This window comes from Lycorma delicatula, chromosome 7 (genome assembly GCF_047948215.1).
Source record: "Lycorma delicatula isolate Av1 chromosome 7, ASM4794821v1, whole genome shotgun sequence".
Taxonomy (NCBI): domain Eukaryota; kingdom Metazoa; phylum Arthropoda; class Insecta; order Hemiptera; family Fulgoridae; genus Lycorma; species Lycorma delicatula.
Window position 1 is genome coordinate 80,977,731 of NC_134461.1, and position 450,566 is coordinate 81,428,296.

Consider the following 450,566-nt stretch of genomic DNA (forward strand, 5'->3'; position numbering starts at 1 on the left):
AATATTAACATAAAATGAATGAGAGGGATAAATTAATATGATAATGCTACATCCTGTGAAATATGTAAATGTCAGTTCACTTACAATTTATATAAAGTATTACATCATTATCATTTAATAGGCAAGTATTGTGCTGAACTTTGTTCTGCATGCAACTTGGAAAGGAGTCAAACTTTTATTCTTCACTATTCTAATTATGATTCTCATTTTGTTGTTTGCAAATTCAGTTTAAACATTGAAGATATTATTGTAATTCCAAATTCTACAGAAAAATATATTTCTTTTTTGAAAAAGGTATCTAAAATATGTATATTAAATTTGTTGATTGGTTCAGATTTATGGCTGATAGTTTACATAAATTAATGAGTCATCTTTCTAAATTTGTTCATGTTAGATGTTTTTTCCCCAACTGCGACATTAATTTTAATTACATGAAATTGTAATTAATTAATTAAACATTACTAGTAGTTCCTTATGAATATACGAGTATTAGTTCATGAGAATGTCTTAATGTTACCTTCCTTCCATGTCCAATTTCTATGGTAGTCTCACAGATTTGCATATTACTGACTATAGGTTTTTATGTAAAAAACATTCGCCATAGATTACATGCATTATCTGACTGCACGTAGATTCTGTTTTGTTACAGTGTTATATTTTTTATAGGTGTAGAACTCAAATTATTTACCGATTATGAGATGTATCTTTTCATAGAAAAAGGTATTCAAGGCAGAATTTCCAGTTGTATGAAAAAGCACATTTTAGTAAATAATAAACATATCCCAGAAAGATTTGATGAAGTCCATCCATGTGTCTTACCTATCTTGATGCACATTACCTTTATGGGTGAATTTTTTCAAGGTATTTACCTGTGAAAATTTTTGATGAGCTGATCAGTTCATTACTGACACAGTTGATTTAATGTCATCTTATCTTGATGATTCTCTTGTGGGATTTATCCTCAAAGTGGATGTAGAATATCCAAAGGAGATTCACGATTTGCACAATGATTTATCTTTCCTTCCAAATCAACAAATATTGCCATGTTCGAAACACCAAATTATTAATGATTCTTCAAGAAATAAAATTATGAAAGAATGTAATTATGTATTATTGTGAAAATTATATACATCATTATGCAACATTAAAGCAATCCCTTAAGAACAGTTTGAAACTGGGAAAAATTCATTGTATATTAAGTTTCATGCAATCGGATTGGCTTAAACAATACATTGAATTAAATACGAAAAAACATCAGTTAGCAGTTAATGAATTCAAAAAAGGTTTTTATAAACTGTTAATTAATGCTGTTTATGGTAAATGTCTAGAGAATAAAAAAAATAATTATTTAAAATTAATTTCTGATGAGAAGTTACAGAAAATTATAAGTAAATCCTCTATCTTGGACCAGTTATATACGATGAAATGCTGTGCGCAGTTCGGTGTTCAAAAAATATAATAAATCTCAATAAATTGATTTATGTTGGTTATACAGTTCTTGAGCTTAGTCAATTTCTCATGTATAAATTTCATTATGATATAATGAAAAAATATTATGAAACAAAAATAGATTTTTTATGTGAATACAGATAGACTATTTTATGAAATACTAACAATTTTTACTGTGATTTAAAAAAAATATCTTCTTTCAGTACTTAGATATTCTCGATTATCAGCATGATCATTTCTGTATTATAAACAAAAACATAATAGGTAAATTCAAAGTTGAATGTTTTTTCATCCAAATTACAGAATTTATAGGTTTAACTGCTAAATTATATTCTTTTAAAACATGTTCGGGTAAAGTAGTTAAGAAAGGGAAAGATATTAAAAAGAATGTAAGGAAAAATATTACATTTTAAGATTACTGTTTGATGGCAAAAGAAACATTTAATCCTTACTGTATAATGAAAATGTTCTGTTCTCAGAAACACATTGTTTCAATTATCGTGCTGAATAAATTAGTGTTAAGTAACTTGATGATAAACGTGTGATTAGGTATGGTATTCAAACATATGCTTATGGTTATTACTTTTTATCACAATAATTTTTCATTGTCAAAAATGAATAAATAATACAAGATATTTTTTTAAGTATGGGTATAATCTTTAATTTAATTGAAAATAAGAAAAACATAGACAAAGCAGAAAAGTACTGCCGACAGAATAGATTTACCAACAAAAATAATTTTGTAAGTTTAATCCATGTATTCATCAAATTATCAAGATTTTATGATATATCCAGCTGAAGAAAGGGTTCCTTTATTCGAATTGATAAATCAGAATACATATATTTATTGAATGAAATTGAACAAATGCTTCTGGTAATCTGATGGTTTCCACTAAACTGACTATGTATTAATGAAAACTGTTTTGAAAGGTATGTTGCAGTAAGAAAGTTAAAAGAAATAATTATTATTTCAAAAGGTGAATCTGTAATGCTAGGTTTTTAACTGAAACGTATGAAATCATGTGTTGCATGCACAAGACATGAAAAATCTTTTAAAAACAAGTAAACATTAATATTATTTTTTTCTCTAGATCTTACATTTATTTACTTAATTAAACAGTTTTTTACGTTAATCACGTAGTTGTTTAATATTGCTGTTTATAATTTCATATTTAGTAAATAATGAATTTTTACCTTGAAAATCCATTATTCATTAATTAAAATTAAAATTTGAAAAATGTTAATAAATAAAATTAAATGGTTTTATATCTATGTAAATACATAATTTGAAAAATAAATTGTGTCTGTTTATGTTTAAATTGCACTTATCTAAGTTAATGAGTTGTTTGTATTTGTTGTATAAATAAAAAAAAGTAATGTTTAATTTTTTCAAAATAAATTAATATATTTAACTATTTTAAATGTGTCTTCAAATTCATATTTTCCTTTCTTCATGATTGTTTTGGATTGATAACAACCATATGACAAATGAGACATATTTTTTTGGATGAAACACAGTCATTTCCCCATTCAATATGTATAGCCTACTATTTTTGAGGTCGAAGACAAACAAAATGTTGTCTACTAATGAAGGCGATTTTGAACCACCTCCAATTGAATGTAAGATTTGTCTGTCAGGGGTTCCCGATTGGGTTGTGTTCCCTTGCAAATATGCTTTTTGCAAGTGTTGTGTGAAAAGAATTAAAAAATGTGATCTTTGTTGGAAAAAATTCTTAAAAAACAAAATATTTTTTTAAATTCTTTATTTGTCATTATTTATTTTCAGATGCTTTATTTAAACATAACTATAACATTAATTGAATTATTATTCTTAATATTCTGGATAACATTATAATCCGAAATAAATTTTTGGAATTGTGAAAAAATAGTGTTCTTATAATAACATTTAGTCCAAAGAGATAAAAACTTATTTCACCCGATCTTATATCTTTTCCACTGAATTCCTAAAACATAATATCTTTGGAAAATTACAGTAATCCATTTTTATAATGGAACGCTGTATCAATTTTATTCAATATACTGAGGAATCGACTGGAGAAGACCTTGCCATTTAGCACCGAAATAACATTAATTAATCTCTACAAAATAATCACTATCATAAAACAGTTAAGTTTTTCCTTTGCAACTGCTAAAAAGTGCTCTTGTATCTTTGGAAGAAGGAATTCTTTAAACTGATATAGGTTTTCGGTAACCTTGCAAAACTTAGTGTATTGATCTCAAACATATACATCAAACTCCCATGAGCACTTTTCATTAGTGGATCTTTGATAAACAATTTTTATTTCTTTAAATTTTGAAGGTAAAAATGTTAAGAAATCCATTCATTATTAATAATGGATTATTTTACTTCTTCAATTCATCATCTTCATCAATACTAAATATCCACACATATTTTTTATGTATTACATAAAGTCTTTGATTTATTATAACATGTGTTTTCAAATCACTGCCTTTATTGTCAACAAATCTCTTTCTACATTATTCTTTGTAGATGATGGTTCTTTTGGTAAGTATGTTTTTATCTCCATCTTTAGTGTCTTAGCAAAGGTGAATTTCATTTGCGGTAGTCCATATACACTTTTAACAGCTGCAATATCATCAGGACCCAAGTTGGTCAATCCAGTGTAAGAAGAAAACATAACCACATTTCTGTGGTTACATGTTCTACTGAAATTTATCAAATGATTCCCAATATGGACAATCAAATTCATCCAAGTTGATTGCCTACATTCTTCTTTCTCAATATAACAATCTAAGTCATCTTCTTCATAATATGAGGATCTAATTTCAAATTAATTCATTATTAAATTGATGTTATAATGTACACACACATTTTAGTAGAAGGGGAATAAGGTAATTTAAAAGAAAAACACAATTAGTGTAAAAATAAAATATACTTTATTAGTTAAAGAACTTCTTAATTAATATCATATGTTAAACAATTTTTTTTTTCAAAAACATGCAATCTTTAATTTTTAGATTCGGTCCTCCCAGTTGTTGAAATAATGTTTTTCTTCAGTACACCATTGGTAATGCTCTTAACATTTCTCTCCTTTATCATCTCTTCTTGTTTAAGATATGGTGGTGGTGAATCCTAAATTTCCTCTATGTAGTTTACATACCTGTTAAATAGGAACTTTTTGGAATGTACTTACATTCCGTTACATCACTGTTACACGTTACATACATCACTTACATGCGTTAGCTCTAGGAAACTTGAATCCCAATGTGATATATTCTCTGATACTCGCATCGACTTTAGCCATTACATACATCATACAGTTTACTATTTTTTCAGGAGTGATGATTGATACAGTATTTTTTCATTAGTGATCTAATTCTGAAATTAAACCACTCCTTACTAGTGTCAATTTGAAATTTTTGCAAATTTCAAATTGAAATTTTATTCAGTATAGGCTGGTTTCGCATAAGTGAATTTTGTAAAGCAGCTAAATCAGTCTGATACAAATCATCAATGCCCTTCAGTTCTACATTTCAAGTCGGATAATTCTGCCTAGGTAGCTTAAGAAGCTCGTGAGCATACCTCTCTTTTTGTTGTTTTACGTCGGAAGTGGGAAAATTTTCCTAAACTAAACGCCCAGTAGCCCGTACATACTGGGTGTATGGGGTTCACCGCCTACTGCAGTGGAAGTCACTAAAACCCACTCCCTCACGCAACATGGTATTGGAACTGACGTAAAGGCTTAACCTCAGCATCATGTGCTTTACAGGCACACCTCACATTCATATAAATATTTACACATCACATTCACACTATATTTACAACTCAATATATACACTATACACCTGGACTCTTCTAAATCCCGCAAGCTTTGCCGACTTCAGACGATAGGAACGCGTCCCACGGAAGCCATTGGTGACGATAATGTCGAGGCACTCCCGCCACCTGCTCTCAAAGGCTGGGGCCCAACGCCGCCTTCAACCAACATCCTCGCATACACTATACAATACAATATATACAATATACACACATACACAATATATATACATGTATACATGTATACATGTATATACATGTATACAATATATACACTATACACCTGGACTCTTCTAAATCCCGCAAGCTTTGCCGACTTCAGACGATAGGAACGCGTCCCACGGAAGCCATTGGTGACGATAATGTCGAGGCACTCCCGCCACCTGCTCTCAAAGGCTGGGGCCCAACGCCGCCTTCAACCAACATCCTCGCGAAAGGAGAGCAGGGGAACTGCAAGGGTAGTGAGTGAGTTACTGCCATAGCTCATGATGGGAATTTTACAAAAAATAAAAAATTAAACATGTTGGTCTGGGATCAATTCCTGATCTCCTTGAAGATATGGATGAAGGTTTAAAACCTATGAAAATATAACTTCCTACATCATTTAAATAAAGAATAACATTAAACATTAAAGGGGAAAAAATAATGCAAATGAAAATAAATTTAGTTAATTATCTGAAATAAAAATATTATTTTGATATTTCAAGTGTTACTTTCTTTATTTATCCTGTTTGGTCTGGATAATAGCATATATCGGTTTGATGAAATGTCAGGAGTTAGAATCTTATCATTTTCTTTCTTAATCAATAATTGCAGTACTTGGGAGATGTGTATTGTTCAGTTCACAGTAGTTTTCAACAGATTTTATAAGGTAGATTTTTTCTTGAGGAATATTGCATTTCCCTGCTTCCCACTTTTTCCCTCAGACAGTTCTTATTGCTAACTATAATATTTTTCATAATTAAAATAACATTTTTTTTTAAATTTTGATTATTTCTCAAAAATTCACAGTGACTAAAAATAAACAAAGGAATGATTAATAAAATAAATAAAAATTACACTTTTATTTCATACAATATAATTAAATTAATTGTGTTTCATGCAAAACTATTATATACATATCAAAGAAACATTAAACACAGAAATTATTTTATAAAGAAAATTACAAATTTTAAATCAAGAATTACATGAATTTTTAATATGATTCTTTGTACTATTTAAATAAATTGTTTACTATTTAAATAAATGTGAATAATTTCACATTAAGCATTAATCGATAAGAACACATTTTTCATGTCTTTCTTTAGTTCCTTTTCTTCAGCCAGATATCAAATTATTAAAAACATTAAAAATATTTCATAATATACATTTTTGTCAAATTAATTTTAAACATGATGGTGCAGCACTGATTACTTATTAGCATTTTTAGTCTTACTAATATATTAAATTTCATTTAATTAATTAAATATTAATTCTTTGCCAATAATTATTAGATATTCTCCTAGTAATATATTTTTTAAATTTAACTAACTTTATTATTATATTAATTATAATATTTCCAAATTGTTTTCTAGAAGTGTTATTGTTTGTTTTTTTTAAAGGTTAGGTTATGAAGATTTAATGCTACGATCAGTACATTTTAATGTTAACTTCACAGAGGTATTAGGTGAACCTACCATGTTGATCTATTGGTGAACACGTCTTCCCAAATCAGCTGATTTGGAAGTTGAGAGTTCCAGTTCAAGTCCTAGTAAAGGCAGTTATTTTTATATGGATTTGAATACTAGATCGTCGATACAGGTGTTCTTTGGTGGTTGGGTTTCAATTAATCCCACATCTCAGGACTGGTCGAACTGAGACTGAACAAGACTACACTTCATTTATATTCATACATATCATCCTCATTCATCCTCTGAATTAATATCTGAATGGTAATTCCCGGAGGCTAAACAAGGAAAAAGAAAGAGTTATTAGGTGAAAAATTAACTAGGACTTTTTTTTAAAGCAATATTGTGCGTATACAATTAAACTCTTTCTTTTACCTTATTCTTCTAAATCAAAAAAAAATATTCAAGATTTAACATTTTTTGATGTATTAAAGAGAAAGAATAAAAGACATATAGGAGCTTAAGACGTCACAGCCATCTTTGTTTAAAATAAAAAAAATTCATTATAATAAATGTAATTTAGTAGTTTCAAAAATTAAATTTACTAAGATATTTACTAAGTATATCTTATTTTAAATTCACATTATTAATAGTATCTTTTATCATTAAGATTCAATAAAATCAATTTCTTTATTAAATCGCTAACTTATAATTTTAAATGATATAATTAATCTTATATTAAAATTAAAACAAAAATTTTGTCAATTGTAATACAACAAATGAATAGAATATGGTAGTTAAAAATTGAATCAGTTTCAGAAAGAGTGTCGGTATAATGGAGGCTGTTCTAGTTATCAGTCTTAGAAGTTAGGCTTTTTTTATTTTTTTTTTGTCCTGTCTAGCCTCCAGGAATCACCGTCAGATATTACTTCAGAGGATGAATGAGGATGGTATGTATGAGGGTAAGTGAAGTGCAGTCTTGTACAGTTTCACGTTGACCATTTCTGAGATGTGTGGTTAATTGAAACCCAACCACCAAAGAACACCAGTATCCACAATCTAGTATTCAAATCCACATAAAAGTGCCTTTACTAGGATTTGAGCGTTGGTACTCTTGACTTCCAAACCAGATGATTTGCGAAGATGTGCTCACCACTAGATGAACCTGGTGGGTTAAAGAAGTTGGGCTTAAGAAGAATCTATATAACGAGTAGATCTGGAAAAATATTTAATAATAAAGAATTTAAAAACATAAAAACATTCAAAAAATAAAACTTGAGAGAAATAAAGGGGAAAAGATATATACAAGTTCTTTAAAAATCTGGTGATAATGATAAAGAATATAAGATAAAGAAAGAAGTGACTCAAGGATTTAGGCTGTCTCCACTGTTTTTCAACTCGTATATAGGATATACAACACAGAAATTCAAGCCCAAAAAATGTTGAGAGTAGATTAATTATCTGAGAAGGAAATTAAAGATTTAAGATTCATTGATGACACTGTTTTGATAAAAACTAGACTAACAAGAAACATTGAAAGAAATGGATTCTTACTAGGAGAAAAATTGAATTTGAAACTAATGCAATGAAATGTCATGAAAATACGATAACTAAAGATATAAATATTGCAGTAAAATAAGATAACTTAATACACCAGACATTGCAAAGAATAGTTATAAAAAATGATAGATGAAATAAGTTAAGAAATTAAAGACAGACAAAAATGAGAGAGCTTTTTAGCAAAATATTAATCTGCTAGTATATCAAATATAATTATTGAATTAAAAAAAACTAGAAAATTTTTTGTGGAAGAGAATATCTAATAACAATGAAAAATAGAAGACACAAAAAAAAACTATAAAGAAAGACGTTTGAAGTGTGGTGTTACAAGAGGATGTTGAAAATTATGTAAAATATAATAGATGTTGAAAAATTAAAAATATTGCAATATTAATATTTTTTAATAAAAAAATTGTTAAAATATTAAGAATAAAAATTAAAAAAACATTAAAACAAAGTATATACTTTAAAGAACAAGTAATATAAAAAAAGTATTTATCCATATTCAACTGCATAACCTGTAAAACTACATTACCTTATAAAATAAAATATAAAAAAAATAAAATTTTATATAAAATATAAAATAAACTAAAACTTATACATGAAATCTTGTTATGAGCAGTACAACAATAAAAAAAATCTCTAATAATACTTTAATTTCTATTAATAATACTGCGCTTAACATAAAATTTTAACGTAAATTTTTTTTTAACGTAATATTTAACATTTTTGACAACTTAACTGAATTCTAATCATCTAAGATTCATTTAAATTGTATATAAAATAATGTGCCAAAAGTTTATGATGTTTTTTAAGAACAATATTGGTTCCTTGAGTAACAATTTGTGTCTTTTACATTACTTTCATTATTTAAATAATGTAATATCCATAAACAATGTTAGCATTTTGAATGGAATTGTTATTAAACAGATAAAATATAGTATTTTCAGTCAAATCCAAGTCTTTTCATCCAGTCGACTATTCAAGGCCTGAAATTTGATACTTAGTGTAAAGTTTTAGTTCATTTTCACATAAACATCTGCGACAAATGCAAATTTTTTTTGTTATTATAATACCAGTTTGTTTATAACGTGTTGTACATGTTTACATTCTAAATCATTTTGGACAGTAATAGTGCACTATTGTCACCCTGTAACAGTCACAAAAAATCATAATAAAATACATATTTAAACAATTAATGGCAATGCTTTCAGCAAATATAGATCTATAAATGACCTTGAATATTACCTAATATTTTTATGTATTAAGAGAAAATTTAATAAAAATTTAGACCTTCTTTCTAAACATTTAAAAAGGTTATAAAACTTTTAAAAAGTTTCACTTATAAAAAGATTTTTCATTTTATAATACAAACTGCTGTTATTTATTATCATATAAATTTAGTATCACATTTAACACTAAATCAGTGATAGATGTTCTTTGTCCATCTACATGACCTATTTTCTGTAGGTGGTGTAGCAATATTTTTCCTTCACAGTTGGTAATTTTTTCTTGTTTTTAATCCTATTATACCAAAGAAGATATTCTTCTAGATTCCAAAAGAATGCTTTTATAGTAATTATACATATATATATTTTAGAAAAATTTGGTCTCGATTTGATTCCCTTCATCAAATCAATTTTTTGCCATGGAAATTATGCATTATTAAAAGTATAATTGAGAAAAATCAAATTCTTAGTAACCTAAATTACATTCTGTCGCTAACCATCATATCTTTGCATCCTTTATGAGGGCAGTAGCATTGCGAATGCAAATGATCCGTTCATCACACATTGTTTTTGCTTGTACACTTTGTATTTCATCCACCCCCACAAACAATAATCTACAGTAGTAAGGTTCAATGATCTAGGTGACCAGTTTACTGGCCCTCTACATCCAATCCATTTACCAGTAAATTTTTTATCTAAGAACTGTCTTACTTCACTCATGAAATGTGTTTGTGCTCTTCCAATTTAATAGTAGATTTCAATTTGTTTCGCCAATGAGAAATTTTCAAGCACTGTTAAGAAATTCATGTTTAAAAATCCCATATAATTTCTCCCCGAGATATGTTGTTCTAGTAATGAAAGGGCCTCAATATTTCACAGAGTATGGAGGGAATTACATGCTCATGGATTGCATCCTAATCATGTTCAGAAAGTTCAACATCTTCAGCTCATGATAAGCTCTGGCTTATCATGCCAGACAACTGCAGTTCTGTGGGTTAACAATAATTACTACTTAATTCCGTTCATACTATTTTCAGACAAAACTACTTTTATCCTAATGACATAAGCAACACAAGGGAATTCACATCAGTGAATCCACAAGCTAAAAATTAAATTTCAGGCAATGATTATTAGTGAATGTTTGGTGTGGCAAACATTAATAGGGCTATTCATATAAATGTGCTTTGCACTAAGGTTGGTTTCTGAATCTACACACTGTTGTCAAATTGCACATTGCCTTAAGCATTTATTTTCTTAAGCATTGTTATATCTACTTTATTTCTATTAACTGTGTTTAGAATTCTATCATTTTCTGACCAAAATTGTTAATCATGTTTCCAACTAACCTCATTAATTTCTCAATTGCAACTGAATTTAAGCTGTTCATTTTCATTTAAATTGACTTCTCTATCCATATTTATTTACAGTTCTGTTGACACATATCATAACCAAGTTGTACTTCATGATGTAATCAATTAAAAATTTGGTGATTACTTTTTCTGAGTATCATATAGTATACATTAAAGGGTAAGAGAGTATTCATTTGATACTTTGAAATGAAAACTGATTAAAATGATCATGACTTACATTAATATAAACTTAAGTACATACATCCACAAATATACATACATAGTACATATATAGATAGAGAACCAAACATATAACAACCAAATCATTTTGCATTGGATAAAAATATTAACAGCTAAAATTCTTTAGAAAACTTATTTCATCAAATTGGTCTCTGAAAAACAGTTGAAGTACAAAAATTTTGTTATAATAAATTAAATTTAAATGAAAATTGTTGTAGAAAATCATATTCCTGATGAGAATCAACTTTTCACATCTCACACACACTCACTCCCATACCCACAAACATTATGATGAATGCACTGAAAAATATGAAAAGATATAAAACAGGAGGAGAAACTATTAAATAGGGCAAACTGAATATTTTAACATACGCTAACATGAAATAAATTACACATTAAGTGAAAATCAAAGAACAAATTGCGTGAAAAAATGTAATATATAAAGTAAATTTCAAAAATACCTGCAGATGAATAATGTTAATCTTTTTATTCTGAAAATGTGTTAAAATATTTATGTTAAATTTGACAATTTTACAAGTATGTTTTTTCTGGTAATTTACAATCCTCAGGTATGTTTTTTCTGGTCAGTCTTGTATACAAATATGATAAATTACTGTATGCATAGAAATTATTTCATTATAATATGGCTTTTATTAGACTGTGTTCATAATTTCCATGTTCACATAATTATTATCTTCAAATAATGTTGTTTCTTGCTTTTTTTATAGCGAATAATTTACAATTCATTGTTTATTTTTTTTTAACAAGTAATTTTATTCTTTTTTAAAATATTTTACACTCTCATAGCTTTGATGATCCTTTTGTAAGATAATAACAATTAATGCTAAATTAATTACTTTCAAAAGCCTTTTAATTAATTATTTACTTACAATAATTAGTATTATTTGCTGATCTACAGTAATAGTATTTTAACAATTTCTCTGTTGATAGCCTTGAATCCCTACATAAGTTAGGAAGTTAAATATATATATATATATATATATATATATATATATATATATATATATATATATATATATATGAATTTTTAATAAATTCATAAATGGTAATTTTCAGTTGGTGCATAATAAAAATAAAAATAATATTAATAACATGTTATTAGATGTCTACATTTGTTAGTAACTTAAAAAAAGAAAGAAAGAAAATGCAAAATTAATGTAGCATAATTTGGAGGTACTATGTTCTTGTTCACGACAGTTGATGATATCAATTTAAAAATTAAATTTTTGCAACATTAGACCAAAGTAAATTGTATAATAAAATATTTTTAAGTACTTATAGATGTTTTCCACTGACTAGTATCAGTGAGGATGGTTGCAAATATAACTAAATAATCATGAAATATCACAAAATGTTGACCAATAAGTTGAAATATATAGGGTTAAATATTAATATGGAAAAGTCAAAGCTAATGGTTTTTTGATGGGATGGGAAAATGGTTGCTCATGAGAAATGGTTTTTTTCTCTACAAGTATTTAGATGATCAATAAACAAACAATATTCATACTTTCACACTTATTGCAATAATATTAAAAATAATAATAATTTTATTTACTAGCAACTTGCAGTTTTTATTTTTTTAATTATTTGTACTTAAAATCAGAACAATAAACATTGATACTACTGACTGAAGTAGTCTTAGTGTTTTGATATGTAATTCAACACATTACTAATTTTTTTTTGTCATACTAGTTATAACTTTTTTTATATCAATCAAACACAATACAAATAATAGACAGTTATATTAATAAATACAATACATCATATAGTGTACAATATTTTAGTTTTAAAAATTGTCACTTACGAGGTCTGTTCAGAAAATAACCAAACTTTTTTTTTTAATCTTTATTATTAATTTTACAGATTATTGGCTCTTGTCCCTTTGAAAGTACTCCCTTTCCCTATTAACATACATTTCCCAGTGGTGTTTCCACTTCGTGAAACAGTCCTGGATAGCTTCATTTGAAATGGCCTTTAAGTCCACGACGAATTTGCTTTAATGTCATCAACAATCTCAAAATGACATCCTTTCATCACAGATTTTAATTTTCAGAGCCAGGTCTGGCAGGTAGGGAGGCTGAGCAAGGCCAGCCTTAGCGTTTTGCCGCCGTTAGCAAACCCAAAAAATGTCACCTCCCAAGCTTTCCAAAAACACAAAATTATAAAATGACCATGTTAACCAGAAAAATTATATACAGAGTGGTCCATTAAAATTTAATATGAAAAATGTTTCCTATTAAAGTTTTCCTGTTTCAATACGTTCACAACCGGTATTTTCCGGTAAATACATTCACAACCTATGTTGTCCTTGATTAGGGTCAAATAAAGGTCATTTCAAGGTCAAATTAATTTTTTTAAATAGGAACGTAGATTTTTTATTGCAGAATCGAATTATTTGCACAAAAAATTTCATTTCAGACTTTTTTTCTAAAATTTATATTTTTTTAGTTATTCATCCGCAAAATTGCTGTAGCCCTATAAATTGGTGTTTTTAGTTCATTAAGTCTGACCCAGCTGATGAGTTACATCCAGCTGAAATTAAATTCTAAATAAAAGAAAATTAAATTTTAAATAAACAAACAATCAATTAAACGATTAAATAAATAAAATCCATTTTTGTTTTAATGAATTTTTTAACCAAATAGTACATACCGATATGGTACATCGCCTATATGTGTTGCACGCTTTGGTCGGTTACATTATGTCGACTCTGAAAATATTTGATTTAATGAATTACTGATACTTTAAGATCTGTTTTTAATTATCTTTATTTAAAATAATTACAAAAACTTTATCTACATAAATTACAGCAACAAATGTTCGAAATGGTGTCCTACTTCTATGCATTTTTCGATCGACTCTGTAACATTTAATAGAGTTTCTCTCTTGATATCTCTACAGACGTTTGTTATACGCTCTTTCATGTTTTCAGGGTAGTTGCTACTTCTAGATAAACCTTTTCTTTAAGGTAATATCGGGGGAACAAGCAGGCCAATGAACTGAACCAGCTCGACCAATCCAACGAACATTGTATTCGTGGTCCAAAATTACTCTGGTGATAATTGAATAATGTGTAGGACAGCCCCATCATGATGAAGTACAAGAAAGACTACACTTCATCATTTACATTTATCATCCTCTTAAGTATTATCTGAAAGGTAATTACCGGAGGCTAAACAGAAAAAGAAAGATGAGCTATCATTATGAAACCACACCGAGGGAAGTTCATCAAACAGTAAAGGAAATAATTCTAGAAAATCTACGTATTTCTGTCCATTCAAATTTCCGTCGAAAGAACGAGGTCCGATTAATGTGCAGCCTATGATTCCGCACCAAACATAGACAGTCCACAGACGTTGACGTTCTATTTCCCTTAGCCTCTGTGGATTTTGCACTGCCCAATAATGCATATTATGTCTGTTTACTGCTCCATGATTATTAAAACCTGATTCGTCGGAAAATAGAACATTAAGAAAAAAATTAGATCCACCTGTACTTTCTCCAGCGCCCATTGACAAAATGCTACTCTTAATTCAAAATCTTTGCCATGCAATTCCTGATTCAGTGAAATACGGTACGGATGGAATTTCAGGCGTTTTAATATTCTCAGAACACTGGTTTTTGATATTCCGGAATCACGGGAAATTCTTCTTGAACATGAGGATCCACAATGACCGCCGCAGCCACCGCTATTTCATTGTTTTCTACTGTCACAGTATTTTGACGGTTCTTATTTTTGGCCTCCACACTTCCAGCATCACTAAACTGTTTTAAAATTCTGTATATAGAATCACGACTTGGAGTATTTCTGCCGGAGACCCGTAGAACATACAAAGCTACTGCTGATCAACATTTCGGTGATATTCCCCGTAAAGCAAAATGACCTCCGTTTTTCTCTAGTTGTAAATCCTTCAGTAATTTCCAATAAATAAAAATTAATTAATTTAATATTTATTAATAGTTGGCGAGTAACAAAGTAGTAAAAACATTAATTGAAGAGACTGATGATACCTTCACTTAAACAAATGTCATTTTCAACGAACTTCACTTTTAGGTATTTTAAAAAGTTCGCTGCAATTTACATCTCAACTTCTTCTTCGTTATTGTTAGCATTGATCGTTTTTTATTTAAAATTTAACATCAGCTGAATGTAACTCGTCAGGGCTGGACCTAATGAAACTAAAAGCACCAATTTATAAACTACACCATTTTTGAAAATGAATATCTAAAAAACTATCAACTTTAGAAAAAAAAGACTGAAATGAAATTTTTATTTTTTTCCAAGGATTCGATTCTGCAATAAAAATATAGATTCTTATTTAAAAAAAATTAAGTTGACCTTTATTTAAGTACAACATTGGTTGTGAACGTATTTTTTACCCCTTGAGATGGAAAAACTTTAATAGGAAACATTTTTTCCTAGAATATGTAGTTTTTGAGCTAAAGATGTGTCTCAGTTTAAAAGGACCACCCGCTATAATTGAATAAGGTGATAATACTAATACACGTTTACGGAAAATTGTTTTACTGAAAAACAAAATTTACATTTTTAACGAGCTAACGACAACGAACTTACCAACTAAAACTAGTATCAACAATTTTCAGAGATAATTTAATTATACTTTTAAAACGATAAACAGTAAATAATATTATTTTCTAGATTCAAGTAATCGAAATATATTTTTGTGGGTTGTTTGTATTTTTTGCGCTCAGGTTCAGGCGGTTTTGCCGCCGTCGGCAGTTGCCTAGCCCCTAGGGCCGAGGGGGGACAATTATCTGATTTTTGGCACAAAACTTGAACTGACAAAGCTGAGTATGCGAGTGCATTGTCGTGATGAAGTTACCACCTCAACTCTGGTCTCTTTTTACATATTTTGTAAAACGCCTTTATAGTACGCACGGTTCACTATTTCACCTCGAGGAAAGAATTCAGAATGCACAATTCCATTAAAATCGAAAAAACAGAGCATCTCTTCCACGTTGGATTGAGACTGATGTGCTTTCTTGGAGCGTGGAGATCCTTTGCCGATCTATTGTGATGATTGAAGGTTTTTCTCAATGTCGTAGTCGTAACTCAGCTTTCGTTTCCCGTTATGATTCTTTGCATGAATGTTTTATAGTCATTGGATTGTTCAAGAAGTAGCAGACAAAGTCTAAGGCTCTTTTGGTATTCGGTCATTGAAACGAGGAACAAACTTTGCCGCAACTCGATACATATTCAATTTTTCAGTCAAAATGTAATGGCACGATGCTAACCTCTTCTGTAAGTTCTCTGATAGTCAATCAGTGATTTGCGTGCACCAGATCGTAGATTTTCTGAACGTGGGTGTCATCAATTGTAGTTAAAGGCCTTCCTGGTCGAGGTTTATCTTCAACTGACTGACGATCACTTTTAAATCCTGAAAATCATACGTAACAGTTGAAATGTTTCTATGAAAGTTTTCTCCAGTTTCATGCAAAATTTTCCATTGTATCGTTGCTCCCGAAAATCTCTACTAACGCTTAAATAAGTTGCACTCAAATAACAATAACACCAAAACTAAACGTGATATTAACAATCCAAGGGCATGGTGTTACAAAGGAGGTTATGCGGAACACAATGCTGCCAACAAATATCTCCGTTGGCGCGTAATTAAAAATGTTCGGTTATTTTTTGAACAGACTTTGTAAGTACACATTAGTTAGTTATATTGTACCTATATGCAGTTAGCTGTAATGAAATGTAAAGTCAGATGTAATGGGGTACCCCATACTAAATTCCAAAACTGGTTGTATTAAAAAAACTGAATGCTAAAATAAAAAGAGATTAGTTTAATAAATGTATAATACAATAATAGTACTGTATGCTTATATACCTTTTCGATTCCTCACACAAATTCCAGGATGTAATGTTTATCGAATGTTAAAGAACAATCAATTTGATTTCATTTTCAATGATTCTCCATGCTATTAATATATGAGGTATGATCAAAAGGTATCTGACCTCGGGTCATAAATATAAACATACTTAACCTATTTAGTATAATGACTCACCTCCTTCAAAGTGGCCTCTTCTGATGTAACACACTTGTCCCAGCAATGTTTCCATTGTAGGAAGCATCTTTCAATGTCATTTTTAATGGCACCATAAGTCCTCTTGACATTTCTTTTGATCTCTTGTCTTCCAATCTCTTTCATTTAAGCAGAATTTTAAGCTTAGGAAAGAGCCAAAAATCAGGAAGACACGTCTAGAGAATAAGGACGTGCTAAATTTGTTTTATTTCAGGTTTTGCAAGAAATCTCTGTATAAGTTATGATGCTTGAGCTTGAAGCATTGTTGTGATTTGTTTCTCAATTGTCATTTTCCCAAAGCTGTGGTCTCTTGAGTCAAACAGAAATTATGTGATACTCTTTTAAAGTTTGTTTTTGAGGAGCATATTCATGATGAACCATACATCAATAATCAAAGACTGTTGGCAAGACCTATATGTGTCGTAAAAATCTATCACAACAACACTTCAGACAACAATCAAAAATTCTTTGCAAAACTTCATCAAAAATTGAACAACTTCATCAGCTTCTTCACAACACTTCTTATTCAACACACACGGCTCCTTGCGATTTCTGACTCTTTTGAAACAAAATTCTGCTTAAAGGAAAGAAATATGAAGAAGGAGAAGAGATCAACAGAAATACGGCAAAAGTATTCATTGTGCCCATAAAAAATAACTGAAAAATACTTTCAACAATGGAAACATCATTAGGATAAATGTGTTACATCAAAAGGGGTCTTTTTTGAAGTCATTGAAGTAAATAGGTCAAGTAATTTTGTTTTTATGAGCCAAGTTCAGATACTGTTCCTATCTTGTAATGGAGCTTTATTTGGATATTTACAGGAGATTTAATGATTGACAAAATAAACAATACCAAATACTATGCAGGACAATTATATATTTATTTTTTACATTATATGATATAATGTTAGTGTAAATGAATGTCAATGTGAATGTGTGTGTGTGTGTGTGTGTGTGTGTGTACACATGTATTATTTACATGCATATTGTACTTATATAATTATAAATAATATGTTTTATTCAGTTTACCCTCTTTTTTGTTATAATAAATGCCAAAAATCATTTTTCTTTTATTTAATTTACCTTACGTTAACTAAATATAATAATATACATATTAGACAATATTACATAAATTAACATTTAATAACAATTATCGTGTCACTTATAATTTAAATCAAGTGAATTTAATATAATAATAATAATAATAATTATTATTATTAAATTATTACATATCAGTTTATCATTAGCATACTTTTAGATATTTACTATTAAAAATCATTATTACTAAGTATTGTTAATCATATTATAAAAGTTATTATTTGAGCAAAAACTGTGGCAATATTTATTATTATGCTTCATTTTACACAAATTAACAAATCATAAATACTGTTGAGATTATTAAAAAATTCAAATACACAGTAATATAATTCAACATATATATTGTTTTGGTCCGTATTATTCTACATTTTTTTTTTTAAGTGAACTAATTTTGTATTTTTTTCTATCACTATAATTTTAAAATACTGTTACTTTAAAAAAAATAATTGTTTTAATAATAGGACGCTGCACATTTACTATTGTGCAAGAGCAGATCAGCAAATTAAAGAATTTATATGAGTAATTATGATGAATTTTTTTCTTTAGGAGAAGCATAATAAAGAAATCAGAAATAATTATAAAACTTTATCTTTTTATTGAATTCATCTAAGTTGTGCATTGAATGTGCTTATTCAACAAAGTTTCATACTGACAGAAATTACTAACATAACAAATTATTAAAGATAAAAACTGAAGCAAAATTATTTTAAAATAACATCACAGTGCTTTTTGTCACTTTTGTGGCCAACTTCAGTGACTAGTGATGGTATGATGATCAGCTGATGTTACGGCTGAGTTGATTTTGAGTTACAAAGATATATATATATATATATTTTCTTTTAAGGATGCAATCAAAAGTGTATTACATTTAAACTGCCTGATTATTTAATATATTATTATTATTTTGTGTTTGTATGATAAAACATATTAAATACAATCTTTATATACATCCTACACCAACTTTTATGGGTAATAGATTTAACAATAAAAATGAAAGAAAGTGAAATCAAAATAATAAAAGACTGCAAAAGAGGTAAAGCCTTTACAAAAATTGTTCTTACTCATAACACCTTTTCAGAATAAAGACGCCAAAATACAAGATCCACCTACAGTCAAAAGACTACTTGACACATCTACATTCACATTAAAAAAAAAATCAACACAAATTAATATATAACAACACATTTACTGATTCACTCTTAAACATAATTAAAATTAAGATAACCATAACAGAAAGTATATCACATTAACAAAGGCAGAATAAAAAGATCACAAATTCAGAAAATCTACGTTTATTATACCTGCAGAACAAACAGAATAAATCAATCAATCACATAACACATTCACAAAAAAAAATGTCCCAGCAACATATCTATCATAAAACTGCATTGCATAAATATGATAGTTACAAACAACACTGCAATAAAAACGTAAAAGCATAGGACTACAACAGAATCAACATTTTCCAACTATATCAATCTTGAATACAAGATTGTAAATAACATATTAACAAAAGAGCAACACAAAACTGAACATTATTAATATATAAACACCAACAACAATAAATTAAATGATAAGATTCAAAACTGAATCACTTCAATCACATCCTAAATTCACGTCTTAAAAAAATTGCCAATGATAATATTAACTGATGCCATAGTGAATAACAACAGCGCTTTTCATCGCAGATGAGTGCAAGAATGATTAAAAGTAATATGACAAATTTAAAAATAAATTTCAGTTGGTCTATCATAAAAAATCAGTAGTTATGTGTAATTTTTATTGGTGGCCATCTGGACAAAAATGCCAAAAAATTTACTGAAATATCACAGTATATAGTAGATAAAATATATGGCCTTATATTTTTTTTATGAATCTTTCTCAAAATTTTGTTATAAAAAGAATTTATTAAATAATGGATGGCTAGATTTTAGTATAAATAGTAAAACCTTTACAAGGGTACTGTCAAGCAGGGCTAGTTTGGTCCTTGCGGGGTTACTTTAGTCCAACACGAAAAAGAAGTTATTATTTATTGTATTGAATAAACAAGATAAATGGGAGTTTTTGGACTTGAAAAATAGTTTGTACCCTATTTGAGGGTAGTTTAATAGTTAGGGGTAAATTTAATTTTTTTGTCGGTGGCAACACTGGAGTTTTTGCAAACATTTGTTTACATGTGAAGATTTTTACTCTCCAAACTTTCTCTTGTGAATAAATCTGGAAGAGTTAAAGATAAGGTAAGTGTCAAAATATTACCTTTTTTAGTAACCTGTTAACAATGTGTGATTATAGTTTTCTTTAAATTTTTTGTTTTAACAGTAAATTTTAAAGCTTTCATTAACAGAACCTAAAAACTAGTTTTCGAGCTACTTTGTGCCAGGGTCAAAGTAGCCACAGCTACTTACAAATACCTTTTTTGCCACCAAATCTTTAAAAAAATGTTTTTAATAATTCGGTTCGAGAAAGTATGCCAATTACAATGCTGATACCTTGCAAGCTTGTTTGATGGACATAAGAAGTGGAGTAAGAACACAAAGACATGCAAGTCAGTATTATAATATACCTAGAAGCACAATAAATAAGCTCAAAATAAATGAGGTAAAAAAACCATGGCCATCCCACAGTGTTTTCTCAAGAAGAACAACATTCATTTAAGGCTCATACAAAGTTGGCTGAATTTGGATTTCCAATTACTGATCTTGATTTGAGATTCTCCATTAAATGCTTTTTTGACCAACAGGGGCAAACAGTAAATAACTTTAAAAACAATTTCCCAGGACCTGATTGGGCAACATTGTTTAGGAAACGCCACCCAAACTTATTGGTGCACACAGTAAGAAACATAAAATGAGTAAGAGCTGTTACTGATGAAATATAGTCAATGATTACTTGACAACTTAGTAACTGTCCTCAAGGATGTGCTAGATGGAAATATCTGGAACTATGATGAGACAAACCTATGAGATGACCCAGGGTCAAGAAAGATTATTTGTAAAAGAAGACTAAATCATGTACCTCACTAATGTTTTGTGGAAATGGAATTGGAGATGATGTACAAGTCTAAACACTTGTGGTCTAGATGGACAGAGGGTGGACCTGCAGGACGTAGGTACAATAGAACCAAAAGTAGTTGGTTTGATATGGAGACGTTCAAAGATGGGTTTACCTCAACCCTGCTTCCTCAATTGAAAAATCTGTCCGAGTCAAAGTTGTTGTGATAGGAGATAATTTAACTTCCCACATCAATCAAGGAGTTTTAAAATAGTGTGAGGAAAACAATATAAGATTTGTGTGCCTACCTCTACTCACCTTATCCAGCCTTTGGATGTTGCCTACTATGGTCCTATAAAAAGAGAGTGACATAAAATATTGACTTTGTGGAAAGAAGAAAAACAAGTCAATGACAAACTTGTCTAAGGATCAGTTTCCTAAATAACTAAAACAGCTGGTTGATTATTTGTATGCAAACAAGAAGAAAAAAATGATATCTGGGTTAAAAAAAAACAGGTATCATAACCCTTGACAGAACCAAAGTTCTGGAGTGCTTGCCTGAAAAGGGTATAAGCAGCCCTCTAAAAAAAACTGATAGATAGTTTCTTGCAAAACCTTGCAGAAAATATGCAGGATTTGACCAAAAAAGGTCCTAGTAAGAAATGAAAGAAATTGGATGTGTCAGTAGGCAAAAGTGTCTTCAAAATTGATGAATTGAGTGTACATGACATGGACTTGGAAGGAGTACCAACGTCTACGTCTAAGCCGAAAAGAGAGTGCCCACATAGAAATTGAACACCAGAAACTGAATCTGATACTCCAGTTCTTACAATCTCCATGACTGGATTTGTTCTGATGACAGCTCCACCTTTTATGAAAGTGAATCTGAAGATTTTGGAGAGGACGTTGGCAGCAGTGGGCCTAGCAAAGAAGATCTACTCGAACCAGAATTTCTAAAAAGTAATTTAGAAGAAGGTGACATTGTCATAGTCAAATATGCAGGAAAGCACTATCCTGGCTTGATAATCAAACTGCGCAGTGGAGAAGAGGCAGGCCCCGCAATAGACTCCTTGACCAAGACCAAGTCCTGGAAATGGTCAGATAAAAAGTTCTTGTTTATGAATGGGCTGATATCAAGAAAAAAATCAATCATCCCAAGCTAATGAAACGAGGACACTTCAATGTTGCTGAGATGGCCAATTATGAGTTAGAATAAAAAGTTTAGCAATGATAAAAGTGATAAGAACAAAGGAAAACTTTTCAGATATTGTTTCTCATGTTTTTCATATACACAATTTATTTATTGTGTTTCAATATAATAAAACATTTTTTTGCTAATTTGCAGAGTCAATTTATTAGTAAATCCTTAAAGGGTACAATAGTCCAACATATGAAATCTATTCAATTTGTATGAAATCAACGAATGGACCAAAGAAGCCCCAAGCAGGGATTACTTTGGTCCAAAACTTTAAAAATAGTAAAAAATTGAAAAAAGGAAAACATTTTTTTAAAACAATACAGTTTACTTTTTTAAACCATGTTAATTGGTTAAAACTCAATTTGAATGTTGAAAATCCATGTATTATATTTTTTAATAACGGAAAAGTTAGTGAAAACATGAAAAACTGATCCAAGTAGCCTTGCTTGACAGTATATGTATTAGAACACTACATTTCATTATTCATTGACTGGCAACTTTATTAAAAATAGATTTAGAAAAAACTAATTTTCAAATACATATGAAATTATACCATCAGAATTATCTTCACATCTTCTCTGTTAAAAACAAATATTTTCAGTACTTTTATAGCTCCTTTGCCTACAATATTGAAATACCTACTGAAACTGCATAAATGGCATTTTACAACAGCTTTGAAAAAAATCTTTTTCTGTGAACGCAATTCCATATACTTACAACAAAATGATGTACTTATTCTTGGAAGTAAAATGGGATAAAAAAATCTTAAAATGTACTAACACATTATTTTTTTGGCACTGAATTAAATGTAATAAATTTGTTAAAAAAATTACAATAACAAATTTATATAAAAATAACTACTAATGAAAATCAATTGGAAACAACAGATTTTTTTTATATTTTTACTGTCATCATAACATCTTCTAATGATTTAAATAATGACAAAGTGATTTATCACATCAATAATCTCTTCTTCAAAATGTCATCAGATAATTGTTGTTTTAAATTTAAGTAAAAAAAGTAAATAACACTTTTTTTAAGTTATTACAATGTTCAAAATTATTCTATAAAGAAACTAGCCGGTCAGGGCTCATTTAGCTCACCCTTTTGATCTGGACTCCCTGTCATGTTATGTTCGTTATCCTCATGGTTGAGAATAGTACTGATAAATAACAATTAAAGTATACACACTTTATCTGAAAAAGAAACTAAATTACAAAAGATGGAATGGTAGTAATTATAATAACTAGAGTACACAAACTATTGGCAAATAAAAATTAACATCTTCATCCCCAAGGAGGCTATGACCTCGATCTATGGCTTAAAACTTTCCTTGGGTAATACGATGTATCCTCAAAATTTGAAAATCGGTCAGTTGGTTTTTGCATGATACTCTTGCAAATGGAAAGACAGAACCCACCACAAACATTTGCATTTATATATTAGATACGTAAAAGAAATCAATAAAGCCTACATAAAAGTAGAAATTAAATATCTTACAATAGCAGAAGAGAGTTTTTATAGCTCCATCCTATGATGCTACATTGTAATAATACAAACATAGTAAGTACTCGCTAAAAATATAGTTTAAAGAAGACTCCCATTAAAATCAATCATTTGGTTATCAGGTTGTTATGTTACAAGTAAATACATTAAACACATATACCAACACTGTTCTGTAGTACACAAAATTAAACTGTATTAGAATTTTTTTATTAAGTTTAATAATAAATAATACAAAACAACTTTCAGAGATTCATATCTTTCTGTCAGTTAGTTCTAGAAAGTGATGAAATTTCAAGATGTAAACATTAAATATTCACCTATAAATAATTATAGTTCTAAGTACCACCACGTTATTCACTACTCAGCAGATTCATAAAGTATCTGCTATTTAATAAAATGAATGGCAGTGTTATTTAGAACATGAAAATTACATTTAAAAATTTTTAATCTAATAATCTCAGAATAATTAAATGATAATTCAACAAATTATTCATTTAATTTATTTCAAAATTTAAGAAACAGTACTTTTATCATGTAACATAATTATTAAGACTATTTGAAAATACATAGTTTGAGCAAAAACGTTAATTTTTATTTTCATTTTAGTTTTATTACTTATTATCAACAGATATTTTAATAATTATTGCAAACCATAAAACGCAAATTAAATAATGCTTTAACTATATACAATTATAAATACAGTTAAATAATGCTTTAACTTATATATAACGATATGGTATTATATTGCAGTTATTTATGAAACATGGTAAATTAATAAATAAATGGTAAATAAAAGGGTACGTAAAGGAATATATTATATATTACAAACTAAAACACTAAAATCAAAGCATTGACACCAACAAATCTTAAAAAAAACCCATTAATGACCATTAATTAATGTTAACATCAAACATTAATTACAAAAAAACCACAACTGATTACTAAGTTCAGGAGTGCTTATAACATTAACAATTATTTTCTCCATTGCCACAAATAACAATTATTAAATCAATAGTATTGGATCATTAACCAATAAAAATCAATATTATTAATACTAATAGTATTTATTAGATGAATTATTTTCATAGTATGAAAATAGGTGCAGTTAAATATAACAGTTAATATAAAGATTAACTATAAAAGATTAACTAATATAAAGATTAAGAAAAATTATACAATTTTTAAAATATTATAAATATACATTAAATTTTACAATTAATAAAAGTACAATAAAGGGGATATAGATTGCAACTACCATACCTTTTTTTGGCCAGTGGTATTAAAAGATGTAGTTTAATTAGTATGTTTTGCAGATGGTTTACTGTATTAATTTTTTGATATTATAATTCTAAATTTTCACTTTATTAATATTACTATTAAATTTTAAATTGTACAGCAAAAACACAAGTCATAAGATTACAATCATTTTTTAAAATATGATTTGCAGTTTATGATCCATACCATCAGGTTTAAATATTGAAAAAAAAACTGATACATTTTTAAAACATTTGTATCAGAAGTCCTTCTAATTAAAAAAAAAAAAAAACAAAATAAAACAACCTAATAAGAAATCATGAAGTACATAAATTTTTTATATTATCATAAATTATATTTATACCAAGTATGTATAAACCTTTTTATTATGATAATCACAACTATGTGTAAATTACATATTTTGATATTTAAATATTAAAATTTTAGACCAACAAATCTTATTTCTATTGATTATTGTGATTTCTTTAATACATATTTGTTTAGAAAAGAAAAAACTGAACGGGCCAAACAAGATAAGAAGACAAAAAATTTGATAAAAAGGTGACAATGTAAAAAGAGCAGGTTAGAAGTGAATGAAGCTGACAAAAGACTGTAACAAGTGACAGAAAGTAGGAGAGAGATCAATGCTAATTACTGGCCTAATATCAAAAATGTAATTAATTTATATTAAATAGAATTAATTTTTGGAAAAAAAGAAGTTTTTTTTATTATTGATAAACAATATACATTTTTATGATTTTGATTTTAGGAAGATTAGTGCAGAAATTCAAGGCCACAATAAAGGTTTTCTTTATTTGCTTAAAATCTCGGTACCAAATTTTACTTAAAACAACTGATAAAAGACAAATGTATTATTTAAAAAAATAATGTTAATTTCAGAACAATTCATTAATTATGTTTATGCGTTATGGAAAGGTAGAAATATTGAATATTGCAATGCTAGGAGAAACTGAAAAATAACATAACTGAAAGGTATTAACAGGTTGCTCAGAAAATGCAAAAGATGTCATAAAATGGTACACAAAGGAAACTTTACTAAGTATGTCACTATTACCATAAAAATACAGCAATCAGTACAATGTAGGTACTACAACAGAACCAGAAACCAGGTGTGGGTAAAAAAAAATTCAAAATGTATTCTAATTAATTAGCAGCTGACTGAAGTCAACGTAGGAATTATCACATCAACAGTACACACACATTTCTGAATCACAAATTTGTAAAAAACCAATAATATGTATTTTATTTTATTTATAATTTTCTTAGCATTTATTATTTGTAATATAAATATTATTACTTACTGGAACTCTTGTACGCTTACTGAAATAAACATAACTAACTGACTAATTATTAATATTCTTTTTATTGCATGGTTATCTCATGATAATTATACTTCGCTTTTTAAATTTAAATTAGATTTTTTTAAATCATCTGCACTGATATTGCACTATTTTATATGAAAATTGTGTTAATAAAGCCATTTGAATATTGAATTGATGACGGGTCTAGAAGTGTTATAATTTTGTAACAAAAAAGGGTAAATATTATAGAGCATATAAAAAAATTTATGAACAGTGCTTGTGCTTGAATGTATAAATTAATCTAAAACTATATTTTTAATATAGTTTAATATAGTTGTATTTAATTTCATATACATATTTTCTTTAGTACAATTAAATAATTATTTTTATTTTTGTAATATAATAAATACAAACTAAATTCTAAACAAAAAAATAAATCTACATAAAAATTATTATTTAAAAACTAAACTAATATAGTGTATAATTATATCAGTATTTAATACAGCATATGTATATATAAGTTAGGCGAAAGCTTACTTCTTTAATATAATTAATTGGCAGTTTTATTTTAATTATTATTAAAAAAAATTACTAATAAATTTTTAAATGCATATTAAAGGAAATAAGTTTTAAAGTAAATAATGATATAAAAATGCACCAAAAATTAAGGCGACAAAATTAGTATTAAGGAACCATAAAATAGTTAGCCAGTTTATAAAACAGTAAATACATTATTATATTTTTTTATATTAATTTGTACAATTAATTCAAGAAAAGTAAGCTAATATGAAAAATCTAAAATCAATTTAACTCAGCTTTTAAAAAGCTCTTTTTTCTTTTTACATTTTTTAGGTATAAAATATGATTAAACAATTTAATTACTACCATAATTTTTTTTTTCCTATTTTACTTATCAGACCAAAAACGATTCAAGATTGTTTGTACCCAAGCATGAAAGTAATCTGGTAACATCATAATTTCTTCACCTACAACGTAATCAACTAGTAGTCTAACTTGATAATATAATTTCAACACCCAATAAATTCAATAACAGTTACAAAGTGGTCTACATAAAATAAAATAGTGAATGTATGTGTAGATTAGTAGAATAAAGTTATTTAACAAATATCATATGAATCACATAAGGTTCTGGGATTAAATCATTATGTTAACATTTAACAATTAAATGAATAACTAAAAGGGATCACATACAATGTAGACTAGAGTTAGGCTCTAGTCTAATAATAATGAAGTATAATAATTATACAGGTTGTTATACCAGTTTATATAAAGAAAAAAGGAAAAACTATATTTAGTATTTAAGAGTATGATGTTTAAACATAAAATAAGTTTTTAAATGTTACGATTTTTACAAAATCTCAAATTACTACACTTTATGATACATAAGAATTATCATAATTTTACGTTAGACAACTCGAATTGGTGGGTTTATTTATAGGAGGTGTAGGAATCTGAAAAAAATAAAATAAACGTATTTTTTATTAAGTTCTCATACCTTGCATCTAATAGCAATTTATTAAATATTTTTGTGACATAAAATACTTTTTATCTTTTTGTAAACATTTTTTTTTTGACTTACAAGTCAGTACTATCATGTAAAGTTTTGAATTCATGCAAGCACATAAAAACTACAATTCAAGGATTACTTTTCATAAATGTTACTAGAAGCTTAGAAAGTTGCCATTTTTTTTCAAGAAAAAAACAGTTTAGCTCATAAACAATATTTTTTTTTCTATTATTGCTCACAAGCAATTAATAGAAAAAAAACAATTTCAATAACAGAAAACAAAATAATATGTGATCCCTAAAATAACTCTTTATTATTCATATCCATTAATGGAATTCTTTATTTCAATTACTATTAATTTTTAACAGGATAAAACCTTTTCATAGATCAGTTTAAGGTAAATTCAATTAATAATTTTAAAATCCATCTGTAATTAATTATTATTAAAATAAATTCAATTAAATCAATATACAATGAAGCAATACACAATAAAGCAATTAAAATTGTTACACGATTCAAAATTAGTATATTATTTCATCATCATTAATTCTTAAAACTTTTATTTATTTTTAGTTTTCACTATTAAATATTTATCTCTTTTAAATTTTAATTCTATTAACAATGGTGTTATTAGCAAAGGCTTCTTAAACTAATCTTTTCCATACTATGTCTGCTAATTCCATTATAAATATACCAATATAATAATATATAATGCAAAATGTATACCAGAATTTTTATGATGTCTTATAAAGTATATCATATATCATATAAAAGTTCTAAATACATTAAAATTCTATTTTTATTTAATACAATTAATAAACACCACATTAAGTTAAAGAAACAAATATAAATTATTATAAAAACAAAAAAAACAAAAATTTAATGCTCTACAATTTATATTATAAAGAAAAACAACTGTAAAAACTAACAATGAACATGTAAATTAATTTTATATATGTTATAAAAATGTTTAAATAATACTGTAAGGTTACTTTTTATTTTAATTCATATCACATTATTAATACTGGTATTAATAATTTTAGTTATATTTATAACAAAAAGATTAGCAATATAATTTAGATTATTATTTAAAACTTATAATTTTGAATCTTGCCGTTTTTAAAGTGATCTTATACAATTTCAATCTCACCACGTTATTCATGTGCTCTTTCCCCAGTTCAACATCATTTTGCTCCCAGTATCAAAAATATTTCATCATTATTTTAAAAATTATTAAAAAAACCTAATTTATAAATTTCTTGGAAAAGAGTTTCACAATTTTAATAAGCTAATAAGCCAGTGTTCACTGTCGTTTAAAAAAATTTAAGTATGAAAAATCATTTTAACAAAAATTTCTATGTTTATAATCAATTTCAAATTAATAATTTTTAAAAGACTTCAAAAAAAAAATTACAAAATTTTATTTAATTACATTTATATAGGTACTTTAATTTTTCCTAATTACTGTTTTGTTTTTATTAGAATTTAACAAAACACTCAAGATTGGTTAAGTAGCACTTATTTTTTTTTTTTTAAATGTATATATGTTGAGTTGAAATAAAATATTTATCATTAAATAGCTATTTTATTCAGATAACATAATAATATTATATAGACTGCTTTAGGAATGGTATATATTTGTTAACTTCTCGGAAAACAAAAAACTCCTTTTGGCATTTACCTAGACTGATCAAAGAAAACCATAGAAAGACTGCAAGGCAGCATTACAAAATTAAAAATAATAAATAAGTGGTTATAGTCCATATTATTATGTAAAAATAACTATTTTATGGAATTATATCGATGCAATTATATGAAGAAAATAAATAAAATCAGTACGTAACCAAATAATTCTAAATCCAATAGTTAAATAGATATTTGAATACATATTAATTGAATTTTGCAAAAAAATTCTAGCTCATATAATTAGCAGCTATTACTTTTAAAATCTAATAGACAGAGTACTTTTTAAAGAAATTTTTCAATTTAATTTTACATAAATTGATTACATCTTTTAAACTATTTGATGATTTATAAAAAAAAACACAAAAAGAAGCATTAAGGTCCTTTCTCCAAGTCCAAAATATTAAACTGTATAATACGTATATTGGATGGTAAATTACTCATGACCTCAAGAGCTCAAGATATTTCATTTCACTCTGATGTATCCATCCATCTTTACAGAAAATTAATATGGTGAAATATAAGATTGTGTCTATTGTCAATTAAAACAAATATAACAGTTAAAACACAAGACCGTAAGATCTAATATGATAAGAACATTCAAGAAAACAAATGGATACCTTTAAATTAGAATTTATGAATTCAAGAAGAGTATTTGATACAAACCAATACATATGTAAATTACTTTATTCATAGTAGAAATTCAAAATTTATAAGCTGGTCTAATACTACTCCAAAATCCTATTTCTAAAATCAATCATAAACAGTTTTGGGAAGGTCAGGCAAGGTACACTAAATTCAGTTATGGGATAATAACAGGTACCTTCTCCTTCAGAAGTTTATGCTGTCATATACAATGATAAATTAAACAGCCAAACAGAAATGTATTAATAAAAATTAATATACCTTCTTAACAGACAGATTAACAATCCTGTATCAGATGAAACCTCAGGATTGTCTGGTTTGAAAATGCAAAATTGTTTTTATTATTTTTTTTACACCAAAGGATTAATTTCATATGGCTGCAAGCTTCAATGCTTCTCAAAGTTTTATACTTCATCAAACACCCTACATAAATAAATAAGGAAGTTGTATTTGAGGTAGTTTGATTCTGATTGGATCTTAAAATATAAAGTATATTGCTTGTGTAAAGTTTATTTTGCAATTTTTGTATATGTTTCATGGATTTATAAATGTGCATAATTGAAATTTTTGTTGGGAAATGGGTAAAAAAGTTGTTAAAATCTATGAAAACAACCTATCACTACAAAATATACAGACTTGTTTTAATTAATAAAATTATTTATTAAAGATCAGCATAATATATCGCATCTCAAAAATTTGTCATGACATATTTAATTAATAACTAAATAATAAATAATTGATAACTAGTAATGATGAATATTAATGCCTTCTTAATGTAATATTAAAAAAAACTGATAGTTTCATAAATATTTTTGTGGAACCCAGATATTAACTAAGTTTTAACAAGTTAAAAGCACTAATGGTTATGTAAAATTTCTTGCTAAGTGTTTAATAACAAAACTGCTGTCTGCAGTTTAAAAAGCTCTTAGTTAATTAATCAGTGAACCTAGTTAACACACGAATCATGAGTAGAAGAGAAGATCTTCCTTCCTTAAGTCTCAACTTTAAATTTAGTTCAAGTAAAAATATAAAACCCTTGCTTTAAAAAACATAATTATTTTTGGCTGACACATTTTTAGACAGCCCTCACATCTTTATTGATAAAATAATTATAAGTTAACATGATTTATTTAACATAAAAGGGATTATGTTGTGTGAGGTATATGCTGTGCCAGTTTGGGTGGATAGGATGAAATTCCGTAGTTATAGATATATTATTGAGAGCCCAATGATTATTATTGTTGACGGTAACAGGTAGTTAACGGTTTCATGGGAGGTGGTCTTGATAACTGCGAGAGTGAAAAGTTGATATTCTAGCTCTTGAGGCAGGAGCGGTACGTTACTAGGAAGTTGGGCAAGTTGACCTCTGAAAAGATTCAGAATATCAAGGAACACAGTTATGATATATGGCAGGCTAAATTGGATGAAACTATTGATGCTTGATATACGCATGATCTCTTCCTGGACATTAGAAGCTTGTAGGGCACCTCATGGGTTTCCCCAAAGTACCAACTCAGTTTCATCAGGATAAGAGGGATTATTTAGATAAACTTCCTAGTCTTATTCATTCATAGAATTATTATCCTTAATAAAGATATTATATTTTAATTATAATATGTAAAATTAACGTGACATGTCACTAGTTTTAGCACAGTTTATTCCAGGTGAAAAGAAAATAACAACCAAAAACTATAATACCAGTACTAATTATTAAAAGTGAATATATCATATATGACGAATAAAGATTTATTTTCATAACTCTTAAGTGATTAGATTAACAATGTCCAAGTAATAAAGACTTCAGGACACAATTTCACTACTCAATTATTTTGCAATCCTTGAAACCAATTACTATTTTATTTTTTTAACAATATTAAAAAAAAAACATAATCTGACTGATCCATCTTTATAAAATTGTAATATAGGGGCTAAACTTCAAAACTGAATGCAGTTAACAGGTAGAAAAAAGTATAATAATAAACTCAACTAGTGTGTAAAGAGGACCTTACTCAAATAACTCAATCTGTTGTTGGAATGTAAAAATTTGAACCAAAAAAGATTCAATACAATGTACATTAGGATAGTATTATTCTAACATGGTTACTCATGAAATACTATCAAAGTATAAAAAAAAAATATTATTTAATTTAATTTTGATACATCAATCTTTATAGTAATTAAATATGGTGAAATCTGAGATTGTGTTTATTGCAAATTAAAAATAATTTAACTGCTAAAAACAGAGGCCTTATAAGATCTAATATCTTCATCTGATAGGAACAGTCAGGGAAACAAATAGGTACTGAATTTTAATCTCAAATCTAATGACAATGAGGACAAAATCTAAGCACAATTGTGACCGATTCAAAACCAAAACAAATGTATGCTATTTTTTTCATAGAGCAGATTCAAAATTTATAACTCTTAAAAAAGGATCTAATACTACCTCTAAAATCAAAGTTAAAAACTTTGGGCAGCAAGAAAAATGTATAAATTCAGTTATGGTGTAATAACCAGTTCTCTCCCTTTTTCGCTAAATATATATGCTACTATGTACAATGACAAATGCAATAGTTAAACAGAAATGTATTTATAAAAATAATTACATCTTTTAACATATAAATTAATGATCCTGAAGTTTGATCTGAAGGACCAGGTTTTTATTATTCTTTCAAACAAATACGACATAGTTATTCTAATCAACAGACACAGCACAGTACAGTAAACAACTGACTATCCATGTATGGCTTAACCAGCTATTGGGAAATAAGTAAAATATTAATACTGTTATTAAAAACATTATTTAAAATACTGTATCAAAATCTTATTACAAAATACTGCATGGTAATAAAACTGTTTCTTCGGATTATTTATTTAGCAAGGAAGATGTCCGCTATCACTGTTATCATCAACCAACTATCAGTTCTTTATATCAGCTAGTTACTCCCATACAGGCACTAGACTAAAATTTACATTTGCTCTCATTTATAACCTTATATTCTTTTTTAATTCAAATGGACTTTAATTTCTCCTGGAAAGAGCTGGACGTATTAATGAATTTAAACAAGCATCTAAATTCCCAACTTGACAGGGATAATCAGAAGTATAGTACTGTATGTGCTAATTAAAACATCTGTGATACTGTACAAAACAATTTAATTCATATACTAAAACATACGTGTTACATTCATCAAATTATTAAAAGCTTATTAACTAATTTATTACTCTTAAAACCATTACTAATATTACCTCTTACAAGCTATTCATACAATAATATTTTTTACTATAGTGAAAAATTATAAACCAAAGTTTGGCAACCAAGCAGATGATCTTCTACAAGTGCTTTCAAATGACAGAATTTATGTCATATGCTATCGAGAGCTTATCAAATATAAACATATTTAATAAATAACTTTTTAATGATGAATTACCTTATTCTAAATGAAATTACTCTTTGCCTCAAAAATAACAGACATAAAAAATCTGAAAGGTCATTTGAAACCAGATCTGATTAGATATTACATCTTAATATTAAAGAAATTAGTTTTTGCTCAGATCTATAGTAAGTTATTGACAAACATAATTTCTAAATATGTTCACTATTCTAGAACCACTGTAATGCATTAGATCTTTCTAACAGAAAATTTCCTAACTTTTTTTTGGTTGTAATAATCAACAGATCAAATGTCACTCAGTCAAACATACATGCTAATATTATTATCCTTTCCTTTATAAAGGAGAGGATTTCTTACCCACTTCCATAAAAAAGCCACGGGTACTTCAACTGATAAGGAGTTGGATAATTGGTTCTAAAAAAATTCTCTGGAAGAAAAATTTTCATATATTTTGAAAGTCATTAAACATTTTTTTTTAATAATTTAAAAATTGTCATCACAATCAATCTAATCTTCTTAAAGATCCATCATATTAAAAATATAGGATGAGTTATGTCCACCATATTAAACAACATATAACAAAAATTGCATCTCAATAGATACCAAACTCAGACATTACAAAACTGTAATCAGATCTATAATATCATATAGAAGTGAAACACTCTTCAAACTAAGAGCCAACATTTCCTACTCAGCAGAGATGCAAAGCACAGAAAGAAGAATTCAAAATATATGCATAAATAAGACGACTTACTGATGGGGAAGTATGGAGACTCATACCAAACCAAGAGGTACAAAAAGATGTAGACTACTTAAGAAAGAAAAGAATCTCCTTCTTTGGACACATAACAGAACCAAACAGGCTCATCAGGAAACTGGTAGAGAAATACTGGATATAAATACGAAATAACCAAAGTTAAACAAGATATGCAAGAAACAGAAATCACAATAAAAGATTTACGAAACAAAACTGTTAATATAAAAATACTAAAAGAAACAAACTCCAGATTTGAAAATGAAAAGAAAACAACAACGAGGGTTTGTTCAGAAGAACTCAAAAAAGCAAGATCTGACAGAATGAAGAAGTATTGGAAAGCAATCAAGAAAAAAAGAACACATTTGAAGTTAAAAATTTATAAATTATTAATAAAAGGAAAAAAAACACAAAAAGCATAGTTTATAATGTTCTCTTACGAAAACTTTTCAACGATCACATCCATTTACACAGAATGAGAAGTTGCACTCATATAATGTGCATTTTTTTGGAAGACCCATTTTACTATGCTAATCAAAAAACACTATAGAATCCTTAAATAAATAAAATTCATATAAATTTGGATCAAAAGCAAACCATAAAAATTTTTATTTATCTTGAAGTAAATATCACACTGTAAAATGCTTTTAGACCAATTGCAAATAATACTCAGCCCTGAAAAATTAATAATACTTAACAATATGAATTCTGGCTCACCACTGATCAGTTATAATAAGGAACAGTTCTGAAATCAATAAATATAATTTCTACAGAGCAGTTTTGTTCACTGTTGAATTAACAACCCTTTAATCAGATATGAACATTAGTCCTAGAATATCAATTTATACTAAAATGACTAAATATTTGGTAATTGCACAATTGCAAACATTAAAGTTGAAAATTTCCTCTATAAAAAGTATAAGCAGATAAAAATTAAATTACTTTTATACACAGAGTCAAATAGCGAGTTCATGAACTTGTAATTGCCAAACTTAATTGCCATTACAATAAATATATGTAATTTAATTATTATAACACATAAAATAAGTTATATAATGTTTATTAATCTAATAATTATCGATAAATGTGGCAGTGCATATAATGTGTCATAACAAAATGGTTATTGGAATAGGTACTTGTGCAATCAATGAGGGATATCTTTTGAATATATTATAAGTAATATAAAAGTAATATCTAGTAAGTGAGTAATATCTAAATTCAATTGAGAATGATAGTACAAATACTATAAAAGAAAATCTGTTTCTGTAAGATAAGGAAGTACTTTTGTAACTTAATTCTGTGTGTTGAATCTCATTAGTCATAAGGTATAATTATAAGACCATTTGTTTCCAAAAGAAAGTGAAAAAATGAAAGTAAAAGAAAAAACTTGCTTAGTAAACACTCAGATTAAATAAAGTTTCTTAGACAAATTGGTATAGATGTATTTACTATAATTGTCTTTATGAAGATTTGCTTGCGCACCTTTTGAATTAAAATGATACTTAAGTCTTTAAATACTTAGTCTTTTAAGTATTTACTAAACTCTTCTAGATTTTCGTAATTTATAATTTTTACTGGTATAAGGTGTGAACATATTTCAGATCAATTGAGTGATGCATAATCCATTGCTCGGATGACATAATGTCACATATTAATTTTCTACACTTTATTTTCATTTTTTTAATTCAAATTTTAACTATGTGGTTATTTTAGATTTTTAAATAATAACTGTTATCTACCTAATTACAGTGAAATAAACAGTCAGATGTAAAATCAATTTCTAAATTCAAGTAACTGTAAACATACATTTAAAATAACATACAGCATAGTATGCAAACTTGTAAAAACTACCCTTGTAAAGTACAATAGGAAGCCCTCAACAATCTTCTTAGTTTTAATTAAGTACTAACCGTTAAGTTAAATGTTTTGAATTTAAAAATGTTTCATGTTTTAAATTTTAGTAAAATGTCAATAGTTTTTGATAGATGTGTCTTTATGACTTATTTGGGTTTTTTGTTTTTTTTTTTATTAATTTTGCAACTCTGATAAATTTTATTTAATTTTTTAATTTTCAGACAATTCATTTTCAATACATATTGCAACTTACTGAATGGTGATTGCCCAGTACATTCTTTTCTTTAAAACTGTGCAATTATTTAACAGATTTTTTTCAAACCAAATGACTAATGACTGTTGCTAGACCATGTAATAACATGAATATAAGGTATGCAGAATTAAGGAAGAAAAATCTGAATTTAATAATATAAAATATTTACATTTTAATTAAGTTTCAAGTATTTTACACATAATGGAATAAAATATACAGTACAATAATAATGACAATAACATGCAAGTTAGGATTATAACATTTTAAAGATTAAAAAACTTACTAAACCATTATGTAATATTCATGCAACTTTCTGATTAATTTATACATATAACAGTATTTTTTCTTGCATGACTGTAATATTACCAATTATGCAGTCATCAGTAATCTTTTGCATCTATTATGTAATACATATATTTTAACTTACATACATGTATCAAAACAAATTAATATTTTTAAATAGTTAACCATTTAATAAACTCTAAATAAATTATTTAAATAATACTATATCTAAACCATATTTTCTCTTTTATCCATAACTAACATTCAGTAACAAAACAGTAATACATGATATATAACAAATATCATTTATAAAATGATTATAAATATAAGTGATATTTATGTTATATTTATTCATAATTGTAACTAATTTATTCATTTTGATTTATCAACCGATCTACTTCCATATATTATTAATATGAAAAAAGAAAAACCAAACAGATAAAGGTACTTCACTGTTAAAATAGTATAAATACAAAGATTAATTGTTTTACAAAAACAAGAGATATATTTAAATAAGGCATCTCTAACCAAACTTTAAAACAACCCACTTAAAATTATATCAAGTGTTCTTTCTAGTGAAGCAGTCAACAAATACTATATCTTTATTTCACTGGTGAAGCTTTACCAAACAACTTACATTAAAAAAAAAAATTAGTTAAGTCCTCATTTTTAGTCGACATTAAGACTATTAGCAAAGAAGAAAGTAGTGTATATTTTCCATCTTAAAAACATATACTAATATTTATTTTTCAGTGTAATTTTAAATCCACTGCTTTGTTTCAGTCAATTGAGAGAAGCTGTAACAAACTAAGAGACCATTGGTATGCTGCACACTAATTTCATCTTTAGTGTGTAGTTTTATTTCATTAGTATGAACGTTTTTATAACATGAACCATGAAAGTCCATACCTACATTCATAGACATTGATAATAAAATTTCAATTGATATGAAACAATACAATAAAAATCTACGACTATAAACATCTTACAATGTAATTATATTCTGTAAATGAATTATGTTCATAACAAATGAAAAGTAGTCCTGCAAAAAATGCATTACTACAAAATTAAAATGTAAGCTGTTAAAAGCTGCACTACAATTGGCAAAGAGAAATAAAAATTGGTGTACAGTGTTGTATGTAAAAAAAAATTATTTTTACTCTCTATAGCCTTGCTGCATATAATTTTCTGTTCCAAGACTAATAAATTCATCAAAATTTTAACTTATTTCAGACACAAAAAAAATATATAAAAAACTTCTTTAATTTGGTATATGTGTGAAAGTATTTTCTTTCAATTATGTTTCTATTTAGAAAAATCTTCTAAAAAAAATAAAAATAAGCAAAATTGTTCTTCAGAAAACTTATAGCAAAATGACCCAAAAACAGATACATTCAAAATGAACTATTCTATGTACGTAGATTACATCTAAAATGAAATATTAGTAACAGAAACACACAGTTTTTGTTTCTAAACATTTCTATGAAACACCTTAAAAGCTAAATATAAAGAATGTATGCATAATCTCTCTAAATTTTTAAAAGTCAACTTCAATACACTTTATTTATAAAGTTATAGATACAAAAATACTGAACTAGCTTTTTACAATTCATTGATTAGAAAACGCTATTGGGAGCACTATGTTGTTTCACCACAACTCAGTATTTTTAACAGCAGCCTTTAAGGAAGTTTAGATTTTACAAAAGGTAGCTTACATACAGGTAAAGCTTAATTTTTACCTTAAAGTAAACCGCAATCAATTCTTAAACATATTTTCTATGTTTCTTTTTTATATCTTTTCCTGATTATGTAATACCAATTACATTACATGTTATTAGATTATCTGCCCTGGTAAAGTTGCTTGCACCATGTCAGTCTCTATTATCTTCTATTTCAGCTAAGCTTTCAAGCTCTTAATACGGCCCATTATAGATCAATAATTTTTCAACTTTTCCATCTCCCTTCTTAGCACCTCTAGCAGTGTTTTATTCAATTCTTATACTCTCATGGTATGTCCTAGTCTACTTAGCTTTCCTATTCTAAAATTTTTTCCAATCTCTCCTGTAACTACAGAGTTTCTTTCTAAGTATCTAGTCCTTTATCTACAATCAGATGGAAGAACTGAATAAAATAAAAGGTACAGGTGCTTAGGGATGCACTAAGCACAAGAATACTAAATGAAAATTTAAAAAAAAATAAAAAAGAATAATGGTAATGGTTAGGAAAGCTAAGGAAATAAGTAATTTCATTAAAAAAAAAAATGACAAAATTCCAAGACCAGGGTTAAGGAAGTTTTGTAGCAAAATACTTGTATGAATATAATAAAGTTTTTACTTTCTCAACTTTTTTTCATACATTACAGTACAGTGTCTATATGACACTTCCTGAAACTTGATCTTCACTTTACAACTGAATATTTTTAAATATTACATACAACCTACTGACTTACATCACTATAAAAATGATCTAGTTAAGTTTTAATTTCAAGGTCAAGGTATAAGCAGTATCTTACAAACTATGTTATTACATAACCATTATGAAAATGAATATTAATTCAACAAAAATGGAAATTTTTTGTTTTAAATTAATAGCACAAGTTGAGGAAGTGATCCATATCCAACAATGAAAAATAGACTGAAAAAAAAACTTGATGGCAAAATGGGAATACTGTTTCATGCAAGAATATATTAAAAAATTTTTTTTTTCTATATTCTCCAGAATTTAAATAAAAATTACATTCTATGATGTAATATCTTTTATTATATTTAACATCTGTTACACTATGAAAGTATCATTATTTCTTTAAAAGTTTAAAACTCATCCTAAACTTCAGTCTGGAACATTATATAAATTACAAGAATAAAATCATTACAGGTACACAGAGAAAGCCATATATATATATATATATATATATTCTTGATGAAAACAATGTAAATCTGGTAGTAATATTTGAATTAATAATACTATATTTTTGAAATATAAAACAGAAAACATCTTATTTGTTATTTGTTAAAATTATATTTTTCACATTTTCAATGGTTAAGTTATGTTAAAATCATAGATTTATTATGGTTCAGATGATGCTTCACAATGAAACCGAACTATGCAGTTGGAAAATATTTCCCATCCAGCAGTAACAAGATTTGGTCATCTAAACACATGTAGCAAAATGTGTTACAGGATACAAACTTGAATGCTGTGAAAATTAGCTTAATATCCTCTAGAAATAATAACAAAGTGCCATCTTCTTAGGGAAAAAAGAGGGATCCAAGGATTTTTGTGCAGCCTTTCTCCAATCAACACATATTACCTTTTTCTTTCTATTTTATATATGTTAAGAATATTTCATTTGAACTCCACAATTAGCAGATTGAACAACCCTCCTAAATACTGATGAAATCGGCTTTAATATCGTTCACAAACCAAACAAAAAAAGTCAACCAATCTACAAACAAGTTAACTAATTACATATTAAGGCTGTACCATTATATTATTGCTTTTACTTCAAAGTTACCTCCATTGTTTGCTTTCCCAAGAAAAAATGTAAAAAAAAGGTGTAAAATTAAAAAGGTTCTGTTGAATGGAGAGTAGATGCAGAACTTAAGGGGATGTTTTATTAAAAATACTGGTTGCTTAAAATAAAATCCTACAGGGTTAATTTGTGACAAATATGGTAGAGCCACTAGTCACTAAAAATTCTTGACATAGTTTAAGAAGCTGGAGTTGATCATGTCTTCCCTTTTAAATCACAAATTCTAGAAACAATAATTGGGCCTTTTAAAAAAGTATTATAATTCTACTGTTGATACTGTCGACACATAGTTGCTGCAATTTCTTTAACAATTTATAATATCACTGAATATGTTCATGAAACTTAAATCAAAATGATACCTGTTAACAATGGAGTAGAATTTAAGAGCACTGGAATTGTTCTAGTGATTGTATTCACAGATACAGACAAAAATATCAGAAACTATCTAAATGAAACTAGCGTCTCTAATTCTTAGGAAATGAAAAGTTTCATGAAGTTGAATCAAACAATGCGAGCTTTATGACACTAACAACTTACATTTTCCCCAAAAGAAATAAGGGATAGAAGAAATCAATCTCAGACACATAATTTTTACTGAAAGGGAGGTAATTGAAACCAAATAAAAATATTTACAGAAAATGAAAAAAATATTAAATTATTTCACAATGTTTTTGGCAAGAGAAGGGCGGCTTTGAAGATAAAGAAAAGATACCTCTGTACGATTCACTGAAGATGAAAAATCACTTAGTGGATTCTTTTTTCCTGTTTAACCTCCAGGAATTACCGTCAGGTATTACTTCAGAGGATGATATGTATGAGTGCAAATGAAGCGTAGTCTTGTACAGTCTCAAGTCAACCATTTCTGAGATGTGTGGTTAATTAAAACCCAACCACCAAAGAATACCGGTGTCCACGATCTAGCATTCAAATCTGTATAAAAATAACTGGCTTTACTAGGACTTGAATGCTGGAACGCTTGACTACCAAATCAGCTGATTTGTGAAGATGCATTCACTAGACCAACCCCGGTGGGCACTTAGTGGATTAGTAGACTAAAAGGAAACTGTTGTCAATGATTTTTTTGTTGAATTTTTCAAATGACATCGGTTATGTTTGAAAAATATTAAAAAAATATAATGAAAATTATTGAAGTGTCCTATTTCAGTAAAGATAAAAAATTAGATTTTGTTTGGCCTCAAATTCCTGATTTATTCAGTCAACTTATCTATGTGATATTTCCAAAACCAGAAAAGATGAAAAAAATTTTTCTGATATTAAAAGTACTCAAATTATTCTAGAAATAAGATGAGCTTAATGGTTGCTTAATTTTTTGTTAATTGCTGGTTAATAAAAAGCATACAAGTATTCAAAAGTTTTGTGGTTATGATTTTTATGAAATAAAAGTTTTAAGCTAAAAGAAATTTTTATTTTATTCTGGCTTGAATGCTGTTGCATATATCTGTTAAAACTTCATTTTCATGTATATTTTAGTTCAAAATAATGAAATAATACCTAGGTAATCATCAGTGATAAAAACAAATTTAAAAAAAAAATAATCATATCTCATCAATTAATTAATGGATAGGAAAATATTAAAATCTGAAATGTATCTAAAAAAAAAAAATCATTTTTTTAAGCAGTATTAACACATCAATGATTTCTTTTTTTAAATAAGATAATAAATACAAAAATATGAATTTCATATCCTACCTTGATAAAAAAATTTGGTAATTAAAGTATCATGCTGTTAGACTCAAACATGAGAATCCTTTTTCAAACAAGTCCACTTATCAAATAACCCTATTCACAAAATTACACCATGACCCACTAACACTCATATTCATAAATTTTCTACTAAAAACTCATCTCAAAATTAAAAATAGTAATGCAGAACTAAATATATAATTGACAGATTGTTAGCATTAAACAACTAATAATATCCATAAATAATGATATTGCAATGACTAACCGCAGCGTAACAGCCATACCCCTTAGTGTTATATTTAAAAAATATATATATACTAAAATTTAGTAAGAACAGAATGATGTAATTAATACTGTATGTAATTGCTTATAAAAACTTATGTTGCATATGTAAAAATAAATCTTGGAAGACAAAATACTTTATTATAAAGTTTAAAGCTAAAAATTAAAATTATGGCATTTTTGTTACATTTCATGTTAGAATGTAAAATTATAAGCTTAATACCAAATCTTGTAAAAAGTAAAAAATTATTGACACAAAAAAATAATGTTCTATATCAAACATAATTATCATTACATACACAAGGTATAAAATAATGTTTTGTGTTATATTGTTGAAATTTTGTCATTCACACAACTTCAGTCTTATTCTGACTAATTTATTGCCCACAAACTCAATATAAATTAACAAAAATCCTTTTCAGAATATGTTCAAAACACTAATAATATGATTTCTGAATTTTGTGGTAGATATCCTTAATAGGATTTTCTTTATTAGTTTTGTCTATGTAAAAATATTATTTACCAGAAAGACAAAGATTTTTTAATAACCATGTACACACAGTTAAATCAACAAAATAAATTTCCTTTTTTTTTGTTAAATAACTTCTTTCCACACTTTTATTTTCTTCCAAAAATTATAGAATTCTCAAGAAAAAGATTTTCTCTAAATATAATTGAAACCATTCTTCTGTCCTATTTTTTTAACATAACTGCTTAAAACATCCAATTTTTTCATCTACATACACTTCAGATTTCACAGATTTAATTTTCACATACAGCTGTTTTCCTTTACTATTACTATTTATTAGTATATGTTATATAATTCTCCTACACTTACTGTTTCCCTGATTATATATTCACAGACTAGAACGTAGATGTGTAATGACTACTTTCACCATTAAAAATAGTTCTATATTTCTATAGCAGTTTTTGATTAGATTCCTGTTTATACATTTTTTCTTTATTTCTTTCCTTTTAATTAATGTTAATACCGTTCATCTTATATTTGATTACATGTGATTAAACTTCCTGGTTTTATCAAAGAAAATAAAATATAATATTTACTCCTTCTTCTTGGTATGTTATATACTCTATTATAAAGTAGTTTCAATTTTATCATATAGCATCACATGACAGTTTAGTAATCAATATTTTTCCTTTTAAATACTTTTTTCATCTATAATTCATTCCTTTCTTATAACCATTCTTTTCATAAATCCATATATTTTTATGTATACTTCTATTTTTCTCTGTATTTTTTCTTAATTAAATGCATACAACGAAACAATACTTTACAAATATACATTTTAAAATAACTCATTCTTTCCTAATGAATCCAAAAAATTGAAAAAAAGTAATTTAAGTATTTATTTCTCCATAATACATAAAGTAAATAATACTCCATTCAATAGTTTAAAATTAGTTAAAAACAAAACTGTTGTAATCAATAACATGATACAAAGAACAGTATCAGCTGTAAAATTAAATTAAATTAAAAAAAATTGCAATCAGAGATAACACATTACTAATGACAAGAGTAATGATTTATTAAATTTTGACAGCAGGAAACTTAGAATAAAAAAATATTAATAAATGGAATGTCATACATCGTGTTGTAATTGAACTACAGGGTATTTTAAACTGAAGTTATCAAATTAGAATTTTATTAATTTAACAATAAACTGAAAAAGATGGCTAAAGAAAGGAAAATATCAAATATAAATTAGAACAGCAAAGAGAGTTTGTCAGAATGAACTAAAAAAAATTTTAATATAAAAAATATTATCTTTAATTAACTAGATGAGCAAAAAAATTAAAAAGAATTTAAGAATTAAGAATTTAAAAGAATTTTAAAATTAAAAGGAATAATAATAATAAATGATGAGACCCAAGCTTTAGCACAGCAGAGATTTGTTTTCAATAAAAAAAAATCTGCTATAAATTAATAATGCATCAATTTTAATGAAAAAAATCTTCTCAAAGAAACCACAAATCAATAATGAATACAGCATTTATAATTAATCTATCCATTCTGGTCACAAAAAAAAAAAAAACTCAAGAAACAACACAAATGAAACCTGTTTTGGCAAGCTGATTGAAAAATCAGCTTGCCAAGGAGTAAAAAGAAATTCTACAAAATTTGTTTTGAATTTAGCACTTAATGTAATACTTGTTGAATAATTAGAAAGCCATTAATGCAAAAACAAAAAACAGAGAAAATTGAAATGTAAATAAATGTTCAAATCTAAATAGGTTGTCTGAATCATAACAGAATTTTTTTTATTTATTAAATACGAGATCAAAAAAATACACAGCACATGTAATAGAATCAATCATGGTTGGTTATAACATATAACATCTGAAGTCAATTAAGCTAAAAATAAGTGTCAAATTCTATATCAAGAAAACAAAGTAAGAATATTAAATCATGTAATTGACAAATAGGATAAAATAAATGATTTGACGTAAAAAATTTACCAATAGAAAGGGATAAAGATGTTCATTAAAACAGACAAATAACAGTTGAAAAGTAAAAGTCAACTGTAACATTATAATCACATAAATACATTTACGTGATTTTTACACCAGCTACATATTTTGAACTTTAGAATGTCATATTGTAATTCATAAAATAAATACTTATTTACTATTTTACTATATTTAATGCATATATTATAAAATACAATGAAAACTGAGACTATTTAAACAAAAATATTTTAACGAAGGTTTTTAAATTAAAATTCAGAAAAATTAACCATTCCAAAATAAAAAAAAACCTCTAACAAAAAATAAAATTTAAATGATCAGGGACTTGCTATAAGAAATTAATAGAATCATTTCATGTATAATACATGAAATGGGTTTATTGTATTGAAACAGTTTATTATTTTAACTGTAAAGATATATAAACTTCCTACAATCAGGAAATTATTTCCTATTTAAATTTTTAACAAACATATAATAAACTATACTTTAATATATTAAGAAAGAATTAGTTCAAATACACATCCCCTAAGTTAATCTCACGATTTCATCAAGAAAATTATATTTTCAGTTAAATCTATATTTAAATATGAACTTGTTAAGTTCATATTATTAAAATCTAAATAATATTTTGAAATCGGTGTTTCATCATCAATTGTAAGCTTATGAAATTAAAAATCTAAATATTAAAATGAAACAACAAATTCTCAATTTTTATAATAAAATTCATATTCTAAATTTAATATTAATTTATAAGAATTATACTACTACCGAACAGGTAATGTAGGCTATACAAATAAATTTAACTTGGTATTAACTTTGTAATTTAACTTGAATCAAATTAACAATGATTGTCAATGCAAATGAATAATTTATTAATGAAAAGGTTTCTAATAATTGAATTACAGTGGCTGTTTTGAGAAATTAATAATTATAAAGAAAAATATAAAATAAAAAGTAATAAACTTAGCAATATTAATATTTAACTGCATGAAATTCTTCTCTATAGCATTTTATTAGCTTATAACATCAATTAATAATAGTTTAAAATAACATAATTTTAATTTTAAGAATATAATAAAACAATTATACAAGTAATTCAGGATTAAATTTAATTAAATTATATAACAACTTTTTTTTTTGTAATAAAATTTATTTCCTTTAATAAATTACATGTTCTCAATATAGTAAAAAAGATTAAGATATTTAGGTTTAATGGCTTCAATTCTTTTTTGTTTTTTGGTTTAATAAATATACATCTAAATGTCCAGTAAATCTAATCTAAACAAAGATAAATTCAGTTAGTCCAATAAAATAAATCCTTTTGAAAATATAAACTAATACGAATAAATTGTGTTTCAAATCACTATACAGAAAAACTGTTGCAATGTATCTGGATGTATGCCTAAGCAAGTCAGTTTAACAAAATTTTTCAGTAATAGAGTACACTGAAGGGTAAATAAAAGATAATGAAGCATTAATTCTTAACCTCTAGTTAGTGACAACTGGTTAAATAATGCTTAAAAAGTATTAACGACATATTAATGAATACTGTATAAGGATCACCTGAAATGCATCATACGATATGTACAAGGGAGATAGTGTGTGTTCTAAATGAGTAACAATAAACCTGATTTATATTACAGGTTTAACAGGGCCAAAAAAAAACAAATTATGCCCAGAACTGATGAAAAGATTCTGCTAAAATTTATTAAAACGGCTCAATCTTCTGCACTATTCTGACATATACTTCCCCATCTTTAGAGATGTAAATTCTATAAGCAGATTAGGAAATTATACATTATTTTACAAATTTAATTATGTCTGCAGCTGAAAAATATTATAAAAGAATAAGTGAATATGTAATACAAATTTGACAAAGCATTTAAATTGTGTTAAAAAAAATATAATCGGTTAAAAAAAAAAAAAAAGATCGATTATGCAGTTTAAAAAAGGAATAAATATTATTTTAAGAATATAGGAAAACTATGATGAATTTCACAAGTTAAATATAATTGTAACTGAATTAACAATTTACCAATTTTCTTAGTAAACTTAATTTCTTTAGAAATCGATAACTGCAAGAAACTACTACAATTGAAGTCATTTTTATATGAAATACATAAACTAAACTAAAACGCATAAAACATGAGCTGAAAAAATAAAAACACACAAATAAAAAAGAAACCTAAATTAAAATTATACTCTAGATAAGGATATGAAAAAAAATCCACAAACTAAAAAAGTAAAAAAAAGGTTTTAATAGATTAAGTATGGTGTATACAGAAATTTAATAAAAATGTTAGCTTATGTATAATATTTTAAATAGATACTTTCAAGAAAATCACAAACAATTTATTGAGCAACAATTATGATGATATAACTAAAATTATTTAACTAGAATGAAAAAACCTAAATGATAAATATTTAATTAATCCAGTAAATGTAGTAGTATTATCACCAAAACTGTGAATTATTACTGAATAAGAAACAAATATGTTATTCCTTACATTCTGGTAATTTAATTTAAGTCATCATAGAATACTTAACATCCATCATTTTTACTAGACAGATTAATTACCACTGATTAATAAAATAAATCACTAAATCTAGGTTTGTCATTTTTTTTACTGATGTATTAATTCACCACGGAATATGTAAATGAAAATGAAAATTTGTAGCATATGAAAAATGCCATGCCTGACCAGTTTTTGAACCTGGGATCTGAGTTATTGCCAAAGCCTGAAATAGAGCTAGTTTGGTTTCATTTTTATAGATCTAAACTGCTACAAATAACATTAAAATTTACAATATTTAATTAAAATGGATTTGTTAGTCAAATGGAAACACTCTGAAACACCCAACTTTATCATGATTATATATGATACCTTCTATCTTTAATAAGATTTATTTTAAAAAATGACTATTTTGCAAGATTTTAAATTAAAATTGGCTAAACCACAATTCAAGGTAATACATTTACTCTTAACAAGCTACGAATCTGAGGAGACAAAAATAATAATAACTTATTATACAGAATAAAATCATTTAACAACAATTATTGAAATTCATACTTTCAATATATCCAAATGAAATAAACAAATTTTTCTCCCTAAATCACGTTGTAATTTATAGAATGACCAAACACGGTATGGTAATTTATTTTATTTAATGGTAAACTTTGGTCTAAAAACACCCAGCCGCACTAGTGTATTTTTATTAAGTAGTATTATTAGATGGCAGTGGTATTTATTAACAAATATATTCTTTATCTGCTGATTAAATGGTATAAATTAAAATAAACAAAATAAAAATATAAATTAAAAAAATATCAAATGTTTTATTTCATTTTTCTATTAACTAATAATAATTTCATCATCAATTTAACAGTTAACAGAATTCATAAATGTATTTTTGATTTTCAAAAATCAAAAAATCCAGATAAAATAATATTGCATCAATTAATAATAATAAAGATTTTACAGTTATAATAAAGAAAATTTAAAAAAATAATAACTAGTTTTTGACCAAAAAAAATATTCTATGGAAACAAAAAAAAAAATACTAACTGGTAAAAAACAATACAGAAATGATATAATTTACAAAACCTGGATGTATAATTAAATAATTATGATATTTTTAGTGCTCTTAATTACAAAAAAGAAAAGAAATCAATGGTCTTTCAATCTTCAATTCTGTTTCAAATTAAAAAAAAATCATTTAGTATTAAACATTTCACACAATAAATAAAAACATCAATACAATATTATTTTTATTAAATACAATTTTAAAAATCACATTCAGTCTTTAACCCTCATATTAAAAGACAGTTAATTTATAGTAACACAATTTTAAGAAGTATTTTACTTAATATATTTAAAAATTTTAATAAAAGTGACACTAAAAATATATTTAAGATACCAGAAACTATTATTTATAGACAAACTAATAAGAAAAAACTAAACTAGTGACACTCATTAGCCACAAATTAAAGAATGCAACTTTGAAATAAAATTAAAAACGTTTTTATACAACTCTACAAAGATATGTAGGAATGAGGTAGAAAAAACCCACCTCATTTCATATCCAGAGATCCAAGATCAAATAAAATATTATCATGGCTAGACCATCGAAACTAATTTTAATATTTTCCTCATTAAAGGATATCATTATCATATAAAGGATATCATATCATTTAAATGTTATCGTTGCATAGCTGTATAAATTTAAAGTTATTCATTATATAGAAGTTTCCCAATAGAAAAGTGCAGTTACACGTGCTGACTATAACTAAGTAAGTCTCTGTACTTTAACATGTAGATATTTATTTTCAACATTTTTTATGCAAGTTAAAACATATGGTTGTAACAATCAAGCAGTTTAACTGCTTCTTGGATATTTTAAATAATAAACAATAAGATCTTATTATTTAATAAAATAAGCAATAATAATTAAATTTTAATCAGGAGCTGTACTGGACTTATAAAAAATATCTTTTTGCACCTCTTCATACTTATAGATTTTTATTTTCTATTGTGTAAATAAACAGCAAGACAAATTCTTTTATCCAGCCCAATGTAACTATACTAAAGATAACTTTGCTATGCTGTACCTATAAAGCTACTAGATGAGAATTTGTAAATTTATAACTTTTTTTTAGGTTCTCAATTTACTCTTGGATTAGTTTTTTTCTTTATAAAATTACAACACAATTGAATAATATATAGGTAAGTAAAATACTTTCCTAAAATGTGGCGTTTTAAATAAAACCAAAAAGTTTCTGGTAATATTTTTAAATGTAAAAAAAAAAATAATTAATAAACATAGACTTCTATAAAGAAAATTAGTTTTTTAAAATTATTTTCTAAAATTTTTTTATGATTAAATAATATGGTAACGCTTACTTAAAATTCTTTGAGCTGTAATATTTCGTTAACCTGTCAACAATAACAAGTTAACATATAATATGATAAATGGATTTTAAGAAAGAATGGACAGATGAAGTATAAAATCGTTATTTATAAATGATGAATGATGCGATCAGTTGATAATTTTTTATAATGTAGATTTAGTCTTCTATTGTGAGACACGGTTCTTCTTGGCGATATCTTCTTGCATCACAGTAGCTGTATGGTATAACTTCAACAGATCTAGAGCCTCTTGGGCCTGACGTTTATCTGAAAGAAACCTTCCACTTGCTTCTTTCAGTTGATCCAAAAATGCTCTGAAAAAAAATATTTTTTTTAAATTAAGAAAGAAATTAACATCACAAATATTTTAATAAATTTAACTATTAAAAATTAGTTTCTTTATTTTACACATCATTAATATGACAGGTTGAAATTAAACTGTCAGACAATCAATTCTATCCTAATAGTTAGTTACTGTATTCCATAAACAGCATTATTATCACATTATAATTTATTACAGTTACAAGAGTCAATGAAGCATAATTACAATATTTAAAAATGACCTTATTTCTAAATAATCAAATTAGTTAGCCCTTCAACTTCTGAAGAATGTTGAAGGACTGTTTTGGGACATTAAGTCAGTAATTATCTTATCAAGTAGGCAGCACAAATATCTGGTTTGCTACCAACATGGTAACCAAATCATAATATTAAAGTATTTAGTAAATCATAAGCTTCGCTAGTCTGTGAAATAAATGAATTTTGTTCAGAGATATATAAATAATACCTCAATTTTGAAATTCTGTAATAAGAGATTAAAATCCCAATATATTATTTATTATCAGAGTGGAGCATTAGCTCTATTTTATGGAACCTGAACTTTCATCTTACTAATATGCCCACAGTATTTATTGCTGGCTTTGATTTCAATTTTTTTGTCATTCATAGTGACAGATTTTATATTAAAAAGTAATTGAAAAAACCTGTTAGAATTATCCAGAAAAACCAAATAACTCAATTAATGAGATAAATTATTAACATATGGACTGCTGCAATATTTAAGAAACATTCTCCCCATGCTGCACAAGTTAAATTTATACAGATTACTGTATGAATTATGAACTTCTTGTAAAAACTTAACAATATTGTAAACAAATGGTGACACCATACAGTCACTACTTGTGATTCTGTATATGTTATATAAAGTTCCAAAGCATTCCTTACATGCCAAACTACACCATTCAATAGTTGAGAAGTGTGAATGAGATGCCACAGAGATACATGCGGGATGTGTAGAGTAGAAGTCTGAGTAGTGCCAATGCATCTTACTGAAGCTACTATATTAAAAAAATTCTACTTCTTATAAAAATAGATAACCTACTTTAAAGGTAGCAAATTAATACAAACAATAAAAAATAAAAAGAATTTGATGCTACGAGATATATTAGTTCAGAATTCCTAACAAAAGCCAAATCCTAAAATATGTAACTGTATGTAATCAACACACATATCAAGTTCATAACATGTATCGAGCAGCTGGAAAGACTATGTAGAGAGGAAGTAGTTGCAGGGTATCAATTTGGTTTATGATCACTACTCAACAAAACTTCAAAATTTTGAAATTAATAGAACAATTTTACCATAATGGAACGTCAAACTGCAAGAGAAATTATTTTCAATTCCAAATAAAATTTAATTACAACTAAAAATAAACAATCAATTCAAAGAGAATAGACACAGACACACCTTGACTGACAGATGTATAACTGAAATTCCTAATATCAATTACAAAAAAATGAAAACATCTTTTCAAGTGTAATATACTCATACAATCAAATGAGAGTAATGGATAATGAAAACCTAAAACTAACCATGAGTAATATATTTTTTTAAAAATGCTTAATGAAATATATAATTACAATGAGATACTAATAAAATAATACTACTACGCAATAAACATTAATAAAATACATGATACAATGAAAATGCATTAAGAAATAAAATATGACTATGAATGCATGATAGTCACATACATACCAATGTAAAAATGGCATTAAAAAATGAAATTTCAATCACATCGAGCACAAACATGCAAAATGAGCAATTAAACACTTACTACTGATTTTCAATATTAATAAATTAACCACCTAATTAAAGTAATAAAATCTAAAACTAAACAACCGAAAGATCATTTTTAATCATATATCCCATCTGTAATTATATTTAAACAAAACTTAGTAAATTATCAATTTAATTATATAAATATTTAATGAAAAACAAAAGAGGAAATAAAAAAGAACTCATATGCACCAACCTATATCCATTGCTAATTGAACTTAAATATGTATTACATCTTCAAATAACAGTAAAGTAATTAGTATTAAAACTCTATAACTTAAAAAATTAGATTCAGCCTACTTAAACAGAAAAATAAATAATGCTTCAGATACCAGCTATATTCCATCCATCTTCAACAATAATGACATGAAAACAAAATTTTATGTTCTATTCATCATTGTTAGATGTATATAAAAAAAAACTGCTGACTATAACATATAATTCAGTTGCACAAATCACCTCCATACAATGAAAAAAAAACAAAACAAACTTATTAAAGATAAATCTGAAGGCTTCTACTAAAAATCACAGCTCATAAATGTGGTGGGACACTAAGTTCTGATAATTCATAAAAATAACTGAAACATTTACATATGTCTGATTAAATGTGATTCAAAAATTAAAAGGTACATAAATATTAATAATACAGAATTTTCATGTTTAGAAATTAAAAAACTTGAAGGAATACCAATATTTTAGTTGAAATAGTAGTAGTAGTAATTAAGAGAATGGATTAAAAGAAAAGAAGATTAATGTCTGATATAAAGATAAATGTTAACTCCATAATCACGAATGTATAAGAATGGTTAAAGAAGCTGAAAAAATTAATAAAAAGGCAAAAAGTTTAGCATACATGATGAACATTGAAAAATGTGAACAAAGTGCATCATTATATTATATTCTATAACAGAATATAAAAAATAGAAATGAACATTAATACAAGAAATAGCAAAATATAATAAAAAAAAAAAATGTTTGATCAATTTAAAACTTATTAAAAATATATAAACAATTCTCAGATCTAAGAAAACTAGAGCGAATGGAATTTCAATCTTATTCAGCTTACTACCTAATAGATTTGTCTTTATAAGAATGTCTGATCTATTCATAAATGAAAGTCTAGAATAGTAATTAAACTACTGTTATAAATAACCATTTACTTAAAATTTAAATTACTTACTTATCTGGAATGATGTCAGTTAGGCTGTCAGGATCCATGTCTGAGAGCAGTTCAAGTTCACAGCCACCCAAAAGCGAGACATGGCTCAGGTCATCATGAAGACGGTTCAACAGCCTGCCCAGTCCCCTCCCTCCGTCCACCTCATCTCCAGGCACTCTGCACATTCACTGCTGTCATTCAAATATTGGTGATGCTGTCATTTACGACAATGTTTTCATGCAATAACATAATCTCTTATAAGAAATAGCTACTTTACATAGTTTCTCATAAGAAGATATGCTACATTGTATAATATCAATCTCATCGTAGATAAACAGAAGAGAGAAATTTTATCAGACAGTGATCATACATCTACAGTTAAATTTTAATTATAGTTTAATTGGTACAATCCAAAAAACAGAGAAATATTAGAATATCTTACTTTTTAAACAAAACATAGAAAATGGAATACATATAAGGAATAACTATTCTAGACAATATAATAAACCATGAAACCATCCATGAGTACGAGGTTTGATCAATAAAAAGGCAGAAAACTTTTTCATTTCCCAGTCTGTGTAAGTCCAATTGTCACAATTTTTTTTTTTTTAAGTTTATACAGTTGTCCCTAATGTATGTTTACATTGGTAGCCATACTGGATGCTTAGTTTATTGTTGGCTGTTGAAGAGGTTACACGTGTTTTGGTGTGGTTGGCGATTTTTAACTTGTGGAAAAAATAGAACAAAAAATTTGCATTAAATTTTATTTTACGAATTTAAAATGCATTGGAAATGCTGAATGTTGCTTTAAGCAATTCTTCTATAAATAAATAAAGCATTTACAAATGGTATAAACATTTCTAAGAGAACCGTGAAAACATTGAAGATGATTGGCATCCTGGACGTCCAGCACATCAACAACCAATGACAACATCGAAAAAGTAAAGAAAACTATAATGGACAATCACTGAATCACTATCACAGATAATCACAATTAGGATTACTAACTGGAAGTTCTATGCCGTTTGCGTGAAGCAATCTGAATAAAAAGCCTGGATTTGTGGTGAAACAATTCATGGCAATTGCAACACAGTAACATCCTTAATCACATTTCACTGCTCGTTTGTGAATTTTTGGCTAAAAACAGTACTATGCCTCAGCTTCTGTACTCACTGGACATGGCCCACTGTGGCTTCTTCCTATTCCCCAAGCTGAAAAGAATCATGAAAAAGACATTTTGTCAACATTAAAGAAATAAAGACAGAATCGCTGAAGGAGCTAAACGCCATACTGGAAATTGCATTCCAGAGGTGCCTCAAAGATTGGAAAAAGTACTTACACAAATATATGTATTATATCTGAAAAGAAGTACTTTGAAGGTGACAAAATCAATATTAATGAATAAAGATTTTTTGAGAAAAACTAAAATTCCACATTTTTTTTATTAAACCTCATATACTTACTGCCCATTTTTTCTCCAATTGTATTTTTTCATATTATGTTAATAGCAAACATAGGTAGGTCTTTGAGCAACAAGTAGAGCAACATGCCAGAAACAATAGAGAGCAACAAAAGTAGAATAACTTTTTATTAAAAAAACCAGAAAAATAATTTCAACTAATAAACTTATACCATTATCATAAAGCTGCTGGACTAACTTCATATTGAATTTCTCCCAAACAAGGTCACTGACAACCCAACACTGTGTAATTACTTTTTCAGTATGGATCATCATGTGTTATCATCTGAAATGACTGTTATTGAAATTTTTTCAGACAAAATTAACAATGAAGAAGTCTGTTATTAAAAATGCTACATTTTGTAGCTGATATGAGATTAGCTAGAAAATATTCACAAGAAAATTTTTAACTGTCCAGCATACAGTCCTGAGTTAGCATCAGAAGCAATTCTATTTCTTCCATTTAATAATTTCTTTATCAGCAAGCAATTCATAGCTACTGAAGATGAAATTTTCAGCATTGGCTGTTATGATACTCAAACTTCATATAGATGAAGTTTGAGTATCATTACAATGTCTCAATCTTTGTACAGATTACATTGGTGTAGGTTGTGGTGTGATTTTAGAAAAAATGTTTACGCCCATAAGATTTTATTGAACTTAAATCTGCAATATTTTCCCTATCTTTTTTATCGCTGCTCAGCCATTTCAAGTTTAAGTGTAATGATATCTAAAATACAGCTACACATAAAAATATTCCAGTTAATGGAAAACATTGATTAACAAAAAATATTACTCTGATACCAATTAATGCTGTTATATTACAATTATATTTGTTCAGATAATGCAAAATTTAACTTGAAAAATACCAGTCTATAAAAAAAAAAGAAGTGAATTAACAAAGGTTTATTTGCTTACTTTTATTTAACTGCATTACAATTATGGCCACAAGTATTTTTTAAGTGAAGAATCCATTTCTTCTCCTGCGAGAGAAGAGTACAAGGTTTATACAGTCTTATTTTATTTTCACATTCATCCTATCAAGGTGCTAAAGTAAAACCACTGCTTCTACCTTGTTACTACATTTATGTTTGATTCACTTTTAAATTCAATATCTCAAAACAATTATTTATTTAGATAATATAGTCAGTCACTTTGAAAAAAAAGTTAAATACCACAGTTAATATTCTGGTTCCTTAATTTGTTACAAAAAAGTGATTGAACCTATACAATTTTGAACTGAACCTATAAATTGCTGAAATATTTCACAGTGTGTAAATTGTGCTAACTATACTAACTTCAAAAACCAGTGCATGTAAGTAAGATAATTACACAAAACTGGTATGTTTTTAAATGACCAATCAACAGAAAATTAAAGAACAATGAAAATTTCATACAGCCAACAAAATTGACAAATTTAACTCATAAATATTATAACCATGATTTAAAATCTATAAGGTAAAGAAATAAAAATAAAACTATGAATAAAATGATAGAATCTGTTTCACATAATTACAGAACATTAACTCTAAATTAACAAATATCATTAATAAACAATAATTAATTTCTTTCCTTAATTTAATTCTTATATACATAAATGGAAACAACTACAAATATGTTGCATTTTTAAGTATAAAAACTGACAAAACACCAAAATGTTTAAATTAAAAAATATTAAAGTTAACAATGAAGTATTCAGTACAACTGTTACTTTTTACTATAAAGTAGTAGATTGTGTTACCTAAAAATATTTAAGTTAAGATTTTATAACTTAGATTTTCAATTAATTTTTGCGTTATCTCCTGTAGTATAAGTCAAAATATGGTGTGGACATAAACGTCACACTTATGAAGATTAATATGGTTTTTGTTAGAACCTGACACCTTTAAAACTAAGAAAGTTATTTCATCAAACCTTATAAAAGTAAAAAAATTGCCATTTTTTTATTTTTATTATTACATGATAGATATTTACTGCTAAAAAAAAAAATGAAGAAATTTCCTAAAAATAAAATAACCCCTGAATTTTACTCTCTAAATATAGAAAGATTGTAACAAAAAAATAAATAAATACAAAAAACTTTTATTCTTAGTAAATTTTGTATGAACTAAAAATAAATCTATTCATACATTCCCTGAAGATATAAATCCTTAACATATTTATCAAGAAAACAGTATAGAAAAAACATGGCGGTTTCAAGTCCTGCATAAATTTAGGAAAAATTTAGGAACAAATCTATTAAGAATAAGAATACACGTTAATTTACAAATTCATGACTACTTATACTTTAAACAAATAAAAAGTTCGATTTAATAGCAAGAATAACAAAAAATAAATAAATACATTCATAAATATTTTAAATATTCAATTATTTAATAACTAAATGAAAATAAAATACTCAAAAAGTAAATATTTAATAATAACTAGCATCAACTAGAATATAAAATTCACTCAATATACACAAGCTATAAACCAATTAATAATAATAACAATTTCTGTATCCATGCAGAAGTGAAGAAAAAGACATGTAAACATAAAACTTGATAAGATCCAGCCTCATCATTCCAGCATAATAATCTTTTATCTAATATTATCAAAAGTCAAATTTAAAAAAAAATACACACATATAAAACTAGATTATTTAACTAACACAATTTATAAAATGGGCTACTCCAAAACTGACTTCCTAACAATTACTGTACATACCAGTTAACTACTATACATTTCCATTTATGTGCCATAAAATCATTAGCCACCTTTCATCATTCAGGCACTTCTTTTATCACTATATAAGTTTCTGCAGAACCTCTAGCAGTGAGTACGTAGCTACTTATATTGAATTAATCGATAAGCTCCTCATCTGTTTCAAAGTGCTGAGTGGCCAGCCAGACTTTCATCACAATGAAAAAATATTTAGATAAAAAACTCAGACACTTGGGATGTTTAAAAACTCTTCCACTTTAACTGCTCAAATGAAGGCTTCATAAAATGTGAAGTAGAGCCTTGTATTGTTATTAAAAAAAAGGACAACGCCCTTTATGAACTATTTGTTTTAGACTGGCCTAAAGCTACATTCCACTAGAAATGGCCATATTTTTCAATTCAATAGCTCCTCCATAAATTTTTTTGGCTTGTTTATTAACTATTATTCATCCACTGTTTGGACAGTTACTTAGTCCTGTCTCCACTAACAATTTTGTTGATATATTCATCCCCTGGGGCAGAGCCAATCATCGAGTTTTAAGCACATAAGTTTTGATGCCCACTTTGCAAATAACTTACAGAAATCCAATCTCCATCAGAATCCTACAAAGATGTTCTTAAAACAAGTAGAAATTTTAAAATTAAAAATTAAACAACATTTATCATACACAATTTTTCATCATTCACCCACTAAATGTCACCACTTAACACTCCTAATATACATTTCTCTGACTTTCTGAGATTAATTTTTTATAAAAATACTAAAATATAACACAATTTCAATGGATCTCAGTAAAGCTATGTTCTTCTGTTTGGAAAACTTATCACGACAAATAACTCACATTTGGTAAGAGTTCCACGTTTTATTTAACACTTAACAAAATAGAAAACGTTTAAGAATTAAACAGATTTAACTGCTCAATTATGGTTGTTGTACATGTGCTGTATTGCTATCATTACCAGTTTATTTTCAACAGCATATCAGAAGTTAATTTTTGAATAGCCCAAAATAATAATTACAGGAACAAATTACCACTTAAGTTTAAATTGCCACTTAAGTGAAATACTCACTTCCACAGACAATTGTAGCATTCCTAAGACATTGATACACATAATAGTTTCTACAATGCAAACTTACAAAATGTATTGTTTTACAAACATTTATAAGTAAAGAGAATAACAAATTTTATAAGTAAACTCTTCAAAATTAGAGAAACAGTCACACATATTCCTGTTAAAAAAAAAATCAACAAAAAAGCCATGAAGCAGAAACTGATAAGCTATAAAAGAAAAAAGAAATCAACAATAAATTTAACTATATCACAAACATTTAAATAAATACAATTATAGTAAAACCAGATATGAATAAGAAAATAAACTACGACAATTAAACATTTTAAGAGTAATACAAAAAGTTAAGATTAACACTCAAATTTAAATAAAATAAGTGATGTCTACCTTAGATTACGTCCTTGTTGCACCCACTTTTCATTTCCAGCCAAAATCATTAAGCTTGTATTTCGTTCCAATGTATTAAAATACTCCTCTTCATCCACCTCAGTTCCATCTTGTTCCAAAACAACTTTGACACTTCCAGTAATTCCAAGTTTTTCACATGCTATAAAATGGCAATAAAAGATTGAGAATACACTTAAAAAAAAATTAACTAGTTATACAAATTATAAACTAGGCTAAGTGATTGAATGTCATAATTTGGAAGACCTAGTGCAGTTTCATTTAAAACCCAATATAATAGAGAATAGCAATTTATTTATTTATACACGAGACTAGAATTTGTCATTTCTTTTTTTTAATAATACTTACATTAAACTAATCTGCAATTATTACTTGAAAAGACTATATAATTCATACAGATAAAGATGAAGATTTTTTTACATTTTTATGGTAACATGGTTACTCTAGAACTCTTATAGAGTGTTAAAAATTCTATTCTGAAACTATTTCTAGAGAGATACCTTCATTACCTTTGAGTTAATAAATTAGATTTCCTCTGATGAAACTTAATCTTAACATCCAACAAATCTAATCAGAACTTATAATATTAACTAGTCTTGTTCAAAATGTAACAACATACAAAATAACTGTTAAATTTTATATTCACTAGACCAAGCCTATATTAATCGTAAAGTCAGGATAAATAATAGCTAACAGAAGAACAAAGGAACAAACAGAATTAAATCTAATTATTTATCCTGTAATTATAATGATAGTGAAACATGAAAAACCAGTGTTACAGATAACAAAGTATTTATGCTATAAAGTACATAAAAGCTACCAAAAATAAAAAAATTAAAAATTCAACTCTGTATTTATACACTATGAAATTCTTCATTTAATTACATAATGATTTTCTCAAAAGCACTATTTCTAGCTCTAACTGATACCACATACTTCACTTACTCACTACTCTTGGACTATTTTCTTACAGACACCAAAAATATTTAACATGCAAATACTGAATTTTTTAAGATCCTCTTTATATTTCCTAGCTCTTTTGAATTAGTTTTATTTTTTACATTATGCTTTGGTTCAATATTTTTGATTCTCTAAAAATATAAACTGGAAATAAAAAACTCCATTATTTCTACTTTCACACTTAAGCAATGATGATTTAAGAGGAAATCCCATAATTTGCTTTTGAACAATTTCATGACTAGTGACTGAAACTTTTCTTTTTAACATGTTAAGAATACTGATAATTAAGCAATTCATGCTCACACTTTTCAGGCATATTTCAGGTACTGCATTAATAATCATGCACAAATGCTTAATTCCGCTTTGTTTACCAATATTCTCTGTAGCTGTTGAGTTTTGGATGCTTTATAGTTAACTTTATGTAAGCTACCCATTTTATTAAGATTTTATAATGAGTTACAAATTCAACCTTAGTCATTATATTCTTTAGATTTACCACATATGTATAAACCTTTTTCTCATCATTCCACTACTTTCTGGTTTCTCATTTACTTTAGAATCCATTTCAAGACATAAAACCTTTTGTTCTCAAAATAAAAAGATATACCCTGCAACTCACCACAGACCTATAAGCTCACTTAAATGAAGTGAGTTTGACGCTTAATCCATAGGGGTGCTGAAGTTATAGTTGGGTATTGATGCTGTTCAGAAACATACTTGCAATCTCTCAAGTTAACTGTTAAAATGGTTAAAACCAAGGAATCAGAGCAGCACAATGATTTATTATAGATAAGTTGCCACATATCTTCTGCTAGTCACAAAGTGATCACATGTTTTCTAGCAAAAGATTTTTGTAGGTACATTTTGGCAAAATCAGCAGATTGATGTTCCCAACAAAAATCCACTGATTCTATAGAAATTCTTCTAAATTATATTCTCATTCTATTATATCACATATTCCCGGACTCATGTTTGTAAGTCAGACTCATCACTCACTGTAAAATAAATTATATTCATAGACTTTATACACAAAAGTTCATATAATTTTACCTAAGAACAGTCTTATTTCAGCACAGGTCTGTAAAAAAATATATTTTTACAGAAGTCGAGTTCTGCATTCATCCATTATTAAGAAAACGTATACACATGATTAGTGGAGCAAAATATCTTAATCTTAGCTAATTATTATTTGGCTTCATATTACTTAGAATTATCAACTAGAAATGCAGAAAATTTATCATCTTCTATACTGTATACTTTAAAACATACATAAGACAAACAATGGTAAAAATACTACACAATTATTAGAAAATCATTTTTTTTTTATACAGCAAATAAAAAAGATATAAAAAATTTATGATGAAATGTAAATGCATTCTACTTCCATTTCAATAAAAATTTTTCCTTGAATCACAACAAAGACACTACATAGATAAGTTACGCTATTATAAACAGCGCAAAATATTTCTTCAGGTATTCAGATTATTGATAACTCATCACAATTTTATTAGTCAAACCATTTTAAAAATAAAATTTTAAGAATTTAAATAATAGTTACCTTTATCAATAAATTCCTGCAGTGATGAGGCTACAACTCCAAACCGTTTTTCTCTACTACAGTCAACTACTTTGTAGGGAAAGCTGTCTCCAATACGTTCATCACCAGACTTTTCCATCTTTCAATTTAATTCTAGATATATGATAAAAGTTTATTAAAACTCTTTGAACTTGTAAAAACTAATATAAAAATGTTATTTTTTAACTAACGGCAGAATTATTCTCAAAACACGATAAATTCAATTGGAATTCTTTATTTAGGCAATAAGTTAAAATTTAATGACAACTTAATAAAATTTATACCAAATAAATGTTTTCTTGGCAGTAATCAGTTCTAGTCTGCTAGCTTCCTATTTCCAGCACTGCTATTTATAGGCTAGTAGTTACAAGGGCTGACGTAGGGAAAATAGCACATAAAACAACACTAACCCTCTGTTCTACTTTGCAGAGATCAATAAACATAACCTACTTATGCCAGAATAAGGAACGGATCAGCAACTGACCTAAATATATTATAGGTGCAACCTAATTAGTTATAAATTGATACAAACAGTAAAATGCAATTCTAATAACTACTAGACACATATAGCCTAACATTTATTTCTAGTTACAAGATAAACACATGTTATAATTCAACACGATAAAAATATTATATTACTTAAATTTAAAAACAAATAAAAGATGGGAAATTAATATGATTCACAAAGAAAAAGAAACAATCCAATAAATGAACTGTACAGAAAGAATTACTTTTCTTACAAAACGATTTTAATTCAATAAGAACGGAATTTTGCCAGTTTGGAAACGAAACGATTTAGAAGCACGATCTGAATTGAAATAAACGGTTAACATATTTTCCTTTAATAAATATATATAACGATCAAACAAACTCAAGTTGCAACCATTGAGATGTCGCAAATTAAACTTCAAATACACATTAAATGTTAGAAAAAGTTTAAAACAAACTGTTTACTTACTAAAATGATGTGATCTTAACAGAAATAACATTAAGTTATGCGGATAAATTCTTCAAAACATCTAATAAAATAAACTCCCTACAATAGCCCCAGAAGCAAATCAATAAACGAACGTCTGCCATGAACATCTGTTTTCGAGGTCAGGTCAATAAGTCTAGCATGATGTTCTATTTTATTCTTAGACTAGTGGGAGTACTATATAATTTCGACGGGTCGATTTTCAGATTTCTCATAAAACATGTAGTTTGGTCATTAACTTTATTTCATTCTAGGGACATTTATCAAAATGTTACATAGTACAAGACTTTTTACATTCAAACCCAAGCATATGATCTTTTGCACTGTAACATAAATTAAGTTATTCAAATGCAACCTATCAGATAATTCATTAACAAAATAATGTTTTTATATATAAAAAATAATAAAACTGCATTATACTTTATATTATTTATAAAATATATTACCACCACACTTACACAGTTGGAAACTGCAGCGTAAAAGGTTACTAGGCTCAACCACGAGGAGTGTCTTAATCTTTAGTTCGCCGAAAATATTTACAAAAAGCGGTAAACGTAATACACGTAGGTGTATCCTAAACTACCAAATGCTATCAAAAATTTTATTGTAATTTCCTGCAATAAAAAAACTATGGTATAAAACAAAGTTTTCTTTATACCAGTGGTATGTAAATTACAGCTCTTCTGTGACGAAAACTACAAAGTGAACGAAAATATCCATTAATAGCGTTTATGAACTTTGAGATCAAATCAAAATATTAAATAATTATAAAACCAAATTATCTTATAAATAAGATTAAATATAAGGAAAAATATTTTAATCAATGTGATAAGAGACAATGAAATAATCGTTAGGTTTAATAAATTTATGTCATAGACAAAGCTACTATGTTTCATAATAAAATACAAGAACAGGATTTGGATATGGTTCACAATTACCACACATTTTAGTTAATATATACCTACAGTATGTCAAAAATAATTTACTTCATTCTATTACAACTACACCAAAAATTAGTTTACAGGTATCATTATATCTATGATATTCTGGTATTATTTTGAGAAAAGTTGATATTGTATAATTTACAGAATATAAAATTCACTATTGAGTTAAAAGTCCAGTGATGCTCTTAATTATTTGGGCATTTTAGCCAAAAAGAATAATAATCGTAAAAGAATCGACAGTCTCGTACTGATTCATCTCAGACCAAAGAATAGATTCTTCAATAAAATTGTTTGTTTATTCCATATTCTTATTTAATGCTTGCATAAAAAAGATCATTTTCTAATTTTTGGTAATTAATTGTTAAGTTGCATTATTTTACATCACGTTGATGGTACTAATAAACGTATCTTTCTACATTTTTTAATGAATGAAAAATTTAATATAAGATTTAGATGTAATAAATTAGAGTTCAACATGTTGGAAAAATTAAATTTTATTATTACAATTTACACCTTTTTTAATTCCTATTCTAAATGAGTGACTGGTCATAGCTATGTAAAAATTTATTACGACTAGCCCAGTTTAGTTTGAATTCATCTTGTTTTTAAAATTCTGTGTTGTGTAAACAACTTTTATGTTATAGTCCTCTTAAGTCTACTTAAAATATTTACAAATTAAAATAAGTATTTACACTTGTAATATATTTATTTTAGTATGAATTTGATATAATAATTTATTTATAATAGAACTACAAATAATTTTTTGAATACTTTTTATTTAACTATTCTGTTTATCACGTTGTTAAATACTGACAATTTTTACTATATATGCTGGAAATATGTATTTATAACTATGTTATGTGCAATAGTTTTCTGTAAAAGTCTATTACAATTTGATTAAGATCTTTTTCAGTTGAACTGTTTAAATAATTACGAACATTACTGATCTAGAGAATTTTATATTCTGTACATTATTTAATATTGTTTGTTTTTAATTTATTTTCCCCAAAATAATATCAGAATATTATAATAATGTACCCATAGAATAATGTTTTGTGTATTTATAATAGGATTAAGTAAATTATTTTTTATCACATAAATATATTAAATCTATCAATTATTTTACCCAATTTCTATTATATGATTAAAATATTTTTCATTATGTTTATAATGCTCTTTATTAGGTAATAATTTGGTTTTCTTATTAAGCTTAATTTCTTGATCTACAAGTTCATAAACATTCTGAATGAAATAAACATTATTCAAGTCATTTATATTATACTTTCTAAAATTTTACTCAATCTGTAAATTGGTTCATTATTAATCAAATGTGAATTATATGTATTTTAATATATCTATTATTATTTACTTTGTTTCAACTGCTTTACATTTAATCAGGTTATTATCAAGATCATTGAATATAAATCATTAAATGGAAAGAAACTTAACGATGGCCCTGAAGAACTATAAAGAGCTACAAAAAGCAGTACAGAAGTGAGCCAAAAAATGTTTTGAAACTGGCAGGCTTGTTTTTGAATATTTATTATAAACTGGTCACAATCTATTGTATTGTTTCTAAATAAAATTCTAATTTTTCTAAACTTTCTTTGTTTTATTCAACTTATCTTGCACCATTTTGTTCAGAATTAAATTCTCTACAGGTTTTTTAAAAGTTTTTATCTGTTTATTACCCATTTAATAAAGTTATTGTATGTCAAACATAAAAATAGGTTTTTACCCTAATTTATTGATTTTCATCCCAGATTTCTTAAACTACTGCAGATACAGTTTTGGTTGCTAATTTATTCAATTTTTAAGGTAAAAAACCATAAAATTCTGCCTCCTAATTAACATTCTAAAAATTTCAGTATGAACTCTTTCACTGGGGGTTGCTGAAATCCAAGCAAAATCTTTCATTAGCCGTTAATCACAACTCACAAAGTATTTTAGGGCATATGTTTAAATGAACTTTTTCCATTAATTTCATGAGCAGAATAGGTTATGAAAATCCCGAGAGAACTTTGATATACACTCTGTATATAACTTATCTCAATTTCTTTTTTTTCTTCTTTTTTCCGGTTTAGCCTCTGGGAATCACAGTCAGGTATTACCTCTGAGGATGATATGTAGGAGTGTAGTCTATAGTACAATCTTAGGTCGACCATTTCTGAGATGTGTGGTTAATTGAAACCCAATTATCAAAAAACACCGGTATCTGCGATCTAGTATTCAAATCCATATAAAAGTAACTGCCTTTACTAGGATTTGAACATTGGAACTCACGACTTTGAAATCAGCTGATTTGTGAAGATGGGCGTTCACCACTAGATCAACCCAGTGAGTGTAATCTAAATTTAAAAAAATTACAAAAATAGATGTATTTAAAGTTCTTATTACTTTTTAAGGAAAATTGTTTGTATTTGTTTATAAAATAAACATAAATACAGCCTTGGTAATTTTATTTAAATATTAGATTTTCCAACGATTTTTATAAAACCAGCAATCTCGTAAAAATTTATATAAATTTTTATTATACAAATTAATATTTAGGAATAATAAATATTAAATAATTATTTCAAGCTTAGTGTTTTTATTAAGACGTTTCAAAGTAAAACACTTCACTTTATTTTGTTACAAACAAAATCAATTTTATCATCCCACAAGAATACTAACAATATCATTAATGAGAATTCTAGCCACGCAATCTGCAATGTTATGTCTACCTGAGATGCACAATGTGACTGTTTTATAAGTATTTTAAGTTTTATGGTAACAATCCATCCAGTGAAAACTTTTTAAAGCTGCAATTGTGCAATTTTCAATCCTTTTTTAATAATTATCTTTTGAAATAGATAGTAATGTTACTGTGAAAAGAGTTATAATGAATGTCTCAAGATTTTGAGGCAGATCATTAATAAACAATCAAAAAAAAAAAACTTTTCCCTGAGGCGCTTGCATTCTGTATTTTGAAGCAAGGACCTAAATTTACATGTGTGTTCTTGTCAAATGATAAAATTTCTACTACTTATTCACAGTTTGTGAATACGACTTAAAAAGTAAGTTTCTCCTCTGATACTCATACCACAGCTACTAAGTTGTTTTATCGCTATAAATAAATCTTTTACAAATTTGCACAAAATTTGAAAATTAAATTCTAGGTACGATTGGATGGTCTCCCCCAACCGGTATATCACACAATTTCTCTCCGGGCATGGTGCCTTTCGGACGAGTTTAGCTAAGTTTCGTTTGGTGGATTCCAGTCAATGCCCATATTGCGGCACTGATGATACAGTGGAACACGTCCTCTACGACTGTCCCCGATACGAGGTCGAACGTTCACGAGAGTTCTGTTTTTATATTTAACAAAAAAAATATTTATGTTGAATTTTATTGACCTTGATAATTCGTTTTCATATTAAAAGTGATACCAGTTATTTATAACTAAATCAGATGATTAGGGTACATTAATTATAGAAGTAAATCTAAACTAGTTATATTAAAATCCGCTTCAACAGCCAACTGATCGATTCATACTTAATCGATAGTCAAAATCACACAAGATCGATAACTACATCTTATCAATTCTACCCCCGTTCTCAAGATATTAAATCTGCATTATATATAGAAATATTACATACATAAAATGAATGTTTCTTTGTTTATCCCGGATGCGATCCTATACCGATTGCGATCAAACTTTGGTCAGTAGTTGAGCGCATGCCCGCAAAGGTCTAGCTAGGTAGTGCTGTGGTCGAGATTTCGAAAAATTATATTTATAATCTGATTAACCTCATATTTGTCAAAAACGACAAAATATTGGTCGACACAATTAATCATATGTAACCATATAGTGCGTGCGAAGGACGACAGGAATGCTAGTATAAAATATATGAAATAAACAGTGGAATGTTGTACTGTCATTCGACTTACGTCGCTGCGTAAAATGTCACAGATGTATGACATCGGGAAATGAGTTTAATTAATTAATGTTACAAAATTTGAGAATTCGGTTGAACCATTGGAAGTTGAAGAAAATAACTTAATAAAAATAAGTTTTCTTTACTGATGTACTTATGGGAAGGTAATTTTTAAAATTATTTCCAAAATTTTAATTATGCGATTTCCAAAAACGAGCTGGCAACACTGTAAAAATCAAATAGAAATACAATATTTAACTTATAATTTTTGTATATTAATGTATAAGTGAACAGTTCTGAAGCGATACTTGTCAAAGACCTGACTTAACGAGGAAAATTTACTTTATTTTTAACTCAATTCAATATAAGTGTGTCAAGAATGCATAACTCTTGAGAAAATTTAAATAAAACGTTTTTCTGCAATTTCAAATTATTTTATCGTATCACAAGGCATTTACTTTCCGCTCAACAAAACAAACTAGTAAATCATAAATATACCCTAATATCCTAGAAATAATAATAATAATAATATGATTGAGGGAGGGACCCTCCCTCAATTTATTTTGTATATAATCGTACAAGTGTGGGTACAAATTAAAATATAGGACTATATAAATTTTATAACCGAATTTATTCGAAATGTATAAAGAAATTTTATACTGCAAAAGCACTGCTTTTCATTAAATGAAAAGCTGAACCTTAAATTCACATCTTTAATTTTTTCTTCTGTTCTTACTATTTTTATTAAAATATTTCTTTGTTGATTGTCCTTTGCTTAAATTGTATTACGAACCTACCATTACAATGCACATAGTGGTAATAAAATTTAGTGATTCAGAAGGAAGGAAAAATAATTTGGGAACTGATTCTACAGCTTGAAATATGGAAAAATGTTCACACAAAATTAATGTAGTGGCTTCTAGGTCAGCCGGTCTTAGGTTTAATCCCTGACAAGGGTTCGATATTTATTCGCCAATCATTTTAAAAATATTATCTTACTTAATAAAATATATGTCGCCAATCTGTGGCTGAGCCGTGCCTGAGCCAATTGTTATTTTTATCTTAGGCTTGTCACCACCCATTGACAAGCAATGGGTGCAAAAAATAAAGAAAGAAAAAAATTTTAATATATAATGGTGCACTTGCTGTTAAGCTGTCCTGTCAGTACACTGCACAATAATATTTATCAAGAATAAACATAGCAGTATAAGTATACACTTTTCTTTTAGTTATCACGCATTTGAGTATGATATTTTAAATAAGTAATAATATATATCTTACTCTGTTCAAGTAGTATTTGGATAGGTAATGCAGAACATACTTTAAGAACTAATTCAGTATATGAAAAACAGAATAAAAGTTCATTTATTACCATCAAAAGTTCTATGTATCTATCTATATTATCTGTCCCATTTTTGTTTTTTTTTTAAATTATTTCTCAGTAAGTTTTGAGGTATCTTGATAATATTTGATGTAGTTAGTTATTACATTTTCTGATAAACTAGTAGTTGTGTGACAAATAAAGCTTCAATTTTGTAATAAATTTAACAATAAATTAAGCTCTAAAAAGAGAGAATAACTACAGTGAAGATTAAATTAAATTGTAAAATGGAATTATTGTTTGCAATAGTATTGTATTGTAATTTACATATAAATTTATGGTAACAATATTTTAAAAGTTACAACCACCACATCCCCATTTTTTTGTGTTTTTGTTTTCTTTTTGTTCACAAAAGTTATTTGAAGGTAAAATGAAAAATAATATATTTGTAAAATTAAGACTTTCATATACTACTAAGAACAAAGTAATGCTACATAATAAAAGAATGATGTCAGAGAAAAATGTTAGATATGAAGGTGTTGTAATAAATCATGAAAGTGTATTTTTATATGATTGCCAAGAATAGATTGGAACTGACAGATTATGTCGATGGTAGGTTACATCAACAATAGCTGGAAGGTGAGTTCATTTTTTTTTAGAAATTATGGTGTGATAACAGAAATTTTCCCACCACTGTACCTGTCCTGAACAACATTACAAAATGTTAAAAGTTTGGTTTAAAATAGAATTTTTCTTTACTAGTTAATAAGTAAACTGTGATTATTAAGCTAATTTTCAAATCATTATTACCTCTTCATCTCATATGTTCTATTAAAATTATATTTTTGGGCTTAACTGTTACAAATTTTATAATAACAAAAATGACATCATTTATTAAAATATAATTTTAAACTAAGTTAAGCAGATTCTACATGCATATGCAGGTACAGAAATTTTTAGTGGATAGCAAAGTAAATTATTTACTACCATAATTTACAGGTAAGTTACAAATCAAAAAACCACGCCTGAAAGTGAATTAATGATTTAAAGGTGTTTTCATTTGAGGAGCTTGATTCTCTTAACACTTATTCAAAAAAAAAAAAATAAGTGATTTTTATATTTAATGATATACAGTTCACACATAATTCAATCCACAAATAAATTATAAAATTTATCTTTATGCTTAGTGTTATGAAGAAATTCAGTGAATTCAATTATAAGAAATGTAAATTAATTCATCAAGATATCCAAGTCTAGTATGTTGTACTGTTAACATAATAATTTGCATGGAAAATAAGTCTCATAAGCAGACAGATATCTGCTTATGACATTAAGAAAGTAGCTATTGCCTCAGTCTAAGAGATAAATCCAGAATTTTATCAAAGACAAAGCTCAAAGATGTAATTGATATTCATGAAATCTATTTGAGGAAAAGGGATTCCAATCGACTCAAGAAGTCTAATTCACAATAATAATAATAATAATTAATTTTTATATGACTCTGAAGGTGTCACAACTCAACAGATAATCTGATATGACACATATCTATTCCCAAAAATAATGCTGAGCCCGTCGGTCTTAATAAAAACTCAACATCACGAGTTAGGGTTGCTGAGGAAAATGGATATTTTAATTGTTTTTCTGATGCCTTTGCCTCAAAATTATTGCATACCAGCATGAAGCTGACTAAACTATGGCTGATATTCAGCCCTGAAATTGGTCCTTTTACTCTATACGCATTGAATGGTTATATCATGTCATAATAAAAGTAAAGAAATCAACTTTATATGGTATCATTTGTATCTTGCATGACTTGTATAACACACAAGTCACAGATCAGGAATTTATTATGTAATCACTTGTTCAACCACTTCTTCATTCTGTTCAGTGCTAGTAAAGGAGCAATTGATGAAAGACATGATGATATCACTGTTTCCAACTCGTAATTCTGTGTTTTGTAATTCATTTTTTATGAGCAAGCATACAGTGAAACTAAAATCTGTAGATTATAATCTCATAATATTATGATATCTCACTAATATTATGAGCGACATAGTCATGATGCCAGAAAATCAGAGAAAAGTGAGCCATACAGATTCAGATTATATTATTGAACTGAAAAATGATTGTCACAATATTTTGGGAACAAAAGAATCTACTAGCAGAATTGATGGACTTGGGACTGCAGCCATATCAGAGTCTTATTATGAATTGAAGGATGTTAGACAAATCAAACGGTGCAGGCTCCTCTCGATGGCTGTTATTCTTCTGAAAGAAAATGCATAACCTTACGCTATAAGCCACTCAAAGACTTTAGTTGTCGGTTCAAGTTGGAGATTTTTATTGTTACTCCTATTGTTTGGATAATGCTAAAATACCTTCTCTTTATTAAGATAAAGATTTGTCTGTTAATCAGTATAATGAAACTAACAAGAGGCTCAGAAATGGATAGATGATGGATTTTTAAAATCATTTCTACAAAAGCAGCTGTTGTTGGGCACAGGTGCAAGTGCCCGAGAGTGGAAATCGACTAGAGGAAACTCTAGTGCAGATATGTTTATAAGATATAGCGATCCAAATAACAAAATATTTAGACACTGTTTTTTTTTTCTTACCAGAATTCATGTACATGCCATATTTGTCTATTCATTTTGGAGAATGGACTTTTCACGATAGCTTTAGATTTTTACTAAAGTAAAGATTGGCAATTTTTATCCATTTGTCCTAACATTGCATAAGAAGATCTGAACAATTTTTTGAAATTAAGAATTACATTAAACTTGATTGAAGTTTATATATTTATTTTAAAACATGATAGAGGCACCACAGCTGTTACGGTAATTTTTTTTATTTCTACTTGCTTAGGAAGAAATTGTAGTTTGAAAAAAAGTCAATAAAATAATTATAGACATTTATATATGTCATTTGCCGTAAACAAAGTATTGAATGCGACAAGATATGAGATACAAGTCCCACAAAACACCATTGCCAATCTCAAGAAAAAAGCATTTCACGCCAGGCTTAATAAGGAAAGCGAGGGCTGAAGCAATTACCCATTGTCTTCTACCCAGAGTAGGCCAAGCCCACTAAAACACAGGAAATCTTTCACCTGTACAAGCGACACCTTCACTCTATTCAACACTGGGACTGGTTGTGTATGTAAATCAATATTCTTAATGAAAGTGAAAGCAATTGTTATCTCTTGCATCTGTTGTGCTTTATATGCATCACTGCATTGTGATTGTGATAGATTTTGTAACAATTAATTAACAATAAGTTAATTATTTAACAGTAAGTTTTCCTAAATTGAGTGATGAATAAATATATTCAAGGATAAACTTAGCGAATGTGAATTAGCTGCATGGAAGTTCTTCAAAGACATTGTTGGTGATTTTTTAGGCAACAGAAAATATGGAAACTATGTTTTTTTGTTAATAAGCTGTTAAAAAGCTACAAACCTTTAGCATGTAGGATGTCATTAAATTTCATTTTCTACACTCCCACTTAGACTTTTATCCTGAAAATTTGGGCTCTGTCAGGATGTTCTGACCGTGAAGCATCAGTACCAAGGAAGATGGGATGCTAGAATGATTGACGACTATTGTTGGTTTTTATTTAGAGAAACTGATCAAACATTGCATGTTTGCATTGTTTACAACAACATTTGTCAACATATTTTAAAAATTCAGTTCCCATGATTTAAATGTTTAAAAACTGTATTGAATATATTTCAATTCTTCTGTATTTGAATAAACAAATATTTAGCTGATTTAAACAAATTATAAATGAATGCACACAAATAATAACTTGTTTGAAATATTGTTATCACTCTGATTATGCATTTATTGGTAAATAAATTGTATGTATCTTAAAATGCGATGTATTACACAAAGTTTTATAAGTTTTGAATTCAGCAAACAAAATTTGTTAAAATCACCATGTATAATTCTAAATACACATTTTTTTTTTATGTTTTGCTGCGTTTTAAAAATGTTATTAGACATTTACGGTACTTACTTTTTATTCAATCCAGGTTTGAAACTATGGTTGATAGTCACTTTAATTAAAATTTTCCTTATCTTCCATAATCATTTTCCACTTTTAATATTAAATTTGAGAATCAGTAACCATTTTTTTTGTCACAGCTTCCATGAATTTAAAAATACTCCCAGTACAGCACCTGCAACTCAAAATCACTTGGCAAAAAGATTAGTAATGTACATAATATCAACTGTTAATTTTTTTTTTTTTTTTTTTTGTTTTGCGTAGGAGGAGGAAAAAGCTCTTCCAGCCACCGTCTGCGCCCGCAACAGACGATAGTGTCGGGCTCTCACCGACTAAAAAACCTCCCTTTTTATGACATAGGAACTGGACCTAACCACAAGGCATGAACATGGTTCCCATGCGACACAAATACATTGAAAAAATCATATCCTATCAATGGAGAAACCCACTGGGGACCCTATTAGGGATTGGGATCGCGGACACGACTTAACTAAATAATAATAAAATAATATCTACGTTGAACCTGGAAAAACATACACAGCATACACAAAACTTTATATCGACTTTGATAAAACTTAAGCTACAATGCTTATGTAACTAATTTTAATGTAAAATTTATGTTGAACCTGAAACAGAAACACACACAAAAGTACACATAAAACCTATCAATTGGGAAACCTACTGGGACCCTTTTAGGGATTGGGATCGCAGATGCGACTAAACTAAATAATAATAAAATAATATCTACGTTGAACCTGAAAAAACATACACAGCATACACAAAACTTTATATCTACTTTGATAAAACTTAATCTACAATGCTTATGTAACTAATTTTAATGTAAAATTTATGTTGAACCTGAAACAGAAACACACACAAAAGTACACATAAAACCTATCAATTGGGAAACCTACTGGGACCCTATTAGGGATTGGTATCGCAGATGCGACTAAACTAAATAATAATAAAATAATATCTACATTGAACCTGAAAAAACATACACAGCATACACAAAACTTTATATCTACTCTGATAAAACTTAATCTACAATGCTTATGTAACTAATTTTAATGTAAAATTTATGTTGAACCTGAAACAGAAACATACACAAAAGTACATATAAAAAAATCCCTACATAAAAGTTCTTATCAGTGGACCCTACTGGGACTTGGGACCTACCGCGATTTATCAGAATATTATACTATCAACTTAAAAACTACACAATATATTTTTAACTTGCAAATTTATAATATTAAACAATAATAACAAAAGTAAGTACCTTTAGAAAATTATCCTACAGTAAAAGGGAGTACCACAATGTAAGGAGGGCTACTTACATGGCAGCTCTTCCTTGGAATATTAAATGAATCATTGAGTTACCTGAAACAAAAGAAAATAAGACAGATTCAATTAGCAGTTGTAAAATTAGTTTTGTTTTAGTTATTAATTTAATTTCATTTATGATAGCATTGACCTTTTTCTAACAAAAATATTTATTAGGAATGATTAGGTGGTACATTTTTACTCCTTAAAAATTTAGCCTGAGGTAGAACTATTTATATAGACATTTTTTACAGAAATAGAATTGCTAGCTAGAGTAGGTACATAAGAAAAGCTGTACCCTCCTCTAGACTAGATTGATACCAAGAACAATGAATTTTTTACATCCCTCACATTGTTAGATATCCAGTGAGAAATCATTGAAAAACACCATTTTAATAGATCAAGGTGGAAGAAAGGAGTAATACACAGAAGGATTGCTAAACAATACAACTCGCTCAAAGAAATTCTAAGCCCCTTTTAAGGCAGCAGGGATTCCTCTTATACAAGATCAGAGCGCTTTTACCAAGAAGCAAAAAAATTATTCTGAATTAAGATTCATCGATATAGATGGTAACAGATCTATATCGCATCCAGGAATGTGTGTTATATAAACCTATTTAGCCAAGCTAAAATTTTCAGCTAAGAATAATACCAAAAATCGATACATGATGTCAGTTCAGTACACCACCTGATCTTTTTACTAATTTTTATATTATTATTTTTTTAAATCATACTTAATATCTTTATAGAATGAACTGCTTCATTTATTTTCTTATTATTTTTACAATTTTATATAGGTTTCCACTTGCTTTAATTGCTCTGGTATTTAAATTTTGTGATGTATTTATGTACCATCTGCTTTGTAAGTATATTCTCCAACAACCTTTTGACAAAGAGGTGCAAGCATGGCTTCTTTAAATTTTCGAAATGCTGTCAGGCAAGAGATTCATTGCCAAAGCAAGCAAAACAATAAAGGACTAAACAGAATTTCCATGTCAAAAAAGAAAAAACTTGTGAAACCACTTCTAAATTTTCACAAAGTATATCTTCTGCTAAAATAATACGTTAAATGAAGATATTTGTTTCATCTATCAAAACCCATTCTCTATCTGTAAGCATGCATAAAATTCATTTTTATTATAATTAAAAGTTTGGGGGTATCTAAGTGAAAAGATGACTGTCACGACAATAGTTTGATTCTTATTTCATTCATTCTACACTATGAAATCTCTCAACATCAATTGCTTTTCATGGCTATTCTTTACATTATAAACAAATAATATTTGTCTACAAAAAGAATAATTTAGTTAAATTATATATTGCATTTCAATTTTATTAACAATGATGAAGAAATCAAGTGATGTACTGTTGACTGATAAATACTCAAAATATTATTAGAAATGTTAAAAGTATGAAACAGTCTTCTTGAATTATCATAACCCAAGAAATGTACATATTAAGCTTATGAAGTTTCATTACTGTAACTAACAAAATTCATAAAAATTTGTATATATATAGAATTTAACATTGTATGAAATATAAACCACCTAAACACAGTAATTAGATTGGTTATACTTACCTTATTTATTTCCAGTAATCAGTTTGTGTGCAGTATCTTGCAACTTCAGTTTGTATTAAATTATAACTTATTCTTTTTAATTGATTTGTATTTTTTTTTATTATAAATATTTTCACAAGTACATTTATGTTCATAATATCATTTAAAATTGCACAATAGATAACATTATAATTTATGTTAAAAAAGAGAACTCATTAAAAAGAATAAGTTCTAATGTAATAAAAATAGAATTTAATACAGACTGAAGATGCAAGGTGCTACAAAAAACAATCAGTGGAAATTAATATGGCAAGTTTAACTTATCTAATTAGTGTGTTTTGGTGGTTTATATTTCAAATAAAATAAATATATCAGAGACAAATTAGGCATTGACCAGATACTGGCATTTGTTGATATGTATATTAGGTTTCTGCTCTTTATTATACTTGTGTTTCCTTTCTTGCATTTATGTTGTCATTTGCCACACAAAATTTCTGTGTTTCGCATGACATTTAATGCCAGATCTACATAAAATTATTAATAGAGTTAGAAATAAAAGTAACTGCAGTATCAAAAGAGAGTTACCTATCGATGATGTAAACTGGGGTCTAAAACATTGCCCTGACCCTCTCTTTTTCTGTTTAGCCTCTGCCAGCATAAGGTATTACTTCAGAGAATGATAAGGTATTACTGATATCCACAATCTAGTATTCAAATCCATTAAAAGTCTACTAGGATTTGAATCTTAGAACTCCTGACTTTGAAATCATTTGATTTGCAATGATGAGTTAACCAGTAGACTAGACCGGGTGGGGTAAAGCCCTGAACCTGACCCTGGCCCCTGGTACAAGGTAAGTAATAGTGGCTGGTTGAAGCCACAGAGTGAGTAGCTCCATTACTTGGTTGTTCTAACTGAAGCTAAACATTACATAAATGGATGGAGTCTTTTATTAATAAATACTAGTATTATTGTGAAATATATATGATGTAGTAAAGAATTAATAGTACCTTAATATTTTACCATTTGGTTACACAGCTTTACATTCATCACCACGGCTAATCCAAGGATCAAATCCATCGAGCAGCTGAAAGAATCGATCGATCTGGTACTCTGAAGATATAGGACGCAGGATGAAGTGAAAAGTTGATGAGATGTGGAATGTAATCTGGTAATCTGTATTATTTCTAGTCTCATTTTTATTTATGGTTTGTCAATTTTTGTAGTGAGGAAGATAACATTAATTTCACACTTTGATCTTGATTGCACTTTAATTTTACACTTTATTTACACCAATCACTTATTTCCTCCACAATTTAAAAATATGTGAAAGATAAAATAATTACATACTAAAAACCAGGGTCATTTCATGCCTTTTTAATATGCAAGGCAAATATATTACATATAAAAATGATTAAATTTTGAAGTTACTTTGGATTACTGTGTTATGCTAGATGGATTTTTTCACATTCTACTTAGGATTTTACCACAAAAAATAGTTAATTTTGCAAGTAAGTTAATTTTTTTAATAAAAAAATTAGCGAATAAAATGAAATAATTTATTATGGCACCTCTAAAATCAGCTGACCCTGGTTTGAAAAAATTAAACTAACATGCAAGCATGCATCTTCTTTGAAGCAGTGGGCTGAATGCTGATTGGGGAAAGCAAAGGGGTATTCAAAATTTAAAATATTTCAAATAAAAGAAAATAAGAAAATTTTTAAAACTGTAATTAGATATAAAAATGCTCTAACCTTCAATTTGATTAACACCTACCAAAAAATTTAAGAAAAAGCTTATGTAAAATAATTAATATCAAATAAAAAAAAAATATATATATATATAAAAATAAACATATATTATATCCTACATGAACCAGATTTAAAAGCTGCTTTAATTAAGAAATTGCCTCTATATATTTACTTATTTTTTAAATTTCTTGAACTTACTTAAATGATTAATTTTGTCAATGAAATGAATAAAATTTAAATAATTTATAAAAAAGGAAATTTAAAAAATCCACTCATTAATATTTCAAAAAAAATTGTATAAAGCAATTTAAACTACACAAAGGAATTTTTATGTGAAAAAAATTAAAATTAAAATATAAATTTAAATAATAAAATTTAATTTTTTATGAATTTAAATTGACTTATAAGGAGGACTTACAAATCAATTATTAGACACCCCACCCCAATATATAGACACATTTATATACACAGCACCCCCCAACCGAAACCCAATAAAAGATATCGGGATGATGAAATACGGTCGCGACGCGGTACGAATGTTTTATGTCCCGGAAATCGCGAAAACTATTCATTGCATACAACATAGATATTTACAATGTCAATATATAATCAAGAATTATAATTAAAAATAATTGTGTATCATATTAGGTAACTGATAAGCTAAGGTGCGAATAATACACCCTGAACTATTTCAGAGCATATCAAACTTGCTAAGTTGATAAATTTATAACAATACACCCTGAACTGTGAGAGCATATTAGATTTGCTATGTGTTAAGCAAAAATCTAAAATAATACACCCTGAACTGTTTTAGAGCATATCAAACTTGCTAAGTTGATAAGAAATTTATAACAATACACCATGAACTGTGAGAGCGTATCAAATTTTCTGTATGTATATACACTCTAATCTGTGTGTTGTTACAGTTACATAATTTGAAACTGTATTTCTAAAAATGAAACCGAATTAGAAGACTGAACTAGGGAAATATTAACCAGAAGATTTTTGTTTTATAATTTCAACAGAAAAATATTATCGATTTAAAGAAATATAACTTAAGGGATTTTTCTATTATTTTCAATATTAAAAATAGAAGATTTTTCAAAGAAATCAATTACTCAGAGAGTTTTTAATCATAATGAATTTACTTGTATTTTTCCTATTTCTTTTTTTCCCTTTTGTACCTGTGCAGATGTATGCATTACTATCCAGACCTCTTAATTACCCATTTAAGATTCTCTTAAGAATGCATTTTCACAGCATAATATGGCCAATCCTGGTTGGAATTTAAAAAAAAGTCTATAATTTATATTATTGAGATAAATGTAAAGTTGCTAATGAATAGCAAATGGAATCAAGTTACGATTGATGACAATGAAAGTGAAAAGGGGGTAATAAATAATGCAAATACTAAATGTAATATTGAAGTTACCTGTACTTGTAGGATTATAGAAAAAAATTAAATTTTATTATTCAGTAATCAATAAAGAGGTCTTTTTTCATCAACAATATGAAATATAATTACAAAGAAATTCTATATGTGAACAATGGGAGGTGCAGAATGATTAATAGCAGGTGACATGCACAAATTAAATTACAAATTCTAATCTCGTATAAGAAAGAGAATGTGCTCGATTTCAGTTTTACACGGTTTGGAAAAATGGTTTATAAAAAATATACATTTATAGAAATAAACTAATAATTTCAGTGGATAACCACCAGGCAAGATATGGCATATACTCTAGAAGACTAAAACCAGGGGGGTTTATATATTTAGTTTGCTCATACAAAAGGTTTAATGTAGTGTATTTTTAGGTTTAATATTCCTGTAAAAGTTATCAAAGGTGTAATAGTGATGGGCCTTTTAAATAGAACTAAAATAAATTATCTCTCTCCAAAGAGGTTAAATTTAAATATTTAATTAAAAGGTTAGGAAACTAATGCTTATTAATATTTTTGAAAAATTGTATTTGTATTACATTAAAAAACAGAGAATTCACATAAAGAACAAAATTACAATGTACTACTTATTATGAAAATAAATGGAACCTTTACAGTATATGGTCATTTGACTATTTTCTTAAACGTATGAATATAAACTGGGATTGTATTTTTCTTCCTGTATGAAGTTTTACAAACGGCTATACATAAATTCAGTAAAATAATTGTAACTGAAAGAAAAAGCAGAGTAAAAAATTGTAAATGATTTCAATGAAGAAATTATTTGAAATAATTGGCTAACTTTTTGATATGAATGTAGTGACAAGGGAGGTATAGAATATCAAAGTATACCTTAACCACCAAAGTACCTAAGCTAGAAAAGTTAAGAATTACATAAAAATATATTAAAGCATAGACTAAAATACATTTAGAAGAAACATGAGTAATTAAAAAAATTATGCCCTTATTTTTCTACCTAGTCATCTGTATAATCAGAATAAATAAAAAATTTGCACCTGCTTGAAAATAATTAAAAAATACGATAAAACCTTTTTGACTCTATTACAGTATTCAGAAATTTGTGTGCCGGTTGGCAATTCACTACAAACGGTAATGGATCAAATGAAAATATTGAAAATGGATTAGAACAAGTATTACTTGGCTTTGAATATTCTGTTTTTATTTATTAGCGAGCTGAAAAAATTTAAAATAAATTTAGCTAAAACAGGTTTGGTTGATTACACAATAAAACAACTTTACAAAAGATTTCTTTTTCAGGTTACGATCAAGAGACCCAGAAATGAATGCAGTTAACTACAACTGACGTCCAGGAAAAATTTAGAAATATGGGAAACAAAAATAAATTTTAAATTATCTTTAATCAAGATAAAAGATTATTTCTTATTATTATAAACTCTTGAGAAATAAAGGAAGAATACCTCTGCAATAATGGAAAATATTTGTAGAAGTGATAATTGGCTTTTATTTCTAGAAAATTACAGAAAAAAGAAATTGAACAATGTAGATGTGAAAATGTGTGGATGTCCAATAAGATTTGGTTCAATGATTTTGTATGAAAGAAGATTAAGATTGTTCAAGTGGGGAAGTAACACAATTATTATGATCTGAAAAAACTAAAAAAGAATAAGAGTATTTTAAATATGATACATAACTGCACATTATTGTTTTTTAATTCAAACTACAGGCTTATGTTAATACAGTTTCTAAAAAATATTTCCTAAGTGTTTGATACATCAAACAATAAAATTTGATAGTTCCTGCAATATATTCATCGTACTAAGATATTGTGCTTCTTTTCAGTAGACATTAAAGGTATCCGAGCGCAAGAAAAAACATGTCTATTCAGTACATATAAATTACACTTAACTATTTATACAAGTAATGTATCCAGATGTAATATAAAAATTAGGCAATTCCTATAAAATTATTTAAAATATTAATGCATTTTATAGCATTTTCTTGAAAAAAATTCATTTTAGTTCCTACATAAAATTCATCGGTAGTTAATCTGATAAAAATTTTGCCACGTTGATATATCCATTTCAAAAAAAGATTACATCACCCCTCGTTTTTTTTTAATAAAACAAATTTTGTAAAATGGAAGATTATTATTTATCTATAATATATATTAAATTAAAAAAAAATCATTAAAAAACAAAAGTTCAACAAATAAATTGTACAACGTGCATTAAAAAAACCACGTTAAATTTTCATTTTCATTAAACTGTAAATTAAGAAAAAAATGTTTAATTTAAAACCGATATATTAAAAAAAATAGATCTATGTTGCATACAATAAAATAAATGTCCTCCCTCACTTTAAAATAATGTCCTAAATTGTGTGGTTTTATTTTCTAGAAGATTGTTCATAGTTACCACACCGACGCATGCACACATGTTAACGGCAACGACGTGACTGAAAGATGTCTTATTTCGTTAAAAGATTGAAAAACAAGTTAATTACCGTTCTGCGTTTCTGATTGGTCAATCATATCGGAGTGTTTCGTTACAAACCCGAGCGGTTCCCTCGTGACGTATCTTATCCGTCCAAAGTTAAAAGAATACACAAACATCTTTGTTATAAGGATTGAAAAACAAGTTAATTACTTTTCTGTGTTTGTGATTGGTCAACGGTATTACAGTTGTTTAACGTTCTAATGAATCCCTCCTCACGTAACTTAGTAATCTTTAATATATAACCGCTTTAAAATATATATTAGAATTTAAAATAAAATAAGGAACTAATTTCAAAACGATATTTTTACTTTTACCTGTATTAAAATATTATTTAATAAAAACAAATTACGTTCAGAATTGCCGATGTAGTCGAAAATTGACAAATTTTTTTCAATAGTAATTTACAGAACCGAAGTTTTGTTTTTTGCATCGATATTTATTTTTTTCAGTTAAGAAAAAAAAATTGGTAAAATTATGTTCTCTAACACAGAATAAGGTATTAATTTGTTAGTTAATATCAACGAAAATACCTAAATATAAAATGAATTTTGTTATAAATTAATTTACAGACGTAATATTTTTTATTAGATGGGATATATTAGGGCCGGCCTTTGCTAACACCGAAGGTTTGACACAAAAATTCTCCCTATATCTAACTTCAATTAGACGATGCACTCAAATGATTTTTGATTGTGTCTTTAAACGCCAAAAATACTATCCTCGTGCTAAGAAAACAAGTGTTGACTGCAACAACCTCAGTTTTGTCCTACGATTCGATTTACTCAAAGTCCTCGAAACAGATTTACAAAGTTAGTAAGCCTCTGATAAAAACATACCCTTCTCTTTTTGTTCTGATCCATATTTGGGAGTGAGGTCGACGCCTAATTACAGAAAATGACTAGAGGCCTCCTTGTACATTTCTGATGCACCTTGACCTTCAGCGTCAAGGTGCATTGCACCTTGTCCAAGGGAGTCCTTGCACAAGGACATGTAGGGAGTCCTACATGACAAAACATCCTTGTCGGACTCCCTTTCTTATTATAGCTTCTTTCTTATGTTCTTCCATTATTACTGTTGCAGTTTGGTTCCTGTAAATGTCAGCAATTGTTCTTCTATCTCTATACTTGAACCGTAAACTTTTTAAAATGCTGAACATAGCTATTATACCTGGCGATAATGTTCAGTACTCTTTCGTTATATGTTACCCAAAAGTTTTTGCCCAAATCACTCAAAAATAATTATCATGTTAAAAAACCAATTTTAAATCGAAAAAAAAATGGAAAAAACGTTTTTCAATTTTTGAAAAAATTTTGTCAAATTTTTCGATTTTTTCTATATATTTTTTTTTAAATTATCGGAACGTAAAATTATAACTTTACATTTAGACCGTATATTGTAACAATCGGAGAGGCTCTGCCCCATCCCCCCCCAAATCCCCTTGAACAATCATTACACAGAGTGATTCAGGAGGATAGGGATGACTTTGACAACTCATTCTAGAGGCTAAAAATAAGAAAAACGTTCACATAAACATAGGTCCGAAAACGCTTCGTTAGCGAGTTATAAGGGTGAAAGATTTCGCCCGAGTTTCAGTTCCCCCGAGTAAATTAAGGCTTTCTGAAATTCTGGAACGGTCAATTAAGGGGCAAACTCAATTGTTTCTTACGGTTTTTGAGCTGGAAAATCGACAAAAAATAGGTCCCAGAACTGTATCTCTCATAGTTTCTAAGATATCCCGTGTAAAACGCCAAAAATAGGGTCAAAAACACATGTTTTACGTTTGTCGTACAATAACGTTGTTAAATTGACGATAAATCATACATTTTTTAACGTTAATTGTAGAGAATTTAATTATAAGAAGATTGAGATGTAAATAATGTCAACAGAAAACAAATAAAATTTTAAACATGTCGACTCTTATTAACAACAAAACAGATTAATTTTTAACAGATTGAAAAAACTTTTTCGTTATGTACAGTAGAAAATAACTGGAGGAAGAAAGAATACTTACTGTTTTTTTATGATAATAATAAAATGCTGCTTACAAGTAGTATTTCATGTGGTTTAATAACTTTAAAAAATGCCACCGTTGTGTTCAATGCACTTTTCAACGCGTTGTACTAGATTTTGTGTTGCCGGTCTAACGGTATCTTTGCGTTCTTTGATTATAGCTGCAGCGTTGAGAATGTAAGCGATCAGTTCATCGCGTGCGTCTACTTTTTGCTTGTAAACCTCATTTTTCAAACGTCTCCACAAACAATAATCCAACGGACTCTACTTTACGAATTGGTACAACACCACCAGGATACCTATGTCGATATTCCGTAACCGCTGCCGCAGCACTTCCATTGCAAAATCCATAGATGAAAATCGCGTCGGAATATTCGGCATTAGTGAAGATACGCGGCATTTTTCAAAACAAAACTAAACAGAATTTCCCTTTTTTTAACAGACTTGATTTTTATACAATGTAAAACAAATACAATATTACACTTCTTAACAGTTTTCTGAAATTTTTACGATAAAAATTAAATATTTTTTGGCGTTTTACACGGGATAACATAGAAACTAAGAGAGATACAGTTCTGGGAGTTATTTTTTTCGATTTCCCAGCTCAAAAACCATAAGAAACAATTGAATTTGCTCCTTAATTGACCTTCCCAGGATTTCAGAAAGCCTTAATTTACCCGGTGGAACTGAAACTCGGGCGAAATATTTCATCCTGTATAACTCGCTAACGGAGCGTTTTTGGACCTATGTTTATATGAACTTTTTTCTTATTTTTAGCCTCTAGAATGAGTTGTCAAAGTATTGCCCTATCCTCCTGAATCACCTGTATATCCTTGATTTTGGGCATAAAAATAATTTTAAAATAAAAAAAAATATTTTTCCTCGCTAATCAAGTTTGAACATATAGGAATTCACTCAATATAACCATTTATAGTTATTTATTTTATAAATATAATTTAATCAAACTTAACCTACGCTTTTTTGTTAAAAATTGTTATTTTTAACAAAAAAAAAACAAATGTGTGCTTGACACCGCACGGCTGAAGTGAAAACTTGTATGGGATCGCAATCGTTTCGAATTAATATATATTACAAGTAGCGTACGTATAACGATTACATTCAATAGTCGCTTTAACCTTTCACCACTAGAACCAATTTAAACGTGTTTTTTTCACGATTATCCCGTGTTTGTAGTAAAATTTTCCCGCTGAAAGATTGGATTTGCTGAAAAATACGTAATAAAACACGGGTTTGAGATGCCCAGAAAATTACAACAAAGAAATTGACTATTGAACCTTCATTTCTCTTTTCACGGGTTTATTCGAATACATTAAAGAACGGCTACTTTCAATGACGAATGTGTGTTCTTCACATGTCGAAACAGTCGATCCACTGAAAAATTCATAATAAAACATGTTTTAACCGCAAACACCACGATTAATTTTAAATTTATGATTACGATGTAGGTCATCATTACTTTCAGCGATATGTGTGTACATCGTTGATCATTATTTAATATACGCAACAATCATTATTTACTATTCGACCTTTAAAATTATTGTTTGTTTTCATAATCTAACAGCTATTCGGTTAACGCTGTAAATTTATAACGACGATCTGCATCGATCAGTCATCATTACTTTCAGAGAAAGCGGATGATTTTTAATTTTTTATAGTTGTAATAGCTAACTATTGACAGCCGATGTTATTTTATTTATATTATACATAAGAAACGGGATCGCTCGGACATATCTTTTGTTAAATAAAAAAAGGACGTACCTCAAAAACGGCGCGACCTAGGGCATTTTTAACGCCATTTTAAAATTCTTAACCCGAAAGGAACTTTGCCATCGCCCGGATCGATCGGTCCTAAACCCACGCGTCTAGCGGCTACCGTTCTCGAGATACTACCGCGAGCGAAATTCGCCCCAGCAGAATTGCAGGACCAAAATATTTCATATAAAGTAATTTTTTAACGGTAAACAGCAATCCTTACCGACAATATTTTCAAGGTTAGTGATTTTTTTAACGCGTATAAATAAGGAATTTAAAATCATCACTTACACTGAATTTAAAGGATTATTTTTTTTTATACGAGCGATAGAGGGAGAATTATTTTGAATCACCGGCGGTTTTATTTCCCGCCTCGCAACCTTTACTACTGCATATTATAAATTAAACGAAAAATGACCTTATGTTCTGCTTAACGTATGTTCAATATGACCACCGTCCCGTCTACCAACTTCTTCAACTCGAACTCCTATATTTTTAATAACTCAACATATCTCGTTGCAAGCCTCGATAATCAGTTCCATCCCTGTACGAGGATGTTTAGGGAAAATCTTTTCCTTTAAAAATATCCAAAAAAAATAATCACACGGATTCACATACTAACGGTGGGACTATAATAATTATAAAGAAAAAAATTTAATTCACGCGCGCGCACAGTGTTTAGATGGTTGAAGTATACTAATATATTTAATTTTTTCCCGCGCAACTTATATACAACATTTTTCACCATATCTGATATGTAGTTGCTGTAGCAGATTGGTCTAAGGCGTTAATCGGCTGCGTTCCATCGTAACGCAGTTCGCGTCTAAGTAGAATTTCTTTTTTTTTTACTTTAAAATTGTTTTATTTATTTATTTAATTTAAACCAACAGCTGCTCACCAGAGGTACCAAGATTTGAATTAATTATTATAAATAATATTTAAAACGAAAATATTAACCAAGTTGACGCCCCTGCGGAATTTCAAACTCCCGCTAAGGGAATAGGGAATTTTCCAGTGGGATTTCCTATTAAATTACATATTTACATTTTTAAAAGTACATAAAATTTTGTTTCATTATTAACTTTTCATATTTTTTCATTGTTTTTTTTTTTATTGTTCTTATTGAATTATAATTTTTTTACAATCAGAGGTTAATAATTATTAATAAATCAATATATTTAAATTAAAAAAAAAAAGGAGATGGAGTCTGATCCGAACCGATGTGCCTTCCTCTTGTAAGTTCCAAATATTTCATTAATTAAAATTTTATTGAGCTATAACTCTGGAACCGATGAAAATAAGTACTGCTTATGATATATCGTTGAAAAGCTCTCTACGAAGGCTTACTGCGATTAAGAAAAAGTCTTAATCGCAGAGAGAGAGAGAGAGTGAGAGAGAGAGAGAGAGAGAGAGAGAGAGAGAGAGAGAGAGTGAGAGAGAGAGAGAGAGAGAGAGAGAGAGTGAGAGTGAGAGAGAGTGAGAGAGTGACAGAAACACACACACACACACACACACACACACACAGAGAGAGAGAGAGAGAGAGAGAGAGACAGACAGACAGAAACACACACACACACACACACACACACACACACACAGAGAGAGAGAGAGAGAGTGAGAGAGACAGAAAGAGAGAGAATTAGTTAATCATACGCATTACACGCTATAAACATAATAATTAGCCGATTTATTAATCTGTACTAATGGAAGGTGGAAGAGAGACTTACCCGTTACTGATATTTTTTTGATCGCTTTAAAAACAAAACAAAATTTTTGTGGTACACTCAAATCTCTCCGTGTTATTAGCAGTGGCAAATAATTCGCTTTCAATTTTTTATAATTTGTTTTTTTACATCCCTCAAATGTAATAACAATACCCAAATTTACTATAGACTATTTCCTGTAGATATTTTTATTAAACATTACATATAGTAGTAATGTTATCCTAACATATTCAATAAAACGCCTCGTGAATTTATCGCTTCAGGTCGGGTTAGTTTCATAAACTATAAACAGTAAAGGTAAATGAGTCATGAATTTTCAAACGCGCACCTTTTTTACTTTCTTGTAAGAAGTAAAGTAAGGATTGATCGCGAAAATTTCGATTTTCAGATTTCAACGGAAATATCTATTTTGACCATCCCAGAATCTATTTTGACTAGTTTCGGCGTGACATCTTTACGTACGTACGTACTTACTATCTGTTCATTCTTAGAAGGAGATATGAAATAAGCAAACTGCAAGTGTGGTAGTTCGTGTATATACAGAATACTTTATATTTTCACGGAAAAGGAATATGTTAAATTGAAAATTTAGATAGACAGACTTATCATAAACGTAAACGAATTATTTTTATTATGAAAGATATACAGTACAATTTGAAAAAAATATTGCCGTAATCCTAACATCCAAAAAATGTATATACAAACCTGACCACCACGGGACATGCACTAACGAATCGGGATTTTCCGCTAGCGATCGGTACATTCCGGTGCCTGAGCGCATTATTACTTATTGTTGTATGGAATGACTTCTCTCGGACTAGTGGTGTTGTTTTATGTGGTAAGCTAAGGGGGACGGACACAGGTATAAATGTCCTTTAGTAGGGTAGGATTAACCGTTGTTAATACTATAAAAGGATGAAATTTTTTTTCAAAACAAAAGCGATAAAAAAATGATTACCTAAGAAAATCCAAAAATTCTATTTTCAAAATAACATAATTAAATAATTAAATTTTTATCTTCGTAACGTAATTTTCAAAATAACAGTAATTATTATTATCGGTTTAAAAATGAATCTAGGAAGAAGATATTCGTTCGATAATATTCATTCAAATAATAATCGTTTAAAGCGGTCGTCTAAATCTTACAAACATAAGATTTTAATAATTTAGTTCGGAAATTAAAAAAAAACGGTAGCACCTATTACGAACAAATAACAGCGTTTACGTTCAACACAGGCCGGTTTTCAAAGTAGGTGACACGGGGACACAATATAATCAACAGTGTTAATATCGGACACCGTAACATCAGCGGACAAACAGTATCGCATAAAGGAAGTTACAATTTAACCGACGCAACAAATAATAGTATTTGAAAGCGGTAGTCGGGGTAAAGATCGAGCGAGAAGAAATAAATCTTAGCTGACAATAGGAAAATACATTATCAGACGGTCGGTATAGCCGACTTAAAATATGAAATACGGTCGAATAGAACGTTGAAGTAAGGAGAAGAGTAAAGAAATAGCTGAAACGTCTGAAAAGCAATAGCAGTTTAGAACTTCCTTCCCTTTTAATGTTAATATAGATCCTGACCGAATCTGCAACCGACAGTTGGTGTATTACTTAAGAAAGAGCTGTCGCGTCAGTACCGTCGTCTCATCTCCTTTATTCACACCTCTTCTACAAGTAGTGTACCATTGCAACCCCGCCTGCTTTCGTTACACTTCTTGTTTGTTTCATTGCATTGTTAATCTGTACCCTCTAATTACCCCTGAACTCATCTCTTTCTCTTTAATTTTGAGTTTCATTTATTTTCTCGTCTAATAACAGCGCATTTCAAATCATGTTAAAATATTTGTATTTAATTATTAAAATGAAATGCTACCTGTATTAGATAAAAATAAATAAAAAGATAATAAAGTTTACACATTCCTTCTCTAGTTGTATAACTGGAAAAAAATAAATATATTTCTAAACAAATGTAGTTTTTTCTGCGGTATTAAAATATATAAAAAAAATATATGTTGTGTATATTATAATAGAAAACTAAAAATAAATGTAGCTATTTAATTCGTTTTAAATACTAATAGCTAATTAAACAGCGTATATAATATTAAATGAAGTACTGACACATTTTGATTCAAGTTTCGATTAGAACTGAAATTTATTTTTGTCTTATCAATTTATTTTGTCTTATCTTAAACTAATGGTTGTTCAGTTAGATTGAAAGATAATTTTATAGCTTTAAAAGTATATTTGTCGCCGAGCAAAGTCGTTTAATAAAGATCGCCCGGGATGTGTTGTGAGTACTGCTACCGATACATGTCACGTCTCATTATCGTAACATAATATAATTACAAATTAGCGTAAATGTAATCGGCGAGAAATCGATGTATTAAAAATATAAAATTACGGGGAACTTACCGATAACATTAATTTCAACGGATGTAACACAATATTAAATAATATTACTTACAATTATTAAATTATAATATTTTCTCTAACAGAAATATTACCTTATTCTGTAATACTGTGTTGGTTACTCAAAACTTAGGTATACTAGAAGGTATTGATTAACTGGCATTTCTCCCGCCATCACCCCATTCGGTCGCCCTAGAGCATAGACCAAATGTCAGTGCCAAGATACGGCTGCTGTGCCTCTAAAACAGTTTAGCGATCTCGTTACCTAAAAGCTCCTAGTGAGCTACCTATCAGCGTGAGCGGATTAAGCAGGGTGCTATTCACCACCCGCTTATTTGTCCCAACCGCCCACTTGTCAAACTAAATCTAGATCGGGGAGGCGCACCCCTTGTTACTAATTACTAAAAGTCATTAAAGTTAATAAAATAAAAGACAGCAATTTAGGCTGTCACGCCATGCCAGCTAGTGCCTGTTCACCATTTAAAGCGCTTGGAGCTTGTATCTGGTTGGTGGCCAGCCATTATCTCAGGAAAAACTTCCCACAGCGGCGCTATAGGAATCAGTATAACCCAGATTAATTAAAAAACTCTAGCGATGACGGTTGAACTTCGCAACCTCCCACGAGGAACTCCCACACCGTCCGACAATGCGGCTCTCGCCACACTGACTCGCCGTTTATAAACGGCCAGTTTTCCCGCTGACCTCTAAGTTCCAGGGTAGCCCGGTCTCTGGTCCCCCCAAGAGCAGGGCAGTCGAATATCATATGCTCGTTCGCCTGGACCTCCCCGCAGACACACAACTTATAGCCGCTAGGCGAAACCGAAACAGATATTGCTTTAAATTCATATGGTTGGTGAGCACTTGTGCACCCGCTGCCCTTAAAAATGAATTCGAGGCATACCATCCCCCCAGATCCTGTATAAACCTATACAAGGATCTTTCCTTAGTCGTGGTGTGCCATTCAAGCTGCCATGCCTCATCGCGAGGCTCCATAGCCTCTTCCGCAGGTGGGAAATGGGCAACTGAACGAAATTTAGATCCGGTGCATTATGATCCCCGTTCCGCTCCGGTTCTAGCCCGGATCGAAACCGCATCCCAAATGCCTCGGCCTCCCGACCTCTTCGCAACTTCCACATGGAAGTTGCGAACTTTCGCACGAACTTTCTGCCCGAACTTTCACCACTAAATCGATTGGGAGAGTCTTTCCCAATACGGTGGTAGCCTTGTAGGAGGTTGTTTTAAAAACACCAGTGCATACTATCAAAGCTCTGCGCTGGGCACTCCTTAAATTTTGAAGCAGTGCTGTATTTCTATCCAACCTATGCGCCCAAATTGGCGCCGCGTATGCGATCATGCTCTCAAAGGCACCTCGGTACACCAAGTACATTTGACGGCCCGACAGCCCGTAATCCTTCCGAGCTCTACTTCTAAGTTTGTGCATCACAAAGACGGCGTCCGCCACAACTTTCTTAATTGGATACTAAAAAGCAACTTGTCATCAAACAAAACACCTAGCTACTTATGAACCCTTACTCGGCTGATTATACAGCCTTTATACTTAATGTGGGGGTTACGACTGCTTGATCATTTGTCCATCAGAAGCATAAACTTCGTCTTGGGCACAGAAATCTTTAAATTTTGCATGTCCATCCAGCCCTCGGCGGTTGACAAAGCCGTCTGCCCCCTATTCTCTAGCTGCGGTCGTGAATTACCACGAATACTAGGAGGTATAAACAACTGTGAATCTACGTAATTACGAAGTTACTACGTTACGTGTGAAATTTACTACTATTTGTTTTTTTCTGAAATTTTGTCCACCTTGGATCTGACATTCTAAATCAAACTTTTTCAGACGGTGGGTGTACCGATATTTGTTTTAATAATCAAATTATATCATTTTAAACTTAGTAAAATGTTTTCGGTCCTAAATTATTTCACACAATACATTTTGAAATCGTACCGTTCTACAAGATATATTCAAAATGTATCTCCTTAACAGACTATGGCAGTGGTAAAACTGAAAGACCGTATTAATTGAACTGAGGATACGCTTCTTTCAGGGTTGACTTCCGTGTAAGCTAGTCTAGATAAAAAAAATTAAAACACCTTTAGGCCCCGGGTGAAAGTTAAACCCGCGTCCAGTTCCCTTATCGAGTACGATTCTATTGAACATAAAGCGATCCGATTTAAAGAACCGATAATTTTGAGTTCGACAGGTACTTAAGCGAGATTCTAATAAGAATCTCTCGCAAAAATGTACAGGCACAAAAAGTTCTCGCAATATACTTTTATAAAACTATTGCAGATTTTACACGTAAACGTGCAAATTTTTAATTTAAAGTGCAGCTAAACCACACTATCCACTAACAGACCATTGACACACCACACCGAAACATAGGGCACCAATACGCCCGCAGTAGACCGACTAATCGATAAATTTCAAATTGTACATATGTGTACTCTTTCTATGTGACCGCTGCAGTAACTCATCATTTATACTATGCCCGTAACAGAAAGGAACTACTAAGCGATACCAGTCGCATCGTAGACCTAATTACGGCAAGTCCTTCAACGACCCACCGACTCTAGGATATAGCTCTACGAGCACGTTAGTGTGGGGGAATTGTAGCCACATACATCAGAGAAATGAACCGGTAATAGACCACAAAGCGAATCGTACGAAACATCAATTTGACCTAGAAATACATCCATTCAAATCTGCGTAAATGACATCGAGCTTCCACCGTGACGACAGGAACATGTAAACACATTCGACCGTCCCCAAGCGTCACAAAATGCGACTTACTTATCCTAAAATGTACAATCTTATAAAAGCACGGAATAAGATATGCAATTACACCTACACTTGCCGGTGGTGAGGCCCTCGGCGCATTTCCCCTCTCCCCGTTTCAAATGTTGTTTAAGTAAAACACCTTAAGTAAAATCGGTTTGTAACTCGCTACTAAATTACTACAGAGTGTTTTACTTGGTTTCATTACTAGCGCGATTTTTCCGTTTTTGCAAAATTTATTGCTTATAATTTGAAAACCAAGGCGTTTAACGAGACACGGCTTTTACCAAGTTAAATTGGAAATTTAATTCTAGAAATTGATACTAACGAATCAAGATTCTCCACTAGCGATCGGTTCATTCAGGCGCCTACTTTTTAAAAACTCGGATTGTAATATGTCCTTAAAATTACACTTCCTGCACGCGCACATAGCTTTCTTCCCGGAAAATATTGGCGCAGCGAGCGATGAGCAAGGGTAACACTTTCATCAGGAGAATTCAGGTACGAAAAAGAGGTATCAAGGCAAATGGAATCCTAATATGCCCGCCGATTATTGTTGGACCATAAAGAGGGATGCTCCACAGGCCAAATAAAGCACAAAATCATCATTTCTTATTTTCTGGGCGAGGCAAACGTTTGAATATTGTGTAATTAAGAATGTAGAAAGTAGTAAAACGTTTGAAATTTAATACGCCTTTGTCGGAAACCTTGCGTGACGGGGAAAATCTGATATCAGAATCGAATATTTTTCTTCCTGACACAAAAAAGAATTCTTTTTATTCCGCAGTGTAATCTTTTGAATTATAACAATTAACGTACATATACATATAACTTAAAATATTTTATAAAAAGAATCGCTTATACACGAATGACCAAAAAGGAGTGTAATGTATTTAGGGTATATGTATAAACACACATACACCGTAAAATTTTTAAATAAATTACAAATTTTTTTTAATTTATTGAAATATATATACATATTTATACAGCTTATGATACTTCCGGTAACATAAGGATTCTAAAGCGAGGTCATACATTTAAAACGGTTCAGTCCGATTATTATATCCTTAGGAAAATGCGCTTTCTCCTTCGTTCTTCCCCTGTCTATCGTTTTGTTATTTTTATATAAAAATTAATATCTCAAGTTCGGATAGACGAATCGCATTAATATTTGGTAAGCGTCTCGGTAATAAAGTTATAGAATTACCAAAAAATCAAGAATTAAATATCTTAGCAAATTACAAAGTGGCGGCCACGTTTATTTTTCAATTCGTTATGTCTCCGTAAATATAAGTTTTATCAAAATTTATGTTTTTGCTAAATTATTAAGCCTTTTATTTGGAACAAAATTACATTTTATTTTTTAAAATCGGTTAACAAACAGCCGAGTTATGACAGAAAATTAATGTTGTAATTTTATGTTTATTTTTACGTTCTCCACTTTACGTTCAATTCCGTTAAATATTAATTATTTTTATTTATTGTTAATTCTGGTATTGTAAATTAGTATCAAATGAAATAAAATTTTTTTCACAATAATAGACCTAATAGTTAAAAAAATAAAGCAATTACCTGTGATAATCTTAAGTTAATTATTGTACAACATTAGGTGTACGCGACTGAAAACGTACAGCTTTTTAAAATTCACTCGTGTCGAATCTAAAGATTGTTTTCAGAAATGTGGTTTTTAGTCATTCGTTGAAATGTTAGTCAAATTTTATATACATATACTCAGTATCAGGAATGGTGAATATAATATTCGACTTGATGTAACATTTTTTTACGTGAAATTACAAGCAGTACGTGGAAGCAACATAGAAATGCAGCTGAAATGTGTTATTAAGCGTGTAACAAATACATCTTGTCGGTATGAAACAATTCTGAGACGGGTATCTTATACCAGGTGGACTAAAATTCTGTCTTTATTTACTAATTAGAAAATAGTTAATAAAGAAAGATTTATTATGTCCGATTCACATCAGAAGACGTGCTAAAAGTGATGTCCCTCTGTTCTTATACATCATTCGGCATTTATCCGATTAAATACGCATCCTTGTTTTTTAAATATAATTTCATCCTGATTTTATAAAATCAGGCCAAATATTTAAAAGCTTGAAACGGTTCAGGTCATTTGTGTTTAAAGGAAATACCGTGTCTTTTTTGTTTCAAAAGAATGAAATATTATAAGGCGTCAAATTACACGAATGCGGTAGCTACTCGGTTGTTCCTTTGGTGACTTTCATAAAAAGTTTATGGAACGTTCATAAAAAGTTTGATGGAGGTAATGTCTAATTTTAACCCTACCTTACCCAAAACTCAGGCACGGCCTCAAAACACAGGATTGTTTAATAATAAAAATAAAAGTAATTATTGTTATTTAAATAATAAATAATTGCAATAATTACTGAATTTATTAAATAAATACTCAAAAAATTACGGTGTTAATTAGTCAAGGTTAGTGAGCGAAGCGAGCGTAGGTTAAGTTTGGTTAAATTATATTTATAAAATAAATAAATATAAATAACCATTTTTTAGAATTAATAAAGAGACTCAATAAAAGAAATACTCAATTTTAAATAAAGCTGTAGCTGCGGTGGCGTTAATACGTAAGTACCTCACTGTTATTTAACTTGAGATTTAAAAAAATCAGATTTACTATGAAAAAATAATATTTACAGTAAATAATAAATATTTCACGCACAAGCTTCAAGTTTATGTGGTGATATCAAGCAAAAAATAAAAAATAAAATAATAATAATAATAATAACACAACTGCACTGTAGCAGGAACAGTTTAAAACTGACAAAAATAGGCAATTAGTAATAGCAGTGTTAAACACGACGCTAAAATAACTGCAGTTCTAGCCGATTAGGTACGATTTTAAGTTGCTCACCAGGTATTACAATAATGAAAAAGCTGCTTCAGAAGACCTTGTATTTTTCTCAAAAGTCTGTATAAGTGTATATTTATTTATACATCTATTCAAATATTACCCAATTTTTCTTTTAGGCCGATTTTTGAAAAAGCGTGCCTAAATTAAAATATGAATTTATATAGTAATATGTGAATTTTATACCGGTAAATGTGATTCGTGTGAATTTCGTAAATTAAAAATTCTGATGATTCCGTGCGTTAGATTTACGAATAGTAACATTTGTTAAGAAGTAAATATTTTATATTTTACTAGAAATTAAAAAGAAAAAATTGCAATTATGTAGTAACAGATTTCTTCCTTTGCGCGCGTGTACGTGTCCAAACTCTTGCATTACTGATAAAGACACATACACAATAGTTTTATTAAGCTGGAACATTAGATTTTATTAAATAATAGAAAGCTTCATCAACCCCTTGTTAGTTCAATCTAGTTTTGAAGGTACAGTTTTATTTACTGTAATACATAATCTGTGCTAGATTTAAAAAAATCAGATTCTGATAAAAACGAAGTGTTTAATAAAAAAAAAAAAATTAAATGAAAATGTAAATATAAATAAAATAAAATAAATTTAATACATACATTCTTTATAGTAATAAATGCTTTAAAAGAAAAAACAAAAAAAACAGTAGTTCCATAGTTAATGATAAAATAAAACTATTATTTATAAAATTGTATCGGAATGCGGTGACAGAGGACTTTTGCTAAGAGGAATTTAGAGGTAATTCTTTTTTCTTTAATTTTTTTTGGATGACTCATCTAGTAAAAACATCTCTCTGTCTGCGACTATACGAGGGTGGTATGAGGGAGGTAATGAACAAAACACAGGTGGCTTCCTTCGTTCTGATTGGCTACCGTCGGACAGTAATGATCACGCGATGTAAACTTGATTACATGTGTACATGTGTGCGTACGTGTGTATTGCCAGATATCAACAATATTAATATCTCTATTTCTTATATAGACGTTCAATATAATTAAATTAAATCAAGATTTGTCGATTATTTTATATTTGTTACATTTTATTTAAAATAATAATTAATCTCCCTTAATTTTTATAATTTCTTTTTTAAATATTACGATAAGGTTTATCCGTTTTGTAATTTACAAAAAAAAAAGATTCTAATATTACGTAACAGATAAAATTTTTCCAGTTTTATTTACAATTCGACCTCGTAATAGCATACACGTGTATTTTAACGAGTGAATTATATGCTGAAGATGAAATTAAATGGATATTAAAAAAAAGCTAATTTTTTTAATATTATCTAACCTACTTAGCGATTTAAATATTTTTATTACCATATCTAGCGCATCAAATAAGTCAAAGTTTATGTCGTTTAAATTTTGCACGGTGTCGTTATTTATTTATCTTTTCAATATTTGTTGTCAAAATTACTTATTTTTTTCAACAAAGCGAAAGGAATAATTACGATAGTTAATGAAAGAAAAGAGGAAAATCACTTCATTAAGACCGGTGAATATTTTAGAAAAAAAGACTGAAATCTTAAACAGCATCACTGATTACTAGTGACGGTAAAGATGGTTAAAAACATTTTATAATAAAATTTGGTTTATCATCGCAAAAGTTTATATTTTTCATCGCTAATCATATCAGGGATAAAAACATAAATTTAAAACAGAAAAGATTAACTTACAAAATATATCTAGTTCTTATAGCGAATAAATAAAAAGCTATTTCTATGGATGCAATGTCAATACTTTAAATTTTAAACAGATAAAATTAGTTCCTTTAAACATTAAAGTAATAGCAAGATAAAATTGTGAAATCACAGAAGTATATATAATAAGTAAATACGTCATTATTGTGATCAGTACATAATAGTACATTACATAGATCACCTAAGAACTCAAGAGCAGATAGATATACAATTCAACAGGTAAAAAATAAGAATAGACTGCCCTAGAATTATCCCAGATGGATTAAGGGAAAATCTTGATCAAGCGGACAACACAGAATTTCAAATTAATTTTTAAAAATAAAAATTAAACGCAGTGGCGACTCGTGTACAGGCACTGTGGAACTGCAGCACCCCCTATTTCCACTCGATATTGACGATAACGTTTAACATAACGAGTCCTTTTTTCTCTACACTTATACAATACGTAATCCTTACGCTTAATGTCAGTAGCAATCTTATGAAAAAATCTTTGTATGAAACTGTGCGCTTCACAGTTCCAGCAGTGTGGTGTTTGGATTTTGTGCGCATAGGAATCTGCACATGAGGCTACGAGAGAGAGCGAACACTGTCGCTCCCGCAGTACCAACCCTGGCATGCTGGAGGAAGGTAGTTTTTTTTTTTACTCCGCATATGTACGGAACGTTCCCTTTTCTAGTTTAGTCGGCGGAAGGAATATGAAAGCGGTTTAGTTGTTTTTTCAATAGCGATCAGAAGATGGTGAAAAGCATCTGGCTTTGATTGCCTAATCTGCCCAAAAACACACCAAAAATTTAAATTAGCACCGCTGGACTATAGTGTTTTTAAGTAGACATTTTATTAAGTTATTATCTAATAATACTAAAAAATATTATCAGTATCGACACTTTATTATTTATTCGGTTAAACCGAATACGTTTTTTAAGAACAGTGCGCTTAAAAACGTGTACCGTAATCTTGAATGTGATAAAGTGTAAAATTAGATTATTATCCTGCTTCCGGCTATTCTATTTGATCCATTTTTTTTTCTTTTTGATTCTTTTATTTTACAGAAAACTTTAACTAACCTTAACTTTTGGGGCTTGAAAAGGCCCAGAAAAAAACTTTCTAAAGCAGCACCCCCACTAATTTTAGCTGGAAGCCGCCACTGTTTAAATGTAATTAACTGTATAAAATTTAACCATTATATGGAAATACTAATCGTAAAAATAACTACAAAATAATGAAAATTATTTGAATACATATAGATGGGGATGTAGAAAATTGAAGGTTTTATCTTTAAATAAAAGTTTTTAATTAATATCATTTCAAAATTCATAAGCAAGTTATGCGACTGAATGAAAACAATGAAAAAAAAGTGATGTAATATGAAAAAAAAAAAATCTCTATTAAGATTATGCACAAACATGGATGTACACCATCGAATAAGAACAAATATGTCTAGTATTAACATCGTATAAGGTCACACAACTTATGAACGATAAGTAATATAGAAAGATGTATCAATATAAAATTATATCGTATAATATAATTTATATCGTTCAATATCAAGATATGGTACTTGCTACCGATCATAAATCTAACAAAAGAACTGCAACTCCCCTACAAAGCAATGTGTGTTCAAGAACTGAAGCCTACAGATCATACCGAAGGACTAAATTACTGACTAAAATTCCGTTGGTATCCTCGACACGAAATTTTTTACAGGTGAAGCGTGGTTTCATATTAATTCACAAAATATATTACTATGGCCTGCAACTAACCCCCGTGAATTACACGAAGCGAAAATTGGAGTCTGGTTCAGACTATTTTTTTACGTCAAATATTGAATAAAACATGCTCCACAACCGTAACTGTTAGATAAGTAATGTAAAATACAAAATTTAAATCGCAACAAACAGTGTGATACGTCTTACGTTAAACTGCTGGAAAAGAAATAAACTTTCGAAAAAATTTATGTAGATTATTTAATTCTAAGTAAATTTATGTAAACGACTGAACATAAAGGAAAGTATAAAAAGATTGACTGAACAAAATAGAACGAAACATGGAATAAGTACACGTTATTATAATATTATTAAACCAGACCAAAAACCATTTTATTATTAGTAAATATCTAAGGAGAAAATCGCTCTATTAAAAATAAATAAAAAAGCTGACAACACTGTTGTAGTACTTTTCCGTCACGCGGCTTTTGTCTGATGCACGGCTTACGTACATCAACTTAATTTAAAACATTTATCATTTTATTTAAATATAATATTTTTCCGTTAATTTAATTCAATGATTCTAACTAAAGCGCGCGCGCATACCGTATTTCATTCGCGCGGATGTGGCGGTACTAGCGGCCACTTTAAATACTTTACTACACTTTAAATATTATTAATTTTTTAATTCTGCCGCTCAACTGCGACGTCACAACATAACAGTCGTCTACAAAAATACCCACCGGGTTGGTATAGCGGTGAATTCTGCATGCAAATCACCTAATTTTGAAGTCGAGCGAGCCAAAGTTCAAATCCTAGTAAAGGCAATTACTTTTATACGGATTTGAATACTAGATCGTGGATACCGGTATTCTTTGGCGGTTGGGTTTCAATTAACCGCACACCTCAAAACGGTCGACCTGAGAGTGCACAAGGCTGCAACTCATTTACATTCATACATATCGTCCTCTGAAGTTATACCTTACGGTGGTTCCAGAGACTAAATAGAAAAAGAAAGAGAGACGACTACAACAGCTGTATGTCAGTGCTACACTAGCGCTTCTTGTGGTGAGAGGGGGTACTAATATTGAGGGTGACCTTGCTCTACAGCCTCACCTCTTTGACCTTTTAAATTGAAATTTTAATGTCATCAATGCCTCATATATAGTAGTAATCTGATTAGGTTGTGAAAATCGGTTCAGTAATTCTAGAGATATAAGGTGATTTAGGATGTGGCACCTAACACCGAACACGGACACGTACATACGAATTTTCGGAAAGTTACCATTCGGTTTTTTGGGTTCCTTGGCTGTCTAAACCTCAAAATTTGGTGAAAACTGTATGTGCCCAAATTAGGCCGATTATCATAATCCCCCTTCTATAGCTGTAGCTCTACTATAGCGCTAATCGGGAAAGTAAAGGAAAAATTAAATAAGGTGAATCGGTTGATTTCGAAGTCGAAAGTTCTAAGGTTCAAATCCTAGTAAAGGCAGTTACTTTTATACGGATTTGAATACTAGATCGTGGATACCGGTGTTCTTTGGCGGTTAGGTTTCAATTAAACAAATATCCCAGGAATAGTGGACCTGACGAGTTATACGTTTATGCTCCAAAGGGAAAGACCATAAAAATGACTACACTAAAACATTAGCTCTGACGGTTAGCCGTGTGACCTCCAAAAAAGATCCAAGGTGATACGTGTGATTATATATTTCAATGTAAAATTTTCTACTCCTTCATCGGCGGATCAAAAATAGGTCGTTCCTTCTAAAAAAAATCATGTTAACCTTAAAATAAGATAAAAGCCACGTTCAAGGTAAAATTCAAGGTAACTATGAGATGTCTCTTTCCAATCTGAGTAACTTTTGTTAGGTAATTCCTTTTATTTACGTAAACGATTAAAAATAAAAAAATCTAATGCGAATAAATAAAAATCTAATTCTGAAACTCTTATGTACACAAATTTTATTCGAATTAAATTTTCTATACTTTTTACTTCCTTGTACGAAGTAAAGAAAATATTGTAATCGCGAAAAATTTCGGTTTTCAGATTTCAACGGAAATATCAATTTTGATCATCCCTGAATCATTTTGACTAGTTTCGGTGCGACCTCAGTACGAACATACGCATAACTAAAAAAACTATTAGCCGTAGTAAGTTGAAATTTTTTTATTTAGGGCTGTAATAAAATCTAGTTGTGCACCTCCCCTTTTGATTGCGATCGACTGAACTAAAAGTATCCAAAAAAGCCTAAAATTCCAAAAAATTTAGATTTTGGACTTTCTTAACTGGAATAATAAGCAAGCTTTTCAACGATATATTATAAGCGGTACTTATTTTCATCGGTTTCAGAGTTATACCAAATAAAAGTTTAATTAATTAAATATTTAGATCTTACATGGGAAGGCAAATCGGTTCGAATCAGACTTCATCTCCTTTTTTTTAATTAAAATATATTGATTTATCAATAAATTATTAACCACTGATTGTAAAACATTTTTGCGATAAATAATAACTCGATAGTAATAATAAAAAAAAAGATAAAATATTGGAAGTTATTAGTGAAATAAATTTTTATGTACTTTTAAAAACGTGTATATGTACGTATATATGCCGTAGCTTTTACAAGGAAGTCAGGTAGTATAGCAGATATTTTTTAGGTTAGACGTACAATAACTTTGTAAAATTAACATTAAATATTGTATTCGTTCATCTAATCGAATATTATTTTATTTTATTCAGTTTTTTAAGTCCAAAAAAATCGAATTTATCTTCCGACGTACGTTAAAATGTCTTCGTTTTATGTTTGGAACACAAATTAGGATCTTTTAGCATATATAACTGAAAAAACGTAGCGTTTTGTCGATTAATGATCTCTTTTTTATTTACATTTGCATAGCATTCCTGAAATTTATTATTTTTACGTAATATATATATATATATATATATATACACGAGAGAAACAGAAGTGTGTTTTACAGAAAAATGAAAGAATTTCAGGAATGCTATGCAAATGTAAAAAAAATTGATTGTTAAACAACAAAACGTTTCGTTTAAATATGTTTATATATACGAGATACATTTAAAAAAATGTGTAAGTCAGCATTTAAAAAAAAGACACGGTTTGGTATTTTTTAGTGGTTACTCGTTAAAAAGATATTAAAAAAACTTGATGAGGTCGGTCAATATCATTAGGGTAGTTTTTACAGGATAAAAATATTTTTTATCGTAAAAATTAAAATACATGTTTTAATTTTTAAGTCGGAATATATATTTAAATTAACAGTTTTTTCATGTAAAATAATTGTTTTTGTTTAAATCTACGGTAAGTTAAAATTAATTTTAATTGAATTAACCTAATTTTTTTAAATATTTCAATTTAAAAAATGATTCTCTTTCTTTTCTTTTGTATGATCTATAGATATTTTATAATTTACAGTAACTTTTTTTTGTTTAAATATTTTTTTAAACATTAAATTTTCAGTTTATTAGAATAATATATAAAGTAAAATTATACATTACTTTTTTCCATGGCGCTCTACTCTAAGTAAATTGTATGACTGTTTGTAAATAAAAGAACTCGTGTATCTTCATTAGTTTTTTACTTTATTAATATTAAATTAATAATTATAAATGTCTTTGTTCAATTAATTATGAAGTTTTTACAATATTTCGCGGCGCCCCTGTGAAGAGGCCGCGGCGCACAGTTTGGGAATCACTGCTAAATTATATAAGTAAGCTCATCGGATCAAATTTTTCACGTACGGATAATTTTATAGACGCCCATATTTCAAAAGAAACTAACCGAAAAATAAAATTTTAAGATAGAAAAATTCCAACAGAATGTATATACATCCTTCTGGAATTTTTTTTATAATACCCTGTTTATTTTTTAGATTTTTATCGATATCTTCAGACCGGATCAACCGATTCGAGTAAAAATTTGCAACATTATCGTAAATGGAACGTAGATATTTAATGTGTCTGTAATCGGTCGAAAGGGCAGGAAGAACATGTTTTATTTTCTTACGTAACTATAACGAAGATATTTTTTGATGGTGTTTAGCATTATTCAAATCAATATAAAGGGCTGGGGGCAAAAATACATTTTTTTTTCTTTTTTGTTATTTTCATATTCAAAGTTACATTTTTGTAGTAATCAGATGATACCGTTATATTAGTATTGTATTTCATTTTTATATTTTGGCTATTTCAATTTATACGATTATAAATTATAAGCCTATTTTTTTCTTTTTTACTTTTTCGCCAGTTACTGTATTAATTATTGTAGTATTAGTAATTGTAATCAAATTAATATATAAAAAAAATCGTCAAAGAACTGAAAAAACTTTCCCGGTGCTGTACTTTATGTGCAACAAAATTTTAAAACGTTCAGCAAAATCAATAAAAATTTGTTGAACATAGGTACAGCACAGGGAAAGTTTTTCAGTTCTTTGATGATTTTTTTAATATATTAATTTAATTACAATTATGTTAAATAATATTAATGAGTTAACACAATTACATTTTAAAATTTAAAATCTTCAAACGTAAAATCTTATCCCGTTTTTAATTATTATTATTACTATTATCTACTCGAAATAGAATTTGTATAATAAATAAATAATAATCTAATAATTAATAAATAAATAATAAAAATCTGTATAATTAATAAATAACAGTCGACTTAAAACGAAAATAGAATTTAAATACGGCAAATATGATTGGGGCATATAAGGGGGTACTTCATTAAATGTCTCACCATTTTTTATCTGTTGATAGCAATCTCTCCCGCAGATTTTACATCGCTCTTTGCCCCTTGATGTCTAGTACGATGCGATTTCTTCTTGTGCGGAGGCCTTTAGTCCGTTAACGTTCATATAATATCACTGATACGGTACCAGGCTTGAGATAATCTCAGAGAAAATACTCGCATACAAACAGGGCCTCCTCCTATGGAGCGACCGGAAAGCACCTCTCGATCGGAGGTAATTCAGGAGTTTCATCGGTAGCCGATGGATGCTCTGATAATTCGGACTATTGGAAATCCGGCTCTGTCCACTTGGAACAATACCTCCTTTAATTCGAATTTTCACAAAAATATCATCCGATTATCGTCGTGTTCGTTGCACCTCTGTAGTTTTATACGAATGAGAGTTCAAATCGTTGTGCCGAATTCTTTTTACGCTACTTTGGAATAAATGAAGGGACGCAGAACGCAAACATTATTTTTCTTTAAAAATCATCAAGATTCCGCGGCTTAATCGTAATATATAAATAATTCTATCGATTAAATAACAAAGATAATAGATTCGCACCTACTAATACTTATTATAATTTTAACGATAAAATCAAACGTTTTCATATTTTATTTAAAAATTCAATATCCCGACGCTTCGGCTAAAAATTAAATACGATAATTTTTACTTAAAAATTAAATATCTAATATTTTACTTCAAAATCTAATACAATTTGTTACAACACCCGCAAATAAAATTCTATTTGTCACGTTTTACTATTAATCGCTTTCAAATCTTTAAAACTTCTTTCGTTCAATCATCCTGCGAGTACGTAACCCACAAATTTAATTTTCAACTTTAAACGTACATTTTCCTATTTATGTTTCCAAAATTATTACCGTTAAGTAACGACGCTCAGATATATATACATATATAAAATAAATAAATAATAAATATATCTCTGAAATATATATAAGACCTAATGGCTCTTTCAGTCATAACCTTCTTGAATTATGTATTAATTGGCCAACAATTTTCTGAAACTTGAAATTATACGGTCAAAAATAATTTTTTTTAATCTTTTTTATAATTATCTGTTTTGTAAATCTCTCCGTTCTCAAACAGAAAAAGATTTGTAAGTGTCGTAGGTGACTACGTTTTGAGAATCTTAATACATTGAGAATGCAATTGTATAGTTTAATTACAATTAAAGGGAATAAGAACGATGGCGTATATCATCATATCTACTTACAAATATTCGTAAAGTAACTTTTAAGTAACTCTTTAAACAGTTTTTATTTAAAAACTAAATATCTCTAATTTAAAAAAAAAGAAATACCCGATATAATTTATTTAAAAATTAAATTCCCGGAATATTGTTTTTTATATTCGTATAAAGAATTTTATATGGAACCTCATTAATTTATCCGATTTTATTATACATTTAGAATATTATTAAAATGTTTACTGATAAATTTAATATATAAATCGTTTTGTTTTTTATCGTTTTCAGCCAAAGTAAGTTTTTTTAATATTCAAATATGAGTAAATGTAATACAGGGCTGAAATTTTTACTACAGTATTAGCAATGGGTAACCGATTATTGATAAATGAAAAAACACCATTAAGGGGAAAAATTCTGTTAATATCGACAATTATTTCATTATTTTGACGGAAGTTCCGTCAGCCTTCAAAAAAAGGGTTATAGTCATGATACCAAAGAAAGCAGGAGCAGATAAATGTGAAGAATACCGAACAATTAGTTTAACTAGTCGTGTATCAAAAATCTTACTACAATTCTGTACAGAAGAATTGAGATGAGAGTGGAAGAAGTGTTAGGAGAAGACCGATTTGGTTTCAGGAAAATTATAGGGACAAAGGAAGCGATTTTAGACCTCAAATTAATAGTAGAAGGAAGATTAAAGAAAAAATAACAGACATACTTGGCATTTATAGACCTAGAAAAGGCATTCGATAACGTAGACTGGAATAAAATGTTCAGCATTTAAAAAAAATTACGGTTCAAATACAGAGATAGAAGAACAATTGCTAACATTTACAGGAACCAAACAGCAGCAGTAATAATCGAAGAACATAAGAAAGAAGTCGTAATAAGAAAGGGAGTTCGACAAGGATGTTCCCTATCCCCGTTACTTTTTAATCTTTACATAGAAATAACAGTTAATGATGTTAAAGAACAATTTAGATCCGGAGTAACAGTACAAGGTGAAAATATAAAGATACTACGATTTGTCGACGATATAGTAATTCTAGCCGAGAGTAAAAAGGATTTAGAAGAAACAATGAACGGCATGGATGAAGTCCTACGCAAGAACTATCGCGTGAAAATAAACGAGAACAAAACGAAAGTAATGAAATGTAGCAGAAATAATGAAGATGGACAACTGAATGTGAAAATAGGAGGAGAAAAGATTATGGAGGTAGAAGAATTTTGTTATTTGGGAAGTAGAATTACTAAAGATGGACGAACCAGGAGCAATATAAAATGGCGAATAGCACAGGCGAAACGAGCCTTCAGTCAGAAATATAATTTGTTTACATCAAAAATTAATTTAAACGTAAGGAAAGGACTTTTGAAAGTATATGTCTGGAGTGTCGCTTTATATGGAAGTGAAACTTGGACGATCGGAGTATCTGAGAAGAAAAAATTTGAAGCTTTTGAAATGCGGTGCTATAACAGAATGTTAAAAATCAAATGGGTGGATAAAGTGACAAATGAAGAGGTGTTGCGGCAAATTGATGAAGAAAGAAGCATTTGGAAAAATATAGTTAAAAGAAGAGACAGACTTATGGGCCACATACTAAGGCATCCTGGAATAGTCGCTTTAATATTGGAAGGACAGGTAGAAGGGAAAAATCGTGAGGCAGGCCACGTTTGGAATATGTAAAACACATTGTTAGAGATGTAGGATGTAGGGGGTATACCGAAATGAAACGACTAGCACTAGATAGGGAATCTTGGAGAGCTGCGTTAAACCAGTCAAATGACTGCAGACAAAAAAAAAACCAAGACCAGCATTACGTATACTGTACATTCTAAAAACAATGTAATAAATTATACTTCTGCAAATATATATATATATATGCCTATATATATATATATATATATATATATATAGGCATGCAACGCGGTAGATAAAGCATACATTTTATACGCCATTCGAGATATTCAAAAGAATAAAAATTATATTTTTACATTTACAATTCCGAATAATTTACTTATAGTTAATTCACTAAATTTTATTATTATTAATAATATATATAATTACTAATTATATATTTATTAATATAATTGAAAATTAAAAACATCCACTAAATTTATTAATAATATACCTATATCGGAAACATTTGCGGATATTAGTGAATACCGATTGAATGTCGGTGAATACAAATTGCCTGCATTAATCACTTTTCAATCAGAATAAACAAGCAGTGAAATAAAAAAAGAGTTCATTTCTATTATTTGCGAACTGCTTTTTATAGGATGCGCATAGAAGGTTTGAAAAGCTTCTCGGAAGTAGATATTTAAATATTTATCATCGATTTTGCATTCAAATATAGTTTTTTCTGCGGTATTGAAATATATAAAAAAAAAAATATATGTTGTGTATATTATAATAGAAAACTAAAAATAAATTTTGCTATTTAATTCGTTTAAAATACTAATCGCTAATTAAACAGCGTATATAATATTAAATGAAGTACTGACACATTTTGATTCAAGTTTCGATTAGAATTGAAATTTATTTTTGTCTTATCAACAACTAACAGTTGTTCAGTTAGATTGAAAGATCATTTTATAGCTTTAAAAGTATATTTGTCGCCGGGCAAAGTCGTTTAATAAAGATCGCCCGGAATGTGTTGTGAGTACTGCTACCGATACATGTCACGTCTCATTATCGTAACAGAATATAATTACAAATTAGCGTAAATGTAATCGGCGTGAAATCGATGTATTAAAAATATAAAATAACGGGTAACTTACCGATAACATTAATTTCAACGGATGTAACACGATATTAAATAAATAATATTTACAATTATCAAATTACAATATTTTCTCTACCAGAAATATTACCTTAATCTGTAATACTCTGTTGGTTACTCAAAACTTAGATATACTAGGAGTATAAACAACTGTGAATCTACGTAATTACGAAATTACCGCGTTACGTGTGAAATTTACTACTATTTGTTTGTTTTTTTTAAATTTTGTCCGCCTTAGATCTGACATTTTAAATCATACTTTTTCAGAAAGGTGGGTGTACCGATATTTGTTTTAATTATCAAAATATCTAATTTTAAACTTAGTTAAATGTTTTCGGTCCTAAATTATTTCAGACAATAAATTTTGAAATCGTACCGTTCTACAAGAAATATTCAAAATGTATCCCCTTATCAGACTATGGCAGTGGTAAAATTGAAAGACCGTATAAATTCAACTGAGGACACGCTTCTTTCAGCGTTGACTTCCACGTAAGCTAGTCTAGATAAAAAATATTAAAACACCTTTAGGCCCCGGGTGAAAGTTAAACCCGCGTCCAGTCCCCTTATCGAGTACGATTCTATCGAACGTAAAGCGATGCGATTTAACCGCTAGAAATACATCCATTCAAATCTGCGTAAATGACATCGAGCTTCCACCGTGACGACGGGAACCTGTAAACACATTCGACCGTCCCCAAGCGTCAAAAAATGCGACTTACTTATCCCGACTTACTTAATTTTATGTGGTAATCATTACGCGAGTAAATTATTACTTAATTTGATACGTACTACAATCGACTGTAAATAAAAGCAGTTAATTGAACTGAACGTAAAGTGGAGAACAAGAAAACAGACGCAAAATTACAACATCGATTTTCTCCTGTAACTCGGCTATTTGCTAACCGTTTAATATAGTAATACTGTAGTGTTGTATATCAAGCCAAAGAAAGTAAGAGCTCCGACAAAATGGTGTATAAGACACTGACATATTTAGAATCCTTTCTGAAATAATTTCAATAATATTTGTCGACTCACAGGAGGGCATGTGCAGATGGCACGGTGAATTCGTGCTTCACAATCGGCTTTAGTCGCACAAGCTCCTGTAGAACAAACAGAGGTGCAACGATGATTTTGGCAGAATGGCGATGCGAGACAGACAGACATATAGTGTGAGACAGAGAGACAGACAGACAGAGAGCCAGAGGGGAAGAGAGAGAGAAAAAAAGACTGACAGACAGATAGAATGAGACAGAGTGTGACAGAGGGAGAAACATTGAGAGGGAAGACAGTCAAAGAGAGCGAGAGAAAGACATTGTGACAGAGGGAAAGAGGGTGAGAGAGTGAGAGAGAAAGACATAAACAGAGAGAGACAGAAAAATACACTTTCAGTGGCGTTCATTTAATGTATACATATATAGTGACATCTAGCAACAGCGAAGCATTGCCAATCAGTAAGAATAATTAATCTTTGATTTAAATTTAATAATAAATTATAAATTTTATTATACAGTTGTTAGTTCAATTTTTTCACGCTAGACGGTAGCAGTTCATTCGAAATAAAAATGTCAGCGCGTACAAAAAAATTAATCAAGCTTGTTAATTAGAGAGAAAAATATAAAATAATAATTAAGAAAATTTCGTCTTTACATTTTCATAATTCAACGCACAGCAACTTTCCGAACACTGTATAAAGAACAAGCATAACTAATAACGACAGAATTAATCACCTTTTCAGAAAGTGTACGTACATTTATGGACGTGCAGTCACTTTACGAGATGTTAACCATAACGTGCAAATTTTACGACAAATCAGCATATTTCTAAGACAGAAACTCCACTCATTTTGAATGATTTAAAATTTAAATACCTAGTGCAGATAAAAAATGTCTAATCTGCAATAGGTTTTTAAATTTTAAATACCATTTATTTAAAGCTAAACATTTAAATAGACTATGTATATATATATATATATTTTTTTTTAATTTAAATATATTTAATTTTTCTTACGAGGCTACATTTGTCTGCAAGATGTTAACGGATGACCAGTATACTGATGTAGACGTGTACAAACCGGAACATGATTACGGGCAAAGCACTCATTTTGGATTTAGCACTGTTGTAATATGTAGTTGTGAACCTCCCTTCTTGATCGCAATTAAAATTAATGAAATAATTGGATCTTAAAGGTAAGGTACATCGGTTCGAATCAAACTTTATCCCCTTTCGTTTTTTTTTTTTTTTTTTAACTTTCCTTTCCGGTAATTTCATAAGAAAGCAAACTACATATTGTGGTACCGTGATTCGACTTCGGAAAATTTTCGATATATCTTCGCATTTCACATCCCACAGACCCCAAAACCACCGTCAGTTGAAAACTTTATATATTTCACTTTATTGTGTACATGATAACTGCTGTAAGTTTATGCGTATCGCTTTCAAATTTATACTTAAAATATAACGACCCAAAATCTCGGTCGAGTTTGTTAACAGCCAAAATCCGACCATCCGGGTAGAAATCGGGGGTTTTTTTCGAAAAAAAAAATATCTCTAGAACGTTCTTAGTAAATAAAATATCGAATTCGTTTAAAGTTCCTTCTATTCTTTATAGAAGGGCCTAAAACTTATGTAAGGAAAGTTCTTTTTTATATCACCAAACATTGGGCCAGGGGGTGAAAAAAATGGGGTTTTGAAGATAAAAACAATCATACCTTCCTTAATAGCCACAGTATCGAATCGGTTTAAAGTGGTCGTTAGTTCTCTAAACATTACGTAAAACATTTTCAGATGACAAACCCCTATGGCAAGGAATGACCAAATTGCAAGAAGATGGGGGCTTGTCGTATGCTAAACATGCAACCGTTGTCATATTGAGTAAATTTGAAGTTTTTCTTAACTTTAAGGTGGACATTTTTTTTATTCCCTACTTAGCACCGGTGAAATATACTTCGGGAGTGCCGAAAGGGATTTTTTGGGTTATGTTGACGGCTTTAACCGTTATCAAGTACTGTGATCTGTGTTCAAACAATCTATAATCGAGCTCATCCAGGTCGATGTTTTAGATAAATGAAATTTTATTTAAATCGTTATTGTATTTACTCAATTAGGAACCGAGTATCTTTAATCGATTGCTCGATCTATTAAAGATCGAGCAACATTTATGGTTTAATCTGTGCTATCATAGTAAAGAGCATTTGTATGTGGGTCTGTGTGTCCCGCTTATCATACCGGAAAACACCGATCACTAGCGGAGAATCCCGATTCGTTAGTACCTGTCTCGTGGTGGTCAGGTGTATCCTTGTTATATTATTATATATCGAAGTTTTGGGGAAATTTAGTACTTTTTTACCAGATCCGAATTTTCGGAAGAAAATCGTAATATCTCGAAAATGGTCGGTCCTACCGCTCTGAAAAATTTTCTCAACCCCCTTGGACGACAATCTCATCCGCTCCTAGTGGTACACGTCAGACGATAATATTTTCAAGTGTCCCCGGGACGCCGTTCGGAAATTGTTGAGGGGGTGCGATGGGGTGCCACCGTAATATCTCGGCAACCGCTAGTCCGATTTTTGCAATTCAAACGGCGTAAATATCAGTAGGTCGAGCGCTAACGGTTCAATTCATCGGGTACACTCTTGATCGACCGGATCTTGGTTATCCGGAAATTAATTCGTTTAGACCTATGTTTTGATTGCATTCACCAGACGTAAAACGTACAGATCCGATCTTTCGCTAAACATGATCAAACCTGTGCTCTAGCGAAGCTGTAAAGTATAAACTTATAAAGACTAAAAAGTAGAAAATAAAAAATATTTTAAAACACCACTCTTAAATTAAACGCACTAAAATGTAAAAAATAATTTTAGGACGGTAACTAAGAATGGATTTGACAAGTTTTTATGGTGATATGTAAGATTTATGTGATGTTTATGATAATTTTTTCTTACGCCTGATGAATGGCCTAAAGAGCGGGGTTCAAACACACATAAGAAAAAATTGGCAAAAGCATCAAATATTTAATTTGAAGTTATGACTTTCACATAATCTTACATATCACCATCAAATCCATTCTGAGATACCGTCCTAAAATTATTTTTTATATTTTAGTGCGTTTAATTAATGAGTGGTGGTTTTAAACATTTTTTTACATATTTTTTATTTATTTATGTGATCGTTTTTGTTCATGAAGTAATGAACTATAACGAAATCGTAGGCACCGGAATGTACCGATAACTAGCGGAAATTCCCGATTCGTTAGTATCAGTTTCTAAAGTTAAATTTATTTAACTAAAGTTAAATTTAACTTTCATTATATCAATATTCATCATTCAAAAAAAAATAATTTTACAAAAGAGGTAATCAATTTTGGACACCTAATAATTCATTTCCAAGAAACCGCCCGCCAGGGTAACCTGCCCGGAGCGCAACTAGTATATATATAGATATATATATGGTGATGTTAAAAGAGAGTCTGAAATCTAACAGTAGGGTATAATACAGAGTGGGGCAGAAATAACTCCCCAATTCTCCACCACTGGTAGTGGAGCGCTAATAGTACACGGCGTGGTGTCGGTATCAGTGGCAGTTCGCCTATAGACAATGCGGAACTGTACCGCTCCGTATTTCCACTTGATATTATCGATAAAATTTAATATAACGAGTCCTTTTTCCTTTAATTCTTTCTTTATACTTGTACAATATACAATCCTTAAGCTTAATCTCAGTAGCCATCCGCCAGTTCGTAAAAAAAAAATTCAAAACTTTTCTATGAAACTATGCGCTTCACAGTTCTAGCAACGTAGTATTTGGCTGTTGTGCGTATGCGTACATAGGAAGCTGCACGCGAGATAGAGCACTGTCGTTCCCGCAGTGCCGACCCTGGCGTGCTGGTGGAAGGTAGTGTTTCTTTTTATTCCGCGTGTGTACGGAACATTCCCTTTTCTATTTTAGTCGGTGGAAGGAATATGCAAGCGGTTTTGTTGTTTTTTCAGTAGCGATCAGAAGATAGCGGAAAGCAAGGGCTCTTTGATCGCAAAATCTGTCCAAAACCACGCTTGAAAAGCGAGAGAGAAGATAATTAGTAAAAATTAATTATGTATTTGTTTCTGTGTACATAGAAATTTAAATTAAGCACCGTTGGACTGTAGTGTTTTTAAACGGACATTTTATTAACTTATCTAATAATACTGAAAAATATTATCTGTATTGACATTTTATTATTTATTCGGTTAGACGGAATATGGTTTTTAAACACAATATGCTTAAAAACCTTGTGCCGTATTCTTGAATGTAATTAAGTGTAGAATTAGATTATTATCCTGTTTCCAGCTATTCTATTTGATTCAATTTTTGATAAATATCCTTATTCATGTGGCGATTATATAGCGAAGTAATATACGGTATGCAGTTTAAGAGAAATAAAAAATATTTATAAAGTTCTTAGAATAAAAGTTTTTACAATGAAACGGTCTTTACTTCAGAGATAACCACTAGTATATTTCTATAATTTTATTAGTTACTTATTTTCTTTAAAAAATATTTAATTAAGATATTGCATCTGGCACGGGGACCCTCCATCCCGTGACACTCCCACCCTTCCGCTATCGTTATGGTTCTACAATTTCTGTTTTTACTTTTATTTTACTTACGTTAGTTTTCGTTTACTTTATAAAAAAGGTTTTTCTTATATTATTGTTGGGTCAGCTGTTTTAAGTTTTCTTTTGTACTTTGTCTCCTTTGGTTTTTAGTTTCTTCTTTAAATATTTTCAAGCTGTTGACTTTCTTTTATTTATGAGATACTTTTTGGTTGTTCGTTAGCTCTTTTTTATGAAGCCTCTTTCGGTTTTATAAATGTTTAAGTCCGATTTTTTGTTTCTCTTAGTTTTAAAACCTTGTTTTGAACGATTAAGAAATATTTTTTTCTTTTGTCTTGAGTGTTGTTAATTAACCGATTAAACCTTTTTCGATTAGTTTTGTTAATTATTTTCTGTAAACTAGACTCTGATATTTAAACCGTCTACGTATATATATGACTTTTGTTTTCTTAATTTAACTACAAAAGCTCTTTTCTTCTTTTTATATAACTTGCAAACTTTTAAGCTTTGTAAGGCTGGAGTTGTATAAGTTTATAGTTCTTTAGCGAAGTGGGATATATATACTCCTATCAAATATTCAAATAGAAATGAATTTAAAAATAATGACGTTACTATGTTACATTAAACATTGCTACAGAAAATTTCTAATTTTATTGCTTTGATCAATTTTTTATTTAGTTCTAATGTAAAAAAAAAAGCTGACAACACAATTGTTTCTGATGCACGGCTTACACACACTACTTACTTTAAAATATTTATCGCATTATTTGAATACAATATTTTTTCCTTTATTTAATTCAGTGTTTCCAACTAAAACACGTGTACATACGGCATTTAATTCGCGTGGGTGTGGCGGTACTATCGGCGACGGTTGGCATTAACTAAAATAATGTAATTTCATAATTTATATAGAACAAGTTTCGCTTATACGGTCGGCAGACCGGTACAGCCTCGAGACTTAACGCAGGCACCGAGTCGACCGGGCGATCGATTTCGAAACCCGGCCACCCCAAGTTACGTTTTTACACTTGTAAGTATTATTCATTTATTTAATTCTACCGCTCACCTGTGACATCACAACATAGCAGAAGACTACAACAGCATTTTTTGGGGGTGGGTACTTTTTTCAAATATTATTATTTTTTAATCGTTAACAAATATGTTTAATTAAAATATGACCTTAATCAGGCAAAAACTCCAGATATTGAGGGTGACCTAGCTCTACAGCCTCGACTCCTTGACTTTTTAAGTTAAAGATCTAATGGCATCAATGCCCCATATATAGAAGTAATCTGACCAAGTCTGGTCAAAATCGGTCTAATAGTTCCAGCGAAGTAAGGTGATTAAGAGGCCAACATTGAACACACACACACGTACGTACGTACGAACATCCTGAAAATGTCCATCCGCTTTTTGGTTTTTTGGGTTCCTTAGATGTCAAAACTTGAAGATCGGGTGAAGACCACACATGCCCAAATCGGACCGATTACAATACTTTCCCTTGTAGAGCTACAGCACTACGTAGACGGGAAAGTGAAAACGCTAATATTATGAAATATGTGTGCGCATAAATATTTCCTACTGAGTTAAAGCAGTGTATGTAATCAATTGCTTCAAAATAGAAAGGGACACATTTACATGTAGCGTTACACTATTTTTTTACAACTGTAATGCATGTAGAGATAACAAGGCGCATGACCCAGTTAGAGCAGCCTTCTCTGAGAGCAGTGATGTTTACTATAAAGCCAGCCCCTGAACCGATCATAGTGGAAAGTCAATTGTCAGCTAAATATTAATTGTTTTTTTCTGCGTACTCGGCATGCAGATATGTTTGACTCGATGAAGAAGGCGATAGGAAACATTTCAGTCCTCACATTTCTTAGTAAATCTGGCACGGAATGCTTGTTATTCTTGAGGATGGCTCTACCATTTTTAGAAGTAACTTGTGATTCATTTCAGATCATCTACAACTTTATGCCCTAATGGAATTTAATCAAATACAAATGCATAATCATTTTTGCTGTACAATGTTACATCAAATATTATGGATGTTGTAATTTGTATATATATTTATATTAGAGAAATAAAATAATGTAAGAATATTAATATTGAAAATGTCAACGATCGATATCTTATGAAAGATTATGGCATTTACAATCAGTATTAGTAATATTCATTAAATTAAGAAAAAACTGAAAACGTGTGTTTTGAAAATTCACTTGTGTTGAATCTTAAGATTTTTTTAAAAATGTGGTTTTGGTCAATCAATAAAGTTTTAGTCAAATTTTGTGTATATACTCAGCATCAGGAATGCTGAATATAATATTCGATGCAATGTAACATTTTTTACATGAAATACAGGCAGTACATGCAAGCAACATAGAAAGCGCAGAAATGTGTTATTAAGCGTGTAAATAACTGATAGTATGAAACAATTCTGAGGCGGGTATCTTAGACCGGGTACACAAAAATTCTGTTTCGCTATTTACTAATTAGAAGAAATATTTAATAAAGAAAGTTTTTTTATTGTCCAGTTCACATCGGAAGAAGTGTTAAAAGTGTTCTCCTTCTGTTCTTAAGAGTTCATACAGCATTTAACCGATGAAGTACATATCATTTATTTTTAATAAATGATATGAGGGGACCGATCCAAGATGGCGGAATGCGACACTAGCGCTCATTGCGGCAGGAGAGGGAACTATTAGCGCGGGGTCATAACCTAAATCGGTTCAGCCGTTGAGCTGGTACGATGGAACAAACATACATACATTCACCCTAAATACATTACATTCCTTTTTGGGCAGTCTAGTAAAAAATTCACTCCATTCATACCGTAGTCTGTCGCACGAAATAACTGTACTTTCTAATTTCAGCATCTACAGGCTAATCGCCCGATTACAATTACTAATGAAAGATGATTTTTGTAGAGCATGAAAAATAAAGAGCCTAACTGGGATGAACCCTTCCATATGAAAGACAAAGACGCTCTACCGCTATGCCCTGGAGACCGGCGAAACAGTTATAGAATTCATTAAGAAAATTAAGTTTATAAATGCTTAAAAATGAACAATAAATAATTTCGTTTCGAGTGAACAAAATGTAGTTAGGCAACGATATATATATAACTTTCCGGCACCATGGATTTAGCTGTGCTTTTCTAGAGTTATGCTGCAAGAAGTAAAATATGGTAATCAGTCAAAAAATGGGGTATGGGCTTTTTCTGCATTTCTCAACGTTTCATGGCCCAGGTATCCCAGAAAAAGTGGTGGTGATAATGTACGTGTGTGCGTGTATTGATATGTTTGAGTTAAATAACTTTTGAATGGATGAAATGATTTTAATAAAATTTGGTACAGAGACTCGTGTATATTAGAAAATTTTTGGGTAAAGGTTTAAGGCCAATATCTCTAGGGGATGGGATAGATAGTGTCTTTGGGGTCAATTTTCTCAAAATGTTGAGTAAACCCGACTTTATATTAAGCACAGTAACGCGTACATGCTTAGCTTATAAAAAAAAAATTGCTCCCCAAATTCTACCCCTTATCCCTAAAATCGACAAAGCTATCTTTTCATTTATTACAGATTTTTTGAACGAATCTTTATTTCCTTGTACGAAGTAAAGAAGTATTGTGATCGCGAAAAATTTCGGTTTTCAAATTTCTACAAAAATAATCATTTTGACCATCACTGAATCCATTTTGACTAGTTTCGGCGTGACGTCTGTATGTACGTATATATCTCGAATAACTTAAAAACGAATATTGAAATTTTGATTGAATGTGTAGAATTTTCTACAAGAATATTTTTGTTCTATACTTGTACAAAAAAGTATTTGTACTGTATTTGTTTTTTGTATTTTTTTTTTTTTTGGTAGAATTTTTAGAATTTTGAATATGTAGAATGTTGAAATTTAGGATTTAGGACTCTTTTAGCATCTAGTTGTTCGCCTCCCGTTTTGATTGCAATCGACTGGATTAGATGTATCCAAAAAAGCCCAAAATCCAAAACTTATTTTCATTGGTTCCAGAGTTATAGGCAAATAAAATTTTAATTAATGAAATATCTTACAAGGGGAAATCATATTTTTTCAAATCCGACTTCATCTTTTTTTTTTACTTTTTTTAAATTTAAATATACTGATCTATTAATAATTAAATTTACAATTAATGTAATCCACCTTACCTGTGATATGTACTGTAGATCTTTCAGCTTACTTGGAAGCCATCATCAGAAGTTAAAATTAATACTTTTAAAGTTAAAAGTTTAAAAATTCATAGTTAAAGTTTAAAAAATAAAATAAAATCAGTTATGACTGTCCCTGTCGTTTGGTCAAAGTATCAACTGGAACCAAAAAACTTTTACTAAGAATTTTTATTTTTTTTTAATTTTAATTTTGTATGATTTTTAACATTAAAACGTCTTTTGGTGAAGGGATAGAATCATATAAAATTTTTTTTATTTTACATTTTGATCTTTTTCACAATTGCAGCCGACTTTAAATATTTCATAATTAAGTCATTAAAATTTTAATTCCCTATTGCTTATTTGAAATAAAAATCTGTAAAGGGCAGTGGGGAAAGTTATGAAATCGTTTTTCTATTTTATTAACCGTCTTCAAAAAAGAGTTTATGTATTCAACCCGCATATTTTTTTTGTGTTTGTGCATTACATTTTTTCAATTAATCTGACTGAAATAAATCTTGTTGCGCTCGTTGAAGCTGCTTTTCGCGGTGATACCATGATATTGAATAACTTTTTTAACCCAGTAAATCGTTGTGGAAACTGATAAAAACATTTTTTCGCTGTCCTGAGGGTAGGTAGGGACAGCGGGAATCCTGAAATTCTGTATGTATGCGTCACGTTAGATGATGTTATATGTTCTTCTGTAGAGCAGGTAATGTGAGTTTCTGTATATGATATGAAGCACAAATCATCAAAAATCGAAATATACAAAACACCAATGACTTTTGACTGGAGGCAGCTGCACTGTATCACTAGAAAGGAGCACAATAACTTATCGTTATTAACTTATTGTTATTAAACTTATCGTTATATATGTGTATAATAATACACAGAAAATTATGAAATAAATGATTGTTTTAAAAAACGCAACCGATATCAAAATACATGATCGTCCTTAACTGGCACTTGAATGGATCTGAAGTTTGTAAAAAGACAATAATCGAAAACGAAAAGGAATCAAAGCATATAAATATGAATTCGACTGATGTAATATTGGTGTTGGTTTTTATGAAATATACGTGTATAGTATTATAGAATAAATTTATATTATATCTAGAAATTAGTTTGTAGAAGCAGGTGCCGATTCAAAAAAGTGTCTAAGGAATTATTTAAATATTTAGACGAAATTATTTCTTACTTCTTAGCGCATTTTGAAGTCGGTTCCATTTTTTTTTTTTTTTTTAATAATTATGTGTTTAAAAAAGTCGTCTTGATTATTAACAACTTAAAATGATTGTTTTATAATAGGAATATGCATCTAACTGTAAATTTTAGTATTTATTTTTTGTGTGATTAATCACGTGAGTATCACAACATAAGCTCGAAGCTTAGGTACATGAAATAGAAATTTTGTGGCGTATGAAAAATGTCATTCCAAACCGGTATTCAAAACTGGAACCTCCAGGTGAAAAGTCGAAACGCTACCACTCCATCACGGAGACCGCTGTTAATTTAAATCTTTATATTTTCCATAAGCTCCTTTTCTAAATTTGGTCAGTATTAAAAGTAAAAAATTCTGAAATAAATTTTAAACAATATATGAACAATGTTTTAATTTTTTTTTCTAAATCCAAAGTTTTTTTTGTCTTCAGTCATTTGACTGGTTTGATGCAGCTCTCCAAGATTCCCTATCTAGTGCCAGTCATTTCGTTTCGGTATACCCCCTACATACCACATCCCTAACAATTTTTTTTACATATTCCAAACGCTGCCTGCCTGCAAAATGTTTTCCTTCTACCTGTCCCTCCAATATTAAAGTGACTATTCCAGGACGCCTTAATATGTTGCCTATAAGCCTGTCTCTTCTTTTAACTATATTTTTCCAAATTCTTCTATCTTCATCAATTTGCCGCAACACCTCTTCATTTGTTACTTCATCCACCCATCTGATTTTTAACATTCTCCTACAGTACCGCATTTCAAAAGCTTCTAATCTTTTCTTCCGAGGTACTCCGATCGTCCAAGTTTGCCTTCCATATAAAGCTACGATCCAAACATATGCTTTCAACAATGTTTTCCTGACGTTTAAATTAATTTTTGATGTAAACAAATTATATTTCTGACTGAAAGGTCGTTTCGCCTCTGCTATCTGGCATTTTATATAGTTCCTGCTTCGTCCATCTTTAGTAATTCACTTTCCATCCTTCGTCCACCTTTAGTAATTCACTTCCCAAATTACAAAACTCTTCTACTTCCATAATCTTTTCTCTTCCTGCTTTCACATTCAGAGGTCCGTCCATCTTCATTACTTCTACTATATTTCATTACTTTCGTTTTGTTCTTGTTTATTTTCATGCGGTAGTTCTTGCGTAGGACTTCATCCATGCCATTCATTGTTTCTTCTAAATAATTTTTACTCTCAGGTAGAATTACTATATCATCAGCAAATCGTAGCATCTTAATCTTTACACCTTGTACTGTTTTTCCGGATCTAAATTGATCTTTAACATCATTAACTGCTAGTTCCATGTAAAGATTAAAAAGTAACGGAGATAGGGAACATCCTTGTCGGACACCCTTTCTTATTACGGCTTCTTTCTTATGTTCTTCAATTATTACAGTTGCTGTTTGGTTCCTGTACATGTTAGCAATTGTTCTTCTATCTCTGTATTTGAACCCTAATTTTATTAAAATGCTGAACATTTTATTCCAGTCTACGTTATCGAATGCCTTTTCTAGGTCTATAAACGCCAAGTATGTTGGTATGTTTTTCTTTAATCTTCCTTCTACTATTAATCTGAGGCCTAAAATTGCTTCCCTTGTCCCTATACTTTTCCTGAAACCAAATTGGTCTTCTCCTAATACTTCCTCCACTCTCCTCTCAATTCTTCTGTATAGAATTCTAGTTAAGATTTTTGATGCATGACTAGTTAAACTAATTATTCTGTATTTTTCACATTCATCTGCTCCTTCTTTCTTTGGTATCATGACTATAACATTCTTTTTGAAGTCTGATGGAACTTCCCCTTTTTCATAAATATTATACACCAGTTGGTATAATCTATCAATCGCTTCCTCACCTGCACTGCGCAGTAATTCTACAGGTATTCCATCTATTCCAGGAGCCTTTCTGCCATTCAAATATTTTAATGCTCTCTTAAATTCAGATCTCAGTATTGTTTCTCCTCTTTCATACTCTTCGACTTCCTCTTCTTCCCCTATAACACCATTTTCTAATTCATTTCCTCTGTATAACTCTTCAATATATGCCACTCACCTATCGACTTTGCCTTTCATATTATATATCGGTGTACCATCTTTATTTAACACATTTTAATTTATGTACCCTAAAATTTTCTTAACTTTCCTGTATGTTCTGTCTATTTTACCAATGTTCATTTCTCTTTCAACATCTGAACACTTTTCTTTAATCCACTCTTTTTTCCCTAGTTTGCACTTCCTTGTTTATAGTATTTCTTAATTGTCGATAGTTTCTTTTACTTTCTTCATCAGTAGCATTATATTTTCTATGTTCATCCATAAGCTGCAATATATTGTCTAAATCCAAGGTTTTCTACCAGTTCTCTTTGTTCCGTCTAAGTTTGCTTCTGCTGATTTAAGAATTTCCTTTTTAACATTCTCTCATTTCTTCTACATTTTCTACCTTATCTTTTTTACTCAGACCTCTTGTGATGTCCTGAAAAATCTTCTTTACCTCCCCTTTCTCAAGCTTTTCTAAATTCCACCAATTCATCTGACACCTTTTCTTCAGGATTTTAAACCCCAATCTACATTCCATTAACACTAAATTATGGTCGCCATCAATGTCTGCTCCAGGGTAAGCTTTGCAGTCGACGAGTTGATTTCTAAATCTTTGTTTAACCGTGATATAATCTATCTGATACCTTGCAGTATCACCTGGCTTTTTCCATGTGTATATTCTTCTATTATGATTTTTAAACTGGGTGTTGGCAGTTACTAAATTATACTTCATGCAAAACTCTAAAGTCAGTCCCCTCTTTCATTCCTTTTGTCCAGCCCATATTCACCCACAGTATTTCAATAAATGATACTCAGAAAATTAATAAGATATGTTTAAAATATTTATGTACTGATAACCTTGTTGGAAATATAACTAAGGTTTATGATAAAAATAAATTTAAACCTGCATACAAAACAAATAATCATATAATAAAACATTTAAAAAACAGTAATCATAGTGATTCATATAATTTAAACAATTTGCGTTTTATAAAATTAAAAATACAAAAATTACAACTGAAGATGTGAGGCTATGAAAGTGCTATTGTAAAAGTTATGAAAAAATAAGGTGTCATCTTATTTGCTTATTAATTTCTGTGCTTAGGTGGATCAAGTTGGATTATGTATACATTATATATTAGGACTGAGGGATAGAGATCTTGAAAATACTGACTTTAAAAAAAATATTTATTTTAAAGTATAATGTTTTAACCATGTTGAATAACATTACAACAAATCAGCTGTATAATTTATTGATTTATTGAAATGAATTATTACTACAATAAATAAAAAGTTTTGAACCCCAAAAACAAAGAAGCTGCATGGGACCCATACTCATTATAACTTTTTTTTTTAATTTTAATTTTCAACATTGAAAATCCAACTGTATATAGTAATAATATAGACTAATTGGAAGATTTAAAAAAAAAAAAAAATAGGATTTCTGTTTCATAGCAACCGTTCAAAAATTATGATTAAAAAATAAACATTCATATTCATTATACAATTTTGAAAGTAGAAGACATGAGGACCTAATTTGGAGAAATATTGAAATATTGAAAAAATATTGAAAATATCCACAGTTAGTTAACAGTGGATAGAGGTGTATAATTATTTTATATTTTGGATACTGGACATAAAATAAGGTAAATTTGAAAATATAGTTGTCTTTATAAATTTATAAAAAATTCTATCTTTGACACGATTGTCTTTATATGTATTAAATATATATATATATTAAAATTCCCTTAATTTTGATTTAAAATTTTTTTTTAGATATTTTAAGTTGGTTTTTTCAGATAATATTTTCATGTTAAATAGACTTTTTTTTAATACTTTTATTTATAGTCGCATCAACAATTAGCAGTCAGCAACTTAACAGTGTAACTGGGCCAGTAAATGTGTCTTGAACAACCTCAGACTGACTGTTCCTGAGGTGTGTGGTTAATTGAAACCCTACAACCAAATAATACTGGTATCTGGTGTTAAAATTAAAAATTTTAAATATTATTTACATATTATTATTTTACATATAGATATTCTTTTTATAATAAAATGAGTACAAGAGTACTTGAATCCAGCCGACCAAGTTCAAGACTTTATTGTAAGTAATGTTAGATGTTCGTTCTAACAGAGCGAGTTAAAAACTTTAATACAATGATAGATTTTCATTCTAACGATGTGAGTCCAAGACTAAAGAAAAATTACATAAAAAACAAGGGCTTCAACAAAATATTACTTTGAATAACTGCTATTCCAGGAATACATACCAGTAATAATGCTTACATACACATTCTCCTCCTTCCCCAAATAAAGCTTTCGGGGGCTGCAGATTAGCAGGCTCAGATTGGCTTTGTTTAAATGTTTTACAATACATTACATACACAATAATAATTACTAAAATTAAATACGATAATAAAATTCAGAGAGATACTTGATCGTAACAATCATTTGTTTTCTGACAGACGACAAATTATTCAAATTACTTTTATCTAAATCTAATGTTTTTGTGTTTACAGAAAATTCTGTGTTGAGCCTCATCAAAATTTAATTCATTATTATCCAAAAATTTTGGATGTCTACAACTTTCACTTGCGTACTGTAGAGGGTTATTTCTATAAATAATTTTGCTATTATTAAGATCAGTAAGGTGTATTCCTTGATCGCCGCATTTACTATCTAAACCTATAATTTTTTTATTTTTTCTAATTTCAGTTTTTGTCGTAATAAATTTCTACTTTTGGTATAATTGTCATATTGTGATTGATTTTAGTCGCAGCAGAAAACATTTTATACAAACTAACTTTTAATAAATTTTCGAATTCGCTTATATTTTCTAATCTTGGTTCAGATGACAGTTGGTTAACGTAGTGCGGAAACCTTTTCTATTTCATTAAATAACTTTCTAATAACGCTGTGGTGCAGCATTCGTAATTTACAAAATGTCATAGAGTTCTCAATATCTTGAACTAAACTTAAAATATTATAAAAAATATTTAACTCGTTAAATAAATCTCTTAATTTTTCTTTTGACGAATGTATTTTACTTTTTCTACTACGTCTTGCTTCTATTTCTGCTGTTTTCCATTGTGTATTTACTGAACTGACTTTTTTATGGAATTTATTTTTTGTTTTACTTTGTTTCTGGACAGTCTTGATATAAACATCTGGTGGTATTTCCTGTAAATCTTCTTTATTTTTTCTTGAATTTTTAATTTTTTTTTTCACATTAGTTTCCTTTACACGTTCGTACAATTTGTTCACCTTTTTCTTTATTAACGTAATCGTTTATTACCTACTACTACATATGTGCTTCTAATAATGAATTTGGATTAATATGTCCATAAAAAAAATTCAAACGGTGTTAATTTTTTATAACGGAATGAATGCTGTTGTTGTACCTTATAACTGCATATGTTAATAATCTTTTTAAATTCCGGTTGGTTATAAAAAAAGTCTAATATCTTCTACTTGTGTAGAATGAAATCTCTCACGTATTCCGTTAGACGGAATAAGATGTATGCTTGTAAAATCTATTTTACTTTTGTATGTCTCCATTAATTCTTTAATTATACTATTATTAAATTCGGTACCGTTATTAGAAGTAATTGTTTCTTGGATTCTGTGATATGTAAATTAATTTAATAATTTATCGGCTACTTCGATGGCTTGCGATCCTGTATCCGATATACTTGTGCATACCTAGAAAAACTATCTACAATTGACACAAATAATTTTCAAAAAAGACACTGCGATATGAACTATTTGCAGGAGGAACTATATGCTGTAGGAGTCAAATTAATCTCTAAATTTAAAGGGATTCTTTCATATTTTGGTTTTAAATGAATTTCACATTTATATAATTTTGGATATGTACTTTAAATTCGAAGTAAAATATTTTCGTTTAATTTGTCGATAGGTTGCTTGTATTCGTCTGCGATTAGTTTTACATACATAATTATTTATTTCTTATAATTCTTCATTACAGATATCAAAAATTTATTTTTACATCTTATTAATTGTAATATTGAAAACTTAAAATATTCTATGAAAACAGGTGCAAATCATTTTAAAAATGCAAAGTATATTTTATACCAAATATTCTACTATAAAATTAATATCGCTAACAAATTTATTTTCGGATATTTCCACTGTTAATCTAGTTTTATTATTATCAAACGATTTTTGTGTTTTAATTTTACGCGGGTTATTTTGTATTATTTTTAATGTTACTTGATTTTTTCCAAAATTGAGTGGTTCGTCAATTATTAGCATTTTCACATGTGTTACCTTCGTAATTTGAACGCATTGTCTGGTCATTATCTTCCTCAACTTGACCTTATTCTTCTGACTATTTTCAATCGGTTGAATTTCGCCGTGATTTTCTACATTTACAATCATCGACCGGTCATCTACTCATAGTTTTGGAAAATATAAACTAACAGTTCATTAATAATTTTGTCTTTTTCATCTGTATCTACTTGCACGGTTTCAAAATTATCTGATTTTTCATTTATATTTAATTGCATTCTTGATAAATTGGCATTTTGATTTTCCTTTCCTTTTTTGTAAACTATTTTTTGATCAAACTCTTCTAATTTTAATCGTCATCTTAAAAGTTTGGAGTTTGGTTCCTTAATAGAAAATAGCCGTTGCTATTTATGATCGGTTAACACTTAACATTTTAAAGAAATGGAGGAAAATATTTGGTCGCCCAAACTACAGTAATTCCTTTTCTATTGTGGAATAATTTATTTCAGTATCACTGAGGGTCCGATTTGCATATGCGATGGGTAGATCTGTGCCGTCTTTATGGCTTAATTTAACAGTTCCGATAGCAAAATTATTGGCATCTATGGTGAGGTTAATAAAATAAATAATAAAATATATCGGAGTATCGACTCATTTGACAAAATATTTTTACAATTTCAAAACATTTTATATAATTTAGGTTCTCAATGTACATTTCACGTTCTTTTTTAAACATTTAGTAAGTGATTTTGTTATAGTAACAGAATTTTTTATAAATTTTATATGATATCCTAATAAACCTAAAAATCCTTTTTAATTTCTTTAGCGGTCCTTGGTATCGGATAACGTCTAATTACATTGACCTTATCCGGATTTGATTTAACACCATCTGCTGTCACAAGATGTCCTAAATAGGCACTACTTTTCGTAAAAATTCTGTTTTATCTAATTGAATTTTGCCTATCGAAATCTAACAAAAACTTTTTTTGTCCCTTTGAACTAGTCGAATAAATAATACCTTCAAGATAAACAAGGCAAATTTCATTTTTAATTCCGCGTAGTACATTACTCATAATTTGTTGGAAGGTTGGTGAGATATTTTTTAATTCAAATGGCATTCTTAAAAATTCATAGTGTCCTTTATTTGTGGAGAACGCTGTTTTCTCTATGCTACTGATCCACCTCTACCTGATGAAATGCTGTGGCAAGTTTCATCGTACAAAAATATTGGGTTTTTCCTACCCAGCTCGTCTAAAATGTTTGTTATATTCGGAAGCGGAAATTTATCATCTATTGTTTATGAATTTAATTAAATTACAAAATCAATCGCTTATCTAAATTTTTGTTTTCACAAGACGTCAGGCTTTTTCAGTACTATCCAAACTGAAGAGTTCCTGGGCGAATATGAGAAACGAATAATTTTGTGATATATATCTTGAATTTCCGGCTTCATTTCTATATTTTTCGGGATAGCGATAATTTCGCGTGTAAACTGGTATCTCATCTGATATACGAATTTTGTTTTATTTGGGTCGTAAACGTTAAATTGTTTTTCAACGTAAAATACATCCGCAAATTTTTTTATAAATTAATATTGCTTCTTTCTCTTCAGAATTCATATGATCGAATTTTATGACGATTCAAACGTCGATAAAATTAAATTTTTTCGTTCCGCGATATAATCTTATTAAAATTACTACTCTTTATTATTAGCCTAATAATATTTATAATATTTATTTATTATTGGTACACAATTATGGTAACTTAACGGTTCTGCTAAAATCGGTTTAATATAATAATTTTTTGTTTACTAACGTGGAATTTATTATTGTACAGTAGGCTACGTTGTCCTTGATCGTAATTATACGTTGTGGTATTTCAAATCCATTTTTATTTCTATAAGACAATACGACTTTACTGTTTTTTACGTTTCCTACGTGAAACCTAATATTTTGCATCGTGCGTACCTGCACTTTGGAACTTTTTTTTTAACAGATGTGCTCTGTTTGCATTTCTTCAATTATATTAAAATAATATATAGGCATTACTATCTTTCTACACGTTAATTTATTATTTACAAAATCTAAATATCTTACAAAGGATCTGATACTTCCAGTATCGATTAATATCCTATATCTAGTTCGAGCACGGATGTTATATGACAGTCATTAATTTCAATCAACAGTTCCTGAGTTGATTCACTCAACAAAAAAATGATCGGTTTCAAATTCTACTGTTTTATTGTTTTTTTAACTAATTTTATTTTGTACATTGAGATTATCTATTTCTCGGGAAAGGTCAGCATATTGTTCCGCTGTTTGATGTAGATTCGTCACTTGTGCGTTACTAATATTATTTCCTGGCATTTGATATAATTTAGGTTATTTGTAATACTCGTGTGTGTTTCTTGAGTCCTTTTAAACTGAGGTCTGTGGTTCGGGTTGTATTTTGAGAGAGTAGTCTTCCGTTGAAATTTGGTTGTAATTTTTAAACTGCGATCTTACAAAGGAATTGGGATTTCTATAAGGTCATTTCTGGGTATTGAATTTTTTGAAATCTAATTTGATTTGAATTATATATTGTTGCGTGATTCGGTATGGGTTAAATCTAAAATTATTTTGGTTTTTTATTGTAGTACATTTTCTTACAAATTAATTATTATTGCTATTAAACACACATTTACTTATTTTAAACTGAAAAACATTCGTTAACATGCTTAAAGCTTCAAGTGAACTGCGATTTTAATACGTATAAGTGAACCTACCGGTTCTGCAAACCTCTTAATAAAGACTCTTGAAGCTAATTTTCTTAACATATTCCCATAAAACATTTGCTATTAGAGGCTCTCTGTTTGAAAATTTAATCATTTTTAGGTCTTTTCATAAAAACTAAAAGGTGTTTTGTTCGTTTCTTATTGTAATTTTGCCATTTCTAAATTTAATTTGAAAAAACCACGTTTACCTAAATAAACATTCAATATAATTTGTCTCCAACTATTTCAACTAATTTTAAAACAGGCGATTGTTCATTCTGAATATATGGGTTCCTTTTTACATAAAATCTTGTTACAGATCTGTAGCAAAATAGTAGTAAATCGATTTAATAAAGTCGGATCACCTTAAAATTCAGGGATTACGTAACAATATTGGCTTTCTCGACATTTTTCTCGTCATTTTGTCCGAATAAGATTTATTTCGCACAAAAATTACCCAAATTAAAAGCGGCTAATAATAGAATTCAAATTTTATATTAATATTTTTCTAATTACTATAAAATTATTTTGCGATCGTACACTATTTTTTACTAATTTAATTTTTATTGATTCACACCGATTTAATTTTTTCTTCACCTTTTAATAAATTTAATTTATAAAAAATATAACACAAACAAGAAATAAAATTATTTTGAATAATATGCACTTATTCATTACACTCCTTAGAATAATCTGATTTTATTCTCGTTGTTTGTTGTTTTCACGAACTATGGAAAGCGATGAAAAATTATGTCTATTAACTCCTTGAAGACGTCCTACCGACTGCGTCAGTTAAGTTATTTCTTAGCGATGAATATTTAAAAAAAAAAAGAAAAGAAACTTATTTTATTATACATATAAAATAATTATTTCACATACATATTCTTTCTATATAATAGTGGACATACCTTCCAAATACAAGGCGCTAGTGAACTATGTTAGGTGTACAGCTAACAGTACGTTTTAAGCAAATGAATAAAATAATGTACATAAAATGACTTCAACATAATATTTCTTAAAATTACTACTAATCCAGGAATACATACCAGTAACAACGCTTGCATTTGTTAAATAATATCTTCTAATGTACGTGCGCGCGCGCGCGCGCGCGTGTGTGTTTTATGTGCTTAAAAATATACTTTATACATAACTGTATGCTTTGAAATTAATTTGAAAATTATTCATTGTTACAAATTATGATTACTTAAAATTAAACTTAACGGTTTAGTTGTTTATCATAAACATTAGAGAATGTAAGGAAACGCGTTAAATGTGCATTGACGTCAATGGTGGAATCATCGAACATTTATTGTTAATTAATGCAGTAATAAAAATTATATGTATTTTTTTTAAAAGAACAGTAGATTAAAAGTATTTTAATTTTTCGAAGATTTAAATTTATTGTACAAAAAATTATTATTTCTGCTAAGTTTTGTTTTTAATAATAAAAGTTGACTTTTTGTTTTTCACAGGTTTTATTACATCAGTTTTCTCAGAATTGAATTCTCTACAAGTTTTGGTGACAAAAAAACTCTTATTACTTTTTATTATTTAATTATTTAACAAAGCTGCACTTAAACTTAAAAACTTAAAAGTGTCTTTTGTCATCGAATGTTCGTTTTACGCTGGATGAAAACCAGCGTTCGTATACTATTCGTGTGAACTACCAGTATTTGTGTGAAAACTACACGAATACAGTTCTTGGACCTGGTGGTTTACTCGATTTTTTCCAGATAAAAAACGTAAAAACTATATCGAGTTTACCCTTATACAGCACCGTAAAATTCATTCAGTTTGACTTCATTGGTCATGTTATATTTGTAAAACCATATTATTATATATTCTTTCTCATTTAATATATATATATATATAATATAATATTAAAAGTTGAAACGGTAACAATTGGTTGTTAGCATTTGAATTCTTAAAACTTGATATCTCCTGATAGATTGAAAACTTAAATAAACTAATACTATTTACATATTTAATTTTTAAGTGTATTAAATTAATTGATATTCACAATATATTTTTAAAAACAATAATAAATTAAATCAATTTTTAATAATTTACGGGAATATTTATATTTATTTTTATTTTATATTATAAATTAATCTTTTTCTTAAACCTAATTTTCGTAACTTTTTTTCAAACGATAATTATATACGTATGTGTAATAAAATCTAATTAAGATGCAGTATGAAAATTTAAAATACCATCGAATCTTTTACATCCTAAAGATAAAATTGAAATAAAATATGATAAAATTTTTGTATCTATGATAACGGAATATTAAACTTTCATCTATTTTTATGGTTTATTTTCAGGGAGTTGTATCAACAGAGAGGAAACGCCGGAGAATTCAGCGAGTTCTATCATCCCAACCACCGTAGGGGAAGACACCCACCTTGTGACGATTGCGGTTGCCACCCCCTCACCGTTACAAGCCCTGATGGGCTTTAACAAAGGAGTCGTCATATAGACCATTACGTCATATAGGCCTTCGCTGCAGGCCTCATACGGACATCTTGAATGTCCTACATCGTTGCCCTCTAAACTAGCTAACCGAGTTTGCGGAAGCACGAACCCCGCGCCTAGTTCTATATTTTACAGAGCCAATTTCTAAATGTCGCTTAGATCGAGGCAATAGTATTAATAACATACCACCAGCAATGTTGCTCCTAGCTTACTTAGTTTTTTAGTTCATTTTTACTTAGGAATAGTTGGACTCCGGTCGGGTCTACAAGGGAGAGGTGGACAGACCGCCTACTCCCACTCAGCTCCATCGCAGAGTCCCGTGACATTTACTTCATTTAATGCTATCGAGATGTGCGCGCAGTCGCCATCCCGACCACGTAGGGGAAGACACCCGCCTTGTGACGCTTCCGGACGACACAGCCCCCCGCGTTCGTAGCCCTGATGGGCTTTAACGGGAGCCATCCCGCCGACAGTGGTTTGCTCGTTTAAACTGCCCTCGTCGAAATGACGCTACGTCACAGTTGAATGGCCACACACAACCGTTAGCACAGTCGCTGCTCCACCGACAGCTTACAATCAGATTTTAACACGAATTCTATCAGCGGAGATGAAATGCCGCAGAAGGGAGTGGTGACCAGCGGTGATGCAACGTCGCGGAACGGGGTGGAGAGTCGTCGGGATGGAGATATTACACATCCGACGAGAGCCAGGAGGGTAGGTAAGTGGGAGCCCTTGAGTGGAATATCGGGAGAGGGGAACTCTGCCGAACGGGATAGAATTTCGTTGGGATGAGGGATGTACACATCCCACGGACGCCAGGATGGCCGCTGGGTGAAAGGGCGTTGGATATGGTATCGGTCGGACGCGTTAGATGGGGTATCGGTCTGGATGCACATTGGAGGCGAAACTGTCCAGTCAAGGTCACCATACTCAGCCTATGAGGATTTCAAATTTCAACGTACGTAACATTTATTTGCAATGTATATATTTGTATTTATATTAGATCTAGACATTCTGATTATCTTTACTATTTAATATCTTTCAATTTTACCTCTTCAAGAATATATTTCTTTGATTCAACTTTAAAACCTGGCAACATCATGCTGATGTCCTAACTATACGTATGTCTAATAAAATCTAATTAAGATGCAGATGAAATTTAAAAATACAATCGAATCTTTTACATCCTAAAGATAAAATTGAAATAAAATATGATACAATTGTTGTATCTATGATAACGGAATATTAAACTTTCATGTATTTTTATGGTTTATTTCAGGGAGTTGTATCAACAGAGAGGAAACGCCGGAGAATTCAGCGAGTTCTATCATCCCAACCCCCGTAGGGGAAGACACCCACCTTGTGACGATTGCGGTTGCCACCCCCTCCCCTTTACAAGCCCTGATGGGCTTTAACAAAGGAGTCGTCATATAGACCATTACGTCATATAGACCTTCGCTGCAGGCCTCATACGGACATCTTGAATGTCTTGAAACGTAGGATAAAATTGAAATAAAATATATGATAAAATTTTTGTACCTATGATAACGGAATACTAAGCATGCTTTATTATGGTTTATTTTCAGGAGTTGTGTCAGCAGAAAAGAAACCACGGAGAAAAGAGTTCAGCGAGTTCTATCACCGAAGATGAGACGCTGCAGAAGGGAGTGGAGATCAGCGTGTTCTGTAAGCGGAGATGAAACTTCGCGGAACGGGATTGGTAGTTGTCGGGGTGGAGATACTACACATCCAACGGGCGCCAGGAGGGACTCTGTGTGGGAGGCCTTGAGTGGAATACCGGTCATGGCACGTTGGGTGGGGTGTGGGGAACGCTGCCGAACGGGATAGAGTTTCGTTGCGATGAGGGATGTACACATCTGACCGGCGCCAGGTGGAATGGAGTCGGGTGTGGTATTATTCGGGGCGTGTTGAGTGAAGGAAGCGGCTCATCCAAAGTCTGCTAGATGTGCGGTAGGTAGAGGGAAACGCAGCCGAACGGGATAGAGTTTCTTTGGGATGAGGGGAGAACCGCTGGGTGGAAGGGCGTCGGGTGTGGTATTATTCGGGGCGTGTTAGGTCGGGTACCGGTTGGGGCGTGTTGGGTGGGGGAATCGGCTCATCCAAAGTGTGCTAGATGTGCGGTAGGTAGAGGGGTTTGGGATGAGGGGAGAACCGCTGGGTGGAAGGGCGTCGGGTGTGGTATTATTCGGGGCGTGTTAGGTCGGGTACCGGTCGGGGCGTGTTGGGTGGGGGAAGCGGCTCATCCAAAGTGTGCTAGATGTGCGGTAGGTAGAGGGGAACGCTTCCGAGCGGGATAGAGTTTCGTTGGGATGAGGGATGTACACATACGACGGGCGCCAGGAGGGCCGCTGGGTGGAAGGGCGTGGGGTGTGGTATTATTCGTGGCGTGTTGGGTGGGGGAAGCGGCTCATCCAAAGTGTGCTAGATGTGCGGTAGGTCGAGGGGAAACGGAATAGAGTTTCGTTGGGATGAGGGATGTACACATCCAACGGGCGCCAGGAGGGCCGCTGGGTGGAAGAGCGTCGGGTGTGGTATTATTCGGGGCGTGTTACGTCGGGTACCGGTCAGGGCGTGTTGGGTGGGGGAAGCGGCTCATCCAAAGTGTGCTAGATGTGCGGTAGGTCGAGGAGAAACGGTATAGAGTTTCGTTGGGATGAGGGATGTACACATCCGACGGGCGCCAGGAGGGCCGCTGGGTGGAAGGGCGTCGGGTGTGGTATTATTCGTGGCGTGTTGGGTGGGGGAAGCGGCTCATCCAAAGTGTGCTAGATGTGCGGTAGGTCGAGGGGAAACGGAATAGACTTTCGTTGGGATGAGGGATGTACACATCCGACGGGCGCCAGGAGGGCCGCTGGGTGGAAGGGCGTCGGGTGTGGTATTATTCGTGGCGTGTTGGGTGGGGGAAGCGGCTCATCCAAAGTGTGCTAGATGTGCGGTAGGTCGAGGGGAAACGGAATAGAGTTTCGTTGGGATGTGGGATGTACACATCCGACGGGCGCCAGGAGGGCCGCTGGGTGGAAGGGCGTCAGCTGTGGTATTATTCAGGGCGTGTTACGTCGGGTACCGGTCTGGGCGTGTTGGGTGGGGGAAGCGGCTCATCCAAAGTGTGCTAGATGTGCGGTAGGTCGAGGGGAAACGGAATAGAGTTTCGTTGGGATGTGGGATGTACACATCCGACGGGCGCCAGGAGGGCCGCTGGGTGGAAGGGCGTCAGCTGTGGTATTATTCAGGGCGTGTTACGTCGGGTACCGGTCTGGGCGTGTTGGGTGGGGGAAGCGGCTCATCCAAAGTGTGCTAGATGTGCGGTAGGTCGAGGGGAAACGGAATAGAGTTTCGTTGAGATGAGGGATGTACACATCCGACGGGCGCCAGGAGAGCCGCTGGGTGGAAGGGCGTCGGGTGTGGTATTATTCGTGGCGTGTTGGGTGGTGGAAGCGGCTCATCCAAAGTGTGCTAGATGTGCGGTAGGTAGAGAGGAACGCTGCCGGACGGGATAGAGTTTCGTTGGGATGAGGGATGTACACATCCGACGGCGCCAGGAGGGAGGAGGGACCCTGGGTGGAAGGTCGTCGGGTGTGCTATTATTCGGGGCGTGTTGAGTGAAGGAAGCGGCTCATCCAAAGTCTGCTAGATGTGCGGTAGGTAGAGGGAAACGCAGCCGAACGGGATAGAGTTTCTTTGGGATGAGGGGAGAACCGTTGGGTGGAAGTGCGTCGGGTGTGGTATTATTCGGGGCGTGTTAGGTGGGGTATCGGTCAGGGCTTGTTGGGTGGGGGAAGCGGCTCATCCAAAGTGTGCTAGTTGTGCGTTAGGTAGAGGGAAACGCTGCCGAACGGGATAGAATTTCGTTGGGATGAGGGAAGTACACATCCGACGGGCGCTAGGCGGGCCACTGAGTGAAAGGGCGTTGGGTGTGGTATCGGTACAGTCTCATTAGGTAGGATATTGATCTGGACCAGATTGGTGGCGAAACTATCCAGTCAAGGTCACCATACTCAGCCTACAAGGATCTCAATATTCAACGTACGTAACACTTATTTGCAATTTGACTTTCCGATTATCTTTAATATTGAATATATTTTTCAATCATCTTATCAAAATATATTTCTATCTATGGTACAACTTCAAACCCTCGGAACATCATGCTGATGCCCTAATTTTACCAAAATCACTTGCTTCAATTTTTATATGTGAGAATTTGGAAATGATGGACAAAGTCTAATTACCTCTAAAAAGCAGTATGCTGTAATGTAGAATAATAATCTTTGGTAAGTGGATTGTCTGCCATAAGCTACTTTACAAAAAATAAATATTTTTCATATTTATTATTTTTTATTTTCTTCAGTTAAGACTGATCTGTTTTTTTAAATATCAACCATTAATTTATGATTCACACAGAATATCATTAGTTCCTGAAAAACAAAAACAGGTGATTTTGGAAAAATTAATAATACTAATGTACTATTTTTCATGAACATGTTACAAAATGAAAGATTTAAATGTTTAAACGCTTTCCCGTTTCCATTTTAGATATCGTTATGTTTCACTATCTATATATGTAATAATAATTTCACATCGGATGTGAAAAATTACTTCTATATCGTATTCAGTATCATCATATCTAGTTGATAACTAAAAGAAATATATTTAAGAAAATGATTACTTATATCAAAATAAATTTTTTTATTAGAAGTTTCAATTAAAATATGATATTCAGTTGATTGAACAAACGTAAATAAAAAAGAAACGTTGCAGTTAAGTTTCGATGGTTTTTTAACATATATATATATATATATATATATATATATATATATATATATATATATATATATATATATATATATATATATTCGTATATTATTTATATATGTATGAACCCTCGATACATTTAAAATAAATTTAAAAAAAATGTGGACATTAATAAATATTATTTTAGTGCAGATAGAAAAAGAAGAACCTAATTTAATAAAATAAAATCCCTTTCCATTTTAGTTTTGCTGAAAATTTAGATACGTAAAATATATTTTACCATTACTTTTTAAAATTATAGCCTGAAAAAAGAAAAATATTGTGAAAAAAATCATTAAAATTTGACTCCTAATTAATATACTTAACGAATCCAATTTGAACACGTAAAAAAATATTCCTGTTATTAAAAATTGATTTAATTGCAATAGTTTACATTTTTATTTTTTATGAAATATTAAAACTTTGATATCAGGTTTTGAGAATTCAAATGCTAACAAACAATTATGTCAATAGTGTTTTGCTGTATTATTTTCCCTTTACAACTTTTATAAATATATCTATATTCATATGTATATTGACATAAATGTTATATATTTATATCAACTTTTATATATGTATATATTAGCGAGTTTCGGTGGGAAGAGGAAATGACTTTTGGTCAGGTTATTTTAGAATAATTAACTCAGCGTCAAATAAAGGGCAGGCAGCAGTACGTTTTGTAATGAACAAGAAGATAGGTAAGAGCAGAGTGTATCAAAAAGCTTAACAATAGAATAATTGTAATCAGGATAAAATCAAAACCTAAGCCGACAACGATTATTAACATCTACATGTCTACATGTGCTCATAATAATGAGTAGTGTGTATACGAAGAAATTGACGAAGCAATTAAACACATAGAAGGAAATGAAAATTTAATAATAGTTGGAGATTGGAATGCAAGCATTGGAAAAGGCAAAGAATGAAAATATTGTGGATGAATACGGGATGGACAAAAGGAATAAAGGAGGGGACCGACTCATTTAGTTTTGCACGAAGTATATTGCCAACACCCAGTTTAAAAAACATAATAGAAGAATAACCACTCATGGAAAAAGCCGGGCGATACTAAAAAGTATCAAATAGATTATATCATAGTTAAGCAAAAACTTATAAAAAAACTAGTTGACTACAAAGCATATCCGGGAGCAGACATTGATAGCGGCCGTAATTTAGTGATAATGAAATGTAGATTGGGATTTAAAATCCTAATGAAAATGTGTCAGATGAATCGGTGAAATTTAGAGAAGCTTGAGGAAGAGGAGATAAAGAAGATTTTTGAGGAGAACATCACAACAGGTTTGAGTAAAAACAGATGAGGTAGAAAATATAGAAGAACGGGAGAATGTTAAAAAGGAAATTCTTAAATCAGCAAAAGCGAACCTAAGCAGAACAAAGAGAACTGGTAGAAAATCTTGGATATCAGAGGATATATTCCGGCTGATGGGTGAACTTAGAAAGTATAAGCATGCTAGTGATGATGGAAGGAACTATCAACAGTTAAGAAATATTATAAACAGGAAGTGCAAATTAGCGAAAGAAAAGTGGAATGAGAAAAGTGTTCAGATGTGAAAAGAGAAATGATCATTGGTAAAATAGACGGAGTATACAGGTAAATTTTGTGGTACATAAGTTAAAATCTAATGTGTTAAATAAAGATCGTAAATCGATTTTTAATACGAAACAAAAGGTTGATAGGTGGGCGGAATATAATGAAGAGTTATACAGAGGAAATGAATTAGAAACTGGTGTTATAGAGCAAGAAGAGTAAGGTGAAGAGAAAGAAAAGGGAGTTGCAATACTGACATATAATTTCATAGAGCATTAAAACATTTGAATGGAAGAAAGGCTCATTGGGTAAACCTGATACTGCAGAATTACTGCGCAGTGTGGTGAGGAAGCGATAAATATTATACTCATACAAACTGGTGTGCAATATTTACGAAAAAGGGAAAGTTCCATCAGACTTAAAAAAGAGTGTTATTGTCATGATACCAAAGAAAGCAGGATCAGAAAAATGTAAGAATACAGAAAAATTATCTTAACTACTCACGCATCAAAAATCTAACAATTCTGTAAAGAATTGAGAGGAGAGTGGAAGAACTGTTTGGAGAAGACCAATTTGGTTTCAGGAAAAGTATAGGTACAAGGGAAGCAATTTTAGGCCTCAGATTAATAGTAGAAGGAAGATTAAAGAAAAATAAACCGACATACATGGCACGTATAGACTTAGAAAAGGCATTTGATAGTGTAGACTGGAATAAAATGTTAGCATTTTAAAACGTTTAGGGTTCAAGTAGAGCGATAGAACATATGCTGACATTTACAGGAACAATTTATATCCAGAGTAACAGTGCAAGATGAAAAGATAAAAATGCTAAGATTTGCCGATTATATAGTAACAATTTGCTGGTGATATATATTAATTCTAGCCGAGACAGAAAAGATTTTGAAGAAACAATGAATGGCATGGATGAAGTCCTTTGCAAGAACTATCCCATAAAAAAAAAACAAGAACAAAATAAACGTAATTAAATGAAGTAGATGGACCACTGAATATAAAAATAGGAAGAGAAAATACTCTGAAGGTAGAATTTTGTTATTTAAGAAGTACAATTATTAAAGACAGACAAAGCACTATGAAGGTAGAATTTTGTTATTTAAGAAGTACAATTATTAAAGATAGACAAATCAGGAGCGATATAAATACCGAATAGCGCAGGCGAAATGAGCTTTCAGTCACGTCAGGAAAGCATGTTTGTAGCGTAGCTTTATATGTAAGTGAAACTTGGACGATCGGATTATTAAAAGCTTTTGAAATGTGGTGCTTCAGGAGAATGTTAAAAATCAGGTGGTTGGATAAAGTGACAAATGAAGAGGTGTTGGGGCAAATCGATGAAGAAAGAGGCATTTGGAAAAATATAGTTAAAAGAAGACAAACTTAATAGGCCACATATTACGGCATCCTGGAATAGTCGCTTTGATATTGAAGGGACAGGTAGAAGGGAAAAATTGTGCAGGCAGGCAACGTTTGTTATATGTAAACCATCAACAATTTTTGAGACAAATTGAAAATAAATTTTAATTTTTAGATGATTTTCAATATTATCTACAACTGAAGTATCTCGACGGCTAGTTCGGGAAACGGATGCGCTGTGCCAGCTGCCCGACGGAGACATCGTCATATTTGGGGGCAATTGTACGTATTTGAACTCCACAGACAACAGTTGACCGAAGGTTTTTCGAAGAACGCGTGTTCCCACTTCAATATCGCTCAACACTTAAGGTCGTGAGCACGTCATCCGTAATGAGTACTACGAGTCTGAGATCATCTTCGCGACAGCCAGGACGGACCTCATATCCAACCTGTTGCAGACGTGGAGGAAGCTATGGGATGTTAAATCAACAATGTGATGTTCTATTTTTTCAAGAATGAAAACTGCTACCACGGTGCCAAGGGTCGGCAGGAAAACCACGTTCACTTCCGGTTGCGGTGGTACAAAGTGATACAGCAACGTCTTCTTGACCATTTTGTTTACAAGTACTATCTCTATCCAACAACAGAGAGGGAAGAGATCGGTCGATACTTTTCCTTTACGACCTTCAGTATCCGATGTATGGATCAAACCTTTTATAAGTTAATTGTTTCAACTTGATCGTCGACTCGTCGCCTCGTCGCCTCGTCGCTAGACAAAGCTTCGTTCAGACTCCCGTTGAGAAAAGAGTTTGTTGTATATACCTTGCACTACAGATCGTTCGATGTTCCTGATACTTCACACCTAGAAACGAAATTCACTTGCGACTTGATACGCGATATAATTTCATGAATGAGAAAACTATTAAATTTCGAAGGATTATACTATACGTTAAAATGTAATTGATGGTGGTGTTGTTGGCGGTGCCTTATTCGCTATGAGCCACGGAGATGAGCTCTTCCTACAGCGGGAAGTACCGATGCGTAAATTGATCTAATACTGTATAAAATGTATATTAGAAATATTAAATTGTAATGTAATATAATAAATGTAATTTTTTTAATGTATTAACTGCCAATAAATGTATTTAATACTGCGTGTTTGTTTTTTTATTATCCCTTCACCACTCCAACAGAAAGTGGATAGGAAATACTGTATAAAATGTATATTAGAAATATTAAATTGTAATGTAATATAATAAATGTAATTTTTTTAATGTATTAACTGCCAATAAATGTATTTAATACTGCGTGTTTGTTTTTTTATTATCCCTTCACCACTCCAACAGAAAGTGTATAGGAAATGGGTTAAAATTTCCACTACAGTTCATCGAAAACTTGAAGGATATTTTTGGTGGTGTAAGGAATCGTTCCCTAAAAAAAAAGAAAAAGTTATTTTTCATGTAAAGTTGATGTATACCTGGCAAAAGATAAGAAAAATAAATGGAATGAAGTTTATCAAAGAAGTTTTTGATAAAGAAAAAGTTTTTTATCAAAGAAGTGAAGTTTTTCACTTAAGAGCTGAATAACTAAGAAAAAGAGTTTGTAGAACTTAGTTTTTAAACACTTTTAACAAAACTTTGCCCACAAACTAGGTTTCGAAATGCGACTTAGATGAACCCTCTTGTTTGTCTGAAAAATCTAAAAGAAGTTGTCTTGTGTCAGATAAGAAATTTATAGAACAAAAGAATCATCTGGAAGAATTTTTGAAAGATTTGCTCAAAATGGAATCCCATTATCGGCGTCATGATACTGAGAAACTGTACTTTGAAACAATCTGAAACTCAAAGGTAAAATTGTTCAAATATAAAGAAGTGTACCATTCACAAGAAAGAACACCTTTAAGATTCAAGACGTTTGGACAAATGTTGAAAAAGCTTAGATTTGTCATGTATCTGTGAAAAAGGATCAGCGTCATCTGTATACTAGTTATAAACACAACTAAGTCTAGATTACAACTAAAGAGGATTATAAAAACTACATAAAACATAAAAGGGATGCTAGGAAAGAGAAAGAACAAGATAATTTGAGTAGTGATGTGATCAATGTGTTCACAATGGATTTAGAAAAAGTGCTTCTGGAACCAAACCTTAAAGTTTCAGCTCTTTATTACAAACTGAAACTCTGTGTGCATAATTTTGCATTTTATGGTTACAAAACAAAGGGTTGCTACTTATGGCATGAATCAGAAGGTGGTATCACCTCCCAAGAATTTTCTTGTGTTGTTAGCAATTTTATTTTTTTAAAGTTGGTGTAAAATCAGGTGAAACCGTCATCTTATTTAGTGCGATGGTTGCACCTATCAGAATAGAAATTTGACATTATCTAATCCTGAGTCTTGTTTCATCTGAGTCAAAAGCTGAATATTGTAATTATTCAAAAATTTCATGCGAAAGGTCAGGATTAAATTATGTATTGTCTATTAGGCCAGGATGTAGTGCAGGAGATCCAAACTTAATTGATATCAGATCTATGAGATACAGTTCTGATGGAATTTTTTATAAATTAAAATACGATGATGAGTGGAAACCTCTCCTAGGCATTTCAGCAAATTTGGCGATGAAAATTAAACGTTTTTGAAAGCATTATACTCGCAGACTAGAAAAATTACCATCTTTCAACAGCTTAAATTGTTCATTCCAGCCGATTACAATTAATTTTATGACAGCTTAAATCATGAGAAATAATTATATTCAAGGAATTCAAATTCTCATATTTTTGCAAGTTCTGCTACCTCTGTTTTTAATATTTTTTTATTATTCTTTTCTGTAATTTTTATAATTTTTTTATTTTGTTTAATCGAAGTTTTTGATGTGCGTTTGGTATATTAACTTTGGTACGTATAGTAGTGAAGTTAAGAAGAAAGGTTTAAAAATTTATTAGAGTATGCAATTTTCTTCTTTATACAACTTGTAATTTTCAACAAAAAACAATTTTACTGCTATTATGATCTTTCATTGGCTAAATTTCCTTCTTATAGTGCATCAGAAAAAAACTGTTTTATTTACAAAGAAAAAATGGCTATTATTACGGTTTATTATATTTGAGACCACTGCAACTTAATAATATATGAAAAATTATGAATATATGCTGTATCATGCAGAGCTATATTAATTATGAGGATAACTTTTAGCTCTCCGAGTGAAAAGACTTAGCAGGTTTTGACTGCCAGCCAACAATATGTAAAATAAAAAAAATTATGCAATAAATATATATATATGTAATTTAAATATATATATATGTATATGATTCCAGTACTGGACAACAAAATTACACATACATTCGTAATATCATTCAAAATAGTCAACATAACTTCAAATAAAATTACAAATTATTAAAATAATACGTTTTATTGTAATAGATATATAATTTAATACCAACTGAAGATGTGGATACTGTGAAAACCAATCATTATAAATTATTATGGTAAATATTGAAGAAATTAAAATGCATTCATATGAAAAGTAATTGATCAGCCTTAAAATAAGCCCATATTGGACATTCTAGCCCAAAAATGTCAGAAGAGAATGGCTTTTAATGATTCAAACAGTTTGGGGAAAAGAGAACAACTGTTTGAATTATTGGTTTCTCCTATCAGAATGAAATTTTGTGAAAATCATTACTGTGTTGCATTACAGAAGTAGATTTTACACATGTTTTTGTCTAATTCAAATGAATGGCTATGTTATAATTTCATACCACTTAAACAATCAAATTAATAGATCTGTAATGTTTTAAAATCAATTATATTAAACAGATAAGATGATTTTTTTTTTAAATAAATGTTAAGTGACATTTTTTATTACGGTATCATTATTCACTAATAAATCTCAACAGTGCAAACAACTGTTTAATCTTAATTTGTTAAAAATGGTTTTGTTTAATCGAAAGGTATGGGAGACATCCTGAGAATCATCAGAACGGGACAATCAATTAATTGTTAACTTAAATTAATAAATTAAACTACTGTTTATTTTATTAATCACCGTTTCAATGTAAACACATGTCAAAATACGACCTAGAGGGCTCCCTAACACGAAGGTAAACAAATGCATCAGCTGTTGTCGCCAATAAACGTCCTAGCAACTGTTGGCTGAAAGTAGTAAAAATTATAATAATTTAAAGCTCGCAAATAATGGAGATAGTCAACAAAAAATGGTAAATAACAACAAAAATAACTAAGCACAAAATAAAAGTGAGTACAGGTAAACAAAGCGACACAAAACATCAAAAGTTATGCAGCGGCACATTATTGAATTATTATTTATTATATATTTTTTTTACAATTAGAGATTAATAATTATTAATATACCAATATATTTAAATTAAAAAAAAGAATAAAAAAAGAGATGAAGTCGGATTTCAACCTATGTGCCTTCCCCTTGTAAGATCAAATATTTCATTAATTAAGATTTTATTTGGCTATAACTCTGGAACCAATGAAAATAAGAAATAAGTACCACTTAAATAGTTGAAAAGCTCTCAATGAGAGATTATTACTGCAATTTAGAAATAGTTAAAAATACACATTTTTGGGATTTTTTGGACACTTTTGGTACAGTGGATTGCAATCAAAATGGGAGGTGCAACACTAGATGGCTTAAATAAAAAAATGTCAACATCCTACGCCTAATCGTTGTTGAGTTATACGAGATACGTATATACGTACGAACAGAAACTAGTCAAAATTGATTTAGGGATGGTCAAAATGGATATTTCCGTTGAAATCTGAAAACCGAAATTTTTCGCGATCACAATACTTTTCCTACTTCGTACAAGGAAGTAATAACCATTGAAAGGAATCAATAAAGCAAGAAACCACGAGCGTAATTTTTTTAATTACTAATTAATGTTTTTAAATTTATAATTAAATAAAAGTAAATTTCTCATTAAAAATCGCGCGCGCCCCCACATATATGCGCGCGCGAACACACACACACACACACACACACACACACACACACACACACACACACACACACACACACACACACAAAGATAAGTACAATAAAGACCCTGAAATTGACTCAGTCTACAGATTTGAATTAATAATTCGTTTGCTTGGCATTTATGTTGTTTAAGTACACTGTTAAACAGTAATGACAATTTAAGGGTTTGTACCATTTTGTATATTTAGTTTTCGAAAAGATTTTACTATATATTAAGACGTGGTAAGGAAACCACTATATATATTAAGGTAAGGAAACTTAAAAGACACATTTGAAACCCTATGGGCGTAACTACAACACTAAGAGTACAGATGAAACACAAACATGTTAAGCTGCTTTATTTTTGGTGCATCACAGAGTCGATAAAATAGAAAGAAATATATATGTTATATTTTTAATCGAATAAACACTTTTACACTTTGCTGTTTTCTTAGCTAAAGTAAGAAATCTTTTCTGTTATTTTAAGATTTTAATTAAAGGACTTACAACAACAAATAAGATTAAACCCGAAGGGGAATTTCTCAATTTATCTATAACTAGAGTAATTATTTAACAGGCACAATCATTATTTTCTAACTTTAACAAATTTCCTTGTAGGAAAATAATTTTTTGTAGAAATGAGAAATGTATGTTAAAAACACTACAATTATAAAAATGAATAAAGACGATTCATTAGTAAAGTGAATAAAAAATAATAATAAATACGATATATACAATACTTGCAGGGGCACCAACTACCGGATTTTTTGTTAATGATATTAAAAATTACATTTACCCCTAACGGTGAAGTATAATGATGTTCCTAGTATAGGTAAAAAAAACATGTGAATGAGTTGCTTTTTCCGTGAAAACTGCAAAAAATAGAATTTCATTCAAATTTTTATGTTTTGTGCCCGCTATTTTATAGTGTGAAAATTATTTAACAAATAAATTAACCTTTTTGATGATTTTTGAGAATTTTGGGCCACAAACATTTTAAACACAGGAGGCCTATATATATATATATAATAGTTTCTTTTTTTTTTGGCAGCCAAGGTGGCAACCACTGTAAAGTTACTAGTAAACATATGGTTATATGAACAGCTGATTTATATCAGGTATTAATATTTTTAGTCTATTGTTGCCAAATGAGACGTAAACTTTTCGTGAAACGAGTTTTTGTTGTGCGTTACAAAACCGAGTGATACTAATTATGAACAACGTTGTGCGATCAAGTTTTGTGTTAAACTCGGTGAGATTGCTACTGAAACTTTTTCAAAATTGAGAAGGACGTATGGAGATGACGCTCTGTCACGAGCCCAAATTGTTGGGTGGTTTAAAGCATTTCAGATGGCCGGAAATCAGTTGCGGACGATTCACGCTCTAGAAGACCGATAACGTCAATTAGTAACGACAATGTTGAGCGAATCACAGACTTTTTGAACCGTACCAGAGTCCATCAAATTTTGACAAACAAATCGGACTTGAAAAATGTTTGTGGAAAATTGGTCCGAAAAACCTAACTGTTGAACAAAAAAAAAAATAGGGTGGAAGTGTGACGCGATCTTCTAAGGCGAATCGAAACCGATCCTGATTTTCTAAAAAATGGTATTGCTGGTAATGAATCTTTTATATTTGAATACGACCCAGAAACAAAACGCCAGAGCAAGGATTGGCACGCTTGAAAATCACCACGTCCTAAAAAATAAAAAATGAGCAAATCAGAAATCAAACCCACGCTAATTTGTTTGTTCAATAGTAACAGCATTGTCCAAAAAGGACTTTTTGTCTACAGGACAGACTGTAAATCAATATGTTTACCGAGAAATTCTTGAAAGACTGCGGAAAAGAGTCGCCCACGTGAGACCAGCCATCAAAGACAACCAGATGCTGCTATCATGACAATGCTCCTTGTCACATTGCACTCTCAATTATTGAGTTTTTGACAAAGAAAAACATTCGTGTAGTTCCTCAACGATCTTATTCACCGACTTGAGTCCCTACTGTAACTTTTTCCTGTTCCCGACTTTAAAAACGCCTCAAAGCACCCCATTCGGGAAGAGTAGAAAACAAACAATTTAACCGACCGTTTGACGGATATTCCAATTTTCGAGTTCCAACACTGCTTTGAATGTGGGAAAACCATTTGAAGCGTTGCGTGGCTTCCCAGGGGAACTATTTAGAAGGTGATAAGAGTCCATGTATAAGTGGATTGTAAATAAAAAGTTTCTCTGAACCAGTCTCATTATTTTATTTAGAGACCTCGTACATATAAGGAAATCCCAATTTAATTAAATGATATTTTTGTACCTTTCATACATGTTCTTCTCATAAGGCAAAACTTTTCATACCAAAATTAAAATTGTCTCATTAACCTGTAAAGAAAATTCATTTTCATCTCTTACACTCACCAACCGATCGAAAGTAACACAGTACTTTTCTCCGAATTGTCGGTAAATTTTGCTCAAGATGACTAATAATTGTAAGAAAAGTAGTAATTTTTATATCGTTCAATGCAATTTAAAACAGTACCTTCATCTTTATAAAGCATATGATTGTAGTACTCTAATTTCGAAAATGTATTTTTCAGGTACGTTGGTGAAGTACAAGTTCAAATGATGAGTGAACATGACCTTTTTGAAAAATATTTGTTAATAAACATTTGAATGTTTAAATATTAAAAATATTTTAATATGTAAAATCAGTTTAACGAAAAAGGTATGCTAAATATTTTATTGAGAAATTTCAAAATGTACTTAACTTCCAAGTTCCTGGTAGGGCACGATCCAATATTATTTATTTGTTTAATTTACTTTCTTAAAATATGTAAAATAAAATTAATTATATATATATATATATATATATATATATCATAAAATATATCAATAAAACATTTAGCATACCTTTTTCGAACTGATTTTACATGTTAAAATATTTTTAATATTCAAACATTTAAATGTTTATTAACAAATATTTTTCAAAAAAGTCATGTTCACACATCATTTGAACTTGTATTTCACCAGTGTACCTGAAAAATAAATTTATGTATATACATGTATTGTCAATTATTTTTGTTTTTATACAAACGTACGTTGCTCACAGAGGTTGAAATGATTTCAGATTTAAGGGTAATGAATGTATTCTAAAATAAAAAAATAAAAATATGTATTCTAACAAAAGAAAAAAAAAAAAATTAAATACAACTTATATTAATAAAAATGTACACTGTTCATGTAGGATGAAGGTTAATTTTCTACAAAAATGATATTTAACTTCAAAAATATGTATTACATTTAATTCTGTCATACTAATCCAAGATATGTAAATGTGCGTTTTCATGTCTAGGTGCGCGCATGCAGGTGTGTTGAGTGTTATTAAAATTTTTTTTTCTTTTACTTTCTCCTACTTCTTACACCCATAGTTTATACCAACATGTACTTTCAATATTAATAGATTAATGTTCGGATAACTACATGAATTACTGAAGACTGCACAGTCTATAACAGAATTCATAACATATATTCATAATTCATAACAGAATTTTTTACTTCAGTCTTGGTTGCACATATGCGAGTCGGTTGCTTTTAATTGACCGGTTATATTCATTACACAGAGTTTGCTGAAACCAGTATGTACACAATAGTAGGGACATTTGTGTACGTTTCTTACAAAAAGTTACAGTAAAAAACAAACATAAAAGTTGTCCAAACGTGATCGTGACATAAGCACGTGGGTGGAGTGGACTTAATGAATAGTTCAAACGGGCAATGGGGATGAATTGTGAAGAGAACAAGAAAATGGTACTACAGTTTGTTCTATCATACAATCGATATAACTGTTGTAAATATTTTGTTTTACAGGAGAGTTTTAGAAAATAAAGGTACCCATAGTAAACAAAAAACCCTGTCATCATTTGCTTTCAGACTGGAGCGTCTGAATTAATATTCAGATGCTTAATTATTACGTAAAATTGGTATAAATACATCAACTAGAGGTCATACTAGTTCCAGCAAAGAAAAGATTAAAATCTTCAACTGATACTCCAGTTGATGTTCTTTTGGATAAATATGAACACTGGCTTGTACATACTTAAAAATAAAGATGTAAATTTCCAAATTGTAAAGGATTTACAAAGGTGAAGAGCACAGTGTTTAATTTATTTGTATTTCAATAACAAAAATAATTGTTTTATGAAATGTCGTATTGATGAACATAATTAAACTGTTTATTTGTGAAGATAATGTAAAGTGATTAGAGAATAATTATTGTGTTGGTTAATGGATAGTATTATAATGTTAAAAAAATGTCAATATAAACCATTTTAAAAAATTAGCTTGTGGCTTATCAAAAATAGAGTATTAATTTTAAAAAAGTGTTTTTTCTTTTTTAAAAATTAATACTCTCTGAATAGAGAGTATTAATAGAATATTAATAGAATAGAGAGTACTTAGGCGTCGAAAATCTGTTAAAAACTAAAAAATAATTAAAAATAAAAATAATTTGAGATTCATCTTTCAAAAATATCTAACATTTTTATTTGTATATTTATATTTTGTTTTTTATTTTTTCAAATTTATTAAAATTGCATATTTTTAATTACATTGCTGAAAATGATAGTTTTTTATATGATTTAGCATTAGAAAATATTTTTGTAATAAAATTTAGCAGTATAAACAACATATAAATAATTTAGAACCTAATAGATGGTTCGAAATGCATAAAGTAGCCGTATAAAAAAAAATTTCTAAATAATTTAAAAACCCAATTTTTAATTTTTTAACTATTTGTCCGATAAATTGCACATTTTTTTTTAAATTTGAAAATTTATGCATTGTAGGGTTAATAAACAATCTAAATCAGCTGTAATATCAATTTTCATAATTTTTGCTAGAGAAGTTGTTTTTTCCTCCTCTATGAATCATGAGACCTTGCCGTTGGTGAGGGGGCTTGAGTGCTCAGGGATACAGAGTAGCTGGACCGAAGGTGCAACCATATCGGAGAGGTATCTGTTGAGAGCCAGACTAAGGAATGATTCCTGAAAGAGGGCAGCAGCTCTTTCAGTAGTTGTTAGGGGCGTGAGTCAGGACGACTTAAACGGCCGTATCAACATCACTCAGTCCTCTGAGTACTGCGCAGCTGAAAGCAATGGAAAACTACAGCTGTTTTTTTTTCCAAGAAAATGTGGCTCTGCATTTTCAAAAGCAATAATGGAGGCGCCTTCCTTGGTAAAATATTCCGGAGGTAAAATAGTCCCCCGTTCGGATCTCCGGGTGGGGACTACTAAGGAAGGGGTCACCAGAAAAGTAAAAAATAACATTCTACGAGTCGGAGCGTGGAATGTTAGAAGCTTAAAAAAGGTTGGTAGGCTAGAGAATTTAAAAAGGGAAATGGATAGGGTAAACGTGGATATAGTAGGAATTAGTGAGGTTCGGTGGGAAGAGGAAGGCGACTTTTGGTCGGGTGACTTTAGAGTAATTAACTCAGCGTCAAATAATGGGCAGGCAGGAGTAGGTTTCGTGATGAACAAGAAAATAGGGAGGAGAGTGGAGTATTTCAAGACGCATAGCGATAGAGTCATTGTAATAAGGATAAATTCAAAACCTAAACCGACAACGATTGTTAACGTCTATATGCCTACAAGCGCCCATGATGATGATGAGGTAGAATGTGTATACGAAGAGATTGATGAAGCAATTAAACACGTAAAAGGAGATGAAAATTTAATAATAGTTGGAGATTTGAATGCAAGCATTGGAAAAGGCAAGGAAGGAAATATAGTGGGTGAATACGGGCTGGGCAAAAGGAATGAAAGAGGGGACCGACTTATAGAGTTTTGCACGAAGTATAATTTAGTAATTGCCAACACCCAATTTAAAAATCATAATAGAAGAATATACACTTGGAAAAAGCCAGGCGATACTGCAAGGTATCAGGTAGATTATATCATGGTTAAGCAAAGATTTAGAAATCAACTCGTGGACTGCAAAACTTACCCTGGAGCAGACATTGATAGCGACCATAATTTGGTGATAATGAAATGTAGATTGGGGTTTAAAAACCTGAAGAAAAGGTGTCAGATGAATCGGTGGAATTTAGAGAAGCTTGAGGAAGAGGAGGTAAAGAAGATTTTTGAGGAAGACATCGCTAGAGGTCTGAGTAAAAAAGATAAGATAGAAAATGTAGAAGAAGAATGGGAGAATGTTAAAAAGGAAATTCTTAAATCAGCAGAAGCGAACTTAGGCGGAATAAAGAGAACTGGTAGAAAACCTTGGGTTTCAGACGATATATTGCAGCTGATGGATGAACATAGAAAATATAAGAATGCTAGTGATGAAGAAAGTAAAAGGAACTATCGGCAATTAAGAAATGCTATAAACAGGAAGTGCAAACTGGCGAAAGAAGAGTGGATTAAAGAAAAGTGTTCAGAAGTGGAAAGAGAAATGAACATTGGTAAAATAGACGGAGCATACAGGAAAGTTAAGGAAAATTTTGGGGTACATAAATTAAAATCTAATAATGTGTTAAACAAAGATGGTACACCTATATATAATATGAAAGGTAAAGTCGATAGATGGGTGGAATATATTGAAGAGTTATACGGAGAAAATGAATTAGAAAATGGTTTTATAGAGGAAGAAGAGGAAGTTGAGGAGGATGAAATGGGAGAAACAATACTGAGATCTGAATTTAAGAGAGCATTAAAAGATTTAAATGGCAGAAAGGCTCCTGGAATAGACGGAATACCTGTAGAATTACTGCGCAGTGCAGGGGAGGAGGCGATTGATAGATTATACAAACTGGTGTGTAATATTTATGAAAAAGGGGAATTTCCGTCAGACTTCAAAAAAAGTGTTATAGTAATGATACCAAAGAAATCAGGGGCAGATAAATGTGAAGAATACAGAACAATTAGTTTAACTAGTCATGCATCAAAAATCTTAACTAGAATTCTATACAGAAGAATTGAGAGGAGAGTGGAGGAAGTGTTAGGAGAAGACCAATTTGGTTTCAGGAAAAGTATAGGGACAAGGGAAGCAATTTTAGGCCTCAGATTAATAGTAGAAGGAAGATTAAAGAAAAACAAACCAACATACTTGGCGTTTATAGACCTAGAAAAGGCATTCGATAACGTAGACTGGAATAAAATGTTCAGGATTTAAAAAAAATTAGGGTTCAAATACAGAGATAGAAGAACAATTGCTAACATGTGCAGGAACCAAACAGCAACAGTAGCAATTGAAGAACATAAGAAAGAAGCCATAATAAGAAAGGGAGTCCGACAAGGATGTTCTCTATCTCCGTTACTTTTTAATCTTTACATGGAACTAGCAGTTAATGATGTTAAAGAACAATTTAGATTCGGAGTAACAGTACAAGGTGAAAAGATAAAGATGCTACGATTTGCTGATGATATAGTAATTCTAGCCGAGAATAAAAAGGATTTAGAAGAAACAATGAACGGCATAGATGAAGTCCTACGCAAGAACTATCGCATGAAAATAAACAAGAACAAAACAAAAGTAATGAAATGTAGTAGAAATAACAAAGATGGACCACTGAATGTGAAAATAGGAGGAGAAAAGATTATGGAGGTAGAAGAATTTTGTTATTTGGGAAGTAGAATTACTAAAGATGGACGAAGCAGGAGCGATATAAAATGCCGAATAGCACAAGCTAAACGAGCCTTCAGTAAGAAATATAAGTTGCTTACATCAAAAATTAATTTAAATGTCAGGAAAAGATTTTTGAAAGTGTATGTTTGGAGTGTCACTTTATATGGAAGTGAAACTTGGACAATCGGAGTATCTGAGAAGAAAAGGTTAGAAGCTTTTGAAATGTGGTGCTATAGGAGAATGTTAAAAATCAGATGGGTGGATAAAGTGACAAATGAGGAGGTATTGCGGCAAATAGATGAAGAAAGAAGCATTTGGAAAAATGTAGTTAAAAGAAGAGACAGACTTATAGGCCACATACTAAGGCATCCTGGAATAGTCGCTTTAATTTTGGAAGGACAGGTAGAAGGGAAAAATTGTGTAGGCAGGCCACGTTTGGAATATGTAAAACAAATTTTTAGGGATGTAGGATGTAGAGGGTATACTGAAATGAAACGACTAGCACTAGATAGGGAATCTTGGAGAGCTGCATCAAATCAGTCAAATGACTGAAGACAAAAAAAAAAAAAAAAAAAAAAAAAAAAGTTGTTTTTATTTATTATTTAGAAGTTGTGATCAAAATTAAATAATAAGTGGGTTGTTAAAAAATTTATTTTCTAGCGATTTAAGTATTATGTTCTGAATGTTTTAAAACATAATTTATACAGCATGCTTCTGGTGACATAATAAATGCTTCTACATTATAAATTCACTTGCATTAAATTTACTTTTGCAATATTTTCATTTTAATCGAAATAGCTTACAAAATGAAGATATTTCCTTTATTTGGGTTTGGTTTAAATGCATTTATTTACCACAATCAATTTTTTAATATTATGGAATAAAACACATTAGGGCCTGTAAAGGTTGAACTATAGGAATAGTATATGAACCTGGTTTACTTACTATAAACAGTAATTATTGATAAAAGATTAGAAAATTGCTAAGTTTCTGTAAAATTTTAAGTAAAAAACATAGTAATTAATGTTTCATGTGGTGCTACTGTACTATGCATGCAATGGCATCGTTGAACAAAGTTGTTTGGTGTTCTCACAACAGTGCTGAAATGATGAAAGCTCTGCCCCTCATTTACTTTTAGATGTAGTAGGCAATGGAGATAAGTATAATTATTTGCACTATATTATCTTTTGAGTATCTACTCAAATAGAAAAACTGTATTATTATTAAATATTTTTGAACAACATTATTTTTAAAGTTAATGATTCTTTTATTGTATATGTTCTTTCGCATTTGCGAGACTAAAATAATTTCATATAAAGCCGCAAAATACAGTTCATTTATTAAACAGCTTCTACATCACAATTCATAGTTTGTTATAAATGTATTTTATTATAACATATTTATAGACTGTCTATGATGTCAAGGGATTCCCTATAGCAGCTGTCAATCATTGATAATTGTTTTTTTATATGTTGGTTCTTTACTGAGGATGTCCATTAGCTGCCATAACCTAATACCTGTTGATTTACCAGAGTGGCTGGCACAAAATTTAAATTCTAGTAAGGCTTGGCATTTTTTATTCAATACAAAATTCAGATATCACTAACCGACTGTGAGTATAAAACTGCTAATGCTTAGAAGATGAATAAATAATTTCATTGGTTATAAGTGACCTTTCATGAAACCCAAATCATTCATGAAAATTAGCAATGTACAAAAATCTCCAAGAATGAGCATCCAACACTAGGCATACTAGGAAAAAAGATGAATGTTATTTCATTGTTTCACTTTGTCAAAAATAGGGATTTTGATATGTAACAGACTTCAACTGTTGGGGAAATGTGAGGAAAATGATGAATATAATAAAATATAAGTGATATCTTTCATTTTCCATTAATTACAATAAATTTCCCTTATATTTTATTATTTATATATGAAAAATTATTCACTAATTTTATTTATATACTTCATTCTCTCGCTAACTTTCACTTTATGTTTGGTAGTTGTAATTGTAAAGCCCCGTTTGTTTTATTTCTTTTGTGTTCTTATATTACTTTAGTTCCATCTTCTAGAATACAATAAAACTTTTTCATTCTCTTAACATCTCCTCTTTAACAAATTATTTTAAATTCTTTGTTAATTTAAATATTGTTACTTTAAAGCACTCTGTTAAAAGAAATCAACATTACTAACAGTTTCAGTTTTCCTGGTACTTATTTCTCAATGATTTGTTTATCCCTTGGTTGTATTTTTGACACTGTACCAGTGTCAGTGTTTTTCTTAAGAAAAACAGTATTCCATTCCTAAAATTGTATGCCCTGTAGAATTATCTGACTGCATCATGCACCATTCACCCAGACCCCCACTGTTGGGATAAGTGGTGGCAATCCTTTACTTGAGTGCGTAGATAATATTTATGAAATTGATTTGTGATGCTGCTACCTCAGATTCAAGTAGCTAGCCAAAAGTAGAACTTTTAATGGATTTGAACCCCCTGCATGTTACCGTTTGTATTTATTTCTTGAGGATAAAGCATACAGAACTCTCTCAGGAAGGGTCAGACTGAAATTGAACTGATGTAAGTGCCTAAATGTAATTGTGTCTGTATCCCTAACGTAATACAATTTTTAAGTAAATTGTATTTTGAGATTTATAATAAGATGGATATTTTAAGACTTTACATACAAAAAAAAACATGTAACTGTCAAAAGGCTGGAGTGCTGTGCCACATCCAGAAGAGAATGAGGCTAGATTATGAAGGAAAAAAATTACAATGTAAAGGACATTTACCGAGGGATAATTTACCTATAGGAGGAAAAGTAGATTGACCAATGCTGAAATTGAAATGTTGCAAAATATGTATGGCACACGTCAAAGAATTAGGATTCTAACTAATGAGATCTGTTGGAGTTTTATCTTTTTTTAGGATTGAAACAATATATGCTTTCTTACAATACCACAGGTAAGTTCCATCCCATCATATCTGATAATCTGATTTTATTTGGTGAATCTATTAGATCGTCTTCAGATTAACAGCGTAATATAGAAACAAAGTTTGTACGCCCACTATCTTCCAAATGTAGTAGTATTTCTATTAGTGTACAACAAAAGTATTGTTGTCAGGATTGTTTATTAAGTCTTATAAATAAAACATTGGTTAAATCATCGACATCATTATTGATAACTTCAGTTGTTTCAGGGAGTAAAGCTCATCCAATCTGCCTTATCAGTTACCTTTGCAGATGGAATGTACTTTCATTGAAACTGTTTAAATGTTCACCGGAAAATGGTCACTTCCATAGAAATTTCTAAAACCTTGAAAGTATATTTCATTGCCATTGATGCAGTTTTAACAGGACATCAATCCGTAACTGGCATTTAAATAAGTTCAAAGCTATTATTTAATACAACAAAGTCAGAATTTAAAAGGAACCTTTCCAATACCCCCAAATAAATTTGTGTGCATTAAAGCCACCCATTGGTAGTATGTGTGGGCAAGCTGGTTAATTAATCACATTATGTCATCCTCCTAATCAAAATTTGACAGATATGCTGCAGATAGCATATCTGTAGCATTTACGTTAACGTTGTTTAAAATCTATAGTGATCAGATTAACCCCCTGATGTATTAAGTGAATGTTTGTCTTCTTTGTAAAGACTTACATGGAATAGGCAGCACCCTATAATCTCGGGATGGATATTTGTCATATTAGGTGGCTTATAGAAATACTTGTGAGGCACAAACTGAATGAGACTGCATTATTTTATTTAAATACAGCTGAGTTACACATATATTATATCGTATTACACATTCATTATATCGTATTATGTTCACTCAAAATTTAATCATCATATTCTATCAAATCTCAATGATGGTTGGATATTTGTAAAATAAATAATCAAATCAATATATGTATTGTAAAATAACATTTTATTAATAAACAATTCTATTTAAATATCGTTTACCTTAGAATAGTAATTGTAAATTTTAACCCATTTCCTATCCGCTTTCTGTTGGAGAGGTGAAGGGGTAATAAAAAAACAAACACATTTATTGACAGTTAATACATTTATAAAGTTACATTTAATTTCTAATATTCTTTATATTAAACTACAAAACAGAATATTAGTCACATTAAACAGATAACATTTCATACAGTATTAGATCAATTTACGCATCGGTACTTCCCGCTGCAGGAAGAGCTCCAAATCTCCGTAGTTTGTAGCGAATAAGAACACCATCATCAATTACATTTTAACGTATAGTATAACACTAATAGTTTTAAATTAATAGTTTTAATTTAATAGTTTTCTCATTCATGAAATTATATCGCGTATCATGTCGCAAGTGCATTTCGTTTCTAGGTGAACAGGAACATCGAACGATCTGTAGTGCAAGGCATATATAACAAAATCTTTTCTCAACGGGAGTCTAAACAAAGGTCTGCGGAGTTCAAATACGAACAATCTTTTGCCCCCAAATATCACGATGTCTCCATCGGGCAGCTGGCATAGCGCATCCGTTTCCCCGAACGAGACAGGGTAAATGGATATATATTTTGTATATATCCATATATATATAAAGAGCAACGGGCGTACTAGAAATTCTTAAAAATTTAATGATTGAGGTACTTTGATATAAATTCAAAAATGTGGTATATTTCATTGAGTTAATATGAGTGCACTAATATTATTAATGTGCGCCTAATGGGATCCTAGTTATTGGAGGATGCAGTGCACTCCCTTCGCCGAGGGAGTCACACGTGCTAGTGATAAGCGGAAAGAAGAATGGTCGGTGGATTTAGGTTTTATCGACTCTTCTTCGCTTTCGCCATTTTAAGGTATGTAGCGTTTTTAAGGTGCTTTTTTCAGTTGTAGATAATGTTGGAAATAATCTAAATACTAAAATTTATTTTCAATTTGTCTCAAAATTAATGATGGTTTACATATAACAAACGTTGCCTGCCTGCACAATTTTTCCCTTCTAACTGTCCCTTCAATATCAAAGCGACTATTCCAGGATGCCATAATATGTGGCCTATTAAGTCTGCCTTCTTTTAACTATATTTTCTTCATCGATTTGCCCCAACACCTCTTCATTTGTCACTTTATCCACCCACCTGATTTTTAACATTCTCCTAAAGCACCACATTTCAAAAGCTTTTAATAATCCGATCGTCCAAGTTTCACTTACATATAAAGCTACGCTTCAAACTACTCTCAAAAATGCTTTCCTGACGTGACTGAAAGCTCATTTCGCCTGCGCTATTCGGTATTTATATCGCTCCTGCTTTGTCTGTCTTTAATAATTGTACTTCTTAAATAACAAAATTCTACCTTCACAGTTTCCTATTTTTATATTCAGTGGTCCATCTACTTCATTTCTGCTATATTTCATTACGTTTATTTTGTTCTTTTTTTTATGGGATAGTTCTTGCAAAGGACTTCATCCATGCCATTCATTGTTTTTTCAAAATATTCTCTGTCTCGGCGAGAATTAATATATATAACCAGCAAATTGTTACTATATAATCAGCAAATAGCTATATCATTAATAGCTAGTTTGATGTAAAAATTAAAAATTAGCGAAGATAGGGAACATCTTTGTCAAACTCCCTTTTTTGTTATTGCTTTTTTCTTATGCTCTTTGATTATTACTGTTGCACTTGTTCCTGTAAATGTCAGCATATGTTCTATCGCCCTACTTGAACCCTAAACGTTTTAAAATGCTAACATTTTATTCCAGTCTACGTTATCGGATGCCTTTTCTAGGTCTATAAACGCCAAGTATGTTGGTTTGTTTTTCTTTAATCTTTAAGTCTGATGGAACTTTCCCTTTTTCGTAAATATTGCACACCAGTTTGTATGAGTATAATATTTATCGCTTCCTCACCACACTGCGCAGTAATTCTGCAGTATCAGGTTTACCCAATGAGCCTTTCTTCCATTCAAATGTTTTAATGCTCTAAGAAATTCATATATCAGTTTTGTAACTCCCTTTTCTTTCTCTTCACCTTACTCTTCTTGCTCTATAACACCAGTTTCTAATTCATTTCCTCCGTATAACTCTTCATTATATTCCGCCCACCTATCAACCTTTTGTTTCGTATTAAAAATCGATTTACGATCTTTATTTAACACATTAGATTTTAACTTATGTACCACAAAATTTACCTGTATACTCCGTCTATTTTACCAATGATCATTTCTCTTTTCACATCTGAACACTTTTCTCATTCCACTTTTCTTTCGCTAATTTGCACTTCCTGTTTATAATATTTCTTAACTGTTGATAGTTCCTTCCATCATCACTAGCATGCTTATACTTTCTAAGTTCACCCATCAGCCGGAATATATCCTCTGATATCCAAGATTTTCTACCAGTTCTCTTTGTTCTGCTTAGGTTCGCTTTTGCTGATTTAAGAATTTCCTTTTTAACATTCTCCCGTTCTTCTATATTTTCTACCTCATCTGTTTTTACTCAAACCTGTTGTGATGTTCTCCTCAAAAATCTTCTTTATCTCCTCTTCCTCAAGCTTCTCTAAATTTCACCGATTCATCTGACACATTTTCATTAGGATTTTAAATCCCAATCTACATTTCATTATCACTAAATTACGGCCGCTATCAATGTCTGCTCCCGGATATGCTTTGTAGTCAACTAGTTTTTTTATAAGTTTTTGCTTAACCATGATATAATCTATTTGATACTTTTTGATGACCAAAAGTCATTTCCTCTTCCCACCGAAACTCGCTAATATATACATATATAAAAGTTGATATAAATATATAACATTTATGTCAATATACATATGAATATAGATATATTTATAAAAGTTGTAAAGGGAAAATAATACAGCAAAACACTATTGACATAATTGTTTGTTAGCATTTGAATTCTCAAAACCTGATATCAAAGTTTTAATATTTCATAAAAAATAAAAATGTAAACTATTGCAATTAAATCAATTTTTAATAACAGGAATATATTTTTACGTGTTCAAATTGGATTCGTTAAGTATATTAATTAGGAGTCAAATTTTAATGATTTTTTTCACAATATTTTTCTTTTTTCAGGCTATAATTTTAAAAAGTAATTGTAAAATATATTTTACGTATCTAAATTTTCAGCAAAACTAAAATGGTAAGGGATTTTATTTTATTAAATTAGGTTCTTCTTTTTCTATCTGCACTAAAATAATATTTATTAATGTCCACATTTTTTTTTATTAAGTGATTTTGGTAAAATTAGGGCATCAGCATGATGTTCCGAGGGTTTGAAGTTGTACCATAGATAGAAATATTTTTTGATAAGATGATTGAAAAATATATTCAATATTAAAGATAATCAGAAAGTCAAATTGCAAATAAGTGTTACGTACGTTGAATATTGAGATCCTTGTAGGCTGAGTATGGTGACCTTGACTGGATAGTTTCGCCACCAATCTGGTCCAGACCAATATCCTACCTAATGCGACTGTACCGATACCACACCCTCGCCTTTTCACTCAGTGGCCCTCCTAGCGCCCGTCGGACGTGTACTTCCCTCATCCCAACGAAATTCTATCCCGTTCGGCAGCGTTTCCCTCTACCTACCGCACATCTAGCACACTTTGGATGAGCTGCTTCCCCCACCTAACACGCCCTGACCGATACCCCACCTAACACGCCCCGAATAATACCACACCCGACGCACTTCCACCCGGCGGCCCTCCTGGCGCCGGTCGGATGCACACATCCTTTATCCCAAAGAAACTCTATCCCGTTCGGCAGCGTTTCCCTCAACCTACCGCACATCTAGCACACTTTGGATGAGCCGCTTCCCGCACCCAACACGCCCCGAATAATAGCACACCCGACGACCTCCCACCCAGCGTCCCTCCTCCCTCCTGGCGCCCGTCGGATGTGTACAATCCTCATCCCAACGAAACTCTGTCCCGTCCGGCAGCGTTCCTCTCTACCTACCGCACATCTAGCACACTTTGGATGAGCCGCTTCCCCCACCCAACACGCCCCGAATAATACCACACCCGACGCCCTTCCACCCAGCGGCCCTCCTGGCGCCCGTCGAATGTGTACATCCCTCATCCCAACGAAACTCTATCCCGCTCGGAAGCGTTTCCCTCTACCTACCGCACATCTAGCACACTTTGGATGAGCCGCTTCCCCCACCCAACACGCCCCGACCGGTACCCGACGTAACACGCTCCGAATAATACCACACCCGACGCCCTTCCACCCAGCGGCCCTCCTGGCGCCCGTCGGATGTGTACATCCCTCATCCCAACGAAACTATTCCGTTTCCCCTCGACCTACCGCACATCTAGCACACTTTGGATGAGCCGCTTCCCCCACCCAACACGCCCCGAATAATACCACACCCGACGCCCTTCCACCCAGCGGCCCTCCTGGCGCCCGTCGGATGTGTACATCCCTCATCCCAACGAAACTCTATTCCGTTTCCCCTCGACCTACCGCACATCTAGCACACTTTGGATGAGCCGCTTCCCCCACCCAACACGCCACGGATAATACCACACCCGACGCCCTTCCACCCAGCGACCCTCCTGGCGCCCGTCGGATGTGTACATCCCTCATCCCAACGAAACTCTATCCCGCTCGGAAGCGTTCCCCTCTACCTACCGCACATCTAGCACACTTTGGATGAGCCGCTTCCCGCACCCAACACGCCCCGAATAATAGCACACCCGACGACCTCCCACCCAGCGTCCCTCCTCCCTCCTGGCGCCCGTCGGATGTGTACAATCCTCATCCCAACGAAACTCTGTCCCGTCCGGCAGCGTTCCTCTCTACCTACCGCACATCTAGCACACTTTGGATGAGCCGCTTCCCCCACCCAACACGCCCCGAATAATACCACACCCGACGCCCTTCCACCCAGCGGCCCTCCTGGCGCCCGTCGAATGTGTACATCCCTCATCCCAACGAAACTCTATCCCGCTCGGAAGCGTTTCCCTCTACCTACCGCACATCTAGCACACTTTGGATGAGCCGCTTCCCCCACCCAACACGCCCCGACCGGTACCCGACGTAACACGCTCCGAATAATACCACACCCGACGCCCTTCCACCCAGCGGCCCTCCTGGCGCCCGTCGGATGTGTACATCCCTCATCCCAACGAAACTATTCCGTTTCCCCTCGACCTACCGCACATCTAGCACACTTTGGATGAGCCGCTTCCCCCACCCAACACGCCCCGAATAATACCACACCCGACGCCCTTCCACCCAGCGGCCCTCCTGGCGCCCGTCGGATGTGTACATCCCTCATCCCAACGAAACTCTATTCCGTTTCCCCTCGACCTACCGCACATCTAGCACACTTTGGATGAGCCGCTTCCCCCACCCAACACGCCACGGATAATACCACACCCGACGCCCTTCCACCCAGCGACCCTCCTGGCGCCCGTCGGATGTGTACATCCCTCATCCCAACGAAACTCTATCCCGCTCGGAAGCGTTCCCCTCTACCTACCGCACATCTAGCACACTTTGGATGAGCCGCTTCCCCCACCCAACACGCCCCGACCGGTACGCGACCTAACACGCTCCGAATAATACCACACCCGACGCCCTTCCACCCAGCGGTTCTCCCCTCATCCCAAAGAAACTCTATCCCGTTCGGCTGCGTTTCCCTCTACCTACCGCACATCTAGCAGACTTTGGATGAGCCGCTTCCTTCACTCAACACGCCCCGAATAATACCACACCCGACGCCCTTCCACCTGGCGCCGGTCAGATGTGTACATCCCTCATCGCAACGAAACTCTATCCCGTTCGGCAGCGTTCCCCACACCCCACCCAACGTGCCATGACCGGTATTCCACTCAAGGCCTCCACACAGAGTCCCTCCTGGCGCCCGTTGGATGTGTAGTATCTCCGCCCCGAATAATACCACACCCGACGCCCTTCCACCTGGCGCCGGTCAAATGTGTACATCCCTCATCGCAACGAAACTCTATCCCGTTCGGCAGCGTTCCCCTCTAACTACCGCACATCTAGCACACTTTGGATGAGCCGCTTCCCCCACCCAACACGCCCCGACCGGTACCCGACCTAACACGCCCCGAATAATACCACACCCGACGCCCTTCCACCCAGCGGTTCTCCCCTCATCCCAAAGAAACTCTATCCCGTTCGGCAGCGTTCCCCACACCCCACCCAACGTGCCATGACCGGTATTCCACTCAAGGCCTCCACACAGAGTCCCTCCTGGCGCCCGTTGGATGTGTAGTATCTCCGCCCCGAATAATACCACACCCGACGCCCTTCCACCTGGCGCCGGTCAAATGTGTACATCCCTCATCGCAACGAAACTCTATCCCGTTCGGCAGCGTTCCCCTCTAACTACCGCACATCTAGCACACTTTGGATGAGCCGCTTCCCCCACCCAACACGCCCCGACCGGTACCCGACCTAACACGCCCCGAATAATACCACACCCGACGCCCTTCCACCCAGCGGTTCTCCCCTCATCCCAAAGAAACTCTATCCCGTTCGGCAGCGTTCCCCACACCCCACCCAACGTGCCATGACCGGTATTCCACTCAAGGCCTCCACACAGAGTCCCTCCTGGCGCCCGTTGGATGTGTAGTATCTCCGCCCCGAATAATACCACACCCGACGCCCTTCCACCTGGCGCCGGTCAAATGTGTACATCCCTCATCGCAACGAAACTCTATCCCGTTCGGCTGCGTTTCCCTCTACCTACCGCACATCTAGCAGACTTTGGATGAGCCGCTTCCTTCACTCAACACGCCCCGAATAATACCACACCCGACGCCCTTCCACCTGGCGCCGGTCAGATGTGTACATCCCTCATCGCAACGAAACTCTATCCCGTTCGGCAGCGTTCCCCACACCCCACCCAACGTGCCATGACCGGTATTCCACTCAAGGCCTCCCACACAGAGTCCCTCCTGGCGCCCGTTGGATGTGTAGTATCTCCGCCCCGAATAATACCACACCCGACGCCCTTCCACCTGGCGCCGGTCAGATGTGTACATCCCTCATCGCAACGAAACTCTATCCCGTTCGGCAGCGTTCCCCACACCCCACCCAACGTGCCATGACCGGTATTCCACTCAAGGCCTCCCACACAGAGTCCCTCCTGGCGCCCGTTGGATGTGTAGTATCTCCACCCCGACAACTACCAATCCCGTTCCGCGAAGTTTCATCTCCGCTTACAGAACACGCTGATCTCCACTCCCTTCTGCAGCGTCTCATCTTCGGTGATAGAACTCGCTGAACTCTTTTCTCCGGCGTTTCCTTTCTGCTGACACAACTCCTGAAAATAAACCATAATAAAGCATGCTTAGTATTCCGTTATCATAGGTACAAAAATTTTATCATATATTTTATTTCAATTTTATCCTACGTTTCAAGACATTCAAGATGTCCGTATGAGTCCTGCAGCGAAGGTCTATATGGCGTAATGGTCTATATGACGACTCCTTTGTTAAAGCCCATCAGGGCTTGTAACGGGGAGGGGGTGGCAACCGCAATCGTCACAAGGTGGGTGTCTTCCCCTACGGGGGTTGGGATGATAGAACTCGCTGAATTCTCCGGCGTTTCCTCTCTGTTGATACAACTCCCTGAAATAAACCATAAAAATACATGAAAGTTTAATATTCCGTTATCATAGATACAACAATTGTATCATACTTTATTTCAGTTTTATCTTTAGGATATAAAAGATTCGATTGTATTTTTAAATTTCATCTGCATCTTAATTAGATTTTATTAGACATACGTATAGTTAGGACATCAGCATGATGTTGCCAGGTTTTAAAGTTGAATCAAAGAAATATATTCTTGAAGAGGTAAAATTGAAAGATATTAAATAGTAAAGATAATCAGAATGTCTAGATCTAATATAAATACAAATATATACATTGCAAATAAATGTTACGTACGTTGAAATTTGAAATCCTCATATGCTGAGTATGGTGACCTTGACTGGACAGTTTCGCCTCCAATGTGCATCCAGACCGATACCCCATCTAACGCGTCCGACCGATACCATATCCAACGCCCTTCCACCCAGCGGCCATCCTGGCGTCCGTGGGATGTGTACATCCCTCATCCCAACGAAATTCTATCCCGTTCGGCAAAGTTCCCCTCTCCCGATATTCCACTCAAGGGCTCCCACTTACCTACCCTCCTGGCGCTCGTCGGATGTGTAATATCTCCATCCCGACGACTCTCCACCCCGTTCCGCGACGTTGCATCACCGCTGGTCACCACTCCCTTCTGCGGCATTTCATCTCCGCTGATAGAATTCGTGTTAAAATTTGATTGTAAGCTGTCGGTGGAGCAGCGACTGTGCTTACGGTTGTGTGTGGCCATTCAACTGTGACGTAGCGTCATTTCGACGAGGGCAGTTTAAACGAGCAAACCACTGTCGGCGGGATGGCTCCCGTTAAAGCTCATCAGGGCTACGAACGCGGGGGGCTGTGTCGACCGGAAGCGTCACAAGGCGGGTGTCTTCCCCTACGTGGTCGGGATGGCGACTGCGCGCACATCTCGATAGCATTAAATGAAGTAAATGTCACGGGACTCTGCGATGGAGCTGAGTGGGAGTAGGCGGTCTGTCCACCTCTCCCTTGTAGACCCGACCGGAGTCCAACTATTCCTAAGTAAAAATGAACTAAAAAACTAAGTAAGCTAGGAGCAACATTGCTGGTGGTATGTTATTAATACTATTGCCTCGATCTAAGCGACATTTAGAAATTGCCTCTGTAAAATATAGAACTAGGCGCGGGGTTCGTGCTTCCGCAAACTCGGTTAGCTAGTTTAGAGGGCAACGATGTAGGACATTCAAGATGTCCGTATGAGGCTTGCAGCGAAGGCCTATATGACGTAATGGTCTATATGACGACTCCTTTGTTAAAGCCCATCAGGGCTTGTAACGGGGAGGGGGTGGCAACCGTAATCGTCACAAGGTGGGTGTCTTCCCCTACCGTGGTTGGGATGATAGAACTCGCTGAATTCTCCGGCGTTTCCTCTCTGTTGATACAACTCCCTGAAAATAAACCATAAAAATAGATGAAAGTTTAATATTCCGTTATCATAGATACAAAAATTTTATCATATTTTATTTCAATTTTATCTTTAGGATGTAAAAGATTCGATGGTATTTTAAATTTTCATACTGCATCTTAATTAGATTTTATTACACATACGTATATAATTAGCGTTTGAAAAAAAGTTACGAAAATTAGGTTTAAGAAAAAGATTAATTTATAATATAAAATAAAAATAAATATAAATATTCCCGTAAATTATTAAAAATTGATTTAATTTATTATTGTTTTTAAAAATATATTGTGAATATCAATTAATTTAATACACTTAAAAATTAAATATGTAAATAGTATTAGTTTATTTAAGTTTTCAATCTATCAGGAGATATCAAGTTTTAAGAATTCAAATGCTAACAACCAATTGTTACCGTTTCAACTTTTAATATTATATTATATATATATATATATATTAAATGAGAAAGAATATATAATAATATGGTTTTACAAATATAACATGACCAATGAAGTCAAACTGAATGAATTTTACGGTGCTGTATAAGGGTAAACTCGATATAGTTTTTACGTTTTTTATCTGGAAAAAATCGAATAAACCACCAGGTCCAAGAACTGTATTCGTGTAGTTTTCACACAAATACTGGTAGTTCACACGAATTGTATACGAACGCTGGTTTTCATCCAGCGTAAAACGAACATTCGATGACAAAAGACACTTTTAAGTTTTTAAGTTTAAGTGCAGCTTTGTTAAATAATTAAATAATAAAAAGTAATAAGAGTTTTTTTGTCACCAAAACTTGTAGAGAATTCAATTCTGAGAAAACTGATGTAATAAAACCTGTGAAAAACAAAAAGTCAACTTTTATTATTAAAAACAAAACTTAGCAGAAATAATTTTTTGTACAATAAATTTAAATCTTCGAAAAATTAAAATACTTTTAATCTACCTGTTCTTTTAAAAAAAATACATATAATTTATTATTACTGCATTAATTAACAATAAATGTTCGAAGATTCCACCATTGACATCAATGCACATTTAACGCGTTTCCTTACATTCTCTAATGTTTATGATAAACAACTAAACCGTTAAGTTTAATTTTAAGTAATCATAATTTGTAACAATGAATAATTTTCAAATTAATTTCAAAGCATACAGTTATGTATAAAGTATATTTTTAAGCACATAAAACACACACACACACACACACACACGCGCGCGCGCGCACGTACATTAGAAGATATTATTTAACAAATGCAAGCGTTATTACTGGTATGTATTCCTGGATTAGTAGTAATTTTAAGAAATATTATGTTGAAGTCATTCTTATGTACATTATATTATTCATTTGCTTAAAACGTACTGTTAGTTGTACACCTAACATAGTTCACTAGAGTCTTGTATTTGGAAGGTATATCCACTATTATATAGAAAGAATATGTATGTGAAATAATTATTTTATATGTATAATAAAATAAGTTTCTTTTCTTTTTTTTTTTAAATATTCATCGCTAAGAAATAACTTAACTGACGCAGTCGCTTTTAATTTGGATAATTTTTGTGCGAAATAAATCTTATTCGGACAAAATGACGAGAACAATGTCGAGAAAGCCAATATTTTGACGTGATCCCTGAATTTTAAGGTGATCCGACTTTATTAAATCGATTTACTACTATTTTGCTACAGATCTGTAACAAGATTTTATGTAAAAAGGAACCCATATATTCAGAATGAACAATCGCCTGTTTTAAAATTAGTTGAAATAGTTGGAGACAAATTATATTGAATGTTTATTTAGGTAAACGTGATTTTTTCAAATTAAATTTAGAAATGGCAAAATTACAATAAGAAATTAACAAAACACCTTTTAGTTTTTATGAAAAGACATAAAAATGATTAAATTTTCAAACAGAGAGCTTCTAATAGCAAATGTTTTATGGGAATATGTTAAGAAAATTAGCTTCAAGAGTCTTTATTAAGAGGTTTGCAGAACCGGTAGGTTCACTTATACGTATTAAAATCGCAGTTCACTTAAAGAAGCTTTAAGCATGTTAACGAATGTTTTTCAGTTTAAAATAAGTAAATGTGTTTTTAATAGCAATAATAATTAATTTGTAAGAAAATGTACTACAATAAAAAACCAAAATAATTTTAGATTTAACCCATACCGAATCACGCAACAATATATAATTCAAATCAAATTAGATTTCAAAAAATTCAATACCCAGAAATGACCTTATAGAAATCCCAATTCCTTTGTAAGATCGCAGTTTAAAAATTACAACCAAATTTCAACGGAAGACTACTCTCTCAAAATACAACCCGAACCACAGACCTCAGTTTAAAAGGACTCAAGAAACACACACGAGTATTACAAATAACCTAAATTATATCAAATGCCAGGAAATAATATTAGTAAAGCACGAGTGACGAATCTACATCAAACAGCGGAACAATATGCTGACCTTTCCCGAGAAATAGATAATCTCAATGTACAAAATAAAATTAGTTTAAAAAACAATAAAACAGTAGAATTTGAAACCGATCATTTTTTTTTTGAGTGAATGAACTCAGGAACTGTTTTTCAATTACGAATTTACATTCGGAAATCAATTACTGTCATAACATCGGAGCTCGAACTAGATATAGGATATTAATCGATACTGGAAGTATCATATCTTTAAGATATTTATTGGCTTCAGAGTATCTAGGTAAAGACCCTTTCGAGTAACCATGGTCATGATTTGTCGAAAGAAGAATTTTTTACTCTAATATCATTAAGAACTAACTGATAAATATAAATTTATAATTATTATAAGTAAGTAATTAATAAATACTATTTTTATTTGATTTTGATAATTTTGATTTGCTATTAGCACTAGATGATTTGAAGGAAATGAAAATCAGTATAGATTTTTTAAATAATAAATGAACATGTAGAAAGATAGTAATGCCTATATATTATTTTAATATAATTGAAGAAATGCAAACAGAGCACATCTGTTAAAAAAAAAGTTCCAAAGTGCAGGTACGCACGATGCAAAATATTAGGTTTCACGTAGGAAACGTAAAAAACAGTGAAGTCGTATTGTCTTATAGAAATATAAATGGATTTGAAATACCACAACGTATAATTACGATCAAGGACAACGTAGCCTACTGTACAATAATAAATTCCACGTTTTTAGGGGCATCGACTACTTTGGTCATTAGCCCCATCCCACTTCAAAAAAAAAAGAAAAAAAAAGGTTCTTTAATAAATATTTCCATGAAGAAAATAAGTGATCAAAATTTCAATCTTCTAATTTAAAATCCAACAAATTACCGCCTAGGCTTTCCTTTCGGCCATCCTTTCTTACGTTTTTCCATTCTGCGAACGGCCTCAACTTCCGACGACAGAGTGTCTGAGGCTTCGGACATGGCATCGTCTTCTCTTTCTGACGCTAATGACGTTCGCCGGCTTACATCAGGTGATGAAAGCTTCAATGGTGCTGTGAGCATCGTTGCAATTGAGTCTAAACTTGCAACCGATGCACTTTCGGCGGCTGATGAACTTGATTCAATGTCTAAGGCCGGCTGATACAGATGCTCTCGCCACAGTTGTTCTCTGATATTTTGGGGCCTCTGTAGGTACGGTTTTAATATCGTCTGTGTCTGGTGCTTTTTCGATAGTTACTTGCACCTCCATTTTGGTTGACGCAGATTTTTCCTGTACTCTTGTCACAGTATCCTTAGCTTTATGACTCGTCGTCGGGGTGATCTTTAGATCTTTGTCGGATAAATCAAGATTTTTCTTCATTACGTCTATTGCTGGAGTTATAATCGAAAATTTTGCCGGTTTTTTAAACTGCGCTGGTACGGGTCTTCTGTCGGCGACGTCAGTCCGGGAATGAGCCTTCTCATGTTTACTTTGTTGTATCTGATGAGTCGACTCGATCTTGGAATCAATGATTCTTTCTATCATTGTCGCGAGACTTGGTGCCATCGTATTAAGCAACTGCTCCACGTTGATTTTAGGTGTGGGGGGAGCAGCAGCTGCTTCTGCGTATGTAGTCGGTCTAGGTGTACGTAGGTCTTCTTCGCTTCAGGGTAGCTGACTTTTTGAAGCGTTTTAACCTCCTGAATGGCTGTTTCTGATTTGTATACTGGGCAGTTCCTGGATCGACAGTTATGGTGCCCTTTACAATTAATGCAGACTGGAGGGTCTTTACATGGATCACCCTCATGTATCTTCATTCCGCATATACAAATTTCCTGTGCTTCACATCTAGCTGCAGTGTGTCCGAAACGTTGACATCTAAAACATCTCATCGGTTGCGGAATAAATGCCCGTACATCAAGCCGATGGATGCCAGCTCGTACCTTTTCAGGAAGACTTGGCCTATTGAATGTCAAAACATGAGAGGCCGAAGGAAGAATCTCACCGTTTGTCTGCGACAATGTGTCACTCCCTGACTAGACATTTCCTGCACTATTTCTTCTTCAGTACAGTTAAGAAGATCACGGCAAACAACAACTCCTCTAGATGAATTAAGTGTACTATGCGGTTGGACAGTAACCGCAAATTCACCGATCTTCTTCAACGCCTGGACTTTCTGGCTTTGCATGTCGTTTATAGTTTCGACATGTAATCCGTTAAACGTCTTACGGATTTCCTTGACAGGACCACCAGCACAATTTGTAATCTCTCTAGCAATTAAGAATGGACTTACCTTTTGGAAGTTACCATTCTCTTTTGTAATGACCAAAAATCTTGGTTTGGGAACATTATTTCCAAACAAAGCTTTTCTTAAATCTTTACTGATTTTATCAGCATCTTTTCTAATCTTATCACTCTCCTTACTTTTTTCCTCTTCGCTTGTGGCGAATCGGCGGTTTCTAAACGAGGGTGTTTACGTGCACCCTCTGCCACGTTAGTTGGTTCAGGAAAATTGATGAACATTGATCCCTTCTGTAGCAAGGCTAGCCGTCGGGGTACACCCCCACTCCAGGGCTACTAACCTTGGAGGTCCGATCCGGTACTCCGGTGGAACCGGCATATGTCCTGGCAGAGAGCGGATGCGCAGTCTCTGCACTGACTCCAGGCTCCTACTCACCGAAGCTTTCAGAGCTCCCATGCACCGACATACATGGGCACCATTGCTACATGCTTGCCATCGCAGGGGGCATGTGGACAACGGAAGGGTCTCCGTTACACCTGCAATAACATTGACCCTGGCCGCCACATCGCCAGCTCTAAGAGTGGTATAAATCCATTTCCAAAATTGTTTGTTATTCCATTTCCTGCAGGTAGCCAAAAATCCAGTCCGTTTAGTGACCTGAAGTTGGAACCAGGTCAAACTTAACAAAGCATAACCGAGGAATTTACTCGGAACCCCGTTAGCCAGCTATATGTGATGTACAAATGTACAGCTGTTGCCGCCCTGGACGTGGAACATAGATGTTGTGTTCCGGACGAGGGGATTATCTACCTCAGGGCATTCCACGTTAGTAAACAAAAAATTATTATATTAAACCGATTTTAGCAGAACCGTTAAGTTACCATAATTGTGTACCAATAATGAATAAAAATTATAAATATTAGACTTATAATAAAGAGTAGTAATTTTAATAAGATTATATCGCGGAACGAAAAAATTTAATTTTATCGACGTTTGAATCGTCATAAAATTCGATCATATGAATTCTGAAGAGAAAGAAGCAATATTAATTAATAAAAAAAAAAACTTGCGGATGTATTTCACGTTTAAAGAAGCAATTTAACGTTTACGACCCAAATAAAACAAAATTCGTATATCAGATGAGATACCAGTTTACACGCGAAATTATCGCTATCCCGAAAAAATATAGAAATGAAGCCGGAAACCTTATTCAAGACATATATCACAAAATTATTCGTTTCTCATATTCGCCCAGGAACTCTTCAGTTTGGATAGTACTGAAAAAGCCTGACATCTTGTGGAAACAAAAATTTAGATAAGCGATTGATTTTGTAAATTAATTAAATTCATAAACAATAGATAAATTTCCGCTTCCGAATATAGCAAACATTTTAAACGAGCTGGGTAGGAAAAACCCAATATTTTAGTACGATGGAACTTGCCACAGCATTTCATCAGGTAGAGGTGGATCAGTAGCATAGAGAAAACAGCGTTCTCCACAAATACAGGACACTATGAATTTTTAAGGATGCCATTTGAATTAAAAAATAGCTCACCAACCTTCCAACAAATTATGACTAATGTGCTAAGCGGAATTAAAAATGAAATTTGCCTTGTTTATCTTGAAGGTGTTATTTATTCGACTAGTTGAAAGGAACAAAAAAAATTGTTAGATTTCGATATGCAAATTTCAAAATTCAATTAGATAAAACAGAATTTTTACGAAAAGTAGTGCCTATTTAGGACATCTTGTGACAGCAGATGGTGTTAAATCAAATCCGGATAAGGTCAATGTAATTAGACGTTATCCGATACCAAGGACCGCTAAAGAAATTAAAAAGGATTTTTAGGTTTATTAGGATATCATATAAAATTTATAAAAAATTCTGTTACTATAACAAAATCACTTACTAAATGTTTAAAAAAGAACGTGAAATGTACATTGAGAACCTAAATTATATAAAATGTTTTGAAATTGTAAAAATATTTTGTCAAATGAGTCGATACTCCGATGTATTTTATTAACCTCACCATAGATGCCAATAATTTTGCTATCGGAACTGTTAAATTAAGCCATAAAGAAGGCACAGATCTACCCATCGCATATGCAAATCGGACCCTCAGTGATACTGAAATAAATTATTCCACAATAGAAAAGGAATTACTGTAGTTTGGGCGACCAAATATTTTCCTCCATTTCTTTAAAATTTTAAGTATTAACCGATCATAAATAGCAACGGCTATTTTCTATTAAGGAACCAAACTCCAAACTTTTAAGATGACGATTAAAATTAGAAGAATTTGATAAAAAAATAGTTTACAAAAAAGGAAATAAAAATAAAAATGCCAATTTATCAATTGTTTTAATAATTATAATTATACGATCGTATAATGTTAGTAAAAATGAAGATTTTGTGACATATTAGTCAACTCTAGAGATGGAAGTAATTATTTTAAATTTATTAATCAAACGATATCGTTAAATAAACGAAAAGTTAGAAAAAATAGTCTTGTTAAGTAATAAAGTAAAAAATAAAAGTGGAAATGTTAATGGTCTCGGTTCAGTTGTTAAATTCTTTACTAGTAATTTAGATGCACATGATGGAGAGAAATAGGAAAAAACAAAAAGATATTGTAAATCAGATTAACGAACATTATTCTAAGTACAAATATTATAAATGAGTTTCAATAAACAGTTAATATAAATGAAGCTAATTTTAAGAAATTACTCAGGAAGTGGATAATAAATGAAAGTATTAATGATTTTTTTAAATTAGAAGAATTAAAGTGATTTATTTAATGAGTTAAATATTTTTTATTATATTTTAAGTTTAGTTCAAGATATTGATAATTCTATGACATTTTGTAAATTTCGAATGCTGCACCACAGCGTTATTAGAAAGTTATTTAATGAAATATAAAAGGTTTCCGCATTGCGTAACCGACTGTCATCGCAACCAAGATTAGGAAATATAAGAGAATTCGAAAATTTATTAAAAGTTATTTGTAAGATTAATTCTAAGGATATAGTGTATTTTCGTAAGGTGCAGATTGTAGAACAATTAGATTTTAATTTATATAAAATGATTTCTGTTCCACTAAAAAACAATCACAATATATGACAATTACACCAAAAGTAGAAATTTGTTACGACAAAGATTAAAATTGGAAAAATAAAAAAATTATAGGTTTAAATGCGGCGATAAAATGTACTCTAAATATTTATGTTCGTTTGAAATAACGTATCAAGAAATAAATTGTGAAAACTTATTGTTCAATCTAGTAATGCAAATAATTGTAAATATTTCGTTAGAAGTTAATGAAAATTTTAAGTAAATGAATACCAGAGATGCAATATTTTTCGGCGATCCGCAGCAAAAGGAAAAGTAAAATTTTTAATTATAAGGAAACAATAACGAAAACACCTTATTAATCTTAATAATAGCAAAATTATATATAGAAATAACCCTCTACCGTACGCAAGTGAAAGTTGCAGGCATCCAACATTTTTGGATAATAATGAATTAAATTTTGATGAGGCTCAACACAGAATTTTCTGTAAACATAAAAACATTAGATTTAGATAAAAGTAATTTGAATAATTTGTCGTCTGTCAGAAAACAAATGATTGTTACGATCAAGTATCTCTCTGAATTTTATTATCGTATTTAATTTTAGTAATTATTATTGTGTATGTAATGTATTGTAAAATATTTAAACAAAGACAATCTGAGCCTGCTAATCTGCAGTCCCCGAAAGTTTTATTTGGAGAAGGAGGAGAATGTGTATGTAAGCATTATTACTGGTATGTAATCCTGGAATAGCAGTTATTCAAAGAAATATTTTGTTGAAGCCTTTGTTTTTTTTTTAATTTTTCTTTAGTCTTACACTCGCTTCGTTAGAATGAAAATCTAACATTGTATTAACGTTTTTAACTCGCTCTGTTAGAACGAACATCTAACATTACTTAAAATAAAGTCTTGAACTTGGTCGGCTGGATTCAAGTACTCTTGTACTCATTTTATTATGTAAAGAATATCTAGATATAAAATAATAATATATAAATAATATTCAAAATTTTTAATTTTAACACCAGATACCAGTATTATTTGGTTGTAGGGTTTCAATTAACCACACACCTCAGGAACGGTCGGTCTGAGGTTGTTCAAGACACATTTACTGGCTCAGTTACAATGACAAGTTGCTGACTGCTAATTGTTGATGCGACTATAAATAAGATATTAAAAAAAAATCTAACATGAAATATTATCTGAAAAAACAACTAACAATATCGAAAGAAAAATTTAAAAACTGAAATTAAGGGAATTTTAATAAAATTTTAATATATATATATTTAATAAATTTAAATAAAAAAATAGAGACAAACATGTCAAAGTTAAAATTTTTCTATAGATTTATAGACAACTATATTTTCAAATTTACCTTATTTTACGTCCAGTATCCAAAATATAAAATAATTATATACCTCTATCCACTGTTAACTAACTGTGTTTATTTTCAATATTTCTCCAAATTATGTCCTCATGTCTTCTACTATCAAAATTGTATAATGAATATGAATGTTTATTTTTTAATCATAATTTTTGAACGGTTGCTATGAAACAGAAACCATTGTAAATAGTTGTACTGTTACTTTAATTTTTAACTTCGTACACTTCTTTAATTACTTGCCGTTTATAATCGCTAATGATGTACTTTTTCCAAATATTGAAAACTTTGGACTAGATCAATACCCAAAAAAGTTTTTAAATAACCATTTAAAAATGATTACTTTTTATATAAAAAAATTTTAAATGTAAATTTGGATACATTTTTCTAGATTAAATACATCGACCCACCGGGTTGGTCTAGTGGTGAAAGCGTCTTCCCAAATCAGCTGATTTGGCAGCCGAGAGTTCCAGCGTTCAAGTCCTAGTAAAGCCAGTTATTTTTACATGGATTTGAATACTAGATCGTGGATATCGGTGTTCTTTTGGTGGTTGTTGGGTTTCAATTAACCACACATCTCAGGAATAGTCGAACTGAGAATTTACAAGACTTACACTTCATTTACACTCATACATATCATCCTCTGAAGTATTATCTAAACGGTAGTTACCGGAGGCTAAACAGGAAAAAGAGAGAGATAAAGTACATCATACAAAATATCAGATTACTTTATCATTATAGAAGAGACTGTAAGCGATTATCTGTTATCTTTGATAACGAAAAAGATTTTTTTTTTTAAATCTATCAGTAACGATACCTATTTTAAACAAATTCACTTGTATATATTGGTTATAACCAATATACATTAATGAATTAGTTTTTTTTTTGGCTATAGTACATTTTCTTTCTTTTCCTGTTTAGCCTCCGGGAATTACCGTTCAGATATTACTTCAGAGGATGAGTGTAAATGAAGTAAAAGTCTTGTACAGTCTCAGGTCGACCATTGCTGGAGATGTGTGGTTAATTGAAGCCCAACCACCAAAGAACACCGGTATCCACAATCTAACATTCAAATCCATGTAAAAATAACTGGCTTTACTAGGACTTGAACGCTGGAACTCTCGACTTCCAAATCAGCTGATTTGGGAAGACGTATTTACCACTAGACCAACCCGGTGGGTTGACTAGAGTATATTAAACTCTGCTATATTAACTTTTACTAAAAAAATGTTAAAATTAGGTATTTAATTTTTTGATCCATATTTAATGTGATGCATATTGAATTGGATTAATTTTTCCAAAAGTAGAGAAGAATTAAATAAATGAAGCACAAGAAAAGTGATTAAGTCATTTTAAAATCCCTACCGTTATAAGGAGAATATGAGTTCATAAAAAACAAAATTTGTTGAATGATCGGTTAGCACGCCGGCTTGTAAATCAACCAGTCTTAGGTTTAGTTCCTGGCCAGGGTCTGGAATTTTTTCACCTATAATTTCATACACCTTTTTTTCTTCTTAAAATATATGCGTTGCTTATCTTGAATCATAATACAGAAAAAAAATTAAAACTTAAAGTGCAATAAATAACCATTGAGGATTATTACTTAAATAGCCAAAGATGTTACCATCTACGTAGATACTTTTCCTTTTAAAAATATTAACTTATTAGCTAGCCTAAGCCTTTGTTTTTTTAGAAATCCATTAAGTGTTTCTATATATTTAAAATCAATAATGTCGTTTTTGGATTCAATAACCATAATATTTGACTATCACTATCAGGAAAGTAATACAAATTTGTTGTCAGCTTTTTTTCCCCCTCAAAACCCTCTGTCATATCAATTAGGTAGGAAGGTTTCTTCTTTCTAATTATTTTTGATTATATTCTTTTACTTCATGCGTAATTGGTTTATGTCTTATACTCATTGACATTACAGTTCTTCTTGGTTATATTTTATCCTCCATTATTTTTATGTATTTCTGTAACAGCTGTATTTCTGAACGTTCGGCTTTATGTAGCAGGCATTTCAGCAATTAGCCATATTGTGATATCGCTAAATATTACAGTTAACTTTACTTTTATTTACCTAAGTTTATGATTAAATTCTTTTTCAGTAAAAAATATTTTTCAAAAAAAATTGGCTTTTTCACCAAAAAAATTTGCAGTGTAAAAGTGTTAGTGAATATTCTTATCACCCCCCCAAAAGTTGAAAAGAGGCCCAAAAACCAATTGCTTGTCCTCTCACTTACAGTGTGGAAGTATCCTGCAAAAACAGTTGTTTGCCCCTTTTTTTCTTGAGGGGTTTCATTAATGATGTACCACCTTTGCCTGCTAACCTTGTTGAGCCAAGCCTTCGAATTAAAGCCACAGTTGCAGGTAACGCCCGACTTCCAGGCCACAGTCTGGAATGAAATCGACTTCAGGTGGGATGTATATTGCATTACAAATGTAAGCCATATCAAATCAAAGTGAATGTTGTTGGGTTTTTCTGAGTCAGTCTCATTATTTTTTTTACAGACCTCATATATATATATATAAAATAGTACATTTCAGTAAAAACAGACTTTGGCAGAGACGGCTCTCATGTAATACAGGCAAAATCCCTTGAATTTCCTGCCCTGTACTCCTACGGAACTGCTGAACTTCGAATGCTACTGTTAACTTTATCACGGGAATCGAACGTCCATAAAATGCAAGGCAGCACTGTAGATTAACCTACCGGGTTGGTCTAGTGGTGAACGTGTTTTCCCAAATCAACTGATTTGGAAGTTGAGAGTTCCAGCGTTCAAGTCCTAGTAAAGTCTAGTTATTTCTACACGGTTTTTTGAATGTTTCTGTAAACATTCAAAAACCTTTACTTAAATAAATTTTAGGCATATATAATGTCAATTTCATATCATTATGTGCACTGCAATGGTAGGTAGGTCTGTAATACAATTTAAGAGACAATCAAGACAGGATATTTGAATAAAAATAGCAAGAACGGAAGAGAAAATTAAAGAAGTGAAATTAAGGTTGTGCTTTTTATTTAATGAATTTATTGCAGTGTAAAAGTTCTTATACGTATGAAAAAATTCTTTAAAATTTATTTAATCCTTCATTTTAATTTTACATTCAACTATACGACAGTATAGAAAATAAATTGTTGCGTCTAATCATATTATTATTATTTATAGGGTCTGTTTAACCCCGTTAGTGTATTTATTATTTAGTACAGTAGGCTTTATTATTATTACTTTTGTTCAGCGGAAAGTAAATGCCTTGTGATATGATAAATAATTTGAAATTTTATTTAAATTTTCTCAAAAGTTATGCATTCTTGGCACAATTATATTGAATTGCATTAAAAATGAAGGAAATCTTCGTCGTTAAGATAAGTCTTTCACAAGTATCGCTTCAGAACTGTTCACTTATACATTAATATATAAAAATTATACATTACATTATTTTTTTTGTTGTATTTCTGTACATATAATTTACGGTGTTGCCGGCTCGTTTTTGCAAATCTCACAATTTTAAAATAATATTAAAAATTACCTTTCGATGAGTATGTCAGTAAAGAAAAGTTATTTTTCTTAAACTTACAATGGTTCAACCGAGTTCTCAAATTTTTGAAACCTTAATTAATTAAACTGATTTCCCGATGTCATTTTACGCAGCGACGTTAAGTCGGGTGACAATACATATCATTGTTAATTTCATATATTTTATGATAGCATCTCCGTCGTCCTTCGCACGCACTATATGGTTACATATAATTAATTGTGTGTCAACCAATATTTTGTCTTTTCGATAAATATGAGCCAAATCGGACCAAAAATACAACAATTCTTCGAAATATCTCAACCCCAGCGCCAGCTAGCGGGTCCAAACTAATTCAGAAACTTTGCAGGCATGCATACGACTCACCAAAGTTTCATCGCAATCGGATGAATGGTATACATTCATTTTTTATATATATATATATATATATATATATATATATATATATAAAATCGAAATTTTTCGCGATCACACTACTTCCTTTACTTCGTACAAGGAAGTAAAAAGAAAATCATTGTGCGATAAAAATATATTACTTTTTCTAATCATTTAATTTATGTTCACATTTTTTACGGATTGTAATAGCGAAAAATATCGGTTTGCAGATTTCAACGGAAATATCCATTTTGATCATCCCTGATTCCATTTAACTATTTTTGGCGTGACGTCTGTACGTACATACGTATGTGACTCGCACAACTCAAAAACGATTAGCCGTAGAATGTTGAAATTTTTTATTTAGCACTGTTTAACATCTAGTTGTGCACCTCCCCTTTTGATTGCAATCGACTCTAGTAAAAGTATCCAAAAAAGCCCAAAATCCACAAAAATTTGGATTTTGAACTTTTTCTTAACTGCAGTAATAAGCCCTCATTGAGAGTTTTTCAACAATATATCATATGTGGTACTTATTTTCAATAGTTCCAATTATAGCCAAATGAAATATTTGGATAGGCACATAAACATTTGGAAGGCACATCTATTCAAATCAGACTTTATCTTTTTTGTTTTATGTAAATTTATCAATAATTATTAACCTCTGATTATAAAAAAAAATTACGATAAATAATAATCCAATAATAAGAATAAAAAAAATTATGAAAAAATATCTCAAGTTATTAATGACATAAAATTTTATGTAAATTTCATTTAAAAAAAATGTGTATATGTAATCTAAGAGGCGTACAAGGAAGTCATGTGGATCCAAATGAGATTTTTTAATGAAAGATTTTATATACATAAGTTTCATATATGAAATTGTTATACTCCTAAGTAACCCTAGTGATTCAGAATCCTGCACACAACATTTTTTAATTTTCAAAAAAAAAAGTACGTATTTTTTTTGATCGCATGGTGGTTCTTAAGGGTGAAAATTAATTTTCTTCACGTTTTGAATTATGAGGAGTACAAAAATACCATTCACTTAAATTGGGGTTTCCTTATATTTATATATATAAAACACATGCAATTTTATACATAGGCCTAAGCATAAAATTTTGAGGCATGAAAATCTCCAAAACTACTTGATCCATTTCATTGAAATCTAGATAACCTGCAGTAGTGTATCTGAAGTTGTACATGTGAATATTTGAAGATTGGTTAAGTCATTGTTGAGTTACACTCAATTTATGACTCAAATTTTGTGGCTTGGAAAATCTCCAAAACTACTATATCAATTTCATTAAAATTCAGATATACTGTAGTAGCGTATCTGAAGTTGTGCACATGAAAATTTGTTGAAGTGTTATTGAGTCACATTCAAGTTAAGATCAAAAACATTTGAGCATGGCAGACAAGAAGTATGGTTCATTATGATGCTGCAAGTTAGAACATTGATGTTTCTTTATTTGCAGTATCTATTGTTAGCAATGTTAAACCAAATTAAATTAATGAAAAGTCAGTCTTCTTTTTTTCAAAAAGATTTTTGAAAAGTCAAAAATCTTGCAGTACTGTGCAAGATTTTTTTTTTTTAAATTTGAGTTGTATGGCATTTTTCTAAATTTTATAGATTCTTTATAAATTACAGCACAATGAGGTTCTCACACAATTCTACAGAAATGTACGAACTTATATATGATATAAAGGTTGCTAAGGTAATAAAAATCACTACTGATATTGTTGGTTTGTATGGCAGGAATTGAGTTAGTGAATTGATGTTCCAGAATAACCCAGTGTTAAGCATTGATTGTAAGGTAATTTTTTTAAATTATTATTATATGCTAATTTTATATATCTCTCTACAATTCTTTTTCTTTTAAAATTAAAATAATTTAAAAAATGCATCGTGAATTTAGTAAAACAATTAAAAAAAGCTTTAATAAAATTGTCAATGTTTATTTGTTACTTCTTACCAATTGTAGGCTATTATGTAAACCACTATTTTTAACACATAACCAAGCAGCAAGGGATAGTCACTAGTCAAGTAAAATATATATATATATTTTCCCACTTTAAATCAAACTGAAATTTAAAGTAAGTTTGTGAAAGATTTCTAGATAAAAGCAATAAAAAGTTATAAATTAAATTTTGATTAACAACCAAAAATAGAATTTATTTCAATAGTTTTACAAAATTTTACATTTTAAAAGTTCTATAAAACTTTTTCAATACTTACCAAACTAGAGGACTGAAATTTTTACTTGAACTTGAATATGACCTCATGCAGGTGAGAAAAATTCCAGTGTAATTTGTTATTCTTTATCTCCTACAAGAGATCTTCTATTTTACATAAACCAAACAAGTTTTCACGTGGTATATGCCCAACTTTTTACATCAATGTGGGCCCATTGGGTTTCATGTAAAATAATAAAACCACATTTTCAAGGTAACAAGGGTATATAAAAAGCATTCTGCTCTTTACAGTTAGTTTCCTGGCATGCACTTATAGTGCTAAATATACAGGTAAACTAACATATTTCACCTTCGTATATCATAAACAAGAAAAAATTATTAATGTTATGGTCTTAATATTCATCTGTACAGTAGTATTCCTACTTAAGGATTTACAAATTCATATCACTGCTACCAATAAAATACAAGTAATTTTTTACTTGGCCTTGTTAAAAAAAAATTATATATAAACACCAATTAACTCACAAAATCAGGGTTATCTTTTGGTCCTTAGATACAAAACTTTTCTTCCTTCTTTTAAACAACAGATATTACTTTTATTACAATAATATATCTAGCTAATAAAAAAAAACTGAAGGTAACCCAAACATCGAAACATGTCTTTTAATCATACATTCTGTTCAATATTCAATTTGGTGGTTAATTTATAAATGTAAACATCAATACAATAAGGTACTTCAAAGAAAATCCAATGTACAACTTTTCGTTAAATAAACATACTTCTGGAACTTTTCTGAAGGAAACATATTCATTAAAAAGATTTACACTACATTTTCTTTGAAGTGGTTTTATCATCGGCAACACTCAATTTTTTTTTTTTTTGGAGTAAGAAGGAAATTCCTGGTGCTCATTCTCATACTCCTTCATCTGCTTTTTCCACATGTGATAAAATCATTGAAATGCTTTCACTTTAAGTTCATTTCAGAAAAATTTAGCTGATTTGGAGTACGGTGGATGCATTAGGTCCATTTTAATCAGCATGGGTTGATTTTAGCACATTGTCATGTGGTAGTATCCATGCTTGTTTTCATTTTTTAGGAAATTCTTTTTTATTACATGTAGAAGGATATTTTTACAATTACTTGTTTATCTCCTGGAATCCATTCATGATGGATAATACATTGCAAATAATAATAAGAACTTTCAATTTAATGATATCTTTGGTCTTTTTAAAACAACATTTCATTCTGCATATAAGAAATCCTGTTCCATCTCTTTGATTATACTGTTCAAAATTTATTTAAATTCAACAAAAATGGAATAAGATCTCTTGCTAGTATCATATGATTTCTTCGTAATCTACAGACAACATTTTTTTAAACAGACATAGTGATTCCCAGATCAGAGTGGAAAACACAGAAACTTTCCTCAACAGACTACTTTTTATCCGCTTTGATAACACACTTAATGTTTTCATGGTGGATGGGGACATACTACAAACATAAATAACAATAAAATGATCCTTAAAGAAACATTTAGATCACTTATAAACATGTGCTTTTTCATTGCAAGTTTGACCATAAATGGTTTTCCAAGAATCATTTATCTGTGATTCTGAATTAGAATGCAAAATATATCATTTTAATGATACATTTTTTAACCTGCAATGATACTACAAATTTGTGATACTGTGATGTCATGAATACTGTCGGTTTATGAAAAAATAATTTTGTCATCAACATGATTATTTTCAAACAGAAGGTACTGATTCTGTTAAGATTTTGAAGTATAAACGAATTAAGATATAAAATGAAATATTACTGAAAATTATCAAAATAATAACAGGTAGTTATGAACTGTAACAAAATAGTTAATCTTTTATTTACAAACAGCTCCAATATAAAAGTACAAAATATACAAATCTGATACATACAAAGTTTATCTCTAATTTATTAATTCATGCAAAATGGCAAAAACTTTCAAGAGGAAATAATGGCAATAACTTTGTTGTTACTTTCCAATATTGCCTCTTGAACAAAAAATTTGTTCACAAACAATAAATTGTTCTTGAATTTATTGTTCTATTACAAATTATGTAACAATTTAATAATATATCACAAATGCACTTATGTTCTAAGAAAAAATGGATTTATACTTTACGAAACTGAATATTTTTAAAATACACTGATTAATTTCCCATAAGGTATATATGCAAATGTAAAAATAATTAAAACAATGAATCCCAAAAGCATTTAAAAAAGATTAAAATTAAATAAATTAATAAAGAAATAAATTACAATAAAACTAATGTATTGTTACTATTAACTCTTGCTTAATTTTTCAAAAGGCACATTGATTAAATTTAGCTATACTTACTTTCATTTTCTCACATTGTATCATGTGGGATTTATAGACAAAAACAAAGCTGTGTTGTACAATGATTAATTCCATGAATCTGTATGGAGAGCAGTTCACAAAAACAGAAATTAGTATTTTTGCAACAGAGATAACTATCGTATTAATGGAGTTTAGAGTTTATTTACAAAGATGTTCATAAGAAACGATTGGTAATTAAGAGATCTTGAATTGGGCAGGCAGGATGAAATCAAAGAAATTCATCAGGTACCAATGTGACATTTTTAGATTTGTTTATATCGATTACCAGCATTTTTCAAAATCTCATAAACAGCAACACTACTGTATTCAAATAAGGAATGTAAAACATTATATTCAACCTGACGAATTATATGATTTTACAAATATATGAGTTAACGCATTTGGATATTTCATTTAATTACTTATTAAGTTAAATTTATTGCATAAACTATCAATCTTTATTATATAAATCATGTATTGTTTTGCTAATAACTGAACCAATACAACGTCCTAATACACCAGGAGCTTTTAATTTGGCTAATAAGTTTTCACCACCTCCTTCTTGATATGCCTGAAAAAGGAGTCGTGGGCAAGGATATTTCTCAACAATTGTTTTCGCTTTGTCAAGTGACAAACCATGAAGCTGAAGCAAATGACGAACAAACATCTCACGGACAGTGAATTTCTGTAAGCAGGAAATTTTACGTACAGTACCAATAAATAGAAAATTCAAATAAAAAATAACAAAAGTGTATGCTTTCAAATTATTTTTATTATTCAATTTCTTTAGATAATTATTTTATAAATACGCAATAACTAATTAAATGATTTCTTTGCAAATCATAATTAAAAATACTTTTATTTTTTAATAAATTATGCAATACTCTTTCATTATGAAAACTAATAACCTTATCTTAACATTTAACCTTAGATGCGTTTTGCTGTACTATTACAGCAGTGAAGATTCAGTCCCATGTTGTTTTGACATAATAGCTTCACATATTGCTATCAGTCACTGCTGTGTAAAATGACTTAAACTCGATTTATTTAGTAATATAAGGGAATAGTATCATTCGGCTATAAAATGTTACTCATAGGCCTAATTTCTGTAACAACTGCTATGAGAAACTGCTGTTTTGAATGTTCCTTTACTATAGCCTGTTCCTCACACCATGCTGTCATCTTCCATTTTCTGCTGCATTGTTCAATGTTATAAAAACATCATGTTTACAGTTTTCTTTTCATAATGTAATTTATCTTGTTTTTTTTTTAATTTTGTGTTTATGTAACATTTTCTTTTTCCTAAAGTGGTTATAAAAACACTGTATTTATAATACAACTTTTCTTTATTTACAATTTTTTTTTTTTGTGAATTTGTATGCACTTGATTTGTTGTTTTCAATTTGTCTTTTAGGGATATTTTTTGTAAAAAGTAAACAGTTCATTCAAACATGACAGAAAATAGTACTTATGTGATTGATGAAGAGGTAGCAAGGTTATTAGATAACTAAGCATCAGACTCTGATTTCTCTGATGCTGAGGATGAATTTGGTAGTATAATGCATAATGGTTCTGGTGATGCAGTAGACCTACATGATGAAATTTTTAATAGAATGACTGATTTATTTTCTGGGAATGCATTACAAGTCACTAACAGTAATAACTTGGGATTTAAGTTTGTATAAGATGACAAGGGAAATATTGTTGTTGTTTGAGAGGGGATGGAAGATTATCAGAATAAGGCAGAAAATTTTACTGTTTGTAATGCTGGACCACAGATAGATTTCAATAGCATTTCTGAGACTTTTAAATTCTTTTTTGATGAGACTATTATAAATATGATTGTTCAAGAGACAAACAGATATACCAGCAAGAAAGAGTAAAGTTGGGTATGTTGTTCCCATTGTTTTCACGACAATGGAAATGAACTGGCTGTGGCAGTGATGATATATATCTACTAATATCTATGTTTATTCTCATGGGCATATCCAATAGACCAACTTTCAGATCCTATTTTTCAAAAAAACCACTATTGGAAAGCAGAATTTTTTCTTCAATCATATCATGTGACAAATATGAGTTGCTGCCAAAATTTCTTCATTTCAATGACTACACAACTAGAACATTGTGAACCAAAAAAATTATTGAAAAATTAGTTTTTCACCTTAAAAAATAAGCTTCAAGAAGCCTATATTCTATTGAAATATATCTGCATTGATGAATCTTTGCTTTTATGGAAAGGCTTGTTGTCTTTTTACCAGTATATGCCTAAGAAGGCAGCAAAGTTTGGCATGAAAACGTTTGAAGTTTGTGAATCAACAACTGGTTACATGTGGTTCTTCATTGTGTATACTGGGAAAGACATGGAGTTTGATTCAAATCTAATCTTTCATGGACTAATTAAAACTGAAAGTGTAGTCCTCACACTCGTAGAAAAACCTTTGGGTTAAAGGTTACACATTGTGGCTGGACAATTGGTACAACAGTCCTAATTTAGTCCATTTACTAAAGAGTAAAAATACAGATTGTGTTGGAACAATTAATCTGAGAAGAAAGAATATACCACACGAAATTAAAAAAATAAACGATTAGTGAAAAGTGAATTGTGTGCAACACATTCTGTTGATGTGTCCATCCTCATATGGCTGAAAAACAATCGTTTTTTTCAAACTAATCATTTCATTCATATCCACATACTACAATGTGGAGTTTGTAGAAAAGACTAACAAGCATACATAAGAAAATGAAGTGAAACCATCTACTGTTTTACATTATAACAAGTACATGGGTGGTGTAGATGTACGTGACCAACAGTTAGTGTTATCCTGTTGAATGCAAACGTGAGAATAAGAGGTACATAAAATTTTTTAAAATATTAAAATTTTAAATTCTTATATAGTTTGGAAGAAGAATCACTAACAGTAAATTATCTGTCATTCAGATTATCTTTAATCAGTGAACTTATTTAATAACACTAAAAACAAAAAACCCTGTTGTGGACGGCCAACAATCAAGCGTCCCCCATCCAGATTGACCGACGACATTTCCTAAAGAGAATTCCAGCTGTATGTAAAAAAGCCAATCCACAAAAGAGATGTGTTGTTTGCTATAAAAATGGTAAAAGGAAGGATCCTCCCTACTGGTAACCTAACTTGAAGCTGGCTTGTGCATAGATCCATGTTTTGAGATCTATCACACTAACAGAACCTTTTCAGCTAACTGTATACCTCCTTTTTTGGCTAAATATTTATTCTAGAATAAATATTTATTCAGTATTCTAGAATGTTTACTATTTAATTTTGAAATATTATACACATATCTTAAGTAGACATTAAAATAAAGTAAATTCAACTAACATACTCATTTCTGTACATTTAAAAAAAAAACATGCAGATAGGGGGTCACAGTTACCTGCATAACTAACACATTAAAGGATTAAAGTCCTATTTGAATTTAGTGTAACAAGACTGGTATAACAGACCTGAGTAATGGATTCCTATCAATTAAGAAGAAAATAGTAGAAAATATAATAATGGGAGGGAGGAATCCCATTATTATATGGGATTCCATTATATAATGGGACTAAAAGGAATCCTTTTAGTAAATCTAACAGGTCTGTTTAACAATCATTCTTTGTAATACTGCCCGCAACAGATGTTATTCAATGAAAAGGGGTTACTGGACCAAGGTAGGAATCTTACGGGAAAATGTGAGAACAGACAATCATTCTCATGCTCAATTCAAAAATGCTCAATTCCATTAAAATCATAAAAACAGAGAGCATTATTTCCACAATGGATTAAGACTGACATGCTTTCTTGAGGCGTGGAGATCCTTTGCCAATCTATTATATGATTGAACTTTTGTCTCAATGTCATAGCCATAAAACCAGCTTTCATCTCCCGTTATGATCCTTTGCATGAATGTTTCACTGTCATCAACTTGTTCAAGGAGTTGCCAGCAATTTTCCACTTAGTGTTATTTCTGCTCTTCAGTCATATCAAATGAGGAACAAACTTTGCTGCAACTCCATGTATGTTCAATTTTTCAGTCAAAATGTCATGGCATGATCTAATCGAGATGCTAACCCTTTCTGCAGGTTCTCTGATGGTGATTTGCATGCACCAGATTGTTGATTTTTCTGAATGTGTGTGTCAGCAGTTGTTAAAAGCCTTCTTGGTTGAGGGTCATCTTCAATTGAATGACGACCACTTTAAATTGTGAAAACCATTTGCAGCATTGCGTATGATCCAGAGCATCATCTCCGTAAGCTTGTTTCAAAACTTGAAAAGTTTCTGTGAAAGTTTTCCCCAGTTTCATGCAAAATTTTACATTGTATTGTTGCTCCCGAAAAACGCACATTGCAAAAATCACTACTAATATTTAAACAAAATGCACTCAAATAACAATAACACGTAAACTAAACACGATACCAACAATCCAAGAACATGTGGTTACAAAGGAGGTTATGCAGAACACAATGCTGCCAACCGTACATCATTAAACATCTATGTTGGCGTGTAATTAAAAAAAAGTGCTGTTATTTTTTAAACAGTCCTCGTATGTCTAACACCAAAGTTTTTGAAGATGATCTTCAAAAAAAAAGCCCATCAGGGCTACGTATGGAGGGGGTGGCGTGGCAACCAGAAACATCGCATGGTGGGTGTCTTCTTCTCCTTTGGTTCAGGATGCCTGCAGAACCACTGTTAGGTATTACTTTGGAGGATGACATGAAATGGTAATTTTGTAGCGTGTAAAAAATGCCATGCCTGACGTAATTCAAACCTGGGAGCTCTGGATGAAAGGCCAAGATGCTACCACTTGCAATATGGAGGCCAGCCAGATACTCCTGCACCTACTGTTTATTTAATTTTTTGTTAATTTTATATATATAAAAATCTGTTATTTTTTCCAATTTTATAAAATTAATTGAGTTAAAATATTAAAAGTAATTTCAGTTAGTCAAAATTTACAAAAGTCTTTGATGAACCTGTAAAAAAACACCACTTGGGAGCTGAATAATAATTAATCTTTGCAATTAAAAAAAACATAAATTTGGACATAAACATAAAAAACAAACATAAACAAAAAACATATTTTTTTATGTTTTTACATAAACATAAAATTTATGTTTTTTATGTAAAATACCTCTTTCCACAAAAACCTAACCTTAACTTTAACTGTAACCTTAACCCTAACCTCTCTCCACAGAATAGAATAAGTCTGATCAGTCTCAATAACTAACAAAACTGATAGCTAATTGACTGGAGTACTGACAGCATGGCATGGACTTTGGTCTTGTACAAGTCATTCACTGACCAAACCTTCTTTTTTCTGATATATTTATATGTGTGTTTTCCTGATCTTAATCATATCTATTATGGAGTTTTAAAGTATGAAAAAAATTGAAGTTGATCAAGTAATTGATCAGAATTATGAAAAAAAAACTTAAACTTACTTTCTTCTTGCTAGCATTTTTCATAACATCATTGAAAATCATCAACTCAAGAATTGCATTATTCCAACTGAATGGAGGCAGTAATTTAGTTTTACAACTAACTAACTTTTTACCCTGAAAAATCATAGAAAATAAACAATTTTTAGGAATGAATATCAGAGAGTAAAAAAAAACTATATATTGCGTTCTTGCACGCGCGCGCGCGCGTGTGTGTTTGTGTGTAAAATACAATTTTCATTGCATTTGTAAAATGCAATTCTGTGCTGGGTTCTCATGTACACTGGTATCCAGTGATAAAAATCCTACCAAATTCTTCTTGTGTAAAACGATAAAATGTCTATGATAACACATAGCCCATTTCCTTATAACTGAGTAAAAAAAAAATTATATTTTGGACAACTTAATGAGTGCCACTTCCAGCATTAACAACACTTTTCCAGAATTATAATTCTTGAATATGATTTTCAAATAGCATCACTTGCCATATTTTTGTCATACAGAAATATAAAATAAAACCAAAATAATAAGAATTTGGATCCACATTAAAAATATTATATAGTAAAGATACAAAAATGTAAAATGTTTTAGAATTCTATTCTTTTATAATATAAATTATAAAAAAAAAATTAATAGGTTTTACTGAATTCACTGAAAAGACATATGTTTATTATTACATTACAACTACTAATGCTCTTTTTTTGACTTCAATCAATCATGCAGAAAAGTTTCATTAACTCAAAAGAAATAAGATAAAATTAAATACTGTCTTCATAAAATTACTGTCTGGAATAAGCATTCTAACTTAAAGGTTTCAGAAGTTACTTGCAATCAATCAGAATGTCCAGGATTAAGCAAGTGTAGCATTTGACAAAGAGTGTTTTATTACTTCTTATAAATTATTATAACATACAAGGGTTGTCTGTAAAGTTTTGAGCCTAACATAGAAAGATGTATTTTTTCAGTCATAATTTTATTTTTCAACAAAGTCTCCTTTCAAATCTATACAATTTTTCCAGTGATGCTCTAATCTCTTTAACTCGTCCAAATAATAACTGGCATCTTTCTCCGCAAAATAGGTGTTTACGTATGTGATAACCTCCTTGTTTGATGAAAATCTCTCTCCTCCAAGCGAAACTTTAAGGTAAGGAAACAAGAAAAAGTTGCTAGGGGCCAGATCAGGTGAATACGGTGAGTGGTCAACCAATTCAAAGTGCAATTCATGAATTTTAACCAAGGCAACTGTCGAAGTGTGAGCAGGCACATTGTCCTTATGGAAAAGCACTTTCTGCTTCTTCAAATGTGGTTGTTTTTTTGCAATTTCTGCCTTCAGCATGTCAAGTAATGATGCGTAATAATGTCCTGTTTTTTTTTTACCTTTTTGAAGATAATCGATAAACAAAATTCCCTAATTATCAAAAAAAAAACAGTCACCGTCACCTTCCTGGCTGATGGAAGTGTCTTCGCCTTCTTCGGAACAAGTTTACCCTTTGCAGTTCACTGTTTTGACTGTTGTTTCATATCAAGAGTGTGGAAGTGGATCCATGTTTCATTTACAGTTATGAATCTATACAAAAAATCTGACTCGTTTTGCTTAAACTGCTCCAGCAGGGCCTTGGAAATGTTCATTCAAATGCGTTTTTGGTCCAAAGTGAGCAAACGTGGTACCCAACACATGAATAGCTTAAGCACAGCCAATTCTTCAGTTAATATATGATAAACATGTTCTTTCAATATGCCCATAGCCTCTGCTATGTCTAATCTTAATTCGTCGGTTGTCCAGCACCATTTGTTGAACTTTTTTGATGATATTGGTGGTGGTTGCAGTTTTTGGCCATCCCAAATGCTCATCATCAACCAAGCTGGTGTGACCATGTTTAAATTCAGCTACCCATCTTTTCACAGTGGCAAATGATAGGACAGAGTACCCGTAAGCAGCGTCCAACTCGGTTTTAAGTTATGTAGGCGTATTGCCTTTCAAGTGCTAGTATTTAATCACGGCACAATATTCAATTTTTTCCATTTTTACAAATATCTCATTCTCAAAACATTTTAGACAACCCTCATATATTTCTGATTTAAAATTTTTTCTCTTCAAGACTAATTTTCAAAAAAGAAAAATTACAAGATATAATTTACTAAATCTTCTAGTACGAGTAAATCACATAGAAAATCAAGATACTTGATAAGATAACACTGCCTCACAATAGATTAAACAACAATTAAAGTTTGCCAGTCTAATTAATACTTCAATTAAATTATTTCTTATTTTGTTCAATTAGTCTTTCTTGCTGCAGATGTTTCTCACATCCTCTCATTTGTGAACTGTTATAATTAGCAACTTCTTGTAATAAAATTACTGTATTATAAGAAATAAGACATTTCATAGGGAAACAAAAACTGAAAATTTCAAATATTGACAGTAATCAGTTTTATTGAAAAATACACATGCATTATTAAAATGGAAATGATAACAAATTTTTGATTATTGAATTATGATCTCAAATATGCATTTGCATACTTTTTATTATGAAAAATATGACAATTTTTTGGTGTAATAATGAAGAGAATCATAATAAAATTAATTTAACAGTAATAACATAATTTTTTTAACAGTAATTCATTTTTTGATAAAAATTATTGCCAACCTAAAAAATATATAAATTTTTTACATTTTGCCAATTTATACAGTGTATACAGCAACAGATCAGACAGAAATTATTTCAGATTGTTTTTAATATAATACTAACAGTAAAGCATTATATAAATTTAGATCATTGAAATTAAAATTCTTAATTCAACATTCTTTTTAATAAACTATAAGTAGTTTGATTAGTAATTATATCCTTGCCTACCTACAGATAATGCCTGCACCATGTACCAATCACAGTGTTAAAGTAGTGCGTCAATTATAATTTTTAATGTCTATGAAAAGTTCATAGAAACAGACAAAGAACATCAGTTATGATTCTTAAATTTAGAAATTACGGGAGGCAGACTTTAAATGTAATGCCTCAACTATTGATTTTGTTCTTTTTACAACCTCTAGAGAGGAGAAAGTGTCTCTGAATAAGCCACAGGTCAAAGCTCAAATTCTACCAAGGAAGCAGTGCTACATTACCCATTTCTGTCACAGCCTTGCAGAAAGGGTCAGTACAGAAATGGGCTCAATTTCCAAAGCACTTTTATCCAGGGAAGAAGAAACCAAAAACATAAAAAGGGCTGAGTGAAAGAAGGGACATTGAACCCAATGAGGACCTATAAGCTCCTCAAGAGAGCTGCATGAGTTAATGGTAAAAGGCCTGTGAAAATTAGAAGTACTCTATATTACGTAGATTAAGGTTTGTGTCTAAATTACCAAGATATTATTTCTAATTTCATAGAATTGCAAGCACATTAAAACTGTTCAACTATAAACAAAAAAACTATCAAACTTTTAAATGTTGCAATTTCTCCATACTCTTGAAAGTTGTTTTGCACAAGGGAAATGGGACTGTGTTGACAAGGGAATCTAACTGTGTTTATCTTGAAAAGCCTAAATTTTTTCAGAGAAACTACATCTCTGAAACAGCAAAATATATTGGTATGACCCTAATCAAAGACTAAACTATAGGTAGCAAAATTTGTTTTGATTAGTTAGACTATTTTGTGATATTAAGGATCAAAATAAGGCTATATAAGATGCACGACTAGTATTGTGTGACAAGAGTCCAATAAAAACAACTCTACTACGAGGGTGAATCAAATTTAAATGGTAATTTTGCTATTCTATGCAGCAAGCAGTTCCAAGCTGGATGGCGGAGTGAGGGAGTTAATGTTTGGTATGTTACAGAGGGGGAACCAGCTTGGTTAGCTCCTCTGCTCTGTTCTGTCATCAGTATAGCTATGAGTAAGCAAGAGGTTCAGTTGTCTGTTGCACAATGTATAAAGTATTTAACTAATGAAGGCATTAAACCTGTGGAAATTTTAACTCGTTTAAAGGCACATTTGGAGATTCTACACTTTCCCAGAACTGAGTGTATACATGGGCTAGACAATTTAAGGGTGGGCAAGAAAGTATAGAAAACGAAAGTCATGATCGACACCCAAGGTCAAGTTTCACAGCTGACAACATCTGTGCCGTTCAAGAACTTATCGAAGGTGATCGTCAATTCACTGTTGAAGAAATCATGTCAGAAGTGGGTATCAGCTATGAAGTGCTCAATCCATTTTTACTGATCATCTCAGCTTTAGAAAAATTTGTACTCAATGGGTTCCAAGGTTATTCACTGAAAATCAAAAACATGTTAGGTTGGAGACCTGTAAGAGACTTCTGAATCAATTTCGGCAAGAAGGAGATGATTTTTTGAAGCATCGTCACATGTAATGAGACATGGGTCCATCATTACACTCCAGTCAAAAATGGCAAAAAAGGAGTGGTGAAGGAAGGATGAGGGCTGCCCAGAGAAAACCAAAACTCGTCTGTCAGCCAGAAAAGTTATAGCAATGATTTTTTTAATCAAGGGAAGTTTTACTCGTTGATTTTCTCCACAATCAATGAACAGTGAATGCGGTTTACTACTGCCAGCTGCTAAAGTTAACAAGACCCGCCTACTGAAACAAAAAATGGGGGTTGCCCATCAGAGATGTCATCCTTCTCCAAGATAATACCAAATCACACATTGCGATTTTGACAAGGGATAAATTGGAAAAAATGCACTGGGAAATCCTCGACCACCCTCCCTACAGTCCAGATTTGTCCACCTGTGACTATTTTTTGTTTGCGCCCTTGAAAAAGTGGCTTGGAGAGGAACAATTTGAAAACAATGAAGATGTTGAGAAGGGTGTGCGCTTCTCAACATCTTCAAACTTTTTATGACTCCACTTGTTCTCAAACTTTTATGAACAAGGAATATTCAAGCTTCCAAATCGTTGGCAAAGATGTGTAGTTCGTGGAGACTATATAAAGAAATGATGAAGGTATGAATTGTGTATATTATTAATCAATATATTTATTTAAAAAAATATATCGTTTATATTTGATTCACCTTGTAAATACTACTGATAAGAATAGCTTTTTATTAATAACTCTACAGCAACATCCTTTTAGAACAAAAAGGATGTCTTGCTTGTTGAATTTAGTGTTTGCAGAACTACTGTGAATGCTGATATGTATTGTAAAATGTTAAAAAAATAATAATGTCTGGCCATAATCAGACAGTGGCATTGAATTTTCCAATTTCATTGAGAAATCTTCAGTCATCCACCCTACAGCACTGATTTACCTTCCATTGATTATTTTTTCTTTTCTTTACATTAAACAGTAGCTTGCATCATAAAGGTTTTACAATGATAATGATCATTTTTGAAAAATTTTTTCACAATAATCATTTTTGAAAAATGGCGTATAGTGTGGTTTAAATCACTGGCAGCAGAATTTTTTTAAGAGGAAATGAAGAAGTGAAACACTATGAAAGGACTACAGTCCTTACTTTAAAAACACATATTTGTAAATAAAAAAACAGTTTTAAATTAGTTGATACTTACAAAGAGTAACTTGCGAAACTGAATGTAGAGACCTACTAAATATTTTAGAGTACTGACAAAACTTGATGTATGTTTCACAATAAAACCATCAACAATTTGTGTATTACATACTGCTTGATTTAATGTTTTTAGTGATAATCCTGTATATGGACGCTTTCCAAGCCCTTCTACAATGTATATTCTCTGCATAACTGGCAAATTTTTCAACCTGAACTGTAAAAAAAACCTAATATTAATGTTAAAAACATTTACAAAGAATAATTACAACATATAAACTTATAAAATGTAAAACTATTAACATATCAAAATCAAACTTTGTTTTATTATTAACTGGTAATAAAATTTAATATTATTCTTACTTATTATTACTCACATGGTATTTATTATTATTATAATAATATCTATTTCCACCATGATATATAGATTAACATGCTCAACCTTTGGTAATCATCTTCAATCCCTTTTGTCCTATTACAGTAAATACAAAAAAAGTACTGCAAAAAGTAAAAAAAATTAAACCTGCAAATATTCATATTTTTCAATTTTTTGAGATGAAATAAATCCAAAAATATGAAACTCTCAGACGCAAACTTTTATGTGTTTGTAGGTACATATGGATTCTTCAGGAAGGAGTATTAGCAAAGATCTGTATTGAAGTTGGTGATCTGGAGACTGATTCTATTCAATTCTTTAATAAATTGAATGATAGAATAGCGAATTACGAGGTCTGAGTTAAGAAAATAACCAAACTTTATTTTTTTAATCTTTATTATTAATTTTACAGATTATTGGTCCTTGTTCCCTTCAAAGTACTCCCCTCCCCACCCTTATTCACACACTTTTCTTAGCGGTGTTTCCACATTGTGAAGCAGTCCTGGATAGCGTCATTTGAAATGGTCTTAAGGTCTGTGATGAATTTTCTTTAATGTCATCAACAGTCTCAAAACAGTGTCCTTCCATCACTGATTTTAATTTCGGGGAAAAAATCGCAAGGAGTGAGGTCTGGCAAGAAGGGAGGCTGATGGAGGACAGTCATCTGATTTTTGGCACAAAACTGACAAAGCTGAGCCTGTGGGCGCATTGATGAGATGAAGGAACCATGAGTTGTCACACTACAACTCTGTTCTCTTTTTGCAGATTTTGTAAAACACCTTGATAGTACACACGGTTCACTGTTTCACATTGAGGCAAAAATTCAAAATGGACAATTCCATTAAAATAAAAAAAAACACAGAGTATCACTTTTAATTGGATCAAGACTGACATGCTTTCTTGGGGGCGTGGAGATACTTTGTCAATGGATTGTGATGATTGAACTTTTGTCTCAATATTGTAGCTCTAAACCCGGCTTTCATCTCCTATTATGAGATTGTCATTGACTTGTTCAAGAAATTGCCAACAAACATCCACTTAATGTTCCTTCTGCTGTTCAGTCATCAAATGAGATACAAACTTTGCTGCAACTTGATGCATGTTCAGTTTTTCAGTTAAAATGTCATGGAGTGATCCAATCGAGATGTTAACCTCTTCTGCAAGTTCTCTGACAGTTGACTGGCAATTAGCATGCACCAGATTGTTGATTTTCTAAACACAGGTGTCATCATTTGAAATCGAAGACCTTCCTGGTCGAGGGTCATCTTCAATTGGTTGACAACCACTTTTAAATCATGAAAACCATTCGTAACATTGTGTACGACCCAGAGCATCATCCTCTATAAACTTTTTTCAGAGTTAAAACATTTCTGTGAAATTTTTTCCCAGATTCATGCAAAATTTTACTTGTACTATTGCTCCTGAAAATCGCACATTGCAAAATTTCAAGTAACAATTAAGCACATTGCACTCAATTAACAATAACACGAAAACTAAACGAGCTATCAATAATCCAAGAACCCCATATTGAAATAAACAGGAAATAATGAAAAGTTGATGTGATTTTAGCTTAAAAAATAATCGCAGAAATTTTTCTAATAAAAACACTTTCATCACTACACAAATAAGTAATAAATGTTATTTTTATTACTTTTTTCTAGATATGGCACTGTTAGGGAGGGCAGTTTTTAATCCAAAATCGTTGATTTTACATTTAATAGGTTAATATTTTATTACTTTTAATAGATTACATCAATAGGATTAAAACATTTTTTATTACTTTATCTAAATAAAATGCTATCATTAGCAGTTTTAAACCTTTAAAAAGGGTAAGGGAATATAATTTTAAAAAATTATTCAAATTAAGTCACAATATTGTCATATGAAGTATTTTAACTATATTTTATGATATTTTTGGTCAGAATCCAAATATCACAGGATTGAATTCATGCAGATTAAAATTTTTAAGCTCTAAGCAAACACTGGAAAAAAATTAGAAATATTTCTATCAACTTCTTTATCAAGTAGAAGGAAAAGTAAAAATTTCCAAACAGTATCAATCGTACTAAATATAATTTTCTTAATATTGATGATTACAAATAGAAAATATTTTAACAAATCAAATTTTTTTATTGAGATCTTAAGAAATATATGTGAAGGAAAAAACAAAACGATAATAATTTTATCCTCTATATCTACATAAATTCAGCTACCACTTTACTTCAGTTAATTTTTTATTTCTATAGATTTGCTGATTATTTATAGCAAATAGCGCTATGATGGACGAATGCGTACATCTCAATTATGTTAATTAATATTAAAAATGTCCAACATGAAAAATTTATAAGGAATATATATAGTAGTTTGATGCTGATGAAAGTTTACATATTAATACTGATCCTAGAACATCTTATCTTCCAAATGGTTCTAGATAAAACTAAAATGAGTTCTAAATAAACAAGATAAAATTAATATCATTATTCTTATAAAGAAGAGTTAAAAATTACTAATTATAACTCTATTTATAACATTCATAGCAGTAAAAATGAAAAAAACTACATTAATATAATTTACTTTAGAAATTGGATATGTGATGACTATTATTATTATTATTATTATTATTAGTTTTAAGAATAATTTCGAAGTGATAAATTCAGAATTTTGAAAAAGGTTTTTTTTTGAGATTATTTTTGTAGAATACTTCATCATTTTAATAGATATGCAAATCTAATAAACCTAGCTATAAAAATAAAGCATCATTACTTCTAAAATTACATGAGATTTTTACAAGGGTTCTGGTTATATTACTCAAAATTGAATGGTTTAGCAATACCTGGGATGTCTCAGGGTGTGAAGAAGAGATAAGCCAATGGCTGAGTATGTTTAATTGACCACTTCCATAGCCTTGGTTAACAGATGCTGGGTGCAATTTTCCTATGCTGGAATTTATTTGCAGCTAATCGCCACAATAAATAATAACAAAAACAAAAAACAGGAGAAAAGAGAATTTTAAAATTTTCCTAAATAGCAATACAACAGTGCTTACCTTTTGCTCATGAAATCGTCCATCTTTTATGCTCTTAGACAGGTCATCAATACGTTTGCGTTCTACAATATATGGAAGCATTAATTCATTTCCAAGAACATCACGACAGATCCAAACATAATCACCTACATTTAACTTTCGTACTTCACATACAACACTCATACCTTGTAGTTTATTTTGTATTGCTGTAGCATCACTTTTTCTAAAATTAAAAACAAAAACTAATAAAATGATTTAAATAAAAGGAAATACAGATTTATTATTTCAGATAGATTTTTACTACCTTCAATCTATTAAGTACAAAAAATGAATTTCTCCAGTTAAACCTAGTGACTATTCATAATGATCCATCGTCCATATACGAGCCTGTTTCTATTCATAATGATTATTATTATATTGAATCCATTGACATTTATCTCAATACTACAGTAACTGTAACTAGGTTTAACTTTTTTTTAATTGGATGTCTTTCGTATAAAGATACAGTAATGTGCAAATTTATTTGAACACAGGGAAAGTTTTGTTTATTTCTATATTGTGACTACACTGCTTGACCAAATCTGTTCTTTAAGTTTTCAGTATATGACATTATTGTTCTTTGGTTATTTAGCACTTTTCATGTTATAAATAGTGTTTTGGGAAAGTCTATTTAATTTTTTATTATGAAATCATATTTTTGTATTTTTTGTTATATGCAATTTAAATGTAAAATAATGGACATAACTCCAACAAAGCGTTCAAAGATCATTTTTCTATCTGACCATACAAATATGACACAACAAATAGCATCTGAGTATGGTGTTGGACGAGGAACAGTGAATGTTATTTTAAAACAATTTAAAGAAACTGGACTCTTTTAACATCAAAGAAAAGGCAAATGTGGCCATAACAGAAACACTATGGCAACACAGATTGGTTATTAGTGAGAAAAAATAAACTTCATCCAAAATTATCTGCTGTGGACTTAAACTGAGAATTAGCAGGCAGTGGAACAGATTTACATGTGATAAATTTTAGACACCAACTTCTTGCAGGTGAATGGAAAGTTTGTCAGTCAACTAAAAAGCAGCTTTACACACCAGCAATGAGTAAAAAAAGGCTCTTGTGGGCCAAAGCAAATGCTATACCAAAGAAGAGTGGAAAAATATTATGTTTTCCAATAAGTCACATTTTTATGTTCAGGGATAAAGGATTCCATACGTTAGAAAAGCATTAGATAAAAATACATCACCGGCTCACAATCAGTAAAACATCCTCAGAAAAATGTTTTGGAGTTTTTTCACATTTGAAGGCCCTTGTTCATTACTTCCAGTAGATGGTATATTGAAAAGTGGTGGGTATATAAAGATTCTGAAGAAAAGGTTTGTGACAACTTCAAAACATATTCCATAAGGCAACAAAGTGTTCAACAAAATTTGGTGTCATGCCATACAGCCAAAAAAGTGGAAAAAGTTTTTGAAGAATGAAACATTAAAGTACTCTCTTGGCCAGGTAACTCCCCAGACTTAAATCCAATTGAAAATTTTTAGTCAATAGTCAAAAAACAACTCTCAAAAATGAATTGTACCATACAAATTGACATTAAAGCAATAATATATGGTTTCATGATGTAGAAATCACAAAAGATGTGCAGTATACTTGCTGAATTGATGCCAAATAATGAACATGAAGTGATTAAGAATAAAGGAAGGCACATTAATTACTAGATATTTACATATTGTACAGGTATGATTTTTTTTCCAAATAAAGTTACTTTTTATTAAATAACATTTGGATTAATTTGCATGCTAATTTATATAAGTGTATATATTTTATTAAATTTGAATATCTATAGCACCCAGATTCAAATTAAAAAGATAGTAATTTTTGTTTTTTATTTGAATACTAAACTAATGCTACTTTGGCCATTAGATTCAACTAAAATCAATGTCTCAAAATTGGTTGGCCTGAAATAACTAACTATACTTACTAGCAACATTATCTTGACATGTAAAAAAAAAACTTTATATTGAAATTATAAAGGCAAAGGCAATGATTAATCAAGGAAAATTATTTTATTTTTTTATTGTATCAAAGATTATTTTCATAAATAAAAATGTAAGAAATTGGAATCTGAAATAAGTTACACAGCACAAATGTCGGAAATTAAACTATCTCAAAAATAAGCAATTTTAATACATTTAATAGAATTTTATTTATTCTTATGTTTAACAATATTATTTATGTTAAGTGAACTGCACTTTATCAATTATACAAAATAGTATAGTATAAGTATACAAAATCAAGATTTGACATAATTCAATGAATCATAATCTAGGACATGTAAAACTGCATTCATGAAAGAAAAGTAACAGTAACTACACAGAGTGACCCAGGAATGTCTTCGTCCTAATATGCAATAATATTAAAATTAAAAAGTAAGTTTACTTATATAATTTTTTTGCTGGATCAGTTGATAATAGTTTACAGAAGATCATAAGCGTAAAGAAAATGGTCATATTAAAATGACTAACAGTTATATAAAAATTCCATGCTTAATAGCAGAATGATATATGTATGAGTTCATGAGTGATAACACAATAAAACTTGCAACTAAGCAAACTACTTTGTTTAATCTTCAACAAAAAGCTAGGGAGGGAAAGTAGGATCTTTTCTATTACTCGTAATCCCCTACACTACATAATCTATATACTGAAAACTTGAAATTGTAAGTAATGAAATAGTAATACCAGAATCAGGAATATTTTATATCGTTACATTTTTATTTTGACAATTGAATACATAAATACGAAATGACAATGAAAAATTTATTATAGGTGTTTGCTAGAAGGCCAGTATGCAACAGTATCACTTAGAAATTGATCAAAGGGTTGTTCACGATTTCTAGCTTCAACCTTTACCCCTTTCATGAATCCAGATAAATTACCATCTTACATTATACAATGAGTCCCTCATGTCTTTTTGTTCTTTGATTTGGCCTTTCCCCATTAACTCAATAACCTGTATATGAACTCGAGTTTTGCTATTAACAGATATCAATATTTGGTTAAATGTCAGCTGTGTTCATTTTGGGTAATATTTTAAATCACATAGTCTTTCCATTCATTAGAAATAATTGTTGTGTGCAATTCCTTTATATAGAACTTCAAGCAAAATATTACTTAGCCAGTTAGGTGCAGCCACTCCTTCATTTGGTAGCAAATGCCTCCAAAAATTCCAATTTCTGTGGTAAATCTTGTCCTCTACTGCATTTCTGCCGACTAAACAGCAATCTATCTATTTCAACTTCAGTGTTCAGACTACTAATAACATTTTCACACTTTAATAATACACTAACACACACTTTGGGTTTGTAATGTGACCAGTCACCAGCTGTAGCTGGGAAACATTCCACTCTTTATTGTAGTTTTTAATGTTGTTAATTTATTTGTCTGTAAATAAATGAAAAAAATCAAGTGTAAGGAAGCCTAACTGCTAAATAAGTCTTAATATGAAGTGGTTTTCAAAACAAATAGTGGTGATTAGATCTCCAACTGTTCTGATTATCCAACTGCAAAGTCATTTGATGTCCCATTCTGACACTTAAAAGCTGAGAGCAGTATTCTTTTCAACTGAAAAAAGAATCATTTTCTTTGAATTTATTATACAATGAAAGCAAATCCATTTCAGGTAAAAAAACAACAGAAACTTCAAGTATGCAATGAATTAAACTGAGCTATGCAATGAACAGAAATAACCTCTTATCAATAGCAAGTATAGAATTTTTAAAGAGTAGGAATTAATATTAAATAAAATATACGTATAATGTAATGGAAGGGAATTAATAAAATAAGTACATTTGAATGAAATAGTTTTAAATATAGGGTTGAAAACAATGTTTTCTACTGTTCTAAAATGGTGTCCTTTGAGTTGTTTTTTTCAAGTTGGGAACAGGAAAAAGTCTCCAAGACTCAAATCAATTGAATAAGATGGCTACAGGACTACAGGAATGTTTTTCTTTGCCATAAACTCATTAACTGAGAGTGCAGTGTGACAAGGTGCATTGTCATGATGCAGCATCCAGTTATCTTAGATGGCTGGTCTTATGTGGGCAACTCTTTAATGCAGTCTTTCAAGAATTTCTTGGTAAATATATTGATTTACTGTCTATCCCAGGCAAAAACTCCTTACGGATAACACCATTACTATTGAAGAAACAAATTAGCATGGTTTTGATTTTTGATTTGCTTTTTTGGGATGTGGTGAGTTTGAACTTATGTGGGCAACTCTTTAATGCAGTCTTTCAAGAATTTCTTGGTAAATATATTGATTTACTGTCTATCCCAGGCAAAAACTCCTTATGGATAACACCATTACTATTGAAGAAACAAATTAGCATGGTTTTGATTTTTGATTTGCTCATTTTTGCTTTTTTGGGATGTGGTGAGTTTGAAGTGTGCCACTCCTTGCACTGGCGTTTTGTTTCTTGGTCATACTCAAATATCCAAGATTCATCACCAGTAATGTTTTTTAGAAAATCAGGATCAGTTTCAATTCGCCCTAGAAGCTCGTCGCACATTCCACACTGTTGTTTTCCTGTTCAACAGTGAGGTTTTTTGGGACCAATTTTGCACAAACGTTTTTCATGTCCAATTCGTTTGTCAAATTCAACTGTTCTGCAGTCATTCTGACAGTTAATCACTGGTTGTAACATATCAAGTCTGATTCACTCAACATTGTTGTCACATTTTGACGTTAATGATCTTCCAGAGCATGGGTTGTCCACAACTGATTCCCAGCAATCTGAAAATGCTTTAAACCACTGAAAAATTTGGCCTTGACAAAGTATCATGTCCATACACACTTTCAATTTTGCAAAGGTCTCAGTAGCATTCTCCCCAAGTTTAGCACAAAACTTGATTGCACAACATTGCTCAAAAGTAATATCACCCATTTTTGTAACGCACAACAAAAACTTGTTTCATGAAAAGTTTATTTACATCTCAAGTGACAACAATAAACTAAAAATATTAATACCTAATATAAATCAGCTGTTCATATAAGCATATGTTTACTAGTACCTTTACAGTGTTGCCACTTTGGCTGCCAAAAAAGACTAGTCTCATTACTTTATTTACAGACCTTATATATATAAACTATGTATATATATTGTATATATAAGCTAGAAATCTACCATACATTATGATACAGATTCATCATCATGTGGTGCTAGTTGGCAGTCTCTGGCACCACTATTGTACCCATCTGTTTCTGTCTCATGCTTTTCTTTTCCACTCATCATAACCTTCACTACCCTTTATGTCATTTATTAACAACAACCTCTTCCTTCCTCTTCTTTTTTCACCTTGCAAGAACTGTATTATTCTTTTTCCCCTAATTATATGCCCAATCCAGTTTCCTTTCCTCCTTCAGATAGTGTTCATTCTTCTTCTTAATACCTCTATGTTATTTACTCTGTCTGCCACTTTTTCCATCCTCCTCCAGACACACATCTCAAAAGTTTTGATCCTATCTTTTCATCTTTCCCCAGTGTCCATGTTTCACTACTGTACTACTGTCCACTACTGTCCAAACATAGTATTTTTTCAATCAATCTCTTCCTCAGGTTCAGATCAATGTTGCTGTGGAGTAGGTTTTTCTTTCTAAAAAAAAAAGCTTCCTTTGCCATTGCAATTCCCAACTATCTTCTTTACTCCTCCAATCTTCGGTTAGTACTGTCCCAAGATATCTGTATCTTTTTACTTGCTCAATTTTTCCTTTTGTTACAACCATATTTTTAGTCTCATTCACTTTCATAATTTCCTCGCATTTATTTTCATCCCAATTTCCAATGCTTTTATCAATCCTTGTAATGTCTGAGTGTCTAGCTTGTACAATTAGCAGATCGTCAGCAAATCTGACACAATTTATATTTCTTTCACGTATGCTTACTCCTTTTTGGCCATCCAATATTACTTTCAACATTTCCTTAACAAAGAGTGAATCATGTTTGTGATAAACAGAAGCCTTGCCTAACTCCTCTGCCTAATTCTAACCAATTTGTGAGACTCTCATTTTATATACAATTCTTTGATTAGTCTTTTATCCTTCCAATCAATTCTTTTTTCTTTCAGAATATCAAATAACTTTTCCCATTGTACTCTGTTAAATGGCTTTTCCTTATTTATAAAATACAAGCTCAATCCTCTTCCTCTTTCAAAACATTTCTCTCCAATCATTCTGATCAGTCCTACAGCTTCACTTGGTCATTTTCCCTTTCTGAATCCAAACTGTTCTTCCCCAGTATTTTTTGTAATCAACTTTGTATCCATAACTCTCAGGATTATTTTTGCACCATGTGAGATTAATCCGATAGTTCTATGTTCTTCACATTTTTTGGTTCCAACCTTTTTAGGTATTGGTATCTTTATTTTAACAAAATCTTCTGACCATACTCGACACAGACTAGAAAGACATAATCTGTCTTTTTTTATAGGCCTAAGGATGTACAATCTCTTCAAGATATGTCGGAAACATGATTTATATCCCAAAATTAAAGAAAAAATATTGTGCAGCATAAGATCCACTTATAAGCGCATCAAGGTTGACCATACACTAAGTTTTTTCTGTTTATACATCTCTAAATGAACTGTCTCCACACCACAGAATCAGGTATGGTACTCAACTACTACCAGCTCTTTCTAATCCTAGCATATGAGATAACATTTCGGGGAATTAAGATATACTTATCTGAGCACCACTATACCATAAATAAAAAATTGTGCAGTACTGTGGAAGATTCCTTCTGCACCAACATAACAGAAAGCTCCATCACATAATGCAGAGGATGAAGAGGTATTTAGATTTGGATGTGGAACATGATTTTATATACATAGGTATTATACAGATAATAGTATTTTATAAGGCTTAAAACAGGGTGTAAATCTACCTACAACTTAGTAGTATCTGGTAATATTTGGTTGCTACACAAACCAACAACAAACAAAAACATAACTTCTACTAAGTTCCATTTAAAAACATTACCATTTAAAAACTTTTACGTTTTTAAATAGATAAAAAAAATAAAGGATATGATACCATAAATCTGCACTAGATGTAACTAATAAAAAAAAAAAAACATAAACACACAATGACCCAGTTCAATGAACTGCGTCGCATTTCTCCTAAGATTTTCAACGAGAATAGTCCCTGCAGAAGTTTTACCTACTCTCTTCTAATAGAATATTTTCATGATTTTTTTTAAACTATCAAATAAAATACCAAAATAATGAACTAAACGGAAACACTGTTTACACAATAGAAAAAATACAAAGAAAAATACAGGTGGACAGAATTAGATAGTAATATATCTGTTAGTGATTGTTCATATATTAAACTATATTAATCTAGTAATCAATTTTTTTAAACTTTTCAAATAAAAGTATGGTATTACTTTCAGTCATATGGTGGAATTGGGGATGAAAATGAATTTTCTTTATATTTTGAGATATAAGTACAAAGATACTATTCACTTAAAATGGATATATATATATATACATACACATACATATAGAATTTTGTGCTTGAAAATCTCCAAAACTAAAAGACCAATTCATTGAAATTTAGATATGCTGGATTAGTGAAACTGAAGTTGTGCCTATGAAAATTTGATGAAGATTGATTGAACTGATTCTAAGTTACACTTAATTTAAGTCCAACAGACAACATAACCTCAATTTGTAATATTATTTTCGTTCACATGGTGGGACTGGGCGGTAAAAATGAATTTCTTTATGTTTTGAGGTATGAGTACAAAAATACCATTCACTTTGGTTTGCTTATATATATATATATTGCACAAGAATTCTTTTGTATGCTGTTTTACTTCAACAAATATTTGCCTAAGCATTTTTTTCAGTTAATACAGAGAAGTATGCCATAGGTGTGATAGCAAGCAGTTCTAAACTCTAAGTTAGTTTATTCTTATTTTTTAGTATAGTTCATATTGTTATAAATTTACTTTATTGTCTAATATCTTTAATTGCCAGCCTCCATGGTGCAAGTGATAGTGTCTCGGCCTTTCATCTGGAGGTCCTGGGTTCGATTCCCAGTCAGGCATGGCATTTTCACACGCTACAAAAATTATCATTCACCTCATCCTCTGAAGTAATACCTAACAGTGGTCCTGGAGTTAAATTAAGTGACAAAAGATTGATAATGATGATCAGAATTTTATTGTATAGTTTAATTTGTCCAAAAAAAAAATCACAAAATAAAATGTTTCATAGATGTCCGAGAAACCACAATGTGGAATTCACCACATGAGTAAATACCACACTCGTGCAGATCAAACCCTTAAAAAACATTGTTAACTAATCAAACAGTAAATTAGAATAACCCTGTTTAAACAAAATCTGGAAAAAACTATCATTTATCTTGGAGCTTGGAAAACTATCTTTAAAACTGACTTTTAAAAACTGTACTCATTTAAATCAAACTTTTACTGTAATGTTTTTCAAACAGACATTAAAGTTTTTTATTTCTCAATAATCACATGGTTTGCAATAGTTCATTTAATTTCTATCTTTTGCTGATCTTTTAATCTTAACATATCTGCAACAACCTACATGTTCAATTACTTATTAAACCTGTTATTTAATCACTGAAAATCTTCAAATTTTTTTAATTTTTTCACTATCATTATTTTGTTAAGAAAATCTGGATGTCCTATAAACAATTTATTTATATAATAGTTTCCACTTACCAATAATCTTTAATAGTATGTTCGAGCGCTTTCGGATTAGTAATCCATCCTCAGGAACACTGATGCGTTATAATTATTTAATTTACTCCACATATTAATTACACTAACTTGAATTTAAAAAAAAAATTAAAAACAAAAATTATAAATGTAACAGCTGATTGTCAAAGGTAAAATAATGTCAACGTTATCTCCATCATGTCAGTATGAAGATCTCAATTGTTAATAACAATTGAGACAAACGTTGACATTATTTTACCTTTTGACAATCAATTGTTATATTTATAATTTTTATTTTTTAAATTCTTTTAAAATTCAAGTTAGTATAATTAATGATATGTGGAGTAAATTATTATAATTTATGTTCCCGGGAATGAATTACTAATCCAAAAGCACTCAAACATACTATTAAAGATTGTTGGTAAGTGGAAACTATTATATAAATAAATTATATACCAGTAACAAAGGTCCATGATTAATAAAATTACTCCAATAAACAGTCAAACTTGGTTCTTTTATCAAGAAGTTGTTATTGTAAGCTTCTTTTTCCTTTAATCAATTCTCTTTAATTTTGAATTTTATTAACTCACCTAAATTTAAATGTTCTTCAACAAAACAATTTAAAAAACTCTTCTAAAATGTTACATTAAATAATAATATTATCACGCAATAAAAAAATTACAAAATGACTTATATTAAGAAATATTACCTACAAAAATACAAATTATATTTACTGCAAGTTACATACCCAGAAACTTCAGCAATGTCAATTAATAATATAAGATCACAATTACAGAAGAGCATTTCAATATTTTTTGGTTGGCTATCTGTAGATAACTGACTTGATCTTAATGAAGTTTGACTCAAATCTGGACTGGGAGGTTTTAGTTTATTTCTTTTTGGAGATAAAGTATTAAATATATCTTCATCATATTTATTTTCACTGTTTTTGTCAACACGTAAAGTTTTTGAATTTGCTTGGCTAAAAACTTGAAAAATATCTTTTTCATTTCTTTGAGAAGCATATTCAACATCTTCTTCAGGTCTGACTATAGTACAAGTTGGTTTTCTTTTATTTGTAGAAACATAATTACTATTAACATCATCATCGTCGTCGTCGTCATCATCATTTGAACCAATAAATGATGACTGATGCGGTATTAAGTTATTGATTGCAGCTCGTAAATCATCCTAGAAAAATAAAGAAAAATATGCTTATTTTTTATGGATAAATAACCATAAATATTAATATCATCCGAATAGGAAAAACAAAAAAATTTTTGTACTGATAATCAAAGGCAAGTATTTATTTTAAATAAACAGAAAAAAATACATTAAAATTTTAAACATTTTGTAAGCAGTGGCATGCAGTAATAAGGAGAAAACAACATTAAGATATTATAAAGATAACTAACTAAAATAAATAATAAACTACGGCAGGTTTTAAAAAATTTATAACTAAAAATTACACTGCAAAAAAGAATAGGCAAATGGGAATTAAAAATAAAAAAATATAAAAGAATAACCAACATTGCAAATGATATAAGAAAAATGAAAGTAATCTAACTAGGAGTGTATAAGATTCTCAATCACCATTAAAAAAAACTTAAGTTATACATTAGTCTTAACAACTTAAAAACTCTTGCAAGGTACATATGACCAACTTTTTGTTTCCGAGGCCCCTAACACTAATTTCCAGTCAGAAATGCGCTGATTTTCAGAGAACAATGCACTACATATGTTTGAATAACAAGTATACCCTATACATAAGCATCAATATCAACCCACACACCGCTGTGACTCACTGCATAAGCACATATGAAAAATACACTACTACAAATGTAGTTATGTTAACATAACCTCTTTAAGGTTATGTTGTCTGTTGTCGACTTAAAACTGAATGTAACTTAAGAACTCAATCAATCTTCATCAAATTTTCACATGTACAACTTTAGATACACTACTACAGCAGATATAAATTTCATTGAAATGCTATAAATTATATATAATTTATATAATTCAACACATCTACTAATTTTGGAGATTTTCAAACCATAAAATTTTATACACTGGCCTATGTATTTAATATTATATACACATTATTTTATAAGGAATACACGCACGTGCATGCGTGCACACGCGCACACACACACACACACACACACACACAAACAAACCCAAATTTAAGTGAATGATATTTTTGTACTTTTTACTCCTCGTACCTCAAAACATACAAATTCATTTTCAACCCCCAATCCCACAAAAGTAATACCATATCTTTTCTTCTAAATCAGTAAAAACTGAACAGCAATGCATTTTTGATGAAATAATGTTGTAAAATACTACCAAACTTTCATCCTAGTTCAAATTTCACTACAATGCTGAATAACAGACAAAATATCAGATGTATAAAAAAGAATTTCAGAGTTTTAATTTGCTATATCTCTAGAATGAGGTGTACAGTGTCGATTTAAGGCTAAAATTTAATATCAAAACAGACAGTTTTAGTTACATGTATGACAGTAGATTGATTTCCTATCTTTGCTTGACAGCACTATTAACAATGATGACAACTCATGTACAGAAGATTCATGTTTTGCAGTTTGCTTAACATAAATATGCAGTTACAATTCAACATGCATTCTGTAGAAAGTTTAATCATGATCCTCCAAATGATAATAACATTTGTCAAAAGCGTAATCAGTTTGAAACGACTGGATGTCTCTGTAAAGAGAAAAGTACAGGATGACCAAGAGTAACTGAAGAAAATGTTGAATGTGTCAGGAAACCTCTCTTTCACAATCCTAGAAAATCTGTTAGGAAGGAGTCACGAATTAGTAATGCCGGTGATGACAGAAAGGAATATTTTAAGCAAACACTTACACTGCGTCCATAACATTTACATCTGTTTCAGGCTTTGAACTCTACTGACTAGTTAGTTTAGTTGAATCTATCATTGCCAGAGAGAAGGCTCACCCACCATTCTTTTCTGAAATGTTTACAACATGGCTAGATAAAAAACCCACAATAAAATTAGAAGAAAGATGATACAAAAAGTCCCTGTCCAGAACAATAAACCTCTGAACCACAATCCATTCAGGTTCAACATTCTAATAATTATTTGTCTGACAATAAAGGCAGAAGCCACTTAACTAGTTACATGTAGTTAACATTTTACTGAAGTTCATAGAAGTTAACCAAAAATGATTATCTAAATCCCTACCGCTGTTTCTAACACACATAACACATCTAAAATCTTTGAACAATGAATTCTGATTCTCTCACGTTTAAAATTTTTAACAATTAATTCCATAAATTAACCAGTGGAAAACTGATACAGAAGTTCACACTTAACCTTTTAACAGAAAATAAATAAATTTTATAGCCTGGGCTTACAATTTAATAACACAATGCTTACAGTAAAATTTGATAGAAAGCCAACAAACTTGTATGGTAACAAGTATGGCAGGAGCACTGAATCTCATTAAGACTGCACATCATGACAAAAAGAGTACGAGAACTACTTTCAGACAAATAACCTTAAAAAATAAAAGAAATTTTTCAGAAATCTGATTATTTCAAGAACAATATTCATTTCATAGAATTCCACACATTCAACAGTGAACAAACGACAAAAGTGTTACTGAAAAACTAGAAAATTAAAAACTATGAGTCAGAAAAGTTGACTGATGTATACAAATTGAAGTGGCATATGCAACTGGTTTTTTAAACCAAAAATGTCTCTTTCCTTATAATTTCATACCCTTGATTTTACTCCTAGTGACTTCACCTCAATCATCGTTTTATCACCTCAAAAGCAACAACTGATCATCAGTTGAATGTGAAGCTACAAATAGCAGAGCTAACTAGTTGAAATTTAATGACAGGTGGATTCTTATGAAGAGAGAAAAATAAGGTCCTTGGTACAAAAGTGCTTAGAAAGCAGTAACTGTAAAAAAAAATAAAATAAAATAATAAATTTTTCTTTTAATTTTTTTTTAATGCTCAATGAATATGCCTAAGTTTTCACAAAATTTCAAGATTTTTGACAAAGTTTTTCAAAATCGGCCATTTTTATACAAGAACTGTACAGCATTAACAACTAATATTAATGCAGTGCCTACTATTAGGTAAAAATACACTGATATTTGTACACAGATGTCTAGAATGTCAAATGGAAGTATATGAGGAATTCCTTAGTACTTGAGACCAGTAAAAATTTCCAGATGAAAGTAATTGGTGAGCAACTATTGTCAATTTTCAGCCAGGACTACTCCACTGTTCAAACCTTATGATGAGTAAATTTCTAAGATTGATCTCTAGCAAGTTTTACAAAATGTAGCATTGATATAAAAAATAAAGAAAAAATGTAAATATTATTTTTGAAATTTAACAGCCTTTAAAAAACTAAAACAAGTGGATGCTGATAAAAAAAAGGTTGTTTTAATATATAATAAAAAATTTATTGTGGTGGAGAAACAGATGAAATTAGGAAATTTATCTAAAAAAAACTATTGGCTGAAAACATTTTAAATATAAAAAAAAAACCAGTTTTATAATATTACTTTTTTCCTCATTGAGGAAAATGGTGAGTAAACACTAATCAAAAAAATTATAAATTTTTAATAACAGGATTCAGGTTCACATATTTCGTGTCCTGAACTCAAGCATAATGTTTCTAGTGGTCAGCACTACTAAAATGCAGAAAATTATTTTTGCGTTTCATTCATGTGAAACGCTATGTAATTATTATTAAAACTTGACCTCTTATTAAAATTTGAAGTCAGATATTCACGCAACTCATACTTACATCATCATCAGAGGAAGAAAAGGTATGGGCCCTTGAATAAGCACTTGTAGATGAACTTTGTAAGGAAAGACCGGATGTACTTGGCTGTGATTCATTAACATTTATACTACTCTGTGTTTGTTTTGAAGTGCTTGGACTTGGATTTAATTTTATGTCAATTAAATCATTTTCAGGTACACTATCTTTCAACCTTTGTGCTAATTCATTTCCCTCATCAGTCAGCAAGTACCTGAAACAATAAAATGTTAATAATAATATGTGCACAATTAACTCCTTACTACTAGGGCTAGTCTCTTGCACAGTTGCTTTTCAGGGGTGCGGTGTGACAACCTTTCAGATATCTCAAGCAAGCGAACTCCCTTTCAATCAAAAAATTCTTATTTAATTAACTAATTTATAATAAATGTTCTACCACTTGATAAAAAAAAAAATTATGAAAAAGCTTTTAAGTTCATCTCATAGACATGAAAAAATAATTTTCTAGTTCTAACTATTTACACAATACGTGACGTTGCATAGTACTTTACTTCTATTTATTATTAATATTTTTTATAAACTTACACAGAAATCTATATTAAACATTAATAAACCAAAATGTAATTCCTGAATATTTTATCTGCTGAAGCAAACAACCAAAATAGCATATAAATTTATAAACAACCTCTTACTTCCTGCTCAACTCAACAATAAGATCTTGTATATAAAATTTTATAGTAAGATATATCATCAAAAAAGTTTTTAAGGGATCTTAACAAGTAATTCTACAATTGTTTTTGAGTTAGATACAGATTCAGAGGTACAAGGTCATCAAAAAAGAATGGTGGGGTATAAGGCATGAGTTAAATAAAATCAAAAAATACTTGAAGTTATATTATTTTTTTTAACAAATTCTCCAACTCAAACATTTTTATATAATAATCACTAATAAATTTCAATAAGAATAACCTTAGTTGATAAGCAAATGTCCAATCTACACTCAGTTTCTGCCCACACACATATATTACATATTTTCTGTTATGATTGTAATTACTTCCTTATTTCTTTTCTTCAAGTCAGATAATTTTTGCAAGTAAACAATGTTTTTAATGTGCCCCAAGAAGAAAAAAATTCCAATTTATAATCCCACAGTTTTTTTTTTTTTTTATTAAAGAATAACAGGTAAAATTATAATCTTTTTCTCCTTGGTATTCAATCCTATGGTTGGTTGGCAGCAAGTCTCCAAAGTCCTCTATCCTAAACCTTCCTTTTTAGCTTGATGTAGGTTTCACAATTCACATCCCTCATAATCTGCTTGATATACTCCAGCCTTCCTCTCCGTCAATAATTCTTCACTTCAATCATTCCCTCAACAATAATTTGGAGCAGCTCACTGTGTCATAGTATGTGGCCAATTAGCCACTCTTCTGTGAGAACATTCATGAACTTCTGTTCTTCATTCATCCAGCTAAGTACTGCATTATTTGTAACTCTGTCAATCTACCTGATCCTAAGCATTTGCCTGTAGCACCACATTTCAAAGGCCTCCAGCCTCCTTCTATCCACAGTTCCGTTCATCCAACTTTTGCTACCATACAGAACTACACTCCATAGGTAGTTTTTTAGAAGCTGTTTCCTTATATCCAAATTTACATTGGTGGGACAGAACAACTGTTTCTTCCTGTTAAAGGCAATTCTTGCTTGTGCAATTCTCATCTTTATTTTCTTGAAACTTCTGCCGTAATTGTACTGCCTAGGTATTTAAATTTATTAGTATATTGCGGATCTCACCATTCAGTTTAATCTGTGCACTTCAATATACCCAACCACATACCATTGTTTTGGTTTTTATTCTGTTTATTCTAAGGTGTAATCTTTAGTAAATATGGCATCCATTTTTTAATAATATCGATCATATCCTTTTCATTATCTGTGATCATGGCAATGTCGTCCGCAAATCGTAGCATATCAATTTTCTCTCCCTGGATGCTAATGCTCACTCTGACTTCTTCCTTAACTTTATCTAATGCCTCCTGTACATAAGAGTTAAACAAAATAGGTGACAGTTGACAACCCTGTTGCACCCCTTTATGTACTTTTACTCTTTCTTGATCTCCTCGCATTCCGATGATTACCTCCCCACTTCTATAGAAAGTCCAGATAATCCTTCAATCCTTCCATCTGATCCCTCTCTTTCTGAGTATCATGATCATTTTGTCCCAGTTCACATTATCAAACGCCTTTTCAAGGTCATTAAAGGTGATATACACATGTTTGTCTTTTTTTAGGCTCTTTTGTATTAATAATCTTAGCCCCAATATAGCTTCTGTGAACCTTTTCCACTTCTGAAGCCAAACTAATCTTCACTCAGGTTCGTGTCTAATGTCTTCTCTATTCTTTGTAATAGTAAGATGTTAAAATTTTGGATGTATGAGAAATTAGACTTATTGTGTGAAAGTCTTCACATTTCATCACGCTTGCTTTCTTTGGTATCAGGATCATCACACATTTCTCAAAATCTTCTGGCATTTTTCCTGTTTCATATGTCTCAAATTAGATTATAAAATATATTATATAATTATAAAATAATTCTATTAATAACAGAATTATAATTATTATAATATAATTTGATTATAATTCTTAGTTTTTCTCCAGTGAGTGGCCTTGATTAGCGCTGCAGGGATGTCATCAATTCCTGTGGCTTTTCCCACTCTTAAATTATTAATAACAGAGTCAAATTCTTCTCTCAAAATGATTTCACCTTTTTCCTCTTCTTCCAATTCAACTTCTTCCTCAAGTTTAATGAAAATTAGTATAATTTTCATTAAACAACAACAAACATTAACTTTAAGTGTGCTTTCTCAAAACTTTCAAGTTGTTTTTCAAATACCCAAATTCATGGGTTAAGTATATCCCCACACATTATGATGAAAAGTAGTTTCATCCATAAAAATTAATCATTTAAAAATTATTTGTTTTCATTAATTTTTGTCTAAATTTCAACTCTGAACTGGAAATTTTTTCTGAGTCAGATAGTCTTATTTCTTACAGTAGCTGAATTTTATATCATACAAGTGCAATTTTTAATGCATAACTTTATGAATGGTAATTTTTGGAATTTGTAAGTCAAGGTTGTACAAAAGATGGATTTATTATGATTTCTTTTTACCAAATTATCGAATTCCTTAACACTCTTCTGATATCCATCTTAGAATACTGTTTTTTGATATTTTGTCACCTTCCAGGCAATTTCTGATTGGCAACAGATAACCTGACTCAATCAGATAAAACTGATTGAACTAGCGTCAAATATTGTTTTCATGTGGTGGCTATTTTTCATACATATTTTCATAATGCACACTGAATTAAAATTACTGACTTTAGCATGCCAAATAAACTGAGCTTTTTCCTTGAAAACAGAACTTTCCCAGAAAACAAAAAAAAAACATATCTCACCAACAATACAGAAACTGATGCGATGATTAAGATGGCTGTTATGTAAACTAATTGTCTCTAATGTCTTGGTCTGAGCTAAAGAAACTAATAACTCTTTTATGATGATCCTGTATTTAAGTTTAAGTAAGCATACAAAACTGATATGCAAGTCAACACAACAGATACCTACATAATGTAGTCAATCTTCATTAGAATCTATTAATATTTAATCAGACTACTGGAGAAAATATTCCATTTTTTAGTAAAGAAAAACAAGAATTCAACATAGTCAACTAAGTTGAATCTGTTAATCAAATCTATGTATAAAAGAAATTTCAATTGATCAATTTTTTCTACAAAGATAAATAAACACATGTTTAAAGATTAGTAGTAAATAGTTTTCTTCAGTAAAAGAAAAATCTTCAACAAATATTTTTATTATTTTCTATACTCCATAAATTTTAAACAAATATGAATACGAGAAGAGGAAAATAAAAAAAATAATATGAGTAGACCTCCCCCCATACAGCCCATTTACTCCATAAATTAATCCTTGAGGGATCTATCATATAAACTGTTGGCAACAGTCTGCTTGAAAATCAGCTTTTTTACAATGGATTTTAATATACAATCCAAGATTTTTATATTAAAAAAAAATCAACCATTTTACAGATCATATGGCATTACAGCTAAATAAAGACTAATAAAAGTAAAACAGGAATTAAAGAAAAAATTTTAGAGTAGAGAAACTATCCATAGAGAATGGTTAAAAATCCCAAGACTTACTGATGACATTGTTCTTTCGGTAGAAAATAAAAATAAGACAGAAAAAAGGAGAATAATTCAAATGACCAGTTAGCATAGCGATCAGTGTACTAGCTTCTCATTACACTATTTCTGAGGTTTACTTCATAGTAAGGAACTGAAATTGTTTCAGTATTTCATCCTCATCATCATAAAATAAAAATTATCTCTACAATTAAACAAGTCCATGTATAGAAATGAAAAGATAAAATAAATAAGAGAAACCAAGTTAATGAAATATGACAAAAGGGAGCTTGAAATGTAGGAAACTATATCACAAGTTACAGAGTTTTGTTACATACGTAGTAAAATGGACAAAGTAAGGTGGAACTCAAATGTAGAATGGCACTAACAAGGAGATTTTTTTTTTTTTTTTTTTTTTGTCTTCAGTCATTTGACTGGTTTGATGCAGCTCTCCAAGATTCCCTGTCTAGTGCTAGTCGTTTCATTTCAGTATACCCTCTACATCCTACATCCCCAACAATTTGTTTTACATACTCCAAACGTGGCCTGCCTACACAATTTTTCCCTTCTACCTGTCCTTCCAATATTAAAGCGACTATTCCAGGATGCCTTAGTATGTGGCCTATAAGTCTGTCTCTTCTTTTAACTATATTTTTCCAAATGCTACTTTCTTCATCTATTTGCCGCAATGCCTCTTCATTTGTCACTTTATCCATCCATCTGATTTTTAACATTCTCCTATAGCACCACATTTCAAAAGCTTCTAATCTTTTCTTCTCAGATACTCCGATTGTCCAAGTTTCACTTCCATATAAAGCGACACTCCAAACATACACTTTCAAAAATTTTTTCCTCACATTTAAATTAATTTTTGATGTAAACAAATTATATTTCTTACTGAAGGCTCGTTTAGCTTGTGCTATTCGGCATTTTATATCGCTCCTGCTTCGTCCATCTTTAGTAATTTTACTTCCCAAATAACAAAATTCTTCTACCTCCATAATCTTTTCTCCTCCTATTTTCACATTCAGCGGTCCATCTTTGTTATTTCTACTACATTTCATTACTTTTGTTTTGTTCTTGTTTATTTTCATGCGATAGTTTTTGCGTAAGACTTCATCTATGCCGTTCATTGTTTCTTCTAAATCCTTTTTACTCTCGGCTAGAATTACTATATCATCAGCAAATCATAGCATCTTTATCTTTTCACCTTGTACTGTTACTCCGAATCTAAATTGTTCTTTAACATCATTAACTGCTAGTTCCATGTAAAGATTAAAAAGTAACAGCGATAGGGAACATCCTTGTCGGACTCCCTTTCTTATTAGGGCTTCTTTCTTATGTTCTTCAATTGTTATTGTTGCTGTTTGGTTCCTGTACATGTTAGCAATTGTTCTTCTATCTCTGTATTTGAACCCTAATTTTTTTAAAATGCTGAACATTTTATTCCAGTCTACGTTATCGAAAGCCTTTTCTAGGTCTATAAACGCCAAGTATGTTGGTTTGTTTTTCTTTAATCTTCCTTCTACTATTAATCTGAGGCCTAAAATTGCTTCCCTTGTCCCTATACTTTTCCTGAAACCAAATTGGTCTTCTCCTAACACTTCTTCCACTCTCCTCTCAATTCTTCTGTATAAAATTCTAGTTAAGATTTTTGATGCACGACTAGTTAAACTAATTGTTCTGTATTCTTCACATTTATCTGCCCCTGCTTTCTTTGGTATCATAACTATAACACTTTTTTTGAAGTCTGATGGAAATTCCCCATTTTCATAAATATTACACACCAGTTTGTATAATCTATCAATCGCTTCCTCACCTGCACTGCGCAGTAATTCTACAGGTATTCCGTCTATTCCAGGAGCCTTTCTGCCATTTAAATCTTTTAATGCTCTCTTAAATTCAGATCTCAGTATTGTTTCTCCCATTTCATCCTCCTCAACTTCCTCTTCTTCCTCTATAACACCATTTTCTAATTCATTTCCTCCGTATAACTCTTCAATATATTCCACCCATCTATCGACTTTACCTTTCGTATTATATATTGGTGTACCATCTTTGTTTAACACATTATTAGATTTTAATTTATGTACCCCAAAATGTTCCTTAAATGTTTTGCAGTCAACGAGTTGATTTCTAAATCTTTGCTTAACCATGATATAATCTATCTGATACCTTGCAGTATCGCCTGGCTTTTTCCAAGTGTATATTCTTCTATTATGATTTTTAAATTGGGTGTTGGCAATTACTAAATTATACTTCGTGCAAAACTCTATAAGTCGGTCCCCTCTTTCATTCCTTTTGCCCAGCCCGTATTCACCCACTATATTTCCTTCCTTGCCTTCTCCAATGCTTGCATTCCAATCTCCAACTATTATTAAATTTTCATCTCCTTTTACGTGTTTAATTGCTTCATCAATCTCTTCGTATACACACTCTACCTCATCATCATCATGGGCGCTTGTAGGCATATAGACGTTAACAATCGTTGTCGGTTTAGGTTTTGATTTTATCCTTATTACAATGATTCTATCGCTATGCGTTTTGAAATACTCCACTCTCCTCCCTATCTTCTTGTTCATCACGAAACCTACTCCTGCCTGCCCATTATTTGACGCTGAGTTAATTACTCTAAAATCACCTGACCAAAAGTCGCCTTCCTCTTCCCACCGAACTTCACTAATTCCTACTATATCCACATTTGTCCTACCCATTTCCCTTTTTAAATTTTCTAGCCTACCAACCTTTTTTAAGCTTCTAACATTCCACACTCCGACTCGTAGAATGTTATTTTTTAATTTTCTGGTGACCCCTTCCTTAGTAGTCCCCACCCGGAGATCCGAACGGGGGACTATTTTACCTCCGGAATATTTTACCAAGGAAGGCGCCTCCATTATTGCTATGTGAAAATGCAGAGCCACATTTTCTTGGAAAAAAAGCAGCTGGAGATATAAAAACAAGGAGATATTTCATTAAAAAAAAACAAGTCTGCTGGTATCACATAATATAAGAATTTGCAAAATATTTTAAAAACATATTGATTTTGAATACTTCATAAAAGTTGAACAATACTTGTTAGGGAAGAAACAGAGAAATTCAAAATGCTACCAAACCAGTCAAATGAAAAAAAAAAAACAACAGCACGCTAAACTCCATGAAAAGAGAATCTGTTATTTCATAATTTCTGTCATCATAATTTAAATATTATCGAATAAAATGTATTGTATTGAATGACTGTTACAAATAAAGAAAAAAATGCACAGAAAAAGTGAAACAAGTACATCAGTGTGCATCAGGGACACTAGATTACTGTGCAAACTCTTTTATAGTAATTAAATTGTTAATATTTGCCTGCTAGAGCAGAAAAGTCTTTAAAAAAGGTTGAAATTATAAATAAATGTTTATAGTAAAAAAAGTAAATATACCTAGGTGGATTGCCAACTTTAGTAACAAGTGACTTTCTACATAATATACCCATAGCGGCCCAAGCTGTATAATGTAAACCAGGAAGAGGGTGAGTAAAAGATGAATGACATAATTCTTGTGCTTTCATCATCAATTCCTTTTTTTCCATTCCATCTAAAATAAAAATAAGTCACAAATGAAAATCATAACCAGAAAGAAGCAAATGCTAAATAAATACTAATGTGGGTAACATGAACTATTATTCAAACAATATTTTTTTAAAAATATATCATATTACTTCATAACACATTATACTTTCACACAAATTCATATGAACACATGCATGCGAATACACTCATTTGAAAATGTCATGTGATTAACCTAGCAGTTACAAAAGCTACAAATAACTTGAGAGAGTTATATGGTTTATCATAGACTTCATACGAGCAATGTATAATGTATACATCATATACTGAGGTATGTAAATACCTCAGTAAAATGGAAAAGCAAGAAAAGAAAATTAAACACCACTGGTAACAGTAACACCCCTTATACAATAAAAAATTGTTAAATAAAATCTAATAATATTACACGAGTCAAAAAACTACAAGAATATTTTTTTCCATTCTTCCAATTCACAACCTAAGATTTGAGCTTGTACAGTAAAATCATTTTAAATTCACATTTTTATCACTACTCAAAAAACACCTTTATCACAGCTGCCACCATCACCACCACCAATGCAACTAAGTAATACAAGAGTTAAATGTATAATACTACAAAATGTTATAGGACTAAAAAAAACCATCTACAATGACTGCAACTGTTATGACCGAGAAGCTCTATAATGAAATAAAAGTGGACTTTAACAAAACAAGAGTCTAATTATGTGGAAGAGTTTTGATGTTCGATTCTTTTTCAATGCAATCAAACAGGTCTATTGCATATATTAGAAAATCCATACTCGCATTTCAAAAACTTCACCCAAAATGAAATAAAACACAAAAACCTACCATGCTTTCCTAAAATAATGTTATGTTTATGAAGCGTCAGAAGAAGTGCATATCCACCAGTTCCTTTATCAGGTATATAGACAATTTTCTTTCTTCTTTTTGTACATTGCGTTTCAGTTTGTGAAAGGTTCTGTAACAAAATTAATTTTATAATTTACTAAACTTTTTTAAATCTTTTTATATTTTTATAATACAAAAAATACTTTATAAAAAAATATAACTAGCTGCAGCAACTACTACCAGATGGTGGTTGTTATACTTATACTTCCTCCTCATAAAAGAGGACATACTAATTTACATTATATATTACTAAAACTACTTTTTTAAAGTAGTAAAATACTGGATAAACTCAAAATATAATTCTAAATAACTTTTATTATGTCCAAGACAGAAACCCTAAGCCAAAATTAAAAAAATAATAATTTCAAACAAAAGTTTTTAATTTTGTCTTACTAGAAATTTTTGCAAATTGCATTCTGACAATCAAAAACACTTTTGCTATAATAAAAATAACATCATTTTAAAATTCAATAATTGTTTAATTTCAATATAACAGGTTTTACTTGTCCCTAAAGGTAAATAACTTTTAAGAACTGTATGTTTATGTCACAGCATTAAATTTTTGTTAATTCAACTGGGCCTGAGGGAAAAGGATCTGAAGAGCTTAATATATTATTGAAGCCATTTATTGGCACTGTGAAAAACAAAATACTGTTTGCAAAAGAATACATAATAGTAAATTTTAAATATAAATACCAAAAATGAAATAATGAAAAATTTGTTTAAGGCCAATGAATTAATTTCATCAAATTGCAAAGAATTAAATTTCATTTAAACCATAAAACTATTATAGCCACTACAAGCTTTTCATTCAAGAGTAAACTGAATTTCTCAATATCTGTAACTTTCTTAGGGCTTGTAATTGGCAAATATTTAATATGAAAAGCTTCTGTAAAACACCTATTATTAATAAACAAATTGTATTTTGTCATGCTGACATTTCCCCAAATAACTTTCTAGACAATTCTGATGATATATTTTGCTTATAAATGCACATTGATGAAATACAGAATCACTTCTAGGGATAATCTAGAGAGCCAAAAAATATCTATCATGAAAAACTAAATACTTTTAATATTAGTCATAAAAAACCTTTCTTTTTGAGATTATAAGACATCCACTCTTCCACATGCCAGGTTATGCAGGATTACAACTGTATAATACATTTCCAGCATGTAATAAGGTTGACATTTTTTTTTTTTAATTTTAAGAATGCATTACAAATATTTTCTTGTAGATAAGCACTACTAATCAGCGAGAGTTATTAAAAGAAATGTAATAATGTTTTTTTTTCTCTATGTAATATTTAAATATACTAAAAATTGATACTGTTAAATATGTTCAAAATATGCACTACTGTTGTAAAAATGATCTGTTATGATGCAGTTTCCCAACTATAGCAATATATGTTGCTAAAATAATTTTTTTTTATTTCAATGCTCCCCCAAATCCAAGAAATTTATTTTTGTCAGATGAACATTTGTTCACATGTATGTTGACCTGTATTTGGTCTTACAATCTGGACCCTGCCAACCAATTTTCTTCAAACTTGGTAGACAGGTTCCATCTTTGGGGGGAAAGAAAGTATTAATTTTTTGCAAAGATTGGAAAAAAGGAGTGAAGGTGTTTTGGCCAAAATAAAATTTCAAATTAACTTTAATAGTTGAAGTTTTTTATCAAGTTCATAAATTACCAAAATGTTTATTAAACATTCACTCCTTACCCCAAAAAAACAATTTTTTTAAAATTTAAATCCATCTTGCAAGTCACCCACTGCACTTAAAAAGTAAAAATCTTAATTTTTTTATAGCCCTTATTCTTTAGTGGGTCTTGAAAAAAAATAGCCAAAACTTCTCACTCCATTCTTGGAAATTTACAACTTTGTTTATTCAGAATTACAGCAATAGCTTTGAACTTTTTAGACAATTTTTAAAAAATTCTCTTTTTAAATTTATTATCACTACTTAGGGATTATTTTCTTAAAATTAATTTGCCAAAATGCTTCCCCTTGAGTAAGGGAGCCCCCAAAATTAAGAACATGTTTTCATTTTTCAAGAACACAAAAACAATAGTCTTATCATTCATTAAGTCCTCCACAAGAATATAAATAAACAGTTTTTTTTATTTATATATTTATTTATCATAAAATTAGAAATAAATATTTTTACATAAAAATGCAGAAAAAATATTCATAATTTTGGTAATTGTTTTTCAATATACAGTAGTTATTTTATCATAAAGATACAAATAACTTGCCCAGCTGTGATTATTTTATGCTACGGTCAAGTTATACAATTCATTGCTAGTTTTTTTTTCTTAACTGATGTACAATGTTGTTTACTTATAAATATTTATACATTTTATGTTTTGATAACTTTCCTACTATAAGGTTTTTCTACTCTTCAAGACGAATGTAAATAAGATAAAAAATTTTTTTTAAATGTTTTGTTTAGATAAGCAATATTCAGATTTTACTGAATGAAAAAGGCTGATGTTTGACACAACTGAGTCTTTCACTAGCTTTGGGGAGACGTAAGTATTTTTTTTAAATAATGAGTCAAAATACATTAATAGTTTTACATATTAGTTAGTTTACATATTAGTTACATTAATAGTTTAAAATTTTTTGCCAACTGTAAACAGGTCAAAGAGCCTGGAAAAGGAATCCCAACCCCTCTTTCATACACCGAGATTCTACTTATCCCTGAAAGTACATGTTTTAATAAAAAGTAATTAAGAAAGCATAATAAGCTATGCTATTTAACTGGATTTCTGAAGAGGGTCTACATGAACTGAAAGAGTGGATTGAAATTGGTGTGAAACAATGACATCATGATTTTTTCATCACAAATCACAACTAGGAACCGAATAGTTTTGTGTTCCAGAAGACCTAAAGAAAATCACTTATTTTTTGCTACGAAAATCTCTTTTTGCTAGAGTTAATAAGTTTTTTTTTAGTTTTCCATGAAGATAGAATGTTTTCTGAAAAGAGTTTAAATAACTCATTTCATTTTTCCCATGTAAACCAAGAAGATTTTAGGTTAGAGGAACTTGCAGCATCACAAAACTTGGTAATGATTCTGTCCTGAACCTGGAGATCAAATCCCAAAATTTGGTTGACCGATGGTACACTTTAAATTTTTTTTCATTTTTTTTACCCACAAAAGAGATCATTATTTATTAATTACTTCAGCAGACATAGTAGATTCATTCATGGATGGACAGATAAGCAAATGGAATTCAGTAAAATCTAATGTATAAACAACCCACTTTAAATGAAGAAAATAATCTGAATAATATAACTGTCTGTTAATGATGATTAATTAAGTAGCTTCAATGATCTTTTGAATTATTTGTTCTCAGAGATCTTCTATTTCATTTGGAAGTTTTCATATTAATTTAAACCAATTATTTCATAACGTAAATTATACAATTTACAAATTAATTTTAATTAGTTAATATATTCTGCCACTAGATAGAATTTGTTAAAACTATTTATTTAACCTAAAATTACACAAAAATAAAAAAACTCATAAATCATGAAAAAAATGAAAGGAAAAAATTAACTACATATATATATATATATATATATATATATATATTACCTATGTTTTAAAAGTAATAGCTAACTACATGCTCACACCCAATTATTATACTTTTTCCAATAAATGAAAACATTATCAACCTTGTAATGTATAAAATTTGACAAAAATTCAAGCCCAAAACCTTTCAGATGAAAGGCACAGGCACTAATGGACTCAATGAGATAGGCAAAATAGAAATCAAAGGTGTAGACCAACTGTGGTTAAGTAATACAAAACTATTTTTTTAATTTTTAATTTGATATATATTTTGTTGTAAAAAATATAGAGACAGTAAAGGAAAGGAGAATAAAATTAAGAACTAAAGAAATTAAATTAGGCTTGTTGACATTTGATTGGTTGTCAGTTTATAAAGAGAACAGACGGGCAGGCTTCTTCTGAATTTAAAGGGATAATTGTAAAGGGATTGTAAAGCAACAACTTCTGATTTTCTTCAGTAAATCTGTTGCTATACGCTATTAATGGGAAGTTTATTTTTAAAATTTTTGAACTGCCCCAAAATTTATATTTAGGGGTGAAAATAAAAAGAAAATTAAAAATTAATCCTATCTGTGACAAATTACTTCTTAAATATTTATAAAATCTCAATTTTCTATCTGTTTATACCAAACATGAAATCTGAAGTGCAATCCAGTTTTAAATACAAAAAAGATCATCCTACATAGATTTTCATGCAATAAGTAAATACAAAAAAGGTTATAAAGTAATATGTAAAAAAACGTCATGCACATGTTCAGTGAAGGAATACTGATCCATCCATACAATACCCACTACTGGACAGAAAAAGGGCTTAATGTATTGTTTGTCTGCATCTTTTACAGGTATCTATTTTATCAACTCACCTCCCAACATGCCAATGTTATGATGAAAATACTTCCACAGATGAAGTATTTCATCTGACTGACTGACTATGCCTAGTGAAATATTAATATTCACTAATATTAGTAAATGTAATTCAAAAAAATGTATAAATATTCAAAATTTTAATAGTCTACATACTTACTTCATCATTACTTTTTGGTGGCTGAAATTTTTTTGTTTGAGTTTTCTTATTTTTAATTTTGACAATAATATTAGAAGATTTTGGTGGCCTTAAAATTTCTGTAAAACAGTTTTTTAAAAAATTAAACAAAGTTTTTCTAAAAATTGAAAGATTGATATGATTAAAACTTATTTTTACAAGTAAATTTCTTTAAAAAACTTTTTTGGGAACATCTAATAACTCGTATGAAAAGTACATTTCTTCAAAAGATAACAGCACTGAAATGCATCTTAAAAATTAAATTTATATGTGAGATGTGTTTTTCATTTTTGAACAGCCTTATTGAGTTTACCTTTAAAACTAACAAGAAGCAGAACTGATTTTTCAGTAGTAAAGTGTTTCAAATGAAAAGCCATAAAGTTATTTTTCCATCTTCTCAAAAACTGACAGAGTAAATGCAGAAAAAACATCACAAGGTCTTAATTCGCAAAAGAGTTTACCATCAGTTCTGCTTCAAGCAACACTCTACATTTAATTGGATGAGTTGAATGTTCTTACCACTGATGTCCTTTTGTCATTGAGCTCGATTAAAAACACTGCTCACGACAGACAGCCAACATCTCAACACAACTTACTGTTGAGCATTATATACCCTAATAATTTTTACATCGATGTGAATAAACAGAGTATGCAGTTCATCTCTAAATAGTCTTGTACTACCATCATCTACTTCAAGTAAATGCTAAATATTATACTTGCAAAAAAATATTTGGTACTAAATTTTCACAAGAGATTAATTAGCACCTGATTGTTTTTGTTCATGCCAAAACCAACTGCATAAAAAAAAAACTTTAAGAATCAGTATGCGTCATTTGGTCAAAGAGTAAACAACATATTTTTTTAAGTGCACCGACTCTATCGAGTTTTGTGTCAACAAAACGCAATTTGCAGGATGTGTTACTTTCTTGTTTCCATTTGAAGTAATCGGGAGCTGGAAGTCTTTGTTTGCTGTCCAAAGCTTACGGCTATTATGCTCCATTGATTTCAACTTGTGAGTAGTACATAGTGGTTTAGACAATTCAAAAGAGGGAATTTTCAGTTGGAAGGCAAGGAGCATCCTGCACAACTGTAAAAGTTTGAAGATGAAGAAATGGAGGCATTGCTGGGTGAAAATTAATGTCAAACACCTAAAGAATTGGCAGATGCATTAAATATGAACAAAATGGCCATCTGTAAACATTTGAAGTTGATGGGAACAGTTCAAAAACAAAGAAATTTGATGCCATATGAATTGAAGCTGAAGGACATCAAAAGGAGTTTTCTCACTTGTGAATTGCAGATTTAAAAGTAAAAGAAATGTTTTTTGCATCACATCATCACTGGTGATGAAAAATGGATGCATTACGATAATCCCAAGCGCAAAAAATCATTGCGCAAGCCTGGCGAACCATCAACATCAGTAGCAAAGCCGAATATCCATCGTTCAAAGTTATTGCTCTGTATTTGGTCAAATCACAAAGGTATGTTCTATTATGTGATGCTAAATTTAGTGAAACCATTAGTGGGGACTAACAACAAAAAGGGGACAACAACATGCAGTTAAAATGAGAATTAAAAGAGAAATAACCAGAAAACACCAAAAGCCATGACAAAGTGATTTTTCAACATTTCAACGCTCGGTCAAATGTCACTAAACTGGTCAAGGAAATGTTAGAGCTGCTTGGATGGGATTTCTACCCCACCCACCGAATTCACCTAGATGTTGCTCCTTCTGACTTCCACTTACCTGATTCATGTAGAATCACTTGTCTGACAAGCATTTAGGTTCTTTTGAAGATATCAAATATGGCTCATGGTGGATAGACAGCATCAAAAAACAAGTTATTCTTCCAACAAGGAATCTGTCTTTTACCAGAAAGGTGGGAAAAAGTTGTAGCTAACAATAGACAAAACTTTGAATAACAAATAATGATCTCTTTGTTTTAAAATAAACGTTTTATTTTTACAAAAATAAAAATCCTTTAAAGTTAAGTTTAATATAAACAAATTATTAAACCCAAACAAACAAAAAATACATATTTATTAATTTTTGTTGTCCATAGAAGAGGTCAACTCACCAAAATTAGATTTTTTTTTAAATTTTGGTCAAATTAAAAAAACATTGTTGCTTACAAAGTTGCTACTTTGATTAAGCATTTTGAGTACAAAGTAGATTCAAAAAGTTCCCAGAATCAGTTATTTTTCAAAAACTCCTTACATGAAAAGGTTTTAGAGTAGACTTCCTTTAAAGTTTAGTTTCCTTGGGCATCTACACATTTTTACTTTCTATCAAGTTGTTGGAAACATTCCTGGAACTCATTTTTAGATATCGTCCAAAGCTGCTTCATTGCATCAGTGTTCTTTTATCTCTTCTTCATAGCATTTTTCAAGCAAGGAAAATCGAAGCAAGTAGAAATCAGCTGGTACCAAGTTGGAAGAATATGGGATGTTCCAGAGTTGTTACTACTCAATAAAGTAGGACTATCTAGTAACCATATTAGAGAAGTAATTAAATATATTCAAAATGAAATTAAATATAAACTTTACAACAGTACAGTTTTGTTTGTGGTTCACAAATTTTTCTATCTTTGAAGATGGTTGTAGCAAAATTCTTGGTGTAATACACAGATCACCTAACTATAGTACACATGAATTTATTAGTAAAATACAAGATATTCTCAAAGTAAATATAAGTATTCAAAAAATATAATAGTTCTTGAAAATTTTAATACAAACATATTATCAGTTAATATACTTTAAAAAACACTTTCTGTCTTCATGGAAATGATTTGCCGTAAAAAAATAACTGAACCAACTTAATTAACTAAACAGTACTACCTGAATTGTTTTTGTTTTACAAATTTAAATTAGAAGGAAAAGTTAATAGGCATACATGATATTGTGGATTGAAAATAATAAAATTAAAAATTTATATAAAAAGATTTAAATAATTAAATAAGAAACTACTTAAGAAATGTATTATAAATTATAGTAAAGCAAGTGAATAAAGACATGAATGATATCAATAATATTAGTGAAAATATGTACAGATTACGATACAGTACATAAAGTACAGTACAGTACGTAAAATATATGTACAGATTATAGTGAAAATATAGCTACCTTGAATCATTAAGTATTCAGGGTAATAAAACAAAAATAATTAAAGTAAGCAGAGAAAAAATTATTAAGATTTAATTACATCTTGAAAACAGCTTTAATAACAAACTGATACACACATAAAATTTATTAATGATAAACATGATCTATTATAAAACTCAGATAAATAAAATAGCATCCATTTTAAAACAAAAAAAAAGAGATATAATGAGGAAAAATTATGGAGATGTGGAAGAGATATTTCTAATAATGTAAAAGATAAAAACAATTAAGTGTTCAAAACAACTTATTAACTAATATTATAGAAATTAATGGTGAGGATGTTACTGAAACTAAAGAACAAGCATAAAAATTGTATATATTGAAAAGGCTGTGCAAGTTATTGAAAATACTTCATGTATAGATAATATAATAAACCAGTAATAAACTCAGTAATTTTAAGAAATTAAATGAAAGTGAACTGACAAAGTGAATAAATCTTCAAAATCTAGTTACTGGTGAAGTATGACTGATCTAAGACCAACCTGTATAAGGCCGAAAGTAAAAATGAGTAAAGAGGCATGTCATTTTAGACCCAAAAATATATTACATTTTATAAATAGACTGTTGGAGTTGGTAATATATTTTCACAACAGAAAGACTTTGTCTTAAAGAATCATATTATAATGATTGTCTGTCAGGGTTCATGTTAAATTACAGATTTAACACAGTAATTCAGTATGTATTTAAACACATACTGAAAGTTATACATAAAACACTGCAAGTTTTGTAGCAAAATCACTGTTATTTTTCTTTGAGAATCAAGCGCGTACTCATAAGGAATTTGCATTTGAAGGTCAAACTTTAATCAAGATAATTATCATAATATAAGCAAAAGAGCCTTTTTATGTGGCCAAGCAATGCAAACAATTAATTAGATACTCCACAAGAATAACATCCCTTCTCATATATTTCTCTTTATCACAGAATATTTTACCAAAAAGGGCATTGCAGTAATTTCACAGTATCCTACCCTCCTTGTCTTTGAGATTTTTATTTTTGAAAAATCCACCAAAAAGGTTATCATTTTTAAACTATTGTCAACATCCTAAAAGCCATGATAAACCAACTTAACGCAATCTCATTTAAGATCTTCCAGCACTGCTACGAAGACAGAAAAAAAAACAACTCCAATGGCTAGAATCTTCTCAAGGAAACTAATGAAGATAATTATATGTAGGGGTACTGGTAAATGTATGTTTTATAAAGAAAAGATGGTCTCATTATTTTTCTATCATTTCTTACATTTATTCCAGGTACTGACACTAGTAGGAAGCATCATAGACAATCTTGGATTATAATGTTTTATGATCAGATATAAAGTGAGAGATTCTTTAGCTTTATTTACATTAGTAAGCTAAGCAATTTAAAACCAATGTCAAATAGTTATCTGAAATTTAATTTTTTGTTATATAAATTAATTCCTATTCAACTTTTCATTTATTATAGCATATCAATATTAAAATCGTATAAAAGCAATATTTTAATATCTGTGCTATTCACTTCATTACCTTACTCAGTACACAGGCTGATTTTGTGAGAGCATGATCAGTCTAATGTTCCCAAACAAATCAATCCTCTTTTTATGGTTAAATATTTCATGGAAATCAGTTATTTGTCTTTTAAGTTTAAAAAATGGTCAGATATTGCATTTCATATATGAAAATTAGAAATATGGATTTCTCTCTAACATAGGAAGAAATTAATCTCCTGAATAAAATTTTATCATAGAATTTACAAGTACACATTAAATTACCTGCATCAGGGTACTGATTTCGAAACTCAGTCAACTTCTGGTCCAATTTTAAACAGAGCTGTGGACCAAAATTTTCTAATATCATACAATCTCTTCCACTTTTCATAGTAAGTGGGAATTTTCGCAATGACAAAAGAGCCTGAAATTAAAAAAAAAGAATAATAAATATATTAAAATAAACCAGATATTTAGCGTTATGATTTTCCATTAATCACAAACTGATAAAAAAGGCAGGAAAATATAAAATCTTACATTTACACTTTTGTATTTTACTGTATGCTAATCCAATCTTAACTGGACAATTCTGTTGATGTTAGGAATAATGACACAAATTAAATAGTTTGTCTTAAGCAAAAAAATATGTTGTTTAACTCACAAAGGGCAATTAGGCTCTTCTTTCGACAACCACCAATCACAACAAATAAATAATTACCTTATTCAGATTGGTATTTAATTAAACATTACATGCCAGGAGTGAATAAACATGTTACTCCATTAACAATAAAATAACTGCCCATTTCTTTGCCTGGATAGATCAAGCAAACCATGCTAAACATTGATCAGAGCAGCATCGCAAATACACAATTATAAAATAAATAAGTGGTTAAGTCGTCATTAATAGATAAACATAATAAATATGTAAAATGTTAATAAATTTTTTTTTAAAAATCAGTATTAGAAAAAATGAACAGCAATTTAGAAAGAAAGTTATTTGAGTATATAATATTTGTACAACTTGAAGATGAAGAAAATTCAAATTTTTAAGTGTTATTTGAACATAATGTTGATGCACTGAATCCAGTCAAAATTTGCATAATTAAATATTTTTCCTCTTTTTAAGTATTCTTATATTCATATCAATATATAATTAAACATCAGATTATACACTGAAATTATTTCAGTACAAATTGATTGCACATGTCAAAGAAGAATGCAAAAAATTTTAGGTTTTTCTTGTAATATTACAGAATTAAAAATGATAAGAGAATCACAATAGGATTCTTTTTTCATAATATGAATTACATGAAAATAGTTCTGCAAGTTGCTTTAATAAGAAGTAAATATTGTAACTTTTTAGATATAAATTACCTTTCTTCTTAGAAAATATTTATAAATAAAAAATACATGAATACGATAGAATTTTTAATTTACAAAATACCAATCAATTTTATCTATGATGTTTGACTCCTGAACAATAATGAAGCCCTACTTAATACATCTGAAAACTTTTTCTGATTTTTTGAAGGATTTTCAAGAATTATTAATATAATATTTCAAATGATAATAAAATTTAGGTACAAAAATATTTTATAAGGAAGACAAACTTATTATTTATGAAAACATTTCATTGGAAAAAAGTATTTGATATTATTCTTGGATCAGGAGAATTTGATATTGTTGCATATGATATATGCAGCATGTATGATATGTTTATACTGATCGTATAAACATTTATTATAAAACAAGACACCTGAGAATTAATATTAAGGAAAACAGAGATACTACTATTATCAAAAATGAAAACAATATTAAAGGAATCAGCAATGTTAAAAATCTATCTGAAAAGCACAATACAACTTATTGATTACAATCAATCCCAATCAATCAGACAATGAATTTTTTTTTAACTGCAGAAGTTTTAAATCTTGTTAGGATTACATTAATTTTGGATATACATACATTGAATCATCTGAAAAAAGAGGTGGTGAGATTCCGAAGAATATCATTGAAGAACATGGAACTGTCATCACTTCTCTGTGATACATTACATTACATTCAATTTAATTTTTATTGACAGTAAGGTATGACTTTAACCAGCTCCTCTGAAATCATAATACTAAGTTTTTTGATACTAGCAGTCCAACTTTTTTAAATTTATAAAATGAAGGTAATAGTCTATAATTTTCAAAATTACTGCAGAATACTCTTACAGAAAGCTCCATATATTCACTTGAAGCAAATATATCAACTTTATGATCACATCAACAAAATTATAATTTAAAAAAAAAGTAATCACTATTTCCTTCAAACAAAAAATTCACATTTTCAATAAAGCAAAGAAACAGTATTTAAATGTTTGGTGATGAGATATAAATCTACAGTTACAACATTAAACAAGTATCAAAGGCACAATTATTGCAGAGGAGCACATCAATCAATTGTTATCAGACAGACACAGTTATCAGACTGCATCAGACATCAAGGTTATACCACCATTTTCCTGTACTTCATCAAGAGTTTATCCTATAAGATTAGAACAGCTAAAAATGTGGGACGCAATTTTTGGATGATTCAAATGCTCATCCATCATTCCTTATCAAAAATATTTGACAAACCAACCTATAACTTATCCTTCAATCTTCCTGCTCTCCAAAATTTTCTCTAGTAAATTTGTAATAACTAAAATCAATCTTTGCAGGCAGTTGTCAGAAAAACCAAGCATTAGTCAATATATAAGGTTTGCAGAAGCTTCCTGTGGCCAGAACAAACAAATTAACATTGTTTTAGTAAAACATTTGTTTGTAATTCTGAGCAATTATTTGATCACCTTAAATTTCTTTCATACTTTAATTGACCTTGCACATCACAGCAAGTGATGTGCAAGGTCAAAGTGCACCTTGTTATCAGTAATATAATCAATTAGCTATTAGTTTTTGAGGGTTATTGAGACCTGTTCAGATGCTAATCTGTTCTGTGAAGAGAGGTTGGGGTTAAATCACAGATAAAATTAAGGTTAGAGTTAGAGTTGTCGTTAGACTTTTGTGGGAAGAGGTAAGGGACATTTCTCTCTCCAAAATTTATAATCTTAACCCTAATTTCTCTCCACAGAACTTTAACCTCTCTCCATACAATAGATGAGCATTTGAACAGGTTGCCATAACCAGCTCTCCAAATTTGCTTTCTGACATTTACATATTGTGTTTTCCAGAACCTTAACTTATCTACTTTGGTACATTAAAGCACGAAAAAGTTATGTAAACCCACTGATTGCTCAGAATTACCCACATAATAAAAACATGCAGAACATATGAGTTTCTAAACAAACTTTCACATCAGTTTCTCATAAGGGAAACAGATATTTGATTGCATCAAACCATTCAGAAACTTTAAAGGACTTGGCACTGGGTGTTATTAAAAGTATCTAGAAAAGTTACTTCCCTATTCCAATAACTGGTCATCACCTAAAAACAGTAAAAAATTATAAGCATTGTAGTTATCATCCCTTTATAATGAATGACAAGGCTAATCTTCTAGAAGGTCTGGTAATGTCTCTTCCAGTTTGGGAGCTTCTGTGTTTGCATCCCATTCATGCTTTCAATCTTTCACCAATACAAAAATCATCTTATAATAAAAAAAAAATTGAGCGACAGTATGTAGTATTGACAATAATAAATAAAGAGTAATAGCATGAGAAATACCTTCTTGAAGGTGTGACGAATATCCAAATTTTTTGAGGTTGCTTCTTTTTCCCATTCTTTAAGCCACTTCTCAAAAAGAGGATTGGGACACTTAAGCCTAACCTCAAATTTTCGGTATAATCTACCGTTTTCTTCACCGTTACTCATTTCTAATCTATTATTACAACCAATTAACTAAGACACTACATTTATCAGAAAACTCTCACAAAGCCTCGATAGGGACACTTTGAAAAGGATTTATATTTTGTAATCATTATTAATAAACTTGACAAATATTAAGCGGTAAATGGTAGAATTAAAATCTTTCTATATCATCACTGAAAGTATTAAAGGTAAAATATCGACTCGCTTACATGTTACATATCAACAATTTCATGTTGTCTATATAGTAACCCGATTGTAAGCATAATAAATGTCTCAAATTTGTATTTACAGTTGACATAGTTGTCAATAAGAGCGGCAGAAATACTTTTCGACGAGTTATTCTCAGGACTACCGATTGACTCGATCAATGAGATTGTTTAATGTAGTTAAAAAAGAGCTTGACGTAACTTTTACTTCCTTGTACGAAGTAATATAAGTATTGTGATCGCGAAAAATTTCGGTTTTCAAATTTCAAAGGAAATATCCATTTTGACTAGTTTCGGCGTGACGTCTGTACGTACGTATGTATCTCTATAGCTCAAAAACGATTAGCCGTAGGGTGTTGAAATTTTGGATTTAGTACTGTTGTAACATCTAGTTGTGCACCTCCCCTTTTAACTGTAATTGACTGGACCAAAAGTGTCCAAAAAAGCCCACAATAAAAAAAAATTTGATTTTAGACTTTTTCTTTACTGCAGTAATAAGACCTCATTGAGAGCTTTTCACGATATATCACAAGTGGTACTTATTTTCACTGGTTCTAGAGTTATAGCCAAAAAATTTCAATTAATGAAATATTTGGATCTTAGGGGAAGGCACATCAGTTCGAATCAGACTTCATCTCCTTTTTTTTAATTCAAATATATTGATTTATTAATTATTAACTCGATTGTAAAAAAAAATTACGATAAATAATAATTCAATAACAAAAAAAAAAAAAAAACAACAAAAAATATGAAAAAATATCAGAAGTTATTAATGAAATAAAATATTATGTACTTTTCACTTTAAAAAAATGTATATATGTAATTTAATAGGGGTACAAGGAAGTCATTTTGTGTAAACATATTTTTTTTCTTTGGTTGTATAATTTTGACATTGCATATGTATTAATTTATCCTTGCACCTAAATAATGAACATAAAATGAATAATAAGTGAAAAATATTAGAAGTTATTAAAATAAGTGGTTAGACTAGACATTTCAAAAGTTTTAATTTTAACAATATTAGTACTATCATCCAACATAAAAGCTTTAAGTATACACAGTGTTTATAAAAACCATTTCAAGAATTCAGAGGATGATCCCTCACATCGAAAGAAAGAAAAAACTTTTTATCAACATTTGTCCGGAACTGCTTAGTTTACCGGCCATCCACTATTTCATATTTTTAACTCTTAACTGCCTTGGTAAATTCTAGGTACTTGTCATACCCTGGCAGGGTCAATTTTGACCACAATTATTTCATGGTTAAAAAAAACACTCAATTGACTTTTTTTTTTAGTTATACATTTATTTCTTTTTTTCTACAAGTATTGTTTACATTTTGATACAAGTTTGAAGTTTTTAATTAAGTTTTTTTTAAAAAAAAACAACATATGAATATGTCCTTCAATTAAGGCATTTTTCTGCAAGTATTTTTAAAAACTCCATACAAAAACCTATTTCAATATTTTTTCTGATATCTTCCATTTTTATACTCTACATAAGTGGTTCTTGTACCCTGAAAGTACAACGGTGTTTTCAGATGATGTATTTATTGAATTCATCATGGTAAAAATTGGATTTTTTTTTTAATAACATTTATTTTACATACATTTTTTAATCCTTGCAGCTTTCACAGACAACTCCCTGCATGCAATGATCCTTGTAGACCCCTTTGAAGCACTTGGAGCATGAAGTGGAATGCTGCTTATCTAGATTACGAGGACACAGGTGACACCCTTGTCTTTTTGGCTGAGGAAGTTCTGAGTTGGCAGGTGGTTGTGGTTCTTCTGATGAGCTGCAGATTCTCCTGATTGTAGATTTCAGCTCTGGGAAGATTGCTCATCTGCAAACATCTTATCAGCTGGCTATCAATTAGACTTCTTCCCAAAGAAACAAGGAACTCACAACCCGTCACTTTCACTACAGGATTAGCAGCATGAAAAATGATCTTAGTGTTAACTCCAGATATGTCCATTACAGCATACCAAACAACCTGAGGCCACCGTTTCCTGCTGCGCCCAACAGAAAACCAAGCGCATTGTCATCTAGATGCAGTGACATGGTCACTTTCCTCGAAACCATAGACATGTCAGAAATCTCCTTTTGCCAATAAAACTTTCCTCCAAAATGGCTCTTATCTCATCAGGCCCAAGAGTATCTTGCCTAGCCATGTTTGTTGGTTATATAAAATAAACACCTCAAGATAAATTAATATAAAGCAATATTTTCACACAAAAACAAAAACTTCACAACACTTAGAAGAGTAACTCTACTAGCCTGGTGGGGTCAGACAAGTAAATGATAAAGCACAACTGAAGCCATGCACTAGCACTACTTAGCGGGAACTTAGATTATTTAACCGGACAGTGCTAAGGTTTGGCGGGAAAATTCTGAATTGAAAACATTTGGGGTCAAAAATGACCCTGTCAGGGGAGTTAAGAGTTAACATAAAAATATATTTCACAAGAATGAGCTTAAATTTCGTATACTGGTAGGGTATCTAAAGGTTTACTATACAAATATAATGAAGCTGATCTCTCAATTCATTTCAAAATGGTGGCCATGTAAATTTTTTAATTAATATATTTGCAACTGTTACTTTAATTAAATGTTATTACAAAAAATGTTAAACGTTTTATAAGAAAGAAAGTGACACCTTATTTACTCAAATTCGTTTCCAAATAACAAAGTTATGGCAAAAATTATTGAAGTAAGTCACTTTAGATTAAAAAAACCAGTTTTCATTTCCTTCCGAGCAAAATTAAAAAAGTCAACACAATCTCAACTGGAATAATTTTATTAATATTATCATGTAATAAATTATAATAATTTAGTAATATTGAAAAATAACTTGTAATGTGCAATGAGCAGAAGCCCGATCCAGCATGAACCACATTTTGTTGTGTGGCAAATCTTCGAGTAAAAGTGAAAGATCAGCCAGCAAGAACATATTATTCATCATTGAGGGTTTCAGATAAAAATACAAACAAATAAGTGGTCCATCCAGAATATCAGCACATACATTTACAGAAAACTGATTTTTTGTGACTGTTCTCTTTAATGACATGAGGGTTTTCAATTGATCACATGACAATGTTAAGAATGACTAATCTTGTAAATTTGGCTTCATTGGTAAAGAAAATATCATTCAAAAAATTTTGGATTAATACATTTTCAGAAAAGGCATTAAAATAGCCAAACCCTGTGTATAATCTCAATGTATCTTGTACTAGCTAATAGTGATAAGCATGTAGTTGCTCCTCATGCAAAACCTTCCAAACTGTTGTATTAATAACTCTAAACTCTATGTGTTAGATTTTCATCTAACACATTCTTCAGGTGTAAATTTTGAATATGGTTGTCCTGATTTACCATGTTTTTCAGGTTTTAAGCTTCCTGTGTCTCTGACCCTTCCATGAATGTATGAAAACATTGTGTAAGAAGGTAACACTCGATTGGGAAAGTGTTCCTGATGCAGCCATCTCACTTCAAGGTTGTTGCAATATGCTAGATGGCACATTAAATGCATATCAGCCATTTCTAATTTAATACTGAAACCTTTTTGAATCGATTACTAGCATCTCTTCTGTCTTATATCACACTAAGGTAAAACAGTTAATAGATTACAGAGCAAGTAACTAATAAAAATTATTTATTTGATATTTGTATCAAATAACTAATAAAAATATTATATCTCTCTTGTTGAAGAATACCAAAGAAAGACAGTTGAAGAGTGCAATGAAAATCTGCTAGGTCACATTTTTTCAAGAACAATTTTAAACTTATAATATGATTCTAACAACTGTTTAATGAACATATTGATTTGAACAATCATTACTTTCTCATTGACTTTGAATCTGATAATTATTTTCTAAATATATTATTGTATAGGCTGTCTAATAAGGCTATGATGCAATGCATTATTGGAGAGGTTATTTGATTAGCAATGTGTTCCATTTGATTTGTACACTGTTTTTCTACATTTTTCTTGGAAGGCAGAATAGTCACAACATATCCAACCACTGAACAAAATGGTTTACTTGTAAAAACAATCAAAAATTAAAAAAACTGGCATACTACATTCAAAATAATTAATTCAAATACAAAAATATAAATCAAAACAATACCATTAATATTAAACAATATTTTCATCCATTATAAAAAACTCACTTTCATTAAAAAAAAAAAGAAGATAAAATGAGACTAACTGGCATACTAAATAGAAAATGATTCAAATTTGCAAAGTTTAGTTTGTAGCAATAACAGCATAGCTAACCTGACAAATATACAATCATTGATGTTACAGAGAGCCTACTGTTTTTGCTAAGCAGAACCAATTACAATTTGAAGTCAAGTTTGTATACCATAGTTAAATGAAATTTATTGGATAGTTTGAGTGAACCTTTGTTTAATAATATGTATGTTGATATATCTGTAATTCTATGAGAAGAATTGTAATATGGGTTTTAGGATTTTGTGCAATATTTCAGCATATCTGTTAATCTGAATCTGTTTTCTAGCTTGAAATTTGTGTATTAGTTGGGTTATCAGTGATTTTTTGTTGTATCAATTTGCTTCAGAAAATTATTTCATTGTAGTAATCTTTTGTGTGAAAATGGAATGTTGTGTAGCCTGTGTAATGTGGTTCTGGGAGTTTTTGTTTGGAGAGATTAGAACTGTGTAGATCATTCGTTCTCAAAGTGGGTGATAATGCCCCCTTGTGGGCGCTAGAGGTCTACAAAAAATTGGGGTGTTTAAGCAGTCTAGGAAGGCCATAGCTGATTAAAAAAAAGCAAAAATTATGTTTTCCAGATATTTCAAACTAAAATGTAAGTTTCACCTCAGAAATAGAATATTACACATTAAAAAATAATTGCAATTGCTGATTTAGGAGCAGATCTTAAAAATGGCAATTGCAATTATTTTTAACAGATGTTAAGTTAAAAAATTTTGCAGGGGTGCAAGAAATTTTTGATTCTCAATGTGTACAGTGGGTGAAAAAGTTTTAGAATCAATGGTCTAGATTGTAAGAGTATTGATAATGAATGCGAGATCTAAAAAGTGAAAAAGCTAAGATACAACAAAACCCAGTTTAGCAAAATGTTTTTATCTAAATAATTTTTAATTTTAAGAAATTGTACAATTGTAAATTTTTGAAAACTTTTCAAGATTATAAATAATCTTAAAAAGAGGTATGGATCAGACTTTCACTTATCAATGATTATTTTGAATTCTGTGATTATTTTTTAAATAAAAAAAGGGCTTCAATATCTTTGTTTATCAACATATCTTTTAAAGTGTAGTCACTCACAGTTACTAGAATCTCTTTTTTTGCTTATTTTTAAACTGAGTAAATAATTTTTACTTTTTTGGATTTGTTGAAATCCAAAATTTCAACATCCTATGGCTAATCATTTTTGAGTTATGCAAGGTACAGACATCACACTGAAACTAATCAAAATAGATATTTACATTGAAATCCAAAATTTTTTACGATCACAATACTTCCTTCTCTTCAAACAAGGAAGTAAATCAATCTGATGTGGACATCACGACTTCCGTGTACATCTATTAAATTATACATAGACATTTTTTTTAAATGAAAAAGTACACAATAGACTGAACCAAAAGTGTTCAAAAAAGCCCAAATTCCAAAAAAGGATTTTTTCTTAACTGTAGTAATAAGCCCTCATTGAGAGTTATTCAACGATATATCATAAGTGGTACTATTTTCATGGATTCCAGAGTTATAGCCAAATAAAATTTTAATTAATGAAATATTTGAATCTTATAAGGGGAAGGCACATCAGTTTGAATCAGACTTCATCTCCTTTTTTTTTTAACTTTCTTTTTATTTAAATATATTGATTTATTAATTATTAACGTCTGATAGTAAAAATTTTTTTACAATAAGTTATAATTCAATAACTATAAAAAAAGAAAAATGTCATTTGTTATTAATGAAATAAAATTTTATGTACTCTTTTAAATTTAAAATAAATGTGTATATGTTAATATAATAGTCATACAAGGAAGTCATGTGATGTTCACATCAGATTTTTTTAATTCAATGACACAAGACATACATAATAATAATATTCCATCTGCCCTACATTTAATGGCTATTAGTTATTTACTCAACATAAATTTTTTTTATTAATAAATGCTAAGTAATTTTGAATACTGTTATTACCTATATTAATTTAAAAGGGCACCCATGCTTGTTGAAGTCACAACTTAATAATTAAGGGAGTATCAAAAAATACTTACAGCGATCAGTTTCAGAAAAAAAGCACCTTTAACAAGTACCTTATAAAGATGAATTAAAGGGCAGGAAGCTTTTATTCTATGGAGTAATGATACAGATCCACTCCAAAACAGTAGATCTGCACGACTAGCATGGTAGTAATGCTACATATAATTTCTAATTTCATGTCATACAATTTTATTGTTTTCCAAAAATGGGATTTTTAAACTCTTTTTAATAAAAACTCGCAAATCAGTAAAAATATTATTTTCAATGATACTGTAACAAGTTACAGGAGAAAATGTTATATTTTGTGTGGGTCTACTGAAAACCAGTCATGTCAGATTGAATTGATTTACTTACCTTTCAAATTTTTATCATACTGCTGTCTGAATTAGTTCTTGCAATTTTTGCTAAAGTAAAATTATAATAAAAAAACTGAAAATCTCCAAAGTTGCTGCTTGGCAAGACCAATTAATTCACTATTATGAAGGAATGCAGCCATTCAGCTAGCACTGAACTGTTAGCTAGCTACAAATATAAGAGTATGATTTATTCATAAAAATGTAGCCAAAATAACAATCATATGAACACCTCATGGTTTTATTTACCTCGATTTAGAACTTCACTAGGCTGGCTGTATGCAAGTAAATGACGTTACACAAATTACTTTGTTTCCAATAAAACTTTAATAACATATTTTTTAAAGAAATTTAGAAGTACATTATTACATAAATGTTAAAATTGTTGGGAAGTAATTTTTATAAATGTATGCTATGATTATGGTACTAATTCAATTTTTTTCAGATATGGGTCTTGCCACTGTTCATCAGTGACTGATGAACAAAAATCATAACATAAAACTAAACACTGGTCATTGTACCATTGATATAAAAAACAAAAGTTCTGCAACATCAGTTTCATAACGAGGAACCATTACCTTTTTGTACCACTTTAAACTTTTGTGCTTTACTGTAAAATATGCAAGGTATTATTACTTACCCATATTCTTGCTACAGTGCTATTGCACTGTAAAACATAATGAAAATTATTAAGACATCATTTTAATGCTAACATTTCAAAACCAAACGTTTTTCAGTATTATCAGAGAAATCAACGAGTTTCACCTTATACCAGTTACTTTAAGTTAAATAATATGTTAGGATTAAGTTTGCAAAATAAAACTACTTCCCTTTAACAAATTAAATATATATGTAAATAAAGTTACAAATTGTTACAATGCAAACTATTCTAAACATGAAAAGTGGTAATCACTTTATTTTCAGAAATAATCTAAATTACATAATGAAATTTAACTATAAAAAAATGTAATATTAAAATAATTATTATATTAAAACCATTTGTTATGGTTTTAATGATGAAACATCTTTATTCAAGTTTAACAACACATTCTGTGCCAGGATATTTCGGTAATTGTAAATTATATTTTTTTTCTAATTCTGGAGGTACAAATCTTCCACCCAGATAGTGATATTTACCTTTAAAATACTTTGCACACTTTTTTGGAGCAGTAAGAGAAATCAGTAATTCAGGCTGTATTGCACCTGTTGCGGGAGGGCCTTGTTCTACATCCCAGCCACTTGGTATATCCACACTGCAAACAGGAGTTGTAATGTTTTGTAAAATTTCTACTGCACTCGCAAATAATGGTTTTACTGGCGGTTTAAAACTAAATCCAAATAAAGCATCAACAACTAAATTATAATCACTTTCAATTGTTTCTTTTGGTGGAAATTCGTCAATAGTTTTTATATTCATTGATAAACACTGATGTAACAAATTTTTATACAGTTCCTTATCAGTTCTTTTCGGATAATAAATCGTAGGATTAAATCCGAAAAGCTTTAAATGCCTTGCACAAACTAATCCATCACCACCATTATTACCTGGACCACAAACCACAAGTACATTAGGCGCTCCCAAGGATTTATATGAATTGAATATTGCAGTGGCACAACTTAAACCGGCAAGTTCCATTAGCTGATCAACACTAAATTTATACGTGTTAAATAATTCAACATCAACATTTATTGCTTCTTCTTGACCTAAATAATTTACCATTGTTCGGTTTGAAGAATACGTAGCAGTAGCTAACCGACTTGTAAACAAATTCACTGACAGTCTAAGTAACAGTACCGAACATGCACGTACTATCATCTTTTTAAAGGACAACCCTAACCTCAATAATCTTTAAACAGTTGATTGTCAAGGACAATTTGAACAAATTTAAAAACTACCTTTTCGACAATTAAAATTTTTTCAGGCAAAGGTAAATTTGATATTATATTGGGCAGTGGCTACACCGTGAACCATTTGCATATATTTTATAATGTTATTAAATTAATCTTCGTAGTTTTTGGAAAATAAAGTCTTTTTTAGTGGTTTCACAGTGTAATTATCGCGGCTAAAAAAAAAACTTAACCGAAGAACTACGCCACATTTTGTCTGCCGATTTCATAGTCGGATGGCAAAAGTGAAGTAGATTTTTTAGATTCGGAATCGGATGACAATCAAATTGACAGTATACTGTTGGGCATAACAGAATCAGATAGATATTTCTGCCAATGAACCAATTAAAAATAAAATTACTGTTGCCTGCAATTGTAATTCAATTAACAAAACTGATCCACTATCGAATTATTTGAAAAACTGAAAACAAAACAAATTTACGCAAGTGGTACTGTGAATCAAAGGACTACCAACCCTAGCACATGAAAAGTTATGGTAAGAGGGAGAATTTTCGTTTATTGTAAGCAATAGTGTTGTGGTCATGTACAAATGAAAGACAGTAAAGGAGTTAATATACTGAACACAATCCACCTGATGTAACAACTTCTGACAAGACAAAAGGATGGTACCAAAATTACATTTACATGCCAGAGGGCTGTTGCTGATTTTTTGTTGACAACTTTTGACAGGTTGAAAAACTATTACAAAATTGATAAAAAAGAGAAAAAATGGTGAATGAGATTGTTTTTTTTTTTTCATTTTGTTGACTATGCTGTTGTAAATGCTTTTATTATTCATAAGGAAATGGATTTGGAACAGTTTTGTAAATTTCTCATCTAAAATCTTTGTTACTAATCTATTTTTGCCTTAGTTGAACATAAAAAGAGGTCCCTTAGTGAAGCTAGATCATCAAAACCACACAAAAAGCTAAGGGCAGACAAATATGTGCAAATCGAAGGAAGTGATCATCTTGATTCACCATGTCGATGTGCGTTTTGTTACATGAAAAATAAACTGGTTAGATCCAGGTGGAGTTGGGGTGTTGCTTTATATCTTTGTTGAGAGAAAAATTGTTACAATAATTTATTCAAAATAAATTATTAAACAGTTTAGAATTGACATACGTAGGCCTAAAGAGCTAAATATTGAAATGATTTAGATTTACTGTACATGCATTTTAATTTGCAATATTTATAATCAAAAGTTTAATTTCATTGATTATGTTAACATTTTTAATTTGATTAGTAACTATAATTTAAGAAAGAAAAATCAATTTTTAATAAAATGTATAACTCTGAATTTTTTATTTTAAGCTATTAACAACATTTCCTTGGTCCTTATTGTGCAACAAAACGCATTCATATCCTCATGTTTGTGAGAATTTTAAGTATTTTACAGATATTCATTAAAGAAAAAAAAGATTATAATCTTACTTAATTATATTTCTGTTACCATGGTGACTGAATAATAATGATTTTTACGTTTAATACATTTACATATTTTATATATATTCATCGTTCGTATCAAAAACATTTTATTTTTATAAAAAACCTATAAAAAACATATCTACAACAGGTTTTTTATTAACAAAATGTAAAAAAATAAGTACTATTTACTGTTAATTTACAAACTGTAAAATGTTAATGTAAACAACATACTGTTTATAGCAGTGGTTCCCAACTTTTCTGAGTCATGGCACCCTTTTTCAATTAAAATTTTTCCATGGTGCCCTACCCTAAGTCAAATTATAACTACTAATAAATAAGAGAGAAAAATGAATACAACTCATGTATTTTCATCATTTTTTTAGTTTACTAACATTAAATTAATAATTATAAATGTCTTGGTTTAATTAATTATGAAGCTTTTACAATATTTCACAGCAACTGTGAAGAGGCTGCGGCTTCCCGGGGTGCCACAGCGCACAGTTTGGGAATCACTGGTTTATAGTACACAATGCAATTTATTATACAGTAGTTGTTGGTTCAATTTTTTTACAGCAAACAAACCAATGTTTCTTGATACAAACAATTATGGATTAGATTATAAGTGGTGTTAGGGATTATCAGCACCTGTTCAGGTCTAATGGTTAAACTTATCACAAATCAGCTGATTTCAAAGTCGAGAGTTCTAAGGTTCAAATTCTAGTAAAGGTAATTACTTTTATACAAGTTTGAATACTAGATCGAGGATACCAGTGTTTTTAGGTGGTTGGGTTTCAATTAACCACACAACTCAGGAATGGTCGACCTGAGACTGTACAAGACTACACTTCATTTACATTCATACATATCATCATTATTCATCCTCTGAAGTAATACCTTATGGTGGTTTCAGAAGCTAAACAAAAAAAAGACGGCACCCTGTTCAGTCAGTGAGTAGTAGTAGTTGCTGATTAATACTTTGAAATTTTACTAAATAGGCTATACCCAACTACTTTTTAGCAGAATATAGATGGATTTGTTCTGACTCTGATCAATCAATCCTATGACTGACAACAATTAAAACTAAATTACAATGATTTGATAATTCTGAAGCACACAGATAACATGTGTACTCAAATCCTAATAATAAGTATAATTCATTCATGTAATTCACTGGCAGGTTTTTGGTTATTTTGTACACTAGTAAGTAATATCAGACATAATACTACCCAGTAAGGCATTGTTATATTTTTTCTTTACATTTAAGTTGAAATTTTGTTTGAAAAAAAATTTTTTCTTCTCTCTTTGGAAAAAACCAAGAACTAATTACAGATGAGTACTCATGATGAGATATTGTTGTCTCAGTTAGTTCTAATATTGACCAAAGTTTATTTCTACTTTCCAGAAACCTTAACTACACTAACTGAGAATATTTTAGAAAACTGCAATTGGTAACAACAAATATATTAGTAAATGTAAACATCTTGTCAAAAACCACTGATTATTTTGCAACATCCCCATAGCAATATAACAATGTGGCCTTAAAAAATGATTAAGGGTCTTAATTAGTAATTATGCTTCCAAATATCTCATTCTAACATATATTCAGCTATAATCATAACAAACACAATCAAAGAGCATGCAATCAAACACTATCTGAGTTATCTGAGCCACATAGTTATGCATTACCTACTGATAAAAGGAATTTACGAGTTAAGACAAAAAAGAAACTATGATGCATTATTGGTATGCTCTAAATGTGAGCCTTCTTCACAATGACTATCTGACAATGATGATTTTGATGATGATAAAATATCTTAAATTAATGTGTTGTTATCTACAGTAACCACCTATTCACTTTACTACAATCTCCAAAACACATGAAAATACATATGAATCACATATAATCAAAATGAATTTCTTGCTTCATGAAGGTTGTAAAGGAACAGATCAGTGTGTTGCCTCATCAGCTTGTAAGGGCTTGCAGTTCAGTTCTAAGCAGCTAGGAATCCAAGATAAAACATTATGTATGTTATGTCACTTGAGATAAAAAAACATGTATGTTGTAGAAGAAATGTTTTTTAATGGTGTCTGAATTACACTTACAGAATCTCAGCTCATAAGAATATGTCAGTATCTGTGACATGATGTAAAATCAACAGTATGGTAAAAGGTTTAGCAGTAAACAGGGGCTAGTCAAGAGGAAGATATCACAAAATATAAAAACCACGAGAATCCTAAGATTAGCATAGTGTTTAATTAAGTTTAATGCATTAGTTTAAACAAGGGTGGCAGATAAGAAAATTTACAAGAAATCAAACAGGTTAAGGATAGACAGTGAAATTATTGAGAAAAATGGAAAGAATAGTAGGAATCTTAGGGAGTTATAGAATTCAAATAAAAAGCTGATAACAGAAATGATAAAAAATAGTAAAATAGAACAAATACAGTCTTTTGTGCATTCTCTTTCATAAAACACAAACAATATTACAGAATGAAAATCATTTTTGTCAGGATAGATTTATAGCCCAAACCAATGATAATACTACATTCATTTTACTAAACTGTAATGTAGAACATGAAGTGACAGGAAATGTATAAAGAAATAAATGAGCTCATTAACCATATAATAGCTCTTAAAATTTAATAATAATGGGGACATCAAAGACATATTAAGACAATTGACAGGGAGAATTGTCAATTATTAAAAACTAGTCAAACAAACAGATTATCTAAACTTTGAGCATTTTATGCAGAGTAAAAATTACTATATTTTTTAAAACCATTTCTAAAAATCAGATAAAGAAGGTACACTTATGTAGATTCAGGAAATGCAGAAAGTCTACATAATGGTTAGGCAGAGAATGAAAATTAAATTGTAAACTGAAAAACATATTTAGGAACAGAACTTATTTTAATAATGATGTAATGTTAAAGTTTAAAAAAAGTTGTACAAAAATATAACTAGGCTAAAATTTATTATGAAAATCACTACAGAAAAAAATGAATGTATAAATTAAAAATGTAAACAATTAAGGCAGGAGAGATGACTTAAGGTAAAAAGGAAATTTTGTCATAAAATTGGGAGTAATGGGATTTACTAGAATTGATAGGTGAAAGAAAAAATGTAAAAATTAAAAAGTCAATGGAGGCAGAAAATTAAACAGATATACAAAATGAAACTAATACAGACTGCAAAACAAAACTAAAGAAAGATTCAGAGAAACTGAATTCCTGTTTAATATAATGAGTAAAATCTAGAGAAGCAGAATTATGTTATTTTATAAATTATGTATAATTTCAATTCCTGGCAAAAATCTGGTACTGTTTCAAATATCATTTCATTTACATAACTATCTTAGCAAAAATGCATGTATACATGTCTTATTCAGTAAAAGCAAAAAGAAAGTTAATTACTTTACAAATCTTATATTTATAGATGAATTGAACGGAGAAAACAAACGCTGAAATATCATTAAGAGGATGGGGATGCAGGAAACAAGAAAACACCCAAGAGGAAACTGAAAAACAGAGGCAACATCTAGAAGCAGAAAGAAAGCAGTTTTGGAGGAAAAGAAGTAATTGGGGAAGTTTAGTCAACATACAGATAGGAACCAAATATGTATGACTGTATCTCATTTCTTGTCCATATTATTTATTTTCCCTTTCCAGGTAAAAAGAATACTAAAAATTTATTAACCTATGATTTCAGATTTTAGGAGGAGTCAGAGACCTGACTTTTACCAACACGTACTTCAATCAATATTCTAGACTTTTTATAAACCACCTGAAGATAGTCCCACAAGCTGCTCTACCACTTTTAAAAGGTATCAAATTATCTATTATAATTCTGATAGTGGTTATCCAAGAAAAGGAGGTGAAGTATATGAAAAAAAGGGTAGAAGAAGGAAACAATCAACCCAGAGAGACTGCTTACTATTGAGGTTGTTTAAGAACATGTCCAATTAAATTTATAGACAAGGAATAAATATAATTTTAACAAACACATGCAAATAATGATTTTTTTTATCTTCCTCTCTACAAAGAGGGAACGTCTATTTTTTTTTCAAAGAGGAAACGTAAGGGCTTGTAACCAATGACTTACATCATCTATTGTTTTATGAGGCTCTTTAATGAAAGTAATATGTTTAATATTTTTTTATTTAGTTTTCAGTGCTAATCTAGAGAAGCAGAATTATGTTATTTTATAAATTATGTAAAATTTCAATTTCTGGCAAAAATCTGATACTGTTACATATATCTAACTTTCTTAGTAACATAACTTTTTACATAACTTTCTTAGTAAAAATACACGCATACATGTCCTATGCAGTAAAAGCAAAAAGTAAGTTAATTACTTTAGAAATCTTATATTTATAGATAAATAGAACGGAGAAAACAATTGATGAAATATCATTATTTACTTTTATTTATGTTGTTTAATAAAGATCACTTTCAAATTATACTTTGAGCAATCACCCTTTATAATGAAATGATACCATGCTTTAATAAATAAAATCAAACATAAAAAATAAATAAACCATAGAATTAACACAAATTCATTTAAAATAGCAATATAATAAATATTGCAAGAATAATTCAAACTAACCTGTGATTTCAAACATAGCAGTAGTAATACTTAACAGTAACAATTAATTAATATAAATTTAAAATATACAAATATATATTATAATCACAATAGTTTAAAATAATAAAATTATAAATATAAAATAAAAAGAAAAGGTAATAATAAAATTAAAAATTTGAGTAAAACGCTAAAAAAGGAACACAATTCAGTATTACATAAACTAAGTTCAGTTTAAAAATTAACAACATACAAAAAAATCATTTTAAAAAAACAATAAAAAATTATAGCAAATCAAACCAATAATTATACAATAATAAAACAGTAGGATACTTTTGTTTCATGTGTTAAACTGAAACAAAATGGTAGTGATGTATAATACTGTAGTAGTTACCTGGTGGTAACACTACAACAGATGTGTAGACAAGTTTAATAAACTTATAAACACAACTAGAATACTAGTGTACATAAGCAATTTTCCATTATAAATGTATATTAACTGTATATGTTCAGATCCTTCCTCTCATTCCTAGTCCATCCATCATTATTACTGATAACATAAGTGATTTAAAAAGATCTACCTTCCTATTTGTACGATAATATTACCAGGCCAAATATATATTTTATTGTTTACGGGAAATGAAAGAATAACTATATGTACATCTAATAGCTGCATAAATCTGATAATGCAATTATCAGCAATCCTTTACTAAGCAAACTGTACTACTTCTATAGCTTTTCATTTATTTTAAACATGTAAAAATGAATATACATTTTAAAAATACACATCTGTCAATTTTTAGAAATTTTTTGTAAGCCATCTAAACTTTAAAATCTACCAGATGCAGATGAAAATTCCAATAAGCTGCCAACAGTTAACTGGAACTTAACGGTTTAAAGTTAAACAACATACAATAAGTAAATTTACTTATATTTTACAATATAAATAAAAACATATTATTTGAATTTACATTCTTGTATTTTATGTGAAATCCAGAGGCTAATTAACATTGGAGGATCCTATTTTGAAGGGGATAAAACTGACTAAGTTGTATGAGTAACTAAATAATTTTGAAAACATGCTTTACTTTTTGGACAAACCTTACCTATATTGGCATATATCACACAAGAGTGCAAGAATGTGCAGCACTCATGCATTCATTCTTCTTTATCAGAAAGAGAAGTCATTGTTATCAAACATGTATGGTATCATTAAAATATTTTCTGTTAATGGTTCTGTTTAATTATAAGCATCTAGATTACAATTTTTTTAAATTTTGCAAACATAAACTAATGGCAACCATACTGATATTAAAAGACATGAATATAATACAAAGAAAAAGTGATTAAGGCAGGTTATAACAATGGAATATGTAAATACTAATTCAAGAACTACATATGAACATTAACCAAATATCTCAAGTAAATACAAGAAAAAGTTAAATGGCGTTTTATGTGTTAAAAAAAAAAAAATATATATATATATATAACTGGCAATAAGAAATGATGCAAATGACAATAGTAACCTTAAAAACATTGGCCAAGGTTAAAATGGTTGGCTTGGTTTGACCATCTGAAAACATAGTTGCACCCAACATTATTTTGTGAATTTAGAGAAAATTTCAGCAATCTAAACAAAGAATTTATTAAACATGGATTTGAATGCATCATTTTAATTTTCATTATGATATTTCAAATGCTGTGGAACCATCATGTTGCAAAGGAATCTATAGTTGACATCTCCCCCCCCCCCCGAAACGGAAAATTTTCTTTTCAACAGTTGTCCATTTTATTTAAAGAGGAAATTATTTATTCCTGTATTAACTCAATCATATTGTTTGTTGCACACATTATTTTCAAATATGAAAAAAAAAATTGGAAAATGAATGTGGCAGTAAATACTTTACAGTATACGGCCAAATAAAAGAACTGCAAGCAATCCATATCACATCTTATTTCTTTTAACAACTATATTGTCTGAATACTTAGACTTCAGAAGAGTTGATTTGAAAGAAACTTTAAAAGTACATTGTAGAATGCTTGCACTCAAAACCTTAATCATATTGATTTAATTTTATTTTATTTGCAACAATTTTAAAATTCTGATCTATTTACTAGTGCAGTAAATAAATAAAAAAATAAATAATTTATCATGATAAAAATGATTTATTTCATTATAATAATTATTCACTAATTTAAACTTAAAAAACTAAACACAAAAAAAAACCAAGTTAAAAATAATTTAGGATTTTATTAATGCAGGTACATCGTATATTAAAATTGGTATTAAACAACAGAAACTAACTACTTACAGTCAGTCAGATCAAAACTATAATATATATAGGCTTCATGTTTTTCATCCCATTTAATTCTTAAAAATCAAAAAGACTACTATTGTAAATTTAATTAGATTCATTCATGGTTATTATATAGGCACCCAAAAGACAATGGTTCTATCTCATGAGTATAAATAGTTGTTTATTTTCCCTGGTATATAACAGCTATCATTTTCTCTATATAAAATTTAAAAAAAGATGTTTCCTTTGTTGAAAAATTAATAAATAGCAAGTAAAAACACATCATTAACATTATTCTTTTCATTCATTCAACAAAGAACTGCTTTCTGAACATAAAATACGATCATAACTATCAAAGCAAATAATTTATAAAGCCAAACAAATAAAATATTTAAAGAAAAATTCAAGTAATACAAAGTATATTGAATTAAATAAATAATAAAAATTAAAGATTAGTAAAATAACAAATCACGGATAATAATAATAATAATAACAATAAAATAATAATAAATTGTAATTAAATGATATGGAAGAACAAAACATATTTGAAATCATCGCATCCACTATTCTACTATATCAACTGTTTTACCATTAAACAATTCATACTGGCACGGTTGGACTTAACACTTACGTGCTATAAATAAAAAAAAAGTTTAAGATTCACGCATTTTTCTTTTTCTTTCTGGATTCCTAAAATCATAAAAAAAAGATATTTATATTAGCAAATAATAATAAATACCATGAAGTACATAAACTATTATATATAATTCTATAACTATTCCTAAATGAAATATTACAATACATATGAAATGTTTTCATACAAAAAAGAGAGAAATTGTGTGGGAGTAAGTGCTAGCCACTTCTTTTATAACTTTTCTTTTTATAACTGTCTTTTTTAAAAATATCTGACCTGACTTACTCACCATTCAACCACTTGCCAATTATGAATTATTAAATACCCACCAATTAGTTATTTATTAACTAAATTTACTCTTACCTAAAATGACTTTTCTAAATGTATTCTTGTCAGATTCATTTCTTTTCAAATTACAAAACAGAATTTTTTGTACTTTATTTACAAACAATAACAATAAATAAATCATGAATACATTATTATCACAACAAATAAAAATATTTTTGTATAACTAATAATCAGTGCAAATATATCAAGTCATAGAAACTGTTCATTTTCCTTTTGTGCATATACAAATTTTATTTAGATTTAAGTAATTTTATTTATATAATCAACCACATAGGTGGATCACAATACCACTCTCACATCCCTTTCCATCTAAAATATTCCTTTTCGCTTGGATAAGTGTCATTGGAATTTGGACAGCACCATCCTGGTCCCATTTATTGCATGATGCTAGTATGATGCCAGAAGGACAACTGCTTTTATATTTTATGTATTTGAGCTTAGTGGGATGGTGATAATCTTTTTGAGTATATGAAAATATCCAAGGATATGAAATGTCTGTTATATAAGTCAGGCCTCGAAGTCCTCATAAAATCTAATTTAAATCCATTGCATCTAACGTCTTGTTATTTGTCTGTTTAGTTTTGATTAATTTTTCTTACATTAAGTATTTTCTAATTACAATTTTTGGTCTACTTCAAATGGATTAAAGACAGTTACAGCTAAAACAATACAACTAAAATAAGCATAACATCACTGGTTATTTGGAGTGCATAAGGTAATAAAAAATAAACTTATAATTTTTTTTAATGACCATTTCCCAGTTTTTTGCAACTGGGCAAGGTAATTTTTATAATACAATGTTTTCCTAAATGTAATATGGAAATTTTGCGTATATTGCACATCTGTTAATAATGATATTAGATATGCTAATATCTGGTAAGTACTTTTTTTTAATAATTATTGTAGTACTAATATATCTAAAGGTGAAAATCTGCATTCAATTATTGAAGAGGTCGGAAGGGCTCTTCATTTTCCCATTGAGAATAATATAACTGATGTTTGTCATCGGGTGCAAAGAAGAAATACTGAAGAATACTGATTCTCTCTATTCTTGAGAGATTTGTGAGTTCTTCTGACAAGGATGAATTGATGAAAAAAAGAAAGATCAAGAGAAACCTTTCCACGCGTCATAAATGAGAGTCTTAGTGTTGAAAGAAGAGTTTTTCGTGCAACCAAAACTATAAAAAAAATAAGTTTTAAAAATATCTCTGAATAAAATATGGAAAAATACTGATTAGGAAAGATGACAGAAGCCCTGTAATAGTGATTAAGCCATAACAAGATGTTGATTCTTTGAAGAATTATTTAGAGAGGAGAGGAGTTGTATTTTTGTTTATATTTTTTTTTATGGATAAGTTTGTGTTTTACACTGACTAAGTAGTGATAAATATTTTTATTTAGTTCATCAAAATATTAGTATTATAGGGAAAAATTTTGATTTATTTGCAGAAGATTTAAGTAAAATGGTAAATATGCCTAAAATTATTTTATTAGCAGAGGTTTGGGCATATGATTATGAAATGTATAAATATAAGATTGAAAATAATCTTTGTTTTTATAATTGTAATAATAACTATAGAGTAGTTATTGGGGTGGAGCTTACTGCAGTTTTTATATCTGTTTATATTGTTCAAAAGCATGTAGTACGTATAATATTGGGTAAAAGTAGACAACATGAATCCTTCCCATTATTCAGAGGCCTTAAGATCTTGCCACTGTGTCATATGTATTTCTATAGAATACTAATGATGTATTATGAAGGCTGTAAACAGGAAAGGATCCTTGGTACTTTGGTTACAAGGCGTTTGCAGCAAGTGGATAGATTACGTCCTCCTAGGCAGAGAATTGAGTTATTTAAAAGTTTTTATTCATACTCAGGTCCAAAAATATTTAATCACTTACCAAGGGAATTTAAATCCATAGAAGACTCTAAAACCTTTTCACAACCAATTTATGATTGGCTGTTGTCAATTGAAGATGTAAAGGGGTTTTTAATTGATTGGCCTGTGATTCTGGGTGGAATCGATAATTATCTTTATTTTATTTATCATTATTTTTCTTTCAATTTTATCTAAGATTAATTTCATTTTCAATTTAATCTTGTATTATATTTATGGTTCTGATTTATTTAATCTGTATGAATGGATATATAATCATGTCACTAGCTGAAATTTTAGTACTGCAGACTTGTGTCATCTAATTAATTTAAAAATCCAACAAGGAAATCCATACTTGACCAATAAATAATACTTGATTTCATACTTGATTCAATAAATAATTAGTTTATTATTTTACTCACTGAAAATAATTGGACGGTAACTTCCTATACAATTATTACTATAGGAGGTATCTAGTTCCACAAGATTATATAATAAATATTTACTTTTATTATTTTACTTCTATTTTATATTGTTTGTTGTATGTCAACTAAGCTTATGTGTTAAGAATTTATAACTGTAAATAATTTTATTTTAATTTGTAATCTGTTTATTTTGTGGAATAAAAATTATTATTACTATTATATTCATGTTACTGCAGTAGTAACATTATTTATAACACTTTATTTATAAATTAAAATTAAAACTATTTAAAATTTAAACTTACCTTCCCTCTCTTGTTATTTTCATTAGATTGTTTTTTAATAATAGGTTGTTCATCTGCACCCTTTTCAACATTTGATTTCTGTTTTAATTCAGTTGGATTACTAACAGAATTGATAGCATCACTTTTGATGACATTATCACTATTTAAAATGCTATGTTGTTTATTAACATCTTCATTACTAACAGGAGGTAATACAACAACACTACTCTTTAAATTTTCAGCTGCTTTATTATTTACATCAGAAGTTTCATCAATTGTTGAAATATTAACTTCTGAAGGATTTTCTGTAGCAATAGTAACATCAGAATTAGGAGCAGATTCTGTCAAAGGTTTTTGTATTAAACTGTCCGGAGTAGTTACATCCGGGCCTTTAGAACTTTCAGGTGTTACAATCTGGTGCTGTATTAAATTTATCGATGGATCAGTATTTTCCACAGTTGAAGAATTTGATGAAGGTTCTTCTATATTAGTAGTAACAACAGGTGTTATTACATCTGCAGTAAGTGAAGCTGGTAGTGTTGCTTCATCATTAGTTATAATATTGTTCAATGAGGTAGCATCATTATTCACAACCGATTCATTTATAACATTATTATTACAATTATTTACAGTAATTTCATTAAAACTATTATTCTGTTCATTCACTTGTGAACTGTTATCACTAACGATTGGTAAAGAGGTTGACTGGCAACTACTTTGTACAAAGATTTCACTATTCGCTTGACTTTTAGAATCATGTACTGGCTTTGTAGTTTTAGATGACTTTGGAGAGTTAGCACATTTACCAGCAGATTTAGTTTTGGATGAAACACTTTTAATTTCACATTTATTTTCTAATATATCACCATTTATTAATTGTTGAACATCAGATTCCAATAATTTTTCATTAGCAATAGTACTATCATCTGTACTTTCAATTTTATTCATGTTATCACCAATTTTATCATCTGAAAAAGTAAATAAAATTTTACCACCATATATTTAATGACAATAACACTAACATCTTATACTTATGTTTATTATTATTTTAAACATTATACTTAATAACACACATAATTTTTACATAAAGGATTTTTTTAGGTAGATTTTTGTAGAAATGAATCGTTAAGAGCGAGTAATATTATGTTATATTATATGAACTTACTATAAGCGAAAAGAATAGTTCACTTTTTCTAAATCATTGTTTATTAACTTTAAACAAGACATCATTTGATAAATGATACTTTTTGAAATAAATTTTCAAAAATATATATTTAAAAAAGAAAATTTGTAATGCAATGTACCAGATTGTGAATAGTCCTTTAATTTTGCGAGAAGAGAACTGCGTTCACCTTGTAATGTCCGGCATAATCTTTGTAATGTTAATACCTGGCGATTAGCATGATTCAATTCCTGATCAGCTTTTTGTTTTTCTTCAGCCATTTCTAATAATGCTCTATGACTGCCTTCCCATCTCTGTTTCCATGTTGATACCTCTTTTTCTAGTTTACACATTTTCTTTGACATCTAGACAGAAAATATTTAAATCAATACACTGAATATTAATTTTTTAACCACTAATAAAATATTATATAAAAATTACATCATAACAGTCATTATTTTTTAATGTATGTTCTGAAGCAAAGCTAGTAAAACAAATAATCATATGTGCAACATTGTTTTAGCTTCGATTTCCCGTAGTACTTTACATATGAAGTGTGGCTATTAAATAACGAGACTAATGCTGCTAGAGAACAACAGTGCATGTGTCAAATTTATACGGCCGACAGCTGTGTAGCATGAAGCCTGCTCTTTCAATTTTTGCCACTCCAATTTCTGTAGAAATATTAGTTTGGCCATGGCTTTCATTTGGATAACATCTGTTTTTTGTTTTGCTGAAAAAATTATAATTGTTTTATTAGAGCAAAGAATTGTTGTGAAAAAGAATTTCATATGAAACTCAGAAAAACTGCTAATGAAACATCTTTTATTAAAAAAAGTATATGGCAATGAATGTTTACCACATGCATGGGTTTTTGAGTGGTTTAAGCATTTCCAAGATGGCTGAGAAGACGTTGAAGATGATATTTGCCCGGGTCGTCCTTCCACATCAAAAACGGATAAAAATATTGAAAAAATTGGTAATCCAATTCAATCTGACAGTCAGTTAACTATTCTTGTGATTGCTGAAACTGCAGGAATTGATAAAGAATGCGTAAGGTAAATTTTACATAACAATTTTAACATGCAAAAAATGTGCGCGAAAATGATGCCTAAAATTCTCACAATCGAACAAAAAGAAGCTCATGAAAATGTTCTGTCACTTTGAATGCCATTAAAAATCACCCAAACTTCTTGGAAAGAATAACAACATGTGATGAATCTTGTTTTTCACTTATCATCCAGAAACTAAGCATCAATCCATGCATTGGAAGGCCCCAACTTCACCAAGCGTACCATTTAGATAATACTTCAGAGGATGAATGAGGATGATATGTATGAGTGTAGTCTTGTACATTCTCAGTTCGACCATTCCTGAGATGTGTGGTTAATTGAAACCCAATCACCAAAGAACACCGGTATCTACAATTTAGTATTCAAATCCGTGTAAAAATAACTGGCTTTACTAGGACTTGAACACTGGAACTCTCGACTTCCAAATCAGCTGATTTGGGAAGACGCGTTCGCCACTAAACCAACCCAGTGGGTTGTCAAGATGTTTCTAGCCAAGTATAACATTCCAGTATTACACCATCCACCTTATTCGGCTGACCTGACACCATGTAACTTTTATCTATTCCCCAAGGCCAAATCTGCATTTAAAGGAACAAGATTTCAGACCGTTGAAGCTGTGAAAGAAAAAGCAGCATGCATCAGGAAAAAACTCACAAAGAAGACTTCCAGCACTGTTTCAACAATGGAAAATATGCATGGAGCATTGTAGGGATAGAGGAGGGGTGTAGATTGAAGGGGATATAACTATAACTAAATATATATCAATTTAAAATAAAATATTTTACAGCATTAGTCTCATTATTTAATAGCTGCTACACCTCATAACTTGTAAAGATATGGCTTTGGAATGTATGTTTTTCATGATTTCATAAGGGAATTAGGTATAATAGAAAAAAAAATTATGTAAAATATTATATGCAATTTATTAAACTTCATAAACTTTTTAAAACTAATTTTTTTTAAGTGAACTCCCTGAGAGAGAATACATTTATTAAGTCATGTCAAAAATTATTTGTAACTGTTTTTAACAATATACTAACTCTTTTAACCTAACTTTTAATTTATCTCAATGCACTAACAATTTTTCTAATTTATTAAATAATATTATTTTACAAATCCTCAGCAGTATGCACTGATTTTCAGGAATACCCAGAGAAAGTGGGCTGTTGCAGTTAGATCTGGAGAACTAGGTGGGCAATTTGTTTTTAAAATGGGAAATGAGGTGTCCAAGAAACATGTTTCTCATAATGTTCATAGTGTATCAAACAGTATGGGCTGTGGCACCATACTGTTGGAACAAAATTTCATCATGAATCTTATTAGGTATCACTATTACTGTAAGCACTTCTTGGTATCGTTCAGAAGTAACAATTAGTATGTGACAATCTTCAAAAACATATGGACCATTAAATCCAAATGAAGATATACCACACCATATACAAAATTTGGCACAAGTAACAGTTTTTCGTGCAATTTACCTTGGCTTTTCACAATTCCAATAAAGAAAATTTTGTATGTTAACACTATCACCAAACTTTTCTTTATACTTAGATTATTGATTTGAATTCAATAAATGCACTCCCAAACACACATTCTTGCACTGACTGGTTGTTCATGTTGCTTACCATATGCCACTAAACACAACTGTATGACTGAGTGGTTCTGTAAAGCAACCTTCTTCACCACTCTTCAGGATTAACTCCTTGAAAATCATCACATTTCACAGAGATGCATTCGTTAAATAACAATTTCTACAAAATCCTTTTCATCAGTTGTTTAAAAAAAAGAATGTAATAATAATTAGAGATTTTTAACCTTTGTATTGCATCAACTGCACTTAAAAGTACATGTTAAATTAGTCAAAACCATTCTATGTTTTATTCAAATCTGATTACGTCATGCTATTATTAAGTATGTAAATCAGAAATGAGTGGACAGCTACAGTCATTTACAGTCCAATGTAAGAGATAGCATCAGTGTTTACTAATGTGACAGTTCAAAGCTCAATTACAGAGACGTAACAGCTTTTCTCAGCAAGATTCAGGAAAGATTAACAATCATACAGCAAAAAATAAGTGCACGTTTTACTTCCTAGATATGTAATTTACCTTAATATATCTCATGGGAATAAGAAATGAATTTTTGTAAAAAGTGGAAATTAACAAGCCTGAAAAGGATGCAAACTAATCTTAGAGGTAAGTGAAAATGATTTATTAAAAATTTGTCTAAACAAAATCAATAACACCAGATTGTTCACAGTATATATTAAACAGTTAAAAAAATTACACTTTAACCTATAGCAAATTAATAACAATCTATTTTATTAATATATATAGGAGCTTATTCTAAGCCAAGAAAAGTCCCCTGGAAGACTGGAAGTTAGATTTGAGTACAACATTAAAAGAATGGCAGATTAAATCAGCGTTTCAAATTTTCTCATTAATCAAAAACAAAAGAATAAAGAGAGCAATTTGATTGTTTGGGATGCTAGAAAATGTTATTAGAATTAAATTCACAGTATATAGAAACTGTTTCAGTCCATCTGCCATATTTAAAATGTCCAAAGATGTTGAAGGAAATAACACAGAAATTATCTAACTTATTAAAATAAATAAATTATCTTAGAATTAAGTTATAAAATTTATCTCCTGAATTACTTCTGGTCATGAAAAAAATACCGTAATTAATAACTGGGTCCTGGTTTTAATTCTACATAAGAAACAACAGTAAGTACAATTTAGTTTTTAAAATCTTTATAAAAATTGTTTGGACATTTAGAAGCACATTTGAAAATGATAATATGAATATTCATTTTAATGATATGACTGTTTAACTCAAACAAGAATAAAAATATTGAAGAAAAAATATCAAGTTTTTTAATAATAATGACAAAGCAGAAATACATTTAACTTATAATTAATTAGTTCTAATAACTGGTGGAAAAAATCAGTACAGAAAAAAATTAATGAAGCAATTTTTTCATTGTTGTACAGAAAGTAAATGAATATTTTATCAAGATCAAAAATTTATAATGTCCAGAATACTTCCAGCAATCAGGAAAATTTTCTTGCCTCAGAATAATAATCTCCTATATATATTAATAAAAATTTGATGAAATTTAGCAGTGCAGCTGATGTAATAGAAATATTAATACTAATCATCATTCATTATTACATTTCTTTCTTAAAACAACTAGTGAAAAAGATTCAAAATATGTTGAAAGTAAATCTATATAACAGTGAACATTAAAATCTAGCTTTAACTACTCAGGAAGCATTCCAACTAAATAGAAGAGATTTATTTAACAAAAACAAACAAACCTTTTCCATTTCCCCTTTGAATCCACCAAAAACCTCATTACTACGAGCTAAAGCCTTCTGGAATTCATCATATTTATCATCATACATTGATATTTGACTGCGTAGATTTATTTCTGTTGCTTGAAATTCTTGACAACGAGTCTGATACTGTGATAATTCCTGAAATAAATGGAAGTCAATGCAATAATTTGATGAGTAACTAATAAAGTTATACGATATAAGGACAATTTTTTATAAGATATTTTATTAATACTTTCTTACAACATAAACAGAATACACATGATTTCACTAATTTTAATCTTCAAAATTACATTTTAATAAAGTATAGGATTTTGAGTTAGAAATTTTATATTAAATTTATTTCACTAAGGTTAAGTACAATTTTACTAACTGACTTCCTAAAGGATTACAGTAAACAAGTAAACATCATAACAAAAGAAAAAAAATTGCTTTTTCTTCTTTTAATCACAAAGATTGTCTTTTAATCACAAAACAAAGCTAGTACAATATTAAATATTTTAGTTTACATCAATACTGATTAAATTTGTAATATGTTGCATTGTATTGTTCATATTAAACCAATAAATTAACAAAAATATTTACTATAATAAGGATCGAATATGAATAAAACTGCGAAATAAGATTTTAATATTACAAAATAAACTAACCATTAGAATTTGTTGTTTTTCTCTTAACATTATTTCTCTTTCAGCTGCCATTTCCACTTGAGCTTTAGCAAGTTTAGCATCAGCCAATTGAGCTTCCAACTGCATTTGTTTTGATATTTTTTCAACCTGCTGTTCCCTTAATTCATACTGTTCACAGACATTTTTCAGTTTAGCATTCATATCAATATTATCATCCCGTAATTTCATATTTTTATCGTTATTTTGTTGCATAAGTGTAGTTATTTCATTTAAAGTTGCTTGAAATTTAGCTGATACTTCTTTACGTTTTTCCTCTTCTTCTCGTATTTTTAATAAACTTTCATCCTAAAAATGAGTAAGACAAAAAATAATTAAAAAGTTACTTTTATCACATCACCGATAAAATTTTTTTCATTGGACATGTAGATTTTTTCACTAAAAAGATTTTTTAAACATTTTTCACTAAATAGAGATACAAATAGGATCACGTGGATCCAGATCCATGAAACCTGTTCCAAAGAACAGGAGTTCAAAAGAAGTATAGTAGTTGTGTCCCTACTGGTTTGGTTTTTTCTTTTTGAGGGGACGAAAAACATTTTTACATTATTGTCATCCGGAAAATAAGAATATGAAATCTAATAAAAAACAAAAACTAAAAACACAATAAAAATTTTAATTAAAATATTAAACACAAAAACATACAACTACTATCACTACTATCTACTATCACTATAAAACATATAACTACTACTACATATCAACTACTATCGCTATATAGTAGTAGTATCTACAATACTACTATCTATTAAAAGCTTAAAAATAAATAATGTTAAAAAAAATTATATATATATATATAATTTTTTTATATATATAAAAGTTATAAATATATATAAATTACATAAATTAAATTATATATATTATTTAAATAAAATTATATTTTACAAGATTTTACATATTTTCAAGAACTTGGTTGCAATGAGTGAAATTCTGGGATTTGTTTGGTTTTCTATCTCATTAATGATAAATTAATTTGCTATTAGCAAGGTATCGAAGTATCATAAACTTGGTTATTATGAGCATTTTCATTTTTTAAAATACTGTAATTCAAAAAATGTTATACAACAACCAAATAATATCAACGCAAAGGAAATTCCATTTCTACATTTACACGACATTGTACGGTACATACAGTACAAGTTTCACTGCGTAATTACAAAGGCTGGTAGTTACAGTATTTTAATTGCTTGGGATAAAATCCAAATTATCCAAGAACTGGAATGAGGCCTATCAAATTAAGACATTTGCAAAAATATGGACTTCCTTCATCCACAGTTTCAACAATATGGAAGAGTCATGGGAAACTTGTGAGTGCTTTTGAAAAAAACTATACGCAAGCAAAAAAACTCAGGCTATATGACAAAGACAACTTAGACAGTGCCCTCTTATCATGATTTAAAGAGAAAAGAAATGAAAATGTACCTATCACTGATCTAGTTTTAAAAATACAGGCTGAAAAATTTACTATAAATCTTGTTTTTTTCAAAAATTAATGGGGAAGCTAATAGTGCAGGCAGTTCAATTGTGAGCAATTGGGTGAATGATGATTGACTACTTATTAAATCTGTTTATAATGAAGAGGATACTTTTAATGCCGATAAAACCGGCATTTCAGGTGGTTGATGCTTATAAGAATTATTGAGAACACGGACAAAAAAAAAAATTCTAAATGACAGTTTTAGACACTATCAGATTTATGAAGCGATCTTGGTGTAACTTTCACAAGCTACAACTCAAAACAGTTTTATAAAATCTGGTCTCATTCCACACTATATTTTGAAGGAAGATTACCATGATGAAGATGATATACCATTCTCAGCATCGATTCAAACTCTTAATTCGACAAACAAATCAGCCTTTCAAAGAATATTCAATAGATGACTACGCAACAGCCAATGACAATGTACGTACTACAGAAATTCCAACTGATGAAAACATTATTACTGAGGTAACTCATAGTCGTGCAAGTGATAGCGAAGCTGAAACTGAAATCGAAGATGAATCAACTACTCTCCAAGTTGTATCAATGATTGACACCAAAGAATGTTTTAAAAAATTAATGTAGTTTAGTGAGACTAGCAAGTGATGAATTCGTGGAGCACTTGAATAAACTACAAAACTATTTTAATGATTACAGGTATAAGATTATTAAACAAACAAAAATAAATGATTATTTTAAGGCTAATTAGTTTATATGTGCAATTAAGTTTTGACGTATTCTGTTGAAGAATGAAGAAAAAATAGATTAGAATGATTTTTTAGATTTAATAAATACAGTTTGTATGTAAAAACATGTGATGTACACATTTTTGTGTAGTGTTAATTTGTTACTTTCCTCAATGATTTTGGTAAATTTTACTGCATATTTATTACCACTCTTTTTGCTAGTTCACTGAACACTAACAATTTTGGTTAAAATCAAAATATATTAGCATCTAAAAATTGTATTACATCTAAATTTTAATTGTCTATAATACAAAACACATTGATATGTTATTTTAAAACAACTTCTTCTTAGGTAAACAGTATTTTTTGTATTATAATAGATAATGATGGCATAAAAATTTACAGTTATGAGGTGGCAACTTGGAAGTACCAAAGATATTTGATCGGCCCCTTGAATCTTGTTATAACCAAGTTTTACTGTATAATAATATTAAAAAGTATATCTATTCCAACAAGTCAAAGAAATAAAAACACCCAGTCCAAAACTTCTTTATCATTGCCCAGGATTTGACAAATATTACTGGGCAATATCTTGTGTACAACACAAGACCGCATGACGTATGCAACCCACAAAGATGTGGCACACAGTCAAGCAGCAATTGCATCGTACACATATTGGTGCATTTACTGTTGACATCAGGTACCTGTGAGTGAGTCTGGTATGGCCTAACTGCAATCAACAAAGGACTACCTCTCGACAGAGTTTTCTGAATGACGAGTCCCATAGCAACAGTGTTTTTATTATACCAGAATTTATTATCCACTGTGGCAGTACAATCACCTTGCCACTTTATTTGAAGAGTGTGTTTTACACAATTAATAAAATCGCATGCAGTAACACGAGTGGTGAAGGAAGGTTGATTGCATGCGTCTTTAGCAGCAGAATCTGCAAGTTTATTACCCACAATTACTATGTGGCTAGGGATCTGGCAGAAACTCACTTGTATGTTGTGATGGTTCAACAAGCAATTGCATTATAGATTTCAGTGACCACAGGATGTCTTGAGTAAAAATCTTCTAAAGCTTGGAGTGCACTACACGAGTCACTACAAATAAGGATATAACAATATTTTGGGTTAACAATATTCAAAGCAAACAGTTCAGCAGAAATACACTTGCAATATTAGGTGGACCAAACATATAGATTCTGCAATTAGAAAAAAGGGCCCTAAATGGTATCATTCTGTTTCAATCCATCTGTGTATATTATTGCATCTGGGTTTGTTTTGGAAGAATATGGTGAAACATTTGCTGAAAGACGATGGGTGGTGTTGATTGTTTCTTGTATATGGTAAGATCAAAAATAGAATTTATAAGTTTGATTCTCAACAGAGGATATGAACAGAGATATGTTGGAAAAATAGAAGGTATGTCAACGTTTAAAAGGTGTAGTAACCACCAGGTATGTACACCCACAGGTGCAGTATAATGTGGATGGTTTTCATACCTTTATAAATTAGGATTTGCAAGAACTGTGGTAGAAGCCGGGTGATTCGGTTGCACTCTAAGATAGGCAAAGTAAGCTGCTAGAAGTTGGTCATGTTTATCCCAAAGTGATGGTTCACCGCACTCAATAAGTACACTAGTGACAGGGCTTGATCTAAAAGCACCTGTAGCAAGATGAAGAAAATCATGATGTACAGTATCTAACATCTTCAGTGCAGTATGATGCTCTGGAAAGTAGACAATGCAACCATAATCTAAATGGGAAGAAACTAAAAGAATAATAAAATTTCAACATACATGACCTATCAGCTCTCCAATTGGTATTGCTAAGAACTTGCAGCGTATCTAGCAGTTTGGTACATTTCATTTTTAATTGTTAGATGTGATTGATGCACATATGACAGTTGTCAAAAAAATATCACAAGAGATAGCATTTAGCTCTTCATTCAGAAAGATTTGTGGAATAAAAGGGTTCTGCAGGCAACAAAAAACTACAAATTTTGTTTTCTAAGGTGGAAATGTGAAACCAGTAACCTTATATCAAGCTTCAATGCGAGATATAGTGTTATGCAGTAGTCTCTTTGCTGTGCCTGTTGAACAGGATATAATATATATAGAAAAATCATCAAAAATTAAAGAACATGAAATGGTGGCTGCACCATTTTGTTGTGTAGTTGTCTAAGGGTATATGTTGTAAATTGTGTAGCGTTCTTGATTTAATGTACATGTATAGTGTAAACTGTTCTGGAGCTTAGTGTGTAGTGGAAAGAAAGAAAAGCTGCAGAGGATAGGCCCATGGGGATGCCCACCCCCAAAGTCTTAAAGAATAGACTCCCTCCTGACAGGGTGGTCTGGATTATACCCCAGATTATTTATCTTCTTGTACTTTCAATCAAAAGAATAGTATTCAATTTCAGTTTTTTTGAAATAATCTAACTTAAAATATTTGTTAATCAGATCAATTAAATTAAGAATAGTACAATAAGGGACTTTTTTAATAGAATGTATGTTAGATAAAATATTTCACAAAGAATTGTATTTCTAATTTATATAAAATACAGGAAAACCACCATATAATGGAAAAAGTTATATCAAAGAAAGAAAAAAATTATTGATTGGAAAAATAAAATTTTAAAAAGAATTTAGTAATTATTACTCATTAGTAATTGGAGATTCAAAATACATTATATTTAATAAATTAATTGAAAAAGAAACAGCAAAAATCTAAAGATACAGAAAAGGAAAGAGAAAGGAACTTTTATTGAAACTATAAATATTATTAATTTCAAAGAAACTGAAGTAAGAAATTGATAAATGTAATATTAATATAAGTGTTATTAAAAGATATCATAAAAGAATAGGCAAAAATCAGTGCTTAAAAATGCAGTGAAATTAAAAAAGAGAATTCCATAGAAAAAAATATAGAAATCCTGAGTATTGTATTAATTGATCCACCCATTTGAACTAAAAGCAACATAAGATCAAGTAGATCTGAGTGTAGTGTAGAGGCTAGTATCATTATCAAACAGATATGAATGATCTGGTACTAAAATGTTAAATTAACATTTAAAAAATTTAATTTTAGAAACAAAATAAGTTAAATATAACAAAATACATTCGAAAATAATACTGAAACTTTACCTGAGGTTTAAAAAATACATTTTAATTATAAACAGTAAGAAAATTTAATATTAACCTTAATTGCCTTATTTTGACGCTGCAGTTCTCTACATAAATTCTCTAATCGACTTCTAGTAAGAATAGCTTTACTATGTTCAGTTTGTAATTGTTCTTTTTCTCGCTGAAGAGTACTGCATCGTTTTTCTGCTTGTTTCAATGCTAGCTGTAAAATAAAAGTATACAGTAACATTAAATTTTACTGGCTTTTAACGATTAATAATGACAAGTCAACCATAAGAATTAATATCCTTATACAGGGCATTTCATAATGTTCTTAGGAGTTACAAAAATTCAGTACAAAAAAAGTATTACAGTTACCTAAATGAAAGTTGTACGAGGTGATGCAGGGAATCGAAGAGTTTTTGTTAAAATCTATAAATGTTCAATATGTGCTCCTCTGGTGACACGGCACACATCAACACGAAAGTCTAGCTCTTGCCAAACTCGTTCTAACAAGTCATTTTCGATTGCATTGATTATGCGATCCTTTAGCTCAGCGATATCATGTGGCATTGGTGGACAAACACGTTATCTTTCATGTAACCCCCGAGAAAGAAATCACATGGCGTGAGGTCTGGTGATCTTGGTGGCCACAGCATAATGTGTTGGTCTTCTTCAGACGTACATCCTATCCAGCGTCAAGGTAATGTTGTGTTAAGGTACTGTCGAACCTCATTATGAAAATGGGCAGGACAACCATCTTGCTGGAAAATAAAGTCGTTGAGTAGCTGAGGCATAAGCCATAATTGTAACATATCCAGGTATATCATGCCGGTTACTGTTGGTTCTAAAACCTAAAAATATTCATTCAGTGAACTGTAAATCCAAGAGTGATTCATCCATTGGGTGGATAATAAATAATGTGCGGAATTGCTCAAAAATCGTATTATTATTGTTCATTGAAAACCATTAATAGCTTAATGTTAACTTACGCAGAATTGTAACCTTACAATCGTGAATTTTATATGTCGACATGAATTCTCTTGATTTTTATGAAGCATATGATTATAAAGAAGAAATCAAAACTTAATATTTAAAGAATTTTTTATATTACCTTAGATTCACATATTAAAAACATACATAAGATATTTCAGCATTAATTGAAACATATTAAATTTTTAACAAGCAATTATAGAGAGAGAGTTTACATTTTGTAGTGTCTTATACATTAGATTGAGGTGAACTGATAGAACATGGTTTTAATATGTTAAAAGAAGACAATACAACAATCCAAAAGATGATTTTCTTTTGTTTTTAAATTAAAGTTCTTCTTATTACCATAAACACATGAAATGATATAGTTAAATCTTAATAAATAATACAAAACTTATTACATTGCTAATACACAGCTACATAAATCCCGAATGTGTTTCATATAAGCGTGTGGGTTTTCAGTTCCCCAAACTCGCACGTTATGATGGTTTACTTTGCCACTAATATGGAAAGTAGCTACAGCACTGAAAATTATATTGTTTACAAAACCTTCATCTAACAACATTTTTTCCTGTAACTGTAAACAAAAATCGAGCCTACGTGTTTTATCTCCATCAGAAAGACTCTGGATTAATTGAAGATAATATGGTTTGCATAATAAACGTTTAAGGAAAACTCTCCACACTGTTGTTTTCAGAATTCCTAATTCTCTGCCTCAGCCGCAGTCAATTTTGACGAGCTGCGAATGAAATTTGCACGCACACATTCGACATTGACTTCTGAGGTTGATGAACGAACAGTTGATTTTCGCTTGCACAAGCAATCAGTTTCACTGAATTCTTTATGCCATGCACGAATTGAATTGTCACTTGGTGGCTCCTTATGAAATTTCAACCGAAACGCACGTTGCACAGAAATGACTGAATTTGACAAGTGAAATTCTAACACACAAAATGACTTCTCGCTTCCTGTGGCAGTCATTTTCTCTACTGTTGATGCCTAGCGAGCAAATGGTTTACTAACTGCCTAGTATATGTGGAAAAAACTATTTGAAGTACTCTTTCGTACAGTACTTGTTTTATTCTTATGAGTGAAATAGTTTTTGTTAATGAATTTTCAAAACTCCAAAAAAACATTATGATATACCCTGTACTGTAATATCCTTTCCTACATTGTCAAAATTTATCTAACTTGAAGCAGATCTAACTTGAAACACATTTTTAAAATCTCATCTTTTGACATAAATACTTCCTATTAACAGTGGAACTAATAACATGTCCTAATTTTGTCTGAAATGTTTATACATCAATAATTGTAGTAAGAAGCAACATAATCTTTTTATACTGTTTAAAATAAAATAACAGGTCTCTGTGAAAATAATAACAAAATTGTGAAAAGATGAAAAAGCACAAACAGATCTCAATAAAACTTGGAAAAGTAACTTTTGGATTTTGGATTAAAGTGAATTTCCCAGGGCTGTTACTTAAAATAAGGCAACATTATAAACACCATGATTCCTATGTGTGGATTCCAACACAGTGTTCAGTCCCTGAGCTGTTTTTGTTTAATTATTTAATAGTAAAATAGGACATCTTTAATTTTTTCCACAACTGCCTACACCACAGAAGTGATCTAATAAAAAAAAATTCTAATGAAAGCAATTAAATTTAACTTTTTTTTGTAAAAATCTTTAGCCCACTACCTTTTTGTCTCAGTTGAAATGTTTATATTATTCCTTTAAAGGTTACTTATCTTCTTTTTTTACTAATATAAGACTTTTTTAAATTTATAGCCTTAGAGTGTAATTATTAGGTATTTAGATTAAAAATACATTTATAACTGAGGGCAATAATGCCAATGCAAGTCAGAGTTATAAAATATTCCTTATTGAAATTTAAAAAATTTACTCACCTCATTATTTTCTCTTTTAATCTATTATGTTGCATAATCTCAATGTTAAATTTGCGTTCAAATTACAAAAGCATGTTAACTATGTTTTAATACTATTTTATTTTGGCTTATTTATTTGATTTAGTTGATCCAGATTGTTTTGATTATATACGTTTCAGTATACTTTCCTTGTTTCTGTGCTTTCCTAGATCTTGTACATTTATTCTGTTATCTACGAGTAACAATCCCTTTTAACTACAGTTCATTCAACACTGATTATGATACTGCTTAAAAGAACTGAAAAGATTAAACGTGAAAGAAGATTGCATATCATAAAATGTATCTAAACCAATCAAAATGAAAAAAAAATTTTTTAAACAGTTCCTCTGCTGAGAGGAAAAAGTGTAAGAAAGAGGGGGTGATTAATTTATCATTTTACATTATCTATGCTAGTTCTTCCTTATCGCATGCATGTGAAGTACATAGATAAACATATGTATATGCATCATTCAAAGTTTGAGAGTACTGATCTTCATTATAATACTAGTTCCTCAGGCGAACAGAGTGAAGGTGCCATTTGTAGAATTGAATTAACAGTATTTTGGTGTTTTTTGATATGAAAGAGTTTAATTGGCTGAGTAAAGAAGCAACATGAACACTTTATTATATACTTTCCCTAAGCCCATGTTTACTAGTCTGGCATGAGTGTACAATTTTTGCAGGCAATTTATTTTTCATCATCAGATTGCTCACACCTGATAATGAACTGTTATTGGCCAACATACACAAACTTAATTTATTAATTCCAGTCTGTAGTCTGTAATCCCCAAACAGTTACTTAAATTTAGTACTCTAGAAAAAAATTTGACAAAAGTAATTCATAAGATTACCTGAAGTTTTCTATTCTCATCAAAAATATCAGCGTATTTCTTGCACATTGCAGCTAACTTTTCTTCAGTGGTGTTAAGGCTGTTTAACGCCTTTAAAACATGATCAACACTCTTGTCATCCTTCTTACGCATCTTCTCCTCTCTTGAACTACGTGTTCGTGCAACTGCTTGTTGCTGCTGCTGTTGTTCCTGACCTGCAGTTACCTAAATCAATAATAACAATTTCTTCAGAACAAAAAATCAGTTTCCAATAAATTATCATGAAAATAAAAAATCCATTAAAAAATGAAGAAAAAAACAATAAAAAAAATGTTAAAGCACAAATAGGAAAGATTAATCAGGCTAAAAAAATGTTAATAGTTTAACAAAATAAAGGGAGACAGAAAATACTGACACAGCCTACGGGTATATATAGCCTGTAAAAAATTATAAACTGCATCCTTATAACTTGGAAGGTCCAAATACCCTTAATTATCTTTTGCAATAAAATCTTGAAATACAAAACTAGGTGAAATGATGATACAATATCAATGAAAAAAAACAATGTGTGTTTTTCAAGATTGGTACTGCTGACCATTAAAATTAAGCAGTTCTGGATATGGTTTCTCTTGGGTCGAGTGACTGCAAGGTGTTACTATATAATAAACAATGATCACAGATAATTAATCAAACAAGAAAGAAGATAAACATCACATACTTAGATCTGACTTGGAAGAGAGAAGTAGATCATGAATTATAAATCATCTTTGTTAAAATAATGGAAGTTTTTAATTCACCAAACCATAATTTTTTTTTTACTGAATTTCAATTTAAAAACCCAAGCGCACTACTACTCTTCACGAAATACATTTTGCTTCAAAACAGCGACCTTATTCTTTACTTGAAAAAAACTTGGCAGCAAATTATATTTTCATATCTAAGAAATTCAGGAAAATCAAATGTATAATAAAAAAATTAAAAATAAGTGTCTCTTGCCTTAACTTGTTTAATCCTTAGGAATTTATCAATTTAGTACCAAACTGTTCAGAATATAAGCCATTCATTTCATCCTAAAAGTAAACTCTCTAATTTGACCAGCAGTTATACGTTGACATGCTAACAAAGTTCAGGAAATTATTACCAAATGGCTGACTATTGTCATAATAAATGATATAGCCAAATGGTATATAGAATAAATGAATAATTTTTTTGGAAAGAATTTTATTTATTCGTCTACATTAATGTTATCCCCTTTAAAATAGTCCTCATTAGATATTATATAATTATGCACATGCTTTTTCCAATCTCCAAAACACTCGATCTTTGAAATAGTGTTTAGCTCTTTCAGCTATTCGCTTTTAATGTCATCTATGCTTGTAAAATGATGGCCCTTTAAGGTTCTCTTTACTTTTAGGAATAGAAAAAAGTCACATGGGGCCATATCTGGTGAATATGGCGGCTGGGGTATCATTACAGTGTCGTTTCTGGCTAAAAATTGATGAATAAACGATGAAGTATGAGCAGGCACATTATCATGATGTAAAAACCACAAATTGTTTCGCCACAAATCCAGGCATTTTTTCAGATTGGTTCACGCAAATTTTTAAAACATTGCTACACTTTATTCCATTCTTATTGCAAAATTTAATACAAATTCTCTGATCCATTATTTATACAAATAAAAAAATTGCCAATTGTACCAAAATAGGTATTATCCTTTTGATGCTGACAACAGACTAAACATCCAATATGGCTAATAATGTACAGATACTTTTCAGACATGTTTACCAATACAACAAAAAAATCCCAAGAATCAGACTAATACAACCATTGAAATTTCAAAATTCTTGTTACTTTTTGAACACACCTCGTATATCAAATAATATTACTATATATACTTAAAGGTCATACTTTAAGCCAAGATGGCTTGCTGTTGTTCATCAACTTGATGAAAATCTATAGAATTACAGAAGAAAAGAAGGAGAGAGTATATATACAGGTATTGGTATTGTTGTACTCTCCAATTGTTGTATATTCTCACTAAAGGTCAATTTCAAGATGATCATCTGGACAGATTTACACCAAAGAAACATATTTAACAGAATTCTGCACCAGATCAAACTATGAAAACTGTTAATAAAATTTTGAGGAAAAAGTAAAATTAATATTATAAAAAACAGTTTGCCAACTTCCAATGGTTTTAAGATCCAAGGACCTCTTCAAACTTGGGGAGTTGCTTTGAAAGTCTTCATAGAATATGAAATTGCAGATGTCAAGTGAATTACAGCTAGATTAAAATAATAATAAAGCAGAATAAATTCACAGTTAGATACTGTACATTACTCACTCAAACATAAATAATTAATTATAAAGAAGGATTTTTCCATATAAACACTCTACAACTTTCAAAAAAGGGATAATTGTGACAAATGAGAAAATTTGATTTTTTTTTTTAATGACAAGTAAATGTAACAGTAAACAAAAAGAAAATAGAATAAAAAAAACCGAAAATGATAGACTACAGGTAATGCAGACTACATGCACACTATATTAGCAGATGGAAAAATAAAAACAATATCAAAAGAAAATCTACTAATTGGCTTTTAATTTTTTGCTTTAGTGAAAAAGGCTGGATAACAATTTTTCCCACAAAATGTGACATTTTATGAGTTCTTTAGAAATTGTAGATTGATTATAGTGTCAATCCATTTGAAGTAACCCAAGGGCGGTTGGTTGACCAATTAAAAAAGATTAAAACTTACCCACTTGTTTCCTACATGTCTCAGGACCTTAAAACTATTTTTTTTTTTTTTTTTTTTTTTATTAAAGCAGTTTACCTGTGGCAGCCATTTTTGTTATGGTGTGCACACTTATTTTTCTGATTGTAAGGGCTTACAGAAAAAAACATAATTAAAAAACTATTGGTCCTGGATGGATAAAACAAAAAGCAATTTAATCATATTTTCTCAAAGTAAATGATTAATTCAATGGTTTATTTCCCTAACTCTTCTTTCTATGAGAGAATTATCAATAAAGTTGAACATGAAAAACTGAGAAATTTCACTTTTGTAATTTTTTCAAGATTCAGGGATAGCACATACAGTTTGAATTATTTTTTATATGTAGGTATATGTTAGTAGTTTTACCATAAATAATATTAACGGTGATATACTTACTCCTAAATTTTTATGAATTTTTAAACTCACTTTTTTAAAAAATTCAAATTTTGGCTTCAAATAACTCTGATGGAGCTGGTGATAAAAATGTCAGATTAGTACAATTGCAGTATTTTTATAAATGTTTATGGCAAATAAAAATATTCCTTTCGGCACGCAGGAAGGCAGATGTTGATTTCACCAGTGCTAAGTCGGGGATAAAAAAAATTTCCACCTTAAAGTTAAAAAAAACTTCAAATTTACTCAATATGACAATGGTTGCATATGAAAAAGGTTTCACATGTTTAGTATACGACAAGCCCCTCTTCTTACAATTCCAGCAACATTTTGGTCGTCCCTTGCCATAAGGGTTTGGTCATATTAAAAATTGTTTCAGACAAAAGTTTTAGATAATGTTCTATTGCCTATTAAGGGAGGTATGATTTTTTTTGTCTTCAAAACCCAATTTTTTCCACCCCCTGGGCCAATGGTTGGTGATATAAAAAAAGCTTTACTAAGATAAGTTCTAGGCCTACTTAATAAGAAAGTTATAGCAATGTTTTGTTGTTTTGAAAAAGCCTCCTCATTTTCACCCCATGATCTGATTTTTCCCATTAACGAACTCGACCAAGATTTTGGGTAGATATATCTTATGTAACAATTTGAAAGTGATTGGCGCAAAATTACAGCAGTTACTGTGTCCACAAAAAAGTGAAAAAAAAATATATATATATAAATTTTTGAACTGATGGTGGTTTTGGGGTCTGTGGGATGTGAAATACGAAGATATGTCAAAATTTTCCAGAAGTCGAATCATGGTACCCATTATCAAAGGTAGCTTTCTTTTGAAATCTAAGTTTTTTGTGTATTGTACTGTTAATAAAAAAGTTACACCTCTCAAAAATCATGAAAAAATCTGTTAAAAGTAATACCACTTTAACTCACTAAAGAAGTGCTCCAAGAGGGTTTCTTGTCTTCTTTCCAATTTACATTTTTTATATTTAGCCCCTATTTTGTTGAAGTTGACGTTTTCAATATTTTTAAAATAGTTTTTTTAAATTATTAATGATAGGTTGTAATTTAATAACTTAACCAATATCAGTAACCTAATACAATTTTGATTAAAAAATGCTTGTAAAACTTACCCAAACTGAGATGTTAATGAGTAGCCTACATCTTTTTTCAAGAATTAATTTTTACTTTTATATTGATTTATTTTTGTAAACACTATTGAAGAAAAGATAAATTGTACCAAAATTTTAATTATTCTTCAATGAAATAGCCTGTTTTTATAGCAATGAAAATTTATTATTTGGTGTGGTTAACCTACTTTGATATCTCTTCTGATAATTCTCTTGAAATTGTGTGATAATGACCTGTCACAGTAATTAGTTCAACTGATGTCAACTTTCTCAGGACTTTCCAGATCCAGACTATCCAGTATCCACACTTAGTCTTGCTGAGACTTGAGATGATGTACATGGTTCAGCGGGGTGGAAAAAACTGACCTGCACATCGTTATTTTCGAAGCTAATATCTAACACTTCATCTATCCACCACTGATCATACAAGCAATAGTCTTTTTCCTTAAATGAAAGTGGTACAATACTAGACACAGAATCGTCTTCATGGTCCTTGAAGTTTGAAGTAAAGTAACATCTTACAATGCCTTGTAACACAGGAACATACTTGTGGTAACCTCTAGTACCAACATCTCTTTCACAGCAGTCAAAACGATATTTTAGATTGCATATTTTAATGTAGATTGCATTTTAAAAATAAACTGTTTGAAAAGCCATTAGAAAAAAAAATTATCATTAAAAAAATTAAAACTCAGCTAAGAATCGGCCAATTTAATATTTAAGGTTAATTACACAAGGTTAGCTTATGTTTGCTGTTATTGTATGAAGTTCAGAAACTTGTTAAAATTTTTTTTTTTTGTTACTTAACTGTGTAAATGTTTCCTTACTATCAATAACTGAAGTCAGTTGACACAAATTATGTTATTAAAGTTAAGTAATTTAAGTTATTTAGTTAGAAAGTTATTTAAGAATGAATAATAAACATTCGATACAGATCATACAAAAAGAAAAATGTAAATACAAGAATACTGACACAAACTCAAAACATTACCCTCGCTGCTACAGGATGTAATTTTTGTTTTCTGATTTAAAAATTTTTGTAAGCCAAAAACTACAAAAAAGCAACATTTATTTTTATATATTTGCAATCAACACAGTGAAAACAACATATGCCAAGATTGTTGAATTTCAGAATACTATTTAACAATTTTATTTTTTAAGGGAATATTTAAAAATTGATCCAATTTTTAAGAAAACCAACCATGATATCTATTATAAACAGAAAGAATGGAAAACATGTCAAAATAATGTAATATAATTATTAATACTTACTACAGTAGTTGGTTCTTTAGTCTTAGAACTTGTTACAGCTTCTTCAATGACATCTGGGTTATCACTAGGTTTCTCATTTATTACATTTGACTCTTGTATTATCTCAGAGTTATCCATACTGTCAATAAGATATAACTAGCATAAGATATCTGAAAATGTGAAAAAAAATGTTACTTAAAATACACTTTCAAAAACAAATACAATTCTTTTCTAAACGAGCTCATAGAGTAATAATTTTCACATCATGAAATCATCCACTCAAGCTCTGATCAGTAAACTTTTTCGATAATAATGCTTTTAAGAATACATATATAAATATATATTTATATACAGCAGAAAGTATATAGAGTTAGTTTAAAATGTATGCTGATTAGAACCACAGAAATAAAAACAACTGAACAAGATTGTAAACATATCACTTACACTAGCTTCTCAACACTTTGAACATATCATGTACTGACACCAATCAAAAAAGGATTCAAAGATAAAATTTCAACAACCAATGGTAAACTAAATTCTCCAGATTTGCTTGTTTTTTTTTTTTTTTTTTTTGTTTTTCAGGGTGAAAAACACTTTCATTTTATCATCACCTGGATACGATGTTATTTGTTAAAAAAAAAAAAAAAAAACCAGACAACTAAGTGTTAAAAATTCACAATTAGAAATTTATTAACAACAAACACAATTAAAATTCATCTTAAAATGAGAAAACCTGTAGTGTTTGCTAAAGATAATAAAATTACCATTTGCTTTATGGCAAATGGTGTAAATAGCTGAAACACAGTATTCAAATATTTGAATATAAACGGGCAGCCCTAAGGAATTGTAAAACATAAGATAACCTTTTTCATTCCTCAAAATAGTTCACATGATAGCCCCAAAAAGTTTAAATTTGTGAAGCAATGTCAAAAAACAGACACAATTCACAAGGATGTGATGCACTGTTAGTTGTTAGTCACAGCGAGCATAAAGAGGTGCATTTGTTTGCATCATCAGATATCCATGAGTGAGCCGAGTGTGCCCTATTCACAAACAGCAGATAATAACTTCCTCTCTACACTTACTTCTGCATGAGGAACTCCACAGTGAGACAGTGTTCTTAACTGGGTGAAGTATACCTTTTGATTTTTTTTTGTCTTCAGTCATTTGACTGGTTTGATGCAGCTCTCCAAGATTCCCTATCTAGTGCTAGTCGTTTCATTTCGGTATACCCCCTACATCATACATCCCTAACAATTTGTTTTACATATTTCAAACATTGCCTGCCTACACAATTTTTTATTTCTACCTGTCCATCCAATATTAAAAAGACTATTCCAGGAGGCCTTAAAATGAGGCCTATGTCTCTTCTTTTAGCTATTTTTTTCCAAATGCTTCTTTCTTCATCTATTTGCTGCATTGTAGTTCTATTGTACCATAGTAGTTAGTATCTATTGTAGTTATAAAAACTGTCAATATTATGAAAAATTGTTAATTATGCTTCAAAAAAAGAAAAGAACACTAAAAAATTATTTCAAGTTTTTTTTTTAATCTTGTACACCTTCACTGCACTAGGTTTTTATTTAAAAAGCTTCAACTTTTTTTTAGATCTCCTTTAATGTATTATTCGGTGAACAGTTCTGGCATTTTGTCTGCTTTTTACCTTTTTAGAAGAATAAAGGGATAAAATAGATAAATGGTATTCATTAGGGATAACATTTGTGTTGCACAATTTGACAAGATCTTTTTTTTGGCATCAGAAATTGGAAGTACAGTTTTATAAAGCTGCATCAAATGTAGTTTATTGGGTTTTTTTATGTATTTATGCAAGATTTAATTCTATTTATCCAGCCCTCAACAGTTTTGTGTCCTCTTATCTGAAACAGAGAAATTTCCACCAACTTCTGATCTACCAGCAAAAGCTGTTTTCAAAGGCTAATTGCTAATATAAAGGGCTTTCAGAATAACATCTTACAAACAAGTACCTTGTTACCTCCTTTTAAAAAGTAATAGCTATAATTAAACATCTTTTCAATTCCTGAATCTTAATGTTTTCTTTTCCTTTCAATGTTATTTTGTTTAACCATAGACAATAAGAAATCTTTCTGCTTTTCATAAGATTGTATGCTCTCTGAATTTATTTCAGGTATCTTCATCAAAATTTACATTACATTTGTAAAAACAGTTTGAACAATCAGCAGGTTTTGGTTTTTTAGCAGCCATGCTCTTCTCCATTTTTGATTTGTATGGAAGGCCTGATTTATGTTTATCTTTACATTTTGATGAATGTTTATTACATTATGATGAATGCTCTTATTTATGTTTATCAATGCATTCTTTAGGATGAGGTTTTGACCACCTATATGACTTTTTATTTCTTTTATTTTCATTGTTTTTAGAACTTTGACCAATTTTTACCCTTTACAATTACAATACCTTCATTTACATCACTAATATTTACGTCATTACTACTAATATATTTTACATCAAAGTTGCCAGAGCTACTGACACTATCAGATTTATTCCACTTATTTCTATAAAATAATTCATCTTCGCTATTCTCTTCTTTAACAAGAAGAATTCTTAATTCTGTAATTATTGAGAAACTCTGAATTGATTTATATATAAATATTATTTATATATTTTCAAGAGGTAAAACTACCCAAATGTATTTTGTTAATTTTACGTCTACAGCCATGTGTCAATATTCATTTAAGTAATTTGAAAATAAGACATTGCTTATAAAAAGTGCATTATTAGACTTAGGTAATATAACCTACATAGGGGAAATATAATTAGCTACATCTGCATAAATATTTCAACTTTTAGTACAATTGGACTGGGGTACTTTTACCTCCCTCCAGGCTCTTGAAAAGTACTATTAGACTAAATTTAATATCTGAAAATTCCATAAACAATGCAAAATTAAATATTAATATCCTTTCTGAGTACAAATAGTTATAACAAAAATTTGTCATAATTGTTAATAGAATAAGAAAATAGCAATGATTAATAAAGTATAATAAAGCACTTGCAACCACTCTGTATTTGTGATGATCTGGCTGTTGAGTCAACCAGTAGTTTATAAGTTTTTAATTCACATTTTTATATATGCAATGTTAACTTACTCATGTTGTAATAGTTAAATGTCACTGAAGTTAATCCCATTTAAATTTAAGAAAAAATAATAAGTAAAGATATGGAATAAAGCATAATAAATAATTAAAATGGATGGATCTGATAAAAAAAACAGAATATGGCAGTAGACAAATAAAGCAGAAGAGAATATATCTCACAGTAACAGGTATAATAGTGATAACAACAATAATTGATGGTGAAATCAGTAAGAAAATGCTGAGAAAGTGAAAAATTGGAAGTTCAGTGTAAAAGGCCTTCATTCAGTACTGAATATTTAACAACAAAGCAAGAGAAAAGTAATTCAATATCCAACCTACTCAGAGCTTAGTTACAGCAAGGTTTAAATATTTTTTTAACATAAAAATGTTTACGTAAATGTAAATGAAGTCACATAACCTAAGTATCAGCACTATGTAACCTAAAAAAGGTTATATATTTACAAAATTCACTTATGAATACTATCATAAATGTTTAAAGTAATTGACTTAGCCAGAACTTAGAATTTAATTAAAATGAAAGTAATCACACAATTTATAAAAATAAATAACAGCAAATATGTAATAAAAATTTTTATGTCAGAAGCAAATGAAATGCATAACATTAAACATGTTTAATTTTAAAATAGCACACAAGATATTTTCCCATCAACAACAAAATGAACATACAATTTCATTGTAATGCCAATCACTATATATATATATGAACTAGTAGTATCACTGTAATGTATTAAATAAAATTATTTATACTTTAATGAAAAATATGAGTACAATTTGAGTCAAACCGATTACAGATGCCCCTTAAAAGACAACATTAATAAACAAAAGTTTTTTCGGTACTTACGTATTAACGCCACAGGAGCAACAGCTTTATTTAAAAACAAAGTAGTCCATCAAATTTCGGTGGAAAATGAACAGTCACTTTATTAAGTTCAAATGGTTTAAATGGTTATTTATATTTATTTATTTTATAAATATAATTTAACCAAACTTAACCTACGCTCGCTAACCTTGACTAATTAATTAACACAGTAATTTTTTGAGTATTTGTTTAATAAATTCAGTAATTATTGCAATTATTTATTATTTAAATAATCAAAACACTCCTAAGCAAAATATCAACCTCCAGCAGCAAAAATCAAATAATGGATACAGTTTTTGTAAGCCTACAACAGCAGTTTATTCAAATATAAAGAATAACAGTTTTCATGTTTTCTGCAGAATCAATGTATCACAAATAGGGCTAAAAAAGGCTTTTACAGCATGGCAAGATAAATTATTACCAGAGAAAGAATACAATTTAATTATCACTAACAAACAAAAAATTACATAACATCATATACAACTTAACAATAACTTAATATATAAAAAAATGACACAAGCCTATGCATAAAATTTAAGGAACTTGCATCAGATGACAAATAAATATAGGGGGTCAAACAAATAAAGGGTCACTGATGATAATCACAAAGAAGGCTGAAATATTTTGAATAAGTTATTAAAAAAAACGTATAAAATTTTTTACAGTCTGTCGTTGTAAACATTTAATTTTAAAATTAATATCACTGCCAACCACCATCACTACACAAAACAGTTCAAATGGAAAAGTTATCTTTCTTTTCTGCATATGACTATTACCAACTTACACAGTTGATCACACCAATACTGTGAAAACAATCTCTCTGAAATATAAATTAACCATTCTGTAAAAGAAGCAGACTATAATAGCATTACTAATTGTATATTTATTGGTGATTATCTAAATAATATGTGTACTGAACTGCTGTTATTACATCTGTAAATGCATTTTAATCAAATTGATAGACTTTCAAATCAAAGAATGCATGTCATTATTCCAGTTTGAAAAACTCAAGTATACAAAACAAACACATCACATTAAACAGAATATGTTCACAGAATGTTAAACATGCAGCACAGTTGTAATTTAAGATACACCATAAAAAATAGAAAATGGTAGCATTATTAATCAGGTCAGAATAGTGAGTAAATTACTACATAATAATGGGCTTGACAACTCAGCAGATTTGTTTACACCACATTTAACAAGGATCTATTAAACATTCTTTAATTAATAAAACAAATCATACAATTTTGTAATAAAGAATTCCTGTACCTTATTCAGCCACAGATGAGTATTATGAATAGAAAAATATAACTAAATTTATTAAATTAAAATTTTTCCAAAGAACACAAAAGTACAATTCAACTTCACAAAATTGTATTGCATTCCAGAATGATAGGGCTCCAAGATATTCATAGGTTTTAATACAATATTCTCGATTTTGGAAGAAAAGTAGAAAAATAAGTTAGTTAAATATAAATTTTAGAACAACTATACTAAAAAGTAACTCTTTCGATTTAAGTTAACTTCATTTTATTGAGGATAAGGTTATGTTTTTTACTTAAAAGAAAAGAATCAATAATAAAAAGGATATTACGGATAAAAAACATATAAAAAAACCCAGCAACAGTTACGAAAATTAAACAGACTTATACTTAAAAAAAAAATTACACTATGTTACAGGATTTAATTCAATTTAATAATAACCTAACTGTTTATAACCTAAAATAAGCATAAATCACAGCATCCAAAATAGAGAAAATTATAAATGCATATTACAAATTAAACTATACAGATTTTTGCTCTTTGAAACTTACATAAAAAATTTTTCGAAACAAATTAATACACAAGTTAATAAAGCCGGAACGGCTGTCGTTGATTAAAAAATTCTCTACACCGCTACGCGATGACACGATTGGAGCATTAATATTGCTAAAAACAATTTACTTATATTTACATACTTCGGTGCAAACTGAAATAACAGAAAAAAATTCTCACATCCCTTAAACAAAAACTTTGAACAATAGATGTAACGTATCAAATAAAATCCGTAGCCATGAATATATCGTGCATCATGCAGGGAGAAAAAAAATTCTTTAGTTGAAGAATTACGATTTGAAAATCTTTTTCTATTTTATATGATTTTAAAAAGTTTACCTTATTTACACTTAAAGAGTCAACACTGAAATGTTGGTTTTATATGTGATTTTGTCGTAATAAAAGAATCAATCCTAAGCTCTGAGCAATGATACTTCTAGAATGTGCACAAACAAAATCGCGTTAGTAAACTTTCTATAGTAACGAAGCGCGGGTTTATTCAATTGCACTCAAACAAAGTTATTTCTTGAATCGTAAATAAAAAAAAGTACTTCTAACAAACTCCAAAAACTGTTAACTACAGTAAATGTCTCTCCTTTTCGACATAAGGGCTGTGTAATAAAAATTATTCCTTCTAAAATTTGGGATTATCTACTTTTCTTACATGATTCTCATTGAAGTCAAGAAATTACGTACGTTACAAACTGTTTTGATTGGTCAACAAATCGGTAGAGGAAAAAATCAGAAAAAATCTTCCCTTGAGATATTTATACACGAATCGGTTATTTCAGACTGAAAATTCTTAAAATTAAATAAATAATAAAAGATAATATAGAGCTTAAGAAAAGAAAAACAAAAAATGATTGGTAAAACAATCTGATAATAGTTGTTGAAGCCAACGTCTAGCAAAAGTAAGTTTTTAAATAAATCGCTGTTAAAATGACTAATTATATAACTAAACATCTGGAAAAGATACTTTTTGATAGTTAATTCTCTAGGATGAGGAAAGAAGAGTTTCTTACTTTCTTAAAGTAAGTTTTCTAAAGTTACCGCAATTTATATATTCATTACTGTTGCGCTGTATTATCAAGCCATCGCAATACACATACACACACACACACACAAGAAAAAAGCAAGTTGGTTTATTGGATGAACTAAATTAGGAAGTACAATTTCAAGGCCACACACCCATTTTAACACGTGGAGGTACCTTATTCATACGATTTTACATAGGAAAGAGGTCCTGTAGTTGAACATAGAAGACAATATAAAGAAGATAATAATTCAAAGCACAAATTAAATTTGTGTCTAAAATATCTTAGTACGCAGAAATACAGTTCCGTATTCAATTTCAAAGCAGATGAGATATCACATTTCTCCATTTAAGGTCCCTTTAAGCTAATATTAAGGCTATGTTATTTTTTGTTACCAATAAGGTCAGAAATTTTATGAAAACTCCTTAAGATATATTTACTTATTAATTTTTATTTATAAAAAAATATTTTTTTTAATATTTAAATAAAAGATCACGCACATTTGCCAAAAGAGCAACAAACAACAAAGGTCACAAAGCAAAGTGACTTTTAAAAAAATTCAATATAGAAAAATTGTTTTCCGTACTAAATAACAAAACAATAATTAATTTGCTTATGAATCTATAATAAGGGAAATAATAAATTATTATAGATAGGAAATATGTAGAAATTAGCCTATAAAGTATAAGACTTATTACAAATTATTTATTATTACGTACTGTAACACAATTTATTGCCATAAAACGTAATCAAATTGTATCGAATTTTAAATCGCTAAAAAAAAGTAAAAAATAAGCAGTAAATAAATAAGCATTTTTTAAATGCATTTATTTACATTTTTAATTAAAGAAAATTAATAAACAAATCACTTATAGTTTATTGCAAGACTTCTTAAATAAATAACCTACTTATTAGTGACTGAAAAATTAATTAGGTTAACCAAACAAGATCATATATTGTTATATCTCTGTAACGTTTTGCTGCTGCAGCTTACCTTATTGCGTTGCGTAATATTTATTGATTTAAAATAATTATTTAATTATACTTTAAACAAAATTTGAGCAAGAATAATTGTTATACTTATAATATTCAAATTAAGTTTTTATTGCAAGCTACTTAACTAGACATGCGGTCGGAGAGAGAAGTTTTATTTTTGGTAAAATCTATTATTAGATACGTTAGGAGTTACAAGCATTACAGAGTAAAGAAAGAGAATTAATGTAGTTATGGTTTTATCTTATAATTAATCACAAAACGAATATTCGTTTTGATTATTTTTTAATCAATTGAAGTAGGTTATGTGTTTTTTGTTGTCTTTTCTTTTTGGAAAAAATTTAAGTGTACTTCATAATACACAAAATTATTAATTCCTTCCAAAAGTAAAATATTTATTAATTTATAATAAATAACATGTATTAAATATTTTGTATGAAAAACAATCTTTTAATAAGAAATTTAAAAAATGTTAACTTTTTGCCGGATTGTCCTAGAGTTGGACATATATATTACTGTGTTTACAGTAATATCAAACAGCTGATAAACTTACGATCAGCTGTTCGTAAAGAAGTAAGTTTCGTACGCAGAGTTAAGCACATTTTTCCGTATCTAATATTTATTTATATAATGATAAACTGTTTACAGTAGTGGAAATTTTAAAGAATTTTCACACCTGAGGAATTTAATAAATCATTTTCCGTTGCAAACAAACGTAAAAATAAATCTGACAACAAAGTTCTAATACTTTCCTGGCATTGGTTAGTTATTCATGTATAGCGGAAAAATAATTATACATGAAAAAAGTTAACTAAAATTTATTTTTTAGGGTAGGGGTAATTTGTAATGAAATTTTATTGTAAAATTATTATAATTACATATTTAAATAAACCAAAAATTTTAAAAATCGGGGTTTTCTGCTACCCATCTTCAAAATCACCTTCCAGGAATTTTTTTGATTTTTTAACGTTTAATATGTTAATTGTAAAAAACTAAAAAAAAATCCACTAAAAAATGTACATCCAGTAAAACGTTTCCTAAGATTTCTATTTTAGGATGGTATGAAATTTTGGATGGGGTGAAATTTTATTGTAAAATTATTACTAAAATGTTATTATTAAACTTTTAATACTATAAAAAAATTAAATAAACCCAAAAAAGTTTTGAGAAATTAAAAAAAATATATTTTTAAACTTTGATCGGCTCCCTCACCCTCAATATTACTTCTAAAGTATTTTTTTCGGGCCACTTGCTTCCTATGCTTAGGAAGACATAAAAAATTCAGTTGAAAGTATGCAATAATTAAAAGAATTCCTTCCTTCGATTTTTGGGAAAGAGGAGAATTTGAGGGTAAATTTATTTTTAATAGTAAGATAACATACTTCCTCTTGAGCGAAGGATTAGAGCGACTGATTAACATACTTCCTTCTTACAGCTTCCTTCTTATAGCTCTAGAGCTATAATACCAGGAAAGTAAAAATGATGATAAAAATAATTAACAGCTACACAAGCAGTTCTTTCGAAACCCTGAAAAGTTAACATTTCTATCTGTGTATGCAAAACAAAAATAATTGTCGGTTAAAAATGATGAAGTATTAGTTTAGATAGTCTCAGTCGTAAGCATAAAGTTATCATAAAAATAGTATAAACCAGTGAAATTTCCAACTTAGATTGCCCAACACTATCTACTGTATACTGTATACCTTTATAGAGGGTTAGACAAGATAAAAATTATCTCAAGAAAGTTAAGAGATAGTGTGAAACTAAACCAATCAAAGAAATATCTTCCCAAGAACAAAATTTAAGAGAGAGGATATAGTTAGTTTTAATGTTCTTAAGATAGAATACTTTCACGTAAAGATTTTTAATATACGTATTTAAATTTCCTAAAATGGTATTAAATACTGGATATTTCGATTCAACAATGATATTTATATACAATTTTTGATAAAATAAGATTCCCAATTTTTTAATCCTTATTTTAATAGATACTTTTAAAAACGTTTGTCTAATAATAGTAGCATTGTGACCAATCTCCAGGTAAAGTTTGGTTTACGACCGTTTTCTATGATTTATATTCATAATGAACCAAATGCTTCTTTTCAAACTTACTTTTAGTTTGCTGTACGTAACAAAATTGTAAACATTGTTCTTACAGATCAATCTATACATACCCGCTTATTTTAAGGGTCTAGTTCTCCGAGGATAGAGACCTATTTCCTAGAGGTAGTCCCACGTTCTAAGACTATGTCAACCTTTTTAAACGTTAAAATTTTGATTTTTAAGGTATATTTTACCTTGCTACTATACGAAAGAGAAATTGTTTGTCCTTGCTTTATCTGATCTCTCTTTTTTTATTCTGAAGTAATATTGTTTTGTTGTCCTTGCTGTATTGTTCTGAATCCTTTTCTGTACGTTGTTAATAACTTCATCGTAAAACCTTTGAACTTTGCAGCATCATTAATAAATTTCATTTCTCTATAATAACCTTCCAGATTAATTGGCGCCTAACCCACCGGGTTGGTCTAGTGGTCTTCCCAAATCAGCTGATTTGGAAATCGAGAGTTCCAGCGTTCAAGCCCTTGTAAAGTCAGTTATTTTTACATTTGAAAACTAGATCGTGGATACAGGTGTTGTTTGGTAGTTGGGTTTCAGTTAACTACACATCTCAGAAATGGTCGAAACTTTACAAGACTACACTTCACTTTCACTCATACATAATATCATCCTCATTCATTCTCCGAAGTAATACCAGATGATGATTCCCAGAGACTAAACAGGAAAAAGGAAGGATATGATATTACTATAATAAACAATTCAAAACTAAAAAGTAACATTTAAAAATCAACTTAAAAATTAAAAAGATGTAAAACGCCTATGCCGTATGCTAACGGAGAAATAAAAATAGAATTTTAAAAATCTATCCTAAAACAACAAAATTACCATCTGGCATATCCCAAATGTCATAAACATACGAAACACATAAAAGTAATAATTAAATATCAGAACGTAGATGGATGTACGGCCTTAAGAAGTAGCAAGACATTTGAAAATATATATTGTTTCCTAAAACATTTCGGATGTTACACGATCGAGACATCCTAAATTTAAGTACCGGCAAAATTTTTTACGCGTAGGTTCCACATTGTCATTGTTTCTTTTAAAATCCATTTCACACGCAATTTACACAAACTTCAATGATCTATGGCAACTAAACGGCAAAATGGCATAAGCTGGTTTCTACATATTACTCAGGGCTACCGTTACAATTTTCAAATTTTATTTTGAAACTCATGAATTGGAAAACATTTTTCCAGATAATTAAATCTGTTTTAATTTTTTTATTTTTAGTTATTTACTTCAGCATTAATGAAAGAACTCTATGTTCTGTTTAATACTGCAAAATTTTTCTGTCACAATTTGGTCTATTTTATTTTAAAGTCGAATTTTTGAAACTTGAGTTTCTGTAATATCGATTTTATTTACATTCATTTTTTTAAAAATTAAATTTTATTAGAAATTTTTTATTTGTTCACCGTTAATTTAATAAAGATAATTTACTCAAAATTTAAAATAACTGTTTTTTAACTCAGATTTTTTGGACTTTTCCGGAAACAATTTTCTCGGAAACTGCTAGACGTGCTGTTCTGGGTTCTCTTTTATTCATTCTCTCAGGTCAATAAACATATAAAATTACCAAATTTGGATCCCAAGTATTTAAATATGGCTTCATGTTATCCTTGGAAAAGAAATCGGAGGGAAATAATTCGGTAGCAGTAACTCGAAAACAAAGTGTTTCCGGATATATATTCATAGAAATCTTTTGACTGTATTAACGTCTCAAATCAGCTTCCGAAATTTGCCGTGAAACTTTAAATCACAGCGAAAATTATTTCTTCACATCTATTGATGATGATTGTTTAACATTCAAAATACTCATCCAGTTTTAGTAATAATAATTTAAGAGAATAAAATTACGAATATTTTTAATTTTCAGTGATTTCCCTTCCTAAAAAAAAGGGTTTTTATTTAAAATTTTATCTCACATAACTAATGTGTATGTTGCTATCTGTTTAACTTGGGAACAATATTCCTCAGGCTTACTGACTCACAATTGATAGGCTCATAGCAGACTTGGCCGACCGTTTCTAATATGTGTGATTAATTGAACTCCAATCAACCTTTACTAGGAATTTAACATCATAATCTTCCACTTCAAAAATCAGCTGTTAAACAGCTGATTTGCGATGACGATTTTTATCACTAGACCACCACGCTTGTTTTTTTTTAAATTAGTAACCAGATACTTTTTAAAAAGCATTTATTTCTTGATCTAGAATATTTTCTTTCAGAAAGGTGGACATAATTTCTAATGTTGGTAGATCTAAGATTAGAAACTAGCCTATTAGGTGATTATTTATAGACGTAATTTCACGTAATTTATTAAATATATATATATATATATATATATATATATTTAATGGTCGTTTGTTTCTAATAAATTCATTTGTTTTATTAAAAATCTGCAAAACAAAATTAGAACAACAAAATGTTTTTCTATTTATACATAACATAACTTTATTTGGTTAGTATTCTTGCTTTGTCGTCTAAAATATTAAAAACATTATATTAAAAACACTAACGGTTGATTATTTTAATAAGTTGAAGAAAAACACCATAAACTTTTACAAAAATGTAAATTGTAAAAATATTTATGAGATTTTATTTTTATCTAGAGAATGGAAGTAAGTGTAAACAATTGTAACATAAATTTGGTAGGCATCGTTACAGTGGGCAGACCATGTTTGCGCAGTAAGAAAGATTTTGTTTGTTTACGTTATACACAAAAATGTAGCTACTCCCATCAGTTATATGCCTGCAAAAGTAATATTTAATTTATTATTACAATGCATTCCTTTTAAATTAGAAAGAGACGAAAAATGGAATTAAGTAACTCTAACAAAATAGTAAAAATGGTTATATAACAAGTGAGATGAATATATCTCGTATTATAAAATGTGATAATAAATCATCAGTAATTTATCATAAGCAGCTTAAACAAGGTAGAACGGATAAATTTAGATGACCACAAAAATTAATATCAGGTTCCTTCTTACTTTCAGGTTACAAGAAAGTTTTTTTATTTTATCTTGCCTTTTAAAATTAATACCCTTTATTATCTTTACTTGTCAGGGACCGTTTACAATTTACACAGTAAACATCTACGTAAAAACACAACTGTTTTTATACCGACCACTCACGTAACAATATATAAACTTATAAGCAATCAATCTTCAACGCTGAAAAATATTTAGAAAAATTAACCTTCGATTATTATAATAAATATAATATTATAACTTATAATAACAATATATTATCGGCTAATATTCAGAAAAAGTTTTGTAGCCTTGTTTTGGATAATTAAAGAAAAGATTGTTGTCAATGATTTGGACGATATCGACTAAATGAAATTGAAGAATAATTTTCAATTTCCAAATATTTTAAATCGAGTCAGATAGTTACTGTTATCTAATATTTAAGTTACTATTTACTTACAGAAAGAAAGAGCTTCGCGAAAGGGCGTAAAATCAAATCTATTGTACAGTTTAACTAAAACACTTTATTTGTTAATTTTCTTAAAATTACATTAAATTATCTTAGCCTTATAAAAAAGACTACATTTCTTTTTATTAATATTTTAATGAAATCAAACCTTTATAGTTTATTAAAAACCATATTTTGTTAAAAAAAAAACTTGATACAAATTTTATTTTAAGCGTGATTATAACTAAAACAATTATTAGAAAGAGGTTAAATTTTCTATTTACATCTCTTAATGTACCAAGAAGGACAACAGAATTAATAAATATAAATTTTTATTTATGCGGTACAGGTGTTACATTCCCGGTAACCTGATTAATATTAATACTGATTTCAAAAGGTTGCACTTCGAGAAACTTCGGGCGTAAATAATAATAATGTACTTTGAATGAAAAGTATCAAAAAGATTGATTTTATTTTCAAATCTGGGAATCCATTCGTAAAAAATGTTATTACAAACAAGGCAATGAAAAATCGTATCATTGTAATGTTCGTATAATGGAAACTTTCTCAAAAGCATTTTTAGTAAATTTAAAATCCAAAAAGGATATAATAGTTGTTGAACGATGAAGTTTCTGCTTCATTTATATTCATAATATATAATTGTAATAAGACCGGTATAACGGACCTGAGTAACGGATTCCTGCCCATTAGAAAGAATTAAAGAGAAAATATAATAATGGGAGGAATCCAGAAAGGAGCTAAAAGAAACCCCTTTAGTAAAGGTAACAGGTCGTTTAACAATCATTCTTTGTAATACTGCCCGCTGACACACCTAAACAGATGTTATTCCGTGAGAAGAGTTACCGGACCCAAGTTAGGAGTGCATGGGAATGAAAGGGTTCGGTCGATCGTTCTCACGCTCATCTGGTACTGCGGGTAAAGAGGATAGGAGTACAAATTCTCCGGGGAAGACCAGTTGAAATCAGTCTGCGAGAGAGTGCTACGATAGAGTTCTAAGCGAGGAGTTATTATGTGAAATAACCTTATCTTATCTATTGTACTATTGTTGTTAATACAAGACTAGTGGTTAAAAGTGTTAAGACCAGTGGTCATGTTAATGTCTTTTGTCAATGGGACTGAATTCTGCTTTTCATTATTTAACTACCTGTGAATAAATTCTGACGATTACTTTAAATTCTGTTTTGTATGTAATCACTGTCTGTTATTATTATTGTTGTGGTTGTGATTACTATGATTATTTGTTTATTATTGAAACTTATTATTTTTGTTGTTACTATTATTATTGTTTGCTGTTGCCATTATTGCTGTTATTCTGATTATTACTTTGAGTTGTTTCTTATTGTCGTTTATTATTATTACTATTGTATTATTATTATTGAGTTTTTAGCTTGGGATTTTTCCCGCCATCACCCCATTCCTTCGCCCTAAAGCATAAAACCGAATGTCTGAGCCACAAACGGACACTTAGCCTCGAAATGTTTAGCGACCAGTATCCTAAATAGCTCCTAGAGCTTACCTAACAGCTTGACCAGACTAAGCGCGGTGCCATACCCCGGCTTACATATCCCAACCGCTCACTTGTCATATATTTGCTAAAATGTAGGCGCACTCCGTCAACTACTAAAAATATATATATGACATCCATTAATTAAAATTTGTTTCGTCTAGACAGCAATTCGCTGCCACGCCTAGGTCGCTGAATTCCAGCAAGAACCTGTGCACCATATTAAAGCACTTGGAGCTTTAATTGGCTGGTGGTCAGCCATATATATATCTCTAGGTCAGCTTCCCACAGCAGTGCGGTAGGAGTCTTTTCCCTTAGATAAACTACTGGTATCAGTTGAACAAAGCAACCGCATCAAGGAACTCACACGCTCCGACAATACGGTTCTCGCCAAATTGACTCGCCGCTTGTGAGTGGCCAATTTTCCCCTTAACCTCTAAGTTCCAAGGTGGTCCGGTCTCTGGCCTCCCCGAGAGCAGAATAGTCAAACATCAGGTGTTCATTTGACTAGACCTCCTCGGTTCATCGGCCAGGTGCCAGCTGCCATCATCAGCTGCCAGGCGGATAGGGTCTACCATAAGACCCTATTCAAAGGGTGCCCGCAAGGCAGTTATTGAGTCCTCTTCTTTTGATAATTGAGTTCGATTCTATGTTACGGTTGAGGTTGCCTAGTGGTTGCCGCATTATTGCTTATGCGGACGATGGGTTATTTCTTGTTGAGGGGGTCTCGCGGAACGTGATAGAACTTCGAGCTGCCCGGCTATGTGAGATTCTCAGGCTGAAGTCTCCAACATAAGATGATTTTTAGTCCAGACAAAACCACGATGATGTTGTTGAAGGGTCGGCTGGACAATTCACGCCGAGCACGGGTTTCATTGGCCGGCCTTCCTATTAGGTATGTTTCTGCTCAGAAATACTTGGGTGTAATACTTGATGAGAATTTTCAATTCAAGGAACATTTTCAATATGTTGCTAAGAAGGCTAAGAAGGCTTCCTTTTCTGGAATTCGCAGCTTTATCCATCCCGATTGGGGGTTGAATTTCCGTACCATGAGAATCCTCTACAAGGGTGTAAATGAGGCTATTATGTTATACGCTGCGCCTCTCTGGGGTCGTGGCATGATCTTTACTTGTTATAAGGACATTCTTTTGAGAGCCCAGCATCTCCTTCTGTTGGCTGTTTTCGGCGGTTACAGATCTGTGTCGCGGGAGGCAGTCTGTGTTATTGCTGGCATTAAGCCAACAGATATTCTTGCTATAAAACTTAAGGAACATTATATTTCAAAACAGGATGGTCTTCTTACTTCGAAACATATACGAGAAATTGAAGACTAGGGTTTTACATCTTGGCAGGTCAGATGGAATGACTCCCCTGTTGGTCATTACACGCATGGCGTATTTCCAATTGTGTCTGATTACGCGCGGTTAGGTGGATTCTCCCAATCGGTATATTACGCAATTCCTTTCCGGGCATGGTGCTTTTCGGGAGAGATTGGCTAGGTTTCAGTCAGTAGATTCAGGTCTATGCCCGGATTGCGGGGTTGATGACACGGCGGTCCATGTCCTCCATGTCAGTCCCCGGTATGAGACTGAACGTACCAGAGTAGTTGGAGAACTTAAGAGAGTCAACTCCTTTCTGGATCTCCAAATTAATAGAAGGTCCGTGGGAAATGGTCGTTAGTGGCTGGTTTCCTCCGTTTCCTTGCATTAGGTGTTTAAACGGATTAAGATCCCGGATGGCTAGGGTTTTAGCCAAGACATTTGATTGGCGGGGGTAAGCGTTTTGGCAACGAGCCTCGGCTAATTCAAAAGCAATGACAGTGACGGAGCCGCTGTCGGCTGAGGGGAGGGTGACTGCACTACCAAGGGCATGGTAGTCCATGTAGCCGTGAGGTGTGGCACTGTCTTGCCGAGGGAGGTCTTCAGGTATGATGTTTATAGTGGGTGATGGGATGTAGGTCTGAATTTCGTTGTTAAGTATAACACATTTTGAACGGTATGAGTTTAGCATTGTATTGACTCGTTACTTAGTCGATGATTAAGACATTTACAGTCACACGCGTTAAAATTGGACTAGGCGCGGGGTTCGCGCTTTAGCGGACTCGGTTAGTTAGTTCAGAGGGTGATATTGTAGGACAAGAAGAGTGAAGATGTCCGAAAGAAGCCTAAAGCGAAAGCGTTGGCTGAGATAATAATTTTTACTGATGTAAATGTCTGCCGAGGTATTTGCATCGGTAGCATCCCGACTAAGGCCTGGCTGATGACTGTGAGATGTAATCAGTTAGAGGGTCTAAAGACGACCTCTGATAAAGCTCCTCATGGGTGTGAACGGAGGAGGTGGTGTGGCGATCGGAATCGTCACAAGGTGGGTGGGTGTCTTCCCCTACGGGGTTGGGATGTACAGTTATTTCTTCAGAGCAACAATTTGGTCAGTACAGGACCCGAAATATTCAGTGATCTGAAGAGTGCGGGTTTCAAAATAGTCGGCCTCCATCTTAAAAATAGTAGTTATAGCTGGTTTACCCGTCCTTCGTACGAATAAAAATGTATTTTGCCCGGTTCATAGCGTTATGCGACAAACATCACTAGGAGGTGATCGTACTCCATTTCTAATTTTTTTTTAGTCGAGAAACCCGAGGCAGTCGCGTCGCAAGTAACAGTAACATTGGAAATGGCTATGTTAGTTGAGTCGCCGAACCCCTTAAAAATCGAAATTCAAAAAACCCAAAAATGGTTTTTAGATATTTATTTGAATTGTATTTCAAGCGCAAATCTACTACTTCGTTTAGTACAATCGGAAATGGGAAAAATTTGCAATCATTCTTCGAAACCTTTTTACCTTTTTTTTATCCTTTTCAAGTCAAATTTCAAAAAATATAGAAATTTATTTTTAGATATTCACATCAAAATTACACACACATACACACCAAAGATCAAGTTACTTTCATTTGTTACCGAGAAATAAAAAAAATTAATAATAAACATTAATGTTAGGGTATTTTAACCGTTAAACCTCGGAATTTCAAAAAATCCTTTTTTAGTGTGCACTTAAATTGTAAGAAGAACGTGTGTACAAATTTTTATCAATTTATCTTCAGTAGTTTTTGCCGGGCGTTGATTATGAGTCAGTGAAGATATCTTGTTGTTTATGGGTTCAGATTTCAAGTTTGGTTCAGAACAGATTTAAATACAGTATACGTAATGAATTATAGTAATGAATTATATTATAGTAATGAATAGTAATGCATTTCATTTTATAAACAGGCAATATTACGAAGACAAAAAAAAAGGTAAGCTCCTCCCGAAATTCGTTTTGCAGCCGCACTTCAGCGGTTCACATTCGACGTTTCAATACATCTTCCCTTCGGTCACTGTATATGTAAGTGCACACAAAATCATAGACATATATAACTAACTATAGTCCAGTATTAGACAGGTTATAGTTTTACACAATAACTTCATTTGAATATCTCAAAACATCAGATGCATCTGTTATATTTTTTTAATTATTTTGAATGATATTAAACTGAAATTTAAATCAAAGTTAATATTCTTTAAGAAAGTCTATTAATAATTGTGTGTACTACAAGAGTACCCTAGTTCTTCATAATATTTAACATTAAAGATCAATTCTCAGTTGGTCTATTCGTAAAGAAATAAAAAAAATATTAAAAAGTGTCTCCCAAGAATAATGTTATGGAAACAATATTACCAGAAAATGTTACTTGGAATTTCATGATGAGCAACGTGGATATTAATGTAAGCAACACAATCATGGATACGAAGCATGTACGTATTTTTTATTCATAGAAATCAAACATTAATAAAATATATGTAACGTAAATGACAGTTAATAAATACCTTATAACAATTCTACGTGAATTTAATTTTCAACCCTCCTATAAAAATACTAGATATTTAAAAAAAAAAATCTAGAAAAATATTCGGAAATAGTTCAACCCTCCATTAATAGATAGAGCTAGCGTAGTAGTTTTGGAACTCCAGCCTAAAAGTTCATAACCGACAAAAGGCGCCAGTAGTCGCTTGTCCGTTCTGTTAAGAGATCGTGCACGTGTACTCTAGAGTAGTTAGATTGTTTACAGTTCAACAGTGGTTGTTGATTTTTATGATTTTGATCTATATGAACGAACATGTATTGAAAGTTAGTTAATATTAATTATAAAAACTTTTTGTTGTAATAGTTATAACATGTTAGTGTACATTTAATCAACATTTAATAAAAGTGCTATTTAAAAAAAAAACAAAACAAAACATTTGATCTAACTGGTTAGTGAATAATACTTTAAAACATAATACACATAATATTATCAGATTACCTGTAGAACGGCGAGACGCGCTATATTTAAATAATCAGGTTAGATTTGTACCTTTAAGTTATTATTAATAATTTAAAATTAATAAGTTACAAAAAAAAGTTATCGAACTTACTTTACCGTAATATAAAATGAGTTTATTTACTACTTTCTAAACCGGGTATATACTGAAAAAAACAAGTTTTTAAAAGCGAAATATAGTTGAATAAAATATATCTGCTCGAACTTAATTTTTTTTAAAAAATAAAATAATTAAAATCTTACTTCTTTAATTAGTACTGGATATTTTGTAATTAAAAAAAATCAGATAAAAAAAAAATTACTTTTGGTAATTTATTTATTATATTTTCCATCTGTTTCTCTCTCTGTTTAACCGTTTAAAAATAACAAGATAAAAATTGAAAATTAAAGATTTTTTTATTTTCGTGTCATTTGAAATAAACCTGATTAATTTTATAATTACAATTCTTTCACTAACCAACAATTTCAACTAACAATTTGTAACAATTTCAACTAATCGTTGAAATTGTCACAAATAAATTTTTATAACGCGTTTCGCGGTTACCGAAACACATCATCAGTTAATTTAAAACTAAGTAAAATTTGAAATAAATATTTTACCCACCTATCAAGTCATTTTAATTAAAAAAAAAAAATAAATAATATAAAATTTACAAAATATCCTAGATTAGTTAAATTTATTTTAAATAAAATTATAATTAATATTAAATATTTAAAATTAAACAAACGGTATATCGTAATATTTTTATACTGTTTTTTTTCTTTACGAATTCGTACAGACCTATTTTTTATACGCATTTTTAAAAATTAACCTGACAGTTTGGAAACCGTGAAATAGTAGTAGTCTTTTTTTTATTTTAAATTATTTTGATGCCATTAATCACAATTTTTTTTCTGTATAATTTTAAAAATGAAATAATATATAGCATACGTTTTAAATAATTATTTTATTACACAATTTTAATGGTTCCTATAAGTTTTGTAAATAAAAAAAATTAGAAAGTATAAAATATTTGATTTAGTTCCTTAATAAATATTTTAATAATTTATTTTTAAAATTCAAATAAGTCTCATAGAAATTTTAATAAGGCGACCAATAGTAGAAGATTTAAAAGATTATAGTACAGCTGATAACATACATAAATAGAAGATTTAAATTAACAATTAATTATAATTTAATGATTAGAATTTAGCAACAACTTTAAAATTTAATTCATGTTTGTTTGTTCACTTATTATACGGCTCTATTATCATTATTTGCATAAATCACTGTTATATATTTTAAAACAAATCTTTTGATTGGTTACTTCCATGCATTTCTTTCTCTGTATCAATCTTTTAACATCGTACATTTGCTATATGATACATCTATTATTATGTTATTTATACTAATCTTTGGGACTCCCTTCAATATAGAATTATGATCCAATTGAATAATATATTACCACATCAACCAACATACGAGTATAATACAGCAGTTGTAAAAATTTGCCTCATGTTTGTTTTTTTCTTTTACTCACATAACATTTTTAATATCATTGAAGAACTAAGAAAGAACATATGACTTGTATTAAAAAGATATTTCTAATGAAAGATGACGACACTTGATATAACTGCTATATAAGCTTGGTTAAAGGATTAATATTAATTAGTAAAGATGACAACAGAAAACCATTTCACTCACAATCTTCTTTTTACTTCCTTGTACGAAGTAAAGGAAGTATTGTAATCGCGAAAAATTTCGGTTTTCAGGTTTAAACGGAAATATCCATTTTGACCATCCTTGAATCCATTTTGACTAGTTCGGCATGACGTCTGTACGTATGTATCTTGCATAACTCAAACGATTAGCCGTAGGATGTTGAAATTTTGGATTTATAAATGTTGTAACATCTAGTTGTGCACCTCCCCTTTTAATTGCAATCGACTTGACCAAAAAAGCCCAAAATCCAAACAATTTGGATTTTGGACTTTTTGTTAACTACAGTAATAAACTCTCATTGAGAACATTTCAACTGTATATCATAAGTGGTAATTATTTTCATTGGTTCCAGAGTTATAGCCAAATAAAATTTTAATGAATAAAATATTTGGATCTTACAAGAGTTCGAATCCGACTTCATCTCCCTTTTTTTATGTTAATTTATTAACCTCCGATTATAAAAAAAATTTACAATAAATAATAATTCAATAAGGAAAAAAAATCGGAAGTTATTAATGAAATAAAATTTTATGTACTTTTCATTTAAAAAAAATTTTATATGTAATTTAATAGGATTACAAAGAAGTCATGTGGTGTCTACATCAGATTTTTTTCTCAATTGTTGAGGATGGCTATGTTATTTTCGTAAATGAGTTCTTATATCTCTTGTAAGATTCATGTACGCCCTAAAAATTGGTCTCATATCGAAAAATATCTCGTTTTGAAGTAATTGAGAATTTGTTAATTTTTTTTTTTAGTATTTCACGTCGAGCAGTTATTTAAACGGTACTGTAGACCAGTTTTGAAAGTAGCCGTGAAAAATATTAATTGGCTGTAATTTTAGTTAGGTTTATCTTAACACGAAGCGTTTTACGTTAAACAAAACTTTTTCAATGCTTCTTAAAATAATCTGTCATAACCGAAGAGTTGTGCAACCCTACGTTGGAAATCAACTCATAAATTTTTTTTTTTCCACTTAAAATTTTTGAGTTGCTTTATGGTGGTGTCATACCAAAACGTAGATAGTTTCGAGGTAGGTGTATTTGCTATATTCTATTTTTCTGCGCTAACTGTTAAAAAAAAGGCGTATTTAAGGATTGCTATAATTTGCTGAATCCGATGTCTTTGTACATGCATGTACTAGCATCCCCGTCGCGACTTCGCCCGCGCTATTTGGTTACTTGCGTTTCCTGTCACGGTCTATTTTTGTTTTTTATTCAAGTAACCGAGGGTAGGTGCAGCCTCGCGTCTCGCATGTAGTAACAGTAGCAGTGTTGGTTGAGCCGCCGCCTTGTATACCGTCGCATCCCTCGTATACCGTCGAAAAACCGAAAATGGTTTTTCGGTTAAGATAAAAGATTGCGCACAGCAAAAATCAAGTTGTTATCTTCATCTGTTACCGAGGAATTAAAAAAAAGTCTGGTTTCAAAAAAAAATTGAAAATCCATTTTAATCCTTCAAATTCGGTATTTCAAAAAATCCTGAAATTGGTTTTTAGATATTCACATGAAAATTGCGCATTAAAAATCAAGTTGATATCTACATTTGTCACCGAGGAATTAAAAAAAAATTAAAAAATCTATCGTAACTCTTTTAAACTCGATATTTCAAAAAAAATTACAAAATAACTGGTTTTTGGATATTCACATTTAGATTATATACACCTAAAATCAGTTTGGTTACCGATCTTCATTTGTTACCGAGAAATTAAAAATTAGTAAGTTTCACTTACTTACTTCACTTTAAAACCCTTTAAAATCGGAATTTCAAAAAATCCTTTCATAGTGTGCAGTTACACCGTAAGAAGAACGAGAACGTGCATGCAAATTTTCATCAGTTTATCTTCCGTATGTTTTGCTGGGCGTTGATTATGAATGACTCGACATGTTTTATATATATATATATATATAGAGAGAGAGAGAGAGAGATACACTCCGAAGGAATGAGTAAATTCATTTTTGATAGTTTCCGGTGTGAGATTTTCTAGATAACTTAAATGGGACATTCTTTTTAACAAAAAAAAGTTTTTTTACGATCTATGTAAATAATCTAAAGTATTTTTATTTGTCGTCAGATTATTTTATAGTAAATTGTTATAAAATAATGAATATAAGTTGATAATCTAAAAAATAAAATTATTTTCATATATAAAAATAGTGAAAAAATGTTTTTTAAAATTATAATAATTTTGATAGATAGATAACACGTATTCCCGTGTACTAGAGAGCGTTAATTTATGTCCTATCTCTTTTAGCTTTTCTTATTTGTATCAAAGGCACAACACTTTCATATTTTCATGTTTTGTGAACGGATATTTCCATACGATTTTATTTTGTAGACATACACATATTTTGAGAACTTATATATATTAAGATTAGCGGAACAGCTAATGCTGGAATATTAGAATTTTATTTATTTAGTAAAATACCTTCTTAATGGAATAATAGCGTCTCAGCCTTTTATCCGTAAGGTTTCAGATTCCCGATGAGGCGTGATATTTTTCATACGCTACAAAATTTCTTTCCCGCATTCCTACACACAAGCTTCGAGCTTAGGGAGTTAATAATAATGAAATATAAAAACAGTTATAAAGGTTGGATGATGGATGTAAAAAGTAGACTGGCAAAAACAAGGAAATCTTTCTTACAAAAAAGAAGTTGCTAAAATGGAATATGAATGTATCAGTCAGAGATATATTCTTTAAAATATTTGTGTAGTTCTTTGTAGTATGTGAAGCGTGGACAATAGAGAAGAAAAAACAAGGATAGAAGAATTAAGGCCTTTGAAATATGGTACTCCAGGAGGATGCTGAAAATTAGTTGGATTGACTGATAAAAGTACGGGAATGAAGAGGTCTTAAAATGAGGGGAAAAATTAGTTTGGTCATATATTGGGTTTTAGTTAAATTCTGTAATAGAGGGATGTGTAGAAGGTAAAAACGGTAGGCGAAGGTGATAATTGGAAAATAAAACTGATAATTAAAGATATTCGGTATTATCAGTTGTGGAAAGGATCAGTACAGAACAGAAATAAATTGAAAGTAGCTTCAAACCATTCAACAGATTGAGGACTCAAAGTTAAAAGAAATATAATTTTTAAATAAGAATAAAACGTAAAATAAAATCAACTAAAAAGAAATGTACTTAACATTTTAATTTTTAGTTATAATTTTGCGTAAGCTCACTTATTTATTTTTGTTAAAAGGTAAGTAAATAAATAACATATATTTAAGGGGAAAATAAATTATATAAATGAGTATAAAAAAATACAATCATTGATATATATATATATATATATATATATATATATATATATATATATTTATAGTATAACGCACCATCATCAATCAGCGATAAAAAAAAACAGGTTATGAGTGTTAGAATGAAAAAGTTAAAAATAATAATACATATAAATCAGTTATAAGGTTATAATTATTTACTTATTTTTAACCCAGTTATATGCAATATTATAAAGATAATGATATAATTTTAAGTGGGATTTATAAAATATTTTATTTTATCTCTACTTAAGTCTATAAATGTAATAAACATTACAACTTTCTAGGCTAGGTTTTGTAGACTCGCACGTGTAATAAATCGTATTTAGTTTTACTTTAAACTTGTAGGCCTTACCTAAAAATTTCGTAAGATATTATTCGTCAACAGCAGATCTTAAACCGGTTTTAGACTTCCTCTGTGAAACTATTAGGCCTATTCTAATAGTTTTTATTTCTCTTTTGAATAGATATAATTTAAAAATAAAAAAAAACTTTTCTAATTTTAAAATAAGATTGTGATTGTTAAATGTATTCGTTCTGAGAATGAATAAAAATTTACGTAAAAAGAATGAATCAGAACTAGTTTACAATACGTTAAAAGAAAGATATGTTCAAATTAGATTCATTGAAAAAAAGTAAAAATTCTGCACTTTTTATCTTTAATTTACTTATTAAAACGTTTCGTTACAACCTGTAAATTAAAATAATATAGATTTTTGCTAGAAGAAATGTGTATTATTTAAGTAAGCTTACTTTACGAAACCATGCTTTTCTTTTTATATTTCCTGTTTAGTCTCCGGTAATTACGTTTCAGATAATACTTCAGAGGATGATATGTGAGTGTAAATGAAGTGTAGTCTTGTACAGTCTCAGTTCGACCATTCCTGAGATGTGTGGTTAATTGAAAACCCACCATAGAACATCGGTATCCACGATCTAGTATTCAAATCCGTGTAAAAATTACTGACTACTAAGACTTGAACGCTGGAACTCTCGACTTCCAAATCAGCTGATTTGGGAGACGCAAACACTATTAGACAAACCCAGTGTGTTACTTTATGAAATCTACATTTAAATAAGCTTACTTTATTATTTATTTTCTTTAGTATATTATTTCCTGTTTCATACTTTTATACTTTTGCTCTGATAATTTTTCGAGGTTTAGTTTAAAAAAAACCGTTGGTACATTTTACCAAAATCTTAATTAATAACTTATTTAATTTTTATTTTGCTCCGGATTGAAAATTGTGGACCAAAATATTATAAGAAAATAAGTAAATAAGAATATTTTGGTGCAAATTATGATATTAAAATTATTTAATTAAAGAATACAAGTATGTACGTATTTTATCGTGTTTGAAGCTTAATAATGTTTGACTAGATAAACCGATTTTGATGAAAATTGGTACAGAGACTCGTGTATATGGGGTAATTTGTTGATAAAACTTTTGGATGAATACCTCCATGAAGAAGAAGTAGATAGTATTTTTGGGTCAACTTTTTCAAAATTTTGCAAACATAACCCCTCTTTATATTAATCTTAAGTACATTCGTGCATGCTTATTTTACCATCTTTAAAGAAAACTTTCCTGAAATTCTCTCCTTACCAAAAAATCGAAAAAACTATCTGTTACATATTTTTTAACCGAATCTTTTTACAAGTCTTCCTTTTCATAGTAGTGGTGCAAGTGATTGCCCAAAAAATACTTTGGGGGCATAAGTGGGGGTTGGGGAGCCGAACAAAGTTAAAAATATCGAGTTTTGAATTTTTTAAAACTTTGATATATTTTCATGTATAATTTAATATTCCACTAAATAAGAATAAATAACCAATGTCAGGAGAGTATAACGACTGTTGTCAGTTTTTTAATTGTATAACCAATAAATTAATTGGTGTCTAATTACAGTAAAAATTAAAAAACCAATTGTCAATATTACATTCAAATTATTAAACTAATAAATAGATTTAATTGGATAAAAAAGAGGAAACATTAAAAATAGAAACTAATTTTATTTTGTAATCTTCTTTTTCCCCCCTTTTCCCTTAAACTGTTCTCTAATAATTGATGATGATATAAGGACGTGAAGAATATAGAAAGAACTTACAAAAATGTGATAACATGAGGGTTCAGTTTAAAACCTTTTATAACAAAAAAGAACTCGGATAAAATTAATTGATTTTCGCTTTTACTTTACAAACTTGGAATATTCTTTTTTATACATTTTTAATTGGTCTTATAAGGGGAAAACGATTACAATTTTCAAAATGAAGATTTTAAATGATCTATGAATTTCAATCAGAAAATAATCTTACAGAAAATGTTATATACGACTACTAATTGTAATTAAAAAAATGTAAGATATACCTTAAAACTAACTAAAGTTTGTAAAGTTTACCACTATCCATTAAAGGTGAGCTTACATAGTTCTGGAGCTCTTTGTGTATTAATATTATGGAGGGAAATTTTGAATGGGGAATCGTGCATGTTATGCTTTACATTGACAATTGAAATATGTTTATTAAATTATTTAGAAAAATTAAACATTAACAAAATTCAAAACATCAAAAAATAAAAAAAGCAACAGAAGATAAATAATAAAATATATCGTGAAATATTTTACACGTTAGTCAGATTATATACATATAACTTTTATTAAAATAAAAAAGTTATATACATATATATTATAATTATATAAAAATATAATATTATAGCGTGCGGGAATAGTTTTAATCGTTTATTGCAAAATCATAATTTAAGTTGACAGGACTCTAATGTCGAATCCACTGGGTTGGTCTAGTGGTGAACGCGTCATCCCAAATCAGCTGATTTGGAAGTCGAGAGTTCCATCGTTCAAATACTAGTAAAGTCAATTATTTTTACACTGATTTAAATATTAGATCGTGAATACTGGTGTTCTTTGATGGTTTTTTTTGTAATAGATGAGTCTGAGAAATGCCATTTACGCATCCTCCATAAATGGGGGAGTGTCGGACTCGCACGGGTTCGGCTAGATGTTATTAAGAGACTATGCGGGTATCAATTAACCACACATCTCAGGAATGGTCGAACTGAGACTGTACAAGATTACACTTCATTCACATTCATACATATCATCCTCATTTATCCTCCGTAAGGTAAGTAATACCTTACGGTATAAACAGAAAAAAAGTTTTGCGTAAAAATCAACCCAGTAAAAAATATCTGAATATTAGAAACTATCAAAGCAGTCACAGCCTTCTTCTTCCTATAAAGTCTACACCATTTGCCACTGCGAAATGTTATCTCATAAACTTATCTCTTTGCACTTTTAAGAGCGTATTGATTTCAAATCTAAATTTCTATTCGTACAGGACTGATCCACCAAGAAATGAAATCATGTATTTTAAAAGAGAAGAAAGGCGGGATTAACAGATGAAAAATTAATGGAAAAATTTTCCTGAAAAATCGTTGAATATGTGACAAATTCCCTTTTATACAAATGTTAATGTTATTAAACAGAATCTGAGTTCTGAAGAAAATCCTCAGCGGTTTAGTTCTGAAGCTAAACTGAGTCTCATAACTCAAAGTTCTCCTCAACCTTTGTTTCTGAAGAGAATCCTCGCCTTTTTTCATCTGAAAAAATGTGTTTTTCCTGTAAAATCAACATCCTTATTTAAAGAAATAGTAGGGACTTTTTTTGTTATTTTTTTTTTAATAGCTGTAGTTGCACGGTTATTGTGATTTTAGAACGGTACAACAGTACGAATCAAAAGTTTCTCAGGGACGAACTGAATAGTTATTCTATTAACGTCAGTTGTAGTTTCAGCAGGATCAAGTTACAGCTTTACTGTGATAATATGGATTACGATCTTCGAGATTTTTTTTTTTTTGAAAACTGCACCGTATCTCAGAATGGAAGTGCGATTTAAGTTGATGGAATCCAAAGATTTTTATTTATGAGGATACTTTTTAAAAATCCGAATGTGTTCAGATTTTTAAAAATCCGAACATATATTATTATCCTTTTAGCGATAATAAAGTAAAGGCTAGGATTCGTGAAACTTTATCCGTTGAGTCGTGACAAAGAGCAGCAAATTTGAAATTCCAAATGGAAGAATATGGTTGCTATAAACGGTCGCCATCTATAGGATTTTAACTTTAATAAATGACATTTATGTAAGATGCTTGATCCATCATTTTAGCACTTCTATAGCCAAGTAAGTATGATAAAAAAAAAGTCATTTAATTTCATGTTTATTTATAGTATCATTACTATAACATGAATTAGATGTATAATCGTAGAAAAAAAATTATAAATAAATAATGACCGGGTTCCTGCACCATTATATTATCTACTTTGATATTGTTGTGTATAGTAACAAAACATCATGAAATTTTAAAGTTTAAGGATTAATTGTGTAAGAAGTGGAGGGATCTTTTAATATTGCTCTGCTGGATTGTATTACATGCATTGGCTTTACCGGATAAACTTGATTTTTGTTCAGCCACATGAATGGAAACAAATTTCTACAGGCTGTCTCAAACCACACTAATATCAAGAACGAAGTAATCTAAAGAAGTCCTTATATCCTGAAAAAGATCCGATGGGCTTCTAGCGAAGACCATAGAAAACTACCGGGAAGGGAAGGATAAAAGATAACAGATGAATAAGAAGACTGGATGAAGATAAAGGGAAGATTTAACTTACGGGGACCGTGAAATGAGATAAAATATTTCACCCAAATTAGAAATCACTTTAGTACTCTTTAGGGAACCGGGTTGGTCTAGTGGTGAACGCGTCTTCCCAAATCAGCTGATTTGGAAGTCGAGAGTTCCAGCGTTCAAGTCCTAGTAAAGCCAGTTATTTTTACACGGACTTGAATACTAGATCGTGGATACCGGTGTTCTTTGGTGGTTGGGTTTCAATTAACCACACATCTCAGGTATGGTCGAACTGAGAATGTACAAGACTACACTTCTTTCACACTCATACATATCATCCTCATTCATCCTCTGAAGTATTACCTAAACGGTAGTTACCGGAGGCTAAACAGGAAAAAGAAAGGAAAGGGAACAAACATCCATTTCACTGACAATCCATTTGGAGGTTGAGGTATCTTTACCTGGATGGGAGCAGAAAATTACTGGTTAACGATTGTATATTTTTCGGCTCAGATATATGCTACATCAAACTGGTTTTCCTCTACGTACTAAAAAGGAAACCCGAGACGAGGTTCTAGCTTCCTTAAATCCCTTTTCAATTACAATGAATTTAATGGCGGGTCTAATTTAAGTATCGGCTCTACTGTAACTAAATGTTTTGGCCAGATCTAAGAAGAAGGTACGATTAATAATCAGTTCGAAAAAATGAAAAAAAAAACTAACTTTAAAAAATAAATTAACTTATAAACTTATGATGTATTCATAGAGAACTGATTAAATCAGTTTTCTGTGAACAAATCATACCTTCAACTTTTTATTCAGGGAAACAGACTTCTTTACTTTTTCTTATGTTTCATTCAACTTCTATTCTTTTTCTTTTTTTGTTGGAAAACTGCTTATTGGACTTCATATAAAATCACAATTATTTTGTTATTTACTCATATCAATGAGTTTAGCTTTAGGCAAATTTCAGATTTCTAGAATAAGTGATCTGGGTGTAACGGAAAAAATTATAATAACGAAAATTCAAAAGAATTACAAAAAAAAAAAAATGTAAATTTGTTTGATTTAAAAATTAATCCTACATAAAATAAGAAAAAAATGATAATTCCACATGGTATAATTTTTTCATATGACTAAAAATTGTTTATAAAGAATCGCATACCATTAAATTCTAACCACTATTTTCAATATTAGAATTTTTAAATAATTCTTTAGTGATAAACGAAAGTACGAAAGGTAGTAGTAAATTATTTATATCTGACTATAGCAAGATCACTGTAATAATTCCGAAATGCGTAGAAAACTTTCACGTAGTGTGAGGAAAATATAATTTTCCGGTTAAACGAGATTGAAAATAACAGTTATATGTAGTTGGGAATCCGTAGCGCCCCGTTCAGTTTTTTATTTTACTTCTGCATACACGTGTAGATGAATTATTCTAATTTAATTTTACAATAAATAATTTATTAACAAGCTTAAATAATTAAATATTTAACTATTTGGTATGATGAAATGTATGTAGAAATAGAAGTGATGATTTGGTAAAATAAAAAAATAAAAACAGAATGTTTTCATAGTACAAATATTATATAATTTAGGTAAATTAAAAAATTATCATAATTTCTTGCATTTATAATTTCTTTATTTACATGAAAAATAAAGTTTTATTTATTTATAAACTAGGATATTTATAGCTTATAGTTATCTTACGATAACAAACGTAAATAAGCATTTTGATTTGGAGTTTATTCAATAAACACAAAACTTTTGAAAGATAAGTATATAATAAATATGTTATTGTATAACATACAAAGATTCTATATAAACGTATTTTTATATAAATGAATAAATAAGGAACTTCTTGTAAAAACTATTAACGAGTATAATGTGTTTCAGGAGGAAAGGGAAATAATTTAGGAACTGATCCTACAGCTTGAAAAAAAATTCATATTAACGTAGTCCAAAAATTCTTTTTTATTGTTACGGGTAGCGAAAAATTTCGCCCGGATTTCAGTTCTCCCAGTAAAATGAGGTCATACTAAAATTTTTAAGGCGTTATATAAGGAATAAATTTGATCGTTTCTTTATGTTTTTTGACCTGAAAAATCGAATAAAGCAAGACCCAGATTAATATCCAACTACTAATTGTATGTGTACAATTAGTAGTTATTTTTAATAATTATTTTATTTAGTACTTTTTTGTTGTTTCCACAATTTTACTACTCATCATACATAATAGAAGATTAGATACGATACTGGTTAAATTATTTTATTTTTATTTTTTAGAAATGTTGTGCTATTTAAATAGAAATTTGAATGTTAATGTATATTCGTATCGGTTCATTAAAATTATTATTTTAATGAAATTCAATATTTGACGAAAGGTAGGAATATCGCACAGGTTCTGGCCTGTCACACTTCACCATTGACAAAGTTCAATGCAGTGCGTACCGGCAACATACTCGTACAGCGCACAGGCGGATGCCTAGCTACGATGCATTCCTGCTTCCTTTTGTTGAGCATATTTTTCACTTATATCTCAAAAAGATGAATTTTTCGAAAAAATCATAAAATATGAAAAGTGTTTCTTTTATCGTTATATGGAATACAATCATTAAAATGTGAAAATAGTGTAATTTTGAAATTTTATCTCTTAGTGTAGTACCTCTCCTTTTTAGATAAGATAATTTAAGGTAGCCTATGTTATTTCCAGACGGAAAACCTGTTACAATCAAAACGTTGGTTGAAATTGATGGGATCTGAAGCTACAGAAGGGAGCAAAGAAACAAACATATATATATATATATATATATACGCAACAGTTAAACACATTACCGCTCCTCCTATGGACGTAGTCGGATGAAGAAAATTATATTAAGGAATTGTAAAGTGCCATGTCAGGTATTATATAAAAATTCATAACTAGGGCATCTGTACCGAGTTTCTAATTTTAGTTAACGTATTAAAAATACATACTTATTCTGTTTCATCCTACTAATCCAACTTATGGTTAAAAGTTGTTTAGATACCAGTTAGATACCACAATGTTGTGGATGATTTAAGCGCAAACCCCTGTGCTAAATTTAAAACCTATATACTACGACAAGTTTAGAGGATATCGATTGATTAGGGAATACAATTGTAATCTAGTTGAACAAACAGATCCTTTCTTAATGATCTGTAATCCGTCCACATTTTCCGAAGGCCTGTTGTGCTTTGTTTCAGATACATTGGCTCCTGTTGTGGGACATTAATGCCACTGTGAGGATCTGTGCTTCTGTAGAAGAAAGCCGTGGGAAATACAACTTTTAATTATTGTAGGTGGGAACACCTTTGTCAAGTGAATCAGATAATCTCCCTATCTACGTCAGTAAATCCTTCACGCTGCACTTTATTATTAGAATTTAAATGGATTCGTTACCAGAGATGGAGTATTTAATTACGACACAAACAGGTAGAATTGACATATTATCCGTTGCTTAAATAAAACTTAGCTTAGTTTTCTCAATTTAGGATTTAAGCTATATTAATGTAATACCAAGCAAAACTGGAGTGTTTGAAATAAATTAATTCAATGCTATTATTGAAGCATGGTTAGGGGAAGTGTTTTCATTTGTTGGCGGTATTCTTCAATGAATTAAGTTAAGCCGGATCATTCTTGACACGTGTTTTTTTTTTGAAATTTGTGGGGATATACAACTTCCTCACTTTTCTCAACTTTTGGAACAATATAGCTAAGTATATCAACCAAATATGTTGCTACGGACTTCACTTAGCTGCTGAGGAATAATTTGATAATAAAGATGACCGTGAATTATCCTTTCAAATATCTTGGAAACTATTACTAGAACAGATATCCAAATAGTTTTTGATACAGTTCCGCTTAGTATCCTCATTTACTAGTTACAGAGGATTGGTGTCAGGGGACCTATTAGGTGGATTCAGTCATATCTGACTAACTACAGATTTAAAAAGGCAATAAAACTGTCTACTGAATACGGTACATTCCCTGTAATTCTACAGGGTTCTTGGTTCTTTACTTTTCATTTTATTCATAAACGACATCTCCATCTGACTTAATTCTCCTATTTTCATTAATGATTTATGCTCATCATTTGAACTATGCAGAAGTTCAGAAGAGATCTTCATAGTCGTAATATACTTCAACATGGCATCGACCTTACTCTAAAATGGTTTGAAAACAATGTGATACAACTTAACTAAGGGAAGACTGCAGTAATATCATATAGAGTCGAAAGATTCTTGTAGTAAAATATGAGTATGTGTTGCATCAGTCTATCATAATCAGAGTAGAAAATATCATGGACTTAGGAATTAATATAGATTCTAATCTATTTTCTCAGCACATTACCGAAATCGTATCCCGAGCGAGGAAGAGCTTAGGTCTAATTCAATGGATTGGACTTAGTTTTTTGAGATTAACTACTCTGGTCACACTGTTTCTGGTTATTGTTCGACTTGTTCTGGAGTATTGTTCGATTATATGGAGTTACGACCGGGAATATACTGCTGACAAGATTGAGGCAGTCCAAAAGAAGTTTTATTTGTTGATAGCGGTTTTATTGCTTCTGCTCTTTACATTGAACTGTGTCTTGAATTAGAATTAGATTCTGTGTATGGGCTTATCTTCTACAAGTCTGAACTCGCATGTAGAAAGATTCGTCTCCCTGAATGGATTGAAAGTATCTTATGGTAGTCCTTGACACTATAGGCAGTTTTACTACACAGATAATTCGATGATAGCTCCTGTATCAAGATGTGTTAATCTAATCTCTTATGAGTTTGCAGAACGCATTGACGTTTTTAGTACTACATAAGAAATTTTAAATTACAATTACGGTGCCTTCAATAATGTTATCGACAGCGATATTGAATTGAAATAATTTGTATCTTGTTTTACGTTTTATGTTGTATTTCTACCTTTTATTTTTTTCTTCCTTACATGTTCCATGTTTGTTTGTTACTTATTGTACTATTTAATAAATAGAATTAGTGCAGCATACAAAGGACTGCTCTGTTTGCACAATCTTTCCCCATCATTATATGTTCTAATCTGGTTGTTTGGGAACACTTGGAGGAAACGGCAGGGTACACAGAAGAGTGGGAACCCTGCAAAAAAAAAAAGAAACAAAAATTATCTTATAGCATCCTTTGAACTAGTCATGTTCTCGGTTGATGGATAGGTCAAAGCACGAAATATATGGATCAAAGTCGTGTCAGTAGAAGATGAGTAACTTGCTGATGTAATTATTTTCGTACATCAGCCTTCTCAGGATCCTTCAACAGCATGAATTGAGGTTTTATCTCAAGGAGAGCAATGGAATACCATGTAATTCACCGTGTGAATTCGTGATTCACCGTCGTGCGAATCACGAGGGGTACGCTCGATGTCGTACTTGTATTGGGATACTTCCAGATTGGATGGAGTATCGATGACTTGCTGGCGAAGTTGGGCGGGATTCTGGACGGTCTCCCGGGCACCAGAGTGTTGGTTGCTCTGGACGCAAACGCCATGTCTACCGCCTGGGGTTCGCCACTCACAAACGCCAGAGGCGCTGGTCTCGAGCAGTTCGCAGAAGCCAGAAACCTCTACCTTATTAATGATGCGGAGCAGCCGCCAACTTTCTCCAGGGAACTGGGAGAGAGTTATATAGGCATCACTTTGGTGACGGGCGACTTGCTTCGGAGGACAGGTGGTTGGACTGTCTGGCCCGAGGCCAGTGTGAGCGATCATAGGCTTATAACCTATGATATTGCTTACGGAGGCGGTCTAAGGGCACCAAATCCAGGTCGCTACAACTTAAGGGGCCTGGATCGACACAGTCTGCGACGTGTGTGCGATGCTGCCTTACAAGGATTGCAGTGGCGCATGGAGTGTAGGGAGGAGGTGGACTTGATGGCGGAGCTAATCGGCCAGGCCATCAAGACTGGCTGTGACGAGGTCCTACGGCGGCCTAGGCCAATGGACGGACCCGTCATAGTCGACCAGTCTGCTGATCTGAGCGTGCCTGGAGCCGTCATGACCCCATTTTCCGGGGGGTCGTCTGTGGAACGCAAACGGAGGCCCGGCAAGAAATGGTGGTCCTCTGACCTTAGTGTGCTGCGCGCAAGAGTGAGATCCGCGCGGATAAGGTACCAGCGCTGCCCCCTAACGGGGAGCATCGTCAACAACGTGCGCGCTGAGCGTCTTCGGATCTACCGGCGTGCCCGTAATGAATATGTTCACGCCATCAAAGAAGCCAAACTCAAGTTTTGGAAAGACTCCATGCACGAGTTGCAGCGCGATCCTTGGCAGCTCGCAAAGACGTGTTACAGGCCAAAGCCATTGGACGTGTTGTCCAGTGTCCGGTGCGGGTTAGGTGGTCGTGACCACACTGTTACATCTGTGGCGACTTACCGGGCGTTCCTGGATACTCTGTTTCCAGATGCTCCGGAGGGTGAAGCGGAAATCGGCGTTAGGGCGGGTGAAACACCATTCCCTGACGGTCGGACCGTGGAACCCGAAGATATAGACCGAGTGGTTTCTCGAATGGCATTGAAGAAGGCACCGGATATTGACCAACTTGACCCGGACATTTTTCACCATCTATTGCCTGTCATAAGGGAGCCACTTGGCAGACTGTTCACGGGATGCCTAAGCTGGGGCTGCTTTCCGGTTTGCTGGAAGGTGGCCTTGGTGAGGGTACTCCTGAAACCTGGAAAGGATCCTGGTGAGGTCAGCAGTTATCGACCCATCAGCCTCTTGCCGGTTCTCGGCAAGTTGCTTGAAAGGCTGGTTGTGGAACGGCTCGAGGAAAGCTTCGATAAGAGCTATAAACCCGACAAGATAAATATAAAATTAATAAATTGTCTTAGCTACCGGAAAGAAAATATTTTCTTCTTTTATGATAACAAGAATCACACACACACGCGCGCGCGCGCGTGTATGTAAATAAAAGATAAATTTATAAATAATATGAACGCATGGTATTCAGTTATAAACGACAACCAAAACCGATAAATCGAACATTAATTTTGTAGTTTATTATTTTTTTAATAATGTTCCATGTTTTCGGTTAATCTTAAGCCCACCTATTTGAGTTTCACGATTTCAGTATTACCACCTTAGATAACAGCTACGATAAAATACGCATTGAAGTAAAGACTTCATCTGCTGCAACTTTATTATTACAGAATTTGTTTTTTTTTTATATATGTTTTTCTTGGTCTTAAATTCAAGTCACAAAATTTTAATAACACATTGGTTGCCGTGATTTTTGTAACATTAGTGAAAACGTTATTTATTTTATTTTTTTTCATTTAACTAGTTATTAAAATATCTATTCACAGAAATGACCTACCACGTCCCATTTCCGAGTACGTGTTAACGTGTTTTGAATTACCAGGAATTGTTTACAATTGGCTTTACTGGGGATTCCCCACGCATTCTACGAGCCTTTAAAGACTGTTATGTTTCTTTAAAGTTTAGTTTGATTCTGTCTTGCGTACAGTCAAGTCTCTTTTAATGATTTTGTTATATTTTATATAAAATGGCAATTTCTAGTAGTTAATGTTGCAAATGTCCAGCGGGTAAGTTTATATATATATATATATATATATATATATATGGACCTCCTCTATGAATCATGAGACCTTGCCGTTGGTGAGGGGGCTTGAGTGCTCAGGGATACAGAGTAGCTGGACCGAAGGTGCAACCATATCGGAGAGGTATCTGTTGAGAGCCAGACTAAGGAATGATTCCTGAAAGAGGGCAGCAGCTCTTTCAGTAGTTGTTAGGGGCGTGAGTCAGGACGACTTAAACGGCCGTATCAACATCACTCAGTCCTCTGAGTACTGCGCAGCTGAAAGCAATGGAAAACTACAGCTGCTTTTTTTCCAAGAAAATGTGGCTCTGCATTTTCACATAGCAATAATGGAGGCGCCTTCCTTGGTAAAATATTCCGGAGGTAAAATAGTCCCCCGTTCGGATCTCCGGGTGGGGACTACTAAGGAAGGGGTCACCAGAAAATTAAAAAATAACATTCTACGAGTCGGAGCGTGGAATGTTAGAAGCTTGAAAAAGGTTGGTAGGCTAGAAAATTTAAAAAGGGAAATGGGTAGGACAAATGTGGATATAGTAGGAATTAGTGAGGTTTGGTGGGAAGAGGAAGGCGACTTTTGGTCAGGTGATTTTAGAGTAATTAACTCAGCGTCAAATGATGGGCAGGCAGGAGTAGGTTTCGTGATGAACAAGAAGATAGGGAGGAGAGTGGAGTATTTCAAAACGCATAGCGATAGAATCATTGTAATAAGGATAAAATCAAAACCTAAACCGACAACGATTGTTAACGTCTATATGCCTACAAGCGCCCATGATGATGATGAGGTAGAGTGTGTATACGAAGAGATTGATGAAGCAATTAAACACGTAAAAGGAGATGAAAATTTAATAATAGTTGGAGATTGGAATGCAAGCATTGGAAAAGGCAATGAAGGAAATATAGTGGGTGAATACGGGCTGGGCAAAAGAAATGAACCGACTTATAGAGTTTTGCACGAAGTATAATTTAGTAATTGCCAACACCCAATTTAAAAATCATAATAGAAGAATATACACTTGGAAAAAGCCAGGCGATACTGGAAGGTATCAGATAGATTATATCATGGTTAAGCAAAGATTTAGAAATCAACTCGTTGACTGCAAAACTTACCCTGGAGCAGACATTGATAGCGACCATAATTTGGTGATAATGAAATGTAGATTGGGGTTTAAAAACCTGAAGAAAAGGTGTCAGATGAATCGGTGGAATTTAGAGAAGCTTGAGGAAGAGGAGGTAAAGAAGATTTTTGAGGAGGACATCGCAAGAGGTCTGAATAAAAAAGATAAGGTAAAAAATGTAGAAGAAGAATGGGAGAATGTTAAAAAGGAAATTCTTAAATCAGCAGAAGCAAACTTAGGCGGAATAAAGAGAACCGGTAGAAAACCTTGGGTTTCAGACGATATATTGCAGCTGATGGATGAACGTAGAAAATATAAGAATGCTAGTGATGAAGAAAGTAAAAGGAACTATCGGAAATTAAGAAATGCTATAAACAGGAAGTGCAAACTGGTGAAAGAAGAGTGGATTAAAGAAAAGTGTTCAGAAGTGGAAAGAGAAATGAACATTGGTAAAATAGACGGAGCATACAGGAAAGTTAAGGAACATTTTGGGGTACATAAATTAAAATCTAATAATGTGTTAAACAAAGATGGTACACCAATATATAATACGAAAGGTAAAGTCGATAGATGGGTGGAATATATTGAAGAGTTATACGGAGGAAATGAATTAGAAAATGGTGTTATAGAGGAAGAAGAGGAAGTTGAAGAGGATGAAATGGGAGAAACAATACTGAGATCTGAATTTAAGAGAGCATTAAAAGATTTAAATGGCAGAAAGGCTCCTGGAATAGACGGAATACCTGTAGAATTACTGCGCAGTGCAGGTGAGGAAGCGATTGATAGATTATACAAACTGGTGTGTAATATTTATGAAAAAGGGGAATTCCCATCAGACTTCAAAAAAAGTGTTATAGTTATGATACCAAAGAAAGCAGGGGCAGATAAATGTGAAGAATACAGAACAATTAGTTTAACTAGTCATGCATCAAAAATCTTAACTAGAATTTTATACAGAAGAATTGAGAGGAGAGTGGAAGAAGTGTTAGGAGAAGACCAATTTGGTTTCAGGAAAAGTATAGGGACAAGGGAAGCAATTTTAGGCCTCAGATTAATAGCAGAAGGAAGATTAAAGAGAAACAAACCAACATACTTGGCGTTTATAGACCTAGAAAAGGCTTTCGATAACCTAGACTGGAATAAAATGTTCAGCATTTTAAAAAAATTAGGGTTCAAATACAGAGATAGAAGAACAATTGCTAACATGTACAGGAACCAAACAGCAACAATAACAATTGAAGAACATAAGAAAGAAGCCCTAATAAGAAAGGGAGTCCGACAAGGATGTTCCCTATCTCCGTTACTTTTTAATCTTTACATGGAACTAGCAGTTAATGATGTTAAAGAACAATTTAGATTCGGAGTAAGCGTACAAGGTGAAAAGATAAAGATGCTACGATTTGCTGATGATATAGTAATTCTAGCCGAGAGTAAAAAGGATTTAGAAGAAACAATGAACAGCATAGATGAAGTCCTACGCAAGAACTATCGCATGAAAATAAACAAGAACAAAACAAAAGTAATGAAATGTAGTAGAAATAACAAAGATGGACCACTGAATGTGAAAATAGGAGGAGAAAAGATTATGGAGGTAGAAGAATTTTGTTATTTGGGAAGTAAAATTACTAAAGATGGACGAAGCAGGAGCGATATAAAATGCCGAATAGCACAAGCTAAACGAGCCTTCAGTAAGAAATATAATTTGTTTACATCAAAAATTAATTTAAATGTGAGGAAAAGATTTTTGAAAGTGTATGTTTGGAGTGTCGCTTTATATGGAAGTGAAACTTGGACAATCGGAGTATCTGAGAAGAAAAGATTAGAAGCTTTTGAAATGTGGTGCTATAGGAGAATGTTAAAAATCAGATGGGTGGATAAAGTGACAAATGAAGAGGTATTGCGGCAAATAGATGAAGAAAGAAGCATTTGGAAAAATATAGTTAAAAGAAGAGACAGACTTATAGGCCACATATTAAGGCATCCTGGAATAGTCGCTTTAATATTGGAAGGACAGGTAGAAGGGAAAAATTGTGTAGGCAGGCCACGTTTGGAGTATGTAAAACAAATTGTTGGGGATGTAGGATGTAGAGGGTATACTGAAATGAAACGACTAGCACTAGATAGGAAATCTTGGAGAGCTGCATCAAACCAGTCAAATGACTGAAGACAAAAAAAAAAAAAATATATATGGAAGATTTACGTTAAAGTCACAGAGTAGATCTATACCTCAGGAAGTCAAAAAAGCCTACTTATTAAATTTTAAGTGCCAAATTGAAGATCAAGATAAACTTTAGGCTCCTCATGTTTGCTGTGTGAGTTGTCACGAAAATCTAGTGCAGTAGATGCATGGTAAGAAGACTTCTATGTCGTTTGCTGTTCCTATGGTGTGAGGAGAACTTTCTGACCATCTAAGTGATTGCTACTTCTGCATTACTAAAACTGAGGAGTATTCAAAAAAGCAAATGGAGAAAACTGAGTATCGAAATTTTCCTCCAGCACTAAGGCCCATTCCTTTCAGCCAGGAATTATCGGTGGCGATTGCGCCTTCCCCGATAATTTACTTCATATACTTTGGAAAAATATTTTTAACAAAAATGTATAGTCTTAAGAAGAATATATCTTTGGTTGTGAAGCAGGTCCTCATTTATTCAACTCAGTAATACGATCTGAAGAAAACAAATTGAATGGTCTAAATAAACCGTTGTATTTATTTTTACTAGTCTGATGAAAACCCTTGCGTAATTATGAAAATGAAACATAATGTACCTGGAGTTCGTCTTTGTTGTGGATCACAAAAAAGGAGTATGGTATCTTATTTTGTTGCCGAAAAACGATTCATAACTTGAAATGTTACTAGATGTTAATCCTGAATTATTAAATACAGTTTTGGTGAAAAACCAACACTGCTCTTGGCAGCAAGATAAGGGACCTCTTTTATATATTCTTTATGCTAATCAACCTCTAACCAAACTTTTTTTTAACGGTTGAACGCAGAGAGAACAATTGAATGGCTACTGGAATTTATTTGATTTTTTCGTTTTGGGAACTCATCAAAGACATGGTGTCTTCCTTAGATTCAAATGACCTAAACAGCCATAAGCAATCGATTTAAGATTTAGTTGATTTATAAATTTTACTGAAAAAAATGTAATTCTGTTGTCATGGATGCATAAGGGCAAAGGAGCGCTGCGAATAGTTCCTCTGATGTGTCTTAAACATGACATCATAAGAAATTTCTTTACTATATATCAGCCTGCCTAGTATTTACATATAACAAACATTTTTTTCTGTATTTTATTAGCTTTGATGATATATTTGAGTTTTATTATGCCTATAATGTCTTACTATATTTTTTAGAAAACTTTTATCCTATATCTAAATTTTAATCTACTGGCTGAAGACAAAGTTGAAATTAATATTTTAATTTAATACTAACTAAAAAAAATTACATCTTTCTAAATTAAAAGAAAACGTAATAATGGAAGAATATTCTTAATTATATTCAGGAAAATCAGTAATAATTTTCGTAATTAATAAGAGGCTAATTAGGAACATTCGAAACGGTAAAATGATGTATTTTTTGAGTCAAGGTTAATCAAAAAACAAGATTTAATTTTACATAAATCAAACCTTATTTATATAATACAGAAAACAAAAGTGGGAAAATTAAAATTGTTATAATCATTTTTTATTTATGTATAAAATAAATGAAATTCTTAAGATAGATAAAGAAGGTAATTTTTAATTCGCTTTGCTATTTTTAAAAAAAAAACAACAGCCACACATGATTTTTGGTTGAGTTCATTAATTAATACTTAACCTCAAATTTAGTTTTTTTTTTTTTTTGTTTTTTTTTTAGACCGCAAAGGACCACTTTAGTCAGAATAATTCAAGTCTTGCAGGTCTTTTGGCCTTTAAGTTCTTAGCTTTTACTTTCTCCCAATATTTAGTCATTCTTATTGATCTTGCTTTACGATCCTCTTCTGAATAAACCCTTTTTGTATAATTAAAAGTTCTTACTTTAAAGTTGGTATTCGGATCTTTAATAACAAATTTTAATTTTTCGGATTTATTAAGTAAATCTTCGTAAGTAAAATTTAATTCTTGCATGTCTTCTTTAATTTCTTTGATCCATAATGGCGGATTTTTTAAAGACCAAAATTGATCGATAATTCTCTTAGTAATTCTATCCTGCGGTAATCTAAACAAGTATGCACAGAAAGAAATTCGCTTCTTTTTCATAGTATCAATTAAGGATTCCAAGTTTTCGTACAGAAATTTATTAGGCAATAATCTGTACTGATTTTCGTGTTTATATTTTTTGTTTATGCAGGTTCTAAGAATCCTGCGTTCAATTTTAAGCAAAGGTTCAGTCCTATTTTTCTGTTTTAATCTAAATAAAGTCTCGCTCGCGTAAGTAATTACTGGTTTAACCACAGGTTTGTAATGTCTAATTTTAGTGTTAATCGAGAGCGATTTTTTGTTGTAAGTATTTTTGGTTACTTGTAGCACTTTAAATAATTTATTAAGTTTTTCAGTCCAATTTTGTTTTTCGTTACAATTACAAGTATTGATCTCTCCAAGATATTTAAATCTTTCTGCAAGTTCTACTTTGTTTCCATTAATATTCACAGAATTAATAACTAAAGGATCTATAGCCATCATTTTAGTCTTTTCGTAAGAAATTTTAAGTCCAATTTTATTCGCAAGTTCTTCTATACTTGTTATTTGTATTCTGGCTTCTGCGATACTATTAGCTAATAAAGCTAAGTTGTCGGCAAATCCTAGGCAATTTAAATTTAAGTTATCTCTTTTGTATCCTATGTGAATATTTTTTGGATTAATTTTAAACCATTCGCGCATCAGAAATTCTAGTGCACAATTAAATAATAAAGGCGAAAGTCCGTCGCCTTGTCTCAGTCCGGATTTTATGTAAAAAGTTTCGAAAAATTCGCCACGAGACTTCACTTTAGATTTTGTATTTGTCAAAGTTAAACCGATCGTATTTACCAATTTAGGATCCAATCCGAGATTTCTCAGAATTTTCAACATCGAAGGCCTATGTATGCAATCGTACGCTTTTTTGAAATCAATAAAAGAAATAATCATCTGTTTTTGCTTTCTATTATAAATATCTATAAGTAATTTCAAAGTAATAATTTGATCTGGACAACTGCGCCAAGGCCGAAAACTACCTTGGTAATCGCCTAGCTCGCTTTCTAGTTGGTCCTTAATTCTATTGTAAATAATTCTAAGTAAAATTTTATACGTACAATCCAATAACGAAATTCCACGATAATTTTCCGAATTTGTCTTGTCGCCTTTTTTGTGTAAACGATGTATAATAGCTGTCTTCCAATGTTCTGGAAGTTTTTCAGATTCCCAAATTTTAACCAGAGAATTATGCAAAGATTTCTTAACTGATTCTCCCGCATTTTTCCAAATATCTGGAATTGTTTGCTCTTCTCCGCTTGCTTTATTATTTTTAGGTTCTTTAAGTGCATTTTCTACTTCTTTATAAATCGGCGGTTTTCTGTTTGATTCTGGCGTTTTAATTTCTGTATGACACTTATTTCTAGTAAATCTTCCGGCTCTTCGCAGTTCAAAAGCTTATTAAAAGCTTCTGCAAGGATTTCCGCGTTTTCTTTATTATTATGTGCAATTTTACCAGATTATTTTATATTAGCGTTTTCAGATTATATCCTTAAGCGTTAATGTTGGAGCTTCGTATTTTTGTAACCGATTGTAAAACAGTTTATAAAAACTTTTAGAATTATTTTTATTAAAGTGCTGTTCAATTTGATTAATTAAATTATTTTGATTTTCTCTCTTTACATTAATTTTGTATGCGATTTTTCGTTGATTAATAAGATTACAATAAGATTCTTCAGATTATCGCTTTGAAATTTCAACCAATCATTATGCCTATCTGTTACGGCTTTATCGCAACAGATAGTTTTATTTAGTTTTTATTATTTGAATTTTTTAATTTTATATTAAAGGTAAGTTATTTAATATATCTTGATGTCATAAGTATAAAAAGAATCTATTATAACTTAATCAAAAACTTAAAAACAATTACATCTGTATGAACACCAGTTTTATACTAGTTATAAAACATTTAACAATATAAATTCGACACGCATTGTGAACACGCACGAACCACAGTGCCATACGCACTTCAGTTTTGTGTGTGTATATGAGTTTCTGTGCGTGTGCGCATGATATTGCCATGGGTGGTGGCCATTTTAATAACGTATACGCTATACTTTGACCCACTTTTTAAAAGTTTGTTACTTTTGACAAAGAGAAAATATTGTAAAGTTAATCTATCTTTATATTGCTTTATTGTTAATGATATTAATATTTTTCTATTCCCATTATCTATAAATTATTTTTTAATGGATTAAAGTAGAACTATATTTTGTAATACTAGTGTTTTGTAGTACATATCCAATTCATATTATATACGTAGTTTCAAAACCTTGAAATTATATATACTGTAAGTAAATATTGTTTAAGGCACAAAATAAATAGTTTACTAACTTAACTGTACGCAGTAATTACAAGAACCGAGTCAAACTTATTTAAATATTTTTGTGTAGACTATAGTAAAAATTTGTACGTTTCTGTTTATTCATGGTACACTTATTTACTTTGAATTATACAGTGCAAAAATTAGCTACATAAACTTTGTTTTTCATTGTCAATTCCCTTTAACAAATGAATTAAAAGTAGAAAATCCCTTAAAAAAATATTGTATTTTTTAATACCGAGAAAATACGTATAAGAAATGCCATTTTGTTAGAATTTTAATTCAATAAATTCTCTTTGAATCAAAATAAAAAAGGAGTTTCTCAATTTAACTTGTATTATTTTGTTTACATAGATTTGTAAACAAAATGCTTGCTTTTTATTAAATGAACAATTTTCGATTATATTTATTTTATTCTATAATGGGAGTTTCTCCGGTGGTCTCGTTTTATCCTACTAACTACAACGGATTTAAAAAAATAATACGTGATAAAATTAAAAATTTTAAAAACCCACGAAGCCGTTTTGAAGAAACATCTACTGCAGTGCGCCTGGCGGCTTATAACCGTAAAATTAATCTAAGAACTTGCTCTGAGGTGATACCTGTGTAATGGAATGAGGTGTTACCTATCTAATGCAAAAAACCGCATCAAAATCGGTCCAGTCATTTTTGAAGAAAATGGTATCAGACACGCAACCCACCGGGTTGGTCTAGTGGTTAACGCGTCTTCCCGGGTCGGCTGATTTGGAAGTCGAGAGTTACAGCGTTCAAGTCCTAGTAAAAAACCAGTTTTTTTTTCACGGATTTGAATACTAGATCGTGGATACCGGTGTTCTTTGGTGGTTGGGTTTCAATTAACCACACATCTCAGGAATGGTCGAACTGAGACTGTAAAAGACTACACTTCATTTACACTCATACATATCATCCTCATTCATCCTCTGAAGAATTATCTAAACGGTAGTTACCGGAGGCTAAACAGAAAAAAGAAAGAAGTTATCAGACACGCGCATACCACTACCTCTTACCTCAAACGCATATACCGTCTCTGTTTCATCGTGGATAAAAATAAAAATTAAATAATCTATTTGACGATTAACATTGTTCTTCATTTTTATTTTGTGATTATTATTGCGTAAGATTGAATTATTGTAACCTAACGATGTATTATAATCTGATGTCATTCTAATATTTAAAGTATTTTCGTGCAAAAAATTCAAGAAAATTAATGTAAAAAAAAAATAATTCATACTATCATTTTCCACAAAGCCTTCGTTCACGTTTGTTATAGCTCGGTTTAGATAATTTCTTGTTGCTTTCCATTTTGGCACCAAACTTAAAAAAAGAAGACAAACAATTTAATAAATAAATCGATTCCATTTTGATAAAATAAATTTATTTTTATTATTAAAGTTTTTATTAAAAAATTCAATGAATTATTCTTTTTTCCCCTTTTATCAGCAATATTGTATAGTTATCGTCACATAAATACAACCAGGCAGGAATCAAATCGTTTATAGCATGTACATATGCGCTAAATTTCATATGATTTTATTTAAAAAAAGTTTGACTGAAGAGTTCAAGTAGAAAATGATTTACAGTAGAGGCAGAATAGCAAAAGTGTGGGAAGTACCACGTGTTAGTGATTGGTAGATGTTCTAGGTATGTTTTTTACGTAAGTGCCGTTTTGATATATATCCGCTGCAGCGCGGCTATTGCTGTTACGCACATGTTCACTGAGTAACTACATTTATTGCCTTGCTACAGATACCTCTACGTGAATGTTAGTCTTTGTTTACAGTTTCCTGTGCGTGTTTAAAATGCCTATATCTAAAGACAGTGCCGCAGATTGTGAAATACGTGCTGTTAATTTGTTTTTTTAAATTCAAGAGGTACGAAAGTCGAGGCCAAAAAACATCGACAGATTAATGAACTGCACTAGGATAACTATGACCTATGGAATAATGAGAAAATGTGTTACGGCATTTAAAAAGGGACGTACAAACGTACACAATGTGGCACAAAGTGGGTGACCGTCTGTCATTACTGACGCGGAGAGTTAAAGAAATAATTCGTGAGAATAGACGGTTTACGATTTCATCTCTATGTAATGAATTTCCTTTAATTTCACAAAGTATTCTGTACAAAATTGTGTCGGTACGCTTAAATTATCGGAAGTTGTGCTCACGCTGGGTACCAAAAATGTTGACTGAATTGCACAAAAACAAATGTTTAGCCAGTGCTTTGAATTTTCTCACAAGATACAACGATGAAGGCGATCCGTTTTTAAGCCGAATTGTTACTGGTGACGAGACATAGGTGTCTCACATTACACTGGCATCAAAATATGATTACAAACAGCCTACGTAATGGAGCCACTTAACATCTAAGAAAATTAAGTTCAAGCAAACAATCTCGGCTCGGAAAAACATTTGCACTGTATTTTGACATAGAGGTCGTTGCTTGTTGATTTTTTCCTCGGGTTGATATGATCGGTAAATATGAAGATATATTGTGAGACCTTAACTAAATTGTGTCGCGCAATTCTAAACAGAAATCGTGGCATGCACAGTATGGGAATCGCGTTCCTTTTTTTTTTTGTTTAGCCTCCGGGATTATCGTAATCCCGGAGGCTTCAGGGGATGAATGTAAATGAAGTGTAGTCTTGTACAGTCTAAGGTCGATCATTTCTTAGATGTGTAGTTAATTGAAACCCAACCACCAAACAACACCGGTATCCACGATGTATATTGAAATCCGTATAAAAGTAACTGTCTTTACTAGGATTTAAACTTTAGAACTCTCGACTTCAAAATCAGCTGATTTGCAATGACGAGTTCACCACTAGTTGACCAACCCAATGGGTTACGGGATTCGTGTTGCTTCACGACGATGCTCGGCACGCGTATCTCATCGGACCCACCCAAGAACTCATCACGCCATCTGGCTGGAAATAAATTGATCATCTTTTGAATACTCCTGATCTGACGGCCGGTGTGACTACTACTTGTTCCGACATTTAAAGCAACACCTTAATGGTCAGCGCCACGACAACGATGACGATGTCAAAACAGCCGTTCAACAACGATTGTAATCTCAGCCGGCAGATTCTTATGAAACTGAAGTGCAAAGTAGATCACTTATTATTTGCCCATATATACACTCTATATATGGGCAAACAATAACATTTAAAAAAATCTGATGTGGATACTACATTACTTCATTGTACGCCTATTGAATTACATATATACATCTTTTTAAAATTAAAAGTACATAAAAATTTATTTCATTAATAACTTCTGATATTTTTTATTTTATTTTATTGTTGTTGTTGAATTATTATTTATTGTAATTTTTTTTTTACAGTCAGAGGTTAATAATTGTTAATAAATCAATATATTTAGATTAAAAAAAAAGTTAAAAAAAGGAGAAGTCGGATTTGAACCGATGTGTCTTCCCCTGTAAGTTCCAAATATTTCATTAATTAAAATTTCATTAGGCTATAACTCTGGAACCAATGAAAATAAGTACCACTTTTGTATATCGTTAGAACGCTCTCAATGAGGGTTTATTACTGCAGTTAAGAAAAAGTCCAAAATCGAAATTTTTTTGTTTTGTGGGCTTTTTAACACTTTTGGTACAGTCGATTATAATGAAAAGGGGAGGTGCACAACTAGATGTTACAACAGTTCTAAATCCAAAATTTCAACATCCTGCGGCTAATCGTTTTTGAGTTATGCGAGATACATACGTACGTTCAGACGTCACGCCGAATCTAGTCAAAATGGATATTTCCGTTGAAATCTGAAAACCGAAATTTTTCGCGATCACAATACTTCCTTTTCTTCTTCAAGAAAGTAAAAAATAGTTTAGATCATATTATTGTAGAATGAGATGAGACTATCAGCCAATCAGCAATGCGAATATAGTAAATAAACATATAATTCTCCTTCATTTCTCCATTTGACATTAAATAATAAAATTAAAATCAAACTTATTTTTTGTCTTTAAATGAAAACTATTTAAGTACAAAATATATATTTCGTTAAATATTTCTTAGTCTTTTAATTAACTTAATGATTTCAAGATATGATATAGAATTTGGCCTATTATTCGTACAAGTCATACTCATTTTTTAGATTGGGTAATTAAACATTAAAAGTTGTCAAAAACCCGGACAGAAAAAAAATACAATTAGCAAATAAAATTTAACAGAAATAATATCCTGTAATATTCAAGAAAAGGTCTACTTCCAAATGATAATCTTTCTTTCTTTTTTTGTTTAGCCTCTGGAACCACCGTAATATATTACTTCAGGTATAATAATCGAAGTGAGATGGATGGTCGATTTTTTTTACAAAAAGATGACAATTTACTTCGGTTAAGTGAAAATTGTTGCCTGCTGCACTACATTTTCTATTATTATATAACTACTAGTTTACATAGCATATTAAAAACGGTACAAGGATTTACGACGATCCTCGAAGTAATAAAAAATTCGCATAAAAATTATAAGAAATATAACAATCCTTTCAGATTAGTTATAGAGTAAAACTTAGCTGAATAATATTAAATGAAATAACCGTAGTAATGACTGCAGGTGACCTGTCATGAGTTTTAAGTTACTCCTGAAAATTAAACAACAATCCTCAGGAATAATAAGGATGCCAGGCTTATTAAGAAAAGTGAGGCGTGAAATTGTTTTTTTGAAGCCCTCTTTTAGCTAAATGTACGTCGGTCAAGTCTATGGAAAAGCATGTGAAAATCAGCTGTACACTCAGTTCACGTAGGAACTGGCTATGTAGTGAAAACTCTGTGAGAAAGCAGTTTTGACTAGTCCCTTGTTCTTTCAAGTACTTTATACGCCTTACAGTCACAAGAAAAATTGAGACAAATAAAGAAAAAACAACAAATTAACCTTTTTTTTCTTTTTTTTAACCTCCGAGACTACCGTTAGCTATTTCTTCAGAGGATGAGATGAATAATATGTAGCGTGTGAAAATGACATGCCTGACCGGGATCGAACCCGGGACCTCCGGATGAAAGGCTATTCTCGTCACGGAGGCCGGCAACAAATTAAGCTGTTGTAGAACAATGCTTCGAATTAAAAGTAGACAACTCAGAAGGGGAAGATATTTTAATTGATTTCCTCTTAAGATCACATAAATTACATTTTATTTATTTAATTAACAACAGAATAAGAAAAATAAAATCCTTGAAAGTTAAACCCAAAGTGAACATAAATAAACAAAAAACTTTTTTCTTCTAATATTTACGAGTATTAGCAAGTTTAGCACTCTTAAGCTACGAAGTAATTATTATAGTATGAAACTCAAAGCACTAATTTATTATTAAACGAGAATTTTAATTCATAATATTTTTCTAAGAAAAAATATACTGGAAATCGGAGAATTATTGTTTGTTTTTATATAATAACGGTAATAAATTTTATTTATGTCGTAGATGGGATTTAAACCTTGTTACCAAGATTAAAATACCGACACTTATTGTTAAAGGCAAAAAAGGAATCATGTCTATTTCTTCCTTAAATTCTTCTTCCACCAGGTTCTGTCTATCTGTCAATTCAATTCTCTGCGCAATCCTTTGCGCTATCTTCTCACCCAACCCCACCTTTCGTATCGCCGATCGTAGCGAATTCAGCAGATGCTTACTTTCACAGAAAATAATTGGTACGAATTATTGAATTGGAGGGAACAGATAAATAGATAATGGGCCGGGTTTACGGTATGACGTTGACATTAATCTCTGTACTTTTTCGGAATTTCCACCCAAAAAGTTTCCTATTTTTTTATTTTTTTAACGATATATAACTGTAGTATACTTATATTTTAATATAAGTATGTTAATATATCTTTAAATATCACTTTTGTTATTAGTAAGTTGTTCGTATATAATCTGAATATTTAACGTTAACAGGACTAGGATAGCGAGCATAGGTTATATTTGGTTAGATTATGTTGATTCCGTGTTCTGAAGAATTGTACTTATATCAACATAATTTTTGCCATTTTTTGTTTTAACCTCCGGAATCACCGTAAGGTATTACTTCAGAGGATGAATGAGGATGATATGTATGTATATAAATGAAGTGTAGTCTTGTACAATCTCAGGTCGACCATTGCTGAGAGGTTTGATTAATTAAAACACAACCACCACAGAACACCGATATCCTCATTTAATTAACGTTAAATTTAATTCATAATTATTCATGTTATTTTACTCTGATATTGCTCAATTATACTGATGTATATCGTTAAAAAAAATATAGGAAAATCTCGGGAACGAAATTCCGAAAGAGTACTTCAATCTATTTGAGAGTCAGCAGGTGGGGCTAGAAGGTCAGAAGAATTAAGTCAGGTTCGGTGTTGGTTCTTAAATATTGTGGGTTCTAGTCTTACTGTGCAGCCACCAAACAAACAAAAAAGCCACAGATGAATCTGTAGGCTGCCCCCTACCATAACACATGAACGATGGACTGGCTTTATAAATCCCATCTTTTTACCATAAACTCCGACATACATTCACAGAAATCTAAATAAGGAAAACAAGTGGTTGGTAAGAGAGACCAATATAACCCAGAAATAACGAGACTAACAACCACACTTAAAAAAATAAAACCACAGTCCTTCCTCCATCCATGGAAATCCCTCAATCTTCAATCGGGATGTTTTTAACCACGCTGAGAGCAGTACGTTACTGATTAACGATTTTAATTAAACAATCTAATTTTATGCTAAAAAATTGCTTTACTTCAACAATTAATTAATCACTTGTAAAGTGATAAGTTCCTTTAAAAACCCACCGGGTTGGTCTAGTGGTGAACTCGTCATCGCAAATCAGCTGATTTCGAAGTCTAGAGTTCTAAGGTTCAAATCCTAGAAAAGGCAGTCACTTTTATGCGGACTCGAATACTAGATCGTAGATGCCGGTGTTGTTTGGTGGTTGGGTTTCAATTAATTTAACCATACAGCTCAGGAATGGTCGAACTGAGACTAAAAGACTACACTTCATTTACAATTAAAACATATCATCCTTATTCACCGCCGAAGTAATACCATACGGTGATTCCGGAGGCTAAACAGGAAAAGAAAAAAGTTCCTTTAAAAATAACCTCGCTTATCCCCGGAATTTTGTGGGCTGTAACTTTATAACTAAATTATAGCTCGATCTTCCTGTCCCTCAATGCAGGTGAATGATAATAGTTGATGAAATTGATTTAATGAAGATGAAAAAAAAAATTCATTCCTACCAATTAATTAAGGCAATTTGTAATTTTTTTAAAAATAAAATAAGCAGTAATAAGCAGATATTGATATTTAAGATTCCAAGTTACGTATAATTTTTTCAGTTAAATATTTTCTTTCGGTAATTTAGTAAATGAAAGAAATAATTTAAATTCTTCAGTTAATTATATTTTAATGATTAACTTTTTTGTTTGTTTTTGTATTATTACTCATACGAAATAATATCTATTTGTAATATAACATTAGAAAACTAATAATAATAATAATAAACATTGTTTGTACGTGTATTCTTAAACGTAAGGCTATTTCTAATTTCACTCATATTAATTAAACAAAAATGTTAAAAGATAAACAAATTAATGCTTTTTTCGTACAGTGTATTAACAATCAAATATAAAGTGTTGTCATTAATAACTTTATTTATATCTTTATTAGCTATAGGTAAATTTCTATACTAATTTTATTTTCATAATATTGATGAAATGAAAAACAAATGTTCGACACTTAGTGAAAATTGAATTGAGAACAGTCAAATAAGAAACCGGGATGTGCTCAAAACGTCTGAGCAAGAAGATTTATTAACTATTTATTAACACTGTTTTGATATGCGGGTCGACGTTCTGAGATCTTGATTACTGCGTTTGGTTCTCATTTCGATTTCTTGCAACAATAAAGCATTTTTTTTAGTTTTCACCATCATAGAAATAACCATTACTGTTATCGAATACCGGCCCACTACTTGTTTCCTTCAAATCGGTGGTTTTTTGAAAGAATTTATGTGATACAACACATATTTCAGTTTAAAGATCATGGAAAATTTACTTACTCACTGCTACATTGTGTCTTCCGACTGCCAGCTGTCCCTTATTCCATCGAATATTTTCATGAACTGGTTCTCGTACCCTATCATGCGACGTAACATGAATTTGGCCAAGCAGGATTCGACATATTGCCTGGCAGTTCCCCTGTGCTTTTTATTCTGTCATTTCAGTGATCTCCACAAGCGTTCAATAGTTAGAGTACGAGCACCGCTGTGAAGATCAACGAAATGGTACATATAATTCACAATATAATGGCGGAACCCTTCCATTTCCCAGTGCATCGTTTTGGTACCACGCCAGGAATCCCGTATAATATGCTACCGTCATTAACACTGTCTTTGAGATGGACAACATTAACATTGTCAATGAGCTGGACTTGAGTAGAATTGGTAGTAATTTTCACTACGAAACACTCGCTGTATTCACGACTAATATCCCCGAAAACCCATCGTTTTGGGTAGACGCGACCATCATGATTTTTACGCCTCGAGAACAGCGTTTCATCGATTTCGACGACCATACCGTTTCCTCCAGTTTTACCTTACCTTTTTTTTCTGTTTAGCCTCCGGAAGCACCGTAAGGTATTACTTCAGAGGATGAATGAGGATGATATTTAACAATATAAATGAAGTGTAGTCTTGTACAGTCAGTCTCAGGTCGACCATACCTGAGATGTGTGGTTAATTGAAACCCAACCACCAAAGAACATCGGTATCCACGATCTAGTATTCAAATCCGTATGAAAGTAACTGTTGTTAGAAGGATTTGAACCTTAGAACTCTCGACTTCGAAATCAGCTGATTTCCGATGACGAGTAGTTTTACCTTATCTGTGCTTTCAATGCAGTCGATACACACTTCTATTCCAGTTGAATTACTATATTCGGACCATTACCCGATGCTCGGTGATTCCGAAAAACATTTCGTTCGAACGCCCAACCACACAGAAAACGTATGATTGTCATGAAGCTGAGGTTTGAATTTTTCACCCACGTACGGACAGACATATTGATTTTCAACTGGCAAGTACGTTTTCTGCAATGCCATACAACTTCGTCAGTTTCGTAAAGACGCACAGCCTCTTCATTGCGACATGGAGAGGCTATGCGTCTTCCCCAGTAAAATGCCACGCAGTTACAGGAACCCAATGGCATCGTGTTCGTTAGTCTGCAAATTCCAAACATTATGTTAAACGTCAGTAGTTAAATTAAATTAATTTTACGATAAACGCATAGAACCAACATTACATAACCGACTGCAATACATTAAATACAGATACCGATTGAATTCGCATCATTAATATAATGAAACTTACTCATTTCTTTACCTTTCTGTTCGAGGCATTTAATCAAACAACGTTCATATGTTGTTGAAAATAAATAAATTGGGTATGTACATGGCGCTGGTATTCAATAAAAGTTCCAAATATTCTTTGTAACAACATAAATACCCGTTGAGAATGATAAAAATAAAAACTGGTTTATCTGTTTTTATTCATATGTCAGTCCTTAACGGATAAGCCGGTTTTATTACACCAGAACAAAAACGAAAGTTTTTACTTCATGATTAAGTTCAATTGCTATCAAAACGGGTTAAAATGATACTATATAAAATAGTAATTTTATCGGTTGTCTCATATGCTGTAAGTTGTGGTCTTTAACGCTAGTGAATGGAAGGATGTTTAATGTTTTTTAGAATAAAACTGAGAAAAATATTTGGTCCTGTAATCGACGAAACATACTGGTCATGTTGAAAGTGCCTCAAGTTTGAGCTGCACAGATTACAGTCGAGTCGGGATATAGTTAAAAGGATTAAAAATCGTATTCGCTGGGCAGGACATGTGCAAACGAAAGGGTAGCTGCTAAGGTTTTAGTTGGGTGATCCAATGGAACAAGACCTTTGGGTAGATAGAGACGACGTTAGGACGATACCCACCGGTATCGTTTCGGTTCACCGAAACCAACCCACCGGGTTGGTTTAGTGGTGAACGCGTCTTCCCAAATCAACTGATTTGGAAGTCGAGAGTTCCAGCGTTCAAGTCCTAGTAAAGTCAGTTATTTTTACATGGATTTGAATACTGGATCGTGGAAACCGGTGTTCTTTGGTGGTTGGGTTTCAATTAACCACACATCTCAGGAATGGTCGAACTGAGAATGTACAAGACTACACTTCATTCACACTCATACATATCATCCTCATTCATCCTCTGAAGAATTATCTAAACGATAGTTACCGGAGGCTAAACAGGAAAAAGAAAAAAAAAGAGAGAAAGGACGATAGTGCTAGGTTTAAACCTAGCAATAACTTCCTACCAGATAGACTTCACCCAGATAAATATGGGAAAAGTCGGACGTAGGTACCGAGATTGAGTCGGGTTGGGTCAAGATACTTACGGATCATTGTTAGTCAGGTTATGAATTTTCGAATTTCTGAGGCCATGGGGAAAGTAAGTGAGTAAATCATAAATATGATGTCTGACTTAGGGTTTAATAATCGGGTTATATAATTTAAAAGGAGGATATATAAGGAGTGTGAAGAATATTTAAAACATTTTCATATTGGATGAAGATTTTATCATCCAGATCCTTGGATGCAAGAATATTCTTCAAATCCTTACATCCAATATCACTCATAGAAAGGGTTTGATGCAATATTTATAAAATTAAAAATTAAATTACTTTTTTGAAAACAATATTCTCAAACCATTTATATATTTTAGTTTATATCGTGCGTTTTTTGTTTTGGTTTTTATTCTGTGCCGCTTTCGAGTTATCATTCTTAATGAATTTGTTAAAAAATTCTTAATGAATTCAATTTGAATTTTTTTTAAATTATATTTTTATATTAATTTTCAGATTTATCAATTTATTTTAAATGTTTTTATTAATATTTTCAAGATTATGGTATTATTTGTTGATTGTCATAATCGTAACGGTTGTAGGCGACCTGACATGAGTCACAAGTCGCTCTTAAAAATAGTATAATCATCTCTAACAATAAAAAGTATTTCATATCACGATTACGGAGCAAAATTATGAGTGAAGTGGTTTTTCGTTCTTTTTCATTTCATTTCATGCACACACGGTTGCATATCAGCATGTCAAGTCCAACGAAATTCAGGTGATACTCAGCCGAACAAATGATAACTCTTTGTTTCCCTTAGAAAACAGATGAACAACATTACTCTTAGAGAAAACAACTCTAGTAACTCAAATTTTTTACGTGCATTAGTCATAAGAAAAAGCTATTTCGATTGAAATTCTTTTTTTTTCTACGCGTACTCTCTGCATGCGTAAATTAGTGAATTAACCACACGACGTCTGTTCAGGAAATAACCGAACTTTATCTTTTTATCTTTATTATTAATTTTACAGATTATTGGTCCTTATCCCCTTCACAGTACATCCCATCCCTATTCACACAATTTTCCCAGCGGTGTTTCCACTTCGCGAAGCAGTTCTGGATAGCATCATTTGAAATGGCCTTAAGGTCCGTGATGAATTTGCTTTAATGTCATCAATACCTTTCGCAAAACCTTTCATAATTGATTTTAATTTCGGTAAGAAAAAAAGAAAATGGCTCGCCAGGAGCCAGGTCTGGCGAGTAGGGTGGCGAGGGAGGACAGTCATCTGATTTTTGGAACAGAACTGACGAATTGACAAAGGTGAGTGTGCGGGCGTATTGTCGTTATGAAGGAACTATGAATTGTCTCGCCACAACTCCGGTCTCTTTTTGCGGATATTTATTACGTAACCGTTGTAAAACGCCTTGATAGTACGCACGGTTCAATGTTTCACCTTCGAAACAGTGATTCTGAGGCAAGAATTCAAAATGGACAATTCCATTAAAATCGAAAAAACAGAGAGCATCCCTTTGACAATGTTTCGTGACTGACATGGTTTCTTGGAACGTGGAGATCCTTTGCCAATTCATTGTGTTGATTGAACTTTTTGTCTCAATGTCGTAGCCGTAAACCCAGCTTTTGTTTCCTGTTATGATCCTTTGCATGAATGTTTCATCGTCATCGGCTTGTTCAAGAAGTTGCCGACAAACGTCCACTCGATGTTCTTTCTGCTGTTCGGTCATCAAACGAGGAACAAACTTTGCTGCAACTCGATGCGTATTCAATTTTTTAGTTAAAATATCATGGCATGATCCGATCGAAATGATATTCTGTAAGTTCTCCGACAGTCAGTCGGCGATTTGCACGCACTAGATCGTTGATTTTCTGAACGCGGGTGTCATCAGTTGAAGTCGAAGGCCTTCCTGAATTGAAGGGTCATCTGCAATCGACTAACAACCACTTTTAAATCGTGAAAACCATTCATAAAATTTCGTACGACCAAGAGCATCATCTCCGTAAGCTTGTTTCAAAAGTTGAAACGTTTCTGTGAAAGCTTTCCCGAGTTTCACACAAAATTTTTCGTTGTATCGTTACTCCTGAAAATCACACATTAAAAAATCGGTACTAACACTTAAATACGTTGCACTCAAATAATAATAACATGAAAACTGAACGAGATATCAGGAATCCAAGAACATGTGGTTACAGAGGAGGTTATGCGAAACACAATGCTGCCAATCGCACGTCACTAAATAACTCCGTTGTTAAAAATTAAAAATGTTCGGTTATTTTCTAAACAGACCTCGCACAGTACACAGATTTTTAAAATTTTCCTTTAATAAATTTTATCAAATTCCCCTTTGAGTTTCAAACAATTTTGGTTGACTGTTCCCCTAGGTACCAGGAACTCTTATCAGTTTTCGCAAATGCATCAGCACCTAACATAAATAAAGAGAGTATGGGGTTCGGCTGTATTTAAGGGTTCTCTGAGCCTTGCACAGGACAGGGCATAGGGTTCGCCTGGTCTATCATCTACCCTAATTCTAATTTCACTGATGGAATTAAGATGGCTGGCTGATTTTGTCAAAATCTTTTTTTTTAAATAATGAAAAAATCTGTGTTAAATTGAATTTTCATTTTCTTAAATGTTTAATTAATTTTTATTGTTACAGCATTACAAATATTAAAATAATCAGTTAGTGTGTGTATATTGAATAAGATAACCAAAATAAATATGAGCTGATTTTAATGTATTTTATTTACAATATCATCTGCTGAATTGAAGTAGTTTGTAAAGCGAATTGTTTCACTAAAGAAAAATTATTCCTTTACGCTAACTATCTTATGGTTGTAACTTATGTAAAGCATTCGAGGGGTGCAAGAGGCACCAATCAGAATTGTTTTCTCTGAGAGTAATAAAGTTCACTATACAGTCAGTCATTGTTGTTAGAGTAAATATGTCGTTTATGGAGCTGAGCATCAACTTTATTTTGATAGGCATGCCTTGCTAATAATAATACAACATTATACAGTAATTCTTTAATTTACGCGGTCAAGTAATTAGGTCATATGTATTCAATAGACTTGTAAATAAGTTTTCTTAAATGCGGTGGGAAGGATATACACTGCCTTTTATTAATATTATAAACTGAAGAATTTTTACTTATAATGTATTATACAGTATATTTAATTTTTTTTTATCTTTTAGCACAAGCTCATAGGCTTTTACACTAATAATATGAAATTTAACCTAGAACCTATATGAAACCCAGAACCTTCAATATGTAAGTCGAAGACAGGTTTTTTATCACTTTTAAATAATCACTTCATAAATGGTAAACTAAACTTGCACTTATTTGTTGCAATTAGTTCCTGGTAAAAATTAATTAAACTTAGAAATTAAATCACAGATATTGTTCATCGATATTAAAGTACTGTATAATAAAAAATTTTTCTAAGGAGTAAAGAAGAGATTTTAAATTGGTAATAGCATTAATGAAAATAGATTAATGGATAAATGAACTGCAACCCAAAATATCAAATTACTTATGGGAAATCTATGGCCAACAGAAAAAAAAAATTGAAAAAAAAATGCCTACATTGATATGCATTATAATGAAAAAGCTAAAGTAGGAAAACGGTTACTTGGAGAAAGTGTTTTAAAATTTACTAGTACAGAAGTTAGAAAAAATGAATTACAAATGATGTATGATAATATATTTGATGGTGAGGAAATTTTTCGATTGCTAGAAAGAGAATGTGACAAAAATAATTTAAGAAACAAATGCAGAAAGTGATGTCATTTTATTTAAATAGATGTTTTTAAAGTCATTTATAAAAATTTTATATTGGCTGAGGGAATTATTGAAGTCAGTTTAAGTCAAGAGTTTTAATTAAAGTAATGAAAAAAATAAAGGGAAGTAGGGATTGCTTTGGCACCATACAAAGAAGAAAAAACAAAAAAAAAGTTTTTTATAAAACATTTAATTAAATTATGTGTATTTTTAATTTTTAATACCATTTAAAAAAGTTATGAATTAATTTCTTTTTGAGATAATAAAGTACATTACTGTTTAATGTTACGGAGGAAAAGTTTTTTTTACAAAGAACATAAACTCTAAATTTCATAATTTACTGTTTCAATTTACTTGAAGTTTTATTGGTATGTATCATCCCGAGTAAAATAAGAACTTAGTTATAAATGAAGAAAGCAAAAAGATCCCTTTACCTTTCCAACATAGCATGATAGTTATTCCTGAAATTATTATTATGTATAGATTTGTTGGATTTTTGTAAATTACTTCCTGTGGTATATTTTATGAACTAGAGTAACTGATAATAAATGAAGACTACAGGGGGAAGAACTGTATAAGTCACATTTTACTAATATTTCAGGAAAGCATTTTTGAGGTTGAATTTTCCAATAAAAATAAAACTAAAGGATAATTAATATTCATTTCTGATTAAATAATAATAAAGTTTCAATTGTTTTTTATTGTCTCAGTGCGGAAATATACATTGTTTCAGTAGATTTCTTGTAAAATAAAATTATGATCTAAACTAAATTTTTTTTTGGGAACAACATGTTAAGTTCTGGTCTTGTAAGGTTCTTTCTGTGCATTATGCTGGAGAAAACCCGGAAAAATAATACAAATGCATTTTATGAAAAAAAATTATTTGCTTTATTATCAAATTCGATTAAATATTGAAAAAATACAATATCTTTAAACATGAAGGAGATTATTGAAAACTTCTTGAAATTTGGGTCAACAGAACATCTTCAGGACTTGGAGGTCATCATACTTTGGTTTTGAAATAGGGTCACCTAATGGAGAAACAAAAAATGGCTACCAGTATTTATCAATTATAAGGAAATCAAAGTTTCAGCTATTTAAACCTCTAGACTCTAGACTTTTGTTTAGCTTTGTCAGCATCGCATTAGCTGCATGTATCAGTATACAGTTTTGGATCTCTAAAACTGATATGGAAATCCTTGTTAAATGCAATTCTATATGTTTCATATGATACTGTTTTCCCTCCAAAGTGCAGTTTTTTGAACATACCGTACATTTTGGTTATATTAAGTTTCTTCTGGAAGTTAAATCTTTGATGATTTCTTCAGGCTGTAATGACTGTTATGGATTTAAATGAATTTATGTACAGATGGATTTTATTAAGAGTTTCTTCATCAATTTTATGAGGGCGATTTTCATGATATCCTTTCATATCCTGAGGGGAATGAGGATTATCTTTAAGTTTCTGCAGGAAGTAATTTAACTTCCCTAAATCAATCCCATGAAATGATACTAATGCAGTTTTAAACACATCTGCTTCTTTGATTAAACCATTTATTTTAATATATACATGAAAGTACTTGTCATACTTTTAAAAGAAGTCTCTGCCTCTGGTTGTCTAGCCCTGCAGCATTGTACAGGACCATTTGAGATTAGGCCATTTAAGTAGATGCTTTATTTCATCATGAGATTTTATGTTATTCATATTTTTAATTATCTGTTTTCTATTATCCACATCCACTGGTCTCGTGAGACTGTAGCTTCATTTTTTTTATTGATATCGGTTAACCTCCCATATTTTGCTCTTTTTACCTGTACAAAGTAAAGGAAGTATTGTGATAGCGGAAATATCCATTTTGACCACTCATGAATCCATTTTGATTAATTTCAGTGTGACGTCTGTATGTACGTATGTGCGTATGTATCTTACATAACGCATAACTCAAAAATGATTAGCCGTAGGATAAAATTTTGGATTTAGGAATATTGTAACACCTAGTTGTGCACCTTCCCTTTTGATTGCAATTGACTGATCCAAAAGTGTCTATAAAAGCCCAAAATTCAAAAAATTTGGATTTTGGCCTTTTTCTTAACTGCAGTAATAAGCTCTCATTGAGAAATTTTCAATGATACGTCACAAGTGTACTTATTTTCATTGGTTCCAAAGGAATAGCCAAATAAGATTTTAATGAATGAAATATTTGGATCTTTGGGGAAGGCACATCGGTTCGAATCAGACTTCATCTCCTTTCTTATTTTTAAATTTAAAAATATTGATTGATTAATAATTTATTAACCTCTCATTGTAAAAATAAATTTACAACAAATTTTTTTTGTCGTTAGTCATTTGACTGGTTTGATGCAGCTCTCCAAGATTCCCTATCTAGGGCTAGTCGTTTCATTTCGGTATAACCCCTACATCCTACATCCCTAACAATTTGTTTTACATATTCCAAATGTTGCCTGCCTGCACAATTTTTTCCTTCTACCTGTCCCTCCAATATTAAAGCAGTTGCTTTAATATTGGAGGGATTAAGGCATCCTGGAATAGTTATTCCAGGATGCCTTAATATGTGGCCTATAAGTCTGTCTCATATTTTTCCAAGTGGATCTTTCTTCATCAATTTGCTGTAATACCTCTTCATTTGTCACTATCCACCCATCTGACTTTTAACATTCTCCTGTAGCACCACATTTCAAGAGCTTTTCTTTTCAGGTTCTCCAATCGTCCAAGTTTCACTTCCATATAAAGCTACGATTCAAACATATGCTTTCAAAAATGTTTTCCTGACTTAAATTAAGTTTTGATGTAAACAAATTATATTTCTGACTGAAAGCTCGTTTCACCTGTGCTATTTGGCATTTTATATTCTCCTGCTTCGTCCATCTTTAGTAATCCTACTTCCCAAATAACAAAATTCTTCTACTTCCATAATCTTTTCTCTTCCTATTTTTACACTCAGTGGTCCATCTACATTATTTGTACTACATTTCATTACTTTCGTTTTGTTCTTGTTTAACTTAAATGTTGTTCATCATTAACTGCTAGTTCTATATAAAGATTAAAAAAGTAACAGGGATAGAGAACATTCTTGTCAGACTCCCTTTTTTATTACGGCTTCTATCTTATATTCTTCAGTTACTACTGTTACTGTTTGGTTCCTGTAAATGTTAGCAATTGTTTTCTGTATTTGAACCCTAATTATTTTAAAATGCTGAAAATTTTATTCCAGTTTACGTTATCGAATACCTTTTCTAGGTCTATAAATGCCAGCCAAGTATGTTGGTTTGTTTTTCTTTAATCTTCCTTCTACTATTAATCTGAGCACTAAAATTTTCCTGAAACCAAATTTTTCCTATACTTTTCCTGAAACCAAATTGGTCTTCTCCTAACACTTCTTCCATTCTCCTCTAAATTTTTCTGTACAGAATTCTAGTTAAGATTTTTATTTTAAAAATATTAACTAGATTAGAATTATTTTAGAATATTAACTATATTAACTTTCATTTTATAAATTGGTTTACCATCTTTATTTAACAGATTATTAGATTTTAATTTATGTACCACAAAATTTTTCATAACTTTCCTGTATGCTCCATCTATTTTACCAATGTTCATTTCTCTTTCCACTTCTGAAAACTTTTTTTTAATCCACTCTTCTTTTGCTAGTTTCCACTTCCTGTTTATGGTATTTCTTAAATGTCGATAGTTCATTTTACTTTCTTCATCACTAGCATTCTTATATTTTCTACATTCATCCATCGGCTACAATATATTCTCTGACATCCAAGGTTTTCTACCAGTTCTCTTTGTTCTACCTAAGTCGCTTCTGCTGATTTAAAAAATTTCCTTTTTAACATTCTCCCATTCTTCTACATTTTCTACCTTATTTTTTTACTCATACCTCTTGCGATATCCTCCTCAAAAATCTTCTCTACCTCCTCTTCCTCAAGCTTCTCTAAATTCCACTGATTCATCTGACACCCTTTCTTCAGGATTTTAAACCCCAATCTACATTTCATTATCACTAAATTATGGTTGCTATTAATGTCTACTCCAGGGTAAGCTTTGCAGTCGATGAGTTGATTTTTAAATCTTTGCTTAACCGTAATATAATTTATCTGATAACTTGCAGTATCACCTGGATTTTTCCATGTGTATATTCTTCTATTATGATTTTTAAACTGGGTGTAGGCAATTACTAAATTATACTTCGTGCAAAACTCTTTGAGTCAGTCTCCTCTTTCACTCCTTTTGCCCAGCCCATATTCACCCACAATATTTTCTTCCTTTCTTCTTCTAATGCTTGCATTCCAATCTCCAATAAATAATAAACAGCTAATTAAGATCAAAAAATTAAAACAATATTATTATTACAAGCACTCAACTAAAAACTGAACATTAACCACAATATCAACACTTATTTACAAACAGCTGACTTGAAATTGACAACCAAATATAGCCACCTTTTTTATATTGTATGAGCAGAAAACAAGTAGCCAGTGAATTAATAAAATCAACACCCAAATAATTGGACTGTCAACATATGGACTTGTAAGGATCTTCCCCTGTTCGGAATGTCATATAAGGTTTTCCCCTGGATATTAACTTTAAGACCTTGCATATCTTGTGACTTATAAAGTTTTTTCCTTTTATAATATTACTATTAGATAGCATTGATTCTATAAGTAAAATGAAAGAAAAAAAAAATTTGAAAAAATGGACTTGTAAGGTTCTTTGCCTGTTCTCAATTAAAATTTTTTATTGTAAATAAAAATGAAAGGTGCTTATTAAACTTGATTTTATTTGGAAGGGAAACTTTAAACTAATTAATTAGCAAATACTGTTATGTAAGTTCAGATAAAATACTGTATAATTATTGTATATTTATATCTATAAAAAAGTAATATTAATTAGATTTTAGTCAATATTTTTCTGCAAGGCCAAGAAACAAGTTTAACGCTTTTAAATCATGTTTAGTATAGAATACCTTTCTATTTTGTGATAATATTTTCTCCAATTTCATTGTATATAATACAATGACCTTTGGATATATTTAAATTATTCCATAAATTAGCTAAGTGTAATTTTAGTACAGCATTCGATTATTGTTAACAGAATATGTGTTCATATTCTTGGCAAATTTTAAGGTCCGTAAGCGATCTAGGCGGCACTGAATCTTTGTTTGTTCGACTGACAGTTTATGCAAACAGCCTCAAAATTTGAAATCTGTTGTGTTTGTTCAATCATTTTGCCAGGTATACAGTAAAAATAATGTAAGTGATTATTACTTTTTTAAATTGGCATCTATTCGGCATAGTGTTAGCGACTCTGCCTTTTATCCGGAAGTTGTGGGTTTGAGTCCCGATCAGGCGTGTCTTTTTTCACGCTACAAAAATTCACTTCGTTATCTATCACTTATCGGTAGTTGTTACAGGATGCCAACCTGAATAAAACGGAATATACAGGAGCTAATCTTTGTGCGGCTTTTTCTCCTTCAAATGAATTGTAGAAATTACACACATCTATTCATTATTCGTGTTGGTAGTAGATATTTAATTGTGTAAAAAAATGTTGTAATTACATCAGTTGTAATTTTAAATGAAAAGAGGAGAGAAATGACCATTTATTAGCCCTGGGAGGAGCCTTGATCTCGATTAGGTATAACAAATACAAGGAAACACAATGGCAGATTAATTTTCTTGCGCTACCTGCAAATCCTACTCCAAATGTGTATGTATGTGGGCGAGTATTTAACTCCTTTAAATTGGTTCTTTACTGCTAAATTAAGGAAATCCCCTTTAGAAAAATCATGGTTCCTCTAATTGCCGGTTGGACATAGTGTCAATTGCTCTACTTTAAAAAAAGCGACCGTTGTGGAACTGACACAATAGGTCGTAGTGCAAGATTTTCCGGTGCAGACACACGAAGCGTATAAAAGAAATAATGATGAGGATATTGGAACTGTAAGAATGAAGAATGATTTGAAGATTGGAATGTGCAAACAACTTTAAAACTAAGGGATATGAATGAAACTGCAGATGAGATTTGGAATGGAGAATAAGGAAAAAAGGGCCAGATCGAAGAGGAAATGACAGAATGTGACTAATGAAGTTCTAGTGTAGATGGGTATGGAGGACTGAGAAAATTTGTTGATGATAGAAGAGCTTAGAGGGCTGTTGTGTAGAAGTCCAACGCTCACAATAGGCTAGCGCCAACAAAAAAAGAATTGCAGTTTAAAAAATAAATTATTTCTAAAGTTGTTGAATGTGATGTAAATTCATATATCTTAAACAATACATTACCAATTACGCCACACTACAAAAGTTATTAGCTGAATTGGGCAAAGTGAAATAAATTGGGTGAAAAGCGCCCCAACAAAAAAAAAACTGTTAAAATAGTTTCTCAAATTTGGCGAATTGGTTTGCATACTAAATACTTTTATTTTCTCAGAACAAGTGACAATAATATTTTATGTAAACGAGAATAAGCTTAGACTAAAAAAAAAAAATCAGTTTACACAAACGTCTTGTCAGAATCTAACTTAATTTAGAAAAAAATGAAAAAAAGATACAACAATGTTAGTTACTAGCAGGAAAAAACATAAAGAATAAGGTAATAGAAACGATAAAAACAAAACCAAAAGAAAGTAACAAATTTGTGAATATTTTTTTAAAGTAACTATATACGTTACTTTAATTATAAATACTCGTTAAATTATTCATTTAGATATATTCAGAAAAACAGAATTGTATAAATTTATTATTATATTAACCTAATAAAATATAAATACATAACGTTAATATTAAAGATAAAATTATAAGTGGTGTGTGACCGAAAAGATACGTTTCGAAATAAAAGTGTCTTCTTATTTAGTCACGTACTGTTTAAATAAACTTTATCAGTATTATTTTTATTAGGTTATTGTTCTTGATTTTTATCATAATTTATTCATATATTTAAAAAATAAATAAGCATAACCTAATGTATAAGAATTATTTGTTATTAATCTCTGGAAATTTTAGTTGTAGTATAAGTTAACATGTAAAATGTGATAAACTCTGAAAAATTCTGGTTAAGCTTTTAAATTTAGTAAAAATATTTTTTAAGCGAGCGAGACATAATTAAAATTTTTAATCAATAAATAATCACTCGATTTATCTTCAAAATCAATTCGTATTGCATCTTAGAGATAATCATATTATATTTTTTAAAAACAAACGACCCTCGTCATATCCTATCTTACGTCATGTAGGGTTTTACGTAATTTCATAACCGTAAAGGTAACCTAACACCAGGTACAAATACTCACGAATATGAGACAGAATCCTTTAAAATTAAAATCATCTGATATCAGACACACTACTAAAAGTGAATAGAAAGATGGTCTCCTCTTGTTTTTTATTCATTTAAATGATTATTTAGTGTACTAAACTTATATAAATCGGTACTTCAGTAGTCGTCATGAAAGGTAAAGCTTGAAGAGTTATATTTTACAAAACCATTAGACATAGATAATCGTGTTTATACCATATTAAACTTTCTTTTTTTCTGGAATATTCTTTGTGTTTCCTCTAAGAAAATTTATAGGAATCACAACATAACGATCGCTATTCTCGCATTGTTTTTAAAACATTTTTAAAAATTGTAATAATTTTGACACGTAAAGATTTTATTTTGTGTTGACTATATATTTTATCTACACTATTACGGATCGTTATATGTTATATAAATTAAATTTTTTAATGTTTTAGATGTGATACGCATAACCTAAGACTAAATTGTGGGCGTGCGCATCATCACGTACGAGAACCGCTGATCTATTTCCGTTACGTATTAACAATAAACAAAATTAAATATTAAATAGAGTTTTTATTTATTTACTTTTTTTTTTTGTTTCAGATCGTGAGCGGTTTCCTGTCGTAATTACCGATGTAGACTTAAGGTAAAAATGGCGGGCAACGGAACGTTAGAGGCAGGTAACTGGACCTCTGGAGTCGGACAACGACACCTCAGCGTTACCGAACAGATCGTAATCTCTGCATTCTATACAGTGGGAATGGTTGGAAATTTAGCCGCATTAGGAATTCTATATCGTAGCGAATCGAAACCGCGTAATCCTAAACACTGTCTCATGCTCCGCTGTCTTGCCTCAAACGATTTAGTTGCCATTGTCGGCATGATGGTTCAAATGAATTTACAATTATATTTTCCAAAAATCGCTCGCTGTCTTTGGTTTTGTAGATTTCGTGTTCTTTGGCGGCTATTCGGTCTTGGTTCAGGTTGTGTAGCCATTGTTATGGCTGCTGAAAGATGGTTTGCGCTTACTAGACCTTTCTTCTACCAAAAGGTAAACAAATAATTATTATAGTAATATTATTTATAATATTTATATTTTCCTGTAAATATCATTTTTACGTATTTCAGCGCGTTAAAACATTCTTACAGATTTTTGGATAGTTTTTACTGCTTTTATTAATATACTATCGTTCCCCCGTCGTGGCTTCTCCCGCGATATCAAAGGGACTTCACCCGTAGTATTTTTTTAATAGTTAACTTATTTATTTATTTATAAATAAAATTATTTAATAAAAATATTGTTTTTAGATTTACATTAAATCCGGATAAAATTGTAAATCAAAATTTTTATTAAAATTAACCAAAAAAAAAAAAATTGAATTGTTTAAAAATATAGAAGAGGAATATACAATAAACAACGAATTGTTACCCGCCGCTTAAATAAAGAAAAAGAAAAAAAAGATACGTGTAAGAAAATTGAACAATCTTTGTCAGACAATCCATCTTAATAAATTGAAATAATCCAATATAAATTGATAAGCAACAACCAAATAAAGATAAAGAAAAATGTATTAGAATCCCCAATCTAGCATCCCCGTCGCGGCTTCGCCCGCGCTATATGGTTGGTTACTTGCATTTCCCGTATGGTCAGAAGATATTTAGCCGGTCATGGCTCGCTTCGTTCGTTCTTCTCGTCTAGCCTGAGGGCTCTGCCCCTTGGACCCGTTGCGTTCATTAAATTCATGCTGTGAGAATAATAATGATAAATAAAAAATTAACCTGTTCAAGTTATAAAAACTATTAATGTATTGTACTTTTTCAGAGCAACAGTTTGATCATCACAGGACCCGAAACTTTGAGTGATCTAAGAAAGTGGGTTTCAAAACACTCCATCCTAAAAATATTAGTTATAACTGGTTCCACATTTAGTACGGTAAAAATGTGTCTATCCGTTCTTAACGATACCCGACAAACACCACTAGGAGGTGACCGTACTTCATTTACCCTTTTTTTTAATTTTATTTTATTAATTTTATTTTATGTTTTTTAGTCAAGTAACCGTAGGCAGATGCCTACATGATCACGTCGCACGTACAGTAACTATGGTTGTATTGATTGAGCCGCCCCACTGTACACCGTCGCAGCCCTTAAAAAATCAAAATTCAAAAAACTCGAAAATTGTTTTTAGATATTTACTTGAAAAGTATTTGCAAGCTGTAATCTAATAAATGTCTCGTTAAGTATAGTCGGAAATAGGGAAAATTTGCAATCATTGCATTGTTCAATTTTTTTTTTACCTTTCTTTATCGCTTTCTAGGTCAAATTTCGAAAAAACCTAGAAATTGGTTTTTAAATATTTATATAAAAATTACACACACCAAAAATGAAGTTGATATCTTTATTTGTTACCGAGAAATTAAGAAAAAAGAATTGTAAATTTCATTATTACTCAATTTTAACCCTTTAAACTCGGAATTTCAAAAAAGCTTTTTTTAGAAAAAACCTAACCTAAGATGAACATTAATACAAATTTTCATCAATTTATCTTCAGTAGTTTTTGCTGGTACAAGTTGTTTATTACGTACAGATATTGCAATTAAAATCATCAATCTTAAACCTTGCACTCTAAAACTATTACGATCCATATTATTTAAGGTAAAAGCATTTCTTTTTAATTTCTTGTACAAAGTAAAGGAAGTATTGTGATCGCGAAAAATTTCGGTTTTCACATTTCAATGGAAATATCCATTTTGACCATCCCTGAATCCATTTTTACTAGTTTCTTTACGTTTCTTTTCTTTTCTTTACGTACGTAAAGACGTACGTATGTATGTATGTATGTATGTACGTATGTACATACGTATGTATCTCGCATAACTCAAAAAACGATTAGCCGTAGGATGTTGAAATTTTGGATTTAGAACTGTTGTAACATCTAGTTATGCACCCCCCCTTTTCATTGCAATTGACTGAATCAAAATTTTCCAAAAAAAATCCAATATTCAAAAAAATTTAGATTTTGGACTTTTTCTTAACTGCAGTAATAAGCCTTCATTGAGAACTTTTCAACGATATATCAAAGGTGGTACTTATTTTCATTGGTTCCAGAGTTATAGCCTAATGAAATATTTGGATATTTCAAGGGGAAGACATATCGGTTCGAATCCGACTTCATTTTATTTTTTTTAACTTTTTTTTTTTTTTAATCTATATATACTGATTTAACCTATAATTGACCAACCTATGATTATAAAAAAAAATTATGATAAATAATAATTCAATAATAACAATAAAAAATAAAAAATATTTGAAAAATATCAATAGTTATTAATGAAATAAAATTTTATGTAATTTTCATTTTAAAAAAGTTTGTATATGTAATTTAATAGACGTACAAGGAAGTCATTTGGTGTCCACATCAGATTTTTTATTTTAACAAAAACACTGGTCAACATAAAATTTGGAACTGAAAAGGGAGTAGGTGTTCTATATAGTAATTTATATGCTGAATCTAAATATGTATTCCAAAAAAACCTATCATGTAATGTTCTTAAGTTACAACCCCTTAAATTTATTTGTTCCATCATTCGTGGATCAAACAATACAAATAAGTTAGTACATCTGTATGCTTGCTTATTCACATATGATTTATATTGTGATGAATGCTGTAGACCATTGTTTCTCAAACGTTTTTGCCCACTGCCCGCATTGAGAATCAAAAATTTTCTATTGCCTCCAAAACTTTTAAACTTACCATCTGTTAAAAATAATAATTGCAATTGCTCTTTTTAAGATGCGCTGTAGATGAATGAAAGTAAACTGAAATATTACATAAATACTGACTTAACTTAAATACTTAAAATATTTCAATGATGAAATTTTCCTTAGTATGAGTTCAGCTGTTCGTATGACTTGCTGTGTTGTTTAGTTGTGGTAGTGGTTTTATCATACACATATTATAAAGATTGTTTCATAAGTGATGCTATAAGTAGAGTATTCAAGCTTTAATGTTTTTTATTCGTCTCTCAAAGCCTCTTGGTTGCAAAGTTAAAGTAGTTGGAATACAATCATTTTTTTATCATAAAAAATATATATAAATATCCCTTTAATTTTTTGTACTAGTAGGTACAAAAAAAACAAATTTTTAGTTAGAAATATCAGGAAAACATAATTTTTGCCTTTTTATTTAATCAGTATAACCTTCATAGACTGCCTGAATATCCCCAATTTTCTATGGGCTTTCTACTGCCCCCTGAAGGCCTCCAACACCCATAAGAGGGTGTTATCGCCCACTTTGTAACCGAATGCTGTAGACCTATATTTGATACATAACAGTCGAATGATGTCATTTCATGTCAAGCCAGACATTTATAGACATGTCAGTGAGTCAAGTAACGAGTAATTCAATGATAAAATTTTCCTTAGTATGAGTTCAGCTGTTCGTATGACTTGCTGTGTTGTTTAGTTGTGGTAGTGGTTTTATCATACACATATTATAAAGATTGTTTCATAAGTGATGCTATAAATTTAGTGAAAATTTTTTATGACAGAACAACTTTTGGTGTTATTTTATTGAACATCAAGATTAGTTAAGTTTGTGTATGTATGTTTTCCTGCACTCCATGGTGAAACAATTTTATGAAGAATTTTAAGTAATAAATATTTATAAATTAACACTTAATTATTTTTATAATTAAGTCAGTATTTATGTAATATTTCAGTTTACTTTCATTCATTAAAACATTTTGAATTTTACAATAATATATAAATAAATAATAATAAAAATCAGGCTTGCAAAAATTCGCCAAAAATTTTTTGTTACGTTGAAAAGTCACTAATTCACTATGAAAAGTCAACAAAAACCAATATAAAATCTGTTGAAAACTGCATGCAAACATTATTTTGACTGTTCCTTGGGAGACCAAGATAAATCTTCGGCTCCACATGTAGCATATATGAAGTGCTATGTTAAACTAACCCAGTGGTTGAAAAGAAAAAAAGATCATTTGCCTTTTGGTGTGCCTATGATTTGGTAAGAGCCTACTAACCATTATGATGACTGATATTTTTGCTTAATAAATATTACTAGTTTCAATTCAAACCATAAAAGCAGTATTGAATACTCAAATGTTTGTTCAGCTATGAGACCAGTACTTCATGTTGATTTACCGATTCCGATTGCTCCAATTTCTTGAAAAGAAATTTCTGATTTCCAGAAGGCTCAACCGATGAATCCTCAACTTCAATAGGTATTAATTCCATTCCAGAAGAATCAAATACTGAACCTCACAAGGTTCATCACACAATCAGAAATGAGCGACCTAATTTGTGACTTGTATTGGTCAAAACAACATGCAGAACTCCTAGGTTCACATCTTAAAGAATGGAATTTAAATTTAATTTAATTTTAATTAAAGAAAGGAACAAGGATACTAAAATTTCAGTATATACAAATCGAAATGAAAATTTACTGAAATACTTTTGAAGAGATGGTTCCTGCCATGATGTTAGGGGACTGATGTCTGAACTGGACATTAAATATGTTATTCATGATCTGCATTTATTTATAGACTCATCAGAAAGATGCTTAAAGGCGGTGTTGTTGCAATACTCGAATAAGTTTACTGCTATACTGGTAGCAGATTCTGTAGGAATGAAAGAAACATGAAAGTATGTCAAAAATTTTAAAAGCTATTAAGTATGATGAACACTCATGGTGAATCCATTGCTGACCTGAAAGCGATAGGGCTACTTCTCCGTCTCCAGAATGGCTTTATAAAATATAGGTGTTTCTTGTGTTTGTGGGAGAGTCAGGTTACGCACTTAAAGACTGGCCAGAAAAAAAATCAATTTACCCCAGGAAAGGAAAATGTTGTCAATATTCTGGTAAAATAATACTAAGTCAGATGATGGATTTTGTAAAAGCATTAAATAAAGATGTAGACGGCTTTAAATGTTTAACTGAGGTTTTTTCACAATTACATGAAGCCAAATTAAAAGAGGGAATAATCATTGGAAAACAAATAAGAAAATTAATTCATGAAAATATATTTGACAGCAACTGAATTCTAAACTAGCAGCATGGAAGTCATTCAAAGATGTCGTTACTGGTTTTCTTGGAAACAAAAGAGCTGAAAACCTGATCAGCTTATAAATGAACTCTTAGTGAACTACAAAAATTTAGGCTGTAGAATATCATTGAAAATTCATTTTTTACATTCTCATTTGAACATTTTCCCTTTAAACTTGGGTGACATCAGCGACGAACAAGGAGAAAGGTTCCATCAAGACATATTTCAGATGGAACAACATTATCATGGCAGATGGGATGAATCTATAATGAGTGACTGCTGCTGGGTGATAAAAAGAGAAGATTTCGCTGAATACAAAAGGAAAATAAAAAAAAAACAAATTAAGATAAACGTAAATGTTATCAAAATAAAGGGAGGAATTTCAATTGTAATTATTATTATTATTTTATTCTGTTATTTAAGAAGTTTCTCAATATTTTAAAGGGTATAACTAAAAGTCTGGGGTAATGAAGAAAAAACTGATTTCATTTTAAGATTCAACATAAAAAAAATACATTCTAATTCACCTTCTTTTATCTCAGTTCCAAGTTATTATTTTTCTTTTTTTGTTGACCTGTGAAATAAATACACATATTTTTAGTCTGTGTTAAATTTACAATATGTCTACCCAATTTATTTTTAAGAAATATATTTAAGTTTTGTGCTTACGTATTAAATCACTTCAAACAGATTTTTGTTTGGAAATTATATAATTGGTTATATTTATGTTATGTTATTAGTAAATAAATACTGTAATTGAGGTCCTGTTTGTAAAAGCTACTGCTGCTATTAGAAGAGGTGGCTTGTAGAAAAAAACAACTATTTTTCTGGGTTTTTCTTTCTAAGCCAAGATAAAAAGATATTGTTTAGAACTTAAAAACACCAGTATTTTTGCCAGAAAACCATAAAAAGATAATTTGTAAATAATACTTATTAAATGAAATGTTTTTTCAACATAATTTGTTGAGGTCTTCAAATATTATTATTTACATTTAGAGAGGTTCCTTTCACATCTGTCTCCATTCATTCTTTATTCCTTTAATAACGTCTATGATTTTTAGTATTTTCCGGCCTCTTTTTTTGCATATTCTACTGATACTCCTAAAATTCTTTAACCAATCGTTTTCTTGTCATGATATATTCCAACCGATTAGTTTTCCTATTCTTAATTATTTGAATAAAACTTCTATCCTCATTCATTCTTATTATTTAGTTATTCAATCTGCTTGTGTATTAATAGTTCTCCACCCTCATCCTTGCACATATTTTGTATCCATACAGAAGTTCATTTCAAACATAAAATTTCACAAATCTAACACCACTTTCATTAAGTAGAAGTTTTATTTAAAGTATGCTTACTAGAGTATTGCTTTAAGAATATGCTATGTACTAGAGTATGCTTTAGTAAGCATGCTCTTCAGCAATGAATTTTGCAATCTTCAATTAACATCATACGTAAATATTCGTAGTGTTCTACTTTTTCAATTCTTCCTTCTTTTGTGTAGATATTTATTGGCGCATTGTCTCTTATTACTTTTCTTTTACTAATACACATTTACATGCAATATTTTCATAGCATCTTCTAATTTTGGAAATATCTATTGCATTTTCTGTGTTTCATATCCTTAGCAAACATCCATGTCATCTGCCAACCTTATACAGTTAATTATTGTTTCTTCACTGATTTTTTCATCTTCTTTTAGAGTATTTTTTGTATCATATCGTCAACAGAAATATTAAACAAGGTTGGTAATATCCTACTCTTCTTTTCTAAGTTGAGTATCTCAAGATTTCACTAATTAAGGACATATTTTTCTTAGGCACATTTGTTAAATATTAAAAATAACAATATTTCCAAAAAAGAATTTTGCAAAATCGCATCCTCATCCCAAAAAATGCTGTTGTGGCGTCACAGGTGAGCGGTAGAATTAAATAAATGAATAATATTTAAATTGGAAAAAAGTAACTCGATGTGGCTGGGTCTTGAACTCGATCGCTCGGTTGACTCGGAACCTGGTTCGTTAATTCTCGCGGCTACACCAGCTGCCGACCGTACAAACGAAATTTGTTCATGTAAATTGTGAAATTACATTATTTTAGATAGTGACAACCGTCGCCGCTAGTACCGCTACACCCACACTTTTAAATACGGTATATGCACTTTAGTTAGAATCATTGTATTAAATAAAGGAAAAAATATTATATTTAAATAAAATGATAAATATTTTTAATTAAGTTGTATGTGTAGGCGTGAGTAAGCATCAGAACAACTTTGATGTCAGGTTTTTTCAGTTCATTAATAAAAAAAAAATATTTAATTATTTATTTAGTATATTTAAACATGTTTTTGTTACCGTAATTCTAAATAGGTTATTACTGACAAAGACGTTTAGGCACAGGTATGATATATTTTTGAGCTGGATAACGGTCCATTATCAAAATCCAAATCCACAGTTAAAAAAATCTGATGTGGACATTTCCTTGTACGCCTGTTAAATTACATATACACATTTTCTGCTGCACTTCATTTAAACTTATTTAATTTGAAAGTGAGATACGATCCTCCAATTCTTTAATAAAGTGGACGTTTACACAATTGTTGAAATATTAGTCTTTATTAACATCAAATATTTATACAATTTTTAATTCAATAATTTTACATGAAATATTATGATAGAGTAAAAGTCCCTTTATTTCTCGTATTACTAGATCAGTGTTATTCGTATCGTCGTCAGTTGCTGATTAACAAAAGTTTTGGATTTCTGGTGTGTCGTATAAATAAAAGTTAATGGTAATTAAACTATTCCCTTCAATGAACTCCTGTATACTGGTTACAAATGTTAATTTCGACCTTACGGTGTAAAATATTCTGTTTTTATTATTGGATTATTTGGCGAATAATCAAAAATGAAAAAGAAACGATCATACAGAAAAAGAAAGATAACATGAAGAAATATATCTCAAAAAAGCGACAAGAAGATGAATATGAAGGGAAAGAAAATGTTAAGAACAAGCTAAGAATAAAAACATTAAGAGAAGATGATAAATATAAAGAGGAGGAAAATGTTAAAACCAAAGAAAGAATAAAAATATTATGAGAAGATGATGAATATATAAAGAGAGAAAATTGAAAACTAGAGAACGTGTACACAAATTAAGATCAGAATTACATCAAACCAAAGAGCGATTAAATAACTGGAAACAAAAAACAAATAAACGAAACGATGATCAACTCCGACTTACAGACAATATTGTCCGACAGTATCAGAGGAGTAATGAACTAAAAGATAAGAAGTTTTTGCAATTTATTAAAGATCGGCCATGTATGCTTAGTATATTTGTTATTCTTGTGAGGGTCTATTTTTCATCACTTTGTAGTTAAATTTAATGTAGATAAAATTAAACAGAAATTCCAAAATAATTAAATAAAATTAAATTAGAAAATTCAAAAAATAATACGGAATTATAATTTTCAATTGATATTAAATAATCAAATGTTTTACCAATCTATTACATATACACATATGTAATAATACCTATTAAATTACATATACATATTTTTAAAGGTACATAAAATTTTATTTCACTAATAACTTTTGAATTTTTTATTATTGAATTATTATTTATTGTAATCTTTTTTTACAATCACGAGTTAATAATTATTAAATAAATATATTTAAATTAAAAAAAAAAAAGAGACGAAGTCTGATTTGAACCAATGTGCCTTCCCTTGTAAGATCCAAATATTTCATTCAATAAAATGTTATTTGGCTTTAACTCTGGAACCGATGAAAATAACTTCCACTTATAACATATTGTTGAAAAGCTCTCAATGAGGGGTTATTACTGCAGTTAAGAAAAATTCCAAAATTCAATTTTTTGGGGATTTTGGGCTTTTTTGGACACTTTTAGTTCAGTCGATTGCAATCAAAACGGGAGGTGAACGGGAAGATGTTACAACCGTTCTAAATCCAAAATTTCAACATCCTACGGCGAATTGTTTTTGAGTTAAGCGCGATACGTACGTACATACGTACAGACGTCACGCCGAAACTAATCAAAATGGATTCAGGGATGGTCAAAATGGATATTTCCGTTGAAATCTAGAAACCAAAATTTTTCGCGATCACAATACTTTCTTTACTTCGTACAAGGAAGTAAAAATACGAAAAGCATACAATTAATTGAACTTTTTAGATTTTTTTGCATTAAATCTCGTTCTACATATCGATATAAGAAACTGTTATAATCGATAATATTGAATTTTATTAATTTATTCACAGCAACAAAATACAATAATTATCTTGTTATTTTTTTTCGTTTATTAAACAAAACAAAATTACAATAACAATTACCTTAATTTTAGTGGCAATTACCTAAATTATTCAGTGTGTCTTGACATTTTTTAATACCATGTAAAGTACTAATAAATTGATCACTGCAGTTTAAATGTTGCCTCCTCATAGATTCCGTCTAGTAAAAATCCAGAATAGATTTTTCTCTTTTTTATTATGTCATTCAACCGATCCATAGAGTCGCTAAATTATATGCATGTGTTGAAGTGATATCGTTTTCATAAAGTTAAGTTTATGGTTGACTGTATTATGGTTGTATTTTTCTTTTACACATTTTGATTCTTAACCGTCAGATAGAATAATATTGATAGTATCAGACGTAGTTTTTTCTTTGATTATTATTATTATCATCGGGTTTCTTCCACTTGATCCGGAATTTTTACAATAAAATATTTCTTTCTTTCTTTGAAAACCCCGCCAAAAATACATTGTTAGGGGTATTCTCTCAGTACTGTTTTTACATCACATATAAACGTTTTCGTTAATTTCAACATATTTCTTAACTTCTTCAATGACATTTTTATCCATCGAATTATTCAAATCTCTCCCAGGTACTGAAAATGTAAGTTTACTCTTTCAATAATTACTTTTTAAATAAGATCTTCTTTATTTATTAATATACCGATTAGTGGCAGGATGGGTATTACCCATCCTGACATCGGTCATAGCGCATTTTAAACCAAGTAATTGTTAAAATTAATACATGTACACTATGCTGCGACAAATACACTTTTTTCCGCAAAACTTAATGGATATTAACTTTAGTCATCAGCAATAAATATACTGTACGATTGTTTCAATGAAAAATTTTTGAACCGTCTTGCTAATTACATTTTCGAATGCTAATTTCATCACTGAACGACTTTATATACTCCATCCGGAAATATAACTTCATTTGGTGTTCATTTATATATATATGTACTTTTTTTTCAACAATCGGTACTCTTTCGTTATGTATCAAGAAAAGTTATTAATTAATCTAGTTGTAATATGTTAATAATATTGAAGTTATAATTTAATTATTTAGTTGTTAATTAATTTAGTTATTAACTTATTTATTTGTTTTATTAATATTTGTTACTTTACACGCTATCAACATAATGAGTCAATTACTATGCATATTCGTACATACAGGTCCGTATCCACCTGATTAAACGACATCGTCCTGTCTTGTCTTTGCTTTCCGTCGACTATCATGCACGAATTTTTTTTGTGTTTAGTTGAATGTGTTACAAATGAGAATAATATTGTTTTGTTTTTCCCAGAACATGGCATTCTATACAATCCGCGTAAATGTTAGCGAAGGCACGAAATTATTTTACGATTGGTTATGTGAGAACGATGGACGTGCTCCAGAATTTAAACGGTTATGTCAAAATATATTTCTGACCGTTTCTAAATTACCATTTCGGGAAAAAGTATTCTTAATTTATTCTTTGGCAAAGAGCCTAGCGCATCAGTCAAGTTTTGTAACACGGTTAGAAATCGATCACGCTTTTGTGGACTGGAATAATTATATTCGCCAGCTAATTGCTCACGATATCATTAACAATCCTATGATAATCGGCGCACCCGATTTGAAGGTTGAAATTAACGAGAGTATGTTCACGCGACAAAAAACATAATATTGGGAGTATAATGCCTTAGCACTTGGAACGGTACGGAACGGAACGCAAGGATAACGGGGAGGAGAAACATATCCTCCAATTCATAGCAGAGCTTGGACATCTTTCTCTTGCTGTGAGTCTTTCTTATTATCTGGCAGGTATTTAATTATTAATAGCGGTTATATGTTTCTTTCGTTTTAGGAGGGAAATGGGAATTGCGTTCCTATCCTTTGCAGATCGATTTGATTATATTGTTACTTGGGATATCCTTGGAAAACTAGCTAGGTTTTTGCTTCTCTTCCGGCACGATTCTCCTTCAGTCCGTCCACTGAAGGCTTTTCGGTGCTAGTGCCTTTCGGTCTAGCAGGAATGCACCTGATGGAACCCTCGTTATCGGAGGGTGCAATGCACTCTTTTCGTAGAAGTCGCATGTGCTATCGGCAAGCCAATATAAGGCCAGTTAGGAGAACGCCCACCTGATTATCAGCAGTAGATCTTCGGCGGTTACTGCCGAGAAATAAAGGGATGTGTTTTGGTCACGGTTCTAAACAGAAGCAAAGTTTAATACCCTTTATAATAAATTACATAAAAGCGGGATCAACAATTATTTCGGACGAATCATTTGGGGAAATTCCAATCCTGCTGGGAAACTCTATCCACCAAACAGGTAATCATTCGCAAACTTTTGTAGATCTACAAAGGGAGCTATATACAAACTATATGAAATAATAGAAATTAGCGAAACACCGTAACAAAATGCGGTATTGTACCGGATATAAGAATGATAGATCTGTATCTTGCATATTTCATGTGGCGTCACCGTCATAGAGTTCGCGATTTGTTTCAGAAAATCCTTATTGACATTGCCTCTTATTGGCCTCCTGAAGTTTGTATTTAAAATAATAACTGAAAAAAGAATCGGCCAAAAAATTATTTAAAATACTTTAACATACAACGGTTAACGTAACAGTAGTAAGAGATTAAAAAAATTTAATCTAATTCACGAAATTTTCAATTACTTGCAGAACATTATTCTTTCGAGCGTGATTTAAGGTAAACCAATCTGAAAACTGAAATAAATGTTTCTCGACACTTAACGGAGCAGCATCAAACATCTCATACTGTTAAGACAAATTGAATCGCATACTCTTTATTATTTAAATTTCTGAAAATAGTTTTCAACTTATAAGAAACTATAATAATATAGTTAACCCATTTTTTTTTTAAACAAAGAACTGAACAAAATCAAGACATAACACAAAAAATTATTCAAAATAGAATAGGATTACATTTCATTATTTTTGCTACATATCGTATTGACATGAAGGTGGAGTACATCAGTAATCGATGGCAGTGGTTGGGAATATAATGCACCCCCTCCCAACAATGAGAAAGGATGGTTACTCATTTTTAGTTATTTGTCTAAATAGCTTATCATAAATTCTGTATTGCATTAAACATTAATAAAATGGAGCTTTATTTCGTTGTTACTAAAAGATATAGATTATGTTCCAGCCACACTAATAATGTGCGTCAGAATCATTGTGTGCATTTGGCTCACGTGTCCGTTTACGCAACCTAAACTACAAAATAAAAATTCCATAACTTATTAGATAAATATAGAAATAACTGACTGTTGCTTGATTTAAAAATAAAGCGTTGAATAAAAAATGTTTACGTTTATTTATTATAATGCTTAAGTTATTAACTGCCTGGAACAAAGAACAACATAAAATGCGCCGTTTTCTTTTCCAAGATTTTTGAATAGAGGTTCAGAAATTAACTGTTAGTAATAAATTTGAAATTGACTACATTGTTGTGATAATCTTATGAATATTAACGCTACGTTCATCATCTTTGCTTGTCTATAATATACGGAGATTAAGCATAAAACGCTGAACTGATTTTATTAAAACTATTAGCACCATCTTACCTTAATTCTAATTAAAATCTTAACTATGTTTCTAAAAAAAATATTTTCGAAAACTCATCTACTTGACAAAAAATTATTTTATTTTTATTTTAACTGGACTTCGATATCTTTCAGCGGAAATATTTTCGCTGAAAGCGGATTTTGGTAATAAGTTTACAATAATGGAAATTAAAGAACATAAAAGTTTAAGCCAGTTAAACGGAACTTCGATTTCTCACCCACATATATATTTTTTTTTAATTTACTTTTGATTTTACTTACTGGAGATGCATTTTAGCATTAGATTTCATAATATATTAAAATAAAACAATTTGGGAAAGAATTTCTGTATTAAACATATTTTGAAATTTTTACCTTATTTCCGAATAATTAATTGGTACTTAGAAAAAAGCCGGCTAATTCAAATATTTAATTTATAAACGGAATCTAATTAGTAGTTTGTATTCACCACTTCTTGTTACTTTTTATTGTTTTTGTAAATGATCTATCTTAAATCAAATATTATTTCCTATGTATAAAGCCGAAAGTCTTTGTTCTCGCACCACGCGAGAACCAACCGACTAATTGTTTTTAAATTTTCAGACCACATTCGCATTATCCTAGGAAAGGTTTTAACCCATTTACCGAGGTCCTAGCCCCCTTGAAGATGAATTTGTGAATTAAAGATATTCATTAATGAAAAAAAGATTAATCCTTTTACTTCGTTGTTATACTTCTGTCACAATGGTAACAGAAAAAGTTATTAATTTTTCATCGTCAAAGGTGTGTACTTTAGTTTCCATAGTTGTCTTTTGTAATTTAGTTTTTTTTTCAGATCTCTATAAAACCTGAATACTTTAATTGTTATTTATCAGTATTATTTTCATAACCATGAGGTTAACGAACACTCCGGGGTCCAGCAGGCTCTGCTCCCTGGCTAGACGGTAGGGCGAGCGAAACGAGTCCCGACCAGCTGGTGTATATACATTTTTTTTTTCATTAAAAAAATATTAATAATTATAATTTAATTGATGGAAAATTTTCAAATGAATATTATTCCATTATGTGTTAACCGTGTAGAAGGATCTTATTGTAAGTTAACATCTCTCCTATATTCTTAAAACAAGATACCTTAGAAGCAAATTAAATGTTTAGTTTTACGAATCAGCTAGTAAATTAACGACCGCTACATTAACAACTATGTTTTCAATTTATTAATTTACTTGTAGGGTAGTTTTGTAATAATTCTATAAATTTACAATCAAACTTAATTTTTTGTTTTTCCAATTAGTCGAAATTGTACTTTCTTTTACGTTTCCTTTATTTTCTATTTACAAATGGTGGATTGCTAGATTAATATGGATGTTACCAACTAAATTTAAAAAAGGGTTTTTCTTATATCTTTATGTCAATGCAAATTTCAAATTAGTGTTTTATAATTTTTATTAGTAATATTATGACCATCTGGAAAAATACCCAAATATATTGAATTTTTAAAGAGGAATTAAAATAAGTATTCATAAGTATAATTCTTGTATTTTTTTAATAAAGTTTTTCAATACAAAAGATATTTCTGTGAAAAAGTAATCTTTTAACGGAAATTAAGTAATCTTTTAACGGAAATTAAGTAATTTTTTAACGGATTTGATAAAAAGTAATTTTTTTCAAAACAATTAATTTTCTGTTATCATAATCCTCGACTACAGAAAGCAATTAAACTGAAATATCCTAAAAATTAGATGATTGATGAATTACGAAATGAAAATGTTTGAGACGATTGGAGAAGACAAAACATTTTAAAGTAATCTTACAAAAAACAAACTAAACAACGTAGGTAGACAGTATTTTAAGGCATTCTAGCATTTGTTAAATCGATTATAAAAAGACAAGTAATTAATTTATCGATTCATTACAGAAACGAAATTTATAGGGTGAACTCAAAACAACATTATATATATACTAATGTGATTTATATGAATGTAATTACTTAACATTCAATTAACTAAATTTAATTATGTATTTTTACTGTTAACCTTGCAAAATTAAATCTGACTTACATTATTTTGAAATAAATAAATATATATTTACATTGCTGCAGGTCTATAAAACTAAAATAAATCATTTACCGTGAGATAACCAGTTTAACTTGGTTAAAGCATGCACACATATACTTTTTGTCTCTCCTTTCACTGTTTAGTTTTTTATATTTCAGTTGCTGTTATATGGAAAAATAACATAACATAATTGTAGAGATACCTAAAAAATTGAAACAGGAAAGACCTATTGCGTACGGTTTTCAAACTTTCAGCATTAAAACCAAAGTATTTAGAAAAAAATTTACTTTAGTCTCTAACATTTAGCGGTAGAAATGAAATCTGGTTTTCACTTGTTCGTGGCACTAACATAACGCACTATTAGGTATAATAAATCATTCATATTTACCTCGTATAGGCTGTGGAACTAAACATCTTAGAGGTTAAGATCGTAAATCCATCGTGTTCATTTCGTCTTTAAAAAAAAAGTTATTTAGGGAAGTCTGAGATCAGTGAATTTATTGTTACTTCTTATCATTTATATACGGTAAACTGAATTCTATTATTAATCCATTTATTTTTAGCTTTATCATTTTTTTTTTTGTGAAGATTAATTAGGAGAGAACCGATTTCATCATGGCTTTGCTTTTTGAAATGATGTCAATAAATTAATAACTTTTTTTTTAAATCACATCAATTAAAATCATCGAAAAATCAATAAAATAATTAAATATTTGAGAATTTTTAATCCATTATTAAGATAGTAAGTTGTGATCCAGTTGTACTAAAAATAAATACTACGTATATTATTATTCTTTTGTATTACTTTATCTCGAATGGTTTAAATTTATTTATTTTAAAAAAAAATTATCTGTATTTTAAGTCAATTTATGTGTTCTCCGTATTACTAATCAGAAAAATAAACCAACCACGACTTCTTTTTTTTAGAACAAACTATATTCGTAAAATCTTTACTTTATGAAATTTTTACAGATTTATCTTATATATAAATCCGAAAGTTTGTCTGTTCTCGTACCATGCGAGAATCAATCGACCGATGCTTTCAAATTTTCAGGATACATTCGTGTTATCCAGGGAAAGTTTTAAGCCATAGATCGAGCCCCCTTTGGGATGAAGTTGTGAATTAAAGTTATTCATTCATTAAAGAAAAAAAAAATTACACCTTTTACTTCATTATTATATTTCTTTCACCATGGCAACAAAAATAATTTGTGAAGTTTTCGTCATCAAAGGTGTGTATACTTGAGTTTCCACAATTAATACTATTCTACCTTTTGTAATTAAGTTTCTTTTCCAGGTTTCTATAAAACCCGAATACTTTAATTATTATTTATAGTATTATTCTGACAACCATGAAACCAACGAATACTGCGAGAATCCAGGAGCGGAGCCCTCTGGTTCGGGTGAGCGAAACGAGCCCCGACTGGCTAATATTTAAATAATTCATATACATATAAATTTTTCATAAGTTAAATATATGAAAAATGACGCTCGGTATTTTTTCAGCAACCATTTTGGTGAAGTAATGTTCGTTGAATTGAGTGAAAGAGAACAGAAAAGACATTAACTCTTGTTACATGAAAAGCATTCAATTTTTAAAAAGAAATATTCAGTTTTCAAACATTTTCAGTTGTCAAAAAAACTGTTAGATAAAAAATCTACCCATTGATGTTACAGTAATCTTCGGTTCAACTTGTGATTTAAAATGAATAACATATGTTTCGTTTCATTATAATTTTTTTTTGTTAGATATGACTTACTAGTGGGACTACCCTACTAGTAAATCTCAGATATGATTATCTGGGATTTAACCGAAATATTAAATATAAGAAATAGAATATTCCAAAAATTAAATTTCAACGAATTTGGAACATGACGCACTCCATTAATAAATAAACAGTTTCAGTGGATTATTGACGTAATATAAATTTTGGATCTTCTCTATAAACATCCATAAGTTTTTTAAAAGATCTTGTTCATATCATGTCCACGTAGAAAACTAATGATCTCCCTTAATTTATATAACCTAAGAGATTTAAAAATATCTACTGGATTTAGTGCAATGTAAAAACATATTAAGTAAAGAAATAATTAAACATGACCGAACGTTTTGCTTGACATGTTTAGTTTTACTCGCTAAACATTATTGAGAATACTATAGAATAGAATAGTTGATATTGAATAGAATAGTTTAGAAGAGATAAAATGGTTTTTGCTAGTACTAAAAAATATTAATTTTTTTAATTTGATTTTTTGTTTTACTCAATACGATAAGAAATAAGCAAAGTATGACGTGGTTTATGAGTGAACTGTTTTAGGTTTTTTAAAATAAAAGAACTTCGTCTCCTAAAATAGCGCAGAAACCTAAAATCAATCCAGACACGTTTCAAAAGGGGCGTCTAATCACATAGCTTTGCGGTCAATGAATGCAATTAAACGTTTGTTTCCTGATAACGTTATCTTCAGATACACCGATATTCCTTTGTCCGCAAAACTGCCGGACGGTTTTGGAACGATTTGAAGAATCACGCATTCTTTGATCCACCCAAATAAAGAGTCGAAGAAATCAAAGAAATGATTCGTCGTTAGGTTCTGCGACTCCTACTATATAATAGAAAACATACAAATTTGAAGAATGTACGAATCGAAATGTTGTTGGTAATCTTTTGGAAGTAGTGTTCACAGCTTAATAGAATACTTAATTTAAATGCACAATCTATTAAATGATATTCCACTTAGAAAAACTTGTTTTTTAAATGTATGAATAAAAATAAACTAAAAAGCCAAACAGGATACATAAACCAGATGAAAGAGAAACTTCACAACCTAAGTATAAAAAAAAGAAAACTGTTTGCATAAAATGAAGATTAGAGATAAATTATAATGCGAAGGTTCTTTGGATAAAGGCAGAAAGAACACCAGAAGAAAATGAACAAAAGAAAAAAAGTGTACTGAGAGAAAATGAAGGAAATATGGAAAAAAAGAAAAAAGGAAATGATATTGGCATGGTTCCCAGAGACAGTTAAAAAAAAAATAAATAAAAACGGTATTAAATTTTTTAAATAGTTATTTTATTACCACACCTGTATTTATATTATTTTCCTTTTCTTTACAAAAAAAGTGATATTTTTATAATTACTAAATTTTCTAGATTACCAGCTGAAAAAACTTAATTAAATGAATACGATACTAGTTTATCAATTAACAAGTCGAAGACTGATTTAATTCTTACCGATATCAACCGTTTTAAAAAGCCTATGAAAAAATGTTGAGCGATATAAAACCACGACTTATAGAATAGAGGTTCTTTCTTTTTCTTGTTCAGCTTCCGGCAATTACCTTTCAGATAATACTTCAGAGGATGAATGAGGATGATATGTATTAGTGTAATCTTGTACAGTCTCAGTTCGACCATTCCTGAGATGTCTGATTAGTTGAAATCCAACCACCAAAGAACACCGGTATCCACGATTCAAATCCGTGTAAAAATAACTGACTTTACAAGGACTTGAATGCTGGAACTCTCGACTTCCAAATCAGCTGATTTGGGAAGACGCGTTCACCACTAACCAACCCGATGGGTTTATAGAGTAGAAGTTAGTTCCTTTAAAGTGTACAAAATCAAGTAACAAAACTGATGTAATATCCAGACAAATGTTTATACTAAGAAACTATTATATCTTCTGTTAGATAATTATAATCGATTACCCAGTGACAAGATCCTGAGAAAGTAATATAACAAAAACCAAACTGCAAAATGCTGAAAACAATAAATTATCTACTTTAAAGATAGTTTTTGTATTGGTTACTATATAGGAATCGTGTCAGCTTTTCATATATTGATTATGAAACACGAATATTTTTATATTTTATAATTAGAAATTTAAAAAAAGTGTTAAAATAAATATTTGGAAAATGTTTTCATGTTTTAATTTTATCAGTAGATGAAAGAATGGTAATAAATTTTATATATATATTTTTAAGAATTGGCAAGAGAAAATATTTTCACTAAAATAATAACATCCTACTATAATTTTTTTTATAAAAATCTTACTGATGTATAGTTTATGTTAAATACTAACATTCAACTTGAAAATGTTAAAAGTTAACTTTTCAATATTTTAAAAGAAATTTTAATAACTTACTATGCATAATGTTAATGAAACAGTAAGTCAAAATTCTTATTTACAGTTCAAATTATTGTACTTAGTATGCGGTCAAAACTACTTAGATAACAATATTTATGAAATATTTGCATTATCTGTAAGTTTAATATCAGGAAAATATTGAGAAAAATATTTCCAGATATTGATGTAAAAATAGAAGAAAGAAAAATTATTAACCGTTTAGTTTTTTGTATTTGCTGATGATATAAGGGTGCTGAAAATTATTGTTTTTGTTGGTTTTTGAAAATCATTTTTTTTTTCATTTTCATCTTGGACAATTTATTTAAAAAATAAATTTGATAAATAAAAAATAATAATCATAGGTAAGTAACTGCCCGATAATCACTAATCAGTGATATCCCTGTATCCCATGAAACAGTGTTTAAAATATCGTTGATACAATCAAAATTATTTCTGGCATTGCCTAAACCTTTTTTATCAGTACTTTCAATCGTTTGCATCTTATTTTAACTTTCACTTCATTAATTCAATTTCATTGTTGGACTCAATTTGGTAAATAAGTTTTTGCTCATTTTGCCGAGATCTACTGTTAATTAATCTATTAAGAAAGTCTTATTTAAAATGTTGGCTTTAAGCAAATTCACTTGATGGTTGTATGGGAATATTTTAGTTAAGAATCTGTTATCAATTTTCAGAAATTTTAATTGTTTTCCCCTACGTTTGAAGCAAATGTTATCAATGGTTCCTGTTGTACACGTTATTTGAATGTCGTAAAAGCAGTTAATTATGAACATTATTCACAGTTTATAAAATTATCATTCTAAGTAAAAATAAGAAAAGTTGATAACGTATTTTCGAAACTTTTCCATTATATTTAATTTGAAAATCGGTTTAAGGGCAACTTTCTGATCTCATTGTTCAATTTTCAAGTAAATTTAACAGTATTAGTGTTCCACGACATCATAAATTTCATGATTATACTTTATCCCTTTTAGAATATAATGAAAAATAGAAGGCGCATACAAACACCCATTGGATTTGGTATATCCGAAAAAACCATGTACCGAAAATTATGACACATTTCAAACACTTTTCTTTATTACAGTATTCTTCACAATATGAGAGTATAATAAAATAATTTTTCAGAATGTTCTTTATTCTTATTTTCAAAAAAATGTTAATATCTACAACAGCGGAAAAATTGTAATATACTGAAAAAAAAAAATACTATGATATAGTGAAAAACTGGATATCTTTCATTAAAGAATTGATTCTTTTTGAATTTTATCCAAAGGTAATGTGATTATATTTCAGATATGTACTTTCTAAGAATCCGTTTTTCCACTTGAAAAGTTATCCGACCTTCATGATGGAATCTCCCTCTTACCTTGAATTTATGGCTTTAAATTTCAGAATTTTTCATATAATATAAATGTTCATTGTTCATTTTCCCCTATCCAACCGCGATGGATATTAATTTCTGGTCTATTGTAAGAACATCATACGGTATCATTCGATATTGCCAAGTTCTTTGACGTACAGCAACTGTCAGAGAGCCTTATTTATAATGCATTAAGCGCTACAAATAAATACTAATCTATTAATCTATCAGCTATTACAGTATTGCAAATGTTATAAAAAGTAACCTGGCTCAAACTCTATATCAGAAGCAATAATTTAACGGAAGTTATAAATATTTGTTTATTTTTTATTTTTTTAAAGTTTACATAACATAATTTATAAAACTTGTGAATATTGGTTGATTTTTTTAACGTCTAATGTCACAAGAATTACGTATAACTTTTATGTTATTATTAACAGCATTAAAATAAAATGAATAAACACCTACAACAGTAATTAATTTAAATGAAAATAAAAACAGAACCAGTAACAAGTTATAATTCTCACACCCAAATAAAGAATGTAAATTGAAAAAAATATAAAACATTATGCAAGTTAATAAATTTTTAAACATTTGTTAACATTGTTAAACATTTAGTTCAGTTTTCAGGTGCAGAAGCAAACTGCTTACTTGCAAATACAACTTATTTTATGTTATTTGATAGTATGAAGGATTACTTTTAAATATTTTGTAATTCTGCTCTTTACTTTATAAATGTAGTAGTTTGTAAATGAAGTATTTGCCATAAAAAGAAATGTTAAGGTATATTTTTAAATATTATAAACATATTATAATACTTATTGATAATATGTTTATAATATTTAAAAATATACCTTAAGTATTATAATTACGTTGCAGACAAACGCAAAGTGATAAATTAACTACCGTTATAATTGTTGGACATAATGAACATAGTTTGCTATAACACAACGTGATTTTATTTATTGTAAAAATAAACACGGACAAGCCAAGTATTATAACTCAGGAAATGAGTCATCTTTTTCAGAATCATATCAAGAAACAATATTGTTTGCTAATGTTTTGCTAATTGTTTACAATTAAATTTGACACATAACTGAGAATATACAAGACTGCACTTCATTTACACTCATACATATCATCCTCATTCATCCTCTGAAGTATTATCTGAACGGTAGTTACCGGAGGCTAAACAGGAAAAAGAAAACAAAGGGGGTAAACCTTACCCACCGGGTTGGTCTGTTGGTTAACGCGTCTTTCCAAATCAGCTGATTTGGAAGTCGAGAATTCCAGCGTTCAAGTCCTAGTAAAGGCAATTACTTTTAAACGGATTTGAATACTAGGTCGTAGACTGTACAAGACTACACTTCATTATTTACATTCATTTATATCATCCTTTCCTTTCTTTTTCCTGTTTAGCCTCCGGTAACTACCGTTTAGATAATTCTTCAGAGGATGAATGAGGATGATATGTATGAGTGTAAATGAAGTGTAGTCTTGTACATTCTCAGTTCGACCATTCCTGAGATGTGTGGTTAATTGAAACCCAACCACCAAAGAACACCGGTAACCACGATCTAGTATTCAAATCCGTGTAAAAATAACTGGCTTTACTAGGACTTGAACGCTGTAACTCTCGACTTCCAAATCAGCTGATTTGGGAAGTCGCGTTAACCACTAGACCAACCCGGTGGGTTTCATTTATATCATCCACTTAAGTAATACCTTACGGTGGTTCCGGAAGCTAAATAGAAAAATAGAGAGACGGGCAAACCTTCAACTCAGTGTACTTCTGTACAAATTATATTTTTTTAAATAAACTTAATAAAATTACAAAACAGAAGACGTACAGTCTTTTTAACGGTAACTTTCGAATTCTAGATATCAGTTTCCAATAAAATATATTATATTATGTCAGTAGTTTATAAATTCAGTAATATGTTACGTTACAATAACAGTCCAAGCTTATTTTCATTTATTTTATTTACAGCCTTAGATCACGTATTTACAAACAATTTAAATCATTTCACACAGCCTACTTTCCATATTTCATTTTGGCTGTTTATTTAATCTAATTTAATATAGATTTTCCATGCTCGTATATCAAAAGCCATATTATATTTTTCTTAGTGATCATGTTAAAAAAAAATTGTATATACCTGTTAGTTAACAAAAGTGAAGGCCATTAAAGTTACCATCTCACAGCCTACGTAGGCACCCAACTACAACATAAAATGTAGTAGTAAAAAAAAAACTTTTCATATCGCTGACTAACTGTATCCTAAAAAAATGCCCGTAAGAAAAGAAAAAACTTATTTTACTATTTTTGTCCGTTTTTAAAATTTATTCTAGGTACATGTTTACAATTAGTATTCCGGTTTTTTGTTTTTTAATAATTATTTTATTTAGCGCTTTTTTGTTGTTTCTATAACTTTGCCGTTCAATAAATTAGTCATCTAGATACAATACTTCCGTGGGTTTTTTTTTTATTAGAAATTTTGTGCTTTTTAAATAGAAATTTGAATGTTAATTTATATGCTTATAACGGATGCATGTAGTAGCCGTGATACACTCCTTCCTTTTGATGAGCACATTTCTCGCTTATATTTCGAGAAAGATGAATTTTTCAAAAAATCGTACGAGGCAAAAGGTGTTTTTCTTTTTTATTGTTTTATGAAATGCCGTCATTAAAATTTGAAAATACCGTAATTTTAATAATTTTCCCCTCAGTGTAGCGCCCGTTCTTCTAAATAATACAATTTTACTTACTGTGTTACTTTCAAACCGAAGACCTGTTACGACCCAAAGGTTGGTTGTAATTGGTTGGATTTGTGAAGCTAAAGAAGGGAATAAACAGATACGTTATAATTACGTACTATACCAGTCCTCCTATGGTCGTAGTCGGGTAACAAAGTAGGTGACAGACAACGCCTCCCTATGCCTTACTCCTATTCCAAGATTAAACCAAAATGAACTGTAAAAATTAGATATGTATGAGTTACATCCTTAAAGTATAAAAATATTGAAAGATTGTATAAATTTGTGACGATGTAAATGACACAAACAGTAATGAACTTAATATGTAAATAATGGTTTGCATGATGTGCGTGTGTCGATATGTGGACGTTTGTCAACAAGCTCACTCCACATTGATCTATTGATCTATGCCTAAACGTCTTTAGGATTGATTATTATTGTAGAATACTGGGTATCAGGAAAGACATTAAAAAAAACACATCCGAATCCTACTCCCCCCCCCCCCCGCCACCGGTTTAACCAGGCGAAAACGGGTGTAAAAGATAAAGAAAGATCAATTTAAGAGAATTGTATATCATTTGTTAAACCTACAGATGTAATAGTGTATGTTTTCTTACTGAGAATAAAATCGGTGTAAAAATGGACTAAAAATTTTAAAATTATATTTTCCCAAAAGATTAAAAAAATAAAAAGGTACTATACTTTTTAAATTAAGCTTATCAAATCTGAGAAAATTATATTAATATTATGGAGCAGTACTTTGTCTATGATTATTATTAATTTCTAATATTTAAAAAATCTACGTAACAGCTTTATATAGTTTACTAATAATTCTTTTGGATTATTTAAAAAAAATTGAAACATTATTAGAGACAAGAGGAGTAAACAGTTTAAAGGTTATGTTAGATATAAAACAAGTAGACACATATTATTCAATAAAATAAACTAAATGGCTTACGTCTATACTGACAGCATTGATAATAATATAATACTATAAAATAAATACAAAAATTTATTGTTTAATTTGATCATAGATACGCTGTCGTACACGTACGCAACAAATCATTGTTTCAAAAATAAAACACGTATCTAATAATAAATATTACTTGTACTAAAATGGTTTAAAAACATTCCATAAAGATTTTTAAATTGTCATATTCAAGATAACGTAAAAGTAAACTATTTCAAAATTCCCTTGATAATCTTCTCACAAGTGGATGTTGCAGAACACCATGATTGATAAAGCTAGTTGCATTTAGATTAAAACAAATAATAAACTTCATTCTCACCGAGAGCGGCTACGCTTTCTTCACTATTTCACAAGAACTAGAGATATACTTACGTCATAAATTTGTTTTGGAGATAAGTACATTACCTTCGATCGCTCGGTGATATAAAGTAGATGAAGTAGTAAGGTAAAGTAGATAATTTCGGTCGCATGGTTTGAGTGGGGGGGGTAAAAATGAATTTTCTTTACGTTTTGAGATATGAGTACGTAAATACCATTCACTTAAATTGTGGTTTCCTTATATATTTATGCCTATGTGTAGAATTTTGTGGCTTGAAAGTCTCCAAAACTACTAGATTAATTTCAATGAAAATTAAGATATGCTGTAGTAATTTATCTGAAGTTACGCATGTGAAAATCTAATGAAGATTGGTTTAGTCGTTCTTCAGTTACGCTTAATTTAAGGTCGAAAATATTTGAGCGGGGCTAATAGAATAAAATGAAGGGAATATTCTATGGCAAATCGATAATTTTAGCCGATCTAAATGCGGGTGATATTAAGCTTTAAAATTGCCATTTTGACATCCTTGCCATTTCCAGGTACTTGCTGTTTAAACATACTCTTTCAAAGAAAGATGTTTTGATTTGTGTCTCGAACACTTTACAAGTGCCACAGGTATTGTTCTGTTAGCCAAACAATAAATTTATGTAGTCTGTTCCTCTTTATCTTGTAACTTAAGAACTTAAATATGAAGAACTTAACTTATGAATTATATGTGTCTTTAGGGTTCCTCAGTGGCCGAAAAGTTAAATTTATATAGAAAATAATATAGCTAAATTCTCTCAGTTCACCACAAAATTCTTCCGTTAAAAATGTTTTTAATTTTTCTTTGGCTTTCTCAACTGATTAATCCTGGATTCGATTCCCAATAAAGATCCTTATGCATATTTTCAATTATCTATCAAAAGGGATTTCCGATGTATTGCTAACAACAAATTTAATTTACTTTCACCATCTTCTAATTAACAATCATTAGTTGTTCTTTCAAGGCTTGAAGGATTTACAGCGTATTTTTTAAACAAAGAAGTTTATTAATAACAATACAAATAAAACAAAAAATAATTAATTTAATGTATTAATTAGTTGAGATATTGGAATCTACATTTTAATGAAAATTATTTTTATACTCTTATCTAATTTTCAAAATTTGTAATTAAAGTTTTGTTTTTAATTGATATTCAATATTTCTAATTTGTCTAGAAGCGTAGAACTCATCTAAAACCAATTATGTTTATAAACAAGTTAAAATATTATGGGTACACCTTATTTAATTTACTGTTACTTCTTCACCAGTTGTTAAATCAGTACAAAAGAATTTATAATTTCACGATATTTTTTTTAAAAAACAGTTTTATGAAAATTAATTTTTGTTTTTAATATAAATTTTAGGTTAAGGTCCGATCCGTTTGGCATATTGTGAACTATAAAATACAAATTTGTGAACAGAAACCGCTCAAAAAATAACACCCTACTCAAATCAAAATAGTTATTTCGCATCGGTAAACACAGTTTTAATTATCATAGTTCAATCTATTACCGACAGGTAGAACAAGATTTTATCTTGAAAATTCAATCTACAGTTACTATCTTCGTATCAGCTTAAAATAATTGATAAGTGACTGTACGACTTATCTTCACTACAACGGCATCTGTTTTTAAAACAGATTCACAGTCTCCTGAACCGCAGTATTTGTAAAACAATTTTTTTATTTTATTGAAGATTTATTGGGCATTTTTTTGTTTACATATATTCTTTCAAGGAATAATTAGCTTAACTGTTTATATGTATATACAAAACATTATAAACCTGTTAAAAGTAAACTGCATTTTTACAGATTGCTGTTTTGCATGTAGATTCTAAAAACGATAAATTTATAGAACAAGTAAATTATTTAAAGTAAGGAATTTGATAATAAATCTTACATAATTCCTCTTTATAGACATTCTTCTTTGTCTTGTTCCTAACTATTCCTGATTTTGGCTATTTTTTCTCCACGGCTGATAAAAATTTTAAATTGTTCACATGAAAGATTCTTACGCTAGAATATCCTTCCTAGATTCAAAGTTAATTGTCCGATCAGTTTTTGCGCTTATTTTGCCAAGGCGTTTTGGCATCGAACCCTGGTAAATTTAGATGTCCGTTCCTCTGTGATAGAGCTGTGTGTGGAAGAGTGAAGGCATAGTACAGTCAATTTGTATTTTTATTTTAAAATCCTTACCTACCGATTGATGTTTTTTCCATATGTTATGGGTGATGAAGGAAGCTTAACTCCAGATTTTTAAAATCCCCCCTCCCATAGATTTTTTAAAAACTCAAAAAGTTTTCGAAATACGTTTTTCTCTGAATCTATGCATTTTAGAGAAAAGGTTTTCAAACAAAAGATGTAGAGGACATTCTTCTCTACAATTAATGAAGTTATGCCGTATAATTTGAAATTGAATACTAGGTGGCGCTGAAGTTGTAAAAAACGTGTTTTTTCGGTTTTTTCACCGAAAAAAATTGTTTTTCGTCTGTATTGCATTCGGAAAAGTTATTAATCTCAAAAAAACAGACAACTTTTATTTAAACAATTTTCTTGTACGACTTACCGTTTTGGAGCTGTAGCTTGTGAAAGTGTGAAAATGTTGTGAATTGGGCACGTGTTCGAAACCGGTCTAGTCGTTTACTTCTTCGTTTACAACGTTTTTTACAACTTCAGCGCCACCTAGTATTTCAATTTCAAATTATACGGCATAACTTCAAAGACATTAATTGTAGAGAAGAATGTCCTCTACATCTTTTGTTTGAAAAACTTTTCTCTAAAATGCATAGATTCAGAGAAAAACGCATTTCAAAAATGTTTTGAGTATTTCTGGTTTTTCAAAAATCTATGGGAGGGGGATGTTAAAAATCTGGAGTTAAGCTTCTCTCATCATCCCTAACGCATGGACGAAAGATCAATCGGTAGGTAAGGATTTTCAAATACAGCCTATTTTGATGAACCCACCGGGTTGGTCTAGTGGTGAACGCGTCTTCCCAAATCAGCTGATTTGGAAGTCGAAAGTTCCAGCGTTCAAGTCCTAGTGAAGCCAGTTATTTTTATATGGATTTGAATACTAGATCGTGGATAGCGGTGTTCTTTGGTGGTTGGGTTTCAATTAACCACACATCTCAGGAATGGTCGAACTGAGAATGTACAAGACTACACTTCATCTACACTCATACATATCATCCTCATTCATCCTCTGAAGTATTATCTATACGGTAGTTACCGGAGACTAAACAGGAAAAAGAAAAAGCCTATTTTGATGACAAATTGCCTATACTATTGACTTCGCTCCTAACATCGGACCAGATCGGAGGTTTAGTTAGTGTAAATGAATGGAATGTTTTTGAAACGATTGGACATTTGTGGAGATGTCCCGCTTTTTTTCTTAAAGGAGTTCTTTTATAAACATTCTGTATAATAAATATTATTCAGAAATTTGTGATATTTCCCAGAAAAATAGTGTCAAAATTCAATATTGAAAAATAAAAAAAATCTTTCGTATTCTGGACAAGAAGACAAACTTTTCGTTATTTGAAAATTTGTAATATGAAATTACATATTTTCTAATTCCTCCCGCTAAAGTTTTTTCGACCTTAAATTGAGCGTAATTCAAGAACGACTCAACCAATCTTCATGAAATTAAGTATATAAAGAAACCGCAATTTAAGTGAATTGTATTTTTCTACTCCTCATACCTCAAAACGTGGAGAAAATTCAGTTTCCACATCCACCTTGCGACCGAAAGCGGTACTTTGAAAAATCGGTAAAAAATCAACAAAATAATCACTTAGTTCACTATTTTATTGCCGTAATATCTGTTGATTCCTGTCCAGTAAAATAAAGTAACAAGTTATTTGTGACAATATTTTAGTAGCAGTAGCAACTGAGAGCAATTAAATATTTTAGTAATATAAGCTGAGATGGTGTCAGAAACTTCAAGTATCCTTTTTATACAGATTATAGTTCTGATTCACAAACTGCATTTTATGAGGGGGGTGGGTGCTAAATGTTTATTTATTTTTTTAAATTTATGTAATATCTAAACCTTTTGTAAATAAAATATTTAAAGTTATATAAAGTACAAAAATTTTATCAGTAAATTAAATTTCTGATATTAACTATTTTGAGCTTGACTGGAGTGCAAGGATAGTGAATTTTTTATAGTTTTGTTGCTTCCATTCAATCTTTTGAATTTATTAATTTTTTAAATTTAAAATTGATATTTAATTAATAATTCATGTATGTGAGAAAATAGATATACTTAGATTTGTGGACGATACTGCGGTTTTAACAGAAAGGAAGAGTCGTCAGAAGTTTTACGAGAATTTGATTACATCCTTGCCATTTATAACATGAAAATTAATTATGATAACAAAAAACTATTTACTGCGAGCAAACAAGTCAAATGTAAGGCATCTAGGAAGTTTTATGGGTTTTATCTAATTGGGAAGCAAAATTATAACTGATGGGCGTAGCAAGAAGGATGTATTAAGTAGAGTAAACCAAGCAAAATCAGCTGTCAATATAAATGTGAAATTGTTCACATCAAATAATATTAAGTTGAAATTAAGGAAACAGTTGTTAAATACTTGCGTACATTAAACGGAAGTGAGTCTAGTGGACTTGGAAAGACTGAAAGAAAGAAGCTTGAAGCCTTTGAGTTATAGTGCTACTGAAGAATATTGAAGATATCGTGGACAGAGAAAGTAAGCAACGAAGAGATTTTGTGAATAATCTAAGAACCATAATATTTTGTGGATCACATGAGGAAGAGAAGAAATAACTAAACTGGAAATGTGTTTAGGCACGACTGCTTGTTACTGAATATCATGGAAGGTTCTGTGGAGTGTACGTGCTGTTGAGAAAGGGTAAAGAGCTGTAGAAGGCACGAGCTGTGGAATATACTGGTCTAGTGATTCAAGATTTTGGTTGTCAGTCGTATAAGCAACTCAAAGGACTAGCACTCTGAAGAACTGCTGTAAACCAACCAGAGAAGAAGAGGAGATAATAAAATAAAAAAGGAAAAGCAGTTACTGAAAAAAATAAAAATATAATTTAAATAACAAATTTATTATATATTATTCTATTGAAGAATAACATTTTATAAACTTTTTATTGTAAAATAATTTTAAAATTTTCAAAAAGATGATTTTTTTTTACTACTGTTTTACGAAAAACACCAGTTTATCAATTTATAACTCGGAAATGGTTACTTAAATTACAATCAACTTTCTTGTCAAAATTATTGTTGTTAAACTGAATAATAAATATAATGAAGTATCTTCAAAGTTCTATTACATCATTATTGTTGTTATTGTATTATTATCTTTAACATCTCAATAAAATAAAAATAAACATAAATTAATGAACATAAAAATAATACTTAAGATTTTGTTCAGAGAAACAAAATATTAAAATAAATTATATAAAACATAATATCGAGTTGAAACGTTTAGAAAACAGTGTCAAGGTTATGTAATTATAAATAAGTTTTTACTATAATAATAAATCACACTATATATAATAATAATAATTCTCCAAATTTATTAATGTATTAGTCATTTCGTAAATGTTTACAAAACAGAATAATATTAATTTAAACGGTATTTAAAGCAGAAATATTATTAAAATCATAATTTGAAGGATTTTGTAAATAATAATCGTATCTTATTTACAATAATAGTCCTATTAATATTATTTATTTCTTATAATAATTTATATTTATATAATTATGTTCCAGTACATTTTATAAAGTATTTTTATAATCTTTTTTATAAGCTGCGTTTATTATAACATGAAGATAAACAGTAATGGGTTGAGTTGTGTAAGTAAGCTTATTTTAAATCTTAAAAAAGTAAAAATTGTCAAATTACATTCTTTAGCCTTAGCCTGGTGGTTAAACAACTGTTCAACTGCTTAGTCTAGTGGTTAAACAACTGTTTTGCGACGATGCAAAATAGTATGAAAATATTTCACACACGCAATATTTCAATTACGCATTTTCACACACGCTACAAATCATTCATCTCTTCCCCTGAAGCATGCCTAACGGTGGACCCGGAGATTAAACAAAAAAAAACATCGGTATCCAGTATCTAGTATCTAGTATTCAAATCCGTATAAAAGTAACTGCCTTAACTAGGATTTGAACCTTAGAACTCTCGACTTTGAAATCAGCTGATTTGCGATGACGAATTCACCACTAGACTAACCCGGTGGGTTAAAGACTATATTAACTACATTTATAATTTAAATTCATGTTCATTCCTGTCTAAATTTAAAATAGTGATATGTTTCGAGCAATTATGGAAGATATTGCCCCTTCTTGATCTACGTAATAAATATTTATGTTCATGTGTAAGTATTCAATGTTTCAAATATTATCTCAATTTCAGCTTTAATTAATTTATATTTAATGATCGTTTTAATTTGCAATTTTTTTAATTGGATTTTTTTGCATATTTACTTATTTCCACATTTTTTATTATTATTTTTTTTTTTATCTAGAGTAAAAATCTAATAATTTTTTTAGTATATTCTCCGAAATGCTGGTGCATTTTTCTGCCAGATATACGCACAAAATAAATGGGGAGAGAGTAACGGAGGACAATCTGGAAAGCTTCCTTTTTTTTGGATAATTTTTTATCTAATTCTACATAATACTAATGTTAAATAAACGCGCATCCTTAAAGGTTTCCCTTTTTACCCGTATCAACTAACTTTAAAAAAAAAATTTTACATATAATTTATTTTTGTAATAATTATATATTTCAACTCGCACATACAATTCACAGTTATGATTTACATGACCTTATTTTAATTTTATTATGTATAGGAGCTACTTAATGATATCTATATACTGAACCATTTTGAACAAAGAATAATTTGTAAAACCCCTAATTTGAGCTCACGGGAATATTTTTAGAAAACTCTTTATTTTAGATTTTTATAACCAAAAATGAAAATACCGTTCTACTTTTTTAGGTTTTGTGGTTTGGTAAATATGATGAGACATTGCAATTTAATATACCAATAAAATAGTATTCTAATTTAGTCGAATCCAACAAAACATGTTTTTATTAGTGCGTATCCAATGATAAATGCTATACAACATATCACATTTGACTATTAAGTTTTTTTTTTTTTCAACTGGGCAATTAAAATTTTGAACAAAATTGATATTGAGGAATTACTACGTCTCAAAACGAAAATTTTAGTCGTGTTTTTTGTAAGATAACAAAAAATTATATTAACCACCGAATTACTTACAATGTTAACAATGAATATACAATTAGAAATTCATTAAAGTATTCTTTCTTATGTAAAAATTACATTTTTATATATTTTCCTAAGTTTTATTTTTTCAACCTGTCTACCGAAGCATTTTCTCTCTAAATGTAGCGTTATCAGATTCAGAACAGCATTCAGTTCTCATGTAAGGATTATGAAATAGTACAACCTCACCCTTAAAAGTAGGGAAATACTGTAAACCTTTTACTATTCCTATCTATTGATTTGTATTATCTTTTTTTATTGGTTTTTTTAATATGATATTTTGTGGAAGAAAGAATTTTACAAACCTTATCACATGGTTAAGGTAAAATAATTCCCCACCACTAAAAATAATTTTCTGAAAACAGTTTTCATCCTTCATCACATTGGTAGGGATAAATGTAAATTAACATTTTTTATGAAAACAACCCAAAAGAGAAAAACACTTTTCAAGTGTTTTCAATAACGTTTTGTAATATCTTTAAATACAGTACCTCAATTCGGTACTTAACTCATTACAACTTTTGTAACATTTTCCTGTATTATTAAAAAAATCTTATGTTATTATTTCTGTTGACCGATCGAAAAAAATGCAGTGGTGGGTACGTTTGTCACCAAGTCACTACTACCGTAGAATGAACCCATGGTCTTTCCTCCTCATCTTTTTTTTCTTCTTTCCTTTTTAGCCTCCGGGAACCACCGTTAGGTATTACTTCAGAGGATGATATGTATGAGTGTAAGTGAAGCGTAGTCTTGTACAGTCTCAGATCGACCATTTTTGAGATGTGTGGTTAATTCAAACCCAACCGTCAAAGAACACCGGTATCCACGATATAGTATTCAAATCTGTATAAAAGTAACTGGCTTTACTAGGGCGTGAACGTTGGAACTCTTGACATCGAAATCAACTGATTTGCGAAAACGGGTTCACCACTAGACCAACCCGGTGGGTTTCCCTCCTCATCTTATGCACCTTACTTCTAATCTTGCACTTATACATTATTTCTCAACGGATACGAGTTAGATACTTCACTTTTTCACGTTTTACTTAATTTTTTAGTTTAACTTATGTCTCTGAAACGGTTCTCTTTCTATCGTGCAGAAGCATTGTGCCTTTCTCAGTACATTATAAAATATTTAACCTTGTGTTTTTATTTTCGATTGACTTGTTTATTATCACAGTTCCTGTTCAGAAGTTATTAGTAAGTGATATCTGATACTACAAATCCAATAAGATAATTTTTGGCAGTTAAACTTTCTGAAATAAATTTCGTTTTTATTCATTAAATGTAGAACACAGTTTTTAAATTTATAATAAAATGAGAAAGGTCTACATTTAAAAAATAAATAAATAATGTTTGTTTCAAAATAAACAAAAAGAAAAAGGATAAATTAAAGCTCACAAAAAATACTGAAAAAACTCAGTAGTATAATTTGCAAATTTTATAAAATCGGTGGACTACTATTAAACGTCTACAAAAAATAATTTTCACAAAAAATTTATGTTTCAAATAATGAGCAAAAAACAAGGTAATCTGGTGAATAAAATAATATACATGTCTTACTGCTTTTATCAAATAGTTAATGAATAATGTTTCATCGTTTAAAACTCACATTCGTTCAACAACCGTACACTGGTTTAAAGGTTTAAGCGTGAACCACGTGAACTAAACGATGTCAACGTACACAATATCATCAACAAAGGATTGCAGACATACATATTGTATATATTATAGGTGGATCTCCATAGTATAGAAATGTGGTTGCATAATAATGATGGTGGCTCCGTGAAGGTATGCTGCAAGTTTACATCGGTGATAATATATTAAACTAACTAATAAATAACGTCACCTGTCAAAAGTTGGTATTGGAACCTAAAAATACGATTGAATTAGAATTCATTCGTAGTATAAATTAAATAATTGTTTGTTACTATTACTAAACGCATTATTAAATGTGGCTGTAAAAAAACTTTATTTTATATTGTTAATGATACGAACAACATTTTGTTTTTAATAGTTCAATAAATACTTATTCACAGTATCAACGATGCTATAAGGTTCGGATATACCCACCTTCGAATTTAAATTCATTAGCACATTTTCCTCCCTTTCTTTAATAAAAAAAAAAACATTCCTCTTATCCATTAATTTAAATGAATTACGAAATAGTAGGAATGTATATAAATAAGCTTAAAAATTCCTCCACCAAGTAAAGATGCAGAAAGGTAGATTTTTTTACCAGAAAGGTAGATCCATTTTTCCTTCTGGGTTTGAAGAGGCACGATTAGACAAAATTCTCACGTATGAATAATCTTTCTGATACTGTCCAAGCAGATACCAATAATAAATTATTTTTTCTTTAGTATTATTTAAGTAACTCACATTATATGAACCTCTAAAATACAGCGATACAAATAAAATATCGGGGTTTTGAAGGTATTTAATATCTTTTAACTTTGACTTAAGGTCAAAGTTGCCCTGTTGGGCGGTGTCTCAGAATGCTATTATTACGTGTCCAAAATTGATTACCTCTTGTGCAAAAATGTTTTTGTTTGAATGATGAAACTTATCAAGAAAAAGCGAAAAAATATCTGCAAATCTTCCCAATTAAATTTGGTTTAGATCGGTTTAGGCATCTTTTAAAGACTAATTTTCATCAAGATCCATAATATTCATAGGCAAATTCGCTCGATAAGAGAGCTGGAAGCTTAAATATAAATTAAATTAATTAATTTATTATTTATATATTATATTCAATTTACGAAACAGATTATCGTAATACGAAACTAATCTTCCTTGACACAAAAGAGAAGTTGACTTCAAAGTCAATGAATCGCTAAGGAGGATATGTAGGATTCAAAATTCTTCTAATTTTGACCTTTATTGTTTACTATTTGATTTGGCCCACGTGTTTTGACTATACGTATGTTTAATTGTAACTACAAGGCCAAAAAAAATCATATACACGATTCTAAATGGATAATCGATAGTATTTTTAGTATCGAAAATAGTTGTGTTTTAAGATCTGCTACGATACTGAATGAATGAATTACGGTAATAAAATTTAATAATTTATTTTATAATTATTACAAGACTGATTAACAGTAGATAATTAGACAAATTCATTTAATAAGTGTAACAAAAAAAGTGAAAATTTATAAGGAGTAAAAGAAGAGTGAAAATTTATAAACTAAGAAAAAAAGTGAAAAACTTTTATTTTTACAAATAGAAAAATTTATACATATATACATACATATATACATATATACACACACATATATACATATATATACATACATACATATATATACACATATACATATATATATACATACATATATACATATATACACACATATATACATATATATACATACATACATATATATACATATATATACACATACACACACATACACACACACACATATACACACACATACACACACACATACACACACACACATACACACACACATACACACACATACACACACACACACATATACACATATACACATATACACATATGTGTGTATATATATATATACATACAATATATAGTATAAAAAGTACCTGACCACCACGAAACATGTACTAATGAATCGGAATTTTCCGCTGGTGATTTCGGTGACATTCCGGTACTAAGCTAAGGGGGACGCACACAGATAGACACATATACAAATGCTATTTAGTTGGGTAGGATATCTGGAGTAATGGAAGAGACAGTTGCTTTAATTCTGTGCCTCAAATCTGGTAATGGAATAGGTACAACAGATGCATACATTCAAAACCCACCAGGTTCCTTTAGTGGTGAACGCGTCTTCGTAAATCAGCTGATTTGGAAGTCGAGAGTTCCAGCGTTCAGGTCCTAGTAAAGTCAGTTATTTTTATATGAATTTGAATACTAGATTGTGGATACCGGTGCTCTTTGGTGGTTGGGTTTCAATTAACCACACATCTCAGGAATGGTCGAATTGAGACTGTACAAGACTACTTTTCATTTACAGTCATATATATATCATTCTCATTCATTCTCTGGAGTAATATCCGAACGGTAATTCTCGGAGGCTAAACAGGCAAAGAAAAAGTTCACAATTATACATTATATTAATATTTTATTTTGTTTTTAGTTTTAATGATTTAGGCTGATCGCCCTATTAAAATTGGCTTTTGGTGAGAGTGCGAAAATGCCAAGCTTAACTGGGATTCGAACCCAGAATCTTCCGAATAAAAGGGAAAGACATGGGCCAGGCCTCATCACATTACCAGGAAAACGCGCACGTGATTATTTTTATTAATGTAAATTAGTAATTTTCCGCCATAATCAAAATGATTCTTCTTTCAAGAAATTTACACGCGAACGAAATCGCAGGTAAAATTGGTTATCATAACGTATTTTATATACGTATTTACGTACGTAAATACGTATATATCTATATATATATAGATGTATATAAGCACATTAATAGTGCAATTTAAAAAAATAAATTGTTTTAAATAACTAATTTACTTGAGCAGATAAGAAAGAATTGTTGGATAAACCATTATTATTAAACACAGTCGATTATCAACATAATAAAATACATAAAGAAAAGAATAAATTATAAAAATATTTTATATAAGCGATAATAATCAGCGTCTAAAAGTGACAATCTAATTTTGTTAGAATATTACTTTAATTAATTGATTTTTTCGCAGTTCAGTATCGGTGATAAGGACATTTTTATCAGTAAATCGTACTTTATATTTAAAATTTAAATGTTAAAAAAAATTCTAGTTTATTAATCCGTTAATAAATTACCATACGCCCACCTCTTATGTTATTCAATATAAAAAAATCTATTATATTAATAGAACCGGTTTCTAAAAGTAGTAAAATTTCTTTATTTCATTTACATGAATAGTGTAATATTATTTTCCATTACGAAATTACTTTGCTTTGCATTTGTGACATGATGAAAATATTTGAACCGCAAGCAAAGAAAATGTTTACTTAAGTAATTATACATAAAACATAGTTACTTCAAATCAATTTAAGTAGATTTGAACCTGAAACCAACAGTCTGAGAACATTTAATATACCTACGGTCGTAATGTAAGAGGGTTACCTGGAGCCCTATCGGGTGAAACGGACTTAGGGCACGTAGCTCAGCTTTACGTTCGGGCGTTGATCCTTGAACGAAATCTGACCTGAATGTCTGGTACCACGGACGCCGATAGTTTCTCATTGGGATTGCGATAATTCTCTCTCTCTCTCTCTCTCTCTCTCTCTATATATATATATATATATATATATATATAGAGAGAGAGAGAGAGAGAGAGAGAGAGAGAGATATTACTTACTTAATAGGCATACTAGAGGTTATAAATGTAATTTAATTTCTGTACAACTTAAATTCCTCTACAGCACGGACGTCCAACCCGTAGCTCCTGAGCCACGTTTGATTCGCGGCAACTTCTGATGTGTTTTATTTTATCAACTCGGGCATGAAATGTCTAAAACTTATTTGCTCTATAAAATACAATACCGCGGTTAATGGCCACAATTGCTCGGATATTTAATTTTAACGTATTGAAAGAAAAAAAACATTAATTACAGGTATTAATTTGGTCGATTATTTGTAAAGTTTTTCGGTTTTATAAAATTATTACGCCACTGATCAGGAATATTTTCGTTTGGAGACGGCATCACCTGAAGCGCTCTTCGGGAAGCGTCGGTTTATCTCACTTTATATTGGCTGTGCGCTGACGCTGTCCAGTAGCTACCGAGAGGGCAGCAAGGTGGGTTCGTTATTTTGTAATACGTCTATATACAGAACTTTTATTTATCAGAAGTTGTGCATAAAGTAACAATTGGTTTCATCTAGGTATAAAAATATTTGTTTCTATTTATCAAAACATTAGTCATTATTATATAAGCAATATTATATAAGAAATTATAATTTAAAGCAATTGTAGTTACCCTAATGACGTCGGCACAGGAATCAGAGAAAAAGAAAAAAAAACGTGTACGCAACTATAATTTTTACGAAGAATGGGAAGATAAATATTTTTTTTTTTTAAAACAATTGTATTTGTCTGATTTGTATTTTTTGTCAGATTTAAATTAAAGATATTTATTAAGAAAAAAAAAAGATTAATCCTTTTACTTCATTATTATATTTCTTTCTCCATGGCAAAGAAGTAAGTTATGAATTTTTCGTCGTCAAAGGTGTTTATACTTTAGTTACCATAGCTGCTATTATTCTGTCTTTTGTAATTTAGTTTTTTCAGGTTTCTATAAAGCCTGAATACTTTAACTGATATTTATCAGTATTATTCTCACAATAATGAGAATAACAAAGAGGGTAGGGGTCTAACGGGCTCCCCTGGGTAGGCGGGAATGGCACTGAAGCGAAGGTGCGTCTATCGGGTAGACCCCTTGGCCCTGGGAGGCCTCGAGGAGCCCCTAAGTTGGTTCCGGGGTTTCCCTGGGCCCTGTCGGTCCAGGTTCTGGCTAGATGGGCTGGCTAGTATCTATCTATATATATACAAAATATATATTTTGTAAGGATGAAAAATTAGTTGTTAAAATATTTATGTATTTGTACTGTACACATTTTAAGTAAATACGAATAACTAAAAATGAGATTTAAACAAATAGCACTTATCGTAAAAAGAATTTTTTATAGTGTTATGTAAAAGCGTGCTGTCATTAAAATCACTAACTCTCGAAACAGGAAATTCAAGTAGCACGTGAAATATAAAAAACAAAAAAATAAAAATAATAACACCGCTTTTTATGTATTTATAAAACTGTTTGTGATATAATAATATCGTAAAAAATATCCGATCTGATGCAAAAATTTAATTTTTGGGTAACGAAAACATAACTTATCCTGTTTTGTTAAGAACCAGCTTATCATCTATTTTCTATTAATGAAAAAACAAGAATTTTTCATAAGATTTGACAAGAAGTACGAGTCGATTACATTGTCGAATAAGTCGACAGTCGATTATATTGTTAAAGTACAAGTCGATTAATACGATTTGAAAATAAGTTCACCAATAATTAATTAATAGCTTCGCTTTCTTTCATTAATTATCTTTTACTTTCCTTTTCTTTTATACTTTACATAGATATAAAAATATATCTGTCAAAATTATGTTTTATAAAAGTTGTAAAGAAAGTTTTAATTCTGCAACTGGTTTTATCCTAACCTATACTAATAAGACAATATTGTTATTGAATCCCAGCGTAGCTAATGTACATCGATAATACATTCAACCAAATCTTATTAAAAGTAATTTAATTACATCCTTAATTTTGATGTATGTGAATTATGAAGCAACACAAAGCGATGCAGCCGATGAGCGATATTAGTAACCTTTGATCCGAATGACGGCTTGTCACAATTATTATTAATTTGAGGCATGATTGATAAATATGCTCTCCAATTATATAAAATATAAATAGCTAAGCTAAACTTTCATTAAAATAGAAAAAATCCCTTTCGGCACGCCGGAAGGCCGAGGTAGATTTCACCGGTGCTAAGTAGGGAATAAAAGATTTCCACCTTAAAGTTAAGAAAAACTTCAGATTTACTCAATACAACAATGGTTGCATGTGAAAAAAGTTTCACATGTTTGCATACGACAAGTCTCATATTCTTACATTTCCAGCAACATTTTGATCATCCCTTGCCGTAAGGGTTGGTCATATCAAAACTTGTTTCAGACAAAAGTTTTAGGTAATGTTTAGAGGATTAAGGACCACTTTAAACCGATTTGATACTGTCTATTACGGGAGGTATGATCTTTTTGTCTTCGAAACCCCATTTTTTTTCCAGCCCCTGGGCCAATAGCTGGTGATATCAAAAAACTTTACTTAGATTTGAATCCTTATCCAAAAAATAGTAGGGACTTTAAAACCAATTCGATACTTTACTTAATAAGAAAGTTACAGCGATATTTTTTTTTTCAAAAAAGCCCCCTCCCATTACCACCCCCATGGTTCGATTTTGCCCATTAACGAACTCGACTGACATTTTGGGTAGTTACATTTAATGTATCAACTTGAAAGTGATTGACGCAAAATTACGTCAGTTATTGTGTCCACAAGAAAGAAAAAAATATATATATATAAATAAATGTATATATAAACTTTTGAATTGACAGTGGTTTTGAGTCTGGGGGATGTGAAACGCGAAGATATTTCGAAATTTTCTGGAAGTCGAAACATGATACCCATTACAATAGGTAGCTTTCTTATAAAATCTACCTAAAAAACACTCAAAATCAGTTATTAAGATTTTCTTTAAAATCTAAAACTAGATGCCCACTTTGATTATTAATCAATCATCATCGTAGATATAAAGGAAATAGTTTGCATAAAAAAGTTAGATATATAAGAAAAAATATAAAATAATAATAAAACCATTAATTGTCATATAAAAAGTACATACGAAGTGGTACAAAACGAGTTTATTACAATTGTAGTTTGTTCATACTTTTTCCAATCCTGTTTTTCTGTTGTTTAAAGTAAGGCTGTTTTATTAATTATTTTTTTGATTCTTATCTGTATCCTATCGATTAAATGGTCCACGTAGTAAAACCGTTGAACAAAGTAAGACTGAAGAAAGCATAGATAAAACTTTCATACTATCTTCCGTTTAACAACAAGATAAAAAGGTCTTTTTTAAATTACAATTAACGTTACCATCTAGGAAATTGGTCTCTGTAATCGGAGATGATAAAGAAATAATAATAAACTCATAAAAAAAGCGTGCATTATAAGCTGATTTATAGAGAATAATTCCAATTTAAAATAATTAGGCAAACTAAATGAAAGATTGACAAAAAGCAAAATAAAGGAACATTTAGTTCTTTAAAAACTTAAACAACCAAAAAAATCGGCAGTAGTTTAATATTGATTGGAAACCGGTCACAAAAAGCTGATTTATTAGAGATTATATTGTTAAAAAATATTTGTAATATACAGGATTTAAGTAACTGAAAAACTAATAGTGAAACAAAAACTTCATTGTTGAACACAAAGACAGGGGACTAATATTTAATAATTTTTAAATCTATTAAAAGTTTTTTTTATTAAGTTTTTAAATGATAAGAACAGCGCCTCATTTAAATTATTTCAATCTTTAAAATTTGTTTAAGATAAATTTTTGCTTTCAGTTGGAATTGCTTCAAATTACATCAATTGTTTGTATTCTTTTACTTTTATTTTAAAAAATCTACTAAAAATATTCGTTGTATAATTTTTCATAAGAACTGTTTATGTGTCGATTAATATCTTCGTATTATTTCTTTTTATTTTCCTGGCATCATAGCTCTACAGCTATGCTGCAAGAAGGAAAGTATGGTAATCAGTCAATAAATGGGATATAAATTTTTTTTTTTGATTTCTCGACATTTCACGACCCAGGGACGGAAAAAACAAAAAAATTGGGGGTAATGTTCGTACGTAAGTATCTACATATGTACGTGTGTTGGCGTGTTTGAAGCTTAATAACCTTTGACTAGATTAACCGATTTTGATGAAATTTGGCACAGAGATTCGTGTATATGGGGCAATTCATTAGTAAATTTTTTGGTCATCTCCAGGTGTGGAATAGATAGTTTTAGGGGTAATTCTCTCAAAATTTTGAAAAAAAAACACAATCCTATTTTATATTTTTAGTATTTTATTTTATATTTAGTATATGTGTGCATGCATATCTTACCATTAAAAAAAAATTTTCTCAAAATTTCCTTCTTCCCCAAAAATCGAAAAAATTATCTTTTTTTATTTATTGCATATTTTTTAACCGAATCTTTTTTTGTCTTCCTAGGCCTAGTAGAACTGCAAGTGATCAAAAAAAAAAAAAAATACTTTGGGAGGAATATTGGGAATGGGAAAGCCGATCAAAGTTTAAAAAATCGATTTTTTGAATTTTTTAAAACCTTTTTTGTTTTATTTAGATTTTTAATTTTATGAAAATTTTATTATTAACTTTAATAATACTATATAATAAGATTTCATCATAATTCATCTCCACCCCCAAAAAATAAATCTTAGGTAATTTTTTATTGGTTTTAAGTTTTTCACCGGAACTTATTTTTAGTTTCTTTCATTTAACAAAGTAAACGTAGAAAAATCAAAAAGAAATTTCTTGGAAGGTGATTCTAGAGATGGGGTAGCGAAAAAAATAAAAAATTCCGATTTTTGTTAATTTTTAATTAAATTTATAATGATAATTTTACACTAAAACTTTATCATAAATTACCCCCACCCCAAAAAAGAATCTTAGGTAATTTTTTTATGTATCATTATTTTCCCACTATATAAGAATAAATAACCGATGCCAGGAAAGTTTTCTAACTTTGTTGTCAGCTTTTATATATATTACATTCTGATTGGCTATTGATGATAATTATTTAAAAATCGAAATGGGAATTTAAAAGCCACTCGAGTAATGTATCCGTGGAGTAAGTCCACAAAAAATCATTTTTAGATTCCACCTAAAAATAAAACCACGAAGACACTGATGAAATTCAAAGTTATTTCGTATCCACCATATGGTTCCGATTTGGCACCATTTACAGTTCTGGTCGTCCTAGAGCTGAAGAAGGAATTTAAAGTTCAACTCTTTTCATCCGGTATCGAATTTCAGGCTGCTATGCGCAACTGGACTAATGCAAACCAGAACGTTTCATCATGGACGGATTGAAAAAGTGGCTATGCGTTTGGAAGAAAATTGTTACATTAAGAAGTGATTATGTATAAAATAAATATTTATATATATAAAATATAAATCTAGTTAAAAAAATTAGTTTGTTTTGAGATGAATTTCATTATTTCCTTTTGTCTCAAACTTATTTCTTTAAGATAGTTTATCTTCTTAGTTATCGATTAACCTTCGTACTGATGGTAGAAATATCAGTAGAGAATTTTTAAAGATGACAGATTCAAATCCTAGAATATTTAAATTTCTAATTAAATATAATTAATCTACGTCTTTATGAACCTATGTGTACGAGATAAAAATAAAAACTGAACCTTATAAGTCAACCTAGTCGACGCATTAGCTGGATTATGAGGAAGATATACAGTCCAAATATCTGGCCTGATTTTATGATATATCTGTTGATAACATTTGATAAATGCTCAACACATGATAAATTGCTGTTGATAACATTTAATATATCATGTGTGTTATTATTAAATCAGCAGTAGCTTATCCATTTTTTGAAATTATCTGATTAGCCGGAACTCCCATCGAGCTTTACCCTAATTGAATTAAATGAAACTAATAATTTTTTCTTTTTAATAAAGTTGTATGTTAGATAATTGAAAATGTATGTTGTTGAATTAAATTCATTATATCTTACTATTTTAAGACTTAGCGGCGAATTTTTTTCTTTCTTTCAAATTTAAAACGTAAATTTATTCGTGAATTCCATATTACAATATACATCTTAAAAAGAAATTGTTTGACAAATTTATTTTTAAGGAGTTATGTTAGAAATCAATTTATGAAAAATATTGAATTTTATATCATATTAAGATTCATTTTTTTAAAGTAAGTACATCTTCATAATTATCCGATGATTGGTTTCACAGGTTTTGCATAAAAAAATATGTAGTTAAATCAATATGAATAAAAATTATGCAGTTCGCGCCTGACGCGTTGTTTTGAATGCATAATATACAACGGCGAGGTTACAAACGTAAAATTTTATAATCGACCCGTGATTTAATATAAATGGATTCAAACGACTACAATACTACAATAGGTGACAATTTTTCATCCTTTTTTCCTTTTTTTTTAAAGGGGGAAACAAGCAATAGCATTAAAATACATAGACCCATGATCTTGCACCAATTAGGTATATTTTATAACGTATTGTTAACTCACAAGATAAAAAACAAAGATAATGGCTCATTTTATATAAACATTTTCCTCCTCATCTGCATAGATAGAAAATGAAATACACCTCATGACGTTAAAAATGAACTACTGTAAACGATTACGTACATTAGTAGTAAGTTATAAATGAATTGGAGAAAAGTGAATTGTAAACAAAAAAAACGTATTTTTCACTCGGCTGTCACAAATAATAGAAGGGAATCCACTGAAGGAACAGATGGAAATTTATTGGGTTGAGTGGACCAATAAATTTTATTGCAGTTGAACAGTTGAATTAGGATGGACGGTTGTTATCACTTGTCTTTTATTTTCTGGCGAGGGACATTTCATTATGATGGGTTTGGAAGTATCAGGTTATTTTATTTATAAGAATATTGGCGATGTTTTTTTTTAGGGATAAATGGAACAGTCAATCCAGGAAGACGGAAGCGATTTATATGTTATAAAAATAAATTGTACAAATAAGTTTTTTTGCAAGTAAGATAATCTAGAAACTGAAAAAAATAACCTAATAAAACTGAAAATATAACCTACAGTACAAAATTAATGATTACAGTACAAAATATTAGGATTACTGAGCACTAGTGAAAATAATAATTAACAACTGTAACATTCGATTAATAAGGCGTAAATTGTAAGATGGAAACAATCCATCCCTGCGCAGGAAATCACAATAAAATATAGTCAACAGAAAACGAAACCTGGATGCGAAAAATAAGAATATTTAATACTTGGAGTGCAGCTGCAGGTTAAGCTATGCTCGATTTCTATGTCTTGTGTATTACAAAAATCTTTTTAAAGGCCGAACCTATTTAAAAGTACTATGTTAAGGTTGGATATTCCTGAAGTCAATGACCCTTGACCCTAACAAATAGCTGTTGTGTTTGCATAACTGTAGTACGTGTAGCAAACCCACCGGGTTGGTCTAGTGGTGAACGCGTCTTCCCAAATCAGCTGATTTGGAAGTCTAGAGTTCCAGCGTTCAAAGTCCTAGTAAAGCCAGTTATTTTTACACGGATTTGAATACTAGGTCGTGGTTCTTTGGTTGCTGGGTTTTCAATTAACCACACATCTCAGGAATGGTCGAACCGAGAATGTACAAGACTGCACTTCATTTTCACTCATACATATCCTCATTCATCCTCTGAAGTATTGATCTGAACGGTAGTTACCGGAGGCTAAACAGAGTACGTGTAGTAGCAACCTCAAACGATTTATACATATCCTGATTGGTTTACAACTACCGTTCATCAAGTGCTTTGATTTAAACACCACAGTCATCTGCACGAGGTAGTTCTTAACTTCATGAATGCAATGTTGGCTTTATCTAAATACCCCCAAGCTAGCTATAGCCTGCTGCTATCTATATGCTGTGAACCGAGATTAGCTCCTATTTTTATAAACGGGTATTCAAGAAGAAAATCAAGTCCAGCACTACTCAACATATCCGCCTGAAGGGCGCTGATATTAACTATCTATGCATTCAGCAGTGCTGAGGGAGTAAATGATTTTTGTTCTGGGACAATATTGTTTTGGTTGTTTTAAATGTTTTGGGACAACTATGAGTTTTGGGAACGTAATTTTTTACGTTCCCAAGTTTGGTTGGAAGCACAGCATCCAACCATATCCTTACCAATTCTGTGACTACCCATTCGTAGGTTGAAGTCTGACATGACAGCGGCACAAGACAGAGACCACCAAATCAAAGTGAAGGTAGAAACAAGACCAGAATCCCCTTCATATTTTAAACTGCAATATTTCTACTTGCCTTAAGCGATTAAAACCACCATTACATCCATAAATCCAAACCTCAAAATGAAAGAGTAACTCTTTAAGTGTTCAGTGTGAGCACCCTTCGTTACGCTCCATACATCCAACCGCTAAAGAGAATTCATTTCATACCCATAATTTAACCAACATGTCTTGAGTAATGGAAGCGACAACTCCTTCATTCCTGCCCCTCAAATTGGTTAGATCAGATTATAAAACTAAACTGAATAAACATGGGGTCGGTTTGGGATATGTTGGAGGTGGTGACCTCCAACGTCTGCGGAGCTTGTTTGCGACCGCAAACAAGCTGTGTCATTAAGTTCATGCCGACCGATCCAGCGGTCAAAAAAAGTCTTTCAATCGATCCCGTACACCCTGGGCATCCATGCCTTTTGTGCTCGACTGATCATATTGAAAGTCGTCTGACACAAAACGTTGTCAATTAAATTATTAAAATAACAGCTGATCAACAATTCACATAGTGTTGCTGAGGTCTTGAAATTTTTCTAAAATAATTGCCGCAGCTGCTTGAAGCTATTTCTCTAGTGCCGAGACGAAAGTAGTACTAATGAAATCTTACCCTGGCCATAACTCGTAAAAGAAGCATTTTAGGTCATAGGTTTATACGAATTTTTTCCATTATTTTCAGGAGTAAAATAGGTTATGGAAGTCTCGGGGAAACCTTCGTGATACACTCTGTATAAATAAGTATGAGATTTATATGCATCCTTAGTTTTTAAATTTCAAGTCAACATTTCCACTAGGAAGAACTTCTCATTGCTAACCTTTCCTTCGAGTATATACAGTTAGTTAATTCAGCCGTTTCTGACATCCTGCCTTCTAACCTACATCACTCCATCAATTTTTCTGATCGACAGCCAAGACTCTTTGCTCTTGCCGTCTCTTCCTCTACCCCTACTTCCTTCTGGTTGATAATTCCTACTTCCTTTACAGTATCCTACCCTCAGTCATACATCACATACGTTTGTACTGCTTAATGAAAATGGAATCGATTAGAGAGTCTTCTAAACCATTCGCACCCTTATTTCCTCAATTTTAAATATGCTATTAGAAACTCACACCATAGCTCTTCGTGCCAAAGTAGTCCATTTTTAAAGCTTACAGTGATCTAAATTTTCTGGACAGCACCCAAGTCTCTGCGTCGTATACACAACTTTCGAGAAACTTTCTATAGGTTTTTTTTTGTACTTTTATTAGTATTCTTAACCTACATAACTGGATTTAATTCTTCAATGACAGCTTTCTTATCTTGAGAACCCGGTCACTCAAAGTCTAAATAACGTATATTGTTGACATTTTTGTTGAATTTCATTACTTTTTATCCGTTGAAAAGTTTTTTATTAAAATTTAAATCATGTGGTTTCGCATATATGTAAGATAAAATGATTCGATAATAAAAAAATCTGGCAAAGTATTGCATATTTTTCACGGCTATTAATAATAAACATTAAAATTATTAGAGACAAAGAACAGTATATATATTTTTTAGAGTTGGGGAATATATTTTAAAAAAGATTTTTCTAAAAATATTCCCCAACGAAGGATAAGCTTAAGGATAAGCTTAATCAGACATACCCTTCACTAAAAGAAAAAAAACTTTTCTGCATTTTAGGCACGTGGTCTGTAATATTAAAAAATTGTAGACATTTCATAATAGCTATATATATGAAATATAAACCTTCAAAAACTAGAAAATATTTAAAGGGAGATTAAGCAAAATAACTAAAAACATATATTACAGTTTTAAGAGGTGAAAGTTGATTTTATGAAAACATTTTTTTAAAATTATATGCACTATAGGTAAAAAATTTACTTTTCTCAAATAAAACGCCTCTGAGGAAAAATCTAAATTGGTTTTTTGCGATTCTCTATTGTCACCTACTTCATTCGGTTTATCACAATCCATATTTCTTACCCAGAAAATTTATTTCTCAATATAAATTATGGATTTTTTATCGTGTCAATGTTGAATTCTTTGTTTCAAAATTCCTAATTTAACTTGATTCCGGATTTCATTGAAAATCAACAAAACAAAAGAAATTAACAATATTAAGAGAACATTATAAAATTCATGTGAAAAATTACAATTCAACACACAAAACAACAGGTTTGAAAAATTAATACTATAATACACATATAAATAATAATTGCGATAATTTCGAAGAAGGAATACCAGAAACGAATCCCTTCATCGAACTGCCTTTACAAAAAAACAAAACAAAATATTTTTTTCATAAAAAAAATATCTAATACAACAAAAAAAATTATGTATAATTATTTGTTTTAAAAAAGATAAGAAATTTATAAAAAAATTCAATTATAAATAAAATATGTAGGTGTATATTTTTCTCTACAATGTACTGTCGTTTCTCTAGCGAAGAAAAACAGTACTAAATTTTTACGTAAACCAGTTAATTATTTTAACATATATTAACGAAAAACTAAGTTTAGTGGTTTACGTGTCAAATTTCAATTAATATATTTTTACTAGCAGTTTAAGTAATATTTTAGCTATATATTTATTGATATACTAATGTTTTTTAATTATTTCATTGAAACTTCTTTAAAGTAAAGTAATTAACATATCTGTATGGTTGAATAAAAAATTTCACTTGTTTCACACTCGTTAGACTCATTCGACTCTAGATTTAGAGCTGATTTAAATAATTTTAATATTTGGCCACTGTTCTCCGCAATATAAAGAATTTATTAACTTAGTATTACTAAATCCTAAAAGTAGAAATCTAAAAATCTGCCGACTACTTCACCGCGTTACACATAAAGCTCTGGAGATAAAAGGCTCCTGTTAATTCAGGCGTGGATCTCACGCACCTAAGAATTCTTGGTAAACGGGAACGACGGAGCGCGTTGTCCCCGCAATTTACTGTATTAACTAACTTAAGATGTATTGTGTTTTAAGAAAGTATTAACTTTCACTGTATCCTTATAAATATGCAAATTGTGTAGTAGCGATGGGATATAAACGATTCATTTTCAGGAATCGATTCTCAGAAAGGATTCGTAAAAAAGAATCGTTCGTACGAATAAATAATTCTTCTCCTTCCCTCCACTACCAGTACTGTATTCTGTAATGCGCATGCTCTCTTTATCAACTTCAGCCAAGTTTAGCGGTTCATCTCCATACTATTGTTCGACACAACTAGTTGCATACATACTAAATGTCTTCGATTCGAAAGTAAGTAGTAATTGACATTTCTGTATGGTTTAATAAAAAAATGCACTTACTTCACATTGTTTAGACTCATTGAGCTCTAGATTTTGGTAATCTAGGTTTAGAGCTAATTTTGAGCGCCTGAGAACCACGGCTGGATCTTGGGCGCAGAGTAACGGTTTTTTTAAATACTCAACACAAATTAAATAATAAAATATTCGTCAAATTTTCTCAAATATGTTGAATGAAAATGCAAAAACTCTTGCCTGATTGTAAAATTTACAATCGTATTCAGACGTATTTTAAACCACGATATATAGTATCTATTGACTAAAAAAATGTTTTTTTTTTTTTTGTCTCAGTCATTTGACTGGTTTGATGCAGCTCTCCAAGATTCCCTATCTAGTGCTAGTCGTTTCATTTCAGTATACCCTCTACATCCTACATCCCCAACAATTTGTTTTACATACTCCAAACGTGGCCTGCCTACACAATTTTTCCCTTCTACCTGTCCTTCCAATATTAAAGTGACTATTCCAGGATGCCTTAGTATGTGGCCTATAAGTCTGTCTCTTCTTTTAACTATATTTTTCCAAATGCTTCTTTCTTCATCTATTTGCCGCAATACCTCTTCATTTGTCACTTTATCCACCCATCTGATTTTTAACATTCTCCTATAGCACCACATTTCAAAAGCTTCTAATCTTTTCTTCTCAGATATTCCGATTGTCCAAGTTTCACTTCCATATAAAGCGACACTCCAAACATACTTTCAAAAATCTTTTCCTGACATTTAAATTAATTTTTGATGTAAACAAATTATATTTCTTACTGAAGGCTCGTTTAGCTTGTGCTATTCGGCATTTTATATCGCTCCTGCTTCGTCCATCTTTAGTAATTTTACTTCCCAAATAACAAAATTCTTCTACCTCCATAATCTTTTCTCCTCCTACTTTCACATTCAGCGGTCCATCTTTGTTATTTCTACTACATTTCATTACTTGTGTTTTGTTCTTGTTTATTTTCATGCGATAGTTTTTGCGTAAGACTTCATCTATGCCGTTCATTGTTTCTTCTAAATCCTTTTTACTCTCGGCTAGAATTACTATATCATCAGCAAATCGTAGCATCTTTATCTTTTCACCTTGTACTGTTACTCCGAATCTAAATTGTTCTTTAACGTCATTAACTGCTAGTTCCATGTAAAGATTAAAAAGTAACGGAGATAGGGGACATCCTTGTCAGACTCCCTTTCTTATTACGGCTTCTTTCTTATGTTCTTCAATTGTTACTGTTGCTGTTTGGTTCCTGTACATGCTAGCAATTGTTCTTCTATCTCTGTATTTGAACCCTAATTTTTTTAAAATGCTGAACATTTTATTCCAGTCTACATTATCGAATGCCTTTTCTAGGTCTATAAACGCCAAGTATGTTGGTTTGTTTTTCTTTAATCTTCCTTCTACTATAAATCTGAGGCCTAAAATTGCTTCCCTTGTCCCTATACTTTTTCTGAAACCAAATTGGTCTTTTCCTAACACTTCTTCCGCTCTCCTCTCAATTCTTCTGTATAAAATTCTGGTTAAGATTTTTGATGCATGACTAGTTAAACTAATTGTTTTGTATTCTTCACATTTTTCTGCCCCTGCTTTCTTTAGTATCATGACTAAAGCTGATAAACACTTTTTTTGAAGTCTGACGGAAATTCCCCTTTTTCATAAATATTGCACACCAGTTTGTATAATCTATCAATCGCTTCCTCACCTGCACTGCGCAGTAAGTCTACAGGTATTCCGTCTATTCCAGGAGCCGTTTTTTTAATTAATAAGCTAAATTTCTATTGATAATCTAATGATTTTTAAATCTTAGATTGTAACTTCTCAAATGTAAGTTAAGTAGTTTTTTCTAGGGTTCGTTCTAAAATGCCAAATCTGGGTATGTCATCCGGTGACCACCGGGTGCTGTGATCATCAAGGCAGCATCCGGGACCACGCCCGTCGTGTATTCCGTGAGATGAAACTCCGGGTGTACAATCTTTGAGTTTGGGGACGGCGTTTAGGCGCTGTCCCTGCGCATAACTATAGAAATTATATAACCATAGCATAACTATATTATAATAGCAAAATATATATAATATGCTACTACAATAAAGCAAAACTAGAAAAATTTCTATAGCTAACTATAAAAATCTGCATTTATGACCAAGATAGATGTAGACTACAGATCTCCCACCAGTAAATCAATCACGTCAAAATATACATACTCAGACAGCCACTTTTCAATATTAATAAAATGTGATTAAACCGTCTATTAATTAATAATCTATTACAAATCATAATTAACGGCACGAATGTATAGCTACAAGAGAAAAAATTATTCAGAATTTTTTATTCAAACGTTAGCAGAAACTGATTTTTCTGAAAATTTAATAAAATGTGTTTGTTTTTAGGTATTGAAATTGCAAAGTAGCGAGATAAAAACAAGTAAAGTATACAAGTAGAAAATAAATTTGTTGGTGTGTATATAACCAAATATAATTAGAAAGGAAATTCTTAATATTTGTGTAAACGGTCAGCGCGTTGAGGTCAAAAAACATTCGACTATAAGAAAAGAAAAAAGGAAAGAAATAAACACGGTGTTGCAGGACGGAGATGAAAATCCACAAAGTAATAAAGGATATCAAGTTTTAAGATGAGAAATTTACAGCAGAACCTTGTAGAGCTCCTCTATAGCTCCGTGCCCAAAATTAAGACGACCAGTTTTAAAATTAATTTGATATCAGCGTGATGTAGAGAATAAAACCGATAGATAAAGATAAATTTCGGATAATGTAAAACAAATAACTGAGGACGAAGGATGAAGTAAAATATGGAATGTGTGTCAATAAAATATGACCCGATTTCAAATAAATATATTTCATAATAAAAATGTGTTACCATTTTACAAGACAAATTCAAAAATTTTAACTGTCACTTACCGAGTTTTAAATGTTTTAATATGCTCTTCATCTGCATATAAAAAAACAGCTATTTTTTTAAGAAATAAAAAAAAACCCTGTGGAAAAATGGCAATATATATATATATATATATATAAGAAAACTTTGTTAAATTACATTTTATGTACGTCGTATTTCTTTAATTCATTGTTTACAAGCTGTATGTTGATTTTATAGCCATTATCACTCACCACGACCATACACAATCATCCTTAGTTATTATCATCTTTACTGAATATTTCACAATAACTTTTGATTGGTAATTTTATACTAAAATATTTGTTTTTATATTACATTCAAACTGTCTATCGACATATCATATCAAGAAACAGCATTTTCTATGATGATAGTTCTAAGCTTATTATTTTTTTTATTATAGTATACATGTCTCATTCAAATCATCCAACATTCCTATCCTCCTTCCCCTCACTCCAGCAATTTTCCTTCAATTAGTACTTTTTGAATACAAACATGACTTAGGACGTGGCCTATACATTAGCATTCTTTCTTTGTATTGCCTTCATCATGCTCACATTTATAGGTGTCAAGACCTGATTATTAATCAGGTCTTTCTCTTGTAGTTGATACCTAGCATTTCCTCCACAGCTACATTTCAGAACTTTTCACATATCAAATTACTTTTCTTTATTGTCCATGTTTCTGCACCATATAATATCACACATCTTACAAATGGTCTACATTTTGTTATAAGCAGATTTCTAACCTTGCTGAAAGCCATTTTACCACTCGCAGTTCTACTTCTAATTTCCACAAATTTTTCCCTCAAACTATTGTGCTTACAAGGTATTTAAAACTAACAACCTATACCGATTGTTTCACCTGAATAGAAATTTTTGTTGCCATGTATTCCCTCAATATTCTCATTACTCATTCTCATGATTTATCAGTGTTTATTCTCATGCCATATTTTCTCCTATCTTATTTATTCTACCCCTCATTTGTGGCAGCTTCTGTTCAGTTGTAGCCATTACTACTTGGTTGTCAGCATATATAATTGTCTATTTCTTCTCCTACCTCATAATCACTATTCCGTAAGTCTTCCAAAGCTTCCACAATTAGTTAGTCTCCATAAATACTAAAAAGGACTGTTGACATGCAACATCACTGTCTAACTGCTCTTCCCATCTTTACTCTTCTGTTTCTTCTATTAGAACCTGTACCTATTCTATGTAAAATTCCATAATAAAGTTATTCCTACTGTCCAATTCTCTTTATTCAAATTTTTCATTATTTTATCCTTTTTAACCCTATTGAAGGCTTTCTCTCAGTCAATGAAACATATGCACAAAACTTTGTTTATATCTATCATTCTCTCCCTCGAAACTCTCATATAATGTATTACATAATAATTGCTTTTACTGTTCTCAAGATTAACATATTTAATCATTACATATAATTTTGAATAACAATTTTTTTTATTTTATATTAATTGCAGATGTATCTGAAAAACTTAGTAACCTGAATAAAAAACTTATTCACTTTCTTTTTCATTTCATTCATAATTAATGTATTTAATCATTCACAATCACTTTTGAATTATAATCTTAATTTGATTTATATTGCAGTCATTCCAGATGTACCTGAAAGAAAATTGTTAATATCCTGAAAAAAGAAATTTTATTAAACAAAAACTTATTATATATGTTGACACTCACCCTTTCATTCTTTCACAATTACTTTTAAACAGTAATTTCATTGAATAATTTGTTTTTATATTGCATTCATTTCATGTGTGCCTGAAAAAAATTGTTAAACAATAAACATAAGTTGAAGCTCACCCTTTGTGAAATATACAAGTGGACTTTTATCCTTTTTTTATAGCTTTACCATTTTGTATTTTTTATTACTTTCATAATCAACACCATTTAAGAAGCTTTTCATAATTACTTTTAACAATAATTTCATATTTACTAACTCTTTTTTTGTAATTAGTACTGGAAAGATACATTTTAATTTACTTTTTAACATAACATCTGAAAAAAAAAATTAAAATAATTCTAATTACTTAAAAATATAAATGAACCTTGAATAGAATATTAATGTGCATTAGTACATTCTAAAAAAATGCAATAAATTATACTTCTATAAATATATATATAGGCATAGTACATGCAATGCAGTAGATAAAGCATATTTTTATACGCCATTCGAGATATTCAAAAGAATAAAAATTATTTTTTTACATTTACAATTCCTAATAATTTACTTATAGTTAATTTGCTAAATTTTATTGTATATTTCTTATCTAATGCGGCAGTAGAGGAATTAAACAATCGTATTTTAAGTGCTACAGAAAATAAAATTGTTTCAGTAGCTAAAGATGTATATATTGGATGTCATAACTCAGAACAACAAAATTTTTTTAGACAAAAATTACATAAAATGACTACTATCGACACTGGAGGATTACCATATGAAATAATATTTGTTATTGATAAATACTACATATTAACTACAAATGTACATGTTTCAGATGGCTTGACTAATGGAACGATTGGTAAATTATTTCAAGTGAACAGAAATGAAGACGGTGATATTACAATAATTTGGAAGCTATTTAAAAAAAAATGAAGAAAAATCAGAAATAAATTCCGCCTCAGCCATAGAAAAAAATACTTTCATTCAATTTAATCAACTGAACAAACATGGATAATTCCATGACTAAGAAAATATGCACATAAATGAGGTTGCATAAGTTCAAGGGGCACTTTTTTTCACTTAGCAATTTATGTGCATCTTAGCAACTTTTGAAAATGTTGCTAAAATGTGTTATCAGGAGCAAACCTGTATGCAAAATTTCAGAGCGAATGGATAAGCAGAAGCGCTTCAAAATTCAACTGAAATGTTCTGTACCATGAATCTCACTTACATAGTCCAAAAGCGAGTTAATATGAGTGGTAAAAATAAATCTGCTTGCTCACCTAAGTAAAAATATTATAATAGTAGACTTATTCCAGATTGCAGTATTCAACATTTCCTATCAGCTTTAATTAAGTATGTCAAGTCACTATTCTATTCTTCTTAATAATAAATTTAAATAAATGTTTAATTTGTAATTTTTATATGGTTGCTATGAAAATGAACTTTATCTTTTTTATTAACACATTAATAATAAATATTCATTTTATTTTATTTTTTATTATTAATTGGGTAAATGTGAAACATTACTTTTTGTTTATTTATAAAGCACAATTTCCATATATAATCTGTACAGTCACAACATCATTATGAAAAATTTCTGTTCTAAAATCGTTCATAAAGCTTCTGAATTTTTTTTGTAGTTTTATTTAAAAACGAATTTTATTATAGTAATTTTACAATTAAAGCAATATTAAACCTCTCCCTGCAGTTTTGTTTCAAGCCACTTCCAGAATTATCATATTCATCTTCTAATAAGGATTGGTTTTTAGAGGAGAGGCACTTAAGTTATCATACTAATTGTCAGTCACCACAGGAAATTTAAGTTCCTGAAATGATTTAGAGGAAGCTACTGTTTGTCAGATAATACCATGTTTATGCTGGCTTTACAAGCCTGGTGTAAACTCCATTGTGATATTTTAAATTATAAAGGATTCTGAGGATCGTTTCTGATGTTCTTAGAATGGAGCACATCGTGACACTATCCTGAGATTGGGAGAAAGAGATCAAGAATCTGGAAAAAAATTACCACATCTTTACATATTTTAATGTATTCTGACTTCTGTAGGATATCCCGAGTTCAACTTTACTTGTCGTTCTTTTTCGTTAAAGAAAAATAATAGAAGTTCCTTACTTGGATATGATGTGTATGTGGTTCTTTCCTCAAATAATATATTTTGAGAATATATCATTTATTGAAATTTTCATAAAAATTAAAAAGTTTTGTAACATTTAAATATGCAAATATGAATAAAGGTAAATTATCTAGTTATTGGAAAAAAAAATTCAAAACTGGTACTAAAAGTTCAAATATGTGCAGTGTAAAGTTGACTACCAGAAAGACAAAATTCATTTTTAATTTTTGGGAGTTCCTTTCCCGTTTTAAGATTTCATGAGGATTTTCTGACCCTTGCATATTAACTGAGTTAACTTTTTCCCAAGATGGAATGTTGACAACTATCAGGAAAGACAACTTCATACTGCAATATTTCGATCACGAAGTCGGCAAGCAGTGCGAAGTCGGTAGGCTTCAAAGCCTGTTACTGGTGTAGATGATATGGACATATATGTAAGCACTTCCATAAACATTCACACTATATCACCGGGGTTGATAGTTCGTGGTGTACCTTCTTAACAGATTTTTTAGGACTACACAGGAAAAACCCGCTTATATGTTGAACATTTTCTTTGTTCACTCTCACTAGTCCCATACTCTTCCCCTTACAGACAGCCGGTCGTTTCAGACTGATACATCCCCATCAAAAGATATTACCTTTTTTCGTTTTTGTTTCCGTAGGGGGGAGGAAAAAGCTGTGCCAGCCGCCGTCAGACTCGCAATGACGGCAGTACGAGGCTCTCACCCGCTAAAAAATCTTCCCTCTTATCATGCAGGGGCCAGATATAAACCATATGGTATGTACATGCCCTGCATGATCACCCAGACACACTACTATCCGAATCTGGATGACCGGAAGGCTCTGCGTTCTCTTTGAAGCAGCGCCTACTCGTCACACTTCTCAGTTCGGTGAGTTAGGGGGTCCACTAATATACTCCTACACGACCTGCAGTTACTTCCTTAATGACACTCGTTCCAATCCCTCTTTGAATACTGTATCTGTTAGCTCATTCAAGTCCGTGTCTTCGTTATAGCCAAGTTCAACTTCAATAGCCACTATGAATTGTGTGACACTTTTTCTTTTTCATGTTTTGCCTCCGGTAATTACCTTTCAGATAATACTACGGAGGATGAATGATATGTATGAGTGTAAATGAAGTGTAGTCTTGTACAGTCTCGGTTCGACCATTCCTGAGCTGTGTGGTTAATTGAAACCCAACCATCAAAGAACACCTGTATCCACGATCTAGTATTCAAATCCGTGCAAAAATAACTGACTTTATTAAGACTTCAACGCTGAAACTCTCGACTGCCAAATCAGCTGATTTGGGAAGACGCGGTCACCACTTGACCAACCCGGTGGGTGGAATTGTATGACACTGCCTGGATGAAATCTCACTCCCCTGGTGCCTGTCTGTTCTTCCTGGATAATGTCGGCAATTTCAAAAGTGATTAGTCAGTGGTCACTGAGGGTCTCCTCCCACACACCTCCCATCCCATCAATCTCTGCAAGCCTCTCATGCTGAAAAATGTCAGATCCGCGACAGACCCCCCTCTCTCTCAAACGTTATTTCGCCTTTTCGATTGACGCACTTAAGGTTCACTGAAGGCATAGCGTCCTCAAGAACTCTGCCTCTTCGATCATCGATGATTGAACCCCCAATTTCTCGCCTTAACTTTAAAATGTTCTCCAACCACGACAATTTTCGACCTCCATCTGGCAATTTCCTCTACCAAATCCCACATAAACTAAAAGGTCGATGTTAGGCGATAGATATACACTAAACATCACTATCCTCGCCTTTTCCACCCATACATAGTTGGGCCCTGCCCCCTTATTATGTACTGCTGCTGTACCACAGGAGACTAATAACGCCACACCAGAAATCAGCCGACACCACCATCTATCATCGGCGATTGTTCTTCGATCCTCAATAATATAATCTCAGAACCCCGTCGGACAGCTATTTCCCAGCAGGTATCCATAGCTCTGCTACTCCCATTCTCATTAAATTGAAAAACTCGCATTAACAGGTGAATTTTCCATCATTGCAGCCCTCATCAGCCCCTCCGACACGTGGTTTTCCTTTGGTCTCTGTATTAACTGGCCGCTGCTGACACACTACTCTTTTAGTCCTCTCCATTACATCTAAAACATAGTCTAGACCGGTCTGGCCCTCCGCGCAATTCGCAGTCATACGGCCATTCTCCCCGCATTTGAAACAGCTCAATGTTTCCTACCTCCGGTACATTCTGAAATTAATTCAGCCTATCTGTATCCTCTTAACCTTGGATAACTTACGCACCACAAACCCAAGCATCATTATCGTGGCATTCTGCAACCCTCCGTAAGCCGGTCGCAAGGATGTAACTCTAAAATCCGCCTCCATGCAGTCAGCATACTTCGACACCGACTTGACCACCTCAGGAACTGTCGCGTCATGTTCTAAAGCTTTTATATAGTAGTATATAGGACGAGCTCGTTGACAGAGCTCTTTGACCTTAATCCCCTCAACATTTTGCCTGATGGACTGCTCTAACTCACTCGCTTGCTTTGCCTTGACACGCATTTGTATTTCATCAGCGTTCTCTTTCCTAACTGATATCACTTCAGCCACACTATTATCCACTCCTTCCTTTACGGATTTAACAGTTCAGCGAAGCTCCGCTCCTCGGCTCTAATCGACATTGTATGTGACAACTCACCCTGTCGGGTCGCCTTTCGCTCTCCAGTAGACTCATCGATGTATAACATCCTCTCCTTACCTGGCCGTCTACCACTGCACTCTAGTAATCTTTTCAAGATCTTTTCAAGGCTCCAGTTCTACAGCCGGGGACACAAGGAACTTCCACTCCCATATTTCCTAGTTACCTGGCGCTCCTGAAGCAGTCGACTATCATGCCGTCTACATCCTCTGAGTTCACTACTATCGTATAGATAGTACCTCCCACATCTATTTCCTCACCACCGAATACATCCTTGGGCGCACGACTGTCAACCAATTATAGTCCACTCTTAATCTCAGACTTATCTTCTAATTTCCTGACACTTGGCGCTATTCGATAAGCTGTACTCGTCTATTTAGCTGCAGTAGGTCGCAAATCATGTATTAACACAACGTCTCGTCCTTTCTTGTCTGTGAATAAAGTATTAGCCATTTTCATCATCTTGAGAATTTCCTCACCACAGTGCTTGGCAACAAGTATAGGAACCTCGTCGTCATCAATGCCCTCCTCAATTTCCTAATTATATCATCAGCCTGATCATTCTGAGTGTCTGAGTGGCCTTATCAGACCCTGGCCTTATTCCCGTTCTAAAAACGCTACATAACCTCTGATTCTCAGACCCTCTTAAATTACTTAAAGAATCACAATTAAACTTTCTACGGAACGCACGTTTAACTGTAACTACAGATTTACATTTAGCAAACTGAGAAATACAGAAGCCTTTCTGTATTTTGTTGTTCAGGAATTGTCATCTACGCTAGCGATGCTGTCAAGCGGAAAGACAGGGAATCAATCCTTGTGCACAACTAAAGCTGTTTTTTTTGCTCTTTCAAGTTTGTCCTTTTTTCCATTCAAGATATATTATAACAAATTAAAACCCCGGTATATCTTTTTTTGTATATATGGTACATTGAAATTGAATAAAGCTTTTATGTAGACAAAAAAATTGGTTACGAATCGAAGTATAGTAATCCAATACCAACCAATTAAGGATAAAATTATCCCCGACTATTATTTGAAATTATATCACGTAATAATAATGCTGCTACTCGTAAATCAAATCACCACCATATCTGTGGGTAAGAATTCGTACACTACCAGGTCAACCTAAAGATTAGGGATCTGACCTTACTCCAATGTGCACTAATGACTATGGGGATTGGGTAAATAGAGTAGTAAAAAAAGAACTCATTTCCTGGATTCTTATTTAATCAATTTTATAAAACAACAGACAACAGTTAAATGGTACCGACCCAACCCTTAGTATCTTATGTTACACTAAAAAATGTCGAGAAACATTCGATGAAATAATTAATTATTAAATTCAGTAGATTTTTATTGTAGTTTTCCCTTTTAATAAATAATAAAAATAACAGTCGTAATTTTGTTATGTTTTATTTAATTCAGAATGATAAAAATTCAGTTTTTCTCAGAATAACACTTTCTTATAGCGATTATTGGTGGGCGGTATGAAATATAAGTACTTTTTTTTGTAAGAGCTGCTTATAAAATAAAAATAATCTTTTTTTGTGATTTACTCATATCATCAGAAATATATTAAATATCAAAAGGCACATAAAAAATACTTTCTTTTATTTACACTGGGTCAGTATCAACTAGGCCACTGATATGGCCATAACAACAAAAGAACCATTTTGTAAGACTAGAAATAAATTTTGTTCCACGAAAAAATACAATGGGCTGTAGAAAACTGTTGTTAAAAATTTCTTTCGTTAAAATGTAAAACGTGGTAGCGTTTGAAGGTTTAATAATAATCGTCGTAGGAACACGAATCCCGTGGCTGAGTAGAGATGGACGTTTCGCGCGGAAGTCCCGATCGAATCCCGGTCAGGCATGGCATCTTTTCACATTCACTTTTAAGAGTTATCCTGTTCTAAACAAACCGCGTGGCGTTGTAATAGACTTCTCGAAAGATATGATTCCAAATTATATGTTTTGATGTTTTATGTTTGATATATTCATTTGAATTACGTTTTCATTTGGCGCCGACTGAATCGAGTAACTTAACAAACCGAGTTATGTTAGTGCGTTATTCACACAGGCTACAGTAACATCTCACTTCTACAAAAACAGCTAGGATAGCTCCTACACTGAATATAGTATAGTAATTCATTTGTTGAATATTTGTATGAAATATAAATACTTTATAAAAATAATGGGTGAAGCGAATAAGAAAATTATTTACTTTTACTAAACCGTTTTTCAGTAAATACTTAGCTACGAGGGAATAAGAATTAAAACTTTTTATTTTGCATCTTCCAGATTATTTACTGTTCTGCCTACAGTATACGTAAAATGTGAAGGCGGATCCTTTCTACAAGCTACCTCTACTTGCCTCCTTTACCACTACGCCTAAAAACCCGGCCCGCGGAACATGTGCTACTGATTGCCACAAAAGTAATGCGTATGTGCTATTTAAAAATAATTTAATTTTTAATTTTTCGTAAATAACTATGCCACGTCAAAGAAAATCATCATATAGCTTTTAATAAATGAACAACTAATTTTATATACTTAAAAATTACCAGAATATATTACGTTACTATAATTATGACGTCATAATTAGATACGGTGCAAGTCATTGTAAATTAACTGATCTGACTTTTGGAATATACTACTTTAACTGCTGGTGTAAGGAGAAGTCGCTGAATGATGTTAAGAGAAGTGGAGGGCATGCCATACCGTACTACGGACCCGCCTTCTGATAATATATTACAATATTACTGATATTACATTACTGTTAACTACATAAAAAAAATTGTCAAAAGAGACATACAATAAATGAATAAATACTTGTTGGTTGCCTCAGACCAAGCTTAAAAGTAGACTTTTCAAAGGTAATCATAGCTATTTATCTGAATTAAATCATAAAATTATAAAGCGCATCGGACTATTCAGTTGGATGATTACTTTCATATAGCACGGCGATTCAAAAATTCAGGATAGGCCGTGTAAAAGTGAATAAATATCTTAATCTTTTTTTATGTAGTTCACTTTCTATTAGCTGTGTCAGGGTGTAGCTCAGAAAATTAGGATTTGCTTCCTCGCCGCGGCCGGTCGACAATTCAAAGTCAGGACGTCCACCACTCTTGTGTTCTAACATTTACCTAGAGATCCAGGTAACTAATAAGTTCTATGTTTACTGATGATTATACCAAGAGGGATGAAGTTTGCTCTTAATCTATTCGTTTCAATAAGTTGCACAAAATATCATGTGACCCGTAATATAGTCATCAAAGTAAACATTTTACACACAAAACTTCATTTTTTTTATATTTTTCAACTGCCAAATAGCAAAAAAGATTCTGTATCATTCTGTATTAGCTCTAGGTTGTAACGGATTATACTGAAAATTTTCACTTAATTACTTCAGGCCAGGTGGTGAGCACCTGTTGCCGTTGAGTTTACGGAATACAAGAAAGTAATATTGTTTTCTCGTACTTCATTTCATTCAGTTACAATTTAACTATGTATATCCAACTTTAAGCCCTTATATTCATTTACTAACTTAGCTTTATCAGTTGTAGATAAATTATATACTCGTAATTTTCACCTCCTCCTCTATGAATCATGAGACCTTGCCGTTGGTGAGGGGGTTTGAGTGCTCAGGGATACAGAGTAGCTGGACCGAAGGTGCAACCATATCGGAGAGGTATCTGTTGAGAGCCAGACTAAGGAATGATTCCTGAAAGAGGGCAGCAGCTCTTTCAGTAGTTGTTAGGGGCGTGAGTCAGAATGACTTAAACGGCCATATCAACATCACTCAGTCCTCTGAGTACTGCGCAGCTGAAAGCAATGGAAAACTACAGCTGCTTTTTTTCCAAGAAAATGTGGCTCTCTGCATTTTCATATAGCAATGATGGAGACGCCTTCCTTGGTAAAATATTCCGGAGGTAAACTAGTCCCCCGTTCGGATCTCTGGGTGGGGACTACTAAGGAAGGGGTCACCAGAAAATTAAAAAATAACATTCTACGAGTCGGAGCGTGGAATGTTAGAAGTTTAAAAAAGGTTGGTAGGCTAGAAAATCTAAAAAGGGAAATGGATAGGATAAATGTGGATGTAGTAGGAATTAGTGAGGTTCGGTGGGAAGAGGAAGGCGACTTTTGGTCAGGTGATTTTAGAATAATTAACTCAGCTTCAAATAATGGGCAGACAGGAGTAGGTTTCATAATGAACAAGAAGATAGGGAAGAGAGTAGAGTATTTCAAAACGCATAGTGATAGAATCATTGTAATAAGGATAAAATCAAAACCTAAACCGACAACGATTGTTAATGTCTATATGCCTACAAGCGCCCATGATGATGATGAGGTAGAGTGTGTATACGAAGAGATTGATGAAGCAATTAATATGAAGAAAATTTAATAATAGTTGGAGATTGGAATGCAAGCATTGGAAAAGGCAAGGAAGGAAATATAGTGGGTGAATACCGGCTGGGCAAAAGGAAATAAAGAGGGGGACCGACTTATAGAGTTTTGCACGAAGTATAATTTAGTAATTGCCAACACCCAATTTAAAAATCATAATAGAAGAATATACACTTGGAAAAGCCAGGCGATACTGCAAGGTATCAGATAGATTATATCATGGTTAAGCAAAGAGTTAGAAATCAACTCGTTGACTGCAAAACTTACCCTGGAGCAGACATTGATAGCAACCATAATTTGGTGATAATGAAATGTAGATTGGGGTTTAAAAATCTGAAGAAAAGGTGTCAGATGAATCGGTGGAATTTAGAGAAGCTTGAGGAAGAGGAGGTAAAGAAGATTTTTGAGGAGGACATCGCAAGAGGTCTGAGTAAAAAAGATAAGGTAGAAAATGTAGAAGAAGAATGGGAGAATGTTAAAAAGGAAATTCTTAAATCAGCAGAAGCAAACTTAGGCGGAATAAAGAGAACTGGTAGAAAACCTTGGGTTTCAAACGATATATTGCAGCTGATGGATGAACGTAGAAAATATAAGAATGCTAGTGATGAAGAAAGTAAAAGGAACTATCAGCAATTAAGAAATGCTATAAACAGGAAGTGCAAACTGGTAAAAGAAGAGTGGATTAAAGAAAAGTGTTCAGAAGTGGAAAGAGAAATGAACATTGGTAAAATAGACGGAGCATACAGGAAAGTTACGGAAAATTTTGGGGTACATAAATTAAAATCTAATAATGTGTTAAACAAATATTACAACCGATTACGAAATATTGATATTGAAATAAAAGTTTTATAAAAGGAATTAGAAAAACTACGCGACAATTGTTTATAAACAATTAAGTATTGTAAAGCTAGTAATTTTTATGATATCTATAGTGATAATGATAAGGACAACCCTGAAGACCTAAAAAGAGCAATAAAAGCAGTAAAGAAGCGTGTCAAGAAATGTATTGAAAAAGGCGGGCCCATTTCTGACATTTATTATAAACTGAACGTTTAGTGCACTGGTCTAGTGTACTGTTTCTAAATATAATTCGAATTTTTCTATCTTTTCTCTGTTCTATTCAAGTTATCTTACATCATTTTGTTCAGAATTAAATTCTCTACAAGTTTTGTTTAAAAGTTTATGTGTTTATTATCCATTTAACAAAGATATTGTATGTCAAACATAAAAAGCAGGGTTTTTTACCCCAATTTATTGGTTTTTACCCCAAATTTCTCTAAAACTACTTCTGATACGGTTTTGGGACCTATTTTATTCAATTCTTCTGGTCAAAAGTTATAAGAAATCACCAATTATACCTTTTAATTATGTCCTAAAAATTTCAGTACGACCTCATTTCACCGGGGTCGCTGAAATCCCGCGATATTTTTCACCAGCCTTAACTCGCAAACGAAGCATTTTAAGACAAATGTTTATATGAACTTTTTTTTAATTATTTTCACGAGTAGAATACGTCGTGATACATTTTGTATATATATCTTTTTTTGGAATTATTTATTATTTTTAAATTAATATTCTCTATAAAATAAAGTAAATGTGGAAATTTTATGTTAGTAAATTTCATACGGTGGCAATTTTAGTGTTCCATTCTACTGAAGTTCAAGAACTGCTTGTGTTATAGTGTAACTGTTTATTAGGTAAAATATTGTTTCATTATGAATAAAATAACACCTTCAAATAGAACTTTAAACAGTCGAGTATAATGGAAATTGTCTGTGTGAGTACACTTACAATTTCTAATTCAAAATTAGCTCTGGTCCGTGAACGGACCAGAGCTCGGTTAAAGCGCAACATGCATACTCGTTCAGCTCCCCAACGAGTATTAGCTAAAACTCCCAGCATTCCTAGCATTTTTAGACATTTTAGCTTCAGCTCTTTTACCCACGTTAGTCATTGGTCCAACCAAAATCCCAAAACTCTAGGCCACATGCATGCTTCAACTGGTTCACCGTGAGAAACAGCTGATGATCAATATATTCCTTCCAGCGTAAAAAGCAAATATATTTTGTTTTCTCCGGAGTAAAAGTGATTCCAGTCGTTTTACACGATTCTAGACGGGTTATTGTGTTCTGGAGCAGTCTCTTGCCGATAGCTAAAGTTCTAGATGCAACGTAAATTGAAAGATTATCTACAAATAAAGAACACATAACGGGTTTTTGCACGCAGTTTGTTGTGGTATTTATGGCTACGGCAAACAAGGTAACACTAACAACACTTTCCTGAGGTATTCCGTTTTCTAGTATAATATTTTTGGATACCGTCGTTCCAACTCATGCTCGAAAGGACCGTCATATCAAATGAGGAAACCCAAAACAAACTTCTTGGCGCGGGGTTTATAAATGTTAGGAGAATCACTTATATACCCCATTCATATAGTTTATTTAGGATTCTTCTTCTTCAAACCATGTCTTACGTCTTTTAAATGATGCTGGTTTTTTTACAAAATACAGCAACGAGGCATTGGCGAAGTAGGAAGGCACATGAACGACAGATTCAAAAGAAAGTACATGATTGATTGACGATCTACTTTGGCGGAAACCTCATTATTCGGGCGCAACTAGGGCGTTTCTCTCAAGGTACCACATTCGTTCCATCACCTTGTACAAGGTACTGAGCAAGGAGATAGAACGATAACTTGACGGGCATGATTTATTTTTATCTGATTTCTGTACGGGAATGAATCGCTATCCTTCTGACTAAGAATCAGTAAAAACTTGATCAGAAAATATTCTATAATAAATACACAAAAAATGTCGTAATGCAAAATCCGGCAGGTGTAATAACATTCTAAGCCCGATATCATTCCGGGGAAGTGTCATGGGAATTATTCAAAGCATACCTTAGTTCATCAAAAGAATAAGGTAAGTTCAATTCATTTCGCGAGTGTCCAGTCACCAACGGGATATTTTCTACCTGTAACTTATACCTTATAAACTCAGAACAGTATGATGAGTAAAACTGGCCTAAACGAGTTTCCAAACGTGTCCGCCACATCAGTTGGCGCGGTGACGAGGAAGCCGTTTCTTCCAGTCCAATCGGCTGTGGTGATTGTCCTGATTCACGCATGGCCCGAATTTTTCTCCAAATGACCGATGATTTTGGATTTGGAGTTTGGTAGATTGTGCTATCATTCTTGTTGTATTGTCTAAAAGAATCTGTTTAGTCGATCCAGTCTGCTTTCTAAACTACCCACCTGCGTGGCTGACTGAGGCAAATCACTAAACCTGAAATAACAACAGGTCTGTGTTTCCAAAAACGTTTTTGGAAACACCAGGTAAAACGTGGGAGTAGGGTTGGTGAACAGGACAGATCAATGCATGAAAATACCTGATGAAGGTGATACAAATGTGTTGAATCGCCAATTATTAGGCAAGGTAAAGGAATCTTTACCTTGTGTGAAAACAAACTGGACAGATCATCCTCAGTAACCCCCACCGAGCTGTTCTAGTGGCTAAACTTGTCATCGTAAATCAGCTGACTTTGAAGTCAAGAGTTCTAAGGTTCAAATCCTAGTAAAGGCAGTTACTTTTATACGGATTTGGATACTATATCGTGGATACCGGTGTTCTTTGGAGATTGGGTTTCAATTAACCACACATATCAGGAACAGTCGACCTGAGACTGTACATGACTTACACTTCATTTACATTTACATTCACACATATCATCCTCACTCATCCTCTGCAGTAATACCTTATGGTGGTTCTGGAGGCTAAACAGAAAAAGAATGAAAGATCATCCTCACTCACTGATATGGAATTTGATGGAAGATATAAGTTGCAGATGTTCATTTTAAATGGCACCAATATATTCACTGGGACTGCAGGGATATTTGTCGATAGCGGAATACGTGTGGCTAATACGATTTCCTTTAGAAAAACAGCCAAACCTTCTTACCCTCTGCCCTCAGTTTGATGGTTGTGCCTTTCACAGATGTAACCGCGAAAACACACACCATCCTGGGGACATTGATGAGTTTCCTTCAGACACAATATTAAAGGATTTCCTTCCTTTAGAAGAATTTCGATATCCTCACAGACAGTATGGAAATCACACAAACATTCCACTGAATAATATTTATACCCATAAAAAATACTTTTTCTTATTACAACTTTTACACGCATATTACTTATTAAATACTATCCACTTTATTTTGATTTTATAATCTTTAGGAAGTTCTTTCTTTCTTCTGGCAATTCATCTATCACCATATCCTTGCAGAGACCTCAAGATGTTGGTGGCGATTTGGAAGCCTTTGAGGATGGAGATGCCATACCAGATGATGATGTTTTAATAGACATCCCTTAACAGGGATCTCGATAGTTTGCTGCGTAATCGATGCAGCAAGAATTCTATGTCATGGTGTACCGCCTGAAGTGGTTTTAGGTAAACCACCTTTCTAGCAGAAGTTACCTTCTTGCCCGTGCTCAATGCTGTAACTGCAGCCGTGTAATTACAGGCATTACTTGTTCTGATAAAACTACTACCAATTTTGTCAGCTCTTTACAAGATCCACATTCTTTCTCTTTTTGTCTATTGTTTAAAAGAGCCTGAATAAACCTAACACAAGGTTGCTCTTGCTAAGGGAATTTTTGAATTCCCGACTTATCACCAAAAAGGACACGTTCTGCTCAGTACAAATTTTCAAAATAGCTTTTCTTCTTTATAAATGAGGCATTGTTGAGACCTTGCCAAGTGAGGGCTTTTACAATTTATACATTTTTCTAGCTCAGATCACATGATGTTATTGTGTCCTGTACAGATGCAACATGCACAAACTTGTTCCTTCATGTAACTATTTTTATCATGACCAAAACCCTGACCCTGGAAGCATTGTCTAGGTTTTGATATATATGGTCACACACAAATCGACAGGTAACCAACTTTTTAATCTGTCAGTAATGGTTGGACTCGAAAAAGTTACAACTAGCGAAGATGTTGGTACATCAACATCATTCTCCTTTCTCATGATTTTATGCACTGAGTTGACTGACTGAGGTGACAACTACTCTGTAATTTCACGTAATTCTAAATCAGCCAAGTCACTTAAAAAGATCACTCCTGTGTTGAAATTCAGCGTCTTATGGGGATCAACTCCATTTTTCCCTACATACTGAAGGGCTAGCGATTTCCATCACTGTGTTTTCAACAAGCAGGGCGCTATTTCTTAGCTTTTTAACAAATTTTATAATTACAAAACTGTTACTGACCTACAAGCTGTTATGATGCTCTTATTTATAAGGAAGGGAGAAACCTTTCCATAGGATTTACCATCCTTGTCATTTCTCACCATAAGAAATCTTATATAGCTAAATTTCATCCCCTCCATAACGTTTCTTGTTTCTTTACTACTAGCTAAATCTTTTGGCTGACAGAGTCGGTCAAAGTCTTTTATAACTCCCAGGTTTTCTGGTTTGTTCAAGTGGACAAACAACCACTGAAGAAATATTTAATGGGACAAACATATGGTTCCTGTGAGTACTGGCAATATAACAGACCTTCCAGCAAAGCATGCACATACTGGAGCTAAGGCTGCATACACTGGGTTCACCCTGGTGCCCAGAGGACATCGTTTGAGACTCACTACATAGAGCCATCAGCCTAGTTTCCACCTTGGGTTATGGTAGTGTTTCTTAAGATGTCACAACACCGAGTGTTAAGTGTAAGAAGAAACAGTGTTGCTGTGTAAGGGTATATATTGTAATTTGTGTAGTGTTTGTGATGTGGTGTATGAGTATGGTGTAAAAGGTTCAGCAGCTCAGTGTGTAGTGGAGAAAAAAGCTGCATAGGCTAGGGCCATGGGGAAGCCAACCCCAAAGTCTTAAAGAGTGACTCCTTTTTATCTCTTCTGCTGTGAAATAGTATTAGATAGTTCACTCAAATAGTTGCTTTTGCTCAAATACCACTAAATGGATAATATTCTCCTCTACTTAATAATAAAAAATCAATCAGCTGTTTTATAAATATTTTAACAGCTGTTTAATTTAATTTCTTAATAAAAGTTCAGTTAATGTTAGTGTTTTAAATAGATTAAAAACATACATTCTCATATAAATGGCCACTATTTACACTAAAAAAATCAAGATACTTATATGATTTTGTACTTTCCAAATTTGTTATCTTTCTAGCATCCCATTATTGGCTTTGTATATAGTTCTGATTTGAATTACAAGAAGAAAAATATACCATTACCTACTGATATATGAATTATGTTTTATCTAGAAAATAAAACTGTTTTTATCAGTTAGTTCTCCTTAGTTAATGCATTTATATTTGATTATGGAGACAAGAAATAATTTAAACCATCTGAAAGAGAAAAGAAATGAAATAAATTTTTAATCATATGAACTTTGTTTTATAAAACTTTTTCTGATATTGTGTAGAAAAATTTTGCTTTATTCCTATTGCCTAGATTAGGAGAAAGAATTTATGTCTACCGAATTCTGGCTTCCTAGTTCATCAGAAAGTACTCATTTAGATACAAACAAAATAACTGTTTTTTTTTTTTTTTAAAGATTATATTATGCAATGTTCATTATATTATTTTAAAAGATATTGCTATTTTATAATTGTTAGAATAATTTATTCATAAATTGTTTTATGTTTCAGTATGTTACTATTCATTTAGTAAGGCAATCAATATTTACACTATGGACAGCTGTATTTATATTAGTATGTTTGCCATTTTTTGGATTTGGACTTTATTTTGAACCAAATAAGAAATCATGTGTTCGTTATAGAATGGCAACTTTGCCGAAAGATGTAGCCTATGCTTATCTTTTCCTTACTTTTGGTAAGTAATAAGAATATGTATGTATAGAATACATATACTGTCAAAGAAAATATTTTAGCTTTATTCTTTTGTTAGAGTTGTGATCTTAATTTAATTAAATTTGTAAAAAATATTGTATGTGGGTACATGTATAGCTTAAAAAATGTGAATTCACAAAAACTTAATTAAAATAAAATGTTCAGTGTCATTTCATTTCCATAAAAAAAATTAATCTTAATGTTATTGTAGCATAAATTTTACAAGAATATATCTTTTAAAGACAAAACTGAAGTCACAGAATCAATTTCAAAAAAGATATATTTCATTTTCTATTATTTTAAGATAATGGGTAGTGATATCTTGAGATTGGTCAGTGGTATTGTCAACTGCTTGAATCTGATTTCCTATAAAAGTCTGATAATGAATGAATGAAATCTATGTAATGTAAAGAATGAATAAATACATTATAATAATGGAGAAGGAACAAAAAAATATAACATTTTAAAATGTACAAATTTAAAAATAATAATAAAAATTCATTCATTATTTTCTAATTTTTATGTTAAAAGAATGGGATAACAAAACAGCATGATTTCTTTTGTTTTACATTTATAGATATAATAGCTTACCAGCTTTAATTGAAGTTGATTAAAACATAAGTGTTTATCTTCAACCTCGTATTATCTCAATCATTACTACTGAATACAGCAACTATTTTTGTTTCTTATTTTATAATTAATGGATCTTGCCATACATATATACATAAGTATCTAATTAAAAAAAAATAATAATAAAATAATAATAGTAATAATAAACTTAAAAATTAAATAATTAATCTATGAAATAAGTCTTATTTTGTCCTAAATAATTTTACCCCACCATAAATCCCAATCTTTGATGATAAAATCAATTAGAGCAGATTAATTTTTAGGTCACTGGAACATAAGGAGGTAATAATCATATTTAAAAACTATTCATATACTTTAAAAAATTATTTTAGTAATTATTAAATCTTTTTAGAATTTAACTACTTAATATTCAATATATTCCTTTCAGTTTAATTCATTAAATGCACTGCATTTATAAATGTATATAGTACTCAATATTTTTAAATTAATTTACAATTTTTTCTTTTTGTTTACTGCTTTCCTTTTTTATTATCTTCACTGAGTCCTTCATAAAAATCTCTGCTTGTTAATAATGAATTTTTTATTAGCTATCTTTTTTTATAGAAAATTAATTACAGTTTTTAAATTAGAGATATTTGTTGTCTCAATCAATGAAATAAAATGAATTATTCTATTGGAATTAAAACTTATTGGCAAATAATGAAACTGTAAAAATATTTAATTATATTTTCATTGTTTTTTATGTGTATTTTTCAAGTGTGAAAGATTAGATTTTTTATTTTATTTTTAAAAGTGATATTTTCTAGATTTAAAAACAGGTGTTTTATTCTCACTAATATGGTCAAGGTAATTAAATTTTTGTTATATTTACACACTTATAAATATCTGAAAGTATTTCAATGAAAGTTTTTATCTGTTGTTGACAAAACTTTTTGAAAATGTTCTATTTTGAATTTTGTTTAATTTTGCTTGGCTCTCTGCATTCTGTTTTATAGATACTTGCTTTACTAAAAATAAAGCAGCATATAGTTTTTTATTTACAAATTATTACATACACCTTATTAAGTTTAAGAAATGTTATATTGAAAATCTTTTTAATTTTTATAAATACTGTAACATATTTGAAGTATATAAAATAGTTTTAACAATAAATTAAGTCATTGATATAACAGTGTAAGGCACATAGGACCATTTTAAGATAGACTGCCATACAGGAATGCTGGAATGATAATATATATGGACTTGATTCTAAATTCCTCTTCAGCAATAATGCTAAATATTTCTAATAATGTGGATGTGTAAACATTTTACAAAAGATAAAGATCAAAATTTTTAGAACAGATAACTCCCAATGTAGGATGTAGTAAATACATTGAGCTTAAAGGATTAATACAAAATAGAAGAAAGTAATGGAGGTTAGCATTAAACTAGGCTAATTACTAATATTACAAAACAATAAATAAATGAAAAAAAATTCTGTAACATCCTATTAAAGGTCAATTTACAGAGAAAGGTAAGCTAGGAAATGTTATGTTAATTGTTTATAAAAACTCTGGACTGTATTTTCAAATGGTTCATACAGAAAGCTATACTAAGCTAAGCTGTGCTACTTTCTCTGATTGCTGCTGGCTGGGCTATTTTTCCATCTTTCACAGGGCATATGCATAACAGCTTAGGCCACGTGTTGCGGTTTAGTGCTGGTAACTGATGCAATGCTGGATTGTTGAATATAACTACATATGTGTTGGTTTTGTTTTCAATGTGTTTCACTGATGGTTAAAACTTTAAATCTTTATTTTTATTTAATTTTAATTGGTCCTTTTTTATTATAAATTTAAGATATCTTAAAAACAACAGCATCATAAATCTAATTATATTGGTAGATTTGTTTGTGACCTTGATGTTGAATTAAAACATTTCTCTTAGTAGATTTTATAGTTTATCATCTTTACAATGATCTTTCATATGATCATTAAAATTTCATATGATCGTAGTCCAATATGTTTATTAATATTTTATTTGTAGTAAAACATTTTGATCTTATGTTTAGTATAAGTGCATTATATCTAACTTTTTAAAAATTCCATTACACAATACATAAAAGCAGCAGATTAAAGAATATAAACTTGGAATGCTGACATTTGCTTTCAAAAACAATATTATAACTATCATAATTAAGCTACTAAACTCATGGTAGCAGATAAAAAAATAGCAAAGAATTTTAGAGGTAAAAGAGGAATGTAGAAAAGCTTAGCAATGACCATGAAACAAGATAATATGAGTGAAATGGCTAAATGTTCTGTTCTGATCCTTTCTATGATGCCAGCCTATTGCCATATTCACAGATGAATAATTAATATACTGCTTGTTTATTAATGCCTTAAACATAATGTAGTTAAAATAGTTTATAACAAAATCAGTTACTATGACATTAATATTTACTATAATTTTTTTCTTGGAACTGACCAAAATGCGTTAATTACACTGATCTACACAAATATTGGAACCGAAACATTAGTGAGTGCTTTATAAAGATACATTTTCTGTTTTATGCTAAAACAGAAAGTGTAATGAAAAATGCTTTATCATGTCACGTTTTTGAATATCTTAGTTTAAAAAGATCCCTATTATGTTATTTTTGCACGTAATAGAAACAAACTGTTGTCTTGTACATTATGTTATAAATGTGCCTGATATCAATAAGAGTGTGACTAATTACAGAATAAATAAAATCTGTATCAAATAAATGACATCATCCTAACCATAATTTAACTACTGAGTCACCTAGAATAATATACTTCTCTTTGAAAACACTTAATCTCTCCATGCAGCTGAAGCCATTGGTAGTTAAACTTGTATGCGGTAGTACATATTAAATTGTGTGAGTAGAGTTAGTTATTGTTTATTAGTTTTTCCAGCTAATAAATTAATCAGTTATTAAAATAGGGTGCTTTTATTCTTTTTTTTGTTTTTTTATTTTACATCAGCTTATATTTACATAATGAGCCAGCAAATGCTCTCTTGTAAAAATTCTCCAAATGTTTTTTGTTATGTATGTGGTGAGCTCACTATAATTGGCCTACATCAGCATAGACTAATTTCAAAACTGTTTATGGGCCTTATTTCAGTTGTCCACTAGTAGATCAAGAAAAACAATGGACGCATATAACATGTATTAGGTGTTATGTTAGACTCATGTAATGGTTACAAGGTCAAAAGGAGCATTGCTTTTGCTATACCTATGGTTTGGTATAAACTAACAGATCATTAAGTAATATTGTGTACACAAATCTCCCATCGGCTGTTAGACTAATTGCTCATGGAGATGATTTAGCTATTGTGGCAACCCCAGCTTCCTGGTAGATTTCAGATTCTGAAGAGGATTGTTCTGAAAATATTGCGGTGGCACAAGGTTCAATAAATGATGATTTCATACCAGAAAAATGAAATGGTGAACTACATCTCATTTAGTGGAACTTAATTGGTTTGCAGGTTGAATATAACAAAACGCAAGCAGAATTTCTAGGTTCTTGCTTGAAGGAGTGAAATTTATTGACTAAGGATACTAAAATTTCATATATTAGAAACAGAAATAAAGACTTGTTGAAATATTTCACTAAGAAAGATTTGCTTTGTTTCTCTTGTGATAGAGAAGTTTTGATATGTGGTCTGGGTATTAGTTATAATGCTGATGATTGGCAGTTATTCATTAATTTGTCAAAAACAAGCGTGAAAGCAGTCCTGCTGTGTAATTCAAACAAGAATCCTTCTGTACAAGTAGTCATACTGTTGGAATGAAAGAAATATTTGAAAGTAAGTAATTAATTTTGAAAGTAGTCAATTATGATGCTCACTTGTGATATATCTGTGGCCTCAAAATTATTGGTCTTCTTCTTGGTCTGCCTGGTGGTTTTACAAAATACTGCTGTTTCTTTTGTTTATAGGACAGTCATGCAACAAGTGAACATTATGTGAATGAAGAGTGGCCAAAAGAGTCACTTTTACTCGTGTACAAAAAAATATATGTATGTTCCTTTAGTCAGTCCTCAGCATATCACTTTGCCACTTTAACATATAAAATGAGTTTGATGAAGAATTTTGATCAAGCATTGAATAAAGAAGAAGGATTTAAATATTTTAGACACAGGTATTTCCTTAGTTAAGTGAAGCCAAATAAAAGAGGGATATTTATTAGACCTCAAATTAGAAGTTACTCAATAATGAAAATGTTGGTATAAAGTTGAATAATGTAGAGATAGCGGTATGGAAATCACTTAATGATGTAGTCTACAGTTTTCTTGGAAATAATACACCACAAAATAGTGATCGTTTAGTACAGAATCTTTTGTTGAATTGTAAAAATTTAGCCAGCCAGATATCATTAAAAATTAATTTTTTGCCTTCCCATTTGACTTTTTCGCACCAAATTTGGTTGCTTGAGTGATCAGCAGGGACAATGCTTCCACTGGGATACATTGCAAGTTGGAGCAGCTTACCAAGATAGATCGGACGAATCAATGAAACTGTTGGTTTCTACTAAGTGTGGACCCTACTTTATACAGAAGGAAAAAGTAATTTATTAGTCCATCAGCTTCAGTTATCAGAAATTTTAGGTATGTGTTATCTGTTATAGTTTATATTCTACAATGTTTTTTTTGTTTAGTAAAGGAAATAAAATATAAGTTTTGAAAATATAAATAACACATGACAAAAGTTATTATACCTATAAACTTGATTACTCAAAGTGTCATAGTATTTAGCAATTTCTTAAGGGTATATAACAAATATATGATAGGTGATGGAGAAAAGCTGATAGTTATTTTCAATTCAGTGCACAAAAAAAAATAAAATCACTTTCTAGTGTTTCTCTTCTGAAAAGATTTTCCAATTTGTAGAGATCAGTGTTATACAAGAATGAATGTAGTCATAAAACATTAACTAGAAGTTATTTAATTAGAAAAATATTGGGAACAACTCTTTATATTGTTGAGAGTTACATTATGCATATAATAAAAATTGATGTTCTAATTTAATAAAAATCATACAGTAATTATGTATGTCATCATTTGAATTTACACTGTGACTTATAATACTACTATACACAAACACAATAATTATTTTAATTGAATTCTGAGAACTAAATGCTTGCTATAGAGAACAACTGAGATCAAAAGGAGTCTCTAAGTGTTGTCACTGATATCCATTCCACGTATGCTTGGAAATCATAAAATGTTCATAAAAGTTTACTTGATTGTTGGTGGTTTATGGCCTTGAATATACTCGTACATTCAACATAACATCACACTATATTTATGGATTTGTATGGTATGACTATGTCTGTAGTATTACACATACTGTAAATTAAAATTTAAAATTATACTATAAAATATTATCTACCATCATTAGTTTAGCTTGAGAAGAAATTTTCTGTTACTAGAATTCACTCAGCCAGTATACAAGTAACAAGGATAATTTCAGTCTGAAATGTTAATACAAATAGAGTAAGGTTCATTTATTCTGTTTTTTATTCCAATAATATTATTATCCAAATTATTAATCTCACCTAAGGAGTAAAGATTAAAACAGATTCTTAGAGATTTATTTTTTACTGTACTAAAGAATCTTCCAGAAAGATGTGATTAAATTATATACAAACTTTTTATAAAGTAACAGCTATTCTAAACTTTTATTATATTGAGTTGTATAACTTAAAAAATACTATTTCTTAACAAAAAAAGCTGGCAAGTATTGCATGACTTCCCCAACTCTTAATAATAAAAATTAAGAGTTAGGTCAAAAAACAAAAAAAATATATTTTTTTAGAAGTGTGGACTAAATTTAAGAAAACATTTTCTAAAAATATCCAATATACACTTAAGCTTAAGAGAATTGCTTACATAAAGTTTTTTCTAATCTAACAGTCCTTGGACAGTTTCACAGGCACAATAAAGGGGGTCAACCCTCATTGAAGCATAACACAGAATAAAAAAGCAGCTACCTTGCCAGCTCAGAGAAAATGCTAGCATGATGCTACAGAAGATAGACTCAGTTCTAATGTTATTCAATAAAATAAAGAAGGAATAAAGAAAGATGAGAGAAGATCAACTCATTGTAGGGTTGCTTCTAATTAGAGTAGTTTACTGTTCTCCCTAGGATCCAGATATAAAGCAAGTATACCGTTTTCTTATAAAGAACTACAACATATTCAAAACTGACCCCTGAGAAGCGCTTAATGATCACTTTTTCTGATTATGTGTGCAAATAGAAGATATGCAAAACCAGTAACATGTAATTATAAAGTTTTATCCATATCAAGTTTGTCTGGTAAAATAAAATAATACTGATTTGTTTGCTTCTGGTCGGAATGAGTGTTATGACAAACAAATATAATGTATAACACATTTTTCTCACAATGTGACATTCATGAAAAGTTAATGTATTTTTCTTCAAATGTTATTGTAAAAAATATTTAAAAAGATTTTTTAGATCTTACCACTGAATGATGATTATGCTATACTTCATTTCTTAATGCTTCACTATGATGTTATAGTACAGTAGAGTAACTTTAGAAAAGTAGAGCAAATTTCCAACTAAATATGTATCTGATGAATTTGATATTGCTCTTAAAAGTGTAAATTAATTACTCATTCTGATCATCAGCGGTCAAAGTAGAAGAACAATATTGTAATATTACTCTTTTAAAGTACACAAAATATAATAATTATAAAGATTATTTACTAAAATTTTTTTTTTTTTCAGGTTTATTTCTCTGTTTATGTATTGTCTGTTGTAATCTAGCTGTAATGCGAGCACTCTGCCGAACAAATCGTTGTAATAAGAAACATGCAGTTTTAACAAGACGCATAAGTCGTAATCAGTCATTATCTTATGATGCTTGTACAAGAGAAGAAATAGCATTTGCACGATTAATGGCAATTCTGTGCATAATCTTTGTTCTATGTTGGATGCCACAGATGGTGAGAAAGATAAAATTCATATTGGGTAGTACAAGTTATATTTAGAAGATAAAACAAGAGATATTTTGTCATTGTATTTACTGAAGAAAGAATTGTTACACTGAGAAAGAAAAAAATATTTTACTCTGAAATATTTTAATATTTTATAAAACTATTAGAACTGCAGTATAAACAACTTCAAAAACAGAAAAAGCTCAAAACTTTTTTAAAAAAATAATAAATTAAAATCTAAAGCAGTGATGAAGTTCTCTAAAATATTGAGTGACCATTTTTTCTTCTGTTAACTTAAAACTTCAACTGAGATTGTTTAAAATGAAACTATAGTTTTAAGCAACAGTTATTTTTATTTTATAAACAGAGGTAGAAACACTCTTTCTTGTAGCATTTCATAAGTATTTTTATTTTCATTTTCATTTTTTGTTTATTACAGTTTGTTTTTTGCCACTATTTTCTTAACATATGATGATAATTTTTTGGTAATAGAAATGATCACCTAGATTTGGGATTGTTTTTTTTTATAGATGATTTTTTTTAATTTGTGTTAGTACTAAAATTCTTTCAGTACCCATTTACCATAGCTCTTTTTTTTAGTGCAATATAAATTATATTTCTAAGAATTTTTATATTTTTAAAATATAGGATCCTTTTGGCAAATGAAACATACTTATAAGTTTCAATATGACTGTGATAGCCATGGCCAAAAATAATGTAATAAGTAAAAAGTCCAGTAATGTAACTACTTTTTTAAATAAGTATCTTTCATTATTATATAAAATTTGATTATATATGATTATGATTTCAAAATACACTACTCACTAGAATGTCTATAAACTTCAAGATGCACGTATAAAAATAACTGCAAAAAAATCAAACCTTCACAAAGCTTACAAAGAACATACTGTCATAGAAGTCAAATGACAGATGAGGAATATTGTATATATAAAATACTGAATGAAGATAACAAAGCGATGAAGTTTTTGTAAGAAATAGAGATATTAGTTGCACACAGAGAATTCAAAATCATTCACAACTGTATATTTAAATAACAAGGCAAGCCTATTCAATGAAAGTATTTATTTGTCTCATATTTCAGACAAATAAAACTAATGTTAATAAGTAGCCTCTCTCTCTTTTTCCTGTTTAGCCTCCGGTAACTACCATTTGGATAATTCTTCAGAGGATGATATGTATGAGTGTAAATGAAGTGTAGTCTTGTATACATTCTCAGTTCGACCATTCCTGAGATGTGTGGTTAATTGAAACCCAACCACCAAAGAACACCGGTATCAATGATCTAGTATTCAAATCCATGTAAAAATAACTCTCTTTACTAGGACTTGAACGCTGTAACTCGACTTTCCAAATCAGCTGATTTGGGAAGACGCGTTAACCACTAGACCAACCCGATGGGTTTAATAAGTAGCCTAGCAAATTGCATCCTAACAGCAGAGTAGAATAAAGCAGGAAATCAAAACATGCATATTATAAAAGACATTTAACAAATATAAAGTTATATAATACACATGTCCAGTTAGTACAAGTCTTGGGAGTTGTAGCGTTCGATTATGTATCAAGACTAACATTGAAATTCTTAAAAATAAACTTAATGAATCCAAATATGTTAAATGAATAACTTGATAAAAACTAGAAATAATAACAGTAATAATAATTGTAATTACAGGGGTTTGGATGATTATAAATTACAGGAAGACATTGTAACAAATGATATACTGATTTACATTTCAAAAATGAACATGTAGATTCAAAATTACTTAACAGTAATTGTCTTGATTTGATTAATTTTACTAATTTTGACCTGATGATAAGGAAAAGTTTATCTATTAATACATTTAAATTTAATTTGAATGATGGTGATAAGAATAATGTTATTAAAAATATAGTAATTGATTCTGAAATAAGTATTAATAAAGTAAATCCAGATGAGAGAAAAATTAGGTAACATCATTAGCAATAAAACACATAAAATTAAAAGTAAAATATGATTTGCAAATCAATTTCCAAAAATATTAATAGAAAAGTAATTTACCACTTAAAAAATAAATAAGAATAATTGCATTATCTTAAAATCTGATAAAACCAAGACACCTGTCATTATTTATATTGAAGAATATAATAATCTGATGAAAAAGTATGTATTAGAAAATAATTTCAAAGAAATAAATGGCTCCACTAATAAATTTCTAAAAATAACTAAAGTTTAATAAAAAAAATACTGTAATTTTTTTAATTATAAAAATAACTTAAAATATCATTCTAGATTGTACCTGTTTGAACCAAGTGCACCAAAATTAATGAGACTCCCAAAAATACATAAACCTGATATACTTATGCAACTTTAATTGATTTCACAACTGCTCCATTGTATATTATATAAAAAACAATAGATAAAATACTTAGGATAAAAATGAATTTGAATATAAATACAATATAAAAAACAGATTTGAATTTGTAAATAAATTAAAATATTTAACAATTGGAGAAAAACTAGTATAGTAAGTTGTGATACTAGTAATATGTACCCTAGTATAGCCATAGATACATCAGTTCAAATAATTAAAAACAAATTAATAAACAATAATGAAGACCCGTTGTTTATTGATAATATTATTACTATTGTTAGAAATGTTTGCCAACAAAATTACTTTAAATTTAAGAAAAATATTACATTCAGGAAAAAAACTTTAACAGTGGGTTTTTCATTATCAGCTATCATATCCGACATTTATTTACAGGGTTTTGAAGATAAAATTATTTATGGCATTATTCATACATATGATATATTATTATGGACTAGGTGTGTTGACGTTTTTGTAGTTTATAATCCCATTTATTCACAATTAACATTTAATAATTTTGAATAAAATTAATTCATATTATAATAGTTTGAAATTTACAAAAATAGAGAAATAAATTTTCTAGATGTTAGTAACAAAATTAAAAAAATAATCAATTTATAACTAACTTTAACTCTTATACCTATAAAAGATACACAAAAAATTGACAACGTAAAATATTTATAGACTAATAATATTGTTGAAAATATAACTAATATTTATGACAAAAGTAAATTTAAGTCGGCATGCAAGACAAACAACCTTACAATAAAATATTTAAAAAATATCAATCACACTGACATATAATTCATGCGGAATTTATAAAATAAAGTGTAATGATTGTGACCATATATATATATATATATATATAGATAAAACAAATAAGTCTTTTAAAACTAGATTTTTAGAACACAATAGAAATGATAAAATGGTAAATTGGGTTTATCTAATGTTGCTGACCATCTTATTAATAACATACAGTATTTGATATTCAAACAAATTTGGAAATAGTGGAAATCAAGAAATTGAATTTAAATAATAATAGTAAAAATTTGGATATTTTGGAAAGATTTTATATTTATAAATACAAAAGAATTTCCAACTTGATCAACTTTCAGACAGAATATGAAGATGACACTCTTATAAAAGTGGCAATAGATGACAATATGTTTTTAGATAAAAATAGATATAATCATAATGTATATAAATAATTTAATTCAAATCCACTCAGCAATGTAACACTGGCTGGCCAGGTTACATAGTATAAATTTTCTATTTATTTTATTTAAAATTTAATTTTTTTAAATTTTAATTATGATGTCATATTTATATATATATATATATATATATATATATATATATATAGTTACATTAAATTGATTCCATATGTTTTATATATATTTTAATCTTTTAACTTTAATTTAAAAAAAAAAGAAAGTTATGTTTGATATGCAATTTTGTATAAATATATTTTTTATATACAATTGATGATGCGGGATCCCGCAAAAGTGCTTTTGGAATAAAGATAAGGTAAGCGTCATTTGATTTACTTTGTAAGTCTGTACTTGGGTTGTTCAAGTTGGTTTTTGATTATAAAAAATACAATATATATATATATATATATTACTTCATAAGATATTTTTAAGGAGGCTGCAAGGCTAAGGGTGATACAGGATCATAGTCTGTACAACTTATGGAAAAATATTTCCATTTATTTAGAAACAGTATGAGTTAAAAATTGTTTTATTATAATGGAATTGCAGTATTAAAAATGAAATCAATATTTCAACAAACATAAACATCATTTGATCAATTTGTTCTGTTCCAACAGTTACAAGAGAGATTGTAGTCAACTTCTTTACATAAATAATTCATATTAATTGAGACAAGAAATTACAACTGTGTCAATAAACCTAGTTTACGCATATTTCTCATAAGTGGTATATCACATGATTTAACAATAACTGTTTTTTTTTTGTTAACTCTTGTGTGCGTCCCACCACTTGGATGTATAGTTGTATTGTCATGATCAACTGTTATTTCAGATGTTCTATGATCCTGACAATGAATTCAAATTTAGTTAAATGTATAATTTTAAGTGGTTTGATTACTTCTCTGTTACCAATGTTCTTTGGTTGTTTATTATCAGTTAAAACATCGTAAGTCGACTGAGTCCTATCTGTTGAAAATTAGAACACACCAACCATGTAATAATTGAGTTTTATTCTGTTATGTAGCAGTATAGTCTTGCAAATAAAATTGGGAGTTTTTATAATAAAAAAGAACTATTCAATTTATTTAATACATTTATTGTGACTACAAATTAATTTACATACTTTGTAAAGTAATTTTCTAAAAAAAAAATATTTTTGTTTATTAATAAATTATAGTACAATTAGACCAATGAACCAGAAAAATTAAAAAATCAGTCATATTCTGCAAGTATAAAAATAAAGAGATAACATTAATAAATACATAAAATTATAAAATAATCAAAATACTTAGTATAATAGTGAGAGCAGACCAGGGAAAAAAGGAAATATGCATGAGAATTAATTACCATTTATTTTCTTAATATACCATGGAATCAATACTCATCTTACTCCTAACTATGATAACTTGAAAAATGCACTCCTGTCTAGTTTATAACTTGATATAAAACTTCACTCATAATAAATCCCAGGTTGATCTGAAATGTACTAAAGAATGGGCTTCCAGTTTTTGATGTGATCCCACCCTTAATTCAAACTATGGGCTCTGTTTCTACAGACAAGGCTAAGGACTAAAATAAATCTGCTGTTAAAATTTACACAAGCAAATTAAAAGAAAGACTGAATTACACAAAACCACCTTACACATTATTTATTCCTAACTTTAATGCAAGAAATATTAGTCTGAAGAATTATTTGCTGAAACTCAAACAATGAATCACATTTTTATGTTACTGCCCCTTTGTAAAAATAAGATGTACATATTACAAATACTAAAAATTTAAAGATCGGTTAACATCTTTCTGTTGCTGTTTGAATATTAATTTTAATTATATTTTGTTAAGTTTAGAAGATTTATTTAATGATTTTTAATGAATGTATATGAAATTTTGTCATACAATATGAAGAAAAATAAAAAACTATTGTCTATTTAAAAAAATAAATACTAGTTAATAAAACTAATTTTTTTATAGTTCAATATCAATAAATATAAGGTAGAAACTGCCCAATATTTATTGATCTTTGGTATCCTAAGGGAAGCACTTTATTAAAAATGACTATTAATTTTATTGTTTAATAATTTTTATAGATAAAAGGTAAAGCCAGTTTTAATTGAATGAGTTTAAGATATATTTATAAATATATATTCTATATTTGAACAAAAATGGAAAAAGCTTGCTCATTCCTCACATTACCATCCAAATATTGCTCTAGGAATTAAGCTTTTTCAACAGGGTTTCTCTTACTTAGATCCTAGGTAACAAATAAGTGATACTTAAGTTTAACCCTCAGAAGGTAAAAAAATGATTGAACTATTTCACTTATAATTCTACCATGAGGGAATAGTTATTATACTGATGTAATCCCTTATAAACCATTCTTTCACTCATTAGCATGTCCTAAATTCCGGTCCTAGAAAATTGAAAGGGGATGATTTTTACTTAGGTATTTTGCAAAGGTAAAAAATCTTTAAAAAAAATTTTGACATCAGAGATTATTTTTCTTGATAGTGGGTGGTGTCATACTTCAGCTATATAGGCAAATGGCCACTGGATTATATGGAGGTTTACAATTTTGAAACAAAGGATTACCTAAGTTATTATCTTTTTTTTAATTTTATAATATATAATTTGTTAATTATGCTAATCCAGTTATAAATATACTCATTGCAATTTATTATTTTAAACGATTTAAAAACATCTTTCCCAAATATTCTCCAAATTTATGAAAAAAATTACAAATTCACACAAATGACCCTACAAAAACACTAAATAGTGGCCAAAAATCCCCAATCTGAAAGGACTGCACAATTTCTTTTAATTAGATCTAATTTAGAATTATTATAAATCTATAACATGTGTATAAAAGACATCTGTTTGTCAACTAAAACATTTAAATCTAAGATTTTTTCTGTATTATAAAAAAAATTGTGCTTACTGATATTAATCTACATTCATTAGGAAAATTGTTTATTGTCATTAAAAATATCTTGTTGGGAACACTAAAAGTTTTAGGTGTTTTAAATAAGGTAGTTGGAGAAGGAAATGCTTATTGGACAGTCAACAAATAATGAATACTTGTGTATTTTTAAGAAAATAATATTTTCCTACAGAATGAAATTGTGAGTAATGAGAGATTATTTTCTATCAAGTAAATATTCCTTCTTGGGGATTTGCCCCATACATGATCTTACTTTTAACCTTAACAATTTAATATGTGCAGATTCAAAGTTTGTTGATAATTCAGTCAACATTGGACAAATAGTATAGTATCGTTTAATTGTCGTATTTAAATACCTTGTTTCTTGAGCTGCTATTAAAATTTTTTGGGTGCTCAAAATATTAATTAGATCTCCAGTTTTCAGTAATGAGATGATGTTTATAGTTCCTTCACTTAGGCTTGATTTTTAATGAAGGGTTTCCAGAAGTCTCCAATTCCTTCATTCATGATGGTTGGGGTTCTCCGAGACTTGCCTCGTACTACTTTTTTTAGTAGCAGTGGATTCCTGATGCTGGTTACCACCTGGAGAAGTTATTCCTTCGGATTTTTTTCCATCCTATTTATATAAATGTAGGATCAGATTACTCACTTCTGTTTTTACAACTAGTTATAGTTGTAGAAGTCTCCGCTTCATTCAGTCTGAAATTCTTTCAGACCTATCCAGGGTTACCACAAGGAGGCACAAGTGTCGAAAAGTAAAGCCATATTTTCTGCTCTGGAGAAAGAACCCCAATTACACCTTTTACATATTAATATTACAAAATCAATGATAGAAATACTGAAATAAGTACATTTATAAATATCTTTAAAAATTTAAATAAACTGATATTAAAACAAAAGTAATACACTCAGATGTAACTAGCTATGTTGACTTCATCCAGTTAATTCTTCATTCTTCAAAAGGGAATGCATTGCCATCAATTTTCTTTTTAAAATTTTCAGTTTCCAAGTTTACAGTAACATTGTTTGGCTAGTTTCATCAAAATCGAATATAGGCGATATGAATCCATTCATGGGTGACATGATTCTGAGGAGATATGTAGAGATAAACAGACTGATATTAATTTATTATAAGTGGACATTAATTCTTATATGTACAGATTGCTGGTTAAAATACACATTTACATTAGAATAATAAATGCAAAAAAAAAACATATTATTGCTCCACAAAATCACTATGGAGCAAAATGATGCTATCTAAAGTTGATAAATACTGAAAAAATTACTAAATGCTTTAGATAAAAGTTATTAAAATTTTATTGAGATTCAATATTTCTGTAATTAATTACAACATTTTAGAAAGAAAGTACCAGAAAGTAATTGTTAACAGATGTATATTTTTAAGTACTACTGCAACTGCCTGGCATTTAAATGTAGTAACAATACTTTTAATTAAACAGAAAACAGTACCTCACTAAATGCATTTTAGTTCCTCAAACTACTTTCAACTTATAATCAAAAGATGTTGAAACATCATGCTCAGAAAAAAATTAAAAAATCACAGCTTGTATAATATAAATTATAACAGAGATATGTGCTTTAAGCAACCATACTAATTATTATATTATTGTTTTGTTATTTCCTCAATCTTCTGGCCAAAATTTTATTTTAGAAATACCCACAAACAAAATGAAGTACTGTACAAATATTAATAACAAAAAATTATTTAAGTTTAGTTCACAGAATTAATAAGCACATGTGTAAAGAATTACATTTAGTTATAAATTTTGAAATAGAACAAAATGATTAAATGCTTACTAAAATTTTCAAAACTGTGCTTTTTTGAAATGTTAAGGACATGTTCCTCACAACTAGTATTTAATAATCTACCTAATCAACTATTTGTCTGAGCAGCATAGTATTTCATGTAATCATTGTAAGGGGCTCTTATAAACAAAATAAAGGTAATATTTGCGAATGGTAATTTTAGTTGACCTGCTAACATTTCATTTGGTTTTAAAATTGATCCTTTTAATATGTAATCCAGTTACAAAAAAATCTTTTTTTTCAATATGTTTATAGTAGCCCACTGAACTGATCTAAGTGGTTAACTCGTCATCTCAAATCAGCTGATTTCAAAGTCGAGTTCTAAGGCTCAAATCCTAGTAAAGGCAGTTATTTTTATATGGATTTGAATACTAGATTGTGGATACCGGTGTTTCTTTGGTGGTTGGGTTTCAATTAACCATACCATCTCAGGAATGGTCGACCTAAGATTGTACAAGACTACACTTCACTTACATATCCTCCGAAGTAATACCTTACGGTGGAAAAAAGAGAGATGTTTATAGTCTTTAGTTAACATGTTTTTAATCAGACTTCAAGCTTTGTTATGAAACCTCACAGAACACTGCTGTAAGAAGTTAATGATGATATAAACACTATTCACTGTATAGGGTTAATGGAAAAAATTAATAATAAAGTGTTTTCAATAATCAATTTTTGTAAATGTAATTACTGTTGATCAAGAATAGAGATTTTTCATTAGGATAATGAAACCTGTCATAATTTAGACATTTTCTAGATAATGCACAGTACTCAAAATCAATCCATAATTTTACACCTACGAATAGGCAAAATCTATTAGCAAAAACACATAAACATTTAATAAAAATAGGTTTTGGATTCTGGGCCTTCAGAATATCAACTGGATTTAATATGTATAACATTAAATTAAAGATAAATAAAACAACAGACTAAGTTAGGTAGAATGAACTGTCAAAATATATACATAACTTCTAATTTTTTTTTATAATTACAGATCTCGATTCCAATGGCTCAGGTGAATCCAAAATCAAGTATAAGCCGAATGTTTTTTACAACAGCTGACATATTAATGGCATTACATTTTACATTGGACCCGTATATTTACGTACTTCAAAGATGGCCATTTTTCCGATCTATATGTTTTGGAAAGAAAACTAAAAGCAGAGAAAATTCTCTTAAAACAAATCAAGAATTGTGTAATCACTAGTCATCTCATTAATAAAATTTAATGTACTATTAAAAAGACTGAACATAAATATAAGTTTTTTTTAATGTAATTACACTAAGATAATGTAATATAAAATAATTATTGCTGGTGTATGTAATTAATTTATATTTAAATAATATGTAAATGTAATATATATATATATTCTGTATATATATATATATATACAGAAAGTATTACTCAAAAAAAATTATTGTACTCTAATTATATGTGACATTAAAAAAAGAAAATTGTTTAAAAAACAAAAATTTAAGAAAAAAATCTTTACGTTTTATTTAATATCTAATCTATTAATTAAAGATTCATCATTTATAATAATAATAATAATTAAAGAAAATTTATATTTACTAATCTCATTTTATTTTTTATAACACTTTAGTTTTTTTTTTTTTTAATAAAAATCACTGATGTGTTCCAAAACATGCCATAAAGTAATGAAATTCGACAAAAATGGTTACAAATGAAATGATTACGCAAGAAGTGGGGACCTCTTGGATTAGCATAATGTGCTCTTTCACAATCTATTATTATTCTTGGTGCATTGCTTGGTAAGCAAATAAAACAAATGGGATTGAGAGAAACAGGGATTCCAACCAGTGAAGGTGAGCAGTTATGATTACAAAAGTAAATAATCATTAATTATAATCCACTGTTACGAATTTTTATACTTTCATCATTTCTCTACTAATTACTTACGTATCTTCAATAATTCCCTTCAAATATGACCAGAATATTTTACGTAGCAATTATTAATATGCACACAGGAACAAAGTACAATAACTCACAAGCTAATCTTCACCTGCTTATACATAATATGCAAACTAACCAGTACCAGAAGTTAAGAAAGTCTTTGCATCTGCTTACACTGGATGAACCACCCCTTGGCAACATCTTACCACCAATAAAAATAAACAGAAATAACCTGGCAATAATCAACTTGGTGCCATAGAGAAAACTGTGCAGGTTGTCCATAAAGTCTTTCCACAATTACAAAAAACTATTAGTTACAGCATGCAGTTTGTGGCTAAACAAAATCAAGTTATTTTTACAATGTCAACAAACTTCAACATCTGCATCTTTTGTTGCTCATAGAATCTCCAACAGATAATCAATTTCATGCCATGTGTTCGTCATTTCTTCGATAACACTAAAACAGATTCAGTTATTCTCAGTCTCAATGTGTCCAGATCAGGTATGGATGTTGCATAGACTGTCCTTAACATAAAAAGTCCAAGGAAGTTATATCTGGTGGTGGCCAGAGAGTGGGACCATAGTGCCCAATCCATCTGTCATGAAATGATTCATTTAGAAAATCTCAAACTAGTAATCCCCATGTTGGCACGCCATCCTGCTGGAAAACCACTCTGCGTTGCAAGTCATTTAGATGAGGCATATCAAAATGTTGCAGCAAATCCAAGTAAATGTAAATTGTTATCGATTGTTCATTGAAGAAGGGACCAATGATTGTGTTGGGCATCAAACCGCATCACACATTCACTTTACGGAAATCTCTAATTTTTTCCTTGGTAAAGTATGAATTTTCTGACCCCCATATTCTCTAATTATGCATGCTTACTTTCCCTGAGGTGTGGAAAGTAGCCTCGCCTGAAAAACGAGTCCTGCAGGTACTCGTCACTGTTGCTAAATCTTGGTCGCAAAGGCAGCATGATGAGGGCCATCATCAGGCTGTAGATGTTGCAATATCTGAACTTTACACGCATGCAACCTTAGTTTCATGTGTAAAATTTTGGGCACTGTTGACCAGGGAATTGCTAGTTCACAAGATGCACAACAGACAGATCTGGAAGGGCTATGTAGAAATGCTTGCTGCACAACCTCAACCTTCTCTTCACTAATGGATGGCCGTCCTGTTTGCGGAAGGTCAACTACACTTCCACGTTCCTTAAACTTTGCATACCATGCAACAACTGCGTTCAGGTGCTGGTTTTCTGTACTGCCTTCTAAAATTTTGCTGCACAGTGATTAGTGATTGATTAGTGAGTTCATTTTCCGTAATAAAAATTTTATTAATTATTTTTTCAATGTACTGTGAAATATTTTTAAAATATGTAAAATTATATTTCTTATTTGAACAGATAATTATCTGTTTATCTATAATCTGTAATTATCAGATAATTTGAACATATAATTCATCTTTAGTTATATACAATGATGTATATCTAAGAAAATTGAATGAAAAGTTGTTAAAAAAAAAGAAGCAATAGCTAATAGCCATAAAAATTGTTTTCTAAAATAATTCATAGGTCCATTTTCCAGTGTTTTTGTCAAAGAAACCAAAGAGAAGGGTATTTTAGTATACAGTAATCAATTTAAAAAAAAAAAACCTCCTAACTGTAATTAGCAAACCAAAACTGCTGCTGGAGTTTAATTATGAATGCCACGGTTTTCTTGGTAAATTGTTTCTTTTAGATATCAAAGAATATTATTCACTATGACCTTTTCTGTCCAAAGATTTCAACTAAGTATTTTTAGCTACTGAATAATTGTGTACAGTTAGTTGCAGGGTTATATATATTATTTCTTGAGTATTCACACTGTTCATTTTTTTTAAATTTAGCTAAGTTGATTGCTAATGCTACAAGATTTAAAACCTCTATTTTTCTATGGATTCTCAAATGCTAAAGCATGTGTAATAATGCCTCATTATCGGCCATTTGTTTTTCATTATTCTGAAGCGCTCTCATTTCAGCTTTTTCTTATCACATCAGAACAGTCAGCATATTCCAGTCTTCTAAAATTAGTATTTTTTATTTACATATTTAAGAGACCTCCAAATAATTCATGACAGAGATCTGAATACATCTGATATATTTATGAAAGTATTTTTGTTGTTAAAATAAAAAAAAAGAAATGAATGTCTATCTTAATTAGAACTGCCAGTACAACAGCCTTCAATTACATGCGAGCAGTTCCCTCCCATCTACTGGCATACATATATGTTCAAACCAACAGCGCTGCACGCAACCTGGTGGCATTCATTCAAACTACTATGAGTTAATTGTTTAAATAAAAACTATCTTATAATGCTTTTCCAACAATAGAAAATCCACTACCAATTATAGAAACATCAGCTTTCTAGGAATCTACATTAATTTTTGTTTGTTTGATGAATTATTTGTTAATTATCAGGCAAGATTTGAAGCTTTTAAGTGGGAATGGAAATGTAATTTTATAGCATATGAAAAATACCGTACCTGACCGGGATTTCAAGCCTGCAAAATTTTAGTTTTCATACTCAACGTAGTTTTTTAAAAACTAATTTATCAAATGTATGAATTTTAGCCATCTGCATAACGTAATAAGGATGAATTACACTATTATTTAGCCCATGATTTTGGAAAAACCTGAACATTCACCTATATTCCTTTATGATCTAATTAAAGAAAAACAGCAGTGAACTATCTGGAAAGCATTTGGAACTATCTCTATAAGAGAAGTAATACTTTTAATTTTTTTTAAAATTTCTTTTAAACATTTTTTACATTTGAAGGCTGAAACTCTGCTTTAATTCTCTTTAACACGTCACACAATCTCAACGATTTGAAAACGAATGAAAAATGATGTACTTTTTCTTTTATTAACAGGAATTTAAAAAAAAACTTTCTAAAGAATATTGTAAATGAATAAAATCAGAAACATACTGTAAATCAAGTTTTGAAGAATTTTCAAAATGATGAGCTACATGGTTGTAAAACCAGGCAACTTTCTGTTGACAAGATAAAGTTCAACATATATGTATACAATAGTTTGGAAATTAAAGCAAAAAGAAACAAGGAAATAAAAACCTCACGAGAATAATAAAATTTTATTTTTTTTTAACATTCTTACTTAAATCCATAACCATTAATAACTTCAACAAATGGTTTGACATCATCCTTCAATAACTTGCTGGCTTGTCTTGTAAGTTTCTGTAAAACAACAAATAAACAAGTTAATTTCATCATTTACATTTTATCTCTACAACGAATATAGCTTTTACACTCATACAGTCACTTAAATTCATAAGAAAATACAATATAGAACCAGCCTCATTGGGTATTTTTTTGTTACTGTTCTTTCTTTAACCAGAAATGAAAACAATGTACTTTTTCTTCTATTAACAAACGGGTTAAAAAAACAACCTACTAAAGCATATTGTAAATGAATAAAATCAAAAACTTACTGCATGTCAAGTTTTGCGGAATTTTCAATAAAATGACAAGCTACATGATTGTAAAGCCAGGCTTCAACTTTCTATTGACAAGATTAAGTTTCACATATATGTACACAATATGTTTTTCCATCTTGTTGAAACAAAAGTTATGAATGAGAATATGATATTAACATTTGTAACATATGAAAAGTAGTACCAAGATTTTAATTTTAATTAAGATCTTTGCAGGTCAACATCAATACTTTCCTCGAGCAGGAAGGCATAACTATTTTAAAAAGTTACTTTACTTATTAGATTCTGTACTTTCTATTATACACTTTGTCAATAGCTGAGTTGGAGATGATCAGACATACATATTTCACTCCTGTTATTTAGTGCCATTTGGTGGTTATTACAGTTTTGTTAATGTGTTTTATGGTATATTAGTATATGAAAGATCGTACTATAGTGAGTGTGTGTGGACTTCGAGTGATAAAGTGTGGTTGGTTTTTTATAGTTTTCTTTGTGCGTTTCTGTGCCATGCCTAGTGATGTGGTATACGTAAGTACAAACAAGATATATGTGGATATTTGACTATGCCTGTAGTCACATACTGTTCAGAGTTGACATATATGCAATATCTTTGTATTTAATCATTCAGTTTTTCATCTTTTATTGTTTTTTCAGTGTATTTGTGGTTATTAAATCTTTTTTAGGTTACGCAACTGCATCCGCCAATTTTGGCGGGACTTTCCTAGTTTTTGAGGTTAACCTAACATTCACCAGTTTTGGCAGAATTCTCCAAGAGATTAGCTGCGAGTGTTATTCCCACCAGACTTTGGAAGAATTTAGTGGCAATTTCCTTAGTTCCAAACCACCTTTGGAATGCATTTTTGTATAAAGCTAATTTTGTGGTTTTGGAGTGGAACTTTTTCAGAGATAATTGCCCAAGTGATCTTTATATTTTTCATTCGTAATCCTGCAACTTTCACTGTTTTTTTTCTTTGGTGAAATGCAAGAGGACGAGACACAAGGCTGCAAGCCAAGAAAGAGCCTCCTGAGATTGCCCGTTCAAGGAGGTACTAGGATCAGTACCTCTGCAAGAAGAGGAGAGACCATTTGTCACCACTAAACCTGGTGCGCTGAGGGTCCTCATGAAATCCTCCAAAGATAACTGGCTCTTTAGACAGAATGTTGAAAAGAAGAGAAGACACAACTGAAGCTGGTGAACAGCAGAGGAAGGTTGACTGAGAGTTGTTTGAGTCATCATTTTTGGAGCTGGGCAGATAAATCAGGTAGCTCAATAAGCTCACGACAAAGTCAAAAACAAAGATTGAAATAAAGGAATATGCTAGGAAACTGGATGAGTGACCTTATGAGGAGGATAGATCAAAGGGAGGAGGATCATTCAAAGCTCCTGGCATACTTCTCCAGCTACAGGTGGCACAAGAAAGATGGTGGAGTCTGCCACCCACACTTCCTCCACCAGCTCTAGTCAGGAGAAGGTGGCACTCGAGGAGGAAATTAATGAAGACGGTTCAGCAAAACTCGCCCTGAAGCATTGGCCCAAAGAGTTTTTCAAATATACAGAGTTGGTCACTAATTCAGTTCTAGATGATGAAGCAAGAGCAGTGACAGTTATCGACTTAGCCACAAAGATAGACCAGGGCTTACAGAAGAGAACAGTTGAAAGAGTGCCTTGGATTAAGAGGCTTAAAGAGGGTAAATTAAAAGCAGGCCAGGTCCTGGTAGAAAGGTCTAGCTCTGGGGTCCTGACTGGAGAGGGGATTGACTGCCACATTAAGACAAGGTGTCTTAATGTGGCTTAATCTAACCAAGTTATTTAATTCACCTTGTGATATAAGAAGTGGCTTACTGAAAGATAATTCAAAATCAAAATCATTGTTGTATTCTTCAGTACTGCCCAATTCTTCATTGCTGCTTTCAAAACATACATTCACAGGTGGATCAGGAACTGGAATAATTTCACTGTAGGTAAGGCCTGATTGCAGATTGCAATGAAGGATATTTTACAGTAGGTTTAAATATTTTAGAAATTCACACTTGTTAAACAAAAGTAACAATCGGTTACATGATCCTTTGGTTCACGCCAAACCATAGTTACACCAAATGGCAAAGCCTTCAGTGTACCTTTCAGCCATTCTCTTAAATACACAGAACAATTAGTGCATACATGAGGAGCCCACGTCTTATCCTGATTACCAATTTTACACTGAGAACAAATGATATGCTTTTTTAATTAGAGGTGTAATGTTTTTTTATGTTTGATTTTACAGTACTCACCATATACATAACAAAAGGCATCCACATCATTTACAAAATTTCAAGGCATTATGACACTGCAGTGTTAACAAAATTAAGACAGCAATAAGACTGAACAAAATTAATTCATTCCTAAATCCAGTGCTTAATACAAACAAAGCTATGTTTTCAGTTATGTGTTTTGACCTGTGCAGACATGATTAATTTTGTCCATGAAGGCTCACTCTTCATTATTAGATATGATGTCATAATATATGACTATGATATGATTTAATTCTTTGGTCAAGTATTATTTATTTATAGTTTACAAATTATGTTAACAAAGTTAAACAATAAAAAATGAGCTAACAAAATACAATATAGGAGCTTAAAATGCTAATTATACGTTGAAAAAAAAAAATCCTTTAATTAAAATTAAAAAAAAATGGTAGGTGTAGAAAGATTCTGAGTTCATATTCGTTTTCAGCATCAAAAACAGATTAAAATCATGTATAGCATGTTAGGAAACATACATTATGTTTATCAGTGTAATTTGTTTTGTAAATTGAATATAATATGTAAATAAATTAAATAATCTAATTTATATTTCAGCTTTCAGCTCTAGTATTGATTTGGAAATGGATACTATGGAGCTTGATGAAAATGTTGAGGGTGCAATCTTTAAAAGATGTGAAATTGTCTCCACAGCACAGAGCTATACGAGTGAAAAATGTTTTTGGAGAAATTTTGGTTGCTCTAGATTGATATGAGGAACAGTGATTTTTATTGAAGAGAAGAGTTTAAAAGTGCAAGCAGATATTTTATTTTGAAGTTATTTTGGTTTTAGAAAGTGTGATGATGGTAACCCATCCTAAAACTTATTTCCTAATGAGGATGCTTAACTGAACCATGGTGACCCTTTTTTTGCTTTTCCTTGATCAATTTTCATCAGTCAGAAAAAACATTTTTACATAAGACATAATCAATTTTGGACACCTAATAATAGCATTCCTAGACGTCACCCGACAGGGCAACTCGCCCAGAGGGCCTAGTTGCAGAAGTGTGTCGTAGGCACACCCTGCAGCTGGTTAAAAACAAAATTAAACTAATATTTCATTTAACTCTTTTCCTTCATCCAACATTTTTTTACAACATTTAACTATTTTTCTATAGCATCTCAGATTTAATTTTTTCTTATCAAAAGAAATCAGATAATGTAGGTAAACATAATAAACATCACAGATGCTACACATAAAAATTTAAGGATAGTGATCTTACTTATTTTTCCAGCTTTTACTACAAAGGCAGGAGTGAGTGATCTGGAAGCATTTTTATAACTAGATACAATCTTATATCTAATGGGAACAAAATACAAGAATATTGTAAACTCAATCATACAGTTATATTCATATTAACATATTTAAAGTTGTAATTCATACAAAAACATGGCTTAAGTATATTGAACCTTAAGTTAATGTTAAGTACATTAAACCTACATAATAATGGTCTCTAAATAATTTTATCCATACCTTCAAACCCATTCTCTTGCGGATTTCAAAGACAGCTCTAACTTTACGTTTGGTCTCCAGAGCACGAACAACATCTTTGTATTTCCAGCCAACTTCATGAGAAAGGCGACCAAGCTGGCAATATGAGCGTCCAGGTTTTAAGCATACAACTCTCATTGAGCTTGGAACAACATATCGCTTTCGGCGATCAAACGGTGGTGGGCAACCTTCATACGCCTTAAATCGTCGTAAAGCCTTCTTTCCTCGTTCTGTCTTGTGAGGTATCATGCCTGTACAATACAAATTGTACATGTATAAATTCAATTATACATTATTCGAAAACAATAGGCATTCAATTCACAATGAGAGAAATAATTTAAAGGAGAATATTGCTATTATTAAATCAGAGGGATATATATATTACAAAGTTCTTAACATTTAATCATTTCCTTATAAATAAAAATGAGGAATGTTTGGAAACTAAGGTTACAATGTGTCTGTAGCTCTGAGGGAAATTTTTCATTTCAAAGTAGGCACTCCTGTGTAAAAGGGAGGTCCAAATGAAAACAAGACTGGGTAGGGGTCAGTAGCTCAATTGGTTTGTCAGGAATTGTGTCTTAATATGAACTCTGCAATTCCTGATCCTGCAAATGTGAAGTGTGAGCTCTCAACCGATATCAGTAAGTGGTATAGGAAGTTTAAAGATGGCAGAACATTCACAATGAAATGTCAAAAAATCTGAATGGCTGATTCATGAAGATCACCTGCAGATGAACTCATAAATATGTCCTGAAGTCGGTTGAACCGTGCTAATTAAACGATAACAAACTGTTTTGAATTTTTGAAACCTATGCCCACAGTGGATACCAAAAATATTAACAGAACAATATAAAACAAACTGAATTCTCAGTGCTTGAGAGTTCATAGTCTTATGAGCTGAAGGGTGAAGGCGTTCCTCTACTCTATTGTGACTAGGGATGAAACCTAAGTGGCTCAACACACACTGGAATTCAAAAGGCAACCTATACAGTGGCAACATACTGGTTCCCTGTTGGCAAAAAATTCATAATGCTTTAGTCTGAGAAAAAAATCATGCTGAATTTTTCTGGATTCAAAAAGGAATTTTCCTTATTGATTTTTAAACGCCAGGTCAATCCATAAATGCTGACAGATATTGCAAGACCTTCCAAAAACTTTGTCGAGCCATTCAAAACAAAAGAAGATGGCAGCTGACAAAGGAAGTGTGTCTGTTGCACGATAATGCTAATGTTACCCACTGACTGAACCCTCAACAGTTTAGGTTTGGTTTTGACATTCTGAAACAGCCTACCCATAGTCCTAACTTTTTCTTTTCACTCTTTTGAAAGAGCATATGGGTGAAAAACGCTTTTTATTTGACGAAGAGGTGAAGAATGCTGCGTGTGAATGGTCAAAGCAGATGGCAGCAGGGACATGTGATATAAAAGTTGATAAACCGGCTGACCAAACACTTGGAACTGAATGACTAATAAATATAAAAATACTATATACTTCTGTAATATGTCATTAAAGTTTCATTAATAAACAAGGATTTTTCAATCTTTGAAAAATGTAACCTTAATTTCAGAACATACCTTGCATTTATATGTTTTAAACGTTTCAAAAATTTGAACAATATATACACTTAAAAAGCATCTCAGTTATCAATTCTATATCATATCACAAATCAAATAATGTAGGTAATGTTCAAGTTTTACATCACAGATGCTACATGACAAAAAATTTCTCGCCGTATAATACAAGACATCTGTTTAGTGATAACAGCTGTTTCTTTTTTGTTCAAACAAATAGCAATTAATTAATGGATACCATGAATCATTAATGCTGATGGGTCAAAGCTTTTATTATTCATGACATGCATACTAAGTACACAAGTTTTTGGAATCTATTGTTATATAGAGGATCTATTCTTTACTCGTGATCTGAAGAAATGTTTTCTCAATTGCCAATAAAATTTTCAAAATTCAAATAAGTCAATGTAATAAAATTACGGTACTTCAAAAATTGACAAGAAATCTGGGTAACTTATTGAAAGTTGCTTCTGTTAACAGCTATGGACCACCACCACTTATTTAATTTAGCAGTATAACATATTTATAAAATTTTCTTCTTCAGATCATTTTTATGTACATCTTTTATTAATATGTGGACATAATAAAGAAGTAAATAAATCGTAAAGGTTATAAGCATACTCCTACAAGAAGAGTTTATGTGAAATATACATACATAGCTTATGTATTCTTTCTTTTGCTTAAAAAGGAGGAAATTGAGTCATTACTGAATTGAATCCACTCATTAAGAAAAAAAAAAAAAAAATACATAATGTTCTGAGGAATCTGAGATCTTTGGCAAAATTGAATATGGAGACAAAAAACAAAGAATCATTAAGTACAAAAATCAATTTTGTAAATCATATTTCTACTGCTAGGATGCAATCTGCTAAAGTATATTTATAATCAAAGAGGCAGACATTATGACAATATCTGTTGTATATTATATTACATGATAATCCCACTGATTGTACAGACTTCAAAATTATATAAAAACATACCTCTGATTGTTCTGTAGAGGATTCGACTTGGAGCCCTGTAGTGAAATGGGCCACGAGCTGGGTTAACATTACATCTTTTTCTCAAGAAAGAAAGGAATTTTAATTTTGCCCTGAAATAATATTAAATCATAATTAATAGTTGAAGCAAAATAAAAATGTGCAAATTTATTTTTTATATATATATATATATATATATACATATACCGCAGCAGTATTTACATTTAAATACTGTAAAATAATGTAGGTAATGTTCTATTAACACGTTTGCTGTGACGGATAAAATGGGGAACTTAACCATCTTGCTGTACGGGGAACTATGATCCCATTTAGTAATTACTTACTACATGTTATGACACATACTGGCTTGTCCTGAGGTTCTGTACTGTGCGTGTAGTTTTTATATGGATTTACTGAATATGCTGAACTGTCTGACTTTGCACTTTTGTTCAGTATACATTTGTGCCCCGTACTGCACATCAAATTATTTTTTAATCTCTTTCTGACAATTTTATTTCTTTTTCATATATTTTTATCACAAGTTGTTCAACAAATTATTCAATAAAACATTCATAATACTATGTAATCTTATAAATGCTGGTCTTCACTTATAAATTAGATTATCATATTACTCACTGTTTTGATTTGTCATTTTATTATTCCGAAATGAAATATTTTTCTTTAAAAAAAAAATCCATTCAAATGCATATTTTAATAATATATAACTAGACAAATCATAAAATTTATTTCTAGATAATTGGGCCTGAATCGCTTCACGTAAAATGTTTATACGCTTGCTTATAAACATCATCCAAACTATTAAATAATTAATAAATTGATTAATTTTTAACTTGATTAATTATTTTTTTCAGCATAATTTATTTTGTGATGATTTTGTCATTCGAAAAAAGCTTTTTTAAATTCATAAATATGAAATACTAGTTTGTCATTTATACAGTATGAAATTCTTAATTTTATTTTTCATCTTTATTAAATTAATGTATACCATTATAAAATACAATAAAAAATTTTTTATAGAGAATTTGTCATATTTTAATAAAAGAAATGATGCTGGCACGGAACAATCTGGCAAAATTACCCCAAATGATTAAGAATAGACACTAAATAATAATATGTATAAAAGAACTGTTTCAACTAGTTAGTTCACATGTTTTCTGAGAGATATCGTAAACTATAAAATCATTTTAAAAAATTTTTTATTAGAAAGAAAAATAAAATATTCACTACATACAGCACATTATGTGCCGTATCGTACAGTCGTCTAGTACAATATGGCAACAATGAGGCCTGTACAACACAAGAGTTAAGTTAAATAACTTTGTGCTGTTCAGCACTGTACTGGAATTACACAAACAGCAAGCACACAGCAACTCACTACTACAGCACATATATGTGCTGTACTGCAGCGAACATGTTAATTGTGCTTGCTTTAAGAATCTGATTATGTTAGATACTTGGCAGTTTAAACAATGGGGTTAGAGCTGTATTAAAAAATCACAACTCATGAAACAGCTAAAAATGTTCAAAATTTTGAAGCTTTTCAAAGCTTTTTTTGTAAAAGTTTTCGTTGTTGTTAAGTAGACGACCTTCATGCTAAAGTAATGAAAATTACTTAGTTACAGTGGGCAAAAACAATTAACAAAATCATGTGTAATGAAAGATAAACCAAGTAACATTTTCACAGCAAGACATAGGACCACATTTTTTCTAGTCTAAAATAAAACTGTCATAAGGAGTTTCAGTGACACCTGAAACAGTAGCAAAGTTAGAACCCTGATTAGGTTTCTGTAACATGTAACACAATTACCAGCACAATCATAATAGCTTTATTTGGTACTTGCGTATTATCCCGTTGACCAATAAATTGTTAACTTTTGGGTTATTGTTAATATCACACAAAATAACCATTATATTACCATTTTTATAACCATTTATACTTATTTTTTTATAAATATAATTTTACCAAACTTAACCTACATTCGCTAACCTTGACTAATTAGCAGGCTAAAATTAATAAAGAGACTGTTCATTTTTCACCGAAATCCGATTGACTACTTTGTTTTAAATAAAGCTGTAGCTGCGGTGGCGTTAATACGTACCAAAATTTACTATGTAAATTTATTTCTTTCTTAACAAAGGAAAATAAATATTTAAGTACGTACCTAAAGAAGTTTCCTGAAATATTTATCTCTTCAGTGCGTACAACTACCACTTTATTACCTTGCAAAATTGTTTTTGCAATTACTGCAGCCAATCGGCCAAGAAGATGACCTCGGCCATCAATCAAAATGGGCTGAAACAAAATAAAATATTAACAGAATGTTACTACATCTTTTCTTTTAATTTGCGAGCAAGAATAGTTACAAAATACTTCTCCCCCCCCCCCCGTAAGAGAAATAATTACTTTTAATTTTTTAACACAATATCGGCAAGTACAAACAGAAATCAGAACACAAATCATATTACATAAAGATAGATTTATGATAATGGAACATTGCCATTCATTCATTTCTTTTCTAAAAAAAAAAACATTAATACATCTTATTACTAATATAAATATTAGTTATGTATAAAATAAAAGAGAATTTCAATTTCTTAAATCAATGGGTTCAATCTCTTGCAGACTTAATGACATGAAGCACATGAAAGAGCTCTGTTTTATAGTACCAACAGTGTTTAATAAGTTCCAGTGAGCATTTCTTTTGAATAACCATTCTACATTCTTTACACATTTTCAAATAAAAAAAAAACTGATTAGGTAATTTAAACATTAACTACCAACATATAAAACAGATTGTACAAGCAAGAAAAAGCAATAATAACTTTCAAATTTCATAGGCCATTGCTTGCTTCAACAAATACTACAGTTTTCATGCTCTTGTTTGGTAAATTTATACAGAAAATTGTGCATTGGTGGTTAAAACAAGTGTTTCCAACAACTGATATTATTATACATCCTGACCCCCGAAGAAGACACCCTCTTGCGGGGGGTCCACCCCCTCCATTCCTAGCCCTTATGGGGTTTACCAGAGGTTATCTTCAAAACCTTGGCTTTTGACATGCTCCAGTCCGCCTCGGCCAGGATGCCACCTATGCGAATGCCACTCATGACATTCCCATACGTATACTACTATTTAATGAACTCAAAACAAAAAAACATCTTACAGAGTCTTAAGTAAGACTGAAAGGACTTAACTACCTACCCATAGAAGGTAAAAGTGAGTTCAACACACAACATGAAACATAAAAATATTATACGGAACAATAACATTGAAATAAAACAATGGACAAAAACATAATAAAAGAGAAATCCAAGCAGGTCTCTGGATCTCCTCAGCAATCTTTACAATTTGCTGCTATTAACCTAAGTCTTGAGGCAAGCACTGAATAATTACCTACACTTAATACAAACTACTTATTATATATATGTCATAAATATATTAAATTAACATTAGCACAAAATTTGCAAGTGGCAGTCCATTAACAGGAACAAAAAAATTTCAATTTTAATAAATTATGCAAACAATGTTGTAAATTTCAGTACTGTCTTGTCATTTAAAGTATTTTTTAATTAAGGCAAAATTTTGTACATTGTGTTTTGATAGGTTAACAAATTATTCAACGAAATAAATTTACATGCATGGATGCAAGCATTAGCAATTTTTTCAGTAAACCTGCTGTACAAATCTACTGAGTGGCCACTAAATCCCTTTCCATATAGAGAAATACACATAAATTATTAGCAGTTTATTTAATCCTTTTATATACAAAATTTACTTTAATTACATCTGCAAGTGTGGTTTATACAGTCTCTTCAATATTGAAGGATCAAAGTTATAAAAATAGTCTCTAACTGCAATTTTTAGTTCATCAACATTCCTTATTTGCAAAAGGGAAAATCTTTCTTTAATTATGTCACAAAGGGAGTTGTCACAGTCTTTAAGTATGGACTTCCAGGTGGTCATTGAATTTCCAAGCCCCTACCACCCACCACCCTTCAAAATGTTAATTTTAAAAGTCCCTTACTAAAGCCTTACAAGCTGGAGCTCCATCTTGCTGTAAAATGGAAGTTAATTCCATACTAATCAATCAAACCTGATGAATAAAATAGTTTTGAACCATGTTAAGGTATGAAATGATGCTGTTAACAATTCCATCAAAAAAGTGTGGTCCTGATCATATCAGATGTGTTTCAGATACTTGTTATTAATACATTTTTTTTTTTGTCTTCAGTCATTTGACTGGTTTGATGCAGCTCTCCAAGATTCCCTATCTAGTGCTAGTCGTTTCATTTCATTATACCCTCTACATCCTACATCCCCAACAATTTGTTTTACATACTCCAAACGTGGCCTGCCTACACAATTTTTCCCTTCTACCTGTCCTTCCAATATTAAAGCGACTATTCCAGGATGCCTTAGTGTGTGGCCTATAAGTCTGTCTCTTCTTGTAACTATATTTTTCCAAATGCTTCTTTCTTCATCGATTTGCCGCAATACCTCTTCATTTGTCACTTTATCCACCCATCTGATTTTTAACATTCTCCTATAGCACCACATTTCAAAAGCTTCTAATCTTTTCTTCTCAGATACTCCGATTGTCCAAGTTTCACTTCCATATAAAGCGACACTCCAAACATACACTTTCAAAAATCTTTTCCTGACATTTAAATTCATTTTTGATGTAAACAAATTATATTTCTTACTGAAGGCTCGTTTAGCTTGTGCTATTCGGCATTTTATATCGCTCCTGCTTCGTCCATCTTTAGTAATTTTACTTCCCAAATAAAAAAATTCTTCTACCTCCATAATCTTTTCTCCTCCTATTTTCACATTCAGTGGTCCATCTTTGTTATTTCTACTACATTTCATTACTTTTGTTTTGTTCTTGTTTATTTTCATGCGATAGTTTTTGCGTAGGACTTCATCTATGCCGTTCATTGTTTCTTCTAAATCCTTTTTACTCTCGGCTAGAATTACTATATCATCAGCAAATCGTAGCATCTTTATCTTTTCACCTTGTACTGTTACTCCGAATCTAAATTGTTCTTTAACATCATTAACTGCTAGTTCCATGTAAAGATTAAAAAGTAACGGAGACAGGGAACATCCTTGTCAGACTCAGTTTCTTATTAGGGCTTCTTTCTTATGTTCTTCAATTGTTATTGTTGCTGTTTGGTTCCTGTACATGTTAGCAATTGTTCTTCTATCTCTGTATTTGAACCCTAATTTTTTTAAAATGCTTAACATTTTATTCCAGTCTACGTTATCGAAAGCCTTTTCTAGGTCTATAAACGCCAAGTATGTTGGTTTGTTTTTCTTTAATCTTCCTTCTACTATTAATCTGAGGCCTAAAATTGCTTCTCTTGTCCCTATACTTTTCCTGAAACCAAATTGGTCTTCTCCTAACACTTCTTCCACTCTCCTCTCAATTCTTCTGTATAAAATTCTAGTTAAGATTTTTGATGCATGACTAGTTAAACTAATTGTTCTGTATTCTTCACATTTATCTGCCCCTGCTTTCTTTGGTATCATAACTATAACACTTTTTTTGAAGTCTGATGGAAATTCCCCATTTTCATAAATATTACACACCAGTTTGTATAATCTATCAATCGCTTCCTCACCTGCACTGCGCAGTAATTCTACAGGTATTCCGTCTATTCCAGGAGCCTTTCTGCCATTTAAATCTTTTAATGCTCTCTTAAATTCAGATCTCAGTATTGTTTCTCCCATTTCATCCTCCTCAACTTCCTCTTCTTCCTCTATAACACCATTTTCTAATTCATTTCCTCCATATAACTCTTCAATATATTCCACCCATCTATCGACTTTACCTTTCGTATTATATATTGGTGTACCATCTTTGTTTAACACATTATTACATTTTAATTTATGTACCCCAAAATTTTCCTTAACTTTCCTGTATGCTCCGTCTATTTTACCAATGTTCATTTCTCTTTCCACTTCTGAACACTTTTCTTTAATACACTCTTCTTTCACCAGTTTGCACTTCCTGTTTATAGCATTTCTTAATTGCCGATAGTTCCTTTTACTTTCTTCATCACTAGCATTCTTATATTTTCTACGTTCATCCTTCAGCTGCAATATATCATCTGAAACCCAAGGTTTTCTACCGGTTCTCTTTATTCCGCCTAAGTTTGCTTCTGCTGATTTAAGAATTTCCTTTTTAACATTCTCCCATTCTTCTTCTACATTTTCTACCTTATCTTTTTTACTCAGACCTCTTGCGATGTCCTCCTATCTTAACAATAAATATCTTAACAAGATATTATCTTAATAATATCTCAATAATATCTTAACAAGAAACTTTAGGCCACGTTGTACACAAAAATTAAAGCCTACATTTCTAAAGTAATATTAATGTTAAAATTATACGGTTATTACACAAGGAAGCTCAACTGACAATAGTCTAAGCACATTTCATTCTAAGAGCTGAATATAATTAATTATATTCTTCTATTTTTGATGGGCACTTCTGCAAAGATCTCTGTCAGAGCATACATAAAAATATCTATTTTATGTTAATAACAAAGATGGTAATCATACCTATCTATATTTTAACGTTTGACTATATTTACAATCATTTATAATTTCATGTTCTGAAAAAGCAGAATCTCTTCGTAAGCACTAAACATAAAGTAGAAAAAACTAAGTACACTGAGAATTTTATTTTATTAAAAAAAATCTACAGATTCTATACAATCAGTTTCTCATTATTGCAATACACAGAAAAGACCTCCTTAACAAAAAATAAGCTTTTTAGATGGAAATCTTTCATAGTTTTTTAAATAAAAAAGTTATTTCAATAACTAGTAAAGTGAAAGAGACTTCACTGAAAAATAGGAAATTGTAACTTTTACAACTTGAAATTCAACATTCTTTTTCTCCAACTAAAATGAAATTATAAAATCTGCAGCAAGTCACTGTCCCATTTCTAAGTGTAGCTTGTTTTATTTATGGCTGTAAAAAAATGAGTAAACATCAATTAAATGCTGTTAACAAGTACAATTGTCAGATGGAACAACTACATTAAAAGAAACATTCATGCCACAAGTCCTAGAAAATGTCCTATCAAAAAATTAATGGCTCTTCATGATGGTCAACAAAAGTAGGTTTATGAACTTCCCACTGGGTTGGTCTCTAGTGGTAAGCACATCTTCCCAAATCAGCTGATTTGGAAGTCGATAGTTCCAGCATTCAAGTCCTAGTAAAAGCAGCTACTTTGATACAGATTTAAATACTAGATCATCATGGATACCGGTGTTCTTTGCTGGTTGGGTTTCAATTAACTACACATCTCACAAATGGCCAAACTGAGACTGTACAAGACTACACTTCATTTACACTATCCATATCATCCTCTTTAGTAATACCCAATTGGTAATTTCCGGAGGCTAAACAGGAAAAAAAGTCTATGAACTTAAAACATCATTTAAAATATTCTTTAACCGAGGATATTGATGAAATTTAAAAAAAGACAAGGGTCCTTCCTGCAAATTATTCTCCATAGGATCCTTCAGCAGAGTAAAATATGCCATCCTACAACACATTACGGAGGGATCAGTCATTTATTCCAATTCATGCTTGTATATTGTACTACCACATTTGTAATAACAAGGTCTTCTTAACACTTCCATGTAAATAAACTGTGGACCCTGAGTGGTGGTGCACATGAAAAACATCACCAATGTACAGCATAACAAGGTCTTAATTTGTATTAAGCAGAACTACCATGTCCAATGTCATTTCAATAGGATGAATGTTAGCACAACCTACAGATGCTATTAAAGAATTCTGACTGTTGAAAATTAACCATTTTAAAGTAGTGTCAGAAAATAATTCAAATTAAACATATGAAAGCAATCATGTACATAGGGGGGGGGGGGGGGCACTCCCCTGTTATTGTCAAAAACAAAAAAATATCCAACACAATATTTTGAGTGACAAACCGACTAAAGAACGGATATAAAGGCAGCTTTCATTCTCTTCTGGGAGTCTGAAAACGGTATATTTTGATAAATATAACCGAGGAGGGGCAACGAACTGAAATCGTAAAACGTTACCGATGATAGTCTATGGTTTACAAAACTAGTTACCGTAAGTATGGTTTCAATTACACGATGTATACATAAATATTTTAAAAAAGCATGATTCATATACTTAACGATTATTAAAAAACAAATACTATCATACGGGAGGAATATAAGTTATGTTCGTTATACGCTTGATTTATTAAGGTTAACAAAAAGCGAAACAAATTTAGTCTACACATAAATAAGGACCTACGAGGATGAATGTATATGAATTTAAGTAATTCAAATAGTTTTACGATAAAAAAAACAACAAAAAACTATATTTTTCTGAGGAATTTAATTTCTATACTATTACTAAAAACTATTCTCACACGTGGATATCAAACAAATCCACCCCACTTTTAAAGACATAAGTTTAAAATCACTGAATCAAAATTAAATAACGTTTGTAACTCATTCCCAAATAAAGTTAAAGCTAATATTAATAACCAATATTTATAGCAATAATAATATAAATTATCCATACCTTTTCACTAAAACCCGTCATGTTCACTAACTACACCGGAAAGAAGTTTGCACGGTTACAAAGATGCAACAGAAAAACATAGAGCATAAAACAAATTCTCAATAATAATAATTTTACTTTAAAAAAGTATTTATGTTAAACATTTAAAAAACTATTTTTTAAGACTTTTTCTGTCATAATATTTACTTTGAAAATTCTTCGAATCAAAGAGTCAACATAAAATAATTCTAAAACTTATACATACGAATATCAAGATCATGATTTCATTGTTAGACAGTCATATTTTCGGCGTGCTGGAATTAAGATTAATTTTGAGGTTAATATCATATATAATTTGTTTGTTCTTATCTGTAATAATGAATTTGCCGAAAACAATTTCGGTGTTAAGGCGCTTAAATTTAACTAATTTCAGAAGAGACACATGTATAATTCAAAGTTCTGAATTTGAACGTAATGCATCTTCTAACCGGTCTAGTGTTGAAGAAGTGGAACCTCAAGAATCGTCTATTAGTGAAGAGAAAAAGGTAATGAAAGGTCCATTTATAAAAAATCTATTTTTAGGAATTTTCAATACTGATTTTTTAGAATATCCAGAATATTCTAGTATGGAATTTATTAAAGAAGTACAGAATATTGTACTCCCTCCTGAAGAATACGTTTTGACTAATGTTGACTCGAAAATGATTGATGAACAAAAAGAAATACCTCAGGATGTTATAAATGCACTAAAAGATTATAAATTTTATGGATTACAAGTACCAAGAAAATATGGTGGATTAGAACTAGATGATAAGTGTTCCACTCGATGTTGGGAAGCAGTAGGATCAGATTTTTCCATTTCAACCAGTTTAGCAGCACATAATATGTCATTAAATGCAATTTTATCTCATGGAAGTGAAGAGCAGAAGGAATTTTTTTTAAGGAAAATGGCATCTGGTGAAATTACAGTAAGTTGTTGTTTTGTTGAAAAACCAAGTGTAATTGATATGTCTGATATTAATACAACTGCTTTACCGAATGAAAATGGTGATTGGGAATTGAATGGGAAGAAAATATGGGTGACAAATGGTAATAAAGTGGATTATTATTTAGTTTTTGCAACGTCAATGAAAGATCAAGAAAAATCTACAAACAACCATCTGACTGCTTTTGTGGTTGATAAAAATAGTCCTGGATTAGAATGTGGGCCAGCTATAGAACAGTTAGGTACTAGAGGTGTAAGTATTTGTGATGTGACATTTAATAAGGTAATTGTTCCAAAAAGTAATATTTTAGGGGAAGTAGGAAATGGTGTCAATATAGCAGTGGAATGTTTAAGTAGAAGTAGATTAGGAGCTGCTGCCTCTTCTGTAGGATTTTTAAAGAATTTGTTAAATATGGTTACAGAATTTGTTATATATAATAAAATAAATAATAAAGCTTTGTACACTTATGAATATTTTAAACGACAAGTAGGTAAAATAGCTGTAGACTTATATGCACTAGAAAGTATGGTGTATCTTACAGCTGGTATTAAGGATGCATATGATAATGCTGAGCTTTCTCTTGAAGAATCAGTTGTAAAAATATATAGTATGGAAAAGGTTGCAGAATTGGTAGATTTATGTGCATATTTGGTCGGAGGAAAAGCATATGTTAAAGATTCACCCCTTGAAAGATGTATTAGAGATTCAAGATCATTTTTATTGCACGATATTGTACCAATTAATGTTACAAAATTGTACATAGCAACACTAGGATTGCAGCATGCAGGTGCAGAAAAAGCAACTTTAATTAAAAAAGCTAGGAATCCTTATGACTTTCCAGGATTTGCTTTGAGAAATTTTTTTAAGGATACTATAAAAATGAGTAGAAATGATGATTATGTAAAGGAAGGTAAATTGTTAAGATTACAGCTTCATCCATCATTAAGTGGAGATGCTGACAAATTAGAAAGTTGTGCTGTAAGATTTGAAGGTATAGTTAGAGAGTTGTTACAACGTTGGGGTATTGAAATTATTGACAAACAGGTAGATTTAATTAGGCTTGCTGATTGTGTTGTTTCTATGTACGGAATGACAGCTGTTTTGGGTAGGGCATCTCGTGCTTATTGTTTAGGACTCCACAATAGCCATAATGAACTTTATGCAGTTAATGCATTTTGTAATGTAAATTTTAATAAAGTGAAAAACACTATTAATGATCTTTACAGTAGTCCAATGGAAACAAATGATTCAGCTTTTATGAATATTGGTGAACAAATTGCGTTACAGAAAGGTTATTTTTTTTCTCACCCTCTTGCCCGAAATTATTAAATATTTGTTTTTTTATATATTGTATTATAATTGTAGATTAAATTTACTAATTTTATTGTAATTTAATAATTACAATAAATTTAATTATTTTTTAAGTTATTTATTGTTAATTTTCTTTAGTTAATTGTAATTTCTTTATATTGTACTATAATTTCAAAATAATAAATTTTATTATTTCCTTGAATTATCTTGTAAATTTTCTGTAGTTAACTACTGTGTATTTATATTAAACCTACTACTTATAATTTCTGTTGGTATATTTAAATAAACAAAAACCAAAAAAAATCAATAAAAAAATAATTGTTCTAATAAATAGCAAATGAACTAATATTGTATTTTAACATATAATTTGTGGTAAAAATTTAATTATTTGACAAAACAACTCTTAATTAATTTGCTAGGTTGAAATTTGTTAACTAAAGTCTTAGATTAGCTCAACATTTTTGTGAAATACTACATTCATGAGCAAGAATTATCAATTTTATCATATTTATTTAAATTAATATAATTTCGTTGTAATGTATGGAATATATAAAGATGGGTCTGTAGTACATTATGGCATCCCCTTCACTGCTCTTAACATCACACAGCAACTTCTCACCAGCTTTGGCTGCTGGTGAGTGTTGGAATACAAAATAGTGTATTCCAAAAATCACATCAATTAATTTGCAGTGACTTTCACCTTATTTAATTATGATGTCTCGATTATAGTAACAAAATATGTTCTGATAATTTTTTATTACAAATAAAATGATTATTTTGTTCAACATGTATATGAAATAATTTATTTCTTGAAATTGTAAGTATGTTAAACTAAGGTTTTGCTATAAATAAACGGTAACAAAGATTTAGTACAAAAGTATATAAAATGGGTTATTTGTTTATGACAGGCTATAATGTAATGATTTTCTTTGACATTGTGTAGTTATTTACAAAAATTATTTCTAAATAACATGTATCATATTAACTAATATTCTTTTGAGTTTTGTAGGCTTACAAAACTACGAAATAAAAACATTAAATTATGCAAAAAAATGCATAAATAAATAAAGTGTTAAAGAAATGTGAATAAAAGTAATATAGTTATAATCATTATTAAATTTATTATTAAAAAAAAAATTATAAATACTATTAATATGAAATTCATACTATATTTTATAAACATAAAATGATTTCATGCAAACTAATTTACATAGTAGCTCAAATAAATAAATACAGTAGAATAAATAAATAACGGAAATAAATAATTAAACCACAAATTTAAATAAATAAATAATAATAGCAAAAATAAATTAAAATTGTAAACAATAATAAATGCAAATATGATTTGGAGGTCTTACTTTTGTAGCTACCAGTAGCAAGTGTGTTCTGCATGCTGGGTTAAAGGTGTGGTGTTGAGGAGGCAAGTAGAGGCAGCTTGTAGGGAGGACCCACCTTTAGTTTACATACACTTTTAGTTAAGATTGTGTTCCAGTTCTGACTTGAACTATTTTTATGGAATATTCTTGAATCCTTTATCACACTATGCTGGATAACAACAGTGTCGTAAAATCATTGTCTTTTAGTGCTGTTTTTAATTTGGGAAAAGAAACAGAATAATTTATGAAATGATGGCAGCAATTCTCTTGAGAAGTACATTGTGGCTTGGTGATTTGTTGTGATTATGTTCTGCTTTTCAGGGCGAATTCATATCTTTTACTCCAAACAGAATTTTATAGTCATTATCTTATTGGTTAGATCATATCAGACCTCTGTTCTGAGACTCCTGTCATTTCTATTTTTGTCTGTCTATTTCTGGGGTCATTTTTAATTTCTCATCCATTTTTGAAAGCATGATTTATGCTTAATTCAGAATTTACACTGTGCTAGAAGATTAAAGTAGCATTTTGCTAATTTTCATGTGAAATTTTATGTTTACACATAAATCTTGATTGTTTTTGCAACAAATCAACTAGCAAATGGCTCTTATCAGCTTGAGATTTGTTTGTTGAAACATTTACAAACACTATTAGTCATGTGATTCTAACCAAATCATCACACAGGCAATACTGTATGGCTATTTCAGTAATTCATTTTTTACATCTCATATATTTCTCACTTTAATGTTTGTTCAAAAGTAAATTGATTACAAATGTTATTGTTGAATTTAGTCTCCCAGTCAGGGTTTTTGTGTACAGTGCTCAAAAACTTTTTAAAATTCGAAAGAGAACAACCATATTTTAGGATATTTGAGATACAGTGATTGGCTGTGTGGCCTGTAGATATACTGTTTTCACTCTGACAGATGCTATCATCAATACACCTCTAATAAAATAATTTTTAACACTGTGCACCCATAGCATATAGTTTAGAAATCATTGCAGTTTGATAATTCATAGATATTTAAAAAAAAGTGACCAGGCTTTGGCATTTTTTCTTGCTACATATATTTCTCATCTTAAAAAAGAAGAAAGTAACTTTAATTGGACAATTAGCCTGTAGTTAAATATAAGTAAATAATTGTATATATATGCAAAATTTTGTATATATATATATATATATATATATATATATATATATATAATGTATATAAAGTTAATTTTTTATTTATTATTGTTTAATATGATTTTACTAATGCTGAACTACATATGTATGTTTGTAACACATTTTTAACCCCTTAAGTGAAAATAAAAATGTTTTATACAAATATACATTATATATTATTCTATAAAAAATATCTGTAAATTTCTGTAGACTGCATTTTTGTGTAATATGATTTTAATAATAAAAATATTCTGTTTTATAAGAAAATTTTCATTTAAACATTACATCATTTGTGTGATATTTCTCATCCAATTTTACTGATCACAGTATGTAAGAAAAAGTACCCTATTGAAAATGGCATTGTTTAGTTCACTAGACTAAGAGCATGTTTCCGTGAATTCCTCATTAATAGAAACAAAGATTCCCTTCAGTTATTTTCATCTATAAATTGCATTTAAATGTGATTTCTTTGTATAAAAAAAACCTTGTTAAGAGCTTTTACTTCTGTGTGCTGCAATTCCTTGCTTGTTTGTGTTATGTCCATTTAATAAATTAAAAGTGGTCAGATTAATCTAAAATTTGGCTTAGGCTCAGTTTTCAAGTGTTTTTCATAACTGCAGAAGTATTACATTTTTCAATTTCAGTGCACTGGACTATACACATAAAGGTGTTTTAGTTCATAAAGGTCACTGATTGGAATGGCTGTTGTTTCAACATAATCTAGCATGATAGTTATGTGAACAAATTACTTTTTTTTGACTTATTAACAAACCTGTAAATCATGTTTCCTATAATTAACACCAAAAAATAATGACAGTAAATTAAATTAAGCCAATAATATTTGTAAACTATATTGGCTTGTGATAAGTCAATATCACAGTTACTAAGTTGTAAGCTTAGATCACTTTATCTAAAATATCACATTAAGATTCCTAAAATAAATAATCTAAATGTCTTAGAACCCTTCTCATTAAGAATATGAATTAAATGGTCAGCCTTGCTCTTAGATAAATGCTTTTCACAATTTATTGTAAAACTTTCTATGTTCTTATTTTACGTGGATTAATGTATCATTAAATCTATTTAAAAAAAAATTATTATACAGATGTATTGCAATGGTAATAATTATTAACAAAAAAATAAATACATCATGTGTAATGGCATGGCATTTGAATATTGCAGTCAAAAATGTAATTGTAGATATGATGGAATTCATAGCTCGCAACATCACTTGTTGACTGTCATGCCTGCATGAATTGATTTCATTATCTGTCATTTTAGTTAAGATGTATTACACCTAGATAACAATTTCATAAATGTTTGAATTTAAAAATACACTTAACAAAAAATCTGTAATAACATCATATGTAAAACTGAATTCAATAATAGTAGGCAAACTATTTGTTTAATTTTTTTATTTTATTTACTATATATTTTGTACAGATTATTAAATGTAATGATTGTTTGTATTTGATAGTAAATTGGTTATATTTGTTTTTAAATCAGCAAATGTACTAGTTGTTTAGAGTAATTTAATTCCAAGATTTCCTGATTACTTTTTTATCCTTATTGACAAGTGCACTTTACAAATGCATATTAACTATATGCTTAGTACTAATATGAAATTAATAAAAAAGTTGAAGAGCTACAATAAACCTAATATTTCTATGTTAAACAAAATTTGCCAAGACAAGAATAGCAGCTATTATATTAGTAGCTTTCAAGTAGAAATATTTTTAAAATGATATTAACTATTTTATTTATTCTTTGAAAATGTTTTATCTACAAAAAAATTATTGCTAATGAATTAA

General features: G+C 30.4%; 7 protein-coding genes and 1 non-coding gene across 15 annotated transcripts; 2 read left to right on the forward strand and 6 right to left on the reverse strand.

The window, feature by feature from the left end:
* Positions 1 to 47,354: 47,354 nt before the first annotated feature.
* LOC142327640 (DNA fragmentation factor subunit alpha-like) lies at positions 47,355 to 63,059 on the reverse strand. 2 transcript variants are annotated; one of them, XM_075370849.1, is made up of 5 exons: positions 62,868 to 63,059; positions 61,416 to 61,547; positions 58,880 to 59,039; positions 53,281 to 53,436; positions 47,355 to 50,296 (listed from the first exon to the last, which is right to left on the reverse strand). In XM_075370849.1, the coding sequence occupies exons 2-5, from the start codon at positions 61,531 to 61,533 to the stop codon at positions 50,149 to 50,151; spliced, it is 582 nt and encodes a 193-aa protein (XP_075226964.1). In that variant the 5' UTR covers positions 61,534 to 61,547; positions 62,868 to 63,059; the 3' UTR covers positions 47,355 to 50,148. The 2 variants fall into 2 exon arrangements, with proteins under 2 accessions (XP_075226964.1, XP_075226963.1); XM_075370848.1 differs by lacking the exon at positions 62,868 to 63,059 and adding an exon at positions 62,392 to 62,549.
* A 116,843-nt stretch (positions 63,060 to 179,902) lies between these two features.
* On the reverse strand, positions 179,903 to 230,581 carry mus81 (mus81 structure-specific endonuclease subunit). 3 transcript variants are annotated; one of them, XM_075371000.1, is made up of 11 exons: positions 229,984 to 230,581; positions 226,565 to 226,703; positions 221,632 to 221,729; positions 216,967 to 217,096; positions 215,974 to 216,127; positions 208,370 to 208,598; positions 204,308 to 204,750; positions 194,820 to 195,021; positions 191,402 to 191,614; positions 185,879 to 185,992; positions 179,903 to 181,105 (listed from the first exon to the last, which is right to left on the reverse strand). In XM_075371000.1, the coding sequence occupies exons 1-11, from the start codon at positions 230,128 to 230,130 to the stop codon at positions 180,872 to 180,874; spliced, it is 2,103 nt and encodes a 700-aa protein (XP_075227115.1). In that variant the 5' UTR covers positions 230,131 to 230,581; the 3' UTR covers positions 179,903 to 180,871. The 3 variants fall into 3 exon arrangements, with proteins under 3 accessions (XP_075227115.1, XP_075227116.1, XP_075227117.1); XM_075371001.1 differs by lacking the exon at positions 229,984 to 230,581 and adding an exon at positions 228,905 to 229,029; XM_075371002.1 differs by lacking the exons at positions 221,632 to 221,729; positions 229,984 to 230,581 and having other exon boundaries at positions 226,565 to 226,680.
* Positions 230,582 to 237,246: 6,665 nt separating this feature from the next.
* Positions 237,247 to 239,906, reverse strand: Naxe (NAD(P)HX epimerase). The gene has a single exon (XM_075371074.1). The coding sequence runs from the start codon at positions 238,756 to 238,758 to the stop codon at positions 237,970 to 237,972; it is 789 nt and encodes a 262-aa protein (XP_075227189.1). The 5' UTR covers positions 238,759 to 239,906; the 3' UTR covers positions 237,247 to 237,969.
* Positions 239,907 to 244,656: 4,750 nt separating this feature from the next.
* Positions 244,657 to 279,535, reverse strand: LOC142327761 (uncharacterized). 3 transcript variants are annotated; one of them, XM_075371067.1, is made up of 9 exons: positions 279,395 to 279,535; positions 271,574 to 271,722; positions 266,026 to 266,229; positions 262,329 to 262,475; positions 256,925 to 257,248; positions 256,257 to 256,415; positions 252,006 to 252,228; positions 250,723 to 251,669; positions 244,657 to 247,826 (listed from the first exon to the last, which is right to left on the reverse strand). In XM_075371067.1, the coding sequence occupies exons 2-9, from the start codon at positions 271,688 to 271,690 to the stop codon at positions 247,797 to 247,799; spliced, it is 2,151 nt and encodes a 716-aa protein (XP_075227182.1). In that variant the 5' UTR covers positions 271,691 to 271,722; positions 279,395 to 279,535; the 3' UTR covers positions 244,657 to 247,796. The 3 variants fall into 3 exon arrangements, with proteins under 3 accessions (XP_075227182.1, XP_075227184.1, XP_075227183.1); XM_075371069.1 differs by lacking the exon at positions 279,395 to 279,535 and adding an exon at positions 277,706 to 277,799; XM_075371068.1 differs by lacking the exon at positions 279,395 to 279,535 and adding an exon at positions 277,366 to 277,619.
* On the forward strand, positions 254,918 to 425,029 carry LOC142327762 (prostaglandin D2 receptor). Of its 3 annotated transcripts, none has more exons than XM_075371072.1 (5): positions 254,918 to 255,131; positions 337,822 to 338,269; positions 407,500 to 407,683; positions 415,051 to 415,268; positions 424,595 to 425,029. In XM_075371072.1, exons 2-5 carry the CDS (start codon positions 337,871 to 337,873, stop codon positions 424,805 to 424,807), a joined length of 1,014 nt encoding a protein of 337 aa, XP_075227187.1. In that variant the 5' UTR covers positions 254,918 to 255,131; positions 337,822 to 337,870; the 3' UTR covers positions 424,808 to 425,029. The 3 variants fall into 3 exon arrangements, with proteins under 3 accessions (XP_075227187.1, XP_075227185.1, XP_075227188.1); XM_075371070.1 differs by lacking the exon at positions 254,918 to 255,131 and adding an exon at positions 290,511 to 290,836; XM_075371073.1 differs by lacking the exon at positions 254,918 to 255,131 and adding an exon at positions 290,511 to 290,748.
* Positions 425,030 to 428,624: 3,595 nt separating this feature from the next.
* Positions 428,625 to 444,097, reverse strand: RpL13A (ribosomal protein L13A). Its single transcript, XM_075371492.1, has 5 exons — positions 443,939 to 444,097; positions 437,519 to 437,649; positions 435,339 to 435,448; positions 432,770 to 433,038; positions 428,625 to 428,754 (listed from the first exon to the last, which is right to left on the reverse strand). Exons 1-5 carry the CDS (start codon positions 443,957 to 443,959, stop codon positions 428,671 to 428,673), a joined length of 615 nt encoding a protein of 204 aa, XP_075227607.1. The 5' UTR covers positions 443,960 to 444,097; the 3' UTR covers positions 428,625 to 428,670.
* On the reverse strand, positions 432,411 to 432,488 carry LOC142328510 (small nucleolar RNA SNORD34). The gene has a single exon (XR_012757300.1). It is a non-coding gene; the product is annotated as a small nucleolar RNA SNORD34 (small nucleolar RNA).
* A 98-nt stretch (positions 444,098 to 444,195) lies between the features above and the next one.
* On the forward strand, positions 444,196 to 446,416 carry LOC142328043 (complex I assembly factor ACAD9, mitochondrial-like). Its single transcript, XM_075371491.1, has one exon. The coding sequence runs from the start codon at positions 444,196 to 444,198 to the stop codon at positions 446,230 to 446,232; it is 2,037 nt and encodes a 678-aa protein (XP_075227606.1). The 3' UTR covers positions 446,233 to 446,416.
* Positions 446,417 to 450,566: the final 4,150 nt, after the last annotated feature.

Bases quoted from the DNA above. Each gene is read 5' to 3' on its own strand.
- LOC142327640 (XM_075370849.1), bottom strand. From the start codon at position 61,533: ATGGAAAAGTCTGGTGATGAACGTATTGGAGACAGCTTTCCCTACAAA. The intron at 59,040-61,415 runs GTAACTATTATT...GCCATTTTATAG, and splicing joins GCAGGAATTTATTGATAAAG to CATGTGAAAAACTTGGAATT. The intron at 53,437-58,879 runs GTAGACATCACT...GTGAATGTGCAG, and splicing joins CAACAAGGACGTAATCTAAG to AGTGCCTGGAGATGAGGTGG.
- mus81 (XM_075371000.1), bottom strand. From the start codon at position 230,130: ATGAGTAACGGTGAAGAAAACGGTAGATTATACCGAAAATTTGAGGTT. The intron at 221,730-226,564 runs GTAATTTAATGT...ACTGTTTTACAG, and splicing joins AAATCAGTACCCTGATGCAG to AAATTTTAAGGCCACCAAAA. The intron at 217,097-221,631 runs GTAAGTATGTAG...ATTTTGTTACAG, and splicing joins CACCAAAAAGTAATGATGAA to AACCTTTCACAAACTGAAAC.
- Naxe (XM_075371074.1), bottom strand. From the start codon at position 238,758: ATGATAGTACGTGCATGTTCGGTACTGTTACTTAGACTGTCAGTGAAT.
- LOC142327761 (XM_075371067.1), bottom strand. From the start codon at position 271,690: ATGGATAACTCTGAGATAATACAAGAGTCAAATGTAATAAATGAGAAA. The intron at 257,249-262,328 runs GTTAATATTAAA...ACTCATTTTTAG, and splicing joins GTCAAAATAAGGCAATTAAG to GATGAAAGTTTATTAAAAAT. The intron at 252,229-256,256 runs GTTTGTTTGTTT...TTTTCTGTCTAG, and splicing joins TCAAAGGGGAAATGGAAAAG to ATGTCAAAGAAAATGTGTAA.
- LOC142327762 (XM_075371072.1), top strand. From the start codon at position 337,871: ATGGCGGGCAACGGAACGTTAGAGGCAGGTAACTGGACCTCTGGAGTC. The intron at 407,684-415,050 runs GTAAGTAATAAG...TTTTTTTTTCAG, and splicing joins TTATCTTTTCCTTACTTTTG to GTTTATTTCTCTGTTTATGT. The intron at 415,269-424,594 runs GTGAGAAAGATA...TTATAATTACAG, and splicing joins TATGTTGGATGCCACAGATG to ATCTCGATTCCAATGGCTCA.
- RpL13A (XM_075371492.1), bottom strand. From the start codon at position 443,959: ATGACGGGTTTTAGTGAAAAG. The intron at 437,650-443,938 runs GTATGGATAATT...ATTTTGTTTCAG, and splicing joins TGACGGGTTTTAGTGAAAAG to CCCATTTTGATTGATGGCCG. The intron at 433,039-435,338 runs GTATGTTTTTAT...TGTATTGTACAG, and splicing joins CCTCTACAGAACAATCAGAG to GCATGATACCTCACAAGACA.
- LOC142328043 (XM_075371491.1), top strand. From the start codon at position 444,196: ATGATTTCATTGTTAGACAGTCATATTTTCGGCGTGCTGGAATTAAGA.